The 576,716-nt window shown below is 42.6% G+C and overlaps 4 protein-coding genes and 1 long non-coding RNA gene across 17 annotated transcripts in view; 2 read left to right on the top strand and 3 right to left on the bottom strand.

The window, feature by feature from the left end:
- The window catches only part of CEP85L (centrosomal protein 85L), a 234,914-nt gene extending 84,303 nt beyond the window's left edge, over positions 1-150,611 (top strand). For 5 of the 9 annotated variants that reach the window (XM_075924054.2, XM_025184650.3, XM_089777222.1 and 2 more), the window contains 12 exons: positions 7,078-7,239; positions 55,332-56,116; positions 110,815-110,936; positions 130,333-130,450; positions 132,051-132,227; positions 138,232-138,384; positions 138,713-138,867; positions 140,711-140,828; positions 141,291-141,341; positions 147,560-147,667; positions 148,129-148,342; positions 149,643-150,611. In XM_075924054.2, the coding sequence (XP_075780169.1) occupies positions 7,078-7,239; positions 55,332-56,116; positions 110,815-110,936; positions 130,333-130,450; positions 132,051-132,227; positions 138,232-138,384; positions 138,713-138,867; positions 140,711-140,828; positions 141,291-141,341; positions 147,560-147,667; positions 148,129-148,342; positions 149,643-149,806 (2,327 nt within the window). In that variant the 3' untranslated portion in view covers positions 149,807-150,611. Of the gene's footprint in view, positions 1-4,808; positions 4,848-7,077; positions 7,240-32,485; positions 34,096-55,331; positions 56,117-110,814; positions 110,937-130,332; positions 130,451-132,050; positions 132,228-138,231; positions 138,385-138,712; positions 138,868-140,710; positions 140,829-141,290; positions 141,342-147,559; positions 147,668-148,128; positions 148,343-149,642 lie in introns of those variants that run through there. The other 4 variants (XM_075924056.2, XM_075924053.2, XM_075924055.2 and 1 more) reach the window with 4 other exon arrangements.
- On the bottom strand, positions 56,113-82,575 carry PLN (phospholamban). Of its 3 annotated transcripts, XM_075924060.2 has the most exons (3): positions 82,244-82,400; positions 80,598-80,669; positions 71,611-72,533 (listed from the first exon to the last, which is right to left on the bottom strand). In XM_075924060.2, the coding sequence occupies exon 3, from the start codon at positions 72,405-72,407 to the stop codon at positions 72,249-72,251; it is 159 nt and encodes a 52-aa protein (XP_075780175.1). In that variant the 5' UTR covers positions 72,408-72,533; positions 80,598-80,669; positions 82,244-82,400; the 3' UTR covers positions 71,611-72,248. The 3 variants fall into 3 exon arrangements, 2 of the variants coding, with proteins under 2 accessions (XP_075780175.1, XP_006123122.1); XR_332067.5 differs by lacking the exons at positions 71,611-72,533; positions 80,598-80,669 and adding an exon at positions 56,113-62,322 and having other exon boundaries at positions 82,244-82,575; XM_006123060.5 differs by lacking the exon at positions 80,598-80,669 and having other exon boundaries at positions 82,244-82,388.
- A 15-nt stretch (positions 150,612-150,626) lies between the features above and the next one.
- Positions 150,627-201,301, bottom strand: LOC142827868 (uncharacterized). Of its 2 annotated transcripts, XR_012902651.2 has the most exons (4): positions 201,267-201,301; positions 160,949-161,032; positions 155,163-155,243; positions 150,627-150,764 (listed from the first exon to the last, which is right to left on the bottom strand). It is a non-coding gene; the product is annotated as an uncharacterized LOC142827868 (long non-coding RNA). The 2 variants fall into 2 exon arrangements; XR_012902650.2 differs by lacking the exon at positions 160,949-161,032.
- A 4,750-nt stretch (positions 201,302-206,051) lies between these two features.
- Positions 206,052-555,425, bottom strand: SLC35F1 (solute carrier family 35 member F1). 2 transcript variants are annotated; one of them, XM_025184648.3, is made up of 8 exons: positions 555,286-555,425; positions 335,797-335,972; positions 272,046-272,173; positions 257,085-257,244; positions 252,660-252,816; positions 246,546-246,598; positions 240,535-240,689; positions 206,052-211,161 (listed from the first exon to the last, which is right to left on the bottom strand). In XM_025184648.3, exons 1-8 carry the CDS (start codon positions 555,387-555,389, stop codon positions 210,937-210,939), a joined length of 1,158 nt encoding a protein of 385 aa, XP_025040433.2. In that variant the 5' UTR covers positions 555,390-555,425; the 3' UTR covers positions 206,052-210,936. The 2 variants fall into 2 exon arrangements, with proteins under 2 accessions (XP_025040433.2, XP_075780164.1); XM_075924049.2 differs by lacking the exon at positions 555,286-555,425 and adding an exon at positions 553,389-554,080.
- LOC149524673 (uncharacterized) lies at positions 416,047-425,115 on the top strand. Its single transcript, XM_089776913.1, has 3 exons — positions 416,047-416,471; positions 416,573-417,892; positions 424,926-425,115. Exons 2-3 carry the CDS (start codon positions 416,850-416,852, stop codon positions 425,113-425,115), a joined length of 1,233 nt encoding a protein of 410 aa, XP_089633039.1. The 5' UTR covers positions 416,047-416,471; positions 416,573-416,849.
- Positions 555,426-576,716: the final 21,291 nt, after the last annotated feature.

Genomic DNA, 576,716 nt, shown 5'->3' with positions numbered 1-576,716 from the left:
AGGGCTGCGGGTAGTGGGTTCTGGGTTTTTTAAGTACCTGTGAACGAGAAAAGTTTTGTTAATTACAAGTGTATACATAGCCTTAGTTTAAAATTGGGGCTCTACACTTTTACAGTTTCATTGGTTACAATTTAACGTTCAGCTTTTGGGACTTTTTCCTAGGGATTCAGTTTGTTTTTTATTGATCTTTTTGCCCTCATTTTGAATCACTCAAGTATATAAAAATACTGATTTAAAAAATCCAAGCCGTTACTTATGTAGATGTTTGTTCATAATAAATTAGACTAAGTGTAAATGCAAGGTTGCCTATGGAAAGCAAGATAACCGTACTAGAAAATGTATACACATGTACGCATGCAAATATGTGCGTACTGTTAAGTAAATAAACTACATCATTAAACTTCTTTTTCTGTACTCTTTTTCTATTTGTTGCTTTTATTTTTTGTCCTCCTGTCCCCCTCTTTGCCCCAGTATGTATCCCGAAAACTGTTGTGCTAATTGTTTTGTACTTATTTTCATTCATTTCAAAATTTTAAAATGGAAACATTAATAAATCCCAAGATAATTTAAACAAAAATGTAGAATCTTGTTTATGGCGAATGAGCAGATTTTGACTCCTGGAGTTACCTCTATTAGATATGCTATGTTCTTTAGTGTTCACATTGTACCTGGCCCCTACTGTGGTATGAAAAGAAAAAAGAAGCTTTTTCCCTACATTTTACCATTTTGAGTCTCCTGCAAATAAGCCAGTTGCAGTTGTAATCCTTGGGCATGTCTAGATCAGGAAAATAGATGGTGTTTGTTTTAAAAGGGGAGCGCATTTTTTAAGAAAACATTTTCTTGATCTAGATCTCTGGAACATAGAGATTGCTTCTTGTATAAACTTTGCATTGGGCATAATGGTTGTATGTACTTAAGAACATAACAATGGCCATACTGGTTCAGACCAAAGGTCCATCTAGCTCAGTATCCTGTCTTCTGACAGTGGCCAATGGCAGATGCCCCAGAAGAAGTGTTAAAATTCTTAAAGACTTTCCTTCAAGCCTAGACCACACTGCATAGCCCAACACTCCTGTGAGGGAGGTATTGTGCGTATTGTGTGTAGAAAAGTCCTAACGAATGATTAGCTGCAAACAGTCAAGTGATGAACTTACGTTTCCTGCACAGTGGTTAAATAAGAGATCAGGAGCAGTGTCATTCAATGCATGTGGAAATGAGTACAGTATGTGTATGGCTAACTGGTGGTGAGTTGCAGCATGGTAAAATCATTTTGAGGTGGTTTCATCTTGGTTAGAGCTTGGGACTTGTAGGCAGAAAATACAAATGGAATAAAAGTATCATTACATGCTGTCTGAATGCTTGTCTAAATTAGATCTGAAATGTCTCCCTGATGATCTGTGTTAAATATAAATATTTTCCTGTAGCTTATTGAAAGGGAAATACACTTAGAAGTCTAAAAAAGCCACTATTCACTACTTCAGAAGTTAATTATATCTTATTTTTGGTGAAAGTGAAGATTTCTTTCAGCTGCTCACATTTTACTGGTCTGTATACTTTTGACCAACACATTGATGCTCACCTTACTGGTTGTCAATTTTCCAAAAACTAGTTTAAGAGAAATATTAAAATTGTATATACATTTTGTCTAAAAACCTGAGATTTCATGTATTTTCAATTTTTCCCCTTTTTTGAAATTCAGATTTTGAAAACTTTACCTGCTCCAGTTGCAGTTAAGCACATAGAAGCCGGAAATATGCATTAGGAGGTTGGGGACACAGCTGGGAGGAAAGTTTGGGATGGAGGGGACAATGTGTGGAAGTTAGGGGCAAAGGGGACACAATGCAGGGTTAGTGGTAAAGGGTACACAGATTGAGGGTGTAAGGCAGGGGTGGGCAATAATTTTGAAAGGGGGGCCACCTCACAAATTTTGGAAGTGGCCATGGGCTGACCTGGAAGGGGCGGGGCCTCTGGCAGAAGGGGCGGGGTTAAGAACTACTCTGCTGCGTATGATGACCTTATTTTCTGAACCACATGCAGTTAGTAAGAACACTTTAATTTAAATTATGAAACAGATTAAGTATTTTAACTTTCTCATGTTAATTTATCAAACTTCATTTTAAATAAAGTAAAATATTATGTCTAACACACAAGATTTCAATGTTTTCTCTATTTATGGGTGGGGAACCCTTTTTGGGTCTGGGTCGCTGACCCACAAAAAAATCAGTTAGGGGCCATACAAGTGACAAGCAAAAAAACTCCTCCAAAATCCCCCAATGCTCACTGATGTGGCCCCAAAAACCTCTTGATCTCAGATGGGGGGGCGGAGTGGCCGGGAGAGGAGCTGGGCGAGCCAGGAGGAATTGTGTGTGTGTGGGGGGGGGAACTGGCTGTTGGGAAGCAGGGCTGTGGGGGGGGAGGGGTTGGGGGCAGCAGGGCTGGCCAGGGGAGGTCAGGAGAAGGGGAGAACCGGCCACTGGAAGCAGCTCTGGATGGGGGCAGTGGAGCTGGCTGGGGTGATGTGCGGGGGGGAGGGAACCGGACGGCGGAAGCAGGGTTGGACTGGGGCAGTGGGGCTGGCTGGGGGAGGTCGGGAGGAGAAGCAGGGGAGAACTGACTGGCTGGGAGGGGGTTGGGAGAGCAGGGCTAGTCGAGGGGGATTGTCAGGGGCAGCGGGTCTGGCCAGGGGAGACTGGGGGGCCTGTGGAAGCAGGGCTGCTGGGGGGGCGCGAGGTCGGGGGTAGCAGGGCTGGGTGGGGAAGATGGGGTTTGGGAGAACCGGCCACCAGAAGCAGGGCTGGTGGAGGTACCGGGGCTGGCCGGGAGAGATCGGGAGGGGAAGTGGGGGAGAACTGGTCAGCCTGGAGGAGATTGGGGGAAGTGGGGCTGGCTGGAGGGGTAGCGGGGGGGAGCGAATCAGTCGGCAGGAAGTGGAACTGACCCGGGTGCGTGCAGATCCCAGGGCGCTGCCCATCCCGCACATGGTCCTGGAGAAGCATGAGTGAGTCCAAACCTGGGGATTCCATTTTGCACCCCCCCCTCCCCAACACGCCCCCTCGAGTAGTTGCGAACTGCCTGGCTGGTAGACACACTCACACAGTCTGAGCACATCTATCAGCCAGGCAGTTTGCAACTTCAAACAGATACACCTAATAATAATAAAACTTACCTAATGAGAAAATACCAGACATTTTATATGTCCGGTATTTTCTCAGTTTGTTTCCCGGATAGAAGCCTGAAATACCGGACTGTCCAGTACAAAACTGGACACCTGGCAACCCTACCCCTCCTTGCACCCTCCCTCCTAGCCTGATACCCCCCCCCCCCCATATGCTCCTTCTCCCGCCTCCCGGAGTGCATGTGTGGCGCCGGGTCCCCCAAGCCCTGGCCCGGGCTGGGTGGAGGATGCAGCCGGGTGAAACAATGAACAGTTATTCATTTTTCATTCTTTTTTAAATATGCGTTTATATTTTTGGGCTGCAAAAAACAGTACTGAAAAAAAAACCAGGTTCCAACTAAAGTAGAAAGTTTGGGAAACCCTGGTCTAGCCAGCTTTCTGTCTATCTTACAGTCCATTTATCCAATCCATATTCCCTTAACTTGCTGGCAAGAATATTGTGGGTGACCATATCAAAAGCTTTGCTACAGCTGTCACTGGAGGCTTCGGGAGGACAAGAAACAACTTACTTGAATATTCATAATTTGTTTAATGAATATGCAAATGAATGTTACCTGGACTCCAAAAGCTTGTGAATGGATTTACTGGTCCCTGTGTCAAAGTTTGGGAACCTCTGGTCTACACTATTACATCCCTACTCTGCTCATGGATGGAAAATCTTAGCGGGAACACTGCTCTAGAACCCTTTTTAAATATTGGCATCACATTAGCTATCTTCCACTCATTAGGTACAGAAGCTGATTAAAGGACAGTTTACAAACCACAGTTAGTAGTTCCACAATTTCACATTTGAGTTCTTTCAGAATTCTTGGGTGAATGCTGTTACTGTACGCTGTTAGTCCTGTTACTGTTAAGTTTATCAATTTGTTCCAAAACCTCCTGTAATGTAATGTAGAACAATTCCTCAGATCTGTCACCTAAAAAGAATGGTTCAAGTTTGGGAATCTCCCTAAAATCCTCAGCAAAGAATTAATTTAGTTTCTCTGGAATGACCTTATTGTCTTTGAGAGCTCCTTTAGCATCTCGATCATCCAAAGGCCACACTGGTTGTTTAGCAGGCTTCCTGCTTCTTACATACTTAAATGTTTTGCTATTACTTTTTGAGTTTTTGGCTAGCTGTTCTTCAAACTCATTTTTGGCTTTTCTTATTATATTTTTACACTTAATTTGACAACATTTATGCTCCTTTCTATTTTCCTCACTTGGATTTAACTTCCACTTTTTAAATGGTGTGTTTTTTATCTCTTACTACTTTTATTTAGTGGTTAAGCCTTGGTGACACTTCTTTGGTTCTCTTACTGTGTTTTTCAATTTGGGGTATACATTTAAGTTGGGCCTCTTTTATGGTATCTTTGAAAAATTTCCATGCATCTTGCAGAGATTTTATTTTTGTCACTGTATCTTTTAATTTCTGTTTAACCTTAATTTTGTGTAGTTTCCCTTTCTGAAATTAAATGCCACAGTGTTGGGCTGCTGAGGAGTTCTTCCCCCTACAGGGATATTAAATTTTATTAATATATTAATAAATATTAACATTATGGTTAGTTTCCAAGTGATCCAGTTATATTTACCTCTTGTAGCAGAACCTGTGCTCCTCTTAGGACTAAATCAAGAATTGCCTTTCCCCTTGTAGGTTTCAGAACCAGTTGCTCCAAGAAGCAGTCATTTTAAGGTATCAAGAAATTTTATCTCTTCATTCCTTCCTGATATGACATGTACTCAGTCAATATGGGAATTGCTGAAATCCCCCACTATTATTGAGTTTTTATTTTGATAGCCTCTTTAATCTCCCTTAGCATTTCATAATCACTATTGCTATCCTGGTCAGGTGGTCAATAATATATCCCTGCTGCTATATTCTTATTGTTAGAGCACAAAATTATTACTCACAGAGATTCTATGGAACTTTTTGGTTCATTTAAGATGTTTATTTCATTTGATTCTACATTTTCTTTCGTGTATAATGCCACTCCCCCACCAGCATGACCTGTGCTGTGATGCAGGGGGAGGAGGCAGTGGTGAGGTGGGTCCTTGGCTCAGAGAAGAGAGGAAAGTCCACCAGGCCGCAGCCAATGCTGTGAGCGGGCGCAAGTGTGGAAAAGCTCTGGATGCAGGGCAGCAGCCAAACCACAAAGGGCTCTTTGTGCACTGCCGGCCTTCCTCACAGGCAAGGCAGAAGCAGAAGGAACCCCATGGGCAGCATGGTTCGCAGCAGCGGGATGTGCTTGTGATTTCCTCGCTCCTGCGCCCACCTAGCCCCCTCACTCACCAGCTTCAGCTCAGCTCCCACCATAGCAAGGAACCTGCGCTGGTGCTCCAGCCCTGTCCCTCATGCCGAGACCCCAAACACCTAACCCTGCGGTGGGTAGAGTGGGCAAGGCTGGAGCATCAACACTAGCTTCCTGTGGCTGGAGTTGGGGGGGCGTGGGAGAGCCCCGAGGCTCCCTACCCGCTGCTGATTCCCTTCCCCTTCTCCCAGCTGGGGGAACAACAGTGCAGGGACGTGCTTTAAGGAGGCTTTCCCTGATTCTCGACGGGGGTAAGTATAGGGGTTGGAAGTGTAGGGTTCTGGCTTGGTGGGGTGGCTGAGGCTGGAGCACCATTGCAGACTCCCAGTATGGCTCCTGCCCCACTCTGCTGAGACCTGCACCCCCAGCTCCCTCACTCACCCCCCTGCTCAGACCCCACACCCCCAGCCTGCTTCTGCCCCCTCCTCCCTGGCCCAGACACCTTGCCTCCCCCCCCCACACACACTGCACCCAAAAAACTCTATCCAGCAGTCCTATTCCTTAAATCACAGGTTCTCGACCAGGAGTTTGCGAATCCCTGACGGTATGCAAAGGTCTTCCAGGGAGTACATCCACTCTGCATAAAAAAATATTATTGTTTGGTGTTCCGTTGTCTCAAAAAGTTTAAGAAACACTGCCCTAGAGGCTAATTTATTGTAGAAAATGTGATGTGTAGTTAACGGCTATATCAGCATATCATAAGACCGAGGCTGTGCACTACTTCTAAGATTTAAATGTCTGACGTACAAATATGGTAATCAATATTCTACCTGAAAATATGCTTAACTAGCCCAAGTTAGTTGCTTTCTAATGGACCTTTGGATTAGCACAGAATTTGAGCATTTGACCATCCATACAAAATGTATCCTTTCTGAAGACTAATTGTAAGCATGGCTATGTATACTCTGCATAATATGTTTCATCATTCTGCTGAAGTGTGCTTTTTAATCCAATCTTTACTGGAAAATCTTTTGGTCCTGTTATTGTGGGAAAAAAACCCTTCCAAATGTAAACTGAGTGCAACCATTGCAGTGATATCTTTCTAAGCTTGTAACCAACTTGAAATGATAGTTTTGAGAGATGTGAGCTCCCTCATTTATCTCTGTGTCTTTTTAAACTTTGAAACATAACATTGTCCAGTTAGATGTCAAAGTATTCCAGTACGCATTTCATTTTAGGAAAAACATTCAAACAGCATGATTATCCCAGTTGAAGCAACCTTCTTTGCCTTTCAGTGCCAAGAACTTCCATCACCTTCTACCCAGCTTCTGTCTTCTCTTCCTACAATTTCCTCAATTTAACACAGTTCTGCAGCTTGTTGATGAGTGAATTTAAGACAGGCAGCATAGCATGATTTTAAATGTCTTCCTACAATCAGTGCATTTTTTTGTTTTTTCAAGTTCAAATTTAAATCCAGAAAAGAGTGTATCTTTGTTTTCCTGAAATGGTTGGGGAATTCCTAATCTTCTACTTTTGGATTGCTGCAGAAACTATTGCTACAGAACCATTTAGGCCAATCTTGCCAGACCGTACCCAGGGCCCTGATGGGAACTTTATTCCTAACTTCACTGGTCTGTATGTGGAATGACAGACTTCTGACTTCCTTCTCTATAGGCCCAGATTACTCCTCTGCGGGATGGTTACCAGGTACTGAATCACTGTGGCAGGCCACAACCATTCCATCGAGCAGCCGAAGTAACCATATCAGAAGACACAGTATAGCTTCTGACAGCGGGGATACAGGTATTGGGACCTCCTGTTCTGATAGTGTGGAAGGTGAGTGAAGCTTCTTTATATTCTGAAGTTAATCAGTCTTGTGAGAAGAACAGATGAACTCAAATGTTTTAAAGGCCACATCACATGTATCTTAAAATACTCCCCCCCCAACATTGTTAATGAACATGAAATTGCCAATTTTTATGAGGGGGTCGAGAAATTGTTTTGGTTAGATCTAGTTAACTTTTATTGTGTGGGCCTTAACTTCTCTGTATCACAAAGTAGTCTGTGGTCTGGGAGTAAAGATAGTTAAGTCACAGGACTGGGAGATGGAGAGAAGTCTCTAAGGTACTTTTTTGTCTTCTATTCAGGGAATGCAAATTGCATTTTAATATGGGGCATCTTATGAACTGGAAAAATTCATTAAAATTAAAAAAAAATCTGGAGAGGGATAAAACTTAAGTTTGGGCCATATTGTATCCCCAAGATTTCTCAAACTTACTCCTATCGCACAATGAGTATAAGGGGTTTAACCTCTACAACAGTAATATTTCTACTCCTGCATGGAGTGCCCCAGAGCAGAAAAAGGATTAGGAATGAGTTGGGTCTGTATTGAATAAGGATAGGCCTAGTGTACTCTTGTTCCCCTCTTTTCAACAGGGTTTTTTAGGGTAAGGTAATGCACATTGGTACTGTATTTCTTTCTTCTGGAGGGCCTTTCTATACTTGGAAGCCCCTTTTTTTTCTCCTTATTCCCTTCCTGTGGGTTAACGATGAGAAGGAGTATTCTGGTCCTGTAATAACTGCTGTACAGAGAAGACATGTTCTCTGTTGGCTAATTGTTATGGATTTGTATTTCAATCTGTGTGAGTTCTTAACTCTCCTTTGTGTCAGAGCTAGTTAGAGAAATCCTACTTATTTAATCTGATTGTCAGCTCAGCTGTAAAAAATAAGTAAAATTTTATAAAAAGGTCACAACAACTATTAACAGGGAAAAGTAGAAAAGAGACAAAGATTAAATTAGTCAAAATAAAAAGGTTGACTAATAGAATTCAAGAACGGTGTAAAAATCTTTCCTGGTAAGCAAGACTGTGTATAACCAAAAATTAGCAAACCAGAATTGGTTTGTTTAAAAACTAGGTCTAATTTGTAAACAACATTTTAAAAGGATTAGCTGTTTTACCCATCCTTCCCCTTTGAGTTCCTGACATCACCTCCAGTGTTTCCTGGGACTTCAAGCCTTTGTCATCCTGATACACTAAGAGATGTCCTGAACAGAGAGGAACCCAAATGACATATCCACCTTTGCCAGCTCTGCAAAGTTCCAAATGCTTTCTGCGATGCAAGAGTTTGTTTCTCTGTTCCCTATGTTTTTCCTTCCCCACCATATTTTCCTTCCCCCACAAATTTTCCAGGTCACAGAGTGACTAAGAAGACTGTGCTGTATCTTTGATTCTCCATAAAAGAGGTTGCAAGTGAAAGCACTATCTAGAAACTATTTTTTATCTTTGTTGTTCTTTTCTCTCCCCTCTTGTGTGGGTGTTTGTCTTGCTAGTCTTCTAAAAAAAACCAAAATCCAGCTCTAACACCATGAGCTCCAGGTGATCTACTAATTTCTTCTCTCTCTCAAATTACCATTTGCTATAATTTCTACATTTAATGATGCTTTTATATACAGTCTGTTTCAGTTTCCCTTAGTTCCCTGGCTTGTTAGCTGTTTGAAAAGGTGCATGTTAGTGGAAAGGACTTCAGGAAAAATGTGATTATAAAATACAAGGCTGTAGGACTGAGGGGATAGGTAGAAAGTATATGAATTTACTTCTTTCTAACTGACTAAATTTAAAGTTGACTGCATCTTTCAGGAACAAATTGGAATAGCTGAATCAGTGTTGATAGGATTGCCAGACCAGGGTTGTAGTTACAGACCCTCTGTTCTAGCCATCTGTTTTCAATGTGGGTGCTAGGGAAACAGTCCTTAGGGAACAGATTCTGCACAAAAGATTTTTACATTTTTTTGACAACTCTGCAAATTATTACAGCTTCTAGCAATTCAAGGGAGACTGAAATGTGAGATTACCTCACTTATTCTGAAGCTACTAAAATAAACTATTCTTAATTTTAAAAGAAATGTATTTTATTATTGTTAACAATATCTTGAGTTTTCTGAAAATAAAAGGTTTATTCAGTTGTGCAGAGCTGTAGTAAATGCAATGCTGTAATATGTTGTCTGATTCAAAGAAAGAAATTAAAGTTACTGCTTTAAGATCCATTTTTCTGTTTTACTACTGTATTTTCATAATTTCTTTAATAGTTGGTAAAATCAGTTTTAAATATGTGTTTAAATTATTACAAAAGCATTCCTTTTTTAAATCTGGAATTGTAGAGTTTAAAAAGAGAGTTCCAAATATTTTTTTCTTAGATTCAAATTACATTTTCAGATTGAGTGCAGAAAAAGTTTCATAATGTCCAAGAGGAAGAGACAATATTGCTTAAAATATAGCTGTTCCCCTGGCACTGGGAGGCCAATTATAGTATTGTGCTGGTTCTGTGTATTAGGGATGTCAATGTGCAGTTGACTATACGATTAACCAATAAGCTTGGTCTTATCGGTTAATCTTGTCGACTACACATACTTCTCTCCCCTTGCTGCCTCGGTATTAGGGGAGAGAGAGAGCTGGAGCCGGTGCCCATGAGGAGCTGGCTTTAAGCAGGCTCCCCACGAGCATTGAATCTGCCTGCCCCCCACAAACTCACGCTGCTGCTTTTGATAGAAGGGAGTGAGAGGGTAGGCTGGAGCCTGATCCATGCGAGGAGCCAGCTTTCAAGCAGGCTTCCCCACAAGTGCTGGCTCTGCATACCCACCTTCCCCTCCCCCCCACTGCCTCCTACAGAGGCATTAAGGTGGGACAGGCAGGAGCCTGTGCTCGAGGGAGCCTCCTTAAAAGCCAGTTCCTCCTAGCATGAGCTCCATGGTACCATCCTCTATGTCACTGCTTCTAAACTGGTTCCTCTGGTAGACCGGCTCCTGCCTGCTATCTTGCGCTGCACCCTCTGGCTACCTCTAAACTACACCTCTCTGTCGACAGAGGGATGTAAATTAGACGTATCGAAAGTGCAAATGAAGCTGGGGGTTAAATATCCAGTGCTTCATTTGCATAATGGCGGCTGCCGCTTTTTTTCGAAATGGGGCTTTTCAGAAGAACCCCCCCCCCCCGGCAGTTTAGGTGGGGCATTTTCGACAGAAATGCCCCGTTTCGAAAGATTCTGTACTCCAGTACATTTCTGTCGAAGAGTTTTTATGAAAAGCCCCGCTTAAAAAAAAAAAAAAAGTGGTAGCTGCTATTATGCAAATGAAGCACGGGATATTTAAATCATTTGCACTTTCAATATGTCTAGTTTACATCCCTCTGCCGACAGAGGGGTGTAGTTTAGATGCAGCCTCTGATACAGATGCAGCAGTGTAGGGTTGCAGGAGGTTCCCTGGAAGTGTAACTGCTCGGATTTCATGTGGTTACATGACTATTAAACTACACTATATCTAACATCCCTACTGTATATGAAAACCAGGAAATGAAACTGACCAGTTGAGTTGCATTGTATATGCCGAGAAAAGTGAGTATATGGGAAAGTAAAGATGTTATATGTTGAAAAGGTAACAGACTTCAATATGTATCCTACCTTAATCATCTGATATTAGTAAAGCTTTGTATTTACTATATTTATCTTCACTCAGAGTCTCTTTAACCTTTTTTCCAAGAAATGGGGATGGACATAGATTTGTAAACACACATTGAGGCCAAATTCTTAGCTATATCTCTTGACTTTAGATAATTGCTAACTCTGCAATGAAGATTTGTGTGAGCTTATTGGCAAGAAACTTTTTGTCACTGAATGATTTTCTTTAGATTTTTGTATATTTTCTGAAAAGAGGAGTATGGCTAGCTATCTCCAGCAGGTGATTAGGGCCACTAGCATACAAAGGTGTACAACACCGCCTCTCCCATCTGACTTCTCAGTATGTGTCAATGTCTACATGAAGCATGGTGTTTTACCATCTTGACTACCTTCATTATGGCACATCCTGTGGCACAATTCATATGATCAGAAGTGCAAACTCACTGATGCTTCCAAAAAACACCAGTGAATCCCACTGAAGAATAAATACTTCTCCAGCATTAAGTATTTACTTCTGCTCTGTCAGGAAAAAGACACTTTTACCTATAAAGTGGTGATAGTGTTTCTTTTAAAGAAAACAATTTAGTGTAGATTTAGGTGAAACACACATTCCTGACTGTCAAGTTAGATAATATCTATCCAACACAATGGAGTTTACTCACAGGAGCAGAGTGTTGCTTTCCAAAATTGGAAGGAAGGAAACCAAGAAGAGAGAGGCTTTGTTTCTTGGCTTCCTGTGCAGTCGTGGAACTACTCCATCAGTTTCTGTCTGTGACCTGCCAGTATCCAAAGGCTTAGGGACTATTTAACTCAGGATAGTACATGGATTTCAGCTTCCAGCTTTGCTTATTGTGTAGCTGAAAACTAAGAGTACAGTACACTAAAGATAATGGGAGTACACTAAAGATAATGGGAGCTAATGGCATTTGTCAGGTCTACCAAAATTCAGGCCTCTCAGTGCTCTTTTATAGTATGTCATCTTGAGTTGTATCAAGACAAATGGTTACATTCTGACTAAAATTTGGTGGTGCTGGTAGTGAACACACATCCTCCATCTTTCTTAACATTGCACTAAGCTATGATAAGCAGGCACATTCATTCAGGCATCCTTCAGTCATTACAAAAAGAAGCTATGAAGGATAGCATATAAGGCGAAGAAACTGCTTGAAAAGAAGAGAAAGGTTAGAAGCAATGGAAACCATAATTTAACAGCTTCTGCAGGCTGTGGCATATCCCATGTGTACCTGGAAATGTTGCTATCAAGTTAAACTAATTAGATGTAATAGTGACCAAAAAAAAAATCAGCTCAGAATGTGAGGTGTGTCCCCTTTGGACCTCAACCATCCTTTTAAAATAAGCTCTTGTTCTATTGTTTAACATTGCAGAGAATCCAACTTTATGCAAAGAATAATAACTGTACATCTCGTGCTAAATCTACTCCTTTGAACAAAACAACATTTAATTAAACACAATAATGTATAGCTGAATTGCTGTTGTTTTTTTCTGGATAATGCATTTTTTCTAAAGTTCAGCAGTAAAAGTATTAAAAAAAAAATCGAAGGGAAAAAAATTGTGTTAGAATTGTTAGAATTGTGACAGTCCTCCTGAAGGCCACTTCTGCAGATATCTAAAGATCAGATTTTCAAAAACATTTATTCACATTTTTATATAAAAATAAGAAGGTGCATCTATCTAATGCTCAAGTTCTCCTACTTGAAAATATATAAAATAAAATTAACCAACAGAACATGTCACCCCTTCCCAACCAATGTCTTCAGAACTTGTGTATGATTGTACGCATTACAACTACAACTTGTGTGCATACAACTGTGTTTTAAGATTTAAATCAGATTATCCAACTTATAAATATGTTTCTCCCATGCAGGAAATTCTTTCGTAGGAACACAGTGTGTCAGTCTGCCAAAGCATCGGACCCTATGAATCCCACTTTAATATCTACTTCATGTACCCTTCATGTTTAGATGGCAGAAATCTATTTCTCAACTGAGAAGTTTGTGTTGGCAACACTGGGAAATAAGTTTGTTCAAGTAGACAGACACCTGAAAAAAGACTCTGTTGGTTTCTCACAAAAAGCCTGATCCCAAAATTTGTGAAGAAACTTCATTTGAAACTGAGTTTAAAAATGCTTAAAGTGGTAACAGACCTTAATGCTTCCACATGGCTTTTGTTCAAATAGATGTATAATAGTACATATAATAATAGATATTTGCCGCAGAGCTCTTTCTACATTTAAAATGTAGAGCCACAGTGGGGTAAGCTCCTGGGAGCAGCACTAGCCCGAACTGAAAAGTCCCAGCTTGCTTGGGCTCTGGGACCGCTGCGGCTCTGCCTCCCCTGTCCCCCCATTTTTCCCCCGCAGTGCGGAGATGGTGCTGGTTCTCCACAGCATTGGCTCCTGCTCCCCGCCCTTGCTGCCTCTGTCTGATACGGGGCAGCGGGCGTAGAGTAGAATCGAGTAGTCAGGTAGTCAATCAACTACCTGATAAGCCTGTGCTTATTGGGTAGTCGACTATCTGTTTACATCCCTAGATGTAGCCCCCTTGTTTTTGTGTATAATTACATAAGTTTAAATGTGAATGGCAGCTTTACTTGAACTAATCATATGACTTCTTTTTAATTCCTTGCATTATAGTCAAGGTACTGCAACAAGCAGTAAAGTGAATTTGTGTTGTAGGCAGTGATTTCCTCTCTGCTAAGCATGAGAAGAATTGATGATGCCTGAAGTTGCAGCTCCTAATTTTACAGAGAAAATATCACAGCCTTTGTAGATGGATTTGCAGTCATTGCTTTATCACACCAAATTCACACTGCAGCCAGACTGATTGACTTCCTCCTTTTATTGTGGTCATGTAAACAGATTGCTGTCATCACTGTAGAACTGAACTAATTATCATGGAATATTCCATTTGAGTAATGTAGCTTAAATAGTACATGCTGATTTTAACTATGATTTTTATTAAATTAAAAAGTTGCTCAGAAACAAAGGGTCAGATTCTGAACTTTCACCAATGTAAATAGAGGGATGACTCAACTAATATCATGTGTAAAAATTGTTCTGATAATAGAATCTGTCTCCAAGGCTTGCTTCTGAATGGCATATTCCTTTATATTTGATAATCATAGGTAAAGACTTCTTTTAGATTGGTCTCATCAATGGTGAAGAAATTAGCAACATAGATAGATTATTTAATTTTTTGCTGTAATAGACTCGAGAGGTAAATTCTCTCTGTTCCTTCTCCTCCCCGCATTCCTTTCAGACCGAGGAGGAGGATGTGTGTATGTGTGTGTGATGCATATAATTACATATGTAGAGCAGTGAAGAAAATAAATCTGAATAGTCCAGATTTAGGGGAGGGGAATGATTTGGAAGTCTGAGATGCTTGACGTTAAAAAAACAAGAAAAAAACTACTTGGGCATCTGCTCATTGGATGCTAAATTTGCAGAACCAAAAAGATGATTAGAAGCAATAGCTCAACCAAGTTCTGTTTTGATTAGCTTTTTCATACAGAATAGAACTGACTGTGTAGAAGTTAGTAGGTAGACTTGATTTGAGAGCTATGACTAAAGTTCTGTGCCTATTATTTTTAATTTTTTTTTGTATTGTCACTTTCAGGCCCGCTGTTGGGGAGGGACAAAGGGGACAACTGCCCTGGGGTCTGGTGATTTAAAAGGGCCCATGGTTCCTGGCTGCTGCCACTGCTAATGTGGCTGCAGCAAGAACTGTGGGCCTTTTAAATTGTTACCGGAGTCTTAGGTGGCACACTCCAGGTGACTGCGGTCCAGGTGGTGCAAAAACCTGCCCCTTCCACCTGAGGCCTCGCCCCTTCCAGTAGCGTAGAGCTGCCTCCTGCCCTCTTGCCCAGGGGCCTGGCAGTTCTGTTAGCCCTCCAGTCACTGTATTTGTTCCCTATTCCCACTTTTACATACTTAAGCCACTGGTCATAAGGAAAATTTCTTCTCTATGATTGAAGTACAATGAATGAAGTGAGTGTGTCTACTTCATGAAAAGTACAAATTAAGAGCATAATTGTTGAGGGTTTATTCATATTGTTTCATAAATTTGAATTGCCAGGATAAATATATTTAATTCATAAATATAAATACTAGGACAGCTCTTTCAATTAATGATTAGAGGCTTAATTTTCCAGTTTCTCCTTCATTTTAATTTGTGCCACTTTATTATTTACTACAGCTGTATGTTCTGTAGGGATTGAAACCGGACACAGCACTAGAAATTTTAATTTGTAATGACCAGTCCATTCAAGAGTGGTGATGAACACGAGAAGGAGAACCTAGCAAGGAATTTTTAATAATTTCAGGGTTTTTTTAAGGACAAGATTTATTTTTCTAAATGTATACATTTTTCATTTTCTCATAAACATTGTACTACAAACGAAAGGTGAAACCCTGTTTCCCTGTGCAGTCTGAGCAAACAGCTCTTTTGCTTGGAGTTAAGCATGTGGGAGGGCATGGAAACCATGGACTAAGTGTCACCTGTGTCCCACAGTGTTCGTGGTCAGTGGGTCTTTGAAATTCCTGGATCTGCTAGGCATGCCCATCCCTCCCTGCCAGTGTAACTGTAACTAAGCCTCTCAAGTATGAAGAAACCCACTAGCTTGTCTCCATAGTATACAGGAAGCAATGAAGAAACTGTTCAGGGGCTCATATATCAGGACCACAGGGGTCTCTCCTTTTTGCCATTCTTCAGTTTTGGAGAATTTTCTCTTAAGGGCTTGAGTCTTCATTTCAGCTAAATATATATTCAGTAGTTGGTTGTTTGTGGGGTTTTTTTTTTTTAAACAAGGTACAGTAGACTTCCGATAATCCGGAACCTTTGGGACCTAGGAGGTGCCAGATTATCGGATATGCTGGACTATCAGGAAGTACTATAAACTGGTTATATATATACTGTATACAGTATATACTGTATATAAAGTGTTTTTAACCTTTTTTATTGTACATACTGTATACAATATACTGTAATGTTTTAGTTTTTTTAACCCTTTTCGCTCAGTTCAGCTGCTGCCTTGACTCATTTTTTGCTGAAGCTCACTCACTAGGCTCTTGCCATTTTGATGCTGGACTATCAGGAGTGCCGTACAATTGGATGCCAGACTATTGGAGTTTTACTGTATTTGGTGAGAATGCGTCTGTAGCTCCTGCCCAAACAGTGTCTAGCAGCAGAGAAAGAAACAAAACAATGTTCTGCTAAGGTGCAGAACAGTAAGAATATTTTCCATATCCCATGCAGTATGTCAGTGTTGCAGTAGTCACATCATAAGAAGAGTCTGATATCTGAGGGGTAGAGGTGAACTGAGTTTAGTTTCTAATTCTTGTATTTTAGCTGTCATAATATAGGGTTATCAGCAGGGGAAAGTATTTTTGGAGAATTTTAGATTAAAATCCTACTGCAGTTTATAAACCTCAGTACATTCTCTTTGCATTCCTGGGATTTCTCATAACTTTGCTATCATTACACTCTTGTATTTTTCCATAACTGAGTTTTAGAGCAACAGTGTCAGAGAAGTTCTTACTTCACTTTCTAGCTGTTTTCAAGAGGCACCAGTGCAAGTTAGTGGTAGGGAGAGGAATGGAAACTCCACTTCAAGTACGTATCCTTAAATTTGTTTTTTATTTGAAATGTTCAAACTTATGGCTATAGTCATTTTGGTGCAAGCTGATGTATTCATTCTGGTACAATGTGCCATTGTGAAAATGTTGGGAAACTCCTCGTTCACCTTTTTGTTAGTACATGCTTAAAAGTTATTGCTTACTTTGAGGTTATGTCAGACAGCCCTATGTGACCAGGTTTGAGCAGCAACAGTTGATGATTGGGTACAACACAGACCTGAATTAAACTTGTTGCTTAACATTTGTTGCCTTCTAAATCTTTTGCAAACAAGCAGGCAATATCACCAGTACAAACACTGGTGAAGAAACAGAACAAAATTTTGGAGGCTTTCTATTTACTGGAGACAGGAGAACCTTCAGTGAAATGCCAAGAACTACTAAGATGATGAAAAAGGATTTAATTGTTCTTTACAAGTCAATCAAGATTTAGCTATTTTAAATAGGAAAAAAAATAATGAAATGTCAGCATTTTATTATAGAAGAATAATGAAACAATTTTACAGACCCCAAATAAGTCTGAATGCTCTTAAGGCTTTAAGGTTCATTAACTGATTTCGATGTCTTAACATTTTCAAAAAATACATATATTGAAAAAGAATTTTAAAAGAGTGGACTGTAAAGCAAGTATTTTTATTTGGTATTACATTGAGGGTTATGTATTCATGTAATAAGTGGTGCATACTGTCTCTCTAGGCATATAACTGCAATGCTTATGTTTTGCTGTTTGTTTTTAAGATATAATTTAGAAGTCAGAACTATTCTCCTTTCTGCATGCAGGTCTTTTGAGTCCAATATTCTTTCACTCTGAGTTGAGCAAGCAAAGGGAAAAGAGAATATCAAAGATGAAGCATGTGGACAGGAAAACCGAATCTTTCCCCCAGAGAGAAAGCTTGCATTAAAGTCTTCTCATTACTGTGAAAACCTTAAATGTACCTTTACCTCCAGGCCGCTGACAAATCTCCTGTGATAAGGTGACCATATGGAGGCTACATGGAAGTTTATTGGCTTATGTTAAGACCCCCATTGATCTGCAAACGATCAAAATCTTTTAAACTACTTACTTGCTGCTGCTTTATTTGGAAATCACGTGATGTAAAGTGGGAAAATTACTCCATAAGGTTTTTTTTATTAAGATTTTATCCTTTTGTGCTGTTATTGGAGTAATACTGTATGCTTTTAGCCCAAAGATCTATGCATAGTATTTTGGTTATGAAAACAAGTATTTGTGAAAGATGCCATATATAGTTTTTATAGAGAACACAAAAGTTATTTTACAATTTTTCTGTAGAAAAAGTGGTAGTTCATAACTTTTTGAGTTATTGCCTTTCCCAAAATTTTAGTTGCACAGATCAGAAAAATAAGACATGATAGTTAACCAGAAAACTCATTCCTGGTTTAGCTATCAACCCCTTTTATATCCACTTCAATGCAAGTACATTTTTTCTAGCGACAGGGAAAAGAATGACCTGAGGGAACAAACTACCTAAATCATATATTTGACTTTTCCCTAGACAGTAACAAATTTTTTGTTTTATAACTCCCCTCCTGCAAAAATAAGGAGTCCTGAGACACCTTAGAACCTCACAGATTTATTAGGACATAAGCTTTCATGGGTAAAACCACTTCATCAGCTGAATTGGAATGGAAATTAAAGAGGCAGGAGTATACATGTAGGAAAAGAAGGAAGTTACTTACCGAGTTCAGGACCTGTGTTAATGAAGCCAATTCAGACTGGGGGAATGTGGCTCACTCACAACAGCTCATGAGGAGGTGTGAATGCCAAGAGACAGGAAATTGCCTCTGTAGTGAGAGAACCAATTTAAATCTTTTTACAGTCCTAATTTAATTGTATTGAATTTGCAAATGAATTGCAGTTCTGCTGTTTCTCTTTGTAAGTTGAGTTTAAAGTTTTTTGGTTTGTTTGTTTGTTTTTGGTAGCAGGATGGCTATTTTTAAATCCATTACTGAATGTCCAGGGAGGTTAAAGTGTTCCCCTACAGGTTTATGCGTTACCTCTATAGATGTCTGATTTGTGTTCACTGCCTGGGGATGTTGTCAGTGGGAGCTGCGGAGGTGGTGCCTGTGGGCAGGGACAGTGTGTAGGGCAAAGGTACTCGATTTTCTGCAGTTAGAAAGTTGACAACCATAACAAGAGGTTGCAGAGATTCTTCTCTCCTCCTGTTCTCCACAGCACCTTCGTGCTCCTGATGGGAGTATATTCCCATTTGAAGCACAGGTTATTCTCCCATTCCACCAGCATTCCATCAAGCAGTAACTACCAAAAAGGGAGCAGGACAGAATGAAAGTGGAGCTCTGGCCCTGAGTCCTCCTGCATCAGGCAGCAGTTGTCAGGATGCTGTGTAGACCTTTTAAATATGTGTTGTAGCTGGCACTGAGCACCTAGGAGGAAATCTGGATCCTTTCTGTAGGTCAACCCATCTTTACCTCATCTGGCAAGTTCCATGCACTAAATGCAACAATCTGGGTCAGTATTTCAAATGAAAACGTTTAGCAGATTTGCACATGGGTGTATGTTGATCTCAAATATGTCCAAGGTGTATATATTTCTAAACTGCTTTATCCAAAATAATTAGCACAGTTTCTATCAACATGTGAGAAGGATGAGAAATTTTTATGTTTCTTTAGTTACGTATTTTTGGCATTTCTGCCCAAAATTATGCAATGTCTCAGTGGTCTAGAATTACATCCTTGTGCCTAACGTCTAGATTGCTAAAGAGCTGGCTAGTGTGCAAATTTTATTTAATAGGTCTTGCTGTGTAGAACAAATACACTTACTTGAGCTGCCATTGCTAAAAGAGAGCACAATTTATTGTTGTTGATATGAGCCCATGCATCATAAGACTAAACATCCTGTGGATGTTTACTGGCTTATGTGAAACATGGATAGATTATTAATGGTGCATCCTCTTGCACCAGGCTTATCCCATTGCTATCAGAGATTAAAAATAGTTTGTATTTTCATTCAGAACCATTCTTGTAGACTAGCATTAAAATGATGAAATTGTTTGCTTTCAATTCAGAGCAAGATTTACATCTTTCCTATTATTTTATTGCAGGATCACTCTAAAGATCCTAGTAAGGATTTTGGATTGTTATGCTCAGTGATGTATGAACATTTACGCAGTCACCCTATATATTTTTAATAGGGTGAAAAGGGCATTTTAAAGTAAGGTTACTTTGAAAAAAGCATCCCTATAAAAGTGTTGCCTTTTTAAGCAGTAGATCTGCTTTTTGAATGTAGTCAGTTCTATCTGCTGGTGTTAATGTCAGAAAGGGTTTTACTTTTGTTAGCAATGCAGAACCAGCACAAATGATGTGTGAGTTCAATTCTGTTCCTTCCTGTGCATCATTATAGTACTGCCAGTAAGAAAAAAAATCTGTATTTGTAAACTGAGCCCATTTGATTGAGACATGATAGCATGCTTATGTCAAAAGTCAGTAACATGAATCCGCACTTACGAACGGGGCTTTCTCGCCCCGGAGCTCGCAGGCAGCGGGACCGCCCAGAGCGCAGCGGTCCTGCCACCTCGACCTCTGGGGCGAGAAAAGCTGCTCCGGGTGCCCCTGGTCTGCTGGGGACCGTCTCCAGCAGACCAGGGACACCTGGAGCAAAGCCGGGAGGCGGAGGGGTCCCGCGCCTCTGAGGCTTTGCCAGAGCAAAGCCTCAGAGGCGCAGCACCCCGCCGCCACCGCGGCTTTGCTCCCTGTGTCCCTGGTCTGCTGGGGGGGGGGGGGCGCAGCTAGTGGCCCCCCCCCCAGCAGACCAGGGAGACTTGGAGCAAAGCCCCGGGCCTGTGGTAGAGCAGGTGGGGCGCTGCCGGTTGGTCCCGCAGCACCGCTCCTTGGCGCTACTGGACCAACCCAGCAGCACCCCAGCTGCTCTGCCCCAGGCGTCCCCAAGTCAGCCGCTGCTGAAACTGACCAGTGGCTGACTACAGGAAGCCCCTGCCCCAGGCTTCCTGGAATCAGCCGCTGATCAGTTTCAGCAGCAGCTGACTTGGGGATGCCTGGGGTTCTTAAGTTGAATCTGTATGTAAGTCAGAACTGGCGTCCAGATTCAGCCGCTGTTGAAACTGATCAGTTTCAGCAGTGGCTGAATCTGGACGCCACTTCCGACTTACGTACAGATTCAACTTAAGAACAAACCTACAGTCCCTATCTTGTACGTAACCCGGGGACTGCCTGTATTTGCAAAACAGGGCTTATTTCTGAATTCCTAAGGAGAAGTGGAACAGATTTAGTTGTGTTTTTTAATTTTTTAAAAAATTTAACATTAAATACTTAGTTTTGATTGAGTATGTAAGGGGGAGAGAGGGATTTCAGACTTCATTATCAAACCAATAACTCTAAAGGCATCAGCTATTAGTGACAATAAGTAGTGCATTTGTGAGAGTGCTACAGGAGTGGCCTTATAGTGTGAAAACTTCTTCTGTTCTAAGGCACATGAAATCCTGGAAAGGAAAATTGGGGGGTTGAATTTTAATAGGCAATTAAACATAAATTGGAAATTGACCAGTCATTAGACTCAGAAAGGTGGCAAGCGCCATTATAACAGACGCTAAAAGCATTATTAGTTCTGTGGGCTATGGTTGAGAATCAGAAGGCAGTTGAATCAGGTCGAGAACTGCCAATGGCTCCTGTTTTGTCAAAATTGAAAAGGCACATAATGCATTTTGCATAAAGTGTCTTTGAGTCAGGGCTGGCTTTAGGTTTTTTGCTGCCCCCCAAGCAAAAAATTTTTTGGCCACTCCCTACCCCCGCTCCACAAAAAAACCCAAAACTACAACACCGGGAAAAAATTCTGTTTGCGGGGGGGGGGGGGGACACCGAAGTTGTTGAGCAAAAAAAAAAAAAGGACTCCAACACTTAAGCCAAAAAAAAAAAAAAATTTAAAATAAAACAGCATGTCCCCTTTAAGAGTGAGTGCATGGATAGGAACAGGGGAGCTTCCCTTAGGTCTTTCGGCCGGCAGCCATTTTGTAGGACCAGGTAAGCATGGGGGCTGAGGGTATTGAGGGCTGGGGACGGAAGGCCAAGCGCTGAGTGTTTGTAGGGTTGGCAAGTGTCCGGCATTCTTGCCTCCTGGCTGGGGGAAAAAATCAGAAAATACTGGACGTCTCAGGTGTCTGGTATTCTCTAAATTTTTTTTACTGGACAGGAGGCGAAAATACCGGACTGTCTGGGTGAATACCAGACACCTGGCAACCTTAGGCAGGAAGGGGACGTCCTACCTGGGATTTCCACATGATGTAGGCGGGGGGGTGGCTGATGGCCGGGTCCAGGCTGCGGGTCTGGCGGAGTGGAGCCTCCGCTTAGAGTGGAGAAGCTCTTGGAGGAGGTAGCGGCTGCTGGGGAGGAGCAGGACTTAGGAGACAGGGCCGGCCAGCAGGCTCCGGGGCCGGGTGCGCATGGTGCCAGTAATGGCTGCGCTAGTTGCCAGGTGTCCGGTTTTCTACTGGACAGTCTGGAATTTGCGCCTTCTGTCTGGTAGAAAAATTCAGAAAATACCGGAGATGTGCAACGTCTGGTATTTTCTGAATTTCTGGCTGGGTGCCGGACGGAAGCCTGGTGGGGGCGGGGGACCGATTGGGAGGCGGGGCCGCGATTGGCGCTGGGAGCCCTGTGGTCATGTGCAAAAGCCGGGCGGGGTGGGGCGGGGGCAGTGGCTGGAACTCCCAACCACTCCCCCCGCCCGGCTTCTGCACGCGACCAGAGGCTCCCAGTGCCAATCACGGCCCCGCCTCCCAGCTGGGAGCCTCTGGTTGCGTGCAGAAGCCAGGCGGGGAGAGTGGCTCCCAGCCACTCCCCCTGCCCGGCTTCTACTAGCAACTAGAGGGAGTGCCTGCCGGGGGTGCCGCCTGTTGGACTCCGGGGGCCAGTGCGGCCCCTGGCCCTCAATCTCCCACAGCTCTGCTTCCTGCCCCCCCTCCTCCCAGCCTGCCCCGAGGCACCCGACACCCCTCCCACGAGCCCCGCCTCCCGCCCCTCTTCTTCCCAGCCAGCCCTGTGGTCCCTGATCTCCCCCCCCTCCCCCCAGCTCTGCTTCCTTTCCTCCCGGCCTCCCTTCCTCCCGGCCAGCACCGCGGCCCCGACCCCTGCCCTCCTCCCATCCCCCTTCCTCCCAGCCGGTCCCTCCCCCGCCACGCACAATCAAGTGTGTCCGGTATTTTGCGAGGGGTCTACTTGGTATCCCTAGCTATGCAGCTGCAGTGTCTCCCACGGCCCTTTAAAATCAGCGGGGCAGGGCATTGTTGGGGGTGGCGCCGGCTGCTTAGCAACTGCCGGGGAGGAGCAGGAGAGGAGACGGGTGGCTAGCAGACTCCGGGCATGCATTGGTGCCAGCTGGCTGCGCAGCTGCGGCGTTTCCCGCGGCCCTTTAAAATCAGCACGGCGGGGCTAGGCGTTGCCGGGGACGGCGCCAACTGCTTACCTGAAATGCTGCCCCTGGCAAAGTGCTGCCCCAAGCACCTGCCTGATTTGCTGGTGCCTAGAGCCGGCCCTGCTTTGAGATATGCATATTCATATTCATAAGTCAATTTTCATAGAATAGGGAGAGGCCATAATGGGTGCAGAGTCTGGAATGGGGTTGTGACCTGACAGGGGGTGCAGGGGGTTGGGTTTGTGACCTGGGACTGGGAGATGGGGATGCCAGGTGTAGGCTGTGGCTGGAAGGCGCTTACCTTAGGTGGCTACCGGCCAGCATCCCAACAGAACCCTGGGGCAGGCTTCCTCACTGCCACATCCCTGCATAACGCTCTAAGTGGCCAGTTGCAGGGGCCGTATGTTGCCACAGCCCAAGAAGCTCTGATTGGCTGGTTTCTGGCCAGTGGGAGCTGTGAGATTGTGCTGGGCAATGTGCAGAGAGTGCAAAGCCCTATTTTAGTTGGTTTTGATCCATTCAGGCACTAGAATTGACTGACTTGGCTTTTGCTACAGGATTAGGGCCATGGTATGGAATGATATGGCCAAAACACTGCAAAAATGGGTTCAGAAGGCTGCATTGTTCCCGGTAGGAGCTTGAAGGGACATAACTCTGCAGGTATGTAAGGCCTGTGACACCTTTTAGCATTGAAGTTGCCTGCCTTTTACTGCACTGTTGCAGACTGCTTTCATGCAAGGAAAGCACATTACTCTACTAATGTTATGAATCTTATGTGGTCTGTGATTTTAAAAAACACACACACAAGAAAAACAAATCATCTTGACGTGAACACATAAAAATAGAATGATAGAAAAGACTCAGACTTGTGCATTTACCTCATTAGGGTTGTTAAATCTCCTTTGGAAATAAATGACAAATTGCTTATTATTGGATCTGAAGAGTAGCTAATTTTATCAAATAGATCTTAGGCTGCAGATTACGAACTATTTCTCGATTTCTTCTGCCTGCAGCTTAGTCTGAAACTGTACTGGGAACTTGAATGTTCTCAGGGAAGGAGTGACCGTTTTGCTTGAAAACTAAGGGGAACATCTTCCATTACTTCTCAATTTGAAAGTACTGATTTTTGGCAACTAATGGGCCTATCCTTAGTAGGAGTGTTAGATAGTGTGTAACTGAATAGTTGTGTAACCCTCATGAAATTTTAGTGGGGCTGGCAGCCAGTGCACTCCCAACTCACTCCTGGGTAGCCTCCTGCCACACCCTGCGCTGTGGCCTCTTTATCATAGGCAACAGCACAGAGTGGCAGACAGGAGCCAGTCCTTGCGGGGAGCCAATTTAAAAACTGGCTTTCCACGCAGACCGGCTCTGCTTATCTTGTGTTGCTGCTTCTGATAGAGGCAGCAGCACGGGAGTGGAGAGGCAGCACCAGGGAGCTGAAGCTGGGAGGGAAGGGGGGGAACTGGCTCCTGCCTGGCCCTTCTCCTCCCCCGCCCCCGCAGCCTCTGTCTCTGTAGGAGGCAGCAAGTGTGGGGTGAGCAGTAGGTGGAGCTGGTCTGTGCATGGGAGCCTGCTTGAAAGCCAGCTCCTTACGCATATCTCCTCTGGCCTGTCCCCCTCGCCCTCTCCACAGCTCTTGCTCTTCCCCTTGCTGCCTCTGATACAGAGGCAGCAAGGCAAGGGAATGCATGTAGTTGACAAAATTTACTGTTAAGCCCAGGTTTATCAGTTAATTGTATAGTTGTCTACATGTCGACATCCCTAATCCTGAGCTTCTGCATGACTGCGGGGAATTAAGATTTCTGAAACTTGCATGATCCGGCTCCCTGTTACTTCAAAAGGTAAATTAATAGCCTTGGTCTAAGTAATGGTCATCCGTTATTTAAACCCATTCTCTAGTCATACATTATTCATACTATATTGACACTTCTGAATTAACTGATTTAAAAATGGGTTCTCAAAACGAGAGCTGGAAGAAAGTGGAGTACCCTGCCATTGATTTAAAATTCCCAGGAGAAAACGAAAGATGTTGAAACTAAAGAAAAGGCCAGACATGCAGCCTGGTCACACACTAAGAAGTGAGGCGTCTTCCCTGACTGCATGTTGTATTGATTTCTGGTTTGGAGACTGCAGACCTTTCAGAGTCTGTCAGAGATTACTGCAATTAGAGGGAAATCAAGTTGACTAGAAGTAAAAAAAAAAAAAATCTTTGTAGCCCAACTTGATTATTTTGATTTGGACTGAAGTTCAGAAAATAAGTTTCTTCTTTTTGTGTTGCACTCTCTTGGCAACAGTTAAGAGTGTTACATGGAATGGTACCAAGGCATGCTTACTCCTTTACAAAGGCAAGTGTATATTGGGCTTTAGTTAAACAGAAGGCAGAACATAGGAAAGTTTTTTGTGAGCAGCTATAATGTTACTTGTTGCATGAAAAAATATAATACTAGTCTTAGCTATTATAAAGATATAGAAAAGTGATAAGCATATTGGGCTGGCTATCTGCTCTCGAGGTGGTATCCTGCACTCACTGATCCATGTAGATCAGCTTTGACTTTGCAATCCTGGCTAGTCTTTGTCCAGTGAGTCTGGTCCATGAAAGCTCATCACCTATTAAACCATCTTGTTAGTCTTTAAAGTGCTACATAGTTTTTCCTTTTGTTTTTGGAAAAGGGGGTAGTGTATTCACTCTCTAGTGGAGGCAATGAAATAGGAATATTTTAGCAGGAATGTGCTTAGAGGTGGGACTTCATGTGGCTTAGGGAGAATTGCTGACCCGTTCAGAAGGATGCTTGGTAATTATACTGGGTGAGAACTGTCAGTGCATGACCTAGATTATTTGTACTAATTTATTAATAGAAAAAGGATGCTGGAAAATGAAGGTCTTTGATTGCTAATACATATGATTACATTGTGGTTTTTTGCTGTGTTGATTTAAGGATATTGGAGAAACCAGTTGGCTGAGGTAATACCTTTTATTGTGCCAACTTCTGTTGGTGAGAGAAACAACCTTTCAAGCTTACAGAAATTGGTCTGATAAAAGATATTATTTCATCTGCCTTGTCAAAGTTAAAATTACTCTAGTGTGAGTTATTCAGCATTGCCTGTGGAAATTATCTGGATATTTAATTACAGATATGTTAACTTTTTCAAACTAGGATTATTTGTCCTCAACAGTAGATTACCAGGACCTGCCATAGACTTCAGTTATATTTTGCTAGAAGTTTAGTAATGGCCTACAAGCTAAAGGTCATTGGTTTATTTACAAAATATTTTTGTTACTAGTGTATCCTTTGCACTGTAGCTTAGTAAGTAACCTTAGAAAGATGATGAAGTTGATTGATGTAGTCTCAACAGTTTGTATGGAAGTTAACAGTGCTCCTAAGATGATCAGATCACCTAGGAGGAAACAGTTGTTGAGTTTGTACGGCTAACAAGTGGAATTTGTCTACATTTATTACTGACTTACCATGACATTGATGTGTTTTTGTTACTATACAATATTGACTTGAAAATAAACACGATGGAATGAAGTCTCCAGATAACTCATTAATGTGGTGATTGTGACTTCTCTCTGACTGGATGTTCTTTTTCCCTGTAATGTGGGCAGAACATTGAGTGTTCTCTTACCATATGCTCTCCTCTGCTTTCTTTCTAGTCCACTACTTATGCTATCTTCAGAGCTCTTCTTGTCCATTCATTGACCACCTCTTCCTTTCCTTCATGCTGCCATCTCACCAAGCATACTCTTCTTGATGCTGGTTTACAAGGCACTACAGCTCACATTCAAGTCTTTCTATGAAGCCTATTTCTGTACTAACTCTGCAGATTAGCTGGCATTTTTGCGTTTCTTCCTATTGCTTAGTTAGAATTGGGGTCAAGGACTACTTGTGTAGTCTGTTCACTGTGGGTGAATTTGACATTATGGAATTTACAAGTCAATAATCCATGTGGGACAGTTAAATCAATGTGCCAGACTGTGTAGTTTCTAAGGATGTTACCATGTAGCTATTTACACAATCAATAAGACTAGGCTCACTGGTTAATCCTAACAGCTACACCCCCCACTTTTTCCCCACTCCAGTATCTGTAGCAGGATTTACCATGTGCGGGGGCCATATTTTGTTGAAGATCATGAAACGACAGCATAATTAGAAGGTAACATTTTTCTGAATTAATGGGCAAGGGTGAAGCTAAAGTACTAGAGGTGTCAAATATTTTATGTAGAACTGCTGCTGGGTTTCTAAAAGTTTTACAGGTGGAAGGATCGAAGACAGTGGTTCCCAACCATTTGAGGCTGCCGGGCGCCAGGGGGCGGGACACTTGCGCGCGCCCGGGAGCGCCCCCCCCCATAGCCGCGTGCCCGGGCACGGGGCCCCCCAAGCGCCGCACGCCCGGGGCCAGCATGCCCCCCCCAGTGCTGTGCGCCCGGGGCCGGTGTCCCCCCCCCCCCCATGCGCCGTGCGCCCAGAGCACGGGTGGCTAATTCGTGGCGCTCCCAGGGCCGGCACTCACCGTACGCCATGTGCCTGGGGCTGGCGCCCTCCCCCCCCCCAAGCGCTGCGCGCCCAGAGCGCGGGCGGCCAATTTGCGGCGCTCCTGGGGCTGGCGTTCACTGTGAGCCATGCGCCCAGGGCCAGCTCTGGCACCATGTATGCGCCACATGCCTGGGGCCAGGCCAGCCCCTAGTACTTGGCGGGCGCACACAAATGCCCCCGCGGGCGCCATGGTGCCCACAGGCACCGTGTTGGGGACCACTGATCTAAGAAATAGTTTCAATAATGTTTAATAAACAGAACTCTAGCTTTCCTAAAATAGCTTTTCAACAGTAGTAATCTTTATAGTATACATCAACAGTACTTTTTAACATTAATATTGCATTAGACCCTAGAGCTGGAGTGGTCAATAAAATGGTGGCGGTTCACCAGAATTAGTCCCTGGTGGAATGCCACTGCTGGGTTTACCTGTGCCTCTGTAGGTATTAGATGATCGCAGCTCTCATTGGCCACGAATTGCTGTGCATCGGGACGCTGCGTCCCACCTCTTGCATGGGCCGCAAATAGCGATTTGTGACCAACAAGAGCTGAGATTGTCTGATCCTGTGGTGTTGCAGGTAAACATAGTGGTGAGGGCCCACCAGGGCTTAACTCTGTGGACCAGATCCAGCCTGCCGGCTGGAATTTGCCCACCCCTGTCCTAGCGGTCTCAACCAGATCAGAGCTACTGCTACTGAAACACTTATAAATCCACACCAATGTGTATTGCCTATATTAAGTGATCGTGCTACTGAAATTCTTAATATCATAATGTTTTTGAAGTTAACGAACAAAACTAAATTTTAAATTGGATGGTACGTACGGTTATAATGTGATTGATAAAACCTATATTTGTTTGCTTTGTCCTCTGCAGAAAATTGTATCAACTATCAGTAGTTTAGTGATTATGTTCTGTGCTTGTAACAATACCAGAAAATGTGGCAATTGTAGAAATGCTAAATAGCTGTTTTTGTTTCAGTTTTCACCAAAAAGTTTAGCAGTTATTGGACATCTAGCGTGGTGAAAATAAGGCAAGATCAGTGTCTAAAATAGGGAAAGAACAATAAAATCATCAGTCAAGTTAGATATTTTCAGATCCTAGAATCAAGGCCAGCCTTAGTGGTGGGTCACCCAAGACACCACTGACCAGGGAACCACCCAAGGCGCTGTGATCAGGAGAGTGCAAAGCGGCATTGCAGAGGTGTGTGCTGCAGGTGTAGTACCAGACAGTGCTCCTGGCTGGCCGTGGAGGACTGCAAACTCTCACAGGTGACACATGGAGAGTGTCCAGATTTCTCCTCCTTTCTGGCTGAGGACCATGTGTAGGCAGGGAGGCGGTGACTCAGGTTCTGCTTGCCCATACACCTGGAGGGGACTGTGACGGAGGGAGTGAAGAGCAATGTGCTGTGCTTCTAGCATCAGGAGCTGCTGCTCTCCTGCCTTCCCCTTGTGCAGAATAAATCTGGACAACTGGAGAAATTATCTGAAATAGGATGTGATTCAATACAATAAATGCAAAGTATTCCACTTAGATACAACTGCTTAGGAAGAAATACTCCGGAAAGAGATCTAGGTGTCACAAGCTAGATCTAGGTGTCTCAAGCTAAGTATGAGTCAACAGTGTAACACTTACAAAAAAAGTGGTTGTTCTGGGATGTGTTAACCAAGACACAAGAAGGAATTCTTCCTCTCTGCTCTGTGCTGTTTACTCCAGCTGAGGCCTATTGTGTCCAGTTCTGGGTGCCATATTTCAGGAAAGATGTGGACAAATTAGAGAAAGTCCAGAAAAGAGCAATAAAATAATTAAAGATGCAGAAAATATGGCCCATCAGAGAAGACTGAGGAAAAAATGGGGTTTGTTTGGAAGAAGACTGAGAGGAGACCTTACAATTTTCAAGTACATAAAATGTTGTTTCAAGGAAGAGGGAGAAAAATTGTTCCCTTTAATGTCTGTCAATAGGGCAAGAAGCAGTGAGTTTAAATTCCAGCAAGAGAGATTTAGGGTAGACATTAGGAAAAAATTCCTAACTGTCACGGTAGTTGCTTGGGAAGGTTGTGGAATCCGGTCAGATAAGGGTGATGCTTATGAGTTACCAGTTAACTGGCTGCAGTGTGGGGGGCTGCTGCAGCCTAGCTGGGTCCCCTGTTCGCAGGATGCTGTTTAAGTGGTTACCGTATATTCCGGCGTACAAGACGACCTCTGATGTTAAAAAACATCCCCCAAAAATCGGGGGTCGTCACGCCGGATGCCCCGCCGCCGGAGCCCCTCCGCGGCTTTGAAAGCCTCGGGGGAAGCCGGCGGGGGGCATCCCAGGCGCGCATGGGCTGCCCCCCCGCCGGAGCCCCTCCGCGGCTTTGAAAGCCTCGGGGGAAGCCGGCGGGGGGGCATCCCAGGCGCGCATGGCGGGGCTCCGGCGGGGGGGGGGGGCAGCCCAGGCGCTCCTGGCGGCTTTGCTCCCGGTGCCTCTGGTCTGCTGGGGACCATCTCCAGCAGACCAGGGACACCGGGAGCAAAGGAGGCGGAGGGGCGCTGGGGTATAAGATGAAACCCTATCTTTTAATTAAAAAGATAGGGGGTCGTCTTATACACCCAGTCGCCCTATACGCCAGAAAATACGGTATGTAACATTTAACCAGGCCACTAATTAAATGACATTTTACATGTCTAATCATGAGTACAGGAGACTGAAGTAGAAGACCTCTCAAGGTCCTTTACACACACACACACACAATCACGGAACTGAAATGTTTGGCATAATTTTTGTATAATAACTTATGAGTACAAACAAGTGCAGATAAAACACAGTGGTAAAAATATTTAGTATTTTAAAAATTGTTTTTTGCATGTTCAATATTGAGGATTATATTCTCACCAAACAAATTTGTGTTTTTACACTTGCCCTGTATTTCACCATTCCAGTTATGCTGTTTTCTGTGAATTTAAACTGAGCGTAATTGCTCAGGTTTTTATAGAATGTGAATCATTCTGTTTATCAAGAGTCATTTGTGCCCTTCTATCTTCTGCCCTCGAAGCTGAAGTGCATCAGGAGCCCATTACCTCCTCTGTTTCCTGAGCGATGATGTAAAGCTCTTTCTCTGGCTTCTGAAATTGCTATCGTGTGCTAAGTTTCAGATTTCACCCTTGTAGCTTGGATATGGGTTGAATGCCAGTACAATTTGCTATGTTAGGGATTTTCTGCTACTCTTTGGTAACACAAGAAAATACATTAGAGACTGCATTGCGCAAAATGGTTCTGCTTCCCCACCTCCCCGGGTGCAAGAATTCTTCTAATTATTATCATTAGAACTAGGGATGTAAGCAACTAGTCGACTATCCGATCAACAAAAGCTTATTAGATAGTCAACTAGTCCCTCTATCAGAAGCAGCAAGGGGGGAGGAGAGCTGGTGCTGGGGGTAGCTGGCTTAAAAGCTATCTGCCACTCCCCCCCCTCCCCCCCCGCACGGTCTCCACAAAGGTCAGGGGAGTAGCAGGGACCAGGCTCCTGCTCCAGTTCCTGATGCCGCAACTGTGCTTTTTAAATGTATTAAGAGCTGATTCCCAGCTCATGCTGGGTTTAAAATCTATTAAGAGCCTGCTGCACTTTAGCCTTTTAAATATATTGAGAGCCAGCAGGCTCTTAATGCATTTAAAAGGCAGAGCTGCAGCGGGTTAGCTTCTGGGGCCGGGAGCTTATCAACTAGTTGATTAGTTAGCCTATATTTAACATCCCTAATTAGAACAGAATAAACAGATCTCATTTTTAAACTAATCATAGCAAGATGGATATTTAAAATGTTTCTGCACTGGTGACCAGAGGATTTGCCTTGATTACAGTCAGACAGAGGTGCTGCGTTGCTAACGCTTAAGATTTGTTTTGTGAGTCTTGCAATATTTGGTGTTTTTTAATTAAGTTTTTTAATCTTAGCAGCTATGTGACTAAGAGAATTTCAGCTTGCTGTTGTGGGTTTTCTTTAAAAAAAAAAATCTTTGTGTGGTTGCATGTGTGCTTTCACTCTTGGTTTGTTTGCACCCCACTCAGTCAACCATTATTTTTTCCTTCAGAGGTACCTTCAGGGCAGCTCAAGCACTCTCTATGCTGCACCCTGCTTATGTCAATATATAGGCCACCATTCCTTCTTAGTGCCTGTGATGGTCACTGTCTCTACTCTTCTGGAATTTGCAAGTTCTCTCAGTGAATTGTGTTCTCTTGTATTGTAAATAATTAGTTGTTATTAAGATTATTCATATTTAGGGTTTTTAAGGCATCTCAGGGTTTTAGTTGACTCTCGGTACTGAAGAATGCCTCAGTCACACATGACTTCATGCCCTGTGTTTTCTGCAATAAGATTATGCCCATGAATGACCTATACTCAAAGTGCACTGGGGAAGTTCATATTGCGGAACATTGTCGTTTTTTTAGGAACAGGAAACCTTGTGTGAATAAAGTTTAGCCTGACTTTACTTTCTCTCTGCTCAGGGAAGCAGCCTTCAGACCTCCCTCTGTACCACTTTGGTCTAACTCTACACTGAATGCCAGGGTGTCAGGTATGGTTAGAAACATGCTCCTTACTGAGTCCAAATATCACTTCCCATCCCTGTGGCCAAGAGGCAATAGAAGCAGAGTGCTGAAAAGAGGAGATCCCTGACACCAAAGTCTGCTTAAGCCTGGGGATTGCCCAGTCACTTTCCTGCTTTGGTATCACAAAAGGTGGCATTGTTGACCCTATGCAGTTTCCATGAAGTCTGGAGCCAGAAAGACTTTCTTCCACATCTTGACACTGTCTTGGTATGACACACTGGAGGTGTTTGCAGCTGCCAGGAACCACTTGACCCTACCAGTGCACATGGGAGAACCAACAGGATTGCTACAGTGCTTGGTACAGTGCTGTCTCTTTACAGCTGCAGTTCCAGGCCTGATCACTGGCCATGGCCCTGCTGGACTGGCTTGTTGTCACTAGTGCCCTGCAACTCTGCTGATACCTGCTTCATATCTGTATCCATATACATTTTGTATCCATGCAGGGCTCTACTTACTAGGGATGTAAAATCCCATTTAATTGGTTAACAGGTTAAACATGATGTTTAATCAATTAAAGGGGATGTCCCTCCCTGCTCACCATGACTGGACTGGAGCACACAACTGCCCCCGCAGGCAGGGGCTGCTCTGGCCAGCCTGTGATGTGCCAGGCCTGTCACGAACAGGGGTTACTCTGAGCAAGTAGAGCAGCCCCTATCTGCGCCGGGCGGGGAGCTGCTCCAGCCCACATCAGTTAACTGGAACCAGTAAGCATCACCTGCTTAATCTTTCATATCCCTACTACTTACTACACTTTTCCTGGAAGGTGGTTTTCCTATTTGCTGTCACTTCTGCCAGAAGGGTCTCTGAACTACATCCCCTTTGTCCAGCCTTCTGTAAGGATAAGGTATGCTTATGTATTCATCTGAGGTTTCTAAGGAAGTTTTAGATTTTCAGATGAATCAGTCAGTCTTAATACATACTTGCCTGTGTATTTTACCCCCAAACCACACACTAACAGAGACAAGCAATGGCTACACATGTTGGACATTAGACAGGCACTTGCATTCTACAGGACCAAACTGTTTCAGCAGTCTGCCCAACTGTTTGTGGCCATAGCGGATAGAATGAAAGGCTTCCAATATCCATGCAGGGAACTACATCTTGGAAAATTTCTTTATCCGGGTGTGTTTCTGCTCCGGCAAATATCTTTCCTCCAGACAAACTGACTTCCTACTCTGTAAGATCCTCAACAGGATTCCTAGTGCAGATCTCTGTCCTGCACATCTGCAAAGCAGCAAGTTGGTCATCATGCATACCTTCTCTTCCCATTATGGTGTAACTCACAGATGATGCCAAATTTCATCGAGCTGTTCTGCAGTCTGTGTGTACATGAATTCTGATCTTTCTTTCTATTTAACTGCTTGGGCGTCACCAAGAATGGAATGCACATTTGCAATCAATCAAAGAAAAGAAAAAGGTTACTAAACTTTCTCAACTGATGTGTTGCATGTGTCCAGGCTGTGACCCTCGCTCCTGTCCCCCTGCATCAGTGTTTCTGAAAGGAAGAAACTGAGGGGGCTTGGAGTCAGCTGGACCCTTTAAACTGAGACCAGTGGTATGCCATACTAGAGTGTGCTCGAGATGCCTCATTGGGTACCACTAAGGGAAGAATTTCCAATAACTATGCAGGGTGTGCAAGCACACAGAGAATGGAATGGACACACGAAAACCATCTAGAAGAGCAACAGTTACGAAAGGTTAATAACTTTTTCCCCTATTCTCAATGGCTAAGGACCTTTGAAATATGACCACTAAAGGCTCAAAAACTGGTGGGGGCCTTGACTCATAATTTCTGAATGCTTGCGATTACCATTATTGTACATAAACGGATCTTTGTACTGGTAGCTCAGCAGTGGAAGGCTGATTTTTCCCTAAGGTATCAGTATTTCAAGCTAACCTTTTACTGCTGTTATGTTGACACACCAGTATTACGTGTAGCGTCAGCATTTCAAAGCTATGCACTTGGTACAGCTGATAGTGTCTGTTCTGAGTTGTCCCCTGTGCTATATATTCAACACTATTCATGTGGCTAACAGCTGTCCTGTCCTTTTGCAGAGGTACTGGGCAAGGATATGGTAAGTGCAAGCTTAACTGTAAATTCTCATTATCAATGTAAATATTTTTTTTATTGGTTTGTCCATACCATGGAAATGACATTTATAGCTGACATTACCAAAAAACAACCCCTTTAATCCTGGCAAGCCTGTCAATTAGATGCCCCATTTTTGTTCAAGCTGAGAAAAATGCAACAGTATGTGGAACAGGCAGGCAAGAGCTATGATTTTTTTGGAGAGATCTAGACAATCTACCTACTTTTCTTCCGCAGCACTTGGTTATTCCCAGAATCCTGTTGTTCACTTCCCAGTCTCCGAGTCTCTCTGCAGGTAAAGTGAAGAATTGTTGGCTTCTTATTGGACTTCGATTAAGTGGGGTCAGGCATCAGATGAAGTAGGTTTTATCCACAAAAGGTCATGATATAATATATTTGTTACTCTCTAAGGTGCTCATTTTTAAAATTACAGACTAATACCATTTTAAAGAGTGGTGTTTCATTTTTGTTTGTATAGCTATATCTGCCTATAATATCACATGAAATTCTAATAGAAAATGACAGTTACTCATCGTGTAATCCACCCAAATGGATCTTGAAACTCCAGATGAGATGAATGATAACACACTGGAGTATGTTTAGCAAATCCCCATGCAAAACACAGCATATATAGATGGAGGGCATTGTTTCCTTTAAGGTGCACACCTGTGTGAGCATGTACCAAGAATTTGAGGCCCACCCACTTAGTCAGCAGCGCCACGCAGTGGCTGCTCAGCTATTCCGGGGCAGGGCCACGTAGTGGAAGGCTGGCCCACCTCAGGATCAGCTGGGCAGCCACCATGTGGCCCTAGTTCCAGTCCTTCCCCATGGCTGGAGTTGTGGGCTGTGTGGTAGGCGGCAGCTTTTCCAGCAGCCCCATCCAAGGCCAGAGCCAGAGCTGAGTTGCAGGTGGCTGCTCTTCTGGCAGCCCCAGAGGAAAAAGCCATGGGTGGCAGCAGAGCGGTGGCAGTGGCAGAGCGTAGGAGCCAGAGCCATGGGGCAGTGCAGAATGACCACCTCCAAAACCATCCTAGTCTTCCTCAATTTCATCTTCTGGGTCAGTCGGCGGGCGGGCAAGGCCTGGGCTGGCACGCTCCTTCCACAGTTGGTGGAAGGACACCGTGCCTGCTGCAGGGCTGAGAGTCCCCATAGGCTCTTGACTGCAGGGGTGGGGCTCTGAAGATGGGGAGCTAACACTGTGCAGCTGGGGGTGAGGGTTTCTAGATGCCTGATCGGGTCAAAGGTGGCTGGCATTGCACCCCCATCTAGACTGTGTCCTGCCCAGGGCGCAGAGGCTGTCTAGATGGTGAGTAATCCTGGTGCTGCCCAGGCTGTCACTGCTCACACAGCTTTCCAACATGTGAATCCTTGCATCTCCCCGCAGAGGGGAAGGACTGGAAACACACATCTGCTTTTAAATGAACTTTCTAGATTGCTTCTGGCTTACCCTGATGTGAATCCTACATCTTTCCAATTTGGGGGCACAACATGTTAGTAAATGCAGATTAATATGATAGGTAGGCGGCAGAGTGATAGGGACCTTAGAAGAAAAGCACTCCAGATAGAGGTTTCCAAGTAACCACTATTCGCTTGATCTCAGTTGTGAAGTTCTCATGGTCTTTTTTTGCAGATCTCTATGCTGTTTGTGGTTATCTAACACCTAGCCATCTAGCTTGAAGTATATCAAAAATAATGTATTGTTGTGAGGAGGGTAGGAATGCACATTTTGTTAGAACCATATTAATGTTATAAACAAAGCAGTAATGTGCCCTTTCATTATAGTCAATATAACCAATCAGACACTGCCATAATTAAGACGTGGACAGGAAGAAAAAAGCTTATCTGTGTTAGTGAACAGTAGATGTCTCTCTGTAAGCCATGTTTTTCAGTATAGGCAGTGAGGCTATATTAACACAAAACCCAATTTCATCTTGGCCGTATCAATACAGCATAGCTAAATAAAGGAAATACAATTCGCAAACGACACATTAATGCATTTAAAGTGCAGTCTTTCCAGTTTGATGGAACTGGGAATATAGGCATTATGCAAGATTGTTGCCCTAGCTGTTCAAAAACCTCAGACTTTGGAAGGAGAAGGGATAGTTAGTGATAGAATATCAGAACATGAATAACATTGGCAGAGGATGCTATGAAGACCAGGACTTTAACAGGGTTCAAAGAAGAACTAGATAAATTCATGGAGGTTAGGTCCATCAATGGCTATTAGCCAGGATGGGTAGGAATGGTGTCCTTAGCTTCTGTTTGTCAGGGCTGGAAATAGATGACAGGAGAGGGATCACTTGATGATTCCTGTTCCGTTCACTCCCATCTGGGGCATCTGGCATTGGCTGGCCACTGTGGGCAGACAGGATATTGGGCTAGATAGACCTTTGGTCTGACCCAGTATGTCCGTTCTTATGTAGAGTCACAGATCATATGTTCATCAAAAATACTAGGTAAAGGAGCAGTGGTTTTTTATGGCTCAGTGATCTGGTATTCAACATTTGTCAGCACTTTCAAGAAATCTGGGTCTATTAATGTCACTGCCACTCATTCGTTTAAGTCTGTCTGTCTGTCTTTGTTTTGTACTGCCACTTTTCTCAAAGCAATTGCCATAGTCTTTGCATGATGATGTAAAATTCATTATTCAAACAAGAAAATAAAATAATTTGCTATCTGGTATCTGATCCTTTAAGGTGCACCTGCTTCACATTTTCTAGCTTTCCTCTGCAGTTGCGAGGAATGCAAATACAATTTTTTTAAAAGGTGAAAGCAGACATTACGATGCAAACTCTAGTTTCTAGTGAGGCTTTAGGAAATGTAATGCAAGTCTTATAATAAAAATCACAAAAGGTGGCAAGACTAGAGGAGGCAAAATGGACAGCACACCCTTGGTCTCACCATACTGATTAAAAACTGTTCTTTATCAGGGCTAGTTAACAATTTCTGAAGGAAAACTTGGCCTTTGACAGACAATCCTTTTCTGTGAAAAATATTTACTTTCCTTAAAAAAACAAACAAACAAACCAAACCCCCCCCCCCCCCCCCCCCCCTTTTTTTTTACAAGTAGAATTTTCCCCCACTGAAATTTTCAGCATTTTTTGACCAGCTCTACTTGTTATCCAGGAACAAACTAGAGCATGGGTTCCCAAACTGTGGAGGGGGGTGTGAAGAAGTTCCAGGGAAGGTGTGAGATGCTCCGGCTCTCCCTCCCCCGTTACGTTTTGCTGCCCTAGTCAATTTTTTTTTTTTTTTTTTTTTTTTTGCTCAACAAGTTTTGCTGCTATTTTTTGGGGTGGGGTGGGCGTGAGGATTTTTCAAAAATCAAAAAGGGGGCATGATGCCGAAAAGTTTGGGAACCACTGAACTAGAGTAAAAGTTTGGTACACCCTGCTATTTTTCCCTTACCTCCATTTTTTAAAACTGTAGGAGTGAGTTTTAGGCATCATGGAAAGTGATCCAGTTCCTATTGGAACTAAGGAACATCCAAGAGGAAAGAAAGCAGCACAACATCACAGCAAAGATGTAGGAAACAAAAATCAGAATCCCTCTTATTATAATAGGTTCACCATGCACTGTAGCCCCGCCCCCCAGAGCAGCTGCACCGCAGCTCCGGCTCCAACTCCGGCAGCCGCCATCTCTCTAGCCATTCCAAAGTACTATTAACAGTTCATTTGTGTCCTGTCAGGTTCTGCCAACCTTGAGAATAGCAGCAGTTGCACTTTTCCAAGGAACCATTTCTGCCACCATTTATTACTCGTGTTGTGTAGCAGCGCAGCACAGGTCTTTAAGAAAAACAGACTATTGTTTCAAACTTTGCACAATATGTGTGTGTATGGAGGGGGGAGATGTCTTTTGACCTTATCTGTCACTGATGGCATGATACAATACATTGGCACTTAGGGTCAGCCAAAATAATAAGGATGCTTGGGTCAAAGTTCTGATTTAATAGCTCCTTTTATTCTTTGTGAGTGGGGAAAGGGCTGTTTTAGTATTATTTCTTCCATGACACCCACATATACTCTCTCTCTTCTCCCCCCCCCCCATATTTGTTAGTATCTGGTAGGTGCAATAGAGGCATACATCTGAACAAGTGCACATGACCTCAATATTGGTGCACAAGACAAAACTCACTCCGCTCATGGATGGAAAATCCTAGAGGGAATCCTGATGGAGAGTAAATGCTTTTCCTGGTGGGGCTGCTAGCCTCCTATTTACTCTTAGGCATCTTTCTCATGATCACATATTTGATCTTGGAATGGGAAAAAGGCAGCATGAGTGTTCCATTTCCCTCCCCCCCCCCAACCATTTCTATTCATGGTCAGTTAACTGTAACACGAAAGGGAGCAGATTATCTTTGGGAAGGGGTGAGGAGAGTGTGTTCTCAGGTTTCCCCTGCCTATAAATAAATGTATGTTCTCTATGGCAGGGGTTCCCAAACTTTTTGACACGGGGACCAGTAAATCCATTCATGAACTTTTGGAGGACCGGTAACATTCATTTGCATATTCATTAATCAAATGATGAATATTCAAATAAGTTGTTTCTGATCCTCCCAAAGTCCCCAGTGCCAGCTTTAGCAAAGCTTTTGATATGGTCACCCACAATATTCTTGCCATCAAGTTAAGGAATATGGATTGGATAAATGGAGTGTAAGACAGACAGAAAGCTGGTTAGACCAGGATTTCCCAAACTGTTTACTTTAGTTGGAACCCCCTTTTTTTTTCAGTACTGCTTTTTGCAGCCCAAAAATATAAACACATAAAAAACAAATGGAGAAAATACCAGACATATAACATGTCTAGTATTTTCTCATTAGGTACGTTTTCTTATTGCTAGTATCAGTTTGTAGTTTCGAACTGCCTGGCTGCTAAATGTGCTCAGGCTGCACGAGTGTGTCTACCAGCCAGCCAGTTCGCAACTACTCGAGGGGGTGGAGGGGGCACAATAGAATCCCCAGGCCGGACTTACTCATGCTTTGCGGGGGGCAGCGCCCCGAGATCTACATATGGCCGGGTCAATCCCGCTCTCCCCCCGCTGCGCCTCTGGCCAGCCCCGCTTCCCCCAATCCCCTCCCGGACAGCCAGTTCTTCCCCGCTTCTCCTCGCAACCTCCCTTGGCCAGCCCCGCTGCCAGCATCCAGCCCTGCTTCCACTTTTCTTTCCCCCCTCCCCCCAACATCTTCCCTGGCTAGCTCCCTACCCCTGACCTTGCGCCCCCTCCTGGCAGCCCTGCTTCCACCGACCCTCGCCCCCCCAAACTCTCCCGGCCAGCTCCGATGCCCCAGGCAAGCCTTGCTTCCGGAAGCCGCTTCTCCCCTACTCCTCCCGATCTCCCAGCCTGGCCCCCGGCCACCTCTGCTTCCTCTGGCTGCCCCCTGCCCCAAATCTCCAAAGCCCTCCCTGATTCCCATGTCCAATGCTGCTTCCGGTAGCTGGCTCTCCCCTCCTCCTCCCCGCTCCTGACCTCCCCTCTGCTGGGAGCTGGGACATTGGGCTGCAGGTTATGCCCAGGCAGGCCAAGGCCTTGGCGGATCTGGTGCCACACGGGCACTCAGGGAGCCCGGAACACCCCGGCAACCATACTGAGGCCCGGTATTTTTTCAGGCCGTGGCCCATAGTTTGGGAAACACTGCTTATTATTGCAGTATCTGAGTGCCTTCCAATAGTGTCACAAGCAGCATTACTATACATCTGTCACATGTTGTTTGTTCTCTCATCCCTAGTTATGACTTCCCATTTGGAATATCACTTTTTATATATTTGAGATAAAGTGACACTGTTAATCTAAGAATCACCTTTCCTTTGGAAAGTTGTAAGATTGTAATTTAAAAATAATCGTCAAGATTACTGGAGGAAAAGGAGATTAGGAGAGCGAAGGGAGTTTTCATTTGTCTGGTTTTTTTTCTGCTTCTTTCTGCATGTGCTTTTTGTGTGTGGTCATTGTTATTGTTTTGTTGTTGGCCATTTGCACCACACTTAGGCATTGATTTTATGGGGGCTCACTTGAGTACCCGTGCCCAAACTCTGCAAGGGTTTGTAATCCAGTAACAATCCCGGCACCAACACGGATGCTGAAATTGAAGAGTCAGCAGGGCAAGAGAATGCACAGAAAGAGAAGTTGTGTAAACAAGTATCTTTTGTGGCATTGCATCTCACTTAGGTTCACTCAGAAGACCGTTAGGAACAGGAGAACCAATATAGAGCTACATAGGGAAAAAATACAAACGTTTTTTCAATGAGGACAAAAGGAAGCATTATCACAAAATTTACTTTTAAAAATTAAGTCATTTTAAAAAACTCAAGTTGACAGGTCTCTTTAGCATGCTTCTATACTGGAATTGCACTTAGCTATAATTCTTAGTGTGGGTGTTCAATTTTTTGGACAGGAAAACCAGAAAAAGAAAGTAACACATATTTATGTATTGTTGTGGACTAGTAAGATCACTTTACCCATCAATGATGTAGCTCTATTAAATAATATTTTTTAATTTACTTGCTGAAATGCAGAGGTTATTTATATCTTGTTTGCACTGATTGCAAGATAAGTGGAAACTTACTTTTGTACTCGCCCTCCTTTTCTTTTTTCTTTGTTTTGGTTTTTCTGTGATCAGACACTGGGAGATGAAATTTCTTCTATGACTGCAAAGGAAGAGATAGTATGTATCCTCTTTCATAACATGTTATAGATGCTTTAAAAAAATCTGCTGTCCACACCCCCTGATTAAAATCTTCTTTTTAGAGAAACAGCTGGATAAATCCCATTTAGTAAGGAAAAACAAAACACCATTGTGATGAATTCCTCAGAGTGCAACCCTGAACTGGGGTACCACTGTACCTTCTGGGTTACCAACCTGGGCCCCCTCTGAAACTGTGACACAAGCTACAAACCTACAAGTACTGCACTTACATAGGCATCCACAGGCAGAAACACATCCAATTAAGTTATATGAATGCTTTTACCAGCTATCCACAAACCAACAATAAAGAAGCTTCAGCCAATTCCCCCACCTCCCCAGGACCCCAGAGCAGTACCATTTTGCCCTCATCAGAAACTAGGGATGTTAAATATCAGTTAATTGAATAGTTGAGTAACCTGAAGAATTCTTCTCGGTTACTCGACTATTCTATAGTCCCCGGGGGCGAGTGCTGCCGCCCCACTCCCAAGGAGTCCCGGGCCATTCTGCACTCCTGCCTCTGTAGTGTGAGGTGCAAGGCAGGAGCTGGTCTGAGAGGAGCCAGTTTAAAAGCAAGCTCTTCTCATGGACTGCACTGATACACAGGGAGCAGGGTGTGGTGGCAGGAGCCCCTATCCAGAGGGATGTCTGAGCTCCCGGACCCGGTGCAGGCCAGAACTGAGCCAGGCTGCCTGTCTGCCTAGCTGCTAATATATTTTTAAATGCAGAGCCACAACAGGGGTAGGCCCTGGACCTGTTGCAAGCCAGGACTGAGCCAAGCTGCTGGCCAGCGTGCTAAAATATTTACTGATGGGGGTGTGGAGAAATGCATGTAGTCTTATCAGTTTTTGCTTATCAGTTAATTGGTTAATCAGCTATACTATTGCATCCCTATCAGAAACCTGACCAGTTAAAGTTTTTTACCCAGTCTGCCCCTTCCTCACTCAGTATGGAGAGGATGTGTACCAGTCCTTGCAACCTGAGTAGATTTTTCGAAGTGCTTCTACCAAAATGCACTGTTTTAGGTAAAATATAAAATAGATTTATTAGCTACATAAAAATGTTAAATGAATATGAGTAATAAGCATACAGATCAAAATGGATTACCTAAGAAGTAAAAGAAAAATCACAATCTGAATTCTATGAACTAAATAGGATTTAAATCAAGCAGTCTCACCCTGATAGAAAAACTGTTTTTTCTTCAAGTGCTTGCACATTTCTGTTCCATTCAAGGTGTTTGCATATCCACATGCACTGTTATCAAAGATTTTTGCCTTCGTGGTATTGGAAGCGTTGGCTGTTGTGCTGGTATATTAGGTGTGCCGACTTCATGCCCTCTGAGTTCTTTCTTACTGCCTGTGACAGTTGGTCAGAGTGCCTAATCTTGCATTGCAAGAAAATTAGTGGTTCTTCGCATTTTCTTTGTATATACTTAGTTACCCATGAGGTTAAGCATTGGGCTAGTTTGGTAGTTAAGAGTCCTGGCTGGGACTTCACACTGGAATGGGGCACACCCCTTTCTCCCAGCTTCAAATCATGCTTGTCATGCCACATGACTGTCACATAAAAGTCATATGTGGGTCCTGCAGCTTAGCAGGCCTGGGATGGAAGTTTCCATCCTGCTGTACCCAGCTTAGCATAGCCTGGGACCGTGCAAGCCCAAACAGCAGCTGGGCGTTATCAGCTTTAAGCCATGCCTTGAGCTGGGAAACTACTGAGCCGTAAACAAGTTTGACCTTGGTCTCAGCTCATGAAAGTGATAAGAATGGCGTTGAGCCAGGTACGTGCACACCCGGTAAACAACTGTAATATAACTAGTGTAGGGAATCCCATGCCCGTTGAGTCTCACCAGGGACCTTTAGATCTTGAATGGTGCCCTGGATCCCCCTAGCTGGAGCCACGTCCACTGTGGCCAGTGCGAGGTGACTGGAACAGGACTCCCCGCAGCCTTAAGGGGCATAAGCATTTCTAAGTGCCTGTTGCTCGCTTTTGTGCATTGCTTTGCCTATGCTTATTGATCAGTCACTTTGCAGTAGCTGTGTAACCATCTGGCCTGTAAGAGTAGTGACGTAGTGAGATTAATAAAAGCAACTATCCCTAATTGACTCTGTCTTGAAGCGAATCCACAACCCTGTTGGGCCCTGCCCCTGTGAGTTGACAGTGACGATACTTATTAGTGAGCTGCATGACAGCTGTCTGAAGTGTTTAGAGGAGTCCCATAGAAAAGACAAGTGCAGAATCTTTTGTCCTAGAGCCTAGAAAGAGTGGGATACTTGCTTGAGGGCTCTCCTCATGTAGGGATAACATATTAATGTATTGAAAATGATTCCTCCAAATGGAAGTGATCCCCATAATTTGTTCCCCACAACTTAGTGTTTAGATTTATTATTAATTCTTCTTCTTCTTATTATTATTATTTGTTAAGATTGTTAAATGTTTAGATTTATTATTATTATTGTCCCTTTAGAATATAATATATTAGGTCATGTAACTTAGAACTGTTAAAAATATAATCCTAACTGTTAAGAATATAATCCTATGTAGCCAGAAACAGCCCCCCCCCCCTTCTGCGCTCCAGGGCATACTCAAGCTTGTGCAAGGGGCTGCTTGAAATTGACATTGCAGAGATACATTGTAACAATGCATTGTCAAGCCACTAACTCTGCTATGGGAGCCAAGCCCTGTAATTGACTTAAGGGCATTGTTACTTAATTGAGGCCTGTTCTCTTTAAAACATTGTAACTTTATTCAGCACTCAGAGAATGTTTTAAGCAATACCACCCAGAAACTTTCTGTAACTACAACTTTTATTATTATACAAAATACTGTATGAATGTATGAGAGAGTGCTTGGATGATGAGTGAATGGTTCTGAGAGGTGCCAGCCTGACAATACAGCAACAAAGGGCTGAAGAAGGCGTCAGGTGCCAGTGCAACCAAAAGGTGTCAAGTGGAGAAACTGGAGGTCCACCCGATGAGATCACTGATGAGCACCTGGCAGCCACCCTGGAGACATCAGCATGATACAGCAATTTCCATAGACTGGCATAGGAAGAAATTCCTATAAGAACTGGACTAAAAAACTATGGAATCAGAGTCCAAGGTTCTGCTGCCAGCCTACCAGGAGCTTCAGATGCGCATCTGATCAGGACTTCGCTCCCCACTACCATCACTTGTGTACAGAGTACCTGGCCAGTATCCTGTCACAAGCAACTTCCAGGCTGGTAACTATACACAGAACTTGAATGAATGGATGTATGAATGAATGGTTTATATATATATATAAGTGTATAAGGGTTAAGTAGTGTTAGGAATAAGTAGTTAAACAACGTTGTTTGCTTCTATCTTTTCTTTATTTTTATTATTATCTTTACAATAAATGTGGCTTTTTGCCTTATCCCCCTCATAAGATCCTGCTTGCTTTTATTTGGTACAACACTCATGGAAGCTTAACTTCATCCTACGTTAGAGCAAACTCTGAGTGGTGGCTTGTAAAGGCAAACTGCTAGCTGACCACAAGACGCTTTGTTTACCTGAGCATCCACAGGCAGCTCCCAGTGGCTATGGTATACCATTCCTGGCCAATGGGAGCTGCGGGAAGCGGTGTCTCTGTCTGCGCCATTGACCAGGAACGGTGTATCATGGCCACTGGAAGCTGGGAGCCGCCATTCCTGCAGGTGAGCAAAGTGTCTAGTGACCAGCTAGTGTATTCCCTTACAAGCCACAAGCCGGAGAATCAAAACCCCTGCAGCTAACCTGATGGGTTTTACTTTTAGTCGGATCTTGCTGGGGAGCCTTCAGAGGTTGAGATATATCGCCATTGTTTATCCATACTGAACTTTGAAAAAGTTTTTGAGTATTGCCACTAATCTAGGTAGGCAGTTAGAATACATCTGCACTGCAAGCTTCTTTCAGAATAAGCTTTTCTGGAAGATATCTTCCGGAAAAGCTTATTTTGAAATAGAGCAGCCTCTACACTACAGGGAAGCCTCAAAATTAGTCTGAGGCAGGCTCCCCTAATGTGGACATGCTATCTCAACTTAGAGCCCCAGGAGGCACTAGAGAGGAATAACTTTAGAATGGCCCTGGTGAAGAGCTATTTCGACACAGTAGCAGGGGAGCATCTACATACACCCTCTTCGGAAAAAGCTTTTTTAGAAAAAGGCTTATTTCTTGTGCAGTGAGGTTTACCACTGTTGGAAAAAACCCTCAGTGATTTTGACTTTCTGCTGAAATAATGCAATTGCAGTGTAGACGCTAGTACTGGTTTTCTGGAATAACAGCTGTTATTCCAGGAATAACGGTGCAGTGTAGATGCATCCTTACTGTAATATTGTATGTGTTGCTTTAAAATACCCTCAAGGAGCAGATTTGACTGATGTATTCCCTGCTCCCTGGAATGTGTCTGTGAGCAACTTTTGGAAAGTCAGCTTTCTCATGTTGAATCCTGGGAATTCTGCGTATACTTAAGATATGTCTCTGAATTTTTTTGTTTCATCAAAAATTCTCTTTGCAGCATCTGTTTGGTCCCATCCCTCTGAGACTTTGGTTTGCAGGACACAAAATATTGTCAGGTTTGCTTTTTATAGTTGATTGTTCCTTTTTAAAAGGTTTAGTTTGTTCAAATTCACTGAAACATGCTGTGTCTTGTTTTGTTGGATGATTGGGGCCCGTGTGGAGCTGCCAGCTTTTTATGTGGCTATTTTTGCCCATTTAACTCCTTTTATTCCAAATATTAATCACTATATCTTTTATCTTGTCTCTTAACTATATAGTCCTTAATGTTTACAAAGTATCCTGGTACAAAAGTCTTTACATATCTTAGTTTTTTCCTCCTGTGTCTGGACTCCTGTTTTTATTTTTATATATATTATATATAGATAGATACACACTTATTTATCATACCCCTGTTTATATTTTTGGGAAATGCTTGTTTAGATGAATATAGGTTTATTTTCTGCAGTAATTATAACTAACGTATCCTTTTATGGTTTTGGCATGCTAAAATGTGAACTTTTGGCATGTTAAAATCTTGGCTTCTTGAGTTTGAAATTTACAGAGAGATTCCAAAAGATGTGCAATGAGGTACATATACAAATTACCAAAATGGTTCTACCATTTGCTGCTTTTTGTTGAATCCTGCAAATGCATTTTTACTTTCAGCAAATGATAGATCAGTAGCGGTCTTTTTTTGGTTGGACTGTCCATTTTCTTGTCCAGCTAGGGTTGCCAGGTGTCTGGTTTTGAACCGGACAGTCCAGTATTTGAGCTTTCTGTTCAGGAAACAAATTGAGAAAATATAAATGTCCAGTATTTTCTAAATAAGATGTAATGTAGATTGTGATGTAATGTCAAGTGTGTCCGGTATTTTTGTTGAAACCATTTGGCAACCCTATGTCCAGCTAAGGTCCTTCAGCTGCTTTGCAGTGGATTGTTCCCTCAATATCAAGGCTTCCCAGTCCAGTCATGATTGTCAGATGGATGGAATCAAGGGAACACACGTGGCTTGTGGCTGCAGCACTAAGCCTTCTCAACAGGGCCCCAGTTCTGAAATTTTGATTAACCTCCCCTAGCTCACATTCTCATTCTCAGCAACTGTTTAGAGGAGACTTGTACAGGCTCCCTCCCACCCCCTCATGAACCAGATGTGATGATGTATTACTGAGACTGTGTGAGTCATGATTTGGCTGTTTTTAAATCACTTGTGGCTGTGTCACAGAGCTCTAATAAGCTAAGAGTTTCAAGAAGCATGTTTGGAGAATCATTCTAAAAACTGATGATGTGAAGTTGAGTACAGAATTTCTGTACACTTTAAACTTAAGGGTGTTTTTTTAGCAAGCTCATAGGATAGGAATGACTGACTTCTTTACAGCATATCTTTTAATTGCTAAGAATATTTTTATTTCTGTAATAAGTACATTTTTGGCTCTGAGAGGTAGTTTAAAGTGTGGGGTTTTGGCTATTTTTTGATATCTGGATTTTCTTCTGTGATCAGGATTTCCTAATTATAATCTGGATAAAATGCCTGACTTGAAAGCCTTTGATACCAGGAAAGCCCACTGATTTTAGCAGCATTGTAGATGAACATGCCACACAATATTTGCTCATACTAAAGCTGGGCAAATGAGTTAGGTGGTTGCTGGTGAGGAAGCTGTGATAAATAGTGACACTCTTACGCATAAATGAGATCTCTTAAACAAATAGTTTTTACTTTACATCTGAATTGGCAATTCAAGTTCAGTCACGTTTTAGGATTTTTCTACTAACCAGTTAGTATCAAAGCACCCCGTATAGCTATAGATATAAAAATGCAGTTTATTAGATGAATATGTAAATATACATCTAATAAGTTTTAAAATAAAATACTATGGTGGTAGATGAGTCTTTCCGTAACCAAGTCCCAAGTTTTTGCTTCTCTTTTCCTTGTTAAAAATGCGCTGACAAACACCGAAAATAGTGTAAGGAAGATGTGTGATGCAGTTCCCTGCCTTGCTTTAGATGTTATGGTTATTGGACATAGCAGGAAAAACACAGAAACCTGAACATAGATTTAGCACGTAAAGAATTGAAGGCCTTTTTAAAAGGACTCGGGTAGATAGTATGTGCCAAAAATTCAGATTTTGTGTTTGGTGCTGAGGAGGGCAAGCAGAATGTGTACAGTGTTGGAAACAATTTTAGGTTGGTATCACTGAAATCAGAATTTGGCCCTTGTTTTCCTTCTTGTAATTCTTTCTCTGCAGAAAGTGAGCTGAAAGAATTTCAGCTGCTCCATCCCCAGCCATAGTTTAAAATTCGTGTAATATTCCAACTCAGAAAGTGACCCTGATGGTACCCGTTAGGTATTTTTAAGCAGTATTTTGGTTTTTCTAAAATAAAGGGACACGATCAATATAAAAATAATATTTTCTTATGTTGTCCAGGAGAAATTGAGTATGTAAGAGTACAAAAATTAATGATCATGATGAGAATTTTTGGGTGGGCTTTTTTTTTTTTTTGATTGAGGCCATTCCCTTAACTTTTATCTTATCTGTTCAGGACTGAACATAAATTAATGCAGAAATAAAACACATTTAGTAATAACTAGCACATATAAAATACATCCCCCCCATCTAGTAGCTGATTTTACTCTTTTGACATATACAGTATAGTAAGATTTATTAAGGCATAACGCAGGCGATACTGAATTCCAATTTATGTGTCTATATCACTTATGAGTTTGGGTAATACTTTTGTCATAAAAATGTTGTATACGTTAGCTAGGTATTTTAGGGAATTGTGGCAGACATTAAGAAAATAAGATAGTTGAAAAGAGACTCATTTTATTATATATCAGAGGGTATAATTATGATGTTGTTTTAGAAGAAACTCAGTAATATCTTCCTTCAGTTTTTCTGCTGTTTTTTCTTTTTTATTTGTGCAAAGATTATTAAGTTTCTTTGTTACACAGTCTTGTTCCAGTAAGACAACAGTAATAATAATACCTATAAACTTTACATAAAAGCAAATTAAATAAAATGGAGTCTGTTTGATGAATGATGCTGAAGTCTGAATGTAGCGTGGATTCTAATTTTGATTTTATTGTTACATGAATAGTACTTAAATTCCTATCTTTATTCCTGATCGTTGTAAAAAAAAATGGTATTTTGGGTTGACTCCTTTTTCTTGGTGTGTTATGGCTAAATTGAACCCAGTTTCATGACCACAAGAGAAACATCACATTTTAGGATCTTTTTCATACTTTTCTCTTCATTTTTTTTATACCGTGCAGATTTGGGTTTTTTTTTTCTGCTTTAAGAGTCTTATCCATAAAATCATTACTCCATCTGCATAGCTTTTGACATAGGTCCTTGAACTTCCTGGATTCCATAGTACAGGCAGTCCCCGACTTACGCGGATCTGACTTATGTCGGATCCGCACTTACGAACGGGGCTTTCTCGCCCCATAGGTCGAGGTGGCGGATTGCTGCCTGCAAGCTCCGGGGCGAGAAAGCCCCGTTTGTAAGCTGCTCCCGGTGCCCCTAGTCTGCTGGAGACCGTCTCCAGCAGACCAGGGGCACCGGGACTGAAGCCGCAGCCGCGGCGGTGACCCTCGCCTCTGAGGCTTTGCCAGAGCAGAGCCTCAGAAGCGCGGCACCCCACTGCCGCTGCGGCTCTGCTCCCCGTGTCCCTGGTCTGCTGGGGGGGAGGGGCTCAGCTAGTGTGCACCTCCCCCCCCCCCCCCCCAGCAGACCAGGCTTTTGTTGTGGACCCTGGGGCAGAGCAGCTGGGGCGCTGCCGATTGGTCCTGCAGCGCCGCTCTGGGCACTACTGGACCAACCCGGCAGCACCCCAGCTGCTCTGCCCCAGGTCCTGATTCAGCCGCTGCTGGTCAGTTTCAGCATTGGCTGAATCAGGACGCCTGGGGCAGAGCAGCTGGGGTGCTGCTGGGTTGGTCCAGTAGCGCTAAGGAGTAAGGAGCGGTGCTACTGGAGCAACCCAGCAGCAGCCCAGCTGCTCTGCCCCAGGTGTCCCCAAGTCAGCCGCTGCTGAAACTGACCAGCGCTGACTACAGGAAGCCCGGGGCAGAGTTGCTCTGCCCCAGGCTTCTTGGAATCAGCTGCTGATCAGTTTCAGCAGGGGCTGAATCTGGACGCCAGTTCCGACTTAGGCTATGTCTAGACTGCAGGCTTTCGAAAGAGGCTCTTTCGAAAGCATCTTTCGAAAGAGCCTCTTTCGAAAGAGAGCGTCTAGACTGCACGGAGAAATTTCGAAAAAGCGGCTTGCTTTTTCGAAAGAAAGCATCCAGTGAGTCTGGATGCTCTCTTTCGAAGAAGCCCTATTTACATTGAAGAACGCCTTCTTTCGAAAGAGAACTTTCGAAAGAAGGCGTTCTTCCTCGTAAATTGAGGTTTACCGCCATCGAAAGAAAAGCCGCATTCTTTCGAATTAATTTCGAAAGAACACGGCTTGAGTCTGGACGCAGGGGAAGTTTTTTCGAAAAAGCTACTTTTTTCGAAAAAACCCCTGAGTCTGGACACAGCCTTACATACAGATTCAACTTAAGAACAAACCTACAGTCCCTATCTTGTACGTAACCCGGGGACTGCCTGTAATGGAAGCTCCAATTTATTCCAAGGTTTACTTTCCTATTGAAAAAAGTCATATAAACACTTGTAGCTGCCTTGTCCTGTCCCTTTTCCATTCTCTGGGCCATCAGTTGCCAGGTATGTTGTGGGTACAGAACAGATTACACTAGCATTTTACCAATGCATGTGACTTCTTGAAATCCCTGGCTAGCTGGGGCTTTAAGTGAGTGGCAAAGCTCAACGTGTCTTCCTGGTTCTCCACAATCACATTTCTTAAAGAAGAAGTGGGATGGGGGAAATGGAGGCAAGTCCGTTTCTGGCCTAATACTAGTGAAGGGAATGGGATCTTACAAAGACTAGTGATGGGGTCGGGTGGTAGGAATCCTCAAACCATAGGCGTTCTGTTCTTCTCACCTCCCTTTAAAAAAAAAAAATCTGCAGGGCCTAGCCTGCTGTCCACAATAGAGCTGTGCAAGGGAGTTACGTGCCTTGTGCACGTTGTCTTTTGTATTTTCTTACACAGCCCTATCAGGCATATAGGAACAATGAGAGATGGCCTGTGAATAGGGAATAGGAGTGCTGAGGAGCTGGGGGCACTTCTTTACTTAGGTTTGTAGTAAAATAAACAGTACTTTTCCCAAAGCTCAGTCACTCCCATGAGCATAAGAACATAAGGATGGCCATACTGGGTCAGACCAAAGGTCCATCTAACCCAGTAGTGTGTCTGCCGTCAGTGGCCAGCATCAGGTGCCCCAGAGGGGGTGGACCAAAGACAATGATCAAGCGATTTGTCTCCTGTTATCCTTCTCCAGCCTCTGACAAACAGAAGCCAGGGACACCATTTCTATCCACTGGCTAATAGCCTTTTATGGACCTAACCTCCATGAAATTATCTAGCTTCTCTTTAAACTCTGTTATAGTCCTAGCCTTCACAGCCTCCTCTGGCAAGGAGTTCTACAGGTTGACTACGCGCTGTGTGAAGAAGAACTTTCTTTTATTAGTTTTAAACCTGCTACCCATTAACTTCATTTGGTGTCCTCTAGTTCTTCTATTATGGGAACTAATAAATAACTTTTCTTTATTCACCCTCTCCATACCACTAATGATTTTATAGACCTCTATCATATCCCCCCTCAGTCTCCTCTTTTCTAAACTGAAAAGTCCCAGCCGCTTTAACCTCTTTATATGGGACCCGTTCCAAACCCCTAATCATTTTAGTTGCCCTTTTCTGAACCCTTTCTAAGGCCAAAATATCTTTTTTGAGGTGAGGAGACCACATCTGTACACAGTATTCAAGATGTGCATGTACCATTGTTTTATACAGGGGCAGTAAGCTATTCTGTGTCTTATTTTCTATCCCTTTCTTAATAATTCCTAACATCCTATTTGCCTTTTTGACCGCTGCTGCACACTGTGTGGAAGTTTTCAGAGAACTATCCACGATAACTCCAAGATCTTTTTCCTGATTTTTCGTAGCCAAATTAGCCCCCATCATACTGTACATATAGTTGGGGTTATTTTTTCCAATGTGCATTACTTTACACTTATCCACATGAAATTTCATTTGCCATTTTGTAGCTCTGCTACCTCCATCTGCAGAGTACTAGTTCTTGTTACCCTTGAACACTGAGCTTAACCTGGCTAGTTTTGTGGCTCCCCAGGAACTCTGATACTAACTGGAAAGATTTGGACAAACCCAGGATTCTGAAGAGAAAAACCAATACAGACTAGTTTCCAATTTTCTGTCAAAAATGTACCCCAAAAGTCTCATGCTGTTTAATTTGCAGATGGTTTTGTATGTGATAACACTTTAATGAGCTTACAATATGGAGCAACCTGAGAGTGTGGGTAAGGTTGAGCCATGTGACTTAATGGAAGCTGGTGAAAGGATTAGCTGCTTACTTCTGGTTACTTATGGGTTATGACGCTAAGCAGCAGTTGGTGGGTATGGGAGAACTGTCAGTCAGATCTCAGTAACCTCTGCCTCACCTCTGTTGTTTTTCGCATACTAGTCTCCCTCTGAACAGTGCCTCTCTGATGTCCTCTGTGTACATTTAGATATTTCTGCTTGGGGTTGCAGATGCAGGAATATGTGCAAGACAGTGGTGATATGATCCTTTCATTGTATAGATATCTTTTTTCACATGTATGCACACACACATGCAGTTCCTCCCTCCTTCTGTTCCTCCCTCCCTCACAAAAAGATTCACTTTACTTCAGAGTGAAGCTGGCTCTATTGTATAGCCCGCCAACTCAAAATGTAAAAAGGGAACATTTAATTATTCACCACCTCATACACTCGATCAGTCAACTTCTCTGTCTCAATCTCTGCAGCCTTCCTTTCACTAGGAAGAGTCTGAGCATCTATACTTACATCACAAGCAGCTCCTCACAGTGTAGCTATTTCTTGATTATTTGTTTAGGCTTGGTGTGGCCTTACTAATTCTGCTGTATGCAGACGTGTACGTGGTTTTGTGTGGGTAATAAATAAGATGCAATACCATATTGCAACTGGTGGCTGCAACATATTTGGTTTATTCCTGTAACGTTTAGGGAAGATTTTTCTGAATGGGTATTTGGTGTTACTGTTTGTTTTTAAATTTTGGTATTTATTTTTATGTAGAAATTTCAGAATTGAAATGTGTGTTTAAAATATATACACTCAGCAGGGTATTCACAGGAATAAAAATGTGACCCCTTTTGGGGTGGCATGTTCTGTGCTCCCCACTGGAGCCTCAGGGCTAGAAAAGTGTCCCATCTTCTTGTATTCAACCCTGCCACAGGACACCTGGACCAATGACTTCCTTTCCTACTGCATACCTTGTGGTTCTACTCACTGTCTGTTACTGTTGGTTAGGAGGGTTGCCACTATGTATCATTTCAGCTGCTAATTGGTGGAGGCAGAGAATAGGGTGGAATTGGAGAATGCAGGCTCCTGGAGGAGGGGAAGGATCTGATTGCTCAGTGCTGCAGCTAAGAGCACTGCCAGTATGAGGAGAAGGGGGTAGGGGGAGACAGCTTCTACTGCAGCTCTGGGGCTTAGGAGCTCACCCTTCTCCCAGGCCTGAGGAGTTCTGTGCCTCTTGCTGTTGTTGGGGGTGAGGGTACTGTGCCCCTGCTTGTGCACACCCTTGCCTGGTCAATGTTAAGCATATAGGCTGCGTCTAGACTGGCAAGTTTTTCCGCAAAAGCAGCTGCTTTTGCAGAAAAACTTGCCAGCTGTGTACACTGGCCGCTTGAATTTGCGCAAGAACACTGATGATCTAACGTAAGATTGTCAGTGTTCTTCTGCAATACTATGCTGCTCCCGTTTGGGGGGGGAAAAGCTCTCTTGCACAAATGTATTTGCGCAAGAGGGCCAGTGTAGACAGCTAAAAACTGTTTTGCGCAAAAAAGCCCCGATGGCGAAAATGGCTATCGGGGCTTTCTTGCGCAAAACCGTGTCTAGATTGGCACAGACGCTCTTCCGCAAAAAGCACTTTTGTGCAAAAGCGTCCATGCCAATCTAGATGCTCTTTTCCGCAAATGCTTTTAACGGAAAAACTTTTAGCGTAATGTGTTCTATGGACGTTGGGAGTGATCTTCACAGCATCTCCCTGATACTTTACAGCTCTACTTTCTCCTTCATAGTAAGGATGTAAAATCTTGTTTAACAGTTAGGTTTAACTGGTCAACCACTTAAATTGGGTGGGTGGCCGCTCCAGCCCAGCCAGGCCACCGGTTAACTATTGACATCCCTACTTCATAGTGCACGTATACACACATGCACAGCTCTTGCTGAGCAGCCCTGCTTCCTTGTCTGTGCAGGATGTCTGGTAAATCAGGGAGGATTGTAGTAGATAGTGTGTGAGAATGGCAGTAACTAATAGAATTTGTCTGTTTTATTGTAGAATCCTGGCATAACTCAGTTATTTAAACCTAAATACATGGAATAATTCTTTTTTGGCTTATTTCTAGTACATTGCTTGTATGTATGAGGCTGAAAGAGGGAGTGAGTGGGTGAAATTGTCACTGTGATTATTCAGTTACAGGAACCAAAAGAAATTCATGTTTCAAAAAGGAAGCACTTCAAATTGTTTCCTTTGCAAAAATATTTTAAAAAATTATAACATTAAAATGCATAGAAATTCAGTTTTCTTTGGAAATTAATTATTTCATATTTTAGACTAAATATGATTAATATGTGGATGAGACAGCTTTTACATCTCCTTTAAGTAAAAATTTCAACAGTGTTAACTGTATAGTAGCTATTGATATCTTCATAATATGCAAGTAATTGGAAAAAAAATATTCCCCTCATTTAGAAGAGTCTCTACAGTGGTGGAGGGCAACCTGTAGTCCATGGGCCACATGCAGCTACTCATCATTGGCAGGCCACCAGACATATTATTTACCTTGGAGATACAACTACCTGCAGTTACCATTGGTTGTGGTGTGGTGTTCCCAGCCAGTAGGACTATGGAAAGTAGTACCGGACAAGCCCTTGCTGCCTGCATTGCTTCCCACAGCTCCAAATAGCTGGGAATGGCAAACCGTGGCCTGTGGAAATTGCAGGCGGCTGGATCTGTGGTAAACAACTTGTCTGGCAACTCATTAGTGCAGTGTTTCTTAAACTGTGTTCCAGGGCACACTGGTGGGCTGTGAGGCAGTCGAAGGTGTGCCGCGGAGAACAACAGAGTTCAAAATGGCTGCCCTTAAACGGGGCAGGCGACCTTTATTTTTGCTCAGTAACCTTCCCCCAATTTCCCCCCCCCCCCTTCTTCCTCTATAAAAAATCCTTGGTGTGCCTCATAAAAAAAAAAAATTATTTGGTGTACCCCGGTCTTAAAAAGTTTAAGAAACACTGCATTACTGGCTTTATCCGAATGAGCGACATGCGAGCTTGAAGTTGCCCACCATGTTTACAATTACTACTTATGTTGGTAAAACATAAAAACACAAGCCTGTGAGCAACATAAGTTGAGCTGGCATAAGCTTTATGTCAGAAACTTTCCCACCGATGCAGCTGCTGCTGTTCATTTGAGGTTGTTTAAATATGTCAAAGGGAGAGCTCTGTCCTATCAGCATAGAGAGCAGCTACACAAGAAATCTTATAGTGGCACAGCTGCATTGCTACAGCTGTGCCACTATAAGGTCTCTAGTGTAGACAAAGCCAGAAATCTTGGCAATGTTCCCTTGCAACATTGGGAACCCAAAAGGAAAAAAAATAGTAGTGAAAGTGGCTAACCTACACCCATTTTCATTGTCTTAGCTGTGCAACATCCCCACCGAAAGGAAATGGTTTTTTTTTAAGTGGGTCTCATGTTGATCAGTTTTAATATTTGGTATCATGGTGTGTGTTTTCAATATGACCGTATCCCATTAAGAAATTACTAAAAGATATGTCTGCTGCTTAACATTTCATCCTGAGTTTGACATTTGATCAATATTGCTTATGCAGCTTGTGTTGCTTTTATTTACTCAATAACTGTTTTTTCCCCAGATCATTCAACATCAAGTGGTACTTCCTCGTTCAAGCCCAGCCGATCACTGGTCTCTCTTCCCACTGCCCATGTGATGCCGTCTAATGCCAGCTCTTCACTTTCCAAACACAGGGAAGCTTTGAAGTCTGATGGTTCACAATGGAATACAAACCTTTTACGATCAGGAGGAAGCCGAAATCTGGGCATACTGGACAACTCTCTTGACATGAAAGATGTGAGGCCTGTAAGGAAATGGTCATCCTTATCTAAACTCAGCACACCAGATAGCTGCAGTCAGGATGAAAGTGTTCTTTCCGGGGACTCCAGGGCTAGCACTGACAGATCAGGGAGAGACAAGACCACGTCACCACAATTAAGAACAAGTGGGCCAAGCTGTTTGTATAATAGCATGGAGTTGCTTAAAATTGAGGACAAAGAAACTGGGAAAAAAAGATCTTCTACATTGGATTGCAAATACAAATTTGAAAGTTGCAGCAAAGAAGACTTTGGTGTTTCAGACTCTGGAAATAGGAGACATGTCTTTGACATGACCTACAGTGCCTTACCTGAAAGCAAGCCCAATGCAGCCTGCAGTGAGACACTTGGGCATAGATATGTAACACTGGGACAGCAGGCTATGAGTGGAGTACCCATTCAGCCCTCAGTCAGGACTCAGATGTGGCTTACAGAACAGTTGCATGCAAATCCTCTGGACTGTAGGACTTCTGAGGAGTCTTACGGTTTGGCATCTTGGCAGCTGCAACAGTTTGAAGAACTTCCATCAGGAAATGAGCACCCAATGCAGGTAAGAATAGAAATTTGGTGTTTGCTGCCATCAGGTGGGCAATAAGAGACACAGCATCAAGCATGTTTTTATTAAATGTATGAGGTAAGGAAGTGTGTTCATAACTCACCCATGCTATAGTTGGTTTTTCATCTTTTAAACTCTTTGTACGATTTAATGAAAAACTGATTGCAGTAGAGTGTCATTATTATTTGAGTGCTAGCAGTGTGCTTCCGTTAATTTACAGATGCTGGCAGTTAATTATACCAGACAATTTACCCAATGGATATGAGAACAGCATCTGTACTTTTTGCAATTGTATAACAAAAAGGATACAGCTAGTTACATTTTGGCATCATTTTAAGAGATCCTTTAATTGAAATGGTGTGATATGCTGAATGGACTTTATCATTTGAATTTATTTATAAGGAAACACCACTTCCTTTTGGCTTGTAACAGATTCATAGTAGGCAATGATCTTCACATATGCAAGAATGGATACTTCAAACATTCCTAATTGCTTCATTTATAAACCAAACTGATTATTGATGTTGACACATTATCACTTTCTGATGTGTTCTGTTTTCTTAAAAAATTAAGCCTTCAAGATTGTCCTCCCTCACTGTTTTGTGTGGGCATAAAATTTAACATAGTTTAACAAAAATAAAGCATTACATACATTATAATTATTATTTCAAAACATAGCCATCTATATGCATGTCCGTTTGCAGATACTGATGTTACCATGGATCTCGGAATAATTTGTATTCAAGGATAAAACCAGCAGAGGGAGCACAGACAATAGTTATCTTTTTGGCTGAGCTCACAAAACAATGCTTCTCTTCTGCAGATTTTCAGGATTGTAACACATCTAAGATAAGCTTTTGTTTAAAACTTTATGTTCTATTTTAAATTCCCTGTTTTGTACTGTTTTTGGAGTCCATTCTTCTTCAATTTTTATATAAAAATTAAGTTCCTTGTGTCAAGCTGTAGCTTTAGGGAAAGTAATCTCAACTGCCCTGGAGAAGATCAGCATTTGATTTCTGAGCTATTTGGCCCTGGTTTATACTACACACTTATTTTGAGTTTCTCCCATTGATATAGCTACCACCTCTCATGGAGATGGAACACCTCCCGTACACTGACTCTTCTGGCTAGCCTAGGGTGGGAAAACTGGGGAACTGTACACAGTGGTTTGGAATACAGTGGTTAATAATGCTTAACAGTAGCAGAAGCCAGTAAGCAGCTGATTAAGAGTGGTATCTATAGATCACATTTCAAAGCCTGTCTGGTCTCCTTCAAGTGAGAGATTGGGGTGGTGGCCTACATGAGGAACACTTGAACAATGGGGAGATGTGTATATTGGAGCATTTGCAATAGCTCAAAGCCTTTTAGAAGCAATGTAGCAATGCTTAAAAGAGGGAGAACAGTTTCCTTCTTTTATCGCTGCAATTAGAACTTGGTATTGTTTAAAATAATCTTATTGCAACACCTTTAACATGTTTCTAGGATAAAATGTATTTATTTGTAATCCTTTTTTACATTTTGAATATTGTCTGAACAGCAGAATCACCTGAAAACGATTTGCTACTGTTTCTGAAAAATTAAAAATCTTGTAAAAAGTTTTTATTAAAAAAAAAAAAAAAAGTAAAGCAGTGCTATTGTGTACAATATAACAACAGGATGATAAACTTTCTTTTCCCTTTCAGAGTAAGGACTTTCATTTCATGACACTAGGGATCGTTTTTGCTGATTTTGACAATTTCTAAACAGTGCAATAAGGAATATGCTATATGCTTGGAAATGTGTAATGATTAAAATGCAGTGATTTTTAGAGCAGAGAAAACCCACATATGCTGTTTCTGTATTAAAGCAAGCACTCCTACCCCTGCAATTTATCTTTGACTAAGAATGTAATCTTCAGGACAAGTTCTGTCAACATCAGAAAGTGTGTACAGAAAAGTTGGCCTTTTAAACACATTCTAACCACAACTTTGGTCTATATGGACAGCATCTGCATATTGAAACTGTTTAAAAAAAAAAAAAGTTCAGTGGCTCAACAGATGAACTGTTCTCCAGAGGAAATGCATATTGCTTTGAAGAAATTACACCTGAGGCTATAATATCTACTCATGCATTGTGAAACAAATTTCAGGGGAGATGCTAGTTTATAAGTGTGTCTCTGATACTCACCAAAACCATGGGAATGTTCTCAAGGTTGCCTTTACTAATGTGTGCTGTTTTCAGAACATATGTTTTATCAAGTACTTTAAGGTATAAACAGACCTTTAAACAGCAGATTTTTTTAAAAGAAACATATGGTTAGCATTTTCTCTGAGTTAGACGAATCCACATTATATTCCCATGCTGTCAGGCATTATGCTTTTTTATTCCTCACTTTTTTTCTTCCACAATGCCTAATGTTCCATCACACAGCAATCCCATTTTACGTAACTTTTTACACAGGAAAGGACTGCAGCATTCAGCACCTGTTAGTGCTAGCCTGCTCTCTAAGTTCAGCAGCTGTGTTTGAATTGGGATGTAAAATCCTAGTTATTCAGTTAACCAGTTAAATGTTGAGGCTTTCCACAGACCGGGGATGCTCTGGACAAGAGCAGCCCCCATCCACAGCAGTCCCCCTGCGGGGCAGGAGAAGTCTCTTGCCTGCAGTAGGTGGGGAGCTGTTCCAGCCCCCCTGGTTACTGGTTATCTGGCACCAGTGAGCATTACCCATTAAAGGTGATGCTTCCAGTTAACTGGTTAATCTTTCACATCCTTCGTTTGAATTATGAGTAGAGTCTCATAGCCTACCATTTTTGGGGCAGGTCTCACTACCCTGAGTGACTTGGACTGACCTAAGTGTGGCTACATGGCGTGGAGCTGGCCCTGTACTGAAGTCAGGCCTATGCCCTTACCATCCACCCAACTGCCTCTCTCAGCACTCTTGCTGTGTTTATTTTTGTTTTGTTTCATACTGCGGTGACTAAGGATGTAATAGTGTAATGGATTAACTGATAAGCAAAAGCTTATAGCTTAATGCTGTAGACTACACAGATTTCCCCGCCACACACCCGGACCAGTAAATTTTTTAGCAGGATAGTCAGTAGCTCGGCTCAGTCCTGGCTAGCAACAGGTCTGGGATCTACTCCTGCTGCGGCTTTGCATTTAAAATGTATTAGGAGCCGGGCGGGTAGGCAGCCTGGCTCAGTCCTGGCTCATGCTGATTCCGGGAGTTCAGACCCACCCCCCCAGACAGCAGCTGCTGCCACTTTATCAGAGGCAGCAGCACAGGGTGACAGGCAGCTGGTCCACAAAAGGAGCTGGTTTTTAAACTGGCTCCCCTCACAGACCTCACAGAAGCAGCAGTGTGGAATGGCAGGGGACTTCTCGGGAGGGAGAGCGGAGTGCACTGGTTGTCAGCCCCTCTCCCAAGGACTATAGAATAGTCGACTAACCAATAAGAATTCATGAGGTTACTTGACTATTCAATTAACCAATATTTAACATCCCTAACGGTGACACTTTAGCCTAATATACTATGCCAGTTCAACTGTGACACTGCATCTGTGCTGGGTGGAAGTTACTTAGGAATCTGGCTTTCCCCGTAATTTGTCTGTTTGCCAGCTTCCATTAAGAAGGTGTTTACCCTCCTTCTCAGTTTGAAGTATGCATTTTGAAATGGGAAAAAAAAAATCATTTTGAAATATCAACTCAGAGAATTTTCAGTTTGGCCCCACCTGATTAAAAAATTGGAATTGTTTCTTAAAATAAACATTACCCCACCAAAAATTTTAATTTTAATTTAACTGTATTTCCAGAGAGACTTTTTCATGCTAAAATTTAATTTTAAGTCACTTTTAGTTTAATTAACATTCACTGTTGTAGCTCTCTGAAAGAGATGGTTTTGGGATTTCATAGCCAAAAATTCACTTTAATACAGTAAGTCTGTGGGACTGGTTTTGGATATGCATTGATGGCTGATGGGCAAACCCAATCCTGATCATTTTGGTCAATTAAAATATTATGCCTCTGTTTGCTGCAGAAAATGTGTTACTCCCAGTATCTCATACAAATTCATATTGTCTTGTCAAAATGGAATGTTTTACTATCTGTCTCGAACTAGCGTAGTATCAATATTTGTTTGATAAACAATTGTTGCATTTCTCCCTAGACATAGCTACACATTTGTGGAGGGTGGTGAGATTCTTATACAGGTTGGACCTTGCTGGTCCAGCACCCTTGGGATTTGCCAGACCAGGGTAGGTCCCTCCCTCACTTGGTTGTGCTGCCACTGGGCTAGGGATGCATGCTGCCCCAGCTGCTGCCTGAGGCTCTCTCCAGCCCTGCTGCTGGTGTCCAGGGTATAGGGATGGAGGCCAGAGTTCCCCAGATTCTGGGGCCAGGGAGCTCCGCTGGGGCCAGAACTCCCCACCATGCTGTTAATCCTCCTGCCCACGTACACACACTCTGGGCTCCCGGCTGAGTGACCAGTGCCCCATATGGCACTCCTGCCCTGCCACAAGCCCTCCCTCTTCCTGGGCTCTGTGGTCCAAGAACATTGTGGTCCATGCCGGACCACAGATATTGCCGGACCAGAGAGTCCTGGTTAAGGTAGGTATAACCTGTACCTGTATGCTCTGTTTGTAGAGTGATTTGGAATTTAAAAATGAAATATAAATACAACCCATAAAGTCACCATTTTTCCTTTTTTCACATTGTCTATTTTGATACAAACTTTTAGATAGCTGTAGTTGTTTATATATACAAAATACATTCTACAGCAGTGTATGTGCCATGTCTGTGAATAGGTGTATGATTAGAAATTTATAGCATGGTTGTTCTTTTTTACTGCCATGGCCTTTGGATTAGTTTGGTATATTTCATGTTGTGGTAATGTGCTTCCTTAGGCTTTAAAAGGGCATGTTAATTAAAACATTAAGCCTACTCCTAACATTGAAATCCCTTGTATATGAACGTACACACATTGTTTTAAAAGCAGAATAGCATCCAAAATATCAAACAAAACGTGTTAAAGTGCATATAATAAAGTAGCTAGGTAACTTTTTTTTTCTTTGAAGCATACATTGACAATTGATACAGGAATTCTGTATAACACAGAATAGAATGCCTATTGACTTTATAGCTTGTTACTATATATGTCTTTTTGATTTTTCAAAAGGTGGTTTAAATATTTATTGCACATACTTCATTCATAGACAGCAGTGAAATGCTTTAATTGTAAGTATCCAGGCCGTCTTATCTACTATTACATGAGACTTTGGGCAGCTTCAGAGAGACGGAAGTAGACTGTGGAGACTTGATATTGTTCTCTATTTTATATTACTGTTATTACTTAATATTTTAAGCTAACAGCTAACTGGTGAAATTTTTTCAATGCTTATCCATAATAGTACTACTTGATGACTTTTTTTCAAATGCTGCTGGTATACTTTTTAAATAAATTATTTTTTATATATATTTGAACATGCATGACAAATCCTGCAGCCAGTTGGTGGGATTTGCTTTTCCATAGCCAAAATTACATTTTGTTTTTTCTTTTCCATACGTAATCTGATACTTCCCATCAGTTAGCTCTCGGTGCCTCTCTTGTCCGTTTCAGGCCTGTGTTTCAGTTTCTGCAAAGAGGCTACTCTATGAAGATTCCATTTTTGTGATTTCTGTTGTCCTCTTAGCAGAGATTGTTTTGATTCTTAGTTGTTTAAATACAGGTTTGTTACATCAGTGGTAAGAGCTCAATATATGCTTCAATAGTGTCCTTTTGTAGCCGGCATGAAACTATATGCTCTTCTTAGCCTTTGGCAAGTATGCTGATTGTTTTGCTTTTAAGACGTTTTGCTGTAGAATAGATACATGAGCATATAATAATCCTACAGTTTAAAGGCACTTTTCTGTCTCATACAGTCTTTACATGTTATGTTCAGATATTTGGAAGTGTCAAGTTATCATTGCAAAAAAAGCAGAACTTCAAGGTAATTCACATGAGTTTAACCAGGATAAACATGAGCACCAGAACCATAACAATAAGCAGAAAATTGAGTAGCAAGTTGAGGCCTCTGTTGTTAGCAAGATCCATAATTTGCACTAGTCTGATCTCTTGTGCTTGTAAGGGAATTCTTGATTGTAGCTTCTGAAGGTTCAGTTGCAGTAGTAATTCACATGTATTTCATCCTTGTTTCAGCTTTCTACCTGTCCTCACTTTCTGTCACCTAAGAGAAAATGTTCACAGTAACTAATAACTTAAAATTTTATGACTGCTAACATTAATCGTCTCCTTTCTCTGGAGAGCAGCAGCTTATTTGGAAAGTTAACTTATCTGATATCTCCTATTTTGCTACTGCTCTTCTAAGGAACAGATCCATAGTGAAAGAAATTGAGATTTTTTTTTTTAGCAATTTTATTTAAAAATGAAAGACGTGTGGGGTGTTGTCCAGGCAAAGCTCTTGTCAACGTCACATATGGAATAACAGGCCTGAAACTTCCTTGGAAGCCCATTACATTTCAAAAACTGGCAGCTGAGCACTTTTTGGAAGAACACTAATGTTTAAAAAAGCCTAACATTTCCTAAGATAGGTCAAATACACCTTTGCAAATAGAGAAATTTCCTGCCCTTCTAAGGTTTTGAGCACTGTGTGGCACAGTGAGCCACATCCTCTTATTTTTGCCAGCGCTGTGTTATGTAAGATTTATGACAGCCCAGCAAAAGCCTTATTAAGAGCCTAGTTTGATCTGGCAGAGGCTGTATCTTTACTGCTTTTAATAAACATATACGTAATAGTTTATTTAAAAATTTAATAACTTAGCAATTGTGAAAACAAAACATAAACAAATAGGTTTGCTCAATACTATGTGCTAAATGCTGCCAAAGCTTCATTTGGATGGCAAGCCAATCTTCTTGAGGATGGGAAGGGGGCTATTTATGGTTATCAAATACATAAAACTAGTACCTTTTTGCCATTTTATACTTGATCCTGACTAAATTGTTTCCTAGGACAGAACTTCCACTGACTTAAGTGGAGTCATGCTAAAGCAAGGATCTACTGAATCTTCTGTTTCCATTTTTTTGAAGGACTGATGCAAGCTTATGGCTATACTTTTTCTTCTTGTATATATGTAAGATAGACTAGAACAGTGGCCTCCAACCTTTTTACACCCAAGATCACTTTTTAAATGACAGACCAAGCCAAGATCTACCACCCCGCCCCCTTCCTGGAAGCTCCGCCCTCTCTATTCTCCTCCTCTCCATCACTTGCTATCCCCAATCCTTATACTGCTGCTTTTTTTTTTTTTTTTTTTTGAATTCTTCTGTAGGAAGAGGTTTTTCCAACATTTGGCCTGTCTACACTGGACCAAATGTCAGAAAAAACCCCCTTCTTTTGGAAGCCACCTTATTCCTTATGGAAAGAGGAATATGGGGGTGACCAAAAGAGGCTGTTTGCTCTTCCACTAAAAAAGCGGAAGAACAAATGCAACCCTGGATGCAGAAGAGTTTTTCTGGGATATCTCCAGAATCCTGAAAAACTCCTGCAGTCTAGCTGGACCCTTGCTGGGTTGAGACAGGATGTGTGGGCTTTGGGGTGGGAATGAGGAATTTGGGCATGGGAAGGGGTGAGAGGTGCAAGCTCTGGGAGGAAATCTGGATGCAGGAGGAGGTGGAGAAGGGGACACTGGCTCGGGGAGGGGGCTCCAGGCTGGGCAGTGTTGGGATACTAAGCAAGCCACAGGCTTGCGACTGTGAGGGTGCAGGAATTTGGGTTGGGGTATGTGAGGGGCTGAGGGCATGAGGTTCCAGTGTTTGATAGACTCAGATCTAGGATCTGGGGAAGGGGGAGTGCAGGAGTGGTTGTGGCCAGATGGGGCTTGGCCCCAATTGGGGGTTAGTTGGCCAGGCTTCATTTTTAAATAGAATACTATGTTAAACACAAAAAGTTTCTGCATTGTCTTTATTTATGAGAATGGCAGGGAACTTGCCTTGAGTCAGGGGTCACTGACCCATAGAAAAGTCATTTGGGAGCAGGGGACACAGTACTGGGGAGGAGTGCTAGTGGGTTCTGGAGCAGGGAACAGGGTGCCAGTGGGGGCAGGGGAAAGGGGACAGGGTGCCAGGACAGGTTTCTGCAGCAGGGGACAGGGTGCCAGAAGGAACTGGTTTCTGTAGGGGGGGCAGGGTGCCGGGGGACAAGTTTCTGCAGCGGGGTCGGGGGGGCCAGGGAGAGGGAACAGGGGGCCGGGAGGGTGAGGGACAAGTTTGGGACAGAGGAGAGGGAACAAGGTTGGGGGCAGGGAGTTCCCTACACCAGCCACGGAGGGAAGCCTCCGACCCGCGCTCCTTCCGGACTGACCGCAGGGCAGCCGGGCTGGAGCGAAGAAAAGCGGCTGCCCGGCCAGCTGGCCATGGTGCTCATCCAGGGTGCCACCAAGCTCCACGTGGGCAGGCGCAGAGGGGAAGCCGCCCCATCAGATGGAGCACGGTTCAGCCTCCTCTGGGCTGAACACCACAGCCAGCAGGCCAGGCAGCTTCTCCTCTGCGCCAGCCAACGTGGAGCATGGTGCACCCTGGCTGAGTGCCATGGCCAGCTGGCTGGGCAGCTGCTTCTCTTCCCTACAGCCCGGCTGCCCTGCGCGCAGCCCAGGGAGGCTGCGCCTAGCTCCAGCTGTGAAAGCCACAGTCAGCTGGTTGGGGTGTTTCAGCCCTCCCGACCTCCCAGCTCCGACCATTCCTCGCAGCTACTCACCTGTGTTGTTGCTCAGTGAGTAGCTGCTCCTCAAATGAGGAAATCTAATGTAAATGTACTGCGCAGTTCAGAGAGGGCTCAAGAGCTACTCTGAGAGACCCTGAGATCTACCGGTAGCTCACGATCTACTGGTTGGTGACCACGGGACTAGAAAAATGAGGCAGTGTTCAGAAAAGCAATAGCAGTTGAATACAGAAACAAAACCTCCCAGAATGCAAAGCTACTTACAGTATTTGGAATTCTGATTTGTATAAAAAGAGTGAACTTCAAAGTGAAGTTTAATTAAGCTTGATGCTTATATACACTGAGTGACTTAAGTCTACTTAAAAATCATTTAGGCATAATAAAGTAGGCAAATAGTTTCACTAATCAAATATCACTACAAAGAATAAAAAACTTTACATTGCTTAGTTCTTTCACATGACAGGCAGTCCCCGGGTTACGTACAAGATAGGGACTGTAGGTTTGTTCTTAAGTTGAATTTGTATGTAAGTCGGAACTGACCAGCGGCTGACTACAGGAAGCCCGAGGCAGAGCACCGCAGCTGCTCTACCCCAGGCGTTCCCAAGTCAGCCGCTGCTGAAACTGACCAGCGGCTGACTACAGGAAGTCTACAGGAAGACTACGAGGCGTCGGCAAGAAAAGCCTGGTCTGCTGGGGAGGGGCGGGGGGGGGGCGCACTAGCTGCGCCGCCCCCCCTCCCCAGCAGACCAGGGAGCCGCGGAGCCGCTTTTCTCGACGCAGAGGACACGGGCGGCGGGACCACCCAGACACACTGCGGTCCCACCGTCTGCGTCGAGAAAAGCCTGGTCTGCTGGGGGGGGGACCGCACTAGCTGTTCCCTCCCCTCCCCCCCCAGCAGACCAGGGAGACGTGGGTGGCGGGACTGCACTAGCTGCTCCCTCCCCCCCCAGCAGACCAGGGAGACGCGGAGCAGCTTTTCTCGCCGCTGAGGATGCGGGTGGTGGGACCGCGGCGCATCTGAGCAGTCCCGCCGCCCGCGTCCTCCGCGGCGAGAAAAGCCCCATTCGTATGTAGGGATCCGACGTAAGTCAGATCCACGTAACTCGGGGACTGCCTGTACTTGGAATTCACTCTTCTTTCTAAACAGGAGTGTATTTGAACATTCCCTACTTTTGTACTAATATTTTATATTATTTTTAAGAAGCATTTTATTGTACCTCAATTCATTTTAAAGGTCAGAAAACTATACAAAGAATAAGGTATTATGTTCCCAAATTTGCAGAGAGGTTTTATTTATGTTTGGATTCCACTGATATTTATGGTGTAAAGTATGATAGAAATGTAATGGTATTTTCTTCATTTCCATAGAATCCTGACACAATTGTAACCTTAACTTAAGGGTACACACTGTAGATTTACATTGTAGCAAAATAATCATAGTGTTTGCAGTTTCTTAAAGGTATTGTTTTCTTGTTTAAGGCTTTTTGAATCACTATTTCATTTATTTGAGGAAAATTCTGTTTGTACCAGAGTTTGCCTTCTAATAATAAACCTGACTCCTCTGAAGCCTCTGTTCCCAACAAGAAGTTCCCAGAACATGTGCATCCTTTTTAGTACATTTTTCAAGAAATTTTTCAGTAAGGCTAAAATGTTAAATGTTGGGTATTATATATAGTTAAATCCTACTTAAGGCAAACTAAAATTGGAGACCCTACATCCAAAAAATTGAAAAGTCTTGTAGCTTTGCCTATTCCCAATTCTTCTGTAGGAACATCACAGCATGTTACCGGCATCTCATTTATTGTACAATCACTAGAAAGCCCTCATGAGTATGTAGGGCAGGATTGAAAGATGCGGCTTAGATAATGAGATCATTTAAACATTGTAATTATCAGGGCTCGACAAATTATGCAAAACCCTACTCGCCAGACAAAAAAGGGACTCGCCACCACCTCCACCCTCCACCGCGCAGACGCACACCACCGGAGAACAGGATGACCGGGACAACATGTTTGTTTACATCAGTTATCATGGCCGCAGTTATCGTTGTTTGTCATTATTTGACGTTTTGATGCGGTCTCAAAAACTTCAGTGAAAGTTACAACAATATTTTTTCATAGGTGTGCACAGTACATTTCATTAGGGTGTGCACCCAGATAATTTTTTTAAATGTACTCTTTGATCCCCATTAGCCGCACCTCTGACCCCTGTTAGCCACACCCCCTGACTCCCATTAGCCACGCCTCTGGAGGTAACACTCGGAGCAAAGTGGACACATGACCAGAAGTAAAAGGTGTCATGTGACCCCTGTCTAAGGACTTTTCCCACCATCCTCCTACCAATAGGGATTAGTTTGGACCCCACCACCCGCCCCTCATGCAACTATCCTGCAATTGCATAAACCCAATGTGTGTGACGTTAACTCGGGGTCACACAGGCTGGGGGAAGTGCTCCCTCTAAGAGTTTCCTCCCATGAGCAGAATGAATTTTGTGTTGTGCACCAGTACTGAGTTCATGTGGCTTGTTTGGATGTGCCACTGTGGCACCCAAGTTATTAATAAATATCTTATAAACCTCTACCTTTCCCCTCTGCTGCCATGTCTCCTCCCTTTGCTCCATCAGCTCCCCTGGTACCTGCTGCCCCCCAACCCCTCACCCTCCTCTGCTGTCTTGACTCCTGCCCTTCTCACTGCCCTCAGTTTTCCTGAGACCTGTCCCCCTCCACCAGCCCTTCTCTTCCCCCCTGTGCCCACTCCTCCAGTAGCCCCACTCTGATCAAGTGAGCTACCCCTCCTCATCCCCTCTTCTAACACCTCCCTCTACACACCTGACCTGCCTCTCTCCTCTGGTCCTGGTCCTGGTCCTGCCCCTGCAGGTGTCTGCCCATCTGCTTCACCCCCAGAATCCCCTGGCACCTGCAGCCTCCTGGTGCCTCCCTCTTTCCTTGCTGTCCCTGCCCCCTTTGCCCTCTTTTTCCCTAATGCCCATCCCCTCATCACCCTCTGCCTCCGTTCGCCTCATGCCCCTATGCCCTCACACCTGCCTTTCTCCATTCCCCTCCTTCCTCATGCCCACCCCTTCTTTCAAGCCTTCTCCCAGCACCTCTCCCTCCCCCCTCTAGTCCCCAGTGCCCTTACCCTCTCCTCTTTCAGCATCACCCTGTCCCCCCTCCCACTGACTCCTCCCCTCCTGCCCTTTTCCGTATTGTCTCCACTTGGCCCCCTGGTATTTGTCTCTCCTGCACCCCTGTCCCTTGGTGCCTTCCCCTTTCTTCTCCTGACCTGCCCTCTTCCCCTCCCTCTCCTTAGCACAAGCCCCTTCCCTCTATTTTTCCCGCTTCCCTTCCCCTCCCCTACCTGGCTTCTGCCTTCCAGTTTGCGGGGCTGCTGGAGCCTTTTTGAATCCTGCAGACGCTGGCTGTGACGTCATGACGCCACGTCACGACAGCGTCCTGGCATCTGCCGGCATCCTGCCCTCTGGCTCGTGCCCCGCCTCCTCATGCCGGAGCTGCATGCAGGCAACCTGGTGCCAAGAATTGCCGCACTTCCCCCTCTCCGGCAGTGCTTCGCTCCTCCACCCGGCTCCACCTTTAGTGCAGGCTTTGGGGCTACGCTGCCCTTAGTGCAGGCTTTGGCTAGCCCGTCACAACGGTCCACCAGGCCAGTCCGCCCCTGCACTTGACAGCTGGTAAAATCCACTTGCCACGGGCAAGTGGGTGAGCATGTTTGTCGAGCCCTGGTAATTATGAATAATTCTTATATGCACATTAGATTGTGATAGTACATCTTTGTTTTTAAACTCCTTGAAATACTATGTGGACATTTCAATTAATACATCTTAAATAACACTGAAGTTTTTGCAATAAAAATTATAAGGCTATTTTGTTTTACATTGTAATCACTATATTTACAGTTTCACTAGAAATAAGGCATTTGTGCTTGATTATAACAGAGGGACTGGACAGAGTGGACACACTCGCTTTCATTTTAATTGCTGGGGTACATTTTTCTCCCTTGATGTTTGCATGAAACTCCCTTTGACATTAAATAGAAGTTGCACACACAGAATACAGTAGACTAGAGCCTTTTAAAAATGAATGCTTTTGGACTGATAGCCTAGATTATTGTTTTTCCTCCCTGTAAATGCTGCTGGAGTAGATCTTCAAATATTAAATACAGGCAAAGAGTGGGGGAGAGGAGACTATAATCTAAAAATGCATCATAATCCTTGTTAATTTCTAGTGACTTTCAGTATTAAACTGATATTAACTTCAGTATTTCAAAGTCTTGCTGAATCATATAGCCTTCTGTTGAATGTTTCGTTCTTGAGAAAGCAGTAAATCCTCTAATTCTGGAGTTCTCAAACTTTTTTGTTATGTGACCCATTCATTGATAGGTAATTGTGCAAACTGCCCCCCCCCTTCATATCCCGGATAATGTGGGCCACCTTCCTTGCAATTGCATAATGTCCTTTCAGAAAATTGGTACTAGAAAGATATTTGTTTAGCTGTTCCTTAATGTGCATTGGCTGCTGGAAACAAGAAAAGATAGCCCTTTGTAAACAGCCAGCTCTCTTCAGACCATTAGCAAGGTTCCATAGAGCACCATGATTAGGGCTACCAAATTCGCAGCTATGCAAAGTATGTTATGGACATTCGTCTTTAGCCCTGCTGGAGTTCTCCCATGATATCTGGCCTTTTTGAGTGTTTTTACTATACAGATTTCATAGGGGAAACCAGTGTTTCCCAAATTGGGGTCCTGACCCAAGGGAGTTGCGGGAGCGGGGGGTGGAGGATCACAGTGTTATTTTTAGGAGAGTCACATATTGCCACCCTTATTTCTGCACTGCTTTCACAGCTGAGCAACTGGAGAGCAGTAGTTATGTTGGCTGAGTGCTGTGTTCTGAAGGCAACACCCCGCCAGCAGCAGTTCAGAAATAAGGTTTACAGTACCATATCCATGTCACCTTTTCTTCTGTACTGCTGCTGGTGGCTGCTGACTAAGGTCCCAGCTTTGCAGGCAGCAGCACAGAAGTAAGAGTGGCAATATCATACTATGCCATCCTTACTTCTGCACTGCTGCTGGTCTTCACTGTGCCATCAGAGCTGGATTCCTGGCCAATAGCTGCTGCTCTCCAGCTGCCCAATTCTATGATTCAGCACCACCAGAAGCAGCATAGTAGTAACCTCCTGCATCCCCCTTCTGTTCTGAAATTTGATTTGTCCTTTTCACATTTGTTCTTTTTTTAAATTGTATCCTTTGGTATATATGGTTGTGACTATTTTCTCCCACTATTTGATCTGAGGAAGTGGGTCTGGCCCACGAAAGCTCATTATCTAATAAGCCATCTTGTTAGTCTTTAAAGTGCTACATAGTCCTGTATTTTGTTTCGGCTACACCAGACTAACACAGCTACATTTCTATCACTATTCTACATAGTAATAAAGGTAGTAATACCTCAACCCCTATATAATATTCTTGCAACCCCCACATAGCTCCTTGTTTGGGTCAGGACTCCTGCAGTTATACAACACCATGACATTTCAGTTTTAAGTAGCTGAAATCATGAAACTTACCATTTTTAAAATCCTATGACTGTGAAATAGACCAAAATGGTCTAAGATTTTGGTAGGGCCCTAACTCTGGACCAGTGTGGAACCACTGTTATATTTGACAGGCATCAAGAATAAATTATATCTACTTCAGGAAAAGGCCTGCTATAAAAATTACAACATACTGTAATGGCAAATGGGTGGCTTAATTCTACACAATCACAAACACATCCCTTGTCATCAGCTAGCTTGGAAGTAGGCCTATGTTGTGGTTTTTTCTCTCTTGACCTTTATCTGATTGTACAGGTCATATTTCACCTGTATCTGATTTCATTAGAAGGTGAATTTGATTCAAATACTGTACTGATGAGCTCCCTCAAATAAAAAGGCTTTTGATAAGCAGTAAGTTATCTTTAAAAGAAAAGTAGTCTCTTTCCTTAAACTTATTCCAAGATGGATGCAGTGACATCAGAATAATGTGAGGGTATGTCTACACAGCAGTGTTATTTTGGATAACTGACATTATTTCAAAATAATATAGTGCGCGTCTACTCTACAAGCCTGTATTTTGAAATAACGTCAAGCTGGAGGACTTCTTACTCCAACTCATGGTAACTCTCATTTCATGAGGAGTAAGGGAAGTTGAAGGAAGAGTGTTCTTTCTTTGACTTCTTGCTGAGTAGACAGTGTCAAAAGCCAAATTGAGCTATTTCGACTTCAGCTGCACAATTGGTGTAGCTGAAGTTGTGTAGCTTACTTACTTTGTCTTTAGCCCTGCTGTGTAGACGTACCCTGAGTGACCTGACTGCAAAATAAAAAAAACCCAAATATTTTTCTTTCTTATACCAAATACAAAAGCCTCTCCCACATAGATAAATGCCGAATTTCCTGTTCTTCTAATGCTGAGGAAATTGCATTTCTTGGTGCAAATTAAGATACTTGTAAAGTGTTGTAGAGAATAATTCATTGCTAAAGCGATCTAAAACAAAAGGATCTTGGGATCTCAAGGCACCCAGCAGAACACAATGAGTGAATACTGCTCTCTTATCAGGGTGGTTTGTTCTTGATATACCTGCAAAAGCAAATTCCAACTCTCTGCAAATGCCAATTAGTTATACTGAAGCAGAGTCAAAAAATACCTGGCAGAATGGAAGTTTTCACATTGCTTTCTTCCCGTTAATCAGTCCTAAACCCCTTCTTAATATAGGAAACAATAAAAATAAAAATTATTTCTGGTAAAATGTTTCTTTAGAATAGTTTTTACTTTATTTTTCAAGATTCCAGTCATAAGCTATTAGAACAAGTTTAATAATTTTGATTAACAGTGTAACATTGTAGCATGAAGTTGAACAGAAAAAAATCTGGAATACATTCAAATCTAAATGTACCTGTGCATCATTTTGGATTGATGTGAACTTGTATAAGATATTAAAATATATATCATATATCTAAAAAGATTTGGGCCTGCATGTGCTAAAATTTCACTGTAAAAGAGTGAGGTGGTGATTTTAATATTGTAGTTGACTTGGCTGAAACACTAATTTAATAACACAATTAATGCACTTCCTTATTTCCATGAAAAAGGCACAAATTTACAACATGCACATCAAATGCCTTTTAGCAAGGTGAACAAATTAGTTAGCTCATGGATAGCTTTGTTCCAAAAGATTTAAATCATTGTTCAGTATAGAAGTGCTTTTGTAAAATGTTACAATGATGAGTAAGAAAATGATGCAGTAGTTGACCAGACTGTTTTAGTTCCACTGCTAGACCTGCTGACATGGAAATTCTTGCCTTGAGTTTCTTGTTTAGTTCTTTTTTCCCCTTTGGTGAGGTTTTCTTATAGGATAGTGCAGTGTGAAGCAATCAAAGATGCAGTGGAACTTCAGAGAAGCATCACAATGATACAGATAACCAAGAGGCATATTAAAATAAGACAAAAATTTATGAAGAGCTCCTGGAGCTTTTGGCGTGTTTGTGGGTTCACCTCAATAGTTGAGGCTCTCCTCATAGCAGAGCGGGTCATGTGCTGGACCTTCTCCATGCCAATAGGAAAGCAGAGTACAAGTCAGAGGTTTTAGAAGAAGTGCAGGTAAAAAAACAGAAGTTTTCAGGAACAGTGCAAAGTGATTATTATCTTCTGGTTTTGTTTTAGAGAATCTGTGTGGAGCTGGGAAAGCAGGAAAGTGAAAAGTTAGAAACAAAAGTAAAGTGTTTTGATGAGTGCAAGTGCAGACTGTATTCATGTTAGAATAGTCCCTGAAAGAAAAAATGAAGTTACTTCCCACAATGTTACACATTATTTCGCTTAAAAAAAAAAAAGACAGATAAGACAGACAAGAAGACTCAGTGGAATTGCACATGCAACTTTATGAGAGAGCTCCTGCAGATTCTGAGATGGAGGCCCATTATGAAATGGGACTTGTTGACTAGTAATTCTTCACAGAATCACTCCAATAGGGCCAAATCTGATTCCCTTCAGAGTCCATGGAAGCATTCCCCCATCTTCAGTGGGAGTTGGATAAGGCCAATTAAGAGGCAGGATGATCTTGTGGATAAAGCCACAGGACATGGAGTCAAAATATTCTGCTTCTTTTTCTGGCTGTGTCACGAACTACTTATGTGACGTTGGACAAACCATTTAACCATTTTGGAGGGGAAATGGAAAAACTAGTCTTGCTAATGCATTTTCTTTCCAAGTAGAAAGAATTTCAAGTGTAAGCAAATGTGATGGAGACAGCATCTGATACATTTTCTTCTCTGAAAGTGCTAACATACACTTAAAAATTTATGCTCAAAGGCAGAAGGGTGGTGCTGCAAAAAGTACATCAGAAAATAAAACTTTTAAATTTTGTAGTGATAGATACAGTGTAGCATGATGTGCTTTTTATAAGAAATAAAGAGAAGAAAGGTATGCAGTGCTTTTAGAAATACAAGTTATATTGAGTTGTAAAAATATAAAAACCCCAAACATGCTGGTAAGCTCTTCAAGGCAATGTGCCATCCTTTTCTGTCCAGAACTAGCACATTGAAGACTTGATTCCTGGCTAGGACTGCTAGACACAACAACAATACAAAAATGATAATGGTGGTAACCATTTATTCCACATTATTTTTCCCCTTGAGAGAATTTGCCCCTCAGTGTTTATATTATGTATATCTTTATGCAGGAAAAACTTAAACAACACACATTCTGGTAGCACTTGAAAGACTAACAAAACATGTAGATGGTATCATGAGCTTTCATGGGCACAGCTTCCTTCTGAGGAGGTGGGCTGTGCCCACGAAAACTCATCGTACCATCTACATGTTTTGATAGTCTTTAAAGTGCTACCAGACTATTTGTTGTTTTTATGTTTTTCCTGTTACAGACTAACTCGGCTACTCCTCTGAAATGTATGTATGCAGTGTATATGTAGCTGTGTCGCAGGGCATTTGAGAGAAGGTGGGTGAGATATCTTTTATTGTACCAACTTGTGTTGCTGAGAGAGACAAGCTTTCAAGCCACTTAAAGCTCTTTTCTTTTGGTCTGGAAAAGGTCTTCCAAGTATCACAAGAAAATGCAAAGTGGTACAGATTGTTTAGCATAAGCAGTTACCTGATGATATAAGGGATGATTTGAGGCTGCCAACTACTTATAGTTCCAGCTTGCATTTTGCTGTGTTGCCGGGAATATAAGAAGAGCACTGTGTAAGCTTGAAAGATCATCTCTTTCACCAACAGAAGTTGGTTCAATTAGGGATGTAAAGGGTTAAACAGTTGCCTGTAAGCATCACCTTACTGAGCGATACTTACTGGATAACCAGTTAACTGGCTACCCAGCCAGGTTGGAGCACCTCTCCCCTTCCCTGTGGCACTGTGGGTAAGGAGCAGCTTCAACCCGGCATGGTCCACCATGCTGCAGGTGGGTGGGGGAGAGGGAAGGAGTGTTTGGACTGGGCTGAAGCGCCCCTTCCCACCTGCAGGATTCCAGTTATCCGGTTAAACATAATGTTTAACTAGTTAACTTTTTTAAATGGGATTTTACATTCCTAGGTTCAATAAAAGATTCTACCTCACCCACTTTTTCTCTTTATTTTTCTCTGCTCATTTTTCTAAAAAAGTTTATTGATAACAGCTATCTGTTAAGATACATAGGCTCCTGCCATCACATCCACATAGAGTAGGGGAAGACAAATGCTTAGTAGTGATCATCCCCCAGATGGCATCATGCCTGCTATGTGAACCATCCTGTCTATAAAAGAGGGGTGGATGGAGAGCAGCATAATGAGGCTTTTATTACACATGAATGCCTACCAGTCCAAGAATTTGCCTGCTGATTTGGCTAAAAGGATTCATAAGAAATACACTGTGAATTACATGAAGACTTTCAGGCTTACAGGAGAGGAGGATAAGGAGCTGTTAGTTCGTATCCGTTGTTTTTGTATGCCATGACCAGGCTCTGCTTTCAGCCTCAAAGACTGCAATAGCATTATCTGAAATTAAACATAAATTTCAGATAATGTTTTAATAGCTTTGGGTGGGTGAATGTTGTGACCTCCTTTTCTAAAATTATATTCTGTAATTTTGGTATAGGACATCAAGAGCATATTTTTAGTTGCCACTTTAATTTTTCAGCTTAGTTTGACTCTGGGCAGATGAAAGCAGATATACCATAAACATTTAAAGTGTTTGCCAGGAATATTCTCTTCAGTTATTTGTCTGGTCTATGTCTCTTTTGTGTAAGTGCAGTAAAAGCAAGACAGAAGTGCAAGAATTCTCAGATGACTGAAGTTTATCTATTCTCCTAGCCTAATACGGGCTGAGACACACTAAAATGTTTATTCTATTCAAGACAAGGCTTGCTAGTTCAAGCACTAACCAATTTATACTGGCCCAAACAAGTGTGTTCGAGCAGTGCATGAGGTTGACACGTCAGACAACCATAGTTTCTGGGAATTATTACATCACAACTTGCTGTACCATTATTTAATGCCCACCAAAATTCAGAAAAGACACATCACTTAGAAATATATTAAAAATGTTAATGGTAATTTTTTTAACCTTTGAAAGAAGAGAGGAAATACTGTTAGTGAAATAGTAATTGGGCTTGGTTCTTATATACAGTACTAGTTTGGCAGAATAAAGGAACCTTAAAGTGAGATAGTGGCATATATGAAAATATGTCCCTTTTGGGGTAAAAAATCCATACTTTGAATGTTCTGGAAGAATGATATGTAGAGTGTTCAGAATTCTGTAATTAAACTTGCTATGCCTGAGCACCTATGTGAATGTTCTTGTCTGCTCCCTAAATAATATTTATGGGAGAGGTTTTCTGATCTACGTATAGATCTGTATGTCTAGACTTCAATATGTGTTTCACTGCAAGGTGTGCTTGGTTTCAGCTAGCAAATGCACACCTTGCTCATCAATCTTCCCTGAGTGTGCATAAAGAGAAATAGACTTAGTAACACAGCTGTGTGTGGATAACGGTCAAAAGGCACAGTCCAATATTAGACCATGAAGAATAATTAAATTAAGGCTTATTCTTGCAGTATATCATACTGGCATAGAAAGTACCCAAGTTTAGATTACTGGTGCTAACGTTTTAGGGTGATACCGTGATGGTACTGTACACATATTTAGAATCTTATAAGTCAAGTACCATTGTGTTCATGTGCAGTATTACCCCCACATTGCCCAGAACAAATATTTGGCTCCATCATTGAATGGGTGTGTTCACTGATCTGGAAGATATGTAGAGTGCACACTTCATTATTTCAGGAATAGGCCACATTGACGATCCTACATGTCAGTACGTAAAGGTTACTTTTCACTTGCAGTCGTATTTCAACAGCTCAGTCACTGTTTGCCTCCTTGCTGGCAACTAATTATTGTACTGATTATGTGTGGTTATTTGTATCTGTTTCTTGGGGACCTTCGTACCGAGCAAAGGAATATAAGCAAAGTTGAAAACCATAGTGAACAAAGTTGAAAACTGCAGGCCAGATTCATTCCTGATATAAGTATATTTCACGTAAGTAACACGGGATAAATTTGGCTCTGTGGTTTCAAAACGAAGCTTACCCATTTCTTGTCACATGTTTACTAAATGTGGTAGCCATATCAGTGAAATGAAAGGGATCTGACATGCCTTTAACGAAACTAACTCATGACATGGAATGCTAAAACAAGAAAAGAAGAGTAGGTAATGAAATATTTTCACAGTAATCTTACTTCGGTAGCATGGCAAAATAAAAAGCAGTAATCCTGGTTGCTTCTTTTTTAAAACAAATAATTTACATAACAGTAAGTACCACAGAGGAAAAAAAATGCCAAAGAGGTATGTAATCTGTGGTTTATATATCTATTTTTGGAAGCTAGTATCTAAAATAATCCAGCATAAAACATACATTTGGATTAACTGTTGTTCCTTTGGTCTTTCTACATGAACATCACATTAATCCTAGTTGAGATGAGAAACTCTATCTAAATTCAGGCAAGGAAAAACTAAAAAGTCACAGTTTGTATTTGCCAGTGGGAACTCAGTACCTCATACCAAAGCAAAAGGGAGCAAGACCAGTATTTAGGATTAAACCAGGGGTGGAGAACCTAAAGCCCAGGGGCCGGATGTGGCCCTTGGCTTGCCTGGATCCAGCCCTTGAGGTTCAGGGCTTCTCCCCCAGCATTGGGGAGCCTGCACCAGTGCTCCAGCCTCCCTATCCCCCCTCTGCGGGGCCTAGAGCACACAAAATGTACTAGGCTGTTTTCCCCCTCCCCCCGGCTCTGCTGTGCAAGGGGAATGTGGGGATTGTTTTTCTCCTTCTCTGTTGGCCACGTCAGTGAGATTTTTGGTCAGTGAGTTTTTTTGGTTGGTTGTGTTGTGTTTGTTTTGTTTTTTTTTGCTTGTGTGTAGCCTCCCACTGATTTTTCTGTGGTTCAGCGGCCCCCCAACCCAAAAATGGTTCCCAACTCTTGGATTAAATACTGAACAGGAGCTATGGAGTGCAGAGTTGCAGCTCCTAATCACAGTTAGATGTGCAACATGCAGATCCAAGAGTAAAACTGAGACTACAATTTGCTACTCTGCTCATGCAAAGAAATCTGTAGGCAATATGGGAGATCTACCAGTTGATTTACCTCCATGATTGGATAATTTTGCTATATATATATAGTTCCTTATATGTCTAACCTCATCATAGGTACCCTCCTATTTTGAACCAGTGATTGTATTGGTCCATTTAATTTTGAAATCCTTCTATCTATGTCCTTCTGAAATCTCCTTTTTTTCAGTCCAGGAAGAAGGGGGACCATTAACTCATTAGGCCACTAGAGGTCCTCTGTCTACTGTTTATGCTCCATTTAAGTCAATAAAACAAGTGTTCATAAATAAAACAAGACTAAATGATAAGAGTGTGTGGTGCTGGGAAGGCTTATAATGACATCTAGCAATTTTCTGAAGCAGAGCAATGCTCTACCAATGGTCCACTGGTTCTTTGGCCACTAGCTGAATGTCTGTGTATCCAGCCACATTATAGCCGCTTTCTGTACCACTGATCACAGGTCTTGTAGAACCTCCGGGTGGATTTTTTTCTTATTTGATCTGATTTAAGTGTTTTGGCTAGAAAAGAGTGCTGATCAAAGCATGCCATTGTAGGAAAGGACTAGTACTGTGGGTACACACCATGAATAAGAGGGGCAGCCATCTGGATGCAACCTGAACATCAAAGAAGAGAAGCTGATTTTGGGGAAGAGAATGGATTGAACTGTGTAAAGGATGGAAGTTAGACAAAAACAGACATCATGTTAGGGAGACACAGAAATAGAGTATGGGGCAGAAGAGGAGAAATGGAGGGGGAAATCAAAGGGATGAAAGTGCCAGAAATTAATAGAGAGGGAAAGAGAAACAAGGGCAAAAGGGTGTGAACTGAAGCTGGAGTACAGAAAACAGTTCAGGAAAAGGAATCCACGTTGCCAGAAATTGCATGGACCAAATTTTAAAATTGTTTTGGGTTACTTTTTGTTGTACATTTGATTTAATGATAGGTGAGCGAGATACTTATTTTTTAGGGGGGGGGGGGAAGTCCTCGGAGCATAATATTTGAGGATCTTAACTGAATTTTCCTGCCTTTAAATCAGATTAATGGATTCTGTGGTTAAGATGTCATAAAACAGGCTAAGTTCAATTATTCTGTTGGTCAATTTCAGAGGAAGAATTTAGAATAAAAAATTCAATTTCCATTTTTCCATTGATTCAGGGAACTTTTTCCCCTTTATGTTCATTAATTTTGTTGCTGTTCTTGTACCAAAATAAAATAAGCTATCAGTGAGGTGGAACGTCTTAAATTATAGGTTGCTGAAGACCAACAGAAGCGAAGGTGTCTAGAAATTACACTAATTAGAATCCTATAATTATCTAACAGTAATTTTAAAAAAAGAATATATGCCTAATTACTCACTCAATGTCTGCAGCAATTCTAGTTGTGTATATATATAGCTTAGATTCATGTTTCTGAAAGTTATACAACATGGTTTGTGTGGTTATACTAATAATCATTTAATAATATTAGTAGTGACCTTGCTGTATATTGAGTCATTTTTGTTTTGGTTGACTCAAATATGAGTTCTGTTCCTAGACCTGCCATAGACCATGTGTGATTTCACTCAATCTCTTCATGAATCAATTTTCACTCTTAAAATCTGGGAATAACACCGCTTGCTTTTTCCCATGTTTGACTTGTCTGTTCAGATGAGAAGATGTTTGAGAATGCGTCTCTCTTTATGAATTTGTGTATCTACAGCATCTAGTACAGTGGGTCTCCAAACTCAGGGTTCTAGCTGCGACTGTAGTACTTATAATTAATAATAAATAAAAATAAGGAAATGGCCATTGATTTGAGGCTTAGGTAACGTAATGAGTCAGTTTTTTCCCTTTTTAATCTTCTTAAAAAACTGGATGGGGGGATGGAATAGGGGTGAGTTCAAACGGTTAAAAAGCAATTTGATGCTTGGGCAAATCCAAGAAAGCTTTCATATATCACTCACTCTACTTTCCGAAGTTCAGGTCCTTAACTGGTGTATATTTATTGTTTAATCAAATGCCATTAAAAACAAACAGAACAAAAGAATTTAGTTTATTCCTATGTAGATGTATTGAGTTCATTTGTCAGTTGCTTATGTTATAAGAAGTACAGCATTAGAACATTTTTGCTCTCTGTAATTATCTAAATGAGCTTTACATTTACTGCTAATCCAACATTAAGGAAGGTCTATTCATAGCTCTCCTACAGAACAAGAAATAAGGCATCCAAAATAATGAATGTCAGAGTAGTGATGTACTACATGGGATAAGAATAGATCCCTAGAGATCTATGAAACACTCATTCATTTTCTTGTATGCAGTATTTTAAAACTGTCTTTAAATATTAATAAGGAATCAGACAAATTAAAAAAGCAGATAGTTACAGCTAACAGTAAATTAAATGTAATCTGTTAAATCTGTTTAAAACTTTTTTAATGTATATCACCAATACTTCTGTTGGTACTCAACACTCATGGACTTCTACAACATGGTTTATTACCTGTGCAGGGTTTTTTAAGATTATATATAGATGATGAGCCACATTCTAATCTAATTTATATCTGAATAATTCCATTAAAGCCTGTGGATTGATTTATATCATACAAGAATCTCACCGGTTATAGCCATGGATATATTTTATAAAGAGTTTAATACAGGTTGAACCCCTCTAATCAGGCACCCTTGGGACCTGCCTGGTGCTGAACCAGAGAATTTGTCGAACCACTGTGTCAGTAGTGTCTAGCACCATTATCAGCACTTCCACTGTTTACTGGGCTCTTAGAAGACATTTAGGGGTACATTTAGAGCAAGCTAAATAACAACACAGAACACTGAGAGCCAGGACTAGTGGCTGTAAACAAACGTTATGGGATCGTGGGAAACTTATCTACACCTATGATAAGTGGATATCCGGCTAACTAAAATCATGCCAGACTATGGACCAGCAAATGCTGGACTAGAGAGGTTCAACCTATATTGGGGATTTTTAAGTGCTATAACTTCGTGTGTGTGTGTGTGTATATTATGCACACAGTATAATAACTCTAACTTTTTGTTCATTTCTTAACTATAATTACTGTAACAAACTTAGTATTAACAAATCCTATCTTTGTATGAAAGGACAGAATATTTAGTTTTAATGAAAATATTGACAAGAAAATAAAATGCTGTTACCTAAATGTCCAGAGACAAATGCCTCTTGCAGGCAAAATTAGATGTATTACTGCTCCTTTCCGGAAACAACTCCTATAACAGAATTTCATAGTCTTCAACTAGTTGTATGCTGCAAGGTTCACCTTAAGAACATCAAAGCATTCCAGGAATAGAGTTCAAACAGTGCCCTGTTCAAATTAGCACATGGATGATGTGTCCAGATACAAATATCTTGATAGATTCTTGATGAATGCTTTGCACACAGCTCTCAATGGAATTGCATGCTGTCATTCCCACGAGTGTTTGGAGAATGTATGTCTAAATACGAAATACTTAGTCAAACCTAGTAAAACTGTGGTATTTATGGATTTTATCCTAAAATGTAAACATGCATGTATGTGGTATATATTGATAGAAATACAGGGCCATGTTTTGGAACAGATACAGATTTGGAACAGAGATGGGAATGCATTAAGACTGTGTGTTTTGCAATCTCCTGATTTCTAAAAATTGATATGTCTCTCATTTATGAAAATACTTGTCCCGTGCCCAGAGCCATGCAGCCATGGATTCTTGGATTTCTCAACAAAATAAATAAACACAAAAATAGAGGGGGGAAAAGCTTAAGTGACAAATGTTCCTGTTTACCAGACATTTCCTTTATTTTACTCATTTCCTTTTTAAAATTAATTACATATATTTTTGTTCTTCATGTCCTTTATAAAAAGGTCTTATTTTAAACAGCTAAAACTGTGTCATGTGGGGTATTGGTTTGTATAGTGCCCAACACTTTTATCAATGATGGATGAGAAGAATATTTTATTTATAAACATTACCTTTGATATTTGTGAAGCTGAGCTGCATTTTCTTGCTACATATTAATCTTTTGAGACATGTATTTAAATTAGATTAATGGATTCAGAAGTTAAGATATCATAAGAAAGGTCAAGTTCGGCTTTTACTGGCCACCAGAAAAAAAGAAGAAGTTTAAAAAAATTACAGAAGTAATACATAGTATTTTTGGATTAAAATTCAAATGCTGTAAAATGATGAAGGCTCAGCATTTTAATCTTTCCTTATAATCAGAATAGGGTCTCTCTATTTAGTGTTAATTTAAAAAATTCTTCTCTTAAAATATGTTAAGTAAGTGAACCAACTTGTCTGATTTAAGAATAGGCAGGTTAACTTTCTTTATGCTGGATTTCTAGTGGCAATGAAACTAGAAGTAGAAACCCTAAAATCAAAGGATAGTAATGTAAACTCTTGAATTAAAACTTACTTTTTGATGAGAAAAAGAAAAATTCCATCTGAGTTTTAAAACAAACCAACCAAAAAAACCAGCCAACCAAAACCAGAATGTAGAGGTGTAGGGGAAATAATTAAGACCTCTGCTGTGGTGATGTTGTTTGCTTAATCAATTCACCAAGGAAAAACTTAGCTTCATATTAAAAATAAGTTGATAATTTTAAAAAACAAAACTACCAACCTTTTTTATCCCCATTGCACTATTTTGGTTTGGAACAGTAATGCCAAAAGTGCTGCAATTTTTTAAAAAAGCAGCTTGGGTTTTATTTTAAATAAGCATTTATAGCATAGGCTGTTAAGTTTGCACAGAACAGTTTATTTTTTAACTTACAATATAATTGTAATAAGAAGCGATCCCTTACCTCTGCTGATGATTATTAGTGAATTATAGGATATTGCACTCTGAGCTGTGGGAAACTTGGTCTGGACTTCTCTGGCAACTTGTCTGTCTGTCACAAAGTTTGTAGTAACAATTGAAGAAGGCGGAGGAAAAAATAACAAAAGCTTGAGGCAGGGCTCATGATGTCATGCAGGAATTAAAAAGTTGTGATTGGTTATCAGATGGCCTTTTAATACAGGGAAGTTGCTCATCTAAACTCATGATGACAGTAATGGTAGCACTCAAAAAATGTTTGTTGGGGCTCTTTTTATTGGCCACATTTTTAAAGAAAGTGTACAGAAGGAAAACAGTCTTCATGGGCATGAACCGAAGGGCATGGGCAGTGATATGATCTAGTGTTTGCAAACATGGGGATGAGCTTGCATGTCAATATGTAGTATTTTTAGTAACTTTTATATAAATTTGTGATTAATTAAGAATACACTAGAAATTTCTTCAAAATGGTAAATTTGCTACAATGAAAAAATATTTTCCTATGATAAAAAAACACCACTATTTGGATATTTTGCTTCCATATAAATTATATCCTTTTTTTTCCTTATGGGTCTTGAAAGTATCTTCAAAAGCTCTGAACCATTTTCATGTGTTAAAAGGGATTTACTAAGCTGTGAGAGAGCTTTTAATATTGTTATACACTTGATCACTATTCTCTCTGTGTTATGTTCTCTAAAACTTTCCTTCCCCACCACAGAGAAACTGATGCATCTTAAGGTCTCCACTTCTACAACTTAGATGTGGGGCAGGGTTTTGCCCAGATAAAGAGGGATGCTTTTAGCTTTCCAGATAGTCTTAAAATAGTTACTTCTTTTGCCCTTTACCTCAAACCAAATTATATTGTGGTCAGATATGATCGTTCTTTGTAATAAAGCACAGATAATATATTTGGTACATTAGTAAACAAAGGAAGATGTGTTTCCTGCTCTGTAAATTGTGCAGCTTAAATAGAGATCACAAACCAGATAGAAAGTCATTTGCTGAGAGAATGGTTTTGCCTTGCAGCTTTTTTTAAATATATAGTGTTTGCATTAAAATACTTTTCTGCACTGTTTTGATGAGTTACTCTTAGACTTTACCCCTAGTTAAACGAAGCCAGGTCCTGTAAAACTGTTGCAATAACTTTTAACACAACCAGAGCTGGACGTATTTATCCTAATACAGTAAATCTGGCAGATTTCTATTGCCCTTCAGCATCAGGAACAGAAAATGTAAGGTTACATGTTTCAATTTAAAGTTAATAAAATATCTCAAGTGAATAGTGGTGGCTCTTGTTCATAAGACTTCATAATTCAGGCGTAGTGACAGTGTTAGTATTCTGGATATCTGACATCTCAGGAGAAATGTATTTGCCCTTTATATAGAAAGCATCGTATATTTATCACAGGATGCAGTCCCACAGAAAGTGCATTTACCATTGATGGGTACATTATGGGGCTGTTCTCTTTAGACCAATTGAATCACTTTTAGGAAAAGCACTTTCCTTAGCTTAAAGTCAGCTGCTTCACTTCTGACCTGACAGTAAAATGTCCACAGTTAAAATCATTAGTATTTGACTACACCACCCAACATCTCTTGTAAAAGTGGGCATAGAGAAAGTGGTGTTTTTCTGTCATTCATTTATTCATTTCCAGGCTTTTAACTTGTCTTTGTTGATTTTGCTGCACTGGTCTGTTACTGCCACTGTGTCTGTATATGCTTATTGGGATTTTTTTCATATATAGTACTATGAGATTTACCTGACATTACTCAGATCCTTCTGTGCTGGGAGTATGGGGGTGCAGGAGCCAGAGCAGGGTTTTGGAAGGGGTGTGTATATGTGGGGAGGGGACTCAAGGAAGGGGATGGGGATTCAAGAGCCAGGACAGTGGGTAGGAGGCTCAGAGCAGGGTGTGAGAGTGGCCATCGGCATTGCTCCCTGGAGCTGGCCCAGGATGATGAAGGCTGCTGTGCTTCCCAGCTGGCAGTATTGCTCCCTGGGACTGGCCCAGGGTGACGGACACACTTGCTTGCTGCCCCCCATGGTCATTCTGGAGAATAACTGTCCCTGCTATCACAGCCCTCCCTTTCCATTTGATGAGAAACAGTCCAATTCCATGCACATCCCATTGTCCTGACACAATCAAACCCTGACCTTGCTTTATGTTATGATAAGAGGAAGCGCATACCAAATTTGGTTGACCTTAGCTCTTAATGTTTAGGAGTTCTTGAACAGACTCCCAGATGATGGAGAGACAGACAAAAGCTCAAAGTCTCTGACATATATAGTAGATTGTGACATATTGGAAAGAAATTATTGCTTTCAATCTAATAGTTGCATCAAATTCATTAAAATTTGATACTTTTTATTGTGTTTAATTTGTGATCAGGAAATAAATGATAGACTAATACAAATGCTTAAACAGTGCTTCTGAAGGAATTTAATAACACTCTTCTGTGTATTTCTAAAAGCATTTTAGGACTGTTTACTCCAGAACTGTTTAAAATACCTGAATAAGAAGTATAGATTCATACTAGGTGAATGTTATGTGTATATCCATTGTGAGTCTTGTGGTCATTATATTGACTGTAGAAAAATTGGTCTTACATTAAATAGGTTATGGAAATATAAAAAAATTCTGCATCAGTCTTTAAACCCTCTTTTTCTGCTACGTGAAGTATGAATAAAGAGTCTTCTTTATAAAATATCTAGTGTGCTTACTGTTGTCATACCGGTGCAGTAAGTCTACAAATTATACTTAAATGCACACTGCATTTTTCTGATCAACTCTTCTGTATACAGTACAAGGTGCTCAGCCAGAAGTGAACTAATTTGGGCCATTAGAAAAGAAAAGGTTTCAAAAAGGAATACTTGTTGGAGACTTTGGCTTGCTTCATTTTCTTCTGGGGAACAAAAATGTGCAGCTGCTGCTTGCATTACCTTAAATGGAGATGATCTGGACTTTCTCCAGTGGGATTAGAAATCCACCACCAGAGTATGTTTGTGTTCTTGTATTTAGAAATCCGGTTATTTTTTTTGGGATAATTTCCAAAAAGCACAGGCATTTTATGCTTTGGTATAGCAGCTCCTTATTTAACTAATAATAAAAATTTCCTTGAGGTTATTTTATGTTTGTTCTTAAAATTCCAGATGTAGCTATCAGTCACCTGTACTATCTTGGTAAAAACTCTGAGATGTTAGTGTTTGTTTTCTGTAACCTGTGGTGATGAATAGAAATGAACTATATAACCCAAGCATAGTCTGGTTTTGTGGTTTTAACGTAACCAAAGAAATTCAGCACTACAACTGAACACTATTGTTGAGGTCTTCTCACACTGTTGTGCCATTTTTCTCTAATAATAATGGGTATATCGTGTATGTATACTCTGCCTCCATAAAAATGGCATAATGGCATAATTTACTATGTCTCTTTGCTTCGGGGTGTAGCCAAGTTAGTCTGTACAGGATAAACTTAAAAAAACATAATCTGGTAGCACTTGAAAGACTTAACAAAACATGTAGATGGTATCATGAGCCTTCGTGGGCACAGCCCACTTCTTCAGATGACCAGAGTGTTGGATGTCCAGGACCAAAAAAGTTTTTTGGTCCTGGACATCCAACACTCTGGTCATCTGAAGAAGTGGGCTGTGCCCACGAAGGCTCATGATACCATCTACATGTTTTGCTAGTCTTTCAAGTGCTACCAGACCGTTTGTTGTTGGTTTTTTAAGTTTATTTATGTCTCTCTCGTATAGCAATAGGCAACCAAAACTAGTGAGTGGGCCACAGGAGTGGACCTCCTTCCATTCAGTGGGCCGAGTGAACTGTGCTGGGCAACCTGTGGCAGTGGGGTTCTACCAGTGGCCCCTGCACCTCCTCTCAGCCCTTAATTCACGGCATTCAAGCTCTGGGAGGGCAGGAGTGGAATGGGGATGGAGCACGAAGGAGCAGATACATAGCATTCTGAAAGTGTTGGGAGGGAGGGGGAGAAGTAGGAAGTGTGGGGCTCCAGTGCTCTAGTGTGCGAGAGGCACGTTGGGGAGGGGGAAAGATGGGAGGTGCGTGAGCTGCAGGTGGAACTTCAGTGGTTCCCATGTACCGACAAGCCAAATACTGTTCTTGGTGATATCTATTCAACCTCACTGTTGTTGTTTGCGTATTTGCACAGTTGTCACTGATTTTAATGTAGGGAACACCTATGCTAGTGTATAGGAAGAATAGAATCCAGTACATTTGTTCTTTGCTACTGTTTCATTACAGAAGCAACAAGAGTAAAAAGTGGTGAGAACTTTTTTCTTACTGAACTTGGTAAATGTGATTCTAAAAGTATAGAAAAGGCTACTTCTTCCACTGCTGTAAGTAAGCACAGTCTCATTAAAGCCAATGTGCATATACAGTTTTACACCTGCTAAAAATCTGGCCCTAAAAGAAGGTCTGATTAAAAACACGTCATTTTATTTAGTCATTTTAATGGAATACAATTACATTTTAAGACCGTTTCCTGTCTCTAAATTTTCTTGCTTGATTTTGGTGGCCATGTTTAAGAAAGAAGTCCTGAGTTCAGTGGTCAACAGATTCTACTGTTTTCAATAGAAGGAAGGGGGTTGAACCTTTGTTTGATTTTGTTTACCTTAGTGAAGCATTTAGTGAAACATTCTCTAGCAACACAACCAGAGTTCATGCTTCAGGAATAACAAATAAGATCAAAGTTATGATGTTAACATATAATCTACACAGTCTGATTTTAGTTTTTTGTTTGTTTTTAATCATGAAAATTATATAAATAGATAAATAGCACTCCATAGTCTTCAGGGTAATTTAATTAGTCATTTACTTTGATGACGATCACAAGTATTCTAAATTTTCTTCCATTGCCCTTTATCACGTCACTCCAGGATATTTTTACCCTTTCTCTTTGTTTTCCTCCTACCTCGTGCTGCTGTCAGGCTACTGTTATAACATACTCTATCAACAGTAAAAGAGAAAGATAATCAGGGAGAGTCCTTTCTAAGACCGCCACCTTCCCTGCTTCCTAGATTGACTTACATAGGATTGTGTGGACTCTTGTGGAGGAGGCATTCCTTCCGCACACCTGTGGTGTGAAGATCAAGGCCTGTCATCTTAGCCCCGTTTATATTAACTTCTAGTAAAAGGAGGAGAAGTTCTAAATCATTTCCTAAATTTGGCATGTCATTAAAATGCCTTTGGATTTATTTTATCCACAATAGCTTGTCACAATAGCAAGGTAAATTAAGTCCTTGGCCTTGTACCTATTTACTTAAGTCTACATAACCATGTAGGTTTAAAATCTTATGGAACATAACTGAATAGAAAAGTCTCTCATTGGAGCTGCAGCATTATAGATCTCTAGGACATTGTTTTCTTGTGGAATGCTAGAGGCTCTAATTGTATTGATTGTCAGGTTTGTTACTAACAGAAGACCATTTTAGAAAAGATCAGCTTTATTATAGGGATGTGAATGACTAGTTGACTAGTCATTTTCCCCCCTTGCTGCCTCTATCCGAAAGAGGCAGCAAGGGCGGGGGAAAGAGGAGGGGGTGTTTCAAAGCAGTAGTGATGTGTGGCATCCGGGGTCAGCTGGGGACTCCCGCGATGAACCTGGGCTCCATGTGGTACTGCCGCTTTGAAATGCGTCAGCGGACATGGGGACTGCTTGAGTCCCCTGTTGGCCCCATGCTGCTTGCGGTGCTTTTGCCTTTGAAGTGTAGCAACAGCCCTGGGGAAGAAGTGCCCTTATCGACTATTCGATTAGCCAAATTATCAAAATTGTACATCCCTACTTTATTATTTTAATTTACTTCAGTCTTAGGGGCATGAACTTTTAACAAGTGCAGGAATTTACAGCGTTAACAAGTATAATGGCACCTGTTAGGTTCTTTGACACTTTGACCTATTGGAAAGATAGGGGAAGAGGAGCAAAAAGTATTTTTGTCTGTGTCTTGTGGTATTGTGTGCATAGTGACCTCCAAAATATACAATTTATTTTTTAGACATATATTTGGCATAAATTGCACCCATGTAAAACCTTATTTTTTTAAAATAAATGTTAACACCATAAACATCTATATGCTGTAAAACATCTAGTTTGTTTTATATCAACACATTTTTATCTGTTCAATAGCCAATTTATTAAACTACAAGTTGAACCTCTATAGTCTAGAACTCTTCAGTTCGTCATGATTTTAGTTACCTGGTTGTCCACATTCATGGATATGACCAAGTTTCTTGTGGTCCCATAAAGTTTGTTTACAGCCTCCAGTTCTGGCTTTCAGTGTTCTATGGTGTTACTTAGAAGACATTTAAAGGTAAATTAGAACTAAGAGCCCAGTAAGCAGAGGAAGTGTTGGTAATGCTTCTAGACAATATTGACCTCCTGTGATTCGGCAAGTCTTCTAATTCAGCACCAGTCAGGTCCTGAGAGTGCCGGGCTAGAGAGGTTCAACCTGTAGAAAGTTAACTTCTGTCTCAGTGCCAGAAAGCAGCATGATACAGCGGAGATTATTCAAGAAAAAAAAATTGCTTCAGAATCAGTGCTTTTGGATAACACATTGCTTGTTTTTTAACAATTACAGAATCTTCAAAAGCATTGTAATTTCAAGTTTTAGTCTTCCCAGTTGATTAACTCATTTGCATTAAGTGATGTGCTGAGATTCTTGTGACAAAGAAACGATGTTGAGTGCCTTTCAGATAAACTGTTCCAGGAAACAGAGAGATTAGTTGTGTTCTTTGACATGGTATGAGTGACAGATGAACACTGGGACAAAGGCATATGAAGGAGAGATAAAAGGTTTGAAGACCATGTTTCACTTGCCAAGTGCGGTGGCACTGGATTATCTCCAGTTTAACAGCAATTATAGAATGGAGGCCAGAGATTGTGTTTTGGACTTCAGCTGCTACATATCCTCAGGAGTAGATTGTCATATATAACAGGGGAGTGCTCAAACTTTACCCAATTGAGAAACATATTAGCAATACTCAGGAACCTGAGGGTCATATCACAGCGAGTACTGTAGTAGCTAGTCTCATTTTAATATGCAGTAGGACTCATGGAGGGCACGAGTCCTCTCCTAGTTCTAGGATTGCATGATTCTATAAGGGACCTCGAGAAGTCACTGAATCCAGTCCCCTGCTCTCATGGCAGGACCAAGCACTGTCTAGATCATCCCTGATAAATGTTTATCCAACTTACTCCTAAATATCTCCAATGATGGAGATTCCACAACTCACCTAGGCAATTTATTCCAGTGTTTAACCACCCTGACAATTAGGAAGTTTTTCGTAATGTCCAACCTAAACCTCCTTTGCTGCAATTTAAGCCCATTGCTCCATGTCTTCTCCTCAGAAGCCAAGGAGAACATTTTTTTTCTCCCTCCTCGTTGTTACACTCTTTTAGATAATTGAACATTGCTATCATGTCCCCTCTCAGTCTTCTCTTTTCTAAACTAAACAAGCCCAATTCTTTGTCTTTTCTCATAGCTCATGTTTTCTAGACCTTTAATCATTTTGTTGATCTTCTCTGCACCTTCTCCAATTTCTCCACATCTTTCTTGAAATGTGGTGCCCAGAACTGAACACAATACTCCAATTGAGGCCTAATTAGCGCAGAGTAAAGCGAAAGAATGACTTCTTCTGTCTTACTCACAACACTCCTGTTAATGTGTCCCAGAATCGTGTTTGCTTTTTTTGTGTCACATTGTTGACTCATGTTTAACTTGTGGTCTATTCTGACCCCCTAGATCCATTTCAGCAGTACTCCTTCCTAGACAATCACTTCCCATTCTGTATGTGTGAAACTGATTGCTCCTTCGTAAGTGGAGTACTTTGCATTTGTCCTTATTAATCTTCATCCTGTTTACCTCAGACCATTTCTCTAGTTTGTCCAGATCATTTTGAATTTTGACCCTATCCTCCAAAGTACCTTATGGAATGCTCCATCCAGCTCCAAAGGACACTTAACTTAGATCAAGATGGAGGTGGCATAAAGAGGTCTTTTAGCTTCCATGGATCTACTCCTCAGAAGAAAACATCCCTAAGCAATAAGAACAGATTCCTGATAGTACTGACCTATAGAGCAGTGGTCCTCAACATGGTGCTTGCGGGAGCCATGGCACCTGCCAGGGCATTTATGTATGCCTGCCAAGTGATCAGGGCCGGCCCAAGCCATTCTTGCGCCCTGGGCGTGTGGCCCCTGCCCTGGGAGTGTGGTGCATGAGTGGCCCCACCCCCAGGCATGTGTTGCATGAGCGGCCCCACCCCCGGCCGCCCGGCAGCCCCAAAAGGTTGGGGACCACTGCTGTAGGGTGTGTCTAGACTACATGGCTCCGTTGACGGAGGCATGTAAACTAGTTTACCGACATAGTCAAAGAAGCAGGGATTTAAATAATCCCCGCTTTATTAAAATTAAAATGGCCGCCACGCTGTGCCAACAATCAGCTGATCCGGCAAAGCGCAGCAGTCTAGACGCGGATCGGTCGACAAGGGAAGCCTTTGTCAACCACTCCCTTATGCCTCATGTAGTCTAGACAAACTCATAGAGTCATGACTGAAATGGCTTTACTTTTCTTCGTTATATTGTCTTTTATAATATTTAAGTTATCACCAAAATTCTTTGGCTTCCCATTTTTATGGCTTTTCAGTTATCATTTGAGAAAAAATGTTGTTCACATACGGTACATTACTTGTATTCCTATTTGAAAATCTGCTTTGATTGCACCTATTAAACCACAAATGAGAAAAATAATTAAAAGCTGTGATTTTCTTAATACTGGAAAAAGAGAACTACTGATCATAGCTTCTGGATCGTGTGCGCTCTTCTACCCAAACCTTGAGTGGTTACAGCACTATAGAAGTTGTCTTCTTCAGCTGTTTTTATTTACATCCCAACATGGATATATCACTGGACTGGGACTCAGGAGACTGAATTTCATTTCTGCCTTTGAGCAGCTTTCCTGCGTGACTCTGGGCAAGTCACTTTACCTTTCTGTGCCTTAGTTTCCTGATCTGTAAAATGGGGATAATATGTCTAGCTCTGGTCTGTAGTTCTTTGAAATGTAAAGGTGAAGAGCACTCTATGGCTATGTCTATCCCTCTTGCGCAAAAGTCTATGCAAATGAAGCATGGATTAGCATATTGACATGCTTCATTTGCATAATTAACCAGGGCCCGTTTTTGCGCACCAAAAACACCCCTAATTAATTATGCAAATTCAGTGCAGATTAGCATATTGCCATGCTTTGTTTGCATAGGATTTTACGCAAGAGGGATGCAGTGTAGACATAGCCTATAATGGGTAGGTATTACCATCCATTAGGAAGTGGAATGTATTAGAATCTTTCTTCTTGCCTTAAGCCTTCAAGGCCTGAATTTTGGTATTATCAAGCTAGACCTTCCTACCTCTGGCATCTCTTCCAAGGAAAAGGGACCCATATATGGAACTTCTAGTTTTGTTAGAGACGAGTGTGTCTCAAGTACTCCTCATAATGTCAACTGGAAGAGGTTCACGATCTGGAATGAAGCCAAACTTTCACTTCTTCCACACACGGTCTGCTTGACTCTCTTCCACACTTGTCAGAGTTCCATTTGTATGGATTTTCAGTCAGAGGCCAGATGGATTGCAATATTCAGTTCATTATGAGCCCGTAGAAGCTTCAGACCAGAATTTTGATGTGTCCTCTGAGTTTGAGTCATCTCAGCCTTGATTTTTTTTTAGACGTGCCCAAAACTCTAGCTGAAATTAATGAGAGAGGTGGATGATCAGCACCTGAGAGCAATCAAGCCCAAGGTGGGTATAAAAAAAGTCTTAAAATTCTGTCCTAATTTCTTGAGAATTTTTAAAAATATTTGCTATTTGTGTAGTGCTGGAAGGTGTAGATAGCATGGAACAAAATGAAATCTAGTCCGTGCCCCATCAAACTTGTAGTTTATCAATGTTCCTAGGATACTAAACTATTTGGCTTGTTATTGTGAGGCCCAGATTGGTCCCCGATACATGGTACAATCACCACTGGCAGCAGGATGAACTGTAGAGGTGAGTAGTGACTAATTATTACATGCCCTAAATCATTGTTTCTTAAACTGTATTCTGTGGCACATCGGTGTGCCGTGGAGAACAACAGAATTAAAAATGGCCTCCCTTAAAGGGGCAGGCAACCTTTTTTTCTCAATAACTTCCCCCCTGACCTTTTTTCTCCCCAACCCCCCTTTTTTTTTTTGCTTGCTTGGTGTGCTCCCCATAAAAAAAAATTGTTTGGTGTTCCTCGATCTTAAAAAGTTTAAGAAACATTCCCCTAAATGATAAAGTAGGGATATGGAGATAGACAACATATGCTTATCCCTTAACTGGATATAGTTCTGCTTAGATCTGCTATAAAGATGGCTGTGTTTAGGAGATGGCACCATATAAATGAACTGACAGGCACTGGGGATTTTTGGCGGTGGGTTTGCTGATACTGTTATTCATTATGCTTCGGTTGTAAGGGTTTAATTGTTTGTTTCCTTCTCTTTGTTCACTTGTTTTAGCTATCTATTTTCTCTATCATGTATATAGACTGGAAGATTTTTAGGGCAGGGATTGTCTTTATATTTTGTGTGTACAATGCCTAAAACAGTGGGGGTTTATACCTTATTTGGGTCTCTGTGTGCTATTGTAATATTAAAAATTACTTACGGTGAATCAGCCATAACTCTTTCTTCACCTTTTTGAGTGCACAATTTTTTGGTTTTAACATTAGTGCTTACTTTTCACACTGACTAACTGTATTTACATTTTTATGCTTATGCTGGTTTCTAGCTTAGCTTAGCAGCTTGTATCACACACAGCTTCAGAGAATGAAAGGGGAAAAAAGATTACAGCCGTTCACCCAGTAAAGCCCCAGAATGTTTCATTAAAGAATGCTTGGATTTAAATGTAATGGGAAGATAATATGATCACTTAATAAAACAAGTGCTTCTAAACTTAGGAGGGACCCACTTGTTATCTATGGAAAATTCCAGGCACTATTGGTCTTAACATCATATTAAGTGGCACCTAGAAGTGTTTCATGCTCAAAGCATTTGCCAGAACATAAATGGAAGGAGTTTCTGAACAAAATAATATTGACGCAAGCTTTAAAGCAGTGGTTCTCAGAGTGTGGTCCGTGGAATCTGTGCCCACTTCCGTGGCTCAAAATCAGCACCGCTCCCTCCTCCCCCCCGCAGTGGGTACACCAAACATATGTCGTAGTTTTCCGCTTGTGCACCACTATTTCCCTTCCCCCGGCTGGGACAGTCTCGCAGGGACTCTCTCTAGCACAGTGCTGCAGCAAAGGGCTCTCCCCCTCCCAGAGCGCATAAGCGGATCCCTTGGCTCTTTGCTAGCAGGCAGCCAGACCAGCTTCTGGTGGCAAGCTGTTTTGGGGGCAGATCGGAGCCTGTAGTGCGGATTCAATCAGGATCAGAGCATTTCCTGAGTTCCAGCACAGTGAGCCCCGTGCCTGGTGATCTTTCACCATCCACTGCCCCACAACCATGTTCCACACAGCCTTCTCTCTCCCCCCGTGGGATTGCCTACAGTGCACAGGGCCCCAAGTCTGGCCACGCCACCTCCGGGCTGCTTGTTCTTTGTACAGCAGCTGCCACCACCGCTGCTGGAGGGGCTGGGCAGGTCCGAGACAAATACTGGTGGAGCTGCTCCTGGACCTCCGTGCCTTGTAGCTACCGCTTCAGCCCTGCCGGGGGACACTTGGAGCCCAGCTGGGGCACTGCAGAATTGGGCATGCTTTGGTTTGGTAGGTGGGCTCCGTGCACTGTTGCTCTCTCTCCCTGCCCCTCCCCACCCCGCTAGGGGAGCAGCAGCACATGGAGCTGCTCTCCACCGTGAGCTGAGTCTCGCAGGGAAGGTTGGGCCTTTCTTCACCTGTCTCCTCCCCGCACACTCTCTGAGTGGGAAGTCTGAACTGGTGTTGTAGCCTTGCAGCTGCACAGGTTCTCTGCTGAATGTTGAAGGGAGGCTGAGCTTCCTCCCCACCCTTCTGGGGAAACAGCAGTGTGCTGTAGGGATGTTTTCCCTGCTGCAAGGGGGTGCAAAGTCAGCTAATTGTCCCCCCTCATGCCCAGACCCCTGCACACCAATTTCCCTCACTCACTTCCCTCCCCTGCCAAGACCCTGTACCCCCAGCTTGCTCCAACACCCTGCCTTGCTCCTGCACCCTCCCTCCTATCCAGACTCTGTGACCTCTCTTGCTTCAGCACTCTCCTTCCTGACCAGACACCCTACCCACGGCCTCTCTTGCTCCTGTACCCTTCCCTCTGGCTAAACACCTACCCGCAGCCTGCTCCTGCACTCTTCCTCCTGGCTACACACTGTACCCTCCCTAGCTCCTGCTCCCTCCCCTTAGTCAGACACCCTACTTCCAGCCTGCTTCTGCATCCTACCTCCCACCTAGATCTCACAACCTCCCCTTACTGCACCCCACATCTCTTCCAGATCCTGTGCCCCATCCCTATCCCATTTGCTGGCAACCCTGTCCCTCACACTGTACCTTTCATTTTTGTCCCCTCTGCAGAGCCTATGGGGGGGGTCCATAAAATCCACTACCTCCGGAACCCCAGAAAAGTAAATCTGGCCTATGAGAAGCCCTGAATCTCAGTACTCCCTGTCCCTTCCCCATACCCCATGGGGCTGGAGCACAAGAGGAGTGAGGTGTCTCATTTGAAAGCCACATCAGTGAGGATTGGGTGTGTTTGAAGTTTTTTTGCTTCACACTTGTGTGGTCTGCAACTGATTTTTCTGTGGGTCAGTGACCCCTGATCCAAAAAATGTTCCCCACCTCTGCTGTATATAAAGAAAACATTGAAACCTTTTGTTTTGGACATAAATTAATATTTTACTTTATTTAAAATGAAATTTGATAAGCTAACATGAGAAAGTTAACAGATTTATTGGAGCATAAGCTTTTGTGGGCAAAGACCCACTTTGTCAGATACATGTCAGATACGTTCGTCTATAAGGTGCCACAGGACTTTTCATTGTTTATGCAGATTCAGACTAACATGGCTACGCCCCCAATACATGAGACAGTTAAAATGCTTAATCTGTTTAATAATTTAAATTAAACCATTCTCTCTAGCTGCATCACTAGCAAAATGGCCCAGAGGTAATTATGTAATTACCAGTGAGTTTCTATTAGCAACTGGTGGTCTGCAGAAAGTTTTACATTGAGCCAGGTGGTCAGGCCCAAAAAATTGAGAACCACTGCTTTAAAGGAATGACATTGATGTTGCTTTTGTGTCTAATGGTTTTGTTGATAGTGAGTAGATATGCAAAAGGAGGTATATAATCAAGTCCACAGCTTTGGGAATATCTCTTTCCCTATGTAAGCATATGTTGGCTCAGAAGTGGCATAGATGGAAAGTTGTGGATCACAGCTGAGTGACTGATACCATGCCACAACTGAGACAACATTCTTGTGCTATAAGAGAGGTACCCGTGGCAGTGCGTATCTGTCATGTACTTTGCAAAACTGTATTTTCTGAGTCAATGTTCTTTTCACTTTTAAATAGAGATTTTGTTGTTTGTAAGATCACCACTGGTGCCATTCTTAGAAAAAAAAATCCCATGAAAGGAAAACTGATGTTCTCACCACCCATGTGCAGGTAACCATAGCACCAAGTGATATCTTTTTTGTATTTAGGTCTTCCTACTGAACTCAGTACAATAGTGATGTGTGCAGAGTAAACCTGCAGATATGTAGACTAGAGGATGGACAGATTCTGAGCATAATAAGAATTATTTACATAAGCTGCATGGGACAGCAGAAACCATCTTCATTATCGTTGTGCAGTGGGGACCACTATGTTCTCCTAACACATGCCTGCTTAGTGTTGCACTTTGCCCCTTCTAGTGGCACTAGCCCAACTAGAGATTAATGAGTTTGCAACCAAGTTTGCTTAGCCTTGGTTAAGAGCCATATGGCTTTTAGTTGATGCAATAGTCACTCATGCAGAGATTTTAGGTTTGATCTCACCTGCTGCAAACTAGGGTCTGTTGATGTTACACTGTCATAATACAAAATGTCAACAAAAGCTCTATTCCAGAATGCCAGAGCCAGGGAATTTTTTGCAGCAGTATTTGTTGAGATGCATGCATCCTGCACTTCTTTATGGCCTCGCCTGAAGCTGCGTAAGGTTGGTAACTCCCAGTCCCACTGGGTTCCTCCTCACTGCCCGTTGCCTGTAGCAGAGCCCACTGGGAGATTTAGCTCTGTGTAGGTAGCTAGTTAAGGAGCGAGTTAATCTGTCAACAGTTTGTTAGCTGTTCACATCTGGTAAGTGATTTTTAATTTTTATTTTATACCTTCAAGTTTATTTTAATAGTTGGTTTTGGCAATAGGCATTGGAGATACTGAGTTTGAAGCACTGCTTATCGTGTGAGGCATTGGTCATTAACAGTGATCTCCATAGGCCGTGTACCTTTTATGCTTCTGTGAAAGGCGCATTAAAATGTGAGTGGCAGTGAAAATATTCTGAGAGTGGCCCGAGTCTACCCCCAATTTCCCCTGTGCAGGTACTTCTATCCTGCATCCCTGTGCCTCGCTCTCTGCACCACAGTCCATTGACTCTAGCAACCTGTAGAATCAAGAAGACTACTGCAATGTCTCTTGCCTTATGCAGATGCATGCAGGTGGGGTTCAGCCATGCTGCTCCTTGGTGCAGGATCTCAGGATCCCTCCCTGGGACTCTCCCATATAACATAAATGGGTGCATTGGGCTCATATTTTCATGGAGCTGTGCATGGTAGTGAGCACTATACCCAGTAATAAGTGCTGACAGTGTCAGATCCTGAGGCCTTTTCTACACTTCAGGGAGATCAACACTGCGGTGATTGATTTCCCGGGGCTCGTTGTAGCTGGTCTAAGGTACCCTAAATTGACCACTGATCACTCTCCCAACGACTCTGGTACTCCATTGTGTTGTGAGGAGTTACGGGGAGTCAACGGGAGAGTTTTTTTCCATCGATCCCCCACAGTGAAGACATGCGAATGTCGTGGTAAGTTGAATTAAGGTACATGAACTCCAGTTACGCTATTCACATAGCTGGAGTTGTATACCTTACTTTGACTTTTCCCCCAAGAGTAGACCTGGCCTAATTTGCATACATCGTATTTGTAATGGACTGCTAAACTGTATTGTACAGATCAATCATTTGGTGACGCTCTGTGTCACTTACCTCTGTTAAATCTACATTAGCTATTCCTGGCAGTGCATTAAAGGATCTTGGGTATAAGTACTCATCTGGTCTCTCATGCTCTCTCTCTCGCTTGCTCTCTGGGAGGGAAAGTCTGTAGCCACCCCATATGTGGTACTGAAGCCAGGACTGCTACTAGCAACCTTGCAACTTGCCATGTACAACTTACCGTACACAATAGAAAGTTAATTTCACCGTTATGAAAACAAATTAATTTGTATGTTTCTGTCCTGTTTCTTTTCTTTCACCTACCTAATCGGAAATAAATTGGTGTGTAATGATATCTTATGCTTAATATACTGCTCTAGTTCATGTGTAGTTAAAACACCAGTACTAGGAAAGTTTCACTGAATGTTTTTGGGGAAAAAATGTTGCTTTTACAATGGACGATATAGTGTTATGTATGTTGTTACCTTTCATTTTTTCCCTATTGAAAGCTGTATTTCATCAGTTACTGAGTTGCTTACAAAAACAGCAATAAAAGCATTGTTGATCAGAAGCTGCCCTAAGTAGCATTTTTCCTTTTTAATAAATGAGGAATGTTAAACAATTATACAATGTAAGTCAAGAATATAGGTCCACTTGGCAGAATAGAGGCAAATCTGGCCAACTTTACAGAGCAAAACAACTATTTATCACTATGAAATCTAAACAACAACTACAAAGACAGGAGAAGAAGAAAGAATAATACTTATAGAATTTGATGTGCTATGTTCTAAATATTATCACTGCAGAGTCTGATATGTAGTCGTCATATATATAGTAGCCCAGTGTCTGTGACTCTGTAATGCTGAAATGTTGGCTGTTGCCTCTGGGCGGTGCTGTTGCCTGAGACACGTCCTTCGCCGCTGTGGCTCTCAGCTGACTTCTGCGCCGCTCAGCCGGGCCGCCACATGGGAGCAAGTTGGCGCGAGCGACCGTTTGGGCTCCGTGGTCCCCTGAGTGAGAGGCAGGAAGGGGAGGAGAAGAGAAAGAGAGAGATGGAGAGAGAGGCAGGAGGCGGAGGAGAGCTGAGAGGGAGGGAGAGACAGTAGGAGGAGGAAAGAGAGACGGAGCGAAAGACCGGAGGCTCAGGAGAGAAGACCGATGTGGAGGAGAGACCTGAAAATCCCGTCTTATGACGGGCTAATTGGCTAGTATAAAAATAATCTTCCAAACAATGGAACACTTAAAACTGGGAAAGAAGACTTGTGATGTATTGTTCTTCGCCAAAGTTAGATTCCAAATTGCCAGCGCTAATTTTGACTTTTGAGAATTGGGATATTAGTTAGTAAAACTCTCATTCTAGCCTTTTGATCTGCAGAAGTCCCTTGTGTGCACTTTTAGATCACACAATTGTGACTATGTATTTTTAAAGTGGAACGATTTGTGGGTGTGTTTTACAGTATATTACTTGCTCCTCAACTGAACAATGCTAGACATAGTGGGATGGATTCTGTCCTCAGCTACACCTGTGCAATGCTAATTGTAGACATTGGGAAGAAAAAGACCTAGTAAGTCATCCTCCTCATCTTTCTGCCAGGGCAGGCTTATTCTCTGTTTTCTCTAGTGTTTTTGTCCAGGGTTGTTTTTTAAAAAAAAAATGAGGTGATTTCATTTTAAACTGCCTATTATGTCTCATTGTCATTGTTTTTCCTGGTTTAGCTTACATTTTCACACTATTTTTAGTTGTGCATTGTGCATACACCAATTAAATAATTGCCCCCTGTCCATGGAAATATTTACAGACTGTTATGACTCTCCAAACTATGCATGTGGTCTTTTAACCCTTCCTCATAATTCAGCCTCTTTGGCTCCTGGATCTTTTTTGTTTTTCTTCTCCAAACTCCATTCAGTACATCAACATCTTTGTTCTGGGCACCACATAACCCACAGTTCTGGGCACCACATAACCAGAAAATATTCCACATGGTTTCACATCAGAACTGTCCATAAAGAGACTTTTCTTCTTCTTCTCTCCTCCATAATCTGTTGATTTTGTGTATGGAGCCCAAAACTGCATTCACCTTCTTTTTTCTTTGCAATATAACATAGCTGCAAAACACATCTAATTTTTACCCAGAATTTCTCTCGTAACTTGCTTTCCAGGTAACATTCTGACATCAAGTATATGTATTTTCCAAAATGCATTAGGTTGCATTTTTCCAAACTGAATCTCATTATTTTATGTTGCTATACGCTGATCTCCAAATACTCATTTTTCTTCACTTAATAAAGATGTTTAAGAAGACTAGACTTAACAGCAGTCTCTGCGGGGCTCCACTAGTTGCTTGGTTATAATTTAGGACAAACTCTGACCTATAGTGTGCAGGATATATATCTCTTGACATGTATCTGACAAAGTGGATCTTTGCCCATGAAAGCTTATGCTCCAATAAATCTGTTAGTCTATAAGATCCATAGGACTTCTCTTGGTTTCTGTTATTTCCACTCCAATTCATCTGAGGAAAAGTGTTTTACCCACAAAAGCTCATGATTTTATAGATTTTGATTAGTCTCTAAGGTGCCAGAGGACTATTTGTTGTTTTTGAAAATTGCAGATCAACACGATTTTCACTGGATTTAGAGAGGCATTAACAGATTTTTTCATGCCTTAGGGTTTGTCTACATGAAACATGCACTATAGGGATGTGATTTGCATGTTGTGCATTATCTGGCCCATATAGGGTCTATTGTTTGAAATCTAGAAACCTCTGCTCCTTGGTTCAGCCTTAATCAGGGAGAGGGCATTAAGGCAGTCCGGGGCTTTATAAAGGAGTGAGTCAGCGACCAGGGTTTGTTAACAGGGAGTTTGGAGAGGGAGTTAGGAAGGGGAGTGGAAAAAAGGTAAGATACACTTGCCATTCTTTAAAATCTTTTTCACTACACTCCTGCCAATCAAGAAGGCATTAAATAACAGCTGAGGAATCTCTCAGAAGGAAGCCAGGTATGGATGGTGATAGCTCTGCTATTGTTACCTGCACAGCATGTGCCATGTTTGTCTTCCTCCCAGAAGAAAGAAGGGATTTCATCTGCACTAAGTGCAAGCTGGTTGCCATTTTGGAAGAAAAAATTAGAGGACTTGAGGCCCAAGTATCGACCCTACGTTCTATCAGAGAGGATGAAGACTTCCTTGTTAGAAGGCAGCGTTTAATCCTGCAGGCACAGTAGGCTGAAGAGCCAGTCAGGGCAATACAGGATAAGGAAGAAAACTGGCAGCATATAACCTCTAGAAGGAAAAGGCATCCAACTCCGGTATCCCCCATTCCTGTAGAGGTAAGTAACCGCTATCAGGCTCTCTCCACGGGCACCGCGGTGGAGAATGCTTTGGCAGGGACTTCTCAGGGAAGAAATCAGAAGAGAACACCATCTACTGGAAAGCATGGGATGCATAGTCCTAGGAATGGGGGTTCCATGACCACCGCCCCCAAAAGAAGAAGACGGGGTGATGTTGTAGGTGGGGTCTGCAATAGACCACCAGATCAGGTGGATGAGGTAGATGAGGCTTTCTTCAGACAACTGAGAGAAGCTTCCAGATCGCAGGCACTGGTTCTCATGGGTGGCTTTAATCACCCTGATATCTGTTGGGAGACCAATACAGCAGTACACAGACAATCCAGGAAGTTTTTGGAGAATATTGGGAATAACTTCTTGGTACAAGTGCTGAAGGTACCAACCAGGGGCCATGCGCAGCTTGACCTGCTGCTCACAAACAGGGAGGAACTAGTAGGGGAAGAAGAGGTGGGTGACAACCTGGGAAGCAGTGATCATGAGATGGTAGATTTCAGGATCCCGACCAAAGGAAGAAAGGAGAGTAGCAAAATACACACCCTGGACTTCAGAAGAGCAGACTTTGACTCCCTCGGAGAACTGATGAGCAGGATTCCCTGGGATGCTTACATGAAGTGGAAAGGAGTCCAGGAGAGTTGGCAGTATTTTAAAGAAGCCTTATTAAAGGCACAGAAAGAAACCATTCTGATGCGCAGCAAGAAAAGCAAATACGTTAGGCGACCAGATTGGCTTACTGGGGACATCCTTGGTGAGCTTAAACACAAAAAGGAAGCTTACAAGAAGTGGAAACTTGGACAGATGACTAGGAAGGAGTATATATATATCGCTCGAGAATGCAGGGGAGTTATCAGGAAGGCGAAAGTGCAATTGGAATTGCAGCTGGCAAGGGATGTGAAGGATAACAAGAAGGGTTTCTGCAGGCATGTTAGCAATAAGAGGGTGATCAGAGATGGTATGGGGCCCTTTTTGGATGAGGGAGGTAACCTAGTGACATGATGTGGGAAAAGCTAAAGTACTCAAAGCTTTCTTTGCCTCTGTCTTTATGGACAAGGTCAGCTCCCAGACAAATGCACTAGACAACACAGTATGGGAAGGAGATGGACAGCCCTTGGTGAGGAAAGAACAAGTTAGGAACTATTTAGAAAAGCTAAACTTACACAAATCCATGGGCCTGGATTTAATGCATCCGAGGGTACTGAGGGAGTTGGTAAGTGTCACTGCGGAGCCTTTGGCCATTATCTTTGAAAACTTGTGAAGATCGGGAGAGATCCCGGAAGACTGGAAAAAGGCAAATGTAGTGTCCATCTTTTAAAAAAGGGAAGAAGGACAATCCAGGGAACTACAGACCTGTCAGCCTTATCTCAATCCCTGGAAAAATTATGGAGGGGATCTTCAAGGAATCCATTTTGAAGCAGTTGGAAGAGGGAAAGGTGATCAGGAATAGTCAACATGGATTCATGAAGGGCAAGTCGTGCCTGACCAATCTGATTAGCTTCTATGATGAGGTAACTGATTAGCTTCTATGATGTAGATATGAGAAAGTCAGTGTGATATACCTTGACTTTAGCTTTTGATACAGTCTCCCACAATATTCCTGCCAGCAGGTTAAGGGAATATGGATTGGATAAATGGACTGCAAAATGGATAGAAAGCTGGCTAGATTGTCGAGCCCAACAGGTAGTGATCAATGGCTCAATGTCAGGTTGGCGGTTGGTTTCTAGCAGAGTTTCCCAAGGATTTGTTCTTGGACCGGTTTTGTTCAACATCTTTATAAATGACCTGGATGAGGGGATGGATTGCACCCTCAGCAAGTTTGCAGATGACACTAAACTAGGGGGAGAGGTAGATAGGCTGGAGGGCAGGGATAGGGTCCAGAGTGACCTGGACAGATTGGAGGATTGGGCCAAAAGAAATCTAATGAGGCTCAACTAGGAGAAGTGTAGAGTCCTGCACTTGGGACTGAAGAATCCCAAGCATTATTACAAGCTGGGGACCAAATGGCTAAGTACCAGTTCTGCAGAAAAGGACCTGAGGATTACAGTGAATGAGAAGCTGGATATGAGTTAACAGTGTGCCCTTGTAGCCAAGAAGGCTAATGGCATATTGGGTCGCATTAGGAGGAGCATTGTCAGCAGATCCAGAGAAGTGATTATTCCCCTTTATTCGGCTCTGGGGAGGCCACATCTAGAATATCGTGTCCAGTTCTGGGCCCCCCACTATAGAAAGGATGTGGACACATTGGAGACGGTCCACAGGAGGGTGACCAAAATGATTAGGGGGCTGGAGTGCATGACCTATGAGGTGAAACTGAAGGATTTGGGTCTGTTTAGTCCTCAGAAGAGCAGAGTGAGGGGGGATTTGATAGCAGCCTTCAACTTCCTGAAGGGAGGTTCCAAAGATGATGGAGAAAGGCTGTTCACAGTAGTGACAGATGGCAGGAAAAGAACAATGGTCTCAAGTTACAGTGGGGGAGGTCTAGGTTGGATATTAGGAAAAACTATTCCACTAGGAGGGTGGTGAAGCACTGGATGGGTTACCTAGGGAGGTGGTGGAATCTCCCTCCCTAGAGTTTTTAAGTCTCAGTTTGAAAAAGCCCTGGCTGGGTTGATTTAGTTGGGATTGGTCCTGCCTTGGGCAGGGGGCTGGACTTGATGACCTCCCGAGGTCGCTTCCAGCTCTATGATTCTGTGATTCTATTGGTATGAATTAAAGGTTCCCTAGTGCACACTGATGTGGTGCTATTTGAATAGCAGTGAAGAGTGGCAGCACAGACTACAACTCAGGCAGTAAACACATGTTCGTATACATTTCTAGCTTCACATTTACACTGCTGATTTTAGCAGCGCTAGTGAAGGTAAAGCCAGTGTAGGTATGTCTGCTTGAACCACCGTCATACCTCATATGGTATTGTGAACCTACCCATAGTCTTTTCTGCTGAGAAATCAGTAAATTATGTTGCTGAGTTGGTGGAACATTTATCTTTGTATAGCAAAGGCACTAAGTGCAGTGACATAGTACTGTGGATTGTTAGAATTCAGACATTGCAAGTCAGGATTCCCACATTCTGCTCCCGATTTGGACACTGACTTTTTGTGTGATCTTGTGTGTAAGTCTCTGAACATCTCTGCTTCATCTTACCTATCAGCAGAATAGGCATAGCACTTCTCTAAATTAAAGGGGTGCTGTGTTAAGCAGCAATTCCACTCCCACATGCTCAGCCCAAGTAAATGAACTAATGGCTTGGAAGAAGCATGTGCAGGTGGCAGGAGGAAGGATGTTAAAGAAATCCCCTCTCCCCCGTTCTTTTTGTTTTTGCATACTATGGAGCAGCCAGAGAGCTAAACTAAACCCACTACTAAATCCCTAACTTGCCCCTGCCCAGAGGAGGAGAGAACAGCTGCATCTCTGTACAGTAATAGATGTAGCTTTCCTTCTCTCACACTCCCATTGTAACCCTCTTAGATTGATATGGGAACTGCTGTGGAGTTGAGGTGCATGCCACATAGGTTCATGATTTGTCCTCCCCCTCCCCCTCAGCACTTTCACCACTGTCTCCTTTTTCCTCCCTTCCCACCCCCCAAAAAGAAAAATCCTGCTATTCTTGTGTAGCAGAGCTGCACCAGTTCCATCACCTTGGTCTCTCTGTAGAAGCGGGTTGCATGCCGTTACGTGATGATGACTGTACACAAATTCTATGTATAGTCCATAAAACGTGTGGGTTTTTGAGACAGCTGACTGAACTGCAAGCAACTGGTCAGAAGTGCCATTCTATTAATTTAAATTTGGCTTCTTGCTGGTAATGAGGAACAACAGTGGGCAGTTGGAAACTTGATCATTGTAAAGTAGAAGTTAATGCATTTTAATAACTTGTTAAAATACAACTTTTAGGGAAGACTATCTTAAAAATCATTTAACTTTTTTTCAATATAGACCCTCACCTTTTTGGCCTCTCTAATTATATGTGCTGAGTTATTTTCTGAGGCAAAAAGCATGAACAAATTTGAAGAAGAACTTTCAATAGCGTCATTAAAAATTGGACCTCAAATGCTGTTTGGTTAAATTATCTGAATATTAGCATCTTGGAGTCTAGAGAAAAATCCTTTTCCCACTGTTAGGAAACATGATGATATCAGTCAGTAATTTGTATCCCAGCAATAAATATTTGCATATAAGCCAGTACAGCAAAGATTTTTTTTTCTAGCAACTAGCTGAGTCTCAGCAGCAACTTGAAGACTTGCCAGGTCCCAAAAGTCAAGGCCAAGCCCTTGTTCGAAAACAAGCTAGTGAGGCTTTGGATGTCCGTATTGCAAAGGATACTGTTTTCACTGAACAGATGTTTTCAGTCTGAGTGAGATATGCTTGGAAGAAGTGCCAGCCAGCAAAAATAGCCATGTTTTCTCGGACAGTTGGAAAGGAATGTTATGTGTTTCAGACAGGCGTCTTTTCTAGTTGCAGTGGGAGAGTGATGCTGTTTGAAGTGGGAAAGTGTTGTTGGCTTTATTGTATATGCGCTTAAAAACAAACTATTCCCATTACATGGCTTGAGGGCTTGAAGGGACAAAAAGTTCTGAAATGTAATTGGACCACCTGTGTTCCTATCATCACACAATTCAAACTATTTAGAGAGCTGATGGGTGTATTCAACACCATGTGCTCTAAATGAGTGAAGTGAGCCTTTGTTATTCTGGGCATGGGTAAAGTATTTATAGCACGACACAAAAAGGAAACAAGAAATGGAAAAATAATGTGTCAGTTTGGAATGACCGGTAAAAACACTTAGGTTTGGTTGAAAATAATGATGCTCTCTAAACATTGTACATTCTACTGGAATGTATATATTCTAATTACAAAAAGTGTAAGTGTGTGTGTGTGTGTGTGTGTGTGTGTGTGTGTGTGTGTGTGTGTGTGTAAGTCACCTAAATACACAAAAGGTACTGTATGTAGGTAGTTATTTTGACACTCCTTTCCCCTACTGCCCTCGTTGTAGAGCAGCTATTTGGCAAATCATTTATCATTATATGTTTATTCTGTCTTGTTTTCAGATGGCATTCACAGGTCATTGACAGATGCTGCACATACTCGTTTTATTGTGCGAGGCAGATTTTATGTTGTGTTTTCTGTTTTGTTTTATAGCACAAAGTGATTTTTTTAAAACTATTTTTGCAGGTAGGTGAAAGGGACTGGCTGGAGGTGCGTTCCCCCCATTGTTTGGGACTGCCTGAGACTCCCAAGGAGGGCAGGGCAACTGAAGCTCTACCCTCACCCTTGATTAATTTGGGAACATTGCAGGCTGTTCCCTTTCATCATCAGGTATTGAGGGGAAAGTGCACAGTTTGCTGCACTCCTCATTCTGGCTGGGAAGTGCATGGGGCAGACGAACTTGGGCCTCCCCAGCTGGGGGACATGCACTCCTCCTCCAGCTGTGCCCACGGGAGCTGCAGCAGCCATGGAGAAGTGCTTCTTACTAGGGAAGTTAAGTAGTGGTTAATTAGCTAATCGAGTAGTTGGTGCAATTTCCATCAACTACTCCATCAGTAATGGGGGGGCACTTGCTACCACTGCTGCGGCTCTGCATTTTAAAGGTAGTAAGAACCGCTGGGCTCTTACTACATTTGAAGTGCAGAACCGCAGCGGGGATAGCTGCAGAGATGGAGTGAGCTGGGACTGAACAGTCCCTGCTTGTGCTGGCTCTGGGACTGCTGCGGCTCTGCCTCCCCGTTTCCCCCCGCCAGGACGGTGCTGGGTGGAATTGGCTTTTAATCTGGCTCCCCCACCTCCTCATTCCTGGCTGCAAGGTGCTTCAGTGAGAGAGTACTGGGGTTGTCCTCTGTCTCCAGGACAGTCTGCAAACTGAACCCCTCATCTCTAGCCCCACCCCAGAGCCATGATGTAAATGAAGCATATATGTTTTCATTTTATTTTCCAAAAACTGAAAATGTATTGGGTTAAGGACCGGAGCAACACCGAGTAAATCTTCTAGTGCAAAATATTTTAGGAGAAGGACTGAAGAATAGCTTTGCCAATTGAAGGGTAGAGCAAGGGGAACTTTATGTAGAATTGCCCTAGTTGGAATCTGGTTAATATTCTCGTTCCCTTTTCAAAAGGATTTTAAGATCTTTTCTGTTGCTCTGAATCATTTCATTTTGTCTCCCCTCTGGTAGATATGCTCAACAATTCAAATAATTATTATTAATAATACTTAGCTCGTATGCAGCATTTTTCACTAGATCTCAAAGCACTTCACAAATTTTGTGCCATGCCTATTTCTTATAGGGCCAAATTCAAACTAGTGGTTGGAGATAGGCTCCATTGTCTACACTGAGGGATCGTCTACATTGAGAAGTTGATTCAGATTAAAGTAGCATGCAGATTTAAAGTTACCCTGGAATAAAAGCATCTACACTAGGGATGCAAAATCCTGCTGGGCTAGAGCTCCATTTCCCGCCTGCTGTGGCCAGGCAGCCCTCCACCTTCCCCTGCTGTTGCACCTCCTCTACCCTCCCGTGCACGCCTGCTGTTCACATCCCTAATCTACAGCTAAAATTAATCTGGAATAGCTATTTCAGAGTAATTTCCTGTGTAGAAAAGCCCTTAGTGTTTTGCTGATATTAACACTGCTATCCTGTGACAGAATGTGGAAGTGTGCTGTATTGTGTCTTTGAGACAGGGAGTTGTCAGTCTGCTTTTCCTTCCTTCTACTAAGACATTCAAGGGAAGGTCTATAGACTGTCTGTTTTGAAGACAGGAGGCAGAAAATGCCTTTGGAAAGGCTGGACTCCACACCCCTGTTATGTGACTGGGTTGAATCAAATTTTGCAGGTTCTGTTGACACTCTTTTCTGCCTACGTTAAATTATTTATGCTTTATTTTTATAAAACTTGTCCCCTTGCTCACTGCAATTGCATTTTTTGTTCCAGTGAGTTATTACACCAGTTTATATAATGTCATTATTGAAATAGGCTGCTGTAGCACACCGCAAAAGCGGTGATCTCAACATTGACAATTTCATAACTGTGCAGTACAGAGGACACTGTATCAGCATACTGAACTAATGAGCTGTCTTAGCAAGGCAGAGAATCCTTAGCTCTGAGAGATAGGGAACGATGCTTAAGTAGAGAATCTGATCTGCTGAAATTCAAGATTTTCCTCTCCCTGCCTTTGTAGCCTTAAAAGGGTCTAGTAGGGGTAGAGAGGCAGGCAGCTCTGCAATGGGAGAGGAGGCAGTGGAAATGCTGCAAAATAAAGGAACCTTTACCTATTTTTATTATGCAGCCCAGCCTTTTGTCATTGGTACAATTAAGGTTGTGAGACATGCTTTGTGTGGCCATGCCAAACAGTTTCTGTTAGTGTTTTGCATTGGGCACAACATCCCCTCCACCAGGCCTGGAAATATATGAATGGAGAAGACAGGACAATGCTTTTAGGATTTTCTGAGAAGCAAAGGCTAATGGAGGGAGCTGGTCTGACTTAGGTTGACAGGCTGGTATCTACCCAGGGCCTCAAAGATTCTTGACTCTCCTAACTGATCTTAAGAAATGTGACTCAGGTAGGAAGTGAGACTTTCTCTCCCTGGTTGTAGCTAGTAGCATAGTGGGTAGGCAGGCCTTTGGATTGGAGAAGGCCTGTTTTCAAGTCCCTGCTTTGTCTGAGTTTGAAGCAGGAACTTCACCCCAGACCTCCCACTTTCCAGCTGAGTGCCCTAAGCACAAGGCTGTTGGATATTCTGAAAGGCGATCTCTCTCCTATAAGATCTGTTCATCTTATATAACTATTCATTGGGCTAGAGAATCAGAGACTATATCTGTAGCAGGGGTGGGCAAACAGCAGCCCTGGGCCAGATGGGGAGCTATGTGGCTCCCACCCTGCCCCCCTGCATTTAAATGTATAACCGTTGTAAATGTCATGTTTACAAAATTAAATGTACTTTAACATCCCTATTCTCAGCTAGGGGTATGCATTACCCATGGGGTATACAAAGCTCTTCTGGAATATTCAGATAATCTAATCTAGATCGGTGTTTTTCAACCTGCAGCCTCCAGCCCTCCTTCCCCCAGCATGGGGTCTTTGGAGGGGTTTAGGGTAGGCATGTCAAACAGGCATCTGGCGGGCCACATGTGGCCTGATCAAAGTTACATTTTTATAAAAGAATAAAGTGCTGGCTGCTCTGAGCATGTGGCCAAGTGCAGATCACAGCTGGCCGGCCGCTCTGCACACGGCAGCCAGCACATGCTGCCGGCCACTCTGCGCGCAACATCAAGCGCCTGCTCACAGCCGGCCGCTCTGCTCATGCACTCCAGTGCCTGGAGGAAGAAGTGTGGCTGCGGCGATGGTGGCTCTGGGACCCAGGCATTAGGTTGGAGGGGGGGCTGGGAGTGCTTGGCTCTGGAGGAGGGGTGAGCCATTAGGTTGGGGGGAGCTAGGGATGCCTGGCTCTGAGGGAGCATGGGGGATATTTTGCTAATATTTTGTTATTTATTTATTTATTCCCAAATAGCATCACAAAATGTATTGTATTAATTTTATAACAATAAATATGTATTTTTTGCAATCATGTGAATAATTATGTTTATGCAAAATCTCAAACTTACAAAGTATCTCAAATTTTCACAGAATCCTGTTCTATTTGATTAACCACTGTCTATACTTGTTTTTATTTCAACAAGTTATGTATCATATACAAAATTTAAAAGTATCTTAAATTTATAATAAAATATATATGGAGATCTACCTATCTCATAGAACTGGAAAGGCCCTTGAGTCCAGTCTCCTGCCCTCATGTCAGGAGCAGGTATCATCCCTGACAGACTTTCCTCAGATCCTTAAGTGACCCCCTCAAGGATTGAACTCACAACCCTGGGTTTAACAGGCCAATGCTCAAGCCACTGAGCTATCCCTTTCCTGCTGTATTATTTATATATGAGTAAATAACAATTTTACACATCAAATTATTGTATTATAGTCAAACAAGACCTGAAAAATATTTAAAAATATACCTAAAATATAATCTATAGTAATAAATAATTATGAGTTTCCAGTAGGAGTATATTTTCTTTGGTGGCCCTGAAAGGTATCAGTTTTCGTTTGTGCAGCCCTCAGTAGGCTTTGAGTTTGACATACCTGTTTAGGGGATCACAATTGAAGGCCAGCACTCGGGGATGTCAAACAGGACAGTTGCCTGGGGCTGCACACCACAGGACGCTCTGTAAAGATAAGTTGCATGGCACAGTCTCACCATCTGGGGCTTAGGCTTCAGACAAAGCTCACAAAAGAAAAACAGGCTCAATTACTACACTGAACTGTAACTACAATATTTATATTCCAGGCAATTTATTTTGTAATTGTATTGTAAAAATGTGAAAGTATAAGCAGTAATAGTGTGCTGTGACACATTTGTATTTCTAATGTCTCATTTTGTAAGAAGGTTGTTTAAGTGAGGTGAATCTTGGGGTATTAAGATAAATCGGACTCCTGAAAGGATTACAGTAATCTGGAAAGTCTCAGAGAGGTCCAGTGTTAGACTGTAACTTTAAAAAAATCGAGTAAGTAGTCTTGTGGCACCTTAGAGACTAACAAATACACTATAGATATAGATATAGTTATAGATATTGTATCATGAGCTTTCATGGACTAAACTAATGCCACCAGAAAGTCTTTTGATTTTTCTCAAAAAACTGCAGCAAGTGCATAAAAATGTGTATCACCATATGATAGTATTTTCCTTAACCACACTATATTTGACCTCTCAATGACTTTTTCTCCTGTAGCTCTTGTTTTAGAGGATATTGCCTTAATAATACTTTCGGAGCAAATTATGATGTCTTTGAAAATGAGATCTTTTGGATCAAAGTTTCTTTTCTTTAATTTTTTTTAAACTTATTGTATGCTTAATTCTTTGCTCAATTTTCCCTTAAGTAAAACTGCAGAATTAAATACAAGAATGTCTTCTGCTCGAGGAAGAACTTCACACTTGAAACTCATCAAACATGGAAAAAATTCCTTAGAATTACTGTTCTTTGAAAATAATCTATATATATTTTAAATGCAGGTTTTGACTGGATCATCTCGTCAAGGTTACCCAAGTACAGGCTATCAGGATTTCAGTAATTGGGAATCTCTTATGAAAATCAAAGAAGGGTTGCTAAGACAGAAAGAAATTGTGATTGATCGGTGAGTAATCCTTTCTTGCCTTCAATTGCAGAGTTAAGTAATAGATCTGACTATTGACATAGAAAATACTATAGAAGCTGACTTTCAAAAAGACCTGGTTTAAAGAAAGTTTTTAGGTCTCAGAACTGCAAAGACTAATGCAGAAGTCAATAGGACCTAGTTTGTGTGTGCAATTAAATGTATGTGTATCTTTGCAGGATCAGGGACTTTGTGTAAATGGTCTTTTCACTGACCTTATTCCAGAGACAGGAAAATGAGACCACCACTAGGATTGTTGCCCACCAGAAAGAAATCTGTAAGAAACTGACTGGTCATAAAACCTTAATTAATTTTGTCAGCCTGTACAATTCCTTGACTTGGAAGACAAAAATTCCTGATTTGTAGCCCATTCTTTAAAGATTTTTTTCCCTATGAAAAGTTACTGGGAATGGATGCTATAGTTGTTAAATTATATAGTCATACCCAACTCTTAACAATTTGAGAAATTGGCACTGTAGACAAGCACTTGGTAAAAGTGAATTTAAAGCTCCTTGTGAATTACTCAGAATGATACATTCAGAATAAATGTCTAGATAAACACTTCCTTTGTAATCTGTGGTGTGAGATTCTCTTCAAGTCTGAGAATGTAAACTGCCTTGCGTTGGCTTAGCTATGAAAGTGTCTTCACTTAAATTTTGCTCCTGCTGATTGTAAGTGCCTCTTTACACTGATTTAGTAACATCACTTCCCTAAGTGGTGTAGAGTTATGGTTGATGTAATTTGGTTGATGCAATGTCAGTGTTGCTTACGTTGACTGTTACTAACTTTCAGGAGCTATCCCACAATTCCTTACATTGACATTACAGTCGACACAAGTGCTCCTTTGAGGACCCACATTGGAGACAAAAAGAGTCAAGTGTGCACATACACAAAGAGATTTAATTAACTGCAGTGGTTGAATGATGGGTTGACATAATTTTGTAGTGTAGGCTAACTCAAAGTGTCACTGCTAAATACATTTGAACCTCTTCAATCTGTCAACTGTGGGAAATAGTCTGTGCCAGATTATGGAATTTTCCAGTGAATGGGTGCTCACCATAATGAAGGGTGCTGAGTGTGGGGTGTGGGCCTGGAAGGGAGGGAGAGTATGTGAGGTGGGTGGGGTTTGGGACACTTACCTTGCCTCCCGCTCCCAGGGGAAAATGTGGCTCTGTGCCTCTTGTGGCTTCCAGGCATTGTCCCCTGCTTCTATGGGAGTGATGGGGGAAAGCCTCCCAATCGTTGCTACGCTCTACTGCCATTCCCCCCTCTGTGGAGTAGAGGGAGTGGTAATGCACAGAGCCACTTCCTTTTCCATGGATATCCGAACCACGGGTATTCCCAGTTCACGGATGCCCAAATTCGGGAGATGCAAGTATATAAGGTTTGAGGAGATTGTTTAGCATAAATAGTTAATGCCTTTCAAGGGACCATAAAGAGGAAAGGGGAGGGGAAAATCAGATGGGGGATGTTGCCGGACTACACACTTTGCCATAAATCTAATGTCTCTATTTAGTCCATGATTTTTTAGTGTATAGGAAAGTTATGAATGTAAGCTCCTGGGCTCATATGAAAGTGTTGACCAGGTTTGAGGATGAGGACTGATAGTGCAGATAGAGTGATCACTTTGTGAAAAGTGTACACCCACAGGTGATATGGTTGGTTTTTTTACATTTATCATTTTTCTGAGAGAGTTCATTCAAAAGTTTAGTGATTTTCTGGTTTCACCCATGTAATTGTACTAGGACATTTAGTGCACTAGAAGGGGTACACTACATATTGTGTTAGGCAGGTGTAAGAGTCAGTCAGGTTCTTGAAAGGTCAAAAGTCTGCAGGTTTTGCATCTGTTGAGTAGCAATCTACAGTTGAATGTTATTTTCTAGGTTTGTAGCACTTTCTGAAGTTTCTGATGTTTGGCTGAATGAAGACTTGGGGGAGAAAAAATGCTTTTAATGAAAAATCTTAAGTTTAATGAAGCGCATGTTAAAGGAAGATATTAGGGGTCACCAGGTGGTTTAAAAAATACCCACCTCCCCCCAAGAAAACATGGGGAAAAAATTCTGTCTGGGGGGAAAAAGGGGGGGAGGGGAGACCAAAGTTGTTAAGCAAATGTTGCACCACTGCCTCTAGTTTGGGGCCACACACTAACCCCCAATGCACCCACCCCTCTCCCCGAGCCAGGACTCCCCTCTCCCCCCATCCCAATGCACTCACCCCTGCCTCAGAACCAGGCCCCCCTCAGCAGCCCCCATCCCCGTGCACTCACCCCTCCCCCTGAGCCAGGCATCCCCAGTGCCGGGAGCGCCCCGCCTCAATCAGATCCCTCCCCCTCCTCCCGCAGAGCCAGGCAAAGGAGGAATGGGACAGCTGGGTAAGTTAATCTTACTTTTAAAGTCACCACCACTGCTCATGCCGCCTGGCCTGGCTGCCTTGGCTCACATTGTGTAGAGGGAGGCATCACGTGACCAGCTCCTGGGTCTCTGCTGGTCACGTGGGCCAGAGCAACATGCACTCCACTCCCACCCCAGCCCGGTGCCCCCCTTGTGGTGCCCAGAAAGTGCCCCCTCCTGCCCCCCTTTGCTATGACTCTGCCACGCTCCACACTCCCGTCCCCGCCAGACGTGGCAGGAAAAATTGTCCCCGCCATGCTTCCGTCCGAGGGAAACAGGAAATACTGGACACTTCATATGTCCAGTATTTTCTGTTTTTTTACTGGACGGAGCCCACAAATACCCGACTGTCTGGGTGAATACCGGAAACCTGGCTACTCTAGAAGAGATGTGAGCCCGATTCACGAAATTTGGAGCTGAATGGCAAAGAGCATTTGGAAACTGGGATTTTGGTTTCTGTCCATCTAATAAAGTACTCTTACCTCTGAGGAAATGGAAACCTGTGTGGGCTGTACTAATTGTGAAGCGTTTGAAATCTCTTATTAACAATTGATTTGCAGAACATAAATAATCATATAAGATTATGGGCTAATGACAGGAATGGTGGATTGAATATCTTATGCCTTATTATTTAATGCCAATGGCTCTTTTCTTGTCATGCATTCATGTAGCTCGTTTAGACTAGGGATGTGACTGGTTAACCTGTAAGCATCACCCTTCCCGGGTGATGCTTACTGGTTATGGTTAACTGGTGGCCTGGCTGGTTCAGCGGGGGTGCAGCTCCAGCACAGCAGGACTGGAACAGCTCCCTGCCCATCCACGGTGTGGCACAGTGGGCTTGGCCTAGCCAGAGTAGCCCCTGAATGTGGCAGAGGTCTGCTCCAGAATGGCTAGTCCGCCACACCATGCTGTGGGCTGGGGGTGCTTCAGCCCAACTGGGCCCAACATGCCACGGGCAGGGAGCGCAACAGCCTGAGTGAAGCAGCCCGTCTTCAGTAGGCCTTGTCTGGGCAGAGCACCCCACCATGCCTCAGGCAGAGATTGCTCCAGTGTGGCCAGAGCAACCCACCCCTGCTGTGGAGGGACGATCCAGCCTGGCCCACCTCCATTTAACTGGTTAAATAGGATTTTACTTCCCTAATTTGAACACAGTTTACTTCACACCCAATAGAATTATGTCCCATACATATTCCATCCCAGTGGAATGATCAGTTTACTGATTTTCCTTTGTCATAGTCAAAGACTAGGTACTGTTTTCTGTGAGCCACTATCCTCCCTAATAAAATACGATAGTGTAGATTACGCAATGCAGGAAAAACTCTCCTGTGCTTGAAAACCTCCTCTGCATCTTTCTTATTTTGGGCTATTCCAGTGGCAGGAGAGGCTTTGGGCATAATTTACATATGCCTTAGGGAGCGAGCAGGGGCTTTCTAAATGACGGCAGTCTCCCCCATTCATGTGATGTGCAGCAGTGCTGCTGAGCTAGAGCAGTGCTATGGGTTAGGGCAGTGTTTCTCAACCAGTGGTACTAGTATCCTTAGGGGTACTCGAGAGAGGTCTGTGGGGAGGGGAGATACATCAACACAACTAAAATTTGGAGAAAACTGAATTTTTCTTTTAAGTTTTACAGCGCTTTATTATTTTTATACTTTTTACACCCAACAATTTCATCGCCTACCTGGCTATGATTAAGTTGTTTAAACAAATGTATTGCAACAATAGAAAATAATTTTTGTGCGTCTCAAAACTGTAGGTACTGGGGGTGCTTATAATTTTTTTTAAAGGGGTACTTTATTAAAAAAAAGGTTGAGAAACACAGGGCTACAGCCCCTCTCCTGACACGTCGCTCCTCCTTCCAGCACACTCTCTGCTACATCAGCACGTCTGTGATGGTGTTCTTGGAGCACAGACTATGGCTGTCTCTCAGTGCTGTGACAGAGGATTTTTTCCAAGCCCCTTTATACCATTTTGGCCATCTTAGCTGGCATTTTACCTTCTGTGTTTAGGTTTTAAGAGAATGGCAGCTAACATTGCTTTCATATTTCTACATTTCTTCATTCCTCTTCTGTTAAACATCTCATTATCACAACTATTCATGGACTTTCATTTGACTGAAATGACAGTTTGAATTCTAGCTATCTGATTGTGTTACTTGATGTCCATCCCTGAAAACATTTTTAATCTGTTTACCACAATGGCAAAAAAATCTGACTACAATGTACAGTAATTCTCAGCCCCTTTTCCTCTGTAGCAATGTTTCATTTAGTTCTCTTCCTAAATGTTCTGTTTGCACTGATGACAGGCAATACAGGTCTATTTGCATCTCTTAGAAAAGACTTTTATGCTGATTACTTTTCATTCAATTAAATGTGGTAGACTGTATAACGGAAGCTATTAAAGATGCATAACAAAACCGTAGTCAGTTTATATTCATTTGCTTTAAGTAGCTACTCAGCACTAGTGCTAAGCATATGGTGAATTACCATCATGCACCTTAATAATAGTGTGTGGGAAGGATTTCCTCTTGAGTAGCAATCCTTCATTTTGGCAAAGTGATTGCTTTAAAAATAATGATTTACAGATTGTTTTAAAGCCAATGATTTGAGATATTTTAAAATAATAGTCTAATACCTCTTTTGAGTGAGAAGTTTAAAGGTGAGAATTAAAATAGGCTTCCTTTAATAGTTTTTACAAGACATAAACTCAAGGTTTTTTCGGATTAACTACAGGTTGAAAGTCTGTGGCCCAGGACTCTCTGGTCCAGCAACATCCGTGGTCCAGTAGGATGTTGTGAATGAAAGATGTTATAAGACCGCAGATATAGCTGGAGCAAAGAGATCCTGACCAGAGAGGCCAGGGAGTCGGGAGCCTGGTGTCTGCAGACTGGCCACAGAATAGCAGCCCAGAGACAGAAGAGACCCAGCTGTCCTGGAACAGCTGAGCCTCAGTAGCCCTGGGACAGCAGAGCTCCTGTGGCCCCTGGGGCAGGAGGGGAGCCAGACCAGCTGGCAACAGAGCCAGGTGTGGAGCTCCTGGGGCCTGCTGATGGACCCCAGAAAAGCCTAGAGTCCATCAGCAGAGGGGCTGGAGTTGACTTCCCCTGGTCCAGCAAAATCCCTCGTCCAGGATAGGGATGTGAGCAAGTAGTCGAGTTGACAACTCACATTCCTCCTCTCACCCCCCCCCTTTGCTGCCTCTGTATCAGAGGCAGTAAGTGGGGGGGAGGCAGGAGCTGGTGCTGGGGGGAGCTGGATTAAAAGCTAAGAGGCAGCAGCATGTGGGGAAGGGACGGGAGGCTGCTGCAAAGTAGCCTCTGTTCCACATCCCATGGAGCAGCCCCTGCCCGCTTAGGCTTCCATGAATACAGACTGCTCTGAAAGCAGACCCTGTCTGTGGGGGGGGGGGGGGGTCCCAGTTCTCTGTTGGGATAGCTCCCCTCCCCGCCCCCCGCCCTCCTGTGGAGCCGGGTTGGCTCTTACTACATTTAAACTGTAGAGCCACAGCGGGGGTAGCTCCTGGACCTGGTGCGAGCTGGGACTAAGTGCCTTCCGTTATTGACTAATTGTGTAACAGTACAATTTGTATTGACTATGTGATTAGCCAGTTACCCGCCTCTTAACATCCTTAGTCTGAGACCAGTCAGGTCCCAAGGATACTAGACCAGGTAGGTCCAACCTGTAGAAATATATATAACATTGGCTCTTTTAGTGCAGACAGCAATGTTAGGTTCCTGTTTCATAGTGCAGAAATAGGGTAATATTTATCAAAATCGGTGTTTTGTGCTAGATCTGAAATACAGTGAAGTGCCTTTGGTGTGTGTATGTACACATGCTCTCTCTCTCATCTCTCTCTGCTGTTTACAAGCCGAATGCTTTACTGGACACAGTACAGAATAGCTTGGAAACATAACCAAACCTGGAATGTTTTCACTTTGTTGTATTTTCAAGGATTTTGTTTTGACATCTTATTTTTAACACTAGAGGGAGCAGTGAGATCTTCTATTGATTTGGTAAATGCCAAGTGTCACATTTTGAATTCTGCAGGCTTCTGTTTTGCTTTGTGTATTAAAAATGTTAGCCCAAATATACCTTTGTTTTATAATATTTGGAGTGGTTCAGAACATAACCAACCGTTACATCTAGGCATTCCCATTACAGAGTTAGGCAGTACTGACACTATTTGTTTGGCAGGAACTGTGTGTGACAGTTGGGTGAATAAATGCCAAATATCTGAACATATGACATAAGCTACTGAAAATAACACTGTGTTTAGCAGTGATTGCAGTGTTCTCTTCCAAACAGCTTAGGGGCGTCCATACTGCTTTTTAAGGAAAGGTAAATGTAAAAGGTTAGAGTTTTAGCAAATAGCTCTCATTCCTCAGGGTATAATAAAGTTTAGATTTTTAGAACAGCTGCTTAATCATTGACTTCATACCCGCAGCGAAGTTGTGTTTAGAGCTTTCATTTAGACTGGTGAATTAGATCAATTTTCTTTCCTTTTGTCCAATTATTTTGTCTTAGTTTGTTGGCATTGTACTGTCTGTGATTGAATCATGTGCACGTCACTGTCCATTATTCAGTGCTTAATTGTAGCACTCTTGATTTGAGTATTTTGTTATGGTCTACATTATTACTGTAAGCATAGAAATGGTATTTTGAAACAGTAATTTTTGCAGAGATTTTAGAAAGGGATGGCAGTGAATTCATGAATGGTCTATAAAAAGCCATATACTCTTCTGGATATGAATGTGCAACTGTCTGTGACATCAGTGGAAGTGCCATGCATTAGAGCAAGACTGGTATATTTATGGTCTATTGGGAACATGTTGTAAAACTCTGTTTTCCCACAATCAGAATAGTACACTTTTTGGAAAGCATCTGAGTAAATTATTATTAGCTTTTTCCTTATAATGGATCATTTTGGTAAGAGGTGGGAGTGAGGGTTTTGTACCTTTGCTAGTAAACTTTCATGGTGATTTTGTCATTAAAAAAACAACAACTTGTAGGCACAACCTTTCTGCAACCATCTACATCTTACATCACTAAAATGGAAATGAAGCTATTGAAATGTCTTTCACTACCTCCCTTAGGATTGCCAGTCATCCCAGTTTTACCAGGAGTCTCTCAGAATTGGGCTTAATATCTCCCAGAGGCCACTGAAGCCAATCCAGGATATTTTTAAATTGCTAAAAGTCCCTGCAGACTTTAAGCAAGGAGGATGTCGCGGGGTTTCTGTATGCTGCTTCCATCCTTCGCACTGATTCTGCAGCTCCCATTGGAAGGAATGGCACCAATAGGAGCTGTGGGGACAGCACCTGCAGGCAGGGGCAGCATGTGTAACCACTTAGCTCTCTGACCCTAGGGGACGCATTGTTGCAGAGATGTGCTATCTGCTTCCAGGACCTGCATAGAGCCAGGGCACGTAGGGAGCCTGCCTTAGCCCCACTGCATTGTCACGTGGTAGCCACCCAAGGTAAGCACCTCTTGGCTGGCACCTGCATCTCTCACCCCCTTGCACATCTCAGCCTTCTGCCTCTGCCTCCTGGAGCCTGCACCCTTGTCCCCCTCCTACACCCCAAACCTGGACTCCCTCCTGAAGCCTGCACCCCTTCCACACTCTGAACCCTCTCCTGCCCCCCCAACTAGTCCCATCATGAATCCAATCTCCCTCCCATAGCCCACACACTGGACCCCAGGCTCAGTCCTGAACCCCTCAGTTCCAGCTCAGAGCCTGCAATGAACCCCCTTACCTTATCCTGGTGAAAGTGAGGATGCGGGGGGGGGGGGGAACTGGAGGGAGGTGGGATGGAGTGAGTGGGTTGGGACCTCAGAGGAAAGTAGGGGAAGGGGCGTGGCCTCAGGAAAGGGTGTTTGGGTGTGTGTGATTAGACAGTTGAGCACACTAATCTTCATAGGTTGCATAATAAGAATTTTAAGCTTCGTATGAGTTTTGAAGTGGGCTGTATCTTTAAAAAGCAAAAGCCTCTATATCTTCAAGTGCTTGTTCACATCAATTCCAGTCGGGTGTGTGTACACAGATGTCAGAAACTTTTCACTTGTGACCTGCTCAGCCCCACCTCCCTTCAGTTCCTTCTTACCGTCTGTGGCAACATTGGAACAGTTGTTTGCTTCCAAATGTTCCCTTAGCTGTCTCAGTTTGTAGTTACTGTTTTAGTTGTTAGTCATGAGTTAGTTGGTGGTTGGGATTGTTCTGTCTCACCACCTGCCTGGGGCTGCAGGGCATGTGCTTAAGGCTTTGCAATACTTGTCACAAGTCTATGCCGAAAAGCTACCCCTATGACTCATGCCTTAAGTGCTTAGAGGAAGCCCATCAGTCAGAGCACTGTAAAATTTGCAAAGTTTGCAAGCCTTGCACAGTGAAAAAGAGAGACTTTCATTTGAAGCAGGCACAGGGTACATACAGGGTCAATGGTGGCCTTGTCGGCACCAGTAACTATGGTGGCACCACTGGCCTTGCCAGCACCAGTATCTGTGGCAGCACCGGTGGCCTTGTCAGTACCAGCAAAACTGTCAGTTTCAGTGACCTCGGCGGCACCAGTAGTGCCATCCATGCAGGAAGGTCTGCCACCTTTGTCTCTGGGCCAGTCGGTACTGGGAGATGGTAATGGACTGGCACACAGCAGTAGCACCCCATCAGGGCATGCCTGGGGCTTTCCCACCTGCTCCAACGAGGCCTCCTGATCATTGAGGCAAACATGAATCAATGGCTCAGCACCAGTCTTGCCTCCTCTCCCAGGCTCCCTCGATGGCACTGCCATAGTCTGTGTTGGACTATTCATCGGAGTCCGACGTAGAATCAGTACGGTCCGGGGCATCCTCCCATACGTCCTCTCCTCGGCACTGATCCCGCTCATGGCACCGGTCCTGACACCAGGGATACCAGCCTCACCAAACATGGCCACCCCTGATCGAATCATAGTGGCCATTCTGGACGCCCTGGGCCTCTTACCAAATGCCAGGTCCAGCACCGTCTACTTAGGGCTCCATTCAGTCTCGATCCAGCGACCCCTTTGTCTAGAACCCTGCCTCGGAGTATGTAGGTAGCCCACAGAGGGACCAGTTGTGTCCCCAGGTAGAGGGTGAGGGTCAGGGAGTGCAGGACCAACCACAGTCCCTGGCAACCTCCCAGGTGGCAGACCCAACTCAAGACTAGCCAGTGGTAATAGAGTCCTCGTCATCATCTCTGGACAAGGCCCTGGCTGACCCAGCTCTGTCTATGCCATCTCTGGATGCTAGAGCCCACCAGGAGCTGCTGCGCCATCTAGCAGCCAATTTGGGGGTGCAGGCAGAAGTCGTCAGTGAAGACTCAGATCTCATTATCGACATGTTCTCAGCAGATGCACTACTGAGGCTGATATTGCCACTCAATAAGGTGGTTTCTGAAATTATCACCAATCTATGGAAGATGCCTGCATCCATCCCGCCTACTCAGAAAGGAGTAGAGAAGCGCTATTTTGTCCCCCAGATCAGACATGAACATTTATACTCCCATCTGGCTCCAGGCTCGCTCATAGTCCAGGCGGCAGGGCAAAAGGAGAGAGGCTGGGTCAGCCAGGACCTACCCCCAAAAGCAGGGAGCCGAAAAAACTGGACCTGCTGGGTAGGAAGGCATATGCCATTGGAGGCCTTCAGCTGCACATTGCCAACCAACAGGCGATGTTAAGCAGGTATGCATGTAATACCTGGATGGCAGTGGATAAATTTTAAAGAACGCCTGCCACAAGACTACCACCAGGAGTTTGCAGTGCTGACGGAGGAGGGTAGAATTATCTCCTCCACAGTGTTGCAGGCCATGCTGGACACAGCAGACTCAGCGGCATGTATGATGGCCACAGGGGTTGTGATGCTCCATGGGGTCTGGCTGCAAGTTTTTGGCAGGACTTGCCATTTGAGGGAAAGGGCCTCTTTTCCAAACAGATGGATGCCAGCCTGCTTAGTCTAAAGGACTCCAGGCCTACGTGTAGGTCCCTGGGAATCCACACGCTGGCCACACAGAGGCAGTTGTTCAACGCGAAACCACAGGGCAGGCACCCCTATCAGGGCTATAGACCTTATCAAATGAGGCACAGGCCTCAAAATGCCGGCAACAGTAATTCCAATGGACGCAACAGGAGGCATAGGTCTCGTCTGGACTCAGAAAGGGGAGGAGGGCCACCCTCTCCTCAGCAGCCCAAGTCCTCGTTTTGAAGGTACACCCAAGGACAGAGTACTAGTTCCCATGTTAGACTCCCTCCCCCTCTCCCCCCTTGGGGATAGGATCTCCCACTTTTACCAGTCTTGGGCCCAGATTACAATCGACAGCTGGGTCCTTGGCCTAGTGGCAATGGGATATTCCACTCCCTTCCATTCTTTGCCACCCTCCCACCCCCCCCCCATCCCCATCCCTCTTCAGGGACCCCTCTCACAAGCATCTTTTGAATCGAGGTGGTGTCGTTCTTCCAGCAAGGGATGGCGAAAAGGGTTCCTCAAGAATTTGAGGGAAGGGGATTCTACTCCCGGTACTTCCTCATCCACAAAGCAAAGGGAGGCCTCAGACCTATTTTGGACCTAAGGGATCTAAATGCCCTTATACCAAAAGCAAAGTTCAAGATGGTCACATTGGCAACTATTATTCCCTCCCTGGAAATGGGGGAGTGGTACGCTGCCCTCAACTTGAAAGACTTGTATTTTCATATTTCTATAAGGCCCGCCCTCAGGATGTTTCTCAGGATTACTGTGGGGCAGGAACACTTCCAGGTTTCAGTCCTCCCTTTGGGTATGTCTACACTACCACACTAGTTCGAACTAGGGTGGTAATGTAGGCAACCGGAGTTGGCAAATGAAGCCCGTGATTTGTATTTCCCGGGCTTCACTTGCATCTCGCCGGGCGCCGCCATTTTTAAATGTCCGCTAGTGCAGACTCCGTGCCGCGTGTAGCCGCGCGGCACGGAGTCCGCACTAGCGGACATTTAAAAATGGCGGCGCCCGGCGAGATGCAAATGAAGCCCGGGAAATTCAAATCACGGGCTTCATTTGCAACTCCGGTTGCCTACATTACCACCCTAGTTCGAACTAGGGTGGTAGTGTAGACATACCCAAAACGATAAAACTCCCCAGCTACATCTACGCTGCAGGCTTTTTGTGCAAGAACAACTGTTCTTGTGCAAAAACTTGCAGAGAGTCTACACTGCATGCGCATTCTTGAGCAAGAGCTCTTTCACAAGAAGGCACTGAAGACCGGCAACATGAATTTCTTGTGCAAGAAAGCTCTATGGCTAAAATGGCCATGAGAGCTTTCTTGCTCAAGAAAGCGTCCACACTGCCATGGGCGCACTTGCACAAGAGCCCATGGCAGTGTGGACGCGCTCTTGTGGAAAACCTTTTGCACAAGAACTCTTGTGCAAAACAGTTCTTGCGCAAGAAGCCTAAAGTATAGACGTAGCCCCCCTATATTGTAGCGATCCAGCCATTTTCTGAGCAGACAACTCTATGTATATTCCTCCCTTTCTGTATGTGCCCTGTGGTAGTGGCAGCCATGTGATTAAAAAAATAGTTGGGTACATCTTTGACTGCTTCATCTTCACTCGCTACTAACCATTTTCCTTGCGCCTTATTCTAACACTCCCATTTCTGGACTGCTTCATAAAGTGGCACCCCAAAAAAAAATGTTTCAGAGAAATGTTTCTTCTTAACTTCCAAGTGTGGTATTCCTTTCTTCATGCCAAATTCAATTCCCCTGCGGTCCAGGAAAGAGCAGTGTTCAGTTTGAGCTAATTGCAGGTTTAAGGTGGCTCATAAAGAAACATTGCAGATTAGGCCTTTCTCCTTTTCCATCCTGTACCAGTGATCAGAGCTTTAGGGTTTGGTCCTTGGAGGTCTTGCGATACTGGACATGTATATCCTGGTCCTACTTGAGACATCTGTGTGCTACTTTAATACAACAGTGAATCATATTACAATGCATCTGTTTCTCAGTAACTTGTGACATTCCATTTGCCATTTGATCTGTTATAAAACTGGTAATATCCTTGTCTGATGGATAAAGCACCAGTTCCTAAGTTTTCTGAAGTGTACTGGACCTTACATCTGCCACTGGTGCGGAACTGAATATTCCCATGAAGAAACTCACAGTAGCATACATTTGCAAGTGAAGGAAACATTTCTCTGGGAGGCTGATTTAAAAGAACAAATGACCTATCCCCTCAATTCTTTGAATCTATTACTCATGTTAGAACATGTTGCTCAGAATTTAGTTCAGGGATGAGAGATTAGGTGAGCTGGTCAGAGGTGTCTGATTAATGCAATTTATCACATGGATCTAACCACCAGTTAAGGGGCTGCGTGCATTCTCTGTGTGCATACATGTATATATGTAAAAGGTGTGTATAGTTAGCCTTCCTTGAGGAGACTGGTATATTTTGAACACGAGAAAATGACATTTGTGTCCAGTCTGTCCTCCTAACATGGAAGAGAGTCAGAAAAATGATTTATCTTAACCAGCCTGTTTATTAACAACAGTGGTCATTGGAGAGATAATCCAAGATCTTTAACATCCTAATGAATGCCACTCTGAAAATGCTGTGCCATAGAATGTTGGCTATTAATGTGGGATTTTTCCAATAAATCTTTATTTGAGTACAAGAGGTGAGATTCAAATGAAGTGCAAAATCGGCATTTCCCATCACTTGTCTCTTTTATAACTTTATATAGAGAACAGCTAAACTGGCATATAAGAACAGATTTGTTGTAGTACTAGAATGCCCTTTAGACAAAGTCACATCAGCCATCTTGTCAGATGTAGGGAGTATTCCTGTAGTGCAGTGTTCCCATGGGAAGTGATATGTTCCCTTTTGCATGTTAGACCGGCTTTGTACTCTGGTGCAAGACTGGTGTAAGCATCGAGACAGAACGGTCCCTTCCATCTCTGGAGTCCCTGCATTCCAGATAGGCCCTTGCTCAAGGGGCGTAAGGGAAGTTCTTGCATTCCCTCCCACATATACACAGCTCCTGTCCACCTGCATAAGGTGAATGGATTGTCAGAGTATGGTCCTAAATTAAAATGTCGCTATGGGGCTGAGACCTACATCAGCCCAGTATATGAAATGTGGTATGTATCAGTTCCAGGATGCACCCTCATTGCTGGTCTGGTTCCTCCACCTGGTAACTCTGTGTATTAACTCTTGAGAGTCCAGTCTGCAGCTCTTCTTGCTCTAGAACCATCTAGCATCATCTTCCTGGCTCAGCCCTCTGGGGTACAGTCCACCAGCAGTCTTCCCAATCACTACCTTCTTAACTGGTAGGGAAACATGGGTCCACCCTGTTTTCCATGTACTAGTCCAGGGACTCTCGGCTAATTAGTTTTGAGCTTTCTCTCTCTGTTCTCATTGCTCCTTCCCTGGACTGTTTCCTACCACTGTGGATACCCTTCTCTCGCTCTCTCTCTCTGGGAATACCAGCTCCAAACCTCCTCCCTTTTCCGAGCGAGTGACTGCCCTTTTCTCTAGCCTCCCTGTCTGTTGATAGCTATTTAGTTGTATAGGTTCTACCTTTTCCTGCACAGGTGGCCTTGCTCACAATCCCTGCTCCCTGACTTATCCAGGTGCACCTTGTGGCTTTAATTGACATGCCTGGTCACCTTAAGCCCTTCCAAATCTGTGTGGGTTGGACATGCTATCACAGTATCCTTTCTTGCATCAAGCTGCGTTTAACAGGAAACCCTCTCAACTGTGCAACATAATTGTGACAGAGCGGTAGCTCATTCTGTGAGGCCAGGGGCAAAGCCAAATGACTTGGAAAAAAGAGCTTGGCATAAGCTGTGAACATACCTGTGAATAAAGGGCCACTGTAAAACTTTTTTTTTTTTTTTCAATTTGAGGCTGGAGCGCCAGGCAGGCGGCAGCCTGAACACGGGCCAGGCGGGGGCAGCAGTTCCCCGCTGGGTCCTGGAATGTCTGGGCCCCAGAGCACAGTGAGGAGCTGCTGCCACCGCCCCCTGGCTTGGCCCTAGTCCTCCTCCGGCATCCGGAAGTGGCCAAGAGACTGGGGCTGCAACCAGGGAGAGGTGTGGGAGAGCTGTGGGGCAGAAGCTGAGAGGCTGTGGGGAGAGAGGTCAGGGCTGGTGACCAGTGTGGGGGCCGAGAGGCCGGAGCTGGCTGTGGCCATGGAAGGGGACTGGGGGCAGCCAAAAGACTGGGGCTGGCTGCAGCTGGGGGGGGGGGAGGGCAGGGCGGGGGAAAAGAGGCTGGGGCTGGCCAAGCAGGGAGCTGCTGACAGGCTGGGGATGGTACGGCTGCCGGCCATCCCCTCCGCGGTGGCTGGGAGGAGAGCTGTGCCTGCCTTACCCCAGAGAAAGCATAGCAAGCAGGGGTCACCACCCCCTAGTGAAAAATAAAAAGGTTTACTGTAGGTATATCAGAATCTTGCACATAGCATTTGGGACTTGAGAATATAATATATGGGAACCAGCTATAGCCTGGTGCACATCTTGGGTAATCCCTTTGACTTCAGTTGGGTTGAATGCTAGATACAACAAGATCAAATGTGGCCTTTTAGATTCATAATAATGGTGTTTAAAAAAAATAACGGGGAGAGGAAGGTAAGGTGACCAACGAACATATCCTGAAGATACAGGTTTGAAATTTTTTAGGAGTTCAAGGGAAGAAACATATACTGCTATAATCAGAGTATAATAAGCAGATCATGTCTGAGAAGAAAAAAACCCCACATTTTAAAATTCATTTTCCCACTCCCCTGTCCCCCAAATGAAACAGCTACACTGCAGATTTTTTTCTGTGAGAATTCAATATGGGATTCTGGGTACAACAGAATCTTTCATGTTTTAAAAAGAATCTTCAAAGCTTTCTCTTCTGCTGCAGGATCAGAGCTTTACGCCTTGAAGAAAAGGTGAAAAGAGTTGAGATGTCTTGCAGACTAAAATCTTTTTGAAAAACAACTTCAGTGTTATATCTGTATCAATTATTTGACTACAAAAATAGAAAGTAATATCTCCTTTTAATGAACATTTCTTTATAGGTATCTCTCTATCTATCAGTAAACACTCCTCCCAAAAGAGTGCTTTTAATTTCTCAGTGTTTGTTTTATATAAAAATACATTTTTGGCTCCCTGTATTCCATTCCTTTAACTGGTTGGCAATTTAGAGGTATGCAAGTCATTTCTTCTCACCCCTTTTTCCTCAGGCTGATCCTGCTGGGATACACAGGAAGCCAAGTCTGAGATTTAAAAAAACAAATTAAAAAAAAACAACCTCAAAACACTTTTCATTATCTTCTGGCTGACAATAGAGAAACTGAGTTGAAGCAACTAAAAGTGCATGTATTTAAAAGTAATGTTGTTAGTGGGTTTTTTCCTACACTCGGTATTGAATGTTTAGAGATGGCTTTTCAGAATGAATGTTCATCCTGTGAATGAGACCGTGTTTTCATTGCAATCAGAAATTTTAGCTATTGCTTGCTAAAAAAAAAAATGTAAATTCACTTTTGTCAAAATGCTATTTTTTTGGAAAAAAATTGCCCACAGAAATAATTGGGGATGAAGGGGTTAAATTTGATTGATTGATTGATTTACTTATTTATTTATTTTGCAAACAATTGCCAAACAAAAAATTTAGTGAGCTCTAGTTTTGTCCTTTGTGAAGACAGAGGACACTGCTAACGTGATTAATATTAAAGCTGACCTATTCTAATAATAGCTCCATCTGGAAGGTGAAACTAGCTATCTGTTTCAAGGTTGGTTAATTTTTGGCCTACCAACCCTGATATTAAACTTTTCCATATATTTGAGTAGAGATTTGAAAAGAGCCTAAAGAATCTTCTTGAAAATGCTAAAATCATTAGCTGAAAACAGGTAGGCTGTGAGGTGCACAAGCTATATTTGTTAGATCATCTGAACCTCTTACACACGTTTTTGTTTTTTTGTTTTAAACAAAGACCTCACAGCCTATGGTTATATAGTGGATTAGTAATAACAGCTGTGGGGTAACAAAGGATTAAGATTGTCCTAGTTGATGACAGCATCAGCAATGAAATGCATGTGGTATGACTTCTTTCATTGTCAGAAAGCTCCAAAGACTTACAGGATTATATGCATATACAGGCAGTCCCCGGGTTACGTACAAGATAGGGACTGTAGGTTTGTTCTTAAGTTGAATCTGTATGTAAGTTGGAACTGGCGTCCAGATTCAGCCGCTGCTGAAACTGACCGCCAGTTCTGACTTACATACAGATTCAACTTAAGAACCCCAAGCGTCCCCAAGTCAGCTGCTGCTGAAACTGATCAGCGGCTGATTCCAGGAAGCCCGGGGCAGAGCAACTCTGCCTGGGGCTTCCTGTAGTCAGCCGCTGGTCAGTTTCAGCAGCGGCTGACTTGGGGACGCCTGGGGCAGAGCAGCTGGGGTGCTGCTGGGTTGCTCCAGTAGCACCGCTCCTCGCTCCTTGGCGCTACTGGACCAACCCAGCAGCACCCCAGCTGCTCTGCCCCAGGTGTCCTGATTCAGCCGCTGCTGAAACTGACCAGCAGCGGCTGAATCAGGACCTGGGGCAGAGCAGCTGGGGTGCTGCAGGGTTGGTCCAGTAGTGCCCAGAGCGGCGCTGCAGGACCAATCGGCAGCGCCCCCAGCTGCTCTGCCCCAGGGTCCACAACAAAAGCCTGGTCTGCTGGGGGGGGGGGGGGGCACACTAGCTGCGGCCCCCCCCCCCCCCCCCAGCAGACCAGGGATACGGGGAGCAGAGCCGCAGCGGCAGCGGGGTACCGCGCCTCTGAGACTTTGCTCTTGCAAAGTCTCAGAGGCGTGGGACCCCACCGCGGCTGCGGCTTCAGTCCCGGTGCCCCTGGTCTGCTGGGGACCGTCTCCAGCAGACCAGGGGCACCGGGAGCAGCTTACGAACGGGGCTTTCTCGCCCCAGAGCTCGCAGGCAGCAATCCGCCACCTCGACCTCCGGGGCGAGAAAGCCCCGTTCGTAAGTGCGGATCCGACATAAGTCGGATCCGCGTAAGTCGGGGACTGCCTCTAGTGAATATATTCATTATAGTGTTTATTTTTCATTCTTTGTTGATTAATAACTGTCAGTTTTTATAGTTTTATTTTATTATGACCTGAAGTTAGTTTTCTGTGGGAGAGTTCATCTTCAGGAATACAACTGAATAAGAATTATACGGAACTGTTTCCATTATGTCTTTTGTTGACAACGTTTTAAAATGGCAGATAAATTCTAATTACACTTTGAAAACCAAACAGGACAGTATTGAGATGAATTCCATCTATTATAATCATTCACACCAGGGATTAATTTGGCTCACTTTATTTTCCTGTGAGGATTAGGATGGGAAGAAGACTGTTGTTTTAAAAAAAGTGATGTACTTTGAAATTCAGTAGTATTTTTAAATGCTGATTTCAACTGTTTAGTATTTGTTCAGGAAAGCAAAATTTAAAGCAACTGTCACTTTTAACAGTTGAGTGATAGTTACATAATTAAATCAAACTTGGTGAAAATGTTCTAATAAATATATAATTCACCATAATAACTGCTTACCTTTTAGCATCCTGCTATGACCTCTGATTAAGAGGTTTCATATTAAATGAGTTTGCTAAACTTTGCTCTGCCCATCCTTAATAACTGTGAACAAGAACACAAGAGTATTTAAGACCTCATCATCCCTCTCATGATAATGTGTGGTCTGTTGCTAATAAAGATCATATATTCTCTACTTTCAAATTCTCTCCCTCCATACCAGGATTTGGAGCTATTGTTTGAAATGCAGTAGTGCATAAAGATCCAAATTGAAGTTGTTTATTGTAGCTTTTATTGTATTCTTTTAGAACAAATTTATTTTTTCCGGTGTTACTCGTTCCTTTTTAACTGAACTCATTTCTTCTGTGTAGACTTGTAAGGAGAGGTGACTAAAACAGAACTCTCATGGCATCATATGAAATTTTGAAAATTACATATTTGTATGAGTTAGATTTAATGAATTGTCTTCAGATAGTCTACAGTTAAGCCTTTTTTATGTTTTGCCCATACATCCCAATATACACATAATATTTACAGGCAGTCCCCGGGTTACGTACAAGATAGGGACTGTAGGTTTGTTCTTAAGTTGAATTTGTACGTAAGTCGGAACTGGTACATATTGTACCCCAGGTGTCCCCGATTCAGCCGCTGGTGAAACTGACCAGCGGCTGACTACAGGAAGCCCAAGGCAGAGCTGCTTTGCCCTGGGCTTCCTGGAATCAGCCACTGATCAGTTTCAGCAGCAGCTGACTTGGAGACACCTGGGGTAGAGCAGCGCCCAAGCTGCTCTGTCCCAGGCGTCCAGATTCAGCTGCTGTTGAAACTGACCAGCAGCGGCTGAATCGGACACGCCTGGGGCAGAGCATCTGGAGTGCTGCTGGGTTGGTCTGGTAGCGCCGACCCTTGGCGCGGCGGGACCAACCCAGCAGCACCCCAACTGCTCTACCTCAGGCGTCGGCAAGAAAAGCCTGGTCTGCTGGGGGGGGGGGGGCGCACTAGCTGTGCCCCCCTCCCCCCCCCAGCAGACCAGGGAGACGCGGAGTGGCTTTTCTCGCATCTCTCCCCGCCCCTTTTCTGACTCTTGGTATCAAAGACATCTCTCCTTATCAGATTCATGGTAGTCTCAAGACACTCCAAAGTAAATTTTGTACACGCTCCATGGGAAATACGTTACCATGTATCTTAGCAGAAGTCTGAATTTCATAGCCCAGTAGGTCACCAATTCTAGCCTAAATCTGGATTTCATATTTGATGGGAAATCCCAGGTTTGCTATAGATCAGAATGGTGAAACATCTAACTTTGGCCAAGTGGAGCACATGGTTTTCTCTTGCACATACTCAAAGTAAATTGAAATTTGGTCTTTATTGCTGTAGCATATAGTGCTATAGGTATAAATCTTCAAGATTAATGGTTTTCTCTTTCTCTGCACTCCTAAAATAATCTGATATTATACATTACAGGCAGAAGCAACAAATTAACAGTTTATATCAGAAGATAAGGGAGAATGAATTACGGGCTCAACATGCCAGGCTGAGCCATCTTGGGAATTGTGAAGAATCCTATGTGACAAATTTACAGGTAGGATAGTTATTTTTGTTTGAATAGTTCAATATATATAAACGGAACAAGTTTGAAATACCTGAGGACATGTCCACAGTCCATTGAAGGCCAAAAAAGTAAAGCTGTTTGAATTGTTTGTTGTCCGTAATATTGCCTGCCACTCATGCTCCTTCAAATGCTGTCTCTGTGGGTGCTCCGCTACAGGCGGCTGTGCATCCCCATGCCGTCAATCAGATATTTTTGATAGAAGAGTCTGGTCATGGTGTTTGTGTGCAGCAGCTGTCTCATGGCACTGCTGGCACATGCATGCCCTGGCCCCCTTAGTTCTTTATCAGTCATCCTCAGCTTGAGGCGGAGTCTGTTAGTGGTATCCATACAAAGGATGTTACGCAAAGGTGTTATGCACAGGTGTACATATAATAATGTAAATAATAAACTTTATATAAAACATTAACGAAGGCTTTTCACAATTAACAGCAATTTTAAAATCAAGATTCAGAGGATTTTTGCTTTGGTTGGCTTATTCAGTAGCTATTCCCAGGAGTTACTTTTCTTAACGGTAATTCTTGTTTAATCTTTGAAAAGATTTTAAAAATGATTCTGAATATTTTGTCTGCTTTTGTTAGAGATGTCGTCAGCTCAAAAATTATGTCTTTTAACGTAATCAAATAGCCTTATACATTCTGATGTAGATTATTGAAATGGAAAGACTTTAAAAAATGCAACTTACTTTTTTTCATCATTCTTGCTACCTGTCTCCATCTTGCACTTCTCTCACCATTGACAATGACAATAGAAATGACTCAGTGCAGTAGACAGAGCAACAGATATAAAACCTAGTTTCTTTTCTTGGCTCTGCCACTTTTGAGACCTTGGGCAAGTCAGTCCACCTTTTGGTGCCTCCATTGCTCCCTCTAAAAAACAGGGATAATAATGTTTACCATCTTTCAAACAGCTTCTACCAATTAAGTACCATTACAATATTCTGGTTTGTTCATAGTTACTTTGTAGTCTGGCTTGCTTTCTGGGGTTCTAATGAAATGTTCTGAGTAGGAAACAAGTACAGAAAACGAAGATATCTGTAAAGAAAAAACTCTAAATTTTGGGGCAAATTTGACCATCTCCTTTTAAGCATGTTATGGAGATCATTGTCATTTTTTATTTTAAAGTCTGATTTGCCAAATTTAGATATACTTTGTGGAAGAGAAGAATAACTTCCAGAAATTTGCTTACAAGTAGCTCAGACATCCGATATCAACTGAAAATGAAGTCCCACTCTAGCTGTGTACAAAAAAAAAAAAAAAGTAAAGTTGTGTGCTTCACTACAGCTAGAAGTGTGATTCCCCAGCTTGTGTTATTTTTACCTATGGTAGTTTGAGGAGAGCTAGCATGAATATGTGCCTATGAACCAGGGAATGACTGGGTTTGTATGGTAGGTACAGCCTAATGAATACTAGAGCAATTATCTTCCATAGCTTGTGCTGTGTCACCTATCCTCAATAAACAAGTTTCTTTGAATAATGCAGTGCCTATCTTACAGTCCACTAAGCGAGAGCGTTTTTCTCTAGGTTATGTAAAGCTAATGTCAGCTGCACTCAACTATACTTTTTCTTTTCAGAAGCATCAACAATATGAGAGCACATCATTGCAAGCTCCATTTTCAGAAAGATCAGTGTCTCACTGTGAGCTTGAGCAAAAACTTGCATCAGTTGAGAATAAGGAAATGCAGCTCAATGAGTTTCTCAAGCAAATTTCAAACAAATCCAGTGAAGAGAAAAAGAAGATGGAAGAGAAAGTAGGTGGTTTTCATGTTTAGGTGTCCCCTGCGTGCCATGTTGTATTGGAATTTTTTCAATAGACAGCAACTAATGTGTAGGCACTAAATTATCCTGCAATGTCTATAGCCAATCTACAATCTGGTGTTTAAACATGCCAGGTATAATTCACCATTTGTTCCAGTGTTATGTGCTGTTCGTTTTAAGTGGAGTTGCTGTGTGTGAAACTCGAGTATCACAGTGTGAACTGTGTCCATTAGAAAAGTACCAGACCTCCAACTGAGTGGCAGCATGAATTCCCCATCCAAAGTGAAAGGGGCTTTTTTTTTTTTTTTTTTTTTTTTTTTTTTTAAGACTTCTGAACAGGGGCAGTCTTGCTATCCTGTACATGTGTGCAGTGCCTCCTGCAGTAAAGCTCTAGGTGTGATACAAGTAACAAATAATAACAGCCAATCAGATATTATAAACTACTGCCACAGGTACCATAACATGTCTGCCACATGGATTGTAACTTGTGAATATGAATGTAATTCTGGAACATTCAGAACCAGGGAGAGACCATGCTGACTGAGGGAGCAGAAAAACAACTCAATGAAATAGCATTAGCTTCTCCTGGAGGGAATGAAAAAGCTGTGGACAGCTTCAATGGTGTTACCCTATGAATGTAAATGACTTTCCCTCTTCCAGCTGCCATCTTCAGCACCATGTTAATTAAGCTTGCTCCCTGCAAGCATATCTGACCTGATGCTGAAATCACCCATCTCCACTGTGGCTCTTGTGGTTGCTAATGCGAATGGAACTAAAGAGAAACATTGTTTCTTAAATTTCCCTAGTGCAGAGAAGGCTGTAGGCTGCTAAGCACAAAGGCTTGTTATGGTTTGTTGAAATCTTAATTTTTGTTTTCTTTACTTACCTTCAGTTGAGCAGTTCCCTTAGAAGGGACATCGGCTCCTCTGAGAAATCTTAAAATACGACGTACAAACTGACGACTCAGAATATTTACAAAACATCATTATATCATGTCTGCAATAGAAACAGTATCTATTCCTGACAAGCATGAATGGGTCTGAACCCCTCTTGAATGTTATAAATAGTATTCAGAAACCAGTTAAGGCCTGTGGCTGACTCTTATTTCAGCTGGTCAGTTAGGCTTGCTCAACATATCACTTTAAAGGAAAATTGCATCTCTATACCTCAGCTAAACAGTCTGAAGATTCATGTGATTTGAAGCACCTATTAACATGAATAAACAAACATATTTCTGTTAAATAGCGTGGAAAGTTTGGGCCTAGAATGGCTGTCTCTAATACAGCAGAGACAGGTCTCAAAAACTGAGCCATTCTTACTTCTGGAGTGAATGTGTCCAATCCATGAGTGAAAAGCTGCTGCCTGCGCTGATTCTGGGCTTTTCTAGGAGTTGGGCAGACTCCCTGCAGCCTAATTCACTGCACAGCCATGACTTCTTCCCTAAGTCCCATTCAGCTTGTGGACTGAATGAGGCAGGGATCCTGGGGAAACCGGGGGGGGTGGGGGGATGTGATCACATAATTAAAGTAGGATTGGATTACAGTGGCAGAAGGGAGGGACTGTAGGGCCAGAAAGGACACATGTTGTAGAGACACCGCTGACAGGAGGTCTGAACTCTGGGTTAGAGCCTAGTCCAGTAGGCTGCCTGTTTGCATGACCCCCATGCATCATCAACTGTACTAATGTTAAGATCAGTCAGAGCCAAAAGAGGAAGAGGCCCCTGATCAGTGACTTAGGAATTGATCCTGAGGGTACTGACGTTTATTTTCCTCATCAAGGGAACTATTTGCTGATTATAATTTCTTGGTGAATTCCTGCCTCCCTAAAGGCTGTGGTAGGGTTCTCCATTCCAAGACAAGGGGCAGGAGTTTGTAACAAACACCTAGTAAGGGAGGAACCCCAGCTACATAGAAGAGGACCAAATTAAGGTTTCATAGACCACTTTAATAGTGACATTAATACTAACTTTCGAGGGCTGACCTTTACCGGAAAAACAATCCTCTAAGAAGGGGAAGAGGATACTGTGATTGCAGGAAAGAAAACTCAGATTGTGGGTGTAAGAGGAACAGGGAAGAGAAGAAAAAGGGGAGATGTGGAGAAGGCCATAGTATTAGTCCGTGAAAATGATGGAAGATTTTAGTGGGCCAAATAGTTGTGCAAAACCACACTGAAGAAAGCACAAGACCAGCATCCTCTCAAGGAAGATGAGATGTCAGAGTAGCAAAGGCATTTTGGAGGACCATAGGTTTGGGGAGCACATCCAAATACTTTTGAGTTTGATCTGGTAAGAACTATCTTAGACTAGCCTGAATGCTGTGTCATATTTTGAAATCCTGATAATTAAGAGATTCATATAAAAACTAATCTTAAAACTTAACAGAATTTATAGTAAGGATGTGAAGAGGTGGGTAATTGGCTAATCGTGTAGTTGATAGAACTTTTATCAACTACACGATTAGTCAATAAGGGAAGGCACTCAGTCCCAGCTTGCACCGGGTCCAGGAGCTACCCACGCTGCGGCTTTGCAAGTTAAATGTAGTAGGAGGTGGGCAAGCAGGCAGCCCAGCTCCTACTATGTTTAAACTGTGGAGGCGCAGTGAGGGTAGGTCCTGGGCCTGGTGCAAGCTGGGACTGTCTGGGCTTGCTCAGTCACAGCTTTTTTTGGGTCCTGGGACCCCCTACGGACAGGGGCTGCTGCCAAAGCAACCTCTGCCTGTGGCAAGTGTGGGCCCACCGCAGGCAGAAGCTGCTTCATGGCAGCCTCCCCCTGCCCCAAGTGCTGCTGCCTCTGATAGAGGCAGCAGTGCGGGGGGGGGGGGGAGAGAGGAAGGAACAGGCAGTATTATGGGAATGGGGGGGGGAGGACTTGCTTTTAAGCCAGCTCCCCACCGGCTCCTGCTTCCCCCTTCTGCCCCTTGCTACCTCTATATCAGAGACAGTAAAGTGTGGGGTGGGGGTGAAGGGGGGGGCGAGTTGTCAACTACCCAGGAAGCTTAGGCTTATCGGATAGTCAACTACTCACATCTCTAATTTGTATGCAGCCCTTCTGTAGCCCCCAAGGATCCTGACTTGTTTAGAAAACTGTCCCTGGAAAAGCTTTTTAGATGTTGTCAACTAGTAATCATTTTTATAGACTCTATCATTAGACCCTGACGTTGCCAGTGTCACACATAGCATTTGTATTTTCAGCAGTATGGATGTGTTCAGCGCTAGACACAGAAACAACAACTGCATTTCATATTTTAAAAGGATACATTTCACACTTATTCATGGTGACAAGTGTTTCTAATCCTTTAAGTTGCTAGATTATTGACCTGAGCAATAGGGGAAGAGTTTTCATTAAATCAGATCCTGAATGAGAAGATTTTTAGTAGTCTTTTTTTAAGTCCTTGTTAATAAAGCAAGTGCCAGGAATATGTACAGGTGTACGTATCTTGGTTCTCAAACATAGCAAAGAAATTATCTTGCAGACTGATGGTGAATTAAGATTCCCTTAGTAAATCTGCCTTAACAAAGCTGCTATTTCATTGTGATGTCCTCTGATGCAGTTGTTGGGCTGTGTCAAATTTAAATTTTTGGCTCAGATTCCTAAAGGGTTTAGTCCAAATAGGAATATTAATTCTTAAAAAAATTTCTTGTAGCTGTTGCACAAAGTAATATAAACCCAAACATTTAGGACATCTGTCCTCAGAAGATGCTATCTGGCAACCTGTTTATATTGTATGTGTATATTATAAAATGAGTGTTGAAATAACACTTGGTAATGCAGGAAGAGTATTATGAGTGAACCACTGTTAACGGCAAGCACTTTGAGATCTACTGATTAAAAGCACTGTTTAAGACAGGGGTGGGCAATAAGCGGCCTATGGGCCCGACGTGGTTCGCCAGGGTTAGTGTCTGGTGGCCCGCCAGGGGCTAACCCTGGTGAACTATGTCCATCTCACAGGCCACTTATTACCTACCCCTGGTTTGAGCTAGGTATTGTTTTTATTACCACTGCAGTACCTTTGGGCATCTGCTAGACTGGAACTCCACTGTGCTTGGTGGGCATATGCAGAAAAACAGTCCCTGCCTTAAAAACAAGACAAAGGATAGGAGAGGAAACAGGCACAGGGATGTGAAGTGACTTGCTCAGTGTCACCCAGCAGGTCAGTGGCAGAGGCTAGACTAGAACCAAGCCTCTTTTCCCCAGTCTAGTGCCCTATCTAAGGCCATGCCTTAAGTCTCATATGTGGGTTGTGACCAGGGGAGCCAACAGACTTGCCAAGCCCCTGGTGAAGGGGAGATGCACTCCCAAAAGGGGCAGTTGCTTTGGATGGAAGGGGCAGGGCCGTGGGCAGCCATCCCTCACCATGACCCTCAGCTTCCTGGTGCTAGCTCTGAGCTGCCTGGAGCATGCTGCACTGTGCTCCAGCAGTGATTTAAAGGTTTTGGGGCTCCAGCCACCACTGCTACTAGTAGCAGCAGTGGTGGCTGGAAGCCCCGGGCACTTTTGAATCACCAGGCCCCAGGGCAGTTGCTCCGTTTTCCCTGCTGTTGGCAGGCCTGGCTGTGACCCAGAGTATTTACCCAAGATCTCTGAAATATGTATGTATGATATGGATTTTTTTAAAGTAGGGCTGTATGCTCTAGTAGCTAATGTGCCACAGATCAGAGAAAACTATCCTAATTTATTCAGAACCAGAAGATTTACCTGGCATTCCTCAGGTCAGCAATTTCCCTGTGTGAATCGAAGGAGGGCGCCAGCCTCCCCCCCCCCCCCAAAGGGCACTTGTGGGTGGGAGGTTTGGGTAGAGCTGGGGCTGAAGGGTTCAGTATACAGGCTGCTGTAGGGAGAGAGGCTACCCTAGCCCCCTCTCTCACTGCAGCAGCTTTGAGCCAGATGCCACAGAAGAAAACTCTCCTATATAGTAAATAGCTATCCCTTACAGCCCTGCCCTCTGCTGCCCTATCTCTGGCTCATTTTTGTCTCCCTGGGGTCATTATACAGAATAACTGTCCTTTGAGCAGAGCCTTCCCATTTCATGTTATGAGAAATAATCACATTCCAGGCACATCCCATTGTCTTTACAGTCAAACCGTGACCTTGCTTTAAGTGACGCTAGCAGGAAGATTTGGTGGTCTTGATTGTTATCCTTTAGGAGTTCTTAAACAGATGGATGGACAGACTCATTCCCTCACAGACAGACAAGCTCTCTCAAATATATAGTAGATAAATAACTGAAAATTATGTGATATAATGCTGTCTGACTTCAAATCCACAAACATAGATCGGTTTCCCCTTTGGCTGAGTAGCAAAAATCCAGGTTCTTGTAGAGAGGTTTCCGTTTGGATGAGTAATTGATGGCATGGTATCAGAGTATTTTCTTAGTGCATTATGTTTATTACAAGAAATGTACACCAATCCTGTTCACCTGGATAAACAGTAGGAAAAAGCCAGCACGTAGATTGCTCTTCTATTGAAGCCTCACTCCAGGCTTTGCATTATCTCAAGAAACAATTCACTGCCTGTCATTTCTCTCCAAGGATCCACACAGACTCACAGCAAAATGCAGACTCTTTCAGCTGTCTGACCACCCTCTTGTTTTGTCCCAGTTCTCCTGCTGCTGTTCTTCCCATCTCTGTTTACAGGCAGAGCAAGCCAGAATAGTGAGAAACTTCCTAGCACATTGTGGGCACTTGACATGAAGAAGAATGTGTTAAATAAGGATGTTTGTCAATTCCCAGTCAGTGGGTCATTTAAATTAGAGTAAAACAACTGTAGCTTCATATGTGCTTGTTACAATGCAAATATTTAAAGATGAGAACTGGTCTGGATTTAAGCAAAATAAACAACCCTTTGGTGTAATGTTCTGTAATAGCTAACCCTTAGTTCGGGCTGAAAATATACCTTCTAAGGATCTGATGAGTTTTAAGAATGAAAAATCTATTTCTAGATTGACTAGTACAGATTTATTTTCTACCATAATAAATTATGTAATTTTATTATCTTTTTAGCTTAAAACTAGAGACCGATATATAAACAGCCTGAAAAAGAAATGTCAAAAGGAATCTGAACAAAACAAAGACAGACAGAGACGAATTGAAACCCTAGAAAAATATCTGGCTGACCTGCCAACGCTGGATGATGTAGAAAGACAGAGTAAGCAGGTAAAAGAGAAGTATCTGATTTTTAAGAATACTTAAAAGAAGAGGTACAGCTACAAACATATTCTGGTGGTGGGTTTGGCAATTCCTCTTGTCTGAGTTGCAGTGTGTATCACACTTTTCCCCACCTGGTTAGTAAGCTAAGTGTTAAAAGGTGGTTTAACAGTGTAACAAGGATAATAAAAATAGAGGTTAGCACATTGTAGCTGGAAGCAGTCAAAACGAGGCTAACCGTGTATTCAGAAGATCACTGTAAAGCTGGGGCATGTAGTAAGTAATGTTAATACAGAACCTAGCATTGTATCTTGACTATTTGGATGTAATGTCTCAGCTGCAGATTCTAGAAGAGAAGAACAAGCAGCTCCAAGAAACAGTGACAGATTTGGAGAAGAAGCTTGGAGACATTAGAACACAATGTAGGGAGAAAGAGCTGCAGCTTGTGTGTCAGAAAAAGAAAGAAAAAGACCTGGTTGCCACAGTGCAAAGGTACGAACACTACTTGCCCAGAGCTTTGGGACTGTTGTTTTAAGCCATCAAATTCTTTGTAACTTTACTCCAATACAGTGTCAGTGACTTTTATGTTTCTCACAGGAACATATTAGCACACAAAGTGTGACAGTGTAATGCATCAGAAAGCATGATGAGAATTTCCTTTGCTTCATTTTACCAATGATATGGTAACAGAGGAGTGGCTGACTAAAACCACAGTCTCTCTCAGTTGGTATCATGGAGTTGTGCTCAATAAGAGTGGAGTAGAATAAGCAAGTGCTGCAAAAGAGCATTGTACAGAGACTCCCAGTATTCCAAGTTAAATAATCCTGTACTGGAGAGTAGGAAAAGCTCAGGAGAAGTTGGCTGCAGGGTAAACTAGCCATGGAAGGGCCAAAGATTTAAAAATCCAGCATCCCTCTCCGAGTGGGGAGAGATTTGTTCTGAAGTGGGAGAATATTTACAGGGAGCTTTAACTGCAGCTGGTGCCCTGTTGCTGGCCTTATGTAATCATAAAGGAACAAATTTGGCAAATGTCCATGGAAAAATTCCAGATAGATGATTTAATGAGACAATGGCATTATGGCGTAGGTTACATTTTTATACTATTTAAAGGTGTAATTTTTAAAGGAAGAATACCAATTGGAGTTCTGTAATAAAGTGAGCCAAATGAAAAGGATTATTTGGTTATGAAAAGGATAATTTCTTATTATGGGAGTGGGTGTTACCTTAGTTTAGGATCCCCCACTTGCCTAAATGTACATGCCAGTAGCAGTCTAAAAGGGTATGACTGATGAAAGGCTAGCCAGTTGGGATATCTAGCCAGGCAGATCACTAGGCACATTGTTTCCAGCTTACAGCTGATGCACCTTTTTATTTGTGCTCATGGTTTTGTCTCACTTGAAAGCCTACAAATATTTGAAATGGTCTCTGGTTTCTGTATTGGAAAATAGGATTGTCACTGTAATAAAATGCATTTATTTTTGAAAGCTGCTGAGAAGGGAAGCTCTTGGCAGCACGTAGGGGCTTTAAATCAACTGCAGAGTGCTGGGAACATTCATGTGGCATGGAGACAGTGTAATGGCTGACATTTGGCTTTATGCTGCCCCCTCACATGCCCGTGTTAGAAGGCAGAAATGATAGACCATAGTGCTTGGCACTGTGGGGACATCTAGACAGCAGTGGAGCTCAGGGGGACCCCCTAGGCAACTTGAGTAAAGCTGCTGTAAGAACAACCCACAGAGCTGCTCTGACTATTGTTGGAGCTGATTCATATCCTACAGCAGCCCATAAAATAGGCAGCACAAAGGTGCTATAAAGACACATTGCTTTCCTTCCTCTGGGTGCACCTCCAGTGCCATGCCTCAAGAGTCTGGTCCAGGATTTTTAAACTATGACAAAATACTACAAAGGTGGACTACATTGAATACGCTTCAGGGGCACATCTAAACTCAAAACTCCGGTCATCTGAAGAAGTGGGCTCTGCCCACGAAAGCTCATGATACCATCTATGTGTTTTGTTCATCTAGAAACTACCAGACCATTTGTTGTCTTTTAAATTTATATTGAATAAGTAATAAAACTTTCCTCTGCGTTTAGATTAGTCTGTTATTATTAGTGACATGGTGGCCTTAAGAAATCCAGGATTTACACCATTTACCCACCTGTCAGTTTACTTACACCTGAAGCTGGAATCTACTTGTAAAGTCTTGGTGGGTGTGGTGAGAGAGCAGGTGAAGTGGGTTATGGTGCCACTGGAACGTGCTGCAGTTTTGTTTGCTTGCCTTTCCAATAAATTGACTAGTTAGTTGCTTTTTTCATTCTTATCTCTGAACTGCAGTTTGCAACAGAAAGTAGAAAAATGCCTGGAAGATGGTATCCGCCTCCCCATGTTGGACACAAAACAGCTTCAGAGTGAGAATGAATGCCTCAAAGAAAAGAATGAGAGAGCCAGTAAGGTCAGTCTATGAAACTGATTAAATGAACTCTCACAGCATCCACAACCTTAGAATCGTCTATTGTGTTTCTTTTGTCTTATTTTTCTCTCACACAATTTTTCACATGTATTGTTGATTCTGGTTTCCCTTCAACACGTTTCTTGAGTCAGTGCATTTGTTTTCCATTAATTCTCAGTTGCATAAAAAAATCTAACATTTTTTGGCAAACGAAGTACAGAAAGACTTAGTTTTTACCAATTAACTGGTAATAAGTTAATTGTGATTGTATAATCAGTAAATGTCATGATGAAAATTGCTATAAATGTTAAGCAGTATTTTTCCTTTTTTATTTACTTCGGAGACATCATTTAAGTTTCAGATTTAGATATTTGAGAGAATGGTTAATTAGAAATTATGCTATTTAAAACTCAGGGCGTATCATCTTTTTGAATGTGGTATGCAGTTATATTTCCTTTTTTATAGGTCATAGACAATCAACAAAATCAGATAGCTGGGATGATATTAGAAATTCAGGTAAGGAAATGTATATATTTTGCGATTGCTTTAGTCAGTTGCAGTTTATGATAATGTACTTATTAAAACAATATCTGTGCCGATAGAAACTTGGTTAGAAATATCTCCTTAACCTTAACTACAGTTACTTGCATTCCCTCCTAGCCTCTTAATTTATTCATTATTGATGTTTTACCAAGTTTCTTTGCATTGGCCATACAATTTGGGGGGGAAATTAAACAATGAAATCTGAAGCAGTATGAGGTTTTGCTAAGTTCATAACTGAATTTAAATTTCAAGTGTGAGCAATATAAATTGGGCAACTGAAACTTCTCACATTTATCAGTCAATAAAACTAAGCTTTTTAGCATTTGGAAATGGAAATAAATTGGCTTCCCAGCATAAGGTAGAAAACTGCCTTTCTACCAGCTGTCTCATGGTCTAAAAGGATATTATGTCAGATAACCTCAGAGTAGTTTTGTCACTTTTAGTGCTATTGGTAAGACTGCATTCTCTTTAACAACATGTCACAGGATGGGCATAAACTGTAGTCACCTATGAAAAAGAAATAGCCATTACACTGCTAAATTTTGAACACATGATGTTGAACATTAGCAGTTGCTTTAAGCTGCAATCCTGAATGAACAGAACTCACAAGAATAGATTTGAAATAAAAACTAATATTGATCAGTTGCTACACTATGAATTATGTGGCTTATCTGTTAATAAAACACTTTCCTTCACTTTCATAAAATAACTGATATATTTACTCATCAGTCATCTGACTGACCTTTTAGTAGCATAACACACTTAAACGATCACAATGTATTTCCTTGATGTCTCCACTTTCTCATTCCATGTGCTTCCCTGCTGCTGGGTAGCAGATCAGTGAAAGTCTTTAAATATGTTGAGTGTCTTGTGCTGAGTCAGATGATGAGTTGGATTATAAGACCAGTAGCTACAAGCTCTGCTTTATTTATTGGTCCCAAGGCAGCAGTGCCCTAACCTGAGTTAGCCCCAGCAGCCAACTCTATTTCCATTGTCAGAGTGTGCTGCTGTTCTATTAGCAGCCTATTTTTTACACACTGTCTTCAGCACGGTATGGGTGAGAGATGGAAAAAAAGCCTGCATGCCTGACACTTGTGCCCAGTGTACTGTTAGCTGTAGTTGACAGGCTAATTCTCTTCTTACACAATCATAAGTCAGGTCTGACTCCACTGAAGGCAGTGGAGTTACACAGGTGAAAATTGGTTTTATATGGAAAGAGAATCTGGCTTATTATTTCCCTAGGGTTGCTGAAGACGCTGTCAGTTTCAGTTACCTATTGCATAATTAGTGCAATGTAGGCAGCTTTGACCCGTAGAAAATAAGTGAGGGTCAGAATGAGTTTAAAACCTGGGTGGGAGGACCAGAATCTTCGTTGCAATGGGCTACCCTTCAGCACAGCAGAAGTGACAAAAATAGCGTCCTTTTCAGATCCTTGGAGCAACCAGGATACACTTCAGCTTCTAGCACCATTTAGAGCAGTTTTCAAATGCTGACTTAACAATGCTCCCCTGGGAGCTAACACCAAGGACTGTTGAATTTCTCTGTGCTCCATGCATACTCCTGTTTTGTGGACCCTGGAAGGGGAAGGTGGAGATCTAGTTATGCCAGTAATGTGCCAGCAAAGGATTTGTCATGCCTGGGGATTCCTCAGCTTTCTACTTGGGGCAGCTTTAAATTGTCTTTTTGCCCTGGAGTGGTGCAAAGAGGACTCCAGTGTGAGCAAGAATCTTGCTCTCTCTCTTAAAACTTCTGTTTTTAAATTAAGATCTCTTTCTTGTCACCCTGTTAGTAAGAAATATTCTTGCTACTGAATCCCATCTGCTTCCAGTTCCAATGTCCTGTTTGGTGGCAACTCAAACAACAATGTCTCTTGCCACCACAAGACTTTTAAATGTGAAGCACCAGTACAGGAATATGCATAAGCAATCTCCTGAAAGATCCAATGAACCTCAGGGTATGTCTACACTACCCCACTAGTTCGAACTAGGGGGGTAATGTAGGCATACCGCACTTGCAAATGAAGCCCGGGATTTGAATTTCCCGGGCTTCATTTGCATAAGCGGGGAGCTGCCCTTTTTAAAACCCCGTGCAGCACGGCTACACGGGGCACGACCTAGGTAGTTCGAACTAGGCTTCCTAGTTCGAACTACCATTACTCCTCATTTCACGAGGAGTAACGGTAGTTCGAACTAGGAAGCCTAGTTCGAACTACCTAGTTCGTGCCCCGTGTAGCCGTGCTGCACGGGGTTCGAACCGGCGGGGTTTTAAAAATGGCGGCTCCCCGCTTATGCAAATGAAGCCCGGGAAATTCAAATCCCGGGCTTCATTTGCAAGTGCGGTATGCCTACATTACCCTCCTAGTTCGAACTAGCGGGGTAGTGTAGACATACCCTCAGGGACTAGATGTTGAGCACCAATGGTCTGACACAAATTGGAGACTTGCCATTGATTTCAGTGGGCTTCAGATGAAGCCCCAGCAGACCACTCCCAAAAGAACAAAAATTGGGACTTCAGAAGCTGAGAAATTCTCTGGCCTGTTGAATGGTGAAGTCCGCCCACCAGAGCATCCAGATTCCCTCTGCAGACTTGCCTGCTGCCATGGCTGTTTGACCAGCCCTGTTCCTCCTCTGCCTGTGTCAGAACAGAGAAGCTTTACCTGGGGACCAGCAATTTCAGGCTTGTTGGCTTCAAAGCTGAGAGTAGGCCACACAACTTAATGTGACCTTTTTTCCCTCCTGCCATTTTCATATTTTTGTGGAGAAGAGTTTCAGTGCTTGTTTCTGGCCCTTAAGGCTCCATCAGTCCATATTTACTTGACCTCTGACCTCAGCAGTCAGCATGTAGCACCTGTTCTCCTGTCTCCTACTCCTTGCTTCTGCTGGAAGTTTATACTACACTAGAAGAGGAAGGATTTCTTTCCAGAACCAGGAAGCACAGAACATGGTTAAGCAGATACCAGACCTTTTTCAATCTTCCTTATTTATTCAGTGAATTCATCTCCAATTTAAAATTATCCTTTAGAATTTCAGTTCAGTATTTTATTAAAATGTAGCTCATCACATATTAATTTTTATATTTGTCTCCCAGAAGTGTCAGCTGAAATGAAAACAAATCCTACTCTGAACATTTTAATATCCTGTTTATTTGAAATCTCTAAATAATGAGTTTGATCTTCCTATTATTTTTATTGTGAAAGATTAACATCCTGGTTTGTTTTGAGTTGCTTTTTTAAAATTCTGGTTCAAATGATTAATTTAGATAATCACAAAACTAGCTTTTCTTTTATGAAAGAAATAATAATCTAATGTTTAAAAGGAGAATGTTTGTATGTTTGTGCTCTAATAACTTGGACACTATAAGACCTACCGCAGCCAAACTTTCCATGGGATAACTTTTCCTCCAGGAGAAGGTTTTAAGGTACTTTTGGACCCGATTGGGCCAAATCTCAACCTATAAAATATATATATATATATATATATATATATATATATATATATATATATATATATATATATCCGCCCATCCTAGGTCACGTGCCCGCTGTCTGCGGCCCGAAAGTGCCGTCCAGGACTTGCCCCACCCCCACACACACACAACAGCTCGGGCATCTGCAGGAAGCAGAGCTAGTCGGGGGTAGCGCTGGCCAGGGAGATCAGGAGGAGGAGAACCGGCCGGCAGGAAGCAGGGCTGGCGGGTGGAAGGGGGAAGCGAATTGGCCGGCATGGAGCACAACCGAGCAATGCCGGGTAACTCCAGATAGTAAAGTATATAAAAGCCAGATTGCACAGAGCAGGTGTAATCTAAACCATATCTGGCATTCCCACAGCTGGGTTTGTTTGTGCAACATGACTGATGGGATTAACACAATTTAATTTTAACTTTATATAGAAAGTGTAAAATAAGTCACATGGCGAGAGGGGAAGAGAAACCCATAGGACTGTGTGTCCAGAATGGTAAGCCAGTGAGCTAGTAGTATGAAAGTGTGCACTTAGAAAGCTCTTATCTAAGCTAGGAATAATAAATGAACACACATTTCCAATTTTACAGATCCCTGGCAAATGCCAGTGACACTCCATGAATCGATGGCATACATAAGATTCAGTGTAATACAGAATTGTATATGAAATTATTTCCAGACTATTCATTAATGAAGTATGAATAAAGCTATACATAGGACAAGTGCCAGACAGAATTTTGAAAATCAAATGGTAAAAACAGTACTTGTGAACAAGTCTCTTTTGAAATCTGTAATGCACCTAACTGGGATGAACATAAAACAAAGAATGTAAACAGTCATTCACTGTGGCTATTGAATGTAAGAACCTTCTTTAGTTGATGAACAATATATTTGGGGGCTCTACATGGTGATTTAGCATACCAGTAAGAATAAATTAACTTGTTTTTCATGTTGACTCAGTGTCAGTGGAGTTGTTGACATGTTGATCTTTTGAATCTGAGAAACTTAGTATTTATTAGCAATAGATTCATAGAAAGTTATTGCTGGTTTGTAACTGCAAGGATGATTACACGCAGTCCCCGAGTTACGCGGATCCGACTTACGTCGGAGCTGCAGTTACGAACGGGGATCTGACTTACGTCGGAGCCACAGTTACGAACGGGGCCCGTCTCCCTGGTCTCCAGCAGACCAGGGAGAGGAAGCAAAGCAGCGGAGCATGCGGGCAGCGGACAGCCCAGACGCGTCTGGGCTGCCCGCGTGCTCTGCGGCTTTGCTCTGCTTTGCTCCCCGTCTCCCTGGTCTGCAGACTAGGGGGACGGGGAGCAAGGCCGTGGAGCCCGAGGGCAGCAGGACAGCCACGGCGCGTCTGGGCTGTCCTGCTGCCCCGTGCTCCGCGGCTTTGCTCCGGACGCCTGTGGTACAGCAGCTGGGGCGCTGCCGGTTGGTCCCGTAGCGCCGCTATGGGCGCTACTGGACCAACCCGGCATCACCCCAGCTGCTCTGCCCCAGGCGTCCTGATTCAGCCACTGCTGGTCAGTTTCAGCAGTGGCTGAATCAGGACGCCTGGGACAGAGCAGCTTGGGTGCTGCTGGGTTGGTCCAGTAGCGCCGAGGAGCGGCAGCGGTACTGGACCAACCCAGCAGCACCCCAGCTGCTCTGCCCCAGGCGTCCCCAAGTCAGCCGCTGCTGAAACTGACCAGTGGCTGACTACAGGAAGCTCCTGCCCTGGGCTTCCTGGAATCAGCTGCAGATCAATTTCAGCAGCAGCTGACTTGGGGATGCCTGGGGTTCTTAAGTTGAATCTGCATGTAAGTCAGAACTGGCATCCAGATTCAGCCGCTGTTGAAACTGATCAGTTTCAGCAGCGGCTGAATCTGGACGCCAGTTCCGACTTACATACAGATTCAACTTAAGAACAAACCTACAGTCCCTATCTTGTACGTAACCCGTAAACCTAAAAGCCATTAAATAATTTTATCTTATATCTACTTGTTTAAATGTGAATTGGAGGGGGAAGGGAGGGAGGGAGAGAGAGAGAGAGAGAGAGAAAGAATCCTGATTAATTTAAAATAATTTTGTAAAAAAAATAAAGCAACTGCTCCATATCAAGAGTTGTCATCAAAGGCCAAAAAAGGCCTTCAATATGAATTGATCATCAAATTTATCCTCTGTCAAATAGTACTCTCAAGGAGATTGTTACCACACTCTTACAAATGGAAAAGGAAAAAGTGAAAAGAAATTTATCTTGTTGGTCACAATGAAATTAGCATAAAATTGACACTTAATGGTGTTAAGACATTCCTGATATGAAAAAGAAATAGCTGCTTTAAGTTAATTATATTAAACAGTAATTTTAGATGCCATGCATTTTTCCCGATTTAAAATCCACAGGTATGGTATCTGTGTTTATGAAGAAGACACTCATTATTATTTTAAGGGTTTTTAATCTGAGATTTACTATTACTGCAGAAATCTATCATGGTAATTTCCAGTCAGAGAAAGTTTTAAGTTATCAGTACCGCACAGAGATTTGCTCCATCTGAATGCTAGAGAATACTGTTCCTATAAGTAATGCTGAGTCATTTAACTGCTGATAGGAAGGTGGTAAAATAAATAGGAGAGGAACAAATCTGAATCTAACAAGTATAGTAAATCAACAAAATTTATCACAGTATACCAACTCACAAGATACAAGAATTAAGGCTCTTTTTATTTCTGTTTGTATTCTATCTAGTCCATGGAAGAGAAGCTTTTGCAAGGAAAACTGACAGTGCAGAAGATGACAAATGAGATTGAAGAAAAAGAAAGGCATATACAGCAGTTAAATAAAGCTCTGCTTGAAGTAAGTTATTAGAAACCACTTATAAAAATATTTCTAGTACAGTAGGGCCTTTAGATCTGAGTCAGGACCCTGTTGTGCTAGGTGCTATGCCAGGCATATGGTAAAGAGACAGTCCCTGTCTTGAAGAGCTTACTGTTTAGGTAATGACAAGAAATGATGAATGAAAGAAACAGACACATGGGTGGGAATTTACTGTCATTCACACTGAATTGAAAGAAATATTAAAAGTAAAGCATCTATATCAAAGCTTCCAAGCTGGAGCACCCACGAAATCTGCTAGTTAATAAATGCACCACTTATCTAAGTCCATTAAGTTAGTTTAATTCATTTTGTTCATTGTCTGAAACAGAAAACATACTGCTTTTTTGTAGGATGACTGTTTTGAGAATTCTACAACAGTTGTGGGCTAGTATTAGGTGAAGAAAATGACACAGCCCTTTTTCTTCTTTATTTTCACAAAGAACCAAAGACTAATGGAAGAAAATGCCTTTTTGAGGGAGCAGATACACCAGATGGAACAGTCCAGACAGCCAATGTCTGAAAAAATGCCAGTGGCTGACCAGTTGTTCAAAGAAATGTCCCATTGTTTATTTGACTTGAAAGCACTATGCAGCATTCTTACCCAGAGAGCTCAGGGCAAGGAGCCTAACCTGTCCTTACTGCTGGGAATCAGATGTAAGTGATATTATCATGCAATATTTATATTGTACTTTTGACATTGAGAAACCACAGTCTATAGCAATGGAATCTAGTTTGGGTTTGCGGAGACCTGTATTTTCTAGTCAGCATGTAAAAACTAAACACCTTGTCTATATTTTTCAAGTGTTCTTAAAGTTACTATGCCAAGCTATTAAGTATTTCCTGCTAATGTCCCTGTGGTTATAGAACATACAAGAGGGGCAGTTGTCAGCCTGCTAAAATGTTGTACTGCTTCTTACCACAAAGATCCCAAAGCTCTTTTCAAATGTATATGCTATGACCAAATCCTCCTTAGGAACCACCACTTGTTGGAGTTAGAGAGCCATCTTCTCTAAGGTAAAATGTAGCAGCTATTTCATAGTATACTACACACCCAACAGATTAGGCCCAGAAGTGGAGAAAATATTATATACTGTAACATATCGCCAGTTTAGTGGCATTAATATACATAATTTTACAGTGTTATGTGATTTTGAATAAGTGTAAGTAGTCAAGACGCCATGTTTACATCATATCCATAAGGGATACCTTCAGCAACACAGGTTTATTAGTAAAACAGGGGGAAATGCCACCTATGAACTTGCCAGCCACACTTGCAAAAAGGTGTTGCACTGAGATCTCCATCTGACAACTTGATTGTGTGAGATCCAGTAAGATCACAAGTGAGATGGTATAAATGAAAGAAGAATACTGTAGTACCACACTAGAGATTTATGAATTAGTGTATTGGGACAGAAAATCAATAATACATGTGTAGTTCTGATTTCTGCTACAGTATGCAGCATTGGAAGGGGTTGGCTGAATGGTGGTTTACTCAATGAGATCCCAGCGGAGAGTAACCTGAACCTCGTTTGAGATGCATACTCCTGCTGGCCCAGATTACAGAAACAAACACATCTTTCCTGTATTTCCCTCCATCCGGATACCTAGACCTGTTCCCACCTGCTTTAGAGCTGTGCTCTCTACCACCAGGGTTGTGGAGAGAAAGTTGTGCTGCTACAGCTGCTCCATCTCACCCCATACTTTTTCTGTTGGCAGGAGCCTGCAAACAGTCAATCTGGCCTTTGGGCTTTTCTATTGCCACTTTGGAAGAGCTACAGTAGATTGAAAAATTGAATAATAGGTGGTTTTAATAGCATTAAATGCTTCATTATAATGAAAATCCAGTAAAATTGGGTGGTATCAAACTAAAAACCAAATGTGCCCTCTTGGAAGTGATTGAATGTGTAAGCTTTCATGTGATTATGCACCTTAGCTGTGTCTTTCTCCCCCACAGCTATGAGCTGTTCAGCTGAAGAGAATGAGAATTACCACAGCACAGAAACTCTCACCCAGAAGCTCACGGATGTGTGCCAGTTACGGAAGGATATTGATGAACTGAGGACTATAGTATCAGACCGTTATGCTCAGGACATGGGAGAGAACTGTATTACGCAATGATAAAATTTTGGTCTCACAGCAAAGACTATGTTATTAAAAGCTGCTGTGGTACAGATCTTTGTATTTCTATGAAGGATCCATATTGGAAGATTACATGTTGTATATGAGCTGCACAGGAGTCTCTCTTGGTGGGTCTGAGGGGTTGTGCATATTTAAATTTGGGAGATGATGGGGCAATCTTAATTTGAAGAGAGTGGTACACACCTCAAGAAAATCTATGCTCTCCAAACTACTGACTGTAGGACCAAGCTGTGAAGAATCTTCCCATTAGAGAGGTAGAATTTGTATTTCCTCCCTCGTGGCTCATTTAATAATCCATATGGTTATATTGTTTTCTGGAGTCAAAGCAAAGTCTCAAAGAAAGGCACTGTTGTTACTACTGTATGTACTTACTTTCTTTCATCAGAGGTCTGAGCTGTGCTTTCAGAATTGAAAGGCTGGAGTGACAGGTTCAAGCACCTAAAGGTGTAGAAAAATGAACAGTGCAGCCAGGTGCTTCTGCAAAAGACATGTTGGAAACTGTTATTGGGGTGGTTTTAGACCACTACAAAAGGTGCCTGCTATTTTTATAATTGCCTTGGGAATTAGGTAAGGGAAAGAAGGGGAGAGGGTTTCAGCAGCTGATCCCTGTTGATTTTTAGGGGTTTTATTTTCTCCAGCAGCAGTGAAGACACACTCTGTAAGTGAATACAGTCCCATCAGATTTAGATGTTAGCTTTACTCATATGTCCATCTTTTGACATGTTGCTTAAAAACTCTCCTTCAGTACTATGAAGGCTATGACAAAATCTCCCTCTTCCCCCCCCCAAACAAGCAGATGTAAGGTTCAAGATGGACTTTGTCAGAAAAGTGACGCTGGAGACACATTATGGTGTCTGTACTGTAGTTATTTTCTGTCTACAAGCTCAGTTTTGATTGTGTTCAGCCATCATATCAAACACCCAATCCTCCAGACCTCCTGCAAGGTAATGAGCAAGGATTGTTAGCGACTTGCAGCATCTGGGCTTGATAGAACATTTTTGTCTACCTGCCTGTGCTACAAGCTCAGAATGAAAACTATCATTTGGTGTATTGTGCAGGACTTGTAGAGTCTTTGAGTCTGGCAGAAAAAGGTTACTTTTTTAAAACTACAGGAACACATTATCCAGTGCAAGATAACCACAGCAGGACAGATAGAACATTCACATTCCTGCAATCAGATACTTCAATCAGTACTTAGCTGGTAACTATATTTTATGTAAAACCAAGATACCTCTCTCTTATTAGAGATAAACCCAGCAATTAAGTTCTGCCTTTAAATGCTGACCTGTCCAAAATGGCTGTGAAAGCTGCATTTAAAAGTTGAAAAGTTTTGGAAGCAAATAACTGCACATACAAGCTGCAGCTAACAATACAATGCTGACAGTATTAAAAATCCTTTTGTTAATAAGCTTATGGGCCATGACAGAATAGATTGGGAAACAGCAAAATGTAGTGAAGGAGTTGCTATTTTCAGTTTTTCTGACATTAATATCTGTATTTCATTTTTGCCATTTTTAATAAGTGGAAAAAATTGCTTAAGGGTGATGCAGACTGACATTGATGATTTTAACTTTGAAATGTGTGTTAAAGAGTTAAATGTCACTTATTAACTAAGGGTATGTCTACACTTGCCCCCTAATTCGAACTAGGGAGGCAAATGAAGCATACCGAAGTGGCTAATGAAGCACAGAATTTAAATATCCCATGCGTGATTAGCATATTAGCATCCGGTCGCCCTTTTAAAATGCAGGTAGACCAAATTAACTCGCCATGTGTAAACGCAGTAGTCCAATCCAAAACCCTTCCCTCTAATTAACTGTTACTCCTCAAGCAAGTGCAGACATACCCCTCTTAGTCATTTGAAAATCTTTTGGTCAGTCTTTTCTAACTATTACATGGGTTTATTTTAATCAACAAGTCTTTCATGCTAAACTGTCTCTATACATGGCATAGTTTTTTCACCGATCTATTTTAGTATTTATATTAATGGTTCTCAGTGTTTTTCAAATGCAAATTATTTACATAGAGTGAAGCAAACTTTGGGAGCATTAAAAATAAATCATCCATCTTTAAAACTGAACAGCCTAATCTTTACATTTAAAAATACTCTAGGACTAAGATGTTATCTTTTAGCCCAGAACTTGGGTGGGGAGGGGGAGGGTATTTTTTTTAATGTCTAAAAATTAGGGTTCATAAAAGAATTATTGACACAACTTTAAAAAGGGACTTCCCCCTGAGGCAAAACTGAAAAGAAAGAATCTTTGTATAAGGATCTTTGCCTATAAGCTAGTGTTTGCTATTATGGACTATAGGTTTTGGTTTAGTAGTTTTAATAATGTCTTATTTTCATAAAGCTCACTGTCTTTTTGTTTGCTATAAACACAGGATTAGGACTTCACTGCAGGATCAAATTTCTCAAGTGTCAGACATTCGGTATCATGACTGTCTGAAGTAAACTAAGAGGCTGCGTCTAGACTGGCAAGTTTTTCCGCAAAAGCAGCTGCTTTTGCAGAAAAACTTGCCAGCTGTCTACACTGGCCGCTTGAATTTCTGCAAGAACACTGACGATCTCACATAAGATTGTTGGTGTTCTTGCGGAAATACTCTACTGCTCCCGTTCGGGCAAAAGCCCTCTTGCGCAAATGCTTTTGTGCAAGAGGGCCAGTGTAGACAACGCGGTATTGTTTTGCACAAAAAAGCCCCGATCGCGAAAATGGCGATCGGGGCTTTCTTGCACAAAACCGCGTCTAGATTGGCACGCATGTTTTTCCGCAAAAAGTGCTTTTGCAGAAAAGCGTCCGTGCCAATCTAGATGTTCTTTTCTGCAAATGCTTTTAAATGGAAAAACTTTTCCATTAAAAGCATTTGCGGAAAATCATGCCAGTCTAGACGTAGCCAGAGTGTTTGGTGACTAAGCAGCATAATACATCAATAAGCAGAAGTGACAAAAAAAAAAATCAAAAAATCAGCCTGAGCAGGAAATGTATTCCTATTTTAAATTGTGTGTGCATATATTGGAGGGATGGAAATAGAGTGCAACAGCAGATTTTGTTTTATCTGTTCCAGGTCCTCCCTGCATGATGCTTAGCGGGTCACTTAATCTCTGTGCCTCAGTTTCCCTGATTTAAATGGGGATGCTACACTGGGGATTTGTGGTTAAAGAATTAATGTTTGTAAAGCACCTAGGGATCCTTGGAAAGAAGGTGTTACAATTTCAAAGTATCAGAAGGTTCTCCCAATATGAAAGTCTGTGTGGTTTTTTTTTTATTTGTTGCACTATTGAGAATGACTATACTAATTCTGCAATTTTTTTATTTCAGTTATATATTCAAGCACCCATTGTATTTACATTAAGATATAGAGCACTTGATTATTAAAGGAACACACTGAGTTTATCTGCCTCAGTCAAATTAAAGCAGGGAGAGAAATGGCAGATCTAATGAGCCAAAGATACAATATATAGGTAGTGACTGCAGAGAATAAGTATTTTAAAAGTGGGCCTGCTGTTCTAGTAGCCATTGCTATATATGCATCAATTTATAGATGTCTCTAAACAGAATACTCTTTAAGTAAGATATGCATGATTGTTTAACTGGTTAAAAAGTAGAGCGTGTGTGATCTCATTCAACATATTTAATATGATATGGTTGATTAATGAATGTTAACAGTGGCATTACTTAAACTGATTTAGTCATGACAACTTTTTGCCATAACTTAGAGACAATCTCAAGGGCTGAAAATTTTTTCTAATGAATGGACAAGACCATTCTGTCTTCTATTCGTGAACTTACAGAGAAACATGTACAGTAATTTTGTATAGTTTGTCTAATTTCTACAATTTATTAAGTGATACTTACAGTAAATAACTACTGTATTCAAGAATGTATTTAAAAATGGCTTGGAAAGAAGCTGTTTTTAGGCAAGCTGTTGGTAATGCTATATATTTACTGTATATGAGTCATTCACCTCAATTGTGAAAACTTAGATTCTGAGCCTCAGCTGTGTAGGTTTATCGTGGTGTAGTTCTGTAAAATTTATTTAGGTTGCTATAACCACCAACTCAGGCGACACTTTAAAAACTGCCAATAGATATAGCTGTAAGAGCCAAAGTTATTTTGCTCAGCTCATTTCTGAAGATTTCTATCCACTTATCCTTAGAGGAAAAAAATAATCCCATTTGCTGTTTTAAAGACAAGAGGGTACAAGGAAGGATGGTTCTTCCTCCATACCTACCCAACACCTGAATTTTGCCCTCATTAATGTCCATGTAATCTAAGTGACATAAGTGGGACTGCGAGATACCCGGAGTTAGAATTTGGGTCTTAATTGGTACAACAGGAAATATTTAGATTGTTTGACTCAATCAACCAGTATTTTTGAAAATATGAAAATAAAGCAGTGGCTACTGAAGGTTATTTAAACAGATTTTATATGATTAGCTCATTAGCAGTATTAATTCCACTGCTGCATACCTTTGTGCCTTTTTTTTGCCGAATGTATATAGTCCCGACAAATTTTAGTTGAGCTAGAAGAATGTCAATAATTAATGCACCTTGTTTCCTATAAATACAGATCTTTTGTTTTTAGGCTTTGAGAGTAAGGAGACTCTTACATAATATCTAGAAATATATACTAAACGCTATAGGTACTAGACATAGATTTTGTAAGTTAGATGATTTTAGTAATTCATTATTTCTGTTCAAATAGTGGGCAGGAAATTCAATCGGAATGATAATTGTGTACATATTAACTATACTATATCATAGGTAATCAGTGGGGAGAAGGGGCTGGGGCTACTTTTAAAAGCACAGCTGACAAATATACTGGATCAGTCCCCAAAGGCTGGTAGTTATGTAAATTGGGTTCTATTTTTGGACCGCTATGAATACCTCATGTGTACATAGAGTTGTCATGACTTAATCAAAGTGCATTCAGTGTAAAAAGTTAAAGGAGCCACTGGGTGGCTCTCTGTTAGCTCTGTGGTTATTGCCTCTTTTTTGTAATTTTTATAGTAGGGTTTACAGCTAGAATTTTGAATGCCAAAGTTCTATTTATTAAATAATAAGTTTTCAGTGTTAATGGCTAGTATTTTTCCACTGGAATTTTGTTTGTTGATGTTTGGGATTTGTATCGACAGAGCATAAATAAATTTTGTTACAAAATTACTACTTTTAATCATGATTTATATTGTGGTAATATCCAGTTAAGATTGGTGCCTCGCTGTTCTAGGCACTCCCCTGAAAGGAGCAAGATATGCTCCCTCCACTGAAAGGAAATAATCATTAAAGGTCGAAGTAGAGAAAAGGTACTAGTAAATACCAGCTGTGATACATACCTAGACAGATGAAGGGAAATTGGTCACTTGTAATACTTTTTATATAGTTCTCATTTCTCCCATGGTACATCCAGAAACAGCCTAAAATCAGAAGATTGACAATTATTCCGCCAGCTGCCTAGTAGATGGAATCAAAGATACCAAGTGTCCATCTTCATCATTGATATTCATGCACAAAGCCCCCCGCTCAGTTGCTGCCTAACCCTATAGGTGCCTAAACGCACTTGAAGCCGAAACTTTTTGTAGTAAAAGTGCCCATGTAAAAGTGCCCATCTCTGAACTGGCACACTACTGCCTCACTCCAGGTCCCTAAGCCCTAGAGCAATACATAAACCCTGGGAGATGGGGGAAATCGAGACAGCCTCTAAGCACACCTACCATATCAGCCCCTGCAGACAGGCTTGTAACGTCACAGGAAATGGTCACACAAGAGGTGAGGGGGAGGAGGAATAAGAAACTAAGACACTTTCACCTAGGTAGATTAGAGAGATACATGGGAGCAAGGATTTGAATCAAGAGTCTGTCATCTCTAAGGTGAGTGCGCTAATCTCTGGCCTATAGGATAGTCTGATGTGGTCTCCCCACAATCTGGCCTATTCAAGCTGTTCTACTGTGGCCCAATAATTAGTCATTAGGCCAGAATGAGTGGGACATGATTAGAGTCTGGAGCCAAGTAAACTCACCCAGGCAACCCAGGATCCTGTGTCCCGGCTCCAGTGATACACTGAAGAGGTGACAGAGCCCCATTCAAATCCCCACTTATCAGCCAAGGGGATACTGGTAAGGATGTTAGAGACCACGTAATTGAATAATTGTGTAACCAAATCTAATTTTAGCAGTTACATAACAGTTTGATAGTCGCTGGGGCTGGCAGTCAGTGCACTTGTACCCCACTCCCAGGCTATGTCTACCCTACAGGGCTTCATGGTAAAAAGGTACACACATGGCTCTCTGCAGTGTGCATACCTTTTTCCAACAGCCAAATTTCTCTCCAGCTAAGGGGTGCTCAACCCCTCCATCATCTGCTCCACCCTCCTGCCCCGATGCTATTCTGCCCTCATTCCATCCCCGTCCCTGTCCCTGCCCTACTTCTCCCAAGCATATCCCGTCCTCTTCAACCCCTCCCTCCCAGAGCTTCCTGAATGCTGTGAATCAGCTATTTGTGGCATTCCGGAAGTCCTGGGAGCAGTAGATAAGCATGGAGCCACCATCAGCTGAGATGTTTCGGGGGTGGCGGAGGAGGGTCAAAAGGAGGAATCTGTTTGCTGGTCAGTGCTCTGCATCCACAAATTTCCCTCCTGAGTGCTCCAGCTCCAGAGTACCCCCCAGAGTCAGTACCTATGTGCCACCTAACAGTGGTTGCCCAAAGTCTGCCTGGGCACCAGCCTTGCAGATATTTTCTACACATGCCTTAGCTAATGCCCATGATGTAACACCCTAAAGCAGCATGATGTATACACTAGCTATGAGGGCAGGCCTGCGCCTAACTAACCTTAACATAATCTTCAGCCCAGCAGACAGGAATCTTAGCACCTCTTACCTTTGTTGCTCTGTAGGTAAATTGACAACATGCCATTAAAGCTCCTTTTTCTGCAGAAGACTGGTTCTCAGCACAGAGTGGTAAAACAACAGGGCTGATCGCTGAGCCATGTGTTAACAGGGACAGATTCAGGCAGGGTGCTTTCTGAAAAGGCAGTGGTCTGACTACACTATCCACACCAGCGCTTATGGAGAAGTAACTTACGGGGAGGGTGGCTTATTCATACCTCTGAGTGACATAATAAGGGCTTGTGTATAATACGTGTTAATTAAACTTAAGCTCTGTGGGTCAGCTCCCACTTCCCAGGATGAAGGAAGTGAAGAGTGAATATCCTACTTCTCCCCAGAACTGATCTTGAGGTGATACTAATATGCTTTGCACTCTCTTTCTCCTCACTCATCAGACCACAAGCTGAGGGGAATGAAAACCCAAGCCAAGGGCAGCAGCACCAGAGCCTCACAGAAATGTAAAGTAGAAGTAATAATTGGTGCTCTTTTCAGCTTTTTAAAAAAAAAAAAAACATTGAATGGGGAGAGGGCTCCTTAGTTCTCCCATAAGACCTACATCTTAAGATTGCTCCAGAGCCAGCTATGCACAAAGTACAGTGAAGGACTCTTTCCGCTTCTAACAGGTATTTGGGCTGCTCTGAAATCCCGCAACCCCTTGGTGACTTTAACTGCATCAGAGCCCAGCCAGCAGAATTGATTGGCCTTCTATTCTCTTATCCTCCTGTTGGAAGCCAGAACAGCCCGAGTTCGCCTGCATTTCTTTTACACCTTTCCAAGGAGAAATGAGTGATCGCAAGGCAGCAAGCTGATTCGATCCGTAAAAGGCTTGGCTCATTCTTTGTTGAAGATCATCCCAAAAATGGGTCATGATCTGTGTCAGGAAGGATCTCTCTGTTGCCAAGAAAGTCAGACTGGACTTGACCAAGAGAGGCTCTCTCTCCTTTTAATGTGGAGTTAAAGTAAGATTTGTTTGTCCACTTGACACAGGTTGATAACCAGTTCAGGCCGGAGCTTCATAAATATGAGGCAGAAAATGGGCTAAAAGAGAATGCTTGAGGAAACAAGTAGGCTGTGTTTACACTGCACCCCTTTTCTGGAAAGATGTAGATGAGACAAGTCGGAATTGCAAATGAAGCAGGGGATTTAAATTTCCCCCGCTTCATTTGTATAAACATGGCTGCCGCTTTTTTCTGGCTCGGGGCTTTGCCAGAAAAAAGCGCCAGTCTAGACAGGATCTTTCGGAAAATAAAGCCTTTTCCGAAAGGTCCCTTATTCCTGATTTTAAGAGGAATAAGGGACCTTTCGGAAAAGGCTTTATTTTCCGAAAGATCCCGTCTAGACAGGCACTTTTTTCCCAGCAAAGCCCTGAGCCGGAAAAAAGCGGCAGCCATGTTTATACAAATGAAGCGGGGGATATTTAAATCCCCCACTTCATTTGCAATTCCAACTTGTCTCATCTGCATCCCTTTTCCGAAAAAGGGGTGCAGTGTAGACACAGCAGTAGTGCATAGTTGGTCAAAGTACAGAAAGCATTCATTCACCTCCCCTGGATCCTTGCAGCTCCCTATAAGAACTCTTCTCTTTGGCCTTGCACACTATGGGTACGTCTACACAGCAATATTATTTCAAAACAACTAGTGTTCTTTTGAAATAACTTAGTTTGTGTCTACACAGGAGGCAGTTATTTGGAAATACTGTCAAGCTAGAGGACTTCTTACTCTAACTCCTGTAACCCTCATTGTAAAAGGAGTAAGGGGAGTCAGAGGAAGAGTGCTCTTTCAAAATAAGTGCTGCGGAAATGCTCTCAATTTCGAAATAAATTACACAATTGATGTAGCTCCATTTGCATAGCTTATTTTGAGTTAAGCCCTGCTGTGTAGACACACCTTGTGTGAACCTTTCCCTCAGAGACCAGTCAGCCAACAACATCTCACCTCCTAGCACTTGCGGTGCAGCTGGACTCCAGCAGGGGGGCTGCCCCAAGGGGCTGGGAAGCTGGCATTGGAGCTGTGCTTGAGGTGGCAGGGCTGCCATGGTGGTGCCAAGAGCCCTAACTTGAGGGGCTGGTGGCAGCAGGAAGCCATCTGGGAGATTGGCAGCAAGGGCATGGCTGGGGGTGGGGAAGGGCAGTGGCAGGGGCCCCAGAAATATCCTTCCTTGATCCAGCAAAATCCCTCATTTGGGACCAGTCATGTCCCAAGGGTGCCAGACCAGAGAGGTCTAACACCTGTAGTATAATTAACCAGTGTGTTACACACAATTCACATCCCTGAAAATTCTCTAGCCCTCTGTCCAAACGTCTGAGATGCTTGTAATTAAAGAGACCCTCTGTCCTCACTTGTTACATTACACTTTTCCAGAAGATTGGACTGTTCCTAAAAGATTAACCTTATGATAATGATGAATAAATGTTACATTTGTTAACACAATTTTAATATTCCAAAATATCCTTAGTCTCAATAGTCTGCTGCTAGTGTATACAGGCAGTCCCCGACTTACGCGGATCCGACTTATGTCGGATCCGCACTTACGAACGGGGCTCTCTCGCCCCGGAGCTCACAGGCAGCTGTCAGCCACCTCGACCTCCAGGGCGAGAAAAGCTGCTCCCGGTGCCCCTGGTCTGCTGGGGACCGTCTCCAGCAGACCAGGGGCACCGCGAGCAAAGCGGGTCCCATGCCAGAGCAAAGCCTCAGAGGCGAGGCACCCCGCCACTGCGGCTTTGCTCCCCGTGTCCCTGGTCTGCTGGGGGGGGGGGCGCAGCTAGTGTGCCCCCCCCCCCAGCAGACCAGGTTTTTGTTGTGGACCCTGGGGCAGAGCAGCTGGGGTGCTGCCGGTTGGTCCCGCAGCGCCGCTCTGGGCACTACTGGACCAACCCGGCAGCACCCCTGCTGCTGTGCCCCAGGCGTCCTGATTCAGCTGCTGCTGGTCAGTTTCAGCAGCGGCTGAATCAGGACGCCTGGGGCAGAGCAGCTGGGGTGCTGCTGGGTTGCTCCAGTAGCGCCGAGGAGCGGCGCTACTGGAGCAACCCAGCAGCACCCCAGCTGCTCTGCCCCAGGCGTCCCCAAGTCAGCCGTTGCTGAAACTGACCAGCGCTGACTACAGGAAGCCCGAGGCAGAGTTGCTCTGCCCCGGGCTTCCTGGAATCAGCGGCTGATCAGTTTCAGCAGCAGCTGACTTGGGGTTCTTAAGTTGAATCTGTATGTAAGTCAGAACTGGCGGTCAATTTCAGCAGCGGCTGAATCTGGACGCCACTTCCGACTTACATACAGATTCAACTTAAGAACAAACCTACAGTCCCTATCTTGTACGTAACCCGGGGACTGCCTGTACCACAAAAACACTTCAGTTCCACATGTGGGTTTTGTTCTTTTGCAAAACATACCACACATCAACTTTAAAAACAAGATTATGACAGCTAACCCTGCAATAGATTTGGCAGAAGAGTCATTTGGCCTATAAACAAATGACACCTGCATATGCCCTTATATCTGAGGGAGTGGAGAAAGAGTTCCAAGACAGCACCTGGATGTGTGTGTTTTACTATTGCAAAGCTTAGCAGAACTCTTATCTTTTTCTCCTCTTGCTTTGTTACATGATTTATGCCCAATTGTCTGTAGCTGCTTTTCTACTTTTTCCTCTTGCCGGTACGTTACCCAATATTCTCTTCAAGTGAATGACATGAAAAGTCTACCTGGAGACCTGTTTGCCAATTCGATATTTTCAGCTAATGCACCTGGCAAGTTTTATACACAGCTTGGCAGTGTTACGGAAGAAAGCAAGCACAGGAATCAATGGACTCGAGCGTTAACTGGATTTCCTATTCTCGCCCATGTGAAAGCTATTGCCTTTTTTGGTTTGGGAGCCACTGACCCACAGAAAAATCAGTCAGGAGCTACAAACAAGTGAGAAGCAAAAAAAGAAAAAACAAACTTTCACTGATGTGGCCCCTGACTGACCCAGAAGCAGAAAGACCCTTCAGACCTGTGGTGGAGCAGCAGCAGGAGAGGGGGCTGGAGTTCCAGCATGGGCTCCCCAATGCAGAGGGGAATCCTACGCCTCCAAGCTGGATCCAGGCAAGCCGGGGGCCACATCTGACCCCCGGGCCGTAGGTTCTTCACTGCTGGCCTAGAGGGATGGCCAAGAAAAAAAAAAAAAAAAAGATGCTGAAGGAAAGAAGAACAAGACCAAGGAGAGGTAGGGTTCATTCATTTAGTTCCTGTCTGTTTAAAAAAACCCACCGTTGCCAGAGTCCCGTAATTGATGGCTGTGATGCTGCTAATGGTTTGCACTGAATCAGGGTTACTTTACAATATGAACAGCTCCTTTAATATAAAATAAAATTGAGATTTTTAATATCAAAATAATGTGATTGTCAATACATTTTAAAAAATCATAAAATCTGGCACATTACTACCAGAAACTCACCTGCCCAAAGCACTCATGGATATGCTGTAGGGCAGTGGTTTGCAAGTAAGGTAACATGGAGTCTGGGAGTATGCAACGGTATCCTGGGGGTACATCAACCATCAAGATATTTGCCTAGTTTTGCAACAGGCGACATTTACGGTTGGCCACAGGCTCCAAGACACAGAATACTCTCAACTAGGCAATATAACATTTCACAGGCTGAGCCAAAACTATTTCCATCCACTGAAGTCTTTGAGAAAGAGGTTCTCCCACTGAAACTAACTGTGCAACTACATTTTCAAAGACATCTAGGTGGCCTGGCATTACCATTGTTTCTGCTTGAGGTCTGAATCCTAACAGGCACTGAACCCTATGCAACTTGACAGATATTTTGTGTACTGCCCTTTTTAAATTTGCAAGAGAGCTACTGCCATTTGATGAGGCAGAGTTGCTATAGTATGTTAAAAGATTGTCATAGAGACTTTAACTTCATTCTCTTTCTTTTTGCTTTTTCTTTAATACAAGTATGTTTAGAAATATGTTTCAGTAAATGCTGATTTCTGCCATATACACAAACTGATTCCATTAATAAATAAAGTTTACAAATAGGCAATGCTGTTTGAGAACAATAGTGTGATTTTAAAATTATTTACTCTGTATATTTTGATGTGACATTTAAGTGTTAAACACCAGCACTTTTTGAATCAGTGTTTGTCATTAAATTATCTAAAACTCCATAAATTTCCACAACTGTGAACATTTTTCTTTTTAAGATTTAAAAGATTAAACATTGATGTTATCTCCTTTTTAAAAAAGGAAAACTGAAAAAATATTTTTTTCAGGATGAACATACATGGTTGTTCTTTGGACTAAAAAAATATAACTTGAACATTGAATGAACTCGAGTTGTGTGGTGACTGAAATTTGGCTCACCCAGCATCCTATATTCAGTGTTCTAGGACTGGCATGACAGAAAGGTAATGCAGATAAGACTAGTGGTGCATTCAAAGAATCGTGAGAGGCTATTTGCATAGACCCAGTCTACACTCTCCATGCCAGATTTTTTCACACACTAATATTAAAGAAAAAAATAAAACAAATTTGAGTGATAACCAACACCAATATAGAAGCTGCCGGATTGCTGAAAAACACCAAACACAGACATGTACAGCTGCCTATGTGGCACTGCTGTTGAACTGCACAAAGCAGACATTATACTAGTTTGGTTCAGAGTTTTGTCTTAGAAAGTCCAAAACAAAGAATCATGTTCTAGCCTCAGATACTGACAGTGCTGCAGGTATCATCTATGTGAGGACTGGGCACAATAAAGCTCGCGGGCTGAATCCAGCCTTCCAAACCACCAGATCCGGCCTGTGGATGCAGTGAGGAGCCTCAGGTGCATTCCCTGCCCACCCTGCCTGCCCCCGCACGCCACTCAGAAAAGCAGCTGCTGGGCAATTTGTGTTTCACAGCTGGGGGTGCTGCTCCCCGCCCCCAACCCAACAATCCCACTGGTCGGTTTCTAGCCAATAAAAGCTGCCTGTTTGAAGAACAGGCAGCAGGAAAAGCACCACTCCCCTCAGGCTCTTACTCACAGATGCACATGGCCCCTGCAGAAGCATCAGGGGAAAAAAAAAAACAATTTAAGTTCTGTAGAAAGAAACAGGGAATATGCTCTAGGAATATGTCAGACCAACAAATGGGAAACAAAACCACTTTCTCCGATCACCTACACATTCCTTACATGTTAATCCCAACAGCATACTTTTGGGATTATGGTACAATCCACATAGCCATTCCACGAGGAGTAACGGTAGTTGGAATTAGAGAGACTAATTCAAATTACCTACTCCGTGCCGCGTGTAGCCGCGGGCACGGAGTCCGCACTAACGGGGATTTAAAAATGGCGGCGCCCAGCAAGATGCAAATTGAAGACCGGGATATTCATTGTCCAAACTACGGTGGCAGTTTAGACATACCCTGGGTGATGAGCTCCATTCAGCCTGTTCCAATAACCATTCAGGACTATATTCAGGGTGTGGCGAAACAGCTGAGGGCCAACAACTAGGCTAACCACATGAACGGGCAGCCAAGAATTCCCTCTGCTTCAGGAGATTGCTTGCGTGGCACAGTACAGCATAGGACACACAGTGATGGTGGGATGCATTGTGCTCCACTTAACCCTTTGCTAGTAAAGTGATCCTTTTTGGTGTTCTTAGACTATTGTAAATTATACATGTGCCTGGTTTGGACATAAGGTGGCCCAGATTGATGAGTGCAGACAAGTATCATAAGCTACCTTTTTTTTTCCCCTCTCTGCCCTGCAATCCTTCCCATGAGTACTAAACATTGGATCCTGTTCTTTTAATCTGATCACCATAAATATCACTTTGGTGGCATAGTCTCACAACTGGAACTGTTCAGCCCACATTTTCAGCCCTCTTATCCCGAAACAAACAGGTTATTGTAATCTAAGTGATGATCTAAGTGCTAGTTGAGCCAAAACTTTGTTTTCTTTGTATCTGTGGCTAACATAGAAGGAGTCAGTTCCTACACTGTAATCTTACTAAGAATTCTAGAAAAATCTTAACACACAACCAATGGTCTAGCAGCACCTTAAAGACTAACAAAACATGTAGATGGGATCATGAGCTTTCGTGGGTACAATCCACTTCTTCAGATGAATGGAGTATTAAAGGTCCAGTTCCAAAATGGGGGGGGGGAAGAAGGAAGGGAAAAAATAATAGTGAATTAGAGTGTACATGTTACATAAAGCTTAGAGAGCAGGTGCAAATTGTTCTTAAGTACCCATTGTTTGGTTGGTTAAGTCATTAGGATGTGGAAGGTACTGTGCTAGCCAGGTAATGTCTTTATTCAGACCTTTGTGATGGGTCACAAACCTGTAAATGAAGTTAAGTTCCAATGACTTATGTGTATTTGACTTATGGAACTGGCCTGAAACAACACGATGACTTTGAGATCCATTAATGAGTGTCTGGGCAGGTTAAAGATGTTCTCCAACAGAGTTCTGTGTGTTGCCTTTTTGGATATCTGACTTGTATCCATTAATTCTTTCCCATATAGACTGTCCAGTTTGGCCAATATACATGGCAGAGGGGCACTGCTGGCATAAATCACATTAGTGGATGTGCAGTTAAATGAGCCTCTGATATAGTGGCGGATGTGGTTGGGTCCAGTGATGAAATCAGATGTGTGGACAGAGTTGGCACCGGGGCTGATTGTAGGGGTGGGTTCCTGGGTGATGATGATGGGAGGTGGAAAGAATTTGTTTGAGGTTAGGGAGCTGTCTGTAGGAATCATCTGAAGAAATGGGCTGTACCCATGCTCATGATACCATCTACATGTTTTGTTAGTCTTCAAGATGCTGCTAGACTATTCATTGTTTTTTAAGTTTTACTAGTTACAGATTAATTCAGATACCCCTCTGAAGCTTAAGAATTCTAGGTCCAATATAAATGATTGGCAGATTCAAGCCCATTGCTTCACAAACAATAGCAAAAGTTCTACAATTATACTTACCGAAAAATTATTTAAAACGTTCTTCTGCAAGGAAACATTCTTCTGCATTCAGGTAATTGCTGTTTGATTTTTGCCCTGACTCAGGAAGATATATATCTTTTATTAAAAAAAAATATTAAAGGTAATACAACCCAAAGACCATATCCCTACTCCCTAGACTTCTGCTAAGCACTGAAACATTATGAAGCATAATCTGACTGTCACAGAGACATGCTATACTACATAACACCATGACAATCAGTTCGTTAGTGACATTATCCTCCATTATACTAATCAGTCCATGAAAGAGTGAAGACAAGTAATGGGACAGTTAGTTTAATTATTGTTTAAACATTTAATTAAAAACAGATTATATATCAGCCTTGAACATGTCTAGCCTCCCACTCAAACTTAGTCACCATGGTAAGAAGTAAGCGAGTATATCTTTGTGAATGCAATAGTACATTTTTGTGACAGGTTCAGAGGCCCGGGTCCTGTTTTCAGTATTCAAGACTAGCTGGATGTCTGAGGTGGAAAACTGCATTCAAGGCAATGGATGTGGTCCAGTCTAAGCCAGTGATGGGCAATTTGCAGCCTGTGGGCCATATGCAGCCCACTGGGGTTCATATGCAGCCCACTGGGGTTCATATGCAGCCCACTGGGGTTCTATGGGAAGGCCCACTTCCCACATGCAGGGCTGCTCCACTGATTGTGTGCACGTAATTTTTTTCTTACTGGCTTTATTCAAGTGACACATAAAGCAAGAGCATGTGAATTGAGGTGTGTGCAACCAGCACCCAACACTGAACCATAGCAGCTCTTCGATTGCATTCAGACAGAATGCACAGCTCTCACAGTCAATCAGCACACCCTGCAAATTCTAGGTACGCAAGCTCAGTTAGCAAAACTACCCTATCCTGGGAGACCATCTTGGTTAAAACACTCTTGTGGCCCACTGAGATGAAGAAGGGCTACGCATGGGCACCCTAGGATAACGAGTGGGTCACATCGCTGGTCTAAGACATTATGGTGTGCAGTACTGTCCATCTGAGCAGAAGCTGGACTGTTCCCAAAAGCTGATATTTCAGCAACAGCTGTTTGTGCTATATGGCCGGGGGGGGGGGAGGGGGGGAGGGGAGTGAGGGGCAAGGGGTTACAATATTAAAGCTTGTCTCGAATTTAAAGAGAAAATTGTTTTCTTGAAATCCTGGCTTTGCAGAAAATACTGGATTCTCCCCAAGCTGCTGCTGTTATTCCAGCTTTGAAGGTCAGCACCCAGAACAGCTTGAAATAGTTGATTGAACTGCAAAAGACTTAAAAGATCCTACAAGGTCATAAGACCCCCAATGTCTGCTCAGACTGATTTTAATACACATAGTGAACAAAATAATTAAATTTAAAATAAATCCTGTAATAAAAATGTAGGGAGCAAATTAAAGCCTAATTTTTTTGCTGTGTCCTGCACATCATGTAGCCCTATTAATTTCCTTATGGCTATACACCTGATAAATCCAGGAAGAGTTTGGAAGAAACATATCACTTATTTGGTGTTTGTATGTTTTGGTCATGAGTTATTTTTCAGTGTTCCCACCCACTGCCCATCAGGGAGAAATAATTCTATGAAGAATTAGGACGAGGCACTCAAAATATGTAAATAACTCTCTCACTGTGGTAGCTGATGTGCAGAGTAGCTAATGGTAAATGTGAACCTATTTAATAGCAATCACTGTACTTCTGAAAATTTGTGTTCTCCTCCTTCTTTCTGCCTACTTATATGCAACACTTCACTATAGTATCTGAACACCTTGTATTGTAGTTTGAGTTCTCTTTGCCAATCCCAGTCAGACAGCTGAGCCGATGTTCTGCTGCCTATCCTCCAAGTTTCCACCTGCCAAATTGTTAAAAAAAAAAAAAAAAACACACACACACCCTAAAATATTTCCCTATTATTGCTTTTCCATGTCAGCTTTTGGTGCTGCGGACTAATGATGGGCTACAAAGGCCACTGGTCTGATTTAGTATGGTAATTCCTGTTTCCCCAACCAATTGTTGCAATGCTACAGAAATTTCACATGATTGCAAATAGGACAGGATGTGTTCCACAAGACCATCTTTGTATAAGATGTGGTCCACAATATGAAAAAGTTCAAGAACCCTTGTTCATATATATCAGAGAATCAAGCTCAACTACTATCTCTTCCAAGAAATTATTCCCTCCTATGCTGTGCAGAAGTCTGTAACAGGGTAGTATCTAGATGCTAGATAAATGAAAGAATTTCTTCATTAAGCACTGATCTCTCTCCCTCCCTCCCTCCCTCCCTCTCTCTCCCTCTCTCTCCCTCTCTCCCTGTCCCCAGGAATACTAGAAATTAGTTTAATATTTGTCATTCATTTAATCCAGGCAACATAGAATTGCAACCAAAATGCCCAGTGCTTCCATCAATGAAATGACACGCTGAGAATATATATGAAATAATGCCATTGAAAAAGACTTATTATATCACTGGATAAGTCCTGTGGGGGAATAGGTAGGGTTCATCAGCTTTGGCAAGCAACACACACATCAGAGTTTTCTTTCTCCTTTGAGAAATTCTTTCAATGCAAGAGTTGTTAAGCATGGACAGCCAACTAGTAAATCTCACCCAATAGATGTGATTGGGTGAACCCCAGAAGTCTAGGGTCTTCCCTACAAGCAGCATGCAACAGCCTTGTCTGACTATGGCAGGAACTGCTAAAGCTAAAGAAGTGAATTAGTAAAATGGAATATAAGAATGTTGACTTGGAGTTTGGCGCAGTGTGAAGTCTTGAAGAGCAAACACAACGTGTTTACAAGAGATCAGTCGGAAAGGCCAAAATGCTGATTACGGCTGCCACTCTGTGCTACTGCCTTTGTATCAGAGGCAGCAGCGCGGGGTGGCAGGCAACCAGTCCGCCAGCTGGGCAGTCTATTTGAATCAACCCATTTGGTGAGCCAGATCCGGCACAGGGAGGCCCTTTTGCCCACCTCTGCCTTAGATATAACAATTTATTAATAAGTGTGCGACTGGCATCAACAGTATTACAAATACGAGAAGAAAGTAGGAATCAGGTTAAGAATGAAGGCATCTTTCTTTGGATCAATATTAAAAAACAATGTTTCTTTAAAATTAAAAAAAAAGGGGAAAGATAGACAAAGGACAGTTGTTAAAATTCATCATATTAAATTCCACTGGAAATAAAATGAATTTGTCAGGAGACTAAAGACTGAATGAACAATCCAGTACTAAATATCCCCTTGTGCCAAGAAAATCTAAACTTCTTGCCTGTGCAACGGAGCTTCATAATTCAAAGAGAAGAAAGTACAACTCAATCAAAGTCTTTCTAACAAGCAGATCTTATTCTTTTTCCAAAGGGAGATCAGGGAAAGGCTCGAGAAGTTTCATCAAAAGCTCTGCTAACACAGGCTATGTCTACACTGGCATGATTTTCCGAAAATGCTTTAACAGAAAAGTTTTCCGTTAAAAGCATTTTCAGAAAAGCACGTCTAGATTGGCAGGATGCTTTTCCGCAAAAGCACTTTTTGCGGAAAAGCGTCCGTGGCCAATCTAGACGCGGTTTTCCACAAAAAAGCCCCGATCGCCATTTTCGCAAATCGGGGATTTTTTGCAGAAAACACTACTGTGCTGTTTACACTGGCCCTTTTGCACAAAAGTCTTTTGGAAAAAGACTTTCACCCAAACAGGAGCAGCATAGTATTTCCGGAAAATCACTGACTATTTTCCATGAGCTCGTCAGTGCTTTTCCGGAAATTCAAGTGGCCAGTATAGACAGCTGGCAAGTTTTTCCGCAAAAATCACTTGATTTTGCGGAAAAACTTGCCGGTCTAGACACAGCCTCAGAGTCAATCTGTTTGATACCTTATCAAAACCTCTCATTTCTATAAGCTTCACTAAAACATACCGGGTGCGTCTAGACTGGCATGATTTTGCACAAAAGCGGCCGCCTTCGCACAAAAACTTGCCAGCTGTCTACACTGTCCACTTGAATTTGTGCAAGAGCACTGACTTTGTAATGTACAAAATCAGTGCTTCTTGTGTAAATACTTTCACGCTCCCGCTCAGGGACAAGCCCTCTTGCACAACAATACTTGCACAAGAGGGCCAGTGTAGACAGGCACCTTAATTTTTTGCGCAAGAAAGCCTGATGGCTAAAATGGCCATCAGAGCTTTCTCGCGCAAAAGCACGTCTAGATTGGCACGGATGCTTTTGTGCAAAAGCATCCTTGCCAATCTAGACGCTCTTTTGCAGAAATACTTAACGGAAAAATTTTTCCATTGAAAGTATTTCCGCAAAATCATACAAGTCTAGACTTAGCCACCGAGTGCTCCAAAGACATAGGCTATAATCAGATGTCCTCTGTCAGTGAAAAAGACATCATCCATTAATGAATATGTTAGGGAAAAGCAGAAGAGAGTTGTGGACAGAGAAAGACATCTGAAAGCCCCAGAGTGCAAATATATAAGTTATGGCTCAATTCTGACAAGCTTGGGCCGCTTGGATAAATATATATGGATGCAACAATGAACCTCCACCTTGTCTCTCCATCTGAATGCCCAGCTACCCATCACATTGTGCAAATACTGCACAGGGCGTGGATAGAAACATGCCTCTTGAAAAGTGATTTTCACATGGAGGAAAACTTAAGAGACATTTGTACAATAAATAATTTTGGCTGACTGTAATTTTCTGCCTCTACTTTGTTCTCATGGAAGAGCTGAGTATTAAAGAGTGTTGTGCTTCCTCAGACTGCAGGTTCTCTCTCTGGAGTGACGGGCAGCCTCAAAAGATTTGGCAAAGCAGTTTGGATACATAGCTTGATAAATTTAAACTCTTATTTAAAACAAGCTCTCCGATGCTGTTTGCTAGGCTACTGGAGGGTTGTTTGGCACCTATGAGCAACCTGCAGCCAGGGCAGCCGGGGGAGGGGGCAAAGAAAGGCACTTGCTCTGGGGCCCAGCTCTTACTACATTTGAACTGCAGAGCCGCAGCAGGGGTAGCTCTTGGACTCAGTGTGAGCTGGTGCAGAGCGCCTTCCCTTATCGATTACACGATTAGTCGATACAAATTGTATCAACTAGACGATTAGCCAATTACCTACCTCTTAACATCCTTAATCTATATACTAACAAACATTTGACTTGTGTCATCTGAAATAATCTACCCACTACTCAAGGCAGCCACTACAAACCACAAGCAAGACAAAAAATGTACACTGATAGCCAATCAAGTTCATACAATATTTCACAATCTTCGTATCTTCAAAAAAGATGCTAAAAAACAGCAATACATTTCAGAAGTTTTTAACTAAACAAGTAAACAAACTTGTTTACAACAAACTACAAAAGTGTAAACACTTTTCATCATGGATGTTACTGGAAACCACCCAACCCCACTGTTCTCAGGCTTTTGCCAGCAGAGAGTATGCTAATGAAGTGCTCATTTGCATATCTCTGCCAATGGGTTTTGTGCAAGAGGTTTGTGCAAAAACAAGCATCGGCAGAGATATGCAAATGACAGCGCAACAAATGCTAATGAGCACTTCATTAGCATACTCTCTGCCGGCAAAAGCCTGCAGTGTAGACACAGTCTCAGAGTTCAGAACTAGAAGACAGCAATTTCTGATTTTTTCAACCAATTTCTGACACTAATAACATGTGAGACCTTGTGCTTATTCATAACTCCACTAAATTTGATGGAGTTACTCCACATTTACACCTGTGTGACTGAGTCAGATTCTGACCCAATGTGTCTTGCTAAATTAGTAAAGCAATTTTAAAACTCACAGTAGTGCCATATTTTATACAGTATCTTGTTCAAAGCAAAGCACACAGCTGCTGAAGAACATCAAACTCTTTGAGCACTTTAGTGTCTGAATGATAAAACTGGTAACTCAAATATAAGAAATTAATTGCCATTTAAAGACTTTCTTGTTCAGTGTATTCTATTTGAAAAATACATCTTTCAGAGCAATATGTATTATTCATCTAATGGACTTTTACAGAGAACACAGCTTCAGAATAACCTAAGACCTTACCTTTCACGTTTGCAAGAATCTTAGGAAAAGAAATTCTAACTAATATTTCTTGCTACACATTTTCTAGACATTGGAGCATTAAAACACATTTTTAAAAATCATCAGGGTGAACCCTCACATACAAGTATAGCTAAGAACATCAAATAAAATCTTGATTTTTCCACCCATAATGCAACCAAAATCAGAAGCAGTGTAGTCAGAAAAGGTCAAACCCGCACTTCAGAGACCCCAATGAAAAAAAAAAACCTGTAAAGTCCTAACAGATGCTTTATGCAATATACACTTGGTGCAATGACAAGGAGATGAACTAAAATCTCATTTAAAATAGTAAAATACAAGTTTATGACAGAACCCAGACTCCTGGCAATGTATAAAAAGAGGCTTTGGCTTCTACATGGAATACATTACCCCTTTGGATATTGGAATGTTATATAATATTTATGTGGTTTCATGTTTTTTTCTCTTGTTTCAGGAGGTAACTAGTGGTGTCTCCTGCAGGGGGTCTATACTCCGACCAATCAGCTTCAGCAGGTGGGAGGACCTTCCTCCCTCCCCCTCCCTTTTTAATCAGTTAACTGATTAAACTTAATGCATAAGCGGTGAACCAATTAAACAGGATTTTACATCCCTAATTTTACATGGAAAAGTTTTGACTTATACATGTGAGCTCAGAGAAGAGTCCAAGATTTTTCTGATATGACTCTGCCCATGCAGAATACTGGCCAGTACTGGCTTGTGCAGAACGCTTGTCCACTGGGACAGAATAAAACATGGGTTCTCAACCTGGAGGCTACATTCTGATAACTGGGAATTGCAAATACCCTGCCTTTTCCATGTTGCTAAAAAGGAATGGTGGTGGGTCCCAGTGCACTCCCAATATGGAAAATGTTGAGAACCAGTGTTCTAGAAAGTAACGTTTACTAATGGCTGTTTACAGATCAGTAATTTATGGCCTAACTCTGCTCCAAATTAAATGAATGGGAGTTTTTATCAATAATTTCAAAAGAATCTAGGCCAATGTTGAGTGCTTTTGAAAAGCCTGCCCTTTATTTCTGCCACATACAAAGAATACTGCTTAGCTTAGCACTTACATGATAGTTTTTTATCTGCTGATTTCAAAGTGCTGTGCAAAAGGTAAGTACATGTGATTTTCTCTATTTTACAGTTGGAGAAACGGACACTAAGAAAGGTTAAGTGATTTGCCTAGGTCTACACTGGCAGCTTCTTGAGCAAAAACTTGCCTACTGTCTACACTGCACGTGTGTTCTTGTGCAAGTAAATTTACAGTATAGCATTGTAAAACAGGGCTTCTTCTGGAAAAGTTATTCCTCTTCCCATGAGGAAAAAGCCCTCTTGCGCAAGAGCTCTTCCACAAGAGGGCAGTGTAAACAGGCAACATGAATTTCTTGCACAAGAAGACCCTCTGGTTAAAATGGACATCAGAGCTTTCTTGCGCAACAGAGCATCCACACTGCCATGGATGCTCTTGTGCAAAAGCACATGCCAGTGTAGACGCGCTCTTGTGGAAGACTTTTTGCGCAAGAACTCTTCTGCAAAACAGTTCTTGTGCAAGAAGCTGCCAGTGTAGACATAGCCTAGGTGAAAGGAAGAATTGGGAAGAGAGCTCATGTCTCCTAATTTTAAGTCTGTTGTATCCTCCGGGTTACACTGCCTCCTGTTTGTTTTTTCCCCCGCAGATGTAATGCTTTACAGCTTTTTAAAAATCTGGATTGAAGTTAGATGCTAAAGTGGTCTCAATACATTTAGGAGCAGGAATGTATGCGCATACCTTTTGTGGATTTTTTAAAAAAGATGTTCTTTTAGACTACCAAGAGTGAAGTCAGTTAATGAGTTATGAATCAGATATTAACCGCAGCTTCTCTCTCCATACAGCGTCAGAAGCAAGCACAGAAAAGAGAAGAAAAGGACACTAAATGAAATTAATGGGTAGCAGGTTTAAAACTAATAAAAGGAAGTTCTTCTTCACACAGCCAACCTGTGGAACTCCTTGCCAGAGGAGGCTGTGAAGGCTAGGACTATAACAGAGTTTTTAAAAAGAGCTAGATAAATTCATGGAGGTTAGGTTCATAAAAGGTTATTAGCTGGGGGTAAGGAATAGTGCCCCTGGCCTCTGTTTGTCAGAGGCTGGAGAGGGATGGCAGGAGATAAATTGCTTGATCACTGTCTTCGGTCCACTCCCTCTGGGGCACCTGGCACTGGCCACTGTCAGCAGACAGGATACTGGGCTGGATGGACCTTTGGTCTGACCCAGTATGGCCATTCTTATGTTCAAAGGGCCTGACAAGACCATATTTACTTTGCTTTTAAGAAGTGCATAGTACAGGATGAACCTCCCCCTCATCTGGCACTCTCTGGTCAGGCAACATTTGTCATCCGGCATGATTTTAACTAACTGGATGTTCACTTATCATGGCTGTGGCCAAATTTCCCACAGTCCCAAAAAGTTTGTTTACAGCCACCAGTCCTAGCTCTCCTTGTTCTATGATGTTACTTAGCTCTAATTTACCCCTAAATGTCTTCTAAGAGCTGGAAGTGTCGGTAATGCTGCTAGATAATATTGACATCCCATGGTCCAGCAAATTCTCTGGTTCAGCACTGCGCAGATCCCGAGGATGCTGAACTAGAGAAGTTCAATCTGTACAGATCTTGGCTAGGTTATTTTGTAATGCAGCCAAAAGATCCTAAGAGCTAAATGAACTTTTGGATTAATACATCTAGTCAAGGCATAAAAGAGAGCATGTCATACTGAATAAAAGAGCATAGCTTGGATTCAGAAGGAGTGGGAGCAATTTCTCCATCAATCACAGAGAAGTAATTTTCAAAAAGTTTTGAATAAAGGGTTTAATTGTATATTTGTCTTCAAGAATCTGTTTAATTGTATATTTTTGCTATTTTAATTTCCAGACTAGGAGTAGCAGGCAAAATTCAGCATCTTAGATACTGTATAGCCTCAGGCTTCTCATATAGAAATGGTATCACTGGCAGAATGAATTGAAGTAATAAGTAATCATTGAAGAAGTCAATGGCATTTTACCCGATAACACCAGGACATAATTTGGCCCACTGTTTATAGCGGACGGCTTATTTCCTGCAACTATTCTGGTATCAGATTAGTTTAGAGATTCTGGATCAAGATGGCTAAGGTATATCAAATTTTGCCATTTGAAATGTAAATTCTACTATCCTGGAACCAATATGAATATAACAACACTGCATACAAAGTCTTGTTCAGTCACTTCTGCTACTTCGGCCATGTCTCCACTTGCTGTAGGATTGATGCTGATTGCAGGATTCTAAGAACTAGAGATCAGGTGAAGGTTGAAGTTATGGGAAGGTCGTCCATGGTAGCTGGGGAGGAATTTACCTTTGGTTACACATTCATGTGATTACATGTATGTAAATGGAGGCACAAGTTGGCTCTTTCTACATTTCATGCCTTGCCAAGTGGTGCACATTCAAGATTTCACACACACACACACACACACACACACACACACACACACACACACACACACCCCTACCATCAGTCAATGAAGCACAAAGAATGTACACATTGCTATCCTGCTTTACTCACAAAATCATCTCTAACTTTTCACTGGCTAGGAGACAACACTAAAGACATTTTTATTTACTATTAATGGCTATTTATTATTTTTTTTAATATACTGGAGTTTGTACAACATTCTTTCTTCTTCATCAGCAGTAGCTTGTAACATTAAACAAGACAAGGCACTAACTAATGAATAAAGTATTCTGGACAAACCAGAATAGGCAAGATGTTCAACTAGGTAACCTAACAGATCTTTTCTCTTTCCTATTTCTATTATTGTTGGTACACATGGACCTCTACAAGCAGAACTAATGCTGCACAGAGATGAGAATATGCTGGTATCAAAGCTCTAAGATTCAACCTCTGCTCTTGTTTTTCATAAGATTTCCAATCCCTTTCTCACAGATGTTACTGCTCCATTTGCTGTTGGACATTGAATAAACCATCCTACTACATGAGTTGCAGATAAGTGTAGAACTCATGAATGAGGGATCTGCGAGAAAGGTCTTCTACTGGTTATCTTTTGCTTCACACAGAGAACACTTCTCTCTCTTGTATTTTTGACCACTTAACCTCCATCCTTGAGTGGGAGAAGCACCATCTTGCTAACAGCATGCTCTGTCTCTTGGCAGTCCCTGGTCAGCCTGGCAGCTTGTGCTGATGTTTTCTGGAACGCCTCCAGCCACTTGCTTAACTCTACCTTTTTCTAAGCCCTGAAGTATCTCAGTTCTAGCAAATTATCTGTGTTTCTAGGGTTGGACAGAACAGACACCTCTTCATTGCTATAAGCCTGACTACTGCATTTGAAGGATTGCTGGGGTGCCCCTTATGTAGTTCAATACAACCTTTCTGCTTGGTTCCTCTAACCATCACTTTTGATTTTACTGGATGTCAAGTAACACATTAGAAAATGACACAGAGGCATACACCATGCTCATAAAAATAATACAACTATTTCCCAGTTTGTCACAGGTGTAGAATTGAGATGCAGAACATTCTCCACTAAGAAACAGACTAAATCAGCACCAACTCCTCTCACATACATGGCAATAAAGAGACTAGAGATTTTAGTAATATGCCATTACATAAATTATCTGGATTTGAATGGGTGGCACACAAACAGTGCATTATAAAACCTATTTCCTGAGTAACCTTAGCAGAGGCATCTTAACTCTTTTCAAATAAACTGGATTTCCAGCTATCATGCAGATAATATGGAAGAAAAGAAGCAAATATGCATAATAATTCTGTAATATATAAATAATGCTGATAGCATTTATTACATCCTCTCCCCCCAATAATTCACTTCATTGATTAGAAACCATAGAATCCCGGGGCCGGAAGAGACTTAAAAACCTCTAGGGATGGAGATTCCACTACCTCCCTAGGTAACCCATTCCAGTGCTCCCCCACCCTCCTAATGAAATAGTTTTTCCTAATATCCAGCCTAATCCTCCACAGTGCAACCTGAGACCATTGCTCCTTGTTCTCCCATCCTCCTTGGAATCTCCCTTCAGGAATTTGAAGGCTGCTATTAAATCCCCCTCACTCTTCTCTTCTGCAGACTAAATAAGCCCAAATCCGTCAGCCTCTCCTTGTAGGTCATGTGCTCCAGCCCCCTAATCATTTTGGTTGCCCTCTGCTGGACCCTCTCATGCGTCCACATCCTTTTTATATTGGGGGGGCGAAGAACTGGACACAACACTCCAGATGTGGCCTCACCGGTACTGAATAAAGGGGAATAATAACTTCTCTAGATCTGCTAGAAATGCGCCTTCTAATGCATCCCAATATGCCATTAGCCTTCTAATCAGATTAATTCTCTCTCACACACACACACACACACACACACACACACACACAGTCTTTCTAAATATTTGTTCAATTTTGGAAAGATTAAAAAACACAACTGCATTGACATTTAAGCAATACAGTATTATAAAAGTATTCAAGCTGTGATGGCAAATCTATGTTCCTCCATCTTAGCATTGTTTCCATTATAAATGCACCTAATACATCATGGGACATTGGTTAGTGGTATTTGAAAATAGTTTTTTCAGGAATTCTTAATTTAGAATCGATGTAAAAAAAATACAGAAGTCATATAACAGTGTGCATTCTCTCATCTATCCTCTGCTTTTATTATGTAGCTATGTTTCTAGTATGCCAAGTTCTCTTATTAATAGAATGGGATAAAGTAAATGGGATAACGTAAATAATAGCCATCAACTCTTGAATACTCAGTTTATCCCAAACCACTTCTCATTCCTCAGTTCAACTGGAATTCAATTCTGACATGCCTCCTGAACAGCTTGTACTATGCTTTCCCCTCATCCAAGAGTTCACTGCTTTATCAGAAGCCATGATTCCCCCGAGGCTTTATGGAAACACTTTACCAGCTTCCCCTCTCTCTTATTGAGGAAAAGAAATTAAATATTAATTATCCTAAAACATGGCTAACTCTGAAGACCCCAATTTCAGTTTCATCCTTTCCCTATGCAATGAAGTTATGTGGGAAAAAAACCATAGACTGAATGTTTGAAAAAAAAAATCATTGAATTATGATTATGGTAAGCAGACACCAGAGGTTATACTCATTACATTGCTTTAATTCTGACTATTATAATCAGAGCTGGGTAATTTCTACATTTTCTTACATAAATTATTACAATATTTAAAAAATCCTCTAATGCACTTGTTAGAAGCCTCCTTCGTCAAAAGTGTCTTCAAAAAATTGTTTGATTGAGGCTGACTTTTTAAAGCATTTAAGGTTTGTATTTCATTCTGCATTTTCACTATGAACCCCCAAAGACAGTGAACATAAAGGTACTCTGCTGAACAGCTTTCTCTTTTCCATTTAGCAAAAACCTCTTTTCCCCCCTTGCATTTTGACCAGAACTAAAATTAACATAGCAGTTTTTAGATAACATCACCACCCCCTAATTGAACCAGGAATGTTTAAAAATGAAACAGGGTTTGTTAATTACTTACTTCTCAAATGACAGAACAGGGATTACAAACGATTACTCCTGTGAGCCACATCTTCTGATGACGGAGCAGAAAATTTAAAATAAAAATGTTTGAATCCACAGGACTCCCTAGTCAGCCCAAACTAAGTCCTGCATTACATTTTTCAAATGGGATAAAGTAAGTAAGGACATACTGCAGCTGTCTGGATTATCTGTCTTACATTAGAGTCCATGTCATTCCATTACAATACAATGGATAGCAGGTGAGGGCACAATCTTTTCAACATTCAGAAAACTACCTTCTATGAAGACACAGAGTGAGAATAAACCCCCAGCTTACATAGTTTATACTAATCTCCTTTAGCTTCAACATTCTTGCTATTTGTGCTTTGACTGACTGCCAAAACTATTTCAGAGTGATTATCAAAACCCACCTTTCTGCTTTTAGCAAGCTATACAGCCTGTCATTTAAGTCTTCATAGACTTGAGAGTCTCATCCTGCAACTGCCCAGCTCAGGGATAGACAAAGCAAACTATGCATGAAATCTCAAACATTTCTATTATTTTTCACTGTGTGGGTTTAACCTTGCAATACATTGAGTCTAGAAGAGTCTTTTGTATTAAGCTTGCAGTCTGTTCACCTAATCTTACCTGATGTTAAGATAACATGATCTTGCATAACATGCCATCTCTTGGCAAAATTTGCACTAGTGGGAAGAATTCTTATTTTATTTTTTATTACAGAGGTCTGACCACAAAAATGGCCCTCTAGAATTGTTCAGTTCTAATCTTGGCTCTGCCATAGCTCCCTCTGATTTTAGGAAAGCAAGTAAGGTAATTATGTATCTGAGAATTAGTTTGATCGCAGGTGTAAGTGGTAGTGTCCTGTGTAACACCTGCTCACCAAGAGAAAAAAGGCTTTGAGCTCAGACCACACCCCGATGGACAGGGAATGCTGCCCTGGAGCAGCTTCAGGAGCTTGGCCCCAAGTGGATTTTAAACTCACTCCCCTCACGAATTGGCTCCTGCCTGCCACCCTGTGCTGCTGCCTCTGATAGACAGGCAATAGCACAAGGTGGCAGAGGGCTCCTCAGGAGTGGGGCCAGGAACGCATGGGCTGCCAGCCCCACCTCTGGGGACTATTCAATTACACACTAACGAACATCCCTAATCCACAATCTGGCTGTGGTAGTTTGGCATGAGTTTGGAAAATGAAAGCCATTCGGATATTGTTTTCAGGATTTTAAAAAACCCTGATTGGCTTGTTAGAGTTAATGAACTGAGAGAACTGCAGAGTTCTCTACCCAGAGAGTGGTTCTTATGCTAACCCTGTAATGTGACTTTCCCATCATCCACACTGGTCTACAGCCATGCAATTCTTTGTAGCATCCCGTACTTTACAAATTTAGTCCACTTAGACTAAGCCAAACCATCAAACTCCTTTGACTCGGAAGCAGAGTTTAAAAGTGAAGATCTAAGAAATTGGTCTTAAAAACTACTTAACTCTGTGAAGAGATCATGAACACAAGATTAAAGCTTTTTTTTAAAAAAAAAATGCAAAAGCCATCTCCTGCATTATGGCTATGTCTACACTGGCATGATTTTCCGAAAATGCTTTTAACGGAAAAGTTTTCCGTTAAAAGCATTTTCAGAAAAGTGCATCTAGATTGGCAGGATGCTTTTCTGCAAAAGCACTTTTTGTGGAAAAGCGTCCGTGGCCAATCTAGACACGGTTTTCCGCAAAAAAGCCCTGATCGCCATTTTCGCGATCGGGGCTTTTTTGCGGAAAACAGTACTGTGCTGTCTACACTGGCCCTTTCGCGCAAAAGTCTTTCGGAAAAAGACTTTTGCCCAAACGGGAGCAGCATAGTATTTCCGGAAAAGCACTGACGACCTTACATGAGATCGTCAGTGCTTTTCCGGAAATTCAAGCGGCCAATGTAGACAGCTGGTAAGTTTTTCCGCAAAAGCAGATGATTTTGTGGAAAAACCTGCCAGTCTAGACATAGCCTATGTGTTTCTGAGTTATGCCATTTTAAATCCTCACACAGTGATAACAGAACAGACTATGTCTGGATGGTGATATCGTAACCTATGCTGAAGCTCAGCAAATAATAATAAATAAAAAAACCACTCTCCAAAATGGAGAGCCAGGCACCAGCAACTAATACTGAGCTGGGAATCAATATCCTCCCTCCCCACAAGCTACCACAATAGAATGTTACTTATTCATAATAATTAGCAGTGTCAGTCTAGTTTAGCATTTTGGAGCGGGGCAGTGAAACATTTTTCTTCTCCCCACTCCAAAAATACAACCTTAACTTACTATGCACAGGGGAAGTAAGTGGAGGAAGTAACCATGGAGACACAATTTTAAACTTGATTTGAAAGGGGGAATTGATGGTTGAATGTAATTTGAGTGAAAGTGATCATGCAATGATGATTTCAAGGAAAGGAAGGGGTGAGAGCAGCAGCATAAGGACAACAGTCTTCAAAAAAGCAGACTAACATACTCAGGACATTATCTACACATGCAGAGCTGCAGCTGAGCCACTGCAGTGTGTCTAATGAAGATGCTTTATGCCAATAAAAGAGAACACCCTCATCGGCATAATAAAGCCACCTCCGAGAGTGTCAGCAGCTATGTCAGTGGGACAGCCTCTCAACCTGACAGAGCTGTCAATATTGGCACTTAAGTTACACCAACATGTGTCACCCAAAGGGGTGTTTTATTCACACCCCTCGTGACATAAGGTATGTCAACATAAGGTGTAGTCTATACTGCCTCATAGAACTGGTATGTATGGTCCCATGGGACGAAAATTTAAAGGAAAGAGGCATTCAGGAGAGCTGAGTTTCTCAAAAAGACAACAGTAAAGGTGCAATAGAAAACTATGCTGATAGGAAAGAAAGATGGGAAGAATAGTAAGAGGCCAATACAGTCCATCAAGAAGTGTTTAATGACCTGGAAAATAAAAAAGGAATCATACAAAAAGTGAAAAAAATGGATCAATTGCTAAGGATGAGGACAAAAATAGCATAAGAATGGAAGGAGGAAATCAGAAAGGCTAAGGCACAAAATGAGTTACATTTGGCAAAAGACAGAAAAGGCAGTAAGAGTTCTATAAATACACTAAGAGCAGGAAAAACCATAAAGAAAGTATAGGGTCCTCTATTTAGTGATGCCACAAAGGCTAAGGTGTTTAATATCCATTTTGTTTCCGCTGTCACTAAAAATGTTAATGACCAGACACTTAACAAAATTAATATTAACATGAGGGAAGGAACACACACCATAACTGGCAAACAACAGGTTGAAGAATATTTAGATAAGTATTCCATCCTTCTAAGAATGTTTTGAAAGCGTAGTGGAGATATTTAAGAGCAGGTTAGATAGACATCTATCAGAGACGGTCTAGACCCTTGTTCCCCTACACGGTGCCCGCGGGCGCCATGGCGCCCGCGGGGGCATTTCAATGAGCCCGCCAGGTGCTCGGGGCTGGCCTGGCCCCGGGCACATGGCGCACAGGCGCTTGTGGGAGGGGGCGGGGGTGGGCGCCGGCCCCGGGCGCGTGGCACTCGGCGGGGAGCGCCGGCCCCGGGCACGCGGCCCTTGGAGGGGGCCCTGTCCCCGGGCACGTGGCTATGGGGGGGCCCCGCCCCCGGGCGCACAGATGGGGGGGCCACCTCCGGGCGCGCAGATGGGGGGGGCGAGCGGCAAGGGGGGGCCCGCCCCCGGGCGCCCTAGTGTCCCCGCTCCCTGGTGCCCGGCGGGCAAACGGCCACGCCCCCTGGCGCCCGACAACCTCAAAAGGTTGGGGACCACTGGTCTAGACAGTATTGGGTCCTGCTGTGAGGACAGGGGACTAGACTCGATGACCTCTCAAAGTCCCTTCCAGACTCACAAATGGAGCGGCGGTCACCCAGCCCACAATCTCCATCTTGGAGCGCTAAATCATGCAACAGCAGGCATAGCCTGCTGGGCATTCTGGGAGTTATTGCCCTCAGCTTGTTTGGATGGAGGAGATTAGACCACTCCCTCCTGGGAGTTGTATGTTAGTACCATTCTGAAAGAAGTGTGGTTGTAATTTAAATTAGTGGGCGGCAAAGGTATGTGGTATGCAGAGTTATGTTCACTTTCTGTCTGGATTGAGTCTGCATACATTACAGCCTCTGCAGCTGCACTGGGATGTCTCAGCCCAGCCCACCCCCACCAGCACACACACTCTCCCACTGGGAGGGCAGCACTGCACACAGGGGCTCAGGACTGTAGCCTTCCTATCCGGAGTGGGGAAGGAGGTATGGCAGGGGTGGACCAGGCAGTGGGACAGGAGGTCTCTGGGGAGAAGTTGGTGCCAATTGAGGGCTTGGCACAGCCCTGCATCACTGTTGTTTGAGGACTTGTGGAACTGTTTAGAGCCCTGCAAATCCACAGCTATCTGCAGCCACATATGCAGATATTTGCAGCCAATTTTTGCACACTGAGGATTGGATGAGACTACTAGGGATATAAAAAAAAAATATTAAAAACATTAACGTGTAACCAATCAAAATTCTATTGGTTACATGGCTCACCGCAGGGCTGTTGGTCCCACAGCACAGTGTGCCTGGTTGGGCTGCTTCAGACAGGCTGCATAGGGCTGCTCCAATAAGGGTGATGCTTACTGGTAACCAGTAGGGATGTTAAGTACCAGTTAATTGAATAGTCAATTAACCTCAAGAATTCTTATCAGTTACTCGACTATTCTATGGTCCCCGTGGGTGGGGATGGCAGCCAGTGTGCTCTGGCCCCACTCTTGGGGAGCCCCCTGTCGCCCCACACTGCTGCCTCTGATATGAAGGCAGCAATGTGGAGTAGCAGCAGCCCCTGTGTGGTGGGTGGGTGGATGGGGAGAGAATCTGAGTTTCTGGACCCTGTGCTAGATAGAACGGAGCTGGGCTGCCTGCCCACCTGGCTTCTAATATACTTTAAATGCAGAGCTGCAATGGGGGCATGTCCTGGACCTGGTGCAAGCCAGGACTGAGGCAGGCTGCTGGTCACCCTGCTAAAAATTTACTGGTAGGATGTGGGTATGTGTGTGGGGGGGAGGGAGCCAAATGCGTGTAATCTATAGCATTAACCAATAAGTTTTTGCTTATTGGTTCATCAGTTACGCTATTACATCTCTAGTAATCAGTTAACGGGTTCCCCATTACGTTCCTAGAGAATACAAATTTTTTTTTCCGCACAAGGCTCTAACTATGGGATCAATTCTGCAAATGCTAAGCACCCTCAATTTTCATGGACTTCACTGAAAGTTGGAGGAACTCAGCTACTAACAAGCATTCTGCTACAAAGACCTTTTACATCTGCACTTGAAAGGGAATCCTCTGAACTGTCATTCATGTTAAAATTCGACACTTTCCAAAAAGGACTCAACAAACACTTGAACTATCTCACCCATTACCAAGATAGTTTCCCCAATTATCACCTCTAATACCATTAACTCACAAACATCCCACTCTCCCTACCTCTAATATCATCAATTCACAGACACTTACCTTCCTTCCTCCCCCCCCCCCCGCAATGTGATTTGTCCTTTTCATATTTGTTCATTTTTTTAATTGTATCCTTTGGTATATATGGTTGTGACTACTTTCTTCCACTATTTGATCTGAGGAAGTGGGTCTGGCCCACGAAAGCTCATCATCTAATAAACCATCTTGTTAGTCTTTAAAGTGCTACATTGTCCTGCATTTTGCTTCAGCTACCCCAGACTAACACGGCTACATTTCTATCACTATTCTACTAACAAGGAGTACTGAACAACCATGTCTGGAGCCTTTATGTCTATTTGTCATCCTTAAAACACATTCCTATGGAGAAATGTATATCAGCTCCAGAGGGCACGGGCAAAGAGAGCAGCTTTGCTTATGGCTGAGCACTTTGCCATTATTGACTGCTTGTGTTTGCATAATGTAAATCGAAGGGATTTTCTTCTCTCTCGGTTTCAGCATATCTCCTGTCCCCAATTACAACTGGCTATTGATGCAGCTATTTTGAGCATCTCAAGCTTCATAAGCTAAAAATACCAAGGCAGCCTATGTATTCTGAGTCAAAGTTAAAAGCAGCAGCATAACAGTCATAAAAACAAACGAAACATTCTGCTTGTCCCCTGCTTACATGATTCCTTCTATCTGTAAGATACTGGATTTTGTTTTACCAAAATTCTCATCCCCTTTGGCCAATCTTCCATTGAAGTAATGGTCTATAACATGAAGAAGAAGAAGAAGAAGAAGAAAAAAAAAGAGAGCGAGAAACTGAATATCACAGCCTATATACTTTCCTAGCAGGAAACTTTCTGCTTTCTAAATGTTATCCATCAAAGACGGATTATCTGCAGATGTCTGGTGCATGTATGAAAGACTCTCACAAAGAGGTAGAGAAATAGCTACAGGAGTCTGAATTGGCAACACTCCTCTTCATTTCTTCACAACCTTTTTATTAATGAGATTAGCATTCAGGAATCAAACCGATACATTATGCAGCTTCAATATATTTTACATTTTAATGTAGAGAGTAATGTTGTCAGATACTCCATCATTCTACTCACCAAAGCATTCCGCTAAGCCATTATACTTGGCTCCTCTTTCCATTGCCTCCCCAAAATTCTAGGAGTTGCCAAATCTTGTTCATAGTTTTTCTTTAACATTGCTAAAATCTGCCTTTTCTTACTCACCTCCAAAAAATCTTGCCCGTGTCTTGGTCATGTCTCACCTCAGGTACTGAAATCTGCCTCCCTCTTGCCTGCAATTTCTTAATTCGCTCCACACCATCCAATCCAAAATATTGTTGGCAAAGCAATCTGAACTGCCACTCTGACTATGTAGCTCTCCTCATTGAATCTCTTCACCCTCTTCCATAATCTGTATCAGGTTCAAGCATGGTCACTCTTAGTCTTTTGACCGTTCTCTGTGTACCAGGGCCACGTAGCTGTGCCATGGAGCCCTAAGGACCTGTGAGAGGTTTGTTTTGGTGTCTTGGTAGAAGCCATGTGGTTCTGATATAGGTCACATACCAATCAAATAGTTAGGAATTATACCACTGACTATCACAGGAGGAGGACTGGGACCTAGTATAACCAAATTTTCATCTAGCAGTGGTTGTACATATTGAAAGGTCATTTGCTAGCATGTAAAAGTAAAATTTACATTTTGCCTGGGTTTTACAAACTTTGAATTTTCCTGCACTTTGATTTTATAGTTAGTTATTGGAGAAGAAGATCAGTCAAACTGTAGAATAGTTTTCCAAGGGAGGTCTCAAGTAACATGGTTTCTGACAAGTTTAAACCAACACCAGACAAAACCCTTATGAATATACAGAAAGAACAATACTGTAGTTAATGGAAATAGATTGGACCTGTGACATACATACTTCAATGTGAAAGGGATGGAGCCTATCAAAGATAATTAGGCAGTATTCATGTAGTAAAATATCTTAACAGAAATCAAAGAAATTAGAGATCATTAATCATGTAAACCATCCATCTAATCACAGAGCTTATACAGTATTGTTCTGTCTGTATATTCATAAGTGTACTTTCCTATATTGTGCCTTGTGACTTGATCCAACGCCTAGTGAAGTCCACAAATAAATATGCAACTGTGTAGTTTCAGGTGGTCAGTTTTACCCCCACTACTTCTAGTTATATCCACGACCGTTCCTTAGAACTTAAAACTGTCAGATACACAGAGTTATAAGAGCTCTTCAGAGTTTTAATTTAGCCTACTTATGATTTTAAAAGGCTCTCTCATCACAAGGCAGTCTTTCAAGTCCTTTAATAGTCTTCCCCCTCATGCCTGCATTTCCTCAAATATGTCAACATCTTTCTAGTAGATGGGGTGGAATTCTATTCCTGATGCAGTTGACCAGCAGCAGAATTTGGCCCATAGGGCTTAATTTTATAAATCACTAGCAGGTGAGGCCCATCAGTGACTGGGCAAAGTCATTTTGCATAGATTGCACTTATAAGAAAGTTCAAAAAGTTAAATAGAATTTTTTTATGTGCTTGCAAAAGGGAAGTAAAAGAACAGTTTTAAATGTGTAGGATTTCAGCTTCAAACATTATTCATTTTACTGAAAAATTACCATACATAGCAAATTGATTCAGAAACCTGTAAAGCTTCCATTACTCCTGAATTTTTTTTATTTCTAACAGTAAAAATATTTTTTTGCACTAAAATGGCAACTGAATAGGCAACTTGATCTTAATTTTGTTAGCTAATATTTTTATGAACTCTAATTATCAGGGCTAGACAATTAATGTAATCTACTCGCCCGTGGCGAGTAGATTACAAGCCGGCACAGCTGCGCAACGCGGTCTGCGCACGCATAGCGTGCAGAACCACGCGGCTGGAGATCAGGGCTCGCTGTGGCTTGGCAAGCTCTGCTAATCATAATAGTCTTTTTCCTATGAAAAACAAAAAGGTTGCCTGCGGCTGGCAGCCCACAGTGCCAGTCACCTGGAGGTAGGTAGCCTGGCCAGGAGGCCAGTGGCTAGAGGCAGAGACCCCTGTTGCGGACAGAATGAGGCCAGCCAGGATGCTGAGCCCTGCTGGCAGGCAGCCTGGAGAGGAGACCCACCACTGGGCTGCAAGCAGCAGAGCTCATCAGGTGGGCTGGGGGTAGCACAATGGTCAGGGCCCGAGCCAGGAGGGGAGCCCTGGGAGAGCCCAGTGCCTAACCTCCCCTGGTTTGGCAAATTCCCTAGTTTGGAACCACTCACGTCCCAAGGGTGCTGGACCAGGGAAGTCCAACCTGTGTCATTTTGTCCCTTGTGACCATCTCTTAATCCATTTGCAGATCTTTGCAGATTTTGAGTTGTTGATATCTAGTAGTTTACACATAGTTTCTATTAATCTTCAAGCGTATCTTCAATGTAAAAATATGGTTCTTCCAAATGGAAAAGAGGAGACGGAGCAATAACTGAATATGGAATTATGGGTATGTCTACACTACCACCCTAGTTCGAACTAGGGTGGTTAATGTAGTCAACCGAAGTTGCAAATGAAGCCCGGTTAAATATCCCGGGCTTCATTTGCATCTTGCCGGGTGCCGCCATTTTTAAATCCCCGCTAGTTCGGACTCCGTGCCTGCGGCTACACGCAGCATGGACTAGGTAGTTCGAATTAGACTTTCTAATTCGAGGAGTAACGGTAGTTCAAATTAGAAAGCCTAATTCGAACTACCTACTCCGTGCCGTGTGTAGCCGCGGGCACGGAGTCCAAACTACCGGGAATTTAAAAATGGCGGCGCCCGGCAAGATGCAAATGAAGCCCGGGATATTTAAATCCCGGGCTTCATTTGCAACTTCGGTTGACTACATTAATCACCCTAGTTTGAACTAGGGTGGTAGCGTAGACATACCCTATGTGAGCTGGACTCTAGTGGCAATGTTTTGTGCGGAAATGACAAGAACAAAGGCTAAGTGTATTTTGGGCCAAGTAATTATATGACTAGAGATTCAAAAAAAAAAACCCAGCTACAGATAAATGTGGAATCTCTGTCACTGCAGGGTCTTAAGAACAGATTAGACAAACTAGGGATGTTAAATTTACGTTATTTTAGTAACTCAAGTAGTCGATAAAAATTCTATCAACTACTCAATTGCTCGATACGGGAAGGCAGCCCCGCTCAGTCCTGGCTCATGCCGGGACCAAACCCTGCTGTAGTTCTGCAATTTTAAAAGGCAGTAGGAGCCAGGAAGCCTGCCCTCCCCTTCTACTTCATTTTAAATTGCAGAGCCACAGCAGAGTTTGGTTCCTGACACTGCACAAGCAGGGACTGAGCCAGACTGCCTGCCTATCCAGGTCCTAAATTTAGTAGAAACCAGGAGGGCAGGCAGTCCAGCTCAGTCTCTGCTCTTGCTAGGTCAGGTCAGAGACCAAACCCTGCTGTGGCTCTGCAATTTTAAAACATAGTAGGAGCCAGAGGGAAGGGGGAAGCTGCACAGCTCCTATTACATTTTAAATTGCAGAGCTGCAGGGAGGTTTGGTCCCAGCACAAGCTGGGACTGAGTGTGGCTGCCTTCCCAGCCAATAGCAGCCCCTGTTTGCGGTGGGGGGGGGGGGTGCCAGATTCCTGCTGGGGTCCCTGCAGATAGGGGCTGCTTCATGGGCAGCAGCCTCTGACCGTGGAGGGTCCCAGCAGGAAGTTGGAACCCCTGCAGCCAGGGGCTGTTGGCAGAGCAGCCTTCCCTGCCCACCCCCACTGCCTCTGATAGAAGCAGCGGGTGGGGAGAGAGTGGAGACAGTGCAGGGGGGGAACTGACTTTAAACCGGATCCCCCCAGCAGTTCCTGCTTCTTCCACCTTGCTGCCTCTGATATAGAAGCAGCAAGGGGGGAGGAGGATAAAGAAAGAATGCAGGTAGTCAACTAATTGACTACTCTCTTAGGGTACGTCTACACTACAGCGCTAGTTCGAACTAACTTAGTTCGAATTAGTTAATTCGAACTAAGCTAGTTCGAACTAACGCGTCTAGAACTAAAAACTAGTTCGAACTAGCGTTTTGCTAGTTCGAACTAGTAAGTCCACATTGAGTGGACTCTGAACAGGGCTTAAGGATGGCCGGAAGCAGTGCCGGCAGGGCATAAAAGGAGGACTTAGAGCGTGGAGATGCTGTCTCAGGCTAGCCGAGGGCTGCGCTTAAAGGGTCCCGACCCCCACCCCGGACACACAGTTCTAAGGGGTGCCCCGCTTCCAAAGAAGTTCTGGCTTGGAGTGCCCTGAGTGCCCACACTGGGCACATCACACCACTCGGCCATCAGCCCGGCTGCACTTGCCGCAGGCTGCCATCTGGGGAGAGGGAGTAATTGGGGGGCTGCAGGAGAGCTTCCACCCCCAGAAGCCTGCAGAGCCAGCCCAGTCCTCCCCATCGGGGGCTCGTACCCCATTCCTCCCTCACCTCCTTCCACTTACCCTTCCTTAGCCCCCCTTCTTATTGATGTACAAAATAAAGATAACGTTTCTTCCAACATTGACTCTGTCTTTATTGAAAAAAACTGGGGGACACTGGGAAAAGGAGGTGGGAGAGGGGAAGAGAAAGGCTGGGAGAGGGGAGGGCAACTAACATGATCAGGGGTTGGGAACAGGTCCCAGATGAAGAAAGGCTACAGAGACTGGGACTGTTCAGCTTAGAAAAGAGGAGACGGAGTGGGGACAGGATAGAGGTCTCTAAAAGCAGGGGTTGGGTGGAGAGGGTGCATTCAGAAAAGTTCTTCCTGAGTTCCCATAAAGAAGGACTAGAGGACACCAAAGGAAAGGAATGGGTAGCAGGCTTGAAACTAGTAAGAGAAAGTTGTTGTTGTTGTTGACAAAGCAAATAGTTAACCTGTGGAACTCCTTGCTGCAGGAGGCTGTGAAGGCTACAACTAGAACAGAGTTTAAAGGGAAGTGAGATAAAGTGATGGAGGTTGGGTCCATGGAGTCCTATTAGCCAGAGGGTAGGAGTGGTGTCCCTGCCCAAAGTTTGTGGAAGGCTGGAGAGGGATGGCACGAGACAAATGGCTTGGTCATTATCTTCGGTCCATCCCCTCCAGGGTCCCTAGGGTTGGCCGCTGTTGGCAGACAGGCTACTGGGCTAGATGGACCTTTGGTCTGACCCAGTACGGCCATTGTAAGCTCAGGGCTCAGTGTCGGGGGTCTCAGTGGACCCCCTTGATTTTCATGCACACCTGGTCCTGGGTGGCCAGGCTGGCAGCTCTCCTGCCCTAGACGGCCACTTTCCTGTGCCTAGTGCGGAGATCGTGGACGAGGTCCACGATGTCCGCACTAGCCCATGAAGGTGCCCGCCTCTTGCGGTCCAGGGCAAGCTCCCGGGAGCCGCCAGCCTGGTCCCGGCAAGAGGGGGTGGGCTGGGGGGCATCGGGTGGGTGGCTCTGTGCCGTGCCAGGTGCAGGGTCTGCTAGCTGGGTGCTGGCAGGCTTGCACCTGGCACGGGCACCGTAGCCAGCCCGTGCCCCTTTAAGGGGTCCGGGGCCGGGAGGGGGGCATAGAGTTTCCCTGGTGTTGGCCAGAGTGGCCACCAGGGAAACCTGGGGAGGGCTAGCCTCCCACTAGTTCGAACTAAAGGGCTACACAGCCCTTAGTTCGAACTAGCTAGTTCGAACTAGGCGTTAGTCCTCGTAAAATGAGGTTTTCCTAGTTCGAACTAAGCGCTCCGCTAGTTCGATTCAAATTCGAACTAGCGGAGCGCTAGTGTAGCGCATAGGAAAGTTAGTTCGAACTAACGTCCGTTAGTTCGAACTAACTTTCTAGTGTAGACATACCCTTACATCCCTAAGACAAACACCTGTCACGTATGTGCTCATCTTACACTTGAATTATTGTGGAAATATAATATAGAACCACCATTTAAGGAACAGTACTGACAAATCATGTCTACGTTTATTTAAAAAAAATAAATGTACAAGGGAACAAGTTACGTCCAGTGCATTAGCATGGACTGGCCAGCCAGGAAAAAAAATGAATTTTGAGGAGATATGAATGTGCAGAGTGGCAAGGCCTTGTGTATACCTCGCTAAACCCCCATCTTGAAGTGGGGGAGGTTTGAAATCTATGAATTTCATGACTGTTGGGGGGATTATTAGCTCAGTCTTATGGGGGTAACAGTGAAGGCTGCAAGAGCAGCACAGAGCTATGGTAAGTTCTTACATGCCAATAAGAAGGGGTGAGTTGAGGGGAGAGGGCTCTGGAGGCTGATCTGATGTGAGAAAAATGAAAAAGGGCAAGTTTAATCAGACTTGTGATAAAAGGGACAAAATCCCACAGGTCTTACTACTTTACTGGATTCTGACTTGTGTTTTATAAGTTGATTTTTTTTAGTGTGAGACAAGCTCTAGATAAAAAACTGGGTCATAAAACTCAAACCAAACCTGATTTCCAATATCCCTATTTGGGTTAAAAGAAGGAAAAGCCACTTCTAAAAAGCTTGGAAACACAGCAAACAGGACCTTTAGACAGCCTTTTAATCTATCCCTTTAAAAGCTACAAAGCAGTAATGCTTGGTTTTTTTTTAAATAAAATAAAAATAAAAACAAGTATCTGGGGAAAAATGAAGACTGTTCTGTGAATTATCAAAAATGCACAACAGGAATGCCACAGAGAGAACACCAGTCTAGAATGTGTGTTTTATATCAGGAGTGTGGCTTCTATTGTTTGGTTATTAAAAGAAGCATAAGTTCAGAACCCAGGTAGTGTTTCCCCATCAATTATAAATACAATACACAGAGATGCAGTAGGTGGCATTATAAAGAACAAAAATGGTTCTGAAAATACAACTGTGATCTGTGTTTTTGTTTCTGACAGTGAACAGTTCACCTCCTTGAAATAACATGCCAAACGGGGTTTACCTGATAGCTTGCAACAAGAAAAAAAAAAAAATGAGCCACAGTAATTTAATGAAAAGCACTTTTTATACTCACCTAACAAATGGAATCAGCTCCAATGCACTGTGATCATGTAACCCCTGGCTGTGTCTACACTGCACCCCTTTTCCGGAAAAGGGATGCAGATTAGACCAGTGGGAATTGCAAATTCTGCGGGGGATTTAAATATCCCCCGCGGCATTTGCATTTACATGGCTGCCGCTTTTTTCCGGCTTGGGGATAAGCTGGAGAAAAGCGCCAGTCTAGACGCGATTCTCCGGAAAATAAGGCTTATTTTCTTAAGGAATAAGAAATCCTCCGGAAAAGGGCTTATTTTCCGGAGAATCGCGTCTAGACTGGCGCTTTTCTCCGGCTTATCCCCAAGCCGGAAAAAAGCGGCAGCCATGTAAATGCAAATGCCGCGGGGGATATTTAAATCCCCCGCAGAATTTGCAATTCCGAAGTCTACATTAGCATCCATTTTCCGGAAAGAGGTGCCAATGTAGACACAGCCACAGAGTACATGCGTAGAGAGCCTGCCGTCCATATACAGCCTACTGCTTCACTTCATCTGGCCCGTGGCAAGTGTCAGTGCTCTGTCCTCCAGGTTAGTGTTTCCCAACCTTTTTGGTACCAGGAGCTGGCAATCCCAATTCACAAACTTTTGGCAAACTGACATTTGCCCATGTGCATATTCATTATACAAATAATGAATATGCAACTAAAATGTTACCAGTCCACCAAACGCCCTGGCCTCCAGAGTCCCCCAGTATTAGCCCTAATCCCTGGAGCCCCCCACCCCTCCACTACCCTTCACCACCAGCCACTGACCCCAGAGTCCCCTGTACACAACCCCCCAGTGCTAGCTCCCCACCCCTTGGAGCCCCCTCACCAGATCCCCCAGTCCCAGCCTCCCGATTCTAGAGCTCCACTGCAGCCAACCCTCCAGAGCCTCCCCCCAGTGTCAGCCCCCAATATTAGCCGTCTCCAGAGTCTCCCACTACAAGCCCTGCATCCATAACGCCCCTACTATTAGCCCCACCCCAAAAGCCCCCCAGCCACGCCCCCCTCACCTAGCCCTGCACTGCCTCCCAGACACCAGCTGAGCGCTGCTGCCCGGGTCGCGGCTGCTCTAAGGCTGCCGTGCCGGGCTCAAGCGGCCCTCCTGCCTCGCAGCAAAGCGCTCTTCCCTAGCAGGGAGGAGATCCCATCCCTGCCCTGGCGACAGCCCAGCCCACAACACACGCACAGGATCGGCTTTGTCTGCAGTAGGAGCGACAGGGGCAGGTGCATGGTTCTGATGTGTCGAGAGTTCCTCCCCAGGCCCTTAACAGTCAGGACCTAGAGGCGCAGGATCACTCGGCCTGTGCGCGTTTAGGGCTCGCAGCACCCACCCGACAGCCAGGCAGTACTAGCCCCCCTGAAACCTGCCGGTTTCAATCAGGGAGCCCGGCTCCCCCCCTCACAACTCAGACTGGTGCCGCTGGATGAAGCGCCTCAGGACATTGGGAAGTGGCCAAACACATGGTGCAGGCTGGAGCAGGCAGGGAGACTCCGTGGGGGAAGCTGGCCCTGCCGGAGGAGGGGCAAAAATTGCAGACACCCAGCGCGGCTCCCCAGGGCCTCTACCCTGATCCTCCTCGATAAAGGCAAAGACGCTCATGGGCACGAAGGCTTTGCTCACTGGTCCCGAACACACCGCCCACAACTGAAAGGACACAGGGCAGCCTCCTGCCATGCAGCCCCTCTGGCCGGGCGTGTGGCTGCCACCAAAGCTGGAACCAGACCCATGGTGAGGTTGCCCAAGTAGGTGCCCAGCTCCAGCCACGGCACACAGGAAAGCCCGCAGCACCATTCACCGTGGGAGGGTAGGAGGAGAATTTTTAGTGCATGTGCAGGCACGCACTTTATCAGGAAAGGAACTGCCTAGCAGGCTTATTAGCAGCTGGGCGTGTGGCCTAGCAGAGTGCCACGAGCCCGGCAGGCAGCGGTTCGCGGCTTGCCACTAGTCTGTGGACAGGTGGTTGGGAACCGCTGCTCTCTAGGTGAAGGGGCAATCAGGGAAGCTCTGCAAGCTGCCCTTGCCTCCAGCACCAGCTCCACAACTCCCATTGGCCAGGAACCGCAGCCAATAGGCACGGTGGGAATGGTGCCTGCAAGTGTGGACAGTACATACCATGAGTGCTGCCCGGCCCCTCCACCTAGAGACTGGACATGGCTGCCACTTCCGGGAATAGCACAGAGCCAGGGCAGGACTAATTTGCCTTAGTCCCACTGTGCCGCTGATTGGGAGCCATCTGAGATAAGCTGTGACAAGCCAGAGCCCTCATCCTGAACCTCTTTCCACACCACAACCCCCCACCTCAGATCAGAACCCACTCTCGTGTCCTGCATCCCACCCATATCCCAACCTTTGACCTTGGGTTGCCAACTCTGACTGAAGCTAATCTAAGAGATTCTCTCCCCACCCCCAACATGATAATGTCATTTTCTTAAAATAGTCTATTAAAATCTCCTGGATTGCTGTCAGTAGACCACAGGAGACAGATGCAGACTCCAGCCCTCCACCCATACCTCCGTCCCATACCTCAACTCCTTCCAAGAACCTGCACCCCAAACCCAGTCCTGCACCCCTAAAAGAAGCTGCAAATGCCTTTAGCCCTTTCCTCTGAAGGGCTATGTGTGGCCCCCAACTGATTTTTTCTGCGGGTCAATAGCTCCTGATAGGAACAAGGATCCCCCATCCCTAATGGGGTGAGATGGTCTGAAAATTCTGTAAGGTAAACAAATTTGGGGGGGGGGGAGAACAAACATGAAAAGGGGTAAACAAGAAAGTGACTCATCTAATACACACCATGTGTAGGGAGGACTTCATTCCTACTAAGGATGTGAATGGTTAACTAGTAAGCATCACCCTTAGTGGGTGGTTCTAGTTAACCAGGTTAGAGCAGGGGAAGGACTCCAGCTGGGCCTGAACAACCCCTGTTCATGCCAGTTTGAGCAGTTGTCCTCAAAAGGTGCAAACTGATACAGGGTCCCGTCCTTCCTTCTAATACCTACTCCCCCAAAAAAGAAATCTATGGACTTACTGTCAACAGGCTCCTAAGTACAATCCATTGTGACGGTAAAGAGCAAAAGAACTCATTATTTCCAGAAAAAGTCAGCGATAACCTTTCCATTCTAACCCGGTGTACATTAATTTTCAAAGAAAAATCCTAGATATAGATGATTAGCTCAGGCAATTAGTGTCCCTCAAATGAGAAGCCAGAGATGGGTTTAAGGAAAGAATGAGTTTCATGGACGTCAGCTCTAACTAAAAAGCTCTGATCCTCTGGAAATCCCCTTTCCTGATTTTAGATAAAGACTGTGGGCATACAAAGGCAGACACAAAAACAGTTAAAATCTACACAGATAGTTTATGTACCTCAGGATCACATCTGGGTAAGTTGATTTAGGGATTAGTCAAGAAACTTGCTGCATAAAAGAGGCAAGATAACCAAATTAACCAATCATATTATATTTGAGTTACAAATGTACAGAAAATTTTCCATTTACAATGGAAGACAAAGTGACCTGGCCATCTTTCCAGTGCTAATGAAAGCCTTAAAAACATCTTCACAGGACTACTTCATGCCACTCACTACAAAACACTATAGCAGTTAGCAGCAGGACCTCTTAGCTGCTGGGACAGAGGGTCTAATTACATCTTTTTCTGACCTGCAGCAACAAGACTGAAATTAGTCTCTCCAGTGCTATATACCATCACATCCAAGAAAAAGCCTTTTAAGGAGGAACCAATATGGAGTAGGATAAGGAGCAGCATTTCTTCACATCCCTAACACTTCAGAATACAGGCAGTCCCCGAGTTACGCGGATCCGACTTATGTCGGCTTTTCTCACCCCGGAGGACGCGAGCGGCGGGACGCCCAGCTGCCGGCGTCCTCTGAGGCTGTGCTCCCCATCTCCCTGGTCTGCTGCTAGTGCGTCCCCCCCCCCCAAGAAGACCAGGCTTTTCTCGCCGACGACACCTGGGGTAGAGCAGCTGGAGCGCTGCAGGCGTCCAAATTCAGTCGCTGTTGAAACTGATCAGCGGCTGATTCCAGGAAGCCCAGGGCAGAGCAACTCTGCCTCGGGCTTCCTGTAGTCAGCCGCTGGTCAGTTTCAGCAGCGGCTGAATCTGGACGCCAGTTCCGACTTACATACAAATTCAACTTAAGAACAAACCTACAGTCCCTATCTTGTACGTAACCCGGGGACTGCCTGTATGTTCCATGCCAGAGAGCATTTGAGAGATGCTTAAGTATAGCGTCCACAGGGAAATTACAAAATTCTACAACAGCAAAAGTTTTGGATTCAAGTCTTTAGGAAGTAAATTTCACAGTTTTCAGATACTTGTGTTCTTAATATCTTCCCTTTGTTCCCAAAGCAACATAATCTTTTGTCAAGAAAATAAGCTATTTGAGCAAGTAGCTCATTTTGAATGTATCAGGGAAACACAAAGGCCATGAAGCAGCTTCCTTGAAATTGGGGAGACAAGAGCAGAATCCTACTATGACATGGTCTATAGACAATTGCCAAGCAGGTCTAATTTATCTTGTTCTCTTAAACACTAGGGATGTTAGACATTGGGTAAATGAATAATTGTGCAGGTGCATGAAATCTTAGCCAGTGCGCCCAACCCCACTCCCCAGGAGCCTCCTATCAGAGGCAGCAGCATGAGGTAGGAATGTAAAAGAGTAGTCAATTGACTCAACTACCTGATGGGCCTAGGCTTATCAGGTAGTTGAGTCAATTACTCACATTCTCCCTCCCTGAAATTTGCCTCCGATATAACAGAGGGAAACAGGAGCTGGTGTTGGGGGGCAGGGGCAGATGAGGATTTTGCAGGGCCCCCCCTTTGACACGGTACATGCGCGGGGCTTCTTGAAGCGTGGGGCCCAGGGCAGCCGCCACGCTCGCCCTGCCCTATATCCGCCCCTGTTGGGGGGAGCCAGCTTAAAAGCTGTTTTCCCCAGCACCATCTCTATGGTGCCGCTTGCCCCCACCCCTGTGCTGGTGGCCCGGGCTGAGTGCGAACAGAGGCTGCTCCACAGCAGCCCCTATCCGCAGGGGATCCCAGAAACCCCTGTCCCTCCCTGATCGGGGGCTGCTGGACCTGGCGCAAGCTGGGACTGTGCAAACCCTGCTGTGGCTCTGCAGTATAAACTTAGTAGGAGCTGGGTTGCCCACAACATTAAACTGCTTAGCCGCAGCAAGGGTAGCATCTTCCCTCATTGACTAATTGTGTAGTCAATACAAACTGTATCAACTACACGATTACTCAGTTACCCGCCTCTTAACATCCTTAGTGCAGGGTACCAGGTAGGAGCTGGTCCGTAAGGGGAGCCAGCTGAAAAACCAATTCCCTATGCAGACTGTCTGCCTTCCGTCCCACGCTGCTGCCTTTGATACAGAGGCAGCAGTGCAGACTGGCAGCAACCCCTGTCCATGAGGGTCCAAGCTCCCCATGGACAGAGGCTGCTGTGGGAGAGAAGGGGCGAGAGAGTATGTCACAAAGCAGCCTCTGTCCACGGCAAGCCTGGCCCCCTTACTGCCTCTATCTGCATGGATCTCAGACCCCCTGCAAATACAAGCTGCTTCATGGCAGCCTCCCCTGCCCACTGATATAGAGGCAGCAGCATGGGCAGGGGGGGACGGGGGACAGAGCCTGTGCTGGGGGAGGTGGGGGGACTGGCTTTTAAGCAACCTTCACTTTGAAGTAGGAATAAGAGATCCTCCGGAATAGGGCTTTATTCCGGAGGATCGGGCCAGTCTAGACGCTTTTTTCCGGCTTTTCCCCAAGCCGGAAAAAAGCGGCGGACATCTTTATTTAAATCCCGCGGGGGATATTTAAATCCCCCGCAGATTTCCCTATTCCGAAGTTTAAAATTAGCATGCCCCTTTCGAAAAAGGGGCCAGTGTAGACGTAGCTCTGGAGTTTAGAGATACCCAGACCATGGGGATATGCTCTTAATCATCTTGGCTAATAGCTATTGATAGACCTAGGCTCCAAGAATTTATCTCCACAGGCAGATTAAGAGTTTTTGGGGCCCAAGGCAAGAGTGAATGGAGGGGCTGAACCAGACCAAGAGAGGGGCTCCCAACCCTTTCTGCCTGAAGGAGCACTGAGCAGATGGAGCAGGACAAACCTCCATGCCCCAACTCCACTCCCCAGAAGCAAGAGGTGGGTGGATGGAACACATCAGGGCTCGTGGGCCCAGAGGCTAAGTTGTGATTGCTTATGTAACTCTTTTTTGAACCCAGATATGCTTTCTACAAGCACAACATTCCCCAGCACTGAGTTCCACAGACTGATTGTGTGTTACATGAAGAAGTAATTCCTTATGTCTGTTTTAAACTTGCTGCCTTTTAATATCAGTGAGTCCCCTCATTTTTGTGTTGTATGAAGTAAGGATGTTAAGGACTAGTCGACTAGCCAAGAAACAAATGCTTATCGAATAGTCGACAAGTTGATTTCCCTCCCACCCTCGCCTTGCTGCCTCTATCAAATAGAGGAGGCAAAGGGTCTGGGGGGTGGGGAAAAGAGAGTATTTCAAAGCAGAAGCACTGCACAGCTGACCCCGGGCTCCATGCAGTGCTGCCCCTCTGAAATGTCATGGCAGTGTTTCAAAATGGCTCCGCACAGCATTTCCACAGAACCCGGAATCAGCTGGGGACTCCCAAGCTGATCCCAGGCTCCAGCACGGCATTTCAAAGGACACAGAGCCTGGGGTCAGCTGAGGAGTTCCCTGCTGACTCCAGGCTGTAAGTGGGTGCTTCCACTTTGAAATGCACAAGAGCCTCCAGGGGACTTGTTCATTTCAAAGGGTAAGTGCTCTCATGGGGCAGAGTCAGCGTGACTTCCTGCTGGCCCCGGGCTGTACACGGAGTTCTGCATTCCTCCTTTGAAATGAGGGCTCTTGTACATTTCAAAGGAGGAATGCAGAAGTGCCTATCGACTAGTCGATGGAAGTTCCATTGACTCAACTAATAAGTTACTCGTTAGTTAACATCCTTAATGTGAAGGGGTAAATAGGGTTTTCTTATTTCTTCCAGAACGGCCATAATTTTATAGACCTCTTATCATATCCCTACTCCCCCATCATCTCTTTTCTCAATTGAGCTGTCCTAGTCTATCCTTATACGGAAGCTGTTCCACATGTCTAATAATTTGTGTCGCCTTTTCCAATTCTAACGCCTATTTTTGAGATGAGGGGCCAGAACTGCACACAGTATTCATAAGTGTGTTTAAAAATTAATAGCAAGACTACACAAAGTGGGTCAAAAAAACTCATGCATCTCAAATGCTCTCACCATTAAATTGCATTTCTTTAAGGGCTTTTAGATGTTGCTGTGTATCAGATATATCCCACTAAAACAAACAAATAATTTGGAAGATTTGTATATAACTTGCATTGATAGCAACTGAAAGCTGGGGAAGGACTGGCCCAAAAATCACTCCTCTTTCCCCAGAAGCAGAACTATTGACACTAACTAGCTATCTCAGAGGAAAAAGCAAAGACTGAGTGTGTCTGGTGTAGGCATCATTCGCAAAATGCAGTGAGTGAATGACAGGTCTAATGTGATTATAAGACATGTGCTTTTATATTGCTGGGAGAGAGCCTACAAGTTTAAAGGAATTGCCAAGAATCCAAATTACCTAGGAGTGGTGCCTTCTTCTGTTTAAATGCTTGTGATAAAGTCAATTTTTCAAATGTGGCTTAGGAGCTCAAGTCTCATTTTCAAAACTCAGTTAGGCACTTTGGACCCCTAAATCCTACAAAGTTTCTCTTAGACCATCAACTAAATGTTTTGGTAGACAAACTCCTTTAATATATATTTAAACTCTTTTAAAATATATCCCTGGAAATTAGGGATGTAGTAGCAACTAGTCGACTATCCAATAAGTATAAGCTTATCGGATAGTCAAGTTGTGACTCGACTAGTCGCTTACTAGTGACTTGACTAGTCGCCCCCCTTGCTGCCTCTATCAGAGGTGGAGGGGGGAGCAGGTGCTGGGGGAGCCAGCTTAAAAGCCAGTGCTGGGGAGGGGGGAACTGTCTCCATGGTGGGCAGGGGAAGCAGAGGCATAGTGGTGGACCAGGCGCGAGGTCAGACAGCTGATTCCCGGCCTGTGCCTGGTCCCCCTGCTGCGCTTCTGCTTTTTAAATACATTAAGAGCCAGTAGGGTAAAATTTTAATACATTTAAAAGGCAGAGCCACAGCAAAGATACTAACCCCGCTGTTAGCTCCTGGGGCAGGAGCTAACCCCGCTGCAGCTCTGCAGTTTCCCCCACTTATTGACAAATTGATGGAAATTCCATTGACTAGTCAATTAGTTGATTAAACACAATTTAACATCCCTACTGGAAATCAGCTTTCTGCACACAAGGCCTAAGTATCTTTGCGCAGGGAGCTAAGCTGTGGGGAGAGAGATGGGCTAGGAATTAAAGTCTCCACCATAGTCTTTGAACTGGCCAAGAGTCACCCATGATTGCAAATTCATTCACCCTTTGAACACACAATGCCAAGAAGTGAAAGTATTACTACAGCTTCCTTTCATCATGAGAAGAATTACAAAAATGTGCGTTTTTTGTGTTGTATGCGTTGGTCTTAAAAGTAGACACTGCCAAAGAAAACTGCCCTGTTGCTCACGATAGAAATGATGACTGCTCATAATTTAGCTGAGAAAGATTTCTATGCTGAAGTATTATATTTCTGTAGTGTATGTGGTTATGTGATTATCTGGTTCTTTTTTTCTTTATGCTACACCTTTACATTTATAAAAAGACTAAGTACTCTGATTTTGATGACTGTTGCTCATAGGTACATATTGTGCAGAGTATAAATGTGAACAGAAACTTTTTATATGAATAGTCACAATCCTTCCTTTATTGTACATTCATTGTGTATGGCAATGCAAGCTTTATTTTCACAAAACATATCCCATATGTAGAGCCATCAGAAGCAGGGGGAGAAAAATCAACTGAATCAATGTAGTGTGAATCACATAGATACAGAGATGGAACTTTCCTCTACTTTCCCCCTGCAAAAAACTACTACTTTGAGCCTTTACCTTCCTCATCCCTTCCTTTTGGCCTATTACCAGCTCAATAAAAATCAAGTCAGAAAGAGAATGCTAAACACAGAGATGGAGAATTACCACTTCCAGAAAATTTTGACATGACCAAGTCCAGTTTCACACATTTTCAAATATAGTAAAACATTTTCAAACAAAAAAATGCTGGTAACAAAAGTAACCCTGCCTGTACTATCTGGAACTCTACACTGGAATCAACTGCCATTTGCAAATCGCTTTCCAACCCAATCATAAAATCCCAAACACTCATTTCTCATCAGATGATTTTAGAAAGAAAAGTCAATAAGCCAGCAGCAATATAATGACATGAACACCAACACAAAGCTGTTCGCTCTTCCCCTCTAAGCAGGAACCTGGGGTGCCTCTCTCATTCACTGTCAACATAATTTCTTCAGGGCTGCCCTACAGATTATATCCCCTGGTATCTCCTAAGAATCAAAGGTTTAAATTGGTGGGAAAGGATTCAGCATAAGACTCAAAATGGGGAGTGTTTGGGGGTTTAACTTATTTTATTAATTATTTTTATTAATCACTCTTTTGGGCTGAAAACTCATGTGTTTAATACATACTTATGTAAGCAAAGAGACAGCTTCTAGGAAATAATAATGCACATACTATGTTGTTGCTCCCTTGGCAAAGCACCTGCATGCCCCAGTTCTCCTTTGCATGTGTCTAAAAGGTTCCCCTTGCCCTCTCATAAGCTTCTCCTCCTCAACAATGGCCTGTTTCCCCCAGAGGCCACACAAATCTGTCCTTCCCCCACCCCAAGTCTCTCCTCTCCCCTTTTGCCCCCATGCCTTCTCCCCCAAGGCTTCCTCTGTGGCCCACAAGGCTTTTATCCCCCTCCCACGGAGCAATTCCCCAAGGGCAAGGGGGAAGAAGCTGCTGCTGCTGGGTGGGTAGCCAGTGGTTTTATCTCCTGCCTCACCTGCTCTCAAGCCCTGTGAGCCAGGAGGGGAGAGGCCCTGGCAAAACAGAGACACACCCAGGGCAGCTGGGGAGAGACTCTCTCTGCAGCTTCTTGCAGGTCCCACTGAGGCGTCTGGTCGGCTGGCCTGGAGTGTGGGCAGTTTCCTAAACACTCCCCTCCCAACGCAGCAGCCCCAGTTTAATATCTATTTGGGGGTTCTTCCTGGTCTGTCCCTCCCCTCCTTACTTGGCCAAATCCAGCAGGAAGAGGGAAAGACACAGCTGTCCCCACAAAGGCTGAAACTTGGGAGTGGGGGAGGGAGAAATGCCCCTTTTCTATCTGCCTTATCATTGGGCCTCTGTAGCCCCCCTCTTCTGTCCTGTCCTGGTGGTTCAAGATAGGGCCAGGCTGCCTTGTGGGCAGGGGGAACTTTGTATAACACGAGCCCCTCCCTCACCACCACCCCTCAGCTCCCTCCCACCATAAGGAAACCCCCAAATGAAGAAGGCAGCATTCCCTGTGGGGCCATTGACACCCCTCCCCCAGCGCTCTGTAAGTCCTACCTGTAAAGAAACACAGAACAAGGTTTCTGCCTCCTGCTCCCAGCTTCAGCTCAGCCACAGCCCAAACTTCCTGCTGGGAGGGGTTGGGGGGACTTCTGGGCAGGAACCAGGAAGTTCTCCAGCATGCCTCCATTTGTAGTCCCCAAACTGTAGTTCCCATGGCTGCTGTTGCAGCAGACTGGGTTTGGGGCTACACACCTGTATTAGTGTCTCAAACTCCTCTTTGCAGCCCTGTCCTGCAGCAGCCCACAGTGCAACAAATTCAGATTGCCCTACTTCTGAACCTGGTAATAGCTGAAAGGCCCCCTTTTATGACCAACCTGCCCTCCTATCCAGGGTACACAAGCACAGTATTGTAATTCCCAAAACTGGCATGTCAGGACTGGGGGTATATTCTTCTGGGTGCTGTAAAACATACACCAGACTAAAACCATTTGCATGAGAAGTTTTAAGTAAGTGGATGAGACAGGTCACATTAGTAAAGTGGCAGCATTATCAACAGCCTTAAAGTGAAAGCAAGAGGTTTGCACTTGGGGAGGTGAAGCAGAGGAAGCCAGTTTAGAGATTCAAAAGATGTAGTGGGTGGTGTGATGTCATCAGTGACAAGGCCAGTGTCATTGAGTAGATGAAAGGAATGTAGGTATTAAGAAAGAAAACCAGAAAAATCTAAAACAGCAGCTGATAGTCAAAGAAGTGAAGTGCCAGAAATCCACTTGTTAAAGGGCTAGATTGTAGCCTGTTGTTTTCTTCTGCTTAATATAAAGCAATATTTCCTTTTGTTACATGCAACCTAAAGCTCAAGAATAAAGCTAGAGAGAGAGGTTATTCACTGAGAGTTTTTGGCTATGTCTACACTCGCGGCTTCTTGCGCGAGAAATATGCAAATGAGGCTCAGCGTGGAATATCTCCAAGACTAATAAGCCGCCATTTTTGCAGAAGAGGCTCTTGCGCCAGAAGGAGCTGTCCACACTGCCCCTTCTTGCGTAAGAAAAAACTCTCTTGCGCAATGCCTCTATGCCGATTATTTTCAGGAATAACGGCATTACACAAGAGGGTTTTTCTTGCGCAAGAAGGGGCAGTGTAGACAGCTCCTTCTGGTGCAAGAGCCTCTTCTGCAAAAATGGCAGCTTATTAGGTATGCAAATGATATTCCACTCAGCCTCATTTGCATATTTCTCGCACAAGAAGCTGAGAGTGTAGACATAGCCTCTGTGTGCACCTTTTTCAGCTGGAGTGACCAGTCCAATCCCTTTCCTGTTGACTCATCATAAGCGTGAGCCCCTAAGTTGGAATATACTCTGCCAATGTCTCAAGGTCACTTTGTGGAAGCAAGAAGCATTGCTCTTTCAAGGCACCTCATCAGCTTGATCGTTAATTGAGTCCTAAATGCACAGTGAAGTGTGGCAAATCTGAATTTTAAGAGGCTTAACTGAATAAAGTTGTCATCTGTTTTGTAAGGCTTCTGTTAATTTTAATTAAAAAGAAAAGAGAAGTAGTCTTGGGGACATGAAAGAGTTATGAAATCCATCTAACCAGTTGCATGTATGTGTGACCAACCTATTTAGCTTCTAAAATCTACTTAATTCTAAAAACTACATTAGAGAATTCAAACAAAAGCTCATGGGGAGCCATGTAATGAGATGGCTTTGATTATTCTTGTGATTAGTCCATTTTCTCTTCTCCCTCAGGAATTTCATTTAGAAAAATAGTCATTTAAGAGTATGCAAATTTTGATTGCTACTTTGCTGTGAACCTGGCAAGAAGCCAACCTTCTGTGAAAGTTGATGGTATCTGAGGAAACAACTAGTTGAGTTAAGTATGTTGAGTCCAGCACGATTTTGATCCACTGCAATAGATTTCCAGTCATTCTCCATTTATGATATCCAACTCCACCTATTATTAGGTTAATTATTCTGAATTTAAAATGTCTCTAACATAATCATGATCCCATAGAACTTAAAGTTGAGTTCACAGGGTTCCCACTCACCTGTTTTAGCTTCCTTGTTCACATCCAGCATGTTATTACTAGTCAACCAAACAAGAGACCGTCCCTGAAGTTACATCTGGAATGGCTTCCCTAGGCTTGACTGGAGGAACACCATGCACTCTGACTGATCAGGACTTCCTATTTAAACCCCAAGACAATCTACCCAATTGGATTTCACTGGGTTGCTACACTGAACCCTATCTTCTTCTCTGGTGTGCAAACCCTGGCATGCTCTTCATCCTTCTCTCTGGTCCCTGAGTCTGGCTCTGACCTTTGCTATGACTCCTGACTATAACTCTGTCTCCAGCCCCTAGACTTGTTCACCCTATGTCCTGACACTGACACATGGTAATTAAATTACTTATCATTTTAGTGCTCAGTGATCTTGTAGACTAAAGTAGATGTCCATTACTCCCCTCTAGTTTGGCAAGGACTTCAGTAGAAGTCAGTGTATTACTCAGGGCAAATCCAGTGCTTTGTCCCTGACTAGTGTATATGTCCTTCAAATGAATGAGTAAAATGCCATGTACCTGCTATGACCAAGAATGTGGGGGAATAAAAAGCAATGTTTTGTACAAATGTATTTGACAGTAAAGTATTAATTGAGGCTGGTAGCACTAAACAAGTGCTTAAGGGACACTGCCCATAATCAGTAGCCACAGCTATTAAACTATTGACTATAACTCAAGGTTGTGAAGTGAAATCTTAAACGATACTATCTAATAAAATGACATGCACAGTTTTTTAACCTAAAAAATGTTATCCTGTATCCAGAGTGCCAGATTCTGGACTCATTTCCGCTAGGGAAAGGTCAGAGTAATGCCACAGATTTTTTTTGTTTTTTTCATGTAGGGTACGTCTACCCAGCAGTGTTATTTTGGAATAACTAACGTTATTCTCAAATAACATAGTCCGTGACTACACTACAAATAGTTATTTCAACATAACGTTGAGCTGAAGGACTTCTTACTCTGACTCCTGTAATGCTCACTTTATGAGGTGTAAGGGAAGTCAGAGAAGAGTGCTCTTCCTCAGACTTCCTGTTGTGTAGACAGCACCAAAAGCCTAAATAAGCTATTTCGACTTCAGCTACACAATTGACGTAGCTCAAGTTGCATAGCTTATTTCGGCTTTAGCCCAGCTGCGTAGACATGCCCTTAGAGGAATACTGTCAAGATGAGAAAAAACAGTAAATGAAGTATTTCAAAGAAAATGATAGCACTGCCTTAGACTATTGAAACTGAACATACTTTAAAAATGGAGATTAACTTTCTACTCACTGGTCCTGATTCTTTACTTCTTTCAATTTGGTCCAGATTTTGGCACTGTTCTGACCACTTGCCCCATGATGTGAGGGGAATCTCCAGGTGGTATAGAATAGCCATAGAATCAATGCTACCCCCTCATACCTGCTGGCCCAGAGGATGTTCCCAGAGGAAGAGGGCATGGCTAGAATGGCTTTACACATTAGCTATCACACGGTGCTGGAAAGAGCTCTTGGGGGCTATGCACAGACAGACATAAGTTAAAAACACTTTTAGGCTGTTGTGTCATATGATGGCAATTGTACTTGTCTCCAGACAGCTCCAGAATCCAGGGGGTACAAAGGCATCATAAAGTCACCTCTGCCTGATCTCAGCTCCCCAGACTGATTTTGTGCCAAGCACAGGTTGTTTAGACCAAAGAATTTGGACCTTACACAAACACTTTATAACTGTGCAAAATTAATTTAAAGTGGGTGTAAAATGTGGCCATTCTGCCTTATTAGGACTTTGTACCCATTTTGCATTTATTACCCAATTATAAATACAGGCAACTCCCTGACTTGCGACGTGATTGGTTCCTGGGGAAGCATCACAAATCAGGGGCGTCATAACTCGAATCTTCATTTATGATAGGCACCATGCGCCGTCGTAAATGCGGGCTGAAGACGTAAGTCGGGGGTTTTCAGCCCCTTCCGCAGTTACAGAAATGCTTGTAAGTGCAGGGGGTCGGAACTTGGGCAGTCGCATGTCGGGGTTTCCTGTAGCTACACAATACAGAGCAGAATCAAGCCCTTGGTTACTTTTTTGCGTGGCTTTAAGCTTTAAACAGTGAAATTAGGTTGATTCACTTAGTTGGCCTTTCTATTTGCAGATAACATCACTTCCTGATTCTCATGCATTGGTACCTTTCGGTAAAGCAGTTAACTTTGGATTTCTGCCACTGCAGGGTGCGGTTTAAATAAAAACAAAACAAAACAAAACAAAAAAACCAAATACCTGTGTCCACTGAGAAAAGTGATGCTAATGTAAATGTTTCTTGTCATTATGTTTTGGCTACATTTTAAAATAAAGTTGCTTAACAATGTTCTTGTAATACTGAAGCATATGCAATACAATATTATTCACGTGAAAATACTTCCAAGTAAACAATTATTTGCAGAGTAATTCCAAGCAATTACTATTATTAGTATTCATATAGGCAGAGGTCAAGTTCCAGCTAGAATGTACAGGGATGGTGGTAGATGCAGGGATGCACAACACTGGGGGAAAATATAAAGAAATTGTTAGCACAATCAAGCCACACATGTTTATCCATTGCTTAAAGACACACTACCATGCGCAATCTACACTTGCTAGTCTGTCACTGAAGAATGAGCTATAGAAGCATGCATTAGCCCAGAATCTCTAGCTTTCTGTTCTGTGGAACTCCATGCCTCTGCAATTGGGTTGATGTGGAAAGTGGGTGTGAAATGGCATCAGCACACCAATTTCCAGCCCTTTGCATTGCCAGCACGGGGGTGGGGGGGAAGGGGAGGGCAGGGGATGTGGAAAATCTGGTGGGTGGATTTTACTACAAGAACGCCATGCAAATAAAACTGGGCAGATACATATTCTGAGAAGTAGCCTTGAGTGTTAATACATGCACTCCACTGAATGCTTTTTCTTCTCTCCCTTCTTCCCAGTCTACTTTGAAGACTTTATAGAGCCTTATTCCCCCTTCTGTCTCAAGATTCCTCCCCAACCCAATTTCTTTTCCCTCTGATGTCTAATTTCCTTCCTCTTCTTTCCTTTCTCCCATCTTGGGAGCCTTCACAGAACATTGCTGCAGTGTGGGAGACTGGGAGGCAGTGAATGTAGCAAGCAGAAGGAGAGTACCAAGGAAGGAAACCAGGAGAGATGTCTCCAGATGCTGGCAACAGAAGCCACAGGTGTCCCTGATACAGGGAGATACTGCTCCTAATGAATTCTAGATAGTATAAGTGATTACATGAAGATGGCTAAAGTCAGGCTTGTGTAAACATGGCTGTGTAGCAAAAATATGCTACCCACATATGAAAATAATCCAGGGATTATAATTTTAGAAGGCCCCTTGCTAAATATTCATGTTTCCAGAAAGTCATGTCAGGCTATTTCACAGGCAAGGAACCAGGCAAAAAAAAAAATAACCCTGCTTCCATAAAGCATTTATTTTTTATTTGAAAACATTATACAGGCATTACATGGCCACGGCCAGTCCATATAGGAGCATGCAAATATCAAAACAGAGAAAGGGTTGTTCAATTTATTGGTGCAGGGTTTGGGGTTGGGGTGTTTTTGTTTGGTTTTGATTCATATTTCCATTTGCAGTGCCAAGATTAGTGTGCCTCATTATGACATTTAACAATAAAATCCTACCCATAGGGTAAAATTTATATTTGTTGCTAGCTTGAGAATACTAATTTTTTAAAAGGGAAAGAAAACAATACTACACGCTTGGCAAAATGTTAATAGCACATGTTAGCAATATCTAAACTATACATTGAAACTTTTTTATATGACACAGTGGTGCAAAATTTTCAATTGCTTTGTCTGTCATTGTGTATTTAAAAAGTTTATAGCCGGAAAAAAGACAAGTTCTGTCTCCCACTGCAGGTCTCCATCCACTAGCAGAAAATTACATCAGCCTTGCCTTGTCCACTCTCTGCCAATGGGTAGTAGAACTTCAGTTTGTTCAAGGAAAAGAGCTGGTGAAGTCCTAATTCAACCAGTAGAGTTAGCTGCCAGATGGATAGCTGAATCTGATGGTGTCCACTGAGGTCTGAAATTACAGGAAATTAAAAATCTAGAAATAATAGTTTTCCCTGCTGGACCTCAGCTGTCATTTAACAGTGTATTTGTAAAGCTATACTACTATTTTCCTTTGAGGTCCAACCATTACTGGCAAATTGGAACAATTCAACACATTCTTTTTAGCTGGAGACAAAACAAAATAAAAATAAAAATAAAAAAACAACACCATACTACGTTATCCCAGTGACATGAACCTCTTCATGTGGAAGAACATATGGGATGGTTGTTGAGTGCACAATGCATATGTGAACAGTCACAATTTATTTCCATACAATTAAGTCATTTGAGATATCCTATTACAATTGTTTCGGATGGCACCTGTTAGCCATCAGTTGATTGCAAACCCTTATTTGTATAAACTCCCGGGTCAGTGAGCTGACCTGGATATGCCTTCAATCCAGTTCTTCCTAGTAAGACTTTTATAAACATCTACAAATTATTGTAATAAAAATGAGAGAAAAGCGAGAAAAAGACTACAAACATTTGGCTTAGAAAATAAATACTAAGAGTGAAATAAACCAAAACAATTATGCAAAATGAAGAAACATAAACTTGAAACAAACATGCACACACACGCTCCCAGTCTCCAAAGGTCTCAAGACTAACATGGGAACAATGCTCAGAGAAAGGTATTTAATTGGTATAAAAGGTAGCAAAAAGACCAGGAGATGACAGGTGCCCACCAATGCTCTTTGCAGTACCTGAGAGAACAGTGGCAGTTGTAATGAGAACGTACGGCGGCTTGAACTGTACAATGACTACACAAAGTCTATGCACCAGTTAAGCCTTGGTTTGAGAACTTCAGTGGTTTCTTAGTCTTGTGCTGGCTCTTTGCACAAGGCTGACCTGACTGGTCACCTAAGAGCTGCTTTAAAGTCTATTTTGATCTTAACTGGCAATGAAAGGGTCCAATACACAGGGATGAATGTGAACAAAGTTGCCAACTCTTGTAATTTTAGGGTGTGAATCTCACAATATTTGCAGTTTGTCTTACAGCCCCAGATCCTGATGAAAGCTTCAACTTTTATTTTTAAAAAAGAGCTTCCAGTCCTTATGGCTGCAGGGAAAAGCTGGAAAACATGAACACTAAAAGTTCCAAAACCAGAAGTAAAATAAAAATAACCCAAAACTTATTATTTTATAAATCTCATGATATCTGAACACGTGGAAGGATTGACAATATGACAATCCCTTCTTTTTCAACTGCAGTGGAATCATAACAGGCAGCATGATGAGACAGACTGTGACTCTCTTCCTCATTAGGAGAAAGAATGATATTAAACGAATATTCAGTAATTCCCTAGCATGTTGGCATGTCACCATTTTAAATTTTGTATGCAAACTTCCCTCAGGCTTCTTCACAAGGGCACCATTTCAAACACGTATTGGGGCAGCAGCCATGTGCTCTGGATGAGGCTAGCTTTTTATCCCGTTCCCTGGATGCTAAGGGAGTCAGGGGAAAGTGCTTACATTTCATGCATTCCTCTCATACCTGGCTGGTGAGCTCTCTTCACCAGCCAGGTCTGAGAGGCAGGGACGGAATGCACGCACTTTCCCCTCACTCCCTTACTCTACAGGGAAGAGGATGAAAAGACAGCCTTCTCCCGAAGTGAACAGCTACTGCCCCCGCCCTCAACGCAGTCAAAATGGTGCCCTTGCTTCTTCAGAAAAGTAATTTGTGTTGCTTTGCAGAACAGGAATATAAAAGACAATAGTTTTTCACCAGAAATCCATCCTGCTTAGTTGATTTGCATGGCCTTTTCCAATCTCAGGAGTGGGCAGTTTCTTTTTCTCATAGAAATAGGTGAATTTTTTGTTTTACATGAAGCCCTACATTTTCATTTGAAACTGATTTCTTCAGAATAATGTCATTCAACTAAAATATATTTCATATGCCCACCAGCAGAAAATGCAGCAATTTACCACAACTTGGCTGCAAACCCTGTTTTCCAATACAATGATTATATAAAAGCTATTATAATAATACATCCTGCTTCCTTGGCTCCTTCTTTCTGAAGATCTTTAAAAAAGTTCAGCCCTGTAATACTCCTGGGAGGGAGGTAAAGAATTACTATCCCTCTATATACAGATTGGAAACCAAGCCACACGTCGAAGATCACATAAAAGATCTGTGGCAGATCTGTGAATAAAACTGAGCTCTCTTGAATCTCTATCCTGTCCTTTAGACACAAACTGTCCTTTCTTTCTTTAATTTAAAGAGAAAAATGGACTGAGACTATATGAAGCAATGACTTTTGTCTTTCAGATTTGCAAGGTTCTGCTTCAGATTCAATAGAAGTGTTTTAAACACTCCACATTTCTGATGAGTTTCCTGCAGAAGAAATAAAGTCATAAAACACAGCCTTCTTTCAGAGGGACTGTCACATTCCCTGGTGGATATCAGAAAACTGCTAAATTCTACTTTGGTAGATAATGAAAAATAATTGGCTATGCCTCTCAGGCATGAATACCATCATGCTGCTGCAATAACACCAGCAGACGGGTTAGCTTTATTCATAATATTCATGAATTCACTACATTATCATACTAATATTTATGATTGTGCCACAAGAAGGTTCTGATGAAAAACTGACGTATTTCCAGATTAGTATGGTTAGGAAAAGGAACCCAAAGCCTCCTATATCACAGGACTGAGAGAACTGGAAAAGTAGAAGGTTCCTGATTGTGCACTGAGTATTGAAAATAAGTACCTTGATCTGACTGACGTATCAACGTACTAATGAGAGCTACAATATGTAGGAAAAATAGAAAATGCAAATTTGTTACAGATTTAATTTTAAAAGTACGAAATGTATTCTGCTTTGTTTCTGCAGGTTATACACAGCTCCGGAAATACAATTCCCCTATCACCTGATACAGAAGCTCAGCCACTAGGAAATCCTTCATGAAACAATAAAAGGTCAATGCTTGAGTAATTCACTTCTGTAAATATAGAAAGGCTAAATGCTCATTTTACACCTATTCCTAGAATAGAGACTGATATTGTTAGTTGTCCCTCCCCTGCACTCACAGCAGAGATTACATTTAAAGTGGGCTACCAGATAGATAGTACAGCTGACTCATTAATCCTTTCTCCCAGCAGATCCAGGTGCTACCAAAAATGCATCAGGGTGTAGTTACAAGGAGTATTTGCACCTATTTGCGCAAAACAAACACATCTGAAAAAGAGAGAAAGTAACAGTGACTGTACAAGTGGACTTGCTGTAAAAAAGTGGCTTTTCCTCACCTCTGTGTGGCCTTGGCAAAGCATCACACAATAGGTGCAAAAATACCCTTTTGATTTCTATGTAATTTCAGCTTGCATTTTGAACATCTTCATAGGTAGTTGGATAGTTAGCGATTCACACAGAGCATTCTGTTGTGGCCAGCATATTGCTAATACCCTAAATAAAGAACTGCATCTCTTTGCAATGTATACCCAGTGACAATTAGTTTGTACTTTCCCTATTTGCTGCCTTGAAGCCCACCTGTGTAATCGTACCCAGTAAATACCTTTCTCTATGTACAATACAGGGATCATGGATATACGAACTCCACTGAATCATCAGTGGCAGACAAATGCCTGAGTTTAGGCAACTCTGACATGAGGCTCTTCTTCTGTCTCTTGGCCTAGACTGGTATATGTTACTGAAGGTTCCAGCTGTCCGGATGCTGGTAAGTCTACAACAGGTCCTGAAGGGTTTCGAAACTGCTTGTACACCCGTGGATCCTGGGCTACATATGTGGATGTGGAGGAGTACAGCACCAGCCCAACGAGGATAGTGAAGAATGACAGCAGATAGAGTCCTGAAAACTAAACATAAATAAGAATTGAGTCATTAGAAAGTTTCATTGATTATCCTTTGCTCGCAAGGGCTAATGGAAAATCACAGGAACAGATCCTTGATTTACTATGCACAGCATAGCACTGTCTGTCTTCCCTGGTTTGACTGTAGATGTTGAGGAGATACTCTTGCTGGAAGTTTGTTTCCATTACACGTGCCTTCTATTTTATAAAAAATATGAGTGCAATTCTCCTGTGGCCCCAGAAATAGGTAAATATGAGTCTCTTAATGGGGACTCAGGAGATCTGGGTTTTGTTCTCAGCTTTGACACCGGTCTGTGTTATGCCTTTGCCCAAGTCACTTCCCCTCTCTAGAGTTCAGTTTCTTCATCAGCAAAACAGGGATAGTGAAATTTACCAACATTTGTAAAATGTTTTGAGATCTATGGATGAAAACTGCAGTACAAGTATGAGATTTTATTGTTTTCACACCATGTGTCTGTAAAGTGTAACACACAATCAGGGGTATATAAATATCAATGGCACCAGGATTTTTAAAAAGCATTTTAAAAGTACACCTAGAAAATATATTTTTAGTAAAGGCTCTTTTGACATGTACTTAACTATATATCGGGCAGTACTGGTATGGTACATCAGCACGTACGCTGAATTCCAAAACCAGATAATAGGGTTGTACATGCTTTAATGTGATTTCAGAAGAGTTGCGGATTTTAGCTTTAACAAACCCTGGCTTGACTTCTAAAGGTTGGAATGTGCACACGGAAGATCAGATGTTTATCCAAAGCTTGAGTCTGTGTAATCTGACAGGCAGTTTCATAAGACCAGACCTTCTCTTGAGTTTTCTCATATATCCTACTTCAGGTTGGGCTGAAAATATCACACAAATAGCTTTTTCTGGAAATATTACAGCACTTGCAGATGAGGCAGAGGAAGGAACCCAGAAGTCCATAAGAATCAGAAATCAAGTATTTGATCCTTGGTCCCCTATAAGGTCACTTTATGCTGCTAGAGCAGCATAAAGTGACCTTAAAGCTGCCCTTAAAGGGGTAGCTGAGAATTTCTGAAATGTCTGGATGGTGGAAAGATGGCATAAACAGTTTGGCTACGTCTACACTGGCCCCTTTTTCGGAAGGGGCATGCTAATTTTGAAAGTGGGAATAGGGAAATCTGCGGGGGATTTAAATATCCCCCGTGGATTTAAATAAACATGTCCGCCGCTTTTTTCCGGCTTGGGGAAAAGCCGGAAAAAAAGCGTCTAGACTGGCCCGATCCTCCGGAATAAAGCCCTATTCCGGAGGATCTCTTATTCCTACTTTGAAGGAATACTTCCTATGTTTTCTGCCTCTTCCTCATCAGCAGAAGGAGTGTGAATTATACTATAGCTGGAGCACAGTATACTCTCCTAATTTCTATCGAGTCGAATGGTCCCTAGTAGATGATTCTAATTGACATAAATCAGAGTAGCCATGTAGCTGCTCCAGTTTGTCTAGGAGCAGAAGAGAAGTAAAGGACTTATAATCACCTTTATGCTCACCACGAGCTGTACCAACCATGAACCCAATAAAGGAAGAAAAAATAGCTTTCAGAATCTTTAAATAGTACAATTGTGCAAATGGACAAAGATTTGATGTGACAGGTTCTTGTGCACCCTTAAACAACCACCCTAGTGGGGATATCCCTTCCCCTTAAGCAATAAAAAGTTATTTGAATTGAAGACTCACCAGAGGACAAACTGCCTGTCACAACTTGGTAGGTAGGACAAGGACATAGAACTGATTTTGTATTTCGTAAGAGTTATAAAAGTGCAAGTGTTCAGCTATGGTCAGGAATATATGAATGAATGAATGAATGAATGAATGAATGAATGAAAATGCCACCAGCTAACTACAGTCCTGTAACCAGTATGAGGTGGATATATTATTCTGAACAAAAGGGGAGCTGTAAAGCTATTCTCTAAACCTAGCTCACTATGGGACTTTGACAGGTGCCAAATGTGTTTCAGTTGGTTCATTTAGATGCACTGCTAGAAGGCCAGACTGAGTTAAATTATTCAAGGAAGAGCTTCAGCAGTTCTGCCCCAGGGTATGTTTACACTACAAAGTTAATTCGAACTAACAGACGTTAGTTCGAATTAACTTTAATAGGCGCTACACAGGCAAACCACTAGTTGGAACTTAATTCGAACTAGCGGAGCGCTTAATTCGAACTAGGTAAACATCATTCTACGAGGACTAACACCTAGTTCAAATTAAGTAGTTCGAATTAAGGGCTCTGTAGCCACTTAATTTGAACTAGTGGGAGGCTAGCCCTCCCCAGGTTTCCCTGGTGGCCACTCTGGGCACCACCAGGGAAACTCGTCTGCCCCCCTCCCGGCCCCAGAGCCCTTAAAGGGGCACGGTCTGGCTACGGTGCCCGTGCCAGGTGCAAGCCTGCCAGCACCCAGCCAGCAGACCCTGCACCTGGCATGGCACGAACCAGCGACCCGCTGCCACCCAGCCCTCCGCCTCTTCCCGGGACCAGGCTGGTGGCTCCCGGGAGCCTGCCCAGGTCCGCAATAGGCGGGCGCCCACCTGGTCTAGTGCGGAGATCGTGGACCTCATCCACGACCTCCGCACTAGGCACAGGAAAGTGGCCCTCTAGGGCAGGATAGCTGCCAGCCTGGCCACCCAGGAGCAGGTTTGCATGAAAATCAGGGTGGTCCAGTGAGACCCCCGACCCTGAGCCCTGAGCTTAGAATGGCCGTACTGGGTCAGACCAAAGGTCCATCTAGCCCAGTAGCCTGTCTGCCGACAGCGGCCAACACTAGGGACCCTGGAGGGGATGGACCGAAGACAATAACCAAGCCATTTGTCTCGTGCCATCCATCTCCAGCCTTCCACAAACAGAGGCCAGGGACACCATTTCTTTCCCCTGGCTAATAGCACTCCATGGACCCAACCTCCATGAATTTATCTAACTTCTCTTTAAACTCTGTTCTAGTTCTAGCCTTCACAGCCTCCTGCAGCAAGGAGTTCCACAGGTTGACTATTTGCTTTGTGAAGAAGAACTTTCTGTTATTAGTTTGAAGCCTGCTACCCATTCATTTCAGTTGGTGTCCTCTAGTCCTTCTATTATGGGAACTAATGAAGAACTTTTCTTTATGCACCCTCTCCACACCATTCGTGCTTTTATAGACCTCTATCATATCCTCCCTCAGTCTCCTCTTTTCTAAGCTGAAAAGTCCGAGTCTCTTTAGCCTCTCTTCATATGGGACCTGTTCCAAACCCCTGATCATTTTAGTTGCCTTCCCTTCTCCCACCCTCTCTCTTCCCCTTTCCCACCTCCTTTTCCCAGTCTCCCTGAGTTTTGTTCAATAAAGAGAGTTTCTATTTTTGAACACACGTGTCCTTTATTTTGTACATCAGGAAGGGGGGGTTACGGAGGGGTAAGTGGAAGGAGGTGAGGGAGGAATGGGGTACGAGCCCCCAATGGGGAGGACTGGGCTGGCTCTGCGGGCTCCTCGGGGTGGAAGCTTTCCTGCAGCCCCCCAATTGACCCCCCCAGATGGCAGCCTGCGGCAAGTGCAGCCAGGCTGATGGCCGAGTGCTGTGATGTGCCGAGTGTGGGCACTCAGGGCACTCCAAGCCAGGACTGCTTTGTAAGCGCGGAACCCCTGAGAACTGTCTGTCCAGGGTGGGGGCCAGGTCCCTTTAAGCACAGCCCTCGGCTAGCCTAAGACAGCAGCTCCACGCTCTAAGTCCTAATCTGATGCCCTGCCGACACTGCTTCCGGCCATCCTTAACCTCGGTTCAGGGTCCACTCAATGTGGACATGCTAGTTAGAATTAGCAAAATGCTAATTCGAACTAGTTTTTAGGTCTAGATGCACTAGTTCGAATTAGCTTAGTTCGAATTAACTAATTCGAATTAAGTTAGTTCGAATTAGTGCTGTAGTGTAGACATACCCCCACTTCTTTATGCTTGTAGGAAGATAATTTTGTCAAATGTAAATTCTCTGTAAAGGTGCTAACTTTTTCCTGGTATTAATTTGCTATCACAGCACTGAGCTTCAGAGCTTGTGTCCAACATTCCTACTTGTAGCTAATCCTGCTGCATTTGGCATTTTTCAGAAATAGTCCTTCTAAAGGGCTTTTGAGAATGCTAGAAGCATAACCCGATGACAAGTCTGTATTTGCTGTCATTTCCACAGTGAAAGTGTAATAAGTACACTTCAGAAGGGAATGCACCATAAAGGGGAAAGTTTAAAGCATGTCAGAAGATCTGTAGATAGAAAGAAGGCAGGGCTCTGCTTTTCATCTGTCATTAATCGCTTTTTTTCCAAGCATGTCACCGGGTCTTCATGTGTCATCTGGCATTGTGATCTGATGTAATCACCCAGCCAAAAACACAATGCAGAATGTGAGCAAGTCTGCTGAAGGATTCCTTTCTTGTGTCACAAGCCTGCAAAGAGTGTTTGGGCAGAGATCTCCCCCCTGTGGTAATCAAACCCTAAGTCAATCGATCCTAGATATTCTTCCTCTCTGTCTCATTTTAATTTTCACTCCCTGTGGATCTCTCAGTTCTCTCCTTTTCTCTTCATACATGAATTCTGACATCTGTTGCCAGTAGCAGAGGGTATGATTTTCAATGGAACTTTCTGGCTATAAATAACTCCAAACTAAAACCCCTGGCACAAACTTTTCCAAAAGACTTTAGGGGTGGGAGGAAGAGTTTCAAGAATCAGAACTCAGACCAGCAATCTAAATGCCATAACTAGTCTCTACTGTGGCATTGAATGAAAAGCCAAGGTCCACATACTATCTAGATTTCAGGAGCTGTACTCTGGGTTGGCAGTTGAATTTCATTTCTATCACTGCCTGCTAGGTCAAGGCATTCCTGATCACCAGAAACTGAAGAGGGGAAGCAGTAGGGAGGACAAACATGAGTGCTTCCACCCCCATATGGTGTGAGGGCCCATAAGTCCCCTACCACTTGTAGATACTTGGCTCCTTACTGTGTTACCAGGGTGATTCCCAGTCAAATGGGATATTGGGGAACAGCAGCGTAGGGAGCATGATCAGCATCCAGACTGCAGGAGACTTAAGACATGAAGCTGAGCACAAAACTGTCTTGGAGTGAGGGCCCCACTGAGAACTCATCTCTACACTATGGAAGATGTAGGCTACAGATATCCAGGAGTAAGCAGGGGGAGACAAAGAGAATGTGCAGAGAGGAAAAGAGGCAAGAACAGGGAAGTTTGAAAAGTACATAATAGTCACAAAAATACAGCATATTTTAATAGTATCCCTCTCCCCACTTTCATATTGCCTGAGGACAGGGTGGGGGAAACAAAATAACAACACATGTGTCTTTCCTTGTCTGGATACTTTGCTCCTATGTTGTTGTCCTCATCCCCTGCCTTTTGTCTGCTGTTAGTCTTTTTAAAATGGCAAGCTCTTCAGGGCTAGGGTTATCTCTGAGACTATGTTTACATTTTGCCATAGTGCAGACTACAGGGTTATGAAATGCAGAGCGCTTCAATTGCTGTGTGCTAACTTTCCCATGACACTACTGGTATAAACTAAAAAGTACCCAGTTCACGTTAACACAGTCTTGTTGGAAGATGCCTATGTTAATACAAACTAGGTATCTTTCAGGTTTCACCTGCAGTGACAACGTGGGACAGCTAACATTCAACACTTTTGTGTGCACTGCAATTCAGAACCCTGTAGTCCATGCCAATGGTACAGCATACAAAGCTCTAAATGTCTAGATTACTTAGTGCAATGAGGTCCTATAACAAAAAAATCTAATAATCTTTCAGTCAATTTCCTGGTTAGAAAAAAGAAGTTACAGGCTGGAGCTGAATTTTTTTATTTTGTCTTTTCTATCACAATCACTTTCTTAGAAGATTAGTCACTGGTTCTCTGCAGCGATAAAGTGGTAAAAATTGTTAATAATGTTGCTGGGATTTCAGCCTCTTTCATTCAATGGTGGTAAAGCAAACACATATTGCAGGCCAGTAAGGAAGAGCAATCAGAGGCTATGTCTACGCTACAGAAATCAACCCTCTGGAGATCAATCGTCTAACATTTGATTTAGTGGATCTAACATAGACCACAGCCCCAGCTGGCATCCAGTACAATCCTTCTGAAAGGCGTAAGGGAAGTTGGTGGGAGCATGTGCTCCTGTTGGCCACTGCAGTGTAGACATTTTGGTGACTTGGCTTAAGGTAAGACAAATCCAACTATGCATTTTGCGTAGCTAGGTGTCATATCTTAAGCCGACCTGCACGGTCTAGTATAGACCAGGCCTCACTGATTATCAGATAAGTGGGTTTTATTTGCAAAAGCTTATGTTCGTGTATATTTATTAGTTTCCAAGAAGCCAGAGAACTACTTGTTTTTAAAGTTAAAGAATAACATGACTACCCCTCTGAGACTGATTATCATATAGTTTTTCTAGCACCTTGTGGGCCTCATCCAAATCCCACTGAATCAATGCAAATCTTTCCATTGATTTCCTGGGCTTTGAAGTCAGCACTCTGAAGAGATTAAAATAAACCACGTTAATCAAATGAAAATTGACTATAAATGCCATTTGCTCTGCAGAGTTTGTTAGGTTTCTCAAATGAAATCTGTGTTTTACTGAAACTTGTATTCAGTGGAGTGCTCTACTGCTGTATTTTGTAAGGCATTTTTATCTTGACCCACAAACCTCGTCCCTTTAGATTGAGTATTAATAGACAGTAAAAGAAACAACTTCAAAAATGAACTGTTCCGTAAGCTAGTCTAAGCTGTTCTAAGAAATGGAGTTTGAGTGCATATAACTGAACTACTAACCTGTAAGCTCCCAGAGGTTGTGCAGTTCTTCTTTCTGGGTGAACCATAGCTTGATAAAGCTATTGCTCCTCATTTTTCTAACTTATCTCTCATTTTCTACAGGCATATGTCTCATAAGGCTAGCAAAAAATATAAAAATAATCCAGACTTGGAGATCTCACTGAGATCTATTTCCATTCATGCTGAACAGGACAAAAATGGAACCTTAAAAATGGAACATGTCAAGAAAATTTGCAGTTCTAGTTAGTTAAATATTTGCTTTCATTTTCCACAGAGAGGGTATGTCTACACTACAACGTTAATTCGAACTAACTTAGTTCGAATTAGTTAATTCAAACTAAGCTAATTCGAACTAACGGATCCAGACTAAAAAACTAGTTCGAATTAGCGTTTTGCTAATTCGAACTAGCATGTCCACATTAAGTGGACCCTGAACCGGGCTTAAGGATGGCCGGAATCAGTGCCGGCAGGGCATCAGAGGAGGACTTAGAGCGTGGAGATGCTGTCTCAGGCTAGCCGAGGGCTGTGCTTAAAGGGTCCCGACCTCCACCCCGGACAGACAGTCCTCAGGGGTGCCCCGCTTGCAAAGTAGTCCTGGCTTGGAGTGCCCAGAGTACCCACACTGAGCACATCACAGCACTCGGCCATCAGTCCGGCTGCACTTGCCGCAGGCTGCCATCTGGGGAGAGGGAGCAATTGGGGGGCTGCAGGAGAGCTTCCACCCCCAGAAGCCCACAGAGCCAGCCCAGTCTGCCCCATCGGGGCCTCGTACCCCATTCCTCCCTCACCTCCTTCCACTTACCCTTCCCTAGCCCCTCTTCTTGATGTACAAAATAAAGATAACGTGTCTTCCAAAATGGAATCTGTCTTTATTGAACAAAACTAGGGGAGAATGGGAAAAGGAGGTGGGAGAGGGGAAGAGAGAGGCTGAGAGAGGGGAGGGCAACTAAAATGATCAGGGGTTAGGAACAGGTCCCATATGAAGAGAGGCTAAACAGACTGGGACTTTTCAACTTAGAAAAGAGGAGACGGAGGGGGGACAGGATAGAGGTCTCTAAAAGCAGGAGTTGGGTAGAGAGGGTGCATTCAGAAAAGTTCTTCATTAGTTCCCATAAAGAAGGACTAGAGGACACCAAAGGAAAGGAATTGGTAGCAGGCTTCAAACTAGTAACAGAAAGTTGTTCTTCACAAAGCAAAGAGTCAACCTGTGGAACTCCTTGCTGTAGGAGGCTGTGAAGGCTAGAACTGGAACAGAGTTTAAAGGGAAGTGAGATCAAGTCATGGAGGTTGGGTCCATGGGGTGCTCTTAGCCAGGGGGTAGGAGTGGTGTCCCTGGCCAAGGTTTGTGGAAGGCTGGAGAGGGATGGCACGAGACAAATGGCTTAGTCACTGTCTTCGGTCCATCCCCTCCAGGGTCCCTAGGGTTGGCCGCTGTCGGCAGACAGGCTACTGGGCTAGATGGACCTTTGGTCTGACCCAGGACGGCCATTGTAAGCTCAGGGCTCAGGGTCGGGGGTCTCAGTGGACCCCCTTGATTCTCTTGCACACCTGCTCCTGGGTGGCCAGGCTGGCAGCTCTCCTGCCCTAGATGGCCACTTTCCTGTGCCTAGTGCGGAGATCGTGGATGAGGTCCACGATGTCTGCACTAGCCCAGGCGGGTGCCCGCCTCTTGCGGTCCCGGGCAAGCTCCTGGGAGCCGCCAGCCTGGTCCCGGGAAGATGGCGAGGGCTGGGGGGTATCGGGTGGGTGGCTCGATCCGTGTCAGGTGCAGGGTCTGCTGGCTGGGTGCTGGCAGGCTTGCACCTGGCATGGGCACCGTAGCCAGACCGTGCCCCTTTAAGGGCTCCGGGGCCGGGAGGGGGGCAGACAAGTTTCCCTGGTGTTGGCCAGAGTGGCCACCAGGGAAACCTGGGGAGGGCTAGCCTCCCACTAGTTTGAATTAAGGGGCTACACACCCCTTAATTCGAACTAGCTAGTTCAAACTAGGCTTAATCCTCGTAAAATGAGGTTTTCCTAGTTCGAACTAAGCGCTCCGCTAGTTCGAATTAAGTTCGAACTAGCGGAGCACTAGTGTAGCACCTATGAAAGTTAATTCGAACTAACATCCGTTAGTTCGAATTAACTTTGTAGTGTAGACATACCCAGAGAGAGTAATAAGTGGCAACCCAGAACCTCGGCAACAGGACACCTGGAAGCAATGAACACAATATTGAAACAAATTAATATAACCTACGGCAACCTCATCTCATGGAGAAGGATGATCTGCCATTGTTTTTAAAAGTTAAAGTTAAATCTTTTTGTGCCTAGTTTCTCATCACTAAAACAGGAACAATAATACTTACCTTCTCCCACCACCTGTCTGCCTTCTCTGTTTGGGTTGTAACATCTATGGAGCAGTATGTGTTTGTACAGAATCTAGCACAGTGTGACTCTGGTCTAAGCTGGTGCCTTTTAGGAGTTACTGTTTATTTAGGAGAACAACAATTAAATCAGAGAAGCAACGAAGCCTTGCCCTGCTTTGTAGAACTTCTTAAATCTGGGTTCTAGTAGGCAAGAGGCTCCTAAGGCTGAAGCTCTCTACTGAGAAGTCCCTGCCACTGATCTTGCAATGTTCAAGCAGAAGAACAACCCAGGAAACTACTTTAACTTCTGCGCCAGGGAAGATAATGGAGCAAGTACTTAAGGAAATCATCTGTAAACACTTGTAAAGTGGCAAGGTGATAGGGAACAGCCAGCATGGATTTGTAAAGAACAAATCATGTCAAACCAATCTAATAGTTTTCTTTAACAGGACAACGAGTCTTGTGGATAAGGGAGAAGTGGTGGATGTGGTATACCTAGACTTTAGTAAGGCGTTTCATACGGTCTCGTATGATATTCTTATCAATAAGCTAGGTAAATACAACTTAGATGGGGCTACTATAAGGTGGGTGCATAACTGGCTGGTTAACCATACGCAGAGAGTAGTTATTAATGGTTCCAGTCACTGGAAGATCTGTTTACTCTGGTGGCTAAACACAAAGGTGAGCATGATGCTTTCTGATGCTTTCCTGCTGGAAAGGCATAACAAGTGGGGGTTCCACAGAGGTCTGTTTTGGGACCGTCTCTGTTCAATAACTTCATCAACGATTTAGATATTGGTATAGAAAGTACGCTTATTAAGTTTGCAGATCATACTAAGCCGGGAGGGGTTGCAACTAATGTGGAAGATAGGGTCATAATTCAAAATGACCTGGACAAATTGGAGAAATGGTCTGAGGTAAATAGGATGAAGTTTAATAAAGACAACTGCAAAGTGCTCCACTTAGGAAGGAACAATCAGTTTCATACATACAGAATGGGAAGCGACTGTCTAGGAAGGAGTACAGCAGAAAGGGATGTAGGGGCTATAGTGGACCACAAGTTGAATATGAGTCAGCAGTGTGATGCCGTTGCAAAGAAAGCAAACATGATTCTGGGATACATTAACAGGTGTGTTGTGAGCAAGACACGAGAAGTCATTCTTCCGCTCTACTCTGCGCTGGTTAGGCCTCAATTGGAGTATTGTGTCCAGTTCTGGGCACCGCATTTTAAGAAAGAGGTGGAGAAATTGGAGAGGGTCCAGAGAAGAGCAACGAGAATGATTAAAAGTCTAGAGAACATGACCTATAGGGGAAGACTGAAGGAATTGGGTTTGTTTAGTTTAGAAAATAGAAGATTGAGGGGGGACATTATAGCAGTTTTCAGATATCTAAAAGGGTATCATAAGAAGGAGGGAGAAAACTTGTTCATCTTGGACTCTGGGGATAGAACAAGAAGCAATGGGCTTAAACTGCAGCAAGGGAGGTTTAGGTTGGACATTAGGAAAAAGTTCCTAACTGTCAGGGTAGTCAAACACTGAAATAAATTGCCCAGGGAGGTTGTGGAATCTCCATCTCTGGAGATATTTAAGAGTAGGTTAGATAAATGTCTATCAGGGATGGTCTAGACAGTATTTGGTCCTGCCATGGGGGCTGGGGACTGGACTCGATGACCTCTCGAGGTCCCTACCAGTCCTAGTATTCTATGATTCTATGATTCTAAATGTCCCAGTTGTTCGTGACTGCAGTGATGGGCCAGCAAGAAGGAGACAATCCCCCAAATAACTTCTTAAATCAAATGATTTGTTTTAAGCAAGGACCTTAGTTGGCATTCTGTCATAAAGAAGCATTAGCAATCTGTGTCCATAATGAGCTTAACACTTCTCTGCTGGCCTTGACCAGTGCAAAGCTCTGTCTCACCAGTGGTGGGCCACAATTCCGCTTGAACAGTGGTTCTCAGACTTTTCACACTAGGAAATTATTTCAAAATAACTTATTTCAAAATATTAAATCCTGAAACAACTATTCCGAAATATCATATCCACACTACAGGGAAGCCTCAAAATTAGTCAGGCAGTGCCCTTGGGGCACATCTATATTGCAGCATTATTATATTGCAGTTATTCAAAATAACTGACATTATTTCAAAATAACAAAATGTGCATCTACACAAGCTGTTATTTTAAAATAGTGGATTTACTCCAACTTTGGTAACCTTCATTTCACGAGGAGTAAGTGAAGTCGAAGAAGAGTGTTCTTCCTTCGACTTCTTACTCTGTAGACAGTGCCAAAAGATGAATTAAGTTATTTCGACTTCAGCTACACAATTGACATACCTGAAGTTGCATATCTTAATTTGACTTTTGCCCTTAATCTGGACATGTTACCTCAACTTAGAGCCTCAGGTAGCACTGGAGAGTAATTATTCTGAATGACTCTGGGGAGTAGTTATTTCAAAATAGCAGCAGTGGAGTTTCCACACTACCACTGTTTTGAAATAACTATTTTGAAATAGGAAAAACTTAACAAAACAACAAATAGTCTAGTAGCACCTTAAAGACTAACAAGACATGTAGATGGTATCATGAGCTTTTGTGGGCACAAACCACTTCTTCAGATGACGAAAGCTCATGATACCATCTACATGTTTTGTTAGTCCTTAAGGTGCTACTAAACTATTTGTTGTTTTTAAAGTTTTTCCTGTTACAGACTAACTCGGCTACCCCTCCGAAGTATTTTGAAATAAGCATTATTCTTCGTGGAAAGCAGGAGATATCATTTCAAAATAACCAGCTGCTTATTTTGAAATAATAGGCTTGGTAGTGTGGATGCTCCACTTGCTATTTTGAAATAAGGGGACTTATTTCAAAATTATTCCCTAGTATAGACCAGAGCTAAGGTGCCACAGGACTACATGTTGTTTTTGATTTTACAGACTAACACGATTACCCCTCTGAAATTTGTCAAAATAACTCAGCTGAGAAACTGGGTGCAAAGGAAGGACTTTGCTGAGGAACAAATAATTCATTGGATTTTCTCTTTCCTGAATAACTACAAAGGAGATAAATCGGGGTGGGGAATCTCTAGGCCATGGGCTGCATGTGGTTCATCATGATTAGTTGCTGATGGATTGCCAGACAGTTTGTTTACCTGAGTGTCTGCAGACATGGCTGCTCACAGTTCTTAGTGGCTTTGGTTTGCTGTCGTTCCCAGCCAATCAGAGCTGCAGGAAGCAGTGGCCTGATTTGCGCCACTTCCCACAGCTCCCAGTGGCCAGGAACAGTGAGCCACAGCCAGTAGGAGTGGTAGGCCTTCATGCCTATGCATGTTCAGGTAAACAAACCCTTTTGTGGCCTGCCAGTGCCAGTGTGCTAGAGATTCCCCACCTTTGAAGTAGATGAAAATGAAAGGAAAAACTATAAAAAAGAAGGAAAATGCACTTCTGGGTCTGACGAGAACAAGAGAGTCTTCATATATCATGAAGTTAAAAGGGAATTCAGAACAATAGGAAATAAAAATGTATTTGTAGTGCGGCTAGGGGAAATTTCTGCTGCAGGGGAGAATTTGCGGACAAGTGCTTCTGCTGGTCACTGATTAACAGAGCCACATTGTTGCTGGAACTGGGGCAAAACAACAGCATAACTAACAAAGACAGACAGATGTGCTGCAGACGAGCACACACAAACAAAGAACTCAGTGATTTGCTAATTTTGATTTTGCACTAAACCATCATGATAATGATCATGACCATTATTTTTTATGGTGATGAAAATGCAAATTCTCTTTTATCCGGACCATTGAACTAGAAATAGCCTGCAAAAGCAAAGAAGATTTTTCCGCTGGGGTTCTCCAATTACAATTTTATTTCATAGGAATTGCAGCAGACTAAGCCTCTGGGGGGCTGATATAAAACATCGAACTACCTGCGGATGGCAATCCAACTGCATTTTTTAAGTCATGAGATGAGAAAATGTCTACTAGATGACTAGCTGAAGTCAGAAGACTTGGAGACATTTTCTGCCTCATATTAAATTATAAGAATCTGAAATGTAAGAACCGCTCCCTAGAAGCAAATTCTAGGCATTTCTACAAGAATTAACAAACAAACCAGCCAATTAATGCATGAACTATTAACACTTTTAGCAAAGTAACTTTCTAAGAACATGCTGATGAAGAGTGGTACCATCCACACAAAACCTTTCTTTGGAGCAGAGTTCATTTCATTCCATATTCTTCTTTACATTCTTGACGCTGTCAGGACAGGCAGTCCCCAGCAGTGCTATATTCTAATCAGCAATCCTGTGTAGTCTGATGAGCCCCTCTGTTTTCAAAAACAAATTCATTTTGCAGCATAATCTGCACAGCCAATCAACTCTGAGGCCAAAGAAGGTTCCTATACAGGCTAGTATACTCCCCCCCTTGGGTAATTTCACACATGAGCACATGAACAGGCTGAGTTAAGAGAACTACAAGTGACTTTCTCTCATTATCTTTTATATGGCAGACAGACATTTCCACTTGGTTTGATGAATTGATCCAGAGTCTGAGCTTGTTTGTGCACTGCTTTCTATTTTCACCTCAAATGTAGCAAATGAACTGCACTATATCCAAATCCAGAAGTTGCAGGGAGGGAGTTTTCTCTGTGGGATGCAAGAAAACTGGTCAGTAAGAATACCAGTTACAGCTGAAGGTTTAGATAGCTGGAGATTTTACATAAATGGCCTCGTGCCCTAATTTATATGTCTGAGTATTATGCTTGACCTTATTTACATGAATGAAAGCAAATGTCCTAATTAACAGAATTAAAGCATGACAAGGCTGCAGCTTGGAATGAGCTCTAGAAATGTAGGAGTTCTCTGTTCCTGGATTTCTCTGCCACCTTCCTGGGTTGGTGTTCAACTCCTTGTGGCTCTTCCACTGGCTGTCCCTGGCCTTGGTGTGGGCAGAGGGCTTGTGGTTCAGTGGCTATTTACTGGTGTTGGTTGCTGCCATTCTAGTGTGGAAGGAGGATCTGGCTGCTTCCTGTCCTTGCCTGAAGTTGCTCTGGCTGGGTTGCTGGTTCCCAGATGTCCTTGCCAGGAGAAAAACATTTCTGTCCCTACTTCCTGTTCTCTGATTTAGGAGGCAGGAAGCTATGGCCATGGCCTGTGGCTGTCATTGGCTCAGGCTGCTAATTTTTGGTAACTCGTCACAGAAGAAAGGATTGTTATAACAAATCACTCCCCACTGCCATTCTAGTCATATCTCCAAGTCTGTGACTCTGGGTTGGGAGTAAGTTCTAGGCTATGTTGAGTCTTGATAGGCCCTTCTATGTCCTCTGTGATTTGTGTGGATTTTGCCAATGAAAGCTCATACTATATATATTTTGTTAGTCTCTAAGGTGCCACAGGAGTACTCGTTGCTCTATGACTTTGATTAGTGATATCCTGCCCAAACCATATAGATGCTGCTGAGAGCATTCCCTCAACTCTGCAAGTCAGTTTTCAGATTTCATAAATAATGTCATTACAAAGCTCATACTGTGCATTTCCCCGCCCTCCCACCAAATACTTACCTGCTAGGACTGTGTGTTTATGTGAGTGAGCGCCACTCTCATCCTATCTTATTTTCTTTCCTTGTTCCTTTTCTGACACTTGAGTAGGGAGCAAGGTGAAGAAGATTACTTTCTCTCCTCTGCCCCCTTCTTCTCTCACATTAGAGATGTTAAATTTCATGTAATCAGCTAATCGAGTAGTCTAATAAAGGCAGCAGAGTGGGGGAGGAAGGAGGAGAAGTGACTAGTCAAGTAGTTACTTGACTACCTGATAAGCATATGCTTATCAGGTAGTCGACTACTTGATTAATCACTTACATCCCTACATCACATCACAGGCATTGGGGGAAATGGGTCTGTTGTCAGTATATCTGAGGAGGCCAGCACTCTGTCTAATTCAAATATACTAGGCAGAAGACTCCTGAAAACAGTATTTTTTACTCACCTCACGCTCCTAAAGTGCTCTCTACACAGGAGAGATTTTTTTGTGTGTGTAAAACCTAAGATATGATTTTAAACTGGTATAGCTAAACTAGTATAATTTCCTGAGGAGACACTGTTACTTCAGTAGATGAGGGCCGTTTTTTGGCACAGCTTTATATTGCTTGGGAAGGGTGTTAAGATTAACCGGAAAAAAAACCCCAGTCTTCTACCAGAACTAATGTTCACAGAGGGAATATGTGTATTTATGCACCAGTATAACAACTATCAGTAACATTTGTTCCATGTAGACAAGGACTACGTCCAGGCACAGTGCTCTGAATGGATCTCAACCATTAGACACAACAGGGAACACTCTTGTAAAGCTTCCTTCATTTCTTAGGGTATGTCTACACAGCAGGGCTAAAGCCGAAATAAGCTACAGAACTTGAGCTATGTCAATTGCGTAGCATGAGTCAAAATACCTTATTTTGGCTTTTGACGCTGTCTACACAGCAGGATATCCAAGAAAGAGCACTCTTCCTCCAACTTCCCTTACTCCTCATAAAATGAGAATTACAGGAGTCAGTTTAACATTATTCTGGCATTATGTTGAAATAACAGCTTGCTGTGTAGACACAGATTATGTTATTTCAGAATAACATCAGTTATTCCGAAAAAACACTGCTGAGTAAATGTACTCTTAAAGGCCGAGCAAGTGGAGTGCTGATCTGTGGGAACCTGTGTTGGGAAAGCAGAACTTTAAGAATCAGGAGAAAAGCAGGAGGCTCACCAGAAAGAGCTCCAGAGAACTTACTTTGAAAATAACTTACGGTGTAGATAGAAGAGTATTTTACTATAATACATCAAGATATCTGAAGGTGTGTAAACCCTTTTAAATTGATAAGAATGGGGAAGGTACTTGCCTATAACACCCATGCTTCTGTCACTGTACCTTTTAAACAGCAGTAATCAGAGCATGTTTATTTTTGCCAAGAAAATGGAACAATGTCCAATGACTCCAGCTAATCTGGGACTAGCAGGTAAACAAAGGAAAATTTCATGAGCCCTTGCAGCATGCTTAGCAGGGCATCTCCAAGGCCCCAAACTCTTCAGTTGTTTCAGCCAGACCCAGAGGGGGACAGCCATATCATAGGGGAGGTGAATATCTATGCCCTATGGGCTGATACTTACAGGCCTGCTTTCATTAATTGCAGCAAGAAAATAAACATAAGCAGAAGAATACCTATTCAAAGGGTGTTTGGGTAGCCAGGTGATTGCTTGCTGCTTGTTTAGCTCAGGGTGGTGTAGTGACATTAACGCCAAATTGGGGTGCATGTATCTAAAATTTTGCTAAAGTCAAGGTATATCATCTCCACCACTTTCCATATCCACAGAGTCAGTTATCTCATCAATTAGGTTTGTCAGGCATGACTTACTCTGGGTGAATCCAAGTGTACGACCCTGACCAGGAAGTAGATGCAATCAGTGTTATATTACACAACTTGTTAACTGTCTTTTTAAAACAAAATTCCAAAATTGAATTAATTCATTAAAACATTATTGTAACCTATGGCAATTATGTTTATGAAGTTTTAATGGGACTGAAACCTCCATATTGCTTTCTGCATTACAGTTGCAGCCTATTATGCAATACATTTTGATGGCTAGAAAATGGCAGTTAACATTATTTCACAATTCATTGGTTTATGATTTATGAATAATAAATTTAAATACGAGATAGTATGCAAAAGAAGGAGCAGTCCCTTAAAATGCAAATTTCTGAGAGAACTAGCAGATCAGTGTAAAGCTGTGAACAATTTACTATCAGATTATATTATGGACCTTGTTATTTTCCATGATGTGTTTTCCCCTGAAGTTCACTTTAGGATTGTATACTGTGAGTCAGTGCTCTACAGAATTATAACAGAGGAAAACCTGTTATTGTCCTACCAAAACTAGCTCCTGTTTCCTTCCAATGAAGAGAGGCCAAAGAATGATAAAGGACTCTCACTCAACTAAAAATACCTCTAACTCTCTTGAACTGCAAGCCAAATTTTCAAGCTTGTAACTGGTGGTGTCGCACAGGAATCTGTACTCCAATGCTATTCAACATATTCATAAATGATCTGGAGAATGGGCTAAACAAGTGGCAAAATTTGCAGATAATACTAAACTATCCAAGATAGTTAAGTCTAAAGCAGATGTGAAGAACTTCAAAAGGATCTCACAAAATTAAATGACTGGGTAACAAAATGGCAAATGAATTTTAATGGTGATAAATGCAAAGTAATGCATATTGGAAATCACAGTCATAGCTATAAATATAAAATGATGAGGACTAAATTAGCTATTTCCACTCAAGAGAGAGATCTTGAAGTTATTGTGGATTGTTTTTTTGAAAACATGCACTGAATGTGCAGCAGCAGTCAATTAAGCAAACAGAATGATTGGAATCATTAATAAAAGGATAGAGAATAAAAAAGAGAATATCTTATTTAAGGGCGCCATTTCAAGCATGTTGAGGAGGTGGGGGGGCGGGGGTGCAGCCATGAGCTGTGGGACATGGCTAGCTTTTTATCCTGTTCCCTGGATGCTAAGGGAGTGAGGGGATAGTGCTTGCATTCCGTGTGATCCTTTCACACCTGGCTGGTGAATAGAGCTCATCAGCAGTGCCACATGGCTGCTGCCCCCCTTACGCACTCAAAATGGCACCCTTGATCTTATTGCCTCTCAATATAACCATGGTACACCACATCTTGAATACTGTGTGCAGATGTGGTTGCCTCATCTCAAAAAAGCTATCTTGGCATAGGAAAAAATTCAGAAAAGGGGAAAAACATTATTAGGGGTTTGGAATGGCTGCCAAATGAGGAGAGATTAATAAAACCAGAACTTTTCAGTTTAGAAATTAAGGCGACTTAGGGGGGATATGATAGAGGTCTATAAAATCATAACAGGTTTAAAGTGAATGAGGAAAAGTTATTTACTTGCTCGCATAACATAAGAACTAGGGGTCACCAAATGAAATTAATAGATAGCAGGTTTAAAACAAATGAAAGGACATATTTCTTCACACCACATACAATTAACCTGTGGAATTCCCTGCCAGAGGACATTGTGAAGACCAGGATTTTAACAGAGTTCAAAAAAGAATGAGATAAATTCACGTTGGTTAAGTCCACCCATGGCTATTAGCCGGGATGTACAGGAATGGTAGGAATACTGTCCTTGGCCTCTGTCAGAAGCGGGGAATTGAAGTATCATTTGATGATTCCCTGTTCTGTTCATTCCCTGTGGGGCACCTGACATTGGCCACTGTCGGCAGACAGGGTACTGGGCTAGATGAATCTTTGGTCTGTCCCAGTATGACTGTTCATATGTTAAGCTTGGAAGTCTGATTTTTCTCTAGAATTGGTCTCTGATTGATGAAAAATTAGGGGGCGGTGCCCCCTGCTTGCTATGCTCACCAACCCCCCTCTTGTGAGGGATAGGCCACCTGGGAAACCCAGTCCGCCCCCCCCTCCCACCTCCTGCCCGAGCCCTTCTTTCCCACCCCACCTACCCTCCCGCCACAACCTAACCATAATCCCCCTTCTCCTAAGGCCAAAACCGCAGTGGGGCCATGTCCAGCCCTCTCCACTCTGGCCACTGGGGGATTGGACCGGGCTGAAACTGCAGCACAGCCAGGCCCAGCCCTCTTCCCCCAGCCTCTGGGGTGTTGGGCTGGGCAAAATCCGTAGGGTGGCAGGCTCGGCCCTCTCTTCTGTGATCACTGCGGGGGAGGTAGGGCAGACCAGACCCAGCTGTCCCCCACAGTCCCTGGAGTGGGGAGGGGGAGCTGCTATGAAGCCTCACTGGGCCCTGTGCTCCTGCATCTGGCCATAGCAGCTTCCACTCCTCTGGAGTCCTGGGGTGGGGGGAAGGGCAGGGGCTGTGTAACTTGTGGCTTCCACACACCCCCAAGAACTGGGGAGAAAGTGGCTTTCAAACCTGCTCCTCAGCACCTTGCCAGGCCCCGTGCTATGTCTTGGGCACCAGGGAATAAGGAGGAGGGAGGCGCAGCCAAGGACTGGGGAAAGGGGAAGGGTGAGGGAGGAGACAGGCAAGATGCAGACTAATGTGATGACATCACTCTGTCGTCCTACAGGAAAAACTTATATATATATATGTGTGTATATGTATATATATACAGAGAGAGAGAGAGAGAGATGTCAGGCATTGATTTGGAACTCAGACAGAAGGTACATAAACAGCACAATTTCACAGTATTGCTTGAAAGTAACTAACTGCATTTTTCCAGGTGAGTCACGGTAGGAGGGATTTCATAGTTTGGAAGAGAAACTAAAAATAAAATAATCAGGTTGCTATATGTCATCAATAGCTTGAATTGCTAATAATGGTATTTGTCATTAGCATAATTACTATTAAATATGTGTAGTTGTAGTGCCCAGAGGCCTCATCAGGATAGGAGTCTCATTGTTTTAGGTTCCATTCAAACTCAGAAGTAGACATGGTCCCTTGCTCAGTGAGCTTGCAGTATATACCCATCCATAAAGAAAATAGCCTGAAATAAAGGTTCTTGACAATTGAAAAATTGGTGGATAACTATAAAGAAATGTTTGGAGTTATAATAATTCAACTGGGATAGAAAAGAAATGGCAAAATCTTGCTTGTTCTCAAGCAAAAGGAGCTACTAACTCATGACCCACATGCAAGTATTCATTTATAATCCCATTTCTTGTTATTGTTGACCCTTATTCCATGCTTTATCTGCTTAACCTTCCCCCAACTCCCACTCAAACTATAATAATCAACCAGAGGCAGAGCTCCTGTCAGATCTTGAAATTTAATGCTCAATCCATTGGCAACTGAAGGAAATGGAAAGACTCCCAGAGTATGTCTAGACTGCATCCCTCTGTTGGCAGAGGGATGCAGATTAGGCAGGTTGACATTGCAAATGAGGCAGGGATTTAAATATCCCGAGCCTAATTTGCATAAAAATGGCAGCCACGTTTTGCTGACTCAGCACTTTGTCGGCAAAAAGCGGCAGTCTGGAGGGGGATCTGTCAAGAAAGAAAGACTTTTTCGACAGATCCCTTATGCCTCCTGCAAGGAGGTTTATAGTATCTATCGAAAAAGGCTTTCTTTCTTGACAGATCCCCCTCTAGACTGCAGCTTTTTGCTGACAAAGTGCTGAGTCGGCAAAACACGGTGGCCGTTTTTAGGCAACTTAGGCGTGGGATATTTAAATCCCTGCCTCATTTGCAATGTTGACCTGCCTAATCTGCATCCCTCTGCCAACAGAGGGATGCAGTCTAGACATACCCCCATTGACTTAAATCAGCCTTGGTCCAGGCCCTTAGTACAACATAAGAAAAAGCAATGGGTAGACTGGTTCAAACCTTTTTTCCTATTCTGGTTTTACCTTCCTCTCTCCTCCCCCAAAAAGAAAAAGCAACACAGTTTTCTGAAACTGTTTGATCATTCTCAGATATTTAGGACATTCTTTCAAATGGTCAGTTTGACTGACTATTTCAAGGGGGAAAACAGACAATATAACCATCTTTTGTGAACATTAAAAAAGAGCTGTTTGAACTCTCTCTTGTAAAGTACTTTGAGATTTCTTATTGAAAAAGTGAAAGCTAAAGAATTCCTGTGTTTTTAACTATGCTGGCACCCAACTGTTTCATTTATATTTTTCATATGTTAAAATGGAGCTTTTGGGGGATCATAATGCAGTCTTCTTTAAAGTCTTTAATCTATCAAATACTTTTAGATTTCCTTCTCAAGCATCAGATTTTGCCAATTTAGGATGCAACTCAAAGTTCATTGAAGTCAACTGAAAGACTCCTATTGACTTCATGGGTCTTGGTTTAGACATTTAGAGATCTCTTTTTAACTGAAGCTCTTAACTCTTCTGTTGCAATTCTAATTTTTTGAGTTTTTTTTAAATAGTTTCTTAGGGCAGGTCTATACTACAGGGCAAAGTTGACCTAATTTATGCTATGTGAATACTGTAGCTGGAGTCAAGTTACCTTAGGTTGAGTTACCGTGGAGTCTGCACTGAGGGTGGGGGGGAAAGGGATAGGAGAATCCCCTTATGCTTCTTATTATGTTGGCATACCATGGTTGAGTGATCAGCAACCAATTTAGCAGATTTTCACTAGACCTGCTAAATTGAATCCAGGAGATCAATTGCCGCCTGCCAATACCCCAAATTAGGGATGTGAGATAGCAGGTAATTGAATAGTTGTTTAACCACATCAAATCTTATCAGTTACAGGACTATTCTATAGTCCCCAGGGGTGGGGCTGGCAGCCTGTGCATTCCAGCTCCACTCCCAGGAACCTCCCTGCCACCCCACACTGATGCCTCCCTATTAGAGGTAGTAGTGCAGGGTGCCAGGAAGGAGCTGGCCTCGAGGGGAGCCAGTTTTAAAAACAACTCCCTGCCCAGAATGACTGCCTGCCCCCTGAGCTTCTGCCTCTGATACAGAGGCTGCTCCGGCGGAAGGAAGGGTGGGGGAAGCTGCCACAGCTCCAGCCTCTCTCTGCAGGAAGCTCGTACCCCCACAGACAGGGGCTGCTTCCATGGACCAGCCTCTGTCTATGGTGGGCCCAGGCTCACCGCAGATGGAGGCTGCTCCATGGGATGCATAGCAGCCTCTGTCCATGGTGTGCTTGGTTCCACAGCGGACAGAGGCTGCTTCGTGGCAGCCTTCCCTGCCCCCCGCACCACTGCTTTTAATAGAGGCAGCAGAGCGGGGGAGGGGAAAGGCAGGGGAGCCAGTGTTAGGGGAACTGGCTTTTAAGTTAGCTCCCCCCAGCACCAGCTCCTGCTTTCTCCACCTTTGCTGCCTCTGATACAGAGGCAGTGGGGTAGGGGGGGAGGGGAAGGGATGTGAGTAGTTGACAAGATTAATCGATAAACCTAAGCTTATTGGTTAACTGTACAGTCGACTACTTATTGACATTCCTACTCCCAATAAGTGTAGACAAGTCTTTATTCAGGGCCAGATTGCTCAGTGAAATCAGTGTATATGCAGAGTTCATTGGGGTTATTTTGTATCAATACTGGCATAATGAGATCAGAATCTAGCAATTGCTTATACTTTTTATATTGTGTTAGAAAAACAGCTTTTTATTGTGTCAGCTTTCTTGAACTCTACGGAATACCCAGTCTTCAGCTGAGAAACTCTGACATTAGAGCTAATGTGAAATATCCCATTATCTGAACTTATAGTGTTCTAATACTAAAAGGATTTTGAATGTCATGTTCACTTGTGCATTCTTAATTCCTTTGTAATCCCTATTTTATTGCTTTTCCATCAGGATTTTTTACTTTTTTAGTTATCCATGAATATCTAAATTGTCCTGAGTCATAAACTGTTGCCATGTCCAGAATATCTGAATTTTCATGGCTGAATCTTGCATAAAAAAGTATTCACCAGTTCAGAAAATAAATTATTATAATTGGCTTGCTGGGTAATGATATAATATAGTGTGACTGGGCCTGCTGGTTTAGAACTTAATCCGTATGCATGGTCTAGCTAGTGGAAAACGTGAAATAAACTGCTTAGATTATTTACTGAAAATGCAATTTACATAAAATAACGAAAGTACAACATATGGCTTGAAACCGAAGAGCATGAAATTTTAAAAGCTGACATTAGCATTAAGTTAAGGCTGAAACAAAAACAAAAAATAAGCCAAAGAAAAAACACGAAAAATAAAAACCGCAGGAATACATTAGTTTCTTGGTATTGATGGCACTGGTACACCAGTGACAGAGAATACTGTATTCTACAATAGGGAAACTAAGGGTTTCATGGAAATAGCTTTTGTCTAAGAAAACTGATTACATCCTTTGAGATTACAAATTTGGTTGATAAAGGTAACTGAATATACCTGAATACACTTAGTTCTGCATGACATTCTGTTTAAAACACAATACTATATAATATCAGCAAAGATTATGTTAAATTGATTAAGTACTGGCTAAATAATAGATCTCGGAAAGTAGTCATCAGTGTAGAATCAACATTTAACTTGAAGTGGAGTTTCACAGGAACCTGATGCTAGACAACTTTTTCATCAGTGATCTGGAATTAAATATAAAATCACCAAAGATAAAATTTGCAGATGACACACAAAGACTAGCAGAGTGGTAAATAATGATAAGAACAGGGCAGTCACATAGAGCAATCCAGATTGCATGGTAGTCGGTGCCTTGTCAAACAAAAGACATTTTAATACAGTCATATGCAGTAATACATCTATGAACAAGAAATGCAGGACATGCCTATGAAATGAGGGACTGTATCCTGGAAAGCAATGACTCTGGAAAGGATTTAAGAGTTATAAAGTACAAACAACTCTCAACTTGAGCCACCAATGTGATGCTGCAGAAAAAGGGCTAACATGACCCTTGGATGTATGAACAAGGGAATGGTGAAGAGGAGTAGGGAGGTGATTTTACCTCTGTGTGGCACTGGTGAGGTGGATATTGGATTACTTTGTACAGTTCTGCTGTCCATGTTTTTATAAAGATGTTGAAAAATTGGACATGGCACAGAAAAGAATCACAAAAATTATTAAAGGGCTAGAGAAAATCCCTTACAGTGAGTGACCCACAGAGCTCAATCTGTTTATTTTATCAAAAAAGAAGACTGAGAGGTAACTTGATTATAGCATATAAATACTCTCATGGGGAGAAAACACTACATGCTACAGGGATCTTTAATCTAGCAAACAAAGGCATCATGACACCCAACTGCTGGAAGGTGAAGCCAGACAAATTCAAATGGGGGAAAAGGTACAATTTTTTAACAGTGAAGGTGATAAACCACAGGAACAAAAGTATCGAGGGAAGTAGTAGAATTTCCATCTCTTGATCTTATTAAATGGAGACTGGATGCCTTTCTATATATATATAGGTGCTTTGTTATGGCTTTTAACTCTATGAATCTATTACATTATACTTTCCAGGGTCATGTGACTAAAGCTACCTTGACGTCCTTATTTCAGGCCATATTATGCCTAGACATTGCAATACCATAAAACTATCTGGGTGAGTCTAAACTGGCAAGATTTTGCGCAGCTGCTTTTGCGCAAAATCGCCTGCTTTTGTGCAAAATCTTGCCTCCTGTCTACACTGGCTGTGAGTATTTGTGCAAGAACACTGACTTTGTACTATACAAAATCAGTGGTTCTTGCAGAAATACTCCGAAGCTCCTGCTCAGGGATAAGCCCTCTTGCGCAAGTATTCTTGAGCAAGAGGGCAAGTGTACACAGCCAAGTTAATTTCTTGCACAAGAAAGCCCGATGGCTAAAATGGCCATCGGGGCTTTCTTGCGCAAGAGAGCGTCTACACTGGCATGGATGTTTTTGCGCAAAAGCAAATCTTTTGCGCAAAGGCACATGCCAGTATAGACACTCTCTTGCGCAAGTACTTTTAACGGAAAAACTTTTCTGTTAAAATATTTGTGCAAAATCATGCCAGTCTAGATGAAGCCTCTTACATTCAGTTAGCATCTTCCGTTCTGGGGGATCTCAAAGCAATTTACAAATCTTGCATATGGCAAACTTCTCTGAAACAGTGTGGAAAGAGAAAGCGTTTTAAATGACTACAGCAACTTGACACACCAGTTTAGGGCAGGAGATAAAGAACTGCAATTGCAAGAGGAGGGCAAAATGCAAAGTAAATAATATCCCTTCTACTGGTTCTTTGCAATGTAGGGCTTCCTATGTGGTAGGATTTTGGTAAAATGCATGTGACTATGAAGGGAATAGCTCATTCAATTCTTGCCTTCATTGTTTCATGTCTATGCATTTGCTTTTACAGTATATAGTTTTAAAACAATTACAATCCTATATATAGATATCTAGATCTAGATATTGTCATCTTCCTGGAATATAGCAGCAACCGTGACACTATAATGAAACAAAGGGCCCTTCTCAAATGTGAATGTCAGGAAAGCAGGCAAGAACTTTCCTTCCTCTTACACACTTGCTTTGAGGACAGAAAAAATCCCCACATGAACTGCAAGAGCAGGGAAAGTGTTGGCTTCACAGGCATTTCCACGCAGGAAGGGAAGTAAATTGGAATATGTATGAAGAGTCAGTTAGGCTCCACTATAAGACCAAAGACCTGATTTTTTCTCTTGTCTGCTCCAATTCTCTTATCCAAGTAACTCCATTAAAGTAAATGGGAATTACTCACATTGTCTAGGAGTGAGGCAAGGCGGCAAGCTCCTGTTTTAATATGGTGTTGTTGAGGAGGAGGTGCAGCCTAACCTGCCGTCTACTAGGAGTTCCAGCTTGGGACCTGAAGAGCAAGCAGGCACCCAACTCCAAGCCTGATTCAGGCCACTTAGTTCCACTGCTTCCTTCTCTTCTTAGCAATATATGTATGTTACCCAGTCTTTATGGTTCTCTATATCTGGGCCTCCAAACAAATGAAGCTACCCCTATTTGGGGTACCATCCCACAATATAACTGTCCACTTATGCTAGACTGATCTGTTCATTCACTGAAAGAGGCAAAGTAGCCTGGGCCATGTAGCACACGCATGCAAGAAAATCAAAAAACTGCCTCCTCTGTTTCCCATCTCAGATTGGAAGGAGAGAGGTTGCCCACCCCAGCTTGTTATCTCTTCCTGCTTAAGTACATATTCTGATGTGCGGGCTGAGTAAAATCCCTATGTTGTAAATGGACCTCTGCCTGGTGGGAATTAATCCTATCCCTGGCTGTCTTAGTGTAACACCAGCAGACTCTGGTCATCTGTGGGCAGAATCAAACCCGGGAACTCTGAAGCTTAGTACATGAATTAAAAGGCAACTGGTTAGGAGCTAAGGCTGTAGAGTAGACTCATTATTTTCACTGTAAGTGGTCTCAGTGCCACTAATGTGAGGGTTAAACTAGCATGGGATTTACCCACCACATCACAGCTCCTATAGAACTTATTTTTCCTGCCACCACCAATGTATTTCACAGAAGCTAAAAATAAGAGAGAAAACGAGAGAGAGTGTGATTCAAGATGACTGAAATAAGAAAACCAAACAATCCCTTTAATTCCTTATCTTAATTCAGTTTTAGAATTCTGCTGGATCTTATTTTTCAAATAAGGAGAGAAGGTTGAATGGCTAAAAGGCCAAATGTGCAGGGAGATAAATGGGATGAAAAACATGTAGTGCTGTATTTAAGATGTTAATTCAGTAATGAGAATTGTGCCAAGTACTGGACATCTTTCTCTTACATTGATAAACATCTTTCTCTTTCAAGCAGAACATTTGAATTTTGTTACTGATTAAACAAAAGAAGATTTCCAAAGTATTTAGCTGGCAGAATTTAATAGTTTGTTTTGTTTTTTTAAAAATTAACTGCAATTTACATATTCAGTTAGAAATCTATCTCAATTTGAAAGCCACAAATAATTATATTTTAATAATATATAACTTTCACTTCTTACATTATTAATTCTCCATTAGAGTTGACTCTGAGGTATAGGTTATATTTTTGGTTTACTACAGACCAAGACTTTGGGATTGCCCAATATAATACAGAGGTACCAGCATATGGGGTGCATATAGATGACAGTTTATTTATAAGCAGATTGCCCTGTATAACAAGAGTCCTTGAGTCCTTATTGTATACGAGTCCTTGTTGAGTACATGAGTCCTTGTTGTAAAAAGATGAAATACTAACAAATTAAAACACTTCAAATAAAATCTTTTCTTCAGTTTGGTTTTACAAGCTGTAAGCCTAGTAAAAATCATTCCTGTATTTTCCAGGATTTTCCAAGATTTAATGCTCTCGGTGCAATAAAGCCGTCAGGTGATAAAAGTAGTGGCACCAGGAAAAAATCATAACTGTTTCTTGAAAGCCCCATAAAATTATATTCTGTAAGGGGCAATAAACCACTCAGTTGATTCTAATTTAGCTTAAAGCCATTTGCTGAGAAGCGGGGCTTCACCCATTGGTCAGCGCAGCAATAAATAGAAAGAACAGTGCATGAGAAGAAGAGGCACAGCTGGGCTAGGAATGAAACAGCTTTTCCCAAACTAGAAAACATGCAGAGTACACAGTCCTAGGAGAGGAATTAATTTAGGTCATTTAATGCATATGTATTAGACTTAATTATTTAATGCAAGGAGCCCACTTCATAGCTTTCCTTTATATAAAATCATGCCTGACAGAAAACCAGAGAAAAAGATCAGATTAAGGATCAAAACAAGATAAATTAATTTAATATGTAAAAAATGGTCAGATGGCTAGAGAGGGAATATTAATGCAGCTCTTTTATAAAACGCTTTTTCTTTTTTAAAATTTTCCTCTCTGGTGACCATGCAGATTGTGACAGGAGGCAGATTGATAGCACTGAGATTGGTACTGCACTGGCACTTTCCATCTGGGCTTCCAACTGGAGGGATTATGTTACTATTGTTAATAATTATATCTCTTATGGGAGTGATCAAGGGCTCTGAGTGGAGACCAATACCACATTGTGCTAGGAACTGCACACATGCATATAACAGAAAATGTATGCCCCCCAGAGTTTATGAACATGAGTCATAAGCTCTTTTTGTCCATCTCTATCTGAGGCAGACGTTGGCCAAAACAAAAGTCACTTATCCAATTCTTGCTACTCCCCAGAATGATAATGGTTTGGACCAATGATCTGGACTGGATCTGACTCTCCTGTTGTGGAATATGGATAGCTTTGCTTCGGCAAAACTTGATCAATGCCATCGTGAAACCAAATCCAACCTGGATTTGCCCACCTCTGATTTTTGGGATGTGGCCACTGGTCTACAAGAAACTGGACTGATATGACTAAGCATATTTCACTATAAGACTCTAAGCAGCCATCAGGTAGTAACACATTTCAGTCACATATAATTTAAATTGGTGATCTAGAAGCAAAAGATTCCACATAGCTTTCTCACTACCGTGGTACAGCAAGTGCCCTCCAAGTGTATTTTTATTTTAGTTTTGGATTCCATATGCGTCTTTATTTGGTGTGTGCAAATGCCTTGTAGAGTCATTAGCATGAAATAATAGATAAATGGGAAAGTTTGTTCTTGGTTTTGGCTCTGAAGCTTTGCGTGTGGGCATTCATTTCCTTACTGTTCAGATACATTAACACCTTCCTCTTGATTGTTTGCCAGATCTGCATCACAGTATTTTCACTTTCCTCCACTAGTTTCCAGGCCACTATTTCTCCATTAAATCACATCCCTTTTATGAATAAATCATGACTGTATAGCAACTGCCAAAAATATAATGCCATTTTTAAGATGGTCAACAAGGAATGGTTGTGAATAGTGAGGCATAATCCCTCTCAACTGGAGGGTGGACTATGAAATGCTTAAAATATCAGAGGGCTTGAGAACTAGAGGCTTGGCTTTAACATAAGTCTCTTTCACGTTGTTACACTAACAGCTAAGCCATTGGTACAGGGGACAAAAAGGACATTTGCGCAACTATATTTTTTTGCCAGAAGATGGAAATGAGTGACAGGGGGCAGATCACTTGATGATTACCTGCTCTGTTCAGTACCTCTTAGGCATCTAGCATTGGCCACTGTCAGAAGACAGGATACTGGGCAAGATGTACGTTGGTATGGCCATTTAGTATGGCCATTTGGTATGACCCAGTATGACTGTTCTTATGTTCTTAACTAAGAGGCATCATGCAAAAATAACTCAACAATTAAAACTATTTCAGATACAGTATGAAACAAAACAAGCTCTCATCACCTTGCAAAAATATGCTAAGGGATTTCCTAACAATTTATAAAGTGACTTTCCTCTCATATGCCAGTTTATATATGGTCAAGAATGGGAGAGAAAAGCCACTCCCACTCTGACGGCTTTTTGGTGACAGTAGTCTGGGTGAAATAAGGTTGTTTACTTCAGTACCCAGTGAACAGGTGCCTACATTTTAACATCCACAACTACTACCATTTTTAGTAGTTGAAGCAGGAATTAAGTAGGCATAAACACTGAATTAGCTGATCCCTCAGAGGTGGTCATTCCAGAACAAAGCAGAAGCACACAAAAAGTGGTTTATGTTGGGGGAATGGAAAGTATGGAGAAGACTGCACTTTTAATAAGTAATAATAGGTACATCAAAAGTTCTCCACTTCACTGCACAGACCCATCAAAAACATCATTTCTCATTGTGGGCCTCCGACTGATTCATATTTCTTCACTGACACTAGTTCATACAAAGTCACTATGCGAATACATAATCTATTCCACTTACTTTGTAGTTAAAGAGGAATAATCCACAGAATAGGCTGTACAGATCCGCTGTGAGCAGGGAGAGGTTGACTGCAGTAGCACTGGTTTTCTTAATGACTACTGGCATGAAGCTGTAGAGGCCAAACATACAGGCACTAAAGCCAACATACAGCAACCCTGGAGGAGGAGGAACAAGATAAAATGATTTACCACAGTCTTTCCAAAGGACCCATATTGCCTGACTTTGTATTGTGAGAAAGAAGAAAGCCACACTGTTTAAAAGACAATTCAGAATATTTTTCTCAAATAACATTTTTATTTAAATCATGTATATATTTATAGTCATTCTTGGAGCATTAATATAAATATATGCTATATCACTGGAAATGTAATATATCTAATAAATTATGTCATTGCTATGAATGTCTAGATCATACAGGACGAGATCACCAGCTGATGTAAGTTGTTTCAGCTTGACACATCTATTTAAATCAATTGAAATGTGTACCAAAATCTGTGTGCTAATAACCACTTTATAGATATCTTTTCTGGTGTCGTATAAAGAGCACAAGTGAGGGGACACAGCATACTACAGGTTTTTCATTCATTAGGAAAATCTCACAATCAATAGAGCTTGGTGTCTAATTCATTTATCGACCAAATTACACCTGTTATTCTGTTTTTGAATGATCTATGAGCTCATCAATTTATTCAGCTATGCTAGTTATTCAAAATTATTGAAATAATAAATCCTGTTAATATTTTTTGGCCTGTAACTTGTTTGACAGGGGTTTGCTGTGAAAATTAGAGATTCATTCTTGTTTAATTGGGCACATAGGCTGTACGCTACCCTCTGGTGGCCTAGGTATTTGTACCCGGACTGGTTGAAAGCAATTCTTCAATGCTGCTACACCTTGACATCAGATGTATGGTTGGATACCCCATCTGTATTGTTGTGAGACTACGAAGTACCAACCACTTAAGTAGGTTTTCAAGAAAACTCTCTTTACTCATTCAGAAGATCATCAGGTGATTGTGCGTAGCTGGCTTCATTTTTACATGACAAAATATTTTCATCCCCTCTTAGACGTATTGAGCAGCCACATCTCTACCTTGAGCAGGAGGCAAGCTAATTACCCCATCCTCCACCCCCAGTGCAGATATTGCCTCTTCAACAGTTTGGACCAGCCCAAAAACACAATATTCTATAGTTCCCATGAGAACAGCTTTACTATTAAAATAGTGCCTTCTCTTAGTTGTGAATTCCTCTTACTGGGAAATGAAACAGTGTGTTCTGGATAATCCCCCAAACTGGACCCAATCCCGTAGGGTGCTAAACATGTTCAATCCCCACTCAATTCAATGACAGTTGCGGGCATGTGGCATATTGAAGGATTAGGCCCATAAAATGGATTATACTGCTTTTGTAGCTGAAGTACTGTCCAATGGACAGGGCACTGGGCTGAGAATAAAGAGACCTGGATACTATTCCTGGCTCTGCCACTGATCTTTCATGTAACCTTGCTAAATCGCTGTACATCTCTGTGCCTCTATTTACTCTCCCATCCTTCATCTGTCTTGTCTATTTAAATTGCCTGATTTTTCAGGAAAAGGACTGTCTCTTATGCGTAAGTATAGATCCTAACACAGTGGGACATTGTAGGTATGAATGCAATATAAATAAAACATTCTATTACAAAGTAATTTCTTGTTAAAGATATTTGAAACCCTGCCAGGGAAGAATTCACAGTACCAATTATTTGGTGGTGAATCTCAAAGCAAGTTTTCTTAAAAAAAAAAATTCAACTTTTCCACTTATGTGCACTCAAGCAAATAATAATTTTACTGCTATTAGATGTTGCAATGTGGGCATGAACTAAATTTAGACTCAAAGGTATAGACTTAAAATGGCAGGGAACCTGATTCCTTATTTTGTACTTTCATGGCTCTGGGTATCAATTGATAATAAAAATGAATAAAGTCTTGCCAATTTTGTACCTTTACAAAAAGGCTATCCAGTGGATAAGTTCTATCATAACACTTATGGTTTTGCTTTTATAGAGGCAATTCAATAAGAAGTATATTTCCATATGAAACACATATAGTAGTCATCATAAGAAATCAGCAAATGCCTATAGTTACCCCACACATTGGTAAGTGAGATATCAGAGTTTCAATCCATATTTGGAATATGAAATAACCGTTGAGTGTTGTATCTATTAGCAAATGGTGACTTTTGAATGGTTAGCATTGTACATGGGTATCCATGGAATTCTCCCACATATAGTACTTAAAGGAGTGCTTTATGCCTGCTCTGCTATTCTTTCGTACTGGGACAATGATTCCATAAAAGGGAGTATAGTTTGGGCTAATGACAGAATTTTCAATGTATCGCACTACTAAGTCAGCCTCTTTCTTCTTGGCTTCAGAGCAGTTCACTTGAAAAAGTTATTCTAGCCTTTAGGTGTGGAGTTCTCAGATTGTTATCTGAAGATGAATGGTGGTCTATTAAATACTTGCTGGTGATTTGAAGAGAGCCGGCAGGGCACATGGTGCAAATGGTCTGAAAGCCTACAAAAGCAGCTGGAAATGAGGAACTGTCTAACTGTCTTCAATGGCATTTTACATGATTTTCTTGATCTTATACTCTGTCAGGGAATTAATTTCATTTTTATAAAGCCACTTTTCCAAAGGATTCTCCAGTTCCAGAAGAAGAATGCTTACACAATGGTTGTACTCTGAAGGATGAGTGTAAAAATGGCATCTCATTTGCACCTTAACTGTACTTCTAATCCACGTCAGTTGAGTGACATTTACTGGTGCCTATATGTAGGTATGTCTACACTACAGAGGTTTTTTTGGAAAACCAGCTGTTTTTCCAGCAAAACCGGAGTTAAGTCCACACTGCAATCACGTTCTTCTGAAAGTAAATTGAAAAAACAAAGGGTTTTTTCCGGTGTTGGTAATCCTCTTTCCATGAGGAAGAAACCTTTTTCTGAAAGAGCTCTTTTGAAAAAAGGTGTGTGTGGATGGAGAAGAGGGAGTTCTTTCACATGAAGAGGAAAGAGGAAAAAGCACAGGTGCCCTGGTGGCCACTCCATCTATAGTAATCATAGCTTAAATGTGAGATAGTGTCCATTCAGATCACTTTTTTGATGTGCTTTCGTGCGTGTACGCTCTCTTTCGGAAGAAGATTTCGGAACATCTCTTCTGAAAAATGGTTCTTCCGAAAGAAGCCTGCTGTCTAGACATAGCCTGTGAGCCAAAAAGAGTACCATTTGACTTTCACATCTCAAGTTCACAAAGCTAGAAGTTTTGGGAAAAAATATGTTTTATTTGTAAACTGATGACATTTGATCTGGAAGTTACCGGGAGACCACAAAGTTGGAACCCTAATGTGATTTTTAGAGAGTCACTTTTCAGGGTAGAAATGCTTCAGCATGCTCTAACTGCTGGTTTTAGCTTTTACGATCGTACTATGAAATCCAGAGTGCCACTAGTATTTGACAGTCCGGGATCATTTCACTCAAAGATTTCTTCAACTTGTTTCAGAACAAGCAACAATGAAACAGAGAGAAAAATTCATAGCCTTCATTGTGAGGAAAGTTGCTATCTGAGACCTAAATTCACTTCTCTCACAGATCAAACTTTTTTTTCATGTTTGTTATTGTTTCATTATTTACTTCGCAAACAATTTATTTTGGGGGCAGATCTTTAACTGAAAGAAGTTGGCATAGCTCCCCTGATTAAAATGAAGCTACACTGTTTTACATCAGTTGACAATTTAGTCTTGTGTGCTAAGGAACCTTGCAGGAGAAGAACTAAGTAGCAGAGAGGGCTACAACCTACATTAAACGTGTTATATGCTAGAATGGATTTGAACTTTCCTAACACAAAAACATTCCCATTTTACATCAGCTGAAGATTAGTTCATATATTCTTAATGACAAAATTATGGTAGATGGCAAGACCTACCTTCAATTATTTATTAAGTTGCCCACAATGACTTTATCACTACTATTGAAAGGGCTGACAATTTAACTGTGCTAAGCCACAGTTTTAAATCTGTTGTGCTAGATAAATATTCAGGACAATCAAGGTTGTGTCCTCCTTGACATAGTCTTGTCAGTCACTGCCTGACAAGCTCACAATGCTGCCAACACAATGGGAAATGCACGAAGTACAGTGGAAGGCAGGAAAGAATTCAAAACTATACATCTATCATAATTTTATTCACATTCTTTCACGGCTCAACCATATTTCAAATTATTGCACTCACAAAACAAGTACAGGTGTATACCATTCTTAGCCAGTTGAATTCCTCTTTTTCTGATTTACTTCCTACCCTTATAAATTATGACAAACTCAGCAAAGCATGATTTATTTTAATAAAATTTGTCAAACATTTATTTTAATGTCACATTTAACTAACACCAAATTACAACAGAACTCTTGTGGAAGTACATAGGACATCCATATAACTAGGAGATGAATTCACTATGATCATTGCTAATAATACCAGTACTAAATTAATTCAGGATCACAGACTTCTTAAATTAAATGCTACCTAGCTCTGGTAGAGTTTTGTTAAGGAATTCAGGCAAATGCATCTGCAGTCTGCAATAGGGTTTGGTCCTCAACTGAAACTTTCACTGATTTGTCATTTAGTTTTCAGTCTTGTGTAAAATTTCCATGACTTGCAGTGGTGATGCTGTGTAACAGATGCATTGCTCTATTAAGGTTTAGGATAATTTGAGTAAATAATGAATAAAGTGGTAAAGAAAGCAACAAACTACCTTGTTACTTATAGCTCCACTTCTCAGTGATTCCCTATATAACTAATTTCCATATCTTGATACTCATTTGTTAACTAGATTAACAAGATGCTGTTGCTATATAACCAAAGCATGACCTCCTGCTCAGTATTTCTACCTCTTGCACAGAATGTCGTTTTGTGTGTTATCAGCATTCTATAAAATACTTCCTTTGGCACAGATACCAACTGTGATGTTTTAGGAACTAAATGTTGCTAAATGTCGCTTATAAAAAAAAAAACCTTTCTCCTTACCCATCCTGGACCCCAGACACCCTGCTGGTGGGACTTATCAGCCCTCCTCCTTGATTCGGGTGTGGGGACTACAAAGGAGTGGGTGTTGGCTCCCTGCTAAGCCAGTCATAGGAGTCCTACACCATCTATGTTTCTACTCCTTTAACAAATACATCCTTTAAATCCTTTACCAATCCATTTTTATCTGGTCCGAGTAAAAGAGAGCTTTTCCTGACTGACATGGACATCTACAGTATCCCTTCTCTTCTGGTCACCAGGAAGAAGGGATGGGTCAGTGCTCTCACACAGACCTGTTTTGCAGCTCTGCAGTAAAAGTTGCTCCATGCTTCTCTAGCCCCGAAATGAGGTATACACCATCTTCTGACAAGCTAGCCAATGGGCTCCCCACGTTCCGCTTAAGGTGCAGTATGATCACTGTGCATGATGTTACCAAAAACCTACTTGAAATATATATGTGTTATAACTCACTCACCTCACTTGGAGAGTAATTAATTATTTAAATGCAGAAATGCTCCTCTCAGAAAAGGTTTTATGGGCCTGCAAAATCCAGTGCAGGAAATTTTCTTTTACAGTTTTTAGTTCTGTTTTCTTTCTTCTACACTAAGTGCAAAATGTTGGTGGTTAACAATCACTCTGATGATCTGTTTCAGTGCTGCACTGAATCTTGGAATAAGAAGCCTGTTATTCGTTAAGTCACTCTGCTGCCAGAATGATCTACTTGTGACATTCATATGCTTCTTCTCTGCCTAACCTAATGGTGCAGGGAATACATAATCTGGCAGAGGGAAGAGTGGGAGCACAGATCATTTCAAAAGGTTATAGATGAGACATGCATTCCAATCTTTGACAGAAACTAGCATGAATGTAGCAAACTTTGCCTCCTTTAGCCCTCCCACACTCCTCCCCAAATATTATTCCTCATGTTCTTCAGCAACAGTTTTTAATGAAATGAATTTTCTTCTTACCTATTTGCCAATCCCAGGGAACTTTTAACAACTCCTTGTGTTCCATTATTGCACTGGAAAAGAAAAGAAGGCAACGTTTGATGGGAAGGAACAGAACTTAACTTACTTCCACTCATTCAATTCATATGATGGACAAAACAAGTATAGCCTTATAACAACAAACTCCGGAAACAGCTATATAAACCAAATGTAGTCAGACCTAGTTAACTAACTTTGATTTTATTGCCATATCCATATGTTGGAAAGATCTTTGGTGCAGTAATCAGATTTGATAGCGTGTAATTTGTCCTGGTTTATCTCCAAATCTTTAGCGGTAAATCCAGAGCTGCCCACCCCCTCACTTTCATACCAGCCTGTCCTTTACAATTTAATATTCTCAAAGTTCTTGAACTTTCAAGACTTATAATACATCTGCATGTGTTATATGCCCTTCCAAGCCCCTCGACAGTGAAGAATAAATACGCTGAATCAATCACAGAGTTGAGGTGGCAGATTACATAGGATGTTCTTGGGAAAAATATCCCAGGACCCAATTCATCAAACATTGAGAGAGTAATCATAGCAATAAAATTCAAGAACCAAAAATTAAGACTGAGCCCTACTGAAAGAGCCCAGGTAAGGATTTAGTTTCAAGGTTAATTGAATTTTAAAAGCCCATTAACACGAAGGCCCCTTATTATTTGTGTTATTGTAGCACAGAGGAGCCCCCACCATGGGCCAGGATCCCTTTGTGCTAAGCATACAACGAACAAAAAAGCAGTCCCTGCCCCCAAAGAACTTACAGAGACAAGAGACAATAGATGGATCTGGGCAGATGGAGGTGTACAAGCAAACAATGAAATGCCAAGAGAGGCCCTCATACTCCAGGCAGGCCAGGTCCCCTCTGAGCTAGTTCTCCACTCAGCTATCCTTCTCTGGTCAATGATTTGAGGGGGAGGGGAACCTTGCTGTGCAGGGCTCTTATTAGGGATGTAATAGTGTAGTCAATTAATCAATAAGAAAAAGCTTATAGGTTAATATTAAAGACTACACACATCTCCCCCCCACACCAGTAAATTATTTTAGCGGGCTGGTCAGCAGCCCGTCTCAGTCCCAGCTTGGGCCGGGTCTGGGACCTACTCCCGCATGGCTCTGCATATATAGTGTATTAGGAGTCGGGCAGACAGGCAGCCTGACTCAGTCCTGGCTTGCACCGGGTTCTGGACCTACCACCACTGCAGCTCTGCATTTAAAGTGTATTAGGAGCCAGGCGGGCAGGCAGCCCAGCTCAGTTCCAGCTCGCACCATGTCCGGAAGCTCAGACCACCCCCGAACAGGGGCTGCTGCCACCCCACACTGCATTGGAGCAAGCAGTGTGGGGTGAGAGGCAGCTGGTCCACGAAGGGAACTGGTTTTTAAACTGGTTCCCTTTGCAGACCATCTCCCGCCTGGGACCCTACGCTGCTGCCTCTCATAGAGAGGCAGAAGTGTCGAATGGCAGTGGGCTCGTTGGGAGTGGGGCCAGAGTGCACTGGCTACTGGCCTCACCCCCAGGGGACTATAGAATAGTTGAGTAACCAATAAGAATTCATGAGGGTAATCAACTATTTAATTAACCGATATTTAACATCCATAGCTTTTATGAATTTGTGCCTCTTAAAGTAAAAATCCCCTTTTCCTACGATTTACAGAGAGGCTTAAAACAAATTTAAAAAAGCATCATATGCTGCTACAACTTTTCTTTATTATTATTTTTTTCCCTCTGCATCCCTCAGGCATACGGCAGAGTACAAAGACAAAGGGAGGCAGAGATCTTGTCCAAAAGAGCATGCACTCCACCAAATACAGAAACAGAAAGATGCATGGTAAAAGAAAGAGACAAAGAAGTGATAGGGACACTGTATCCCGAAGAGTTTTAATTACAATCTTTATGCAGAGCTTTTTAATATATAATTTTTTTAAACATAAAAATGCCCATATTGGATTGAACCAGTAGTACATCTATCTCAGTATCCTGTGCTATATGGAAGTTTAAGGACAACCATAGCACACGATTATGTCTCTGACCATCTTGGCTAATCAGCATTGGTGGACCTATCCTCCATGAACTTATCTAATTTTTTTAAACCCTGTCATACTTTTGATTTTCACAAAATCACTGCTCAACAAGTTCTACAGATTGACTGTGCATTGTGAAGAAATGCTTCATTTTATTTGTTTTAAACTTGCTGCCTATTAATTTCATTGGGTATGACATGAAGGGGCATATAACATTATTTCATGATTTTACTCTATCATAGTTGTCTCTTTCCTGAACTGAAGAATTCCACTCTTTTTAAGCACTCTTCATATGGAAGGTGGGAGAGTACCATGGATTTATAAAGTGGCATTATGTTATTTTCTGGCTTATTATTTAGCCTTTTTCTAATGGTTTTTAATATTGTTTGGTTTTTTTGTTTGACTGTTGCTGCATGCTTCACAAATGTTTTCAGGGAACTATCCACATTGATTCCAAATTTCTTTCCTGAGTGGTAAGAGCTAATTTAGATCCCCATAAATTCATGGGAATATTTAGGATTATGTTTTCCAATGTGTATAACTTTACACTTATCAACAGTGAATTTCATCTGCCACTTTGTTGCCCAGACTCCAAGTTTAAATGAGATCCCTTTGTAACTCTTTGAAGTCACCTTAGAACTAGGGCTGTTGACTAATATCAGTTAATTCTCACAATTATTTGAGATTTAAAAAATTAATTGCAATTAATTGTGGTTTTAATCACATTGTTAAACAATATTAGAATACCAATCTAAATTTACTATAAATATTTTCAGATATTTTTCTACATTTTCAAATATATTGACTTCAATCACAACACAAAATACAAAGCATCCAGTGCTCAGTCACATTATTTCTATTACAAATATTTGTAGTGCAAAAATGATGAACAAAAGAAATGGTATTTTTCAATTCATCAGTACAAGTGCAATCTCTTTACTATGAAACTGCAACTAACAAATGTAGTTTTTTGGTACATAACTGCATTAGAATAAAACATTGCAAAACTTTAGACCTATATGTCCACTCAGTCTTACTTCTTGTTCAGCCAATTGCTAAGACAAACAGGTTTGTTTACATTTATGGGAGGTATTGCTGCTTGTTTATTTACAATGTCTCTTGAAAATGAGAAAAGTTGTTTGTATGGGATTTTTCTAGACAGCATTGCATGGTATTTATGTGCCAGATATGCTATACATTCATATGCCTCTTCATGCTATGGTCACTATTCCATAGGACATGCGTCCATGCTGATGACACTCATTGAAAATAATGTGTTAATTAAATTTGTGACTGAACTCCTTGGGAAAAAACTGTATATCTTCTGCTCCATTTGACCTGCATTCTGCCATATATTTCATGTGATAGCAGTCTTGGGTGATGATACCAGCACATACTGTTCATTTTAAGAACATTTTAAGAAGATTTGAAATTCAGAGAAGGTACCAATGTGAGATTGCTAAATATAATTACAGCACTTGACCGAGGTTTAAAAATCTCAAGCGCCTTCCAAAATCTGGGAGACACAAAGTATGAATAATGCTCTCAGAAGTCTTAAAAGAGCAACACTCCAATGAGGAAACTATGAAACCCAAACCACCTACTCAGTGTTACACAGGTCAATCAATTTTTGTTTTTTGAAAAATAAAATAAAAATGTACGTGCTTCATTTTAATCATTGCTCAGGAACGGGTCTGGATATGAGGGGTTCTGTATTAAGGCTGCCCTGGGGAAAGAGGACTACTCCAGCTCTCTCTCTCTTCAGTAACTGGGGGCCAAATGAGAAGCACCTCTTCATGGCCACTGCAGCTCCAGTGGTCACAGCTGAAGGAAGGAACAATTGGGACAGGTCCAGGTTTGTCTGCCCTCTGCTCCCCCCAGCCAGAGTGAGGAATTCATCAAACTGTACACTTTCCCCTCACTGCCTGACAAAGGGGAACAGCCAGCAATATCCCCATATGAATGGGGGGGAGGGGAAGGGAAGGCATGGGAGATACACACCTTCCCTAAGGGGTGCGTGGGGAGTTGGAGACTCAGGGCTGGGGTAGTCCTGAATGGGGGTGCACACCCCCACCATGCCTCTTTCATCTGTCTGGTAATTGTGTATCTTTTCTGTTGGGTTTTGTGAGAAGCAATCCCATTCCAGGCACATCCCATTTTCCTGGTACACTTACCTTGATTTATGTTATGTTAAACGGAAGCTGCATACCAAATTTGTTGGTTCTATCTCTTACCATTTAGGAGTTCTTGAACTTACAGATAGACAGAAAGACAGACAGATAAACTCTCTCAAATATATAGTAGACAATAATATATAGTGTTTTTCCTCCATAGGTCTTAAAGCACTTTAACAAAGTATGTCACAGTAATTTTACAAAAGGGGAAACTAAGGTCAGATGAAAAAGAACTTCCAAAGACCAGCAGCATACTTGATCCACAGTCCAGTGCTGTATCCATCAGGCAACACTGCCTCCAAGATGTGTCTAAGTTTATATAGTCTTACTAAGTATAAGTCTCCACTTTGACTGTATCATTTTTGTATCATTACTTATTGTTTACCATGTATACAGAGGCAATAATAATAGTTCCCCCAAGAAAATCAGACATTTTTATCAGTTTTTATTTTCTTTATGTGCTTTAAAAATCTATTTGTGCAATAATTAAATCAACTGAAAGCACTTAAGTCATGTACCCAGATGCTGCAACAATGGGTGCATAAAAATAATAAACTAGCCTATTAAACAAATGCAGTTAATAGGCATTGTTGCTCATTCTCTATCCTTCGGGGCTGGGCAGATCAGCTACCTAGATAAACCACAAGTTTTGATTAATAATTACAAATTATTTTGGGCACCACCATAAATCAGATTTGCATAAAATGTAGGAGTATTACTTGGTGATGGTTTGGTATAGTATTCTCCTTTTCCAGACATGTTTTCAAAGGCTAGAGCCTACCCTTCTGCTATAAAGCCTGAATTTGGAGTGCAAAATGAATACTTGCAGACATCATTATCCATTTGTGCAAATATATGTGGGCTTTATGGGTGAAATGTGTGTGCCTGTAATTCATGAACCAATCTTTTGAACATTTGGCCCTATGCGTGTTATCATTGCAGAATTACTGTTTCAGTGTTTTCTTTCATAGCTTTCTAAATATCATAAATTATGTACATAGATTAAAAATATTACTGAATACCTTCTGGCAGAGTCAGTGTTTCCATCTGTTTACAATTCTAGGTGACTTTTTATAAATATGAATCACAATTAAGGATAGGTATGGTCTGTGTCACCCTGAATACAGCTCAAGATGCTAATTTGCTATTGATCTTGAAATAACAAATAGGTGGATACTATTTCACATCTATCAGGGTATGTCTACACTACCCCGCTAGTTCGAACTAGCGGGGTAATGTATGCATACCGAACGTGCAAATGAAGCCCGGGATTTGAATTTCCCGGGCTTCATTTGCATAAGCCGGCCGGCGCCATTTTTAAATGCCGGCTTGTTCGAACCCCGTGCCGCGCGGCTACACGCGGCACGGGCTAGATAGTTCGAACTAGCAAGCCATTCCGAACTATCTGTACGCCTCGTGGAACGTTCCACGAGGCGTACAGATAGTTCGGAATGGCTTGCTAGTTCGAACTATCTAGCCCGTGCCGCGTGTAGCCGCGCGGCACGGGGTTCGAACAAGCCGGCATTTAAAAATGGCGCCGGCCGGCTTATGCAAATGAAGCCCGGGAAATTCAAATCCCGGGCTTCATTTGCACGTTCGGTATGCATACATTACCCCGCTGGTTCGAACTAGCGGGGTAGTGTAGACATACCCTCAGTCTACATTTGGTACTGCTAGGACAATTCACTGTAGTGCTTCAGTGCAAATTGAGATCATTGCTGAAATTTACTGACCTGACAGGAAACATTAAAACTGACCCAATAAAGACTTAGACCCCAGAATGTAAACAGTCTACTTTCCACGGTAAATGTCTGGCTAAGAAGAAAGGGATATGAAACCAAGAAAAAGCTAATGTGGTGAAAAATAGTTTGATTAGCCTCAAATCACAGTGTCTCTCACTTACAGCTGAATTCCACTGAAGAAGGAGCCAAACAGCCCAATCATGCCCAAGAACTCCACCCGACTCAAGTTTCGGACAATGTACTCCTCACAAACATTGGAGATGCCGTAGAGTGTGGCTCCACCTAGTACTAAAAGATCCCCTATCAGCTTATTTTCACCTAGGAATAAATGGAGAAAAAACACAGAAGATTCAAAATAATGATCATTTAACTAGATTCAAGACATAGTAAAATAGCACACCCCTAAACAGCGACATCTTTGTAAACAATCTGCATGCATAAATACTGTTGTTTAGCCATTTGCATTCAAAATGTAAAGCAAACCTAACAGAGACAGAGGGGTGTGTGTATACGGTGGTGGTGTGGAGTGGAATGCTGTGTACTGCAACGGACATAAGGGCAAAACATACCTGCCTGATGTGCATTGCTACTGAAGTACTAGCGTTCTCACAGAGCATTAGTAATCTTAAATCTTGGAGGCTTGCTTTGTTATTTTACCAGAGAGCTTTCAGGTAGGTTTGTAAATTCCAGCTATTGCAGAATATTTAGGCTCCAGTTAGTTTGGAGTACTGACTCGACCATGACAACAATTAAATGCTTTGCAAAATAGAGGAGATTTTGCCAGAATTTCATTTTGGAAGAAAATGGAGGGGAAAATTATTCCAACAATGTCAAAATATCTTATTTCAACACTTTTGATTTTTTATTGTGAAATGACTTTTCATTTTGAAATATTTTAAAATTTTTATTACAGAATGAAACAACACTATGTTAAAGTACACTAAGGAACTCCTAGATCATGCCAGCAGACTCTATACAGACCAACTGACATGCAACACTTCAGAGATCACACATCCCATTACCCCACTGTGACGACAAGCCCTTAAGCATGTAGGTAACTTTACCCACATAAGTTCAACTTAGGTGTCTAAGCCTTTGTAGCATCAATCCCAATGTTGTTATATAAACAATTTATTCTTCAGGAAAAAGTACATTTTGGGGCACTGTAACATAATAAATATCTTTAACAGACATTGTGCTACAGTGATGTCAGGTATGTTCTGTAAGTGTTTACGTTCATTGCCCTTGAACATATTCAGTTTGTGCACAGTAGAAGGAATTTATTGAGAAATAATAAAAATATATTTATTTTTGGTTCATCGCCATCTGTTGTTTGCCTAGACATGGGAAATGCCCTATAAACAGTTCAGCACTCTTTAGTGGAAAGCCTCCTGAAGTCTTTTCTTCACTGCCAGCATTTATTTATTTATTTAGAGCCTGTCTTGATCTCTTAACGTAAATAGAACCCGCTCATACATTTGGCTTCATTAAAGGAGACACACAACATAGAAGTTATCCTCTGAATTTTAATAAAGTCATTTTACAATTTTAAAAGAGCTGTGACAGTTGGCATGAAAGGCAGATGCTTGTGCTTGAATTTCTTCTTGCATACCAAAAAACAAAGACAGAGACAGTCCAGGTCCAGGTCTACATTAGAAGCAAGCAATAATGCACGGGAACAGAATGTTCTGGGATCAAACTAGCTTGTAGCCATATCTGTACATTACCAATGAATATGACAAATAAAGGTTGAACCTTTCTAGTCTGGCACCCTCGGGAACTGACCAGTGCTGAACTAGGAATTTGCCGAACCAAAGGAGGCCAATATTGTCTAGCAGCATTACCAACACTTCAGCTGCTTATTGGGCTCTTAAAAGACATTTAGGGCTAAATTAGAGCTAAGTAACAGCACAACATACCGAGAGCCAGGACTGGTGGCTGTAAACAAACTATATGGGAATGTGGAAAACATGGCCATACCCATGTTATGTGGACATCTGGCTAACTAAAATCATGCTGGATCACAGATGTTGCTGGACCAGAGAGTTCTGCACTAGAGAGGTTCAACCTGTAATACCTGCTGCTTGCAGATAAGCTGCCAAGTGACTACCTCAATCTAACATCTTACACTAGTTAATATAGTATTGTCTCAAACTTTTTCTTTCACTAAATAGTACCAGTGAAGCCAAGTGAGCTAATTAGAGTTGCAGCAGAGGAAGGGTACATGATGGTTCTACACAAAGCCAGTTATTTCACATTTTCTCCCCTTCCTGTCTCCAAGTTTTCTGAAGAGCAATGTCCATAGCTGACCATTCCCTGGCTCCTTTACCTCAGTGGCAGATCTTTTAATAACTTCCAAAGGAGTTTGGAACTCCAGTGGACAGACTCCTTTGCATATGGTTCTCCCTCATTCCCGCTATTTCTCACAGCTGCTTCACTAGTCCCTGAATTATGGCATGCTTTTTCCACCTGATCCACAGTCCTGAAAGTTCCCAGTGAGCCATAGCCCATCTACCCAGTGAGGAGAATGTGAATTGGTAGCCAGGATGTTTCCTTTGGTGTCTCAGGGTGAAATCCTGACTGCTGAAGTCCACTGGTCTTTTGCCATAGACTTCAATGGGGTCAGTATCCTAAAGTGTACATCAGTTGAGGAATATCTTTTGAGGAATAGCTCTTGAGCACAGAAACGAGCCCTTTTCTGGTGCACCTGAGCCAAAATGCTTAAGTCATTAAAGATATAATAGACCATTACGGTCAATGAAAACTGCTTAAGGAAAAAGAATGAAAAAAACTGCTAGACACAATAGGTGTTTCTGTAAGGATGTAGCAGCACTGTATAATATTGTATTAACTGAAAATCAGACTATTCTAACTAAAGATTACAAAATGATATGCACATGCCCATCAACCTTAAATTTGGCCTCTCCTGAGTGTTGAGTGTAGGCAATCCTGATGTTTTTTTAATGTACTTTTTTGCGTGTAGAATTTTTCTTAATGCAGCTTTGCTGATGGATGGGGCAAAACAGGTCCTGTCCTTTGAAACTGACACATAGTTGCTTTCTGGGTAGGTAGATAAAGTGAAAGTCTTCAGAACTGGAAGGCTATGTCTAGACTGCAGACCTTTTTCAGGATATCGGAGCTCTGCTACATCCAAGGAATGTGTCCGCTTTTCCAAAAAAAATATTGGAAAAGTGGATGCGTTTTTCCGGCATACCTGTAAACCTCATTTTATGAGGAAAAAGGGATGTTCCGAAACAGGGTCTTTCCCCTGAAATTTGGCCCCAGGTAGACAGGCCAAAGTTTGGAAAATCCTCTTTAGGAAGTAAATCAGAAAAAGAAACGCAATTTGCATACCACAAATTGCGTTTCTTTTTCCGATTTATCTTTTAGTGTAGACATAGCCAAAAAGAGAAAGCGATGGGACAATGCATGCTGGAACAGTCTCTGTAAACGTGCTCAGTTTTTGTTCAGCAGCATCTTGGCAAGTGTGTTTTTCTTACACTTAAATTTGTATTCAGAAAGCTGACGGTAAGATCCCAGTTCATTATGCTCATCGCAAAATTCAACACTTATAATTTAGAATAAAAACTGCATCCAACTGACAAATTTTGGAAATAACTTGTTCTCTTCTCACATCAGTTGGCTGGCACTAGAAAAATCAATGTGACAGAAGATATTGATTGGTGAAATGTAGCTACTTCCATACTGCCCATCAATGTGCTATTATTGTAGCTAAACACACATTATTCATATACACCACAAAAAAGCCTGTTTTACACATAAAAGTGTTATTTTCAGGCATGGTGCAGCACATGGTAGGGACCGTTAATTTGTGGGATGGATGAGTCTGAGGGTACGTCTAGACTACAGGCTTTTGTCGACAGAAGTTTTGTCGACAGATACTGTCGACAAAGAGCGTCTAGACTACATTCAGTTCTGTTGACAAAGCAAGCTGCTTTGTCGACAAAACCCTGTAGTCTAGACACAACCCTAGATGCAATAACACCTTCTGTCGACAGAACTCTGTCGACAGAAGGTGTTATGCCTCGTAAAATGAGGTTTACCAGCGTCGACAAAACTGCTGAGTTCTGTCGACGTTATGTCGACAGAACTCAGCGGTAGTGTAGACGCAGGTATAGTTTTGTTGACAAAAGTCCACTTTTGTCGACAAAACTCTGTAGTCTAGACACACCCTGAGTTTGAGACCAGTGAGGTAGGCTGTGTACAGAAAGTGAGCAGGAGGGAATAGAAATGAGAAAACAGACAGGGAGAGAATAGGGAGTAGTAGCTCAAAGATGCAACCAAAGAGCTGAACAAGACTGCTGCTGAGGCTTAAAATAAAAGTGTTTTAAGTCATCTCCCTAAGTGGCACTGACACTTATAAACTGGCACCATTTTCTTCTTCCCTCAATGAAAGGCTGTTGAGCCATGGAGATGGTTGAAAGCTCAGCAAGTTTTAAACCCATGCATGATCTTTTGGGGCCTTTACCTTCTTAGCACCCTTCCCACCCTCTCAGATCACCTCCTTGTTACCCAGCTGTCCCCGAATGAAAAACCAGTCACCACAAATATATCCAAAGACTCACCTGCTCCTTGTTGTCTCCCGACAAGGACGTCTGCTCCTGCCATACAGCCCATGCCCAGAATGCAGACCACAATTCCAATGAAATGAACTGCCTTGTATCGGACCAGCAGGAAGAACCAGGACAGTAATATCACCACTGGGATAACAAAACAATCTAGGAGCTGTCAAGGAGGAGGAGAACAACAACAAAAAAGGCATTGCTTCATAGCTTACTCTAAAAATATTAACCTATTAATGAATAAAGAAGCAGAATGGAAGGCCATTCACTGATAGCTTTGCTTACCAGAAACAGTATGATCAAGTGGTTAAAACACTGCAGGGCTTAACTCGAAATAAGCTAGGCAAATTGAGCTAAATTTAATGTTCCATATAAGTGAGGACCTGTCCTTGGTCTCTACACTAATAGAAGTTCCCCCACATCCCATCAGGTTATGCCTACACTGCAGGTATTTGTCGGCAGGGAGTATGCTAACAAAGCGCTCATTAGCATTTTGTCACGCTGTCATTTGCATATTCTCCCTGTATACCTCCTTTTTTGAGGCATAAGGGATCTTGTACAAAAGGGTTTTTTTTGCACAAAATGGACCCATCTACACTGCTTGTTTTTGCACAAAAACCTCTTGCGCAAAAATGCATCAGCAGAGAATATGCAAATGACAGCACAACAAATGCTAATGAGTGCTTTATTAGCATACTCTCTGCCGACAAATACATGCAGTGTAGACATAGCATCAGTGTAGGCACACCACCCCTAAACAATGTTAGCTATGTTGGTGGAAGCATTCTTTCAAGAACCTAGCTGCATCTACACTGTGGGTGGGAGTGGGGTCAGATCTACTGGCATTGCTACATCAATGAGAGGTATGGTTTTAAGCCATCGCTCATCAATGTAGCAATGCTGATACAACTTTCAAGTGTACACAAATCCAAAGATTTTGAAAGATACAAAGTGGAATTTGGCACCCAGGTGCCATTAAACTGCAATGGGAACTAGTACTGAATTCTACTTTGTGCCTTTTAGAACCTGCCCCTGAGGGTTTACCTGCAAGTTTTATGGCTGGTATGGTATTTCACTATCTCACTGGTCCTTAGAGAAGTTTATTACTTAGGGCTCCATGCAGATTGTCTGTGAAATTCTGGGAAATTTTATTCTGTTTATTTCTCTGGATGTTATTCCCTTAATTTTTAAAATGTTGGGGGATGCAGGATGTTTTTTTCCATTGGAGCCATAGGCCTAGCTTTTGAATGTGTTTGCATATGTCGACAATATTACTGAATAATCATTATATCCCATTAATCTTCTGCTATCACTTCATGGAATTAGCAAAATATAATTTCTGACTGAGAAAGGAATCCTGGATAGTTTTCAAAGAATTTAAATGGCTAAAAATGTTTCCTTATAATAAAGATATGTATGGATTTCAGCACATCCATTGGTGTTTCATTTTAGGATGAAGTAGCAAAAGAGCCAATTTTTTCATTTAGATTAAAAAATATTCTCTATAGTCTATTCAAAGAAACAAGAGCATGCAATACAACAGCATTAATTTCAAAGGCTTCCTATTCTGAAGGAGCACTGGCAGCTATTTGAAAGAGAAAATCTCAAACGTGGGGATATACAACTCCAAGAAAATGTGTCTCAAGCTGCTCCCCAATATACAGGGGAGCAGAAGAGCAGAATTACAAATTCTATTCCAGACATATTTTAGGTATAATAATACCCATCTACAACTGGATCAATTAACGACAGAATGTCAGCCTAAAAATGTTGACTAGATAGCAAAGTAAAATGTCAACATGTCTTTCCATTGCTCGGCAGCATTTGCTATTTGTATTATGCTTCTTATTTCATTTACTTCATCTTAGCAGCACAAGCATGAGCTTAAAAATTCAAAATGCGATGTGACTCCGACACTGAAGGATTTTATTGATCTCCCTTCTTATGGTTTCAAAATGGAAAGTAAGCTTAGAAGAAGGTGCAAATGCTTTTCCAAGTACCATGTGCTGTGAGGATTCAGATTTACACAACAGAACAGACTTTTCTTGATCTGTCACATTAGAAATGACCAAAGGGAAACTGCCAATTAGAAGCAAGGAGGTGGGGGCAGAAAAATCCCTCTCTACATTGAATTTTAGTCCTCAGGGCCAGTCACTGACAAGTAGCAGCTGTGAGGGGAAGCTCTCTCACCACACGATTTGCTCAAGGGCAGTGCTAATGAGGAGCCCTAACACAAGGAAGGGAGTGTGTAATTGGAAGAAAATTCAATGAATGTTTGTAAAGGAAGGATCAGCTCAGCTGTTTCTTGTTGTTCTCCACTGGAAGAACTTTGCAGACTAGCACTTTTTCTTTTGATATACATACAGATCAGCATTACTCCTGGACATTAGTGACCTTATCTCTAAAGCTTCGCTCCCCTTTTCAGAGGTTTAGAATACTTTTCAATTACATCCAGGCATGCACACAGTATCTGCACAGATCAGGGAATAGATGTCACTGTTAGCAGGGGGGTTATGTTTACTTTTCACAGAACTGATAAAATATAGTAACCGTTAAAATGTTAGCAGCAGCATGAAGAAAAATATCCTCTCAAATGTCCATTAACCCTGGCTCAAAGGTAGTGCATTGTCTTTTATTCATCAACCCCCAAGAGAAGTTATGTCTGGCACATTAATATAAGAATATAAAAAATGCCACACCCAAACAGATCAGTGAATTGTTGAGTCTTGTACTCTGTCTCCCAAAATGGTTTAAAGCAGAATTGTCACGAGTGGAACCCACAGAAAGGGGTAGCAAGGTCTAGGTAAATTGAACCCACCCTCCACCTCAGCATCATCTGAAAAGAATGTTTAAATTGTGTTTAACATAGTTGATGACAAAAAGAGAGGTTTTATTTGATGACAACTGGTACTTTGTCTGATTTTTAAAAAATGGGTATGGATAGAATCCGTTCACTTTAACTTGGAAGTATGATACATATAGTAGCTTCTTTATGACATTTTAAACTATTTTCCCATTGTATACACATTTACAAATATTTTTTAAAAATCAACTACATCCTGGAAATGGAAAAATTAGCATGACAAGTTATGTGCTCGTCAAATATCAACCCAGGACCAACTTCACATATTTCACAATAATCATTTGTTTTTAATAAATGTACATGGTGTTTAGAACTTCTTGACAATAATGATGATAATGTGTCCCTGTGGATTAATTTTGATAATGTAGATTAATTTCACTGGCAACAAAAAGACAAAAGTAGAAAATCATACCAAATGGGATATACTGTAATCAATCAAATAGCTGTATAATGACTGACCATTATTTATTAATAATAAGTTAAATACCACAACTGAAACAAGTGTGACACATAAATCATCTTATCACAATAATGATAGAAATGTAGCCGTGTTAGTCTGGTGTAGCTGAAACAAAATACAGGACTATGTTAGTCTTTAAAGTGCTACATAGTCCTGTATTTTCTTATCACAATAAGAACTTTATAGTCAGGAAAACAACAATTGTGTTTTTAAAGATACAGTATGTGGTTTTCTGAGAGTAAACAACTGTTCTGCTCTGTAAACCAATCATACTGATGTATTTTATAGTGATAAATCTTGATATTGAAAGACGGAGATTTTAGGGAGGTATGATGAATGGGTGAAAACTGCTAAGTATAATCAACATAATTTGTCTCAGGGAGTAGCCATATTAGTTTGCAACTTTAAAAACAACAAGTAGTCATGTGGCTCCTTAGAGACTAACAAGAATATATACAGCATCATGAGCTTTCATGGGCAAAACCCACTTTCTCAGATAAGCTGGAAGTGGGGTTTTCCTATTAAAGGTCACAATACTATATATATTTTTGTTAATCTCTAAGGTGCCACATGACCACTTGTTTTTAAAATTACAGGCTAACACAGCTATTCCTAGGAGTCTTTAAAAAATATATAGGATTGTGGGTTTTTGTGGGTAAAACCCACTTAATCAAATGAGTTACTGTCTTTCGCATGACAGTTAATTGAACAACGAAAAGAGCTAGGCAGCAAGCAAAACACAGCTTCACAGTGCATTTTATCTGCAGGAGTCAAGAGTTAATGTTCATTTTTCATTCCTAGCATGTAGGGGGAAAAAAGACAGAAAGTTCCATTAAAATATGCTCTCCCTATGCAATAATAAATGTGAACAATTGCTTGGCAACATGTACTAATCACATGTTAAATTAGTTAATCGCCATCTGTTCTGCCTTCTAATTACAGATGTAAAATCAGCATAATTCCTGGAAAAATATGCTATGTAAGGCATATTATGTGCATTGACTATGTGCTGATTAATGCTGCTGTACTCTAATTAATACTGCTGGACTTGCACCATTCCAGTTAATAATTTATGGATCAGACCCTGAACTACTGATGTCAAAAGTGTTCCAATTGACTTAAATGGCAATTATACTTATGGGTGACGTAGGCATTGTAACACAGAGTGTCACAGACACTTTTAAGTGCTTGGAAGAATTGCAGGGACAAAAGTGCAATCCACATAAGAATATGCATAAGAACAGCCAAACTGGGTCAGACCAAAGGTCCATCTAGCCCAGTATCCTGTCTGCTGATAGTGGCCAATGCCAGAGGGAGTGAACAGACCCGGAAATCTTCAAGCAGTCCCTCTCCCGTCACCCATTCCCAGTCTCTGAAAGGGCTAATACTCTAATATTCCTACCCATCCTGGCTAAAAGCCATTGATGGACCTAATGTCCATGAATGTATCTAGTTTGTTCTTGAACCCTGTTAAAGTCCTGGTCTTCACAACATCCTCTGACAAGGAGTTCCACAGGATGACTGGGCACTGTGTGAAGAAAAACTTTAATTTGTTTGTTTAAACCTGCTATCTATTAATTTCATTTGGTAACCCTTAGTTCTTATGTTATGGGAAAAAGTAAATAACTTTTCCTTATTTACTTTTTCCACACCAGTCACGATTTTATTGACCTCTAGCACATTCCCCTTAGTCAGAAAAGCTGAAAAGTTCCAGTCTTTTTCATCTCTCTTCATATGGGATCCATTCCAAACCCCCAATCATTTTTATTGCCCTTTTCTGAGCCGTTCCCAATGCCAATATATCTTGTTTAAAATGAGGTGACCACATCTGTACAAAGTATTAAAGATGTGGGCATACCATGGTTTTATATAGAAGCAATAAGATGTTTTCTGTTTAATTCTCTATCCCTTTTTTAATGATTCCTAACATTGTGTGCTTTTTTGACTGCCATTGCTCACTGAGTGGATGTTTTCAGAGAACTATCCACAATTACTCCTGATCTCTCTCTTCAGTAGTTATAGCTAAATTAGTCCCCATCATATTGTATGTATAATTGGGATAATTTTTTCCAATGTGCATTACTTTACATTTATCCACATTACATTTAAAATTGCCATTTTGTTGCCCAATCACTTAGTTTTGTAAGATCTTTTTGAAGCTCTTCACAATCTGCTTTGGTGTTAACTATTGTGAGCAGTTTTGTATCATCTGCAAAATTTGACACTTCACTGTTTACTCCTTTCTCCATATCTGGACAACTCTGAACTATCCCCATGGTCTTTACTTACCACAGTAAAAATATTAACAGAGTTGCACTGACTGGGAAGTGAAGTCAAAATATGAGGATGGATAAACTTGGACACTGGGGCTAGGTCTAGACTGCAGCATTTTTGTAGAAAAAGCTATGCAAAATGCATGCCGCATTTTGCGTAGTTTTTTCCACTTTTTTTCGGAATAGGCTTTCCCGCCATTTGGCCCCATCTAGACAGGGCCAAATGGTGGAAAAGCTTCCTCTTTCAGCAGAGCCCTTATGCCTCATTAAATGAGGTATACAGGGCTCCCCAAAAGAGCACGTTTGCTCTTCCTTGAAGAAAGTGGAAGAGCAAATGCATTCCTTGGACACGGCAGGGTTTTTGCGGGATACCTCTGGTATCCCGCAAAAACCCTGTAGTCTATACATAGCCTGAGTCTCAGAAAATGTTCTATAAGACAGAATTTTAGTCTGCACTCTCTCAATTTTCTCCATTTGCTTTTTAATCCAGAGCAGACTTTACATTTGGAAGGCGGTGGATGCAAGTAGAATGCTTATTGCTACAGGGCAAAGACCTGGGGCAGGAATGTCATGCTTTAAGTCTAGACTTTTGGGCATAACATTTTAGGAAAATTAGAGGTGGCGAGTCACAACCAGGGGGAAAAAAGGGGGAAAGGAGGAATTCTCACCCCAAAGCATACATTTTTGCTTTCAAAAAAAAAAAAAGGAAAAGGAAAAAAGAGAGAAGGATTAAAAGAAGAAAACAGCAAACTGCATGGACAACTAAAATGGACATTGTGCGATTCCATCTTAAGCCACAGGCAGCTAATAAATGAAACAGTAATAAGTCACCAGGACTAGATGGCAAACAGTCAAGAGGAAAGCTAAAGTGCCGTCAATTATTATAAAAAAGGCTCTAGAGATGGTCCTGGCAATTACAGGCTGGCAAATTCAATTTCTGTATCAGGAAAATTGGTTGAAACTATAGTAAAGAGCAGAATTGTCAGAAACATATATGAACAAAATTTGTTGGAGAAAACTCAACATGGTTTCTGTAAAGGGAAATCATGCCTCACCAGTCTTCTAGAATTCTTTGAGGGGGTCAACAAGCATGTAGACAAGAGGGATCTAGTGAATATAGTGTACTTAAATTTTCAGAAAGCCTCTGACAAGGTTCCTCACCAAAGGCTCTTAAGCTGACATGGAAAAAGAGGGAAGATACTCTCATGAACTGATAACTTGTTAAAAGACAGGAAACAAAGGGTAGAAATAAAAATAGTCAGTTTTCAGATTGGACAAAGGTAACTAGTAGTGTCCCACAGAGGTCTGTCCTGGGACCAATCCTATTCAATATTTTCATAAATGATCTGGAGAAAGGGGTAAACAGTGAAGTGGCAAAATTTGCAGATGATACTAAACTGCTCTAGATAGTTAAGTTCAAAGCAGACTTTGAAGAGCTTCAAAATGATCTCCAAAATTAGATGACTGGGCAACAAAATGGCAGATTAATTTTAATGTTGATAAATGTAAAGTAACGTATACTGGAAAAGATAATCCTAACTATAAGTATCGAATGATGAGGACTAAATTAGCTGTAACTACTCAAGAGAGAAATCTTGGAGTCATAGTTCTCTGAAAACATCCATTCAATGTGTGGTGGCAGGCAAAAAAGCAAACAGATTCTTGGGAATCATTAAGAAGTGGATAGATAATAAGACGGAAAATATATTGCCTCTATATAAATCCATGGTATGCCCACATCTTGAATTCTGCATGCAGATATGATCTCCTCATCTCAAAAAAGATATCTTGGCAATGGAAAAAGTTCAGAAAAGGGCTACAAAAAAAAAAAAGAATCGGGGTTATGGAATGGCTGCTATATGAGGAGATATCAATAAGACTGGGACTTTTCAGCTTGGAAAAGAGATGAGTATGGCAGGATATGATAGAAGCCTATAAAGCCATGACTGGTGTGGAAAAAGAGAATAAAGAACAGTTATTTACTCCTTCCCATAACACAAGAAATAGGGGTCACCAAATGAAATTAATAGGTAACAAGTTTAAAACAAAAGGAAGTACTTTATCACCCACTGCACAGTCAACCTGTGGAACTTCTTGCCACAAGATGTTGTGAAGTCCAAGACTGTTATAGGATTCCAAAAAAGAGCTAGATAAATTCATGGAGGGTAGGTTCATCAATGGCTATTAGTCAGGATGGGCAGAAATAGTGTCCCTAGCCTCTGTCAAAAGCTTGGAATGGACAACAGAGGGTGGGTCACTTGGGCTCTGTCTACACTACAAAGTTATTTCAAAATAACTCCCAAAACAACTATTTCAAAATAAACTTATTCCTCTTCACAAGCAGGAGTTATTGTATCGAAATAACAAGCCCCTTATTTTAAAATAACAGGCTTGGCAACGTGGATGCTCGCCTTGTTATTTTGAAATAACTCCCCAGTATAGACAAGCCCTCGATGATTACCTGTTCTGTTCTTTTCCTCTTGGATACTTGCCATTGAACACTGCTGGAAGACAGGATATGGTCTTGATGGATTTTAGGTCTGACCTGTATGGCCGTTCTTATGGAATCAGTGGGCCGGTCCTTCCTATATGTGTATCCTCTCTCTGGAGGACAAGACTGTACAGGGCACAGTGTTACACTAACAGGGTATGTCTACACTACCCCGCTAGTTCGAACTAGCGGGATAATGTAGGCATACCGCACTTGCAAATGAAGCCCGGGATTTGAATTTCCCGGGCTTCATTTGCATAAGCCGGGCGCCGTCATTTTTAAATCCTGGCTAGTTCGAACCCCATGCCGCGCGGCTACACGCGGCACGGAGTAGCTAGTTCGGATTAGGCTTCCAAATCCGAACTAGCTGTACTCCTCATTCCACGAGGAGTACAGCTAGTTCGGATTAGGGAGCCTAATCCGAACTAGCTACTCCATGCCGCGTGTAGCCGCGCGGCACGGGGTTCGAACTACCCGGGATTTTAAAATGGCGGCGCCCGGCTTATGCAAATGAAGCACGGGAAATTCAAATCCCGGGCTTCATTTGCAAGTGCGGTATGCCTACATTACCCCGCTAGTTCGAACTAGCGGGGTAGTGTAGACATACCCACAGAGACCACTGATAAAATGCCTGACCAACAGTACATGGATGCACACATATCCTGAAGTGGAAGCACCCATAGAGAAAATAAGTCAAAGAACATACTTTTACTGTTGGTCTCCAGATGTCTATAAATCCGAAGTTTTACTATCTTCATTTTTTATTATGCTAGTCTAAGGCTTTAGTGCCCAAGAAATGTGTGTGTGTGAGTGTGTGTGTGTGTAACAAAGCTTTGAAGAAGCAGCCTATCGAGTTGCTTGATATAGAATAAGGAAAAAATAATATCAGATAATACATGCAAACAATATATACTGCATGCAGATCAGACTCAGGGACTAATCAGGGCTGGCCTAAGTGGTGAGATGGTATTTGGCTAATGTGCAGAAGACCTAGATTTTGGAAATGAATGTGAGGTTCTCAGTCTTTAGAAAATCTGGCCTCAAATGGCTAAAATGCTCAAAACTATACTTTCAAGTGTTTAGTATCAATATATTCAAAGTATGTTTTCTGCTAGGGAGCTTTTAAAAATTTAAGAGATCAACTGCTCCACCACCTTGGAGAAAGCTGGAAGTTATTATAATGCCAACTAGGGCATTTCATCTACCGTAACAGAGGCTGTGTCTAGACTACATCCCTTTTCTCCAAAAAGGGATGTAAATTAGACACTTCGAAATTGCAAATGAAGCTGGGATTTAAATTTCTCATGCTTCATTTGCATAATGGCAGCCACGGGTATTTTTGAAATGGGGCTTTTCAATAGAAAAATGGCAGTTTAGACTGGGATCTTTTGAAAATAAAACCCTTTTTCGAAAGATCCTGTAAACCTCATTTTTTGAGTACAGGATCTTTTGAAAAAGGGTTTTATTTTCGAAAGATCCCTGTCTAAACTGCCATTTTTCTATTAAAAAGCCCTGTTTTGAAAAAAATGCAGCCACCATTATGCAAATGAAGCATGGGAAATTTAAATCCTGGCTTCATTTGCAATTTCGAAGTGTCTAATTTACATCCCTTTTTCGAGAAAAGGGAAGTAGTCTAAACACAGCAGGGTCAGAACCCTTACTCATGGTGAACTACACCAGACACTTCAAGCACTCTCATTTGAAATGAAGAGTGCTGCATGAAAAAAAAAGTAGTACTACTGAATGTGAGTCAAGGAAGAGGGGAAGCAGAATCTGTCTCATACGCTCTTCAATACAATGGGGAAGAACCAGCTGGAAAGCAAAGTTAGGTATGTTTGCATCACACAATATGTTAAACAGAAATTTTTATAGTGCTGGTAAGATGACATGATGTAATATCTCGTAAATCTAGCACCAGGAAAGTAAAATAAAAAACCCCACTTATTTTAGGTGAATAGAAAGTCTAGACCCAAATAAAAAAGACATTCAGAACTCCTTAGTACCTTGGGGGAAAGAATTTTTTTTTAAGTGGAAACTGTACTTAAATGTTGCTTGAATAGTTATTAAACCTTCCCTAGATCTACACCAGGGACATGTAAAAACAGCAAGGAGAAATAGGAAAAGCAATACCCTATACAGTCCTAAAAGTTAACTGTATAATTTTAAAGTCATCCCTAAGGAAGCTGGTTTTAGTGTACACAGGACTATTAGATGCACTGTAAATACCTGCTATGGCTGAACTGAGAGAAGACTGCATCACCCAGTTCAGTTTAGATTAATTTATCACAGGCATACTAGAAAATATTTTACAAGTTTGTAGTCCTTTGGGTGAATTACTCTGCTCTGCTGTGGCCCTTTCTCTTGGTTTGTTGCAGGAATTTTTAAATGAAAAAAAAAATTACATAACACATGTCAAATGGGAAGGGAGAGTTTATCTATAGGGTAACATCTGTTGCCCTCATGCCATGCCTTAGAGGCCATGATGTAGATACTCAAAGGACAGATTGAAACCATAACATGGCCAGACAGATGTTATGACCATTATCCCGAACTGCCAAGATGCCATGGAAATGTTGTGTTCTGGGATAACAGCATTTGCCATATTGGATAAGTCTTTTTATGCCCTGACATATAAAATAATAAGTTCAGAGTGGCTTTAAACCAAACTGTTAAACCCAAACTGCTCTACAGTGTGAGTCTCCTGACATTTATATTATTAAAAAAGAGAGAGAATATTGTGGTACTAGACAAAAAGTAGCTTTGTTTTCATCTCATGATGGTGCATTGGGAAGCCAAGTGAACTGAACGGCACACTGTCAAATAGTGGCTGTGGAAGCACTGAAATTTTTAATCAGAAACACATCCAGAAGTTAATTATATTGCCCACATTCTGCTCTCATTTATGCTAGTGGAACCACATTAGCTTGAATAACTGGCAGTTCTGAACAGATATTATGAAAGGCTTATGAAAAACTCACTAAAAACCCCCTTCTATTCTAACCCAAAGACCAAAGACTGTAAGAGGATCTTTTAAGGGATGTGTGGGCATGGGGCAGTGCAGAAAGAGAGGATGCATTTTACCTTTTTCTTACACTGTGCATAGAGACAAGATAGAGTTCCTGTTTACACTGGAAAATCTGAGAATTCTAAAAAGCATAATGCTTTTGGAGTTGTAAACTGAAACTAAATCAGCAAATTGGTTTTTATTAATTTTTTATTAAATTCAGTTAAACCAATTTTTATTATTAGTTTTCAAATTAAGCTTTGGATATTTGCTGCAAGCTGCCTAGCATTTCTTTCCTAAAAGCACCAGTTTTGCATGATGGAACAGCGACTCCATGTGATAAAGGGTGCATGTTGTAAAGCTGATTTTCTATTGAAATGGCCTACGTAGCTAGGTACCATTGCTTTAAAAATAGTGAAAGATTTTCTCATTCATTGAAGTGTCATTTTTAAGTTGTTAAAAAGTAAGAGCAACAATGCACTTATTCTCTGTATGTCAGAGAAGACTGAGTGCAAAATCTGTCCAGAATAAGATCCTTATTAAACACAAAGAGGTAGATTTTCAGTTGCTGCACATCAGCATAGTTCCGCTGGTTTGTCAGCTATGCTGATTTTCATCAGCTGAAAGTCAAGGACTGAACATGTCCCACTATGAGTTAATGGCATGCGGCATCTCATAGAAGATTCTCTAAAGACAAGAATCTTGCTCCTTTTCTCATAAATGAGTTCCCCAGAACAGCTTGATTTCATCAATCTTCTTTCTAACTTCTCTTCCATCTTCTTCCCATGTCACCAACAGGGAACTTTTGTTCAAGTTTAATAATGCACTACTGTATTATGATATTTCTTGGGTATAGTAAAACTTTGGCCACAATTCATGAAAGGTGTTATTTAGGTCACTCTTTATCTCGATGCATTGATTTATGCTCATCTCACTCTGCCTGCTTTTAAGGCTCATCTACACTTGAAAATTAATTTGGATTAAGCTGGGTGTGAATTTAAAATCACAGTCACTATTTTTGAATAACTCTATGTGTGGACAAGCCCTAAAATAACTCAGGACAGCTATGGGAATGGGAAACACCAGACTTCCCCTTTCTTGGCAAGAGGCTTCATGGCATTTGAGCTTTGAGCTTTTCTCTTCTCCAAGACATGCAGGGAAGAGAATAGAACCCGTTTACCACATCGGTATTGAATAGGATTAAAAGGGCCAGCAGTTTCTCTTCAATGGCATTTTCCTATTTCTATCTTCATCACCTGCCTCAACATGGATAGAGTGAGGATTCTGACTCTACCCTCTTTTTCTGTTCTCCATATGGGTAAGATCCATCATGGCAGAAAAGAAGTGTAAGTGAAACAACAGTAGCTTAATAAAATGAATAGCTTAAACTATATTGTGAGGAGCTGTGAACACCAAGGAGAATAATTGATGCAAAGGGGCATAGAGACAACTAGAAATATGAGCAGTAAACAACAAAAGAGGATTCAGTTTAGGAAAATGCAACCTCAAAAAAATTAATTAAGATGTACAAATGTGGAAACATCATGTTGAAAGAAACACGGGCAGCAAATTAAATGGGAGCTATGTGGCAGCAAAAAGAAGCGAAGCTTTTACAAAATTGATTTGATCTCTAAGTATGCCAGAGAATTCCATCAAGTAATTAATTGGATAACATTCATGATATATTTGAATTAGTTTAGTAGCGTACCCAGTTTTTAGAAGTGGACAAATAATTCACAAACTAGGTTGCTGAAGCACACATATGTGGGTGGATGAGAAAGGTAGATCTATCTATCTATCTATTAGAATGTGCCTTGTCTGTCTATTAGCCCACCTGTCTGCAACACTGTTTGTTCAAGAACTCCTCTTAAATGTTAAGAGGTGGGCCCATCAAATTTGGTATGCAGCTTCCTCTTACCCTAACTTAAAGCAAGGTCAGGGTTTGGTTGTACCAGGAAAATCAGAAGTGCCAGGAATAGGAATGTTTTGCAGAACATGGAAAGGGACGGGGCAGAGAGGAGGAACATGATACTCAAAGTGGCTACTGGGGGCAGTGTGTGCAGCGGAGAGCTATACTGCAGAGTGACCACTAGGGGCAGCTGCACAACAAGAGAGTGGCCAGCTGGGGCTCGTCATCTTTCCTGCCACCAGACTGGGTAAGTAGCCCACCTGCCTCAAACCCCTTCCTCACCCCTCCCTGGTCCTTAGCCATAGAGCCAGAGGGGGAAAGAAGAAAGCCTTGCACTTTGGGGGCCAAAAAAAGGACCCCTGCTGGCAGGGGAGGGCTGAGGTGTGAGAAAAGGCCCTGCCAGCTGGGGAGGAATGGGGGGCAAGAAAGGCCTCTGCTAGCCAGGGAAAGAGAGAAAAGGCCCTGTCGGCGGGGAAGGGTGTCTGTGTGTGTGTGAGAGCCCTGCCAGATGGGATCTCCTACTCTGACTCCCTTCTCACTCCTCAATCTTCACTCTTGCACGTCCCCATGTCCCCAGCCCCTGACCAGAGCCCCTCCTCAACCCCCCCCCCTGACTCCTGCACTCCCACATCTCTGGCCTCCTGCCCTGACTACTGCCTCCCCTACAATCTGAAGGCCCTGCTCTGACTCCTGCACTCCTCACACCACCAGCCCGCTGCCCTGAAAAAACCAGGAAATACCATGTAAGTCTTCTAGTAGACAGATAAAAAAGACCCGTAGAGACCAGGTACATGTGGTTGTGCGCCCATCCATACAAGTAGTGTAGCACATTGCCCAGGGAGATCTAGACAAAAGTACTAGTATTGGTTTTATTATGATAGATTTTTCTCATTCCACTAGGCATAAAATTAACAGATATTTGTGTGTGTTGTGTGTGTGTGTGGAGAGGGGGGGAGGGTGTTGCTGGCAATTGTTATTACGTTCCCAGTAATTTATTCTGAAAAAGTGCCAGAGGTAATTTTAAATATGTATTTGTGCTTCAAATAAATCTGACAGCCGAATTCTGGCAGCAGATGCACTTGTAGTTGCTCACACTGATTTCAAATGTTGGATGTGATCCTTAAAACTGTGAAATTTCCCCCCTTCTTGCTTCTTTTTCAGGCACTATTTAGTTCCCCTCAATTCAGCTCGTTTAGCCATGGAAGACATAGGTTCTGTTCTTAATTATCTCTGTTTTTTCAGGACATTAACTGATGCTTACTTATTTTACACTCTTCATAGCAAGTTTCAGGTATAAATAAGGTCAAAATATCTAGGGGTGCCATGGTATTTAGAAATCATATGGAGTAAAAATATGTTTATTTCTGAATGATCAACATCATTTGTGGAGCCATGTCCAGAGATACATATTTTCCATTATGAATGCCTTACTTCGTCCAGTAAAATGGAAAAAACCCTCTAAATCTTTAAAATGCACAGGTTCCCTTTTTAAACAAGACTGTTCCAATTGCTGTCGGGGAAAGGATTGTGTCTTTTTGTTTTGGGTGTTTTGGGTGATTTTTGGAGAGGGAAAACAGTGCCTGAAAGATATGGACATGACTGCTTGATTGGCAGCAGCAAAATATGTGCTTGTAATTTTCCAACTGGAAACTGAGTCTACACAAATGTGTATTTACCCTTTACAATCTACTATTGAAAGACCAAGCCAAGAAGCTTAGGCCCAAACATGCAAGAATGTGTAATTTATACAACATTTTAATTTTCCACAGCTTGTAAAATAGCCAACATTAAAGATAGCAAAAGATGAAAACAAGAGACATCATTTTATGAGTATGAAATATCAGAAAGAGGAAGTCAAAGAAGGAACTCAGTTCTTGAGCCTGCTTTGTTGAAGTGAATGGGAGCTCTACACCTGATGTGGTGCAGAATGAAACCCTGACAGAGGAAGCCATCTGAGCCCTTACCTGTACACTAGTAAGAGTGGTATATTGGTAAGCTTTGACTACCAGGTAATTGGCTTCTATATCTATTATTCCCAGGATCATGTACTTCCACCATCTCCGTTTCAAAATTGCCAGCAAGTTTTCTTCTCCTGTGTCAGTAGATAAAAACAAACAAACAACATATAAAGAGTTAGAAACACACCTGCAAACTATATCTCATGAGAGATTATACTATTCAATCTTATTCAAATAGATTAGTGGATAGATTCACCTTACTATATAAGACCTCCTCTTGAATAGTAAGAATGAGGACCACAAAATTTTGTATACAGCCTCCTCTTATCATAACTTAAAGCAAGATCAGGACAATGGGATGTGTCTGGAATAGGATTGTTTCTCATATACCCACACAGAAAAGAGACAGGATCACCAGGCAAGTGAAAGAGACTGAGTGGAGATGCCCCTGCCAGACTGCCGCAGCCCTGAGCCTCCCATCCCTATAAGCGCCCTTTAGGGAGCAGGGGGATAGCTGAAGCTCTCCCAATGTATACGGAAATATCACTGTCTGTTCCTTTCATCAGGGAATGAGGGGAAAGTGTGCAGTTTGCTTCATTCCTCACTCTGGCTGGGAAGTGCAGGGGGCAGACAAACCTGGACCTACCCCAGCTGGGGGACATGCACTCCTTCCCCCCAGCTGTGATCACAGGTGCTGCAGTGGCTTTGGAGAGGCTGAATGGAGGCCATAGAGAGGTTGTGATACAGGCAGTCCCCGAGTTACGCGGATCCGACTTATGTCGGATCCGCAGTTACGAACGGGGCCGTTCCTCTCCCTGGTCTCCAGCAGACCAGGGAGAGGAAGTAAAGCGGCGGAACACGTGGGCAGCAGACAGGGCTGTCCGCTGCCCACGCGCTCCGAGGCTTGGCTCTGCTTTGCCCCCCCCCCCCGTCCCCCTGGTCTGCAGACCAGGGGGACGGGGGGGGGGGGGGGCAAAGCAGAGCCAAGCCGCGGAGCGCCCGGCCAGCTGACAGCCCAGACGCATCTGGGCTGTCAGCTGATCGCGCGCTCCGAGGCTTGGCTCTGCTTGGCTCTGCTTTGCCCCCCCCTCCATCCCCCTGGTCTGCAGACCAGGGGGACGGGGGGAGGGGGGGGCAAAGCAAAGCCAAGCCGCGGAGCGCCCGGCCAGCTGACAGCCCAGACGTGTCTGGGCTGTCAGCTGATCGCGCGCTCCGCGGCTTGGCTCTGCTTTGCCCCCCCCCCCATCCCTCTAGTCTGCAGACCAGGGGGACGGGGGGGGGGGCAAACCAGAGCAAAGCAGAGCCAAGCCACGGAGCGCCCGGCCAGCTGACAGCCCTAGCTGGCAGCGCGCTCCACGGCTTGGCTCTGCTTTGCCCCCCCCCCCCTCTGGTCTGCAGACCAGGGGGACGGGGGGGACGGGTGGGGCAAAGCAGAGCCAAGCCGCGGAGCGCGTGGGCAGCGGACAGCCCAGACGCGTCTGGGCTGTCCGCTGCCCGCGTGTTCCGCCGCTTTGCTCCCCGTCCCCCTGGTCTGCAGACCAGGGGGACGGGGAGCAAAGCAGAGCAAAGCCACGGAGCCCGAGGGCAGCAGGACAGCCACGGCGCGTCTGGGCTGTCCCGCTGCCCCCGTGCTCCGTGGCTTTGCTACGGACACCTGTGGTACAGCAGCTGGGGTGCTGCCAGTTGGTCCCGTAGTGCCGCTCTGGGCGCTACTGAACCAACCGGGCAGCACCCCAGCTGTTCTGCCCCAGGCGTCCTGATTCAGCCACTGCTGGTCAGATTCAGCAGCAGCTGAATCAGGACGCCTGGGGCAGAGCAGCTTGGGTGCTGCTGGGTTGGTCCAGTAGCGCCGAGGAGCGGCGGCGCTACTGGACCAACCCAGCAGCACCCCAGCTGCTCTGCCCCAGGCGTCCCCAAGTCAGCCGCTGCTGAAACTGACCAGTGGCTGACTACAGGAAGCCCCTGCCCCGGGCTTCCTGGAATCAGCCGCTGATCAGTTTCAGCAGCAGCTGACTTGGGGATGCCTGGGGTTCTTAAGTTGAATCTGTATGTAAGTCAGAACTGGCATCCAGATTCAGCCGCTGTTGAAACTGATCAGTTTCAGCAGCGGCTGAATCTGGACGCCAGTTCCGACTTACATACAGATTCAACTTAAGAACAAACCTACAGTCCCTATCTTGTACGTAACCCGGGGACTGCCTGTAGTCCTCTTACCTCTGACAGTCTGCATAACGAACCCCTCATCCCCAGCCCCACCCCAGAACAATTATTTAAATTGATTTAAGGACCCAAGCAACTCCAGGTAAATCTTCTAGTGGGACATAAATTTAGACTCTGATTTAAATATAATTAAAACTGAAATATTTACAAGATATTTTAGGTAGGTAAAAACTAACACTTTATTTGTCTTCCAAATATCAAAATTAGTCAAAACCACAAAGCAAACTATTTGCCTGGGTTTTCAATTGACTTTTGTTTTAAAAACTTGCGAAGAAATTTTTTTTTAAAGTCACTGTATATATGCAAGTTCTGATTAGCAATAATAAATACTACGTAAAGTATGACAAAAAGAGATTCTCACTTAAAATAGGAGAGCAACAGTATGTAAGGATATGCAGAATGGTTACAGAATAACCATCAGACTGATTATAAATTTTAAAGGAAAATTATTTTGATCTTAGGTGCAGATTCAAAAACTCTGGAGTAGAGTTTAGAGAAACAGACTTTGCATGACTGGTAGCTCTGCTTCCAGAATCAATTTTTGAGCAGCTAGATTTGTTCTCTAATGCCCTTGCAATGGAATCCTGTCAATCACACAATACTTAATTTCTGCTATGTGAAGACTGTCAGCACAATATGGCTTGCAGATCAAATCCATAACTTCAGAAAGGTCAGACAGTTCTAACACTGGGCAAAGGATTATTATTGTTTTCAGTACAAAAGAAATCAAAATACACATTCACCGGGGACAGATAAGCCTATTATTTATGTGCATAGTGGTAGCACCTGCAGGGCCCCAATTGTGATTGGGACCCCTTGTGTGAGCAGTTGTACAAACCATAGTAAGTGACAGGCCAGACCCTAAAGAGCTTATAGTGTGAATATGGATATTAAAGCTGATCTGGAACGCTGCCATAAAGCTTGATCGGAACTTGAACCATTTGGGAAGTTAGAAAAAGTTCAACAATGTAATATTTTTGTGCATTGCAACTAATCTTTTTAGTGTCAGCTGTAACCACAATTAACAATGGGAAAAACAGGATGAAAAATAAACTGAACATTATTGCAAATGGATACCAAAACTTTTGTAAGGCTTGAAAAAGTTTCATCAGCTTTCCTAACTTCATTTTCATTATTCTTCTTTAAGAACATAGGAATGGCCATACTGTGTCAGACCAAAGGTCCATCTAGCCCAGTATCCTGTCTGCTGACAGTGGCCCAGAAGGAGTGAACAGAACAGGTAATCATAGGGGGTATGTCTACACAGCAGCATTATTTCAGAATAAGTGATGTTATTTCGAAATAACAAAATGTGCATCTACACAGCAAGCCATTATTTCGAAATAATACCGAGATGGAGGACTGCTTACTTCAACTGTAAGATTTCTCTTTTGAGTAGTTATAGCTAAATTAGTCCCCATCATTTTCTATATATAGTTGGGATTATTTTATCCAATGTGCATTACTTTACATTTATCAACATTCAATTTCATTTGCCATTTTGTTGCCCAATCACAAGCAGTTTAGTATCATCTGCAAATTTTGCCACCTCACATGTTTACCCCTTTCTCCAGATCATTTATAAATAGGCTGAATAGGATTGATCCCAGTATGGACCCTTGGGGGACCCCACTAGTTACCTCTCTCCATTCTGAAAACTGACCATTTATTCCTACCCTTTGTTTCCAGTCTTTTAACAAGTTATCAGTCCATAAGAGGTCCATCCCTGAAGTAATATGGGGATAGTTGAAATCCCCCATTCTTGCTAAGTTTTTTATTTTTATGGCCACTCTAAACTCCCTTATCATTTCAGTCACCATACCTATCATGCTCAGGTGGTTGGTAATATTTCCCTACTGCAATATTTGTATTATTAGAGCATTGAATTATGATCCATACAGATTCTATGGAACATTTATGTTCATTTAAGATTTTTATTTCATTTGAGTCTACATTTTCTTTCACGTATAGTGCCATTCCCCCAGCACGACCTATTCTGCCCTTCCATTAAATATGAGGCAATCTATTTCACCCATCTTATTATGTATATTTCCAGCATTTGTGTATAAGCACTTTAAAAATGTGTTACTATTTAGCTATCTGCCATTTCCTGATGTGTTTGAATGGTACTTTTTCATCTGACTGTTTCTCATCTGATCTTACCCATACTTTATCATCTTCTATCCTCTCCTCCTGATTAGAACATAGAAAATCTCTATTAATAGACCCTCACCTAAGAGGTGTCTCTGTCCAATCCATGTGCTCCTCTGCACCTGTCGGCTTTTCCCTAGCCCTTAGTTTAAAAACTAATCTATGATCTCTTTAATGTTAAGTGCCAGCAATCTGGTTCCATTTTGGTTTAGGTGGGGCCCATCCTCCCACTTTAGGTGATTCCCTCTTTCCCAAAAGTTTTCCCCGTTCCTAATAAATCTAAACCCCTCCTCTCTACACCATGGTCTCATCTACACATTGAGACCCTGCAGTTGTGCCTGCCTACCTGGCCCTGCGTGTGGAACTAGAAGCATTTCAGAGAATGCTACCATAGAGGTCCTGGATTTCAATCTCTTTCCTAGCAGCCTAAATTTGGCCTCCAGGACCTGTCTCCTTCCTTTCCCTATGTCACTGGTTTCTATATGTACCATGACCACTTGCTCCTTCCCAGCACTACACATAAGTCTATCTAGATGTCTCAGGAGATTCGCAACCTTTGCACCAGGCAGGCAAGACACCATATGGTTGGTTCTCCCGGTCATCGCAAACCCAGCTATGTTTCTAATGATCAAATCCCCCATTGCTCACACCTGTCTTTTCCTAATGTCTGGTGTTCCCTCTCCTGGGGAGGTATCCTCGGTGCGAGAAGATACCACAGCATCATCTGGAAGGAGGATCCCAACTGTGCGATGTTTTCCCTCTACTGCAGTTGAATGTTTTCCTTCCCTGAGCCTTTCATCCTACTCAACAGCACAGGGACTGTTTGACTCGAGGTGGGACAGTTCTACGGTGTCCCAGAAAGCCTCATCTATATATCTCTCTGCCTCCCTTAGCTCCTCCAATTCAGCCACCCTGGCCTCCAAAGTCCACACATGTTCTCTGAGGGTCAAGAGCTCCTTGCACCAAATGCACACATATACCACCTGTTCATACATGCTACATCTGGTGCAATAAACAGGATAACACCCACTCTGCTGCTGCTCTTTCTCACATGTGCCCATGTATTTCTAGGTTCCAGCTGAAACTGGTACTAGATGTGCTGCCATCTTCTAGGAAAAGCTGGCCTTTTGGCATTTCTGGAACAACCTAAAGGAGAATCTCATGAGAATTCTCCTGAAATCTCCTGAAATCTCATGAGAATTCTAATCTTCTATTGCAGACGAAAGAGGCAAATACTTCAGATGTTCATCCAAAAGTTTGGATGTGAAATCCTGGCTTAACTGGAGTCTTTAAGAGTTGTGCCATTGGCTTCAAAGGGGCCAGAATGTCATCCTGAGCATTTTCCTCAATGAATCCTATGATTCATAGGGTGTTTGTTCATTAAGAAATACATTCATGCACACTCTTTATAAAGTGGGTATCATTAGGCAGCATTCCAATTATTTGCAACACTGAGAATGTAACTTTTGATAGGTTAAGACCAGAATTTGTTTACTTGCAGAAAGAAGCACAGAGACAGCAGGAGTCAGGATCATGACATCCAGGAAGTAATGTAAGAATCTTGATCCAAATGAGTTGGTCCTTTCTACCGTATCAGACATCTCCATTGATGTTTATGCTTTCAGTGATTTTGACTGAAAAAACACTTTGGCTTATGATACTGTGTAGCACAATATACATATGAAACATGCTATAACTTTAGGCTTCTGTTGATTTCAGAATGCAAAACAGACTAATATTTTCCTTTGAGTCTGCTTATTTTTTGAACATTAAAGAAATTAATTTTCAAAGTAGTACTTTGGGATTTAGCTGCATGATTCCCATTAATATCAGTGCAAGTCATGCAGGTAAATCCTTTCCCAGAGTTTTGAACATTTATCTCTAAAAGTTACAGTGCCAAAATGATTTGACATACCCTTAAAACAGCACACTGAAAAGTCATGTTAAAGCTTTGAAGTGATTTTTTCCTTATTTTAAAAAAAGAGTTTAATATAATGAAATCAAGTTCTGGAACACTGTAGAATTAATTGTGTCACATAGTGTGCTGCACTATTAGTGAAGGAATTAATGCTGACCCTTATCAATATTAAAGTTCGGTTTCAACAGAGCTCTTAAGCACCTGCAACGTCAATCCAGATGTGGTACCCCAGGAAGTTTGCACCCAGGTGAACCATCTTCTTTTTGCCTGCTTTAAAGGATGGTCCTGAACACCTGTTTAAATCCATTCCTGTTCAAGGGAACACATCAGCATGAAGTTAACTTTGAGAAGGTGTTGAAGTCCCATTGTACATCCTTCAACTGTTTACTGAATTGAGGCCTAATTTCTTTGCTCCAGAGCTATGAAGTGCTCAGAATAGACTAAAAGAAAAGAGCAAGGTAGAAAAAAATGTTTGGGGTTGAAAGATCAAGACTCTTTTACTATATGAAGTGCTTCAGTAATTTTAGATTGCTAAATTCAGGGCAAAATTATTTACTATTATATTAGAGCCCTCTTTCTGTTTTATAAATAGTACTATTAGAAACTGAGTTGTGCATCAGTGAAGCTGACACCAAACTAATTTAAACATGAGGGGTCTATTATATTATAGATGCATTGGGAAAGAAAGTTTACACAACTGACTATTATTAATGCTACTGGGAGCTGAGTCATAGGTCTTCCTGCACCAACTGGAGAACTTGTGAAATAAACAGAAAATTATACTAAAGGCTGAAATAAAGAATCTTAAGAAATAATTATTTTCCCTTTCTCATGATTTCTTTAAGAAAATTTAAGCAGTTTAAAATCCAGAAGACTGAAACACTTTGCAAAGGACGTCAGGAACACAGACAGACTTCATAACCAATAATTAGATGGGCAGATTGATTATGTTATGGAATGGTAGATCCATAGCCTAAAATGAATAGATTATTTATCCCGTTTGTTACCATAGATTTTTGATCAAGTTGGCATTAACTGAAAAAAGGCCTGTCATGCCCAGAATCAGCTGCATCAATTGCTATAGACATATGTTTATAATTCTAAGAACATCCAAGACCAATTACTGTAGATTTTCCTCGTGGAATATTGATCATTTGTTGAGAATCAGCAGCACAGAATCCTTTTATCATGTGGAAATGGAGTAAAGACATCGCTTAAGGAATTCCCTTGGCAGTGAGGCTTCAGCAATGTGTTTGTTTCCAGCTTCAGCTTCCAACCATAAATCACTCTGTCTGTGGCGTTCAATCAAACCTAGCCAGAGTAAGCTGGCTTTAAAAACTAATCTACTGACATAGCATTGGCCTGTCTGGATGTAACTGAAACCAGCTACAGTTTTAGCAGATATTTTCAGTTATTGTTGCACTCTCTCTCTGACTCTCCGATTCTTTTACCATCATCCTTTCTGGACTAATGACAGAATTTAACACAACAGATTATTTTGCGACTGGTGTTTAATCTCAGATGTGAGCTCTGACTTTTTCAGAGACATTCCAAACAACAAAACACCAAGTTCAAGTGAGAAGGCTCTGCATAGTGAATAGCAGTGATGAAAGGAATTTATGAAGCTATTGTACAGCTGGGCTGGAGCTTGGGTTGGATTCACTGCGGGTGTCAATCTCAGCTACTGGCAACCTGGGCAAGTGTACAGAGATTCAACAGGACAGAATTTGTTCCTAACAAAATCTCCTGATTAAACAGCATTTCCCTTCTTGTAACACTTTTTTACTTTCTTTCACATGCTGCATTTCCTTCTCTTTGATTTGCCAGACAGGATTGCCATCAGGTAATGGAAACCATTCAGCATGCAATGATTATTATGCACAATACTAGGGGGCTGAGCCCTCTGCTTGCTACACTTGCCTACCCCCGACCCTCCCGGCTGCTTTCACTTTGTTGAGAGAGCCTGTTGATGCTGATGACGTGATGACATCATTTTGTCATCCGTAGGAATATTTTGTCATCTGGCAGGACAAACTTTTTTATATATAGAAAGAGACACACCAAAGCCATTTAGCACTTGCCTTAAGTTCATGATTTTGTTTGATTTTTCCTTTTGTATGATTGCCTTTTTTTACTAACATTTCCTTGATGCATTAGTTCTCTACACATGTTGTATATTAACCGTGGAGTATCTACACTGATCACCAAGAAAAAAATCTTCTCTCTGTACATGTGAGAGAGCTATTTTCTACAAGTATTCTCATGAGATAGCACTTTGAGCTGGTTAAACACATGGGACAGTGAGCTGCAACTTCTAAGGGAGGGTCGCAGAATGCCTGCTTCCCTTGCTGCTTCCCCTCCCAAGCATGCCAAGGAGGCCCAGAAGAATCGTGTGTGTGTGTGTGTGTGTGTGTTTGTGTCTGTGTGACTGTAATTGTACATGCATCCCAGTGAGGGCATGTATCAGTAGTAATGTGACAGGTTACTATTAGTAGCATCTTAGTCAGCATGGAGAAGTCTGCAGGCTCAGCAAGGACCAATTAAACACTTACAGTTGGGGGGATTATGAGAACCTGGGTGGGAATCACTGAGCTAATGATGTGATTGGGAGTATAGAAGTGGAAAGGACCTGGAAGCAGGGGGGAGTTCAGATCAAACAGGGCAGAGGTGTGAAGGCTATGGGGAAACATTTTCTTGCTGTAGTCCAGCAGTACACTGTTCTATTTTGCAAGAAAGAAAGAAATATACACACAATGAGCAGGGTAGCAACCATGTGTGTATGTTTGTGACCATGAGACCATGTGACAGAGGGATGCAGTCTAGACATACCCAGGGAGGAGGAAGTGAGGGAGGGAGGAGGCTTTGGTCACTGTCCCTGCTTCCAGCAAAATTTCTCCCTGGCCATGGGAGCTGAGGGATTTTGCTAGGAGTGGGGACAGTGCACAAAACCTCCCTCTTGAGAGTCCAGAGAAATTAGCAGCTAGCTCTTTAAAGCGCTGAAGCTGTTCTGTAGTAAGGGTGCTGGTGAGGAGGCCATGGGCTGGATCCAGTGGCTCGGTGGACTGGATTCAGCCCGCTAGACATCTTTTGCCTATCCCTGCCTTAGATGGCTGTAAGTAGGGATAAAAAAAGTCATTGTCTTACTCTGTAATGTTAGGAACAGACTGGACTTCATTCTCCTTATGTAAAAAGAGTAGACAATGGGGGAAAGGGATCCCAAGTAGTGGTTACACCAGGGAATTTCCAGACCCAGTGTGTGATAATGCTATACATAGTGTAACAAGCTCAGAAAATGCAACATAATGGAGGACTTTGTGGGAAGAAGGAAACATGAGTAGAGGCTGGCAAAGCAGGGAGTGCTAGTTCAGGGACACTTAGAAGAGTAGGGCAGAGACTGGGCTTACTCCCAGGAGGAGCAAGCCTGCGCAAGGTACAGTATGAAGAAAAAGCCAAAAAGAGAGAGAGAGAGAGAGAGGTGGGGGCCTGACAAGGAAGCCTTGGTGGGCAATCCTACACCACTAGCTCTGAACAAGGGCAAGATAAATGGTGGGGAACAGAAAGATCCCAAAATAGTGACTCAAGAGAGACCCTCCCAATGAATTATAATCTATTCATGTGCATAGATTTAGGCTTGGAGCCAAGTAGACTGCAGGAAACATGTGTAGCATGTGATTAGTATAATGAGATCTCTCATGGGGGAATTCTCCACCTTTAAGTGCACCTTTTGTGGGAAGATGGCAGGCGACCCTCACTAGTGGTATGAGGGCCATCCCCAAAGGGCTCAGGGACCTCCAGCAGAATCTAAATTCCATAAAGAGGATACAGAATGGACAGCAGACACCCTTTTTGGGAAGCTAGAAAAAACCTTAGGTGTCATAGGGTGGGGGAAAAGGTGTGTCACAAAGCACTAATAGCATCCTGGTCACTGATGCAGCCACTGCATGAAGAAGGCTGCAAGCTCATCTGTGAATTAATTAAACATTTTCTGTCTGGGTGGTAATCACTGGGCTAATGATGTAATTGGGAGGATATAAGTGGATACAACAGGAAGCAAAGGGGAGCTCAGAAGGAAAACTCAAGGGGGATAAGACCAGGCTGGATGGGGAGCAGAGGGGTTGGATAAGAGGCGGGGGCTTGGCCACACCTGTGTTTTAAGGAAGGCACAGCCTCCACCAGCCTTATGTACCTGGCCCTCCATACAATTTCCAAACCTGATGTGACCCTTGGGCCAAAAAGTTTGCCCACCCCTGCAGTGTTCTCTGTAAACTGAGTGCAGGGACACCCACCCAGGAGTGATACAAATGTCACCTACCTGATTAGCAGAGCACCCGCAGAATGTGTTTCTGCTGGTGGTGCACACTCACACATGCCTTGGTATACAACAAAATTTATTATGCCCATCTTTGGAAAAAAATAACTAGAGGGAAAACTTTACCCTTAGTATAGGGAAAGAACATGTTTAAGAATATTCAAATAAGGTTGATGTATTCAAGTTGTCAGGACCTGATTAAATTCAGCATAGGGTACTTAAGGAGCTAGCTTTGTAAACACCTAGAGGATGGTAGTGATAAGCAATAACTAACATGGATTTTTCAAGAATAAATCATGTCAAGCCAACCTAATTTCTTCCTTTGGCTTATGAGTAGTAGTTATCATTTCACTGTCAAATTAGGAGGCATCTTGTGGGCTTATGCAGGAGTCCGTCTTGCATCAGGTACTATGCAATATTTTCATTAATGACTATAATGGAGACTCTGCTGAAAACATTTGCATATTTCACCACGTTGGGATGGATTGAAAATATTTTGAAGGACAGAACTAGAATTCACAATGACCCTGACAAATTGATGAACATGGTAGAATTTAATAAAGACAAGTGCAATGCATTACACTTAAGGAAATATATTAAAGGCACAGCTACAAAATAGGGAATAATTGGCTACCAGGTAGTCAACAAAGGATCTGGGGCTCAGCACTGAGGTGGGCAAATTCCAGCCCCCAGGCCAGATCCAGTCCATCGGGTTAATCTGGGTGGCCCCCAATTGAGTTTACTTGTGCTTCTGCAGGATTCAGATGACTGCAGCTCTTGTTGGCCATGAACAGCAATCAGCGGACAATCGGAGCTGCAATCATCCGATACCTGCGGAGGTGCAGGTAAACATAGAGGTGGCAGCCCACCAAGCACTAACCCTGGCAAGCTGCTAGGTTTTTTTTTTATTGCCCACCCCAGCTCATTGGATCACAAATGAAATATGAGTCATGATGTGATACAGTTGTTCAAAAAGATTGGTTAATTCTGGGGCGTATTAACAAGAGTATCAGATGTAAGACATAGGAGGTAACTGACACACACTACTCAACCTTGGTCAGGCATCACTTAGCATACTGTATTCAGATCTGGACATCACACTTCAGGAACTATGTGGACAAATTGGAGACAGGGCTGTTCAGGCATAGTCTGTATAACCACTACATTCCCCTGCTTTCTGCATCTTAGTTTAATTCTTTGCTGAAGCAAAGGTCAGAATTCTGTCTTTTTACACAGAGTTAAATCTTAGCTACTATATGTAAATACCAATAAACAGGTGTCAACTTAAAACACAGAGTACCATACACTTCCTTAGTAAAATAAATAATTAATGCACACAACACATTGTAAATACTACTGACAATGTTTTATACTATTGGGAATACTATAAATAAATTTTAGACTAGGGACGTGAATGGTTTACTGGTTAAAGTTAACTGAGTGGGGCTGCTCCAGCCCCATGGAGCTCACTGCGGGCAGGGGGCCCGCTCCAGCCTAGCCCCTGTTTAATCAGTTTTCCTTGGGTCAGATTGGTAGCATAAGGCATGGATCACACGCAAGTTTAAAGTAGTACAAATGGTGGATTCTCTGTAACTTTAAGTATTTAAATCTTGATTTAAGGACTTGAGTAACTCAGCCAGAGGTTAGGGGTGTATTACAGGGATGGTGGGTGAGTTTCTGTAACCTGTAATGTGCAGGAGGTTGGATTAGATGATCATAGTGGTACCTTGTGGTCATCTAGTCCATGAGTATGAGACTTATCTGGTGGCAATTCTCCAGGAAACTAGGTTTTAAAATACACAAGATCCTTAATGCTTATGTAGGTTAGGCTTAATGTGAAATTTAAGTCTTCTCTGAACGATATGTACACACATTAAACTGCATGGAGTCAGTTTACCTACCATGAAGTATGAAGGATAGAGACAATCCTACTAGGACTCAAGACTCTGGTTATAGGAAGTTTCAGTAAGTAGATTAAACAAAACCTGATGCCTACACTACCATGCTGTCCCTGAGTATGTGTTATCTTTGTTTTAGTGTTATTTTGTGATACTACAGCTCATGCAACAGTGCAAAATAAGTGATAAGTAAATTTGAGCTAATTCATTAGAAAAGATTCTGTTGTCCTTCATTCCAGGTTTGGTGCAGACAAGGGGACAGACCAATAGATTCTTAACAACTCTTGGGATTAGGGCATGAATAGATTAGTCCCTTGGAATTTGAAAATATATATGCACATCTTCCTGCATGTCAATTTGGCTGGCAGTCTGGAAAGTGTCAATATTTAAATGGTTAAACACAGATGCAGTAGTACACAGAAGGAGAAAAACAAACCCCAGAGCTATCAACACCACATTCTATTTAATTTGCATTTCATTTATTTTCTATGATAGAGTGTAGTTTAGCTGTATTTTACTAATCTGTTGTGCTGGGTATGACTCATGTATAGATACTAAGATGGATGTCCCTGTGTCAGGCCTTGGGTCAGCCTTCAGCAATTCAGGATAAGACCTTCTGTCATATCTTTGACTGTGCTCATCAAGCGGCAAAAGTCCTGAGGCAGCCCTTACATTCCGTGTCATTAGTTGTCACCGAGCTCTGTGCTCAAACTCACAAAACTGACAGTTTCATTTGCTGCAGTCAGGAAACATCAGGGCCAATTACAATGAACTTCTGAGCAACAAGCACGTTCACTTCTCACTTATGGGGAAGAAAAAGAGGCAATCATTCTAAAGAACATATTAAAAAGAACAAATACAATTTTCCTGGGCTAGTTTACCCTATACAGAGAAAGTTTAATACAAATATTTTCTTTCTTTCTACTCCCCTTGAAAGCATTTTAAATCAGATTGTTGTGCTCTTTGCTTAGCACGCAATGACAATTATGCTGCAAACAGGTTGATATTAATACCATAATCTGATTAGTTATTTTGTCAATTATGCCGTACACTAGGGGAACTTTGGGTCCGTGAGCCAGATGCAGTCCCTGGCTAGCCTGGATTTGGCCCCTGCGGCTCAAGGTTCCTCCCCCTTGCCTGCACTAGGGAGCCTGTGCTGGTAGTCCGGCCCATGCTGTCTCCCCCGCAACTGATTTTTCTCTGTGGGTCAGCAACCTCAACCCAAAAAAGGTTCCCCACCCTACACAGACACATTCAAAGTAATACACTCACACATACATACAAAATAAATATATCTTGCTCTCTGACACCATGTAAGCTGTGATCATAATTGAATTTAGGTGGTACAAACCATACCTTTTCTTACTCCATTTACTGGATCAAGATATTTATACTATAGCAGTCTCCTTCTATGGTTGGCATTCCTCTTATTATAGCTTGTCTAAATGAGCACTTCTTTTGGGGCATGCTGGAGAATGAACGTGGCCTGCACTCGCTTGCAGCAGGCTAATAAGTGTGCATGTGGACCTTGTTAAATAGTGCGCTTTTGAACTATGTTGCTTTGAAATGGAACACATGGCTTCAGTAGACTTATTCTTGAATTTATACCTGCATAACTCAGAACATGATTGAGACATTATTCTTTCCCCACTGAGAGAGTGTTTCACTTTGCTATAGAAAGAACATCTAGAAAGACAAAAATCCTAAGATTTTCAGTTCACAGCTGAGACCAGGCTTCCAACAGTCAAGACAGTAAAAGATTCCTGCACTAAACCAGAAGATAATTCAAACACTAATCCAGTGAGCTACTGTTAACACTTTTCTCCTTTGCATTTTTTAGTTAAGGGGGAAAAAAGACTTCTCTCTTTCACTTGACTGCTCTGTTTCAAAGACTGGCTTGTAATCCTGGAAAATAGCTTGGTTTCAGGTCTGAATTTTATTGAAATGACAGTGATCAGGTGTGAAATATAACACCAGAGACCGGAAAGGTGTTTGTAGTGATGCTTACTCAGTATGGGTATGTCTACACTGCGGAGTTTTTCAGGATAATGGAGGTATCCTGGAAAAACTCTGCCTCATTCCATGAGGAAGAAGGGATCTTCTAAAAGAGGGGGATTTTCTGAAATTTGGCCCAATGTAGATGGGCTAAATTTTGGAAAAGCCTCTTCCAAAAAAGGAAAAAGCTAAAGTGTAGACCTAGCCTATGCTGAGAGTAGACAGAGGTAGGTATTTCTCTACACAGAGAGACTCCATTTCAAAGTACATTGCTTATTAACATTACTTTGCTTTGAGAGCCTCAGCTGATACACTCCTTGTTTTTACAAACTTTAATGAATTTGTCTTTTTCATATATAATTATCCTCATTTCATAAATGGGGAAACTAAGGCAACAGTGTCTTGCCCAATGTCACCCATGGGACACTTGGGAAAGCCAGGGAGAAAAACCAGACTTTCTGACTTCCAGGTTTGTGACCTAACCACTAACATCCTTCTCTTTTGGTAAATGTATGGATATCAACACGTGAATGGCCAGGCCTAAATTAGAGAAAATTCATATAGTCAAGAGTCCCACATTTTGGTTGTCACTGAGCCTTGGATTATCTGTGTGTTCATTTCCATTCTGACACATCTGCCCTGATAGAAATCTATCCCTACCACACACAGAGGAAAAATGGTTGGTGCAAAAACATCAACCTAGAGTCTCTCAATCATGTAAGATTTGCTAGTTAATGCGATGGGCAGAACTCTGACACAGGATTGTCAACCAGGCTCTTATCATGAGAAGAATTAATTCAGAAAATGTTTCACTATTCCTCTCTTTCATGGCCCACTACTGCCTACATGTCTTTGTTGCCTAGCAACATGCCTCAGCTTTGCTGTGCAAGCAAGTAACATTGTATGTGTATTCTCTCTGGCGTTTTTATTCTAACAAACTCAAAAAAATGCCCTTTTCTCGTATGCATGTTTAATTTCTCCCTCTTTGAATGTCCTTGGGCTGTCTGGCATCTCAGACTGCTGTATTCTGTAGGGATGTCAACATGTAGTCGACTACACGATTAACTGATAAGCCTGGGCTTATCGGCTACTTTTGTGGTCTACACGAATTCCCCTCCTCCCCCGCTGACTCTGTATCAGAGGCAACAAGGGAGTGGGGAACAGGAGCCAGTACCCACGAGGAGCTGGCTTTAAGCAGGCTCCCCACAAGCACTGTATCTGTCTGCTCCTCCCCCCATGCTGCTGCCGATAGAGAGGCAGCAACAGGGAAGGTGAGGGAACAGGGGGAGCCAATATAAGCAGATTTCAAGCAGGCTCCCCATGAGTGCCAGCTCTGCGGACCCACCTTTCCCGTCCCTGCTGCCTCCGACAGGTTCATCCCAGCACCTTTTATCAGAGGCAGCTGCATGGGGGAGAGGAGGTAGGTAGGAGAGGGGAGGCTTCCGTGAAGCAGCCTCTGTCCGCAGTGAGACAGGGCCTGCCATGGACAGAGGCTGGTACATGGCAGCAGCCCCTGTCCACAGGGGGTCCAAGACTCTATGGACCAGCCTTGTCCACAGGGCGCTCAGACCCCCATGGACAGGGGCTGCTGCCACCCTGCACTGCTGCCTCTATATCAGAGGCAGCAGCATTGGGAAGCAGGCAGCTGGTCCACATGGAGAGCTGTTTTTTAACCTGACTCCCTTCACAGACCAGCTTTTACCAGCCAACCCACGATGTTGCCCCGGATAGAGAAGCAGCAGTGCGAGGTGCAAAGGGCTCCCTGGGAGTGGGGCCAGAGTGCACTGGCTACCGGCCCCACCCCTTGAGACTATCGAAGAGTTGTGTAACCACTAAGATTTCATGACTATTCAATTACACAATATCTAACATCCCTAGTATTCTGAGTTTTCATTCCTCATTTAACCTCAATGCTTGGCATTCTAGGAAAATAGAGAGCCTGGAAAAGAAACAACTGTTTTGCAAATAATGAACTGCCTTCTTTAATTTTATTTTAGTTTTAATTGATCACTTCTGACCATCAACCTGTGCCTCAAAGCACAATTTTGATACTTTGTTGGGAAAGAAAGAAAGAAAGAAAGAAAGAAAGAAAGAAAGAAAGAAAGAAAGAAAGAAAGAAAGAAAGAAAGAAAGAAAGAAAGAAAGAAAGAAAGAAAGAAAGAAAGAAAGAAAGAAAGAAAATGATGAATGTTAGCTGGCAAAGGGGCCTTTTCTAAATAACTTTAAACACTGTAAATATTGATGTTAAAAAAACCAACAGTGTTTTGAACTTTTAAATTCTCACCAAGGATTTTACTGAACAGGTGTGTATTCAAAGTTTCATAGTTCATATTATGTTTAATTCTCTTTCAAGGTGGAAGAAAAAATAGATGGTATTTAATAAGGGATCATCCACTACTAATTTCCTTTTCGCTCAGTACTTTTACGAGGGGCCTACAACTTCGTAACAGTATAGAATTTTCTCAGTTGCCTTTTGTCTTTCAGTTTATGGCATCAATGATATGTACAAGTACTGTAGATCAGGAAACACTGATCTTCCTTTAAGATATTAGACTGGTCAGGATAGTTGGAGCAGACAATCATCTGCCCATCAATAGTAAGACTACCTGGTTTCCTCATAGACAGTGTGAAAGCTGCTGAAAATGTGCATAACATACTGGGTCCCAGTCATCAAAAGCATTCTAATATTTGGTCTATTATATCCTAATGTGAAAGCATGTGCTTTTGCAGGCATCTGACAGCTGAGCTGGAAAACTCTTCTTGGTAATATTTTCATACTGGGATTCACAACCATGTTTGGTCCAGACATCAAGCAGTTGATCACTACCAGTTGGGGCCTGACAATCTAGCCAGCTTTCTATCCACGTTATAGCCCATTTATCCAATCCATACTTCCTTAACTTGCTGGCAACAATATTGTGGGAGACCATATCAAAAGCTTTGCTAAAGTCAAGATATATCACATCCACTGACTTCCCCATGTCCACAGAGCCACTTACTTTATCATAGAAGCTAATCAGATTAGTCAGTCCTGACTTGCCCATGTTGACTATTACTCAGGGGCAGATGACCGTTTTGCGGGGCCCTGGGCAGCATAATTCCGCGGGCCCCCCCCTTTGTCACGGCGCATGCGGAGTGATGCCATGCGCATGCGCGGGGCTTTTTGAAGCGTGGGGCCCAGGGCGGCCGCCCCGCTCGCCCTGCCCTATGTCCGCCCCTGCTATTACTGATCACTTTCCCCTCTTCCAAGTGCTTCAAAATGGATTCCTTTTGCACAGATTTCAAAGTGATACAAGTATCTCTTCTGAAGAATGCTCAGCTGAAATCTACATGATTTTCTTGCTGTCTATCAGCAGACTCATAATGCAGAGGACTCAAGATGCCCGCAGTAGTATTCACTGGTTCTGAGCATAGTTGTTCAAAGCAGTGCAAATTAAATCTGTAGGAGAGGACCACATTGCAGACAGATGCTTGTTGTTTGCCTCCCCCACACAAGAGAAATAATCAGCTACTACAGAGAAAACAATTAACAGCTTCACTTTGAGTTTTATGGAAAACTATCTTGAAAAATTACAAAAATGTATTTTAATATTTGCAATGAAGATTGAATGAAGAACATGGGATATTTATCTAGGTAATTCAACAGCCTTAACCACCAGATTGTAATGAATAAATATGTACACAAACACTGAGCTCAAGTTTCCCTGGGCAGCGTGCTTTTAATTTTACTACTATTCCACAATAGCATGTGTGTGATTGGCAGTGACTTCCAGCTTTTTCAGCTACTGTAGTAATTTTATCTGACCAGCTTGGCAATGTCCGCTAGTGCCCACACACATTTCTTTCACCAGTGTGCACTGTAATCCACACTGATGTTTGGAGCAAGCCACATTAGGGCATGTGCATCTGACAGGAAGGATGGTAGTTGCAGTGCAACAAGATTTCACAGAAAGTCACCATGAAGAAAAATATGGTGGTGATCCAGTGTGCAGCTGAGACAATGTCACATTCTCAAATATCTGTATAGCTACATATAAATGGCTGGAAGCCACATAGTAGAGAAAATTCTAAACCAACTAGAAAAGTGTCCTCTCAATACCCTACTAGCCAAAGAACAGCTCCTGTCTTCCCATTCCAGCACCTTTTACAAACCAGCTAAAGATTTCTCAATAAGATTATTTTCCAATACTCTGGATGATTAGCACAAATCACAGAATTAGTGGTACTTGTGCCACTAAAAATCCTTGTAAACATATTTATCCATAAATGGTCCCTTTTTCAAAAGGCAATTCACAGTGAAGTCATACAACAAAATTTGGCCCTCAACGAAGCAGACAAAGTACCTTTTAAAGCATGGTAGGGTGTTTGAATGTGCAGCACTACAGAAAGGTGTATTAGACACCTGTGTGTGATAACTTTGGATTAACTTCTAATTACCACTATGAATTTTTTGAAGCATTTGTAAAAATCCTGTCTTTATTGGGCTGAACTTCTTTGGAGCTGGCAGTGGGGCCAATGGATGGTAGGTCCCACAACAATCTGCTAGCACATCACAAGATAACTGGAGAACAAGAGTGGAACATGAAGTAGGATGGACTAATGCACAGTAACAGGACAAGTAAGTAAAAGGAACAAATAGAACAACAACAAAAAAAGACGGTGGTAAAGGATCTGGGTTATTTAATGGAAAAAAAACCCCCAACTTATTCTTGATTGGCTTCTTCATAGTTTACACTTCCAGGTCTGCATGTCGCTCAGAAAACTGCACAGTACCTAAACACCATGAGCTTTTCTCATGTCTAATTCATTACTCCTGCTAATAAAAACTTAAGTTCTTAGAAGCATCCAACAGATTGGTAATGGATACAGACAGCATTATTCATCTGTGCCACAAGCTTTTGGCTAGCCTAGAGTGAGTAGTGATAGTAATTATTTTTTATCAGGCTACTGAAAACCTGCCAATCTGGAATGAGTTTCCATCCAGTTCATAGAGGAGTAGTGTCCACCCCCAGAAAAAAATACCACCACCATCACACGCACTGAATAAAGTCTCATATTTAAAACATTGAAGAAAGACCCAAGTTCAATTCCTTACTCTACCATAAATTTTACATGGGACTTCAGACAAGTCTTAATCATTTTCAATTCCCCATCTATAAAATAAAGATAATTCTTCCTTTCTTTCATCCTTTACATGGCTTTTCTCTTCAGACAGAGATAGGTAGTATCTTTTATTGTGTATGTATAGCAGCCATAGGAGGTTGGTGTCTCCAGATGTCACTGATACCAATTATTATTATTATTATTAATTATTATTAATAATAGGTTCAGGATACTCAGAAATGGGAATTAAACTATCCACCAACCCCTCCAAATGGTCTCTCCAAATCAGGATTAAGGCATATTTGTTAGATGGGGAGATGTCAATGTAAGGAATCTTACACTGCTGCTGCCAATGAGTAAATTCAAAAGAAATAAAGGACTTCCATTTATAAAGAAGTACAGTCTCCAGTGGTCAACCTGACACCTTTCACTTGCACTGAAGTCACTTAAGAAAGAAAAGCTGCTGTTCCCATGCATAAATTGCATGTATTACCATATCTGGAAGAAGTGACAAGCTGAAGCTGTCAATACTTCACTCAATATCAAAAATGCACACCACACATTTTCACAGAGATACAGGGCTGGTAGGATCAGGTGAGACCATATATGTATAGGGTTTTATAGCATCATACAACTGGCCTTTTTCTGAGGAGTAATCTGCCTTTCCCAGATGAGTTCTCTCTCAAGAAATGACACATCGTTTCATATTGATCACCAACAAGACAGCTCCTGAGACAATTTGAATCATTACAGTATACCAATAACACTGTTGGCTTAAATTTTGGATTATAAGGTCTCCCTGCACTTATATTGTCAGGCTGCAGTATCTGATCATGAAAAGACAACTAGACTGAAAAGTAAGTTAAACCATGATGTGTGAAACATTGCAGAAAAGTGTCACTCTAAACTCTACCTGGTGTTACACAATGTAGGATACAAGATGACAGTAACAGGGATATACAGGCAGTCCCCGGGTTATGTGGATCCGACTTACATCGGATCCCTACTTAAGAACGGGGTGAGGGAACCCCAAACTAGCTGCGCCCCCCTCCCCCAGCAGACCGCCGAGACGCGTCGCTGCAGTCCCGCTGCCCGCATCCTCTGCGGCGATAAAAGCCGCTCCACGTCTCCCTGGTCTGCTGGGGGGGGGGGCGCCACCCAGCAGACCAGGGAGACACGGAGCAAAGCCGCGGAGGACGCAGGTGGTGGGACCGCCGAGACGCGCTGCGGTCCCGCCGTCCCCGTCCTCCGTGGTGAGAAAAGCCTGGACTACTGGGGGGGGAGGGAGGCACCCTCCAGCAGACCAGGCTTTTCTCGCCGCTGGGTAGAGCAGCTGGGGGGCTGCCGGGTTGGTCCCACAGCGCCGAGGTGCTGCTCTGCCCCAGGCATCACCCCAGCTGCTCTGCCCCAGGCATCCCCAAGTCAGCTGCTGCTGAAACTGACCAGCGGCTGACTACAGGAAGCCCGAGGCAGAGCTGCTCTGCCCCGGGCTTCCTGGAATCAGCCGCTGATCAGTTTCAGCAGCGGCTGACTTGGGGACACCTGGGGCAGAGCAGCTGGGGTGCTGCCGGGCTGGTCCAGTAGTGCCGAGGAGCGGCGCTGCGGGACCAACCCAGCAGCACCCCAGCTGCTCTGCCCTAGGCGTCCCCAAGAGCAACTGGGGTGCTGCTGGGTTGGTCCCACCGCGCCAAGGGTCGGCGCTACCAGACCAACCCAGCAGCACTCCAGCTGCTCTGCCCCAGGCGTGTCCGATTCAACAGCGGCTGAATCTGGATGCCTGGGACAGAGCAGCTGGGGCGCTGCCAGGTTGGTCCCCGCAGCGCCGCACCTCGCCGCTGCGGGGACTAACCTGGCAGCACCCCAGCTGCTCTACCCCAGATGTCCCCAAGTCAGCTGCTGCTGAAACTGATCAGCGGCTGATTCCAGGAAGCCCGGGGCAAAGCAGCTTTGCCTCAGGCTTCCTGTAGTCAGCCGCTGGTCAGTTTAAGCAGCGGCTGAATCGGGGACACCTGGGGTACAATATGTACCAGTTCCGACTTACATACAAATTCAACTTAAGAACAAACCTACAGTCCCTATCTTGTATGTAACCCAGGGACTGCCTATAGTAAGAATCCATTGCCAGTTTACCATGTGATCTGTTTCAGGGTTTCCTTCCTTTTATTTGCAGATAATTAGATAGAAAAGATTGTCTACCTGACCATCCCAAGCAAACTATCTTTTGAAAATTTTGTGATAAGATCCGTCATGTCTACTGTGGAATGATTTTGTGTATCGTACCGTATGAAAGATAGAGACTTCACCATCTCCAAGGATCTAATCCCTACTGCCCTATTCAAGCCTGGGAAGGAATGTTTTCGGTAAGTACTAGAATTTCCAGCTATAACCCTGACAAATGTAGTTGTAAAAAACCCAGCATGACCATGAATTGCATATCTACGGTAGTTGAGTTCAAATCTTAAATTACTCTCCTGGGGTTTGAAGTTGTTCTCTGAGATAACATTCCCTTTCAAGACTCCTAGAATGGCCCTGATTTGTAGATTCCCAACTACTCAAATCTGAGTCAATTTCTGGGCCAAGCCCTGCAGTCTTTACTCAGGTAAAGCTCCCAGGAAAAACAGCAGTGCAGAATTTGGTCCTGCAGTAACTTTATGTTGTGTCCCCATTTTACAAATGAGGAAACAGGCATGGAGAGGTCACAAAACTTGCACAAAGTCAAACTAAGCAAGCATATAGATATTGTGGTAGTAATGAAGAGGGCCATGTAAATACCTAGACAGAGGCAAGGATGACCCCATTAAACTCAAGGCAAATCTCCAGAATTTCACCCAGTAATTTTGTGTCTCCCCTTTTTCTGGTCCTGTACTTAAATCTTAAGTCTGTCTCTATTCGTTTGTTCCATTAATATTGAAGTAATGAGCTAGAGAGCAAACAAAATAATCCAGAACTGAAAAATCATACAAAATATTTTATATTTTTTGTCTTACAGAAATCTCAGCAAGGATTGATTATTTAGAACACTTACAATTTGCTGACTAAGGACCCTGTCCTTCAAGTAGTTTCTGCATGCCTATTATTCAATGGAAATACACACTAATGGTACATGCACCAGAGTAACTCTCACCAAGACTGTGCTATTAGCTAATGAAATGAGCAGTTATTAAATGAATGCCTGTACAATCTCTATAATTATGATTGCACTACCTAGTCTTGTCTGAACATTAATAGAGGGATTCTAATTAGGAGTTAAGTGAACAAAATGGCTCAGAACCCATAAGCAATGAAATACCTGGAAAAGGACAGGCACATCCCATATGAATCTCTGAACAAAAGAAATGTTCACTTTGTGTCAACTTAATCCAATTGTTTGTCTCTCGTTTCTGAGATCCTTGTCAGAGGAGCCAACTTGAAATAATTACATTATCTTGAAGCCAGTCTAGAATTAAGTATATAGTCCTCTGCACAAGAATAGAAAGAAGAGGGGGGTGAAATAGTGAAGAAGAGGAAAATGGTCTATTAGGTAAAAGTTAATATGGAAAATATGAAAGGGCTACACAAACTGAGGACAACAGAAACTTAGAAATAAACAAAGAAAAACTAGAAAATGCTCTAAAAAAAAAAAGACTGTATGGTCCAAGTCACCTTACTCTGACGCTTACATGCTCTGTGGAATAGGCATGAACCACTGAATCAGGGCCAAAATAAAGAGAAAAATTAAGAAAGAGGAAAGTCATTTTAATATTAGCAGAAATCTAAAAATAATAAAGGCAGAATGACATCTGACATGAAGTACTAGAGTTGATGGGAAGTGTTTACAGGATAAAGTGAAATTCAGTTGGAGAATGGGGGGAAAGAAATTGATCAGGGATTTCCGGCATGTCTCGATAATTCCATGAGCCTTCTGGCCAGGCTGTGAGTGAGCTAAGCTGGTTTTCTGCACAGCACTAGGAGTGGGACACCCTACTAAAGGGGATATGAAGGAGTAGCAGGCCTGTGAGGGGTGAAGGGGCAAAGCAGGGAGAGAACAGTGGGAGGAGGGCATGTAAAGTGGGCAGCAAAAGTGCTCACATAATAGGCTGCCACCTGCTCATGTTCCCCATCCACCACAGCATAAACATGCCTATTGAATAGTAGGTAAAGAAGACTAGATCTTACACATTAATAAGAACCTGAAAAGTACCAAAGATGGAACAGATTATCTTTACAATTGATGGAAACTCTTCTATGCATTTTCAAACAGCAAAGTTATGTGTCCAGCAAAATTTTTTTGTTATTATAATGCAGACTTTGTCTCTGTTTTAAATAATTCAAAATAAACATGCTATAAGGGAAAAAAACACACCATTGGGCAGATATGCTCTAGTAGGATATCTTCACCAGCTCTAAATTATCTTATTCTATTATTAGATGAAAAATAAGCTTTTTTTTTTTTTTTTTTTTTTTTTTTTAACATTTGCCAACAGATAAACATGATTTGCGTTCCATCTAATTGGTTCTGCTTCTGAGTATATTTGAAGAGCTTTCTATTAGATATTTACTCCCATTTTCAGAGTGCTGATTCCTGCTGGCAAGTTTATGTATATTTGTTACACTGTATGCTACTGGTAGTTTAATAACTCCCTATAAGGGATGGTGATTGACATAAATCAAGAGGCAGAAAGGAAGCTCAGCCTGCTGCAGAAACCATAGGCAAATAAAGCCTCCATGGTGAGAAGTGATAGAGCTGCCCAGGAGGAGGAGAACTCACACAAAGGGACTTCCTGCCTAAGCCTGTTCGGGGTACATGTATATGTAAGGGGACTGTTACCCCTTACTAAAACTCTGTGGGAGTTTTTGGTTTGCCAGCTCGCAGTATCTGAAGGGGAAGAGTTCATGAGACTGACTGACCCCAGAGACAATGGAAAGCAGCCAACACTCCAGCTCAGCCTGATTGACAGGTTGGACAGGCCAGTGAGGACAGTGAGAGGCCAGGCCCCGTCCTCCCTGTGAGCAGGGATTGTTCTGGGTCTCTCTGAGCAAGGAGATAGCTGAGAGAGCAGAGCAAGCTGTGTGCAGAAGAAATCCTGCCAAAGGAACAGAGAGCTGAGAGACTGCTAAGAGGAGCAAGCTGTGCTGAGGGGCAGTTTTTGCAGCAGCAGAGCCAGGCATACACAACTCAAGGAGAGCAGACCCTGTGTTGAGCAGCAGACTGGCAGTGCTCAGAGAGCCAAAAGGAACAGAGAAGCAACACAAGGAGCTGGAACTGGCCAAGCAGCACAGCCTGCAGCTGGATGTGGTGAGCACCTGGGACCAGCAAAGTGTGGGGAAAGGCTCTGGACTGGGAGAGGGGTCTGGTCACTTCGAGCTTGAGACTGTGTGGTCACCACCAGAGCTAGCATGTCCAGCCTGCAGCCCCCCCTGCAGCATATCCAGGGCGTCTAAGAAAGAGACTGTGGACTGTCCTTACACTCTGCAGACTGCTGTTTTGATGTCCCTGTGCTACAGAGCAGGGCTGTGTGTTCTCATTTAACCAGTCTCATTTTGTCTTATTCTTTTCTCTTTAATCAGTTGTTGTTTAATAAATTGTATTTGCTTTGAACCTTATGAAGTGATCACTGGGCCAAGAAGGCCTGCAGTGTAAAGAGAGCATCTCGGAGTGGGGACACCCTAACTCCTGCCCCAAGTGACTACAAGGTCAGGGATTAAGCCCCAGGAAACCTGGGCCCAGCCTTGTTGGGGTTTCAAGGGCTCTGCTACTCAGGAGAGTGGAGGGGGAGCCCTCAGGATCAGGGAGCCGTGGGGTAAAGGAAGTGGGAACGGGGACTCAGATCCTTTCGCTGGTTCATTTGCAACTACTACCAATAACTCAATAAAATACAGGGTCAGATTGTACCTGGTTTTTCTGCAGGTTGGTGGAGAGAATGCTAGGGCTTTCCTTTTGTGGTTTACATAAGGGTCAGGTATACTCCCTGGCTCTTGGACTCTCTCAGTACTTTTACTGAGACTACACATTGCTCAGAGTGAGGCCTATGTGCATGAGAGGGTATGCTGAATCCACTAAGAGTATGGTTACACTGTGGGAGGAGGGCGGGTTCGGAAGAGGTATGAAAATAGTGCTCACATTTGCATACCTTCTTCCACTTTTTTCCCCAGAAGAGGCTTTTCCACCATTTGGCCCCAACTGCAGGGCAAAATGTCAGAAAAAACACCTCTTTCGAAAGCCCCCTCTTCATCGTAAAACGAGGTTTACAGGGGCTTTTGGAAGAGGTGTTTTTTTCTGACATTTGGCCCCGTATAGATGAGGCCAAATGGTGGAAAAGTCTCTTCTCAGGGGAAAAAAGCAGAAGAAGGCATGCAAATATGAGCACTATTTGCATACCTCTTCTGAAAAAGCCCCCAGAGTGTAGCCGTACCCTAAATGAGGTAGTAGTGGAGATGGCTCTCCTATGCATGGAGAAGATATTGGGAGGCAAAAAACTGTGGGGGAAGGCAAGGTAGAGGGGCTACAGGGGGCAGAGAGGGGGCCACAGGTGAAACCCCTGTGGGCTGTGGGTTGCTGCAGCTCACTGAGGTGAAGGAGGGGCTAATTTAACAAGCTGTGTTAAATTCAAAGCAATGTTCTTCTCACCACATGCTCTCTGAAGTCTTACTGAAGCTTCTTAGGCCATGATCCTTTCTCCAGTTCAATGGCAGTTTTCTTCACCCCTTCTAATGCAGTGAATAGATGGAAAGAAAAAGACAGGAAAGAAGAAGGGGTGCCTTAGCGTGTTTATCCCTGTATTTAAAGTGACAGTCTTCCTCTTGGAAAACATTTCCAGGTGAGGATCTGAAGACAAAAGAATAGTTCGGTGGCACCTTAGGGAATAACAAAAATAGATATAGTATCTTGAGCTTTCATGGGAAAAACCCACTTCCTCAGATGAGATGATCTTGAGTGGCTCACGAAAGCTCAAGGTGTATAGATACAGATTAGATATAGATATATAATTTGTTAGACATACTGAAATTGCTAATGAAGCGGGGATTTAAATATCCCGTGCTTCATTAGAATAAAAATGGCCACCGGTTTTTGCTGCCGCAGCAATTTGCTGTCAAAAAGCAGCATCCATGCTGATTCTACTATATCCATCAGTGGCTCTTCAGACTCACTTACTATGGTAAGGTCCTGAAAGGCAGTGCTGGGGAAAAGTAAACAGAGAGTAACTCCTCTAAAGTTAATGGAATTAACTGGTGAAAGTCAGATCAGAATTTGTGCAATATTTCTACAACTGCCAATGCTCCTCTTGAGCTCATGTTGCTTCTTAGATACATTTACACATATACTGATCCAGTCTTTCAGCTATCACTGTAGGTCCTACAAGGTTACTCTAATAAAATCAAATCCGCTGTATGGTAAATGACAAGCTTCTTTCTGCTCACGTGATAATGAAAGCATGAGGCAGTATAATCAAACTGCAGAAGGATTTTTCAACACAAAATGACCTGTTCTCCCCTATTTGTCATTCCAGACAAACAAACAGACTTGGAGACTGTTTTCATGACTCGCGTAATTACTCTGTGGGACAGGGATGGGGAATCTAAGGTCTGGGGCCGGATGCAGCCCCTAGCTTGCCTAGATCTTACTCCCCAGGCTCAGGGTTCCCTCCTAGCACTGGGGAGCTAACGCTGGTGCTCTACCCTCCTTCCCCCCCGTCACCTCCCCAGGGGGCTGGAGCACACAAAACCTACTACCCTGCCCCTGCTCCCCAGCTCTGGTGTGTGAGGGGAATGTAGGGAGTGTCTTTCTCCTTCTCAGTTGGGGGCCACGTCAATAAGGGTTTCTTTGGGTTTTTTGCTCCTCACATGTGTGCAGCCCCCAACTGATTTTTCTGTGGGTCAGTGGCCCCGACCCGAAAAAGGTTCCCCACCCCTGCTGGAGGGTATGTTGTTTGTGTAACATAAAGTTTCTTTCACCTGTATTAAAAATAAACTGCTGTTTGTTGAATAATTTAGCAAGCCCTGACTGCCAGCTTTTGCATGCTTTCCACTGACAAAGCACCACTCTTCTCTACATCTGCATTCTGCCAAGTCAATGAAATCTTATCATCAATGCTGTTATCATGCAATCAGACAAAACTGTTTGGAATTAGAGACGGTATTAGAAATATAGAGCATTAGAGAACAAGCACGAGAAGATTCTACTTCAGAATTTCCCTTAATCTTTTCCTTTCCATCACAATCGCCTTCTGCTTATGGACAAAACGCAAACTGGAACACTGAACGGCAATAACAGAGTTGAAGTCTCGTGTGGCCTACCAAATTTAATTGGGAATGCTGCTGATTTCTTTGGGGTTATTCTGTAAGGGTACAAAGTTCCAACTGAACACGTCTCCTCTGATTGAGCCAGAAAGAAAGTTTAGCCAGGCCAAGTACAATAGCCTTAATCAGCTAGATGCATACTATTCAAAAGAATATTTTCCCTGCAAAGCCAGGTGGGGATCTGATTGGCATTCAGACTTTGCAGCACCCTATGGTGGGAAAGAGGTCTTCTGCAGTTACTACGCTCCTATGGTGTCTGCTATGGTGTCTCTTATGGTGTCTGCAGTTACTACTCTCCTATGGTGACAGCACTTTTTATGGGCTCTGGTAGAAAATCATCCATTGGCAGAGATCATATAACATCATTCACTTCCCCACTGGGTGCACATGGTTTCTGTTCTTCATCCAATGCACATGTGCAGCCAACACAAAGCAATCACTCAGAGGATTGCCAGGAGTTAGTGGCCTCTTCTGAATATGCAATAGATGTTCAGAGTGTTGGTTTTGCTTTGTTGCTGTGGAATAGAGCAGGGGGGGAAGTAACTCAGTGAAAAACTGGGCTTGGTCAGTATTATGCTCATGAAAGGCTTGTGATCTGCTAACCCACAGATGGTCAACTTCTGGCTGGCATACAGAACTGATATTTAGTCACATGAGTGATTTTGATAGCAGAGAGTGAAAACTAATGAGACACTGCTGCTCAGATAATGTGCACCTGCTCTTAGCTTGAGATAATGACTGAGTATCTTCCAGTCCAAAATGTGCACTACAGTATTTTGCCCATGTGTAAAGTAAGGAGGCAATTTGTCAACAGAAGAGGCGAATAATGTTACTGACCACATTTTTAGAATGTAACGCTTTCAGATATGTCACATTTGTGATTTCTCATGGCTCAGGTGCCCCAAACAGCAGCTGAAGGCATCTGGAAATCCTGATTTCTGGCATTAGCAGACAACTAGTGTAACTATTTTGGATGATTTTGTTCTTGAAATAATTTTCTACATTTGTAAATTGCATTTCCACGATAAAGAGATTGCATTACAGTGCTTGTATGAGGTGAATTGAAAAATACTGTCTTTCTTTACAATGCAAATATTTGTAATAAAATAATATAAAGTAAGCACTGTATTCTTTATATTCTGTGTTATAACTGAAATCAATATATTTGGAAATATAGAAAAAATCCAAAAATAGTTATAACAAATTTAAATTGGTATTTATTATTGTTTAATGGTGCAATTAAAACTGATTCATTTCGAGTTTTTAAAATCTGGTTAATTTGTTTTCCATGATTCACTGTGATTCATTGACAGCTCTAGAAAATACCAAATATCACAAAGCTTGTAATAACATTCTGAGAGTTGGAAACTCTGCAATATGTGGATCTGATGAAGAACACAGATCAGTTGTGGCTCCTTGTGTGCTCTTGTGCATGGTGGTGCATAGGTCTGGGATGAAGAGTGGGTGATGTGAAGAGACCTGTTTTTGCATGCATCTCCTAGCCACTATCTTTTGTGTAGGAGCCCTTGGACCTACTGTAGGGAGGATTCTTTTCCCCACTAACCTTACAAAGACCTAAATAAAGAATCCAATTACCTGGGCCCTATGTTTGGAGAAGAATTTGCTTCAAGGGTGTAAGGTCACAGATAAGAACTCAATAGGTAACCGAACATTTTTTTAAAGAAAGCCAATGTTCCAATTAAATATCTGATAGGATGATAGTCTCATATTCAAGAATCATTCTCTGTCTTCCTTCTTGTGGCTTCTGACCTCAGCTTTATACCTTCATTTATTCCTACATATTTTAGGGGCATTCACATTTTATTAGGTAGATTTCATTTACATACATATTTTGCTAACAAATTCACATTCTTTGAGGACCACAGTCTTTTAGCTGTTCTGTGTGCAAGAGTATTTTTAAAACAATACAATCAGCATCATCAACAATTGTGCCTCAGAGAAGCAGAGCTATGAAGTCATCACTCAACCTTTTGGGATTCTGCTGCTGATTAATTATGAAACACTAAGGTCCAGGTTCTCAACTGGTGTAAATCAGTGTAGCTCTACTGAAGTACCAAGGGTTATGCTGATTTACTATCTGAAAAACAGGCCCTAAATTCTTCAAAACAAATTATTTTATAATCTGTCAGATGGTGCAAGCCTAAAGAAGCCTTGAAAAACTCTCCATGTTTCCAATACAACTTGCAGGTAGTTATTGTTGAATCAGGACTTCTGAGCTTTTGTAAAGACAGTGCACTGAAATGGGATAAGATTGGCAAAGCAAATCATAACACAAAGGAGTAAAGCATCAGAAGCCATCACTAGATAGTAATGATGCTGGGGTCTTACAGGGACTCAGTGGGAAAGGCTGTTGGGGTACGTTTACACTGCATGCTTATTTCGAAATAAGCTATTCTGGAAGAAATACTCTGAAATAGCTCATTTCGAAATAGCATGTCTACACTAAAGGGAAGTCTCAAAGTTAGTCTGAGGTAGGCTTCCTTAATGTGCTACCTTGATTTAGAGCCCCACGAGGCACTGGTGAGTAATTAGTTTGAATGGTCCTGAGGAGGAGCTATTTTGAAATAGCAGCAGTGGAGCATCCACACTACTGCTATTCCGAAATAGCTGTTTTGGAATAGGTGTTATTCCTTGTGGAATGAGGTTTACAGAAGTCGGAATAAGCTGTCCGTTATTTTGAATTTATTTCGAAATAACAGAATTGTTGTGTAGATGCTCGCATTGTTAATTTGGAATAACGGCCATATGACAGCACAGGGTGCACCCCATTGTTCTGTGGGGTGGGGCAGAATAATTACTTCCCCGTTGTTTCATCCTTACATATAGAGTGATGTGGCCTAATGGTCAAAGTCAAGATACCCGCTTCGGTGGCAGGGCAATATGGTCTCATGACTAAGGTTCATATAGCAGTCCTCTGATACAGGGGAATGTGGATTAGTGGCCAGAGTCAATATCGTAGCTCCTAGGCAGTGACGCCCAACAGCCAGTTAACCAGTTAACATTTTAAAGGCTATTTTACATCCCTACTTGTAACTGCTGGCCAGACTATGAGGCTGTCTAAACAACAGAGATTTTTCGGAAAAACGGCCTTTTTTTTAAAAAACTTGCAGAGCGTCCATACGTCAAGTGTGTTTTTGTACAAAAATATCGAAAGAACAGAGGAGTTTTTCTGGAGTAGTTATTTCTCATTCTACGAGGAAGAACGCCTTTTTGCGAAAGAGCGCTTTCGCAAAAAGGTGTGTGGGGACGGGGAAGAGGAGGGTTTTGCGTAAAAAGAGGAAAGAAGAAAAAGCACAGGTGCCCTGGTGGCCATTCTGGCATAGCATTCAGAGCTTACTTTCGAGAGAGCATCCAAGCAGTCTGGATGCTCTCTTTCACAAAAGCGATCACTTTCTTGATGTGCTTTTGCAGTGTGGACACACTAAATGGAGTAGTTGATTAACCAATAAGCAAAAGCTTATAGGTTAATGCTATAGACTACAAGCACTTCCCTTCCCCCTCCCCCTAATACATTTGTCAGCAGGCTGGCCAGCAGCCTAAATCAGTTCTGGCTTGTAATGGGTCCGGGATGTACCCCCTGCTGCAGCTCTGCATTAAAAGTGTAGTAGGAGCTGGATGGGCAGTCCAGGAGCTCAGATGCCCCCCAAAACAGGGGCTGCTGCCACCCCATGCTGCTGTCTCTTTATCAAAGGCAGCAGCACAGGGTGACAGGCAGCTGGTCTGCGAGGGGAGATGTTTTTTAAACTGGATCCCCTCACAGACCAGCTCCCACCTAGCACACCAAGGCAGAGGCAGCAGTGCGGACTAGCAAGGGGCTCCTCAAGAGTGAGGCCGAAGCACACTGGCTACCAGCCCCACCCCAAGGAGCTACAGAATAGTCGACTAACCAATACGAATTAATGAGGTTACTTGATTATTCAATTAACTAATATTTAACGTCCCAACTCTAGACCCTATCCCTGCCCTCCAATGTATCTACCTCTCCCCCTAGCTTAGTGTCATTCACAAACTTGCTGAGGGTGCAATCCATCCCCTCATCCAGGTCATTAATAAAGATCTGGAACAAAACCAGATCCAGAATCAAGCCTTGGGGCACTCTGCTTGATACCAACCAACAATCAGACATCGAGCTGTTGATCACTGCCCATTGAGCCCGACAATCTAGCCAGCTTTCTATCTACCCTACAACAGTGCCCAGATTCTCTCTCCCTTGCTTTTGTGCAAGTTTCCTGCTGCCAGGGCACCTGGGCAGTGATGTCTGAGTGTCCTAGTGAATGGGAGTAAAGGCAGCAAGAAGCAGTGAGATTTTAGAAGGTCAGGCAGATATCATCCATTTGGCCATCAATTCACCATCAGTTTCTTCCTGCCCATCCTGGTAATTGTACTGAACCCTATGAAGAGGGCAGCAATGGAAAAGAGGGAAGGGGATGGATGCTCAGTCACAGAGCCATGATGTTGGCCCCTTGGAAGAAAAAAAAACCCTTTCCCCTCTAATCCTGTAACTCTACCTAGATCAGAGAAAATATTTTAGTACTTATATCCCATGAGATAGGCTGTGGAAGAAGGCAGAAAGTAATTTGCTTTTGCACCATTCCCTGCATTGGGCCTGAGAAGAAGAAAAAATTCCCTATGCAAACCCTTCCTTCCCCACATTGTAGGGGATGATGAGCTGGATAAAGGAAACATAAGCATTGGCTAGAATACTTGGGACAACCTAGTTTGTGAGAGGACTAGGTTTAGGAGGTCAGGCCAGTAAAGAAGCCTGCAAGGAAGAAACTGGGAGCTGCTGGATAGGACAGAATTTTGAAGTGCTACTCCCTTCATCACAAAATATCAGGTCAGCAATGACCTAGTAATCAAGTTAAATACCAACAAACCTACAGGTCAAATTTTGAAACATAACTTCTAATAATTCACCTACAAAGTGGAGTGGTTACTTGTCGGTATGTATGAAACTGCATTTGTCAAGCACAGAAGATGCAGATAAGCTCATTATTAGAATCTAATGTTGAAAACCACTGGTATTTGGGGGTTGAGGCACCAAAACAAATAAAAACTAGAGTCTCTGTAGACTAGTCCTAGAACTCCAATGAATTCATCCAGATAAAAATGCGGAGAAAAATCGTACATATTTAATAGAGTTCTGAGTACATTTTAAGCATTACAAATTATACTAGTTTAGAAACTGTTGTGTCATGTTTCATTTTTTATTTTGCTTTGTACTGGCACTTGTTTGCTGGTTCTGAATTCTGTAAGCAATCACTGTGACATGAGAAGGAAAGAAATAATGCATGCCTCAATGCATTATAAGGTGTGAGATTGAAAAGTAAGTGATGTCACAATATGCATGATTACAGAGCACACAGTATGAAGACGACTTGCAATTTATGACTGTAATAAAAATTTATTTTTAAACAATGAAATATACATTTTTTAAATAATTATTTCCCATTGACACGCTTTTTACTGCACTTAGGGCTGCTACGTCTGGTGGTACAAAAAAAGCAGGCTATCCAGGATGATCCCGAGTGCATATGTTTGTACTGAGCATTATGGATGTGAATGGTTAACCAGTAACCCTCACCAGCTAACCAGTAGGGGCTGGTGCAGCTTCCTGCCTGCTACAGTCAGAGAGCTGCTCTAGTCCCACAGGGTCCACTGCAAGCAGATAGGGTTGCCAGATGCTTTACCCAAAAATACTGACCCCCCCCCCCCAAAAAAAAAACCACACACCAGGGAAAAAAATTCTTATGGAAGGAAAAAAAAAGGGGGAAACCAAAGTTGATGAGGGAAAAAACAGGAGTATAATCTCTAAAACTCTCATTTTTAAACTAGTCTCACAGGACCTGACTCACCAGTTCTGAATGTTTGGTATTGGCAATATGATTACTGGGAACACAAAAGACCGTACAGAGGCAAGAGCTGGTGGGAAACGCCCCCAAGTCTACTCTCATCTCCCCCCCCCGGGTATGGGGGGCAATATATAAGTACTCTGCACTACTACAATATATAGTAAGTTCCACAGTATACACAAAGAACTACTATAAGGTTTTTATTAGAGGAGGTGCAGGATGTCAGGCAGCTTTCCTGGTAGCTGGTGCGCATGGGGAGCCAGCTTTTAAGCCAGATCCCCATGTGTACCGGGAGTCTGCATGTAATCATGATGGTTAATCGATGAGCCCAGGCTCATCAATTAACTGTGTACATGGTTAAACTTTCACATTCCTAATCCACAGCTGTGGATATCCACAGATATAAAGCACATATCCATAGATTTGCAGGGCTCTAGTAATAGCTACTGAAACAGTCATATAACACAAAGAGACAGTCATTTAAATGATCACTTTACACAGGCATTATAAAATCTAATGTGGTTCTCTTCCCCAGTTTATAGCGCCAATATGCTATTTGGGGTCAGGTTGATCCTAATTACATCTGGATTATTTTAAATAAAATGTGCTGGTTGAGTGTGATTTGGTTTTCAGATATAGAGAAAGGTATGGTCTATTTCCTCCCACAGCGAACAAACACTGATGAAATTAACAAGGCGTCTGTTTGCTGCTTTCTGTTGTGTCATCAAGGACAGAGGTTCTCAAACTTTAGCAACCCAAAGATCCTTATTTTGATTTAAATTTTTTTGGGGAGGGTTGATTTTAATTTTTTTCCCCACCCCATCATTGAAGCCTGCCCCTTCTCTGAGGCCTTGCTCACACTGACTCCATCCTCCCATCCTCCCTCACTTCCTCTCCCCAGCCTCACTCACTTTCACCAGGCTGGAACATGGGGTTGGATTGTGAAAAGGGGGTGAGGGCTCCAGCTGGGAGTGTGGGCTATGGGGCTGGGCGGGGGCGAGTGGTATAGGTGCAGGAGGGGGCTCAGGGCTGCGGCAGGGGGTTAGAGTATGAAAGAGGGGTACACTCCAGTCAGGGCCATACAGAAGCTAAGTTCCTCAGTACCAGATTCTTGACTCTAGATCCATGTACCCAGGGATTCCCTTTGACTGTACCTGCCCCTGGGATCCCTAGGGAAAAAATAATTTACCTCCAGGCTGTTTATCTTCTTTTGGAGCATCTCTGCTGGCCCAGAGGAGGGATAACAGATGTACCTCCTGACCTGCCCATGTATTTGCTCTGCCTACAGTCTCCATCCCTTCGCCAGCTCAGAACCTCAGAGAATATTCCACAAGGTGTGGAGGAAAAGGGGGGAAGATACTACTGTAGAATTATCTAACTCCATGGTGGGAGAGGTCCAGGTTGGATATTAGGAAAAACTATTTCACTAGGAGGGTAGTGAAGCAGTAGAATAGGTTACCTAGGGAAGTAGTGGAGTCTCCATCCCTAGAGGTGTTTAAGTCTCGGCTTGACAAAGCCCTGGCTGGGTTGATTTAGTTGGGATTGGTCCTGCCTTGGGCAGGGGGCTGGACTTGATGACCTTGTGAGGTCTCTTCCAGCTCTATAATTCTATGATTCTATGACTCTCTCTGGAAGAATGTTAACGTTTCTTCTATGCTGTTAGAAGAAAAGTGACAGTGTTTACAAGGGGAATATCCCTGGCACGCTTCAGTGGGGAGGAGGGAGATCAGTGCATGGAGTAGAAAGTGAAAGAGAAACAATCCCTGAGTAGTGGGTATATTCATCACTGGCCAATATGGAATGGAATCTAAGCTACTTCAACTCTCTCCCTAGGACCTGTTCTGCTGACAGCACAGAAGGGTATAGCCCAGGAGAAGGGGGCATAAAGGTAGCTATAGACAACCTGTACACCCCTAGAATTCTCAGCTAGCATGGTGACTGGCATGGCCCCTTCCAACCAGAAGCTGCTTTCACTTATGAGACTATCCAGAGCACTTCCTTAGGCTGTTCCATATCTGCACCTGCATCTGCAGTATACCTGTAGCAGTGGTATATCATCTCCCATCTCAGGCATGGTCTGTGCCAAGGGGAAATTGTTCCCTGATGTCCATCAGTCTCTTAGGCATATGGGTGGTTGGTTTAAAATAGTCAGGATTTCACTCTGAATTGGTGTTCACCATTTTCATCATTGGCTTTAGTTTTAATCATCCAGCAACTCTGATTTAATTGTCAGTGTTTATTTTTTAGTGGAAAGATCATTTATTTTCTTTCATCCCTTGCATCCCTTTCATCCCTTACTATCACTTGCCATTGGGAATTCACATGTATTACTCCACTAGCATATTTTTATGAGATCATGTTTCATAGCAACAGGTTTTTGGGACACTTTCTTCATAAATTCCTTCTTTTCAAAGAAGCAGTCAGCTATTTGTGGGGAAAATTTGAAATATAACTAGAAAAGATGAAGCGTATTAGGCCAGAATCACAGTTCATAATCCCTTCTTTATCAGAACAGTCCTGGGAATAGAGGACAATAGCAATATTTCTTTTCAGTCTCAAGAACTTGCTGCAAGGAAGAATGCAGTCTATCTACTACAGGTAACTGACCAATTCAACTGGTCAGGTTGGAAGAAAAAAAAGATAATCCTAGGAAGATTATACCCAACTGGAAAAAATAAGACAAATAAGCCATTGGACTGAGGACCAGAAAACAGTGTAATTGTGTCATTCTAATAGGATCTACCCTTCTTAAGATCTACCAAGCATTTAACTAGTTATTCTGGAGTTGAACTCCAAAAAGAACTGGCAGTATGCAAACTCCAAGGGAGTTTGACATCAGAGGTTCTTAAACTTTCTCACGGGGGGAAACACATCTTTATAGTGACTGTCTTACAGAACATTGTCCTTTACATTCACAATAGGAAGTGCCTCCAACCCTGTTAACTACAGAGATTACTTCCAAATAAAAATAAGGGCACATCTACACAGCAGCATTATTTCAAAAATAACAAAATGCACATCTACACAGCAAGCCATTATTTCAAAATAATGTCAAGATGGAGGACTTCTTACTCCGACTCCTGTAACCCTCATTTCATGAGGCATAAGGTAAGTCGAAGGAAGAGTGCTCTTCCTTTTACTTCCTCCTGTGAAGACAGTCCCAAACGCCGAATTAAGCTATTTCAACTTCAGCTACACAATTGATGTAGCTGAAGTTGCATATCTTAATTCGACTTTTGCCCTTCTGTAATGAGATAGGCATTTTGTCATTTTGGACAAAATGCCCACAGCAAGCCTAATATTCTTATATTAGATTTAAAAGTAACCCAAAGGACCTATGACAGAGCTCTATATAAAAGGTTGCATGCTTGTTTTTTCAGAAATCTTTTTTTTTGTCAAAACTGCCTTTAATAAAGACTCTTAAAGTTTTTTCCTTTGCCATTTGCAGTTGAGCTAATAAGAACAGTTGAGAAGTTTAGTGACAGTACTCAAAGGCACTTTCAGTTTTAAATAGGTTAAATAGAGAAAATTATTAGTGTTCACATTTTCAAGACAGTATCCTCGTCAATCAGAGATAAAATTAGTCTTCAAGGTAACCTGATTGGCTGAATAAATTTAAGTTCTGTACAAAGTATTGTCTTATTCCAAGTTTTTTTGTTGAATTGTTGTTTAGATAATTCTGAGTGAACATGTAATCTCTCTCAAGGTGTTTTTAAAATTTTCAACAGGAAAGCTCAGAATGGACTACACTGTGCCTTCTAACTATAGTTCTGAGTGGGGACAATGAAAAGACAATGAACTCCCCCATGCACACTGGAGAATGCAAACTGATGCATGCCTTAAAAAGCAGTAATATATGCCACAATGGTCACTAACTGCACTGGTCAGTACATAGGGAGGAAGCGGAACTACCATTCCATCTACTCTTAGCCCTCTGATGTCCCCTTTAGTAGGGACGTTGAATTGCAGTTACCTGACTCATTGTGTAGTTGATACAATTTGTATCGACTACATGATTAGTTGATAAGGATTGCTGGGTAGAGCCACAGCGGGGATAGCTCTAGGAGCTGGCTGGAGTTGGGACTGAACATTCCCAGTTCCTGCTGGCTCAGGTAGCCACCTGCTCTGCACCTTTGTATTTTAAATGTAGTAAGAGCCACCAGGCTCTTACTACATTTAAAATGCAGAAGCGCAGCATCCCGGACCTGTGCTGAGTCCAGCAGCCCCTGTTTGCAGCAGCCAGCCCTGTTTGATGTGAACAAGAGGCTGCTGCCAGAGCAGCCCCTGTCCATGAGGGAGCCCAGCTGGGACAAGGAGCCTCGGCCCACTGTTGGCTTCCCTCTCCCCCTCCCCATTGCCGCTGATAGAGATGGGGGGAGAGAGGCAACACCACGGAAGCATTGCTGGGTGAAACCAGCTTTTAAGCTTTTTAATGGTGCTGGGTGAAAATAGCTCCTGTTCCCTCCCCCCTCTTCCCACTGCCTCTTATAGAGGCAGCAAGCGGGGGGCGCAAGTAGTCGACTACTTGCTAATATAACTACCCCATAGAATGCTTGTCTTCCTTGGAGAATTAACGAGAACAGTCTCTAAGATCCCTTGAGCACAAGGGCTGCTATTCTGCCCAGCACTTAACTAGACTGTGCAAGGGAAAGCTCCTTACTTCCTAGCCCTCACTGCTCCCCATCAGTGTGTATCTGCATGAGAGCATGGAAGAACATACAGAAAATTTAGACCTTTATATAAAATGGGCCTTTTGAATTTCCTCTTAAATGGAAGTTGCCAGCTTAAAAACACATTTAAAAACAAAATTTTGTTTCCTGGTTTACAAATAGCACTTTAAAATTGATTTACAGTTCTACTCTATCCTATTTGTTTAATTATCACATTTTATACTCTCATTAATGAAAACAGATTAGCCCATATTACTGTTTATATTTAGCTTCTACTCTATTTAACTGCTCTTAAATTCTCCAAGAATATATATTTTGAAAAAAAAACACAACCCTTGATAAACTTGTGTTGCAAGGTTAACTGGACTGTACTTTCTCAGACCTAACTGTAGCGTACTTCTCTACAGTCACTGAGGGTATGTCTACACTGCCACCCTAGTTCGAACTAGAGTGGCTAATGTAAGCATTCGAAGTTGCAAATGAAGCCTGGGATTTAAATATCCCGGGCTTCATTTGCATCTTGCCGGGCGCCGCCATTTTTAAATCCCCCTTAGTGCGGACTCCGTGCCTGCGGCTACACGCAGCATGGAGTAGGTAGTTCGAATTAGAGAGCCTAATTCTCTAATTCGAACTACCTACTCTGTGCCGCGTGTAGCTGCAGGCACAGAGTCCGCACTAAGTGGGAATTAAAAATGGCGGCGCCCGGCAATATGCAAATGAAGCCCGGGATATTTAAATCCCGGGTTTCATTTGCAACTTTGAATGCCTACATTAGCCACCCTAGTTCGAACTAGGGTGGCAGTGTAGACATACCCTGAGATTCTATAAATGAAAAAACAAAGCAGCTTATACTCCGAGATTCTATAAATGAAAAAACAATGCAGCTCATACTCCAAAACAAAAAGACCTCTTTAAGCCCCATAAGAAAAGCAAAACAAAAAACTAACCAAATTGTAACTTCTCTTCCTTAGTATTTAGAGACTAATAATCATTCCATCAAGCATCATGAAAAATACAATGTAAAATAACAATCTGAATAATCTCCCATACTGAATATCATAAAACTTGTTGGAAAACTCATACAACACCTCTGAATTTCAGAAAAAGATGACAATAACATTTCTGAAAAACACAGGGATCAGATCTTCTCTTGCAAATTCTGGTATAAACCAGAAATAACAGCACTGAAATAAATGGATTTACAGTTGTGTATGACTGATGTAAGCAACAGAAGATTCAGACCTGATTTTTTTTCTTTTGGGAAAAAAAATCATTAAGGAAAGCAAAAGAAAGAAAGTTCAGGAGTCCCTGCTTTTGTCCACAGAGATTTTGCTTAAACTCTATCTCACTTGACTGAAATACCCTGGCTTACAGGGTGCCTTTAAGCATTATTACTGATGTCATTTGTGTGATTACAATCTGTATTCACAGCAATAAAATAAAGCTAAACTTGGTAGTATTGATGGCCCTACTAATTAAACAGCCATAAAAGGTTTATGGGGGATATAAATTTCAATATTATCGCTAACATGCTATGGTACTAGATTTAACTATAGGAAAACTGTTGCAAAGCTGATCTCCCTTTGCACTAATCCACAAGACTGAATGGAGACTTAGGCCGGGTCTATGGTAGACCCGGAAGGTCAGCTTAAGGTATGCAATTCCAGCTACATGAATAATGCAGCTGGAGTTGACATACCTTAAGCCAAACTGGGAGCCATCTTCACAGTGGGAAGTCAACAGAAGCAAATGCTCCTGAGGGCATCTTTCACTCCTCATGAATCAAGAAGTACCGGTGCCAATTAAGGGCACCCTCAATGTTTGATTTAGTAGGCCCTTACTAGACCTGCTAAATTGAATGCCATAAGATCGATCTCTGGCATGGCAAGTGGAGATGTGGCCTAAGTGGAGGGAGTTGGTTGTAGTTGTAGCTCCACAGCAGTAGATCATGTCCCATAGTGATGTCTCAATAGTATGGAATAATCTTGGTCAAAGGGGAGGGCAAGACAGCTCATCTCTCTTCTCAGTAGACCAGTAGGCAAACGATGGTGATGGTGTTAGTCAACAGTGAGATGGGTTTATTCAGAAGCATTGGTCAATCTACTATTTCCCGGTCTCTGCCAACTCCATGTCCTGTTTCACTAGGGCCAGGTCTGGCCAATGAAAGCAGGTGTCCCCTACTTTGGAGTGGCAACAAGGCTGGCATATTGAGAACCTTAGGAAAGCCGCTAGTGGGCCTGCGCCACTTCGTTTACCTAAAGGGTCTGTAGCTATGGAGCCTCACTGTTTCCACTGTTTCTAGCCAAGAGGAGCCACAGGAAGCCTTGCCTGGAAATGGCAAACCAGAGCCAATGAGAGCTGTGAGGCTCTGTGGCTATAGACCCTTTTGGTAGACAAAGCAGTGCAGGCCCATTAGCTGTTTTCCCAAAGCAGGCCCGTGGCCCACTCTGGGAAATGCTGGTCTAACTCAACAGCAGAAACAGCACTTGAAGGAAGGATTCAAAAGGAACAAGTAGTGACCCTAGGGCAATTAGGGAGGGCTTCCATAGGGGACCCCATGGGAGAAAGTACAAAGATAATTATGGGATAAAGCAATGAAACAGGAAGTGGAGGCTGACATTACTGGAGGCTTAGAGGGAAAGGGGTCTGAGTAAGAAACAAAACCAGAAAAGTAAGGAAGGGACAGAATTGTGCAGGGTCCAGACCATGAGGATAAGAAGCTGGAAAAGGGGTAGGGTCAGTAGAAGAATCCATTGATCTGAGATTTAAATTAACACCTTCAAATAAAGCAGGGAGAAGAAAGAGCTGCGTGTCTGATCAAGCTGTTAGCCTGTTTAATACTTCACCTATTTGATAGTCCTGTTTCCACATCATGCTGAGGTCTCTAGCTTTGCTCTAGCTGATGTTGAGGTTTTAGTCTCACTTGCTATTGCATCTAGTCTCAATTTATTATTCTTCAGTTTATTTGTTCTGTTTATCTGTCTGTCCATACAAACTATCTAGATGGATTTAGGAAAGAAAAACTTTACAGAATGTGTCTGCAAAGTTATGCAAATCACATTCTAATATGTACCACTGATCGACAGGGGTACAAAAATGTGATCATTTTCTGCTCCACTTCACTTTTTGAAAGGTGTATTCAAATCAAAGCATAATTCTAAATTCCTTCAACATACCAGGCCACTTCTCTGTGCCTCTTAATTAGGAGGGAAAGACACTTGTGCCTATATTTCCACCAGACATGCCCTCAGAAAATAGTAGATACTGCCACGGCAAAAGGAAACCCAGTTTCTCGCCTGAATAGGAGAATGTCATAGTGGCAAGGGAGTCAATATTACAACAGTTCTCTTGGGAGAAGTGACAAGGGTGGAGTCATAAGCCAGGTCATTAAGATGTGTTACAAAAGTGGTACATCACATACCTGTGATATTGCTTGGGACAGTCTGCCTTTATAACAATGATGGACTCATACTCCTTACCCAGCAATCATGCAAGTATCTATATTCCACAAGCCCAGATCTCCTGAGAATGGAGTAAAGAAACATCGCTAGCTGCTGTGCCAATGTTTTTGTGATTAGGTAATTTTGCACGATGGACAATCTGCAGATTGATGTAATGTAACCCCTTCTTGTTCCAGTAGGCTGCTGTGACAGTATATATCCTGGTATTCACATTGTACACACAACTGTAATAACCTTTGACTTCTTGTAAGGTATCATTAGAAAATGCGTAATTTGCTAGTCTGTATTGTCCTGGAAAAATATGTATGCCTGCATTGTATGTGAAGTAGGGATGTAAAATCCAGTTTAATTAGTTACGTGGTTAACCAGTTAAACATAATATTTAATCGGTTACAGCCCCCCCGACCCATAGCGTTGCATGGAAGGCCTGGTTGGAGTAGAGCAGACCTCCATGAGTGGCATGGCGGGTCTGGCTGGGCTGCAGCACCTCCAGGCTGTGGTGTGGTAGAGTGGGCCTGGCCAGCTGGGCCGTTGGCTAACCAATTACCAGTAAAAAACTACAAATGGTCTGGGTAGCACTTTAAAGACTAACAAAACATGTAGATGGTATCATGAGCTTTTGCGGACACAGCCCACTTCTTCAGAAGACTGGATTACCAATAAAGGTAATGGTGACTGATTAACTGGTTACACTTCTAATGTGAAGTTGTAAGATTTGTAACATTTGTTCCAAACCCCACAATCCTGCCCAGCCATAAGTCAAGTCTGCCCCAAACAAAGGTGTACCTTGCCAGAATGCATTTAAACAGTAATCTGTGTCATGAGGCAGAAAGGGAAAATGAAGGAAGTTCAAACAGGTGAGGGAAAAAACAGGCGGGAACATCCTTTTACTAAGACTCTGTCTCCTGGGTCTTAGACAAAAATGTTTTTCAAGAGGGGTATTAAAACCATAAAAAGAAGGGATAAATACCACCAAATACCTTCCTCTTTCTCCCTGCCTGTTTCCAACATTGCACCTAGAAAGATAAAGGAAAAGAACAGTTGTCCTCTGCTGGAGGGTAGATTTCCTTACCTGAGTTTGGCCAGTAATTTGCAGAAACGTGGTGAGAAAAACTTCCTTGAATCTTATATAGTTTGTTAAATTAGGCACTAGCAAGTGTTTTATTTTTATTTTTTCCTATATCTATTTCTAACTTTTATGACTCATTGCTTGTACTCATTTAAAATCTCTTTGTAATTAATAAACTTGTTTTTACTGTTTTATCTAATCCATCTTTTTAAAATTGGAATATCTGGGTATTCTACTTCACATAATAGGCTTCTATAGCATATTAGGGCCTTCAAGGTATAATGGACTTAATACATTTGTGCTGTCCAGAAAAAGGCTGGGTAGTACAGGACTTACATTCCTGGTAGAAGATCTAAGACTGAGGGGCTACGTCTACACTGGCATGATTTTCCGAAAATGCTTTTAATGGATAAAAGCATTTTCGGAAAAGCACGTATAGCACTTTTTGCGGAAAAGTGTCCGTGGCCAATCTAGACGTGGTTTTCCGCAAAAAAGCTCCGATGGCCATTTTCGCGATCGGGGCTTTTTTGCGGATAACAGTACTGTGCTGTCTACACTGACCCTTTTGCGCAAAAGTCTTTCGGAAAAAGACTTTTGCCCGAACGGGAGCAACATAGTATTTCTGGAAAAGCACTGACAATCTTACATGAGATCGTCAGTGCTTTTGCGGAAATTCAAGCAGCCAGTGTAGACAGCTGGCAAGTTTTTCCGCAAAATCATCTGATTTTGTGGAAAAACTTGCCAGTCTAGACACAGCCAGGGTGTGTTAGGGCATCCTGCAGCATAAGCAAGGCTGGTGAGAGATAAGGTGCAGCTAGCAGGAAGTGGTTACAGAGACACAGGGTTGGATGTTGTAAGGCCATCTGTGAGCAGCCTAGACAGGAGCTACTACTGCAAAGCACTGTCAGGCATCCAGGTTGCAGGGCTGTGGTAACACAGTCCCCCACTACTGTGCCCGACAGTATCACAGCCACCTCACTGTGTGTAAAACCTGGCCTGAAGGGAACAAATGCACGTCACAGCAGTCAGGACCAGGCATGAGAACTACGCAGAGCCATGAAACTCTCTCATGAATAGAGTTGCCAGGTGTCCGGTACTGACCCCGACAGTCCGGTATTTTCGCCTCCTGTCCAGTAAAAAAAATTCTGAAAATACCAGACACCTAAAATGTCCGGTATTTTCTGACTTTTTTCCCGACCAGGAGACGAAAATCCCGAGTGCTTACCTGGTTCTGAAGGGGAACTGTCTGGCCCGGAGCAGGAAGACAAAATGGTGGATGGATGCCAGCAGCCTGTTAGGGCCAAAAGCCTCAAAAGCATTTCTTAAAGGGGCCATGCTGGGTTTTATTTATTTATTGCTTAATAACTCTTGGGGTCCTTTTTTTTCTCAACAACTTTGGTCTCCCCTTTTTTTTCTCAACAGAATTTTTTCCTGTTTTTTGGGATGGGGGTGGGGAGGGGTGTTGTTTGGTATTTTTGGTTAAACCATCTGGCAACCCTAACTACCAAGTTCCAAGAGGATTTTTCCCCCCTGTGTTTTTTTGGGGAGGAGCGGGGGGAGTGTTCAGTATTTTTGGTTAAACCATCTGGCAACCCTACTCATGAACCTGATGCTGTCAAGACACAGAGGAAGTTATTAAAATAAGTCCTCCAGAGAATGGCATTCAAGAAGTATTCCAGGCATTATCGACAGAGCTGACTGGCTTTCTGAGTTTTCCACAATGATTCCCTACAGTCTGTTGCAATGGACAGTAGAACTTTTGTCATCAATCCCACAGAATATGTAGAACCAAGAGTAGCTCTCTCTTCAGATCCTCCCCCCAGTGGTGCATGACTGTGTGTTACATTTATCCTTTTGGAACACTTGCTCTATATTGGCAAACAGGAAAAAGCTAACTCTGAGTTTATATCGCCTATGGGGGGGATAAAGCTGGGCTCTATTATGTTTCCAATGCATACCAGCCTTCTCTTTTTCTCCTCTGAGCCACGTGTTGGCAAGAGAGTGCCACAGAATCCTTCCAAATAAATGTTTGTTAGTCTTTTGGGACTCTGGATAAAATGAGTGTCTAAAAAGGCAACATGGGAGAGCTGGTACGGTCTGCTCATCTGGTGAAGGTGCATTTTCTTTTCAAAATATGTGAACTTCTTGGGCCCTGCCACTTCAGTGAGCTACTTTGAGAATTTATTTGCAGGAGCATTTTCTAGCCATGGCCCTAAAAGCTTGTCTTTGAGGGTATATCTACACTGCAGAAGGTTTTTTTTTGGAAAAACGGTCATTTTTCTGAAAACACTTCACTTACGTCCACACTGCAATCATGTTGTTTTGAAAAAAAAAAAAAAAAAAAACCCCGAAAGAACAGAGGGGTTTTTCTGACATTGGTAAACCTCTTTCTATGAGAGCTCTTTTGGAAAAAGGCGTGTGTGGACGGGGAAGAGGGTGTTCTTTCAAAAGAAGAGGAAAGAGCACAGCTGCTCTAGTGGCCTCTCCATCCGTAGTAATCACAGCTTAAATGCGAGATATTGTCCATTCACTGCGGACGCCATCTTTCAAAAAAGCAGATCTTTTTATGATGCACTTTTGCTGTGTAGACGTTCTCTTTCGGAAGAAGTTTTTTCGGAAGATCTCTCCAGAAAAGCTTCTTCCAAAAGAAGCCTGCAATCTACACATAGCCTCATGCTTTAACTTTTTGGACCCAAATTCGAATTACATCTAGGGTTATCATATGCCCAACTTTTCCTAGACATGTTCTCCTTTTTGGTCCTCCAATCTCCATCTGCACGATTTTTAAAATACAAACAATGTCATGATTTTTCCTTGTTCTTCCTCCCCCACATCAATTCTGATAAAACTTCAGTTCCTAATGTGTCCTAATAGCAGCATGCATCTGTCCTGGATTTGCCATCCTCACTTCTGTGCTGTTGGGTAACTTGAGAGTGGCAGATACTGCCTGGTTGCTCAGCTCTGAAGGCAGAACCACAGCTGACAGCAGAAGCACAGAGGTGAGGGTGGCATGGTATGGTATTGCCATGGAAACTGTAAACCCTGCCTCTGGCAGTGTCCTCTGCTTGGGAATTTGAAATATGTTAGCCCTAAGTATAGTGAACTGGTACCTTCCTTTGAAAAAATTATGCAGCCATGAACACCACTATTTCCTGATTACTGCTATTGCAATGATTTACTATGGGGCACTGTGTTAGAAAGTTTTGCTCAGAAGATCTTCTTAATTTCTATGAAGACTATAATTGTCCCAACCTATACAACTCAGGAAACGAAAAAAAAATCTTTTGACCAGTTCTCATTCACCTGAGGCTCTGCAGAGCACAGTATTAAGAAATGCATAAACTCTACTTTTAAGGGGACAATATTAATGAATAGAAATAATTCCTAATGAAGAAATTAATTTAGCAAGTTCCTTACATGGAAATGGTTTGTTCAAAAATGCAAAATTTTCTGTTTTCCTACTCACACTAGGTGTACATTCAAATTTTAAAATCAGTAGCCATCTTAAAAGTCTCCAGTAAAAACAGTCAGTTTAGCTTCCACAGCTAGGCAATACTACCCTGACAAATGTGAAGACCACAAAGTAAAATTGCTAAAAGCACTGCAGATATCTAGAGCCTGCTGCTTTAGATATGGTTCCTCACATATAGTCAATACAGTTTGAAACTGGTTTGTCCTTTCTATGGAGTGAGGAGTGCAGAGAAGTAGTATTGTGACCTAGTGCACTATATAATGTTGCTTTTCATTTTATTGCTCTGGTAAAGCTAACATGCAGGTAATGTTTTCGGTTGTTTTGCAATTCCACACCTTTCTACTACTATCAATCATTCTGCTGCTTGTTCCCAATTTCTTTCTCTGAGGCTTCCCAAGCTTCTGTTTTCTTGTGTATTCATGATTGTAACAATCCTACTAAACAGTGTTCAATACACTGCAGGCTAACCTCTGGAAACTAGTATGCAGCATTCAGAGAATTAATATACATTAATATACTGCTGCAGAGCCTGTCAGAGAAGCTTCACTCTAGGGGTACATCTAGACTGCATCCCTTTTAAGGAAAAGGGATGTAAATTAGATATATCGAAATTGCTAATGAAGTGGGGATTTAAATATCCCGCACTTCATTAGCAGAAAAATGGCTGCCGCTTTTTTTCGGCACGGAGCTTTGTCGGAGAAAAGTAGCAGTCTAGAGGCTGATCTTTCGAAAAATAATGCCTTTTTTGAAAGATCCTGTAAACCTCATTTCACAAGGGATAAGGAATCTTTTGAAAAAGGCTTTATTTTTTGAAAGATCAGCCTCTAGACTGCTGCTTTTCTCCGACAAAGCTCCATGACGAAAAAAAGCAGTGGCCATTTTTATGCTAATGAAGCATAGGATATTTAAATCCCCGCTTCATTAGCAATTTCCATGTGCCTAATCTGCATCTGTTTGTTGGCAGAGAGATGAAGTCTAGACACACCTTAGGAGACTACCTTTCAACTGTGAAATTCACAGGACAGAAGCAGACCTCAAACACAATCTGTGATCACAAAGGGTATGTTTACACTACAGTGTTCTTTCGAAATAGTTATATCGAAATAGCTTATTTCAAAATAACGTGTCTACACACAAAATGAATTTCGAAATAGCATGTTGCTATTTCGAAATAGCGCATCCACACTGAGTGGACTCTGAATTGCATTTAAAGCTGGCCAGAACCAGTTCCAGCAGGGCACCAGATCAGAACTTACTGTGTGGGGCTGCTGCCTGAGGCTATCTGAAATCTGTGCTTAAAGGGACCCCCAGGCCAGCCAGTTCTCAGGTTCCCTGCTTGCTTGTCTACCTCGATGAGGGACAGCAAAGCATTTTGTCTCTGCGTGCTCTGGTTGCCCTCACTCAGGACACCACAGCACTCTGCAACATGGAGCCAGAGCTTCTCGTGAATGCGTTGCTGCGAGCCTGGCTGCACTTTCTGCAGGTTGCCATCTGGGAGTTCCATCAGAGGGCTATCAGTATCCTGGAGGCCCTGCGGGAGAGCTTCCACCCTGAGGAACACTAAGAGCCTCCCTGGTCTGCCCCGCTGGGGACTTGTGCCTCATTCCTCCCTCACGTCCTTCCACTTACCCTTCCCTAACCCCCCTTCCTGATGTCAAATAAAATACACGCATTTTCATGAACACAAACTCTCTTTATTTCACAAAATTGGGGAGGAGGAAATGAAACTCTGGTGAGACTGGGGAAAAGAGGTGGGAGACGGGAGAAGAGAAGGTGGGAAAGGGGAGGGAGAAACCTTGGAGGAGGGAGCTGGAAGGGGGAAGCAAGGGGAAGAAAGGGGAGGGGAAGCTCAGGGCTCAGGGTTGGGGGTCTCACTGGAACAACTTGATTGTCGTGCAAACCTGCTCCTGGGTTTGCATGTGGCCCTTGGTGGCCAGGCTGGCAGCTATCCTGCCATAGACGGCCGCGTTCCTCCGTCTAGTGTGGAGATCATGGATGTTGAGGACATCCCCCCAAAACTGAGTAAGATCCATGATCTCCACCCTGAACCAGGAAGGCACTCGCCTTCTCCGGGCCCTGGCAGGCTCCTGGGAGCTGGCAGACTGCTGATGGGGAGCAGTGGAGGGCTGGTTGCCAGTGGCTTGCTGGCTCGTGTTTTGGGGCCACTGGGTCGGGGCAGTGACTGCTGGCTCTGGGCTGGCAGGCTTGGAACTGGCACAGGCACTGTGGCCAGAGTCTACCCCTTTAAGGGCTCTGGGGAGAGGGGGAGGGAGAGTAGTGTTCTTCATTGAGGCTGGAGTGGCCACCAGGGCACCCTGGGAAGGCTGGAGGCCCCCTATTTCGAAATAACTGTCTACACAGCACTTATTTCGAATTTGGCATTATTCCTCATAGAATGAGGTTTACCAAATTTGAAATAAGTGCTCCACTATTTCAAATTTATTTTGAAATAGTGGTTTGGCTGTGTAGACGCTAGGAAAGTTATTTCAAAATAAGGGCGGTTATTTAGAAATAACTTTGTTGTGTAGACATACCCAAAGTGAAACAGAGACAAAGTGAAATAGAAACAGAGACAAACAGAAAAACACAAGACACATTGAAAATCCAGAGAGAAATGTCCCTAATAATGTGACAGAAGAGACTGAGAATGATGAATAATTATTTTCACTTCGCTGTTCAAAATATTAAGAAATATGAAAGAGACACTTCCTCAGACTACTGACAAAATAAAATCTATTAAAAAGTATGGAAGAAAAACTGAGCACTGTGAAAGAAGTGAGAGAGACAGCACTTAGCAATAATCAGCTTTCTGTGTTAGCTAAAATTTTATTTAGACAGCACTCTTTACTTCTTAGAGTTCTATGCCTATTTACATGTTAAGGATTACCCCAGACTTCCCTAGCAGAAATATGACACAGTTATCCTGATAATTTGTGGTGATCCTTTTTTTAAATTTAGAGAATATTGATTCTCAAATAATTCCATTACCCCAAAAGACAACACCTCTCTATATAGGACTTGCACATAAACACAATCCTCAAGAAACAAAAACTGAGTTACATAGACATTAAAAATACAACAAAACTGTTTTCAGTCTGGTATGTATTTCTGTAGTGAAAGCAAATGAATCTTCTATAGGGTCTATGAGGCATTTTCTCCCCTAAAATTATGTACTATTTCTATTGATGTTAATGGGAATAGTGGCATACACCACCAAAAAGTTGTGGATCAGCTCTCAAGCTTTTGGAGGTTCAGCTATGCCTTGCTGCTAGCATCATGGTGCTATAATATGTAAAGCACTTGATAAGTGAGAGCTCTATTTTTAAAGGAAAAGAATTTCTCAACTGTCATCATATTATAGGCAAATGCCATGGTCATCTGTATATCTTTGAGAATGTTGAAAATGATATTGTTCTGAGAGCTGGATTTAAATTCTTATATTGAAACAATCATACATTATTTTTCTTTGGTGTGTCATTTTCCTTTAAAAATCATGTATGTGCTATTTTTTCTGTCAATTTTGTCTTACTCCACCTATCATACTGTAGAGAAATATACTCCTGTTTTCTAGAAATAAAAATAAACCCATAGCTATACAAAATCTGTATTATATCAACCATGACTAGATTCCAGTTTTTTAATTTGCAATTCAAACATTTCAAATACAAAGGGGGAAGTAGTCATTTCTCAGAGTGCTGATGATCTCAGAAATGCTGCCTGTCAATATCCATGCACAGTATTGCCAGTCACATAAAGAAAGCACACAGTGACCATTCACATTTTAGCAAGTCTGATGCTGCAGCTGTAACGTGGGGCAGGAAGTTTTTTAATGCTGCTTTTGTTTTTTTTAAAAAAGAGGAGTCCTGTGGCACCTTGGAAACAAATCTGTTAGTCTCTATGGCTGTGTCCAGACTCAGGGGTTTTTTCGAAAAAAGTAGCCTTTTTTCAAAAATACTTCCCCTGCGTCCAGACTCAAGCCGCGTTCTTTCGAAATTAATTCGAAAGAATGCGGCTTTTCTTTCGATGGCGGTAAACCTCAATTTACGAGGAAGAACGCCTTCTTTCGAAAGTTCCTCTTTCGAAAGAAGGCGTTCTTCAATGCAAATAGGGCGTCTTCGAAAGAGAGCATCCAGACTCACTGGATGCTTTCTTTCGAAAAAGCAAGCCGCTTTTTCGAAATTTCTCCGTGTAGTCTAGACGCTCTCTTTCGAAAGAGGCTCTTTCGAAAGATGCTTTCGAAAGAGCCTCTTTCGAAAGAAGCCTGCAGTCTAGACATAGCCTATGGTGCTACAGGACTCTGCTTTTGTCTGTTGGTTTTTTTCTTTTCAGATACAGACTAATACAGCTACCTCTCTGAGACTTCCTTTTGTTTAATTACTTTCAGTCAGAAAATAGGATAAGGTTGTAACGTGTATGTTTCATTTTGTCTATTTGTTTTTCATTGGTGTTTGAATCTTTTTGGCTGGATCCACTGAAGATAATGGCAAAACTTCCATATGTTTCACAAGGTTAGGATTTTACCCAAACTGAACAATTCACACTTTAGGATAGGTATAAAGTACCACTCTCAAAAGTGCACATAAGTAGTACTTGAGGTTCTATAACTGTCAAGAGCAATAATGGTAAAAAACATTAAACCATTATTACTTTTAATATCAGTTTTTTTCCTTTCCTCTAAATATTTATTAAAATACAACAAACATGCAAGAAGAAAAGGTGAGATTCACATCCCACGGGGACAGGCAGGCTATTGTGATTGCAAGCCACCTTTGTGCCATTCAGCTCTTGGGCTGATCCAAGTATCAGAGAAGCTCTAGGCCAGGGGTGGGCAATAATTTTTGGTGAAAGGGCCACTCCAAGATTTCGGAAAGTGGTCAAGGGCTGCACTTTTCTGTGGAAGGGGTGCAGGGTCTGGGATGGAATTGGGGACAGAAGGGTGCATGGGGTAAGGAACTGAGGTGCAGGAGACCATGTGAGGTCTAAGATGGAGTTTGGTGTTGTGACCTGGGTCAGGGAATTGGCGTGCAGGGTCAGGGAGGGGGAATGGATGCAGGAGAGGATTTTGACCTGGGGGAAGGTCTCTAGGAGGCGGTGCAAAGTGTGGGAGGGAGCTGTAATCTGGGAAAAGGGCAAAAGGGGTTTGGGTGGTAACTTGGGGCAGGGAAATGGGGTTCAGGGTCTGAGAGGCTGTTGGAGTGCAGGAGAGGATTCCGACCTAGGGGCGGGATGTAGGAGATGAATACAGAGTCTGGAAGGGACTTGTGACCTGGGGCAGGCAGGTGCAGAGGGTTTGGATGGTGCACTGGGAGTGGGAGTTGGGATGTAGGAGGGGCTAGGGTGACAGAGGCAGGTTCTGGCTGGGAGGCGCTTACCTAAGCCAGCAGCCCTGCAGCACCCCCAAGACAAACTGCCTGCTGCAGCCCCACTTGAAACTGCTACTCCCTCCGCCTGGGTCTCAACTCAAGAAGGGGGAAAGAGACTTGTACTGACCCCATCCCCCAGGCCAATCTTCCAGCTCCTATTAACTGCAGAGCAGACAGCTGTACAGACTGAGTTGTAAAGGATCTCAGCAGGGTGGTCTGTGGGCCGGATCTGGTGGCTTGGTGGGCTGGATCCAGCCTCCAGGCCATATTTTGTCCAGCCCTGCTCTAGGCAGAACTTAAACTAGTTCCCAGGATTCTTAGAGTAGAGCTGCAGAACTAAGGATGTTAAGAAGTGGGTAATAACTAATTGTGTAGTCGATACAATTTGTTGGCTCCTACTACATTTAAATGGCTCCTACTAAAACTGCAAAGCTGCAGTGAGGGTAGGTCCAGGACCCAGCAGGAGCCAGGACTAAGCAGTCCTGGCTTGTGCTGGGTCCCAGATTGCTGTGTTTCTGTCTCCCCTGCCTTCTTCACCCCCGACCACAGAGACAGTGCTGTGGGGAATAAGCTTTTAAACCAACTCCCCGCAGCACGGACTCCTGCTTTCTTCATTCGCTGCTTCTGATACAGAGGCAGCAAAGTGGGGGAGGGAGCAAGTAGTTGAGTAGTGACTCAACTACCTGCTAAGCCTAGGCTTATCAGGTAGTCGACTACTCAACTAGTCACTTACACCCCCAGAACTGCCTGGAATCTCAGCAGGACTGCATGGTATAGCCCTGTCCTTGATGACTCCTTCCACCCCACTCCTTCCCCACCATACCTTTTATACCATGGCTTCTGAAGGGCTCCTTGGAAGACTGCTGTATGCAAAATGTGAAGCTGGAGTTGCACACCTTAACCCAAACTTCCTGGTCTAGTACAGACCAGGCCTTAGAGCCCTAGCCCCCTCAACATCCACTAGGATCTACATAGACCCCAAGGGATCTGTGAGGTTTGGGAAAACAACCCACGTGATGTTTGACAAGGTAATCCTATGCACCAAGCAGAACAATTTGGGAGAAATCTCTGAGAGTATGTCTACACTACCACCCTAGTTCGAACTAGGGTGGTAATGTAGGCAACCGGCGTTGCAAATGAAGCCCGGGATTTGAATTTCCCGGGCTTCATTTGCATAAAGCCAGGCACCGCCATTTTTAAATGTCCGCTAGTGCGGACTCCGTGCCACGCGGCTACACGCAGCATGGACTAGGTAGTTCGGACTAGGCAGCCTAGTTTCAGGAGTAACGGTAGTTCGGACTAGGAAGCCTAGTCCGAACTATCTAGTCCATGCCGCGTGTAGCCGCGCGGCACGGAGTCCGCACTAGCGGACATTTAAAAATGGCGGCGCCCGGCTTTATGCAAATGAAGCCCAGGAAATTAAAATCCCAGGCTTCATTTGCAACTCCGGTTGCCTACATTACCACCCTAGGGTGGTAGTGTAGACATACCCTGAGAGAACTCTTTCATCTTCAACTCACTAAGGCTGTGTCTAGACTGCAGGGTTTTTTCGAAAAAAGTAGCCTTTTTTCGAAAAAACTTCACCTGCATCTAGACTACAGCCGTGTTCTTTCAATATTAAATCGAAAGAACATGGCTTTTCTTTCGACGGTGGTACTCCTCATTTCACGAGGAATAATGCCTTTTTTCGAAAGTGCTCTTTCGAAAAAAGGTGCTATGTAATGCAAACTGTGCTTTTTTGAAAGAAACCATCCAGACTGCCTGGGTGCTCTCTTTCGAAAAAGCGGCTTGCTTTTTCGATAGTACTGGTTGCAGTGTAGACGTTCTTTTTCGAAAGAGGCTTGCAGTCTAGACGTAGCCTAACAAAGGTCTTCTTACAGACTGTCACTTCAGAATTATGAGGTAAAATCAGTTTTCTTGCATGACTGTACTGGATAAAACCACAATACCTTTTTTATGGGTCTGATCCAATTCCCACTGAAGTCAATGGAAGGACTCCACTTGACAGCAGTGATCAGGGCCTACAAGAAAGGCTAGATGTGAGCAAAGCACTAGGCCTTCGGAATTTCCAAGTTCTAATTGTGGCTCAGACATTGGCTCCCTCTGTGCTTTTGCGGAAGCCTCAGCTTTTCTATTTCAGTTGTTAGTTGGCAAATTTGGATAATAATTATTGTATTTCACCCATAGGTGTTTTGTAAGTATGAGCGCTAAAATATTTATAAGCACTTTAAAGATGGCAAACTTAATTATCATCATAGCACTGGTGTCTTAAAATGTGACGGGAGTATAAAGGGACCACACTGCAGTGGCTCACCGGAGAGCCAAAACAGAAAAGGAGAAAACACAAAAGTCTCTATTAAAATACTGAATAACTTGTAACCCACCGAGTTACAGAATATTTATAAATTTCTGCCTTGAAGATCCATTTACTGTACAATTATTGTTACAAGATTATGCTGATAATAATGCCAATAAAAAAGGAGGAAATTGCCATTTGTGTTACTGTTTGGCAGAAAGTGTGTTATTATAATAAATAGGAAACTGCGAAATAAATCTAAGCCCTTATCAGCTGCCAAAGCTTTCTCTTCCTTTGATTTATATGATGTTGTACAGTCCTTTTTCTAGGTGACAAAGGGCACCTTGGTTTGCCTTGAGCAAAATTACTACCAGTGAGATCACAAGCACTCTTTTTATACCACTAGCATCTTGTCAACAGAAGCCAAAGAAATTAGAAGAAGAAAATAGGCAAGTGGGCTGTTACCCATGTAAGATAAGTATATTGCACTTTCATGTCTGCACAAAAAACATGATCTACATAAGGGCTCTACTAAGGGTCTTGTGTACTGCTGGCAACTGGGTTCTGCAACACTGGATGCTGCTGAGTCTTTAATGAAAACATGGGGAGGCAATTCAATTCACTGCAGGGACCGCTTTGTTCTTTCATTATGATTCTTTTTTAATGAGAAAGACGATTGCAAGGATAAACTCTATTCCTCTGAATTTTTTCATTAATTATATACAAAGCACCATTCTGGCAGAGCAGGACTTATCTCCTTCAGGCAATACAGTTATCATCTTGTAACCACACTTCAAATCTCTCGTATGAACACTAAAGCTACGTGCGGGGAATGTGCATTGCACTAGCTTGCTAGCAGCTTGAATTGATGAATATTTAAAGATTCCATAAATTGCAGGCAAAGAATGATGCTGGATAAAATGGGAGGCAACCCTGGCCTTGCCTTTAGCTCACAGCAATAGAATCAGAGGTGCATTATTTTAGCAAAACCATTAACTATCCTCAATAGGCTTGGAAAGGATGTGCTGTGCTGGAAACAGCAGAGTTTGAGATGTTTATGTGGCAGAAAAAAAAAAAGATTGGGAGCCATATACTAGCTCTATAGAGGACAGTTACCCCTTAATTGCAAAGGAGACATACTTTGTAGAGTTGAATCGTATTTGTGACTGGCTTTTTTAGAGGCAGAAGCTCCGTTTATTGTAGGATTGAGTAGGGAAGTCTTGCAAATCCAGTGAACCACTTTATCCTCAAATGGAACCACAGAGAGCCACAAAATCATCTCAGCAGTTTCCCATTCTGTTCATGTCCTTATTTTGTACCACAGCATACCAAGTATTTTCCAGCCATGCCTTCAGTGACATAGCATCTGACATGTAGCATTTCCGAAAGTTCGGGCTTTTTGGCCTACAAAATCTGTGACTACTTGCCTGAGACCACAAATCCTGTAGTTAGTGGCATAAATGTTCAGACACTGAGCCCACAATGTACACTGCAAGCAGTCTCACCACTGAGGATGTGTATCCTCAAGTTTGTCACTGGGGATTTGTGACCTCAATCAGGCAGTCACAGGAACAAGGATTGAGATTTGACTCACACCTCAAAGGCTGGCACATTCTACAGGTTGGCTGAAAACCTGTACCTATGCACAGGGGCACTGACTACCTCCATGGACCACTGCACAAAGTGGGGGGCTCTGGCTCCCCTTCCTGCAACGGACATGACCTACAGTGGAAGGGGTGGAATCAGAAGCAGCCAGCCCTCGGTACCGCACTCTGTGTGGCACTGGGGTCCACCACCCCCCAGTCTTAGAGCCACACGGAGCAGTGCTCCAGCAGCAATTTAAAGGGGGCCCTGGGGCAATTGCCCCTCCTTGACCTCCCTCCTCATGAGTGGGTCTGCCTATACGATCATGTTTGCACCATTAAATAGCATCATCATCACTAGTTAAGCTAAATCAGGACAAAAACATGATAGCACAGTGTTATGCCATGGTTATATTTTGGTTCTCCTTAACTCCATCAGACACATTAGCATGTGATCCCCTTCTGAATGTCTTCACTTACATCTCCCGATGGCAGAGGCAGGTTGGAGGGTGTATTAGCCCTTCCCCCCATCCCTTTTTTCCTGACTGCTGAGATGGAAGAAGGGATCCTGGTAATGCCTTTCCTCTTGTTCAACTCTCCCTTGTGTCAACAAAGAGGTCCTTTCAGCTGCACTCCACTCACCGTGCCAGAGATCAAGTGAAACAAGAGCTCTTATCTCCATGTGACCTATATACACAACCTCACAGAAGAAGTGTCACTAATACTGGAAAAACATCAACATTGGTGCCTGGTTAGATCTCAGCTCTATCTATGGCATGGGTGTCTGTGCATTTGTACCATTACTGTATAGCATTCAGCATTCAGAAGCACCATTACTGTTCAAACTTAACTGCTGCCTCCAGGATCACAGAAGAGAAGCCCTTTCAATGTCTACTGCTGTCTGTGTTGCATGATGTTCATTACAGTAATTTACTCTAATAATATGATGTGTCAGGCTGGAAATGCTATGATGAGCCACCATTCTAGGATCAAAGGGAAAATACTTTTTAAAAGAATAGGATACAGGCCCTGGATTTAGATAGCAGGCATGTGTAAGCTAAGACTCGGGAGAATTCTGTCTGTAAATCAGTGATAAAAAGAAGATAGATAAAGCAGCTCTAAATCATCAACACTTATGCATAATGCCTTTGCCCAGAATTCCTCCCTGTAAGTGCATATTTATAATCTATTAAACCTGTTAGTGAAGCAAAAGGCACCTGATGAAACCTGACTTGAGCCCTGAGTTGGTCCCTTGTGTGGGAGAAAAGTATGCAAAGACCTATGTAGTCCTACTTTGTGCACGTTGGTGGAATAAAGGCAGTTGGCAATTGACAAGCCTTCAGGGTAAAAGAAACCCTCAACTGACAGGAGGCAAAAATAAAAAGGACACACAAAAAACCAATCAGACAAAATAAACAGGAGAAAAGTTACGACTAATGTTTTTACCCTGTCCTCTCCCATATGGTGTGGAATAGGGATGTGAAAATTTAATCTGGGCTCATCAGTTAACCTTCACAGTGACACATGGGCTCCCGGTACATGCCAGTTGCCAGAGACCTGCCTCTCCCCACTCCCGCACTGCTGCCTCTGTATGAGTAGTACGGGGACAGGGAGGCCCGACTGCTCCTTCACCAAAGTGTAAGCGTGTAACTGCTGAAATTTTCAGCAGTTCCACATTTACTTAATTAAATATATTTTAACACCCATAGTTTGGAGTAAATCCTATCTGATGGAAACCACATCATCTGTGCTGTGGCTGAAGAAAGTAAATAAAAGATTTCAATATATGGGAAGAGAAACTTTCTACAGTAATTAGAAAAGTATATTCAAAGACTAGAATCTGCAAGTCCATTACAAATTATACACACAAGAATCATTTCATCCACCACTGAACTGCAGCTACTGCTAGAGTGGAACAGCAATTTTTTATACAACATGCAGCACCATTATCCAACAGCTTAAAGTGGGAAATGAAAAAAATATTGTATTCAACTGAATAAGGGAAAATACAGGGAAAATTTAAGCAGGCACAATGTAATTACCCAAATTGGACTGGGTAAGAAACTGGATCTATTATTACTATTGTTTAGATTGTGAAAGTGCTTATAGCATTCTACACATAAAGACAGTTCTTGTCCTCAAAAGAGTATAAAATAAACTGACAGCTCTTACTCCTGGCAAAAAGATCTATGGAACTTTAAACTACACATTGTCAGGAATCAGAATTGCAGTTTTATTTCTCACCCACTAACTAAATTTTATCTGAATATGATCAGGAGTCTTCAATTTACAAAGAGACTGCCAACTGGTAGGTTGGATAAATTTATCCCATACAATTTGGCATTCATGGTTGAAAGATTAGAGAAGTTACTGGACGTGCGGTACCCACTGACAGCTACAGAGTAACACACAGTGCCGAGGGAAGGGGGAGAGGGGATGAAATATTGTTATGAGAATTCCAAGTGCTAACATGTCGTTTTTGTGCTGATCCCAACTGTAACACATGCAAAGGCTGTTTATTTTTCAAAATACATGGTAAGACTGACTGAGCACGCAGCCTTGCATTGGGGTAGGTGGAAGGGACCCTTCTGCAATGGGAGCCCCCGAAAGAATTCTGGTCAACTTGACTAGAGTTCATTCCGGGCTTCAAAGACAGTCCTTGCTGCCGTGGGAGCTCTGCTAACCTTTGCAAATCTGCAACATGTTTCGTTGGCCTGTGATAGGTCTGGGTCATAGCCCGGCCCTCACTACACCCCTTCAGGGGAGTCAGTACTGCAGCTCTCGCAGGCAGAGTTGGTTGGATGACAAAAATCCATTTTCCAACAACTTTTAAGGTTTTGTAATTTTTTTGTATTCAAAACTGGATTCAGATCAAAACTTCTGAATATTTTGTGAAAAACCCACCTGCCCTGACATATTTGTTTCTCAACTAAAAATCTGACTCCTCTCAGTCTTTCCCATCAGAAGTTATTTGAGGCTACGGCTACACTACGGGTTTTGCCAGAAGAGGCAATGCAAATGAAGCACAGATTAGCATTTTCTCGTGCTTTATTTGCATAATCTCTTCCAATCCGTTTTTTCACAAGAGGTTTTTGCGCATGCAGTGTGGACATTTTCTTTTTGTGCAAACACCCCTTTTTGCACAAAATTCTTATGCCTCTCCTGCAAATGAAGTGCGAGAAAATGCTAATCAGCGCTTCATTTGCATTGCCTCTTCTAGTAAAGCCTGTAGTGTAGCCGTAGCCTGAAAGTCCTGGACTGCAGAAACCTTTCTTTTGAAAACTTTAGCCAAATCAATATGCTTCTGCAAAACATTTAGTCTGTCAAAACAACCAATTAGATAAAACCACATTTTATTGAAAATGTTCCTGCATGTCCCGGCCACTTTATTATGTGTAACCCAAATACAGAGGTGCCTTGGAGATCTAATGGGGGAAACCTGTGTGATCTAAACTATAGGATCTAACCCTTAATAAATGAATAAAGATAAATGCAGTGTAATTTCTAGAATGAAAATGACCAAGAAAAGACATACGTTGTTTTGACTGCTCACCAAGCAACAGATGTACAGTACAGTGAAACAGAGCAGCTCCTGCAAAGGTTGTCATTTTGCTAAAACATACTGTTTGTAAAAGTGGAAGAACCCATTTAAGTAATCAGTAAATTAGGAGTGCACATATTAATGCCCTGAGGTCATAGGTCAAATCCAAGAAGAAAACGGATAGAAGATAAACTGTCCAATAACATGTGGCAGATGATTTCAGCTGTTAATAAAGGTTGGACCTCCCTGGTCTGGCATCATCGGAACCTGACCGGCCCCAAACAAGACAATTTGCCAGACTACGGGAGGTCTCCTGCTACCAGTCCCCAAGCCCATTACCACTGCTGGCAGGCTGCCCCAGCAGGCAACCCTGCCTCGTTTTTGCCCCCTGAACCTGGCTGGGCTGCACAGGCTCCGGCTTCTGCTGTGGGGCTCTGGTCCTGCGCAGCCTAGGACAGCTGCAGGGCTGGAGCTCCAACCCTGGCTCTGCATAGCCTCGGCCACAGAACAGCGCAGCTGGGGAAAGATATGGGGCTCTGGTCCCACTCTCCTGGGGTTTGCCTTGGGGACTCCAACCCCACACTGTGATGGGTCTCCGGCCTCAGCCCCATATTCCCAGGGGCTGCTGAAGAATGCTGCTGGGCTCGGGCCCCAGTCTTGTGCTGTCCCCAGCTGGGCTGCTGGCCCTGATGCCCTCAGGCCTTCCTGTCCTTAGGCTCCCAGACTCTCTCACCCAGGAGCATCCATGGTCCTACCGGATCAGAGAGTGCTGGACTCTGAAGGTACAAACTATAGTCTTTCAGGAGTCTGTAACTCATTTCCATGGTACAGGTTATATGCCAAATTTAAGACATTACAGGGACTTCAGGAAGAATTATATTTCCATTGATGTTTGTCAGGACTTCACCATTTAGCAATATAGGAGGAGGGTTCATCCCACTTTAGGTACATTCATACAACTCTTCTGAAACAGAAAGTTATTGCCCTGAACTTTGCCCACCCTGTGTATGCTGGGCAGGACATATTGACCATATTGTCTTATTTAAATCATCACAGAGTAAGGCATTACTCAGTATGATTAAAGGCAGAATCTGCCCTCCTGAGATTATATGATTTTTTCCAAATGGGATTCAGGACAAATCTAGTTTTGGAAATGCTCAGTAAAGAAAGGGGAGCCCCAGGCAGGGATGTTAAGGATGCCACCAAAAAGTCATTGGAAGCCAGTGTTGCAGTTGTGCAGTGAAATTCTGTTTAGCTTCTCAAGTGAATGCCTCTGTGCCTATACTGTAGTTCTCCTAATCCATTTATCCATTCAGAGGGCAACCCAAAGAAAAAATAGGGATGATGTTATTGTTGACTTCTAAAGAAGTTTTCATGCTTTCATTTCTGAAAGAGAAAGATGGGGTCATTTAAGGAATCTTAAATTTTACATAGGGAATAAAAGAAGCTAAGCTAGAAAGAAGCTGATGTTCCCAGCACTCATGAATCACTCTATACAAAATTAATATAATTACTAAGTGGTTTTCATCTGTTAATGATGCCAAACAATTAGAGAGGCTAGAAGAACTTCTCTAGTCTAACACACACAAAGAAAGAAAATAAATAAATACAGAAGCAAAAATCCAATGTGGGGCTTGTTGCGAACAAAGCCATATTTAGGCCTCACAGAAGCCTGTTGTGGATTTTAAGAGACTGTCATGATAATGTTTAACAGCACAAATATCAGTAGAACTGAATACGTATAAGAAATTGTAAAATATGTAAGAAGAAAAGAAATTAACTAAAAAATAGCCATAAAAGACTGGATTGAACTAACACTGTACTTGTAGCATTAACATGGAAATGAGATGTCTAATAAAAGATACCCCAAAAATGTTTATAAGCTTGTGTAACAAAGGGAGGTGGAAGCTGAGCAGTCAGGTAGAGGAGGTAACAATGATGAGAGTGTCCTAATGAGCTTCCCACTTCCAAATAACCGATCGCTACTTGATGAGCATTCTGCCTAAATAGATACTTACCCATCTGCTGAGTAAGGGAATCTCAGCCCAACAGGGTTCTGTCACATGGCAGCATTAAATGGACAATAAATGAAATGGCCATGTGCTGCTGTAGAGCGCTGTAGGAATTTTATGGAATGTATTTGGATTGCTGCTTTCCCTGCTTGTGTCCATTTCTTGTCCGTGATTTTTCTGGGCATCCTGCCAATTCCAGACATTTCTTCCTGGCTATTCAGTGGGTGCCCACCAATTTTTCATATCATTCTTCTCTGTTTCAGCTTTAAACATTAGCTCTTTAAACACCTTCCATGATCACTGTGCCTATGGGTCATCCTCCCTCATTACCCACGCCCTCCCCTCTAGAATAATTCTGCATACAACACCAACTCCTACTCACTCCCAGCTTGCTTTGTGACAGTTCTTCCTACTGGAACCAAACACTGCTAAGTGAAGAAAACCAGGATTCATTCAAATACCATTACATGGGGTTTGGCCTAACTCGCCAGCTCTACTACAGATTTCCATTATTACATTGGGCAAGTAACTTACTCTTTCTGTGTGTCAGTTGCTCATTTTACATTCTCCCAGCCCTTTTCTGTTTTGTTTATTCAGCCTGATGGCCCTTCAGGGCAGGGATAGTCTCTTACTGTACGATCATTCCTGGCCATAGAGTATTAAATGTGAGCCTGTGTACCAATAGTTTAATTTGCAAAATGAAACCTTCTTTCTTTAAATTTTAAGACTAGATACCTGTCTATCAGTGAATGAGCCAATTATTAAGCTTTCATACCCAAGGAAAAACTGTATGCTTCTGGTACACTATATTTTCATATTGTATTAGGATCTTCTGCAGAGTTAGGGTATGTCTACGCTAGCCCACTAGTTAGAACTAGGGAGGCTAATGTAGGCATTCGAAGTTGCAAATCAAGCCCAGGATTTAAATATCCCGGGCTTCATTTGCATCTTCCCAGCCGGTCGCCATTTTTGAAATTTACAAGTCCGGACTAACTGCCCGTGTCTACATGCGACAGGGACCCGGTATTTCGAATTAAAGCCCCTAAATTGAACTACCTGTTAAACCTCCTTGCAGGAGGAATATCAGGTAGTTCGATTTAGGGGGCTAGTGTAGACATACCCCAAGAGTGCCATGCGGACACCTGTTCTCCCATTCAGGTAACATTGTAAAGAAGAAGTGAAGCAACATCACCTATGGTGAATTGTAATCAGACTAGTCCGAGGGATTAGTTGAACAAGAAGTAGGACTGAGTGGAATTGTAAGCACTAAAGTTTCACATTGCTTTTATATAACAAGACCCTCTTTGTAAGATATGCTTTCACAAAAAGAGATTGCACTATAGTGCTTGTATAAGGTGAATTGGCAGCAGTGGGCAGAGGCAGCTTTGGATCCGCCAAGGTCGGAGCTCCGTGGCCAGGCTGGCAGTAGAGAGGGGCGGCTCGCTGGGAGGCCAGTGGTGGGGGTCCTCTGGTCTGGCAAAATCCCTCAGTAGGGACCGGTCAGGTCAAGAGGGTACCAGACCAGGGAGGTCCAACCTGTATTTCCTTTGCTTATCATTTTTATAGTGCAAATATTTGTTATAAAAATATAGTATTTGCATTCCTTGCTGTAACAGAATTCAATATATTTGAAAATGTACAAAAACATCCAACACTATTTAATAAATGTCAATTGGCATTCTTTACCTTCATACATTTCAATTAGTATTATTTAACAGTGCGCCTAATCACGATTCATTTTTTAATTAATTTCATGAGTTAACTATGAATAATTGACAGCCCTACCACAAAGTATGTGTTTTTTAGTGTGTTCTGGACAAAAGGATCAGTTAATATAAACAGAATAAGACTGTCATTAAAAGTAACATTTTCAAAAGCATCAAAGTCACTCAAGAGCCTAAATTCCATTGCCTTTCATTACATGCAACTTAGGCCCAGATATTTTAATTATATTTGTATTTAGGCACTGCTGTGTTTAGCATTGCAACACCTGAATGATTTAGGAACCCAAAGCTCATTTTAAAAAAGGATTAAGGCTGAAAATGAGCTTTGGGCTCCTAAATCATTTTGCTATGTGAAGCACAGCAATACCTAAATATGTTAAAAAAAATCTGAGCCTAAGACAAATTCAAAGAAAGGCAATAGAGTTTAGGCTGGTGAGTGATTTAGGTGCATTTAAAAAAACAGAATTTCAGTGCTTTTGAAAATGTTGTCCATCGCAACTGGATCAGAGGTTCCCAATCTGTGGGGTGGAACCCCAGGAGATGCAAAAGAATGTTTGGGGGGGCACAGTGGTTAAGCCCTGATGGGGGCCAGGGAGTGAGCACCCCCTAGCTCCAGCCTCAGCCCCCGGGGCACCAGCTGCCGGCCTTGACCCCGTCACACCTGCCCATGTCACCCCCGTCCCACTCTAGAGCTATGGCCCTGCTCCTGGCCCTAGTTCCAGGTGGCAGGGGGTAGGGGTGAGGTGAAAAGTTTCAGGACCACTGGACTAGATTCTACAATAGCTTAAAGAAGCTACTTCCTTTACAAAGAATGGTACTTACCTTGTCTCACAGCTAGTGTTGTAGTATAGACCAGAAACAGGAGAATGTAATTGAGGAAGCTCTGGAAAACAGGAGTGTTGGCATGGAAATCCTCAGACAAATACTTGCTGGTAAGGCCAATGCCACAGATAAGAAGGGACAAAACCTGGCCAAGAGCCACAGACAGCAAGAGCTCCCTAAAAGAAACAAGAAAAGACAGACATAAAATTCTCAGCCTTTCAGCCAATGAGGAAACTCTTATCCTCCTCTCAGCATGAATCCAAAGGAAAGTGTTAAAACAAGGGAAGAAACATGATGGCCATGAACTCAGATGCACCTGGAAAGAGTTGACTAGTAAGTATTATCTCTTTCATCAGCATTTATTGAAATACTTCCCAAAAACTCTGGCTTTTTGTTCATTTATTTCATAAATATCCCGATTATGAAAGAACAGTGACATTTCATGCATATAACATGATGGAAAGATTTGGGCCCATTTAGTCTGAAAACTGCCTCACCCCTTCCCCACAGTTTGCTTGTCTTGCTTTCAAAGAAAAGACTCAGGAGTATAAATTCACATTTACAACACAAGGAAAGTGCATAGCTTTCCAAGTATCTAGTATGTGTGTCTCTGTATACACAACCAAACAGAGAAAAAAGCCATGGAATGTTATCATATTTCTGGATCAACACAAATAAAATGAATGAATATACTGTCATCCTTCATTTGTACTTTCATCTCATTTCTATTTTGCTTTCCTTCTACTGTGTATCTATTCTTTAATCTTTTTCACCATCTTCTTTCTGTCCTCCACTTTTTTTTTCAGACTTTTTGAAAACATTCTCTTCATAACTCCTTTTACTTCAAGAAACTTTCGTATCTGAATTGGCTTCTTGCTTCAGTTTATCTTTCCATTCATCATTTCGCCCTCCTCATCTGACATTTTCTTCCTTCATATTCCTTCTTTCTTCTGCCCCACTGCCCGCCCAATACTCCTGGCCCCTTTTGCATCCGCCATGTTCTCCTTCAGCATCCTCATTTTCTCCTCTCAATTCATGCAAGTCCAGGTTCTTTGTTATCTCTTTATCTCTTATCTATCACAGTTGAACCCAGATAAAGAACATTCAACTGTTGCTTGTGCATTAAGGTTTGTTTCAGGATATTCTGCGCATGCAATATAAGAATGCATTTTTCTTTTTTTTTTTTAAAAAATGCACCCTCGAGAGTCTACTGTGAACATACCTAGATACTACTTTTTCCCAACAGTTGTGCCTAAGTCTTTTCCATGTGTGTGTCCTCCTCGGGCTGGGGACTGGGGTGAGGGGAAAGACAGTAAAGGCAGCATATCATTGTGGAACACTGTTCAGCTGGGATGAAAATCTTTTTAATATGCCACCATCTCTAAATATTAAAAACCTTTTAAGGCAGCTTCCCTCTTCTAGAAATATCTCCCTCAGAGTGACTGAATATTTGACAGCTATAGCTTAGATCTTCACAAGCACCCCTTTCTTAATAACTTAATATTACTGTGTGTTGGTGTCAGTCACGGTCTGAAACAACCAAACAGAAATACAGGTTGTGGTACAAAAAACAGGACTATGTAGCACTTTAAAAACGAACAAGATGGTTTATTAGGTGATGAGCTTTCGTGGGCCAGATCCACTTCCTCAGATCAAATAGTGGAAGAAAATTGGCATGACCATATATACCAAAGGATACGATAAAAAAAAATGAACACATATGAAAAGGACAAATCAAATTTCAGAACAGAAGGGGGATGAGGGGAGGGAGGTAAATGTCTGTGACCTAATGATATTAGAGGTGATAATTGGGGAAGCTATCTTTGTAATGGGTAAGATAATTAATGTCTTTGTTTAGACCGAGGCGTAAAATGTCGAATTTAAGCATGAATGACAGTTCAGAGGATTTTCTTTCAAGTATGGTGCGAAAAGGTCTTTGAAGCAGGATGCAGGTAATCAAGTCGTTGAGACAATGCCCTTTCTGGTTGAAATGGCAAGAAACTGTTTTTTCTTTGTGATCCTGTCTAATATCTGTTTTGTGGGCATTGATTCTTTGGCGAAGTGGCTGAGACATTTGTCCAAAGTACATAGCAGACGGACACTTTTGGCACATGATAGCATAAATTATATTTCTGGACGAAATTTATGAAATTATTTATGAAATTAAATATAATTGTCCTTTTCATATGTGTTCATTTTTTTTATCGTATCCTTTGGTATATATGGTCATGCCAATTTTCTTCCACTATTTGATCTGAGGAAGTGGGTCTGGCCCACGAAAGCTCATCGCCTAATAAATCATCTTGTTAGTCTTTAAAGTGCTAAAGACAGAGCTACAAGGTGTGCAGTAAAGCTGCAGGGATAAAGGGTCTCCTGCAGTAGGTCCCTGAAGGGTCTGGGACTGGTTAAGAAGGCCCAGCTGGAAGGCTTGGTTCTCCTTTGGAGAAGCCAGTGCAGGCTTTACATCTTCTCCAGCTGCTTAGGATGGCAGAAAGAGACAGTTCCTTGTGGGGCTGTGCCAAATTTAAGACTGGCTGAGAGATTTCTTTGTTTGAAATGTTGTATCTGAAGTGTTTGAATTGAGGATGTAAGCAGGGGCTAAACTGCTGCTTGCTCTCAGCCAGCTAAAAGGAGGGGTGGGTGTGCCCACTACAATTGTTTAGCGCTACAAGGTAATTAACTGTTAACTGTTGATATGTAAATACAGCTCAGGAGAGAATCCGAGGTGTGGCTATGTAAATCCCATTCAGCCAGGGCTGATGGAGGGTCACTGTTGGAATGAAATGTGGAGAATTGTATATAATTTGGGACTGTTGTGGGGGGGTCACTAATCATGCTACCTATAAATGTGGGAACTGTAAAACATGCCACCAGTGCTTGCAGGAGAGACACCACCATCATGGCAAGAGGTCTCGGAGGAACAAGCCTCCCCCCTTCCAGAGTTGAGTAAACTGAGCTGGGGGGAAGGGTTAAAGGGCTTGAGTCAGCCTGCTTCACACCTGTCAGGTGTGAGCTATAAGACTGGCCCAACCTGCCCCTTTCTCCTTTTGTTTTAAGGACAGACCTAAAGCAGACTCCCTGAGGAGTCTTTTCTTTTGCTAGTCCAGTGGAAGCTGGATTCCTTTGCCAGTCCAGCTGGTGGCTAAAGAGTTGAAATCATGGAGAGCTGAAATCACTGGTTTGGTTGAGAGCCAGACCCATTACAGCTAGTGGAGTGGTGGCGACCAGCAGAGTGGCTGGTGGGAATTACTGGCTGGTGGTGTAACGTGGCGCGGAGCGGTGCCAGGCACGGAGCGGCAACCAGCGACATGGTACAGAGCAGCAGCAGACGAGGAGCAGCGACCAGGGGCGGCAGCAGGCAAGGAGCAACGGCAGGCAACCAGCGGAGCATCCGGTGGCGTGGGATGAGACAGCTGGTGGAGCATGGTGGAGTGTCGTAAGGTGCCCCCTATCTATCCTGCCACCTCCATTTCTACCCATGTTGGGAGGTGAAACCCTGCGGGTGAACTTTGGGACTCTGGGTGGCACGGACCAGGGACAGAGATTTTTGGGGTGTCGGACTGTTTGGACTTCAGGTGATTCTTGGCTGGGGGGGGGCTTAACTCATGTTTGGGTTATGAACTCTGTTTGTGGTGTTTCCCCCAAGTTAATGCTGTGTGACTTCTCTCTCTGTTTCATTAAATGTTTCTTTCCTACACTTAGACTCAGTGCTTGCAAGTGGGGAAGCATTGCCTCTCAGAGGCACCCTGGGGTGTGTGAATTTCCCAGATTACTGGGTGTGGGCTTGAGCTGGTTCTGTGTGAGATGAACCCCAAGATATTGAACCCAGCCCTGGTACTGCCAGGCCTACCCGGCAGAAGGGTTACAAGGAGTTAAATATTGCACATTGTCATGCATATGTACTTGGTTAATTTCACAGACTGTGCAACCTAACCTTTCTCTAACCTTGACATATTTCACACATAACCATCCGCAAGTGTCACATAGATACATAATACATCTACTACAGAACTACTGTAGAGGCAAATGCCTCTGTTTTTATTCTGATACACAGAAAAGTGGACCCTCATCTTGTCACTCATTTGTCACTTCTGAAGAGTAGCAGAAGTGGGGGAGGTTGCCTATTTTTTGTTGGTTTTTTTGTTTGTTTGTGTGTTTGCTCCACTGCTGGACACTTACTAACCCTGGCAGAACTTTCTTTTAGTAACAAGCATGATGGCATGGCCCTTGAAGGCAGTGTGTACATACACTCAGACCATGATTCTCTTCCCCTCACTAATTCACAAATATGTCACCTTGCATTGACTGGCTATTCCAAATCTCACATTGAAAGTAACTAGTTAATTTCGGAGGACTCGATGTCAGAAGCATTGCCATCCACAGGGAAAGCGTCAGTTCTGCCCACAGTCATTTCTGACTATTCAGAAGTGAAATATTATCCAACAGCTAGTTCATTAACATTTAATTCTGCCTGATACCAAAATCACAAATGACAATTATTTTCTTAAGGTACCGATACAACCGCCTACAGTCCTATTTACAGGATGTCCTCTACTTATAAATGGCTACTTAGCAGTTCTGCTGATGTTTTCAGTGCAATTGCATATTCTATACTTCAAAGTAGGAATAAGATCCTCCGGAAAAGGGCGCTTTTTCCGGAGGATCGGGGCCAGTGTAGACGCTCTTTTCCGGCTTTTCTAAAAGCCGGAAAAAAGCGGCGGACATTTTTATTTAAATGCCGCGGGGGATATTTAAATCCCCCGCGGATTTCCCTATTACGATCGCTGAAATTAACATGCCCCTTCCGGAAAAGGGGCCAATGTAGACGTAGCCATAGTGTTTTTGCTTTCCTTGCCCCTGACATAGTCCATTTCCAAAGTAAGAGTACTACTTACTTTGGAAAGACTGAAGACTGTTAGCCACATAATTGCCACTGATCTTCTTTATAGTCCAGATTCCTTTTTTTGCTTCCCACCTTTCTTTGGTTTGAGTCTCGTTTCTGTGCTTGACCAGGCAGCTTTCTGACTACATTGCATGGGTTGGAAAGTGTGGAAAAGGTATCCCACAAGGTCTTTTCTATTGGTCATTTCTATTACTTTCTATTTACACCATCAGCTTTTCTGTTCAGGGACTCTCTTCTATAGCAGTGAAAATGGTTTTAATGTTTAACAAATTAATTACAATCATTTCATCGTCATGCCCTTATTGGAAATAGAGACAATTCATGTAGTCCTTATAGTGCATTAGCTGACTGTGCACACAAGACTGAAGGGTTATGGATATCTCCTCTGCTTGTGACTTCCATATCCCCTTTGTCTTCTTAATTGTTAGTGCAGCAACCTCAAGCTGGCATTAGAAAATGATATTGTGTTCTTCCTCCAATCAGAATGTAGATTAACATTTGGTGGATGGTATGCTAGACAGAATAGAATTCAGCCTGCTCTTTGATAGCTGCTCTGGCTATGAGGCATAAACATGTTTATATATTAAAATTGTCTTTATATTAAAAAAAATTCAGGTGGGACAACAGAGTAATGTCATTATGTCACTCTGAGTCCCACCTGCTTCCTCCCTCTCTCTCCCTCCCCCCTCCTCCAACTCAAGCCTGATCTTGCTACTTCCACTCACCACTTGGAATTGCTATTTGAAAACAAGCCTCTACTCCCCTTCCTCCACCCCCACCCCTCACCCCACAGGGCTTTCAACGCCAAGAAACATGGAACAGTAGCTGGCAGACCCCACATTGCAGCCGTGGCAGCCAAAGGGACAGAGGGTACAGTGCTCCACTGGATAGCAGACTGGGGGCAGGCGCTAGGCGTAGGGCTCCCAGCTGGGCTCTGTGCCAGAAGCAGGCTTTTGAGGGACCAGAGCGTGGTGCCCAACTGCCTGGAGTCCGGCTGCCCCCATAGAGACTCACCCCTCCCCAGCGGCTGCACTTACTGCAGCGGCAGAGCACCCCTGAGCTGCATGGGGGAGCCACCGCAGTGACCTGACTGCTCCTTCTCTTCTGCTCCCTGTGGGCGGCCCTGGGCTCTACGGGCAGGGCTGGGGCAGTGAGCAGCACAGGTGGGACTGCCCGGGGCAGAGATCAGGACAGCGGCTCCCTGCGCTGCTGCTTTCCCCACCTCAGCAGGCTGCAGTGCCCTGGAGCACCGCGTGCACACGGCACTTCCTGTGTCTCCCTGTGCCCCACTCAGGCAGGCACCCATGCGCCTCCCCAGCTGCTGGGGTTAGAGCTGGGCCTGGCGCACGCTGTGGCCAGGAGAAACGGGGGTTAGTGTTGGAGGGGAGAGAAAGGGCCTGGGCTGGTGGGAGGATGCGGGGGAGAAGGGGCCAGGCTGATGGAGCAGGAGGAAAGAAGAAGGGGGGCCTGGGCTGGCACAGTGGAAGAGGGAAGAGGGGCCCGGGCTGGCATGGCAGAGGGAGAAGAGGGGCCTGGATTGGTGAGAGAGAAGGGGCCCAGGTTGGAGTAGGGGGAGGGAGAAGGGGCCCAGGCTGGCATGGCCACAGTCTGGCCCTCCCCTCCCCACCTGCGAGAGGGGGGTTGGTGAGCACAGCGAGCAGGAAGTACTAGGGATGTTAAATATTGATTATTTGAATAGTCGATTAACCTCGTGAATTCTTATTGGTTACTCAACTATTCTTTAGTCCGGGGGGGGGGGGGGCGGGACAGGAAGCCAGTGCAATCTGGCCCCACTCCCGAGGTGCCCCTTGCCAGTCCACGCTGCTACCTCTGTATAAAAGACAGCAGTGTGGGGTGCCAGGCAGGAGCTGGTCCATGAGGGAGTCAGTTTAAAAACCAACTCCCTCATAGACTGGCTTCCTGCCGCCCCACGCTACTGTCTCTGATACAGAGGCAGCAGTGTGGTGTGGCAGCACCCCTGTCGGGGTAGGAGGAGGGGTCTGTGCTCCCAGACCCAGTGCAAGCCAGAACTGAGCAGGGCTGCCTGCCTGGCTGGCTCCTAATACAATTTAAATGCAGAGCCGCCGTTGGGTTCTGTCCCAGACCTGTCGCAAGCCAGGACTGAGCCAGGCTGCAGGCCAGCCTGCTAAAACATTGACTGGCCAGGGAGGGGTGGGTGGGAAATGCATGTAGTCTATAGCATTAACCTATAAGCTTTTGTTTATCGGCTAATTGGTTAATTGTCTATACTATTACATCCCTAGGAGGCACAGCCCCATAGTATTCAATAATATGCAGAAATGGCTCAAATGTACATGGAACGCAAATATCCTAAGTAAAGAGGACCCTTCTAGATAGTGTAGTTTCTTCCACGACCATTTACTACTCTTCAAAATCTCTTACCCCAAACACAAAAATGTTTGCTAAAATCATAAGTGACTTGCTGGCTCCGTTTGTCAGCATGGAAGGCTTTATTCTCCTAGTTCCACTCCTCACCAGCTGGATCAACACAAACACTGCTAGAGGGCTGGTTCAAGGGAGTGTCCTGAATAACAGAAACGAGACGTGCGAACAACAAAACAGGCTGCTGGCAGGGTAAAAGCCTTTAAATGAAGATGCATTATTCTGTTCCTTTGGCTGGGCAGACATATGGAAACTTTTCTTTTCCCTTTAATAAAGTGGTTGCACAAATCCCTTATTTTTAAGTTGGTGGAAATGTCAGCCATTCTCCAGAAGCAACAAGAAAACACAATGGTATGGAATGAGGCACAGACTGGTTGGCCCCGATAACAAAGTTAAATACCTTCATTGTGCAGAAAATGCTTGATGGGGCTACTTTTTAACTTCATTTTTATTCCTTTTACCAACAGTGATCTAATTCAAAATACTTAGCTCCAAGTTGTGGACAGACTCACTAACATCTTTCAGTTTTAGGGTAATATTTAAACTATGGAAAATTAGGAAATATTTGTATAAATACCACATGGCCCTCAGCCTGTGTGATATTACCCTGCCTGAAAGCATAATTAGATAAATAATTAGATTTGCCAGAAGCTGGGAATGGGTGATGGGGGATGGATCACTTGATGATTACTTGTCTGTTCACTCCCTCTGGGGCACCTGGCATTGGCCATTGTCAGAAGACAGGATACTGGGCTAGATGGACTTTTGGTCTGACCCAATATGGCTTCTTTTATGTTCTGAAAGGTTAAAGAAACCAGGCAGAAGAGGGTAAAGCACAATGAGCTAGGTAAGGAATGTCTCCTAAAACACAACAGCCAGATTTACATTTGTGAAGAGTCTTCAGCTCCAGCCCCAGCAAAAAGACTGTTTGCCAAGCCTGAGACTCTGAAACAATCAAAAGACACTGGCCATGAAAGGACCTACCCTACCAATACGGTGGAAGTTGTCAGCAGCCTTAGACTGACACAGAAACACAGACTGTGAATTTGAGGTCTGCAGTGGGGAGACTGTAACTTGGTCGCCAAGAGAAAGGATCATACAAAGAATAAGTTATCCCTACCCAAGGGCTTGAAGGGGATGCCAAGCGTTGATAAGTATTTTAATTAATTTTAAATCAATTTTCTTGGGGGCTGTGTACTTTTTTGCATATAAATCACCTTTTGTTTTGAAGAAACAGCTTCTATGTCTCTTCATTCTGTTCTACCCACAGGTTCCTGAAGAGAACTCATGCAGGTGCCAAGTCCACTGGGTCTGCTGGGTCACATGATTGCAAACTAAGGCAGTGTAACCAAATGTCCAGTTGAAGGGTGGTTGCATCACAAGCTCCTACCCCAAAGAGAAATAGGGGCATGAGCCTGCCTCTTAAAAGGATACTGTGAAGGAGCAGCTCCCTCAGTGGCTGTGGCACAAACATTGAAAAAAAATTAGTTCTTTGGCTGTGGAAAACCTATCACCCACCAAACAAATCCAACAATTATCAAAAACACATTCTGGGTACTGTGAGTCCGTTGTTAAAATCTCACAATATTGCTGAAATATGCAATACCAGCTGGAGTTACCCAGTTTTGCTCGGGAAACCGGAGGAGCAAAATGTATCTTTTTTTGAATGGTAGAAAAGTTGCACTGATTTCTATAGGGATTAAAATATAGATCAGCATCATCCCCGAAGGGTGGGGGTGTGTGACCCCGGGTGGAGGGGAGGTTACACGTGGGAGGGGCACCCCAGCTCGCGCCGAGGGCTGCAGGTGCCACAGGGGGCAGGGCGGGTGCCCGAGCCATTGTGCACATGGGGGTCGGGGCACTGTGTGCTGGTGCGGGGGAGAGGGCGAAAGAGGGTCGTGTATGTAACCTTGCGGGCAGAAGGGGGCGAGTCCCAGATGGCGCTGGGGGCTGCAAGTGGCAGGCACAGGACCTAAGGTGGGCGGGGCAGCCCCTGCAGCGCAGTGCAGCATGTTACTTTTTTATTTTCAGAGCTTGAGCTTGGGCCTGATCTGGTCCAAAAGTTCCTTAAAACCTTCTCCTGGAGGAAAGGTTAGCCCATGCAAAGTTTAGTTGTGGTAGCTCTTATAGTATCCAAGTTACTAGTACACAAACTTACAAACATTCTCCTTTATATATTAGATTTCAGAAACTCTGTGTTTTACATCCACAGAGTTCTGCAATATTTTTCTAGATTTTTTTTTATGATTCCAGCCACATACAGAGAGTATGCCAGAAAGAGAACAGCTTTTTTCTGTTAGGGTATGTCTAGACTGCGTCCCTCTGTTGACAAAGGGACACAGATTAGGCAGGTCGACATTGCAAATGAGGCAGGGATTTAAATATCCCATGCCTAATTTGCATAAAAATGCCATCGCGTTTTGCCAACTCAGCACTTTGTTGGCAAAAAACGGCAGTCTAGAGGGGAGGCTTTCTTTCTCGACAGATCCCCCTCTAGACTGCCACTTTTTGCCAACACAGTGCTGAGTTGGCAAAACACGGTGGCCATTTTATGCAAATTAGGCATGGGATATTTAAATTCCTGCCTCATTTGCAATGTCGACCTGCTTAATCTGCATCCCTCTGCTGACAGAGGAATGCAGTCTAGACATACCCTTAGTCTTCAATAGTATACCCCATGCACTTAATGAAGATGAAAAAAGTAGTGGGTTTTGATTTGGGGGCCTCAGTATGAAGCATTAAAAAGAGACTCATTATGAAAACCTTAAAGAAAGAAAATGGGCTTTAGGTAGGTTTTGCCTGTTTTAGAACCTACTCCCTTATTGTGTGCTTTTCTATATCTCAACCTTTTATCTCACTTAGGGTGCAGCTACAGTGCACAATTCTTCTGGAATAATGGCCGTTATTCTGGAAAAACAATATTAGCATCCACACAACAATTGCAGTTTTTTGAAAGAAAATCGAAATAATGGAGGGCTTTTTCCATTGTTGGTAAACCTAATTCCATGGGGAATAACGCCTCTTCCGAAAGAGCTTTCTCAGAAGAGGGTGTGTATAGTTGCTCCATTGTTGCTATGTTGAAATAGCTCCTCACCAAGGGCATTCTAAAGTTATTCCTCTCCAGTGCCTCCTGGGGCTTGTAGTGGAAATGCAGAAGACGATTCTGAGGTCAAGGAAATTACGTGGTATACCACAATTGTTCCTTTTGTGCCTGCATTTTCTTCCAGGCCTGGATGCACTAGTCAGCCATTTGTGCTTTTTACTTATTAATCTTTTGTTATTCTCAAAGAGTTAGCTGTTTGCTCAAGATAGTACAGTGTAGGAATGCACTGTTGACTTTCAACAAGTTCTAGGACAGGTCCCAAGGCCATGCACCTAGTATGGGAGTGCAGGAGGGCTTGGGAAGATGACATAGCTATCTTTGCTGAATATTTTCCACCTGATAATGCTAATTATTTGGCCAGGGAAAATATGCAAAGTATCAACAAACTAATTATTGGATGTGGGAAAATATGCAATGTATCAACGAACTTGTTAGGTTCTCAAAAAAATAGGAGTGATTACTGTAGATCCAACAGTATATAAGTGCCAGAGATATTCCTAACAATGTAACCTTGGCATAGAGCAAAGCTGCAGAAGGTGCTATGCACTGGCCACTGGGGTCCGTCCTCTGTCCTTCTTCAAGGGGTTCCCGGCAGCAGAAGGGACATAGGCATTGCATTTTATTCTGAGATCTGCTTAAGCTTAATAAGTATTGTACTGTCTTAATAAGCATTGCATTTTATTCTAAGGTTTGCTTAGGTTTATTAAGCATTGTATTTTTTTAGTAAGTATTGCATTTTATTTTGAGGTTTGCTTAGGCTTAGTAAGTATTGTATTTTATTCTAAGATTTGCTTCATTGTATTTTACCCTAATATTTGCTTAGTAAAATCTTTAAGCCTTCACCCAATTTGTGAGCTTATTGCCTCCGATCCCTTAAGGGAAAAACCATTGTCTCTTGGCAATACTGGGCTCTACATTAAGATAGTGTGTACACATTAGAGTAGCCTGCCTCAGACTAATTTTGAGGCTTCCCTGTAGTGTGGACGCTCTATTTCGAAATACAATTTTCCAGAAGATATCTTCCGGAATAGCTTTTTGTGAAATAAGATTGCAGTGTAGATGTATCCTTAGAAATCCTAATAGAACAAGCCACCATAAGCTCTTTCCTTTTTCCCATTCAGGGTAAGAGGGTCACCTTATTCTCCTCTGGGCCATTTTGAGACTTTAAAATGCAAAATGATTTGAAGATTTTCTGCTCTCCTGCTGAATAGCTCACAATGATGATTCTCCTCAAGAGGTAAGATAGGATATACCTCTTTGATATATACCAGTTAAATTCAGTGATGTATTCAGTGATGCAATCATGACTTCCTCTCGAAGCTACATAAATCTATTTCAGTCTAACCAACATTGGCAATTAATTGGTTCCACTTTTACTTATGGTGTGGTGGCATTATCATTAATAGTAGCGAAGCCCGAATCGCATCCAAGCCAATTAGCAGAGAAAGCCAGTTCTAAGTACAGGCAGTCCCTGAGTTACATGGATCCGACTTACGTCAGTTCCGCAGTTACGAATGGGGATTTCTCGCCCCGGAGAACTAGAGCAGTGGGACGCCTGGTCCCGCCGCCCGCCTTCTCCGGGGCGAGAAAAGCTGCTCCCCGTCTCCCTGGTCTGCTGGCTCCGCCAGCAGACCAGGGAGACGGGAGCAAAGCGGCGGAGCACCGGGGGCCGGACCCGCGGCCGCTTCCAGATCAGCTGGAAGCAGCGCGGGTCCGGGGCCGGGTGCTCCGCCGCTTTGTTCAGCGTCTCCCTGGTCTGCAGACCAGGGAGACGCTGAGCAGAGCGGCGGAGGACCCGGGCCGGACCCGCAGCGCTTTCAGCTGATCTGGAAGCCGCGGGTCCGCCTGGGTCCTCCGTGGCTTTGCTCAGCGTCTCCCTGGTCTGCAGACCAGGGAGACGCTGAGCAAAGCCGTGGAGGACCTGGGCCGGACCGCGGCGCTGATCTGGAAGCGCCACGGTTCGGCCCGGGTCCTCCGCAGCTTTGCTCCACGTCTCCCTGGTCTGCTCGGGGGGGGGGGGGAACGCAGCTAGTGCCCCCCCAGCAGACCAGGGAGACGTGGAGCAAAGCCGGGGGCCTGTGGTAGAGCAGGTGGGGCACTGCCGGTTGGTCCCGCAGCACCGCTCCTTGGCGCTACTGGACCAACCCGGCAGCACCCCAGCTGCTCTGCCCCAGGCGTCCTGATTCAGCTGCTGATCAGTTTCAGCAGTGGCTGAATCAGGATGCCTGGGGCAGAGCAGCTGGGGTGCTGCTGGGTTGGTCCAGTAGCTCCGAGGAGTGGCCGCGCTACTGGACCAAGCCAGCAGCACCCGAGCTGCTCTGCCCCAGGCGTCCCAAAGTCAGCCGCTGCTGAAACTGACCAGCGGCTGACTACAGGAAGCCCGAGGCAGAGTTGCTCTGCCCTGGGCTTCCTGGAATCAGCTGCTGGTCAGTTTCAGCAGCAGCTGACTTGGGGACGCCTGGTGTTCTTACCTTGAATCTGTATGTAAGTGGAACTGGTGTCCAGATTCAGCGGCTGTTGAAACTGATCAGTTTCAGCAGCGGCTGATGCCAGTTCCAACTTACATACAGATTCAACTTAAGAACAAACCTACAGTCCCTATCTTGTACGTAACCCGGGGACTGCCTGTATGTTGAGTTTGATTTATGGGGCATTGCAAGAGATACCAGGTATGGTTAACCAGTGGCCTGGCTGGGCTAGATCAGCTCCCCACCTATGGCACAGTGGGCCCAGCCTAGTTGGAGCAGCCTGCGCCCATGGTGCGGTGCGGTGGGCCCAGCCTGAGCAGCTCCCACCCACGGCAGGCTCAGACTGACCTGGCCAGAGCAATCTGTGATGCAGAGGGCCCAGCTGAGCTAGAACAGCTCCAACCCAGCTAAGCTGATCATGCCACACAATGGACTTGGGGCCTGCTCCTGCTCGGCTGGGTCCACCTGTCAGAGGGATCCCAGTGAAGCGGTTAACCAGTTAAATGTAACATTTAACTGGTTAACTGATTAAACAGGATTTTACATCCCTACGAGATTCAATCAAATAATTCTATATAAACTCTATCCTGCCATTTTGCAATTTTAGCACAATCACAGCTCAGAATCATCTCATTCTCTGGAGTCGAAGCACTGCACTGCATTTTGGAAAGCTAAAAAGCCACACATTATGTTACAACTGCCAGAAGAAGATGAAAGATGCAAAACGATAACAGAATGGCCTATATAATAGAATAACCCTGATCCTGATCTCTCACTTACACCAGTGTAAAGGAGCTCATGACAATATAGGGCACATCCACATAACAGGGCTAAAACCGAAATAAGCTATGCAACTTGAGCAACGTCAATAGTGTAGCTTAAGTCAAAATAGCTTATTTTGGCTCTTGGCGCTGTCTACACAGCAGGAAGTCCGAGTTAGAGTTCCTCTGACTTTCCTTACTCCCAGTAAAATGAGAGCTACAGGAATCAAAGTAAGAAGTCCTCCAGCTCAACATTATTTTGATGTTATGTCAAAATAACTGCTTGCTGTGTAGACACGGACTATGTTTTTCAGAATAACATCAGTTATTCCAAAATAACGCTGCTGTATAGACATAGCCACTGTCAAGGGAGTTATGTTAGTGTAAAAGCAGTGTGAGAGGAGAAGGTGGTCCATGCCTCACACAGGAAGCAGTTTTATTATGCCTAAAACTTCTGTGCTCCATGTTGGTGCTGTTCTAAGTTTTTTTTTCTTTTCTACTCTAAGGGTATGTCTACACTAGCCCCCTAGTTGGAATTAGGGAGGCTAATGAGGGCGACCGACATTGCAAATGAAGCTCGAATTAACAGTTAAAGTAAATGAAGTTCGAATTAACAGTTAAACCTCATGGAATGTTAATTCGAACTAAAGGGTTTACCTCGGAATCGCGCTTCTCTGCCGCATGTAGACGCAGGCAGTTATTCCGAGCTAGTCAGTTTCCAAAATGGCAACCGCCCAGGAACATGCTAATGAAGCACGGGATATTTAAATCCCACGCTTCATTTGCAATTTTGGTCACCCTCATTAGCCTCCCTAGTTCGAACGAGGGGGCTAGTGTAGACGTACCCTAACATACTGATGTTTCTATAATAGCAAGAAATTCCAATATTAAACCATTCAAAAGTTAGCTTTTCAGCCCCTGACATATACACTCCTATAGACATGTAGCTGTTACATTTCCTAAGGTTCTCATTCATTTCAGCGTTTCATATCGTTACAGCATTCAGTTTGAACATCTGACCAATACACTCTTCTCTGTAGTCATAAAATACCTTTATAACCCAACATTAAAGTCAGGAATTACACTCTGAGCTGTCAGGAAATAGACAGACACACAGACCAAGTGAGAAGTGCCTGTCCATGCCTACTGCAGCTGCAGCGGGCACATCTGGAGGAAGTGTGCATGTCCCCAGGCTAGGGGATAGACAGACACACAAACAAATTTTCTCAGGGTGTGTCTAGACTACAGAGTTTTGTCGACAAAAGTGGACTTTTGTCGACAAAACTATACCTGCGTCTACACTACCACTGAGTTCTGTCGACAGAACGTCGACAGAACTCAGCAGTTTTGTCGACGCTGGTAAACCTCATTTTACGAGGCATAACCCCTTCTGTCGACAGAATTCTGTCGACAGAAGGTGTTATTACATCTAGGGTTGTGTCTAGACTACAGGCTTTTGTCGACAAAGCAGCTTGCAGCTGAATGTAGTCTAGACGCTCTTTGTCGACAGAAGCTTTGTCGACAGTATCTGTCGACAAAACTTCTGTCGACAAAAACCTGTAGTCTAGACGTACCCTCAGATATATAGTAGATAGCTGTCCCTTTCTCCATGTCAGCCCCCTGCTGCTCCAATGGGGTTATAGTTGCTCCAGTCCCCATCTCTCACCCCTTGCTGCCCCCTGTGGTCATTATACAGTATAGCAGACCCCTTCCTTTCTGTTTTATATGAAACAATCACATTACAGGCACATTCCATTGTCCTGGCACAAGCAAACATTGACCTTACTTTAAGTTATGATAAGAGGCAGCTGCATACCAAATTTGGTGGTCCTACCATTTAGGAGGAGTCCTTGAACAGACTCACACATGGACAGACAGACCGACAAACAGAAACTCTTTCAAATATATAGTAGAGCTCTAAAGACTGGAAGTACTAGTCCCGCAACATAACTCAATCTTTGCTAGCTAGGGTCTGAGACTGGCAGATTGTCTCCTGATCCAAGTCTTCACTAGGTGAGCAGCATTCTATATAATAATTTCATAGCATGGTGTAAGAACAAGCACTGAGATAGAAAGTACGTCAGACCTAGGGTTGTGAACAAATAGTCAACTAGACGATTAACTGATAAGACTAGTCTTATCAGTTAATCTAGTCGACTATTCTATTACTCACTATCTCACATCCCTAGTGAGAGCCTTAGTTATTTATCAAAATATTATAAGGATGATATTTGAGAGGAAAGAAAAAAATCAGAAGGATGTTGCTGAGCCAGAGAAAAATAGATAAGGGCCTGTATTTCATCTGAATGCATGATTTTACCAAGCTGCTTTATTTGAGGTCACCTTAATGCATTAATATAACAGCATAAATGAGAAATCACTCTCTCAAAAAATTCTATTTTGATTTCAATACGATTTGGGGCTGTTCATCTGTGACAATAAGATGGGATTTATTTAAAAAATAAAGCAGCCTAACTTTATGTATCCATCTTTAATTTTGATTTCTGGCAGTACGTTAGGACGAAGGCAAAAGAAGTATGGTTTGAAAAGCCAAATGTCAACACAAAAATAGAATGTTGCTGCTGTAGTATGGAAAAGCATTTAGGTTCCAGTTTTATACCAGATTTAAATAGGAGCATACCAGGAAAATAGACATTAATATAATATATTGACACATTCACTTAACGTGAGTATGCAGCATCTGAGAACTTAAATTAAGAGAATGCTGCTCAAACCTTTTTCATGCCAACCAAAGCATCTGTCGAGATATTTTTGAAAGCTGGGGCTACAAATTTCTAATAATTTTCAGTCTGGCACACATGAAAGCCTCTCAGCTGTTCTCTTTGATTCAATGCTGTCTATATCTAAAGTCAGAGTGAGAGGTATTTTGCATTTATTTAACAAGTGTTTTTCCCTATGCATTCTTAATTTTATACCACTCTTATATGTGCACTACACAGGAAAGAAATCCTGCAAGATGGCAAATACAAGTCTCTCAATTGTTGCACCTCTCCCAGGAAGATAGGTTTTATAGTAGAAAAAGCATCTGTATCAGTTCATGACAATTTACATACATGTCCATGACTTCCAAGAATAAAACACTGAAAAGCAATGAAGAGCAAGCCAGATTTCCCTGCACAAATGCTGTTAACAGTTAATGGAGTTGGCACCTATGCCATATTTATGATATCAATCTATCAGTCTCCTCATGTTAATTCTCAATGATTACATTAGGCAATGTGCCCTGTGTAATTGCAATGGTGATCAGGTTAATATTTAAAGCCCTCTTCTATTTCTGACAATGGCACCAATAAACTGTTCCGAACTGCCAAATCATAAGTAATAGCCAGCATTGAACAGTGAAATAGCAAAGCATGGATTCCACCTAATACTATAAGAATTTTACTGAAATATTTATATACAACTCAATGATTGAAGTTTGCCCCTATGGAGAAGATCAATACCACCACTTAAGTCTTACTGAATTCCTATTTTGAGGTCTTACATGGAATTTAAGAGATATATAGGTTTTATGCTGGGCATCTGCAAAGAGGTGAATTTTACACCCAGTTAATGATCACCTGTGACTCTCTCTGTCTTCAAGGAAAGTTGCAGGTGGCCAGCAGCATACCTTAGGGTTTTGAAAATAAGAGGTTAAATATCAACTCATTAATACTCATAACTGAGCAAGCTAAAGAACTTCTGGCATTCTGATCACCAAACCGACCTCAAAAACTTCAGGCTTTGAATCACAGACTAAGATTTAAGGAAAAGCAACAGAGTTACAGTGGGAAATGGATATTAGAATAATGCATTACCCAAGAGAGTTTAGTCTTCTGTTTTTTACTATATAGTATCTAAATTAGAAAGAACTATTTGCAAATGGTTTGAGTTCTTCTGTGAAACTCAGAAGTGGGTCAGCAATTTCTTTTCACTGCATGGGTTGTTCTGTCCCTTGCTGCCACCGCTTTCCTCAGGTCCTCCACTTCTCCTCTCTGTCACCTTAGTTTGGGACAATGAGAACTGAATCTTATAAACACTTCAGTCCTTCATCGGTGCATTAAAAGGACTGACAAAAATTATTTGCTTAACAGAAGAGACCTTATAATAGAGATGGAGCAGAAATGTGTATTTTAATATGCTTGGGGAATCTTCAGGACAATCTCCTAAAACAGGAAATTTCCTAAATATTTTCTGTCTCTTGAATGTTTCACTGTGCTGTACTTCTTAGAAACGGACGTCCACTAGTGAGGTTATACCTCAACAAGTTTGTTCATGTTTCAACCTCACTCTTGCATGCAAATAGTTTAACACTGTTCCTTGAAAACACAGCTCTTGCTTCTCCCTTTACATACAGTTGTAGTGCATTGCCATGGTACTGGGAGAATCTGCTACTGTGGTTGCAAACACAAACAGCACTTTTCATCTTTTTTTTTTTTAAATCAAGAAGCATGTTAAAAAACAGTAAAATAAAGAGCCAGGAGAAGCCCTCAGGGCACTTGTTTAGATTGACCATAAATTCAATCTATCCTCAGCAGAATCAGTAACCTTACCACTGAGCTCATCAAGGGGCAAAAGCAGGTTATTCCTAAAATCCATAATACTTGCAGTTCTAAAATTGATGGTTGTGTGTCAACTAGAGACTTGCTGTATATAAGGCTATCTAGAGACCGGACAGAGCAGGATTGTTTCCAACTGTGAAAACCAGTTGAGTGGAGTTCTATTTACGCAGGGTTCTTGGTGGTTTACAGTACTAAAGAGCACTGAATAGACTGTGAAAAGATTTACATCCATCTGGTGGTATATGCAAAGTTGTAGATGCAGCACAATGTCCAGCACAATGATTTTTTTCTCAAGTCAGGCTCCTAGAGCTAAATCTAACCCACAACATTCTATGGTGCAGCTTTTAATAGTTCTCATAGTATTAATATAGAAGCTTGTATCATTGGAACTACAGATTTCACATCAAAATCTGCATTTTCATGGGAATAGCTAACATTATCATTTGCTTTTCCAGTCATGGATCTTGAAATGCTTTGCATTCAGCAAAGAATACTTTTTTTGAAGTAAGTAACATTCATTTTACAGATGGGCCGGCAGACTTCCCTAATTTGTAGTTTCTCCATACTGAAAATGAGAGCAGTTGAAATAGGCTCAGTTTTATAAAAAAATTCATGCACCCTGGAACTCCAGATAATCTACTATCAGCCCCTTTAGATGGGCAGAGTTTTACCACCCCAATATTACAATTAAAGACAGCACATATATTTAGTCGAGGTTCTTAACATTAGCTTTGACTCTATTGTAATTGAATTAGTTTGAGCTGTTCAATATGAAAGGAAAGCAGGAAAGGAATATGAATCTTAGAGGAAATAACTGAACCACTTTGGCGCTTACACCATCACCTTTCAAGATGAACATCTGCCATTACTACCCTGCACGACAGGAGATCCCTTGTAGGAAAGGCTCTACTTATGAGCAAAGAATGGAGCTTCAGCTTCAACTCTGAATTTTCTTGCCTTTCTGAGTTTGTCAGACCATTAAACGTGATTTGAATATAATATTGTACTTTTAGTTTTATACTGATAAAATCTTTCACAGTTTAAGAGAGACAAGAAAAGAAAGAAGGTAAAAACACTCTTTGGAGAGGTGAGAGAATTAAATGATACCATCTACTATATGCGGCACACTCATTACTTAAGAGACTATATTCAAATTGGTTATATTTGCTATGCATTGGTATGCTCCCTACATTTTGTTCTTTACTCTAGTAGATTGGTTAGTTAATGCATGAAACAGATTATTGTGGATTGAACATACAGGGCTATGGAACAACTTGATCTCTTTTATGGGAAGCATGTTAGCTTTTCATGTTGTGCCATGGTTTATTTGTGTATTATGGTGATATTTAATTGAACTGTAATTAAATTACAACAGAAAGTTTTGTTGATGTTTTGAGCCAATTTTTTTGTTCAATTAGTTTTGTTTTGCTCAATCCCCTTGTAAAACAGATTTTGCGTGGAGGAGGGAGTCAAAAAAGCAAACTAATGCAACTCAGATATGAAAGCCATCCGACATGACAACCGTTACATACAAAAATATCAAATGTTTAGTTTTTTCAAGACACAGCTGCAACATAGCCCTTTTCCAGTTTTCTTAATGGTGACAATTCCTCTCCTACAAATACCTCTCTCCTTTGGATCTAATTTTCACCTGCACAACCCCCTTAATGCTAGTAGCGTTGCAGAGGGGTAAGGAGCTAATAAAAAGCAACTGAAATCAGTGGGCATTTTTTGCTACCTTTGAATATCAGATCAGACCCTAATTGAGAAGTGAATCATATATATAGTAGCCCAATGTCTGTGAGTCTGAACACTGATGTACACAGCCCCACCCCCCTTCCCCTCCCGCCGTGGCGCTCTGCTGAGTGCTGCGCCGCTCTCCTGGGCCACGGCGGGGGAGCAAGCAGCGGCAAGCGACCGTTTGGGGTCCGCACTCCCCATGCATCCAGTGGGCGTGGCTGTGTATGTCCTTGCTGTCTACACCAGAAGTTAGATTGGTTTAACTGTGTCAGTCAGGGGTGTGGATTTTCCACATCCCTGAGTGGTGTAATGATACCAATATAAGTTGCTAGTGTAGCACAAGCCTTGGTCAATCAGCTTTCACTTGCATACCCTGGTTAGTCCTTGGCTACTCGTTCAGCGTCTGCTTCCTTTCCCAGTACCTCTGAGGTCCCTGAAGTGAGCAGGCATGGCTGCCCTCCGAGACTGACAGAGAGGGGTGGTCACACTTGCCCTGCTGGGAGGAGCCAGAAAGAACCTGCCCAACCTGCCAGAAGGGCAGGATAGGAAATACAGAAAGATGGGCCTCACAGCTCACTTGTGCTGGAGCAGCTAAGGGATATAGACACTTCTCCCCGCCACTGTCGGAGCAGGATGCCAAAGAGAATCTCTGCTGACGTGAGGACCAGCCCGAGTTTCCAGAGCGCCCAGCCACTACGGACACTGAAAAGTTGCTGGAACTACCACTAGCCATATATCCCGCTGAGACAGAGGACAGCTCTGGGATTTAGGTAACCCCAAGGGAATGGTATAAAGAAGCCCAGGTACAGCTGACTGTAGTCTAGCTGTGTTGCTGCCTGAATTCAGGTCAGCATGTTGTGGCCCCATTGATCAACTGTTGGAACACACCATCACTGTTAGGGTCCTGAGCTTTGACCTGGTGGAGTAGTGTAGTTCTGGGTTCCCCCAAATGTCTGTGCTGCCAACCCCACCTCTGGGCTCCTCACCTTAGGCCAGCAGGCCTGTGTTTATCTTTTGTCCACCAGAGCTTGGACATCAGAGCTCATTTGACTGTTTGGTGTTCCGCCCTGCTTAAGTGCCAGAGCAATAGACTGCAAAGTGCTCTGCACTGCCAGAGCTCCTGCAAAATGGACTATTGTGATAATTTAGTCTGACTTCCAGCATAATACTGGCCATCGAATTTCATCTACTAATTTCAACATCAAACTCATAATTTCTGGCTGTGCTGAAACATGTCTTTTAGAAAGATATCCCATCTTTATTTAAGGACTTCATATGATGGAGAATCCACACATTCCTTGGGAAATCATTTGAATGGTAATTAATTTTGTTGTTAAAAGTTTTCACCTTATTTCTAGCTTGAATTTGTTTAAAGTCATCTGCTTTCATTGGATCTTTTTATGCCTTTGTCAACTAGATATAAAAACCTTCTATTGAAAGAAAGAAAGAAAGAAAGAAAGAAAGAAAGAAAGAAAGAAAGAAAGAAAGAAAGAAAGAAAGAAAGAAAGAAAGAAAGAAAGAAAGAAAGAAAGAAAGAAAGAAAGAAAGAAAGAAAGAAAGAAAGAAAGAAAGAAAGAAAGAAAGAAAGAAAGAAAGGAAATACTTTATTAACTTGCAGAGTAACTAAAAAATGGGAAAAAAGTAGTTCACAGTTACCAGCAAGAAAATCAGCTTTTCACTAAAACTCATAATCCACTGAGGATATGTAGCCTGATGACACCATAACCAATTGTGTTCAGTGATATCTGGAGACAGCTTAACAAGAATGCCAATCAGTAAAGCACTCAGAAAAGCTCTTTGCTGAAAAAGGTTTTTCCTGTGAAGCTGTATGTTAACACTACAGCTAACACGTATTAAAAGAAAATGGAAGTGAAAAGAATCACTCTAAAAGAATCACCCCACTTATTCTTTTTCCCCTTTTAATCTAGTTTGTTCTTCTTAGCATTTCCACTAAGAGAGCATAGATCTATAGATTATAACACCATCATGGACCACTGCAATCATCTAGTTTATCTGTACAAAATGTCATAGGATGTTCTTGAAGTAATAGAGACTGTACATTTCTGTTTGAAATAGAGCCTATGAATCAGAAAAGAATCTAAAATTGATTTACAAATTTGCAGGTATACAGAATCCACCACAGCTCTTGGCAACATGTTGCAATAGTTAATTACTGCTACTGTTATTAATTTTTATCTTATTTCTACTTTGAATTTGTTTAGCTTCAAACTCAAGCCATTGGATCTTGTAATATCTTTGTCTGCTGATTGAAGAGCCTTATATTAGATTTCTATTCCTCATGTAGGTAGACTGTGATCAAGTCAGCACTTAACCTTCTCTTTGTTAAATTAAATAGATACAAGCTCCTTGAATGTTTCACTATAAGGTACACTTTCCATTCCTTTAAACATTCTTGTGGCTCTTCTACGTACATCTCTAATTTATTAATATCCTTCTTCACTTGTGGATACCAGAACTTGACACACTATTGCAGGGGCCAGAGAATGTGTTCTAGGATAATCGCTCTACTCCTACTCAATAGTCCCCTTTTTATGAATCCAAGGATTTCAAGAGCCCTACCAGCCACAAAGTTGCACTGGGAGTTCATGTTCAGCTGATTGTCCAGGATGATCCCCAAGTTCTTTTCAGAGGCCTGCAGTTTTTGTTCCCAGATGTACAACATTTAGCCATATTAAAAGGCATATTATTTATTTGTGCCCAGCTCACCAAATGATTGAGGTTGCTCTGTATCAGTGACCTGTCCTCTTCATTATTGACCACTCCCCCAATCTTTGTGTCATGTGAAAACTTGCTACCAGGTCATTGATAAAAATGTTAAATAGTGTAGGACCAAGAACTAATTCCTGCAGTTCACTAGTACACTAGAAAGACTCTACATTATTACTGACAGTTTTATCATTTCCATTTCGTAATATACCAATGAACCATTGTTAGTGCTCTTTTTATTCCTAATATATTTGAGAAATCCTTCTTATTGCCCATAACTCTACTGGCCAGTGATTTCTTCTTCTGTCCTTTTGTTTCCCTTATCATTTTTTTACAATTCTTAGTCTCTGCTTTATATTCATTACTACCAACTTCCCTTTTTTCCCCATTTGTTACATATGGTCAAACTTTGTGCTCTTTTCTAATCACAAATCTTAAAAACATAGCTAACTTAAAGGTAGAAATTTTTAGATTCTTTTGGAAATGTTAAGAAGTCTTTTTAAGAAATCATAATTCTAAACTACTAAAAAGAGAAACTCACCAGAGTGCCAGGGAAATGGCTAAATAACAATTACAGTTAATGCAGTGAACTCTACCTAAGATGGAAAAATGTTGGAACCTACACTATTTCTTCAAATGTCAATAAACTTCCATTCCTAAGGAGCTCTGACTTTACAATAGTGCAATGGAACTTTGGTTTTACTGTTATCTGCCTGTAGAGATCTTCCAGCAATGTGGAGCAACTATTACTTTCCCCAAGCCAATTCCAATGATGCTTCGGTAATATTGATAGGTAAGACTTTTGCTTCTCATATTAGAAATTTATACTTTCACTGTTTTCTAACATAGGAAAGAATATCATATCACTTTTTTAATGCTTCTTAGTTGCAGGTTAAGAATGTTACCACTGTTTATTAGAGATACAGGTAATCAGATAGCCCTGGTTTGGAAATTAAACACCTGTTAGATTCTCTCCTAGAAAATCGGAGATTTTGTTCAAGATTCAGATTGTCTTATTAATCTATTATATATTATGAAATTCATCACTAATCAGCGGGCCAGCATAATACATCACCTAAAATCTTGGTTAAGACACCAGAACAGGGTTTAACTAGAAATTAATTAGAGCATAAGCCTTGTGCTGGCCCTTTGCATCACAGGTTCAAGCCTGGCTCCACTGAAACTACCTGGAGTTTTGTCATGGACTTTTCAAAGGGGACAGGATTTCATTCATAGTGATTCTTTGGACATGATATTCCATCTCTGCACTATGACCCACATTCTAATATGAACTTCCCTTCTGGCAACTACTGACGTTACAATTAAATTGTTCTTTAGTGACTTTAGGAAATAAACCCTTGCCCCATTACTTAAAAGGACATCACTAATCAATTAGAATTAGAACATTTTTCAAGTATCATTGCTATTAGCCTTTATCCTTGAGGAAGAAAACATCAAAGAAAAGAAAAGTATCCTCAATACGTCCTTATTGGGAAAATCCTTTCATGCTAAGCCTCTCATTTCAGCTCAGCCCATGATTAGACCTAGAGATGTGAAGAGAACAGCAGCAGTACTCTCCTCTATAGGCTAACAAAATGATCCTGTGATGCACAGTTTGGCATCTCCTCTAATACCCTAAGTTCTGTCAGCTCCCAGTTACAAGCATCCAACAACTAGCAAGAGATGCTCAGCACCTTTCAGGATTAGTGCCTATATGCCGCCTTCTGAATCCGCTGTATGTGTTTAGCATGACTAATATGAAATCTCTGAATACACGTTTCTTTCTTACCACAGAATATATCGACTAGCTCCAATGCCCCATCCCTCGTGATAATCTGTCAGTCTGGCGCAAGTCAAGATCGTTTTGAGGATAAAACACAAAAAAAGGGGATCCATTTTTTTTTGTTTAAAATGGCAAATAGTTGCTGAAGCATCAGTATATTACACTATGTCATTAGACACCAGAGCAGAAGTTAATAGTTATTTCACCTTTTGCAATGTAGGTATGAAGAGTTCAGAGTATGTATGCACATGGGTCAAACTCATCCTACTTGCTTTACTCACACAAGTAATCTCCTTGATTTAGGGGTGGTAAGGGCATGTCTGCACTGGGGAGTTATTTTGAAGTAACTCCCCTTAAATCGAATTAATAAGCAGAGTGTCGACACTACCAAGCCTGTTATTTCAAAATAAGGGGCTGGTTATTTCAAAATAACAACTCCTCTTTCCTTGGGGAAATAAGCTTATTTTAAAATAGTTATTTTGTGAGTTATTATTTTGAAATAACTTATTTTGAAATAATCTCATAGGCTGTGTCTACACTGGCACCCTTTTCCGTAAAAGGGATGCTAATGAGACACTTCGGACTTGCAAATTCCGCAGGGGATTTAAATATCCCCCGCGGCATTTGCATGAACATGGCTGACGCTTTTTTCCGGCTCGCGGTTTTGCCAGAGAAAAGCACCAGTATAGACGGGATCTTGCGGAAAATAAGCCATTTTCCGCAAAATCCCTTATTCCCTACTTGAATAAGGGATCTTGCGGGAAAGGGCTTATTTTCCGCAAGATCCCGTCTAGACTGTCGCTTTTCTCCGGCAAAACCCCGAGCCGGAAAAAAGCGGCAGCCATGTTCATGCAAATGCCGCGGGGGATATTTAAATCCCCTGTGGAATTTGCAAGTCCGAAGTGTCTCATTAGCATCCCTTTTACGGAAAAGGGTGCCAGTGTAGATACAGCCATAGCGTAGACATAGCCAAAGTGAGGCATATTTAGACCTTCTACTATATAGCAGCTTTTTATTTAAGGTTAGCTTAGTACCCAGTGCTATGGAAAACAAATGATATGCACAGTCTAAAGAAAGAAACCACTAGAATTCTATGGGAGCCTACCTGACTATTCCAATGAAAAGAAAGAGAACTCTTCTCAATTCCCACTTCTGCTTCCTTTATAAACTAAATCTGTTGCAAGGCTGTAAGAGACTGGCAGTCAGGAGAGAGAAAAACAATCTAGCTACTGACCCAGAGGGCCCCGGTGCACATCTTGTTGTGTTATTCTTTAAGATGTAATTAGAATTCTTTCAATTCCTGATTTCACAGCCCCAGGAGAAGCATTTCCCTTCTTGACACTGTCAATATTTTGAGAGGACAGACGTGTATGCAGCAAATCCAGTCTTCTCAATCCAAATCTGTTTCACATCCACCATGTTGCCTCAACTAACCACCTGCTGCTACATATTTCTCATTTTCAAATAGACATGTTTCTTCTGATACTCCACAAAGTCTAGCACCACAGCAGAGGATAACCACAAAGCAACTAAGTGAAGTGTGAAAATCTTAATATGCTTTACAAATGGGTGTTGAAAGGCAATGTAACAATTACAAAAAATGTAAAAAACAGACCCAGATTATATAATCTCTGCTACATAACCAGGCTGGGATGAAGTGGGATGAGGAATATAATAAAGTCTAATTCCAGTTTTCCCCTTTCCCTATGGATGGAACAGTACTAAAACAATATTTGTTTGATTACAACTCGTTGGCTATGTCTACACTGGCCCCTTTTCCGGAAGGGGCATGTAAATTTCATGAGTCGTAGTAGGGAAATGTGCGGGGGATTTAAATATCCCCCGCGGCATTTAAATAAAAATGTCCGCCGCTTTTTTCCGGCTTTTAAAAAAGCCGGAAAAGAGCGTCTACACTGGCCCCGATACTCCGGAAAAATTGCCCTTTAAAGTAGGAATAAGATCCTCCGGAAAAGGGCAATTTTTCCGGAGGATCGGGGCCAGTGTAGACGCTCTTTTCCGGCTTTTTTAAAAGCCGGAAAAAAGCGGCGGACATTTTTATTTAAATGCCGCGGGGGATATTTAAATCCCCCGCGCATTTCCCTACTACGACTCATGAAATTTACATGCCCCTTCCGGAAAAGGGGCCAGTGTAGACGAGCCCGTAGATTTGTCCATCTAACTGTGAAAGTGAACACGGTCCCTTTTTCTAAACAGCCAAACAGGTCCCTGTTTTCTCTCTACTATCCTGAGATTATATTATGAATGTCTATAAAAGCAGATACTGAGTGATTTATCAGAGAGGTTGAAAAAAGGAGCTGATTAGTTAAGGTTGGTATTAGTTTACCAGTTACAATGAATAAAATTGATCTCCGTGCATATGGCCTGTGACCCATTTAAAATGATGTGGAAGAAACCAACCCTAGGCAGCTGGGATATAATTCTCAGAAAGGTCTCATCCTTAATCCTCAATTCATAATAGTTATAGACTGATTTAAATCCTGAAGTACAAGATTTATCTCATCCCTTCCAAATGCCTTGGTTGTATTAACCGATACTACTCTGGATATTCTTGTTATTTATATAAATGTCCAATCCTTTTGTGAATCTCACTAAGTTCTTGGTCTTAGTGACATCATGTAGATAATAAAACCAGAATGGACAATTATGATAATCTAGTCTGACCTCCTGTATAATAAAGACCACAAGATTTTCCTGAATTAATTCCTACTTTTATTAGAACATACTTTAGAAGAACATCACATTTTAACTTGAAAATTGTCAGTGATGGTAACTACACCACAGCCCTTGGTGAATTGTGCCAATAGTTATTTATCCTCACTATTAACAATCTGTGTCTTTTTCCTTATCTGAATTTGTTTAACTTCAGGTTCCAACAATTGGACCTTATTATACCTTCCTCTGCTAGCCTGAGAAGCTCTCTATTATCAAATTTCAGTTCCCCATCCCTCTGTAAGTAGTTACCTACTTCATCAATTCAAAACAGACGGGGCTCCTTGAGTCCATCACTATAAGACATGTTTTCTAATTCTTTAATCATTCTTGTGACTCTTCTCTGAACCCTCAGCAATTAATCGATGTCCTTCTTCAATTTTGGAATTAGAATTGGAAAACTGTCACATATTGCTACTGGAATAATGTGGTTAAAAGTTCCTCGGTCTAATTATGCACTGAGTTACAAAGTATTCCTTTTGTCAGTTTTGAGTTTGCTACCTTTCAATGTCTTGTTTTGTTGTGAAATGGAAAACAGAAGCTCCTGATCTCTAGCATTCATTATTTTATATAGTATCATGCCAAGTCTTATCTAACTCCTTGCTAAACCCTCATAGCACTGTAACTTTTACAGTAATGAGACTGCAAATTTGAAACTATGATTTTCTGGCTTCCAATTTATCTTTTATCTCCAAGGATGATAAAATGCCTCACAAACAATATCTGATGGACAAGCAAATATATGTTAATCACTTCATCAAATAAAAGGCAGTCCCTGTCTAGAGTGAAATATGGCAGCTGGTTAAGAGCACATAGGAACATTACAAAACAATTTAGTACAGCAAATAAAAACCATATTCCATTAAAACTACTGGACAATTTAGCAAGGGAGAATGAAGTTAATCATGCTCTTTTCTTAGTTTAATTTTGGTGCATTATTTTAGTAGATTGGAGTTTGTGCAATGCTCTGAACTAGGACACATAAAATACCTACTACCTGTGGCAGATGTTCTTTAATGACCATCTTTATCTTATAGGTAAGGCTCAGATTTTGAGACAGATATTTTTAGTAAAAAATCAGACAGATCTCAGGCAATAATTCATGCAAGCCCGTAACCTGTCCGTGATTTTTACCAAAAAATATCCCAGACAAAATGGGGAGGGAGGAGGAGTCACCACCATAATAGCTAGGCTGCTGGGGGGGGTCCGATCCCTTCTCTGGCAAGTGGAGAGCTGCAGGGGGTTCCCACCATCCCTCTTGGCTGGGTTGCTGGAGGGGCTCTCGCTGCTTGTCACAGCTGGGCTACTGCAGGGTCCCTCTGCTGCAGCTGGACTGCTGGGGACAGGTCCCCTGCTCACCGTGGCTGGGCACTGCAAGAAACACAGCTGCCCATGGTGAGCAAGAGCCCTAGAGGACTCTCAGGGAGCCCTAGGGTTCCCCTGCTGCCCAGCAGCTAAAAGGTACTATGAGCTGCAAAGCTGACTACTGACAGCAGTCCAGCCAGTGGCAGAAAATGTCAAGGAAGTCTTAGGTAAATCACTGATTCTGTGACCTCTGTATATAATTTTAGCACTACCAGTACTTATACTGAATCTTTTTATACCAGTAAGTATGGCACAATCAGCTACTGGGAACAAAGCTGTATTGTTGTTTTAATCTTCACCACAGCCGAATTATACCTCCGCCAGCTAACAATAACAGTTTGCATTCTAATAGTGTCATATTTCAATTTTCTGGGCATGAAAGAAAAAAAAATAAACGAGGAAACTGGTGGAAAATTGCTCTTACAAAAATAAATTTAACATACTAAGTTATTTTTATAATACACAATTGCAGAATAATTTCCTCTCAAGTGTGACACTAGGTAAAATATCTCGGTGTGGCATTCTATAAGGAAAAGTAGTTCATTTTATCAGCTTCACATTTCCTTAGGGTATTTCCACTGTGAAAAGTCTACTTTGAAATGGGATCTCTCTCTTCCTCTCAAGCTCTGGTGGAAACAGTAAATCAGTTTTACAGAAGTGTAAATTGAATTCCCAAAGGTTTTGGAGTCAGCTCAGTAAATTCTACAGGATACACCACCATATTTTAAAGTGTTCCTAAAATGCCGATTGTGGTGGGCACCCAGCAGTACATGCTACACACACACACTCTCAAAAAATACCAACACAATATGGACACATTAAAAAACAGGAAGGAAAATAACAAAATGCAAAGATAGAATAAGCATCAAAAACAGAGCATAATGTCCCTCCTGAATGGAGACTTTTATATTTCACATAATTGTAGAATGATTATTTCAAACTATTTATACTTAAATCTGCCAGGACTAGATTCTGATCACTTATCATGATGGCGCCATTAGGCCCATTGCTGTCAGTTTTGATTTTTTGACTGATTTTGGAACAGTCCTAAATCCAGGACTCTCTGGTCCATAAACATCCAGCTGCATTCATATGAGTGGTTAGCAGTAAGAACTGTAGCAGATTTTTCTTTTACAGTTTACAATTTAAAACACTGGAGGCCAGATTGTTAGACTTCAGATTATTCAGTTTTATGTAAGTGAACCACTCCATTTGCTGCATTATCTCAACTTCAATCAACTTGAAAATTACACTTTCTTACTTTAGTTGATACTATAATTGGCCTTGAGAGATATCACTTATATTATGGGTTCAGAAAAGATAAACATAATGATACATTTGCCTTTCACATAAAACAGAATGCATGTGTGTGCATTTTCTGAAGAACTGGTAGACTGTACAGTACTAGATGCTAGCTTATTTATTGGCAGGGTATATTTCTTTTGCTCACAGTTGTCGAGTTACTTAAAGGTCATAAAGCCCAATTCAAATTTTCACTTGATAACAATGATGTGTCTTTGGTATAAGAAATTCATGATTTAAAATGGAAAGCCTCTTAAGAAGTCATGCACTTAATATTATCCCTCTTCTTCTCCTATAGCAGCATGGCAAGGGTTTCCTGATGACCCGCCCCATTAGCAGGTGATTGGTACTTTGCATTAAGCTACAGAAGTTCTGCAAACTCCTGGTGGCAGACATTGCCCTTAAAGGCCACCTGTCCACATAAGAAAGGCAGGAAGGACATCCTTGGGAGAGGCAGCTAGGAGGTCTTGGACTGCCAAGTTCCAAGAGGAGGTGATGCCACGCAACAAAAGCTTAGAATCTTCACGGTCTGATAAGAATAGTGTAGGGACTTAGTTTGTTTGCAGTCCCTTTGCCTAGTGCCATTTATGTTTACCTGTGTCTGGGTACTGAGGGTGAGAGAAAAGAAACATCAGATGCTTCTGGAAGTCACTTCCGATTATCTACTTTTCAGTATATGGCACAGGACACATACCCAATCTTTTTCGCTAAGGAGTTGTACTAGGATTCTTGTGAAACAGTCTCCTTCTTTGGAAACATGCTCTGATCCAGTCTACCTTCCACTTGCCATAACAATGTACTGAAATTCAATCTGTCCACAGAAGCACAGCACCACCCTATCAGCTCACTCTTCTTCTGGGGCTACAATAAGACTCTGTTTTCCTTCCTCTTCCTGAATATATATCTCAGTGACTCACCTTCCAGCAACTGACTCACTCTGGGCTCCTAAAGCTCCATTGTGCCTCAGTTTCCTAATGGCAACAACTAGGTGGTCTTTTCACTTCTCAGCTTTCCACTCCTCTTCCAATAAAGCTCAGAGATGAAGGGGTTAAGTGCTGATATTCAGGAAGAACATGCTAAATAGACTGAGCAGCAGGGAAACTTGTATTTTGGCCAGTGCAGCTGGTACATTATGCAGCACTGAAGCAGTTAATCAGCTTTGAAGTCCCAGGTTAAAATAATTAGCTCAGTGAACGGCATGTGCAGCCAGTCTAGAATATAAATAGAGGAGAGGAGAGAAGATTTAATTTCAGAAATCCAGTGCTTTACGGTTTTGCACAATACGCTTGTTTTCTTAATTTTTTAATTGACAATTTTTTCTAATCTAGCTCCTTTTTTGGTTTGTTTGTTTGTTTGTTTTCTTAGAATGTGTACTTTGGCTAACATGAAACTAAGCACTAAATGTTCATTTTTTTTCTAACCCTAATGTAACCATGTACTGATCTAAATCAAAGACTAATTCTCCTTCCATTATATTACTTCTTGTGGAAAGTTTTCCAAGATATGTTATAATTAAGTATTAAGACATTGTAGAGAGTGTATATATCACACGACAGGTGGCATTATAACATATTAAGTTTTTAACCACCCAAAGAGTGCAGTAATTGCCCAGCAATGCTATGATGTCTTTTGCTATTAGCATGAAATGGAAATTACAATACACTAAAGAAAATTAGGAAGACTGTTAGACATATGTTAGATATGAATATAGATAATTGTAGATTGGGCCTGTATTTTCCAAAGAAACTACTAAAGCTTTTGGGTGGCCCCATTTTTGGGGATGACCACCTTAAGATACCCATCATCTGAAAATTAGGTTTCTGAATGTTATGTCAAGGATTAACGATGGCCAGTAAGCAAACTTCAGTTTTGTTCAGAATTCTGCTTTTCTTTGGACATAAAGTACTCAGTTTCTCCCTCTTGCATATTCTGTTACATTAGCATTCCAGTTTTAGGTTTGGAAAATGTTTCTGATTTAGCGGCAATGCAGAATTAACAGTGCTCTGATTTATGGGAAGATTGCTGACTAGTGAGCAGTGTTCCCTGTAAGCTGTGCACTTGTGCAGCTGGTCAGAAGAGATTAAAATGCCTCCCAGCTGATTTGCAGAGCACACACAGCTAAGTTTTTGTTTCTACTGGTGATGTACATACACACATGCCTCAGTGCACATAAAAATGTATTCCACACGTGAATGAAAAAAATCTTCACATAGATGGAAAAGATTACAGGGAACATAGCTAGTGAGAGCAGAGAGTTCACAAGAAGCTGAAAGTACAGGTCCAATTAAAGGAACCAAAGAAGAGCTCATGATTAAGCTGAAATCTCTAAATAACAGAAACAATTTAGCAAACGTTAAACAAGGAAGAAAAATTGCATCTTGGCTGGTTCACAGAGGCCACAGTTGTCTGCTGACAGTCACTCCAAGGTATTTTGTCCTACAAAATAAGGCAGTCATTTTTTCAAACAGACCTTTATGTAGGGGGCAATAACAATATTATAAGGGCTACTGTGTGCCACATTCAGTTTTATTTATACAGGAGAGTTTCCATTTCCATTTTTGAAATTCTTCATAGTCTCATACCCACAGTGCAGGCAACACAATTAATGAACAATCCTAATATAAGGGGACTGTTGGCTTCTTACTAAAACTCAGTGGGAGTTTTTGGTTGGTTAGCTCCCAGCATCAAAAGTAAAGCAAAGGATCTTTGAGAAATCAGGATCCTGAGACTGACAGCCTCCCAGGAGCAATGGGAAGAGACCAGTTCTCCAGGTCAGCCTGATTGACAGGGCAGGCAGGCCAATGAGAGAGTGAGGAGTCTGAGGACACGCCTTTTTTGTGAGCTGAGTTTTGTCTGAGTTGGATCAAGTGGGGCAAAATTAAGGAGACAACATGTGCCAGAGTAGAGCCATGCCAGCCAGAGAGAGTCAGAGACACAGCCTACAGCAGAAACATGATGGAAGGAAAGAGCTGAAGCCAGAGATACAGCTCAGATCCATGCTGGGAGCAGGGCTGCAGCCACAGAGCCAGAGGGGCCAGAGAAGCAGCCCAGGAACTGGAGACAGCAAAGCAAAGAGAGGAGTTGGGGCTGTAGCAGGGGTGGGCAATAATTTTTTGCTGAGAGCCACTTCAGAATTTTTTTAAGTAGCCCAGGGGGACGGGGCCTCAAGTGAAGGGGGGGGGGCAGGATATTTCCCTGCTTCCCGACCCACAGACCATGATTGGTCTGGGGGTGGGGGAATGCTTTTCCCCTACCTCCCCAACCCGAAGTTCCCTGTAGGCACCCAGGTGGGAGGAGACTTCACACACAGAGGAGACAGCCCTGATTGGCCTGGGAGCAGGGGAGCATGTGAAGCCTCCTCCCACCCTGCCAAGAGCGCGTGGTGCTTCTAAGCGCCACATGCTCCTCTCAGGGCAGGGACAGGATGGAGGAAACGTTGTGCTCTCCCCCCACCCCATGGCCAATCAGGACTTGGAGGTGGGGGAGCATGCGAAGTCTCCTCCCACCCTTTCAGGAGCTACATGCTCCTGGCTAGAGTTGCCAGGTGTCCAGTATTGACCCGGTAAAAAAATTCAGAAAATACCGGGCACTTGAAACATCCGGTATTTTCTGTTTTTTTTCCCCTGCCAGTAGGTGAAAATACTGGACACCTGGCAACCCTACGACACACTCAGCAACTGGGAGCAGCTCCCAGCCCCCCCCCGGACGCCTGCCCCTGGCCCCCCTGCTTACCTGGTTCCATAGGGAGGCTACTTTCTGGCTCGACCAAGAAAACAAGATGGCTGCCAGCAAAAAGCCTAAAGACCTGAGCAAGAGGAAGCAATGCCTTCACTGGGTCTTAGTGGCAACCTCTTCCTATCCCTATTCTGAGTCTGCATACACTTAAAGAGGCCATGCTGTTTTATTTATTTATTTATTTATCTATTTATTGCTTACTAACTCTCAGGGGGGAGGCTCTTTTTTTTTTTTGCTCAACAATTTTGGTTTCCCCTTTCAACAGAATTTTTCCCTGGTGTTTTTTTGGGGGGGGGCAGGGGTGTTTGTCATTTTTGGTTAAACCATTTGTCAACCCTACTCCTGCAGGGTGGAGGAAACTTCATGCACTTCCCTCCATCCCCAAGCCCTAATTGGCCTGGGGGTGGGGGAGCGGCAGGGCCTCAGCGGGCCAGATCAACCCACTTGGTGGGCTGGATCAGGCCTGTGGAGGCCCTTTTGCCCACCCCTGGGCTGGAGCATGCTGGAGCTGGGTGCAGTGAGCAACAGGAGGGAAGCAGGGGGGATCCTGTGTAGCGATCTAGCGCAGGGGGACTTCACCAGCCAAGAGGCCTGCCAGGCCAGACTTGGAGGGGGATCATAACCCCAACTGGGGAGGGGCTGACACTGGGGAGAAGAGTCCTGCTGCCACCCAGAGCAAGTGTCTGATCTACAGCATCCCTGCAGCACTGGCAGGGCTTGAGAAGGAGGCCTAGTACCTACAAGATACAGACTGTGATCTGTCCTTACATTTCAGAGACACAAGGAAGTCTCTGTGCCACAGTGCAGAGTGATGTGTTTTCTAGTAACTTTTTTCCGTTTTCATTATTCTTTTGGGGTATTTTTATTGATTGCTGTTTAATAAATTGTATTTGCTTGAACTGTGTGTAATCATCAGGGGGCCAGGGAAACATCTGGTGAGAAGACAGCACCCAGCCCCTGCCCTAAGTGACGAACAAGATTAGGAGTTGAGCTCCAGGAATCCTGGGCCCAACCTTGTTGGAGTTACAAGGACCCTGCCACACAGGAGAGTGGACAGGGAGCCCTTGAGGTCAGGGAGGCCTTTCGGTAAAAGAAATGGGAACAGGGACTCAGATCCTTTTGGTAGCCCATTTCACAGGGGTAGTGTGGGAGCCAGGAAAGATCTCCACAATAGCAGGACCATTCCCCCACTTACACGAAGACATGCTGTCTTACAAGAGACTCGGAGCTAACGAGCAATGTGCAGGCACTCAATTGTCACAGATACTAGACTAATAGTTTTTTTTTAACAAGGCAAAGAATGGAATCATTAAGCCATCCCACACCAAAATTCTACAGTATTTTTTCTCTCACAAGACTCCTGAGTGATATGGCTCACCCTCGGCCCAGACACATTCTTTTTTTTCTGGTACACTGGCTCTCACTTTTTCCCTGATGAATATTCATCTCCAGTTACAGTTTTGGGTTTCATCTGTCCATTCTTGTCTTTTTAAAGTACTAAATTTTTAATAAGCTGAACATAAAATGTTCCAGATCTTGAATCCCAAGTACTCCCATATCGTAAGTGTTGAGTCTCATACACATTCTGCTATCCAGAACAAGTTATTTAAAGGAGTCTATTTTACATACACTTTAACAGTTGCCTAATACATTTGAGCAACTCAAGGCTGATTCATTTCCTTCCACCACCTGGTGGGCTATGCTTGCAACTGCAGCAGCATTCAAGCTTGCACCTCAATATGACAATCTGATCTATTTATTATGACACGCTGAATTTTCTTTCAGCATACCCCCCCCCCCCCAAAAGATCTTGCAATGGTACAGAAGATGGTACTTGTTAACACTAATATAAAGTAGCCTGATGATGAGCCAGTATGGCACTTGGGGATTTAGAAATTTACTGTAGAGAAACCAAGAGCTATTCCTTTCTCTCAGCAGGGGCTGCAGCATTCAACATTACCGAAATGCCTACATAGGAGATTTGGGACATATGGAAATCCTGAATCCAAACAAAATGAAGTAAATAAACAATTAATAGAATTTAACACTATGAGAAGCTTAATTTTCATGTGTGAGACAAAATAAGATTTCGTTATAATATAAATCAGAAAAGTCTTTCTTCCAGCTACAGTAGGGGTTTGCTAAGACTACACAGAATAATACTGGAACATAAAACTAAACTGTCAGCTTTTAGCTGATTTGAAAAGCATAACCCAAGCAAGCTGGTAAAGATAAAAAATAACACTAATATTTGAAGTCAAACTATTGACTGCGTTAGTGGAGTCCGGGTGGCCCGTCCATATAGGTGAACTAGGCGGTTGCCTAGGGTGCCACGTTAAATGGGGCGCCAAATGGTGGTACAATATCATTGAGGGGTTAGGAGGTGGGGGCACCGATTGCATGGTTCGCCTACGGTGCCAGTTGCTGGCAGCTAGTCTAGGGCCGTCCCTGAGCGGAGTCCTTTAAAAGCCACTTTCTAGCCTTTTATAACATATCTGAAGTGTCACAACACATACACCAAAATATGTGGAATGAATGAATAATTTCTCACCTGTAATTTTTGGTTCATCTCCTTGCTCAATGCTTTTATACATAATGGCTGCATCTAGACTGGCAAGCTGCCAGCTGTCTACACTGGCCACTTGAATTTCCGCAAGAACACCGACGATCTCATGTAAGATTGTCAGTGTTCTTGCGGAAATACTATGCTGCTCCCGTTCGGGCAAAAGCCCTCTTGCGCAAATGAGAAAATGGCGATCGGGGCTTTCTTGCGCAAAACCGCGTCTAGATTGGCACAGACACTTTTCCGCAAAAAGTACTTTTGCGGAAAAGCGTCCATGCCAATCTAGACGCTCTTTTCCACAAATGCTTTTAACGGAAAAACTTTTCCGTTAAAAGCATTTGCGGAAAATCATGCCAGTCTAGACGTAGCCATTAATGAGTATAAGTGTTTTCACCAGCAAATGGAAACTGGGGGAAAAAAGCAAAGTTGTTGTGACTCCCCTGCCCTAATAAAAGAGATGCTAACTTGGTCAGATGTACAAAGTGATAATTTCCTATTAATTCTACATTATGGCTGTGTCTACATTGGCATCCCTTTCCGGAAAAGGGATGCTAATCAGACACTTCGGAATTGCAAATCCGCGGGGGATTTAAATATCCCCCGCGGCATTTACATTTACATGGCTGCCGCTTTTTTCTGGCTTGGGGTTTTTTCCGGAGAAAAGCGCCAGTGTAGACGCGATTCTTCGGAAAACAAGCCCTTTTCCGGAAGATCCCTTATTCCTACTTGATAAGGGATCTTCTGGAAAAGGGCTTATTTTCCGGAGAATCGCGTCTACACTGGCGCTTTTCTCTGGCAAAAACCCCGAGCTGGAAAAAAGCGGCAGCCATGTAAATGGAAATGCCGCAGGGGATATTTAAATCCCCCGCGGATTTGCAATTCCGAAGTGTCTCATTAGCATCCCTTTTCCGGAAAGGGATGCCAATGTAGACACAACCATAATGTAAAGAGTCATTTTCAGAGAAAACTGCAGCAAATCCATTAGTAGCACGAAAAACAACTCAGGAACTCAGACAATCAATACAACAGATGGACAGGTGTGAGATTAGCATTCCCCTCTGTCCCTCTGTGCCAGTCTAGGAAATGGGAACTTCAACGGCAGTACCCACCTGGAGAGCAAGAGAGTTGATTTAGAAAAAATCAGGGATGTTAAATTTTGATTAATCAGCTAATCAAGTAGTCAATGGAATTGTACCAGGGCAACTCTAACTAATTGCAAGGTCCCATCATTCCTCTGAAATAATAATAACAAAAAAAGCATGCAGGGGGCATGTTAGATACAAAGAAATCCTTGAAAAGGAGGTGCATTCTTAACCTCCAGCCATCATCCTAATAGACATCCCAAGAGACTTGTATCTGGCAAGGTTTGGGAAAGACCCTCCATGCACAGAATCCCCATATATGTGGGCATACAGATGCTGACAGTCCAACAACCAGCCTTGGTACCAGTAAGCAACCAAGTTACCATTCCAGTGAGTCAAATACTGCAAAGCATCCTCTGTGATAGAGGATAGTGAAATGAAAAAAATTCTATGCAATTTACTAAGCTCAATAGCAGGTGACTGACCAGAAACAGGAGGGATAACAGGAAATGAAAAAAATTATGTCCAGATAGATGACAATTAGATATGAGCTATAAAGGAAACATCCCAGACTTCTTTCATCAAACAAACTAGCCTTTGTCAGCATTAATACGTGACAGAGAGCCATATGCATGGTGAAAGCCATTTGGGTGGGATCACAGCAAGGTGTCAGTGGAGAAGCTGAAAGCCATGGTGTCAGTAGGTGTTGGTCTGTGACTGGTGGTATCCATTCAAGCGAAGAGCAACGGAAACAAAGGAGCCATAACGATTCAGCTACAGGGTGGTCATGACTGTAATTTATACTGAATACTAACAGATTGTGTCACAACAAAGAAGAGCACTGTAGCTTAATAGTTGTTTTCTGTCTGCTGAACCTAGCCTTAAGAGAGCAGGTCACACAACATGGTACTTCTGCAATGACAAATAGGAGAGGTACTCCAACAATGGAGTATTTGCTCTGTCCTCATGTACTATCAAAAATGCATAAAGTAAAGCTGCCTTGTGCTGCTGCACTCTTTGCTCTCCTAGCACCTTTTCGCAATTGTATTTTCCTGAAGGAACCTATGGGGCAACTGAGTTTCTTCTGGCCATGTTTCCTGCTTAACTAAATCATGCCTATAAGAAGACTGTTCCTCATGTGTAACCAGGTTCTCTTCTCACTGTATGGAACTTTTACATTGCTCAGGTGGTGTAAAGGGTCAAATCTGGCTATAAATTTAATTCAGCAAATTCCCTCAGCCCCAGGAAACTCTGTGTTCAGCATAGTCCTGATTCTCCACTTCCTTACACTGGTTTTATGCTGATATAACTGAATAGACTTCAATATAGTTACTTCAGAGTTGTAAAAGGGTAAGTCAGAAAGTATTCAGGTCCATTAGATCAACAGTTTAATAAAACCTCATCACTAACTGCACACAGTATTAAAATTTTAAAATAAAAATTTACAAAATTTTATTTGTCAAAATAGCACAATATAAACATGCTAATTTCAATTATTTTGGTAATTCATTTTAAAAAATACCTGCTAGGTACTATATCTAGAACAATACAGACAAACACAGAAACAGATTTCTCCCAAGAGTAAAAAGTTAATGAAATACCTGTGACAGCCCAGTTCCTGTTTTTCTGCATCCTTCCCCCACAGCCCAGATGCAATCCCTCCCTACTCTACTTGGTTCAGACACCTGCACCTTTTTCCTTTCAGAGCCCAGCTGCAGGGCCTCCCCAGCCTACAAACTTAGACCTACTGCCTCCAGAGATCAGCCACAGAGCCTCAGGTGAAAAGTAACTAAGCAGAAATACTTCATTACACTATTCAAGAACATTTGCACTTTACTCAAGTAATAAATTTCTGTGATACTTTGACTTGTATTCAAGTACTTTTTCTTTTAGAAAATATTGTACTTTTTACTCCACTACCATTTCCAGAAGCACTTAGTTACTACTTTCGGCACCACATTGACAATTGCGTGAGCCAGCATTCTGATTTGCTAAATCACAGCTGCATGCACAAAGCATCCAACTGTCATGCAGGGACAATTAAAAAAATACACCATCAACAAGGACCATGACCCTGCCAACAAAGAAGCTTTTTAATAGTCACATTAACACCTTTTACATTCAAAAACAGTATCTATGCAGGAGTGGGGAGCCCCAAGACTGGTGGGCTAAAACTAGCATATTGGAGAAAAGAAGTGCAGTGTAACGCATTGCTGCTCACCCTCCCCGCAGCTGAGAGAATGTGGCGCTAGAAACCAATCATGGGTAGAGTTGCCAGGTGTCCAGTATTGACCCGGACACCAAGCTTACCAAGTTCCCCAAGGCTGCCGGCCAAAAGACCTAGGAGAAGCAATGCTCAACCGCTCCCCTGTTCCTATCCCTGCACTCCTTCTTAAAGGGGACATGCTGTTTTAATGCTGTTTTGTCTTAATGAGTCTTTGGAGTCCTTTTTTTTTTTTGCTCAACAACTCCCCCCCCCCTTTTTTCCCCTTCAACAGAATTTCTTCCCAGTGTATTTTCTTTGGGGAGGGGGGGTGTTCGGTATTTTTGTTTCAACTATCTGGCAACCCTACTCATGGAAGGGTTTCCCTACTGGTCCCATTAGCCAGATTTCTGCCAATGGGAGCAGTGGGGAGTGTCAGGGAGTGTGGAGCTCGGTAAGCACCCCCCACTCCCTTCATGGCTAGCCCCCGGACTCCCATCCTTACCCTATGTCTTCCCTCTCCCCCAGCTTTTCCAGCCCTGATCTGCTCCTGCACCTTCCCACCCTTCCAGACACCCCACCCTCGGCTCAGTTCCTGCACCTCCCTCCTGGCCAGACTTCCACTCTCTGCCCACTCTAGCACCCTACCTCCCACCCAGACCCCAGGTTCCCCTTATCCCTACCCCAATCCCTGGCAACCACCTCCCGCACAATGAACCCCTCATTTTGGCCTCACCCCAGAGCCTGGACATGGTTCACAAAAACTACTAACTCTGTGACCCCAAAAGAGTGAATCTGGCCTGTGGGAAGCCCTAAAGCTTGGTCCTCCCTTCCTCCTCTACCCTCTTACCCCCACTGTGGGGATGGAGTGCCAGGGGAGTGATGTATCTCAGTTGGGGGCCACATAGGTGAGGGTTTTTGTGGGATTTTTTGTTTTTTGGGGGAGTTGCCTTTTATTTGTGTGGCCCCTGATTGATTTTTGTGTAGATCAATGGCCCCTGACCCAAATAATGGTGCCCTATAATAATTCGGGAGGTTAATCATAGATATCCGTAGGACAGCTACTTTTTACTCCTGGATACTTGAGTACAATTAAGATGTGATACTTTTGTACTTTTACTCAAGTAGTTTTCCAGAAGGTTACTTTGACTTTTACTTTATTACATTTTTTCAAAGTAGCAGTACTTTTACTCAACTTTTTTGGGCACTTCTTCCACCACTGCACAGAGCACCTACTCTCAGACCACACACCTTTACCTCCATAAACCCCAAGTCCCAGATGTGGGGTGTCTCTAATCCAGACACCTGCACGCAAACCTCAGAGCCCAGCTGTGGGGCACCCATTTCCCCAGCTTAGAAATCTGTACCCCCAGCCTCAGAATCCAGAGATCCACAGTGAGAAGCAGACTGATGCTGCATCCCTGGCTGGTATGAAATAGGGATGTGAAGGACTAGTTGACTATCTGATAAGCAAATGCTTATTGGAGAGCCTGTCGACTAGTCTCTTTCCCCCTCTTGCTGCCTCTATCAGAAAAAGGCAGCAAGGGGGAGAAGAAGAGGGGATACTTCAAAGTGGCAGCACCGCATGGAGCCTGGGGCCAGATCCCAGGCTCCACGTGGCGCTGCCACTTTGAAACACTGTGCAGGCCGGGGCAAGCTGGGATGTCCCCAGGCTGCATGCGGCATTTCAAAGCAGCAGCACCGCGGAGCCTGGGATCAGCTGGGGACTCCTTTACTGACTCCAGATTCCATGCAGCACTGCCACTTTGAAACGCTGCATGGAGCCTGATGCCGGGTTTCCGGCAGCGTTTCAAAGCGGCAGCACTGCATGGAGCCCACGGTGGGGGAGAGGAATCCCCAGCTGATCCCAGGCTCCACATGGTGCTGCTGCTTTGAAGTTTTATGAGTAGCCTGACACTGGGCTCCCCACAGCATTTCAAAGTGGCAGCAGAGCATGGAGCCTGGGGTCAGTGGGGGAGTCCCCAGCTGACCCCAGGCTCCAAATGGCATTTTTGCCTTTGAAGTGTAGCAATAACCCTAGGGCTGTTGCTACACTTCATAGGCGGATGCGCCCTATCGACCAATAACCCTATGCAAAATGCATCGACTATTCGATTAGTGAATTACTCGCAATTTAACATCCCTAGTATGGAATTTCCTTCACGCAGCCTTATTCCTTCAGGACATGCCAGGAACTGCAGCTGCTGGGAACCCTCCAGCTCCATCTCCCTCCCACTGGCTGTGTCTTCTCTTTGAGAGCTGGGCTCTGCTGGGTTCAGTATTCCCTACTGGCATCCAGCAGCTCTGCTGCTCATTTCTGCAAAGTTAAAAAGAAATTCTGCATAGCATATTACCAGTAATTCTGCATTGGGCAATCCTGTAGAATTCCCCCTGGAGTAATTACTGACCAAATTATCTGCTGGCATAAATTGCACCATCAAAGAAGCTCCACCCAATTACATTAGCAGTGAATCTGTCTCTATATATTTATTTATCTGATAGATTTTAATCAAGCATTTAGTCTGACTTTAATAGGCTTTGGATCAGGTTCGTTCTGCACTGAACAACACTGCTCCTGTCTGCAATTTTCTTGCCACTCCAAATACTGTGCACCTCTAATTTTCTAGCTTCCAGAAAAGCCAACAGACATTGGAGATTAGTTTCTCAGGAAGCAGAGAAATGTTCCTTCAGAACGATCCTGTCTCACAATTCTTCTTGTATTCAGACAGCCATTTCATTTGCCTTAATATACCCTGTGCCTTTGTGCTTTAAAAATTGGAGGGGAGAGCAGTGAGGAAAAGTAGTTAAAATAGCAGAATAAGCAGGCATTATAAAACAAATGTGGAAGTCATAAATAAAAATAACTCTGCATTCTTCTTCAAAATCCCCTGCCCATAATGGCTGACAACTTGCCTGCCTTTTTGCAGATCACCAGATACAGTCTAGAATTTAGTTCTGCCTGGGATTGTTTCTTCTCACGCTGCATGTACTACAAGGAAACCTAATATCTGCCATTCTTGGATTCTCTTGTGGCTTCAGATGGAGGGAATCAGAATGACCACAATCAGACCTACTGCTGCACCCCTGACTTACTGAAATTATAAGACAGCAGCTCCCTCATGCATGATTGTGTGTGTTTTAGCATTGACAATTCCATCTTTAAAGAAGAAAACAGGACCAAACCTCGCTTTGCAATAAATAAATATTTCTACACTAGTCACAAGAACCAGAAAAGTGGCAAAATGCCTGAATGGTGCAGCATATGTAGAATTTACCACTGCTTGCAAAAACAGGAGGAAAAACCTGCTTGCACAGATTGAGAAGGGACTCGGCACAGAGTGTTAATTTTTTTTCTTTTTCTCGTCCTAATTAACTGCTCAGTCAAAATTACAGAGCAAACCAGGTAGAATGCTGCCTTCTTCACTCTGCCCTCTGTATTAGCATTTCAGGTGCAGGCATTTGTACGTGCAGTGGTAAAAGGGATCACCATGGGTGAAGCTGTAAAGAGAGTAAAAAGAATTCATCGAGAAAGTGGTGATGAGGAGCTCTTGCCGTACAGCTGAGGCCATTATTGTGCCTGTGAAGCTGGATCAGATTCAGAACTTAAATCATGCTTTGGGGCACAAATATATTTCATTTGAAATCAGTGTATTTCTACCAGCTCATGATGGACTCCCAGAGACAATTTTCACACTGGAGTTCTATTAAACTTAGCATAAAACCAAACACAGCTTGTGCAATAAGCCTCATTGCTGTGCAGTCCTTTCAGAGCATTCACAACTCTGCAGATGCAACTAGAACCTTCCCTCTAGCTCCCTTAAGACCAACAGTCTTTAAAAGGGCAGGGCACAGGTAAATGAGTAAAAGACTCCTCCCTTGTAAATGTATCATCCTTAGTATTTTTATTGACAAATTATAAAATATAGGCCAGTCATTTGACTGATTAGCAGTAGCCCATAAGTTTCACAAGGTCATAACTATCATTCTCAAGTGTGTCTTTAAGTCTCTGTTGTTTCTCTCAAGTTATGGTGCTGAGAGTGAAAATTCTGTATCTCTCTTCAGTTTATTTCACATTAAGTAGGCATTTTTTTGCAACAATTTTTGTTCTGCTTTCCAACAACAGTTACTGGTGAGCACCTTAAATTTCCAAAGATATTCCTGTCTTATGAAATAACTAGGGGGCTGTGCCCCCTGCTCATTGCGCTCACCAACCCCCTCTCTCTGGGGCAGAGGTCAGCAACCTTTTCAAACCAAAGAGCCAAAGGACATCAAAATTCAGAACAGGTGGTCAACAAAGAGCCATATAAAAATGCCCATGTGCATGACTGAAAATATACAACTTAACATTATTGATTATTGACATAAAGATTAATCTCTCTATATATATAAAAAAAATTTTCCTGACAGATGATAGAATAATGTCATCACATCATCAGCGTCAGCAGAGTGAGAAAGGGAATTGGAATGACCCTGCCCACACTCCCCCTCCCCCCAAACACCTGCTGCAGGTGTTTTGGGGACAGACTGTTTGCTGCCCCCAGTGCCTGTTCCTCCGTGCTCCAGGAGCTAGGGAGGAAGGAAGGAACTGCTTGGCCTCCTGACTAACCGCCTCCCTGGTGCTCTGGGGATGTGGCTGGAGCACCAGCACTGGCTCTCTCCTGCGAAGGGAATGAGGGCAGCAAGGGGAGCTGAGGTGAAGCTGGTGATGAGGGGGCTGATGCAGGGGTGGGGCTGAGCTGAAGCTGATGAGGGAAGAGGCAGGAGCGATGAAGCCTCCAGCAGGGCGAGCAGAGAGATCACTGTGTCCTGCCACTGTGGACTTGGCTGCCCGTGGAACTCCTTTCGCTTCGGCCCTGCCTGTCCCCGCCCCCATTCTGTTGATGCTGATGTGATTATGGCTTTCTACTGCCTCACAGGAAATTTTTTTATACATATAGACAATTCCTATATGATCAATGAGGAGTCCTGTGGCACCTTAAAAACTAACAGATTTATTTGGGCATAAGCTTTTGAGAGATGTCTATGTCTCTCTCTCTCTGTAGATAGGCCAATTCAGTCAGGATGGATGTGGCTCACTCCCAGCACCTGATGGGGAGTTGCAAAACCCAAGAGGGGTAATTGCCTTTGTAGTGAGAAAACAAATCTAAATCCTTATTCAGTCCTAATTTGATTGTGTTAAATTTGCAAATGAAGGTCCATGGTCCACAATTATGCAAATGAAGCATGGGAAATTCAAATCCGTGCTTCATTTGCAATTTCGCTCAGTTGCATTTGCATCTCTCTCGAAAGAGGGTGCAAGTGTAGACATACCCTGATTTGTGTCAATTTAACCTTTGGCACAGAGACTGTCCAGTTTGACCAATATACATAGCAAGGGAGCATTGCTGGCACATGACGGATAAGCTCCTGATGCTGTGGCTTATGTGGTTAGGTCCTGTGATGGTGTTGATTGTATAGATATATGGACAGAGCTGGCAGGGTTTGTTGCAGGAATAAGTTACTGTGTTAGTATTTCTGTCATATGGTGTGTGACTGCTGGTGACTATTTGCGTCAGGTTGGAGGTCTATCTGTAGGCAAGGACTGTCTTGCCTCCCAAGGTCTGTAAGAGCCTCCGGAAAAGGGCGCTTTTTCCGGAGGATCGGGGCCAGTGTAGACGCTCTTTTCCGGCTTTTTTAAAAGCCGGAAAAAAGCGGCGGACATTTTTATTTAAATGCCGCGGGGGATATTTAAATCCCCCGCGGATTTCCCTACTACGACTCATGAAATTTACATGCCCCTTCCGGAAAAGGGGCCAGTGTAGACGTAGCCCAGGTGTTGAACAGTGGCGTTCTATTATTTTCCTTGTTGGGCTTCTCCTGTAGTAAGTAACTTCTGGGTACTCATCTGGCTATATCAATATGTTTCCTCACTTCTCCAGGTGAGTATTTTAGTTTTAAGAATGCCTGATAAATATCTTATAGGTGTTTGTCTCTATCGGAGGGATTGGAGCAGATACTGTTGTCTCTTAAGGCAGCATTTTTCAAACTTGAGTCGCCGGGCCACCAGGATTAACCACAGTCAATGGGAGCTGCGAGGCTCTGTGGCTAATGATGTGTTAAGTAAACAAAGTGGCAAAGGCCCACCAGCGGCTTACCCTGGCAGCCCCATGACACAAGTTTGAAAAACGCTTAGGGCTTAGCTGTAGGCAATGGATCATGTGATGTATCTTGGATGGAAGCTAGAGGCATGTAGGTAAGCATAGCGGTCAGTAGGTTTCTGGTATAAAGTGGTGTTTATGTGACCATCATTTAATTGTACTACTGTGTCCAGGAAGTGGATCTCAGGTGTGGACTGGTCCAGGCTGAGGCTGATGATGGGCTGGAAATTGTTGAAATCCCATTGGAATTCTTTAAGGACCTCCTTCCCATGGGCCCCATATGATGATGATGTCAGCAGTGTAGCACAAGTGGAGGAGGATGCTAGGGTACAAGAGCTAAGAAAGCATTGTTCACGGTCAGCCACAAAAATGTTGGTATACTGTGGAGCCATGTGAGTACCCATAACAGTGCTGCTGACTGGAAGGTATAAATTGTCCTGAAATCGGAAGTGATTGTGGGTGAGGAGAAAGTCACATAGCTCAGCCACCAGGTGTGTGTGGTATCACTGGAGATACTGTTCCTGACAGGACTGGAGATACTGATACATGGAGCTTCTACATCCATGATGCCAAAATGGTTATCAGAAGATTACTGATACATGGTAGTTTCCTCAGGGAGTCAGCAGTATCTCAAAGATAGCTAGGAGTGCTGGTAGCGTAGGGTCTGAGGAGAGAGTCCATATAGCTGGACAACCCTGATGGTAGAGTGCCAATACCTGAAATGAAGGAGTGTCCAGGATTTCCAAGTTTATGGATCTTGGGTAGCAGATAGAATACCCCTGGTTGGGGCTCTAGAGGTGCACCTTAGGTTTCTCTACCTCATCACTTACAGCAGTTTGCAGCTCATAAGAATATAAGAACGGCCGTACTGGGTCAGACCAAAGGTCCATCTAGCCCAGTATCCTGTCTACCGATACTGGGTAGACAGCACCAGGTGCCCTAGAGAGGGTGGACCAAAAACAATGATCAAGCGATTTGTCTCCTGCCATCCCTCTCCAGCCTCTGACAAACAGAGGCCAAGGACACCATTTTATCCCCTGGCTAATAGCCTTTTATGGACCTAACCTCCATTAAATTATCTAGCTTCTCTTTAAACTCTAATATTTTTTCATCATTTTTCAATACCACACTATGAATTTATGGAACAGCTAGTCCATTGAGGACTGTTAAGGAGTACAAGTCTGTAGAACAGCATTAAGAGTAGACTTTTTTGCTTTTTAGTAAACAGGTATGAATGATTCAGTTTTTAATTACTGGTAAAGTGTGGCTACTGCATGTCAGAGCTCTTAGGCAATAAGATTACTGAAACACATAAGCTCACAAATATTATTTCAAGAAAGACCAACCACCATATTTATTGGCTTTTTGATATCCAGCAGCAAAAGGAAGTGCTACATGTACGTCACATGACATGATTTATTTGATCAATTCCAGGAGCTATGGAATGAACCCCCTATAGAGTCAACCATGTAATGCTAAATGTGCCAAGCTATTACAGTTCCTGCATTTTTTAAGAATGAAATTAAACTATAAATTATTAGCCAATCTTGCAACCCTTAGCCGCATGTGTTGCCTATACTTACACAAATCCCATTCACTGAATGCAGTAAGACAGTTTGTCTGAGTGTTGCAAGATCAGGCACTATTTATGCAATGGTCCCATTACCAAACAGTCACACTAATTTTGGGTGTCAAATTCATATGAGATATTATGAAGGCAGATGAGCTTAAAGTGGGTTTTTAAAATAAGTGTGAGGGTTTCTCCTACACTTTTATTTTACACCATCACACTATGTATTTCATGCATATGTATGTATAGATGTTTGTTTCAGAACAGTAGTTAGGGCAGATGCAACCCAGTTTTCTTCCCACTTACTACCACTATGGATGCTTTAGCAGCTCCCAGGTATTCCCAGTACATTGTGGACTAGATCATAAATTGGAATGTTCTTGTCCATTTTTGACTGTGGCATGCTGCCGAAACTTTGACAACAAACGTTGCAGGAAGGAAATGGCAATTTTTAACAGTTTATAGCTCAGCTAGATCTGAAAGGAATTTCATGGGATAAGCAAAAGGCACTTGTGTAGCCTGAGGGGTTTTAGCTTGTTTAAACACTAAACAAGGTCTTCAAACAAGGTCTCATCTGCAACCCGGTTATTTTTTTAATAAGGTCATACCACAGGCTGAATATTGTCATTCTGCAATCCTGTCAGGACTGAATGGAAGAACGTGTTTTGTATGAGGACAAGGTCATATCTCAAGTCAGAGTCAGCTTGTTGTGAGGCAAGCAGTATTTTTGTCTCCAATCAAGTTCTTGGACTAGAAAGTCCTGGGGTGTCTCTTCCTCCCCTTGTCCTGGTCTTGAGAACTACAGATAAAGTTCAGTTGCACCTTGCTCCTGGTAAGACCTTAAGATGTTATTGGCTTTAGCAGCTCAGATTAATCCCCATCGTCTCCTCACCTTACCGAAAAAGCTCCTCAAGCAAACTTCCCTAATCATAACTTCCATTTTCCCTTCCTCAGTGTACCCCTTTCAAATCCCACTTTCAATTTGATAAGCCAAACTGATTAGGCTTAATTTAATGAGACAAGGTGGGTGAGACAATATTTTTGGATCAGCTTTTGTTGGTAAAAGAGACAAGCTTTTGAGCCTTCAGAAAAGCTATTCTGCTGCTTGAGGAAAAGTACTCAGTGTCACAGCTAAATACTGTACAAGGTGGGAACAAGTTATTTCACATAATTTGTTACATATTTTAGGAATCATTCAGGGTGAAGTGGCTCATTAACTCTCCTGCAGTAACAGGACAAAAGAAGGAGGGATAAGTCGATTACAAATTGTTGTAATATGCCATAAATGCTGTGTCTTTATTAAAATCATGATTTTTAGTGTATAGCAAATGTATGCATTTAAGTTATTGGGTTTATTTTTTGAAGGAGTTACACAGGTTTCCTTTGGAGGTCAAGGTTTAACTTGTCCTTTTGGTGGAAATCCCAATCTGTCCTGTTATTTTAAAGCCTTTCTTTAAAATTAGTTCTGCTTTCTGGGGTCAGGGTGACAGATTTTCCCCAGAGGGTTAGCTTTTTAATTTCTTTAATGCTTTCCTGAAATTGTATTCCAAGCCATTTTAATTTTTTAGCATACTGTTTCTAATTGTCTCTACTTCAGTTGTTTCAGTTTGCTCCTCTTTTGATGTAGCAGTGACGTGTAAAATTGTATCTTTTAATGCCAGCAATGTAAACAGTTCTTGATCTTCCAAATATTCCTTCTCATTTAAGTGACTTCTGATATATCTGATTAAAATAAAAGAGTTTTCGGTGTACTTTTACTGCAACTTTTTCCAGAAATCTTTAGGGAGACACACATTTCTCTTAAATGCTCATCCTTTAGCTGATGTAAAACTTTTTCTATCTTCATGTGAAGGACCTCTAATTCTTTCTCAGCCACAGTGCTTGCAAACAATTAAATCTTCCCAGGTTGCTTTCTCTGGAACAGCTGACAGCAGCTTCCAGGTAGGTTCATCTCTCAGCAAGGTCAGATCGGATCTATTTTGTCTCTTCTGTTTGGCATGCCAAGCATTACACTCCCAGATCAGAAAGAGTTTTAAAGTTGGTGTGTTATTAAAACTAGTCTTAAACAAACAAGCAAACACAGCTTACACAAACCTCATTGTTGTTCAGTCCTTTCAAATGACACACACAATTCTGCTGATGCTAGAGCTATCCTCGTACAGCTCTTCTGTATATTTTCAACCATTAAAAGGACATTGGAATCCAGATACTTCCTCACCTGTGCATCAAGTATCCTCAGAAATATTTTCCTATACAGGCAGTCCCCAAGTTACGCGGATCCGACTTATGTCGGATCCGCACTTACGAATGGGGCTTTCTCGCCCCGGAGCTCGCAGGCAGCGAGACCACCCAGAGCGCAGCGGTCCCGCCACCTCGACCTCCGGGGCGAGAAAAGCTGTTCCGGGTGCCCCTGGTCTGCTGGGGACCGTCTCCAGCAGACCAGAGGCACCGGGAGCAAAGCTGCAGCGGCGGCGGGGTCCCGAGCTTCCCCGGCTTTGCCACAGCAAAGCCTCAGAGGCGCGGGACCCCTCCGCCTCCCCGGCTTTGCTCCGGGTGTCGCTGGTCTGCTGGGGACCATCTCCAGCAGACCAGGGACACCGGGAGCAAAGCCGCGGAGCACGCGGGCAGCGGACAGCCCAGACGCGCCGCCACTGTCCCGCTGCCAGCATGTTCCGCGGCTTTGCTCCCCGTCTCCCTGGTCTGCTGGTCTCCAGCAGACCAGGGAGACGCAGAGCAAAGCCGCGGAGGACCCGGGCGGCGGGACCGCGGTGCGTCTCGGTCCCCCGCCTGCGTCTCCCTGGTCTGCTGGGGGGGCGGGGTGCAGCTAGTACGCCCCCCCCAGCAGTCCAGGCTTTTCTCCGGACACCTGTGGTAGAGCAGCTGGGGCGCTGCCGGTTGGTCCCGCAGCGCCGCTCTGGGCTCTACTGGACCAACCAGGCAGCACCCCAGCTGCTCTGCCCCAGGCGTCCTGATTCAGCCGCTGCTGGTCAGTTTCAGCAGCGGCTGAATCAGGACGCCTGGGGCAGAGCAGCTGGGGTGCTGGTGGATTGGTCCAGTAGCGCTGAGGAGCGGCGCTACTGGAGCAACCCAGCAGCACCCCAGCTGCTCTGCCCCAGGCGTCCCCAAGTCAGCCGCTGCTGAAACTGACCAGCGCTGACTACAGGAAGCCCGAGGCAGAGTTGCTCTGCCCCGGGCTTCCTGGAATCAGCCGCTGATCAGTTTCAGCAGCAGCTGACTTGGGGATACCTTGGGTTCTTAAGTTGAATCTGTATGTAAGTCGGAACTGGCGTCCAGATTCAGCCTGTTGAAACTGATCAGAGGCTGATTCCAGGAAGCCCGGGGCAGAGCAACTCTGCCTCGGGCTTCCTGTAGTCAGCCGCTGGTCAGTTTCAGCAGCGGCTGAATCTGGACGCCAGTTCCGACTTACATACAGATTCAACTTAAGAACAAACCTACAGTCCCTATCTTGTACGTAACCCGGGGACTGCCTGTATTTCACATGTAAAGACTTTTATTAGTTGTTACTGTAAGCAGCAATCTGATGATGGCTGATATGCCTGTAGAGACCTCAAAGGGGTCAATAAACTATATTCCATATAAAAACAAAAGAAACAACATAATAGCACCAACCACCTCTTTTGTTTCAGCAGCAAGAGATGCTATTCAAGGAGATTTCACACAGGCTCTGTGGTGGGAAGTACTTCCTGCACAACACTGGGTCCTCTTTTATAACGCAGAAGAAGCCCCATTATGAAGGTTCCAGAGGGATCTTATTTGTAGAGAGAGGGGACATGTAGGGATGTTGACAATCCTCTTCATGATAAAACAAAAAACAGGACTATGCAGCACTTTAAAGACTAACAAGATGGTTTATTAGGTGATGAGCTTTCGTGGGCCAGACCCACTTCCTCAGATCAAATTGTGGAAGAAAATTGGCATGACCAATTTATATGGACATGCCAATTTTCTTCCACGATTTGATCTGAGGAAGTGGGTCTGGCCCACGAAAGCTCCTCACCTAATAAACCATCTTGTTAGTCTTTAAAGTGCTGCATAATCCTGTCTTTTGTTTTAGCAAGACCAGACTAACATGGCTACATCTCTATTACTATGCATGATAGTTCTTCACCCAGAGATGGCAGATTGGATATCTACTCTGGTATCTTTGCCTAAGCTAACATTTATCTGAAGGAACATTTAGTCTAGGCTCCTCTCCTGTACTCATTTCAGAGGAAGAGGCCTTTTCAAGGCTTGAAGACACGAAGGGTGTGTCTACACAGTAGGGCTTAACTCGAAATAAGCTATGCAAATTGAGCTACTTCAATTGCGTAGCTTATTTCAAAATAGCTTATTTCGAAATTGGGAGCGTCTACACAGCACTTATTTTGAAATAGAGCACTCTTCCTCCGACTTCCCTTACTCCTCATACAATGAGGGTTACAGGAGTTGGAGTAAGAAGTCCTCCAGCTTGACAGTATTTTGATATTATTTCAAAATAACTGCCAGCTGTGTAGATGCGGACTAAGTTATTTCAGAATAACGCTGGTTATTTTGAAATAATGTTGCTGTGTAGATGTATCGTGACCAGCAAGAGAGGCTGGAGCAACAGTATGGAGAGGCCAGTCCTTTGTAGACCAGGATTTGCAGGCCTCCAGATGCAGGATCCATAGGATTTGGACAACTGGAGCTTCACCCACTACTTCATTTTGCAGCTAACAGTGTTTCCCTCTCAGCTGTATATATATGTTTGCTAATACAGAAAAAATGAAAAGGAGGATGGAGAAGACTGAAAGCAGTGGGGTACATTTGTCTGTTTAGGAGGAACACTGCCTCCTTTAGCTTAAGAACAATATCTGCAAAACAACTCCACAGTGTCAACCTCTGGGAGTTTCCTGGCCTATTTATGCCTTTTCTGTCCATATTTCCAGAGGACATGTTTGGCCCGAAGACAATAAAGAGGAATCAGTCAGACCAAAACATTCTGAGTGAAATACTGCTCAGACTGAAGTTAATGGCAGAACTGCCCCTGACTTCAATATGAACAGTATCGGGTCCTCTGTGAATCAAAACACATTTTGCCAAGGCATGTTGTATCCCTACAATTTCTGTGCTCATCTTGGACATGCTGAATAAATATTTTAGAGTGTGAGCAAAAGTTTAAACAACAGAAACAATCTGAATTTGATAATAATATGATGCGACATGCTCTTAGTGTAATATGCAAATAGTGGTTCATAATGTTCACATTTGCACAGCAGCTTCCCAATTAAAAATGATTATGTGAGCTCCCTACATGGGTAAGCACACCATGATACCCATCCGGATTACTTTATCATGTGAGCCTTACCTCTTTCATTGCATGGCAATTCACAATGTATTCCAATTTGACTAAACACTAATAATAAATGGAGCAAGAGACTTTCATTTGTACTTTAAGTGGATTCCTCAAACTTCCTGTTACCATTCCCACCATTTTTAGCCAACTCCATGTCCACGAATGCCAATTAAGGCCCTGTAGTTAGGCAGTTCTCCCTCCTTTGCCACTTCAAATGCTACTTGCACTCCTTATGTGCAGGAAAGGAGGAGGAGAGTTGTAATGAAGAAGAATGGAGTCAAGAAGCTGGGGTCAGATTCTGAGCTGCATCAGAGTAATACTTAGGGAGGTTCAGCAAGAGGAAGGTCAAACATAGCTTTTTCACACCCTGGAGGCTTTAGGGTCCTGGGGGTACCATGGACTAGCCTACCACGAATTAAAACAGCCCTCTATTACACTTTTCTGTCCACATGCCAACTGGCTGTTCTGGCAGGCAGAAATACTGGAGTACAGAGTTACTCCAACTACTCTCCCTCTTTCCCTGCTGTGCTAGACAGCAGGAAGAGAATGTCTGAGAGCTCCTGCACTGGCTCTGTACTACACTAGAATCCCCATTATGCCAGGGGAATTCCCAGGTAACTTTTCTGGGCACATTGGGAGACACTGGGTCACACCCGTATGCCTTCTTGACCTGATTGTCAGCAACTTTGAAACTATTTGTCCATCTAGAATAGAGCTGGAAGTTGCACATTGCTCAAACTGTTTGCGTTACATTGAACATTTGGGGTATGATTCACTACTTTCATTAAACAGAAAACATTGCCCAGAAATGTTACCATTTTTCTGCTCTTGCTGATACAATTCATGCCTCTCCCGAATGCCTTCTCTGCCAACAGCTATGAATATGCCTCAAAAGCACCGCCTCTTCTTGCTCAGTTCTGCCTCCTCCCCCAAGTATGCCCTGACCTTGCTCCTCTGCCCCCCTCCCAATGCCTCCTGCATGCAGCAGGACAGTTGATCTTGGCGGGCAGGAGGTGCTGGGAGAGCAGAGGAGCAGTTGATCAGAGGGCCACTGGTAGGTGGAAGGGCTGAGGGGAAGTTGGGCTGCCAGTGGGTGCTAAGCAACCCATGTAGTTTGCATCTATGCCTCTTCTGAAGGGAAAATATTTGAAGAATCAGATCTTCTTTGAGGCCTAAATTAATCAGAAAGTCTACCACGACTGCACCTAAAGCCCCATCTCTTCACTACAGATTCTGCCAGCATAGCAATATCAATCAGAGGTGTGATTTCCATGCTGGCAGAAACCTTTTATGTAGATGCAGATATACCACAAAACTGCACTTTACTGTTATAGCTTTTTTCCCTCTGAGGGATGGGAATGAGAGAGAAAGAGAGAGGAAATACAGATGATGACTGTGCTGTAAAAAGATTTCTTTAAGCCATTGTATGGAATAGAGAATGTGTTGACAATTCTAGGTATTAAGAAAGAAAATCTTGTTGGTACAAAAAAAGGTATTATATTAACCTTGGCAATTTATCAACTGATTTTGGGCACATAACCTCATTATAGAGGAAAAGAAAGAAAACTTGGTTCTGTATGCAGATAAATCCTAGTAGAGAAGATAAAGATGTGGCTATTGCTGTAATTATAAAATTGTCCTTCGAGAACAGCTTGCATTTAGAACATCAATATTGATTCTTTTAAAACATCATTTGACAGTTTCTTGATCAAATAATGTATCGACTATTTGAACAATTCTCCATGAAAATTAAATACCAGGTACTGCATTCTCTGCATCATAAAACTTATGAAGCAACAATACTACTTGGGCTAACTGAATTTAAGAATGGACTTTTCTTTAATGCTCTTTATTTGCTCCCATTTATTTAAGAGGCATACAGCAAAGCTCAATGGATAATTTTAGAAAGTTACCTTAAACACTATTTAGAACTTTCATACAATGGTTACTTACTTACAACCCTCAAAAACCATGAATAAATCCCCCCCTCCAAAAAAAGTAGACTGACTTAAAAGTCATGAGATTTTTTAAAAATATAATAATTTAGAGAAAAGTGCTTTTTGAGACTCTAGGATACACTCATATGCTTCTAAATTTTCTCTATAACCAGGAGGGTAGGAACTTGCATTTTTTAAAGAAAATGAAAAATAACTGGAGAATTTTACTCAAGAGACTTGGGCTTTAAGAAAAGAATCAATTATAAAAAAATTACTCATGAAAAAAATTATGAGAGTTTGTAACACTGATTCATGACCCAAATATTTCTTAGTTTTGTTTGGTTTAAGCCTAGGTTAACAATCTTCAGAAGACCTTGGGTTCCTCAGAACCAAATTACAGTACGCTAAGTTTAAGTGTAATCTGCAAGGCAACCATTGAAGAGCAAGCAAGTCAGACAGCAGTTGGAGAGGTAATGGTGCTGGTCATGAAGTTGCATTTCATGACAGATTTGGGTAGTGATTGGTATTTACCTGCAAGCTGCTGTGTGTGTTTCATAAATACACTGTGAACAAATGGCTCCCATCAACATATCAACCATGCATGTCTGATTCCACAAGTCATCAACATAAGCAAACAACACAGATTTTAAAATCAAACCTAAAAGCTGTAGCTTACATATTTACATATACCAGGATTTCTCATTATATGCCAACTTTAGAGCATTTACATGTTTACTAGCAACTTATGTGAGAACTGAACAATTATTTTGCTGTCTTGACACCCTTGCTTAAAGGGACATGATCAATTAGAAATCTAAACACTACACAAAAGCTCCGTTTCGAAAAAAAGGCAGTGGCCATATTTATGCTAATGAAGCACGGGATATTTAAATTCCTGCTTCATTAGCAATTTCAACGTGCTTAATCTACATCTCTCTGTCGACAGAGAGGTGTAGTCAAGACATAGCCATGGTGCTGTCTATCATTGGCAGAGATACCACTAAACAAGACAATCAGTTTTCAGTGCGCATAACCATTTCGTAAAATGCCTTTTATTTTTTATAGAGTCAGGGTTAACTCCATACTTGTTCTCCATTCTGTTCCAGATGATATCCTGTTATCTTCCCTTTGCCCCAGCCATGCACATTTGTTTTGATTCTTTTTGAATAGATGATGGAGTGCTACCAGGAAATAGCAATATCAACACAAAATTCTTGAATGAACAACACACCACAGGAATACTGCAGTAGGCTTCAGTTTATCGAAGCATGTAAGCATGTGCTGAGTACGTCTCTTTTCAGGAACACACTTTACCACATGTTTAACTTTAAGCATATATTTAAGTCCCATGGAATTTAAGAAAATGGCTAGCACATGCTCAAGCATTCTGCTGAATTGAAGATAGACTGCCGAATCAGTAAGCGTCTTCTAATATATGCATTCCACGAGGAAGCCTAGTTCAAACTACCTAGTTCGTGCCGCGTGTAGCCGCGCGGCACGGGGTTCGAACGAGCGGGGATTTAAAAATGGCGGCACCCCGCTTATGCAAATGAAGCCCAGGAAATTCAAATCCTGGGCTTCATTTGCAATTGCGGTATGCCTACATTACCACCCTAGTTCGAACTAGCGGGGTAGTGTAGACATACCTCATGAGAGCAGCTTTTTTTCACATTTGGTATGTCAGGGTGAAGTGGCGCAGCTGCTGCACGTAAGTCTTTCATTTATTTCAGGCTGTGGTGCATTTTATACATGCAGCTACTAGGAGTCCGAGCAAATCTGAACAGTCTCCTGCCATCTTCTCAATCACCATTTCAGTCAACTCGGGCAAGCACCAACATATGCTGCAAGTATTTTCATCCTGTTTCAAACCTGGCTCAGCCACTAATAGCGCAATTAAGGACCAACAAAGCCATTAAAAGTCAATAATAGCATAAAAGCCATTATAAGTTAATAATCATATGTAATACCAAAATGGACTTCAACAGCATCCTCTGGCAGGTGGCCAATTTACTGTAGTTTGGATCACTCACATTCTGTAACACAATGAGAGCATAGAGCTGAGAGGGGAAAAGACATAGGGTATGTCTACACTAGCCCCCTAGTTCGAACTAGGGAGGCTAATATAGGCATTCAAAGTTTAAATCCCAGGCTTGATTTGCATCTTCCTGGCTGGTCGCCATTTTTTTAAATTTTTTTTTTTTTTTTAAATTTACAAGTCCAGACTAACTGCCTGCGTCTACACGCGGCAGGGACCCAGTAGTTTGAATTGAAGCCCCTAAATCAAACTACCTGTTATTCCTCCTGGAATTAGGTTTAACGGGTAGTTCAATTTAGGGGCTTTAATTCTAACTACTGGGTCCCCACCGCGTGTAGACGCAGGCAGTTAATCCGGACTTGTAAATTTCAAAAATGGCGACCGGCCGGGAAGATGCAAATCAAGCACGGGATATTTAAATCCCCGGCATGATTTGCAACTTCGAATGCTTACATTAGCCTCCCTAGTTCAAACTAGGGGGCTAGAGTAGACATACCCATACATAGTAAAAGCTTACAAAAACAAATCTTACTGTCTTCAGAATCACATCCATATCATAGAATCATAGAATAATAGGACTGGAAGGGACCTCGAGAGGTCATCGAGTCCAGCCCCCCGCCCTCAAGGCAGGACCAAGCTCCGTCTACACCATCCCTGACAGATGTCTATCTAACCTGTTCTTAAATATCTCCAGAGAGGGAGATTCCACCACCTCCCTTGGCAATTTATTCCAATATTTGACCACCCTGACAGTTAGGAATTTTTTCCTAATCTCCAATCTAAACCTCCCCTGCTGCACTTTAAGCCCATTACTCCTTGTCCTGTCCTCAGAAACCAAGAGGAACAAATTTTCTCCTTCCTCCTTGTGACACCCTTTTAGATATTTGAAAACTGCTATCATGTCCCCCCTTAATCTTCTTTTTTCCAAACTAAACAAGCCCAGTTCATAAAGCCTGGCTTCATAGGTCATGTTCTCTAAACCTTTAATCATTCTTGTCGCTCTTCTTTGTACCCTTTCCAATTTCTCCACATCTTTCTTGAAATGTGGCGCCCAGAACTGGACACAGTACTCCAGCTGAGGCCTAACTAGTGCAGAGTAGTGCGGCAGAATGACTTCACGAGTTTTGCTTACAACACACCTGTTGATACAACCTAGAATCATATTTGCTTTTTTTGCAACAGCATCACACTGTTGACTCATAAATCTCTACATTTGATTTCAAAGCATGAGCATCAGAATGGCTATGAGAGAGATGCAAAAACAGAAGCATAGTGCTCTTATGTGACACAGCTGTGGTGACCATATGACAGTGTAACCACCAACAGGCTGATTCAAACCTGGGATTTCTGGAGCTTAGTGCATGATCCTCTACAGCACAGACTGTAGAGTTCACTCATTCATAGCTCTTGCTGTAAGTGGTCTAAGTACATGGGACAGTGAACAACACCCACTAGGGGCATGTCTACACAGCAGGGCAAAAATCAAATTAAGCTACGCAACTTCAGTTATGTCAATTGGGTAGATGAAGTTGAAATAGCTTAATTTGGCTTTGGCGCTATCTACAGAGCAGGAAATTGAAGGAAGAACACTCTTCCTTCAACTTCCCTTACTCCTCATAAAATGAGGGTTACAGGATTCGCAGTAAGAAGTCCTCCAGCTCGCCATTATTTCGAAAAAATGGCTTGTTGTGTAGATGCACTCTTTGTTATATCAGTTATTCCTAAATAATGCTGCTGTGTAGACATAGCCTACATGTGTGGGTTACAACAAGCCAACCATAATTCACTGCAGCCATCAATATGGTTTCATTCAAAAATTTTTTTTTTTTTTTTTTTTAGCTATTCTGTTGTGGCTACTGCACAGATACTCATTTTCAAATCTCAAGTAGGTAACAAGGTTTAAATGAGGTTTTCAAAATGCAAACAATTCTGATAATTCATTGCTCTTTGTTAGGATTGCCAGATGTCTGGTGTTAATCCGGACAGTCCAGTATTTGCGGGTTCCGTCTGATAAAAAAAATAGGAAATACCGGACATGTGACATGTCTGGTATTTTCTGTTATCCTCAGATGAAAGCCCAGTGGGGACAATTTTCCCCTGCCGCATCTGGCAGGGGCGGGGGATTGAGGAGTGCGACAGAGTTGTAGTGAAGGGAGCCAGGAGGAGGCACTTGCCAGGCGCCACGCTAGGGGCGCGCTGGGCTGGGGTGGGATCGGAGCACATTCTGCTCTGGCCCACATGACCAGCAGAAACCTGGGAGTTGGCCACGTGATGCCTCCCTCAACACCAGCCATGGACAACCTGAGCCTCTTGCCCCCCAAAAGTGCGGCTTGTGAAGCCGCTCCTGCACCCCCCACCAATGGCCCCTGCCGGCTCCCCCGTTGCCATGGCTTCCTTGTGCTTACCGGGTGGAGCACCCAAGATAGCGGCCTTAAAGAGGCAGCATCCTTTAAAATTTTTTTTTTTTTTACTCCACAATTCTGTTCTGGGGGGCTTTTTTTGTTGTTGCTTTTTTGCTTAACAACCTTGATCTCCCCCTTTTTTTCCCCGCTCAACAGAATTTTTTTCCAGTGTTTTCTTTTTTTTGGGGGGGGGGAGGTCGGTGTTCGGTATTTTTTTCTTAAACCATCTGGCAACCAGATCTCAAGGCAGCATACAAGGAAAGGTGGCACTACTGCAGTGGTCCCCAACCTTTTGGGGCTGCCGGGCGCTTGGGGGCGGGGCCGCTCACGCGCTATGCGTAAGGGGGCGGGGCCGCTCACCGGCCACGTGACTGGGGCGGGGCCAAGCATGCGCGCACGCCCGAGGCTGGCAGCAGCATGTGCTGCAATCCCCGGCAGGGGCTGCCCAGGTTCCGCGCGGCCAGGGCCGGTGAGGGCATGCGCGGCGCCCCCAGGGCCGGGGCCGGCAAGGGCGCGCACGGGCGGGGCCGGGGCCGGCCATGCGCCCGAGGCTGGCACCTGCCGCACGCCCGGGGACGGGGCCAGCCCAGATTGCTCCACGGGTGCACGTAAAGGGCCCGGCGGGCGCCATGGCGCCCGCGGGCACCGGGTTGGGGACCACGGCACTACTGTAACTCTATCTGAAATAAACTTGTGAACCCCCCCTTCAGCTCCCTTTTTAAGTCAGGACTCCCAATTTGAGAAATGCTGGTGTCTCCCCATGAAATCTGTATAGACTAGAGTAAAAGCCCCCACAAAAAAACAGATTTCATGGGGGGAGACCAGATTTCACAGCACGTGACACATTTTTCCTAACAGTGAATTGGTAGGGCTCTAATGATAATAGAGAGAGGCCTATGCTCAGTGATAAGCTATGTGACTTGAAGTTAGATGAAAGATTCTAACCATCAAAGAACAGCCTTCCAAGGAGAGTAATGGGGGTAAAAAGCCCTAACCTGTTTCAAGGCTAACCTTGATAGATAGAGCTGCCAACTGACTAAAAAAAAAGAGTCATGATTAATCACAGTTTTGGTTGCACTAGATACAAAGACGATTATATGTAGCTCTTGCAAAGCTAATTTCCAATAACTAAATACAGTAAGTCTGCAGTACCACCTTTATGCTAAGCATGCTTTTGATTGCAGTCCTTGTGCTATAGATAACATACCAACAGCAAATGAATCCCACAAGCCATGACAGAGTTTCAGGATCACTACAAGTCCATGGATCAAAGTACAACAGTTTAACCAATGCTACTGCATAGTGCATAGCTACGAACTGCAGACCATTCAACATTACAAATGACACAGGACTTTTCCTCCTGAGGAACCATTGCATCATAAGTATATGGCTTAAATCACAATGAGAAGACTACAGAGTGGAACTTCTGAAAAATGTGATAGTTGTTGCTTTGAATGGTGACCACAGGATAGTCTTGAGCAGTCACATGACTTGAGAACTGCATTTCAGAAAATGCAGGTAATGAAAAATTATGGCTCATTCAGGAAGGTGAGAAGGTTTGGCTACACAACTGGAAAATACAGCCTGGAAAATATCCTTTTTACTCATTTTTTGATGAGACTGTAATTAAAAAAAAATAACTAAACAACTTATCCTTGCTGATACAGAAAGCCAGATCTTGACTTTTTGTAGTGCATGGAGACATGAATAGATTCATGCACACCAAGGATGCTCAACAACTACCCAGAGAAATGCAGAGGATGATTTAGAGGGATCCTGATAGGCTCCTGTGACTTGTAATAGGAGACTGACCTGTGGAAGAGGAATCATGAACATATCTTGGGACCTCAACACACTGCAATCTTCAGGAGATAGTCTGTCCATAATAAACCTAGACAGGACATGAATCCTGCACTCAGTGATGTTCTAGATCCAATTGCAAGTGATGTCAGACAGGCAGACCCACAGAGGAACCAGCATGCATGACAGACTACCTGGATTCCTACAGGTATTATTATAAATTATTTTTTAACCAGAGGAGGAAGTTCTAATAATCAGTGCAGGCAGCAACTCCATCAATAGATGTTGCTGTATCTTTATCTTAGTGTTAAGTTGGGTCTTGTATGTTATTATGTTGTGTCTGATCCGTGTATGTGTGTGTGGGGGGGGAGTAACAAGAACTTAGGTCTTTTCTGCGTGTGCTGGAATTCTAGTGTTACAATAAAACTCCATTATTTTATAAGTTAGTATTACACTGTCAATAAGAGCTGAATCACTTGACTGGGCAAATTCTAACCTAGAATGAAATGTTACTTATGACTGCATGGGGTAAAGGTAGTTTAAAAGCACGGTGGGATTCTTTGTCTGGTCAATTGCATATTAAATATCCAGAGTGCTCCTGATGTTCAAGGTAACAGAGTAGCAATTTAATTCAAACTGTTAAGACTTAATAGTGAGGTACATAAACTATGGGGCTTTATTGATTGCATCTGCAAAGTATGGTTATTCCACAGGCTCTTGTGTGCAAAATGTTATATCAATTCATCTATATCCTGGGGGAACATGATCACCACATTAGTTAGGTTAAAAGAATAAAACTTTAATTAGATGTTGGGAGCTTCTTTCAGTCAAATACCAAAGCAACAAATATACAAATGTTTTATGCAAACATATGAACACTATATTATTTTGTGTTCCATGGTTCATCTTGTTTGCACACCTAATTATGGTATTAGTCATCTTAACATTTTCATTACTTTTTCCTAGTGCCCATTGGATTGCAAACATGTAACTTGCACAAATCCTGCATGAGACATATGAGACTACAATCTCAGAGTACTGTTTAATAAAGTTAAAGGGATACCAACATAAAACTAATGAAATAATTTTTCATATACGGAACATTTCCTCTTGTGATGGGGCTGTAGCAGCCCTTTCTCAGATCTGCCGGGGAATCACTCAGATTATTACCATTACTAGTGATAGTTACAGAAAGTAAAATATCTATTTGATAATAAGTTCTATTTCCTGACCGTTTGTGTTTCAATCAGTGCAATGAAACCTCTCCTAGCATTGTTGAGGAAAAGGATTCAATAAGACTTTAGTTCTTTTCTATTCAAAGAGAATCCTTCTGAACAATCTGATTCTAACTAACTGCAAACCATTGCCTTTCTAAACAGAGCCAGGCTGCCTCATATGTGTATCCAGCAACCAGATGTGGATTAGCTTCTGGGGGATGAGGGGTTTGGGGTCCAGCAGGTGGGTCTGGGCTAGGGTCAAATGGTTCACAATGTGGTGGGGGCTCTGGGCTGGAGCAGGGGGCTTAGGTACAGGAGGCGATGGAGGGTGTGGGCTCTAGGAGGGAGTTTGGGTGTAGGAAGGCACCCAAGGCTGGGGAAGGGGGTTGCGGTACAGGAGGGGCTGTGGGCTCCGGGAGGGAGCATGGGTGGGGGAGGAGATTCTGACCTGGGTCAGTGGGTTGGGGTATGGAAGGGATTTGAGCTATTGGCTCTTGACAGGTGATTCTTGCCTCAGATGGCTCCCAGCAGTGGCTGGCATGTCTGGCTCCTAGGTGGAGGGGACAGGAACTCTGCACACTGCTTGGCATTATAGTTCCTGGCCAATGGAAGTTATGAAGTTGGTACTGGGGGCAGAAGCCGCACACGGGACCCCCAGGACATGCCAGCTTCTTCCAGGAGCTGCCCAGAGCTAGGGCAAGCAGGGAGCCTACCTCAGCCTGGTGTACTGCCAACTGGACATTTAATGCTAACTGGAGTATCCAGCGCCCCTTTTAGAATGGGTGTTCTCATTGAAAACCAGACGCTTGGCAATCCTGCCTGGGTGGAACAGGGGAAAACCCTTGGAAAAGGGGACAGAAAGAGTGGAAGGAGGACAGGACCTCAGGTGGAACGGGTTGGCAGGCATTCCTCCCACACTTGCTGTGACCTAGGGCTCCAAGAAACCTTAATCTGCCTCTGCCAGCACTATAGAACATCTCTACCTTGGTGCTTCCAGTCGCACAAAAAATCAAAACTACAGATGACTGCAGTGAATTCCAAGGCTGGTTTTGCTATGGTGATTGCCCCTTCTAAACGGCACAGCGATCTAGTCTCATAGCAATAACAAAAAGTCAGAAGTCTCTTGGTAGGACAACAATGCTTTCATTTCTTCAGAAATACAGGCAAACAAGCTATGCATTTCTTCTGTAATTCCTGTTAACATCTGGTGGAGCTGACAAACATCTTATGTGCAATGTTGTCCATGGTATCCAAAGTTTAGACTCTTGCAGAATCCAGGAAATGCAATGGCTGTTTCGTATACAGAAGACTTTTTTTTTCTCCTGAGGGAGGTCTATAGAGTGCAGGTGGGAGCATGTTTCTCAGGGGAGACAGACAGACACATACTAGCTCTGCTCAACCCAGCATGCAAAACATAGCAGTGTAGCTAGATGCAGCATGATCTATAGCTCAGGCTAGTCACCTGAGTACAATCCTGCCCACCCCCCCACCTCCCCGGGTACATACTTGGCTGGTCAGCCCAAGTTGCTACCCAGGCTACCCACAAATACACTGCTATTTTTGCTCCAGGAGAGTTAATGTCTGTCTGTCTTTACCCATACCTGACGTGGAGGGATTCCTTCCCTCCCCTTGCCATGAAAATGTAATTCAGTCTCCATTCTCCTGGCCTCTGCAACCCCCAACTCTTCCATCTCAATCACTCCACACATCCTAGCCTGTGTCCAATTTTTGCTACTTCTTTCTACATAATAGCTATAAAATTAATCTCTTTCTCTCTTTCCATGTATCTATGGCTCCCAGGCAGGTTGCCTTCTTCTAAAAAAAAAAAAAATATTAATGGAGATTGCCTATCTCCCAAGAACTGGAAGGGACCTGAAAGGTCATCATGTCCAGTCCCCTGCCTTCACAGTAGGACCAAGTACCATCCTTGACAAATTTTTGCCCCAGATCCCTAAATGGCCTCCACAAGGATTGAACTCACATCCCTGGGTTTAAGCAAGCCAATGCTCAAACCACTGAGCTATCCCTCCCCCACACCTTGATTACCATCCACTTCATGCTAATAAAAAACTTTCACTAAGATCATCTTCCTTGCCTATTGCTCTGATCACACTATCAGGTCTTTGAATCTTTTCACTAGCTCCCTACTCCATCACATTAAGCTCAGGTTTTTTTTGCCCTTGTGTTAAAAATAGAATTGGCAGAATCTGATTTTTTAAAAATAATGTGAAAATATGATAGTCATGTTTATTTTTAAGATTTTGTTTCAATATTTTAGGTGTAAAATGTTTACTGTTGAGGGAAGATATGGAAGGAGGCCAGGCAATTATTTAATGGCAGTAAACATTGAGATTCAAATGTTAAAGCTTTGTAACCATGAAAGTACAATTTGTCAACATTACACACCAAGATATACAAAGTAAAAATCCTTAACACAAACTCTAATACATTTTCAAGTGCACTTCTTTTACTTTGCCTATCTGTAAACTTCAATTATTATTGATGGAAGTATTTTTAGTTGTGTACATGTACAATGAAATTGACATTTACCAATAAAAACTGAATCCTTCCAAGCCTATTTAAAAGGCTTTGCATAACAAAAATTGAATACTTACTTTTAATATCTTTTTCTTTGTTAGATCCTTAGCTTCCTGTCAGAGAGCAATGACTGCTTTAGTGGTCTTTGTTCTATCCCCATCCTGCACTTCAGCCAATTTTTCTATTCTGCACAAGTTGGTTTAAGCCAATATCTGTGTTCTCATAGGAATGCACAACCTCCATCTCCTCTGACAACTGCAAAATCCACAAGACTGGCAAATCAATCATATTGTTCTAGCTTCTCCCACACACACTCTCCAAAAATAAAAAGTTTCCTTTTATTAAGTACAATATTTGGTATTACAGACACTGCTAGCTGTGTTTTTGTTTCCATTCCCTCACCTCGCACTCCATGGTTTAGCTCAGTTAGGCTATGTCTACACAACAACATTATTTCAAAATAACATAGTCCATGTCTACACAGCCAGTAGTTATTTCAACATAATGTCAAGCTGGAGGACTTCTTACTCCAACTCCTCTAACCTTCATTTTTTGAAGACTAAGGGAAGTCAGAGGAAGAGTGCTGTATTTCGAAATCAATGCTCTGTAGACAGTACCAGAACTTGAAATAAGCGATTTCGAAATAAGCTATGCAATTGATGTAGCTCAATTTGTGCAGCTTATTTCAAGTTAAGTCCTGCTCTGTGGATGCGCCCCTAGATATCCTCATACACTAAGATATTGTGCATAAAAATCCTAATTCCTGGTCAGGTAATATTGCTTTGCAACCACAACTGCTGTTGTGCAGTATTTAAAATAACTGTAGGCAGAAGCCTTCACCACACATTCAAACTGAACCAGTTTTGGGAATTAAAAAATTGTAGTTAACCTCTCCTTCCACAGCAAACACAACATTTTTCATTTTTAAGCCCCTCTGCCATTACTCATTTCAGGATGTCATGTATAAGAAATCACACCGGAAAGTCTATTCTCAAGTTTCCAGCTCTATTACTTGCCTCCACCACAACCTGCAGAAATTAGAACAATTCCTTTGAACACCTGAATTTTGACTGTGACTGAACTCTTGAAGTTCACCCATCACTAAATTCATTTCATTCTCTCATGCCACATATTGGGATGGATAACTTTTAGTTTGGTATCACCAGTTCTCAGGTTTGCATCTGACTTCCTTATTTCATTACTGTGTTAAGCTCAATTGATGCAGCTGGAGAAGAATTCTCCAAGAGAAGTTAGAAGATTTAAATGAGAAGATTTAAATAACTTCCGAAGAAAAGTAAGAAGATTTAAATGAATAAAGAAAAAAATACCACTAAAAGCTATTTTGCAGAGGTTGCCTTTATTTCAGCACCATTTCTAAGGATTCATCCATACAATAATACATGATTTCTCACTTACTCCATGTTTAGATTGGCCTAATCGTTTTTCATACAGTTATTGTGTAACAAATGTTATTTCTTCCAATTTGGTACACTATGGCTATGTGTACACTGCATGCTCATTTCAAAATAACTCATGTTATTATGAAATAACAGAGTGTGTGTCTACACAGCAAGCACGTTATTTCAAAATAATTTCAAAATAACAGGGCTTCTTACCCTGACTTCTGTAACTCTCATTTCACAAGGAGTAAGGGAAGTTGAAAGAAAACTGTACTTCCTTCAACTTCCTGCAGTTTAGTCAAGTTAAGGTACTTCGACTTCAGCTACGCAAGCTTCGCCTTCCAAAAGTCAAGTTAAGGTACTTCAACTTCAGTTATGCAATTAGTGTAGCTGAAGTTGCCTATCTTAATTTGACTTTGACCTGCAGTGTAAACGTACCCTTTATGTGATAGTTTGAAGGTGTATTTGGTGGTTTAGAGTGATCTTCTTTAACTTTTGCTTTTACACATATAATTCATGTTGGTACTATATTCACATTCTCAGCAAATGTTTCTGTTTTGCATACCTTAAAACTCTTCCTCAATAAATCAAGTCTGTGTGGAGAGGTCCTCCATACATTTCATTGGTTTGTGACTCTTATCTCTACCCTAGAAAAGAAGGCTCTACCTGGATCTCATACTTCAGATGATCAGATAGGTCTCAATTTTGTTTTAAATACTTCAAACCTCTGACCTTCTTCAGTGTGCAGTGTTCTACAACTCTGCCTTGTTGTATAAGACCAAAATTAATGCCATTCTGAAACTGGCATGCAAGTGATGCTTCAGTATCTGTTAAACTTGTTTCCTTAAAGCTAGACTAAGGGTACGTCTAGACTACAGGGTTTTGTCGATGGAAGTTTTGTCGACAGATACTGTCGACAAAACTTCTGTTGACATAGAGCGTCTAGACACATTCTGTTCTGTCGACAAAGCAAGCTGCTTTGTCGACAAATCCCTGTAGTCTAGACGCAACCCTACAGGCAATAACACCTTCTGTCGACAGAACTCTGTCGACAGAAGGTGTTATGCCTCGTAAAATGAGGTTTACCAGCGTTGACAAAACTGCTGAGTTCTGTCGACGTTCTGTCGACAGAACTCAGCGGTAGTGTAGACGCAGGTATAGTTTTGTCGACAAAAGTCCACTTTTGTCGACAAAACTCAGTAGTCTAGACACACCCTAAGAAATGAGACTTAGTAACCGTCAAATTCTAACTGGAATTCTTCCACTGATTTAGATCCAGTTGGTTCTGTATTACTCCTTTAATTCACCATTGGGCAAGAGAACGGGGTGGGTGGGGAGGGAGAGAAAGAAGAGGGAGGCCTTTGTTATGCCTTATAGGTACAATCAAAAATCTGTGCACACAAAAAAATTAAGTTAAACGAAACATGTATCCTGATTCAACCAATATGTTGCCTTGCTTCAGATTTTCTTCTTTGAGAAATCAACATTTTTATATCTGAATTGAAGAGAATCCCTCAGGCACTAAAGAAATTAACTATTGTTCATTTGTATTAAGTTATAAAAAGAAAATTAAAGGTTCTTTGCAGCTAATTCAAGACACTAAGACATGCTATAAAGCAAAAGGTCCCTTGAGCTATTTTTTGTCAAAGGGATCAGTGGCTCAGTGTATTCTTTTTCTTCACAGCATCGCACGTGAAAAATGTGGAAATTTTGGTAATATTTTTATGATTCCTATGTTCAGTTTCCCTCTGTGCTTTCCACTGTTAAGCACTAATCATGCAGGTAAGAGACAAGGTGTTTGGTTCATCAATCAGCTTGACTGGAAACCAAAGTTATAACAAACTGAATAAAGCATAAACATGTGACTGGAGGGTTCAGAAGAGACAATGGAACTCTGAGTGGCCAGGAAAGCCTATCAAAAGTAAAGTAGAGATTTCCACACACATGTCTGTAGGGAAGCAGAGTATAGGCCCTGAGCTAGCTTGATAAGAGCAAAGGTCACAGGACTCTCAGCTGGGTCTAAGGGATTGTCTGAATTTACAGCACTTCAGCAGAGCATCTGCAATGTAGTGCTTAGTAAAAATACCACCTACACCTATGGGAGATTTTCTCCCATCAGTGTATATACTCCACCGGCCCAAGAGGTAGTAGCTATATTGGTGGGAGAAGTCCTCCTATTGACATAATGTTGTCTACACCAGAGGTTAATGTACTGTACTGTTGAGGGATGTGGATTTTCCACACCCCTGAATGATGTAGTTATATTGACATACATTGGTGGTATAGACCAAACTTAAGACAAAGGAACAGAGAGAGGAAGGAAGCAGGGAGAGTTCCTACAGCAACATGACTCAAGGAAACCCTGGCTTTAGCCAATATAGACTCTCTCTTAATCATTGCTTCTCTATTCTAATCTAGAAGCCTTCAGATGCTGCCTGCCTGACCACTAATAAACGGTTATCTTTTTTGAAACGGCTGCCTCCTGTCATTGCAATGACTTAATTTGAATATTGTGTCCTGAAGCCTCCGACAAGAGTCTGGCTTGGCTGAACTTGATGCAGGAAGCCTGCACATTTGCCACCTGTTCAATTATTCCCAGGATTTTCCATTCTTTGAGGTAGCTGTCCTGTGATATCTGTAAGAGTGCTCAGTAACAGCTGTCCAGTTCTATAGATGCAGGATCATCCCAAATGTCCCGTTTTTCATTCCTCAGAGGTGGCAATCCTAGCAGCCACAGTGAGAGACTAAGATTCTACTGATTCAGGGGGTAGCCGAGTTAGTCTGTACAGGTAAACTGAAAAAACAACGAATGGTCTAGTAGCACTTTATAGACTAACAAAACATGTAGATGGTATCATGAGCTTTTGTGCACACAGCCCACTTCTCCAGATGACCAGAGTGTTGGATGTCTAGGACCAAAATAAATAGGGGAGACGGTAGAGTGGGTGGAAGAAGGGAAAATTGGGAGGGGGGACAAGAAAAGGCAGTGGGTAAAAAACATATCAAGGGAAAGCCAAGTCTGTAGCACCTAAAGACTAGATAGTCAAAGGGGACAGATAAGAACCATTAATTAGCAAACAACAAAGAGTCAGGAAATGGCTGACACACACATGCACACCCAGCAATAGGAATTCCACAACCTCCACTGGAAGCCTATTCCAGTGCTTTGCTATCCTTATATAGTTAGAAACTGTTTCTTGATCTCTAACCTGAATCTTCATCGTTGAAAATTAAGCTGATTATTTCTTATCCCACTTTCACTACCTATGAGGATCCATCTTCTTTATAACAGACTGTGACAGGGTTGGGGGAAGGAGGGGAAGCTCCGTCTTGAGTGGGACGAGTGTGCCCATCTCTGTTGGATAATAGGGATGAACTATATATGTCTCACATCTATGTTCCCCCACTCAATCCGTGTCCATATGCTCGCTCTTAGCCATGGGATGATATGGCCCAGTGGCCAGAGCCAATAAGTTTTCCCTTGTCCTCTGAGCAGTAAGGCCTAGCATCCCAGTGCCAGGAAATCTATCACTTCTTGCGGGGCTGTAAGGCCCTATAGCAAGAGTCAAATAATCTGCCCGTCAATGCAGGGAAGTAAGACCTCATGGCCAGAGTCAGATACAAAAAGGTGGAGAGGTTGCACCCGCAAGTGAACCCCAACTTAGAGCCATTTTAATGGCTATAATTTGGGTCACTGGGGAAAGGTTCTATTCACTTCTCCAATTTGTAAAGGTCATTTTGAATTCTATTCCTGTCCTCCAAAGTGCTTACAACCCCTCTTTGTTTGGTGTCATTGCAAATTTTATAAGCATATTCCCCACTCCATTATCCAAGCCATTAATGAAAATACTCAATATCACCAGTACTAGAATTAAGCCCTCCAAGATCCTCCACTAGATACTTCTTCCCATTTAAAGAGTGAACCACTGGTAACATATAGATGTTAAATAAGAAAGGTGTGGGTTTTTTTCTTGATTTAAATAAATTTGACATAATTCGACATTGTAGTTTGCCCCCAAAATAGCAAAAAAGAACCCCAAAGTAAAAGAATACAGAATGAAAGATCTGTCTTCTTGTACTTGAATTGCCCATGTTCAGCCCATTTATCAGCCCAGTTACGCAGTCCTTCCTCAGGCAAACCCTTCATCAATTTCAATAGGACTTATGTGAATGTCAGCAGTTCCAAAAATTAAGACAATGGGCTTGTACACATGGAGTGTAGCAAGCTGGGGTGTAAATATACAGTACACTAACCTGCTGCACACTAACTGGAAATGTGGTACCACAATCTAAAGCCACTGCTTCTGCACCCTACAGAACTCTTGGCATCTGAGAGCAGGATCACAAGGCCAGTCAATGTATGGCAGGCTACTGCACTATAGACTTATGCTCCAGCTTGCTGCGTGCTAAGCCTCCAAGTGGACAAGCCCTGAGGTGTCTCAAGTTGAATGCTCAGTATCAGTAGTCACTTTTGAAAATTTATCTTATAAGACTTGCCCATAGTGACGTTAGGAATACAACCCTGGTCTCATGATGCCCCACTCCCTACTAATAGTACAGGCGGTAGCAGCAAACATTACTTCCCACACATCTTACTCTATCTCAGTCTACAACCGTGGTCACCAACTAGTAGATCTCGATCTACCGGTAGATCTCAGGGGCTCCAAAAGTAGCTCTTGAGCCCTCTCTGAACTGCGCACCTGCACAGTACATTTACATTAGATTTCCTCATGTAATGTAGGCGGGGCTTCAAGGAAGGGGCGGGGCAGTAGATCTTCGCCTGTTCTGAGACTTAAAAAGTGATCTTGGGTGTAAAAAGGTTGGAGACCACTGGTCTACAATGATTATCCAATCAGAAAGGGTTCATTTATTAGTCAAATCAAAACTAGATCTGGAAGCCGGGGGTTGGAGAGGAAGGGGAGGAAAGAACCATGTCCTAACTGTGAAACATTGGGTCAAGTCTTACACAAGACTTCATTTGTGAAATGAAGATGTCTTTTGTCTCCGGACATTCTATTTTAAAAAGCAAAGCCTATGTAACTAATGTCATTTCCTACTAGAAAACAATATACTCCTCAGTTTTGGGAGCAACTAGGGTCTCATCCACACATAGTTTTTTAACTGATATTACTATTTTAGTTGGGAGGGAATTTTTTTTACATCAAAATAGTTATACTGATACAACCCCTTGTATGCACATAGTTATATTGGTATAAAGGTGCTCAATGTTATTCCCTCCATTGCTGCTTTTGAACCCCTTTGAACCGCTTTGTCATACCCCAGTAGCTCCACATGCCCCACTTTGTCTGTCCTTTGCCTCCTCATCTGGCCTCTTCCCCACTCCTTCTCCACGGCTCGCTGCTCTAACTCAGTGTTTCTCAACCTTTTTTTTTTAATAAAGTACCCCTTTTTCAAAAAAAGTGTACCCCTTATTTTAAAAAAAAAATTATAAGTTCCCCCAGTTCCTACAGTTTTCAGACACACACAATTTTTTTCAACCACTGCAACACATTTCTTTAAATAACTTAATTATAGCCGGGCAAGTGATACAATTTTTGTGAGTAAAAAGTACAAAAATAATAAAGCGCTATAAAACTTAAAACAAAAATTTAGTACTCTCCAAATTTCAGTTGTGTTGACGTACCCCTCAGACTTCTCTCGAGTATCCCTAAGAGTACTCGTACCACTGGTTGAGAAACACTGGTCTAGCCTGTGAGTGGGCTGCTCTCTGGCACTACTCACCCCTGGTGGGCAAAAGATGCAACGGCAGCATCTCTCCAGAAAAAAGTATTTTCTGTGGTAAAAGATGCTCTGTGGTAGACATGAATCCTGCCTGTCCATAGTGTACAAAACTCTGCCAGGCGTAACAACTCAGTGGGTAGACAAGGCCTAGGTGTCTCCAGTGAAAATCTACCAAATAAAATCAGAGCACTGTCCTGAAGATGCCACTTGCAGATAAAAGTATCACATGTAATAACTTAGCTCGCTCTGTACATGTTTTTAGAAGGATGGGAGTGAGAGAACATGTACTAACCTGGCTTGAATAACTGGTTAACTTTATATCCGGAACCAAATGAAAGCCAATTAGTTGAACAGAACAATTCCAAAATAAATGAAAAAATAGAAATCCCTGCTTATTTCCTTGTGTAATTCAGAAGAGAGCTAACCCCACTGACCTACACAGATGTTTTTGGAATGATATAAGGAGTAGTTCTATATAAGGAACCAGGATTCAATGTTCCTAAAGGACAGGACTTTAAATAGAAAGTCCCACTCTATTCTTTCAAAATCTTTCTGTGTATCAAGTGACAACAAAATATCTGGCATTACGATCACAGTCGGTGATATGGGAACACCTGTTAGATTTGATAATTATGTACAATGTTTTTTCTAAATAAAAAAATAAGCTCAGCTAGGGGGTGCATGACACTCCACCCTGACCCCACCTCCATTCTACCCCTTCCAGAAGCCCCATCCCTGCTCTACCACACCCCATTCCATTCCATCCCCAGCCCTCCGTCCTTCCTCTTCCCTGACTCCTTCCCCCAAGCATGTCCATTCCTTACTCCTCCAATTTCTCTCCTTGAGCTTCTCGAATGCCGTGAATCAGCTGTTCACAGTGCCCTGGAAGTGCTGGGAAGACAGGGGAGCAGTTAGTCAGAGGGATCACATGTGGGCGAGAGGCATGGAGAGGGAGGAAAATAGAGTGAGATGCTTAGCGCCCACTATTTTTTCCCCATAGGAGCTTCAGCCCCAGAGCACCCATGGAGTTGATGCTTATGACTGTAATGATTATCACTTTAATTCTGCTATTTACATGGGAGTGTTCTGTAAACCCACTAAAACATCCTAAATAAATAGTGTTTTTTAAGCAAAAGAAAAATAACTGAATCAAAACAGGAAACATCTGAGATCAGTGTGTTTAAATTCCATCTTTCAGCCACTGTGATAATTAGGAATGAAATAGGCCAATATTCATAGAAGCAGCAACTGACACCAGTTTGCTCTTCTTATCTCTATTCACTGAACCAACAAGCTTCAGAAAAGTTAAAACCAATAAGAACAAAAAATAGTTTATTTAAAAAAAACAGGTTACGCAATCTATTTAATTAAAAATAATACACAGAAGGTCTATCAAAATGTCTGAGCTAGCAGCTTCCCTTCATTAAATCTAATTGCAATGCAATGGCACTTTCAATTGATACATGCAAAGAAAAGTAATTTCATGTTGATGATGTGAGCCTCTAGCCAGTTTAGAGTAGGAGGCTGACTCCCCTTCATCTATTTACACTCTGCTTTGGAATATAAAAACTGATAGTTGATAACATCAACTTCCAAGTACAACTTAGGCTGAATTCCACACTCTGGCATAACTTCCCTATGTGGTTTGCATTATAAAAGGTAAGCATTTTTTGCTGCTGTGTGGCCAAGTCCAGCACTTGGAGATCTACCAACTGCATATTGACAGTTCACATACTGCTCAGGTAGTCTAGGGAGTTTCCAGTCATCTGAAGAAGTAGGCTGTGCCCATGAAAGCTCATGATACCATCTATATGTTTTGTTAGTCTATAAAGTGCTACCAGACCATTCGTTGTTTTTTCTGTACAGACTAACTCGGCTACCCCCTGAAGCTTCTGTTCTTTAAAGACATGTTAATATAATTACATTTTTAATATCTATATCTTTATCTATCTAAAGGGAGCCTTAAATTTGCACTAATTAGCATTGAAAGTCAAGAAATGCAGAAGTTATAATTTGAACTCTGCATCCTTGAACATTCAAATTATGACATAGCCCCCATTTCAAGTAAGTACCTCAGCACATACTTACATCCCATTGATGCTAATAAAACGTAAACACAATCTTAAGTTTAAGCACATGCGTAAGCCCCATTCCAGACATAGGGTACGTCTAGACTACAGGGTTTTGTTGACAGATACTGTCGACAAAGCTTCTGTCGACAAAGAGCGTCTAGACTACATTCAGTTCTGTCGACAAAGCAAACTGCTTTGTCAACAAAAGCCAGTAGTCTAGACGTACCCCTAGACAGAACTCTGTCGACAAAAGGCGTTATGCCTCGTAAAATGAGGTTTACCAGCGTCGACAAAACTGCTGAGTTCTGTCAACGTTGTGTCGACAGAACTCAGCGGTAGTGTAGACGCAGGTATAGTTTTGTCGACAAAAGTCCACTTTTGTCGACAAAACTCTGTAGTCTAGACACACCCATAGAGATGATAAATTGGGGCCATAAACTTAACTGTATGATCACATATCAGTGCACCCTGAGTTTCAAAGGGGCAGTTTGAACAGAGCCTGGGATCAGGTGGGGACTCCAGCTGGTCCCGGGCTCCTTCAGCCGTTGCATCATTTCAAAGGGGCAGCCCACGTGATTAATTGCAATTACTTTTTAAAATCGTGATTAATTAATGTTTTAATCACTTAACAGCCCTAGGTCTAAGTTGACGCAAACAAGGAACATATTAGTTCATGCCCACAATGTGCACAGCCCTTTTCTGCACATTACTATTTACACCACTATAATCCGAGCTAGGAATGTAGAGGAACCAGAAAAACAGACGATGTCTTCATGACTTTGTATCATATGGTTTGGTGTTACAATGCCTCTGTCATGGGGAGAGATGCCACCATCTGTTCCGCAACAGAAGAAGTAGAGCAGCGTATGAACAATTTGTCATTGGCTGCTCTGTGCAAAGAGGAATGGAGACGATTTCAGCTGCATTTTCCATGGGAAGGCTGCAGATTCTACCCATTTCATGCCCGCTCATGTATCATTGGAGGAGCAACACAGCTGCATTCATTCACTACTGTTTTTATACAAGGTTCCTTCTGGGAGGATCAAAAAGATGCAAATTGCATTTCTCAGACCCAAGTGTTTGGAGGTGAGGGAAGGCACTTTCTCATCCTTCTGTCAAGACAGAATGGCACATCTCCCTGATGCCCCTTTGTCTTGGTGACTACAGTGCTAGAAAGACACGTGCTATAAACAGGTGATCATCAATTGTTTTATTTCTATTATTCCTACCATGACACCAGTAACTCAGCTGCATCTCTCTTCTGAAGGACAGCCCTTCCGGCTGCATGGAGTATCAAAGCTTCATGTTGGAGAAGCGGATTGACACTGACTTAGAAGGGAGAGTGCTGTTTAATCATCTTCCCTACTCCCTACAGCAACCTAGCAGTTCCACAGAGATCTCCATCTAGGTACTGAGCATGACCTTGCTTAGAACATCAGAGTCCTAGTTTAATGTGGTAGGACAGCAAGATCATGTTTTAGTCAAGTTACAGTTTTAGGTTTTCATTTATCAACGTGCCTTTAAACTAAATTAAAAGCCACATTCGTATTTACAGTAAGCTGTACAAAAGGTGTCATTCCCAGATTTAATTTTGTATTGTTTGTCTTCTGCATTATGAACTGTAGCTTACAGTCTGCCTCCTTTTATGGGCATGGCTGCCATTATGGAAAATCCCAGAACGGTGCTAGCAAGTAAACCATATTAGTCCCTCCAAAGTAAGGGTCAGAACATGAATGAGGGAAACTTTTATTGTTTTAAAAAAATCAAATGAAAGACCATATTCTATCAAAAATGAAAAGGCAACATAGCACTGTGCAAAACTGCCCACTGACATTCCATTTCTGTTTGTTAGTGTGTGATCATTTACTGAAGGGGAGAGTCTTCCCATCAACAAATCCCACCAAGCATCAACAAATCCCAAGAGGTGGGAACAAGCTAATATGCGACATATCTTTCCAGGTCCCCAGTTTCTTGTGAAGATCAGAACTTCAACAGCATTCAAAACAGAACTAGATAGATACATGGAGGGTAGGTCCATCAATGGCTATTCGCCAAGATGGGTAGGAATCATGTCCGAAGCCTCTGATTATTAGAAGTTGGGAGTGGGTGACAGAGGAGGGATCACCTGCTCTGTTTCGCTCCCTCTGGGGCACCTGGCATTGGCCACTGTTTGGAAGACAGGATACTGGGCTAGAAGGACCTTTGATTTGACCCAGTCTGGCCGTTCTTATGTTCAGCAGTTTATGCACAATGTAAACTTTAAACAATGCTAAATGTGTAGTCCTCCTCGTCCCATTGTAAAAATGATTTTCCAAATGTGAAGCCAAAATATTATCTGACTTTGCCAAGTGAAACAGTAGCTTTGAGAGGTGTGAACTACCTCCATTTCTCTGAGAGACAAGGTGGTTGAGATAATATCTTTTATTGGACTAAATTCTGTTGGTGATAGAGACAAGCTTTGGAAGATCCACACAGAGCTCTTTTTCAGGACTGGGAAGGATATTACCAACATCGTCACTAAATGAAAGGGAGAAAGGTTGTTTAGCATCAATTTTTAGCACATATTGTAAGAGACTATTCATGGTTCCTTAGAACAGTGTTTCTCAAATGCAGCCACCAGGGTTTTTTTGCTTTTTGCTTTTTTTTTTTTTTTTTTTTTTGCAGCCACGAAGCCTCCTCCATCATGTGCATATTTATTTGGTTTTCCTCCTAAAGCTAATTAAGTATTTTAGGGAAAGCTGTGAGAGCAACCCCTCAGCAAGAGTTGGTGGCCACATTCTGAGGCCACCAAAAATGCATCCTGAAAACGCCTGCCTAGAATATATGCTAACTCAGGGGTGGGTAAAAGGCCTCTGAGGTCTGGATCCAGCCCACCAAGTGGCTTTATCCAGCCCGCAGAGGTCCTACCACTCCTCCACACCCAGGCAAATCAGGGCCTAGGGAATGAGGGAGCATGTAGCACTTAAGAGTCAACCCTGGTGGTTGACTCTAAGTACCATGCACTGGAAGGCAGGGAGTGAGAGAATTAGCACTCCCCATACCTCCAGGCCAATCAGGGCCCAGGAGTGGGAGGAAGCATGCAAAGTCTCCTCCCACCCTGCCCCAAATCACTGTGTGCTCCTTGCAGAATGTGGGCGGGGCAGGAGGAGACTTCGCGCACTCCCTTCACCCCCAAGCCCTGACACATCTGAGAGCAGGGGGAGCGCATGAAGTCTCTTCCTGCCTTGCAAGGGGCTCAACACTTAGAGTCAACCACCAGCTGCTGCTCAGCTGGCATGTGACTCTAAGTGTGGTGCTCCCTTGCAGGGCAGAGCAGACTTTGTGTGCTCCTCCGCCCCCAGGCCCTGATTGACCTGGGGGAGGGGAGGAAGCACACAATATCTGCTCCCAACCACCAGCTGTTCAGGACCGCAGGTGGTTGTCCTGAGGGGAAGCAGATTTCACTCAATCCCTCACCCGCAGACCTATCAGGGTCTGTGGGTGGGGAAGCACAGAGTGTCCTGGCCCCGCCCCTTTTCACCTGCTGCCCTGCCACTTCTGGGGCATCTCAGAGCCACTTTAAAAATGACTGAAGTAGCCCCCGGTCCAAAATTATTGCCCACCCCTGCACTAATTGCTTATGCTTAATAATCAGTTTCACGTTGCCTTTAGCAATAATGCTCAGAGTGCCTTTCCCAGTCTTTAAGAAGAGCTCAGGGTGGTTCAATAGCTTGTCTCTCTCAGTAACAGAATTTGGCCCAGACAATATAACCTCACCCACCTTGCCTCACTAATATCCTGGGACCCACATGGCTACAGCTACACTCCATTCATCTCTGTCAGGTGTTAACTATAAACCTTAATGATGACAATTAAAATATCAACATTAACTGCACTTCTGAACCATGGAGAGATCTTAAACCGGGATTAATGCTGGTTTTCTGTAATTTGAAGTCTTTAAACCATGGTTTGAGGATTTCAACAACTCAGCCAGAGGTTAGGGGTCTATTACAGGAGTGGGTGAGTGAGGTTCCATGGCCTGCAATATTCAGATTAGATGATCATGATGGTCCCCTCTGACCTTAGTTTATGAGTCTCTGAGCAATTCTTGAAGTGTGGAAAGAGCTTGGAATTCTGTGTGGACCTCTATCTTTCCTCCCTTCGTGCCCTATCAGACTATGAAACAGTGCCAAGGCAGTTCTAATCTGGGGCTGTTCTTTCTTTTTCTGCAGTTATGTGTGAATGAGAAATGAACACAAAGAGTGCATTTACTGGCTTTATTTCAGGATGATGTAGTCTCTCTTTTGCCCCCTTATAAATTATTCTCCCCAAACAACCTTCTCACTGCACTTAACACAGTAAGGCAGCATATTACAAAATGAATATTTTAAAACTCCAAAAATAAATTCTGTGAAAACTGAAAGAGTCTGTTTGAGTCCAAGGCTCACCAGACAAGCTAAAATTTGATAGAGAGCAAAACAAAATCAGTGACAGTAATTAGAACCCGCAAAACCACAATATTATGGCAATGGAAATGAAATCAACAGAGGATTTAGGGTAAGGCTTCAGTTTTTGGCAGATAGAGTGAAAATAATATACTGGATTTTTGTCCCCTGAATTAAGCTCAGAAAAAAAGGAACTGGAACTGATTATCACATATGTATGAGCAGCACTTATAGCCTGATCCAAATCCCACTGAAATCAATGGAAGTCTTTAAGTGATTTGGATTAAGATCTCAAAACACACTGGAAGATTGGTTACAAAAGGTGAAGGGTACTGACGTCAATTAAGTCACTGGGAGCTGTAAAGGCTCAGTACATCAGAAAAACAGACACAAAGTCTAAAGTTGAACATGCAAAAATGGAAGCACTCAAAAATCAGAGTCCATATTTTAAATACTGGACCACTTCATATCATTTCCCAAGAACTGTACCATCTTATCTAGCATAAATAAATGCACTGCTTAACTTTTACACTTGCAGACCTCTCAGTAAAAGCTGATAGAGCTGTATTGTTATTTCAAAAAGCTGAATAAGACTTCTATATGTTGACAGTGACTTTCCATGAATTGTATAGTCTTCAGTTCATACTTTCATTGCCTTTTCATTACACTGAAATTAAATTAAAACCGATCAAATGATAGTTAAGGATTACATTCTATTTTAAGAGACTGCTCTTTAACTTAGAGCTACAATGACGCATTGCCAGAGGCTGGCAGAAAAATAGCTAAGCAAGAACATGATTAAAAGAAAAGCAAGACTGTAAAGACAAATGGCACTTTTTTAAGTCAGTCATTAAAAGTAAATATAATCCTTACAAAATAAAACACTGCTGTATTGAAAAGGTGTTTTCCAGCCAACGTACTGGGTTGACAAAATATACTAATGGGCTACGTCTACACTGGCATGATTTTCCGGAAATGCTTTTAACGGAAAAGTTTTCCGTTAAAAGCATTTTCGGAAAAGAATGTCTAGATTGGCAGGACGCTTTTCCGCAAAAGCACTTTTTGCGGAAAAGTGTCCGTGGCCAATCTAGACGTGCCTTTCCGCAAAAAAGCCCCGATCGCCATTTTCGTGATCGGGGCTTTTTTGCGGAATACAGTACTGTGCTGTTTACACTGGCCCTCTTGCGCAAATCATTTGAGCAAGAGGGCTTTTACCTGAATGGGAGCAGCACAGTATTTCCGCAAGAACACTGACGATCTTACATGAGATCGTCAGTGTTCTTGTGGAAATTCAAGCGGCTAGTGTAGACAGCTGGTAAGTTTTTCCGCAAAAGCAGATGATTTTGTGGAAAAACTTGCCAGTCTAGACACAGCCATGTTGTTAAAGTGGCAGAACCTCTCTTCTGTAGGTATGGAGTGTTACTGAGTGTGAGGAAAGCTTTGTATTGTACATGGCAGCCAATTGCATCAGGGATACAATCATAAAATGGTAGCCCTAGCAGAGATGTCAGATGCAGAGCAAAGCGACCCCACCGCCGAAGAGGCTACCCGGTGAGAGTACAAGCTGTGGTGTGAGTGTGTGCCTGTGCCTGTGCCTGACTGTTTGAATTTTACAGTTTGAAGTGTGAATTGAGAGTCTGATTCCAGGTGAGTGCTAGCAGTTTCAGTTTCAGCTTCTGTGGCAGTTGGGACTGAGAGCCTGCCATTGTTCCCTTGATTGCCTCTGATTAGCCTCAGGCTCAGCCTTCCCCTGTGTGACTCAGAAGGGGGCAGGCCTGACCTAGGCAAGCAGGCTTTAAAAAGCCAGAGCAGTGCGACCAGGGGAGCGAAGCGGACAGGGGACTGCAGACAGGGGAGTTGAAGAGGGAGTGACTGATGGTGATGAAGACCCGAAGCGCTTGTGCCAGTACTTCTCCTGTCTCCTCCACCTGTGCCTGTATCCAGACAGAGAACCTTAGCATGGATGCCTCTACCCAGGTCCTGGTGTGGTCTTGCTGTATTTGTGGCTTGCAATTCCCACTGAGTGATCTCCAGGCTGGGGGAGACAACCGTTGTGAAAGGTGCCTGCTGGTGGAATCTCTCAGGCAGCAGGTGGGAGAGCTACAGGAGGAGGTGGCCAGGCTGAGGAGCATTCGAAGCCACGAGGAATTCCTGGACAGTATTCCTGTGGAGTCCACGGAGGTCACTGTCCTAGGATGTGGGACTGTTGACCAGCCACTTACGGAGGAGGCAGTGGTGCAGGGTGAGAACTGGCAGCTGGTTACTTCCGGCAGCAGGCAGTGTTCCACCCCTGCTCCTAACCCTCCCACTGTGTTGTTACATAACCGTTACACTTTACTTTCAGCAGGAGACAAGGAGTCACCCCCCACAGTGGAGGAGACCAGGCCTTGCACCACCAAGGTTGAGCAGTCTCCTGCCACCACTGCGAGGAGGAAACGTAGGGTAGTGGTGGTTGGAGACTCTCTTCTGAGGGGAACGGAGGCACCCATCTGTCGCCCTGACAGCTCATCTCGAGAGATATGCTGTCTGCCAGGGGCCCGTATCCGAGATGTTACGGAGGCATTGTCGAGGATTATCCGGCCCTCTGACTACTACCCCATGCTACTCATCCACGTGGGCACAAATGATACTGCCAGGTGTGACACTGAGCGGATCAAGTGTGACTACAGGGCTTTGGGAGTACGGGTGAAGGAGTTTGGAGTGCAGGTGGTATTCTCTTCTATCCTTCCTGTCAAAGGTAGGGGCCCGGGCAGAGAGAGGTGCATCCTGGAGGTGAATGCCTGGCTGCGACGATGGTGTCACCAGGAGGGATTCGGCTTCCTTGATCACGGGGTGCTCTTCCAGGAAGGACTGCTTGGCGGAGATGGAGTTCACCTTTCCAGGAGCGGGAAGGCCTTGTTTGGACACAGACTGGCTAACCTTGTGAGGAGGGCTTTAAACTAGGTTTGTCGGGGGCAGGTGAGCAAAGCCCACAGGTAAGTGCTGAATGTGCGGGACTGGGAGATGGGTTGGAAATGGGAGGGACTACGGCCTATAATGGCAAGGAGAAAGGAGGGTCAGGGCACAACAGGGAGGCAAGATCAAATCAGTATCTTAGATGCCTATATACAAATGCGAGAAGTATGGGTAATAAGCAGGAAGAACTGGAATTGCTAACCAATAAATACAACTATGATATCATTGGTATTACAGAAACCTGGTGGGATGGGACGCATGATTGGAATATTGGTATGGAAGGGTACGGCTTGCTCAGGAAGGACAGACAGGGAAAAAAGGGAGGAGGGGTTGCCTTGTATATTAAAAATGTGCACACTTGGACTGAAGTGGAGATGAATGTAGGAGATAGCTGTGTAGAGAGTCTCTGGGTTAAGCTAAAAGGGGTAAAAAACGAGGGTGATATCATGCTAGGAGTCTACTACAGGCCACCTAGCCAGGTGGAAGAGGTGGATGAGGCGTTTTTTAAACAATTAACAAAACTATCCAAAGCCCAAGATTTGGCGGTGATGGGGGACTTCAACTATCCAGACATATGTTGGGAAACTAACACAGCGAGGCACAGGCTATCCAATAAGTTTCTGGACTGCATTGGAGACAACTTTCTGTTTCAGAAGGTTGAAAAAGCTACCAGAGGAGAAGCTGTTCTGGATTTGGTTTTAACAAATAGGGAGGAACTAGTTGAGAACTTGAAAGTGGAAGACAGTATAGGGGACAGTGATCACGAAATAATAGAGTTCATGATCTTAAGGAAAGGTAGAAGGGAGACCAGCACAATTGAGGTAATGGATTTCAGGAAGGCAGATTTTGATAAGCTCAGAGAACTTGTAGGTAAGGTCCCATGGGAAGCAAGACTGAAGGGAAAAACAACTGAGGAGAGTTGGAAGTATTTCAAAGGGACGTTGTTAAGGGCCCAAAAGCAAACAATTCCGCTGTGTAGGAAAGATAGAAAATATGACAAAAGACCAGCTTGGCTTAACAAGGAGATCTTGCATGATCTCAAAATAAAAAAGGAGTCATATAAAAAATGGAAACTAAGACAACTAACAAAGGATGAATATAGGCAAGCAACATGGGAATGCAGGGGCAAGATTAGAAAGGCAAAGGCACAAAATGAGATCAAACTAGCTACAGGCATAAAGGGAAACAAGAAGACCTTTTATAAATACATTAAAAGCAAGAGGAAGACCAAGGACAGGGTAGGCCCACTGCTTAGTGAGGAGGGAGAAGTAGTAACAGGGAACTTGGAAATGGCGGAGATGCTCAATGACTTCTTTGTTTCGGTCTTCACCGAGAAGTCTGGAGGTGTGCCTAACGTAGTGAATACAAGCAGAGAGAGGGTAAGTTTAGAAGATAGGATACACAAAGAACAAGTTAAAAATCACTTAGGAAAGTTAGATGTCAGCAAGTCACCATGTCCTGATGAAATGCATCCCAGGATACTCAAGGAGCTGATAGAGGAGGTATCTGAGCCTTTAGCTATGATCTTTGAAAAATCATGGAAGACAGGGGAGATTCCAGAAGATTGGAAAAGGGCAAATATTATGCCCATCTATAAAAAGGGGAATAAGAACAACCCAGGAAACTACAGACCGGTCAGTTTAACGTCTGTCCCAGGGAAGATAATGGAGCAGGTAATTAAGGAAATCATATGCAAACACTTGGAAGGTAATAAAGTGATAGGGAATAGCCAGCATGGGTTTGTGAAGAACAAGTCATGCCAAACTAATCTGATAGCTTTCTTTGATAAGATAACGAGCCTTGTGGATAAGGGAGAAGCGGTGGATGTTATATACCTAGACTTTAGTAAGGCATTTGATACAGTTTCGCATGATATTCTTATTGACAAACTAGGCAAATATAACTTAGATAGGGCCACGATAAGGTGGGTGCATAATTGGCTGGATAACCGTAGTCAGAGAGTTGTTGTTAACGGTTCTAAATCCTGCTGGAAAGGGATAACAAGTGGAGTTCCTCAAGGGTCTGTTTTGGGACCCGTACTGTTCAATATCTTCATCAACGATGTAGATATTGGGATAGAGAGTACGCTTATTAAGTTTGCAGATGATACCAAACTGGGTGGGGTTGCAACTTCTTTGGAGGATAGGGACATAATTCAAAATGACCTTAGCAAGTTAGAGAAATGGTCAGAGGTAAACAGGATGAAGTTTAATAAAGAGAAATGCAAAGTGCTCCACTTAGGAAGGAACAATCAGTTCCATACATACAAGATGGGAAGCGACTGTCTAGGAAGGAGCATGGCGGAAAGGGATCTAGGGTCATAGTGGACCACAAGTTGAATATGAGTCAACAGTGTGATGCTGTTGCAAAAAAAGCAAATATGATTCTAGGTTGTATCAACAGGTGTGTTGTAAGCAAAACTCGTGAAGTCATTCTGCCGCTCTACTCTGCACTAGTTAGGCCTCAGCTGGAATACTGTGTCCAGTTCTGGGCGCCACATTTCAAGAAAGATGTGGAGAAATTGGAAAGGGTACAGAGAAGAGCGACAAGAATGATTAAAGGTTTAGAGAACATGACCTATGAAGCCAGGCTTCATGAACTGGGCTTGTTTAGTTTGGAAAAAAGAAGATTAAGGGGGGACATGATAGCGGTTTTCAAATATCTAAAAGGGTGTCACAAGGAGGAAGGCGAAAATTTGTTCCTCTTGGTTTCTGAGGAGAGGACAAGGAGTAATGGGCTTAAAGTGCAGCAGGGGAGGTTTAGATTGGAGATTAGGAAAAAATTCCTAACTGTCAGGGTGGTCAAATATTGGAATAAATTGCCAAGGGAGGTGGTGGAATCTCCCTCTCTGGAGATATTTAAGAACAGGTTAGATAGACATCTGTCAGGGATGGTGTAGACGGAGCTTGATCCTGCCTTGAGGGTGGGGGGCTGGACTCGATGACCTCTCAAGGTCCCTTCCAGTCTTATTATTCTATGATTCTATAATGACCACAGATGCAGTCACAAGTACAGGTTGGAACTCCCTGGTGGATTTGGTGATTTAGCCAACAGTAGATCCCCTGAAATGATGTCACTCCTATTTGTACCCCTTTTATCTTTCCCCAGAGGCTCTCAGCTGGTTTGCTTCCCATCTCTTTTCGGAACCACAGAAGAAATGTATCTATTTTTTATATACTACACCATATTCTGCCTTTCCATGCACTCAGTTAACTCATTGTAAATATGCAAAACTATCCACATACGCTCTATGCCATGCAACTTCCCCAGTTGGTGTAGGAAAATGGTTACACCAACTGCTTATTTATCCCTATTGTAAATTTTAGAATACACATTATGTGACTACTCACATTTGAAGTTCTCTCCAAACACACCCTGCATTATTTTACTAGGAGGGTGGTGAAGCACTGGAGTGAGTTACGTAGGGAGGTGGTGGAATCTCCATCCCTAGAGTTGTTCAAGTCCCGGCTTGACAAAGCCCTGGCTGGGATGATTTAATTGGGGTTGGTCCTGCTTTGGGCAGGGGATTGGATTTGACCTCCTGAGGTCTCTTCCAATTCTCTGATTCCGTTATTGTCAAAATCTTATATGGAATAATAGAGTGCAGAATCATGAACCTCTCTATAGGTTTCTGCTTAAGCAGCTTTGAATTCTAATGATAACTAATTTAATTACTTAACTTTATTTGCCTTTGCCAATGGGCCACGAGATGGGGTCACTTTGGAAGACAGTGCTCTTGGATAGTATGGTTTTTACACATTATAAGAAGGCAATGTTAATCACCAGAAAATGCAATTACAACACTGTTTCTAAAACCATACATATTAAAGGAATTGAACTCCAGCATTGGGAAGATGTGAAAAATTTGACTCCCCCCTCCTGAATAATGTTAAGAACTAATATTTAATCCCCTCAAGACCACTTCTAGTTCTTGCTTAGTATGTCTTGTGAGCTTTACAGGAGGATTATTTTTCTGGTGCACAACAATTTTTAATATTGTGCTGAAAATCTTTTACTATTAATTTTGCTTCTGACATCTTGGCTTTTCTGAGGTCAATGGTCATTTTGTAATTAATGTCAATGAAGCCAATACTTCCTCCTTGATTTTTAAAGGAATGTGTAATTTGGTATATGTGAAGACTCTACCTGTGACTGGTCAACAAGGTGTGCTGAAGGATGCAAGTCATTTTCAACAATGGCTTCTGAAACTCAGCCAAGTCAGTATGGACCTTTAGTTGAATCCAGATGGGTTCAGCGGTTCTGGTGGGTTGTCCGAGTATTTAAGTGTGCAAATACATTATGCTAATATTAGCTATTGCTGAGATATAGTTGCGACATGCCCACAGTACAATCCAGACTAATCGGTATTTGTGCCATCCTTGCTCTGCAACCTTGGATGCCTTATAATACCCTGAGGAAGTAGCTTGTGACCTTTCTCTTGGACCTTTCATAAACAATCTTCCAGCATGCAAGCCACACCCGGAGTGTTTGTGTGTAACCACAGTTTGCCAGCTAAATCAGGGCTCTCACCAGTCTTGTTTCTACTGCAGGGTGACCCCAACACACTTCCAATCTCAGACTTTCCCCCAGAAATGTGCATCTTGTATTGCCCAGGTCTCTCCAGAACAATACAAGCTTATATAAAGTCCATGGTTTATTTAGCAGAAATGATAAAATAATAAAAAGTTATTAACTACAAAAATAGATTTTAAGTGAGTACAATTAATGATGCATAAAAATAAAAATGCAACTAAGGCCTAACTTAAAAAGTTATGTTAAATTCAAGTTACAGTTTTTCTGACCTTATGATCTCATCTCTTTTACTGCCCAGGTAATGGCCTACTGACCTTATTTACTCCTAGCTGAAGCATCAGCTTTCCCTTTGTCTTTGAGAAACTGTTTTGACCACTCCCCAGACTTGGAACATGATTTAGAAATACCATACAGTGGGATCTTTTAACTTTACATACAATGATGCCACACATATTTTACTAAGACAATAATGACCAGCGAATAATGAGTTTTGAAATGATATCTCTCAAGGTATACTTTGTAAAAAGATCACTACAATAGCATGCAAGGGATCAACGCAGGGGCGCCCTCTGTCATAAAAGCACATTTAGTTTGAGTGGAAATGCAATTCCATGGCTAACACACACAATTAAGGGGCTAGAACACAGACTCTGATCCAAATCCCTTTGAACTCAACAAGATCCTTCTCATTGACTCTAGTGGGCTGTGGTTCAGGTCCACTGAACTGGATTTCTAGAGGCGTGGAACATTCAAAAATTGAAATGGAATGAATCTTAGCTGCCAGTGCTCAGCACCTCTGGAAGCCAAGCCCATAAAGACTTGAAAAGTACTATATTGGTTGCATGTGGCTCTTCATTTACTTCTGAAAAATAAAGAAGTGTTTGCCAGTTTTAGTATGTAAAGGTGTATATTACTATCACTGTTCTGTTTTCACTGTCCTGAAACTTTTGTTCCATGGAGTCTCTCAGTTCTGAGTCCCTCCATTTTGACTATCCGTTTCAGTTAATGAAGGATGCTGTTGGAGAGAACATCATGAATAGTGTGCCCTCTCATGGATGCTTACAATTTGTTCTTTCTGGTTCTATTATGTTCCTCAATCTAAGATTATGTTAATTCAGAATGAAAGTATATGATTTATTCTCATCTGCATGGAAAACATAACTTCAAACCATGCCAAATTTCCTAAGTCCACATTTTTTGGAACTCATCTTCATACTCTTTTACACGTAACTGTCCACTGTATTCTACAAACATTAACTAATTATCAAAACACCCCATGAGGAAGTGAAGTAAATCTTCATATCTTCATTTTATAGATGGAGAAAGAGAGGCAGAGAAGTGAAGTGACTTACCCAAGGCCACAGAGGGAGATTATTTTAGAAGCAGGATTATAGCTCAGGAAGAGTTTAGCTCAACCTCTGCACTTACCCTTTTGCATGATGCTGCCTTCTTTTTGCTTGTCAAAGCATCATATTCAAAGTGCCACATTACCCAGGTCTAAGCTCTGGCTAACTGAGTGTTTCTGTTGTTTAGGGCTCATCCATACTGGATGTGCCGCTTTAACTATTCTGGGATTATTAAAGTGACAAATTTTCCCTACTATAGACATAGTTATCTACTATATATTTGAGAGAGTCTGTCCGTCTGTCCCACAGCCAGGGGAAATGCACCCCTCCCCTGACTATGCCTGCTGCAGCGGCCATGGGCAGGCACTTCTCACCTGGCCCCAAGCTGCTGTTGTGAGAGAGAGCTGAGGTTGGTTGTCCTTTCTCCCTAGGGCAGCCTGCATACTGAACTCATCTCCAGCTCCACTTCAGAGAAATGATTTAAATGAAGAAAAACAAAAATTATTTCAATTAAGGACCTGAGCAACACTGGGTAAATCTTCTAGTACCTATATAAAAGTGTCTATATTGGTAAATTCTAGTTCAGGAAGAGGAATAACCTATACAGATAAAACTGCATCTACAGCAGGGTTTATACTGGTATGTATATATTGGTAAGTATCTTACACTGACATTTTTATGCAGATAACTTTTCCAGTTCATATCAGTCCTTGGTTGAAATCACTTATTTAATAGCCAAGAAATGGGACATGCATTCAGACTTGTCTGAGAGACAAAGAGAAGCAACCTAGCTGTTCAGTTAATAGAGATTATGACTCGAAAACAAAATTTACTGTTCTCTATTGTGCAACCAACTGCCATTAGCCTAGAACTCAAAAGCTTAACTTGGTAGGTATCAGGTTATCAAGGGATGAAGCAGTCTTCATCCTTTACTATCAGTGGTATTGCTTCAGAGGCTCCGTAGGAGTCAGAGGTAATCCACATGTAATACGCTGCTAGAGATGTAGGACAATATGCAAAGTTAATGCCCATAAATGTGATGTCAATACCTCTTTAGTTTTCTCCTTTCTGAGTTTCATAAAGGCACATAATCTGGAGAACACATCCACTGTGCATAGCGACAAGCAGACAAAATACAGCTTGGATGTTACTTTGTGATATTTGGCTAGCTAAGAAGATTCTGAAAAAGGAGTTTTCTGCCAATATGTCATCACCCAGCATTTTAATCAAGAACAGACCAACTGCAACATTTGGCCTGAATTAAAAACTGTTCTTCTTCCTTTAATATGCAATCAATCGAGGTGATATGTTAACCTGGCCATATTAAAACATTCAGTGATTTGCAGTTCTAACACAGACACCACAATTATCTTTTTAAAATTCAGAAATAAAGCAAAGTGTTTCTGCATGCTTAATAAATCTTCAGGTCCTGAAATGTTAACATCCACTAATATGTTTTACTGGTTTTCCTCCGGTTTTCAGATGTACCAATTTGTCTCTTCAAAGAGAAAAAGCGACAGAATCCCAGACTGAGTAGGCTTTTTTGCAAAAGCTCCATAGCACCTATTACTGTAGATAGTTGATGCTGCAACTGGTTCAAGTGAAAACAGTTGGATCAAATAGTGTCAGAATTTACAAAGCTTATTGTATAAACTACAGGATAAATCTTAGGGTGTGTCTAAACTACACCCCTCTGCCGACAGAGGGATGTAGATTAGGCACATCGCTATTGCAAATGAAGTGGGGATTTAAATATCCCACACTTCATTTGAATAGAAATGGCTGCCGCTTTTTGCCGCTGCGGCACTTTGCCAGCAAAAAGCGGCAGTTTAGATGGGGATCAGTCGACAAGGAAAGCTTTTTCCGACTGATTCCTTATGCTTCGTGCAACAAGGTTTACAGGATCGGTTGGAAAAGGCTTTCCTTGTCAACCGATCCCCGTCTAGACTGCCGCTTTTTGCTGGCAAAGTGCCGCGGCAGCAAAAAGCGTTGGCCATTTCTATTCAAATGAAGCGCGGGATATTTAGATCCCTGCTTCATTTGCAATAGCAATGTGCCTAATCTACATCCCTCTGTTGGCAGAGGGGTGTAGTTTAGACACACTCTTAAAGCTCTAAACAGATCTTACATGGGCAAAACTCCTCTATGACTTCAGTGGAGCCTTTGCTCAGTTAAGGACTGGGCAAAGGCTTCAGGATTTATCACTACACAGATTCACTTCCAACAATATGGCAAATTAACTGGCTTATTTTCTAGGGATATCGTCATGTATGGTGGCAAAAAAGAGATAAAATTTATGAGTCAAAATGTTAAGATGAAGCAACAGTCATCACGAAAGTGTCATACAGTCATACCCTTGAGAGATTATTCCATAGTTATATTATTGAAATATACATTTCCTAAACGACAGTTTTCCTATATGGACCAGAATTCTGGAAATCTATGACAGTACTTGGTCAGATCAACTCATTCCAAGCAAATGCCTGCAGGAGATCTCCACAGTCCATTGGAATGAGTTTCTTGCAATGTCAGACATTCCAAATAGAGTACACCAACCTAAAGCATGAAATATGGTAAGAAGACATGATGGACCATATTTTAAGGATGCCACCAACACAACTTCCATGCTAAATGAAAATATGAACATCACCTGGAAAGAGAAGGTCAGTGACCTACAGCAGGGATGGGGAATCTCCCCTGGGCCAAATGTGCTTTGCCAGGGACTCTCTTTTTGACCCACCATCCCACAATCATGATACTGTTTTGCAGTGATCTGGAAGCTTACTTTCGCCATCTCTGACTCAAGGAATACTTTCAATACAACACTGAACAGTGCACGGACACACAGATACCCTCCCACCAACAGCACAAGAAGAAGAACTCTATAGAATTGGGTCTTTTGGTTCTACAATCATTTTCCAGGAGCATCAGTGTACACTGACATGACCCGGTTGCCCTCTCCATGTCTGGACCATGTGGCCAGTGGAATAGCATAAGCAGGCTAGTAATTATATCCCATCTGTAGAACTGTGTGTATGAGTGTGTGTAAGTGTGGTGGGTAATTTTAGTAGCTGGGTATAGTAAGTGAATTCTGCCTTTACAATAATTGCGGCACATTGCTTTATCCCCCAAATAAGATTCGGCTAGTTCTATTTCTACAAGTACAACAGGAATACGGGTGTAGATGCCCTGAAACTGTGACAGTGAGATCCAGCTCTAGTTAGATTACTAAACACAATATAAATGTTAACTTCACTTGAGGTTCCCTAACCATATATCACTGTCACAGAAAGACAACCAGTTTACAAGATGCAGTATAGAGAATAATGAAGCAAAAGTTATTAGTATCTGATATGGATCTCTGTTGGGAAATAGAGGTCCTACATTAAAAGTAAGATTTTAACTGACAGCCTTTTGATAAAACACATTTTCAATTTTGTAGAAATTTCCACTTTACTTAAACAAAGTAATAGAAAAGTTGGGATGAGCTGAGTATGTGTCTGTGTCTGAAATGGAAGACTGTGTTTCTACAGTAACAACAGTCCTAGAGGATAAAATATCAATGTGTGTCAATAGCATTCCTTCAGGACATAGTTTACAGGGATTTTTTGCCTCTAGGAGAGACTATTTCACATATATGAATTTTGTCCATTATGACATTTCCCTTCATTATATTGTTATCTTTAAAGTGCCAGATGTCAGGGTAAGCACTAGATGTCTGCAAGCAATACCAACCAATTGACACAACAGGAGGAATAGCAAAATACATGGGTGTTTTGCTTATCTTCACCACACAATTCTTTAGTAAAAAATGCAAAAATAATAATACAGAATTCAACTTCAGCTAGTGCCAGCACTAGCAGGTGTGAAAGCAGGAAAGGAATCTTGGTTTTAGATGAAAGTGAATCAATTATATCCTTCCATCTTGCTGAGCTAGGATGATACCTGTTTTACCTTGAAGGGTTCCATTTAGCCACTAGGCTGACTGCAAATGGTGGAAACAAGAGGGTGAGAAAGGCTCAGTGTTGGGATGTAGATCAATCTACCAAGTTGTGATTTATCAAACACAACACATCAGTATATTTTTGAATGGGAGGATGAAATATAAAGAACTCAGGGGTCTATTTATGTATTCTCTGTGAGCACATACATTAACTTTCATTAAAAATAAGGGGAGTGTCACATTTTTATGTGAAAAATAAAACCACTCGGTTTTATTGTCAAAGCCATATTTTATTACTTCCCTCTCCTGTATGAGCATCCTTCTAAACTTTCTTTCTAAAACAGATTTTTCATTTTACTGAATGACATTTATTGTGCTGAACAAGATATTGAACTGTCTGATACTGAATTTAATGCAAGGCAGCAAACAGTAAGTTCTCATATACCCAGAAAAGCACTGGAAATAATTCTAATCAGAAAAGGAAAACAGAAGAAATTGCTTTAAAAAACATTGGGCTTGTACCTCTAAAGCATGGACCTGTCTCAAGGTGTATGTCTACACTGGGGAGTTATTTAAAATTTAACTCCGCTCATTTCAAAATAACAAGGCGAGCATCCACACTATCAAGCTTGTTATTTTGAAATAATGGGCTTATTATTTCAAAATAATAACTCCTGCATGTGAAGAGAAATGAACTTATTTTGAAATTGTTATTTCGGGAGTTATTCTTTCAAAATAACTTATTTCGAACTAATCTGGCAATGTAGACACAGCCAAGGGTAGCTCTGCTGGCTGATGTGGAAAAAGAAATAGGGGCATAGAGAAGTCTTTCTGTCCCCCTTATGGTAACTCTCCACTCTTAGGCAAACTCAAATGGGCAACTATGTAGTCTTGTGACTAGGGCCCTTCCTAGGGACTCAAAAGTTTTGGGTTCTAATTCAGTTTTTGCCATTGCCATGCTGTGGATATTAGGCAAGTCACTTCTCTATGCCTCCGTCTTCTCTTCTGCTTCTTGTTTTGACAATTTAAATTAGGGATGTAAAATCCCATTCAATTGACTAACTGGTTAAATGTAATATTTAACCAGTTAACCCATTCAAGAGGAACTGAGTGGGGAGAGGGGTTACTAAGGACAGAGGCTACTCCTGTGCGGCTAGAGTGCCCCTGCCTGTGGTGGGCCCCATAGTGCTAGAGTAGCCCCCAAACCAAGGCAGGCAATTTGTTGCTCCAGCCCCCACTGGTTAACCGGAACCAGTAAGTATCACTCATGAAGAGTGATACTTACCAGTTAACCCATTAACCTTTCACATTCCTAATTTAAATTGGAAATTCCTTGGGTGAAAACGTCGGCTCATCCAACAAAAGGATAAGTTATCTACTAAGCCCTTACAAAGACAGGCTCTATGGCAGTATTTTACACCTGCTGTTCCACCCACACACATATTGTAAACCACAATAATCCATCCTGCCCTTTCCCAATCTCATCAAAGGTGGCAACCATTTAATTGTAATAGATTAATTAATGGTCTGAGATATACTTTATTGTTTAACAAATATAGTCATGGCTATAGTACGTATCCAAATCCATTAAGCATCCGATGAACATTAAACAAGTCTTAAGAAGAGAAGTTACAGTATCATGATGATACTAAATATCTAGCACATTACTCAGCTTAATAAGTCTTTCGTACCAGAACCAAAACAAACAAAGTAAGCAAGTACTGCACTCCTCCTCTCACTTAAGATGTCAGTAGATCTATACAGATCAATCTCCCTATACATATTAGCTCTCTCAGTTCCCATCACCATCCTCCAGCACATATTGAAAGATTGCAAAATTATACGGAGAACTCCCACAATGATGTGTCCATAACTGTCTCCTGTTCAATTTGGAAGGGAATTCAGCTATGGCTTCAAACACACACAAAAATCTCACATCGTTTTATCCACCACGTCGCACAAGAGCAGAGTGTTGGCAGAGACAAGAGATTATCGAGACAGTCAGTTTAACTTCTGTGCCAGGAAAGATAATGGAGCAAGTAATTAAAGACTTCATCTGCAAACATCTGGAGGCAAATACGGTGATAGGTGACAGCCAGCATAGATTTGAAAAGAACAAATCATGTCAAACCAATCTGATAGCTTTCTTTGACAGAATATCAAGCCTTGTGGATAAGGGAGAAGTGGTGGACGTGGTATACCTAAACTTTAGTAAAGCATTTGATACATTCTTGCATGACCTTCTTATCAATAAACTAGACCAGCGTTTCCCAAACTATGGGCCATGGCCCGCTACCGGGCCGCAGGAAAAAAATACCAGGCCTCAGCATGCCTGGTGGCTGCCGACAGGGCCAGCCTTAGGCCGATTTGGGCCCCGCGCCCCTGACCCTGGAAGTGCCGGTGAGTTACAGAGACAGGGGCCCTGCTCCACCGATACGTGGAGCTGGGTCTCTCCTCCGGCTCTGACTGGTGCGGGCGCGAGTCCCCCACGCTGGCCGCCCACGCATCCTCCCACCCCGCTCCCAGAGCATCCCCGCTGTTCGGCTCCTCCTCACCACCTACTACTGCCCATGTGCGGCGTTGCACGGGGGCGGGGAGGACGCCCGGGCGTGACGTGATGTCACGGCCCAGGATTTTAAAAGTCTTCAGAGGATGTGGAAGGCAGAAGGTAGGGAACAGGCTTGGGCGGAGGCGAGGAGGTGGCAGTGGTGGCGGCGGCGGGCTTGCGCGGAGGGGGAGGAGTGGAAGGAGAAGGGGCTTGGGAGGGGAAGGCACCAAGGGACAGGGTGCAGGAGAGACAAATGCCAGGAGGCAAAATGCAGACAATGAGGGAAAGGGTAGGAGGGGAGGTGTCAGTGGGAGGGGGGACAGGGTGATGCAGGGAGAGGAGAGGAGAGGAGAGGAGAGGAGAGGAGAAGGGCATTGGGGGGCTGGAGGAGGAGGTGCTGGGAGAAGGCTTGAAAGAACTGGTGGGCATGAGGGGGGGGATGGAGCAAGTCATGTGTGAGGGCACAGAGGGGCAGGAGGGGAATGGAGCATAGAGTGGTGAGGGGGTGGGTATTAGGGAAAAAGAGGGCAAAGGGGGCAGGGGCAGTAAGGGAAGGGGGAGGCACCAGGAGAGGGCAGGGCTAAGGGAAGGTGCAGGTGCCAGGGGATTCTGGGGTGAGGAGGAGGGCAGAGCTGGCCACTGGAAGCAGCACTGGACGGGGGAATTGGGGCAGGCTGGGGAGATTGGGGGGCTGGTGGAAGCAGCGCTGCCGGGGGGTACGAGGTAGGGGGCAGGGAGCTGGCCGGGGAAGATGGCGGGGGGGAGAAGAAGCGGCCGCCGGAAGGAGGGCTGGATGCGGGCAATGGGGCTGGCCAAGGGAGATTGGGAGGAGAAGCAGGGGGGACCTGGCTGCCCGGGAGGGAGTTGGGGGAAGTGGGGCTGGCCAGAGGCGCAGCGGGGGGAGCAGGAGGAAGGAATGAATCGGCCTGCGGGGAGTGGGACTGACCCAGCCATATGTAGATCTCGGGACGCTGCCCCTGCCTCTCCCCCCCGCAAAGCACAAAGCATGAGTTAGTCCAGCCCAGGGCTTCTATTGCCCTCCCACACACATACCCCCCTTGAGTAGCTGCGAACTGTCTGGCTGGTAGACACACTCATGCAGCCTGAGCACATTTACCAGCCAGGCAGTTCGAAACTACAAACTGATACATCTAATAATAATACAACTTACATAATGAGAAAATACCAGACATGTTATATGTCTGGTATTTTTTCAGTTTGTTTTTTATGTGTTTATATTTTTGGGCTGCAAAAATCAGTATTGAAAAAAAAGGGTTCCAACTAAAGTAAAAAGTTTGGGAAACCCTGGTCTAACCAGCTTTCTGTCTGTCTTACGGTCCATTTATCCAATCCATATTCCTTAACTTGCTGACAAGAATATTGTGGGTGACCATATCAAAAGCTTTGCTAAAGCTGGCACTGGGGGCTTTGGGAGGACCAGAAACAACATATTTGAATATTCATCATTTGATTAATGAATATGCAAATATGCAAATGAACATTACCGGTCCTCCAAAAGTTCGTGAATGGATTTACTGGTCCCCGTGTCAAAAAGTCTGGGAACCCCTGAAGTAGACAAATACAACTTAGATGGGGCTACTATGAGATGGGTGCATAGCTGGCTGGATAACCCGTTCTCAGAGAATAATTTTTAATGGTTCACAATCATGCTGGAAGGGCATAACAAGTGGGGTTCCATGGGGGTCTGTTTTGGGCACAGTTCTATTCAATATCTTCATCAACAATTTAGATGATGGCAAAGAGAGTATAATAATTACGTTTGCAGATAATACCAAGCTGGGAGGGGTTGTGAGTGCTGTGAAGATTGTACTAATTACATTTGTAAGTATTGTACTATTGTATTAATTAATGGACATTGGATCCAACTCATGGTGCCTTACATTAATCGCAATTTCTGTGTTATAACCACAATTGTTAGATATAACCACAATTGTTAGATATAACCAAAATTGTTAGCAGCGATAGCAAGTTTACTGTGCCTATATGGACTGTACAGCATCTCAAAGCCTACCCTGAGTTATACAAGGAGATCTCTCACATTGCACTGGGAATGGGTCTCATCTCTCCTTACAACATGAGCTTCAGAAGCTCCAAACTCTGGAGATCTCTAGGCTAGCAGCTACAGTTGCAGACACAGGCCATCACTCCTGGTGGGAGACATTGCTTGGGTGGAGCCCCAGTGCAACTGGTCTTTTAAATATTATGCTTCACCCCATTGTGGTGATCATTGGTTTCCAAATTATACTAGTAATTGGTCTGATTCTACTGGTTTGCTGGATCCAACGACTGATGCGACAACTACAATGGATTGAAGACCAGACTCACTACCATGGACTAAGGATGTGATGGGGATACTTGCTCAGCGCAAGCACCCCATCAACGGGGGGACTTGTTACCCACCAGCTCTGTGATTATTGGGGAACCAGAACATGGTCACCTGTCAGCCTTGTGCTCTTGGGGAGTCAGGGAGTGACATTCATGGAAAACCATTCCCTTCCCTCAGGCCTCTGCTAGAATCAAAGACAAAGCAATGAAAAGGCCGGGGAAGACACACCTAAACTGCTTCAGACAAGGGTGATACAATTAAGGAAACACCCCAGCCTCATTTGCATTAAAGATGGAACAGAGGGACATCTCATTAGCATACAGAATGGAGAGCAGCTCTTCCAAGGCAGGAACCGCACTGAACTATGGGACACCGAAAGCAGAGAAGCACTGCCTGATGGGAAATCCCTGCTCCAGATGCTAATGAACCTAAGCCTGCTCACACCCAAATTAGTCATTATCAGACCAATTCTAGTAACGATCCTATTGACATCTAAAATACTGAAACTGCCAAGTTGCATTGTGAGCTCGTTCAAGGAACATCACCCATAACCAGGTGGGATCAGTCTCTATTGTCTCTCCTCTTTCTCTTTGAACTATCCCTATAAAACTCCTCTCCTTACCCCAAGAAAACTGTTCTGATACCTGGACTTAAACTGCATCAGTTCCATTGAGACTTCTTCATCTCCTGTCTGATCGTGCTGGGGGCTCTGTCCTGCTTTTCTCCTGCCCTCTGGACCCCCGGCTACCGTCATCATCTGGGAACCCCGATCAGTGCAAGCTCCGTGGCGTGGTGAGGTCTCTCTCTCTCTCTCTCTCTCTTTCTCTCTCTCTCAACTATCTCTCTAAGCATAGCCTCCTGACCCTGCCCTATGTAAACTGTTATATGGTTACCTAACATTTGTAATCAGCTTCAATTTAGATTTAATATTGTAATTGTTAGATTTAATATTGTAACTGTTTGATATCTATTCACTACTCAGAAATAAATCACTTTCATTGTTAAACTGGTTGCTTCTCTCTCTTTCTTTCTCTTTTGCTCACTCTTCCTTAAGGGGTGTTGTTTTGGCTTCCCCATTCGCTCTGCAACAACGCTTCTTGTACCCAAGCTAAAGATCCCTGTAGTGCCCAAAATCCTGTGGGGTTTGCTCATCGTGTGGTTTACCTGTGAATGACTGTGGTGTGAAAGTGGGGATAGGGGGTGCTGAACCTGGGGGCTTATGAGGATGGCAGCTTAAAGTGCTGTTTAATCCAGCCCACGGAGTCCAAAGGCACATGAGGGTGCAGTGTGGCATTGCTGTGAAACCCAGCCAGCTGAGTCCAGGGACATATGAGGGGGTCAGCTTGTGAGTGCTGAGTACCCAGTCCTCTCAGACATGCTCTGATTAGTGGGTGTGAGTGTCTGTGTGTGTTGCTAAGGTGGGAAGAACCCCATCCTGAGGAACCTAGTTACTGCAGGAGAGCTCCAGTGGGAGGGGGAATTGGCAGCAGGGAGAATTCAGCTCCATATGAGAGCCCAAGTAAGCACCAACAGCACACTGATAGAACTGTCAACCTTCCCCCAGTCCCATAAGGGTAACCCTGATAAATGAGCATACCCCAGAGTATTGGGCAAATCTGAGGGTACCACACCATGGAGGTCCAACTGTAGATGGTTTCAGAGATATTTGCTGAGAGTCAGTAGTCCCTTACAGGCTCTGGAGTGGAGTGTGCTCCCATGTAGTGACTCTCAACCTTTTCAGATTACTGTAGCCTTTTAAAGCTGTACACCCAAGTTTCTCCTCACTTGAAAATGTACAAAATCAGATATAAAAATAGAAAAGTGTCACAGCACACTATTCCCGAAAAATTACTTACTCTTTCTCATTTTTCCATATCATTACAAAAGAAATGAATTGGAATATAAATATTGTACTTATATTTCTGAGTATAATATGAAGAGCAGTATAAACAAATCATTGTGTATGAAAATTCATTTGTACTGAATTTGCCTGAGCTTTTTATGCAGTTTGTTCTAAAACTAGGAAAATATCTTGACGCGTTGATGTACCCCTGGAAAGACCTCTGCATAAATCCAGGGACCTCTGGTTGAGAATCACTGCTCTAGCAGGCACAGATGCTTCTGCCCTTTTCCCCTCATGTCTGTGAACACTTCTGCACTCTGGTACAGCACTTCCCAGCTGCCGGTCTTGGACCGTGATCTGCTGGCTGCAGGTTGTTCACAGTGGCTGGTTTTGCTGGCGATGGCACTGGGGCTGAGGTGGCGATAGGAGGAGGGCGGCATAGCAGGAGGCACCTCCAGCCCTCCTCCCATCTCTTCCCCATGTAAGATGGCTGTCCGTCCGGGACTCCGCGCTCCTCCCTCTCCCCGCCTCTCCCGATGGGGGCACAAGATATGCTTGGGGAGGAAGGGGGCGCGAAGGAGGAGGGAGTGTGTATGCCTCCAATAGCTGCTCCCTCTGCTTGTGCTGTAATAACAGCCACGCTCCCTAGAGGGGGCAGCCTGGCTCTGAGGAGTGTGGGGGTGGGGTGAGGTCAAAAGGCACAGAGGTGGGAGTCAAAGGGTGTTAGGCACCAGGGAGCAAGGGGCTGGGTTAGGGGTAGGAGGACCAGTAACATTTTATTTGCATATTTGTTATTTGCATAATGAATATGCAAACATGCAAATAAAATGTTACTGGCCCATCGAAAGTTTGCGAATGGGTTTGCCGGTCCATGATATAAAAAAAGGTTGGGAAGTGCTGGTCTAGTATGTCCTAGTCTTAACCTGGTCTCCTGATCCCCATACTGCCTCTTTGCCCACTTTGCTCCATCTCCCAGTCCCATCCATTTCCTAGGCGCCTCAATGCAATTCCAGCCCCTACCCACCCAGATTTTCATCCCAGTCTCCCCACCTCACTATTCCTGGAGGCCCAGCTCTTCTCTGTAGTAAACTCAAACTAGTCCTTGTTTAGTGCTTGGGCGCCAGTAGGGAAATACTGACAACACTGGAGAGGCAGCCTGTGCCCTCATTTTTCATGTTCAGGGTTGAAACTTATTTTTAATGGGAAAAGCTGGGCAGATTGTTACTGGTAGCGGTGAAAAATGTGATTTAATTTCCTCAGTGCACAACAATTTATTTGAAAAAGAATTACACAAGCAGTAAAATGTTATATAATACATCTTTTTAATATGACTTAATTCTACAAGCACAAGCCCTCAGTAACTATGCTGGCCCTACACAGTATCCAGATTGGAAAATAAAGCAGGTATAGCTACCAGATAGATACTTTTTTTTCCTGCTTTCTTCTTTTTTCAAGTATGCAGACGGTCAAATGTCCCCTGAAACAGGATTTTAGCTACCTCAGGGACCTATGGTTCAAGTGTTGTTCAAAACTCTTTGAGAGTATCACACACCTCACAAATACTAGTTGGAGGAATAAGTAACAGCACATATAATATTTTTAGTACTTAAAACATTTTTGCTCTCAGAGGATTCACATGTCCACAGAAATATCCTCTGTGGGTGTTTTATTTCTTGTTTTTCTAATGATATTTTAGAAGGGGGTAAAAAGGTCATTTGACATGGCCATTTGATATCTACGTAAGCATCAATTATTCACTTAAGCTCTTATTGGTGTGCTAGCCTAATGAGTCTTTTTGATTCAGATCAGTTATTACCAACCTCATTGGTCATCTGCCTATTTACTTTACTTGGCAAGATGATCATTGGCTGACATGACCAAAGCTCCAAAATGAAATACACACAGGCTGTGTCTACATTGGCACCCTTTTCCGGAAAAGGGATGCTAATGAGATACTTCGGAATTGCAAATGCCGCGGGGGATTTAAATATCCCCCACGGCATTTGCATGAACATGGCTGCTGCTTTTTTCCAGCTCAGGGCTTTGCTGGAGAAAAGCGCCAGTCTAGACGGGATCTTTCGGAAAAATAAAGCCTTTTCCGGAAGATCCCTTATTCCTGATTTTAAGAGGAATAAGGGATCTTCCGGAAAAGGCTTTATTTTCTGAAAGATCCCATCTAGAGTGGCGCTTTTCTCCGGCAAAGCCCCGAGCCGGAAAAAAGCGGCAGCCGTGTTCATGCAAATGCCGCGGGGGATATTTAAATCCCCCGCGGCATTTGCAATTCCGAAGTGTCTCATTAGCATCCCTTTTCCGGAAAAAGGTGCCAATGTAGACACAGCCACAGAGTCCCTTATTAGCCATTCAAGCGCAATTTTAGCACTTTTAGTAAATTTCCATACAAATGATCTGATGCTAACAGAACCATGTTCCCAGAATCCTCTTGCCAATTCAGATGTACCAAGCCATAACAAACTCAAGTTCACATTTATTCATATCAGTCACAGTAATTTATAATAATAATTTGGAACTGTCCCAACATCCAGCACTACAGAGGCCCCTGGTAACCGAGAAGAGTAATTGCAGGAATACCTTCCTCACCTCCTGCAGCCCCAATTCAAGTATTCAAGGGGAGACAGAACCTATGGAGAATTTAGCTGTCACACTCTATGAAGCACAAGCTAACTAACATTTTCAGAGGTTCATACCTTGTCTGCTTTTTTTCCCAGGCATGACAAAATTTCAAGATTCTCGTGTGAAGTATGTAGGCACTAGTGTTTCTCAATATAACATCTGTAATATTTTTAACATAGGCAAAACAGTGTATTTTCTCATAATCTCAAATGGCTGCCCTGTTTTTGTTGAAATTTTGTAGAAAACTCAGCATGAGTCAGCTCCCCAGCATGGAAAATTTCAGCCTGAATGGTAATAGTTGAGAAAATTATAAACTGAAAACAGGATCTTATCATGAAAAGTATTGAGCAACCTTAACCATAAGGGTTGCAGCTTGTGCTGCCTATAATACATAGGAACCACCTCCACAGCTGGTGTAAATCAGCATGAATGCTAATGACTTCAATGCACCCACCTTGATTTACATGATCCAATTATCTGTATTTAGCAAAAATGTAAAGTATTATTTATCCAATATTACACAATTTTTGTAGCCATTATAGACTATCACATTATACAATTATCACGAAACATATTGGAGTGCATAATAAAAATCCTTATAAAAATGATAATCGTACATGAGTTACCACTTTGCAAAGTTAAGCAACTTTTCCATTTGCATTTCACTCCTTCCTCCATAATATAAAATGTTTGAATTATTAGAGGTTTATTCTTCCCTCAGTACAACCTCATAAATGGGAGTTACACTGAGTGTCAAAAAGAGACTAAACCAATTAAGGTGGTGAATATTAAATCATTTTATATTGATAGCATTTAAAAATGGACAAATGTGTTACAAGGGCAGAAACCAACTTTTTCATTGGATTTGCTAAAGATAATTTCTTATGCATGCTAGGAGTTTTCTGCAGGGCAGTAACAGTTTCAGGTAACATGGACTGTATCGGAAAGATGATGAAAGTCGTGAAATACTAGACTGTGTTTAAGTACTTTGTTTTAAAGCACTAGTGTACTCCATGCTCCGTATCCTTTGTATGTTAGGAAGTATTAGTGCTCATTAAAAACACAATAGGCATCAATTCTAGAGAAAATAGCCTGACATTTAATCTGCCCAATAAAATCCTGCTACTTTGCAGCATTTAGTGCAATCGGGTGAACCAATAGAGACTCCTTTTTTGTCCTCCACTGTCTGTAATTACTGCATACCTGTCAAGACCAAGGAGCACAAATCTTTTTCTGCATACACAGTGGAGCAAATGGAGGACTCAGTAAAGAAGACCTGGTTTAAAAGCAATCATTGAGTTGCCGGCTGAAAGGAAAACAATTTATTGTAGGAGATCAGCAAAAGAATACTGCATTTGTCATTACACTGAACTACCTGGATACAGATCTTCATGGCCAGTGAATCAAAGCTTTACTAAAAGTAGCTGCTTGATATTACGTTCAGAGAGAGAGAGAGAGAGAGAGAGAGAGAGAGAGAGAGAGAAATAGACCCTAGAGTAGCACATTATATTTTTACAGGTGTGATACATCATGCACTAAATGGCTGCCAGTTCTGCTTCTTTAAGCACAAAACTTTTCAGAGGTACAGTACAATTTCTACAGAGATTTTTCACTGTACAATGCTGAGCTTCCTATGGGAATCACAAACCGTATTAGACAGGAAGCGTTTAAGATAAGAATGCTGACAGTGAATGAGCTCAGAAAATACACTAAAAACACTGATTGGCACATCTTTAAAATGTTAGCAATACCCTCAATCCCTTATTGAAAAAGGGGAAACTGTAATGTACAACCATAAGCAAGGGTTTTTTTGGGGGTAGGAGTGTCACCTGTGAATACAGGCAAGGACTATTACTTGTTTTGATAATACACATTTAAAAGAGGATGTCAAATTCAGACACTGCCATCGGTTTTGTTAAAAGACAGCTTACTCTATTTTTGCCTGAGCACAACACTGTTGATATAGTATATTGCAATCTAGAGAAAGAAAGTGTGACAGTGTCATTTCTTTGTAAATCTCCATGATTAATAGATATTAAAATCGTAACAGTGTGTACAAAGTCCTTCAAGGTCCTAATGCAGGAATAACTAACACTCATCCTGTTCTGTATCATTGCACTTTGCTCACATACCCACAACTGTAATCCAGAAATCTGAAGTTTTAGAGGGGTAGCCTTGTTAGTCTGTAATTGATAAAACTTTAAAAACAACGAATGGTCCTGCAGCACCTTAGAGACTAACAAAAAATGTAGATGTTTTGTGAGCTTTTCTGGGCAAAACCCACTTCTTCAGTCTACCCAGTCAGGAGGGAATACTACAGCTATCTTTCTGTCTCCTATGTAATTAATCCCGGTGGAATCAAACAATGGGCATCCCATTTACAAAGAAATCATACAGAGGATTGGAAGTCCACAGGAAGGGAAGAATGCAAGAGCTCATTCTGCCTCTTGAAACAAAGTCATTGAACTTGGGAAGATATAAGCAGAGACATCATTAGACAGACACAAGGGAACAGAGTTCTTGTGAACTGAGAAAGGTGGGTCCCTCAACTAAGGAGCGGCTGAAATCTCTGGAACTGAATAGATGAGAAACTAACTTAGGCAAATATCTTTCACCTAGAAGACAAATGAAACCAGACCCCTGTACTTTTGTGGAAGGTCCCAACTGAGAGAAAGTAAACTAGGGCTGAGAAGAGGGAAGAGTGTGTGAAAAACCATCTTGAACAAAGACTGTATCTTATTAGATTAAGTTTTAGACTCAGAGGCGTGTTTTCACTTTTATTTGCTTGTAACCCTTTCTAACATTGTATCTTATTCCTGAATTTACTTAAAATACTATATTCTTTTCTTAATACATTTGTTTTACTATTAATAAAAAACAGCAGTGCTGTGTTTGAATTAAAGTGAATTGTTAACTCTAGTTAATAGGAAAAGAAAAAGTGGTGGGTTTTGTTTCTTTAGAGCCATGGGCGTCCAACCAGTTCTGAAGCAGTAGCCACTATAGTACCCATAGCCACTATAATGTACTTGCCACACTCAACCAGCCAAATAGCCACATTGTTCAAGCCAACTAGCCACACACAGCTGGCCAAACAGCTGCAAATGGTTAGTGAGCTGGACACTGCGGCTAGAGGAAAAATGACCTATATTATTTCCCTGAACTGTCCAGGAGAAAGCTGAATATTGAAGAGGTCACACTTTTGGAAAAGTTCAAAGATCAAAAACCAATATCAGGGATGATTCTGGAAATACAGAAATAAAATTGGAGCTCTCTGAGAACTGGAAATAGAAATATAAAAAGTTCATTAGCATTGACAAAGTAAATAGGAATATGATAATATTGAAATAGCATGAAATGTAAAATGTTCACATAAGTGAAATATAGAGTACTACACTATTTTCCAAATATAACAGAAGAAGTATAGACATAAAGCAAATGCATAGATTGCTGATACATTTTCTGTCATCACAGAAGTCAATGGGAGTCTTAACACTGACTTCAATAGGCTTTGATATTGTAGCAGTATCAAAAAGAAAAGACAGAACAAACAAACAAACTCTACAGCCAGATGGATATGCAGTCTCTCCATACATGGGTGCAGTTCTGAGACAAATAAAGGGGGCGCAAGATATCTGAGGTACTAACAGAGAGAGATCATTTTAAGAGAACTGCATTATCTTTATTAGGTAAAAAAACTAAACAAAAGCAAAAGACATGTTAGAAAAGTCAATAACTTCGGAGAAAAATGTAAACAAATAATGTTCATTAACTGTGAAAATGAACCCTCTGAAGCCCTCAATGGAGTCCCAAACAGCAATGTACAGAAAATGGCTAACAGGGAATACAGCTAACGAAAAGGGACTGCAAAACCATGAAACATTTTTCTAGCTATAAAAATGAGAAATCCTTTGGCACCTTATAGACTAACAGATTTATTGGAGCATAAGCTTTCGTGGGCAAAGACCCATTTTGTCAAATGTGAACATTTTATATCTGACGAAGTGGGTCTTTAAGGGTATGTCTACACAGCAAAGTTATTTTGAAATAACAGCCGTTATTTTGAAATAACTTTACCAGCGTCTACACAGCCAAACTGCTATTTTGAAATTAATTCAAAATAGCAGAGGGCTTATTTCAAAATTGGTAAACCTCTTTCCATGAGGAATAGCACCAATTTTAAAATAAGCGCTGTGTAGACGCTTACGTCAAAATTGGGGGCCTCCAGCCCTTCCCAGGGTGCCCTGCTGGCCGCCCTGGCCACAAGGTAACTTCAGACCTGATGCCCTGCCGGAACCAGTTCCGGCTAGCATTAAATGCAATTCAGCATTCAATCAGTGTGGATGTGCTATTTTGAAATAGCAAAAAGCTATTTTGAAATGCATTTTGTGTGTAGACGCGTTATTTCAAAATAAGATATTTCAAAATAACTATTTCAAATTTAGATATTTTGAAATAATGCTGTAGTATAGACATACCCTCAGGTGCCACAGGACTTCTAGTTGTTTTTGCAGATTCAGACTAACACGGCTATCCCATGATATTTCTAGCTATATATCCTCAGCATTCCTAAAGTCACTGATTGATTTCATACGTTAAAAAATTTATACTGTCAACACTGAAAATTAATGTAACAGAAAACTTTTTAAAGTTATAAGCTTCCAATGTGGACTATAGACAAGAACTCTGGCAAGAAAGAGACTGTAGTGGTTAATGTTTCATATCTGAGAGCAAGAATTAAAACCTGAAGGCAAAATGAGCAAATAGGAAATCAAGTACAAATGGAAGCAATATACCCTTGACTTCTTCACCAGTACTCAGATTACTCTGGCTGGTTTGTACCCAAGATAGGTGGCACAGTCTGTTTGGGAAAAGGGGGCCCTCACGATTTTCCTATTGCAGCTTTCCTTTTGAAGGGAGGCGACATCTGCCTGGAAGGTGAGAGGCTAGGACCCAGAGCAATTGCCTCAATAGCTCTAGGAGGAAGGAGGCAGGACAGCTTGTACGTTATTTTCAAAACACACATAAAGAAAGGCTCCTGGAAAGGGTGCTACTACTGCCGCTAGGAAAACAAGGGTACTTCCACACTACAGCGTTATTTCAAAATATCTTATTTAGAAATAGTTAATTTGAAATAACTTATTTCGAAATAATGCATCTATACACAAAATGCATTTCGAAATAACATTTTGTTATTTCAAAATAGCATGTCCACACTGAGTGGACTCTGAATCACATTTAAGGCTGGCCGGAACCAGTGCCGGTAGGGCACCAGGTCAGGACTTACTGTGTCGGGCTGTTGCCTGAGGCTAACTGAGGTCTGTGCTTAAAGACTGCCCCTGCCTCCTCCCGGACAGCCAGTTCTCAGGTGTCCCTGCTTGCTTGCCTACCTCGATGAGGGACAGCAAAGAATTTTGTCTCTGCGTGCCCTGGTTGCCCTCACTTGGGCACCACAGCACTCTGCAACATGGAGCCGGAGCCGCCCCAGGCACTCTGGTGCTTCTCTTGGACGTGTTGCTGTAAGCCTGGCTGCACTTTCTCCAGACTGCCATCTGGGAGATCCATCGGGGGGCTGTCAGTATCCAGGAGGCCCTGCGGGAGAGCTTCCACCCTGAGGAGCACTAAGAGCCTCTCTGGTCTGCCCCACTGGGGGCTTGGGCCTCATTCCTCCCTCATGTTCTTCCACTTACCCCTCCTTAACCCCCCTTCCTGATGTCAAATAAAATACATGTATTTTCATAAACACAAACTCTCTTTATTTAACAAAACTGGGGGGGGAGGGGATGAAACTCTGGTGAGACTGGGGAAAGGAGGTGGGAGAGGGGAGAAGAGAAGGTGGGAGAGGGGATGGGGAAACCTGGGAGGAGGGAGCTGGAAGGGGGAAGCAAGGGGAAGAAGCGGGAGGGGAAGCTCAGGGGTGGGGGTCTCGACGGCCCAACTTGATTGTCATGCAAATCTGCTCCTGGGTTCGCATGTGGCCTTTGGTGGCCAGGCTGGCAGCTATGCTGCCTTAGATGGCCTCATTCCTCTGTCGAGTGTGGAGATCATGGATGTTGGGGGCATACCCCTCCCAATCCTGAATAAGGTCCATGATCTCCACCCTGGACCAGGAAGGTGCCCACCTTCTCCGGGCCCTGGCAGGCTCCTTGGAGCTGGCAGACTGCTCATGGGGAGTGGTGGAGGGCTGGCTGCCAGTGGCTTGCTGGCTGATGTTTTGGAGCCACTGGGTCAGGGGCTGACAGGCTTGGAGCTGGGACAGTCACTGTGGCCAGAGTCAACCCCTTTAAGAGCTTCGGGGAGGCAGGAGGGAGAGGAGCATTCTTCGTTGAGGCTGGAGTGGCCACCGGGGAACCCTGGGAAGGCTGGAGGCCCCCTATTTCAAAATAAGGGTCTACATAGCACTTATTTAAAAATAGCAATTTCAAATTTGGCGTTATTCCTCGTGAAATGAGGTTTACCAAATTCGCAATACGTGCTTCGCTATTTCAAATTATTTCAAAATAGTGGTTTGGCTGTGTAGACGCTAGTAAAGTTATTTTGAAATAACTTTGCTGTGTAAACATACCCTAAGCTACTCTCTGTTATGTTAGGGATTGCTACAAACATATGGACTTCTATCTGCTCATTTTGGATTGTGAGTCTTGTTTGAATATGCAGCTGGAGGAACTAAGCAACTTTATAAAGGGACTTCACTTTGGGTTTGTGCTAAAATATATAATCTGGCCTCTTCCCCCAGTTATTATTATTTATTTATTTATGTTACAAGAAGGACTTCCTTTTGGAGAAACTTTGGAAGTGAGGAAGCTTCGAGGGGTAGCCGAGTTAGTCTGTAACAGGAAAAACTTAAACAACAAATAGTCTAGTAGCACCTTAAAGACTAACATGTAGATGGCACAGCCCACTTCTTCAGATGACTGGAAGTGAGCTTAGGCACAAAAACTTCCTTGATGAATGTATTTAGTCATTACCGCCTATCCCCAGTCATTCAGCTAACTTGCCCGGACAAAATCTGTTTTCTAAAGCTCCACGTCAGAATGTCAGTTATAAGAAAGCAACAGAGCTGCCCAATAACACGAGGTTTTTGATGAAGAGGAAGATACTCATTTTCTGATTCAAATACAGCTCTGATTATTGCTGACTGCTGAGATATACACAAGAGTAATCATCAATGGCTGGATTTGCAAATCCCCTTTATCCATCGTATTCCCAACAAACTTATCTCCAAGAACCGAGGAGATACAAACGTTACACTGTAAAAATAACTCTTGCCTTCCATGTTATTAAGGGCACTCCAGTCCCATGGTGGTCCCACTACAGGGTTTCTTAGTAATCTGCCACAGAGCAACAAGTCCTATGGTAGAACTGCTTTCATGGACAAGCTGTGCTAGCTGCAGGGAGCATGCAATGGAGTTCTTGTGATTATAGTCACTCACTGTTTTTAAAATTACAATTTGCATATCCATATGTTGGAACCCACTGAAAATTTGCTAAGGTACTATTGATATTAATGACACTATAAAAGCGGCACAATAATAATTGTAAGCATCACATTTGCAAAGGTGAAAGTAAGCAGGTACATCCTGATGCGCAGCTCCAGCAAGAGCTGGCTGAGCTGCAGCAATCACCAACTGGGAGCTATTTAACAAACTGGCAGGGACCTGGGTTGCAATAGGACAGTACCTGTAAGAAATTTTAAGTTACTTTCACTGCTGCATTTGAGACCTAATCAGGGCTGGCCCGAGCTCTTTTGGCGCCCTGGGCCTCGGTGCGCGGCACCACCCCCAGGCACACGGCGCTTATGCTGCCTAGTCTGGCCCAGCTAGTGCTGCTGGCGCGCGCGCCGGGCCGTGCAGGACCCCGCGGCCGTGCAGGGAAGAGCACTGCTGGCCAGTGCCACGGGGCCAGTGCCGCGGGAGCCAGGTGCACGGCGCCTGATGGCAGCTGTAAGGGACTCCGCGAGTCCCTTACAGCTGCCATCAGGCACCCCCAATCGGTTGGTGCCCCGGGTAGCTGCCCGGTTTGCCCATGCCTCAGTCCGGCCCTGGACCTAATTATCCTCTGAGCATTAGGATGGATGTCTGAAAACTCTCTGTCTAAAAATGGAAAACCAATGAAAACAACTTTTAGTAAAATCTCTGTAGCTTATTGGGAATCTTCTCTTTGGCACCAATCCTATCTGAAGGAATAACTCAATTTATAGAGTCTGTACTGTAACAGGAGTATCAGCTTGCTCTCTGTGACCTCTTCTCTCTGATTTTTCTAAGGTGCCTATCATGGCATCATCCACGTGTATCTAAAAGAGTACATGGTGACATCAATAAAAATGTATGTTTTTGAGTATAGTTTACACATCAGTGACAATAATTTGAAAAATTTGACCAACAGAGGACACAGAGTCCTTAAAGCTCACCTGGAAAAGATCTTTTGCTTCTCTATGATATATATAGAATACATGAAAAGCAACTGTTGTTATTTAATCTTGTTTTTAATTTCTCTTTAGGATCATCAGATCTGGTCTTCAATTATTTTAATGGAGGATATATTAAGGGGAACTTTCATGGAAACTGTTCAGGAAGGACAGGCAGGGGAGAAAAGGTGGAGGAGTTGCACAGTATGTAAGGGTATGTCTACACTACCCCACTAGTTCGAACTAGCGGGGTAATGTAGGCATACCGCACTTGCAAATGAAGCCCGGGATTTGAATTTCCCGGGCTTCATTTGCATAAGCGGGGAGCCGCCATTTTTAAAACCCCGCTAGTTCAAACCCCATGCAGCGCGGCTACACGGGGCACAAACTAGGTAGTTCAAACTAGGCTTCCTAGTTCGAACTACCGTTACTCCTCGTGAAATGAGAAGTAACGGTAGTTCGAACTAGGAAGCCTAGTTCAAACTACCTAGTTCATGCCCCGTGTAGCCGCGCTGCATAGGGTTCGAACTAGCGGGGTTTTAAAAATGGCGGCTCCCCGCTTATGCAAATGAAGCCCAGGGAAATTCAAATCCCGGGCTTCATTTGCAAGTGCGGTATGCCTACATTACCCCGCTAGTTCGAACTAGGAGGGTAGTGTAGACATACCCTAAGAGAGCAGTATGAGTGCTCAGAACTCCAGCATAAAGCTGGAGAAATGCCTGTTGAGAGTCTCTGGGTTAAATTTATAGGTGGGAGCAACAGGGATGATGTCATGGTCTGTGTCTGCTATAGACTATCAGATCAGGTAGATGAAGTAGAGGAGGCTTTCTTCAGACAACTAATAGAAGCTTCCAGATCACAGGCCCTGGTTCTCGTGGGGGATTTTTATCACCCTGACATCTGTTGGGAAACCAATACAGCAGTACACAGACAATCCAGGAAGTTTTTGGAGAATATTGGGGATAACTTCTTGGTACAAGTGCTGAAGGAACTGATCAGGGACCATGTGCCGCTTGGCCTAGTACTCACAGACAGGGAAGAACTAGTAGGGGAAGTAGATGTGGGTGGCAACTTGGGCACCAGTGATCACGAGATGGTAGATTTCAGGATCCTGACAAAAGGAAGAAATGAAAGTAGCAAAAAACACACCCTGGACTTCAGAAAAGCAGACTTTGACTCCCTCCGAGAACTGGTGGGCAGGATCACCTGGGATGCTAACATGAAGGGGAAAGGAGTCCAGGAGAGCTGGCAGTATTTTAAAGAAGCCTTATTGAAGGTACAGGAACAAACTATACCAATGCGCAATAAGAAAAGCAAATATGGTAGGCAACCAGAGCAAATATGGTAAGATTAACAGTGAAATCCTTGGTGAGCTAAAAAAACAAAAAGGAAGCTTGCAAGAAGTGGAAACTTGGACAAATGACAAAGGAGGAGTATGAATATATCGCTCGAGCATGCACGGGCATAATCAGGAAGGCCAAAGTGCAATTGGAATTAGAGCTAACAAGGGATGTGAAGGAAAACAAGAAAGGTTTCTACAGGCATGTTAAGAGGGAGGTCAGGGAAGGTGTGGGACCCTTACTGGATGAGTAAGGTAACCTATGACAGATGATGTGGGAAAAGCTGGAGTACTCAGTGCTTTTTTTGGCTGTGTCTTCACAGACAAGGTCAGCTCCCAGACTACTGCACTAGGCCACACTGTATGGGAAGCCCTTGGTGGGGAAAGAACAGGTTAAGAACTATTTTTAAAAGTTGGACATATTCAAATCCATGGGGCCAGATCTAATGCATCTGAGGGTGCTGAGAGAGTTGACTGATGTGATTGCAGAACCATTGGCCATTATCTTTGAAAACTCATGGAGATCGGGAGAGGTCCTAGATGATTGGAAAAAAGGCAAATGTAGTCCCCATCTTTAAAAAAGGGAAGAAGGACAATCCAAGACACTAGAGACCAGTCAACCTTACCTCAGTCCCTGGAAAAATCATGGAGGGGATCCTCAAGGAATCCATTTTGAAGCACTTTGAAGGAAGGAAAGTGATCAGGAATAGTCAGCATTGATTCACCAAGGGCAAGTCAGGCCTGATCAACCTGATTGACTCTGTAGACATTGGAAAATCAGTGGATGTGAAATACCTAGACTTTAGCAAAGTTTTTGATATAGTCTCTCACAATGTTCCTGCCAGCAAGTTAAGGAAGTATGGATTGGATAAATGGACTGTAAGGTGGATAGAAAGCTGGCTAGATTGTCAGGGCCAACGGGTAGTGATATCTGGTTAGCAGTTGGTTTCAAGCAGAGTGCCTTGAAGGTCAGTCTAGGACCAGTTTTGTTAAGCATCATTATTAATGGGTTGGATGAGGGGATAGATTGCATCCTCAGCAAGTTTGTAGATGACACTATGCTAGGGGGAGAGGTAGATACATTGAAGAGTAGGGATAGGGTCCAGAGTGACCTAGAAAAATTGGAGGATTGGGCCAAAAGAAATCTGATGAGGTTCAACAAGGACAATTGCAGAGTCCTGAACTTGGGATGCAAGAATCCCAAGCACTGTTACAAGCTAGGGACTGAATGGCTAAGCAGCAGTTCGGCAGAAAAGGATCTGGGGATTACAATCGGTGAGAAGCTGGATATGAGTCAACAGTGTGCCCTTGTAGCCAATAAGGCTAATGGCATATTAGGGTGAGTTAGGAAGAGCATTTCCAGCAGAGCTAGAGAAGTTATTAGTCCCCTTTATTCAGCACTGGTGAGGCCACATCTGGAGTACTGCATCCAATTCTGAGCTCCCCATTACAGAAAGGATGTGGACACATTGGAGAGGATCTAGCGGAGGGCACCAAGATGATTAGGGCGTTGGAGCATGTGACTTATGAGGAGAGGCTGAGTGATTTGGACTTGTTTAGTCTATAGAAGAGTGAGGGGGGATTTGATAGCAGCCTTCAACTACCTGAAGGGAGGTTCCAAGAGGATGGAGAGAAGCTGTTCTCAGTAGTGACAAAAAAAAACCAAATGGTCTGGTAGCACTTTATATGCTAACAAAACATGTAGATGGTATCATGAGCTTTTGTGGGCACAGCCCACTTCTTCAGATGACTGGAGTTATAATGGATGGCAGTGGAGGAGGCCTAGGTTGGATATTAGGAAAAACTATTTCCCTAGGAGCGTGGTGAAGCACTGGAATGGGTTACCCAGGGAGGTAGTATAATCTCCATCCCTACTAGTTTTTAAATCCCAGCTTGACAAAGCCCTGGCTGGAATGGTTTTGTTGGTGTTGGTCCTGCTTTGGAGAGGGCGTTAGACTCGGTGACCTCCTGAGATCTTTTCAAACCTTATGATTCTATGATTCTTTATACACTATAAGACAAAAGGATACAGCCCTATTATTTTCCCCAGCAAGTCATCTTTAAGGTCAAATCCTCATACCATTAGAGATAATAGTAGCGTTGCCCTGGACTTTAAAGACATCAGCATTTGGGCATTAGTGAAGCTCTCTCATACAGCTGGAAAATAAAAGCCATTTCTGAATATATGTTGATGGAAAGAAGTTTAGTGAATCCTTGAGCCAAGAGGTTTATTTGGCAGAAGTAAGCTCTTCCTTTTTAGCCAACACAAATTATATTGCACATGGGAATCTAAATAAATTGTGCACATCTTTCTAATGAATGGGTGGGGGAAAGCCTTAATGGCTTGAAATAGAGCATTAATTAGCTTTAAAGCAGTTTATGTGGTAAAATGAAAAAACATGCTTCCTAAAAGCAATATTCAGCTCATGACATCACTTTAATTTGCTTGCTCCATATCTGTTTTAAATGTCTCTCCATCTCCAAATTTACCATTGCCACTGCTTTATACAGTACCCTGTATAAACATGTAACAAAGCTAATTAGAACAAAAAGCTTTAAGAACGATATTTACTAAACTCATCAGATCCCAATCACATCAGCAGAACTACAGGGCCATATCACTGGCCATGTGGGGAATGGGAAGAGGATTGAGAAAGGGCTGCACAGTGGCCGGAGTCTTCAAAGGCATTCTGGTTGCTTTAGCCAGAATTTCTCTGGGGTAGTACACTGAGTGGGAACTCTATGACCTCATGAACACTGCAGGGTCATTCCCCTGGCCCTGAACACCAGCTGGTGTGAGGGATAGAACAAAAGCTCTTCTTTAGCCCTCTCTGTTTCTTTCTCCCTCGTCACCATGATTGTGCTTAGGGGAAAGAAACTGGAAAGAATGTATGTGTGTGATCAGAGTGAGTTTGTCCCTTTGTGCACCAGTGTAGGGCTGACCACGATCTGAATTAAAATATGTTACTAGAGTTGGCCACAACTCAGGATTTTTGCCTTGTGAGAAATTTTAAGATCTCTAATTGTATTTCATTATGAATTGAGCCAAAGCCAAATTTAAAAAAAAAATCTCGAGAGCCAGAAATCCCCTCTAGAACATTTATTTCAGAACCAGTCACATGGTATTTCCAGAATGAAGTACATTCCCTGGGACCGGCAGCCATTGACCGAAATTGACATTCTTATCAGTGTATTGCATGATGAGTTGCTCTAGAATGGGGGACCTTGGAAGCCCTGTCGTTCCTAGGCCCAGGGCAGTTAGTTCAAATGGTGAGGCTAGCCTGGAGCCCCGGAACCTGCAGCGGCCCACCAGGTAAGTTTCCAGGGCTATGTCTACACTGGCGGGTTCTTGTGCAAGAACCTGCAGAGCGTCCACACTGCCTGCTCACTCCTGCACAAGAAGATTTACAGTACGGCATCGGAAGACAGGGCTTCTTGCACAAGAGCTATGTTCTTTTCTCACAAGTGTAAGCCCTCTTGTGCAAGAGGGCAGTGTGGACGCGCAGCAGGGGTTTCTTGCACAAGAAAGCCCTAAGGCTAAAATGGCCATCAGAGCTTTCTTGCACAAGAGAGCATCCACTCTGCCATGGATGCTCTTGCACAAAAGCACATGGCAGTGTGGACGTATTCTTGCACAAGAACCCTTGCGCAAGTTGTTTTTGTGCAAGAACCCGCCCGTGTAGGCATAGCCCAGGATTCCAGCAAATCCCTCCTTTCAATCTGAAGAACATTCAAACTCAACTCACTTTCACAAGACAATTTGGATTCCCCACATCAGCATTTTCAGGCCTAACGCTGTTGTTGGAAAATTTCTGACTAGCTCTAATGTTTATATAGTGGAGCAACATCTTGAAAGGTAAATCTGGTGAACTCTCACATTTGCTGGTTTATTTCTGACAGTAAATCTTCAAAGAATCTGAAAGCTGAACAGCAGGTTCAAGAATTTCCAGGCACCTGCAAGAATGTCCTTCTGCCCTGACATGTGTCAGAATGTCTTTGTGCTGTCTGCTGTAGTTGTATTTCATTCAGAGCAAGAAATACTGCAGCCAGGTGGAACCAGAGTTCCCAAGTGAACAGCACACAGAGGATTACATTGTCGTTTTGAATTTTGATCTTCCATAACACCCTCCACTCCCCCACACAGATAAAAATAGCAAAAATCACAAAAGGGAAGGGAGGTTTCATTCTATCTCCTCCTATTCAGCACTTTCATGAATCAAAAGAACATAGTGTAGAATCTACATTCTACTGGATTATATACTACAGTAGGCTTGATCCTGTGAGAGGCTGGTTGACCTAAAGACAAAGAAGAACTCTTTCTTCTTGTTGATGAGAATGGAAGACTCTCAGCACTTCATAGACCAAACCTGCCTTTCTTTTGGTGAGACCTCACAAACATTCATAAGGTCATATCTAAAACTCCTCAACTGCCTTAAAGCAGTAACAATTTGTCTATATTAACATGTTTCTTTTCCACTGTTGTCTTTATTTGGTTTTTGAAGGGAAAAAAACATATACAAAGATCCAATATACACATTTCCCTCCCACTTTACCAAGTCCTTCTGTCCTGGCCAAAGGAACAACCTGAATCATGAAACTAATAAAACAAAATGGTTGTTAATAGCCACACTAAGGGGAAACCAGGTTGCCTGTAGAAAATGGAAATCCAGAACCTGGCCTACTTATTCCTATTAGTTAAGCGAGCTGACCAATACACAGCTAGTGAAAAAACTGACAAGTGGGTGAAATCATAGAAGAAACAAATCTATCCATAAAAAAGAACAACAGGATGTCTCACTTTTGGCTTTGAATTAGTCATTACCTATCATGTCCAGCTTTTACTATACATATGAGAGAAATACTGTAATTATTATTATCATGAACATTTATAATGCAATAAAGCTTCTAAATCGCAACTAAGTAAGGCTGATTGTGTGTGGTACTGTACATCTAATAAAAAACTGTCTCTGTCCCAACTACATTTTCATCAGCACTCATCATGATGAACATTTCAAATGGCACCGATTGGGACAGACAAGGAAAATGAATGCCAAAATAATTCAGGACCCTGTGATGGAGAAGCCGATCCCCACACTCAAGTCAGCTGGCCGGCAGGTGTTGGCAGCTGTAGGGACGGGGCCGCAGCTGCCACGAAAAGTAAACAGCATGCAGGCGGTGCAAGCACCAGGGGGCATGGGATGCAGGCAGTAGGCGGGAAAGGGGAGGGCAAAGCCCCCACAATCACCGGCAGCCTGGCAGCACCTGCCAGCTGTGGGAACACTGCTGCTGCCACGGAAGGCAAGTGGTGGATCGACAGCGCAGGCGCGGTAGAGCTGGGAGCCAGGCAGTAGGACCCTAGGACCCAGGAGGGGGCAGCTAGTACACTGAGCGTACGGGAGCGGGACGCCGGCTGGGATGCTGAAAAGAGAGGCATTTGGGAGCAAAAGGGGGGAGGAGAGCAGGGTCTGGCTGCGCTCTCATCCCTCTCAGGTGGAGAAGGCGAGCTCAGAGGGTGGAGGGCGCCAAGGGCAACGGATGCCCAGGACGCCAACGCCGACTGCGATGGAATTTCCCCAAGAGGCGAGCGGAGCAACGCGATGGCAAGTGACCAACCTGGCCGAGCCAGGAGCCGAACAGTAACGGCCCAAGCAGCAAGGTGGGGAGAGTCAGCGTGACTGGCCGCCCGGGACTGAAAGGGTACGTCTAAACTACATGGCTCCGTCGACGGAGCAATGTAGATTTGTTTGTTCGGCAAAGGGAAATGAAGCCGTGATTTAAATAATCGCGGCTTCATTTAAATTTAAATGGCTGCCCTGCTCTCCCGATCAGCCGTTTGTCGGCAGATCGGGGCAGTCTGGATGCTCCCCTGCCAACATGAAAGCCCTTTATTGACCTCCCTGGTAAACCTCATCCTACGAGGCATAATGGGGAGGTCGATAAAGGGCTTTCAGGTCGGCGCGGCTTCATTTCCCTTTGCCGATCAGCCTAATCTACATGGCTCCATTGTTGGAGCCATGTAGTTTAGACACACCCTAAGAGAGGGCCAGAGACTCAAGGGAAGAGACTCAGAGGTGGGGTGCCAGTAGACAGGACTGAACGGACCTCGCTACAGACCCGCTAAAAAGGTAGTACAGAGGCATTAATAAGGAATGAAGAGCTCCTTCTGTGACCTCTCCTAAGCCCATCTTTTGTCCCACAGAGTATGCTTCCTACGTCTAGGTTTGCTGATATTGTAATGAGCTCCCTATTTTATGGTACTGCTGAGATTATAGCTATTGCCTGACTTAATATACAAAGCAGCTCTGAGAAATAGAGGCTGGGGTATATACTATATGTAGGTATAAACATTGTTCACAAAGAGAGCTTTATATTAAACATTATCATTAGCAGTCATTTAATTAATAGGGAAATTCAGGAAGCTTCAGTATTACCTTAGGGTGACAATGATGATAGGAAGTCAAGTACCTCAAGTGTCACCGATACACTATTCATTCAGTAGTGGGATGGGATAAAAGAAGATATCAACTGTTCAACGCATGGATAAGCTTAGGCCTTGGTAACAGCTGTGTATTGGGACTCACATTCCTTTATAATGGCTGCAATGAAATAAGCCTTGTTACCATGATTGTCTGGCTTAGCCACAGTTATTCTTCTCCAGATGGTACAATACCATTTTTTGCTACTTAAGGACAATTAGAAGTTGAACTACATTTTTATATCATGTAGTACTGTCGGGGGCAGTCTCCCTGCTCCAGGATAAAAAGGGTTAAAAATAGCCCTGAGAGACGGCTGTTCCTGGAGCCAATTAAAGTAAGGCTAGCAATAGCCAATCAGGGACTAGCAATGTTCTTATAACAAGGGCTCCTGGAAAGGAGGAACACATTCTTGCTCCAGCTCTGGAGGGAGAGGAACCTTGCTGCCTGCTAGTGAGGTACTGGTGAAAGGCAAGGTGAGCCAGGCGAGCTCTGACCTGAGTAATCCCAGGCTGAGGCTCAGCGACAGGAGCCTGAAGGGTACTAAGTTGCAGGGAGGTAGCCAGGGTAGGCAAAGCAGCTGGTCCACACCCTCTTGCCCATGACTAGCAGCCATTTCAGACTGCAATTTGCCCCTGAGGCTGGAGTTAGGTTACTACTGCCACTGGCTCACTGAGGCAAGGTGGGTCTATCGGACTTGGGGCTCCCTGAGAGCGGGGCATCGCAGCAGGGTATTACCCTGAGGGAAGGGTTCTGTGGTCTGGGAGGGACGTGGGTCCTGATACAAGGTGATGGAGAATGGACAATAGCTAATAGTGGGTGAGACACCAGTGGGCAAAGGGCACTCCAGGGCTGAACTGACCTAATTCCTAGAGCGGCCAGCAGGAGTCACACACAAATTGTTACGCGCACCGATACGGAGACACTGTCACATTTAATTTAAGGAAAATTATCTTACAAAAATCATACAAGCTCAAGCTACTTCTGAGTTAATTAAAATTCTACAAGTGCTCCCTTTGTCTAACTCTGAGTTGTACTCCATTATTCATGGGCATCAATGTTCACTTTAAATGTTCTATTAATTGAATGTCCAAGCATTCATTAAGGAAACTGCAATTTTGATTTATGTGTTGTGGGGAGTCACCAGATTTCATTTTAATTCCGAGAACTGTTATGGCATCAGAATAGACTTGTTCCTTCATAAAGGTTTATTGCCATAAAACAAATCCCTGTAGTTTTGTTATTGCAAACAAACAAATAAATAATTAAATTGATTTTAAAGAGAGGAAGTTGTAAAGGCAAAACAACAAAATCATCTTTTCTATTAAAGATAATCAGCATTTTAAAAAGTGCTTCCAGATATGCACTATAAGATTAATAATCTGCAGTGAACCTTACTGTCACAACAATCATATAACTGAATCCGTGATGTATCTCTTCAGGAAAAGGAAGACCAGCACACACCTGAATGCCCAAGGCTACTGTTTAAACAGTGCATAGTGTGCCTTGTTACCCAGAGCATTTATCAGGTATGCTTGGTCATATTATTCTAATTCCCTCTCCATTACTCCAGTCCTTTGGGAAAGGAGAAACAATGTACATTGTAACTAGATGCTGCATAGACGTTAAAGCCTATAACCATTAATCGGTATGTATAATCACTAATTAAATTAAAGCTTCTATCAAAGCCAAGCAAACATTATGACCCTACCTTAAGGCAGCCTTAGGTAGGACTGCCTTCCTTGAGAGCCATATCAAAAAACATATCACCAGAATAATACCTGGACCAATGTAGTCATTGATCATCAGAGCATTGCTAAATTTCTCTTCTCTGGCTTTGAAGTTTATCTCATTATTTCTGCGAAACAGGCAGCCCTGTTTCTGCTCAGTCAAGTCCAACTGCTGACTGGGATCTCAGGTATGCTCAAGAACCCTATGTGCTAGCTCCTTTGAAGTACGGCTGCAAAAATGTAAAGGATTCAGGATCCTCTTTAGGAATTAAAAATGGTGACTATGCACAGCCAAAGAGAAATAAGCCAACTGTTTGAATGAGGAACAACACATGGCAGTGATATATATACAGGAAACCCCCTGAAAATAAAGCTGAGACCATGGTTAATTTCTGCTGTTGCCATTTCCTTCAAACATGATATGTCTCCAGAATAATTTCATTTAAATCAATTATGTTAATCTGGATTTACACCAGTATTGCAGGGTAGATGGGGGTAAAGCTTTCAGCATTTCTTTACTTGTATATTGTTGTCTTCTGTATTAAAATCCTTTCTCAGAAGGGTAAATGAAATGTGAGCTGGCCATTCTTTAGACAGCTGCCTCTGTGGGTCTTTAGACCTGCATAGGAGTCTTGACAGTGAAAACAGAACTGGCAGCTCTTGCCTTGATGTATATGGGGCAACACAATTCTTCTCCTACACTAGTAATCCAACGCAGAGCCGAGAGGGAAAGAGATGCAAAATACAGATAGCAAAAAAAAAAAAAAAGGTGGGGGGTGGGATTCAAGGACATGCACACACTGTTAAGGAACATTTGGGACTGGGGACATCCTGGGTTGCTGTCATCTGAATTACCAGCAGAGGTCTGGGCTAGGCTCCCACGGGAGGACTCTGTGAGACTCGGGGTGGCTGGAACTACACTCAGCTTGGTAAGAGTGTCAGACCTTTACAGCTCATTGATTGGTGGTACCAGTACTTAAACAAGGACGCCATAAAGAGTAGTTTTCTGAGCAACGATACAGACTGCCCCACATGTCTTTGCTCCAGACTCCAGCTTGTAATCAGCCCCAGAATTTGCCTTCTGACTCTGGTTTGTCCTTGACTTTACTTTTTGATTGCTCTCTGGTGCCTGACCCTGATCTCTTGGTAACCTGCCTCCGCTTCCCTCCTGATGCCTGAACCTTGTGCCCACTGGCCTCTCCCAGACTTTGATTTCCCAGTGTTTCACTTGTGCTCCAATGCACACTTAGATAACAATGGAGAGGCATGCACTGGTGAACTGTTACAAGGGCCAGCTAGGGTTTTTGGAAAATTAAACTTTTAAGTCACCCATTTAATTTTTACAGAGTGGATCAGAAAATGTGATGGGAGAGGAAAGCTGATAAGCCAGTAGACCCCAACACGGTTCCCGCAGGCACCATGGTGCCCGCGGGGGCATTTGTGTGCGCCTGCCAAGTGCTCGGGGCTGGCCTGGCCCCAGGCACGTGGTGCATGCGCTGGGCCGGAGCTGGCCCCGGGAGCATGGTGCACGGTGAGCGCCGGCCCTGGGAGCACCACGGATTGGCCGCCAGTGCTCTGGGCGCGCAGCGCTTGGGGGAGGGGAGCGCCGGCCCTGGGCGCGCGGCGCTTGGGGGGGAACGCCGGCCCCAGGCGCTTGGGGGGGCCTCCACCCTCGCGGCTATGGGGGGGGCCCGCCCCCAATACGCAAGTGGCCCCGCCCTCTGGCGCCCGGCGGGTGAACGGCCACGTCCCCTGGCACCTGGCAACCTCAAGTGATTGGGGACCACTGTGATAAGCCAAGAACTTTGTTTAAAAAAAAATTAAATTCTGATTTTTTAAATTTCATTCTTGGTGAACATTTTCAGCTCTAACTTTTTTTAAAAACTAGTCATATAAAACTGAATTTGGGGTTGTGCTGCTGTGGACTTGGTTTCCCTTGATGAACCCAGCCACATAAAGAAAGGAATTCCTCCTATTTTCCTAGTTTTTTTTAATGTGACAAATTCTTTCTTGATTGTCCCTCAGAATATATTAAAGGGTATGTCTACACAGCCAAGTTATTTCGAAATAACTTTGCTAGCATCTACACAGCCAAACAGCTATTTCAAAATTATTTTGAAATAGTGGAGGGCTTATTTCAACAGTGATAAATCTCATTCTATGAGGTAAAGCGCCTATTACACAATAGCTATTTCAGAATAGGCGCTGTGTAGAGGGGGAATAGGGGTTATTTCGAAATAGGGGGCCTCCAGCCCTTCCCAGGGTGCCCTGTTGGCCCCTCTGGCACACACCAGGAAAACTCTTCTCTTCCCCCCCCCCCTCTGGAGCTCTTAAAGAGTCTGGCCAGAGCCTTTTGTGGCTAGCACCAGCCCTGAGCCACTCTGCTGCTGCCCCTGACCCAGTGGCACAAAATGAGCCAACCAGCCAGCCCTCCAGTGGTCCCCGGGAGCAGTCCTCCAGCTCCCAAGAGTCTGCCAGGGGCCAGAAGAGATGGGCACCTTCCAGTCTCATGCGGAGGTCATGGACCTTATTGAGGTTTGGGGGGATGCCACCAACCTCCATGATCTCCGCACTAGACGCAGGAACGTGTCCGTGTATGGCCGGATGGCTGCCAGCATGGTCGACAGAGGACACATCCACACCCGGGATAACTGACCACTTTTCTTGTTTCTCCACAGCTGCACCACCTGTGAGTGTAGGGCGCACTGCCTTGCCTAGGACACCCTCCCACAACCGAGCACTCTGCAGGCTGACCCGTGCACAAGAAGACTACCAGCGGCAGCATCAGAGGACACTGCGAGCCTTGCACCACACCCTCGACCACTGGGTGGAGGAAGACCTGCGGCTCCAGCAGGAGAGCTGGCGGGAGCAGCTCAGGACCCTGCCATCTGTGCCCCTCTCCAGTTCCTGGTGCAGAGCTTGCCTTCTCCTGCCTCTCCAGCCTCTGCTGCCTCCCCAGCGATCACTCCTCCTCCCACTCCCTCTCCCCCTCCTGCTTCTCCCTCCACATCCTCCACACCCCCTCGGGGATGCCGAGGCCCCTGCACCCATGGTGCTGGGAGCCGGCGACCCCAGAACTGCTCTGACCCTGAGCCCTGAGCTTCTCTTCTCTCTTCTTTCCCCTTCCTCCCCGTTACAGCTCCCTCCTTCCAAGTTTCCCCCTCCCCTCTCCCACCATCTCTTCTCCTCTCTCCCGCCTTCTTTCCCCAGTCTCACCCAAGTCTCATTTCCCATCCAGTTTGGTTCAATAAACAGAGTTCAGTTTGTTCAAAAAACCCTGTCTTTATTTTCCATGAAGAATGGGGGGAAGGGAGGGGGAAGTGGAAGGATGTGAGGGAGGAATGAGACACAAGCCCGCACTGGGGTGGACCAGGGAGCATTGTTACTGGTCCTCCTGGTAGAAGCTCTCCTGCAGGGCCTCCCAGATGTGGACAGCCCCCCGGAGGGCAGCTGTGCAGGGTTGCACGTATAGACTGGCCAAGTGCTCAGCCTCTGCCACCCAGCCTGGCAGGAAGGCCTCCCCCTTCTGTTCACACATTGTGCAGCACACAGCATGCTGCCACCACGTGCGGAATATTCCGCTCTGAGAGGTCCAGGTAGGTGAGGAGGCATCTAAAGTGTGCCTTCAGCCGCCCGAAGGCACCCTCAACCACGATGCGGGCCCTGCTCAGCCTGGCATTGAAAGCCTGTCGGGAAGGGTTGAGGTGTCCAGTATAGGGCTTCATCAGCCAGGGCTGTAGGGGATAGGCTGCATCCCCCACCAGGCACACAGGCATGTCCACATCTCCAACCCTGATGTGGTGGTCAGGGAAGAAAGTCCCGGCCTGCAGCCTCTGGCACATGGAAGAGTTGCGGTAGACCCGTGCGTCATGTGCTTTGCCCGACCAGCCCACCTTAATGTCCACAAAGTGGCCCTGGTGGTCAGACATGGCCTTCAGGATCACAGAAAAGTATCCCTTGAGGTTGATGTACACGGAGGCCTAGTGCTCTGGGGCACGGATAGGGATGTGTGTCCCGTCGATGCCCCCCACCCCCGCAGTTGGGGAAGCCCAGGGTGCCAAACCCCTCAATGACTGAATCAACATTGGCAAGGTGGATGACTCTGCGGAGCAGCACTCTGTTGATGGCCCTCACCACCTGCAGAGGGACACACAAAACTGAGAGTCACTGGGGTACCAGGGCACCTGAGAGTGCCCCCTCCCCCCACTCCCGTACTCCCTAGGAGCAACCCTCCCTGCAATCCTGGCCACTGTGGTCAGTCCTTAGTGCAGGGGGGACAGAACAAACCCTCCTGGGGAGAGGACTTGCACCACCTCCCCTCCCCCCTTTTCCCTAGGGCAGGCAATTCCCTTCTTCCACCCCTGCCTCCTGGCACAGCGGCCGGAGATTGCCATACCTGCATGAGCACGGCAATGACCATGGATCTCCCCATGCCGAACTGGTTCCCCACAGATTGGTAGCTATCCAGCGTGGAGAGCTTCCAGAGGGCAATGGCCACACTCTTCTGGAAGGGAATGGCAGGCCTCATGTGCGTGTCCCCGTTCCCACAGAGCAGGGGCAAGCCACTCACAAATCTCCAGGAAGGTGTCCTTCTTCATTCTGAAGTTCTGAATCCATTGTTGGTCTCCCCAGCACTCCAGGACTAGGTGGTACCACCAGTTGGTACTGGTGTGCAGACACCAGATGCGATGGGACACGCTGGTATCCAGGAGCTGCAGCTGCTCCTCCACATACCCCAGGAGAATCTGGAAGAAGGCCTGGGGATTGGGTTGCTACAGATCCTGCGAGGCAACCTGCAGAAAGTGCTGCCAGGCTTGCAGCAATATGTCTAAGAGCAGCAGAGTGCCCGGGGGCAGCTCCGGCTCCATGCTCCAGAGTGCTGTGGTGTCCTAAGTGAGGGCAACCAGAGCACGCAGAGAACAAATGCTTTGCTGTCCCTCAGTGAGGTAGGCAAACAAGCAGGGAAACCTGAGAACTGGCTGTCCGGAGGGTCCCTTTAAGCACGAGCCTCAGGTAGCTTCAGGCAGCAGCCACACAAGGTAACTCCTGACCTGATGCCCTGCCAGAACCGGTTCCGGACGGCCTTAAATGTGATTCAGTGTCCAATCAGTGTAGACATGCGCTATTTCGAAATAGCAAAATGCTATTTTGAAATGCATTTTGTGTCTAGATGCATTATTTCAAAATAAGATATTTTGAAATAAATATTTCGAAATTAGATATTTCAAAATAACGCTGTAGTGTAGACATACCCCAATGGGGAAAGAGTCAGATTTAGGAGGTAGTTCTTAAGCTTTGCTGAAGTCTGATCCTGTTCTTAAGACAAACTCCGGAAAAGAAAAGAGGGGAAAAAAAGCAAAACATAAGAAAATCCAGTTTCTGCTTCTGATGCTTGTTCAATTGCCAGAAAATCATATCCTCTATACAAGATCCAATTACCCAAAGATGCTTGCTTTCCTTCCCCAGTAGCCTGGGAAAACATTTGTCTAGATTGTTTTTATTTTTCTGTTGCCATTTTTTAAAAGAATAAATAGAGATTGGACTTCTCATCTCAAATTTTACCTTGCCAGACTGGTACTGGAAAACATTCATTGTAAGGTTAAATTTATCCTGTTTGACTGAGTTGCACTATTATGAGACAGAAAGTGAAATAAGAAAGGTAAGAGGAATGAGGTGAGAGTGTAAATTGTCACACAGAGGCATTGGCAGAGATATTAGGATCACATGGCAGGATCAGTTCAGAACAGAGCCACAAAGATGGAAATGTATCTAGTTTCCTCTCATCTATCTACTCAGAACATATTTCAAGATAACGAGAAAGAAGAGCCAAGGACAGTTGAGAGTCCTACAGACAATTGTGCAAATGATAGTACTCCAATCCCCTGAGCTCTGAAATGTTCTAAGTGTTCATAGAATCATAGAATAATAGGACTGGAAGGGACCTCAAGAGGTCATCGAGTCCAGCCCCCCGCCCTCAAGGCAGGACCAAGCTCCGTCTACACCATCCCTGACAGATGTCTATCTAACCTGTTCTTAAATATCTCCAGAGAGGGAGATTCCACCACCTCCCTTGGCAATTTATTCCAATATTTGACCACCCTGACAGTTAGGAATTTTTTCCCCAGAAAAGAAATGACTAAAAAAGTATGGCAAATTGGTCTTATCAATTGTTTCCAATTACAAGTTTCCAATGAGCCTCTGATTTTAAGGATATTTTGGCCAGTCATAAAACAATGTTGTAATCTCACCAGAAACTTGAAAATCTTCTCACCACCAAAACTTCTACTCCAAACAAATCTAGCTCACACCATTTCTTTGACAGTTCAATGCTTTCTTTCAGCAATGGTACAAACCAGGAGTGCAATTTAAAATCTCTTTCCTGCTGCTTTTCACACACTTTGGGCAAATTATACCATAGTATTGTTCAACGTGTGGAATGGAGCACACACTTAAAGACAAAGAAGAAACAGTTAATTGGAAACATATTGTGGGAAAGGAGAAGAAGAGTGTTGTAGGCTGACAGGGTAGGAGATGCAATTAATTAGTGGGCATATGGATAAGCAGGGAAGGGACAATAAAGACACACCCATAGGGCAGAATTCGGAAACCCCTAAGTTTGTGTAAACAGGCATCCCAAGAGAGAAGCCTTGTTTCTCAACCTGTGGACTGGGATCCAAAATTGGGTCAGCAGAGAGTTTCAGAGGGTCTCCTAGCAACTCCCATGGCTTCTGTCCCATGGAGCTGGCTGGGCTAGCCTCTTGGCTCCAGGCATTGCAACCTCTGAAGTCCAAGTGCCACTCAGGTTTAGCTCAGCTGCCATGATGATGGGAGTCTAGGTAGGCCATGTTTGAATGAATGGCACTGTAGCCTCATGAGCCAGATCACAACTCCACTCACACACATTTGATCCGGCAGGGAAGGCGGAGCCAAACCTAAGTGGATCCTGCAACCCAAGAGGTTACAAAACCTGGAATGGAGAGCCACGCCCAGGCAGCCCCATAGCACAAGAGTGCAGACGCCTCCAATATGGGGTGAGTGCCAGGCAAGACCTAGGGCATGATCCAAACAAAACCACTCTAGGCCTTCTACCCCAGACTATTTACTTGGTGATGATATAAGAACAAAAGAGGGGCCATACTGGCTCATACCAAAGATCCACTAGCCCAGTATTCTGTCTGCTGACAGTGACCAATGCCAGGTGGCCCAGAGGGAGTGAACAGAACAGGGAATCATCAAGTGATCCTTCTCCTGTCATTCATTTCCAGCCTCTGACAAATAGAAGCTAAGGACACCATTCCTACCCATCCTGGCTAATAACCATTGATAGCCCTAACTTCCATGAATGTATTTAATTCTTTTTTAAGCCCTGTTAAAGTCCTGGTCTTCACAACATCCTCTGGCAAGAAGTTTCACAGGTTGACTGTGCACTGCATGAAGAAAGAAGTAAACAGTTTGGCCCTATGTCAGCATTTTCATTTGCCATGGTTTTTGCTGACTTTGCTGTTAGAACCAAACAAATCTTGCCAAACAAACTGAGCAAACAGATCAATGGTCTAAGAATTAATATGATTCTGTTGTATGGAATTACCTCTTCAGTGCTACTTGCTCCAATACAAACAAGACTTATTTTACTCAAGTGCTGGAGTCCAGGGGCACCAGAACTTAGTCAAGCAACAAAGTGTAGAAAATTAGCTGCTTTGACATGTACTGTATGCACAAGTTTAAAGTGATCCTTTACAAACTAAGAATAATATAGCAGTAGAGCTGTAATGGTGTGATGTGACTAACACATTTAATTAAAAAATAAGAAGCTGTTTTAACCATTAAAATATTTCACAGCTGATTCTTTCACTAAAACAGCAAAAAGGAATGATGCAAATCACGTGAGTTTGCTCTGAGGTAAGAACAAAAAGATACTTTCATATGGGCTCAGTTTGTGCAAGGTCTTGAAAACTTCTATTGAGGTAAAAAAATCAATGAGAATATTGAATGCACTGTCTTGTAAGTTCAATGATAGTAACAATGATACATGACCATCTAAATTAACTTCAAATCTTAGCAATTTATTATTGCAGGTGGAAAATTACTTTAAAAAATACTCCCATATTCCATGATACTGGCACAAATTACTATAAAGTACAGAAGAATGTTACTGTCAATATTTACCCACAAACCGATTTGGGAAGTGGGAACCAAGTTTTGAAACAAAGGATTCTCACCATAAGTTAAAGCTATATAAGGGAGTGACACCATCTGGTGTTCCTCATTTCCCACACAAAGATTCCTGAAAACACCTGAGGAATAAAGGCTGAACTGAAAAAGTGCTGGACCCAAGCTAATGGGATTTCTTGCCTGTTAATGAAGACCTAAGAAACCCAAGCTATAAAGCTAATGCAATTTGTGCCTTAAGAAATTGCAGCCTGCTTGTATCATTTCTTTGGGTGACAATCTGCTATTCATATTCAATCTTAGTTTATGTTTTTGTTTATTTGCTAGGTAACCTGCTTTGATCTGTTTGCTGTCACTTATAATCGCTTAAAATCTATCTTTTGTACTTAATAAACTTGTTTAGTTTTAATCTAAACCAGTGAACTTTGAATGGAGTACTTGGGGAAAATCTCTCCTTGGTTACTACAAGTGTGCGTTGTTCTCTTCACATTGAGGGAGAGGTAGATTGGGTATTTAACCTATATACTAGATTTGACCAGGGCAGGACAGTACTGCTATGGGTCCTAAGCTGGGAAGCTTGGGTGGTTAGAGATCCTGCATGCAACTGCTACTGAATGTGTCCCTCCCTGTCTGAGTGCTGGTGAAAGTGCAGGCTGGAGAGCTTTGCAGCTTGTCACAGCAGTGCATTGTAAGAGGGAGCCCAGGCTAGTGGTTCAGTGGTACTCCAGTAACAGGTGGCACTCTAGGGGGAGTCCATTATACCCCTCCCCCACCTTCTTATATCACTGAAACTAGCAGACAATTAAGGAATGTAATATAAAGATGGCCCTTTTGCCTCCTGGGATGCCATGTATGCAGAGCTAGGTTAAGGCAATCCGTTGCCAGAAGTACACGAGGACATAACACTGTCCTTTAGGAAGTCTAAATTGGTACAATTACATGTAGAGGCACTGGGGAAGGAAGGGTACATCAACTGAAGTAACTAAAACAAATGTGGAAGTTAATGTAGCGCTCTCCCTACAACTATATATTCTTGCAAGCCTGTGGTGTGCACATTACACTAGGTTGGATGCATATGGCTCAATTCTAGCATCATTTACAGTTGTGTATTAAAGAGCAGCCCTAAACCCTTTACAGCATAACTTTTATGCTCCCTTAGACAGGGATGCTCCCAGAATTTTTTTCCATGATTTTTACCATCAATCCCTTTGGAGCTATTCCCACTGCAGATGCTGGCCCCATGCTCAACCCATGTTCCCGCTTGGATGTGCCCATGTGCATGAAGGCGAATTAGCTAAGCTTATGGGAAAGCTCTCTCCCATCTGGCTTAGAGTGTCTAAAATGCTATAGTGACACCATCGCACCAATGCAACTCCATTCCAATGCAGCATTTTAAGTGCAGACCTGCCCTTAGAGTGAACAGAGGCTGCTGAAAGCCAGGCAAGGCTGAGGGGGGGACCCCTGGTGCATTAGCCGGCCTAATGGCAGTGGTAAGGAGGAGCAGTGATGGACAGTCCAGTGCCTGGTGTGCCCACTCCACTCAGCCCCCTCAGACTAAGTTCAATTCACTTACTGACATGTAACTTGCACCACTTTAACTATAAACCTCTGACTCTGTCCCTTGCCTTTTGCATTTCTGTACCGTATTTAACTGAGCTTGTCCTTGAATCTCACAGTGCAACCAACCACTTGTTTCTTGCCATGGCTCATAGCTCTCTTATCTCTTCGCAGACTACAATGGCCTTAGCACAACATAAAAAGGGCTTGATTTCAAGCACTTTATTCAATGAGTACATTTACAGAAGTGCACTGAAATCATACCCCTAGGTTATTTCATATTAAGAGTTATACAAAAGCCCATTGTAGATGAATGATAAAAACATAATTAGCATGAGTTCCCATCATTCACAAGCTGCTATTATTTAGAAGAGCTCTCTCTACTTGGAGTTAGGCTTTTGACCTACTCTGAATTTCAGAATCAGTAGTAACTAAGGAATGAGTGCATTATAAGAGCCAACAGGCATAGTATGAAATCACAGCGATTTCATTAGTTGATAACATAGGCAGGCCCTACTGCTGATATAAGATTTGGCAGCCAGTAAGCTATGTTTATGACCTGAAGCACTGTAGTGAAGGGGGGAGGGCGAGTGTCACAGAAAGAGCACTATAATTTTTGCTCACAATTTACAATGTTGCTCAAGAGACGGCTCTGTAGCTCATGAACACAAGCTATTATTACTCCAGGGGATTCTGTGTCAAATGCCTACCATCACCAGCTGAGAATAAGCAAAAGAAAACATCTCCGGATCCAGTATGGAGATTGCCAATACCACACAATTTCATAGTTGACAGGCCACCCTGGCAAATGAGTAGTCACTCCAATAATATACACTAGGGCTGTGTCTAGACTGGCAAGTTTTTCCGGAAAATCATCTGCTTTTCCGGAAAAACTTGCCAGCTGTCTACACTGGCCGCTTGAATTTCCAGAAAAGCACTGACGATCTCATGTAAAATCATCAGTGCTTTTCCGGAAAAACTATGCTGCTCCCCTTCGGGCAAAAGTCTTTTTCCGAAAGACTTTTGCGCAAAACGGCTAGTGTAGACAGCACAGTACTGTTTTCTGCAAAAAAGCCCCGATCATGAAAAAGGCGATCGGGGCTTTTTTGCGGAAAAGCGCGTCTAGATTGGCCATGGACGCTTTCCCGCAAAAAGTGCTTTTGCGGAAAAGCATCCTGCCAATCTAGACGCGCTTTTCCGAAAATGCTTTTAACGGAAAACTTTTCCGTTAAAAGCATTTTCGGAAATTCATGCCAGTGTAGATGTAGCCTAGGGGTGTATACATTTAGTATACACACACAATTTTTGCAGAACATGGCCTTGTTTTTCAAATTGGTATGCTAAAATGGATTCCTAAATCATGCATTTAACCTCACAGAGAAACAGTCAGGTGCTTAAATACCACTTTTAAGACATTTATATGGCAATATGAGCACAAAAATATGTGATTTCCAAGTCGAGTGCCCCATGTTTTCTGTATGACTGTAGAAAGTGGTACCAATAAGCTTACAAATTAGAAAACCAGACCTGGTACTATAAGAAAAACCTCATTTGTTCCACCAAGTAATTGGGTCTATCTTTAGAATAATTTTTTTCTTCCTGATGAAATCTGTGGCATACTTCCAGGTGAGAACAAAAGCATCTTTATTTCCTAGTTGGTTTACCTAGGGTGATGGCAGGGATTGGGTTGAGAATTTGTTTATATGGCAATTCTACCATATAGAATTGTCATATATATAGGTCTGACTGTTGGAACATGTTGCAATTTTGAAATTCTGGGTTTTAGCTAGACTTTTGTTACAATGTCCAGTCCAGCCAGGCTGCCAATTCCTGTTCTCACTGTCTCTGAAAAATTGCTCTAGAGTACTGGATCATTCTCTCATGCATTGAGATTACATCCTTTCTCCTAAAAAAGAAAATTGCATTTTAAATCTGTAGCTGTTCGGTATAGGATAGAATGTTACAAAGATTTGCACTTTGAATAAAGTCAACGTATATTTTTATTTGTCATATCTCAGTGAAGGCAAATTCTTCTCTCACACTTGTGTAAATCAGAAGAGGTGTTATTAAAGCAAATGGATTTATAGTGATGTTAACCCTTGTAAGTCAGATCAGATTTCAAGCCCAATATGTTTTAATTTGTTTTTAACAAGCAGGGTACAGAATAAAAAAGTTGAATGCTTTAAAATTCTGTGTCCCTGGTAACTCCTGCTCTGTTTTGTTTTCTCCCTTTCCTAAGTCTTAAAAAGTATTCTGAACATTTTCTCTCTTTGTACTTCAGGAGTTCATTTTCTATTCTCTGCTGAGTTTTTTATTTCATAACTTAAAAGACATTATGAATGACTTCCTGAGGGGATAAACAAAAACCAGGTCCCTCATGCTGTTTCTTTTTAGCTCTGTCAGCAGCCTTTGATACTGTTGCCTATGAAATTTTCACACGTGTGTGGACACTGGTATGACAAACACCAATGGTGTGGTTATTGTTTTTCTCTTCTCTAGGATCCTGAATATTGGGCAATGGCTCAAACTGAGAGGACTCTCTTATGAAGGACATAAAAAGGATCTAGTTTGTCAACCTTCCTCTTTATGTTCACACAAAGCTGCTAGAAAGATACTTTGGGTTTAAGTATCATTAGTACACCAGCGATAGTAACTAAAACTAGGTGGGAACTGAGCCCTTTCAATGTTTTTGACAAAAAACAACACATTAAACAATACTACAGTGCTCAGGGTACTCATGTCAAAGATGAAAGACCCAAGTCCCTGCTCTGAATCAGGAAAAGCAAGGGCTTGGGTCTCCTACCTTGCATGTAAGTGAACTTAGAAGAATTATGTGCCAAAAAAATTAAAATTCTGTGCACAATATTTTAAAATTCTGCATATTTTTGAAAAAAATAATGTGATATAATCAATTATTTTGGTAACATATTTAAGCTACAATACAATGGAAGTGGTGAACATTGGAGAAAATCACCAACTCCCCTCTGTTTAATAGTAATTTAACTAGTATTAACTCTTACTTCTAATTATTAGTCAACAAATATATGGACTCCATATAAGTACTCCACTTAGGAAGGAACAATCAGTTTCACACATACAGAATGGGATTATCTAGGAAGGAGTACAGCAGAAAGGAATCTAGGGGTCATAGTGGACCACAAGCTAAATATGAGTCAACAGTGTGACACTGTTCCAAAAAAAGCAAACATGACTCTGGGACGAATTAACAGGAGTGTTGTGAGCAAGACATGAGAAGTCATTCATCTGCTCTACTCTGCATTGATTAGACCTCATTTGGAGTACTGTGTCCAGTTCTGGGCACCACATTTTAAGAAAGATGTGGAGAAACTGGAGAAGGTCTAGAGAAGAACAACAAAAATGATTAAAGGTCTAGAAAACATGGCCTATGAAGGAAGACTGAAAGAGGACATGATAGTAGTTTTCAAGTACCTAAAAGGGTGTTACAAGGAACAGGGAGAAAAATTGGCCTCTTGGTCTTGGGCAAGAAGCAATGGGCTTAAGTTGCAACAAGGAAGGTTTAGGTTGGACATTTGGAAAAACTTCTTAACTGTCAGGGTGGTTAAACACTGGAATAAATTGCCTAGAGAGGTTGTGGAATCTCTATCACTGGAGATATTTAAGTGCAGGTTGGATAAACATCTATCAGGGATGGTCTAGATGATGCTTGGTCCTGCCATGAGGGCAGGGGACTAGACTTGATGATCTCTCGAGGTCCCTTCCAGTTCTAGTATTCTATGATTCTACCGAGTCATATGGTCAGTGTTACATCATAGGCACCTGATGAGCAAGTAAGAGCTGGGGTCTCAAACTCACAATTTATACTGTCTCCTGATCATCTTCAAAAAGGTCATTAGCAAACAGTTCATGGAGCACATTTTGATAGGAAATTTCTTCAGTCCAAAAATTTAGACCAGTTTAATCACTATCGCACCATAACTACTGTCCTTTACCACTCTGGCAACGTAAAGAAGCCTTACAATTTTTACACCTGGAACATGAGGTGTAGCTGTTGTGTTAAAAAGTTAAGATATTACCAATTCTTGCAATATCAATCATTATATTTACAGGCAAACACTGGCTACAGCAGGTTAGCTTACCTAGTGGTTCAAAGGTAAGAACACTTTTTACATACACCTTTGAACTACTGTTAAGCCCTGAATGTTCCCCTAAGTGGAATACTTCTATAGAGTCCATATATCTGTTGACTAATAATTTTACACCAGGTTCCAGGCTGGGGGCGGGGGAGCCCTTATCAAGCTCAGCCTCAGGGTCCTTCCTGACTTTTTCTGGTCTTCAGCATCAGGCTCCAGCCTTGGGGTTCCGCTCCTCATAGTACCAGGACCTAGGAGCCCACAACGTCACCCCCCCATACACACATACACACACACACACACATACCAGGGCTGGCAAATTACAGAAAGACAGCAGAGGTTTTCCACCATTTTATGAGCTTTAAAACTCAACTTTCTAAGTGCTCTGAAATATGAATGGTTACTGTGATTACATGGAAATCTGCTCCTGGGGGATGTAAAGTAGCACCAGTGATCCACATTTAGTGTCATTTGACCAAAGGACCCCTGAGTCACAGACTGCTCCCCAAACCTGTTCCCTTTCTGTTCTGTAAAACAGCGAGTGAGGCACTATGTCTGGAGGATGAATCAGACAGACTTCATTGAGATAGATGGTGGAAACTCACCCCCTCCATCTCCCAGCAGTTAACATAACTAAAGATAAGTCAATCACAATACCATTAGACAACAGGAGTTTTGCAACAGAGGCCCTGTAGGGTGCAACAATTTGTGAATCATGGGTGGTGGCAATTTGATTTTGATGAGAATGTAATCTGTTTTGGGGAGGGAGAGAGGCGAGTTAGGCATGTGAATGCTTCCTGGGAAGGGACCAATATTAGGAGTCAGAGGAGTGGAGAAATCAGAAGGAAAGTTGCGTGGGGCAAGGGGATTGCGGGGAGAAAGTGAAGTGGGGAAGGGTGGGAGGGGAGGAGAGAAAGATTGGCGGTTGAGGTGAGGAAGACATAACAACCACCACTCTTCCAGTGCACCTCCAGACCCTTGCACTACTCATGCCTGGACTCCAGCACTCCTCCAAGCTCCAGTACACCCAGCCTCTGCACTCCAACACACCTATACCCTCAGCTAGCATACAATGACTAGCACTAGCAGGCACAGGGACAAATGGAGGCTGCTATGAGAATTCATCCCTGAAGGAACAAATACTGCACTTCAAGACCTTTAGTTTCTTAAATCACTTGATAGTGCCTCCCCAAACACAGCAATAGCACACAGGATTTTTGCTGACAATCCCAGTCACTTTGTGGCTTCAGGGGAGGGAAGTTTTTCCAAATTAAAAATAATTAAGAACTAGCTATAGCCTACTATGTCTTAAGAGAGCCTGGGTTGACTTGCTATTCTGTCCGTTGAGACAGATGTAGCACCAAATCCGGATTACCATGATCTGATAGCAGAGTTTGCTGCAAGGAAGTCCAGGAAAATGGATTTCAGAATGTAAGCAGTGTCACACTGACCATGGTCAGTGACATTTTTTTAATTTAATTTATTATGCTCATAAAAAGAGCTACAATATAACAACATTATAATGATACAGCTGGGCATTATCAATATTTGAAGTTCACTGTAACCGATTTCACCTGTATAAAAATGTTAAGGGGGGCCCCATGCAGGTGACTTGCCCCAGACCTCGCATTCCTCTAGGGATGGCCCTGCCAGTGAGTGCCACTCTTCTTCAGTGCTACTCTGATACAGAAGTGGCCATATGTGTAGTGTAGGGGAATGCTGCATCATAACTTCATAGCATTTCATGCCATAATTTTCTTGAGAAAGCCACAAAATCTCAGAGTAGGAACAAAGAGGATATATGGTGTGGAAAAGTTGGCAGCAACCTTTAGTCTGAAATACACTGACGTTTGATAGATATTTATGCAGGTAAAATCTGATGCAATTTTATAATTAAAAACCCTGAACATGTTTTTGTTTTTGACTATATTGTGATAAGTTTCTCTTTTTTTTCCTAAATCAGAATGTGATTATCTTAGCTCTGTTAAAGATTACATGGTTGGCACGGGATGGGGGCTGCACAGGGAAATAGCATGCAAAATGTCATCATTACCATTTCACCCCATATGACCTTGGAATTCAATTGCCATGAATCAATGTTTAATGCCCTGTTTAATGTTTTATAAAGTTTTCCCCGGTATGTCACATATGCAAAAGCTGGCACCTGGACCAGCTTCAAAGTCTCCCAAATTGGGGCTAGGGTGAGCTCATCACATCATGGTAAAAACTAGTCTTTGTTCTCACTATGACATCTTGCATTAATAGGAGATCATTTTCTCACAATCACCACCATTCATCCTGAGTGCAATGGGGTCTGCATCGAACAACTCCTCATTGAGTTGCAGAAAACAGGGAAATAACTGCCGAGTTTTCCCAGTTACGCTATTGATATTTAAGTGCTGTTCTCTGTGGGGACGTAACAGCTTAACTCCAAAAGGGCTGTGACCCATTTTCATGATTACTGCTGCGTTAATGAACATACTGTTTCAAAAAAGGCGTGCTACTAAAATCTCAAGAAAGTTAGAGGCTACGGCAAGAGCGGGGTGGAAGAGAAAAATATTTAGCTCAGGGCACTATAGGCTGTAATCATGGACTGAGCAACAGGGTAGGCATTTGTGTACATGTCCACAACCATATACAGGTTCATGCATTGTCTCTGCATTCTCACTCTGAATTCTTTTATCTCTGAAACTGTTTCAAAGATTCTTAGATTTGGGAAGTATTTAAAAAATACATGCGGCCCTATTCCCAGCTTTACAGTGGCAGCAGAGAATGATATAACAAGTCAGCAGCACTAAAATGCACATTTTATTTTCATGAGTTAGTTTATATTTTGTGTTTGTTTTCCTCAGGCAAGCATAGACCAAGACAATATCTGGTTTTCATTAGGATTCTCCATTTTTTACCTGTTATTTGGCAAGAAGGTTGGCTGAGGTGCCAGGGCAGTGAGGTTAGTGGGAGTCCTTGAGCAAAATTAGATTAGAATGCGAGATCCAACAACTTCTCGGGACTTTGTTTTAGCTAAAACCACCACACAGATTGTTTGACACCTGAGAGCAAAGGACTGAAGCTGTTGGGAAGGGAAGGAAATTCAGAATTGTATTAAATTTCCTCTGATACTTATATAATTCCAGGAAGAAACCCGTCGTTGGCACATATAGAAGGTTTCAAACACCAATCTTTACTTTGAGAATATACAAATTCAAAAACTGATATTACTGGGAAAATTATTGGGCCACATTTTCAAGGATACAGGCAAGATTATCTACTATGGGAAAGAGCTACATAGTGGGCGGGGGGAGGGGGAAGGAAGACAGGGAAAAGCGAGAGAGAGAAGTATTAGCTTCCTGATTCTCTGTCTAGCTCCATTCAGTGGTTACCAGTGCCAAGGGGCATGTCTCCTACAATGGGGCTGCAAAGAGAAGGAACAATTCCAGCTCAATATCACACAGATGCTCACAGTTTGAGTGATGCTCTCCCATCAATATAGTGCTATCCACATCTGCGCTTAAGTCGGTATAAGTTATGTCACTATGGATGAGTGGGGGATAATTCACATCCACAAGTGACATAACTTATGTCAACTTACACCATAGTGTAGCTATGGCCTAAACAAAGCAGTTACTTATTGGGTCTAATGCAGATTTATACTACGATCCTTTACACTGGCAGTGAGTTGTAAAAAGGCATTATTGAACATGAAATGCAAGCCCATTTTTCAGCCCTTTGAACTTCTCAGTGAATATGCAATGAAATTGCTAACCTTAAGCTTAATTGTTTGCAGAGTGTAATATCCTGTATACAAGCACAGTGAGCAAGCAAACACATGCCTATGTTAATAATGGCTTTGTGACAGGCCTGGCAGTCTCCTTAGCTCCTACTTATGGCCACCAGGGCTGACTTATCCATTAGGCACCGTAGGCACAGTGCCTAGGGCCCACGATACTTTTAGGGGCCCATGAAAATGTTTTAATTTCTTTTAAAATCAGAAGAAAAAAATGAGCTTTTAGGGTCAAAGAAAATGTTTTAATTTTTTTCTCACATCAGAAAAAAATGAAACTTTTAGGGCCCACAAAAATCTATTAAATTTTGCCTAAAACAGAAAAAATGTTTTTTGAAGTATTTAAAGTTATATCAAAAATAATTTTTAATATTGATATTGTTATGGTGGGAGGGGCCCACGAAGGCAAAAGTGCCTAGGTCCCACGTAAGTCATAACGTGGCCCTGATCACCACAGGTCCGTTTGCAGCAAGCTGCTGCTTCCCCCACTTCAGAACCCTTTAAATTCCCTTCTGGGGGGGTCCAATTTATTTAGGACTCAAGTACACACAGGCTCATCCAGGGCAATCAGCTGCCTGTCATCAGGCCCCGTCCAGGCTGTGAACATGACAGAGGTAGGCTGGAGCAGTTCCTTGAGTAACCAGGGTTCGCTGGCTCCAGGCTTTGATCCCTTACAGGGCAAGCCATTCCATTACAGGCTTTAGATCACTCCCTATAAAAGAAAATTCCGCAAGGGCATGTATTTACTGGGAACACCACAGCCAGAGTTACACTAGCTTGGGGTTGCCAGATGGTTTCAACAAAAATACAGGACACCCTTGACATCTCATTACATCTTATTTAGAAAATACCATTTATATTTTCTCAATTTTTTTCCTAAACAGAAAGCTCAAATACTGTACTGTGCGGTTCAAAACTGGACACCTGGCAATCCTACACTGGCTATAATTCCATACTTATAAGCACTGGAGAATAACTCCACGTTCTGTTTGGCTTAGCCCTGCCCTGCTTTTCCCTGGATTTGCCCCATAAAAGTGAAAAAGATTGGTAAGCATTAACACCCTTGTATCCGCCATACATGACTGATTAATTAGGGGGGCATGTGTTATGGTTATTTGAGGATAATTATTCAAAGGTCACTCTCAAACTAACTTCCTTCTAAGCTACATGGCTGCACAGCAGCCTATCAAGGGCCATGCAGTTGTCAAGGGTACATCAAGGAGACATGCCTCTCTTCCAGCCCCAGATCTGCCACAGTGGGAACAGGCATTTTTCCTCCAACATCAGCCTCAGAGCTGCTATAATGAGGAGAAGCATTTCTCCCCACAGTCTAGGTGCTTCCATGGGGAAAAAGCTGTGGGGAGTCCTCTCTCCCCACTGCAGCCCCAGGGCAGCCTGTATCCCAAACCCTTGATCTCCAGCCCCTCCCCTGAGCCCACACTCCCAAATGAAGCTTTCACTTTCCAACACCCCAACCCTCTATTCCCGCCCTGAGCCTTAGAACCGCTTGTGCCCATCCCTGCCACATGAATTTTGTGTGTCACATGTCATCTCCATATTGGTGCACATAAAATTCATTCCACACAGCATGGGAAAAATTAGAGGGAAAGTTTTTTCTAAGGAGACAAGTTGCATACTCTGAACCGTACAGCCTGGAGATGCTGGTCAAAAAATCAAAAAAATTGTTTGTTTTAATTACTCATAACTCAAAAATAAATGTTAAAAGTCAGGTTTTACATTTGAAACTGTTTGCAATCTCATTGACAGAAAAGCAACTACCTCTTCATATTATATTTAGGGGAAATGATCCATCACAAGAACATCAGGAAACTGCAAATAAGGAGAGTGCCACCAAGTATCCCAAAATACAATGTCGGAAAAAATTCGCTCTAATGGATCCTTAGCCCAACTTATTAAGTCAACTGCACATAATTATTCTGTGTGTAGTAAATTATTTGCCATTTCTGTTGGGGAAGAATATATTGTCTCCTAAAACTGGAATAAATGGTATAATAGTAAAACTCTTTGTTAAAAAACCGTGTCTTCAAGAATTCCCAGATTCATTATTTTTATCAGATAAACACAGATAAACTCCTAAAAGTTCATACAGAAATCCACTGAGAAGGCCAACACTGGTATGAAAACAGTGTCGGGCCCTAACCAGTCAAACAGATGTTGCTTGAAAGAAAAAAAGATACGTGCTTTAAAAACAAGTTGGTGGTACTCTGCTCACAAACTGTTGTTTTTAAAATACTGGCTGTGAACAGAAAATATGTATATTTCACTCAAAATGGAGAGAAGTCCTACACAGTGGCTGCCTGCATTTTGAACTTGCCCACCAACAAACTGAGGAGGAAGGGGGCAGGAGGAAGGGAAGACTGGCTTCTAGTCATGGTCAACTGCCTCCTGCTGTACCTGGAAACATCTATCCTCATTGTAATAGAACTTATCACTCAAGGATTGGCCTTATCAACCACCTGAGGGTCCACAACCCCCATGGAAGTTGTGAACGTGTACCTGTGTACTGTGGTTACATGCAGTCTCACACGCTGTTGCCTCTCTGTCAGTGGTTAATTTCAGTGGTTACATGTTTACAAAAATACACGCATTTTTAATATCCTATATTTTTTTTCTTTTACTCTTTGTACAAATCTGTGCCAGAGGCAGTATGGCCTAATGAATAAGACACTGGACTGAGAATCAAGACTCTTCTGTTCCTGGTTCCACCACTGACTGGCTGTGAGAACAGTACTTCTATGTGCCCTGCCCATTCAGACTAAATTTTTCAAGGTACTGACAGTCTTTCACTATGGCTATGTCTATACTACGATCCTCTTCTGCAAGAAGAAATGCAAATAGAGTGCTCATTTGCATATGCCGTGCTCTCATTTGCATTTCCTCCTTGGATCCCTTTTGCACAAGAGGTTTTTGCACAAAAAAATGCTGTGTAGATGGCTCCTTTTTGCACAAGAACCCTGTTTTGCGCAAGATCCTTATGCCTCTCCCTTGCGCAAAAAGAAACAGCAGAAAATATGCTAATGATATCATGACTTATGCTAACAAGTCCCTCATTAGCATATTTTCTGCCGCAAAAACTCAGTGTAGACAAAGCCTTAGTGTGTGTGTGTACAGCATCTAGCACAATGGGACCCCGATTTTGGTGGGGGCTCTATATGCTAATGTAATCCAATACATAATAATGATAAGTGCTTCATGCACTGCAGATGCTACATTGATCATGCTGAATCTGTTGGTTTTCAGCAAAGGCTCTTGATGGCCTCAAGATGCTCAATATTTCAATTAGGGATGTAAACAAGTAGCCAAATATATGTTATCGGTTAATCTTCTCAACGACTCATATTCCTCCCCTTGCTGCCTCTGTATCAGAGGCAGCAAGGTGGGGAAGCAGGAGCCAGTGCTGGGGAGCGGGGACAGCCATCTTAAAAGCCCATTCTCCCCACCCCTGGCTCCATGGATGGGGGGGGCTGTATCAGAGGCTGCAGCACAGGGGCGGGAGGCGAGGCTGCCGCCAAGTAGCCTCTGCCCGTGATGGTCCCAAGCTTGCTGAAGTCAAAGGTTACTCTGTGGCAACAGCGCCTGTCTGTAGGGGGTCCCATTCTGTCTGTGAAGAGCTGGAACCCCCTGTGGACAGGGTTTGCTGCTGGACCAGCTTCCGTCTGCAGTGGGCCCAGGCTCACTATGGACGGAGGGAGGCAGAGCAACCTTTGTCCATGAGGAGCTAAGACCACCCATGGACGGGAGCTGCTGCAGAACCAGCCTCTATCCACCCAGGTCACTGAACATAGAGGCTGCTTCATGGCAGCCTCCTCCCCCTACACCTCCACACCAGCAGCAGCCTCTCTCTGTGGGAAGCACAGACCCCGTGCAAACAGCAGCACAGGGCAGCAGGCAGCCAGTCCATGAAAGGAGTTGGTTTTTAAACTGGTTCCCTTCATTCCAGCAGTGCAGGGTGGCAGGAGGCTCTCTGGGTGTGAGGTGAGAGCTGTCAGCCCTGCCCCCAGGACGATAGAATAGTAGAGTAACCAATAAAAATTCATGCAGTTACTCGACTATTCTATTACCCACTATCCAACATCCCTAATTTCAAAATTCTTTTATCAATAATAAATCAGTTAAAACAGCTTTTAAAATCCTGAAAAAAAATACTGTTTTTCCTACTATTTGTTTCATTTTCCTTGGAGAAGGATCTCCGTGTAAAGAAAGCCAGTGTTTGTGGCTAAGTCGTCCCTTGTTAGGAGAGGTTGGAACTATCACTAGCCACTTGATTGTTTCCTCAAGCGCACACATTTTATAAAGCTTTACGATAGGTTATTGGGCATCTTGTCTGATAATTAAACACTTGTCACGTACCCAACCTTCCTATGACAGTTTTTTGACCTCCTGCATTGTATTTTTCAATTCAAGAGAGTGACTGATCACAAAGCTTTCAAAGTCAGGTGAAATGCAGAGGGGTTTATGTTGTTTTCACATCTAACCTTACAGTATGCATCCCCTTGTTACTGAATCTTACCAATGCAGCCTAGATTTGCAACACACTCTTTCTTCTGAAATAATAAATTGCTGGCCAAAAAGTAATGCCTCATAATGTATCATAATCTCATGCGACTGTAATCTCTTTAGTCTTCATCTGACCCAGATTTCCTGTTGTGAGTTACCATGCTGGAAGTGACATTTGGGCTCAGAATTAATGGAAAGAATGGTCTCTGTTTTCAAGAATTACTAGTGATTCGGTGAGTCAAATTTGGGATAATGTAATTTGGGACCTGATTTTTAGAAGTGTGAAAACCTGACCTCTGAAAATCCTTTTAGAGATGTTTTTAAACAGACACACAAAATCAGTAGTCACTTTTGAAAACTGAAGCCATTAATTATCTTCAGATCTGAAAGGAGGAGGCAGATTGTGTCATGCTTGCAAAATGAACACTGGTGGTCCTGCCACACTAAAGATTGCTTTTATAGCAATTCTCTTTCAATCCGTTCTCTGTTTTAAAACTGCGTATGCATCTGGATATGCCCCGTCTGCTGCAATGTAGGGTCAATACAGTAACAACAGTGATTCTCTGTCTTGACTCTGATCTGAATCTTCCACCCATCCCAGAGAAGCTGTCAATTCACTGAAAACCTAGCAATGAATTTTAGAAGCAGGGATTTGTCAGCACAAATGTATTGCTACCATTCATCCGTGAAGAAGTAACTGTGTGAAATCTCTTTAATCTATGGAAATGCTCTCTGTCCATACTGGATTCAAAAGCCTACCACAATGCAGGATAAAACAAAGACTGCACCAAAGCAAAATTAAGTTCCACCTGTCATTAGTCCACATTCCAGAGCTTAGTGTTGTACTGTTTCTTCATGCCTGAAGGAAGGAGTTGGCACAGCACATAAAGATGTCTACTCCTTGTTATTTTCAGGCCCAATCCCTTGAGGTGCTGACTTCAGTGAGTCATTTAGCTGCCAACATAATGAAGGAATCATCATGGTGATTTAGTACAATCAGGAAAGTTGTACTCAAAACACAAGCATGTTGTACTGTAATCTCTACTTAACTTTTTAAAACTCACCTTTGCCTCTTCAACTTCCTCTCATTTTCCTTCTGCTGTTCACTTCATAACTATTTACCATCACTGCCCTGAGATGCTAATTTCATCTGCTATTCCCTCCAATCTGGCAACACTCTCATACATACCCTCCCTGGCACCATTGTTGCTATTAACAGTTGATCATATCCTCATTTTCAAAATACTGTACTGTATGGATTTACACAGCTCCGTCCTCTACTGCTTTTTCTCCTACCTCCCTTTCAGTATCTCTTCCCTTCTCTCGCAAGGTTCAGGCTACGTCTAGACAGCAGAGTTATTGAGCAAAACTGGATGGATGCATTTTTGCGCAAGTAAATGTAGAGTAAATCTAAAGAAGAGAGGGGTTTTTGCGCAATAATTATTCCTCTTTCTATGAGGAATAACCCTTTTTGCACAAGAGCTCTTGTGGATAGGAAACAGGATTTTTTTTGCACAAAAACAGCCTATCAAAAGAAGCACAGGTGCCCTTGTGGCCATTCTGTTAATGGCAATCAGAGATTTCTTGCAAGAGAGCGTCCATGCAGTCTGGATGCTCACTTGAGCAAAAGCACATCACTTTTCTCGTGCACTTTTGTAGCGTGAATGCGCTCTTGCGCAAGACATTTTTGCAGAAGATCTAGACATAGCCACAGAGCCCCTGTTGTCCTGTCCCCTCCTCTCCATTTCTTTCCTTACACACACAATCTCTGAGCAATCTCATCAGTTCACATAGCTGTTCCAATCATCTTTAGACCTGTGAATCACAAGTCCACCTTTCTGTACCAGATATTGGTCCCTTGATCCAATCCCATGTCTGAGGCTGTCCCTGCAAAATTTCCTGGGTGTCTCATCATTCATTTATTCTTCTCATAGCCAAAACTTAAATTCTCTTTTCTTTCCCACTAAGCCCCCATTCTCTGGGACTGCTAATCTCCACAAGACCCATTTTTCTGTTGCACTTCAAGTAATCTAGATATCTAAAAGTGGTTAACTAGAGGGGTAGATAGGGATCATCTATTTATAAATAAAAATTATCAATATAATAATAGGCTGTGTCTACATTGGCACCCTTTTCCGGAAAAGGGATGCTAATGAGACAAGTCGAAATTGCAAATGCCGCGGGGGATTTAAATATCCCCCGCGGCATTTGCATGAACATGGCTGCCACTTTTTTCCGGCTCGGGGCTTTGCCGGAGAAAAGCGCCAGTCTAGCCGGGATCTTTCGGAAAATAAAGCCTTTTCCGGAAGATCCCTTATTCCTCTTAAAATCAGGAATAAGGGATCTTCCGGAAAAGGCTTTATTTTCCGAAAGATCCCGGCTAGACTGGCGCTTTTCTCTGGCAAAGCCCCGAGCCGGAAAAAACCGGCAGCCATGTTCACGCAAATGCTGCGGGGGATATTTAAATCCCCCACGGCATTTGCAATTCCGACTTGTCTCATTAGCATCTCTTTTCCGGAAAAGGGTGCCAATGTAGACACAGCCATAGAGTTTATCCATCTCTCATCACGCTTTGTATATTAGTCTTTGGAGCAGAAGTTGTGTCTTCTTGTATGTATGGGAAAGCATCTAGTATATTGTGGGCACTACTGAAATACAAATGAGTAACAACTAGGGATGTAAGCGACTAGTCATCTACCCAATAAGCATATGCATATTGGGTAGTCGAGTAGTGACTTGACTAGTCGCTTCCCCTCCCCTTGCTGCCTCTGTCAGGGAGACACCGCAACAGGGGGAGCAGGAGCTGGTGCTGAGGGGAACTGGCTTAAAAGTTGGTTCCACCCAGCACCATCTCCGTGGGGAGGGATGGGGAAGGAGACACACAGCGGGGGGACCGGGAACAAGCTGGGAATCAGCTGTCCCAGATTGTGCCCTACCCCCCACTCCTCTGCTCCTCTTCTTTTTAAATGTATTAAGAGCCTGGCAACTCTTAATACGTTTAAAAGGCAGAGGTGCAGCATCTTGCACCAGCACGAGCTGGGACAGCTGATTCCCGGCTTGCGCCTGGCCTCACCCACTGCGCCTCTGCCTTTTAACTGTATTAAGAGTCTGATGACTCTCAATACAGTTAAAAGGCAGAGCTGTAGCGGGGCCAGCTCCCAGGGCCAGGAGCTAACCCCACTGCAGCTCTGCAGTTCCCCCCCCCCTTATCGATTAATCGAGTAATTGATGGAAACTCCATAGACTACCCAATTAGCTGATTAAACGCAATTTAACATCCCTAGTAACAGTAATTAATAATTTTGAATCCATTGCTTTTTCTGGGTACCATGGCTCACTTCTTCCTACCTCAAAATCAGACTTGTCATTCACAAGTACAGTGAGAGTGAGCTTTTGCACGCTGAAGTAAAGGTGCTGGGGGTGTGGTAACATCATCTGGTTTGAAGTGGTTTCCATCATGTATAGGGTTTACAGTTTGTTTCAGTGGCTCCCACACTTCCATTACACAAATGGTTCCAGCACCCCTGCATTAATGGGGTAGGCTGTTGCTTCCTGTAGAGCAAAACTTCTGAAGCTATCTGAGGATAGAGAGTTATTCTTGCAGAACCAGTGTGATAAACAAGGCACTTAGCTTTCTTTGCATGAATGGATTCATTATGTGCAGATGTTTGGTGCACGTCTACAAATTTTTATGGATGAACAAGTCACATCATTATTGTGTTATTTGACCAGAAATGAAGCATGGTTTAATGCCATCTGCAAAAATTCATCTCTTTTTGATTTAGAACCTCAGGCAAAGATAGCAGCAAAATGAACTGGTATATACCTGGCAATGCCAGGCGACTCCTGTGATGAATGACAATTAATCTAAAAATAAGAAACTGAATGCTTCATTACAAGGTCTCTTTTAAATCCTTTAACCTGTTCCAGAAGTTTTCTTACAGCATCCAAAAAGAACCTTGAACTGTACCCCAATAGATGCTTTCAAAGAAAAACAAAAATAAGCCACACACAAATATTTAACTGTACCGTTAAAATTATGTCCAACACCCATGGCATCTTGTGAATTCTGTTTATGCCTTGGATTTAAAAAAAAATACAACACATACTTATATGGGAAACTAGAGAAAAGTGCTACAGCCCAATATTTAACTGACCTCCATTTTTCCCATTTATGTGATACGAATTCAATATTATCAAATCTTACATAGCCAGAATACATAATCCTCTTTCAATGCTATTAGAACCCAAATAAATTAGACAAAATATTGACTCCTGAATTATTCCCATGCACAATAGAAGGTGCAAAACAACACTGGGGCACAAGTTCCAAGTTGGCTAATTTAAATAAGAAAAACTTACCCAATCTCAGAAGAATTTCCAGTGTGGCAAAAGCAACTATTGACTGAAGTAGTTGTGGAAAAACAGTCAAGCCTGAATAGCTGGTTAGAGACTATACCTTTATTACCGAGTAGCTATATGTTCATCAGGAAATGAAAGCAGCAATTCCTATCTCCCTTGCTCATACTGAGACTGACTGATAGACCTAAATATCACAGTTCACTGAAATGAAAACCTGACGTACATGTGAGATGAGATGAGTCAAATGTATGTTTAGTGTAACTCAGCTAACTTCACCTGGAGTTAAAGCAGAGACAAATTTTGCTCCCAATATCAGAGTATATGGTATAAATCTAAATATTTACTGGAGACAGTGGAATTTTTAACACTATATAATCTCTAACAGCACTGGTTACCAACAGAGAAACTCTATAATAAACCACATCATACTTCAAAATCTCAGACCTGTGCACCTTCTCAATCGCAATGTCCCTGTCTTTATTTTGAATATGCACTTTATTCAGTGAAGATGGACTGCTTACCTAAGGACGGATAAGATTTTGCTTTTAACCAAATAGCTATCCTTGAACATCCTGCATAATATTAAATTACTTTCCCTTAAGTATGTGCATCAATTTTTTTCTGTAAACTAGCCAACCTGATTCTGTAAATGGAGAGTTTTTGCATGAGGCAACCATAAGTCATGTGATAGTAAGTTACAAGGTCTCTTTGTTTAAGCTGCATAATTCATTTATGCTCCAAACTGGGAAAGTGCTTAAGCATGGACATATTTTTATGCACTTGAGTAACTTCATCAAAGGCAACTGATCAGATCAGACTACTTCTGTGCTTGAAGTTAAGAACATGTTTTAATGCTTTCCTGAATTGGGATCTCAGAAAATAAAATAAGTAAGAAGAGATAGGTAGATACAGAGGGAGAGAGAGATAGGTAGATACACAGAGAGAGAGACAGAGAGAGAGAATTCTAACAATTGGTAAAAGAAGCCTCGTATATAAACATCATTCCAATAGAGAATATTTGTATGAAACATTAAAACAAGATAACAGTAATGGTAATGACACAGTATTTCCACCATGTAACTACTATCTTGAAACTAAAGAATGTTTGTTCAAACACCAATATTTCAGTAGCTGATACACATCTCTTCCACAAGCAGAGAGGTTTTATTTATATTTCATGTAGTACTATGCCCTGAACTTTTAAGGTTGTGTCAGACTAATGCCAGCTATAAAATATATTATTCTACAGTTGCTGAAAAAATTACATTAAGCTCCTATTGATGATATGTTAGGATAGAAACACAAACTTTCTATCTGAATCTGAGGCGGTAGGGAGCAGGTTTAAACTCATTACAGTACTCAGTTTTTATTCATTCCTCATTCATGTAAATATTCCCACTGAAATCAAAGAGAGTTTGCCTGAGTAAGGACTGAGAAAAAAAATCCAAAAATCAAAACCTCAGGATTTAGTTCTTTCTGTGCAGTGAGCTAAGATCAGATGCCATCCAGTACAGGTAAGTTGAATGTGATCAGAATCTCATTCCCCAGTTGAAATTACTGCAATTAAAGCCATTTGGCTCAAGGATCTAGGGCTTTTTTTCCAATAATATTTGGGGATTTAAAGGTTTACCAACCTGCACATAAGTTATATAGAGGGGGGAAGAGAATAACAGGAGAAATTTAGTAAGGAGGAAGAGGTGAGAAAGATATGGAGGAATAGGGGTAGGATCAACATGGTTTATTATTTACCCCCAATAGTATCATCCCACGCATGTGCAAAGAAAGAGGAAGAAAGGAGGTATGATTTAGCCTAAACTTCTTATGACATCATAATCGGATCATCCATCCCATCATCCAACACTGAATTATTTATGAAGCAGAGGGGATGGAAATAGGAAAAAAGATAAGTAAATTCAAGAGAAGATGGGAGAATGTGCGGCAAAGCAACAGAGAAGTAGTGATCATGTTTATCCTGAGATGGGCTGCTAGTATAGTGTCCTTTCCCCAGGACTCTAACCCCAAGTTACTAAAAAGTCAGATCTTTCCTATTGTATCTTACTGTCTTTGTTATCAACTTGATGTAGGAACCATCTGGTGAAATTCAATGGTCTGTGTATCAAAGGGGTAGCCGTGTTAGTCTGAATCTGCATAAACAACGAGATGTCCTGTGGCACCTTAAAGACTAACAGATTTATTGGAGCATAAGCTTCCGTGGGCATCTGACGAGGTGGGTCTTTGCCCATGAAAGCTTATGCTCCAATAAATCTGTTAGTCTATAAAGTGCCACAGGACTTCTTGTTAGATAGTCTTAACACAGATCATAGACGTGATATAGTTAAGACTAGATGATCATAATGGTCTCTTCTGACCTTAAAAGTCTATGAACTTCTATAAAATCAACAATGTTATCCTTTTCCTTTATAACTGATGTTGCAGGTAAGTTCATATTCTTACACGTATAATTAACTAGAATACGATGACTGCTGAAGCAGTAAGATGGAAATACGAGAAGAGAAATTAATTTTAATGATGTGTAGGCATAACATGATCTAACCAGATTTTTACAGGTAGTGATGACTAATTAAATAAATGTCACCATCTAGAAGAATGTTTTGTGAACAGAGAACTCCCTCTGTGTGTGTGTGTGTGTGTGTGTGTGTGTGTGTGTGTGTGTGTGTGTGTGTGTGTTACAGAAACTCAAGTAAGAGGCCTCAATTAAAAATATGTTCATACCATGCTGTAAAAAAAGAGATCTAAGTTTTGTTTGGGATATTGTGGTGTACGGAGCTGAAGTTGGGGGAAATGGACAGAAAATGATTTAATCTCTTTAGTTAAATGATGTCTCCTGGGCACAAAGACACACTATTAAATAATTACTGCTACAGATGTTACTTCAGATAGACTGTGTTTAACAATATGATACTATGATGCTGGATGATTAACTTCTAGTGAGGCATATATATTGACCTGAGAAGAAATATTGACTAAGGTGAAGCAGAGGTCAATACTAACCTTGAGACATACTAAGCTACCTTTGGCCTATTCCTCCCAGCCCTACATACACAGAACTCATCCTGCAGGAATTCCAGATATGGAGCACTTAAAAGACCAGGCCCTTGGTGTTGACTAAAACATTTTCAGAAGAGCATATGGTAGTTAGCTACCCTCTGATTTAAATGGAAGTTGGGCACTGAGCTCCCTTATGGAGCTTTGCAAATCCCAGCCCATGTACATCCGATGTAGCCCAATATCCCCAGATGTAGGATCCCCGGATGTAGGGATATCGGAGGGCTAGATACCTGCTCTTGACCGCAGTCAAGACAATGAAGAAGTTGATGTGCATGATCTCACTAGCTATCACATGAGTTTAGGATAAATATCATTACCTACTGAACAGTCTTCAGAATGTAACATTTATATATGCTGTCTGATTGTTCAACACTGTTCTGATTTCAGGATTATTGCCCTCCTATGGAGGAAAACAACACAATTTATCTGACATTATATAAAAAAACTAATTGTAAGTAACAATAATGCATATGTTATTAATAATACATGCTGTGTTATCAGAGTGTTACGCTTGTAACAACTAGTGAAACAGGAGAGGGAGGTTGGGTCATTGTGACACAGAGAGCCATTAATGGTTCACTACTCTGTGTCAACAATTTTCATCAGGCCTGACATATTCATTACATCTAACGTTTAACCAGTTAACTGGTTATGCAGGATCCTGAGCAGAGAAGTACTCCATCAATGGCAGGCTTGAGGTTGGGGGGCTGCTCCCAGGGAACCCGTTACCCATTCACATCCCTACAAAGAATGTGTGTTTAGATAAAGGGGAAACAAAGCCATCAAACTAATGAGTGGGAGAGAGAGCTTTTTACCTATAAAGACAGGAGGTCTGAACCTCAAATGATAAACAACTGAATCGACTGATTATCTATTATATATTTTGAAGAGTTTGTCTTCTTGTGGATTTGTTTGTGCAAAATAAAGTCATACTTCGCAATAACCTACAGATATCAAATTTCGCATCAACAATCCTGCCACTTAAATTAGCTGAATGCATTACTTTTTAGACCAGAATATGCTGGGTGAAAGGTTTAAATAATTATTTTTGTTTAATTGGAAAAAAAGTCATTACTATTATGATTAGAGTTCATAAAAATATTTGCTAACAAAATTAAAATTGAGTCATCTATTCGACTGTCATTTTAGTGCAAAGAAAATTTTTACTGTTACAAATCACAAAATAATTCAAATTAGTTGTGGAAATAGTAATGGAAGCTTTACAAGTTTCTGATTCAAATTCATTATTAATTATTCAATAAAATGAATAATGTTTGAAGTTTAAATCCTACAAATTTAAAACTGTTCTTTTACTTCCCTTTTGCAAGCACTTTAATAAAATATTCTATTACATATATTTAATTTCTTGAACTCTCCTAGAAATGTAATCTACACAAAATGACTTTGCCCAGCCAACGACAGGCCTCACCTGCTAATATACAATATTACAGTATTAAAGAAGTGTATTGAATAAACTCTTTTATGAAAGCCTGTGTGTAGCCAGATAGAACCCCTCCTCCCCCCATCCCTTTGACATCCTTGGGAGAGAGAATCCTTGAGAACAAAACTCTGTCTTCAAAGGCTCCAGAGCCTCCAGAGGTGCTAGAATAACAATGGCCCTGGAAGCTCGACAGGAACCAGATAACAGCGGCAACTGAGCTAGCAGACGGTCGGGGGCCTTGGGCTACCTTTGGCTGGTACCAGTATTGATACTCCAACACACACCATCCCAGAAGAGGAATCTGCCATCCCATCAGAAAAAGGAAGTCTGGCCCTAATGATTTAGTTACCTCCACCTCACAGGTGCAAATTAAGCTTTGGACCCCCTGTGGGAACGGGCATCACAAAGACGTTCCAACTTAATTGGCATTTTAATGACAAGAGAAGTGTCTACGTGACCACAGGGGTATAAAGTGGGGCCTTGGGCCCCACTCTAACTGGAGATCCACCCATATACCTGCTGGTCAGGCGGTCTTGGACCCCCGAGACTTTAGGGACTTCTTCGTCTTGTACTGACTGCTTCCCATTGGGATTGAGAGAAACGCTGGCTTTGCCAGAGTAAAGATCGCAGGGGTGAGAATATACCTGCTAGGTATCTGTCTCTGAGCGCATTTAATAAGAGCTCAGAGAACCAAAAGGGTTTCATGGTACCTGTAAGTGACTTTTATTGTAATTTCTGTCTTGTCCTTTTGTAGTGACTGTGCTATCTGTAACACAGCAGAAACATTTAACAGCTAAGCTTGCCTTTTAACAATAAAATAGTAACTGTTTAAGCTTTCAACCTGACTCTTCCTGTTGCTGCAACAGAATCAGACACAATTAAAAGAATCACAGCCGCAGTAAGAGTTGAGCGTTGGGTTGTGCCGCCTCCATGGGGCGCCCGTCAGCCTTCCTGGCTGCCTGCTGCGAAGGGACTTTTGTCCTAGCAATCAAAGACTCAGGTGTATCTTTGGGGCGCCCGTCAACCTTCCTGGCTGCCCGCTGCGAAGGGTCTCTGTTTTAGCAGTTGAAGACTCGGGTGCGTGATAGGGCTCACAGACTACTCACTACCCCGGCCACCAGGTAACACGGTGTCACGTTGATGATTAATATCATTGTGAAATGTGTGCATTAAAATGGCATAAGGAAGTATGGTACTCATTGACACTATGATTTAACATCTGTGACCAAACACAGGACAAAACAGATTTTTTCCCAGACAGGTGGGGAAGAAGCTATCTACCTGTCTCCAGTACAAGCATCATAGAATCAAAACCATGGAAGCCCCATTTATATAAGAATCAGTAGGGGGATGGAGACTGCATACCCAGAAAGCTTTCTGGTCTTCTGAAGCACATTAGTGAATTTTGGAAAGACTGCATAGGATCTACAACCTGGCAGAAGAGAGAAGCTTGGCCTGGGCTTAATTTTTAAAGAATACATCTCAAAGGTTTACTGAACTGTAAAAAGACAGGAGAGAAAACAAGCAGTTGTCCATCACTTGGGGGATTCATGGTCTGGAGCTCTTGAAATCATAGAACACAGAACCTTCAACTATGGGAGGCTGAAGTCTCTGGGAACTGGGTACAGGTGAGAAGCCTGCTTAGGAAAAAATAGTAACTTTCTGAAACTAAATTTTAACCTTGGACTTATGTTTTTCTTGTGTTGTAATTCCCTTTTGTCTTAGTACCTTATACTATAATTTCATCCTATGTTCTTTTTATTAAATTTGCTTTACTTTTATTATAAACCAATTCAGAGCTATCATTGAAATAAGATTATCAAGCCCCAGATAAATTAATGAGCAACTGTTACTGGCTCTTTAGCAAACTTAATAACATCTTTGATTGTTTCAGGAGAGAGGAATACCACAGGGAGGAATATCTCTGGGGAACTGAGGTTCACTGTTGGTTACCTAATAAGGCAATATTTGGTCTGACGGAGTCCTGAGGAGTTTGCTGGCAAGGCAGACAAGCTGGTATTTCAGGGAGTTGTTACACTAATAGCAAAACTTCCACTTGGTGAGGATGAGAGGGTAACTCACAATTCTAGGAACCCCAGCAGTCTGTCTCACTTAGCAGAGGATTCTGAGGAAATTAGGTGTTGTGAGAGCACTGGGGTCTCTTTGCAAAAAGAAAGTGGGCAGTGAAAACCAGGGTGTGAGATCTGCTGGTTGCTAGTGTTAGTGCTGCGAGCCATAGCAGCATGGCATTGAAAGTACTCAGCCTTGTGGGACAAGCAGTGATCTGGTCTGGGTCAAACCCCAAAACACCACAGTCATAAGAGCAAATGTAGCACAGAGAGTGGGAAGAAGATTCTAGTTAGATAGGGAGTTCATTTAAATCTTCTCCCTTTAAATCAATAAAGGTGGCCAAATTAATCTCTGACATAAACTGGACAGTCAACCTACGGGAAAGAATCAATGGACACAAATCAGATATCTGTAAAGGGAACATACAGAAACCTGTTGAAGAACACTTCAATCTACCTCATCACTCTTTAAAACATCTCCAGGTGGCTGTCTTGTCACAAAGCAATTCTACAAGCCAAATACACAGAGAGGCGTTGGAATTATAATTTATCCACAAATTCAATTATCACACTGATAACCTCCTCCATCGAGATAATGGGATTGCTGGGACATTATCAACCTAACATTCAATGAAGGTGCCAACAGCTCTTTGTCTGTGTTGATTCTTGCTTTAGTACCCTTCCTATCTAATTGCTATTCTATTATGCTTATCTGCTTCTTTTAACTATCCAATCCTTAGGTGCTTATAGGTTACCAGTTCTGCCTACTTGTTTTTCCCTTTGACATTTTTATACCCTCTGTTCCTTGTTTCTCACCCCCTTCCTTTTTTTTCCTTTCCCCCTTTCCCTTCTCCCCTATTTATTTTGGGTCTGTACATCCTAAACTCAAAACTCCGGTCATCTGAAGAAGTGGGCTGTGCCCACGAAAGCTCATGATACCATCTACATGTTTTGTTAGTCTATAAAGTGCTACCAGACCATTTCTTGTTTTTTAAGTTTATCCTGTACAGACTAACTCGCTTAGCCCCTGGAACTCCCCTATGGTTTTTCAAACAGTATCATATACCCCAGTCAACCCCCCAAGAAGCTTCCAGCTCACTGCAACTTGCCCACGGACACTATACATGTCAGCTGCTATTTTGACTTCATGTAGGATATTTTTCATGCCTAAATCTAAGTGCTTCCATTCCCACACTTTGATATACAAATCAGAGCTGAATTCTGAAGGGAAGAATCAGCTTAGAACAGCAGGCCCTATACAAAATGCATTAATGATTGTTCCTTTTCAGTCACAATATCGCTTAGAAATCCAAGGCTCCGTGAGTTAAAAGGATAGAAGGTGTTTACTCTGTAACGGGTGAATTATTTCATAACAAAGCAACATAATATAATGCATTACATTTTAGTATTAATACCACCAATTATTCATTAATACAACATCGTGGATGTGGAAATAAAGCTAGTAAGAGCCACCTCTTCTCTGTCTCTAGCAGGCAACCTCTCTGTGTTATAAGTATAAATTATTAATGATCATTACAGCTAACTCAGATTGGGATCTGGCACAGAACCCTTGGGGTTTTTATAAACAGTACAAGAGAAATTTTAACTATGACAAGAGGGACTGCCTTACTTTTACAGCTCATCTGACAGATGGATAATGTAAGACACCTTCTTATAAAAAGTATTGCTCCGTTAAGAAAAGCACACAACAGAATCAGTGAGAGGACTAGCGAGGCCTGTTCCTGTGTGTCACAAAGAAACAAAGCATTATAAAGCAAGTGAAAACTAAAACCTACAAAATAATGTAAATCTTACCATTGTTAAAATCTGAACTTCTTTTCATAAAGATTTTGTTTGTGATTAATAAATATTTAGGACCAAATTCTAACCTCCATACATTCATTGATAGCTAACTTTGTAAAAACTTTGTAAAGAGCCAAGATTTTTGCAGTATGAATAAGGGTGACTGAACCGGGCCCTGGATAGATAAGATATGCTGCTCAGACTGCAGAAAATAAAACCCAAAGGCTAGTTTGTGAATGCCTTATTCGGGCTGATGAACAGCTCACAGGATTAGTCCTACTGATATCATTAGAACTACTCTTGAGACTAACTGCTTTTCTGGGTTCAAAAATTGCACTAAAAGAGCAAGAAAAATAAACACAAAAGAAAGAATGAAGACAACTATGGTCCAGGAAAAAGACAGTAGGAGGATCACTGATCAGGAGGGATTGCTTGAAAAGGAGGGATTTAAAGGAGAGAAAAAGTGGTTGGCAGATAACAGTCCATTCAGTGTTTATTAAATTAGTAATTTAATTCTTTAAAAAAAACCTAAATGTAGCTCAGCAATTGGATAATGCTAATCACTATCAGATAATAGTCCATTCAGTGTTTATTAAATTAGTAATTTAATTCTTTTTAAAAAAACTAAATGTAGCTCAGCAATTGGATAATGCTAATCACCACGTCTCTTTGTCAATCATATATCCCCATCTCTATTAGCAGGCAGGTATCTAGTTTTTGCCTATTTTTGTCACGGATGTTTTCTTTACCAACAGCACAGAATAGAACAGATGAAAAAAATACTCTCCCAGCCATTAACAAAGATGTGGAAAGTTCTGCACTCTGCCTTTATTAACCATCTGCCATTCTCTGAACAATCTAACAGTTGCTGCATGCAATTCTAGGTCACAACAATGGAAGTTTGTATGACTCTGAATATTGCTGTCACCACTGAGACTCAGAAAAATTTAATCTCATGCAGTTTAGAGAACTGAAAGATAAAGACATTAACAACCAACCTCCTATCATGGTCAATGTTACAGAGTTATCTTGCATATAAAGATATTACATTAAAAGGCAGAAAACTAATAAGAGAGTTTTTTTAAAAATACCCCTCCACCCATTTAAACTCAAAAGAGATAATGAACAAAACCCAGCAACACTCTCTCTTTATATTCAACATCAAAAAGGGCAGCAGTTCATTAAGGAAAATATCCAGGGGACTGGAAACTGGGCACTCACACAATGGAGATAAATGAATAAGAGATGATAGAAGCTAATAATTAGAAAGGATAAGGAATAATTTTACTTTTCTCTGTGCACATCATATGCAAATTTTCTAATGTTTGTTTTTGGCAGTGTATTGGTTACTTGTAAAAGGAAAGAGGAAGCTAAATGGTTTTAATTATTGCTTATTTAAAAGGTCCAAGTCATACACATAACATTCAAAGGCCTTATTTTCACTCTGCTTATTATCCTGCTGTGACTAAAACTCTCTCTTAGTCTGAATTCACACCGGGATGTTTGCACAGTGCTTAATATAGAAAGATCAACTCAGTACAAGTGTTTTAAATGATATTAAGAGATCACATTATTTGCCACAGTGGAAGATGGCTTAAGGCTCATCTACATGTGAAAAACTACTGTAATAATTGTACTAGAATAATTATTCTAGAATAATTCCCCATGAGGAGACTCTTATTTTGGAATGTGAATGCCTTATTCTAATTCAGCATAATTAATAACATGGTAAATTATTCCAGATTATTTTGAAATAACTAATTTTGGTAAATTTCCAAGTGCAGACAATTGCATTTAGGTGCCAAACAAAGTTACTATGTTTTCACATGCATCTGACGAAGTGGGTCTTTGCCCACAAAAGCTTATGTTTCAGTAAATCTGTTAGGGTATGTCTACACAGCAAAGTTATTTCGAAATAACTTTCCTAGCATCTACACAAGCCAACTGCTATTTCGAAATTAATTCAAAATAGCAGAGGGCTTATTTTGAAATTGGTAAACCTCTTTCCATGAGGAATAGCACCAATTTCAAAATTGCTATTTCAAAATAAGCACTTTGTAGATGCTTATTTCAAAATAGGGGGCCTCCAGCCCTTCCCAGGGTGCCCTGCTGGCCGCCCTGGCCACAAAGTAACTTCTGACCTGATGCCCTGCCTTATATGCCATTCAGCGTCCAATCAGTGTGGACGCGCTATTTTGAAATAGCAAAAAGCTATTTTGAAATGCATTTTGTGTGTAGACGTGTTATTTTGAAATAAGATATTTCAAAATAACTATTTCAAAATTAGATATTTTGAAATAACGCTGTAGTATAGACATACCTTTAGTCTATAAGGTGCCACAGGACACCTTGTCGCTATGTTTTCAAAAGAACTCAGAGTCTAATGTACTGAACAGTTTTGCAAATCTATCTGTAAGAGTGACAGGGGTGGAGTTGAGAACTTAAAAGGTCCTTTATTTTGATGCCTAAATAAGACCTGGACTCTTAGAAAACCCCTGTGGATGCTGAGCACTTGAAATCTGGCCATAGATAACAACAGTAATGGATGTTAACAAAAGCCCTACTCTATACAGATAGATATAGGTGTATCCACCGTTTTATAGCTGGGTCCTACCAAATTCACAGCTCTGGGAAATCTGGCCTTTTGTGATGTTACCTTATACTATATAGATTTAATGGGGGAGACCAGCATTTTTAAAATTGGAGGTCCTGACCCAAAAGGAGGATCACAAGTTTATTTTTGGAGGGTCATGGTATTGCCACCCTTACTTCTGCATTGCTTCCTTCAGAGCTGGGCAACTGAGGACCAGTGGTTTTAATGTTGTCTGGGTGCCCAGCTCTGAAGACTACATCCTTACCTACCATACACGTCACCCTTATTCTGTACCACTGTATTCTGAGCTGGGTGGCCAGTGAGTGGCGGCTGCTGACTATGGCCTCAGCGTTGCAGGCAGCAGCACAGAAGTAAAGGTGGCAATACCATACCAGGCCAGCCTTACTTCTGCACAGCTGTTGGTGTCAGGTCTGCCTTCAGAGATGGATTCCTGGCCAGTAGCCACAACTCTCCAGCGGCCCAGCTCTGAAGGCAATGCTGCTGCCAGCAGGTGCGCAGAAGTAATGGTAGCATTACTGCAACCTCTATATCAGAACCTGGCAACCCCCAAACAAGTCCTTTTGGGGTCAGGACCTACAATTACAATACTGTGAAATTTCAGATTTAAAATACCTGAAATCATGAAATGTATCATATTTAAAACCCTACAACTGTGCAATTGACCAAAATGGACTGTGAATTTGGTAGATCCCTGAGCTCTTTATGCCCAAGTATTTGTTGCAGAGTAGACATACATAGAGAGTCATTATTTCTGAGAAAATTAGCATAAAGTGGCTGTGTGAAAGAAATTAGTTTTGAAGAAATACTTGAATGAGGAAGGAAAAGGATTTGGCTTGGAGGAAGTTGAAGACTGCTTAGAGGAGGTATCACAAGCAAACAAAATAAAATGAATATTTTTATAGATGGCAAAATACCACTGAAAACTTTAGGATAAGATTGGTTGCCTTGAATATATTCTTAATCATGGTGTGGATATTACTAAAATCAGCTCACATGAAACATTAAAATAATGATAATTCTATGGAGAACACCAAATCTACAAAGGATGCAAAGGCATATCACATGAAAATTTGTGTTCCATTACTTGTTCAAAGATGGATTTTCCAAAACTGTACAATAGTAGCTTAGTTGTTTTTTACTCAGGCAAAAAAGAGACTTTCATTTCAGGTGAAAAAGCAGCCAACATACAGATATTTTGCTTCAAAGGTCTGACAGGCAAAGACAAATGGAGACAAAATAAATACAAGTGCTGGCTTCAGTTCCATTAATTGGCTACTCTGGACTTACAGTCCTTCTTTTACAATCAAAGGCAGAGAGTGCACTGCAGCAAAGTATGAAAGATACTGTCAATGGAAAAGACACTATTTCATCTGGGACTCTTTCATCCTTGCTCCAGAAAGGTGTAGGGTAACATACATGTTCTTTGTATGGTGCAACTAAAAGCCTCTTCTTTGGGTATATTAGTGAAAAGCATGCAGTAATGTCGCAACAAGATTGTATGTCATGAATTTTAGTGTATAAACAATCAGCATAAAGCCACATTATTCCAAAGGGCATTAAAATGAGGATTTATTTATTCCATGTCATTTTACATAATTAAATTATGTACATGTGAAAAATAACCATAAAACTGAGCTTACAGTATCATTTACACAAGAGGAATGAACACAACATTCTAAGTTTTCTGCATGGATTATTTTGTGTGTCCTGCGTTTTCGATCTTTGTGACAAACACACAAATAGCAAACAGCAAATGTGAAATTGCAGAGGAATGGCCTCAGATAAAATACAAGTTGGATTCAAAACCACATCTTCTGTTGCAAAGTGTAAAAGCAGCTCAGAAGGATTTACAAAAAATCAAACCTGTCTCCACTTTTGCTAGGGTTTCCAGGTGTCCGGTTTTGAACCGGACAGTTCAATATCTGAGCTTTCTGTTCAGGAAACAAATTGAGAAAATATAAATGAGAAAATATAAATGTCTGGTATTTTCTAAATAAGATGTAATGTAGACTGTGATGTAATGTCAAGTATGTCCGGTATTTTTGTTGAAGCCATCTGGCAATCCTAACTTTTGCCCATCTAGACAAGGACAAAAACTTATTATCTACAACTATCCAAAACTTGGGCGGTTCACACAAAATGGACCTACGATCTGAAAAGCCTTGGTTTTGGACTTACAAAGTAAAAACTAAACTTTGAAAATTTTTCCAAATCAAGCAATCAATAATTTACCCATTTTTAGTGGGTACTGAAATGTTATTATTCTCTTTTTCTGGAAACTGAAGTAAGAATTTAAAAGAATGATTTCTTTACTAGCATCTGTTCTTTAAATACATGGGAATTTTTCAAAGTCACAATGTATCACTCCCACAGAAAAGTACATAAATTATTATTTGTGCTGATAGAAGTCTGAAAACTGAGGGCCTGATCATGTGCCATGTTGCAGCACTCTCAAGGCCCATCTGCATAGCAGGGCTAAGGCTGAAATAAGCTATGCAACTTGAGCTATGTCAATTGCGTAGCTCAAGTCAAAATAGCTTATTTCAGCTTTTGGTGCTGTCTACACAGCAGGAAGTCCAAAGTAGAACACTCTTCCACTGACTTCCCTTACTCCTCATAAAATGAGGATTACAAGAGTCAGAGTAAGAAGTCCTCCATCTTGACATCACTTCGACATTATATCAAAATAACTGCTTGTTGTGTAGGTGCGGACTATGTTATTTTGGAATAACGTCAGTTATTCCAAAATAGTGCTGCCATGTAGACATAGCCTCGGATTCAGTGGGAGCTAAAGAATGCAGAACCTTGTAGGATCAGGCCTTTAAACTCTGTCAATGCAAAAAGAGCAAACCAAGAAATTGTCAAACCACCAGGAGGAAAATGTTCTGTCACATAAGAATCAATTCCTTACATAGACATTTAGTTATTCTGACTCAAAGTAGAAACACTGCTCCTCCAGTCAGAGGAATTCTCCTACTCTCTCTGGATACTGTCACATTACTGAATTGGAGGGAAGCAGCCAGATCACTGCTGCACCCCTAGGTGGGGGTGTTGGCCCCAGAAATTGGTATAAAAGGGAGCCATGTGGGGTATTGAATGGGAGCTTATTGTTTGTTGATCTTATGTACGCTATTTATGTGAATATATAATGTCTGTGTGTGTAGGTAGGAATCTGTAATCTGTGTGGAAGCTGAATATTTCTCTGAATGTGGGTAAGCATTGCTATGGACAGGCTGATTAGCCAGGCCCTGTGGGACAATGGCTCTCAATGGGCTATGGACACACCCAAAGAATGGGGTTTGTCACCTGAGGGCAGCCAGCAGGGAACATAGAGATTGGCCTCTGACCAGGTGACTTGCTGCATACAAGAAGAGGACAGGAAGGAGTATAAAGAGGCCATGTGGTCGATGCCATTTTGTTCTCAGCTCAGCACTTCATCCCAGAGGCAGCATTGCAGGGATTGAAGAGCCCGGAAGACCTGTGAACCCATCTTAGGATGTGCAATAAGAACTTTTAAACCAGCAGCTGTAACATCTCTGCTAGAGCCTGCATCGAGGTAACGTACTGTACTTTAATAACCTTACTCTCAGGCTTTTCTTTCTTGTAATAATAAACCTTTAGATATAGATTCTAAAGGATTGGCCCAGCGTGATTTGTGGGTAAGATCCAAAGGGTAAATTGACCAGGGATCTGTGGCTGGTTTCTTGGAACCGGACAGAACTTGTTTGGGGTAGGTGGGATTGGGTGCTAGGACCCCCCACCTGTGTATGAGGCCCGGGGCCATCTGGGGCACGGATATTGCTGGGGTGTCGGAGGGGTTTTGCTCGGGAGGCTTCAGGCAGGTTGCTGAAGCGCTCTGTGGGACTGGTTTGTGGCCTGTTTGGAGAGGTCAGCAGTCGGGGGGCTGTAAGGAGCCCCGGATTTGAGCAATTCGCCCTGAGCGGACGCCCTCAGCTGTGCCCAGACACGGCCCGGTCCGTCACAGATACGTCTACACTACAAAGTTAATTCGAAATAACAGCAGTTATTTCGAATTAACTTTAATAGCGTCTACACGGGCAAACCGCTATTTTGAAATAAATTTGAAATAGTGGAGCCCTTCTTTCGAATTTGGTAAACCTCATTCTACAAGGAGTAACACCAAATTCGAAACAGCTATTTCAAATTGAGTGCTGTGTAGAAACTTAATTTGAAATAGGGGACCTCCAGCCCTTCCCAGGGAGCCCTGGTGGCCACTCTGGGCACAAACAGGAAAGCTTACTCTCCTCTCCCCCAGCCCCGGAGACATTAAAGGGGTAGACTCTGGTCACAGTGCCTGTGCCAGCTCCAAGCCTGCCAGCCCAGAGCCAGCCGTGGCCACTGGGGCCCCTGACCCAGTGGCCCCAAAACATGAGCCAGCAAACCACTGGCAGCCAGCCCTTCATCGCTCCCCAGGAGCAGTCTGTCAGCTCCCAGGAGCCTGACAGGGGCTGGAGAAGGCGGGCGCCTTCCTGGTCCAGGGTGGAGAGCATGGACCTTATTCAGGTTTGGGGGGGATGCCCCCAACGTCCATGATCTCCGCACTAGACGCAGGAATGCGGCTGTCTATGGCAGGATAGCTGCCAGCCTGGCCACCAAAGGCCACATGTGAACCCAGGAGCAGGTTAGCATGAAAGTCAAGTTGGTCTGGCGAGACCCAAAACCCTGAGCCCGGAGCTTCCCTTCCTCCTTCTTCCCCTTGTTTCCCCCTTCCAGCTCCCTCCTCCCAGGTTTCCCCCTCACCTCTTCCACCCTCTCTCTTCCCCTCTCCTGCCTCCTTTTCCCAGTCTCCCCAGAGGTTCACCCCCCCCCCTCGTTTTGTCCAATAAACCTAGTTTCTATTTTTGAACATATGTATCTTTTATTTGACATCAGGAAGGGGGGCTAGAGAGGGGTAAGTGGAAGAACGTGAGGGAGGAATGGGGCATGAACTCCCGGTGGGGAGGACCGGGGAGGCTCTGAGGACTCTGAAGTGTGAACGCTCTCCCTCAGGGTCTCCTGGATCCTGACAGCCCCCCAATGGAACCTCCCCCCCGGATGGCAGCCTGCAGCAAGTGCAGCTAGGCTGATGGCAACGACCCCAGGAGATGCACAGGGGAGCTCTGGCTCCACGTGGCCAAATGCTGTGGTGTCCCGAGTGCGGGCACTCATTGAGGTACACGAGCAAGCAGGGAACCCTGAGAACTGTCTGTCCGGGGTGGGGGTAGGGTCCCTTTAAGTACGGAGGTCAGTAAGCCTCAGGCAGCAGCCCCACACACTAAGTCCTAACCTGATGACCTGCCGGCACTGGTTCTGACCAGCCTTAACTTCGGTTCAGGGTCCACTCAGTGTGGACACGCTATTTCCTAATAGCAAAATGCTATTTCAAAATAGTTTTTGTGTATAGATGCGTTATTTTGAATTAGCTTAATTCAAATTAACTATTTCAAATTAAGTTAATTCGAAATAGCACTGTAGTGTAGACATACCATCTGAATCAATCAACATGCTAACTGCAAGCCACTATTCACTGATTGTAAAGTATAAGTCATATGCCACACAACAGAAATTGTATTATACATGGATGTTCCTAGCAATTAACAATGAGGCTCATAATAATTCATCCTGTGATAGTTCCAAAACTATATTAAAAGGAAAAGGAATATATTACTGAACTCTGTTTTCAACCCTCTCATAGCATGCAAACAAAAATAGCTGCCATTTGACTTTTGTCACTTTCTTTTCCAATCTACGAGACAATCTCAGTGATTATGCTCTTGCTCTAACATGCAGCCAACAGTGCCAGCTCTGAACCACATTCAATAGGCAGGCAAGCAACTCTAAAGTCCATGCAGCAACCAATTTGGGATGCATGAACCACTGGCAGCAAAATAATTATTTCCTCAGAGGTTCTTATTGTCTCCAAAACACCATGAATTCTGTTCAAGTTAAATGTCAATTTATCATTCTTCAGGACTTGCAACAGCTGACATCCTGGGTGCAATTGTAAAAGGTGAGGGAAATTATTTCTGTTTTTGTACTATCAGTTTTTTTTTCTTAAATGAGTGTTGTGAAGAAAAGGTGAGCAAGCTTTGAACTTGTGGAAATCACAAAGAGGCGCTATGATAAAAAGGTGGTGCACCTTTTCAATAAAACTCCTTCAACAAGCTTCCAAGAGCTACTTTAGTGCAAATAAATGTTATTGGACCGTTGTTATATTTTTATTTAATTTTAAGAGGGAATGATAACCTCTGTCAATGTTGTTAAACCAACCTATATAATTCGGTTGCAACCATGTAACAATAATGTTGGTTGCTATAAAACTTGGTATAGAAATACTTAAAGTCTGTATATTGACATAGTAATTGCTATAGAAACTTGTTTTATTTCTACACAGTCCTAATGATTTTGAACTCTTAACAGAGGTTAATGCTTTGCCATAAAGCAGTAATTCTTAAACAATGGGTTGGTTCACACCATCAAAAGATGGGGTTGTGAGCCCAAGTAAAAGGTCCAAACGGGGGCCTTCGATCTAATCCAACCTATCAGATGATTCCATGTGGCCCTCAAAAGCATCCAGATCTTTTCTAGAAAATTGTGTCCTCCAAACAGTTTGAACTTGTATGAACTCAACAAAAGCACCATCAAATGGCTGTGCAAGCATCCAGCTAAGACCTGAACCAACATCCTAATTATCTGTGGCCTTGATAAGCATCTTCTCTGAGAGGACAGAAGCCTGTGCTAGCCTTTCTGAGATGTGAATCTGCAATGGCTTGTAAGCTCTTTAATACAGGGACTGGGTCTTGTGCTTCACGCATATGGTACCAAGAACATCCTGTTGGGTTGACACAAAGAATTATTGTAAACCATTGCCTCTTTGCCTTGGGAAGCATACAGCTGTTCAAAAAGGTTTTGTTGAACACAATAATCTTTAAGAATGAATAATTTGAGGGTAGGTTCTTTCTTCTGGCCTCTCATCCTCAAGTGACCAAGAGTGATTCTCTTGGTTTCTAGTTAGGAATGGGCAAAAATAAATCTGGAAAGAATAAAAGCCCTCATGTCATATGTTTCAGGATCATGGAGAGACAGGACTAGAATGCAGTGAGTACAAATGGGATTCTTTATTGAGGCTGCAGAATACAAGACCTTGTTTTTCTCAATGGCTTCTAGACTGATTAACACAGCCTGTGTGGCCTAGTGTCACCACACAGCGCTTTCCTACATCCTGGCCTCATTTGCCCAACAATGAGTGTGTTAATTTTATTATTACCATAAATGTTTCATTCTTGTGATATGAGAGGCACAAGTAACTCGTTTTTACATAGAGCAGCTGGTTCAACCTCCAGCAGTGAATCTGATGATATAATTATGAACAAGAAACAAGAGTGGAAGAAACATGCTCACAAATACAATGAGGTTCCCCTAGAGCATGGCTTCACCAGTGTTTTTGTCAATAATGAAGAAAGATCAGAATGCCTCTGCTATATTATATGGAGGTATCTAGTAAAAGCATGAAGCCTAATAAACATAAACAACACTTGGAAACCCTTCACAAGGAACACATAGGAAAACCAAGATCATTTTTCTAGCACTGGTGGAAAAAAGAACTTTTTGGCATCAACAGGTGTGTGACGGGGCGCTGGTCTCCACCGACACGGAGCACACGGCACCCCGCACTCCCCAGCATGCCGAGGGCAGGGGAGACACTGGTGGAGATGCCGCGGGACCAGCAGAAGGCGCCGAGATCCGGGGATGCTGCCACACGTGTGCGGCACCCCGGCTCATATGCCCTGCATGTACGGGGGTACCCAGAGACCTAGATGTCACCGGCCTGGGATCCCCCGCCGGTGACATCATTAGCCCGTGCCCTGGGGCGGAGCCATGATGGGCGGGCCCTTCAAAGGGCGCCCGGAGAGGGCAGGAAGGGGAGAGAGGACAGCAGAGCAGGAGAGGGGTGGAGAGACACGACCCAGACGGAGCCAGATAGCACCGGTGCGGCCAGGACGACAGCCGGCGGCCTAGGAGGCGACCCTACGCGCCAAGATGGGGGCAAGTCCAGTGAGGAGGAGGAAGTGACCCAGGTTGGGGGCTATAGATGGCAGCTTTGCCTAGACCCCTCTGAGAGTTGGTGAGTTACAGGGGAATCCCCACCAACCAGGCAGCACTGGTGTGTCGCTGCCTTTAGGGTCCTGGGTCGGGACCCAGAGCGGGGGTGGGCCCGAGTCCTCCTCCTCCCTCACGCAGGGTTACATGTAACCAGTGAGACTCTGACTCAGTGGACTCCCCGCCGAGCCACGAACTCTACCTTAAGGCGGAACTAATCGAAGGGAAACATAGGTGGGGGGAAGGTGCATGGTGGACAACACTGATGATGAATGGGCTGTAAGCCTGAGGGGTAGCCCAACCCGTGACAGATGGTGGAGAATGTGGGCACCTTTGGTCCCCAGTCCTAGGGAGTAGAAAAAAAAGAATTTCCTATTATTAAGGAGACCAAAGAGGTGTGGGCTTGGCTGTCCGAACAGCAATGCCAACACCAGCAGCTGCAAACCCAACTGCTGCAACAGTTAGCAGCCCAGCAGCAGGAGCAGTAGAAACAGTTAGTCAGAGAACTGACGGAGCAGCAACAAGCCTAGAAGGAGACTTGGCTCCATCAGGGGGCTGCTCTAGCGAAAGCAGGAGCTGGAGGAATTGGGGGACATGAGGGTGTCCCCCAGTTGCCTACACGGTTGAAAAAATGGGACCCCAAGATGACCAGAAGCTTATCTCAAGACTTTTGAGCAGGTGGCTACTGCCGCTCGGTGGCCCGAAGATCATTGGGCCACCTTACTGGCACCCTACCTGTCGGGAGCAGCGCAGTTGGCCTACCGAAGCTTAGACCCCTGGGAGGCACTTAATTATTACAAAGTGAAAGAAGCAGTCCTAGATCAAATCGGGGTGACCCCCGAGACATTCAGGGAGAAGTTTAGGCAGGAACGTTACCCAGCCGGGACGCGCCCACGGGCGGTCACTCAGAGGCTGCAGGAAGCATGCCGTAGGTGGCTAGAGCCAGATAGACGGACAGTGCTCAGTTAGTTGATATGATAGTCCTAGAGCAGTTCCTCCAGATCCTCTCCAGTGACCACCAAATATGGGTGCGATGACAACAACCCTCGACACTGACCGACATGGTCACATTAATGGAGGCATACATGGCCACCAAGGGAGCCAGAGAAGGACCCCGGAACCCAGAGAGGGGACAGAGTCAAAGCCCCCTGGACGGGCGGGTCCGGACCCCACGCGGCAGTCGTGGGCGAGGTCTGGGGGGGGTCAAAAGAATAAGCCGAGAATATGTAGTTCTCAGAAGGGAAGGTCCCCCGGAGGAAGGGAAAAAGGGAGATAAGTCACCCAGCAAGGAGGAGCCCATACACCAGCCCGGATTAGGGGCCAGTAATAGGGGAACATGCTACGAATGCAGCCAGGAGGGCCACTTTCGTCGAGACCATCCATTTATGGATTGCTCGTTCGGAGAGGTCGTGGCCCTGAGCCGGAGAGCCCGTCCATGTGAAAGTGAGAAAGTTTTAGCGAGGCTTGATGTGGAAGGACAGACGGTCTGGTAGATTCGGACTGTGGCCAGACCATGGTCTGGGCCTCGCTGGTGCCCCGGCCTGAACCCACAGGGGTTCCGGTATCGATGAAGTGCATCCACGGGGACATCCGCCCCAACCCCACAGCCTGTGTAAGACTGTCAGATGGGCAGGAGGAGGCGATAGGTCAGGTGGCGGTGGCAGATAACCTGGACTATCCAGTATTGTTAGGACAGGACTGGCCGGGCTTTTGATGGTTAATTGAGACCTGGACCCCACAACCAGCTCGAGGGCCACAGACCGACAAGGTAGAAAGTGTGTTGGCTAACCGCCCTAACCCAAGCGTGGAGGCCCTAGAGGGGTCAAGAGGGGAGCAAGGATCGCGCCAAGAGCTGGAACTGAGCTGGGGAAACGAAACGCTGGGTGACTTCGTACAGGAGCAATGTGAGGACCCAGCGCTGAGCCGAGCCTGGGAACAGGCTTGTGAAGGAGACGACGAGATGGACAACGAAGAAAAGGTGAGGCGGGGACCCTACTTCGCGGTGAGGGGGACCGTTTGTACTGAATAATGAAAGCCGGGGAGGGACACGGGGTTCTCAAACAATTGTTAGTACCGACGTCATCCCAGTGGAGAGTCCTAGAGTTGGCACACGCCAACCCGTGTGCTGCCCACCTAGGGAGAGAGAAAACCTTGCAACGGATAACTCAGAGGTTTTTCTGGCCGGGGGTACATAAGGAAGTGAAGGACTTTTGTAATTCCTGCCCCAAATACCAGCTCGTTCGATCCCGGGAGGTGGTGAAAGCCCCTCTGGTTCCCCTTCCAGTAATAGGGGTGCCCTTTAACCGCTTCGTGTTAGACTTCGTAGGCCCCCTTGAGCGGTCGAAGGCAGGACACCAGCACATATTGGTACTGGTAGATTATGCTAAACGGTACCCCAAAGCGGTACCTCTAAAGAACACCACAGCCCAAACCCTGGCAGGTGAGCTGGTGAAGATCTTTTCCTGTGTGGGGCTCCCCCGCGAGATATTGACAGACCAAGGGACAAATGTCTCCTCTAAGCTCATAACAGAGTTGTGCCGTCTCCTTTGGATTAAAACGCTCCGAATCTCAGTTTATCACCCGCAAACGGACGGGTTGGTGGAGCGGTTCAACCACACCTTAAAGGCCATGCTTTGTTGTTTTACAGAGAGCGATCCCCAGGAGTGGGATAAACTATTACCTGCCCTCCTATTTGCCATCCGGGAAGTCCCGCAGACCTCCACCGGTTTCTCCTCTTTCGAGCTCCTTTATGGGAGACAGCCCCAGGGGATCTTAGACTTATTGAGAGAGACTTGGGAAGAACAGGAGACCAGGGTCCAAGGGACAGTGGCATATGTCCATCGCCTCAGAGAGAAATTACAAAAGCTCGGAGAGTTTGCGGAAGCTAACTTAAGGCAGGCCCAGAACAAACAAGTATTTTATTATAACCGGGATGCCCGAGCGTGGGAGTTTAAACCCGGTGACAGGGTCCTTCTCTTTTTACCTTCCAGTGAGTCGAAGTTACTGGCAAAACGGCAGGGACCCTTTGACTTTATTCGCAAGGTGGGGCCGGTGGATTACGAAGTACGTTTAATAGGAAGGAAAAGGGGTAAACAGGTCTATCATGTTAACCTGTTAAAAAATGGAACCCGAGGGAAAATCTATTCCTGGACCCCCAACCACAGCCCACCGAGTTACGGACATGGGCCGGGGACCTTTAAGCGACCCCAGCTCTTGATGTAGGGGCTGACCTGACACCGGCCCCAAAACAAGAAGTACAGGAACTGCTCCAAGAGTTCAAGGCCGTGGTCCAAAGGGAGCTGGGGTGCACGGATTGGATAAACCACCACATAGCCACTAAGCCCAGGTGTAAGGTCCGAGAGTCGGTACACCCCCTCCCCAGGAAAATGTGGGACACCGTAAGTGACGAAGTCCAAAAGATGTTACAGTTAGGGGTAATAGAGGAATCGCATAGCGATTGGCGTAGCTCTATTGTCCTAGTCCTGAAACCCAATGGGTCGGTAAGATTTTGCATAGACTTTCGAAAAGTTAATGCAATCTCCAGGTTCGACGCCTACCCCATGCCCAGGGTGGATGAGCTTTTAGAATGCTTGGGGCAAGCACAGTATATCTCAATCCTGGACCTCACAAAGGGGTATTGGCAAATTCCCCTGACCCCAGTCTCTAAGGAAAGAACGGCCTTTTCCACCCCCTTTGGGCTATACCAGTTTAAGACCATGCCATTTGGACTTCATGGGGCAGTGGCAACCTTTCAAAGACTCATGGATTGAGTGCTTAGGGGACACCAGCAGTATGCCGCGGCCTACGTCGACAATATCGTCGTGTATAGTAGAACGTGGGCCAACCATTGACAACACTTATGAGTGGTCCTGGAGGCTCTGCGGCAGACAGGGCTCACAGTGAACCCCGAAAAATGTCACATAGGACAGAGGGAAGTGACTTATTTGGGGTTTACGATGGGAAGGGGCCAACTAAAGCCCTTAACAAGTAAGGTGCAGGCCTTGGCAGAATACCAGCCGCCAAAGATGAAAAAACAGGTCAGACAATTCCTAGGACTGGCCAGGTATTATAGGCGGTTTATCCCAAACTTTGCATCGATAGACGCGCCTTTGACGGACTTGACAAAAAAGGGCAGCCCAAAACAGGTGATCTGGACCGAGCAGGGTAGGCGGGCCTTTCAGCAGCTAAGGACGGTATTAACGCGGGCCCCTGTTTTGAGGCAACCTGACTTTTCAAAGGAATTTATTTTACAGATTGACGCATCCACCGTGGGGCTGGGAGCCGTGTCGGCACAACAGGTAGACAAGCATGAACACCCCATAGCTTACCTGAGTCGCAAACTGTTCCCCCACGAACAACGCTACGCGACCATCAAAAAAGAAGCTTTGGCGGCTAAGTGGGCAATAGAGACCTTGAGGTACTATTTACTTGGGAACCCATTCAAGTTAATAACAGATCATGGCCCGCTATGGTGGATGCAGGCAATGAAAGAATCAAATCCCAGGGTGATGAGATGGTACCTTGCACTACAATCCTATAAATTCGAGGTACAACACTGTTAGACACAAAAATGCGGATTTCTTCTCACGGATAATGGAAGAGGAGAAAGGGATGGTCAGCGAGATGGTGAGTAACTTAAAGACGGGGGGGTGTGATGGGGCGCCAGTCTCCACCGACACGGAGCAAACGGCACCCTGCACTCCCCGGGACGCTGTGGGACCAGCCGCGGCAGCAGAAAGCACCAGGGCCTGGGGACACCACTGCGCATATGTGGCACCCCGGCTCACATGCCCTGCATGTACGGGGGTAGTCGGAGACCTAGACGTCACCGGCGTGGGATCCCCTGCCGGTGATGTCATTAGCCCACACCCCGGGGCATGGGGCGGGGCCTTCAAAGGGCGCTCGCAGAGGGCAGGAAGAGGCGAAAGGACAGCAGAGCAGGAGAGGGGCAGAGAGACGCACCCCAGACGGAGCCAGACAGCACCGGCGCGGCCCAGCTACTTGTTCAGTGTCCCTCTCTTTCCTGACTCTGCTTCAGCCTGTCTCTCTCCAGTGAACACGCCTCAGTCAACCCACAACCCAAATTGTATACATTTCTGGGCAGGTTCACATACCCGTTTGAGTTGGAAGCTTCTGATTAACTTATTTTAAATACAAGGTGGTGAGTATGCTGTAACAATATGAAAAACATAGATTTTCTTTCAAAAAATATTTCCAAAAAACTAAAAAAAAAATTGAATCCTGTTTTTAATTATCACATCAGGGATATTAAAAAGTGGGGTTTTTTATAAATGTGTAACCACTGAAATGTTCAGTGGTTACACTTTACCTGTAGGAGGCCGGTGACTCTGAGGGAGCCAGTGTGCGCAGGGAACCAGCTTTAAGCCAGCTCCCCATGCACACTGGCTCCCAAAGAACAGTCTGTCTCCCTCCATCCCCTGCACTGCTACCTCTGTATCTGAGGCAGCAGCACGGTGGAGGAGGCAGGTAGGAGCCGGTGCTCACAGGAAGCTGGCTTTTAATTGTATTATTAATTTTCATGTTAAAATCAAATCCTTTCATTTTCAAATAAAGCTCTGCAGATTTTCCTTTCCACCACAGAATCCAGAGACTTTGCTTCAGTGTTTATGTCCAGCTTGCCACAAAGTTATGGTCGGGTTTTAGATCTGTAGGAAATGACCATGACAACATACTAGATTTACTTCTTAGAGGACTGACTTCAGATACATATTGTGAAAGGATCTTGCATTCCAAATAAAAATGAAATTAAAATTAGATCAGTACTCTTTGAGAATGAGAGTCTACAGGACTCTATGTGGAAGAAATACAAACTGTAGGGAGATCAAATATTCTAAAAGGCAATATCAAAATTGGCAATTTACAGGAAGATATTGGTTTAACATATGCAGCAGAAGCCCAGCAAGACAGAATCTTCAACATGAAAAAGTTTCTTTACAAAGTTTGCCTCGATCTAATCAAGGACTTTTTTAAAAAATAAGTAACTAAAGGCAGGGTAATGCAAAAAGGAGAAAGAGATTCCTCCCTGGTAGAGACAAAAATCTGTACATATCTGATCTTCACTTAATATTGATTTTTATGTCTTCTTCTTATATAGTGCACTTCTCAAGCCTTTTTCTTCCACACAAGGCCATAAAATACATGAGAAAAATAAAATACAAGGGATAAAACTGCAATATATAAAATATATACTCCTGCAAAACATATTGCTTCTCTTCTACAATAACTGTTGTCAGAAAGTTTGAAATGCACCTGGTACCTTTTTGAATTATTTTATTAATAACTCAGTTTGAAAATGTGCACGCTAAGTGGAAAAGCATGGAGAACATGTATCTAATGTATTCTTGTGATTTTAATCTAAAAGATGAGGGTGTGTTCAGAACCAAGTGTAACAATGCAAACTGGCTCCTCTTGATGGGTCTGTGGATGCCTTAGCCCATTACTTAAACGAATAAATTAAGCTCTGCTCAGTACTGGAAAAACAAAGTACTTGTGTTTACTTGGAAACCCCTACAGCACAATTTAAAAGAGTTCTCAGATTTAAAGAGATGTTCTGTTTGCCAAAAAACAAACAAACAAAACCAAAAACCCCAACAACATAAAATGGAGGAAGATTATAGCACAGAACATACTGAAAAATTCAGCCTGCATGGGCATCTTAATGGCTAAAAGTACGAGCAATTTTTCTAGGCAGGATTGTGTGATAGCCAGCTATACCTATTTCCATCACCCATGTTGCAGATAAAATGAAAAACCAAAATCCTGATCACTTACGATTGTTAAAAATGCCACTTTTTAAAAAAAACAGAGGGTTTGCTTGGTCAAATTCCAATTTCAGTAATTACTTTGAACCACATCCTGATGCCCTTAAGCTGATATGGGCAATTTTAACTTGCTTCCACTTTGCTCCCTATGATCTCAGATACCCTGATGTAATTTTTATTGTTATTTTTATTATAGTAGATCTCTCAAAGGTTCTCAAAATCAGAATTGAAGCCTATTGTATTCTAATTATCTTGCTCCACAAAGTGTACACTCTAATCTATAAAACAAAAAAATCTGGAGAAATCCCACCAAATAACTGCATTTAAAAAGATGTCTTGCAACAACTTAGAGACTAACAAAACATGTAGATGGTATCATGAACTTTCGTGGGCACAACCCACTTCTTCAGATGAATGGAATTTAAGGGGTCCAGTTTTCAAATAAATAGCACAGACAAGGGATTGGTGGGGGAAGGAAAAAGAAGAGAAAAAAAGGGGGAAGAAATTGTCAATTAGAGCATCCATGTTAAATGAAGCTGATAAGAGTACTTAGTACCAACTCTAAGTACCCTTTGCTTGTTTTTTTAATGTCATTAGGATGTGGAATGTAGCGGGCTATCCAGCCAACCTTTTTGTTTAGACCTCTGTTGTAGGTATCAAACTTGTAAATGAAATTAAGTTCTGTAGCTTCCCTGTTGAGTTGGCTTTTGAAATTGCTTTGAAATAATAAGGTGACTTTGAGATCCATTAGTGAGTGCCCAGGCAAGTTAAAAGGTTTTCCCACAGGTGTCTATGTGTTGTCTTTTCAGATATCTGATTTGTGTCCATTAATTCTCTCTCATAGAGACTGTCCAGTTTGGCCAATATACTTGGCAGAAGGGGCACTGCTGTCATTTGATGGCATAGATCACATTAGTGGATGTGCAATTGTACAAGCCTCTGATGTGATGGTTTACGTGGTTAGGTCTGTGATGATATCGCCTATATAGATGTGTGGGCAGAATTGGCTTTGGGGTTGATTGAAGGGGTGGGTTCCTGGGTGGGTAGGATACAGCTCTGTTGCATAGTTACTGGAAAGAATTTGTTTGAGGTTAGAGGGTTGTCTGTGGGAGAGGATTGGCCTGTCCCCCAAGGCCTGTGAGAGTGAGGAGTCGTTTTCCAGGACAGGCTGTAGATTGCTGATAATGTGTTAGAGGGGCTTAAGTTGGGGGCTTCTCTCCCCTCCCATCCCTTGTCTGTGCTATTTATTTGAAAACTGGACCCCTTAAACTCCATTCATCTGAAGAAGTGGGCTGTGCCCACGAAAGCTCATGATACCATCTACATTTTTTGTTAGTCTCTAAGGAGCTGCAAGACTACTGTCATTTTTAAAGTTTTTTCCAGTTACAGACTAGCACGGCTACCCCTCTGAAACTTTTAAAAAGACAATCAGTCTTCCTTAATATGACAAGCATCTAGTTGTGATCAATATCTTCACACAACTAAGAAAGTGGAGCCAAATCCTCCTGACAGCCTCAGAATATTCTGAAATAGACTTAGATGATTTTTCCTAACCAGATAAATGAAAAATAAGCAATTATCTCTTATGCAACAACTGAAGCGTCAGCCTTCAAATTTCAAAGTAGAGCATCAGAAGAAACATTCTGAAATACATTGTGGTAGTTTCTGAAATGTGCTGGAAATCTAGATTTATAATTAGTCAGGATACTTTACGGCTGTGTCTACACTGGGCCACTTATTCCGGAAAAGCAGCCGCTTTTCCGGAATAACTTACCAGCTGTCTACACTGGCCGCTTGCTTTTCCAGAAAAGCAATGACGATCTACTGTAAAATTGTCAGTGTTTTTCCGGAAAAACTATGCTGCTCCCGTTTGGGCAAAAGTCCTTTTCCGGAAAAACTGTTCTGGAAAAGGGCCAGTGTAGACAGCACAGTAGTCTTTTCCGCAAAAAAGCCCTGATCACGAAAATGACGATCAGGGCTTTTTTCCGGAAAAGCGCGTCTACATTGGCCACAGATGCTATTCCGGAAAAAGTGCTTTTCCGGAAAAGCATCCTGCCAATGTAGACGCACTTTTTCCGGAAATACTTATAATGGAAAACTGTTCCGTTTTAAGCATTTCCGGAAAAGGGTGCCAGTGTAGACATAGCCTACATGTATTGGTCTCTCTATTATTTGTTTTTCAGATCCCCAAAATGAGATGGACATTTTACAGAGCATATAGAAGACACCGTCCCTTTCCAAAAAAGTTACAAACTGGACAAAGGCATGACATAACAAATGGACAGATGCAGGATGAAAGGGTCAGAAAAGCCAGTGGTTATACTGATACAGGGCTGCAAACAGGGTTGGATGAGTGGAGCAGCCCCCCAGAAAGCAAAGCCATGAGGGCAGAAAATGGAGCAGCATGAGGCATGGTGGAGGGTCAAGTGTCCCCCCACCAGGTTTCTGCCTACCATTTCTCAAAGAGGATTTCAAACTGTAGAGTGCACCGTCTCCTCCCAGTGGCTGCTGGCTCTGCTGCTACCCTGCAGTGACAAGTGAATGCCTCAGAGTGCCTCATGGCACCTGCAGGCAGGACCCAGCTCCAGAGGTGTTGCTGGCAGGTGCTGGGCTCCTGCAGGGGAGAGGCAAGAGTATACTGGGATGCAGCTTAAAGGTGTGATGCATTACCCTGTCTGAGGAGCACCTGGATGTCCAGAGGCAGTCCAGCTCAGGGAGCAGGACAGTAAAGGCTGCTGGCCAGCCAGCCAGTCCCCTGACTTTGACAGCTCAAAGAGCCAGGGCCCTGAGTGTTCTCAAAGTCTGTGCTAATGTAAGGCATAAATCTGGGAGGGAGGGACCCATGACTGTGTGTTTCTCCCACACACATCTCTTCTAAGGGGCACAAATACGTTTGCTTGCCCTGGGCACTAACATGAGTAGTTAGGGGCTAAGAGGTGATGGAAAGCACAGTGATCTGTGAGAGTATGAGAGAAAACTGAGTTAAAAGAAGAAGGAAGGGAGAAAGGAAGGCTACATCTAGGCTGCGGAGTTAAATCAGAAAAAGATACACAAATTGCCAGAGGCTTTTGAAAGAGGCTTTTCCAAAATTTGGCTCATCTACAAAGTGACAAATTTCGGAAAAACCTGCTCTTTTGAGTATCCCTTATGCCTCTTCAAACAAGGTTCACAGAAATGATGAAAGAGCGCATCCGCTTTTCTGAAATTTTTTTCAGAAAAGCAGACATGTTCCTTGGACGTGGCATTGCTTTTCTGGGATACTTCCAGTATCCCAGAAAAGTGCTTCAGTCTAGATGTAGCAAAAGGAAGGAAGGAAGGAAGGAAGGAAGGAAGGAAGGAAGGAAGGAAGGAAGGAGTATAGTGGGCAGAGAGAGTGAGAATGGGCATTTGATGGGAAATCAAATTTCAGTGATAGGAAAAGGAGAAGATGAAGCTAGATTAACAATCAAGTCCAGGACTTTACAAAGTGAGGGACACGAGGATATTGTACATTGAAAATAAAACAAAGGATGAACATGATGGCCCAGACTGAGGCAGAGAAATAAAGGGGAACCTACTGCACTCACTTCATTTCCCACAAATTGCCCCATCAGGAAGTAGAATTCTCTTCACTCCGCAGCATGCAAAATTTAAGGCCAGAAAGGACAATCATGATTATCTAGTCTGGCCTCGTGCGTAACATAACCCAAAGAAATCCAAGTGACTGTTACATCAAATATATAGCTACTGGCTGAGTTAGAAGGTCACAGGAGGCTCTTTTCTCAAACTGAGAATCTTTTGAGGGATTTGCCAGAGATACAAGACCATCCATGAATACAGAGACCCTGGTAACTCTGTACTGCCTTCTGTGCCCTCGCCACCCAGAATTCCTTTGAGCTATTCTCATGATAGTTTTATGAGAGCTGCTCTGGCCAAGTTCCTTTAAAAGGCCTCCCCATCAATGATGATGCTCCATGGAAAAGCTCTTGAAGAGCTCAGCAGCAAAACCTTTATTGGACTGTTTTTCTATTGCAAATAACAACATAATAATAGTAAATCAAATTGATTTTAAGTTTCTAAAATTCTATTGTTCACAAAGTTTATATTCTGCACTGTCAAAGGGATGCGCTAACTTGTCTTCTCCATCTCTTAACACCTAGGAATCTACTCTTCCTATTCTGTACTATGGAACATTTGATCCAGCATTTGAGGCAAAGTCCACTGAAATTAATGGAAAAATTATCACTGATTTCAGTGGGCTGTGGATCAGGCACACAGTATGTACTCCCCAGCTACTCTCTTAAAAAAACAAACTCTGCCTCTCTTGCACACTACATAATTGGCTAATGAGAACTGTGTTCCTTTTTCCCTCCAATAATTCATGCATGGAAACTAGCCATACTGCTTTATTAATTTCTTTGGGAGGGGTTGAACTTGAAAGACTTTTAGGTTTCTTTACCCTGAACAAAAAGAAAATATATGAGTCCTTTTAAATTCACTCTGCTCTGAAATAGAACCACGGGGCACTGTATAATTAGCTACTCATCCAACAAGAGAATGCTGCCGTACATCTAGGCAAGCAGATTTGTAAGAAAAGAATAACAATTCAAGGAGCTATAGACATTAACTATAATAAACCAACACTTCCTCTTTGCTCAAGACAGTGTTCAGGATGCCTCAAAGTTCTGAAGTAATGCTGGGGCCCCAGAGCTGAGCAGTCTCAATGCTCAGTGTCTCTACTGCAAATTGAGGTTACACAGCGCTGCACTGTGTGTAAATAGGGTTGCCAACCCTTCAGGATTATCCTGGAGTCTCTAGGAATTAAAGATGAATATTCAGTTAAAGATTATGTCATATCATGAAACCTTCAGAAATATGTCCAACCAAAATTGGCAACCCCAGTGTAATCCCTTTTTTGTTAGTCTCTAATAGTATGTCTACACTTCATTACTCTCTCGTGAGAGGAATGCAAATGTAGACACCTAAAACTGCAAATGAAGCGGGGATTTAAATATCCTGTGCCTCATTTGCATAAGTGTGTTATGGTGTGATTGTGGAATAGCGCTATTTCAAGAGAAAAAACGGGGTTATTTTGAGATAAAACCCTTCCCTTGAAATAACCCTTACTTAATACTAGGGGTTATTTTGAGGGAAGGGTTTTACCTTGAAATAACCCCGTTTTTTTCTCTCGAAATAGCGCTATTCTGCAATAGCAGCATAATGCAATTATGCAAATGAGGTGCAGGATATTTAAATCCCCGCTTCATTTGCAATTTCGGATATCTGCATTTACATTCCTCTTGAGAGAGAAAGGAATGAAGTGTAGACATGCCCTAAGGTACTACAGGACCACTCTTTGTTTTTTAAGATTTTTTTTAAGCTACAGACTAACACAGCTACCCCTCTGAGTCCTTTAGAAGGGGTGATCCTGAAATATCACACCGAGCCAGCAATGACTCAGAGGCCTAGGAATCTGTCTCTCACTTTGCATCTGGTCCAGGGAAGAGAGAGAACTGGTTAGCAGCACTACCAGAACCAATCATGAGCCAAAACTCAAAGACAACGGGTCTGGTTTTATTTTCATCTTGGGCTGTGTTTTGGAGTGTGTGTGGCAGGTAAAGAAGCATTGCAGCCAGGAAGGCCCCCTCTTCCCTTCCCCCTTGTCAAGGAAACTGTCCTGTGGAGATTTCTGGGACATTGTAGAGGAGGATACTCCCCTGTGCAGTAACTGACATTCTTCGATGAGTGTCCCTGTGAGCGCGCCACTCCAGGTGCTGGAGCACCCCTGCACCATCGTTCTGCACAGCAGTGCCCTCGTGGGCCACATGTGTGCAGTGCCTGCCTCACGTTCCGACAGCTACCCTCATACCATGCATGAGTGGCCCATCTCCTCAGTTTCTTCTCTACCACGGAGACCACAACAAACTCTGAGGTAGAGGGGAGGAGGGTGAATAGTGAAGCTCTCGCAGGGACACTCATCTTGAAGAATGTCAGGTACTGTCCAGGTGAGTAACCTCCTGTTCTTCTTCAAGAGATCTTCCGATGGGTGCTCCACTCCGGGTGACTGAAAGGCAGAATGTTTTATGGAGGTAGGGATTTGAGATCTGGTAAGAAGGCTGTGGAGAGTACAGCTCTGCCTACTCTAGAATCAAACAATGGTCCGTGAGTAAGGGCATAGTGATTGGCAAAGGTGTGTTTGGAAGCCCATGTGGGTGAGTGGGAATTTGGGTAAGAATGAGGTAGACACTGATCTTGTGGCGTGCACCCTAGTGGAAGTGTTTTTTTGTTGGTAGCATTGTCAAATGTAGCCAGAGATCCACTGTGAAAGCCTCTGGGAAGAGGCAGATTTCCCCTTGGAATCGTCCGTGATGGATATGAAAAGTTTAGGTGAGTCTCTAAAAAGTCTTGTTCTGTAGGGACAGAGTGGGAGCAGGAAGAGGCAGAGCAAGGGTGGAGCCTTGGGGAAAGGGGCGGAGCTGGGACAGGGCCTCAGGGAGGAGCACAAATGGAGGATCAATAATAAAAGAAAAAGAAAAATTCAGCACCTATTCTGGAGGCACCTGATAATTCTTCCTTCTGAACTATTATTATCTCTAGTAATGCCTAAAATCTATTAAGTTCTTTCCAAAGATAGAAGCCATCGTCCCTCCACTGAGAAGCTCAAATCTATTCTGCAACAGATGTCTTTTCCTAATAAGCATATAAAAAACCCAAAATGCACATAACGTGAACTATGCTAAGGGGAAAAATGAATTGTAAATTAATTGTAAATTACTATATTCCATTGGCAGTGCTGAAGGACATCTTATGTATTATTAATTAACAGTGCCAGAGAAACAGTGACTTTCAGATGTTATCAAAGACTCTACAAATACAGAATGTACAGAACCTATAGATATAATGTATACTTTATACAGACACAGTATATAGACACACACATACACACACACCAGATACTATGTGCACATACAATTATATATACAGTTCTATTGGGAATACTGGATTTGTCTTTCCCTAACATAAGTGTATGTATTTACTTCATCTGTTTTCCTCCCCCCGCCCCCCACTCCCCGCACGGGAAGAGAACAGTATTTCCCGTCTCCCATTGGAAAATATTAATTCTTTAAAACAGAAAAGCTCAGTTTCCCACTTCATCTGATGCTACTGCTGTCCAAACTCTTCTTGAGGAGTACTTCCTGTCTTTGTGCTCTGTATGCTGTCTCCTTCTTTCATGCCAAGAAACCTGCTATAATGCCAGGGGACAGAATTACTTCCTCTTTCTATCCAATTCACATGAAATTCAGCAGGAAACTACTTCTCTGCTATTTGTGGATAACCACTTGGAAAGTGATAAAAAGGGGCAAAAGCTTCAATGAAAGGATTCTTTCCACTTCTGCCCAGCACTCTGAGGCAAAACAGCTGTAGCAATGTTATTTTTATTTCTAAGCCTATATCCAGTTGAGAGTTAGATAAGCAACGGCACAACTCTAAAGGCAGAGGATCTAGGTGGAGAGTTCTTTATGTGCTCTCAGCTGGCTAATGCTGCACTTAGCATCTTTAAATTGTACGCACACATTGTTTCTTGGCTGCCTCCACTCATGTCAATCTATCTAGGTGGCATGATGCCAACTCATACAAGTTGGCCAAACTCCTGCCCTCCAACATAGGTGCCAGGCAGTGAGACATCCTGAAGAGCACTATGGATGCCATTTAATTTGTAGGAATGCAATCCATTATTCCAGCACTAAAGTCTGGTAACACATGCCTCCTTATGCAAGATCCACCTGTTATTTCACAAATGCCAAAAAGAAGAATACAGCATCAGCAGAAAAAAAAATCAGCAAAGTTCAAAGGCACATCTGCTTGCTGCATGGCTGGTGTATACTACAAAATAAGTCCTGGAACATGGGAGCAGAGGTTTATAACTTTCAGAAATTGCCAATGTGATTTCATGTTGTTTTAGAGAACAAGCCCTCTAGGGGATGTCTACTGCCAAAGTAATATTCTGGATTACTGAAACTTGCTTGTGACATTTAGCGTATAACAACATATGTATTTATGTACATAGACATGAGTCCCCACACATCTTTCTCTAGGGTCTCTACATGCTAGGCAACTGCAATGGATCAGTATTTCATGCAGAGGGAGTGTTAGGATATAGTTATTCAGGCCTTCCAGTAAAGGCCAATATGTTAAGAATTTAGGTATTTTTATCATTTGGGTATGGAGGTATAAAAACAAAGAGTCAAAATCACAGTTAATCATATAGTCTGAGGCCTTGTTCTTAAGCTAAGGTCTTGGGCAAAGCAGAAGGGTAGCCATAAGCTGGAAAACGTATGGTCACATCATGACACATCTCAAACCAGTAACACTGAAATAAAGCAATTTTGGACTGTTAGAGAAAGTGATCCAATCTATCACCTCCAGATAAAAGGAAGAGCCTAGAAGATTTAAAGAAAACTTAAGCTGATAGCATTCTCTCCAGCAAGGACCCACTTATCAATAGTTGCGGCTGTGAAATCCTTATTCCCTTATTATTTTATAATTATGGTCCCCACTTCTTTATTGTTTTTCTGTATGGTCTCTGCCTAGGGTTGCCAGATGGTTTCAACAAAAATACTGGATACACTTGACATTACATCACAATCTACATTGCATCTTATTTAGAAAATATTGGACATTTATATTTTCTCAATTGGTTTCCCAAACAGAAAGCTCAAATACTGGACTGTCCGGTTCAAAACTGGACACCTGGCAACTCTATCTCTCCCTGGTTCCTTGATTGTTTCTGTCTTCTGTATAATTAATTTTGTTGGGTGTAAACCAATTAAGGTAGTGTTGAGATTGGTTACTTAAATGAAGTAAAATGATTGGTTAAAGTATAGCTGAGACTATTACTATTGTATGAAACTACCTTGGTGAAGGAAGTGGAAGACGAGAGAGCCCTCAGGAAGATCCGTGCCCGTGATACCACAGAGACATCTGCCTACTGCTGCTCACAGTGCGGAAAGTACTGCCATTCCCGGATTGGATTACACAGCTACAGAAGATGCTGCTCGAATCAGTCCAACAGGGACGCAAACCCATGATCCTTCAGGATCGAAGGATGCCTACGATTACTATTGTAAACTGGAGGAAAGTTGGGAATAAGGGGTAAAAAAGAAACTGGATTTATGCTTGCTAAAAGCAAACTCCAATAAACATTGAATTGTTTGCATCTCCAGACTTCAGGTATTTATGTTTTCTGTTCATATGGGAGGGACCAGGGAAATGGGAAGGTGAGGGAAAAGCCCTCTAACAGACAGTATTTTTTTCATTTCAATAAATTATGAGGCAGTATAATCCATATTGTGTGGGTGAGGTGCAGAGGAGGCTGAGCTAAAAGCCCTCACTTTTTCCCCCATATTGCAACTATCCATCTGGAAACCCATCAAGCCCAAACTATGCAAATGAAGCCTGTAGGCTGTGAAAATTCCTGTAAAATGTCTATAAAGCAATTAACTGGGAAGCCATTGCCGATGCTTACCTCTGATCAGCCCTGCAAATCAAATATCAAAATGGACTGGAATAGTCTTTTCTCTGACCATGTTCCTTATGTTAATACAACAGCCAAGCCAACCAACACCCCGGGTGTGTCTAAACTACACCCCTCTGCCAACAGAGGGATGCAGATTAGGCACTTCGAAAGTGCAAATGAGCCTGGGATTTAAACATCCCGGGCTTAATTTGCATACTCATGTTTGGGCACTGTGCCGATCACGCGCCCTTTCGAAAGTGAAAGTAAAGTCTAGCTGTGTCACATTACCCAATCAGTTGTTTACAGCCCGAAGGTACAATCGGATTTGCTCGAATCCCACAGACAGAGACAAACATCTGCATTATCTCTATCTCTTAAAACTTGAATACCCACCGGGGAAGTGAAAAAACAGATTGGCAGAACCAGACGAGTACCCAGGCATCAGCTTCTTCACGATAGGCCCAACAAACAAAATAACAGAACACCACTAGTCATCACCTACAGCCCCAAACTTACACCCCTCCAGCACATCATTAACAATCTACAATCTATCCTGGAAATGACTCGTCACTCTCACAGGCCTTGGGGGACAGACAGTCCAATCCTCGCCTACAGACAATCCCGTAACCTCAAACAAAGTCTTTCCAGTAACCACACAGCACAGCTCCATCACACTCATCCAGGAATCTACCTCTTAAATCAACCCCAGTGCCAACTCTGTCCACACATCTATACAAGCGACATTATCTCAGGACCTAACCACATCTGCCACCACATCAGAGGCTTATACAAACTGTACGTCCACTAATGTGATCTACGCCATCAAGTACCAGCAATGCCCCTCTGCCATGTATATTGGCCAAACTGGACAGTCTCTACAACAAAGGATTAATGTACACAAATCAGATATTTGAAATGGTTGGACTCCAACAGATTTTTTTCATCCTAATTTTAAGAAAACCTTTTCTTATTAACACTAACACACAAATAAGGGCTCAATCCTGGAAAGTGGAGGTTGAGTGTACAAAACACCTTTCAGAGAGCACTCAGCAACTTCCATGATTACATGCTAAGTGTCTGTTAAATGTCAGTGATGTCAAGGTGGATTACAGATATGAGAGGTTGTGAAGCACACAGAATTATCCTATCCATGGTCTCCCAGACCCCTACAGAACACATCTCCTGTGCTAAAGTTCATTTGATGGGGGAATGCAGAAATACAAAGAGGAAGACCAATTATGTCTATGTCCTGTCTTAGTGGTTCCAAGCTGTGTATTAAGTACTAAAGTAAGAGGATGCGATGGACATGAGCAGTGATAATGGAATATTGATAGTTTTTGGTGTGGGTGCCAAACACAAGCTGTGCTATGTAAAACCCAGAGGCAGGAATGGTTTTCAACAGCTTATAATTCAGCCAAATACAAACAGGTTTTCATGAAGCAAGCAAAAAGCACCTTGCTGACCCCATAATCATACGCCTGCCAAATTTCAAAGTCATACTGCAAACCACGGAACTGTAGAGTACTCAAAAAAAAGTTGCAAGCATTATTTTTTGAATGGAAAGTGTCAGCTAGCTCTCTATAATATATACACACAGAGAGAGAAAAATTATAGCTCCTTTATGGTGCAGATATTTCCAGTAATGATCAGATTCCCAAATTTTCCATAATTCCTCACTCACTGATTTTGCTATAGAATTACAGTGCACCATACTTGCCTCAGATGTGGAACTTTCCCATGCTGGTATGAAATAAAAGTCAGCCACTGGATTCTTTTTGCAACTCTTCAGGTCAGCAACATTATATCAGCTTTATCACAATCTATTAGTCAGATAATACCACAATTGCATACAGGGTGCAGATATGAAATATAACTAAAGCAGAGAGAGTGCAGGGGAAATTGATGGCTATTTAAAACAGCTTAATTGATATAGCTATTACATGCAGTATTGCCATTTAAAAACCTTTCAAAGAGCTGTCTTCTTTCCTTATAAATTGTCAGTGCTGAGCAGATTATTTATTAAAAGGCTTTTAAATTCTGCTGTTAAGAAAGGCAACACATTAAAATCAATTAAAAGTCTTTTATAAAAGCACCAATCTTTTCTCCCTTCCTAGGCCTCTGCCAGTAGCATCCCACCCACTGAAAAGTGACATATTTAGGACCGACTCATGCTGGCATAGGAGAAAGTGGGAGTTTTGCCACTGACTTCTGTGGGACAAAGGCAAGGAACTACATTCTAGCGCTTACAGTACAACACCAGGAATTCTCTCCTGGGTTCTATTTTTGGCACTGAGACAGATGAGTTGTGTGCCTTCATTTTACCTCACTGGACCCAGGTATAAAATGGATATGTTTACCTATCTTATAGCTGGGTTGTGAGTCTTGCTCAATTAAAGTTTGTAAAGCATTTTGAGCTCCTCAGATAAAAAGTGCAATGCATTTTAATTATCAACCATCTTAATATTTTTAGAATTACAGTTTTTTACCAGATTGAATCAAATAAATGTCCATGAGGCCAGACATACACAGCAACACTAAAGACAACTCAAGTTGTGGAGTACATATCAAAAGTACCTAAATGACAAAGGAGCACAGCCAAACAAATTTTTCAAATGATTTCTTTTTTGGGGGCAAAAAGTGCAGAGTCAGGTCAATTGAAACATTTAATAAATTAATGTTTATTTCAGTTAACCACTTTAGTTTAAATAAACAACTATAAAATTCTGAAAACAAAAGGCTCTTAAGTAAAGTAAGCTATCATGGGATAAGAAGGAAGGTCCTTTTATGGACTGATAACTGGTTAAAAGACAGGAAACAAGGGATAGGAACAAACTAAGTTTTCAGAGTGGAGAGAGGTAACTAGTAGAGTCCACCGAGGGTCTGTTTTGGAACCAATCCTATTCAACTTATTTACAAATGACCTAGAAAAAAGGGGTAAACAGTGAGGTGGCAAAATTTGCAGATAATACCAAACTGCTCAAGATAGCTAAGACCAAAGCAGACTGCAAGGAGCTAAAAAAAGATCTCACCAAACTAAATGATTGGGCAACAAAATGGCAAATGAAATTTAATGTTGATAAATGTGAAGTAATGCACCTTGGAAAAAATAATTCCAACTATACATACACTAGGATGGGGACTACCAGTACTCAAGAGAGAGATCTTGGATAATTCTTTAAAAACATCCACTCAGTGTGCAGCAACAGTCAAAAAAGTGAATACAGTAAAACTTCAATTGTCCGGCATCCAGTGGTCCGGCACTCCTGATAGTCCAGCACCAACTGGAACCCAGAAGTGCTCTGGCCAACCAGACAATTGGAGCTGCTTTGCCCCCGGCTTCTCCAAGTCCGCTGCTGCTGAAACTGACCAGCGGCAGACTTGGGGAAGCCGGGGGCAGAGGAGCTGGGGTGCTGCCGGGTTGGTCCCGCAGCGCCGCCCTCTCCCATGCTGCGCAGTTCCCTCCCTCCACCCCAGACCTCTCATAGCCCCCCTTCCGGTACTCTGGCATATCTGATAATCCGGCACCCTCTGGGTCCTAAAGGTGCCGAATTATTGGAAGTTTACTGTCGAATGCTAAGAATCATTAAAAAAAAAGGATAGAGAATAAGACAGAGAATATCTTATTGCCTCTATATGAAACCATGGTACACCCACACCCTGAATACTGTGTACAGATATGGTTGCCTTATCTCAAAAAAGATTGGCATTGGAAAAGGTTCAGAAATGGACTACAAAAATGATTAGGGGTTTGGAACCGGTCCCATCTGAAGAGAGATTAAAAAGACTTGGACTTTTCAGCTTAGAAAAGAGGGGTGATATGGTAGAGTTCTATAAAATCATAACTGGTATGGAAAAAGTGAACAAGGAAAAATTATTTACTTATTCCCACTGGATAAGAAGGAGGGGTCACCAAATGAAATTAATAGGCAGCAGGTTTAAAACAAAGTAAGTTTTTCTTCACACAGTGCAGAGTCAACCTCTGGAATGCCTTGCCAAAAGATGTGGTGAAGACTAGGACTTTAACAGGCTTCAAAAAAGAGCTAGATAAATTCATGGAAGTTAGGTCCATCAATGGCTATTAGCCAGGATGGGTAGGAATGGTGTCCCTAGCCTCTGTTTGTCTGGAGGTGGATAACAGGGAACGGATCACATGATGATTACCTGTTGTGTTCCCTCCCTCTGGGGCATCTGGTATTGGCCACTGTCAGCAGACAGGATACTGGGCCAGAGGGACCTTTGGTCTGACCCAGTATGACCGTTATTATGTTCTTTAGTAATATTTTCAAAATGAAATGTTTTGATTTTTTATTTGAAATTATTTTAGTTTTGAAATTGTTTCCTTTTATTTTCAATTTTTTTTTAAATATTTAAAAATGTTCTAAATAGAAACAAAACATTTTGTTTGATCAGAAACAAGAAAAATAATTTTTCTGATTTGTCAAAAAATCAATTTTTTGCACTTTACAGCAAACTGAAAAATCTGTCATTCACACAGATCTACTTTGGATCTCTCACATTTTCAAGAGAGTTAGGCACTTGGGAGGGAGACTAAATACCACTGAAAGTTAACAAGACTTAGGAGATCAATTGGTTAAATCACTCTTAAAAATGTTAGCTTGGAATTCCAGAGCTCAAAAAAGGTACAGAAAGCGGGCATCTAGGATTTCACGATTAATCAGGTTGTTGGGGTTTTTTTAATTCGGGAAATAACCGGAGCTACATTGTCAAAAATATGCACCTAAGTTGTGAGATCATAAAAAGGAAATTGTGTGATTAATTGTAATTTTTCTTTATGAATAATTCATTTCTTAGCAATTTCATGATTTGCATGAGCAACTTAGTTTCTCAGTTTTGAAAGTTTTGCCCCTTGGAAACAGTTCACAGAATCTATGTTCTGCGTTGAAAAATGATCATTATAAATGAAATGTAAGTGATTAGGAGAATAGGATCTTGGTATAGTGCCTTAATGAAGAACATTAGAAATTGCTGGGCGTGTTGATCCCTGGGCCCAACCCATAGATCCTCTAGAATGGAAGTAGAAAAAGCCTCTAAATAACTTTCATCGGATGGGATTGTACTGAGAGAGCAGCTGAACTGAAAGCAAAGCATCAGAGATGCCGGCAAGCAATGTTCCCTCTAATCTTTTCCACCCAGGTATGGAATAATTTTTATATGCACTGAGGCATATGTGAATGGGTGCCACCGATAGAAACAAAAAAATAGCTGTGGGCACTCTGCTAATTAGCTGGGTGGCATTTGAATCTCTCCTGAGTGGCCACAGAACTGCACAGCATACAGACTACACTGAAGAGAGGCATTTAGACTTATTTCAATAATTCTGTAACATATCTAATAATCGTTCTTTCCCCTTGATCCTCACCTTTAGCCCCAAGCATGAATCTATTTTTCTGGATTAAACAGGGTGGAAAAACATACTGATTTAGCAATGATGGGGCACAGTGGCTGAGGTATCTGGACAATGCAATGGACAGGGCAGAAATGGTTTTGATTTTTTGGGTGTTTTTGTTTTTTAGGATAACTAATAAGTTTAAATAAATAACCTAATGGCTTTTCACTCAGAAAATACAGTCCGCTTTGAACCACATCTGAACGTCATATGGCAGAGGCACTTATCTCCTTCATAAATGGGTCTTGAGATACCATTCAATTCATGGCTATAGAAACAGTCTTCAGTCTATGGAACACCTCATCAACCAATGTCCCAAACAATCATATGTTGGTGGACAGCTTAGTTTTTTTCCCGATTTAAAACAACAGGATGCAACAGTGATTTAGAAAGAGACCATCTCTGCAATGGACCCTATTATAACCTATTCCCACTGAAAAGAATATACGGCAGCCATTTTGAAAGAGTATTTCTTTGTGGAATTTCCAGGACAGCTCCTGCTAAAGAAGAAACTTACATTTATTTTATAATATCATTAATGTCTTCAAAATTCTTCAGATGTAGCCAATGCACAAGATTTCAGTCACTCTTTGTTATATACGTGGTAAGTTTTATAAGTCTACATTATTCTACTACTGTGATCATTCATGAGAAAAAGGGGGTCAGACACAATTTCCCTAAATGATTCATTTGTTAATTAATTTTAAATAATAAATGAACAATTTTAATTGTAAATTCTCAGATAATGCAGTTATATATTTTGCTATAAATTTTGGGAGGATATGCTATAACTCTTCATACATAACAAAGTGGTTAAATCCCTGCCTTAATTAAAATACTACACTCAGCCTTCATGAAAGAACATAGACTAGCTCTTCTAATATAAATAATAACTATGGAGTAAACACAAAGCAGGTGGAAGTTAGTACAACTACACTAACTCTATTGAGCTTCACTCATTTATTCTAGGCCTGAATTTCACTTTGAATCAGCAGAAACAGAGATATATACTTTGTATTCATTTTTTCTAAAAGTAAGGGGCTGTTGGATCAGATTCCAACAGAAATTTAAGTTATAAAATGCATAATACTGCTTCTCCTCCACTAAGCAGCACCATAGCAATGTTACTGATCTTAACAATGGTTTCAAATGCTAAAGTTCTAGGAAAAATCGTACACCTGTTCTGTATTAGTTACAACATAAGCCAAGCTCATGTGGCGTGATAAATATTTTGTGATCATGAAAACGTTAAATAAGATCTTAAAAACCTCAGTGTAGGCTCTGGTCTAAAAGCTGACTCTCAAATGGCTTAGATTAGGCAATGGCTGAATCAGATGGAAGAGTTTGGCGGTAGCCCATTAAAAAGGCCTGGATGCACTTACACAAAGGAATAATCATGCTTTCAGGCTCAAGTTTTATCAATGAACTGACCAGATTCCAGGCACTGTTCCCCCGTTGCCTAGTAAAGGGGCACTCATTGAGGATTTAATCACAGTTTACGTGCCACAAAGGAGGGAACCGGAATACTTCACCACACAATGCAGATGAATAGCACATCAAAGAAAATAAAGCCATAGTTCTGCCCAAACTCATATATGTTCTCTTTTCTGTCTAAAGCAGGCAAAAAGAACAGTGCTGCTCTTCTCATGGGAAATACATGTGCACCCATCGCCACTGCGAGCAGCCATTCTGGATGGATGCAGCACTCTTTCCACTCACTGGTTGGAAATAAAGGGCTTGGGTACTCTACACTGTTAAAATTGGAACCCTGCTGTTCAGAATCTAATACCTGCTTGTGAACAGGGATGAAGTGTATTATAAATTATACCCCTATCTTGAATAAAACAATTAGAAAGTGGCATGTCATAATGATGTAACAACCCAGAGACCTGGTTTTAAATCCTTCGTCCTTGTCTTTAATAATCCAGAAATTATAGCTGTGGTGAAGGGCTCAGAACCTTAGAAATTGGAGATGGTAAAAACATTTTAGAGCATCTTTTCTCTCTCATTGCCACTGCAGAGTTGCTTCCTCCTTACATGTTATAAAGGTTCTTTTTGCAGTCTAGTTTTAAGTGAATCTAATTCCTTCTAAGGGAGATTAGTACAAACGATCAAATCTCACCATCAGACTCTTTTCATATATCCAGCTTTAATTTGTTTATTTATCCCACTGTTCCTAATTATAACCTTTTGGACTGTTCCAAACATTTCTGGATATAAGTAGGAAGGCCAATATCTGCAGGAACTAAGCCAGCACTTTTAGATTTAAAAATTAACAACAGATTGATTCCCTCTCAGGTTATTTAGAAAGGTAACCTTCTAGAGTAACACATTTCATAGGCTATGCTGTTTCAGTTATTCTGTCTTATTACAACCCTTTCAGGGCAATCAACCCTAAATGAGAATAATCCCTCTTAAAAGAACATGTTACTTAAAAAAAAAAGAGAGAGATTGTGCTAGACATTAAGACAGAAAGGTTTTAAGCATGACATTGCAGAAACTCCCTGACAGGATAGCTAGGAGACAATTTAGTGCAAATTGAGCGAATATGGGATAAACTGATCTTTGATGTACTGTAAGCAGATGCATTTCCTACTGAAAGCATAGCAGTACTGAATCTGATCCCTGTCTTACCTTTGCAAAATACTACTCACCCATCACCCTAAGTAACTTTCTTGATGGGTAAGTTAAATATGATTACAAGTTTTTGTTTTTGAATTTTTTTTTGTTTGTTTTTTGCCTGAGCTGGTAAATTTCCATTACAGTTAGAAGAGTTTTCTCTATATGGATATTTAATTATTTAAAGATGAAATTCTCACTTGATTTTGTCATATCCCTTAGCAATTTCACAGGATAAGCTTTTGATCTCTCCTATTTTTATAGGTCCAAACTCTAGTGTTTACTTGAGTAAATTTCCTTCTCTGATACACATTGCATTGACTAATTTTCTATATGCTGAAAATAATCTGTTTCAAAAAGCTAGTCCCAAACTTGTAAATTAATATGTTTTAGTTAATGTTAGGCTGTCAATGGTTTACATTTCCTAGAAATAATTGTCTGCCCCCAGAATTCTGTACATCGAAATTTGAACTCTCTGCTATTCTGACTTACTTAGACTCTTGTCCTTGGCCATTACTATTTGTCTGTTTTAGTATGCATGAATCATATACAAAACTATCAAGATGTACCCATGCTATTGCATTTATAGAATACTAGCATTCCAGTGAAATTAGGGAAACTTGTGCTCGCCTTTTAAACAAACTTTAAACATTATTGATGATCCCATCTACAATCTTCAGATATGAATCAGAACTGTTCCAAAGTTTGCAGCCCATCTCTGAGATCCCACCCCCACTTACTCAACCCCTCTTCCTCCATCGCTCACTCTCTTCCCGACCCTCGTTCACTTTTATCAGGCTGGGGTAGGGGGCTAGGGTGTGGGCTCTGGGCTGGAGGTGGGGCTGAGAAGTTTGGAGTGTGTGAGAAGGCTTACAGCTGGGACAGGAGGTTGGAGTGAGGGGATGTGTGCTCTGGGACGGAGTTTTGGAGCAGAATGGGACTGAAGTCTGGGGCAGGAGGATGAAATGAAGGCTTCTGGAGGGAGTTTGGGTGCAGGAGGGAGTTCAGGGTGTAGCAGGGAATGAAAGATATGGGCTCTGACTGACTAGTACTTCTCTCTGGTGGCTGCCGGTGCCAGTGTAGACTGCTCCTTCTTGCGCAAAAGCCCCTTGCACAAACATGATGGCTCATTAGGTATGCTCATTTGCATATTATTGCGCAAGAATGCACAATGTAGATGTAGTTTCAGTGTCTGCTGATTTCCTGTTCCAGAGACTGGATATCAATGGCCTAATTGGTACAAAGAAATGGCTGAACTGCCCAGCCTGGATCCTGGTTCTGAATCAGAGACAGTAAGGAACTTGTAACCAAAAAGAAAATCTAGTTGTGGATTTGGGGGACTGTTACCTACTTGAGCCCAAGGTTGAAGATGGAGGGGGACCTCTAATGAGCTCTTTAGCATGTATGTAGTTTAATTTATTGTTTGTAATGTGTTTTCCTCTGTAATGCTTTCACCTGGAGGATAAATGTGCTTCCTCAGAAACCATTATGCGGTAACACTTAACTGTGAGCAGCAGACTGCTCATAGGCAGTAAGACAGCAAAGCGCAGGTTTGAGACAGTCTGGCTTGCTGGGGATATCACAATGTAATTCAGGGAGACGTGTAGCCTTAAAACTCTGGTCAGAAGGGAGAGAGAGAGACGAGGGTTTTTCCCCCAAGGCAAGAAAGGTGATGGCTGGTAACTGGAAATCTAAAGTGGGTGCCCTTGGTGGAGCATGGAGGGGAAGCACAAGTGCTGTTGCCCTGAAACATATGTAACAACAACAACATGGGAGGCTGAGGTGGAAGTCTGTATAAGGAACACCAGTAGATGTAATGTCTAATAGCTTTTGTATAAAAGTTATACATAGTATTCCAGATTCTGATTTACAAAAATATCATGTGTGTGCATTAAATGTAGTAATTTAGTAAGAAATTGTCTGATATTCTCTCTTTGAAATTGACTATTAACACCTTCTTATCAAGATTTTACATAAAAGCTCTGAAGTTTAATTTTGGGTAATGCTTTCTAAAGAGTCCTGAAAAGAAAAAACTCTGGCCTGTGCCTCAGCAAAAAGTTATGTTGAAGTGCCAGAATTAGGAGCATATTAGAGATGATACATAATATAGCCTTAGTATTCGCTATACATACACACTTGTATCTATAGTTCTGGTTCAGCATGGCAGAGATACACACTAGCTATGAAGATTGCATCCAGATTTAGAACTAAACTTTTCCCAAAAATCAAGTGTATTGAATGCAGATCAAGTTCAGCATCAGATTAATAATATACTCTGCTACCACTAAACTCTGCCTTTCAGCATAGACAGAAAATCTATGTAGGAGGCCATTCCTGTCATAACAGGCTGCAACAGATTTACTGGAGAAAGGAACAGAAGATGGTGCCATTAATAGGATTGCTCTCCCCAGCTTTTTATTAGCAAGTGTATGTAGTTGGTTAACACAAGCAACACATTTAATCCCAGGTGTGCCTGCAACACCTACTACCTCTCTCTCTGTCTGCAGCAACAGTCCTGACAGCTAAAGATGACAGCAGAACTATATTTATATCCTGTCAAAGTTATTCCTTTGTCAGAGTAACTGTTGGGACACATGAGACTCCCTCTTCAGAAGTGCTAAGACTTCCACCTCCACAGGCCCGCGAGCTCAAATCTACTTGCATGGCAGCAGAGACTACAGACAGGAAGGTAACATTTCTGAGCCTGGCCTATTTTCAAACAGCAGTACCCTAATCACAAAACCAAGCCTGTTCTAGTTATTTATACTTTAATTGGACACTTTCCTGAAGAGAGACACGTTAATGAGTTGGATCACCACCACAGGGAAACAGAACTTGCTTGTGGCCTTTTCTTAAAGTACCCCCCAAGTCAAGTGTGCAACTTTATATACAGCCAAACGTCTTAAAACGCACAGAGCAAAGTCTGTGGAAAGGGTAGGGGCCAGTGATTCCTCACAGCAGGCACCAAGAAGCAGTTAGGTTGTTTCAGTCACAAAGAACCGCACTACTTTACCCAAGAGGCTTGCCTGCCCCCACCAATGTACACTTTCCTCTTGAGAAAGAGGCCACAATCAGCCTGGGAAGAGCAAAAAGAAAATGGTAGAGTAGGAATGGCACCACTTGCATTCAGGGGGAACAGAGGAAAAAGGATAACTGACCATTACTTAACAAAATGGAACTTAAAAAAAAAAGTTGTTCATAAACACTCACCCAACCCCCACCCCACACAGCCAGCACAGAGAGTATGTGTCCATTGGAATGCAGATCACATCTCAGAAGCTATTGTTCTGTCCAAAAAAGAGAGCGAGAGATTCATTCATTAAAGCTGCAGCAGATGGCTGTGTGGCAGACAGAGAGCAGCATGAAGTAGGGCCACCAGCTGGCAGCAACCACACGGGCAACATTCAGTCGCAGCTGCACTTTTAATGTTCCTTTCAATCGCTCTGCATTCCTGAGAGAGATACTTAGCGGGGGATCCCTTGGTTTTAATAGGCACATTTAGGGACGGTCTAGTCAGCAAGTAAGACTGAGTTTCCCCACTCCTGTTATCATAACCCCCATCAACATAGTTCAGCAAGAAGGGAGACATTAGTGTAAGGTTTCTAGTTAATTAACACAAAACCCCAATAGCTTTACCCTTTTTCCTACATCTTCTCTAAAATGTGGACAGGATGTAGCATTTTTATTCCTCACAGTATAAAATAATTCCCTTGCAGAGTAGACTGGTTTAAAGAAACAATTATCCACAACCATGATTTCAAGTAACCTGTGCATTCAAAACTGGTATATCTCTCTTTGTGCTCAAGACCTCTAGCACAACCTGGGATTTCTCATGTTGGTTTCATCGTTTTTGCTCTTCCTGGAACTTCCCACTACTGTGAGGTGAAACTGATATTTCTCTTAGCTGCACTAAGAAAGCAGCTGGGAATTACCAGGCCAACTGACAGGAACAGAAAATATTATATCTATAGCTCTCGAACTGCTTTGCAAGAGAAAGTTTCTTTTTGCCCTGGCTGGCAATACGAGCCCTACCTACATTCTGCTATTGCAACAGATGTACAGCAATGAGAGAACAAAAAATTCTCAGGACTTCTGCAGGAATATGAGATTCCTGGGATATTCTGAATATTACAGAACATATATAGTCTTATTGACGAGTTCATGACAAGCACAACTATTGTACCTAGAGTGGTCACAACATCTTTGATTGAATGAAATTTTGGTGAAACATTTTTTTCATATCAAAGCCCAAAAACATTTTGCAAAGATGTATCCAATTCAGTGTTGGTTTAACTGGGAATGTGGGTTGGGGTTTTGGTGAGGAGTGGCTTTGAGAATTTCCTCTCCATTCAAGTCTTTGCTCTGCCTAATTCAGAGTGATCTGGGATACAAAATACTTACTCTGAATCAGAGAGGGCCTTAAACTTACTTGTCCACTATCCCCTACACTACAGAAACATTCCCTGACTAGTGTTTCCTGTAAGCTGTGCACTTGTGCAGATGCTCAGGAGAGATTTCAACTTCTGCCCAGCTGATTAGCAAAGTGCCCCCAGCTAGATGTCCTTGTTTCTACTTATGGTGCACATTTGCACATGCCTCAGTGCATATACAAATTATTCTGCACATGGATGGAAAAAATCTGCACATGGATAAACAAGATTAGAGGGAACATTGTCCCCAACCTTGAATTTCTCTTTGGGCCCTTTAAGAGAGAGCCCCAGGCTATGTCTAGACTACACTGATCTATTGGGAAAAGGTATGCAAATTGTGCTCCACAATTTGTGTACCTTTTTTTGATAGTTTTTTTGGAAGAGTCTTTTCCAAAATTTGGCCCATCTACATTAGGCCAAATTCTGGAAAAGCCTCCTCTTTCAGAAGAATCCTTCTTCCTTGTGAAAGAGCGCATCTCCTCTTTCACACATAAAAAAAACAGAAGAGCAGACACGTTCCCTGGACAGGGTGGAGTTTTTCCAGGACCCCATAGCGTAGACATAGCCCCACTGTGGAGGAGGCTTCCTGAGAAAGGTAATATAGCTACAGACTTTCCCAGGTATGTAATACCCATGGGGCAGTTGAGAGGAAGAGATGTTCTCCCCCCATCATACGTCTCACCTGATCTGGGGCCACCCATTTGCCCCCCACCTCCACTTGACTGATCCCAAACTTATAGGCTGTGTCGACACTGCACCCCTTTTCCGGAAAAGGGATGCAGATTAGACACTTCGGAATTGCAAATCCGCGGGGGATTTAAATATCCCCCGCGGCATTTGCATTTACATGGCTGCCGCTTTTTTCCGGCTTGGGGATTCTCCGGAAAATAAGCCCTTTTCCAGAGGATTTCTTATTCCTACTTGAATAAGTCTAGACTGGTGTGATTCTCCGGAAAATAAGCCCTTTTCCTGAGGATTTCTTATTCCTACTTGAAAGTAGGAATAAGAAATCCTCCGAAAAAGGGCTTATTTTCCGGAGAATCGCGTCTAGACTGACGCTTTTCTCCGGCTTATCCCCAAGCCGGAAAAAAGCGGCAGCCATGTAAATGCAAATGCCGCAGGGGATATTTAAATCCCCCGTGGATTTGCAATTCCGACTCGTCTCATTAGCATCCCTTTTCCAGAAAGGGATGCCAATGCAGACGTACCATAGAGAGCTTGGTTCAGGATCTGGGAGACAGAGAAGTGAAAGGGTAGGAAAAGTGGAAATGATGGCACCCCAGAGTTGACTGCCCCTCCTTCTGCATAGGAAATCTGCCCTGCAAGGTTCCTGCCTGTATTTGATCATGGAGGCAAGATCTGTCCATCTTACTCTAAAAGAGAGGTCTTTGATACATATTCAGTTTGAGGCTCTATTTCTCTGCAATGGTTTTGAAATTGAGTGCTCACAATTAGGAACAGAATGCAGAATGCAATCTTATTTCCTTCTTACCAGTGATGGGTCTGCAACAGAACCTTTGATCTGAAAAATGCTGAGCATTTTATAAAAGTAAAACTGGCTTCAGGTTCAAATACAGTGGCTTGGGCCTATCTTTTATATAGGAACGGCTTGCCAGATGCAGACTGGAATAAGGACAATAGGTTCATCTTGATTGGTTATCAGACTTCATCAGGAAACGATAACACCAGACATTTTTGAGGAAAGTAAAAGCAAACTTAGTAATATAGCAAGCTAAATGTGCAGTATTTCATATACACTGGAGAAAATGTTGGCACTACCAGTGATCAGCTTATGACGTGAAGGATGACATTTAGCATACATTCTTAGTGTGCATAGCTACTGGTGTTATTGGTAGTTATAAGGCTATCCAGTTCTTAATTAAAAAACAATCAGCTATTTGACTCAGTGACCTACCATATCAATGACTTCCACTTTGTGGTAAATTATACTTTTCATCTATTGTCTATTATAATATCAAATGGAAAAAAAAGATATTATGAACAATATCTTAAGCAAGAGAGGAGAGGGAGAAAAGAGGGAAAAAAGGAGAGAGAGAAGGATGCCCATTTGGAAGAAACTAGTGATATTACAAAACTATCACCACCAACTCTGAGTTCTAATTTTAGAAAGCAGCTTCTAAAAAGAGTGGGCACAATTTTGTGTGCACAAGTTTTTCCATATACAAATACTTGGATATAAATCTGGGCCCACAAAATTGTGGGCATGTAGAATTGTTCCTAATCATTTAAAAGGTTGGGTTGAAGACTTTTTTTAAATTTGAGCCTCATAGTCTAATATGTGGGTTTTTTTTTCTTTTTTCTGAAGACTATTATTAAAACTAACACGATACTATGTTTTACACTTCTTAATGCTCCAAGAAATGCAAAGTGGACCTTAATGACCATCCCTCTTTTTTCCGCCCACCCTGAAGCTAAGAATCCGTCAAACTTATGAACAGATTTGCTATTAACCTTAACAGTGAATGGATGAAAACAGACCTGCTTTTAAAATGGACTGATAACAATAGGCTTTAACCTCCAGGGAATGTGTTCGGAAGATGATTCCCGTTCTTATTACAGAATGACTATTGGTCATCACTCTTTAGATTTATGAGGTGATAACTGTAGAGTCAATCTCTCCTGTTTCTTTCCCACTGTCCCTATCTGTGTGTAGCCACACAAACACTGAAGGCAATTTTGTTGTAATTGCTGTAATCTGTTTCCATTCTGTTATAAAGCCTAGAAGGAAAAAAAAGAACTCAGCACATCATTTTATGAACCAAGCATGTTTCCTTTCTAAGGTACGCATCCTTTCATATTTGCATGGAGAATAAACACAGAAGCATGAAAACCCCCAAAGCCCAATGTATTTTGCAATTTGTACTCACAAAAGCCCCCTTTGTCTGTATACAATACGTAGCTAGTCTCTGCCACACCCCCAAGAAGAGAAAGGACAAAAAAGGATAAAGCTAGACCAACATAGTACAAACCAAGTATATTTCATCCCTTGCTATAAGAAGAAGAAAAAACTTCTATCCTCCTATCTTTTTGGATAAAAAAGCAAAAACAAAGATGCCTAGAGGGCAGCTCTAACTAGTGTTCTGAGTAATTTACATGGATTTGTATTCTATACTATCCTTAAAAGGGATGATTAATCACTATGGTAACCACTGTATCACATGAAACACACTTGTTCTAAATACAGTGAATATAGTATACCCTCTTACTGAAACACACATGTCAAAAGGGCAACACAAACTCCTCAAGGGTTCACATTGTTGATGGGGAGAGCAATTAATCCTTTATAACAGACTTTCTTCATTTGGCCATAGGGCATTCATTCCACAGCCCACTTCCTAAAAAATTCTTGCAACTACATTTCCTGTGTAATTTGGGGGTGCAGAGGATGGAAAGGGATGTTCGATGTTCAGCAAAGAAAACTGCGAATAAATACTTGGAATTGATGATTGGTAGTTGAAAGGAAATAGAATGCATTGTATAGTTCTGTTCTCCTCTGTGCAATGACTATATTTAGTTTTACTGGGACTTTATGGCTCTTTCTAACAAACAGTTCTATCAAGCCCTATTCAGTGTGCCCCACCACTACTTTGATTATAAAATCAGCTAAAATGATTTTCATGTAACCACATGTGCACAGTAGCTAATTTAACAAGATACACAGACATAACTGCCAACCTGTTACAAATCAAAACTGAACCATAATAATTACACACACATTAGACAAAATGCATGAGAACAGCACCCTCAGCCCCAGACAATCTATTCACACGCCACAGAAGCTTATTTTTGCTTCATTCCATCTATGAGAGCATATGTGGACACAGCAACAAAAATAGATAAAGACTTTGTCATGTCACACCTCTCCATTCCCAATACATATAATTCAAGTACGCAAGCAAGTTTCTTGCCTCCCCTGCACTTGACAATGAATCCAGGGTATATAGAGCAGCAACTGTACATTTTCTTATAGAACCTGCACTTAGAAGAGACAGTTGCTTCCATCTTCCCAGTTTGAAAATGATAGCTCAACATGCCTACTGATATGATGCATAGAAAATCTTCCCAATCACTTGCCAATATTGTTGGTACCCAGTCACAAACTGTAAAAGCTAGCCTGGGGCAGATTGTCCATGTTCCTTCTGCCTGGATGTGGAACGCATACCTCACAATAAGGTCAGAGATAAAAGGTTATTCAGATCTCAGACACAATAACCACACGTGATTAGATCAGCACAAACATTCCAACCATATGGTGCTGGAGCCTGGCAATAAATGTGTTTCATTTATTAAGAACTACAGGTATGGTCTCCGAATTTCCCCTTACTCTGTACAGTATGAGATTGCTATACCCAATGGGTACGTCTACACAGCCTCCTTAGCTCAAAATAAGCTATGCAATTTGAGCTACACAAATTAGACCACTATTCCAACAAGTCCCTTAATCCTCATGGAATGATGTTCACCAGGACATCAGAATAGCACATCCATTATTTTGAAAGATATTTTGAAATATTGGATGAGCTGTGGAATAGGACATGGAATATGCTGTTTCAGGATATCAGAAGTATCCCGAAATAGCGCCACAGTGTAGACGTACCCATCAATAATATCCAGGATGATACAATTTGTGGTGGCTATATTCCACATATAAACCACGGGGGAAATCTGAGTTTGTGGCATAAAATAATCCTTAGATTGAGAGGAATATGAACCAAATAGAACAAACTGCAACTGCCTAACTTTTAATACAAAGATGCAGCCCAACGACTCTATAAATCCCATTATGCAATGTTGAGCTTGGAATAATATGGATCCAAAAAAAGCACTACATATTGAGGCCTGTAGTCCCAAAGCACTTGTTAGTGCATATTCAGAGTCCATATTTCTTAGCAAGATTGCTGTAGGACACCTTGGCAGACTTTGTAGGTCAGACTATCGGCACTTCATTCTGTAAGTGGCATATATCTTCCAGTTCAATAATATGTTGTGTGCAATAACCTCTGCTTGCCTCCCTGTTCAACCTGCCTGTGTTTTCATCATGATTTTACTCACTGTTAGGTTTGTGAAAAATGGTTTTGTGAATAGATATGCAGCAATGACAAATCAACCCTACCTTTACTAATATATATTGGCAACAGAGATTAAAACAGAATGCCAACTTTGAAGAATGGTAGTACATGGACATTGACTCTTGAGGAAAAAAACAGATCGGGGGAAGGGGAACCAAGAAGTGATCATGGGACTCAAAAAGGCCAGACCATCTGCCCTCTAAAATTAGCCATTCACAAACCAAGGAAACAGTCTGAAAATACAGGTTGGGCCTCCATGGGTTGGCACCCTAAGAACCTGAGCGATCCCAAACTATCAAGTTTGCTAGACTAGGGGAGGTCAGTACTCTCCTGATGGCCACTGGCCCCACTCCTGGGCTCCCATCCTGGCCCTTGGCCCACCCTTAGTTGGTACCCTGGCCACTGGGCTCACGCCACCGGCTTGGTCAGGGCTCCCCAGCCACCACCAGCCTCCCTGCCACCAGCCTGGGGCTCCCTGAGTGACACTAGCTTCCCAACTACCACTGGCCCCAGCCGGGGCTCCTGGCCACCCGACTCCCAGCTGGCCCCCATTCCCGACCGCCAGGGCTCTCTGATCCAGCAGCACCTCTGTTACTGGACCAGAGAGCCCTGGATTTCAGAGGTTCGAACTGTAATAGCCGATGTCATAGATAACATGATGAATCAATTCAGTAGCCATTGATAAATTTCCTTCCTAATCAGTGTCACAGAAATTACTACACAACTCTTTAGAGATACAGGAATGATTCATAAAACATAGAGTGCCACTTGCACAAACTACATACAGTAATTCAGAATTCCTGAAAGAATTCTCAGATATCAGTCATTATAAAATAAAATCTGAAGCGCAAGCTCTGTTTCTGAGCAAAGATCAGATAAACAGATTGCTTATACAAGATTTTGCATGACGTCAGTGCCTACTGAAATGAGGCAATTAAATAGTGCTAGCTAAAAATAGGTATAAGATGCAGAACTTCTATCCAGACTTCCCCAAGAAACTCAGTAAAGTACTTTGGATAACATCTAAAACATCTTTGCTGTGTACCATGATTGCAAAGCTAATTATGCTCGTCCCCTCTCTGGCTGTCTAGACTACAAGAGTTTTGTCAGAAAAACAGTCGTTTTTCCGACAAAACTTGAGTCACGTCCACAATGCAAGTACATTCTTTTGACAGCAAATTGAAAGAACAGAGGGCTTTTTGCGCAATTGGTAATCTTCATTCTATGCGGAAGAAGCCTTTTTGGGAAAGAGCTCTTTCCCAAAAACGCATCTGTGGACAGGGAAGAGGGAGTTTTTTCGGAAGAAGAGGGAAGAGGAAAAAGCACAGTTGCCCTGGTGGCCATTCTGTCCATAGCAATCACTGCTTACATGCAAGAGAGTGTCCAGGCAGTGTGGATGCTACCTTTCAAAAAGCGCTTTTTCAGTGTGGATGCTATCTTTTGCAAGAAGTTTTTTCAGAAAAAGCCTGTAGTCTAGACATAGCCTCTGTCTGCACCCTCACAACTGTCAGGCCTTTTTCTCTCCTGAGGTCAAATCACATGATTCTTCCATTATTTTATTGGACCAACTTCTGCTGATGAGAGAGACATGATTTTGAGGGCAAGGAAGCAGAACCTTTCCAGTTAATAGTTCAAGTATTGTCTCTTAAAAATTCATAGGTGTTTACCAAGGAGTGGCTTGTCTTGAGTATTTTTTTTCTTCCTACCTACTTTTTCTTTCTGCCTCCTATTAAACTAAAGCAATGTATTCATTTAGGAAACATCCCAATAACCAGGTCACCCTATACTGATAGACTATCACAAAGACCAGTAGTTTTCTGATAGGAATGACTGTCTAAAAGTGGTCATTTTGATATATCACACACATTTCTCTGGTAAACTGAGCATAATTTGCCTTTTGTACAACAGAAGAAAGTGAACTAATTCACCCTTAGAAGCAGGATTTTCAAAAAAAGTGCCCAACATTGGATTTTTAATGCTAGACCGGTACTGAGTCGTGGAGGGGAGCACAGACTAACCACCCAAATACAAGCCTGACTCACTGGGTCTGTACTCAGGTGGCTAAACAATACTGCAACGTCTATGCTGCTATTTCTAGCATACTAGCTTAAGCAGAGCTAGCAAGCATTTGTCTCCCCAAGCTGGGAAGAGTAGATATACCCAAAGAGGTTAAAGGACTAGCCTAAGGCAGCAAAGTATGGCATTGACTGATCCAGGACTCTAAAAGACAGAGCTGTAGTCCCTTGCTATGTCCCTAGACCACAAATCCCTTTGCTATAAGACCTCTCCTCCCAAAACAACCAAACTGTAAATCATTTGCTGAGCTGTGATTTGTCCATAAAAGAAGTGATTCCAACTTATAAAGCCATCCTCCATAAACTATTTTAGCCAAGCATACTCAAAATGACATGAATCACAATATTTTTCATATTAATTTAATACCCTCAACTTCACCCTACTTTGCCTGGTCCTCTTTGACACCTGTTTCTAAAACACACCTCTGTAGTTGGAATTTTTTCCCTGAAGTTCACTTGTCATCTGGTTGCTTTCTCTAGCTTGCACATTTTTTTCCCAATAGAATAATTAGTATTCTGGCACTTGCCGCCTTAGCAAGTACATCAACAGTATGCAGTAATCCATACAATGAGCGCAAAAGTTCACCCTCGTTAGCTCAGCAGTCCAGTGTGCTAGATGGATATGAAAATTTTAACTAGGAAAAAAAGTGAGCTTGGTGGGGGAGGGAAATATTTAAAGCAGCCTCATCATCGCTTAAAACCCACATGTTGAAATGCTATCTCCTAGCACTCTTTTGATCTCACTTCAGAAAACTTCGGTGTAATCTTTTCTTGTATTGGACTGAATTTAAAAGTCAGAGTCTCGTCTGTTTCTATAATTCCCTTCCCTGAGGTTATAGAACATTTCTAGTGCAACCAAATAAAGGAGGAATAATGTATATAACACTGTTATTAAAAAAAACAACAAATGGTCTGGTAGCACTTTGTAGATTAACAAAACATAGAGGCTATGTCTACACTGCCCCCATTTTGTGCAAAAAATATGCAAATGAGGAAAAGCATGGAATATCGCTATGCCTTATTTGCATAATTAATTAGGCTCCGTTTTGGAAGGAGACATCTATACGGCTCCTTTTTGCGCAAAAACCCCCTCTTGCGCAAGAGCTGTTCTTCCGCATTTTTTTCAGGAAGAACGGCTCTTGCGCAAAAGCCTCTTGTGCAAAAACGGGGCTTTATTAATTATACACATGAGATGCGGTGATATGCCACGCTTCACCTCATTTGCATATTTTTTGCACAAAACAGAGACAGTGTAGACATAGCTATAGATGGTATCTTGAGCTTTTGTGGGCACAGCCCACTTCTTCAGATGACCAGAGTGTTCGTGATCATTATACAAATTAGGTCAGCAAAGTATGAGGATTAACTTGTAATTACAACCTGCCCTATGTACCAATATTATTATGAAATGGCAATGGCTGGATTAGATGACCTAACTGTCTTTTTCACTCCTAACTGTTAGGTCTCTGTACCTCTCATACCTCAGTGGATTTAAGGGGACGACATCTGAGGGTTGTATGTGAAAAAAGCAATCTTATCCATACCATTCAGTTATAAAATTTGACAAGTATTTTCACACACAGTCCTGCTTCTCAAATATTCTCTGCACACACATACTTAGTGCATTGGGCAAGTGACTTAGTTCTAAAGTAAATCTGTATCTTCATTCTACTTCTTGCCCTCGAGCCCTGCCACTCAAAGCCAGCCAGAATGTAGCTCTCAAACTAAGTATGATCCCTTAGCTCTGACACCGCAAAACACTTAGCGTACTGGTAGTCCCAGTGTGACCAATGGAATGATATGCCTGAAGTTAAGAATATGCTTAAGTGTTTTACTAGACTGAAGCCCACTTGTTTGAAAAGAATGATCTAATGACAAAACAATGTAAGAAAAACTAGACTGTACATATACTCTAAAATAAAACATTGTGGAATAATATCAAACATAACTATCCTTTGTTGGACACATTTAGACCATTCATAAGATCATCTTCCACCAACTTTTATTCTTTAATTGAATTGACTTTTTGGGCTCCCTTTTTAAAATTTCTGCATATGTTTTTTCCAGGTGCTAAAAAGTAAGAATAACTGTAATTTTTATAATAATGACAGATTCTATTAGCATGATAAGACTGACCAGAGTAGCCAAGATTTTCGAGATTGGAAATGTATGGACATTTGCACATCGCTAATTTTAAACTCAAATACTCAGTGTGGATCAGAATATCAGTTAATTACATGTTCATGCAATTAATGAATAACTGTGCGACAACCAGGTGCATAATTTGAACTAGGGATGCGAAATTGTAACCGTTTACATGGTTAATCAATGAGCCTGGGCTCATTGATTAATATGCACGATTATATGCGGGCTCTCTCCCCCCTGTCCCGTAACCATGTAACTGCTGAAATTATCAGCAGTTACACGATTGCATAATTAAATGCATTTTAACATCTCTAATTTGAACCAGTTATTTGTAGCCAAGCTATACATAAACACATACACAGTGGTACACACCAAACTTTGAAAAATTAACCCCATTCCTTTTCGGATAACTGTTTTTTCAGCTCTGCATCTGAGCTTCAGTGAGTGTGTTATGATATGCTCCTTGCTAAATTTCCAGTTAAAAGGGAAAAAGTTTAGGAAACATTGCAGAGAAACTTTTTAAAAAAGGACAGACTTGCCTCTTACCCTAGCACCTGTGTCCTAAAATCTACGCAGTGGGTTTGTTAATTAACTGTTAGTGACTGGTTTATCATAAAGATTTTGAAGATTCATACAAAAGTGATGCAAGGCCAACTGATTTTGCCAAGGCTCCATCAGTGATACAATGGAGTCAGGGCAATAACTGTCCTGAGAGAGATTCTTCCCTTCATGTTAGGGAGAGAGGGAGGAGAAGGGAAGTCAGTCAAAATTCCTGCTAGGGATTCCCAGGAGCACTAGAGTGTCCACACTAGAGCAGTAGCTCTCCCACTCAAGAAGGTGCAGTATGCTCCCTGACCTGCATAACTGTAAGGGTTATACCAAGGAACCTGGACTACAAACCCTAAGAGAACACTGATCTCTCCTGCAGAGGGCACAGAGATGGGGAAGTTCCTTACAGCCTCCCTACAGCTTGGACTGTTATATATGGGAACCAGTCAGAATCTGGATTTTGGTTAGTTGAGAGGATTCGATAGCCTCACTAGCTGTTAATGTAATGGAAAAGATTGTCAGGTGGTATAATCAGCATAGTTCCACTAACTCTGAGCTATACCAGTTTACGTAAGATGAGACTCTGAGCCAATATTTTAAAACTACTCTTAATGTCATCTATCCTGTTTCTCTGTTGCATCTAACCACACACAAGTCTGTGCCTGGCTTTCCCCTCAAAACCCTAAAAGGTGGTAAAGTCACTGTGGTTTCATTTTCTACCCCACACTTCCCTGAAAGATTTCCCGCACTTTACTCAATCAAAAAGAACACCGTAATACGCCTTAGGTCCAACCGCCTAGCTAATGGACTCCAAAAGACTGCTTAGATGCTGTGTGGCAAATTCTGCCATGGTGCTATGGAGATGCCCCCTCCCATCCATGGCATGACTCCTATTCTGAGGCTCATGAGAGGAGCGGTGTAGTGTACTGGCAGAGGGGCAATTTTTTTCTGATGCTTTGACAACATCTCTGTGGCCCCTGTATATTGTCAGAATAGTTCCACTGAACTGAAGAGAGAGGACTTTCTCCCATTGTATTTTATTTAAATGTCCTCAGTTTTCTTAGTTTGCCACTTCTGCTCAGAGCATCTGCCAACTTCTTCTTCCTGAACCGTTTAATAAAGCCCTAGGAGGAAACTATGTATAGGTCTTCCAGTTTGCCTTTATATAATCTAATCACTAATGTTAATGGTTCTACAATCTAGTGGTTAGCTCAAAGAACTTAAAACTAAGTTCTATTCCAAACTCAACTACTGATCTACTATTAAAGCTAACAATATAATTTTAAAATACAGCATGCCATTTCGAGTGGCTCATTGTTACATAAAAGCCATTATAAAATGTGAACAAAACCATAATAATTTTCAAAGTCCCTATGAAACTCCTCGGTCATCCCCAAATTCCTTATCTGGCTTTTATAAAAGCTACTAAGTGGGGGAATACATGAGCTTCTGATAACTTTCCAAAGGAAAGGTGGAAAAGAGCCGCTATCAAATAGCTTCTTAATCTATTTTCTAGTAAATGAAGAAAAATGTCAAGTCACACTGAAATACTTTCCAGCTGGGACAAAGTAATGAAAAAGAATCTAACTCATAAAACAGCACCATTTTTAAAATCAATGTAGCTTAATAAAATATAGTCAAACAGGCTTCTGGACATACACATGTCATTTTCTTTGACAAATGAACATCAGAGATCAGCAATCAAATGGTCATAGCTATAAATGTTTTCAATGATGCTTTCCTCCATCACCAGCTAATATCGGTTTACCAGTCAGAATTAACTTTGGAGCTGGGGAGGCAATAATTATGGTCTTGTTACTGGACACAAATTAGCACATTTATCAGCATTAGAGCAGCAGGAATCTATTTGCCTCGGAGTAGTATACTCTGATAAACGAGTTCCTCAAAGCCTGCACTGCTTATTATCTTGTGAGTGTAATGGCATTCACTCATCAGCTCAATGTTTTATTTTGAGGCTGAATGTGGCCACTAAATGGTCTGATGGAAGAGGGAGCCTCAGAAAATAACTGTCCACCAAGCCATCAGGAAACTGAAATCAAGTGTGGGAATGAATGGATCTGCTACAATGTAAAGCTGAGTTAAGAAGTAATTACTGCAGGTTATTATGTCATTTTGAAAGTAGTGAATATACCTTAGCTGTGTCTACACTGCACCCCTTTTCTGGAAAAGGGATGCAGATGAGACAAGTCGGAATTGCAAATGAAGCGGGGGATTAAATATCCCCCACTTCATTTGTATAAACATGGCTGCCGCTTTTTTCCGGCTCGGGGCTTTGCCGGAAAAAAGCGCCAGTCTAGACGGGGATCTTTCGGAAAATAAAGCCTTTTCCAAAAGGTCCCTTATTCCTGATTTTAAGAGGAAGCCCCAAGCTGGAAAAAAGCGGCAGCCATGTTTATAAAAATGAAGCGGGGGATATTTAAATTCCCCACTTCATTTGCAATTCTGACTTGTCTCATCTGCATCCCTTTTCCGGAAAAGGGGTGCAGTGTAGACACAGCCCTTGTGTTTGGACGCGGTGATATTCTTTCCCAGGAAATGGTTTGAATAATACTTGCCATAAGGTGCAATGTGTGTTCCCAAAGTAAAAAATTCTTTCTTCAGAAATATAGTTAGGAGACAATAATTCAAGCAGCAGGGATGGTTCAGTAGCATACAGACGGTGTGGCAAATAAACTCCATGGGAGGGGCACACCCTTCATCCACACAACTCATTGCTCAAATTCAAACAATACTGAGGGTTTGATGTATGCATGTCAAACCCATGGCACAACTGGCTGCCATCCAAGACAAACGAAGATAACGATGATGAGGGGAGAACATATACTGAGCACTGTGGAAGGTGTTTATCCCACTCAGGTGGTGAAATGGTTAATGCAGCCTGGAGAGGCTAATTAGCATGGTTGCAACTAGAGAGTGGGCTAGGACCAATGATTAAAGATGAATCTTAGCTTGAAAGGATCGGAGAGGTTTCAAGGCCCAAGTCTGGAGAAGAAAGACAATTGCAACTAGCAGAGAAAGACGGGGCTTGATAACACAAGGGAACTACCTAGCAGCAGTTGTTCCCTTCTTCAAACTACAAAATGTTGGATGTAGTTTCTTCAGCCATGAGAGATACCAAGAGGGAAAGCAAAAAAAGCTGAGCATCAAAAGTAGCATTTTTTTTTTCAAAGAAAAAAAGGAAACACATAAAACTGAGCACACAGACATGAAATTGGAAAAACTTAAAAAACAACAAATAGGCTTGCAGCATCTTAGAGACTAACAAAACATGTAGATGGTATCATGAGCTTTCGTGGGCACAAAAAGTGGGTTGTGCCCACAAAAGCTCATAATACCATCTACGGGTGCGTCTCGACTGGCAAGATTTTGCGCAAACGCAACAAAAACTTGCCAGCTGTCTACACTCACCACTTGAATTTGCGCAAGAGCACTGACGTTCTAATGTAAGACTTCAGTGCTTCTTGTGCAAATACTTTGACGCTCTCGCTCAGGGATAAGCCCTCTTGTGCAAGAATACTTGCACAAGAGGGCCAGTGTAGACAGGCACCTTAATTTTTTGCGCAAGAAAGCCCAATGGCTAAAATGTCCATCGGAGCTTTCTTGCGCAAAAGTGCATCTATACTGGGCACGGATGCTTTTGCACAAAAGCACTTTTTGCGCAAAAGCATCCGTGCCAATCTAGACGCTCTTTTGCGAAAATATTTTTAACGGAAAAACTTTTCCATTAAAAGTATTTCCGCAAAATCATGCCAGTCTAGATGCAGCCTACATGCTTTGTTAGTCTCTAAGGTGCTACAAGCCTATTTGTTGTTGTTTAAGTTTTTCCAGTTACATACTAACTTGGCTACCCCTCTGAAGCTTTTAGATATTAATTTGTTCACATCACTAATTTCACACCTACAAATACTTGTAATTTTCATATTTACAGTCTTTGTTTTATGAGCCCCATACAGCTAAGTGTGTGTGTGTGTATTATATACACAATTGTCCAGTGACTTCAGCTGGGCATGAACTCAACTCACAAGTCTGACAAACCTGAAGAATAGTTTTTAGCTTCTCATCAGGCACTTTTCTCCAAACTCTCTTGGTGATTGGCCCTAATCAGCATTCAGGTGTTGATTTGTAAGGCTAGATGTAAAGGAAGAGAACACCTCGCTAATAGCCCCAGTGTTTATCCTTGCCTGAAGCAGCAGCAGTAGCAGTGATAAGGACAGAGACTCCAGCCATCTCAGAAGACACAGTGTCACAAAGAACTCCTCTCATCAAGGCTGGCATCTGGTCTTCCCCTCATTAGCACATTAAAGCAGCTCTATCCATTTGATCAGAGCCACTCTGTGCAATCCACCACAGTTCTCTATGGAGCCATTTATACTGTTACTCTTTAGAAACCGCTCTCCCTCCCCTCCCCAGTTCAAGAGGCACTAACTTCTTCCCAAAGCCTGACTTACAACCCCTGTCAAAATTTCTTTCTTACAACAGGTACCCAGTAAGCACAGACCTGCTGAATGTCACAGTTCAACTGCACAAACACACATAATTTGTCTTTCAAATTACTCCGTCTAAGAATAGCCTTTTTCCAATCAAGTACGTCTGTGAGATTTCTGTATTTTAGAATGCAGGGCACTAAGCAAGCTTCAGTCCTGGTGCATCAACACTTTTTGAACAATTTCAACTTCAGAATATGACTCCCAGACATACTCAATGCATGGTGCAAATTATCAGGAAAAAGACAAGGGCAACAGAGCATTAGGGCCTTAATCCTAAAAGAGCCCAGAGCCCACTGAAGGATGTGTTTTGGTGGGTCTCACAATGGGAGAGGGCAAAAGGACAGGACAGACTGGGTCCCACAAGATTTCCAGACCCCACAGAACTTCCAGGGTGGGCTTTAGTTCTTGTAAGACTTGGAGCCATCAGGTCTTGGTGGGAATTGACATGAGATTTGGAGCCAGGATACTACACATGCTCAGAGCCAATTCCTATTTGCTGATTTCCAGCAGTCAGCCCACTCTCTGTCACTTAGGTTGCTGCAGGCTATGCTAGTCACCATATGGACTCTGGGAAATAATTTTTCTTCATACCACCAGATTGGCCGAGGCCAGTTGGGGTTTTTTTCACTTGCCTTCAGCAAAACCTAAGGATTGGGTTTTGGGCAATTGGAAGGCTGGGAATCCTCCCTGACCCAGAGGGCAAAGTTTGGATCTATGTGACAGTTATTTAGTTGCTGCAACTTTTGTCAGAAGCCAAGTACAAGAGCGCCCTCATTTAGGCTCCAGATTATCTCTCCTTATGTAATGGGAGCATCATGTCTAGCCTCCTGTGGACAAGTGCTCCCCTGTGGCTCAGCTGCTAGCCAGTGGAACTGCCCTGCCAACACCCTTGATGCTAGTATAACCCACACACCTAGGCTATGTCTACACTGGCGGCTTCTTGCGCAAGAACATCTTGCGCAAGGGTTCTTGTGCAAGAAAACGTCCACACTGCCATGTGCGAGCTGTGCTTTTGCACAAGGGCACCCATGGCAGTGTGGACGCTCTCTTGCGCAAGAACGCTCTGATGGCCATTTTAGCCATAGGGCTTTCTTGCGCAAGAAATCCCTGCCGAGCGTCCACACTGCCCTCTTGCGCAAGAGCTCCTGTGCAAGAGGGCTTACAGTTGTTAAAAAAGAGTGTAGCTCTTGTGCAAGAAGCCCTCTCTTACCACACCGTACTGTAAATCTTCTTGCACAAGAGCAGGCAGGCAGTGTGGACGCTCTGCGGATTCTTGCGCAAGAACGGCCATACTTGCGCAAGAAGCCGTGAGTGTAGACATAGCCCTAGTGTGGTTACCATGCAGTGGCACCGAGACTACAGCAACAGTTAAGATCAAGAGACCTCTACAATATGGGCTAGGAGCCAGCTGGCTTTTAGCTCAGAGGGTAAAGGCTCCTATACTCCGCTTCAGAGGTCCCAGGTTCAAATCCACCTGGTGGTGGTTGCACTAGCACTAGCTGGAAGTTAAGGTCCCCTCTCATTTCAACCTCCAAAATGAGGAGGCATGCTAGTGGGTTAGAGGAGACACCCAGAGTCCCTCCTAGTGTGATGACAGGCTCTACATGTATAGGCATGCACACACTGTATCTCTGCATATTTAGAGATATTAGGCCGCATTCCAATAAACCAGGGGTGGGGAACCTCAGGCCCTGGGGCTGGATGCAGTCCTCAGCTCGTCTGGATCCAGCCCCTGAAGCTCAGAGTTCCCTCTCTCCCCTCCCCACTTGCAACAGCAGGGAGCCTGTGCTGGTGCTCCAGTCCTCCTGCTGCCTCCCTGTGGGGTTGGAATACACAAAATCTATTAGACTGGGGGGCCCCCCAGGGTCTGGTGTGCAAGGGGAATGGGGGGAGTATCTTTCTCCTTCTCATTCAGGGGCTACAATGAGGGCTTTTTTCCCCCGCTTCTCACTTGTGGGCAGCCCCCAACTGATTTCTCTGTGGGTCAGCAGCCCCCAACTCTAAAAAGGCTCCCCACCTCTCCAATAAACTTAGACATACTGAAGTACATGGGCAGGGGAGAGAATACACTAATATTATAATACAAACAGCCATATATTTCAACACAAATCACTGGGAACAATATCTTACCCAAAGATGTTATTTGCTTTCAGAGTGATGGCTACAGGTGAAATAATGGAAATAGGGAACAGTACAGAATTTCTAATTAGATTTATTTTGCAATGGTCCACTTTTCAAGATCTATTTTTTTTCTAGTCATAACCTCTGAGTAGAGGAAGACAGCAGCACAAGTCCAAAATATGAAACTAACATAGCCAAAGGTTGTTTTTAAAAATGGACTAATACACTAAATCAGAAACTACTTTTTCAATAGCAAGCATTCCCCAAACAAAACACCCACACAGATACACAGAACACACTCTATAATGGTCAGTTGCAAGTTTCTTCTCAGAAGAGCAAGATAATAAAAAAAACACACAAGAGCAAGTCTTGGTTTTATCTATGATCCAAAATGTGCATTTTCTTTAACAACATGGAAATTTTGAATATTTTTTCTAAAGGTGAAACAAAAGCTATGTGAAAAGGCATCCAATCCATTTTTTTCCCACCTGCCCTTATTCCAGGGGGACTTTAATAGCTTTAAAAATGCCAAAGAAAGCAAATTCTTTTGTTTTGGAAAAAAAAACTTATTTCTTAAGGGGACTCCAAATGGGACTATGTTTGATCTCCAAGTTGCTTTTGTTAAAGTAGAAATGCCATAAATTATTTGGATTGTTGTTTATGTCTCTAATCAGTCAACTGAATGATGTTACTGCTTTGGGGCATTGAAATAAATTGCCTTAGTTTTATTATTTCTAAATATAAGAATATATACATACATACCTAATTTATCATAAGACTATACATTTTTAGAAGATTATTTTTCTGGAATTACAGTTTTTGTGACTTGCAATGAAGTTGTAGGGACATGTAACATATCATGTCTTCATCTTGAGAGCCCATAACCTTGGCATACAGTCTAGGTTCATAGTTACTGAGCAGTATTGGGATGAATTCTTCCTCAGCTCTGAAACTAGTAATGAATTTGGAAGGAAGCAGGGTTTTGTTCAAACTGTACCCAGACAGCTGTATTTCTTAACAAGATGTATAAAAACAGACCTTAGGTACACATTTTCATACTTATTTTGGTAATAAAAAAATAGTTCTTTTCTTCCCTATATGAATTATCCTTTTTAGCACATTTTCATTTTCTCCTTGTGTAATAAAGGTCATGCATGGTTCCTTTTATAAGCATGAAATGCATGAATATGCAGACAGACAGACAGACAGCACAAGTCCTACCTTACCACAGTAATGATATAACAAACGGCACAGGAGGGGCTGGTGGAAAGTCTAAGCTACTCTCAAGACCATCTTATCTGAAGAAGTGGGTTTTGCCCATGAAAGCTCATGATACTATATATATTTTTGTTAGTCTCTAAAGTGTCACAAAACTACTCAAATTTACCTGGAGTATCTTCCAGTACTGTTGTAATGATAACAATTAGTCTGGCAGCATTTTAAAGAGTAACAAAACATGTAGATGGTATCCTGAGCTTTCGTGGGCACAGCCCACTTCTTCAGATGACTGGAGTGTTGGATGGTCCAGTCATCTGAAGTAGTTGGCTGTGCCCACGAAAGCTCAGGATAGCATCTACATGTTTTGTTAGTCTTTAAAGTACTACCAGACTATGTTGTTTTTAAAGTTTTCCTGTTACAGACTAACTCGGCTTCCCCTCTGAAGCTGTTGTAATGATGTTGGCCCCGTGGCAAGCTTTTTGTTTACAGAATTTAATCAGAAGATTGTAAACATAATAAGCAACAAGATACTCCAGAAACACACAAGGTGGCTATGGTGATATGTTTTATTGGATCAAAGTCTATTGGTGGAAAAGACAAACTTTTGAACTTCACAGAGCTCTGTGAAGTTTGAAAGTTTGTCCTTTCCATGATTAGAAGTTGGCCCAATAAATGATATTATCTCATCCATCTTGTCTCTCTCTTTCTAGAGTATCTTTATTATTTAACTATCTCCTGTTCTATTAAGTTCTATTAACAAAAACATTACTGTTTGCCTCAATTACAAATGGAGATAAATACAAATAAGTTTCACTCATCAGAACAGATCCTGAATCAAGAGGAGCTTCAGAAAGAGTATACAGAATAAGGTAACTATAAAGTAAGCCACCTGTTTTGCACACCCAGCATCTGAGAGTTAGGGATTTAGGGTCACCCTGAACATAGGGTTTCACCGCTGATCATTTTGGTTAACAGCTATAGCTGGACCTATCCACCATGAACTTATCCACAACATATCACTGCAATAATTTCCAAAGGTTATAAATGCTCTGTATGAAAAATACTTCCTCCTGTTTATATTAAGCCTGCAGTCTATTAATTTCAACTGCTGACCTACGGTTTTGTATTGTGTGAAACTGTAAATAATGCTTCTTTATTCACTTTTCCCACACCACTTGTGATTGTTTAGATCTCTATCGTAAGTTCCTATCAATTCTTTTTTTCAATATGTCCAACTTTGACCCAATTGTTTGGTTCTGTGTCAGAATAGTAAGACCTAAGTGTTATGTGCATATAGGGAGACAATTAGAGAATTCACTTTATAACCCTCATTTCAGTAAATGCATTGTCTGAATCCCCTCAGGGGACAACCAAACAACAATTGTCTTCCATGTTTCAGCAGTTTATCCTCTCCTCAGCTCCTTTGAGACAGTGGTGTTCCATTTTTTCAGCGTGAGGCTGAAACACATTACAAAAAAAGGTCAAAGAGCATCAATCAATACTTTAGAAGTAATTCTATGCCCTGCTACACTCTCTTTATACTACTCAGATGGTACAAAGAGTGTGGTGACAACCCACAAGTCCCATGTTGGAGTACAATATACACCTGGTAAAACAGATAGCAACCCCCAGACTCGGGATGTTAAAATGTGTTTAATCAAGTAAATGTAACTGCTGATACAGAAGCAGCAGCATGGGGATGGGAATAGGCGGCTCCCTGGGAGCCAGTATGTGCTGGTAGCCAACTTTTAAGCTGGCTTCCCGAGCATGCTAGGAGCCTGCGTGTAACTGTTAAGGTTAACTGATAAGCCCGGGCTCATCGGTTAATTGTGCACATGGTTACACTTTCACATCCCTGTCCCAAGCTAGGATTACCATGTGTCCAAGTTTTTCCAGGAGCATCCATTTTCTGAGGTGGCTATGCTGGGAAATCTGTACAGGTGTCTGTACACAGTGCCAGCCGTTCAGTTTCATGGTCTCTGGAACCACAGAGCTGGCAACCCAATTCCACACAGCCCTAAATTGCACCAGGCCCAGGCCCGAAGATCACTATAGGTTATTGGTTCTGATTGTGGCTACATAGATTCCAAGGCCAGAAAGTGTTATTGTGATCATTTAGTGTGTCCTCCTGTATTACATAGGTGACAGAACGTATCTACTGTATTAGAAAAATATCCCATCTTGATTTAAAATTGTCAGTGATGGAGAAGATACCACCCCCTTTGGCAAATTGTACCACTGGTTAATTACCCTAACTGTAAAAAATATATGCCTTATTTCTAGTCTGAATTTGTCTTGCTTCATCTTCCAGCCACTGGATCATGTTATACCTTTCTCTGCTAAATTGTGGAGTCCATTATCAAATATTGATCCCCATGCAGGTACTTACAGACTGTAATAAAATCACCCCTTAACCATCTCTCTGTTAAGTTAGACTCAAGAGAGCTCAATCTGTTTGTCACTATAAGCCATGATGCTTTCCAATCTTTTAATCATTCGTAGGGATTTCTGAACTGTCTCCTAATTTTTCAATGTCCTTCTTCAATTGTGGCATCAGAATTCTCACACCCCTCTCCTGTGCTGCCCTGGATGACTATATGGGAGTGGGGAACCATTGTTTACAAGGTGGTCCTCTAGGATCAGGCAGAGCCAGCTGCATTCCAGTCCTGGACCCCACACTCCAAGGAGGAAGGCAGCAATGGAATAGCCAGAGCTACTCTCCTTCTTCCACTACAACGCACCACATGGTCACCAGGGCAGGGGCTGAGCAGCTGTAGCAGGAAAGGCCAGAAGCTGCTACGGTCTCTTTCAGCTCACATGAAAGCCACTGCTAGGGTTGCAGGGCAAGCATGGAAGATGGTGGAGGATGGAATCTCCCCTCCCCCCACTTATAGCAATGGGCCCAGTTCAAACACCTCAGTTTACAAGTTGCAGGACATGAGTCAGGATCAAACACAATTTTCGCCCTTAACATGAGTGCCTTGATGGACACACTCTCACTGTTTAAAAAATAACAGGTAGTTTGTTCAGAATACAATAGATCATTTTCACTATTAATGACACCTCAGAATTTATGTTTAAAATAATTCCAGTAATCCTCACCACTTGTTTCTATCCTGTGTTATACTTTTTGGATGCCAAGCACCTTCCCATTTTTAATTGTATGTTGATTTTCTGTTGTTGCCCTCCTGACACTAAGAAAGACAAACAGCCTTTTTAACCACTCAAGCCTTTTTTCAATTCATTTGTTTTCTTCTGTAACAGTTTGGAGATTTTCTTCCACAGTGTCCACTTGTCTTCTAATCTTGGAAATTACTGAGGGAAGGGGGGGGAATATTTCAACTTTACCTTTCAACCTTTATATGCTTTCACAGCTTGTAATGCAATTTTTAAAGAAACCTTGGAAGACAATTCTGGATTCACCAGGTGATTGAATTAGAGTGAGTGAGAAAGAGACAAAGAAAGCGAGTTAGTTCACAGCTGCTATGGGTGCCCTTCCCCTGCTGGCAGTTTCCTTCCCAGCCAGGCCAATTCCAGACTGCAAATAAGTTTTTGGCAAACTCAGCTGGTGCCAGCCTGTTATTTTGTTTGTTTTAAGAGACTTTTCTACACAGAAGAAAGAAATCCAGCCCAAGTAGGTTTTAAGAAATAGCCTTCCACAAATGTCCCAAACAAATGGTAGATAAAAAGGGCACAGATAAAATACAGTACACTTTTCTAACAGAGGAAAACGTATTGATGCAGAGCAATTGGTACTGATTTCTGGGTTTGATATTTGTATTCTTTCCTTTCCCTTCTACATTTGCATTTTACCTTTCATAGCAAATTAAAGCGCAAATGCTTTGTTAGGTTTTATGCGGAGATATTTGCATGAGCATTATGACATTTTACAGGACTGAGACCTTCGATTTTTCCCATTTAAAGGGTGATTAATACTATGATAAAATGCCATTATGTTTATTGCAGGATGGAGCTACAAGTTCTTCTAACCTAAGAAAAGGCTATTTTTGACCTCCACAGAGATATTAACCATTATTTTTTGTATGGACTGTTTCAAAATAATCTGTCAGAAGTGCAAAAGTTTAAAATATTGTAATTTTATTTAAGTATAAATTAAAATAAATACAACATTGACTTGGCCCTTGATAAATAAAGAGTACTATTCACATATGCAAAGCCCACATGTGAGCAGATATGGACTGGAAGAACAAATCTAGGACCTCATGGTCATGGGCAGGGTTAAGGCCACTTAGAAGACACTTTTGTGGTCACTATTCCTGTGCCTAAACTAGAGTAACAGTGCATGTGTCCTGTGTATCTGACTCACTAGGCCACTTGGGCTGGTCAGAAAACAATTCAATTTTATGAAAAACATCAAGATTTCAATCTGTTCACATTACAATGAAAAAGAGATCTTTTGAAATTGTCCAGGAAAAGACAAGGGATGCCCCTCGTGCCAGAATAGCAAATAGCATATTACTCAGTAGGGTTTGGGGAGATTTAGGTTCAAGACTTACTCAGAATTTATGTTCAAAGTAATTCCAGTAAAAACCACCCATTTTATATAAATAATTAAATGTTAATTGAATTTGTGGAGAACCTAGAGCCTGGGGCTGGAGCACCAGCACTGCCCCCCCCCCCCCCCCAACTGTCCAGATCTAACCCACGAGCTCTGCCTGGCAGGGGGAGGAAGTGGCTCCATGCACTGCTGCCCTCCCTGCTCTTCCACCCTCAGCTAGAGAAACAGCAGTGCAGCAAAGTGCTGCCTGGAGGTTCCCCCGCCCCCACCACCACTCCGACTGGCTGTAATTTTGGCCAATACCAGTGGCAGGGGACAAAACTTGGGAGCAGTGGGGAAATGGAGCTAGGAGTGTCACAAGGGAGCTGTGATAGGTAAGCGCCCCCCCATCGCCCAGACCCTTCTGCTTCTGCACCCTACCATCCTTCCAGACCTCCCAACCCACTCCTGCACCTACTCTTCTGTCCAGACCCCACACCCCAAACCCCATCCCACACACTGAGCCTTTCAATGTTGGTCCCACTCCAGAGCCTAAGGGGGCCCACAATATCTACTAGCCTGGGCCCCACCAGGCTCTGGTGTGTGAGAGGAATGTTGGGAGTATCTATCCGCTTCTCAAGTGGGGGCCATGTCAGTGAGGTTTTTATTTGTTTGTTTGGCCCCGATTCCTACAACTGATTTTTCTGTGGATCAGCAGCCCCCAAGCCAAAAAAGCCACCCCGGATTAGACTTTAGAGGGACAAACTGAATCATTATTGTGGTGGTACAGCAGCTAGCCTAGAATATGGAAAACCCAGGTTCAAGTCCCTGTTTCAAATAAAGTGAATACCCTACTGACCAGATTAGCTATTATGGGGGGGAGTCTCTCCCTCATATATATCCTGGCATGGAGAAACATTGTTTTTTTTTCTTTTTTGTAAAAAAAAGTTTTGCACTGATCACATTCATAAACCTCCATTGCTTCCCTTGCCTCACAAATTCCCAACTACAGTGATTTATGCAGAGTTACCGAAAAGCTCAGCTCTATCAAGAAGGGCTGAAGAGAGAGTTGTGTGTGCCCACTGCTTTTACAGCAGAACCATTAGGATTCAGTTGGGTTGAGGCATTTGGAGAATGTGGCATTGAATCTCCAAGCCTGTGCAGATAAGATTCTATTTATTTCAACTATTCTTCAATCTTCTATACCCTTGAGTAACTAAGTACAAATATATTTTCGCCTTAAGAAATGCTTTTAAGAGCTTCCTAGAATTATCAGAGTTCATTAATCAAAACTAATGGCAATGTTCCTTGAGGAATCAGACAAAAACCTTCAGGATTAATGGTAACAATCATCGCTTCCAAATTTTTAAAAGCTTGGAAGAGTAAAGGCACTCTGTCTCCAAAAGTGGTACATTCGGGAGAGGGAATTGGGCTTTTTTGTAGCTGTTTTCCCATGCTGCACTTGTCTGAAACTAATGTGGGTGTAATGTGAGATGTGAACATTCATACACTCTTTTGGCAGGTATCAGCCATGGCCCAGTAGGGCAAGTAAAACTGTGAAGATGCAAAAGTGACAGCTTCAGATGTCCTGCTAAAAAGATGCCTCTCAATTATTTATCTCCCATTTCTTATGGGGAAATTTAACCACAGCCATTGCTTTGGATTATTTAAATAACAAATTCAATAGGAGCCAAGGTAAAAGAAACAAGTCATTTGCAAAGAGAGAACACACACATTAAATGCATTGATCTAATATTTCATTAGATTTATTCTTTTGGTACCTTATTTAACCCATTCTTCTTAAAGTCATAATATCTTACCATGCACAATTCAAAACACATGCACATGCAAATCTGCCCATTAGAGTCTCACCAACACTTCACTTCTGGTACCAGAGCACAGACGGTAACAATGCAAACTAGAAACCAGGCAACAACTAATTCCAGGACCCATTTAAAATCTCTTGAGGCACTCGACTTTGTTTGTTTGGAATATTATATGTACACACGCGCGAGCACAGTAAACCCACACACAAATAATGACTAGCTAGATCACCTCTGCTATGACAATTGTACAGCTTTGTTTCTACATCCTCCCACTTCAAGCTCATCGCTCCACTCAGCTAAACTGGCAACTCCTTAGGGATTTCTCCATTAAGAATCAAAACGGCAGACTGCAAAGCATGGAGTCTATGGTTATCTCTTGTCTTTACACTGTGACCGTGCGCTCCATTAGCGAAAGGTGAGCATTTTGGAGGCTTATTCTGAGGAGTTCTCCCTCTCATGGAGTCATCAGCGATGGAAAAATTAGCTCTGAAGGGAGTGGGGGAAAGGGCTGACACAGAGCATGGTGCAAAGTCCCCTTCCAACAGCGAGCAGAGCGGTCCCGAGTTGCGAGCGAACCGGGAGGAGCAGTGGGGCTCTTACCCCCCCCCCCCCCCAGCCCTGGCAGATAAGGTCACTTCCACCAGCTCTTCTCTCATCTTAACACTTTGCCTCTATTCCCCCCCCGCCCCGACCCGTGTTGCTGCAGGGCGGCTTCGGTTGGCCGTGAGCGCCAGACGTGGCATCGGCTGCCCTCCTCCGCCCGGGTCCGCAGCACCAGCAACCCCCGCCCCCTGCAATCTGAGGGGCTCCAGGACCAGACGGGCCGCCCTGCTGCTGCGTAAGAGCCCTAGGGACCACACCGCCCTCCTTCCCCCTGCTGCCTCCCCGCGCTGCAAGGAGCAAGGCTGGGGAGCCGGTGCTCCGTGGGGGGCAGTGTCGTGCGCCCCTGCTCTCCCCCCAAAACCCCCCAGGCCAGAAGGGGGGGAGCAGCTCCTGTCTGGAGCGGCGGAGATCCCAGCCAGCCCCCCCCCCCCGCCACACACACACCCCCGCTGCCCGGCCCCGGGTGGCGCTGTCTCCCCGGACCGGCCCCTCTCCTCACCTGTTCAGCACTTTGCGGAGCCGCTGGCGCACGCCGGGGGAGGAGGAGGCGGAGATGCTGCTCCTGCCGCTGCCGCCGGCGCCGCCCTCCGCCGGCAGGTTCTCGATGGTGGCGACAACATGGTTGGGCTGCGGCGGCTGCTCGGGGGAGATCATCGCGGCGGCGGCGGCGGGGCTGGGCATCAGACGGCGGCAGCCGGGCGCATGCTGCGCCGGGCCACCCTTCCGCGCGGGCGGCGGCGGCTGGGGCTGCCGGCGGGGTTCGCTCGCGTCTCCTCCGCGCAGCGCCAGCTCCAGAGCCACGGCCGCGGTGCCCCGCTCCTGCTGCTGCTGCTGCTGCTCACTGCGCGGCCATAGAGCCCGGGGCGGGCGGCCCCCACCTCGCCTCTCTCCCAGCACCGAGGGCTGGTCACGGAGTGGCCGCAGTTTTGGAGCCTCCCCTCCCCAGCTCGTGTCGGGCTCGCTCTGGACCAGAGGCGGCCGCTGCTGAGCTGCACCGAGCCGCTCTGCGCCCCCCTCCCCTCGCGCTGCTCCTGCTGCCGCTCACGCCCGCCCAGGTGCAGCCCGCCGCCGGGCTCCGTCCCTCGGCCCTGCGCCGTGTGTCTGCCTCCCTCCCTCCCTCCGCGCGGGGGCTGGCTGGAAGCGAGAGCGAGTCCGAGGCAGGGAGTGAACACAAGAGTGCAGCAGCGGGAGCCCAGACCGAGCCAGTGGGCAACAGCCTCCTCCCCTCCCCGGCTCTTCACACCCACCAGAGGGAGCACATGCCGCGCCACAGCCCCTGGCCCCGCGGGCGCTCCCCGCCCGGAGTGGGTCTGCCGGGAGTTGTAGTTTCCACCCTCCCCCTTTCCTCCCCTCCCCCTTCAGTACCAGCTGCCCGCGGACAGCGGCACGCGGCTGGGAAAGTCCTGGGAAGTTTTATAGCCCCTGAGGGGAGCCATCACTACCAAGGCAGAAGCCCGGAGAACCGCGATCCCCGCTTACAGTAAATCTTAAAGTGCCTTTGAGCATCAGAACAAAAACAAGATCTAAAACGTTTTTCACCAGAAAAGGAGAGAGCAGCCACCCCCAACACAACCAACCACCCAATAGTCAGCGCCCCCCCAACTAACCAACCATCCAATGGCCAGTGCACCCCCCCCAAACAACCAATCACCCACCCAATGACCAGTGCACACCCTGAAGCAACCAACTATCCAAAGGCCAGAGTGCCCCTCCACAAAAAACAGCCATTCAATGGCCAGCCCTATCCCCAAAATAACCAACCATCCAATGGTCATGGCATCTCCCAAAACAACTAACCACCTGATGGTCAGAGCATCATCCCAAAATAACCAGCCAACCATTCAATAGCCTGGGTACCCTATGACATACTGGAGTGCAATCTAGACCAGGGGGGAGCTGCAACACTCTTGGTCTTCAGCAGGAGTGCTTTGCAATGCCTTACTGTTGTAGCTCCTAACCTGGACCTCTTACATACAACCACCAGCATGCAGCTCACTCAGATGTGTTTGTGTAATGGCAGCCTATCATTCACCAGCCTTGGTTATATTGCTGGGTGACTGCAAAACACTCCCAGTCCCAGTTTTTTTCCCCAAGAAGTGTATGTGTTGTACTGCCCAGCCTTCTTGTTGGCAGCCCAAATATATGAAGTCTGTTACACTCTTAAAAAGAATCAGATATACACAGTTTGCCACCCTAAATGCAGTTATTCAGAGATTTCAGGTTGAACATGCTGGATTAGATGAAATAAAGCAAGCTGATTAACTACAAATAAATGGATTTTAAGTGAATATAAGTAGTGAGGCATAAAAGTAAGAAATGATTACAAAAAACGAAGATAACAATGTTTTCTAGTGGCTAGGTTAGCAAATTATATTAGATTCAATAAAGTTTCTTACCACATACTTCCAACAGCATTACTGACCAAACTCTTCAGGTCAGGACACACACACAAACCCACCCGGAGTCCAATAGCTCTTTTCCTTTGTTTTCTCGGGTGCATAACATGAGATGGTCAGGGGAGAGAGGATCATAGGGTGTTTGCCTCTTCTTTTTATAGTTTCAGTCCCTCTTTTCAAAGCACTTTTAGCTGGGAGCCAAGAGACAGTGGTTTGCTGGAAGAAGGAATTCTTATGTTGTTTCTTTCCTAAGATGCAGATCTCTTTGTCTCAGTCTCCCTTTCTTGCCAAAGAACGGCCAGTACTTGTCTGGGGCATCAGCTTGCCTTTTGAGAAACTGGTTTAGCTACTCCCCAGACTTATCTGGGAAATACATTGTAATTGTGATTTCAGCTTATGATCATAAATTTATATATAATGTTGCTATATGCATTTACCATTATATTACTGATCATCAAGTTCTGCATTTTCATATGAAACCTCACAAGACATGCCCTGTAGAAAAATTATGATAGTATGCATGGTGTGAAATGTGTCTCCCCACAAAGAAAACCAGTTCACCAGTAGTGGCCAGGGCACCCCCCAAAAATAGTAACTGTCTGGTGCTCAAGAAGCTCCACAAAACAGTCAGTTGCCCATTGTTCAGGATACTCCCCACAAAACCAACCACTGTTGGCTAGAGTGTCTCCCCAAAAAAAGCTAACTGCCCAATAACTAGGGCATTCATTTGCACTGTATTGGTCTCTCTCTGTTTTCAATCCAACTTCCAGATGGAAATTTTATCACAACAGATCTGTTTCTGCCAAAAGTTGTGGTTAAAAAAAAAGTAATGCCAATCAATGGCTCTAACCAATACTGCTAATGCCAGATCTGACACAAAGGACAACTCTCTAAACAAGGACTGATGAAAGGGGAAATAGGGTATGGGAAATTTCACACACTGGATCAAATGTACAATTCAGCAGGGGGGAAAAGGCTTTACTCACAAATTAATTAATTTTTGCTAATTTGTTGCCATTGGCATCTGCATAATAAATGTTAATAATAATAATAATAATGCATCACCTCAATAGAAAACTTTTCAGATTAACAGCTCAACGTGCTACAGAAAAAGCACTACACTAATATGCACAATATTATAGTGTTGTGTCATCCCTATTTTACGAACAAAAAAATCTACTATAGATTTGAGAGAATTTATCTGTTTGTCTGTTTGTTCAAGAACTCCCAGAAATGGGGCACCCTTTTTGAGTCAGAGGCAGCTGACCCACAGAAAAATTGCCAGGGGCCATACACAAGTGAAAAGCCAAAAAAAACCCACCCCTCATTGACAGTAGCCCCTGACCAAGAAGGAGAAAGATACTCCCTACAATCTCCTTGCACACCAGCCCCGGGGGAGGAGGGAGGGAGCAGGATAGCTGATTTTGTGTGTTCCAGCAATGGGTGGGGGGAAGTGCCAGTGCAGACTCCCTAATGCTGGGGAGGGAAAACCCATGAGCCTCGGGGCCAGATCCAGAGAAGTCAGGGGCTGCATCTGGCCCCCAAGCCTAAGGTTCCCCACCCCTGGGCTAGGACCACCTAATTTGATATACAGTTTCCTCTTATAATTTAAGGCAATGTAAAGGTTTTCTCCTAATCTTCAGGGCAAGCCAGCCCTTTCCCCCCATAACCAACTCCCACATCTTTCTTCTTACCGCAAGAATTCAAAGGAAACTGCACATTTAAGCTGAAAGATTCCAGTCCCCTATATGGAAATGGTCCCCATAAAAGAGAATGGAGGTATTAAGCAAAATTAAAATTCCTTGATATTGGTGCTCCTTTTTCCAACATCAGTATCCCATTCTGACACTAGTACCACCCTTCTGCCATGTGGTTACTGATGTCTGAGGCCTTAGAGATACATTTTCCAGTGGAGAAGAAATCAGTCACACTTAGGCAGGCTATATTATAGATGTAAGTTGATGGTACACAAGTCTTAGAATAGAGGTGGGCAAACAGAATGCAGGCCAATCCCTTCCATCAGAAATCTCATCCCTACACCAATGTTCAATTCCCAGAGAGCAACTCTGCCTCAAGAATTGACTCTAATCCGAGACCAATGTAGAAAGCAAACTCTCCACCAGCTCTCAAGTAGCTCCTTCTAACTACTAGTAACAGAACCACAACTGCAGCATGTCTTCCCAATTGCTTGCACAATAAGAAAAAGAATGTGGAAGACTCTGTGTAACAGTGCCAGCTGATGACATATGCCACAGCCATATTTTATAAATGTGTTTGTTAGCTGTTGCTTTAAATGTGGAAAATATTCTAACCTAATTATAACAAGTTTCTCTCTCTTCCCTATGGGAGAAATATTTATACAACAATCACACATCATTGTGTCACGGAGACCAAGGGGCTGAGTAATTGTATAAAGAAAATGGGTTATTCAGTCTAGACAGGGTAAAAAATATATAATTTATTAGATTCTGACTCACCTTGGGGAAAAATACATACATAATAAAGATTACAGTAAATAATAGCATAAGGAATTAGTACATAACAATATGATGCTTATTAGCCAGCTTAAAATCTGAACTTCCTAGCTTAGCTCAATGTTTCCTGAGAAGTGTGTGTCTGTGTCTGTGTCTCTCATTTTAAATTCTCATTTCCTTTGTTTCTCCCTTTCACCAACCTTTGTCTTCAGCTAGGTTTGACTAATTTGGCTATCACGATCATTAGCAACTCTGCAACTGCCATTAGCTTTTCCACTGGTGTATACATTTTCCTATTAGTCATTTTCCAAGATCTGAGAAAAATGAAGGAAGGAATGCTGCAGAGATTAATTTTAAAAAAACCCCAAGAATGTATTACTTTCCCTACTTCACTCACAGTACAGTTGCTCACTCACTCTTCCCACTCAAAACACAAAAACCTGGGACAGGAAAGAAAACCAAATCTCAAAAGGCAGGAAGGGAGACAAACAGCTTGCATCAGTTGCAGAGAGAGGCAGGCCATAGTATCTGAACTGATATTCAGTGGGAAAAGGCCAATGGGAAGAATTACTCTAACTCGTTGAACTAGCAAATACTGAACACTGAATAGTTGCATAGTGGTGTCTTTGTTCAGCCCAGTAACAGTTTCAGTCTTCATGCTCTTTTCAATAATCCACATTGCAATTACTTTTAAGTTGGTTATATTGAACAGTTTTACTTCTTCCTCATTACATAATTAAATGTCAGCCTGAAGTACTTAATTTAAAGGTGCCTCTACTTGTCCATAATTAATACATTTTAAAAAATGTTTCCATGGAGTAATAATAACCCTTCCCAACCTGCTATTGTTCAGTAATCAGTGAGTGTACAGATAACAATACAGTCATTTTGGAATTAAAAAACAAGGCTTGAAAAGTCCTTTAAATTTCTTAGGAAGAATTTTAATTTCAGTCATTTTAATATTGTTCAGAATTTACCTTTACTGTACACACAGAGTACTCTGTCTTGCAAACCATTTTCCTTCATGTCAGCCTTACTTATACAATTAGTTCCACTGACATTAATAAAACTACTTGTGTAAGCCATTGTTCATTGTGCAGTATGAGCTTAGAAGAGTGGAAGGAGGAGGAGCAGCCTTTTAACTACAAGGTTTTTTACCATTCCAATTTCATCATACAATTCTACCCCTAAAAGGCTTCTTTCTTCTCTTGTTGTCCATAGCCTCTTTAGATAACCTAGTATATAACATCAAATATTAGATCATGTACAAGCTAGGGAAACAGTGAAGAATAGATCTTGAAGTTTGAAAAATAATGCATTTAGTTTAAGTGCATGTCTGTAAAATACTTATAAATATTGAGATGTTGTTGGGTAATAACTTCAAAACCCATACCAACTGCCAGATTTTTTTTATTATGCTTTGGTGATTGTGATGGAAGTGAAGCAGAGATGTAATTGACACTATGAATCCTGTTGGAGCTGCTAGATAGTCTAAGAATGAGTTGTAACAATGGTATAAACACTCTAATCTGATAAGTAAGGGTCAATTTTTGTTGTCCTGAAGAAACATCTTATTATCAACTTTTCTTCCACTCCCTTTTATGTGCCTGTACTGGTTTGTTAGCTCTTGTTGCCTTTTTGGCTGGTGCTGTCCTTTGTTCCACAGTCTGCAGTGCTCTTTTCACAGTGGAATTGCAAAATGAAAATGCATCAGGAAAGAAACATAATTGTATACCTGAGTTACAACAGGAAGGAATTCCTCATTCAGGAAGAGTCATACTGGAAGACTGACATTTCCAAAGAAAAAAAAAAGATTTACTAAATCTGTGTGGCAAGGAAAACACATTTGTATATTTTAGGAATCCACTCTGGAACTAATTTGATCTTTTTGCGGAGAGCAAATCAGTTTCAGGTTCAAGACTTTTCTTTCTTTATAATTCTAAATGACTAAAATCGTAGCAGCAGACATGATTAATAAGGACAATCAGGTTTTGGAGGAGATCACTTACTGAAGTTATTATGTCACCGTCATTAGTGGTGTTCAAGATAATGTTAGATAAATAGAAAGTAATTAGTATTTTATCCTGCTTGATGCCAGGGTTACATTTGGCTATGCCATGGTTTCATGGGTTTATTCAATGCATCAAATTCACTTTTAATGTAAACTCCATAGATTTTAAAGAAACAGAAGAAGAGGTGGGAGAGCTAATTTATAAGTTAAACTACCTCCCCTTTTAAGTAACTGATGAAACTATCCCAGAGATTTATATGGGAATTGCACTGGCTTACATCAGGAGTGAATATGACCCTGACTGCTAAAATTGCTCTTTTGAAAATGAATTTCTTACTCTTCTCATGCCCAATTGCATCTTATTTCACTATCTGAGCTCAATACTGCTCTGTGCTATGCTTTCGGGCAAAGATAGAAATGACAATAGGTTCCTTTTTCCCATGCATAAACAGCAGGGCAAGAATCCTCCTTCACACAGAAGAGCTGGTGATCATATCACCATATCACAACCCCAAATGGATAACATGTTGGGGAAATGCCACTACTAAGGCAGCTAAAATATGACATGCCATCAGCAACAAGAACGAGATAGCAGGCAGATATGCTGCTTAGAGGGACCACAAAGTGAACCCCATTATAGGGTGATCCTGCCCACATTGTGGTAAGCAGGATCCCTGTAATAAGAGGATGCATCAAGGAGCAACTCTGCTTCCCACTGCTGCATCAGCCAGGGCAGGATGTGCCCTTCAAAATGCATTTTAGACCTCTGAGTTATATCAGGGACAGGACAGGACTACATGTGCTGTGAATACTTTAATGTGCAGTAGCTCAGCTCAAAAACGCTGGAGCCAGAATAACGAAAGCATTCTGGACATGCTACACATCTCACAGTACAGACTCATAGACTCTAGAGCTGATTCTTGCCAGCTGTGAGGAATTGACTCATGATTAATTACATATACCACTGCCACCTACAGTCATATGATAAACCAACTCAGATATTACGGCACTTTCTACTTGCTGAGCTAGTCAATCCTTTCCTTCGGTTCACCAAACAAAGGCGCCATTTGAAGATTCAGATTGAGCAATTTTCTTCATTGCCTATTCACCAGGCTGAGCTATTTTAGGCAGAAAATGAAAATCAATGCCATCATGTGGCTATACTCCCAGATCCTCAAAGGTATTTGCACCTCAATTCCAATGAGAATTAGGTGCCTAAATCACATTGAGCCATAGTTCCTTCCAAAGTTTTGAAGTTTACCAAGATGTATGTTGATTTTCATATCAGGGAAACTGTACAAAGACTGCAATAGGGTAAAAAGTCTTCTGCCATTCTGCTAATACCAACAAATTAAATTGCTCACAAGAACTACTTTGATTTTTCTATTTCTAAAGACACCCTTCCTTCTAAAAATATTGGGCTCAATCCTGAGCTAATGTAAATACACATTCACTTCAGTTAAATTATGTTGATTTATATCAACTGAGGATTGGGCCAAACCTCCTGGTTTACCAAAAAAACCAAACCAAACCCCTGGAATTATAAGATTTGTGTTTCATAGCCAGACATCAGCAAGGATATTCAAGGCAAATAATGTTCAAAGCTTTGAATGATTTAATATAATTGTGGGAGAATGACATAATATCATGATCATCACACCACCTCCACCTGTTGATAAATTAACCAATCTTTATAGCACAGAGATTTGCCAATGTAGCTGTTGGGAAGCCATGGCCTACATGTCTCATTAACCTTTGGGTGAAATTCACCACCATACAGAGAGCTAGCACAAGGCCGTCGCACCAATGTTCTATATAAGCCTTCAAAATATTGGTTAGATGGAATGTAAATGTCACATAGGCTTTGTGTTAGCTCTCTCCATGGGCTTAAATTTCACTCACACTTGGTAGATATCACTTGCCTGCTTTGCAAGCCACTTTAACACTTCGAAGACAGGGTAATCAATTGGTGGATCATGAGCCAAATCCAGATCACCAGATACTTTGAACAGACCACAAAATCTTTTTACTTATTTATTATCATCATTATTGTTATCATTGTTATTGTGGTATGAAAATGTTTCTCTGGATTCTGGGCTTTGGCTATACCTTGACCAAATAATTTTGACATTGGTAAAAAATAATTAACAACTTCTGCTAATGTCCAGATCTTGCAGAAGGTGTTGACTCTGAGTTGTTGGAAATGAGCTCTAAGGAGCTATGCTCCCTAGTAAAGGAAAAATCAGCTGTGCACAGAAAAAGGCAGAACTGTTTACAGGCTCATTGTAAGTTGCTTTTTCATATCTGTAAGGCTATGTGACAGCTGTTGTCAGTCTTTTAAAGGTTTTAAATCCTTTAAGAGATACCTTATTGTGACAAAGCATACCCAGAGAAGCATATCCCTCATTTCCCTGCTTCTGTTTTCAGGGTGAAGTTTGGAGACAGACAATGCAGTCTGGAAGACCAGTTGTATTTGTTACAATTCATGTACAGGAGTGTCATCACTGCTAATATTTTTGACCCTGGGGACTCCTTGGAGCACTTACATGATGTTTTGAAACAATTCCACAGCAGATGAAAGTTCAGTCTCCCCTAGCACTGGAATTGTGTATGGTGGAACTAATTATGAGACTTGTAGTTAAATGGACAGAGCTAATGAAATGGGACAAAATAGCCCTATATTTTAAATCATAGATATCAAGCTTCCTGCTTCAAGTAAAAACATCTTATCAACTTTTCTCCCACTCCCTTTTATGTACTTGTACTGGTTTGTTAGCTCTTGTTGCCTTTTTGGCTGGTTCTGTTCTTTGTTCCACAGTCCGCAGTGCTCTTTTCACAGTGGAATTGCAAAATGAAATTTGATCTTAGCAAATGTCATTTTGCCTCAGCTCAGGGACAAGGCTGGGCTCTGTTCTCTTCTCCTATGCTAAGAGCATAGCCAGCTCCAAGGCAAAGTGAAACTTGCTAACAGAGTGGCTTTCTCAAACTTAGAAGAATAAACCAGTTTTAATGACAGAAGCTAGACTGTTGCATGCTTTACTTTTACTGGGAGTAGTATTGAGCAAAGAATATGGGGCATAAACAGAACTGAAAGTCTTACAATAAAAAACTCAACTAGCCTCAAAGATTGGTGGGATAAAACTCATAGCTGGAATATTGGTATAGAAGATATAGTTTGTTCAGAAATTCTGGGAGATTAAAAGGATAAGGTATAACATTGTACATCAAAAATATATACTCCAGTTCTGAGCTCCTGAAGGAGGTGAGAGGCAGGATAGTTGAAAGTTTCTGGATGAGGATAAAAGGGGGAAAACAGGGGTAATGCCATGTTAGGGGCAGATCAGGGGGAGGAAGTGCATGAGTCATGTCTAGAAAAAATAGCACAAATATCTAAAGCACAAGGGTAGTAGTGGGGGATTTTAATTACTCAGGCATCTTTTAGAAAAGTAATACAGTAAAACACAAAATGCCCTAGAGGCTCTTGGATTATGTTGGAGTCAGCTTGTTTCAGAAGATAGAGGAATAAATTGGGGAAGGGGCAGCTGTTTTAGATTCGATTATGACTAACAGGTTGGAATTAGTTGTGAATCTGAAGATAAAAGGTAATTTGATGACAGTGGAGAGTCCAGAGAAGAGCAACAAAATGATCAAAGGTTTAGAAAACCTGATCTATGAAGAACAATTAAAAACAATTGGACATGTTTAATCTTGAGAAAAAAAGACCATTTTGGGGTCTGATCATCTTTAAATATTTTAAAGGCTGTTATAAAAAGGATGGTGATCAACTGTTTTCCATGTTCACTGGCATTAAAGGTGGGCCAAGACATAATTGGCTTAATCTACAGCAAGGGAAGTTTAGGTTAGATATTAAAAAAAAAGCTTCCAAGGGAGGTTGTGGAATAGGCTTCCAAGGGAGGTTGTGGAAATTTTAAAGGAAAGATTAGATAACTGCTTGTTAGGGAAGGTTTAAGTCTACTTGGTCCTGCCTCATTGCAGGGGGCTGTGCTTGATGACCTCATAAGGTCTCTTTAGGATCTATAATTTTGTGATTCTATGCAATTTATATAAGCAATGGTTAAACCAGCTTCAATTTGTCTACAATAATGATGTATATGGTTTTCAGTCAATTTAATTAAACCAGTTCACTTTTCTCCTATAAAAGGTCGTATATATTGTCCTGAATTTCTTCCTGGTGCAATTCCATTAACAGAAGAAAAAGAATAAAGAAAAATTGTGTTGCTGACTTTCAGCTGCCATTTTCTTTTACTTAGTAGAAAGTGCAAGTTCAAGATTATGACAAAACTCAACACTTACATTGTGGAAAGAACCCCAGGAAGAGAGTGAAGTTGGTCTGCAAAGAAAGAAAATTAACTGTGATGAAAAGGTCTCATTTTCTAGTGACAAGAGTAACTGGTGTTATTAATCTAAATTGCTAGCCTCTGTATATTACCAAAGCCAAAGACCTCAAAGACCCTTGAGTATAGGAGAGAATGAACTGAATGCCTAGAATTACTCTGGTCATTTTAACAGAGCTGTTAGATTACAAGTTCAAGTAAAGTGCTGTCTACTAAGACTTAGTCTTTTCCTAAACTCTTTTTGAGGTGTAATTATTAGGCCATGTTCTCTTACCTTCCCAAAGGGCCTGGACAGGGTTGAGGAGCAGTGCTATAAAAGTTAGCACAAAACTAGGGCGGGTGACATTATATCCCATATTCTTTATGAGAATATGCTTTATGATATGAATATGACATAGCTGATATATACTTTATGCATGATGGTTCATATAAAATATCATTGGAAAGGTTATTATTTACCAAATATGATTATTCCATGTGTATGAATGTATAATTTTTGGATTTGGCATTAGGAATATTGACTAGTGTATCTGTAGTTCATATTTGCTGCTTTTCACTCATTTTACTGACAGTTCAGAGACTGCAATAGAAAAGACAGACAGGACAGATGACCTATCACAAGGACAATAGGCTACGAATAGACTTGACCTTCCTGTGGATGCTCCACACTGCTAGTGACTCATGGATGCTGTACTACCCCACAGTTAGGTGAGCTGTCACCTGATACTAATGTGCATCTTGGACTGTTGAACTTTTCCACAGAGTGGTGAGAGAATCAGACAAAGGATTCCTGCCTTCTGGGAGTTCTATATAAGGTGGGGGAGGAAGAAACCATTATTCTCTTCCGCTTGCTCCACCTCTGCCTTCCCACCCCAAAAGAGACACTAGGACATGCCTGAAAAAAAAAAGGGCTGGTGGGTTCCTGAGCAAGAACATCTTGTGCAAGGGTTCTTGTGCAAGAACTCTTGCACAAGAACATGTCCACACTGCCATGTGCTTTTGTGCAAGAGCATCCATGGCAGTGTGGATGCTTTCTTGTGCAAGAAAGCTCTGATGGCCATTTTAGCCATAGGGCTTTCTTGCACAAGAATCCCTTGCTGCACATCCACACTGCCTTCTTGTGCAAAAGGGCTTACACTTGTTAGAAAAGAGCATAGCTCTTGTGCAAGAATCCCTCTCTTACCACACTTTACTGTAAATCATCTTGCGCAAGAGTGGGCGGACAGTGTGGACACTCTGCGGAAGAATTGCCATTCTTGCGCAAGAACCCACCAGTGTAGACATAGCAAAGGAGTATAACTGAAAGGGGACAGGAAGTTGTGGATACCTTCCTCCACATTAAGGGAGGAGATTCACTTCATATAACTTTGTGTTTGTACCACAAGAGGGGTGGACATCTGGGTGCTGAGGTAAGTCCCATAAACTGAGTCTTCCTAGGGCTGATCTCAGAGTCCATATTGTTCTGCAGGTGGGGGTGGCCCTATCTGTGTGCTTTGCTGGAGGAGGTTTTAGTGCCTGGCTCTGCAGCGAAAAAGTGGGCCTAGAATGAAAGAAAAAAAGCAGACTTAATGGTATCTTCAGCAACCCAGGTGGCATCCCAGGGGTCCCAAGCCATGATATAGGGAATACACACATTTAATGCCATGGTTTCCTGCAGAATCCTGTGAAAACATGACTTCCAAGCCCCTCTGTACCAACAACAAAATGCAGTTGTCTTGTCACATTTCTACTGACTAGTTAGAACTGATGCTCTGTAGCTACTACAGTGTACCTCAAATAGTAATTGAGACAGTTAACATTGCTCTGAGCAGCTGAGCAAATTTCTGATTTTTACATATAGAAAGGATGAGATAACCCTGTTTTTTATGTGCAAGCCAAAAAAGAAGGGGAACATATTTCCCAGATTCTCCTCTAACCTCCTTGGTAACTTCCCATTTTCCCTCACTACACAGCTCATTTCCATGCATAATTTAGATGGAAAAAATGGAGTGGGTTATGCAGATGGGGACTATTTTTGCTGTTTTTTCTTCCCTCTACACTACACAGGAACGAGGTGTACCAGTAGTTCGAATTAGAGATCCTAATTTGAACTACCTACTCCGTGCTGCATATAGCCGCGGGCACGGAGTGGGGACTAAGGGACATTTAAAAATGGTGGCACCCGGGAAGATGCAAATGAAGCCTGGGATATTTAAATCCCAGGCTTCATTTGCAACTTCAAATGCCTACATTAGCCTCCCTAGTTCAAACTAGGGGGCTAATGTAGACATACCCTGGATTATTTAGCAAATATTTTTGGTGTATTTTGTTAATTCCGTGATAGTGAGATACAGTTTAGAATAATCTGACTTTGTCTAATACTGTCAAAGTCACATGTAATTGCTGGCTGCATGAATCTTATGTGAGATGCATTTAAAGTTGTTGCCAAGCTTTTGTCTGGAATGATAGAACACAGAGGTCTCATACTGAGTGTTTCTGCTATTGAGAAATAATCTTTGAACTTGTATAAAGCTCTTATAATTATTTGCTTCCCATTTGCACATATTCTATCAAAAATGTTAGGCAGTTTAGGGCAGACAGAAATCTAGCTACATAATGTAGATATGAGCATGACCTTTGGTAGCTCAAACAGCAATGTAATTCTTGAGTTTTGAATCCATTCCTTCACATTAAGCACAGGTGTAGAAAGTAATAAATATTCAGAAGAGTTTTTTCTATAAAGGAACAATATAGCAAACATTGACTACATGAGAAATAGGCCCAAAGATGAGGGCCTAATGATAATTAAGATTGGGGGTGAAATTTAGCCCACTGCAGAGGGTCTCCATTGGGTTTAAATCAGGGGTCACAAACCAGTAAATTGGGATCTAGTGATAGATCTTGGAGCCTCTGACAGGGGATCCTGTCTGGTTTGGCTGGGAAGCTACCAAGTGCCAGCACTCCAGCTGTCCCTCCTCCCACTGCCATGCTGCTCCTGCCCTCTGCCATGGAGGTGCCCCAGGAGCTGCCTGCTTGCCATGCAAGGTAGGGAAGGGGAGTGCTGATGTCAGTGTGTCCCCTTCACCCCTGTACCCGATCTCCCCAGAGAGGGGACACAACCAGGCTTGGAATGGAGGGAGGTTGCTGGCAGCTGCTTCTAAGTCTAAACATGCTTAGCATACTTAAAGTGGCCTCTGTTACTCTTATACGTTGTGTGTGTCTCTGTCACTCACACAAACACAAACTCTGTCTTTCACACTCACCTCCCAACCCAAACACATACTTGTGTTCTTGTCACTTCTTTCAGAATGTCTTCTTTCAGGTTTCTGACTGGTCTGTGCATTTCATTATTTTTATTTCTTTCTCATGCTTATATTTAATTCTTTGAGCAGTTAGCTCTAAAATTCTTATACTGTCATGGCTGGAGTAATTATCCCTGTGGTAATTTAACAAAAAACATATATCTAGGTTTTGGGGTTTTACAGGTGGTACGTATCTGCATATTACCCCAATATTAGTGCAAATAACAAAATTAATTCCCTCTAATAATAATTTTTTGTATCGATGTGTGGGACACTGTCCAGAATTCTCCTGCAATCAAGCTCAATTTCCTGGAGGCTCCTGCAGCCAAACTGGGATATTGGCCACTAACAAGCTGGGAGTGCAGTGGGGCTAAGGCAGACTTCCCATTGCCCAGGCCCAGTACCACTCCTGTAAGTGGCTGGCACATCCCTGCAGCCCCTGGCAGAGGTGGGGAAGTGGTTCTTCACATATTACCCTTGCCTGCAGGCACACCCCCACAGTCCCCATTGCCTGGGAATGAGGAACCACTGCCAACAGGAGGTGTGAGAGTGGTGTCTATAGTCAGAGGGGCAGTGTATGGAGACACCTGTCCCCCCCAGGAGCCACTGCTAGACATGCATCCTGAACCCCTGCCTCTGTCCTGAATGCCCTCCTGCACTTCAACCCAATGCCCCAGCCCTGAGACCCTCCTGCACCTAAACTGCCTCCCAGAGTCTGCACCCTGAACTCCCTCCTGCCACCCTCTCTCTCTACCCCAGGCTCAGCCCGCAGCCCCTTCCACACTCTGAACCCTTTGGTCCAAGATCAGAGCCTGCACACCAATCCCTGCCCTACCCTGGAAAAAGTGATGATGGAGGAGGGAGGGGGATGGAGCAAGCAGGGTGGGGCCTCTGAGAAAGGGTGAGGCAGGGGAGGGGCCTCAGTGAAGAGGCAGGGCAGGAGGCTGGGCAAGAGTGTTTGAGTTTGAGGTAGCTCATGGATTGCACTTATATTCAGAAAGTGACCATTGGTTTAAACAGGGTGGGCTGTCTGCACTGCACTGAATTGTACACTAGCATAAAGATTTCCAAAGGTCCCTCAAGCTAGAGTCCTAGGAAGATTTTCAAATGGCATTGAGACAACTGACACACTTTGAAAGTCAGTAGGCAGTTAAGTGCCACAGTGTCACTTGTGCCTTGGAAAAGTTTCCCCCTTAAGATGAGTTACCTGATACTCAAAAGTACAGCTCCACCTGGCTTCACCCTGGAATTAGGAAGCTCGTTTTTTTACATCCATTTCCAAAAGTCTTGTTCTAGATTGTTAGGCTTCTGGGGTTTAGAGCAGCTGAAGTGGGATCTGTATAAAAAATATCTAACAAGAGAATTCAGGAGGCCCAGGTGCTCCCGGCTTATAGCCTTCCTGTTGTGATTTTCTTGTGCTTTGTTAAGCTTACAGGTAGAGGCAGCAATGAATGTGCATCTCCCTCACTTACAGTCTGATAGTAGTTCATTGTACTCGAGTCTTCTCTAGTGAAGAAGTAAGGCTAGCACCAGGCTGAGATTTAAGGGACTACTGTGGCTGGCCCAGGGGTTCTATCTCTGGCTGTGCCTGCAAGCTACTTTGTGATGATGTGACATTTAAATTATCTCTGCTTCCCCATGTATAAGATGACAATCACACTTATCCACCTTTCAAAAGTGCCTTAAAATTTTCAGATGAAAGCTATTACATACAGTTAGGAATTAATTCATATTCTTTGATTAAACTCACAATGACTAGGGGACGTTAGTGGCTTTTACCTCCCTGCACAAAATCCAGATTCTGCAAAGGCCTTTGTGTTCTCAAACTATCTGCTGAAGGCACAGCACTGATAGCGTGCTATAAATTCACAGCTCTAGTTGATCTTTTCCCCAGTGTCTTAAAATATATTAATTTAATTATTGACTAACCAGTATGCGAAATAACTGTTGAAGCATGACAAGCTTACCACAACACTTTCTCTAATCAGAGGTACATTTTTACAGATGGCAATTTTTTTTTTTTTTAAAGTGTGATCTCCATGACACAGAGAGACAGGTTTATTGGGAATTACAGATGGTTTCTTTCTTTATTCTTTTTATTAGAATGACCATTGGGTCAACAAACTAGGATTATAAAAGAAGGGCTGTACGGTTTAGAAAAAGCTAGACAAGACAGACAAATTCATCACTTTGTTAAGCCTAAATACAAAAGCCTTCATGTGAATTTTTATGTGTTATTTGAGCCAGCAATTCTTATTGGGAAAATTTACTAGAACAGACTCTTATGTTTGACTTTTATTATTTAGTCAATCACAGGGCTAAATTCTAGTTAGCACTTAATGAGGTATGCCATACACTTAAGGGATGGAAGGAAAGATGTTCATGCCCTACAACCGATATGAGTCCAGTGTTAGGATCAGGGAGAAATACAGTCCCAGAGCTCAGGACAACTCTGGGATTGCCCCCAGATTATTCCTTCAGGGGCAGAGAACACACAAAAGGGGATGGTGAGCAGGTGGAGCCAGGGTCCTGTTTATACCCAGTCCTCCTCCATTGTTCAGTCATGCAGGAGGAGACGAGTGGGGGGGAAATGCTGAACACCTGAAAGGGTATAGCTGTTTCTGTGCTCCCCTAATCAGCAAAGACTTCCAGGTAGCATTAGAGAATGCCTCCTGCTGCTTCTCCACACTGTGTGCTGTAGCACTGACCACCATGCCCTGGGTAGGACTGAGTCTAATTAGCAGCACAGCCTCATATAGAATCATGCTATCAACAAATACCTACTGAAGCCTTCCATCACTACCCTCCCAGACCAACAAACTGTGGAGCTGCCCTCAACAGGCTCTTTCTTCAAAGTACATTGTGTGGAAACCATTTCATATTTAGCTAGAAGCCATCTTGTATAACAGAAACCATTTCAGCTTCTCGCTTTAGCATGTAGACCAGAGTGAACTTTCTATCACCCCCATATACCAGGCCAGACAGATGTGCTAATGGAATGTGTTAATTGAGCTGGTTGGGACAGGAGATGCACTCCCTACTACCATCTTGCTGATAAGGCTTTGTTTTTCCAAGTTTAATTGATGATTTCTGTAATTGGATGCCCTGACGTCAGACTGTTTGATCAAGGGTATAAAGATACTAGGATTGATTGTATTAGCAGCCTTACTGGGCCCCGCTCTGCTGGGACCACGTTTGGCTCACTCTGTGCTTTATTGATCAATAAAGCTGTCTGCTAGCCACCTAAACTGAGAGAGGCCTTTGCTTCAACAACTGGAACAGTGCATTGAAGGAAACATTAATTTCCTCTTTTAGGGCCAGAACTGTCTCTTCAGGAGCCATAAAGCTACCTTCAGTTGACAGCTGGGGATCCCCCATTATGAGAGTATGCCTACATAGTGTAGATCCCTAGGAGCAGCAGGGCCCCTTTGGTCTTTTGCAGTGGCGTGTAATTTAGAGCAATGAAGCTGTCCTATGTAAGGCCAGTCTAGCCTCTGGTACTCACCTTTGTCTTCTTAGCTGTGCCAAGCAAAGCTCTGTCTGGTCCAGCTGAAGATCTTTGACTTTGACATGTGGAAACACTTTGTCATTCCTTCAAAAATAAATTCCAGCTGTTAGGCATAGCCCAAGGAATTCATTTAATATTCCCATTCATTAGATAAAGCATAAATAAAATGTTGAGAAATTACTGGAAGCTTTTAGTTCAGGGGTTTGTTTGGTTTTTTTTAACATATGAATTAATAATCAGCAAGTGGAAAATGTATGCGTTGGGGTGAGAGCTAAAGAGAACTAATCTTGACATCGCTCCTGCAATGAATGGAATAGAACACACAAATCCTCTGCTTTCCTGCTAAGGCTCACTCTGACAGGAGATTCTTTTGTGTTTCATCCACCAATGAGATTTGACAGAGAACCTAGAGTCTATGCCCCGATCTCCTGTGGAAATGACTTGCTGAGATCAGCAGCTACTTTGCAGAGAAGAACCATTGGCAGGGGGAAGGGAAAAGGGAGAAATCACACATGAAGCCATTTGGCCACTCTGGACAATACTCAGAGCTTCCATTGTTACTTCAGCATCTCAAAACAACAACTACTAGAAAGAGTTGAAAAAATGTATGGTAACAAACCAACTCATTGCTTTTATTGGTGCAAGCAGCGAGTCTGCATGCATGGTCATTGTCTTGAATGATCTGAGCATATTTCATACAATCTGCAGTCTGTGGCTTATGTGACTATGTCTGGTGGTAGTGATGGTGGGGAATAAGATGAATGAAGCTAATTTTGACCATCCTACAAAGTCATTTATAACAGTCCATTAAAAGGCCAATTGCACCATAAATCTAGTAATGCCACTTACTGGTTGCACTTAATGTTATCATATAAAGTTTTTACTTCTTACTAAATTAAGACAGTTAATAAAATTAACAAAAAGGGTGGATGAAACGAAGAGCTTATATTCACTACTGCTCACAGAAGGGTGTTCATGCACATATACACTACATCCCTCTGCCAGAAAGGGCCATTGCACCATATATTCCAATGGACAGATGGCTGGTGTTTGTATCACTACCCTCACCAGAGGTGCAGCCTATGAAAAGGCTGCTTTATACTGCAGCTAGGGCTTTATAGGTGGTCTGGTAGTAGAGACTAATTGGGAATGCACTCTACTTTTGTGCTCTCCTCAGCCAAACCCTGTAAATGTGCGGGTTTGCACTGACCTCAGTGCATGAGAAGGTATGCAAGCACCTGGCATCACAACAACTATGGTCCAGAAAGAATCTGCCACCAGGAATGCTGTGCCATAGAATATGCCTGCAACGGTGTGCATGTTCAATTACTAGATGGTTTACACATTCACATATTTCCTGTATTCACACCAAGCATCCACATTTGCTGTGCTACACACAAGTATAACTTGGTGTACACCTGGTGTACCCAAACTGCTGCTGTTACACAACATTAGCTGTTACTATTTCCAGGGCGGTATCCCAGGGTGCCATGCACCACACAGAGATGCCCCAAGCCACTTTGCCAAAAGTCCTGACGGTTCAGAGACAAGGGTAACATTGTATAGGTAATTGTTTTTCCTTTGAAAGAACCCAAGAACTCTGCTCCCCACGCATACAGCATAGCTTCGCTGTAGAAGGCCAAAATTTTGATATTTTTCAGTATTTCAGGAATAATTATTAGTCTGCCCTTGGTTCTCAGACAACTTTACAGCTTCTGAGGATGGAGCAGAGTCTCCCAGTTTTAAGAAAAATGTACTAATGGGAAATATTCATAGTGTCATAGGCTAGAGAGGGAAGCACTTGTGTTGCCCATGGCTCCCTCCATCCCATTCCACACAGCTCCTATTTGTAATGGGGGTGGGGAGAACATGTGGGAGAATCACTGAAATTCTGTCATCTAAGGGACCAAAAAAAAGACAGTTATTACTAACAAACACACTATTATTAGTTTTCTACAACTCTTCCATTACCAACTGGAACTTTTTTTAATTCTTCCCCCCTCCTGCTCCTGCCCCCCCCCCCCTTCCTCTTGTTTGCATGGCCCCAGAACCATTGTTGCCTGCATGCTGGCCTAGAAATACAGAGATGATTAGTCTGTCTTCTAGTCTTTGCCACAACATCAGAAAATCATTTAGAGCTGTGTCTTGCTTGAGAACCATGCAAAGCCTGAGGGGAAGTAGGAGCTGGATTTGAATCAGGAATATAGCACCAGCACAAGAGAAGATGGATCCATTGTAATTTGTCAGCCAGCAGTTCTGGTTGCTGAAGAGGCTCACGGCTCTCCTCGAGTTTGTTGTGGGGGCACTTCTTCAACTGGTTCCTCTGCATAGAGATAAAAAAATTCACATGTTCCTTGTCCTCTGGGTCTTCTGGGGCATCCTTTGCAATTCCTGCTGGCTCCTCACACTGGCCTTCCTCAGCATCCCAAAGGACAGTGACACTTGCAAAATTGAGGAGGGGGCTGCAAGTCACTCCAGCTTCTGCCCTGAAAGGCATTGAATCATCTGGTCCAGCTCATTGTAGAAGGGGCATGAATGACAAAGTCTCCTGGAGCAACTGTTTGAATCCTTGGCCATTCTGTACAAGACCCTCTAATGCTCTATGCAACCACGGTGCTGGGTTGGAATCCACTCAACACCTGCTTGCTCCAGTCTTCATGCAGTTTCCTAAGTTCCTGCTGCTCTGGGTGAAGTCATGGAGAACGGTGCGTTCCAATCTCACATGGGTCACCTGAGTGTGGTAGGTGGGCAAAACAGTTGTTCTCAGAGCCGGATCCAGTCTCACCTGCACTGATCTGCAGTGGAAATCTATTCTGATAAAGATATTGCAATACTGATATAAACAAGGTGACAAGGGACCTTCATAGATTGGGTAAGGATCAGGCAGAAAAAGGTTCATGGAATTCTGGAAATGAGGGTGGAGGATTACTGAAACTCAAGACTTGTATGAGCTCCCTTTCCCCTATTCACTCTTCAAACTCACACAGGGGCCATGCCAGAGCTTAAGGTGTGTACTTAGCCCTTAGGCATGCTAGTTTATTCACCCTCTTCTCACCTGCAGACATGCATTTCTGGGGTTTAGCTGTGAATGGGGGAGCGTGGCACAGCCACAGGCATGGATACATATAGATGCACTAGTGTTCATCTAACCATAGATCACTCCCACAACAGCTGAGGGAAGCCCACACTGAATCAGCTTTACAGCTTGTCTCATATCAGAAAGAGATTTTAGAGGGAAGAGTTCCAGTGTCTTTGTTCTGATGTCATATAAGTTTCTATAAGAGTGCTGTTATAGCAGGCAAAACTCCAAATGGCAAAGGACATGAGATCAATATGTTTGCAATTTTACATCTTTGCTTGTCTTCTTTTCGAGAAAAGTTAAGAATATTACAGTAGCACTGACAGGCCCAAATGGAGATCAGGACCCTAATGTGGTAGGCACCAAACACATACACACTGTAAGAAAACAGCCCTTGTCCTGAAGAGCTTGCAAAGCAAATATACAAGAGAGAGATTAAGTGACTTGCCCAAGGTTTCAAAACAACTCAGGGGCAGAACCAAGAATAAACCCCACATCTCCTGAGTCCCAAGATAGGTACTGTATGCACTGGAGTACAGTATCCCTATTGAAAAAGATAAGATGCACATTTTTTCTATTCAGTAGTACAACTGAGTCTATATGCTTGGTTTCTACAAAATCCCCAAATCCTAAGGAGACAGAGGCACAGAACAGTGCATTGCTGCCCTACTCTCTTACGTATCTATAACAGGGGTGAACTAGAATACGGTTGTCATTTATAAACAAAAAACTTGTTTTCATGCAGCAGTATTCTCTGAAGGGTTTATTGTACTACCACATCTTTATCAGCAAGCTACACGCCCTGGTGTATATTGTGTGAGCTTCAGCAGGCTCAGGATTTGACAGTTCACTCATTTATAACAGTTATAACAATCTGATCCCACCTGGGACAAATGGAATTGTAATGCTATTCAGCCATCACAGGTATCTGCTTAAATATAATTTAATGGAATATTAAGGGGATGATAAATCTAATTACATGAAAGAAAAAAATATTGGCAGATCTCAAGAAATCTGGCAAAGAAGTAGGGAGGTTTTCGGATTTTGTTTAAAATAAACCAACCAACCCACCAACTAACCAGGAAACACACTTGTCTGACTTTAAGACTCCAGAATTTCAAAAAATGCTGCTAGGAATGACAAATTACAAGTGTCTTTTTTTTACAAAAGGGAGAGACTTATCTCTAGTATTTCATACAAACTTAAGTTAAATTGTGCATGTCTTCAAAAATTAATTAATAATAGTCAATTCTCAAAAGTTTGAACTTAATGACACTGAAGCCCTAACAAGTAAATACTTGTTTCACAAGTAGGGATGATCCACATTCTTTTAACCAGTGGCCTGGGTGTTAGTTTTTGGTATAACTCCTGATATTTTAAAGGATCTTTAATCTTGTAATAAATGTTCTAACTGACAGGTATTAGCAAACTCCATTCTGCATGCTTCCTAGACAGTCCTGCCCTGAAAGTACTTTCATCTAGTTTAGGCCCACACATAAATCATGAAGTTGTCAATTAGAGAATTAGGGAACTGTAGAAAAGGAGCATTCTTCCTCCATCCCTCTTCCCCCTCCCCCCCCCCCCCCCCCCAATTTCACCAATTTGTACAGAGAGGACAACAGCATTCAATACTGGAACAATAGAAATCTGACCACGAGCCAACCACCCAATATATAGGACATACATTTTATACCTATTCATCATTTTCTTAAGGACAAATTGAATTACCTAAATCAGAACCCACATTTTCAGCCTCTCTTATTATGAAGAGAAGTAAAAAAGATGAGATATTTATTGGCGTCAGTTAATATCAGTTTCACTGTACACACACACAAACCTATGAAAACATATTTCTATCAATAACTGAAATTTATAGCTATGCCAAGAAAGAAAAATGGTGCTTAGAAGAACTATAGTTTGATTTAAGCATATTTACTTAGCATAGTTTAACATACGATAGATTGTTTTTTGACAGTTATAAAGCTTTAACTTTTGGAATTGCAACGTCTGTCATTAAATAATTGTCAAACCCCCACATACATTTTTCACAGTTGCAGGACATTAAGTTGATAAAACAGAGAAAAAAGTGTTAATGTTATCCATCAAAAATTCTGCCAAGCCTACTTATTTAGAAACAAATATCCATACAATTTCATTCACAGCTATATTTACAGGGAGACATGAAGATTTTTTTCATGGAAAAAAATATCAGGACAAGTTAAATTGAATTGTCAAGGATTAAAACTATTGAATAGAACTATGTTCCATCTCATGTTTGAACTTTTTAACGCTAGACAAGACAGGAATAAAACGTACAAACTTCTTTTGACTTGTTCAGCAAGTTCCTTTTCTTTCTGTATTCATACGATTTACTGTAAAATACTGAACTCACATTTTTAAAAAATTATTAAGACAGGAAGTGAAAGTAGCTTGTATATCCATGGCAAAATTATATCTGAAGGGAGAAGATTCCATGTTTCCATTATTAGAATAATATTGGCCCTGGAAATTAAAGTTCTTCACAGGAAATCATCAAGTGATCCATCCCCCATTGCCCGTTCTCAGCTTCTAACAAACAGAGACTAGGGACACTTCAGAGCATGGTCCTGCATCCCCACCAATCCTAATAGCCATTGATGGACCTATCCTGCATGAATTGTTTAGGTTTTTTTTAATGATGTTCTAGTCTTGGCCTTAAGAAAATTCTCTGGAAAGGAGTTTCA

This window comes from Pelodiscus sinensis, chromosome 3 (assembly GCF_052426305.1).
Source record: "Pelodiscus sinensis isolate ZL-2025 chromosome 3, ASM5242630v1, whole genome shotgun sequence".
NCBI lineage: Eukaryota > Metazoa > Chordata > Testudines > Trionychidae > Pelodiscus > Pelodiscus sinensis.
The sequence above is the reverse complement of the archived record's forward strand: the minus strand, read 5'-3'. Positions and strand labels throughout refer to the sequence as shown.

Bases quoted from the DNA above. Each gene is read 5' to 3' on its own strand.
- PLN (XM_075924060.2), bottom strand. From the start codon at position 72,407: ATGGAGAAGGTCCAGCACATGACCCGCTCTGCTATGAGGAGAGCCTCA.
- LOC149524673 (XM_089776913.1), top strand. From the start codon at position 416,850: ATGGGAGGGACTACGGCCTATAATGGCAAGGAGAAAGGAGGGTCAGGG. The intron at 417,893-424,925 runs GCAAGCAACATG...CTTATTTTCTAG, and splicing joins CTAACAAAGGATGAATATAG to GGATATCGTCATGTATGGTG.
- SLC35F1 (XM_075924049.2), bottom strand. From the start codon at position 553,570: ATGCCCAGCCCCGCCGCCGCCGCCGCGATGATCTCCCCCGAGCAGCCG. The intron at 257,245-272,045 runs GTAAGGGCTCAG...CCTCCTTGACAG, and splicing joins CCACTCTTACTAGTGTACAG to CTCCTAGATTGTTTTGTTAT. The intron at 246,599-252,659 runs GTAAGTGAGAGA...TTTCTTTTCCAG, and splicing joins TTCTTCAGTGGAATTCAGCT to TGCAATAATGGAACACAAGG.